The sequence below is a fragment of the Mesoplodon mirus genome (genome assembly GCF_964341445.2).
Source record: "Mesoplodon mirus genome assembly, chromosome: 3".
In the NCBI taxonomy this organism is placed as follows: Eukaryota; Metazoa; Chordata; class Mammalia; order Artiodactyla; family Ziphiidae; genus Mesoplodon; species Mesoplodon mirus.
The window spans coordinates 9,298,764-9,834,984 of NC_138978.1; the positions used below are offsets into that span (position 1 = coordinate 9,298,764).

Genomic DNA, 536,221 nt, shown 5'->3' on the forward strand with positions numbered 1-536,221 from the left:
CTAGACCAGTGCCTGGCACAGAATCAGAACTCAGTAAATACTTGCTGAATTAACAAATCCTGTCCTGATAACACAGTCGCACCGTTTATCAACCCTCTAGCGCCAGGGGACAGACGTAACCAATGCTCCTGGACATTTCCTACAGGTAGGCATGGCACCTAGGGGCTTTCAAGTGTGTTGTATGTTTAATAATTAACATTTTCCACTCCACCGTGGAAACTGAGGCTCAGAGAGGTTGGGACTAGTTCAGACATCAGCAGCTGGAGGGGGATGGAGCCTGGATTGGAGCTCAAGTCCAAAGCCCAGTGGCTTTTTTGAACATTTTTTTACCCTGACCCATTATTAGAAATTCATCACGACTGAGTACACACATATATGTGCGAGTGAAACCAAAAAAAAAGTCAATCATTACCCCTTTTCTGCAATACACAGGTATTTTCTCATGAAGAAGCTGCTGTTTGCAACCCACTAAATTGCTCACCAGCCACTCCTGGGTCATGACCAGTCGCTTGAAAAAAGGTGTCCTATCCTCTTTGCCTCACTCAACACCTCCTAGTTCTTTTTTTTTTTTTTTTTTTTTTTTTTTTTGCGGTACGCGGGCCTCTCACTGTTGCGGCCTCTCCCGTTGCGGAGCACAGGCTCCGGACGCGCAGGCTCAGCGGCCATGGCTCACGGGCCCAGCCGCTCTGCGACGTGGGATCCTCCCGGACTGGGGCACGAACCCGTGTCCCCTGCATCGGCAGGCAGACTCCCAACAACTGCGCCACCAGGGAAGCCCCCTCCTAGTTCTTTATTCCCAGTCAAGGCCAGACTCATTCCTGTGGCTCCTCACACTTCCTCATCTGCCCACCGAGAGTTCTGGGGAATCAAGAGCCTGAGATTTTTGGCCCTTCAGTAACAGTGTTGCCCTTTAATCACAGAATATGTAGCCAGGAATGTACCTCCCTGTTCCAAGCACTGGGTCCTGCTCACAGATGTCAGCTAGGTTCACTCTGACCTCCAAGACAGGGTTTTCTGTCTCTGAGTCAGACTCAGAGATTAGAACAGGCAACTTCCGTAGAGGGCTTGGCTTGTGTCAGACATGCATACGCGTGACTGCCAATCCTCTCAAAAACCTAGTGATCGATTTTCCCCTTTGTACAAACGAAGAAGTTTATTCATCAAAATATTTGAGTGCCTGCTGTGTGCTGAGCATGGTTCTGGGCATTGGAGATGCAGCAGTGAATAAGGTGGGTAAAAATCCCTGCCTTTATGGCGCTTACATACTTGTGGGGGAAGGCAGACAGCAGGCAAAACCACTGAGTAAAAGAGTATGTCAGAAGATAAGGGCTATGGGGGAAAATGGGGCAGGGAAGGTCAGGGAGGGGGTAGCAAGAGTGTGGCTGGGGTAGGCCTGGCTGAGAAGATGATGTTTGAAGAAAGAGCTGAATGAATTCGGTAGGGAATGAGGCCCTGTGGACACCTGGGGCGGGGCATTCCAGGCAGAGCCGCATGTGTAAAGGCCCTGAGGTACGAGCATGCCAGTATCTTCAAGGAACAAAATGAGACTAGTGTGGCTGAAGCAGAGCGAGGGAGGTGGAGAGCAGTTGGACTTCAGTTGCGAAAGGAACCAGGGGAGACTGGGGTCTTGCCGGCCACTGTGAGGACCTTGGCTTCACCATGAGCGGGGTAGATGCCATGGGGAGTTCCGAGCCAAGGAGTGACGTGAGCTGACTGACTTACACTCGAGGGGTCCCGGGCTGCTATAGGGAGAGTAGACAAGAGAGTAAGGATGGAAGCAGGGGGGACCAGTCAGGAAGCAGGTGCAATATTCCAGGGACGAGAGGATGGTGCCTTGCACCAGGCGGTTGTGATGGAGGCTGTGAAAAGTGGTCAGTTCTGGAGACCTTTTGAAGACAGAAACAATGCAATGTGCTGATAGACTGGATGAGTCATGGCTGACTTGGGTTTTGTCCTGGGTCGGTGGCAGGATGGGGAAGCTTCCTGGTGGAGCAGGTGTGGGAGAGAAGATCGGGAGTTTTGTTTTGGACATGTTGAACTTAGGGTCCCTCTTCCATAGTTGGATATGTGAACTTGGAGTTCAGGTGATGTCTGGTGCAGAGACGCACAGTGGGGAGTCAGCATGTGACAGTGGCAATCACAGCTTAGGGTTCCCGGAATGCAGATCCTAAAGCAGAAGGCTTGTGCGCCCTCATTTTAATCGGCAGAACAACCCCAGAGAAACGCAGCGAGGGCGGGGGGCAGTCCGAAGGAGGGAGAGCCAGCAGGAGTGTGCGTGGTGGAGTTGGCCGCCACCAAGCGTGACCCTGAGGAGGCATGGAATGAGTCTCGGCGCCCTTTCCTGGTGGAGAGGAAGAGGGCAGAATTTATTCACCGTCTCCCTCTTCCAGCTGGTGAAGATTTGCCCCATGGGACATTGACTCTGTGCATTTCTGGGCTGCATATTGAAATGCTTGAGTACCAAGTGGGGCCCAAGGGGGTGGTGGAGGTGAGAGGGCCAGGACTCAGGCAGAGGGTGTGGCCGGGCGAGTTGCGTTTGCATCACACCACTCAGGCAGGTAAGCCCGAGAGGGTCTGAAGCGTTCACCCGTCCGATCACTCAGATCTGCTCTTGCCTTCCCGCCCTTCTTCCCCGAGAGGGGAGGTCTAAGTCCCATTGAACCGAGTCCCCTTCGAGGTGATACAGTCGGTCCCTCGTCCACCCCCATTCCATGGCCAAAGCTGCAGCTAGTCTGGTTATTTCCCAGTGGGGTCATCCAGGTCTTCATCCCTGAGGGATCTGAGCCCTTGGCTGTTTGCCCTGGGTGGGCAAAGGGGACCTGATGTAATTGATCTGCCACCAGATCAATGGAGATGCCGTATCAAGGGCTCAGTTTTGGTCCTGCAGACTAGGGGTCCAGCAGCAGCAGGACTGAGCCTTTAGGAAAGGAGCCCAGGCTACTTCACCCCCGTCATCTTGGCTGCTCTGTCCCTGGGCCCATCGCACCTGCACTGGGGTGGCTGAGCAGAGAGGGGGGCTGACATTTACCAGCTGCATCATCTGTTCCAGCTGGTCGTGGACCATCTCCCCGGCAGCAGACGTCCTCTGATGGATTCGAAACATGAGACACCAAGATGTAATCCCGTGCGCCCCCATGTACTGGACATCATTGGTTCATCTTCCCCCTTTCCCCAGGTCTTGGCGCTAGTCTTCTGATCACTCTCTCCTGAGCTCTGACCTCCAGCCACACCATTTGCCACCACCCAGGAGATCGTGTATCATCTCTTCCTTAAGACTGTTCATCCCTCTTCATGAATGGATGACCAAGTGTACAGCTCACAGCTCTGACCACCAGGAGGATTAACTTTCATCCCTGAGGTGGCGTCATGGCATAAGAGTGGAGGTGGTCCATTTCCAGTGAGGGCAAAATACTGCGCCCAGCTAGGCCAAGTTCTTTATTGTTTGCTTACTTGCTTCATGCCTTTTAATAGCTTTATTGAGATATAGTTAACATACAATAACTGCCCATGTTTAAAGTGTCCAATTTGATAAGTTTTGGCAGATGTATGCATCTATGAAAGCATCACCACAATCAAGACAGTGAACAAACCCATTATCCCCCAAGTTTCCTTGTGCCCTGTCATCATCCCTCCCGCCCACCCCATCTCCAAGCAACTCCTCACTTTCTGTCACTATAGATGAGTTTACATCTTCTCAAGTTTTATACAGTTGGAAGATATAGTGTGTACTCTTTTTCCACTCAGCATAACTTTGTTTTTTTTACTTTTTTTTTTTTTTTTTTGGCCGCGCAGCTTGTGGGATCCTTGTTCCCTGACCATGGATTGAACGCACGCTCTCAGCAGTGAAAGTGCAGAGTCCTAACCGCTGGACCGCCAGGGAATTCCCAGCATAATTACTTTGAGATGCATCCATATTGTGTGTGGACCAGTAGTTTGTTCATTTTTATTGCTGAGTAGTATCCATTGTATGGATGGATGTACCACAATTTGTTTATCCATTCCCCCCTTGATGGACATTTGGATTTACAATATAGCTGCTATGAACATTCATATACAAGTCTTCATATAGATTATATTTTTCCCCTTAGATAAATGCTTAGAAGTAGAACAAATGGATCACGTATGTTTAACTTTAAGAAAAACAGCTTTACTGAGGTACAATATATGTATCATAAAATTCACTCTTTTTAAGTGTACAATTCAATCATTTCAGCAAATTTACAAAGTTCTGCAGCCCTCATCACCACAATCCAATTTTAGGATATTTTCATTACCTCACAGTGATCCCTCCTGCCCATTTGCAGTAAATCTCTGTTCCCACCCAGAACCATGGAACCACTAATCTTATTTTCTGTCTCCATAGATTTGCCTTTTCTGGACATTTCATATAAATGGAGTCATCAATATGTGGTCTTTTTTGTAAGGCTTCTTTCACTTAGCATAATGTTGATGAGGTTCATCCATGTTGTAGCACGTGTCAGTACTTCATTTCTTTTTATTGCCATCTTCTATTGTATGGATACCACATTTAGTTTGTCCATTTATGAGTTGATGGACATTTGGATTATTTCCCCTTTTTTGTGGCTATAATGAATATGCTGCCAGGAACATTCTTGTACTAGTCCTTGCGTGGACATGTTTTCATTTCTCTTGGGTAGATACCTAGCACTGGAATTTCTGGGTCATATGGTAAATTTATATTTAACTTTTTAAGATATCGTCAAACTGTTTTCTGAAGTGATTGTACCATTTTACATTCCCACCAGCAGAGCACGTGGGTTCCAGTTTTTCCCTGTCCTTGCCAACACTGGTATAGTGAGTCTTTGATTTTACATGTCATCATTTTAGACATAGAAGTAGTTATGTGGTGGTGTCTCATTCTGGTTTTATTTTACATTTGCCTAGCAAATGGAGCCTAGAGCAAGAGAAGACTCTAGAAAGCCAGATTGGGATAAAAGCTGGTGCTAGGTGTATTAATGGTGGGTAAGGATGGTGAGCTGAGTCTCTGACCAGCCTCAATAGGAGAGTTCTGTGATGTGGAGCATCATTTTTGTGCTTATTCACCATCTGTATGTATCTCTTCTTTGGTGTTCAATTCTTTTTTTTTTTTTTTTTTTTTTTTTGCGGTACACGGGCCTCTCACTGTTGTGGTCTCTCCCGTTGCGGAGCACAGCCTCTGGACACGCAGGTTCAGCGGCCATGGCTCACGGGCCTAGCTGCTCCATGGCATGTGGGATCTTCCCGGACCGGGGCACGAACCCGTGTCCCCTGCATCGGCAGGCGGACTCTCAACCACTGCGCCACCAGGGAAGCCCTCTTTTAATCATTTTAAAAATTGGGTTGTTTGTTAGCCAAGACATGGAAGCAACCTAAGTATCCATCAACAGATGAATGGATGCCAATGAGGAAAGCAAGCATCCTGTCTTACCCCTGTTCTAGCCCCAGAGCCTGTAATGGTGAACCCACTGGAGCTAACTGGGAGAGAGGTTGAGAACTTGTTCCATAAGGAACTAAGATACAGCAAATGTCTGTGGATAGCATTTGCTTAGCTTTTCTTGGCTATTCATAGCGAGAATAGTTTTGGCTATTTTAGATACTTTGCTAATTACATGACCTTCTCATTCAGGAGCAGCTTGTTCCTTGTTCCTGTATACTCCTGGAAAGCCTCCCGAGCTAAAAGGTACCATTGTCAGTTACCTGCTTGTTCACCCAAAGGTCCAGCTCCTTGTCTGGAGCCTGAGAATGATTTGAGGGGAAAGGAGTAAGCCATAGTTCTGCTCAACTCCAGTCTGAAGAAAGAACAAAGCACACATAATGGAATCCAATTCTTGGAAGATATCAAAAATGGAATATTCTTGGGAATTCCCTGGTGGTCCAGTGGTTAGGACTCTGTGCTTTCACAGCTGAGGCCTGGGTTCAATCCCTGGTCAGGGAATTAGGACCCCACAAGCTGTGAGGCGCAGCCAAAAAAAAAAAAAAAATTAGCATAGAATCATTTCATCCTTTCTAAATAAAGTTTTGTTTTTTTAACCTTAAAACAAACAAACAATCAAAAACCAGATAAATGGATAAAGAATATGTGATTGATATATATATATACAATGGAATATTACTCAGCCATAAAATGAATGAAATATTGCCATTTGCAGCAACATGGATGGACCTAGAGAATATCATACTAAGTGAAGTAAGGCAGACAAAGACAAACATTATATGTGGAATCTAAAAAATAATACAAATGGACTTATTTACAAAACAGAAACAGACTCAGAGACATAGAAAACAAACTTATGGTTCAGGGGGAGGGATAAATTAGGAGTATGGGATTAACAGATATACACTACTATATATAAAATAGATAAACAACAAGGATTTACTGTATAGGGAACTATAGTCAATATCTTGTAATAACCTATAATGGAAAAATAATATGAAAAATATGTATATTTAACTAAATCACTTTGCTATACACCTGAAAATAACACGATATTATAAATAAACTATACTTCAATAAAAAAATTGGGTTGTTTTCTTATGAGTTGGGAGAGTTATTTATATAATCTGGATACAAATTCTTTATTAGACATGTGATCTGCAATTATTTTCTCCAATCCTGTGGCTTGTATTTCCACTCTCTTAACAATGTCTTTCAAAGAGCAGAAGTTATTAATTTTGACAAAGTCCAATTTATCCATTTTTCTTTTAGAGATTGTACTTTTGGTGTCATATCTAAGAAATTTCTGCTTAATGCAAGGTCACAAAGATTTTATTCTCAGTTTTCTTCTAGAAGTTTTAGAGTTTTAGGTTTTACAATTAGGTCTATGATACATTTTGAGTTAATTTTTACATATGGTACAGATGTGGTACAGATAGAGGGTTTTAAATTTTTTGTTTTGTGGTGTGTGTGTCTTTAGCATATGAACATCCAATTGTTCTTGTACCATTTGCTGAAAAGGCTGTCCTTTCTCCACTGAGATGCCTCTGCATCTTTGTCAAAAATTAATTGATCATGTATGTGTGAGACAATTTCTGGACTTTCTATTCTATTCCATTCATTTATTTGTCTACCTTGATGCCAATACTACACTCTCTTGATTACTGTACCTTTATAATAAATCTTAAAGCAGGTAGCATAGGTCATCTGAATTTGTTCTTTGTTTTCAAAATTGTTTTGGCTCTCTGAGTCCTTGGCATTTCCATATGAATTTTAGAAATTGTTTGTCAGTTTATACAAAGAAACTTACTGGGATTTTATTTGGGATTGTATTGAGTCTATAGGTCAATTTGGGGAGCATTGATATCTTAAAAATTTGAGTTTTCCAAGCCATGAACACAGTATATCTCTCCAATTATTTAATCTCCTTTAATTTCTCTCAACACTGTTTTATAACTTTAATGTATAGGTCTTGTATTTTTTGGGTCAGATTTATCCTTAAGTATTTAATTTTTATATTTCTTGATGTATTTTAAATGGTTTTTTAAAAATTTCAATATCTGATTGTTTATTGCTAATATATAGAAATACGACTGATTTTTGTATAGTGATCTTGTATCTCGCAACTGTAAAACCCATTAACGATTCTAGTAGCTTTTTTGTAGAGTCCACGAGATTTTCTGTTATCATGCTGTCTGTGAATAAAGAGAGTTTTACTTCTTCCTCTCCGTTCCAGATGCCTTGATTTTTCTTATTGCACTGGCTAGAACTCTAGTGTAATACTGAATTGAACTGGTGATAGCAGACAACCTTACCTTTTCCTAATTGTAGGGAGAAAGCATTCAGTCTTTTATTATGAAATATGCTGTTAAATGTAGGTGTTTCGTAGATGCCTTTTATCAAGATGAGAAAGTTCCCTTCCAGTCCTAGTTTGCTGGAAGATTTTTTTTTAATTTTAATTTTTTATAAATTTATTTATTTTATTTATTTATTTTTGGCTGCGTTGGGTCTTCATTGCTGCGTGCAGGCTTTCTCTAGTTGTGGTGAGCGGGGACCACTCTTCGTTGCGGTGCGCGGGCTTCTCATTGCGGTGACTTCTCTTGTTGCAAAGCACGGGCTCTAGGTGTGTGGGCTTCAGTAGTTGTGGCACATGGGCTCAGTAGTTGTGGCTCGTGGGCTCTAGAGCGCAGGCTCAGTAGTTGTGGTGCATGGACTCAGTTGCTCCGAGGCATGTGGGATCCTCCCGGACCAGGGCTCGAACCTGTGTCCCCAGCATTGACTGGTGGACTCTTAACCACTGCGCCACCAGGGAAGCCCCAAGATTTTTATTATTAAAGATTTATATTAATTTAGTTAAACCAAAAAAAACCCCACTTCACCCATTTCTCCTACTCCCTGCCTCTTGCAGCCACCAATCTGTTTTCTGTATCTATGAGCTTGCTTTTTGTTTTTGTTTTGTTTTTTTAGATTCCACATATAAGAGAGAAATATAGTATTTGTCTTTCTCTATCTGACTTATTTCACTTAGCATAATGCCTGCAAGTTCCATCCGTGTTATTGAAAATGGCAAGATCTCCCCTTTTACGGCTGAATCATAGTCCATTATAGATATATACCACACTTTCTGTATCCATTCATCCATTTCTTGACACTTAGGTTGTTTCCATATCTTGGCTATTATAAATAATGCTGCAATGAACATGGAGGTGCATCTAGCTTTTCAAATCAGTGTTTTTGCTTTCTTCAGATAAATACCCAAAAGTGGAATTGCTGGATAATAAGGTAGTTCTATTTTTAAATTCTGAGGAAATCTCAAACCTCCATACTCTTTTCCATAGTGGTTGCACCGATTTACATTCCCACCAACAGTGCACAAATGTTCCCTTTTCTCCACATCCTTGCCAACACTTGTTATTTCTTACCTTTTTAGTAATAGTCATTCTAACACATGTGAGGTGATAACTCATTGTGGTTTTGATTTGCATTTCCCTGATAATTATTGATATTGAGCATCTTTTCATGTACCTATTGGCCATCTGTCTTCTTTGGGAAAATGTCTATTCAGATCCTCTGCCCATTTTTAAGTTGGATTGTTTGGGGTCTTTTTTGCTATTGAGTTGTATGAAGCTGGAAGATTTTTTTTTAAATCATAAATGAGTGTTGGATTTTGTCAAATTCTGGAACATCTCTTTAAGTTAAAAGATTGTGGCACTCCAATTGCAACTACTAAGAAAAAGGGACAGTGTTTGGTGGATTTTTCTGTATCTATTGAGATGGCTTTTCTTTCTTTCGTCTGTTAATTTGGGGATTATACTGACTGCCTCTAAAATGTTCTGGTCAAGTCACTTCATCTCTCATGACCTCGTTTTTTGCTTTGTCTGTAAAACGGGACAATAATATTCATCTTAAAGCACATTTATGAGGCTGGCATGCATTGGCATATGGAAAATACATGGCGCAAAGTAGGCACTCTATATAAACTTGCCCATATTTTACAGACTGGATCACAGCTACCTGTGTTCATTATCTTACCCGCTGCCTATCTCCCCCTCCTGCAGGAAGGGACCCTTCTTAATTCTTTCCTGCCTCCCAGCGCTTAGTACAGTGCCTGTTGGCACAAAATAGGCATAAGTACTCGAAAGAAAGTATGAAAGCATGGGTCACTGGCCGCCGCCTACCCACAGCTGCATCCCTTGGCTCTGCGGAAGCATCAGGTCCAGACACTGACACTGCCGTCACCAAACGCGAAATAGCCCGCGACCTTGTCCTGACCAATCGGAGCCCGTCTTCTGGGGGCCCGCCCCATTCCAACTATCTACCTCTAGACCTCGGAAGTTGACCAATCAGATGTTGAGCGCCGTCGTTATCCCCGCCTCAATGTTGAAAAGGCAGCTTCTGAAGGCGAAGTAAAACTCGCAAGAGCGTCCCGGCTCCGCCCTATATCTGACCAATCAGGGCTCCCGGATCAGGCCCCGCCCTCGGCCGCCGAAGCGTAGGGTGGCCTGGGCGGAACTCCCGGCAGCGCAGGAGGCGGTGGGCTGAGCGGTTCCGGGGTTTCCTGTCGGTGAGTGAGGCAGTGGCGGGGCCGGGGATGGAGAGGAAGGGCTCGACGGGTTGCCTCACGTACGCCCCCACGGAGGGTCCGGGGCCCGCGAAGGGAAAGAAGAGGGAGGCCGAGTCTCCCTTTCCCGGGGGTCCCGCCCCTTTGTTCCGCGGCACCGCAGCTGGTACTCTTGCTGCCCCAGTTTCTCTTTTGAACGTCGCCTTCCCCTTACCTTGGTGCGGCTTTAGCTTTCCAGAGCGCCGCCGGAGCCGGAGATGTTCTCTTTAACACCGTGCGAAAACGGAGATCCTCGAACTATATAGGTCTGGCCCAGAGTCAGATAAGGACGGGGGCCGGGAGTCCCTGTCCTGCGGATGAGGCTTTTTACCCCGCTTGTCTGCCCCACCCCCCGCACAGTCGTCTGTACTCGCATCTCCGCTGCCCCCCTTCCCTGCATGGGTATATGTGGGGACGGCTCCAGGGTAGCCTGGCTTCTCTCTGCTTTAGCCCCTGCAACCGGGCCCTGAGGAGGGGGCCCCGGGTGTGGGCGGTCCACACGTGAGGAGTGTGGGTGGGAGGGCTGGGGGCAGGGCAGGGGTTCTGAGAGTAGGGTGTCTGTCTGGACGCAGTGTTAGAAAGGGATCGTGTGTACTGGGGGAGACTCAGTTTCTGGTTGGAGGCATCTGGGCTTGGGACTCTGAGGGAATAGGAAGCCTCTTCCCCTAGTCTGCAGAAATCCCTTCCAGCGGCATCAGTGTGTCCCTGAGCCTGGATCCCTGGGGGGCCAAAGGCTGGGAGAAGGAGGAGGCAGCTTCCCAGGCCCCCCTCCACACTGTTTGGGGAAAGACTGGCATAACCATGTACCCCAGAGCCCGGTTTGGGTTCAAATCCTGGCTTTGCCACCTGCAAGCTGTGTGACTTGGGGCTAGTAGCTTAACTTCTCTGAACTTTGGTTTCTTCATTTGTAAAAGGGAAGAAGGAGGGAGGGCAGGAGAGAGGGAGGAGTCCCTTCAGAAATCTGAAATCTGATTTGTGTTGAATTTGAAAGTTATCATGCTTTACATCTGTGGACTTGCCCTAGTTGTCTTCTACAAATTAATCTAGTAATTTCATAGTTAAGGTTGTTAAAGAGGGATTTTTTTTTAGATGTTGGGGGTAGGAGTTTATTCATTTATTTTTGCTGTGTTGGGTCTTCGTTTCTGTGCGAGGGCTTTCTCTAGTTGTGGCAAGCGGGGGCCACTCTTCATCGCGGCGCGCAGGCCTCTCACTATCGTGGCCTCTCTTGTTGTGGAGCACAGGCTCCTGACGTGCAAGCTCAGTAGTTGTGGCTCATGGGCCTAGTTGCTCCGCGGCATGTGGGATCCTCCCATACCAGGGCTCGAACCCATGTCCCCTGCATTAGCAGGCAGACTCCCAACCACTGCGCCACCAGGGAAGCCCGTTAAAGTGGGATTGATCTCTTTTGACATGTTAGGAAACACACTGTGGCCAGTGTAATAATAATAGGCATTTACTGAGTGCTTACTGTGTGTGCCAAGCACTGTACTAACATTTAATATACATTATCTCCTTTAATCCTTACAACAATCTTATGTGGTCAGTGCTGTTATCATCTGTTTGGCAGATGAGGAAACTGAGGCACAGAGAGGTTGAATAACTTGTCTGAGGTTGCACAGTTAGGGAGTATCAAAGTGGGGATTTGAACCCCGGCCTCTGGCTCCTCAGGGCAGCCTCCTCAGCGCTATGTCATGCTGTCTGTCTTGGCTTCAGGTAGGAGAATTTGGCCGTGAGGGCACTCTGTGGCCCGGGAGTCGGTGACACCTGTCGTGGGAAGCCAGCGGATACGCCTGGGATGGTGGAGACCAGAGATCTGGCACAGCTACGGCAGCTCAACCTGGAGCTCCTGAGGCAGCTGCGGGTCGGACAGGATGCCGTGCGGCGGTCCGTGGCCAAGGCAGCCTCAGAGGTGAGCGCCTTGGCCAAGTCTCGGGAGTGAGGGAGGGGCTGCCTAACCCTCAGGCCAGAATCCAGGGCTTCCGGGTCCTCTCATGCAGCATGCCCATTTTACTGATGATAAGAAAACTGAGTGAGGCCCAGCATGGGAAGGGACTGGCCTGAGACATGGAGAGTCTGGAGCAAGGATGAGGACCAGGCCTTCATGCCTAGTGCAGGCCAGCTGGGTAGATGGCTGGGTGAACTGGCCTCTCTGTTCCAGTCAAACCTGGACTCCAGCGGCAGCCACGACTCAGAGATGCCGTCATCCCAAGAGACGTCCTCAGTGGCCTCGAGAGCCTCCTGCCCACAGGATGCCCACCAAGGTGACCCCTGTGATAGGGACGGGGCCAACTCTGGGGTGATCTCTCTCCCACCTGCCAAGTGCCTCCACCAGGAGTCCCCGGGCCCACTGAGGCCCCACTCGGCTCCCTTAATGGCCACCTCAGACTCGAGCGACCCAGAGCTTTCAGCAGAGCTGGACAGTCTAGACACCCAGGAGGCACAGGCCCTGAAGTCCATCCTGGCTCAACGGAGCAAGCTGTCCGAGGTAATGCGGGAGAGCGGAGCATCCACTGATGGGCACTTCCTTGAGCCTCAGTTTCCCTCCTGACAGATGCACTCATGGCCAGCCTCCCTTCCAGGGTGAGGCTCCCGGGAGGTACCGTGAGTCAAGTCCAGCTCAGCTCAGCCTAAGTGCTTGATAAGTTGTGGCCATTAGTTTCTCAGACAGCACTTTGGGAAGAAGGTGACCAGCCCCATTATGCAGATGGGAAGATGGGCGTTCAGAGGACAGACTTGTTCAAAGTCACACATGGACGGGGGTGGGGGCCAAACTCTTGTCCTCCAGCCCCCAAGCCCTCGGCTGAGCCCTGGGGCCCGTGTCAGGTTATGAGTTAAGACACAGCCCCTTTCCTCCCTGCAAGGTGGGACCTCCTTTGGGCCAGGCCTGCTGGCCTAGCCCTTGCCCCTCTTTTCCTCCTTCCTCAGCCAAGAGTGACCAACAAGGACTCTCCAGTGCCTGAGAAGAGCTGGCGCCTCAGACCGTGCCTGGGCTACGACTGGATTGCAGGTGTGGCTAGCCCCCATGCCCAGGGGCGCGGGTGGAGGCCCCAGCTTGCTTATGCACCTGCCTGCGCCCCCAGCGGGCGCTGCTGCTCTTTTTCCAACTGTTCCACCCCCCTCGGTGAGCACCTTCGGTACCGCTCCTGTCTCGGCTCTTGGCACAGTGACAGGCACAGAGATGGTGCTCACCGAGTGTTTGTTGAATGAATGAACGAATCAGAGCTGCCATATTTTTTTGGCATTTATTGTGTGCCAGGCCCCTGTGAAACTGTATGCGTGTCACCTCTTTATGTTTCACTGCCCATCCCCCCACTCCCCCAGCAACCTCAGTGGCTTCCTGGCTGGTCTCCCTCTGGCCTCTTTCACCCCCATTATCATCCATTTTCGGCACAGCAGCCAGAACTAATTTTTAGACACGGGAATGAGATCACGTCACTCAGAGTACTTAGCACTTAGAGTAAAATCTAAAATTCTTATCTAGAGTTTTGAGGTGTGATCTGGCTTCTCCTTGGCCCGGTGACGTGGCCTCTAACCATCTACCTTCTGACTCCTCACGCCGGCCTCCTTGCTGGTCCTTGAACTTGCCATGCTCATGGCCACCTTGGGGCCTTTGCACTTGCCGTGCCCTTTGCTGTGAACGCACTTCCCCAGGTTCACACCTGCTGGTTCCTTTTCATCACTGAGTGTTCAGCTCAAATGGTAGGCCTTCCACGAGCACAACGTTGTAGGGCCACCACACCTGCATCCTTGCCTATTGCATCAGCCGTTTGTATGTTCCTCGTATCATTCATTCATTCTCAGAAGTCATCTTGTCTGCTTGTTTCTTGTCTGACTTCTCCGGTGGACTATAATCTCTGTTGGAGCAGGGGCCTGGCCGTCTTTTTTGTTGCTGTGCTCCCCGAGTCTGAGCCTAGAATGGTGCCTGGCACGTAGTAGGCCCTCAGCCAACGCTGGCTGAGTGAGTGAGTGGGCGGCCCTAGGAGGTTGGTGCTATCGGACCCTCACTTTCACAAAGGAGGAAACTGGTGTACAGAGAAGTGGAGTTGCTGGCCCAAGGCAGGTGCTCTGTGGGGCTGCTGAGACCCTGCGGTGGTGGGGACACAGGCCCCATCCCAAGGACTTCCCTGACTGCCAGCTCACTGCTTCACTTCCTGTCTCTAGGAAAGTAGAGGCAGCTGACCCCTGCCTGCCGTGTGTGTGTGTGTGTGTGTGTGTGTGCGCGCGCGCGCACACCTCTCTCCCCCCTTTCCAAGCCCCCGTCCTGTCCCTGCATTTGTGTGCTTGGGCCCCATCCCTTCTTGGCTCCCAGAGGGTTTTTTTTTTAATTAATTAATTTATTTATTTTTGGCCGTGTTGGGTCTTCATTGCTGCACATGCGCTTTCTCTAGTTGCAGCGAGCGGGGGCTACTCTTCATTGTGGTGCGCGGGCTTCTCACTGCGGTGGCTTCTCGTTGCAGAGCACGGGCTCTAGGCGCGCGGGCTTCAGTAGTTGCGGCACACAGGCTCAGTAGTTGTGACTCTCAGGCTCAGTAGTTGTGGCACACGGGCTTAGCTGCTCCGCGGCATGCACGATGTTCCTGGACCAGGGCTCGAAACCATGTCCCCTGCATTGACAGGCGGATTCTTAACCACTGCGCCACCAGGGAAGTCCCTCCCAGAGGGTTTTTTCCCTGTAATTCTCTCCTCTCCTTCCTCCACCATCACTCTGCGCCGTCAGTATACGAACGCCAGGGAATATTAATGACAGTTGATTTCAGTGAGTGCTTATTATGTGCCAGCCCTGTGCCAAGAGCTTTCCTCTGCTTCACTCCCATTCACTCCTTAACTCCTCACAGTAATCTGATAGGTGGATGCTGTTACTGTCCCCACTGGCAGATGAGAAGGCTGAGGCATCAAGAGACTGAAAAATTTAGCAAAGTCTCACATCTGGTCAGGGGTAAAGCTGCAGTCTGTGATTTCCCATCCTGAGGAAGCATCACTCCCTTTATATCCTGCCTTTGCTCCTAGTTACTGCCCATGTTCTCTGCTTTTCTTTATAACAAAACTCCTCAAAAGGGCCATCTAGACTCGCTGTCTCCAGTTTCTCTCCCCGACTTTTTCTTAAACTGGGCTTCAGCCCCTGACACCCTCTGACGCTGTCTTCGGCCGGGTCAGCAGTGACCTCTGCATTGCCAGCTCCCGGCTCCATGCTCAGTCCAGAGCTTTCTAGGCCCCTGGGTAGCGTGGACACAGCGGTCACTCCCTCCTCCCCGAAGCTCTTTCTTCTTCTGACTTCCAGGCCCGGGCCCCCCCGCTGGCTCTTCCCCACTTCCCTGGCTGCCCTGTCCAGTCTCTGCTGGATCCACTTCCTTGTTCCAAATTCCAGAGGCGCCCCCTCAGTCCGAGGCTCTCCATGCTCACTTCTCCCTGACCTGCTCCTCTGAATTCCAGACTTGTATATCTGGCTTTCTTCTCTGCAGAGCTCATTAGGTGTGTTAATCTCAGGTCCAAAATCAAGGTCCTGATTTCCGCCCCACCTGGTCCTCCTGCAGTCTGTTCTACCTCTGTTAGTGGCAACTCCATTTATGGAGCTAATGGCCATAATCTTGAGATCAGCCTTGGTTTTTTCCTCTCCTTTTCACACACTGTGCATCCTGGTAGTCCTGCCTTCCACGTATTTCTAGAATTTTACTGTTTGTCTCCACCAGGATGCCTGCAGTAGCCTCCTAACTGGTGCCCCTGCTTCCCCTCACCTTGCAGCAGCCAGAGGGGGGTCCTGTAAAAGTACATGGCTGATCTGATTGCGTCACTCCTTGTCCCCAAACCCACCACTGGCTTCCCAGCCTCATCTCCTCCACCCTCACCCCTACACCTATTTTACCTCCTGGGTGTTCCTCATATGTACCAACCACACCTGCCCCAGGGCCTTTGCATTTGCTCTTCTGTCTGCCTGGGATGTCCCCACGGCTCCCTCCCTCCCTTCATCAGGTCTCTGCTCAGGTGTCACCTCCTCAGGGAGACTTCCTCTGGCTCCCCTGCCCTACCAAGTTCGGTTTTCTGACTCTCTTTTTATTTATTTATTTATTATTTTGGGCTGCGTCGGGTCTTAGTTGTGGCATGCGGGCTCTTCGTTGCGGTGCACAGGCTTCTCTCTCTCTAGTTGGGGCGTGCAGGCTCAGTAGTTGTGGCACGTGGGCTTAGTTGCCCCGTGGCATGTGGGATCTTAGTTCCCTGACCAGGGATCAAACCCGTGTCCCTTGCGTTGGAAGGCAGATTCTCAACCACTCGACTGCCAGGGAAGTCCCTCCTGACTCTCTTTTATTTCCTGGCAGGTGTTACCTCCCAATGTTGTATTACAGGTTTCTTTGGTGACTGGTTCGTCTGTTGCCACATTAGAACGTAAGCCTCACGAGGGCAGGGGCTTTGTCCAGATAGCTGTTCTTTCCCCAGCACGTAAAACAGCGTCTGGCCTATAGTAGGGGCTCTATAAATGTTTTTTGCGTGGACGATTGGATATGCATGAGGGTAGACAGACACGAGACAAAACCAACAGTCCCATGAGTGGAGGGTCCCCTCCAGGTCTGTATGAGGTATGGTGGGGTCAAAGCAGGTGGCCTGGGGTGCCAGTGCCGAGCTTTCCCTGAGTCTTGGCCACACAGCAGCTCCTTTGCATGTTGCCCGCTCCAGGGTCTCTGGACAACAGCTCTCCCATCACCAGCAAGCCCGAGGCCTTCTTCTCGAAGCTGCAGAAGTTCCGGGAAGCCAACAAGGAGGAGTGTATTTGCAGTGACCCCGAGTGAGCAGTGGCAGGCGCAGGGTGGGCAGGGCGGCTGGCTCAGGGACTGTGTCACCCTGGCCTGCTCACCTTCTCGCCCTCACAGATCCCAGTTCCTAGGCCTGCAGGAGAGTGATGCTGCGGAGGGGGACCACGAATGTGAGTGTAAACGCTCGGTGGCCGCCCCGTAGCCCAGCTAAGGCCTGGGGGCCTGGGGAGGCAGCTGGGGACGGGGGGAGGGAGGCCTGGGGTCCGGGCAGGGGGCCGCGAGCCTGGGGTGAGCGGAGGCCTGGCCTCAGGGGGAACAGGGCCAGCCCTGTGCTACCCACCTCGCCCCTCGCCCGTGCCTTCGTTTCCTCCCAGCTGCCTCATTTTCCCATGTGTCCCCAGCCCCTCCCCCTCCTCTCCACACAGGGGTCGTCTGGGTGGGCAGCGGGGGGCGGGGGGGGCGGTGCCAGCTCAGCCACCTGAGCACCCAAGTCTTTGCTGTGGGTTTGCACGAGCAGCATAGAGTGTATACATGTGTGTACATATGTGTGTGAGGCGTGTTCCTACGGATGTACGTGTGTCTGCACCCTGTGTGTGTGCTTACAAGTGTAGGCACGTTCATGTGTGTCCACAGATAGGACTGTATGAAGCCATGCTTTGTGTTTGCACGGATGACGTTTGCACATGTGAAGTTGCCGGCATGTGCACACGTGTGTCACGCTTGAGTAGAAGGCGGTGCCCAGTGTTGTTGCATGTGAGCGTGTGTGCGTGTGCATGCTCTCTCTGTCTGTGTACACGTGGACGAGCCTGTGTGGTTGGGGTCCAGGGACCTAGGTTCCCTGGCTGAGGGGGGCTTCTGTGTCTCACGGATCTCACAGGTGTGTATTGTTACTGTGTCAACCGGCGCCTGTTTCTGGTGCCTTCGGATCCCGGCAGCCCCTGCCGCCTGTGCCGGACGCCACGGGGCCAGCGGGGTCCAGAGACCCTGGCAGAGCCAGCGCAAGTCAGGTGAGTGGCCAGAGTAGGCAGGACACGGGGGGAAGCTGTAGGGGCAGCCGCAGCTGAGGACGAGAGCAGGGCCTGGGGCCTGTGGTTTTGAGGGAGGGCAGGATGGGCCACAGCGGCCTGGAGGTGCCTGCAGCAACACCCCCACTGTTACCCCCGCCAGGGTGAGCATCCCGCTGTCTGTCCTGGACCCCCCGCACCGGTACCGCATCCACCGGCGGAAGAGCTTCGACGCCTCCGACACACTGGCGCTGCCCCGGGTGAGGATGGCCTTGGGGCTGTCCCCTGTCTGGCTCAGGTCTCTGGACGTGTCCTGAGGCCCAGAGGGCCAGGGACTGTCCCAAGGCCACACAGCGAGGCTGGGCTCCAGGACCGAAGTCTCTGGAGGTCGGGCTGGGCCACTCATGTCATGTGTACCGTGCTTGTTCCCTGAGGGAGTCTGGGCTCCCCACCCAGCCCCTGGCTTCCAGGAGGACTATCTGCCCATGCAGTGCGTTGGCCTAGTACACACGGGCCCCATTTCTTGCGCTCTTGTGGCCACATGCACAGTCCTTAGGGCAATTATCTCGTGGAGCCACAGCAACCGAGAGTGCAGGTCCTACTGTTATCCCACTTTACAGATGAGGAGACTGAGGCAGAGGGGAGGTGACTTGTCCAAGGTCAGCCGGATGGAAGAGCCGGGATTTGAACCTAGGTCCTTTGTGTCTCCTGGGTAGGACAGGGGTCACTGGGGACCCCACTCATTCCCAGTTGAGTCCGGAGGTGCTGGGGTTGCGGGGAGGAGAGGAGTACCGAGGAAGGTCAGTTTGCTCATCTGTAAAATGGGTACAACATACTATCCTCAGGCTCATGGGGTGGGCAAGGGGCAGGTAAGTGAGTCAATACCTGTCGGGGGCTTGGGGCAGAACATGGCACACAGGACGTGCTCCATCAGCGTCCACGGCCTTCCCTCCACCCATCTGTGGTCGGAGCCCAGGGCCTGGGTCAGCAGGGTTAGGAAAGAGAGGCCTGGGGTAACAGTGGTGGATAAGACCCCTACCCTCGGGGAGCCTCAGTCCGTGGGGGACACTGATTGTTTGGGGGGCCCCTTCACCCTCATGGGGGACACAGTCCTGTCCTAGAGGATGCTGCCAGTCCAAGAGGAGAGGTACAGCCCCTCCCTGGGGTGAGCCCAGTTAGTGGGGAGCCCCGCTCCAGGCCAGGCACCTTAACCCTTTGCTCTCCACAGCACTGCCTGCTGGGCTGGGACATTCTTCCTCCGAAGTCGGAGAAAAGCTCAGCCCCCAAGAGCCTGGACCTCTGGTCCAGTGTCTCTTCTGAGGCCCAACGTCGGAAGCTGTCAGCCACCAGCCCTTCTCACTGGGTATGGTCCAGGGTGCCCTGGGAGAGACAGATGCTTTGGAGCAGCCTGGGGACCGCAGAGTCCTGGGGGGCAGGATTGGGGTAGGAGTGCAGAGCCTGGAAACGTCTCTCTGTGGGGTGCCCTGGCCCTGGCCCTGACCCTGGCCCTGACCCACGGCACCTCTCCAGGCACCACTGCTCCCTGCTGGCTACCCCACCCCACCCTGGAAGGTGACCCCAACTCTGAGATCCAGAAGGGGATGAGGCTGCCCCCAAAGAGGCCCCCCTGACACCCTTCCCTTCACTCTCCAGGCCGTGCCAACGCGGGTCCCAGCCCCCACCTCGATCTGGTCAGAACCCTCCGCGCCCGAGCCCCGCGCCCCCCGGCTGAAGCCCTGAGGACTGGCCACTGGGAGGTGGACAGTGCCCCTACCGTCGTTCCAGCCTCTCCCCTCTGACAGGGGTGCCCACGAGAGGGGGGCTTTGCCCAGCCTCAGCTGGAGGTGGACTCCGGCCCCACCTTCCTAGGCTGGGCCGGTGGGTGGCCTCAGGCCTGTCTCCTTCCTGGGGACAGAGGAGACCCTGGGGTTGGGAAGAGGGGATTCTGTGACACGTTTGTAAATAAAGCTCAGCACTCCCTGCAGCTCCAGATTCCCACATGTGCCGGCTCTGTCCTGCTGATGCCCTCAGAGCCCTGGAGGTGCCCTGGCCTCGGCCTGTCCCCCCTCACTTGCAGAAGGACACCTCTGACAACCTGTGCTGGGCGGGGTGGATCCAGCGCCCTGAGTGTGGCTCTTTGTGCAGCTCCTAACTCTGGGTAGGTGGTCTCCTCACCAGACAGGTGGGGGTGAGGCTCCCCAGAGTAGGCTGAGGCCAAGGTCAGTGTTAAAAATCCATCTCAGCAAGGGGCTTGGGGTCTCAGGCTGTCCCCTGTGGATGAGGCTGAAGCTGTGACAGTGGGGAATGAGTGAGCTCTCCCCTTATTCTTGGCCCCTGACACTGGGGTCCAGTGGTAGAGGGCCTCTCTTGAAGTCCCTGGGCCAGGTGGCTCCTTCACTCCCATCTCTAGCCCAGCCCTAGAAGCCTAGAAGCCACGGTGATTAGAACCCCATCAGGGACACATGGGGAAACAGGGCCAGGAGGGTTGGAGTCGGAGGCAAGGTTGGCCGAGAGCCCAGATCTGCTCTCCTGGATTAGTAAGTAGCACCTGTCTTTATACTCCCATAGGTTGAACAATATGAAATTCCTGATTTTTAGGTACAAATGGAATAGTTGGTGAACCTAAGCCCAGGGAAGGCATGTGCTTTTTCTGAGGTTTCTGGCTTAGAGCCGTGGAACTATGGCTGTGGTCCGTGGCTCCCACCTGGAGCTTGTGAAGCTGAGAAAACCTTTCCCCATCCAGCACAGCACATATATTAGGATAAGCGAAGTTATGCCATGGTAACAAATTAACCCCCAAATCCCAGTGGTTTGACATAAAGGCCTATTTCTTGCTGACTTGCTCATACTACCTGTCTGTCATGGGTCACATGGGGCCTCTGTTTTGACATTGTCTTTTGGGGACCCAGGCCAGTGGAGGCTCCACTGTGGGGGATGTCACCAGTTGCTTCAGCCCAGAAATGACACACAGGTCACTTCTGCTCATGGCTCATTGGCCAGAACTAGTCACAAGGAGTTGGGACATGGAGGGGGCTCATGGGGTATTGGGTGAGCGTTACTGTCCTCCACATCCTGACTTCACCAGCTCTGTCCCCGCAAGGCAGGCCTCCTGTGCAGCAAAGGCCATTCACAAAAATAACAGACACTACAAGCTCTCGCCTAAAAGTCTTCCCTTGCTCCATCTGGGGTTCCAGCCTCCAACGCCTTCAGTAGCCAGGCAAGTCAGGTGACTGGGAGTGGGGGGCTCAGGACCACCTGGCAAGCACGCATCCCCTCCAGAGGCTTTCAAGTTCAAATGTCTCTGATCTAAAGTACGTGTCTGGGCAGATTTCAGCAGCAGGTCGTGGTTTGCCACTTGATTCTAGCACCTGAAGAAACAAAGTCTCTTCCACATGTAATTTTTAAAATTAATTTTTAAAAATTTATTTTCGGTAGTGTAAAACATAACAAAATGTACCACTTTTCTATGTGCGGTTCAGTGGCCCTAAGTCCATTTACACTGCTGTGCAACCATCACCACCAACCATCCCCAGAACTTTTTTCTTCTTGCAAAACTGGAACTCAATACAGATTAAACACTAACTCCCTATTTTCCCCTCCCAGCTTCTGGCAACCACCATTCTACTTTGTCTATGAATGTGACTACTCTAGGGACCTCATACAAGTGGAATCGTGCAGTATGTCTTTTGTTTCTTATTTGGCTTCTTTCATTTAGCATAATACCCTCAGGGTTTATGTTGTAAAGTGCCAGAATTTCCTTCCTTTTCAAGACTGGAAAGTATTTTGGGGCTTCCTTGGTAGTGCAGTGGTTAAGAATCCACCTGCCAATGCAGGGGACATGGGTTCAAGCTCTGGTCCGGGAAAAACCCCACATGCCGCGGAGCAACTAAGCCCGTGTGCCACAACTACTGAGCCTGCGCTCTAGAGCCTGCGAGCCACAACTACTGAAGCCTGCGTGCTTAGAGCCCATGCTCCCAGCAAGAGAAGCCACTGCAGTGAGAAGCCCGCACACCACAATGAAGAGTAGCCCCTGCTCGCCGCAACTAGAGAAAGCCCGGGCACAGCAATGAAGACCCAACGCAGCCAAATAAATAAATAAATAAATTTATTTATTTAAAAAAATTTTTTCCTTGTATGGATCTACTGCATCTTGTTTATCCATTCATTAGCCGATGGACCTTTGGGTCACTTCCACCTTTTGTACATAATGCTGCTATGAACATGGGTGTACAAGTATCTGTTTGAATCCTTGCTTTCAGTTTTTTTGGTTCTTTTTTTAGGAGTAAAATTGCTTTACCATGTTGTGTTAGTTTCTGCTGTACAATGAAGTGAATCAGCTATATGTATACATATATCTCCTCCCTCTTGGACCTCCCTCCATTCCCCCCCGTCCCTGCAGCTAGGTAATCACAGAGCACTGAGCTGAGCTCCCTGTGCTATACTGCAGGTTCCCACCAACTCTCTATTTTACACATGGTAGTGGATTTATGTCAGTCTAATCTCCCAATTCATCCCACCCTCCCCTAACCCCGCCCTGTGTCCACACGTCCGTTCTCTACATCTGTGTCTCTATTCCTGCCCTGAAAATAGGTTCATCTGTACTATTTTTCTAGATCCCACATATATGTGTTAATATATGATATTTGTTTTTCTCTTTCTGACTTACTTCACTCTGTATGACAGACTCTAGGTCCATCCACATCTCTACAGATGACCCAATTTCATTCCTTTTTATGACTGAGTAATATTCCATTGCATATATGTACCACATCTTTTTCCATTCATCTGTCGATGGACATTTAGGTTGTTTCTGTGACCTGGCTATTGTAAATAGTGCTGCAGTGAACATTGGGGTACATCTGTCTTTTTGAATTATGGTTTTCTCAGGGTATCTGCCCAGTAGTGGGATTGCTTGGTCATATGGTAGTTCTATTTTTAGTTTTTTAAGGAACCTCCATACTGTTCTCCACAGTGGCTGTATCAGTTTACATTCCCACCAACAGTGCAAGAGGGTTCCCTTTTCTCCACACCCTCTCCAGCATTTATTGTTTGTAGATTTTTTGATGATGGCCATTCTGACTGGTGTGAGATGATCCTCATTGTAGTTTTGATTTGCATTTCTCTAATAATTAGTGATGTTGAGCATCTTTTCATGTGCCACTTGGCCACCTGTATGTCTTTTTTGGAGAAATGTCTATTTAGGTTTTCTACCCATGTTTTTTTTGTTGTTTTTTGTTTTGTTTTTTGCTGTATGCGGGCCTCTCAGTGTTGTGGCCTCTCCCGTTGCGGAGCACAGGCTCAGCGGCCATGGCTCACGGGCCCAGCCGCTCCGCGGCATGTGGGATCTTCCCGGACCGGGGCACGAACCTGTGTCTCCTACATCGGCAGGCAGACTCTCAACCACTGTGCCACCAGGGAAGCCCTCTACCCATGTTTTGATTGGGTTGTTTGTTTTTTTGACATTGAGCTGCATGAGCTACTTGTATATTTTGGAGATTAATCCTTTGTCCATTGCTTCATTTGCAAATATTTTCTCCCATTCTGAGGGTTGTCTTTTCATCTTGTTTATGGTTTCCTTTGCTGTGCAAAAGCTTTTAAGTTTCATTAGGTCCCATTTGTTTGTCTTTATTTTCATTACGTGGTGGGTCAAAAAGATCTTGCTGTGATTTATGTCAATGTGTGTTCTATGTTTTCGTCTAAGAGTTTTATAGTGTCCAGTCTTACATTTAGGTCTTTAATCCATTTTGAGTTTATTTTTGTGTATGGTGTTTAGGTAGTGTTCTATTTTCATTCTTTTACGTGTAGCTATCCACTTTTCCCAGCACCACTTATTGAAGAGGCTTTCTTTCCTCCATTGTATATTCTTGCCTCCTTTGTCATAGATTAGGTGACCATAGGTGCGTGGGTTTATCTCTGGTCTTTCTATCCTGTTCCATTGATCTGTATTTCTGTTTTTGTGCCAGTACCATACTGTCTTGATTACTGGAGCTTTGTAGTATAGTCTGAAGTCAGGGTCCCTGATGCCTCCAGCTCCGTTTTGGTTTCTCAAGATTGCTTTGGCTATTTGGGGTCTTTTGTGTTTCCATACAAACTGTAAAATTTTTTTCTAATTCTGCAAAAAATGCCATTGGTAATTTGATAGGGATTGCACTGAATCTGTAGATTGCTTTGGGAAGTATAGTCATTTTCACAATATTGATTTTTCTAATCCAAGAACATGGTATATCTCTCCATCTGTGTCATCTTTGATTTCTTTCATCAGTTTCTTACAGTTTTCTGAGTACAGTTCTCTTACTTCCTTAGGTAGGTTTATTTCTAGGTATTTTATTCTTTTGTTGCAGTGGTAAATGGGATTGTTTCCTTAATTTCTCTTTCTGATGTTTTGTTGTTAGTGTATGGGAATGCAAGAGATTTCTGTGCATTAATTTTGTATCCTGCAACTTTACCAAATTCATTGATTAGCTCTAGTAGTTTTCTGGTGGCATCTTTAGGATTCTTTATGTACAGTATCATGTCATCTGCAAACAGTGACAGTTTTACTTCTTTTCCAACTTATGTTCCTTTTATTTCTTTTTCTTCTCTGATTGCTGTGGTCAGGACTTCCAAAACTATGTTGAATAAGACTGGCGAGAGTGGACATCCTTGTCTTGTTCCTGATCTTAGAAGAAATGCCTTCAGTTATTTACCATTGAGAATGATGTTTGTTGTGGGTTTTGTCACATACGGCCTTTGTTATGTTGAGGTAGGCTCCCTCTGTGCCCACTTTCTGGAGAGGTTTTATCATAAATGGGTGTTGAATTTTGTCAGAAGCTTTTTCTGCATCTGTTGAGATGATCATATGGTTTTTATTCTTCAATTTGTTAATATGGTGTATCACATTGATTGATTTGCATATATTGAAGAATCCTTGCATCCCTGGGATAAATCCCACTTGATCATGGTGTATGATCCTTTTCATGTGTTGCTGGATTCTGTTTGCTAGTATTTTGTTGAGGATTTTTGCATCTATATTCATCAGTGATATTGGTCTGTAATTTTTTTTATGTGATTTCTTTGTCTGATTTTGGTATCACTGTGATGGTGGCCTCGTAGAATGAGTTTGGGAGTGTTTCTCCCTCAGCAATTTTTTGGAAGAGTTTGAGAAAGATAGGTGTTAGCTCTTCTGTAAATGTTTGATGGAATTCACCTGTGAAGCCTTCTGGTCTTGGACTTTTGTTAGAAGATTTTTAATTACAGTTTCAATTTCATTACTTGTGATTGGTCTGTTTATATTTTCTAATTCTTCCTGGTTCAGTCTTGGAAAGTTGCACCTTTCCAAGAATTTGTCCATTTCTTCCAGGTTGTCCATTTTATTGGCATGTAGTTGCTTGTAGTTGTCTCTTAAGATCCTTTGTATTTCTGCAGTGTCAGTTGTACTCTGTCATTTTTCATTTCTAATTTTATTGATTTTGAGTCCTCTCCCTTTTTTTCTTGATGAGTGTGGCTAAAGGTTTATCAATTTTATCTTCTCAAAGAACCAACTTTTAGTTTTATTGATTTTTGCTATTGTTTTCTTTGTTTCTATTTGATTTATTTCTGCTCTGATCTTTATGATTTCTTTCCTTGTAGTAACTTTGGGTTTTCTTTGTTCTTCTTTCTCTAGTTGTTTTAGGTATAAGGTTAGATTGTTTACTTGAGATTTTTCTTGAGGTGAGATTGAACTGCTATAAACTTCCCTCTTAGAACTGCTTTTGCTTCCTCCCCATAGGTTTGGGTTGTTGTGTTTTTGTTGTCATTTGTTTCTATGTATTTTTTAATTTCCTCTTTGATTTCTTCAGTGATCTCTTGGTTATTTAGCAGTGCAACATTTAGCCTCCATATGTTTGTATTTTTTACAGTTTTTTTACAAAAAATTTATATCATTTATTTATTTTTGGCTGTGTTGCGTCTTTGTTGCTGCATGTGGGCTTTCTCTAGTTGTGGCGAGTGGGGGCTTCGTTGCAGTGCATGGGCTTCTCATTGCTGTGGCTTCTCTCTTTGTGGAGCACGGGCTCTAGGCACACGGGCTTCAGTAGTTGTGGCATGTGGGCTCAGTAGTTGTGGCTCACAGGGTCAGTAGTTGTGGCACATGGGCTTAGTTGCTCCGCGGCATGTGGGATCTTCCCAGACCAGGGATCAAACCCATGTCCCCTGCATTGGCAGGCGGATTCTCCACAACTGCACCACCAGGGAAGCCCTCATTTTTTTCTTGTAATTGATTTCTAATCTCATAACCTTTTGGTCGGAAAAGATGCTTGATACGATATCAGTTTTCTTAAATTTTCTGAGGGGTGTACAAATATCTGTTTGAACCCCTGCTTTCAGTTCTTTTGGGTATAAACCTAGAAGAAGAATTGCTGGATCATATGGTCATTCTCTGTTTAATCTTTTGAAGACCCACCCTCCTGTTTTCCATAGGAGCTGCTGCACCATTTTATGTTCCTACCAGCAATGCAGAAAGGTTCCAATTTCTCCACATCCTCACCAACATTTATTTCCTGCTTTTTTTTTTTGCGGTACACGTGCCTCTCACTGTTGCGGCCTCTCCCATTGCGGAGCACAGGCTCCGGACGTGCAGGCTCAGTGGCCATGGCTCACGGGCCCAGCCGCCCCGTGGCATGTGGGATCCTCCCGAACCGGGGCACGAACCCACGTCCCCTGCATCGGCAGGCGGACTCTCAACCACTGCGCCACTAGGGAAGCCCCAATTTTCCTGCTTTTTTTGATAATAGCCATCCTAATGGGTGTGACGTGGTATCTTATTTATTGTAGTTTTGATTGCATTTCCCTGATGATGGTTAGTGATGTTGAGCATCTTTTCACGGGCTTATAGGCCCCATTTGTATATCTTCTTTGGAGAAATGTCTATTCAACTCCTTTGCCCATTTTTGAGTCGGGTTGTTTGGTTTTCTGTTGTTGTTCCACATGTGATTTTAAGTCAGAGAGCCTGTGGGAATCAGCGGTTTTGTTAGAAATTCTTTGGCCAGAAGGAGAAGAGAATCTGGAAGGCTTCTGTCAAACAAAATGATGAAATTTACAGCTGAGATCACCTTCTAAGTTTAGCCGACCCGAAAGAGCAACAGCGTGAATAAGATAGAAATGTTTCTTTCCCACAAAACTTTAGACTGCAGTGCTGGGTCCCTTAAATCATCAGGGCAAGTGGTTTCTCTGGAAGGACCCGTGGTTTCCAGCTTCTGTCTTGCCCATGCTGCCTCTCTAGGGCCACTCTGAATGAATAGGCTCTTTGGGGAATAGGCTTTTTCAAACCTGAGGGGCCCCGAGAATGAAGGTCATGGGCAGAGAGGCCGCTGCACAGAGCTTCCGGTCTCCCGCCCTGCCTCCCTCACCTGTACGCTCCCCACTGTTCCAGGACTGTCACCGCTGTCCTCCCAGGTACCTGCAAGCCATTCATAATTCTTCCCGGCCTTCCCTCTCTCACTTGGGGTTGCCCAGATCTCTTCTTGTCCCCCACCTTCACCCCTTCCAGATGCACATCTCAGCTGGAGGGTCTCTTCTTCCAAGAGGGCCTTCCCTGAACCCCTGGGCCCCTCAGATGCACCCACCCCATCGCACACTGCACTTCCCTGCAGTCCTCCATCCCAGCCCTCAGGTGTTATGAAATTACTAACCATGAGGCTCATTGCTTTAGTGTCTCCCTATCCCCTGCCAGAATTTAAGCAGAGGCGGCGTTTTTCTCTTAGTTGGATTTTTTTTTTCCTCCTGTTCTCTCAAAAGTAGTGACCAGGGCTTCTCTGGTGGCACGGTGGTTGAGAGTCTGCCGGCCGATGCAGGGGACACGAGTTTGTGCCCCGGTCCGGGAAGATCCCACATGCCGCGGAGCGGCTGGGCCCGTGAGCCATGGCCGCTGAGCCTGCGCGTCCGGAGCCTGTGCTCCGCAATGGGAGAGGCCACAGCAGTGAGGCCCACGTACCACAAAAAAAAAAAAAAAAAAAAAAAAAGTAGTGACCAAACTGTATTTCAGGACTTGGCTTTTCCCTCTAGCCTGATTTCCCACCTGCATCATGAAGATGATGGGAAGGATGCTTTAATTTCTCTGAACCCAAGGACCCTTGTGGTTGGACACCTTACACGCTTAATAATAGTGCTGTTTTTTGTTTGTTCACATACGTCCCAAAGGAAAAAAAGCAAGATTCACTTACATCTGACAAAATTGATATGCCAGTCATTTAGAAATAGGCACAGAGGGTCTGACTCTGTCACTTGTGTCACAGCAGAGACACAGACCCGCACAGGTCGTTCATTCATTCGTTCTCTCATTCATTCATGCATCGCATATGCCTCGGGCTCCTCCTGTGCCAGCCTCTGTGCCAGGCTCTGCAGGCGCAGTGGTAAACCACACAATGGCAACAACAGGAACAGTCCCCATGAGCCCCCGCTGCCTGCGCTGGGGCTGAGATGAGCCTGCACATGTAAATGCAGCAGGAAGTGCCCGGAAGGTCACCGGAGCAGGGCCTGACCTCTGCTTCCCTCTTCCCAGTCTCACCTCCTGCACCCTTCCCAGGTGAGGCTCCAGCCCTGCTGAAGCTTTTCTCTGGCTTTTAAACCTGTTGCTTCCCCCTGGGTCTTCATCCACCCTGTTCCCTCTGCCCAAAGCGCTCTCTGTCCCCTTAACGCCTACTCAGTCTTCAGCTTCCATGTCTGCTTCTCAGAGGCCTTCCCTGATCCCACAGGACTGGCTGAGGCACCTGAGTCAGAGGTCCCACCTCTGCACCCCATCCTATCCCATTATGTTCAACTGTAATGTTTCTCGAGGGCAGGAACCAGGCCTGCCTTTTCCTCAGCTCTGTTCTAGCACGGCATGTGGCACATGACGGGTGTGCAGTAAATAGATGTCGGATGAACAAGTGAATGAGCCCCCAGGTCTTGGGAAGATACAGGCCACACAGCTCAGGGACCTGAAGTGAGTGTGTCCCAGGAATGTGACACCGGGGGTGCATGGTAGCTGCTGCAGCTGTTCCTGGTTTCCGTACATCATGTTGTCCTATGTCTCAGGCAGATTCTCATGGGTCTTGCTCGGCACCAGCACCCCCTGGGGTGTCTGGCCTTCTGGGATGGGAGGTGGGGAGTGACTGGGGACAGCTGTGACAACTCCCTCACCCAACAGCAGCCATGGGTTCCAGGCCCTTGCTGAGCGGATTGGGGAGTATGTGAAGACAAACGAACTCCAGCTGGCTTCCCAAGGGACCCTTCCAGCTTCCCAAAGAACAGAATCATCTCCTGATTGCCATCTAGGAGGTGGTTCTCCCTGGAGGGGGTGAGAGACCATTCAACGCCTGCTTCTATGACCTCATGGAGGTGGACCGTGCATGGCCCAGGAAACACAAAGCACAGGATTTTCCAGAATCATGTCCCCAGGTGCCTTTTGAACATAGCATCCTGATTTCTGAGGATGTACATTTTGTTGCAACAAAAGTTCCTGCTGGGCTTGCCCCAACCTTGCCAGTCCAACTGGTCCAACTGGGGAGCCACACTGAAAGCCTGACCTGGGGGAGGGGCTCAGAACGTGGCTTCAGAGAGACTGGAGTTCAGACCCCCTCCCCCCCTCCGCCCCGTTTGGGGCATCTAAATTGGAAGGGAAGAAGTTAAATTCTATTTGCAGGTTATATGATATGTATAGAAAACCCTACAGCTCTCACAAAAATGCTGTTAGAACGATAAACCAATTCATTAAAGTTGCAGGATAGAAAATCCTGCTTCCTGACTATGTGACCTTGGGCACGTCACCTCACCCCTCTAGCTCAGTGACATCACCTGTGCAGGGTGATAGTGCCAGGGAGAGAGAGGTACAGGAGATCAGACAGACGGGGGGCTCCCGTGGGCTGGCGTGAGAAGAGGGCGATAAGACACCATGATTGTCATCAGCTCGTCCTGTCCCCCCACCCCACCCCGTCATGATACCAATGTCACCCTAACAGGCACAGGGGCCTGCCCTCTCTGAATTCACTCAGTCGAGCTCACACCTTCCCTGGGGAGATAAAAGGGAACCAGAAATAACTTATCAAGTCAATTGATTTAAAGCCTGGCTCTCCCTGCTACTCCTTCCTTCTGGGCTAAAAGCAAGTGCAGCAGACGTGCCAGTGGTCAGCTCACCAGGTTTAGGGCTTTGCCCACCGGGAGGCAGAGAGGTTAAGGCAGCTGGAGAGGCTGTGGTGACCAGCGCCCTGCCTGTGGCCAGCGCCCCAGGTGGTTAGGGTGGCCGGCTGGGGCTGTGTAGGAAGTCGGGAGGAGAAATCCAGGCCCTGTGGGACCATGCTGTGGCATGAGGTTGGGCCCCAGTGATGACTAGGTGACTGACGGTGGCTTAGTGGCCTTTGGGGACATCCCCCTGTCGTGGAACCAGGCTGAGCCCTGACCACACGGTGTTCTCCCTCAGACCTTCTTTGTCTGTGGCCAGAGGCCATGAGGCTTCTCCCTCCCTCCCCGGGAGCCCCTCCCGACAGCCCCTGAAATTCAGCAGAGACCCCCAGGCCCCGTGTTGGGCAGGGCGCCAGAAGGACCCAGGCATGCTAGGCTCCAGCTCCCAAAGTGAAGAGACCGTTCTCAGCTGGCCAGGGCTCAGGAGCCGTAGCGTCTCAGCAGAGAGGGAAGGCGAGGCGGGGGCTTTGAGAATTTTCCAGGTCCCAGATCTGGTGCGGGGGACACTTCCTGCACGAAAGGATCAGAAGACCCCAGCCCAGACGGAGGCCCAGCTGCCCATCCTTCCCACTCCCAAAAAACTCTGACAAACTGCGCCTGGTTCCTCTCACCCAAGTCTGCCAGCAGCATGAAGGAACACCCTCCTGGATATGTCTGGGGCTGGTGCCAGCTGTGTGAGCAGAGCATTGGACCTGGAGCTGAGGCCTGGGGGTGAGGGCAAGCCAGTGGGCCTCTCGGAACCTCGGTTTCCTCATCTGTAAGATGGAGGTTATAATGCTACCTACGTTATGTGGGTATTTTGAGGAGTAAATGAGACAATCAGGTAATGAAATGCTTAGAGCAGTAACTGGCACTTAGTAAGTGCTTAATAAATGCTTAATAAATATGAGATATTATTATTTGAAAACAAGGGCTCATGTGCATATTGTAGGATGGGGGTCCTGTTTTGGGGGCAGTCTACCTCATCTGGCCTGAAACACAGGAATGAGAGAGGGTGAAAGGAAAAGTTCTAGGTCGTTTCTCCAGTAAATGATTGATAAAGGACTCTGGCTCGGTGCCCCTGCTGGGCTGGGCCCCTGTAGGCCTGCAGGTCTGGGAGAGTTGGGTGGGTGAGAAGAATTCTGTTGGGCTGAGGTGGAAGGGTCAGAGGCCTGGAAACCACTAAGGCCCTTCCAGAAATCCTTGGGTTCAAAGTCTGGGGGAGTGGGACAGTGTGTGACACAGCCTGGAGGATGGCAGCTGTGGGCGTGGAGGTTACATAAGCCTCCATCTGTCTCCTCCTTCGGGGACTATTGCCCAAACTTGTCCTCGGCCTCCCTGTCCAGCCCAGCCACTCCCCGACACCCATCACCAAACCCAGGCCACAGCCTGGCTCTCAGACGTCCAGTCCGCAGCACTGTGAGGCAATACATTTCTGTTGTCTAAGCTGCTCGGTTTGTAGGGCTTTGTCATGGCAGCCCGAGCAGACCAAGACACCCTTCATGCTGGGAGCTTCCTTGTGGGGCTTGAGGAGGTGGAAGGGAGCTGGGGGAACACGTACAGCCCCCACCCGTGAGCCCTGCACCCCAGAGCTGCCCTGGCCTGAGCATTGTTTTTTCTGCCTGGAAATCCAGTCACCTTCCCAGACAAACCAGCGTCTTTCGGACAATGTGTGGAGGAGAGGAGATCTGGGGCAGATGGCGGAGGTTTGGGGGGTGAGCAGCAGACAGGCCTGGGGACAAGGTGCCTCACCACACCTGCCTCTGCCCCGGTCACCACCACGCTGGGACTCAGCCTGGCTGCTCTTGGTGTCCTGTCATTCCAGCATCTGATGCATTTTGGGATTTTTATAATCCCAGGATTCACCTGTCCCGGAAGCTCATTGCTATGATATTAACAAGGAAGATTTATGCAGTGCTTGTTATATGCCAGGTGCTGTTCTAAGAGCTCTGCATCTCTTAACCCTTCGAGTCCTCAAAACCACCCTATGAGGTAAAGTTATTAACCCCATTTATAGGTGGAGACGTTGAGGCACAGAGAGGTTATGTGACGTACTGAAGACCACACAGCTAGCCCATGACCAAGTTGGGATTCGAACTCAGACCACCATGAACTCCAGAGTTCATGTGTCTAACCTGCACCACACACCCACAGGGACAACCATCCTGGTATGTCTTGCCTCCGGGGGCTGGTTCGGGGTTGGACTCCAGTTTTCCTTGGGAGGCAGCTCAGCAGGGAGCCGTGGCAAAACCTGAGTCCTGAGTGTGGTCCCCAGGCTGGGGAACACTGGCAAGTGACCTTGCTACCCTGCGCTTCACCTTCCTCCCCAGGTGATGGGGGCGTCTCTGCCCGGGCCGCTGTGCAGCCGGGGAGGACCCTGAGCGCTCTGCTGGCCGCACGGCCTCACACGTGTGCGGGCACACGGGCTCCCTCTCACACACGCACCCTGTGTCTACACACTTCATGCATCCATGGGCACACACATAATCTTTTTCTGGATCATATGATCCTCCTATACTGCTTTCCATAGTGGCCGCACCAATTCACACTCCCACCAACAGTGCACAAGGGTTTCCTTTCGTCCACATCCTACCTGACACTTGTTACCTCTTGTCTTTTTATTTTTAATTAAAAATTTTTTTATTTTTATACAATTTTTTTTTTCCCTGTATGCGGGCCTTTCACTGTTGTGGCCTCTCCCATTGCGGAGCACAGGCTCCGGACGCGCAGGCTCAGCGGCCATGGCTCGCGGGCCCAGCCGCTCCGCGGCATGTGGGATCTTCCCGGACTGGGGCACGAACCCGTGTCCCCTGCATCAGCAGGCGGACTCTCAACCACTGCGCCACCAGGGAAGCCCTTATTTTTATACAATTTTTAAAGGTTACTTTCCATTTACAGTCACTACAAAATGCTGGCTATATTCCCAGTGTTGTACAGTACAACCCTATAGCCTATCTTACACCCCCTAGACTGTACCTCTCACTCTCCCCCCCATATTGCCCCTCCACCCCACTGGTAATCACTAGTTTGTTCTCTGTACCTGTGCACACGTAATCTTGAGGGCACACGCCCTCTCACCCTTGTGGGCACACAGCCTCATGCACACACCCTCACACTCACCCTTACACACACACGTGCCACAGGAGGCCTCATCCCTGTCACTGTGGCCCCAGCACTTAGTCATTTAACAACCCGCTGGGCCGCATCCTTTCATGGAAGCCGACGTTTGGCTTTTCTCTTGCTGAGATCTTCTCACTCAGTTTCTCTCAGTCTCACTTTTCACTCTGACTGGGAAGGATTTTTTTCTTTTTCAGTCTCTCGTGGTTTTTTTTTTTAATTTATTTATTTTATTTTTGGCTGTGTTGGGTCTTCGTTGCTGCGCACGGGCTTCCTCTACGTGCGGCAAGCAAGGCTACTCTTCGTTGCAGAGCGCAGGCTCCAGGAGTGCGGGCTTCAGTAGTTGTGGCACGCGGGCTCTAGAGCGCAGGCTCGGTAGTTGTGGCGCACAGGCAATCGAAATTTTCAGACCCCAAGTCCCATGACTCCCTCTTCCTTTGGAGTTATTTGGAGTTGGGCGGGTAGGGGCAGGGAGAAGTGTGTTATTCACTTGAATAGCAGGAAATTGCGCTTGTGTCTTTTTTTCCTGATGTGTTGTTGGACGTTCACCTCTCAACTCAATTTCGTATCTATAAATTAGCTATTATAATGCCTACCTTGTGGGATACAGGGGAGAATAAATGCACTCATGCAGGGAAGCATGACTGAGTTATGTTCCCCCAAAATTCACATGTTGAAGCTCTAACTCCCAGTGTGACTGTATTTGGCGCCAAGCCTTTTAAAGAGGTAAATTAAGGTTAAATGAGGTCATAAGGGTGGGGCCCATATTCAGTAGGACTGGTGTCCTTAAAAGAAGAGGAAAGGGGGGAGTTCCCTGGTGGCCTAGTGGTTAGGATTCCCGGCTTTCACTGCCATGGCCTGGGTTCAATCCCTGGTCGGGGAACTAAGATCCTGCAAGCTGCGCAGCGTGGCCAAAAAAAAAAAAAAAAGAGGAAAGGACCCCACGGATGTGCACACACAGAGAAAAGGCCATGTGAGGACACGGCAAGAAGGTGGCTGACTGCAAGCCAAGGAGAGAGGCCTCAGGAGCAACCAAAGCTGCTGACACCTTGATCTTGGTCTTCCAGCTTCCAGAACTGTTAGAAATAAACTCCTGTTGTTTAAGTCACCCAGTCTGTGGTATTTTGTTGCAGCAGCAGCAGCAAACTAATCCAAGGGCCAGTATGGTGAGCTCTGGCGAGTACATAGTAACTGCTCAGTAAATAGTAGTCAATATTTTTGTTGAGAGATAATTCTCCCTGGTGTTTCTACACATCTTATGTCAGCTTTTGGCCTGGACAATCGTTTCAAGGACGTTTGCACAGAGATAGTGTCTTCCAGCAGAGGTCCTGAGACGCCAGGGGCAGGTGCTCCAGTGTTCTGGCCCAGGGGACCCGGGATGCCTGTGGAAAGAATGGAGGCCCTTTCTGTTCATGTGGTTGGGGCCTGACTAGGTGGCCACATATTTAGAAGAGATCCTTGTCTTTGTAGTAGTTGGGCAATGAGTATTCGAGAGCTTCCTGTGTGCCCAGCTCTGTGCTAAGATTTATCAGCTCCTTTAATCTTTGCACAACCCTGTGAAGTGGGTGAAACAGAGGCCCCTGGAGGTTAACCAACTTGTTCCAAGTTGCTCAGTTGTGGCAGCGGCAGAGGTGGGATTTGAACCCAGCTTTGTCTGACTTTTTCAAATGCTTAAAAACAAACAAACAAACATCTGAGTACGTCCAATTGCACTTTATTTGTACAAGCTTTTCTTTTTCTTTTTCAAAAAAATGTGAAGCACTGATGGTCTGAAAAAGGTTTTCTGTGTGTGCTTCATTTTAGTCTGAGTCCCGAGGACGGTGATGTGGACCCAACTCCTGCAAGAAGAGCTGCCTTACCGCCTGGGGTTTTGCAGGGGTGAGCTCCCGGCAAGAGGGGCCCTGGGGGCTGAGCTCTGCCTGACCGGTCATTCTGAAATCAGAGGCCCCACCCGGGAAGGATGCAGGCTGGGGAGAGCTGCAAAGGAGGCTCAAAATCGGGGCTTGAGATGACTCATTTGCGGCTATTTATTACCCATTTCCATTTCTCGGTCTGATTGGGCTGCTTGAGGGCCAAGCCTCCTCCCTTCTGGGTGCTGAGTAAGCAGCCCGGCCAGTCCTGCCCACCTCTGGCCTCGCCCTCAGCCCTCAGAAGCACTCGGGCCCCTTGGGGCTGCTGGAAGTTCCCCCTAACTGCCCTCATTGAGGTCTTCCCAGCAGCCCTACTCTGCTGGTTCTCGTCCTTTCTCCCCAGCCCGTTCGTTCTTCCTTCAGGTCGCAGCTTAAATGTCACCTCCTCCGGGAAGCCCTCTCTGACCACCACACCCACCACGTCACAGTCTGGTTAGGTGGCCTTGCCATGTGCTTCTGCAGCACTCACTCTCCCTCCTAACGGTCGCCAGTGGGTGACTAATTAATTAGCCCCTTCTCCCATCTCAGCCGAAGGCAGCTCCATCCTTCCAGTTTCCCAGGTTCCCTTGCGTCGTCCTCAATGCCTCTGTCAGCCAATCCTGTCCATTCTCCCTTGCGAATCTGGCCCCTTTTCATCTCCCCCATTGCTCCCTCCTGGTCCAAGCCTCTATCACCTCTCCCCTGAATGCTTTAGTCGGCCTCCTACCTGGCCTTCCTGCTTCCATTCCTCCACCCCACCCCCCAGCCCTATTTCCAACATGGCAGCTGGAGTGACCCCGGAAAGACTCAAGTCAGGTCATGCTTCTCCTCTGCTCAAAGCTCCTGAGTGACCCCCATCTGAGTGAGGGTAAAAGCCAAAGTCCTTACAGTGACCACAGGCCCTGCACAACCCTGCATCGCTCCTCTGACCTCACCCCCTGCCAGCCCCCAGGGCTGGCTCACGCCCACCTCAGGGCCTTTGCACTGGCTGCTCTGTGCTCCCTCCCTCTCAATCTTTCTTCATGTCTTTGCTCAAAAGTCACTTTCTCTGTGAGGCCTTTCTTGATCACTTTATTTAAATGTGTACTCCTCCGCCCCAGCATACCTGCTTTTTGTCCTTTCCCCTTCTTTTTCTCTACAGCACTTCTCCCCTTCAAAAATCCCATGCGCTTTACTCATTTATTTTTTGTGTTGTCTGTCTTCCCTTCACTAGAATGGAAACTCTTCAAAGGCAGGGCATTTTGACTGTGTTCACTGCTGTATCCTCAGCACCTAGCCCAGGGGCCTGCTACCCACACCCCTGTAGTGTTTGTTGAATGAATAAATGACAATTCCCGCCACTCACCCCCTCAAACAAGTGGCAATGTGTTCCTCTCATACAAACATTTTTGTTCCTGAAGACGGGTTAAACCCGCGGCACTGGTCGGTCCCATGGGATGAGGGCCTGGCTGAGTTCCAGGTCTTGGTGGGCACCCAGCTCTACTTGACATGCCACACAGGCCTGGATGGCCAAGCTCTGGCCCCTGTAGCACAACAGGGAAGGAGCCTGAGGGGCTGGGGACACAGTGATGGCCACCACTACCTGTAGGTACTGACAGTTTCTTTATGTGGCTTAGTTCAATGGCTCTTACAGAGCTTAAAGGCCATGGCTCAGAAAGGCCCCTGGTCCATTGAGCAGGGTCTCTCCCAGCAAGGGCAGTAGCTGCTCTAACTGCTGCCAAGCACAAGGGTGGGATGCCGGTGAGTGGCTGGCCTTTAGGCCTCGAGGAGCACAGGACAGGCTGCTTCCGTTGGGTTACTGCAGCCAACTAGTGGGCGTTTGCAATGCAGTGTCAGCCCACCAGCACACAGATCCCCGGGAGGCGGGCACGGGGCAGACGACACACCCATTTCTTACTCTCGGTGCGGTGCTTATTTCCCCATATCTCTTTGGACAGACACCAGGACCACTTCCAGGTGGCGGGCGGATGGATCAGCTGTCCCGGCTGTTTGGGATGGCATGGGTGTGTGCGTGGGGCATTTGTGCCTGCAGCGTTCAAACAGGCCGACCACTCCCCAGCCCCTGACATTCCATCAGTTTCTGCAGTCATCCGGCTCCCTGCCTGCCTCCCTTGCCAGGGTCTGAAACTCTGGGGTCAAGCCTTTGCTCCCCTGATGGCAGGCCTGGATAAGGCAGATGCTCCAAAGCAGCAAAGAAACACGATAAAGCAGGTGATGACGAAGGTGGGAGTGTCAGAAGCCTGGATCTGGGGGCTGCCCTTGCACTAACTTGCTGCACGACTTTAGCCTCAGGGTCAGTGTGAAGAGGTCGGGGAGGGACTCTTACTCTCCAGATCCCCTCGGCTCTCACACTCTGGACCACCTTCTTATGCAAACAAGAAACTAGTGGTTCATGAGCAGCTGGGGTTGTGGGTGACAACTGTTGGTTTTCCATAGCCCAGACCATGTCCCAGGCTCCAGCAGGAGCCCCATGAGTTCCGGACCTCACTGAGGCCAGAGTGAGACCATGCCTTAGTTTCCCCGGATCTCCAGCATTTCACGGCTGGTGAGCTCCAGGCCTCCCCAGACCTTAAGGCCTCATGGCTCCCATATGGAGAGAGAGAAGGGCCTGGGTGTGGGGCCTACCCTCCCCCAGTGGCGTGGCGGGACTGATGAGGAAAACCCCGGAGGGAACAAGGTCCTTCCTGCTGGGAGTGCGTGCGGCCCCCTGCCCTCCTGCGGTGACCACGTGGATGATAGCTCAGAAGCGAAGCGCAGGCAGAGGCTCCGTTCCGGTTTCACTCTCAGGGCAGAGGCTGTCCTTCTCAGCCTCCACGCTGCACAACTGCAGGGAAGCCCGGGAGGCAGGGTTGATGTCCGCCATCCTCCCAGGGCCCCGGGCCTTGGTCACTCAGTCCTCCAGAAAATGTGCATTAAGCTAAGGCCCCATTTGCATCAGATAGTCCCTGAGCCCGTGAGCTCCCATCTTAGGGGGAATATCAGGCTACTGGCAAATACACAGTTTCAGATGGTGGTGTGATGTGTCGTCCCTTGAAGGGAATAAACAGGGTGAGGTGACACAGACTGGTAATATCAGCTTGGGTGGTCAGGAAAGTCTTCTTTGAAGAGGTTTCATCTAAGCCAAGACCTGAAGGATGAGAAGGGGCTGCATAAAATATATATGTGTATATATATATATATATATATATATATTTTACAGCTTTATGAAGGTGTAATTGACATATGATAAACTTCACCTATTTAAAGTGTACAATTTGATACATTTTGGCATCTGTATTCATCCTTCACCACAACCAAGATAATGAACATATCCATCAACCCGAAAGTTTCCTGGGAGGGACAAAGAGCTGGGAGAAGAGGGTTTAAGGCAGAGGGGCTGGCAAATGCAAAGGCCCAGTGGCAGGGACACACTTGGTGGCCCCAGGAGCAGAAAGGAGGCCAGTGGGGAGTGTGACAGGGGATAAGGTCAGGGGGGGCAGGAGCCCCACCTGGGGCCCTTTTTGGCCGAGCCGAGAAGCTGGGGTCTGAATCTGTGCATTCCTCAGATTGGTGAGAGAGCAGCCCGTTACACTTGGCCACCAGACCCTCTGGCCCCGTTCTTCTCCCAGGCTCTTCTGAGAAACCAGCCCATGTGGGGCAGTGACACCCGCGAATGACTTACCAAGTGGTTTCCCCCAGAAATGATTTACATTTTAACTGGGGCCTTCAGTACCTCGGCCCAAAGGAGTGAGTAATGGTGGAATTTCAGGCTGAGGGGCAGGCAGTAGATGGAGCCTTGATCAATCCCTCCTTAGGTCTCTTAAGTTCTCAGCCTTCAGGAAAGTGAAACTGGCTTCTGGAACATTCTGTGTTGTAAGTCTTGATTTGAGGATGGGGTACCTTTGGCCCCCTCGAATCCTCCAGAGCTGGCCCTTGGGAGTCTTCCTCAGCCTGACGGCCAGAGACCTGGCCCACGTGGGGAAGGAGTGCGGTGACAAGGAACCCAAGGCCAGCTTCTGCATAGCAAACTCCTTTACCACAGACACCGCTGAGAGCCACGAGCAGGTTCCAGGGCGACCAGGGGGTGCGGGCTGCCCCTTGGCCTTGAGGACAACAGGAAGCAGGGGCACAGTTACAGCAAGGAAAACCACCACCCCAGAGAGGGGAGAGGCCCACCCTCGAGTCACAGACTTGGGTCTGCATCATGGCTCTAGAACTTACTAACTGTGTGGCTTGAGCAATTGACTTCTCCAAGCGTCTCTTTTCCCATGAAATTTTCTTAAATTGTCACTTTGCAGGGCCATTGTGCTGGGCATCTTGGAAGCACCTCTGATTCATTCTGCCTTTTTTGCTGATGCCAGGCGCTAAACTTGATGGGCAAAATCCCTGCCCTGGGTGATGCTTTTCCTCCCAAGATGCCAGCAGACCCTGGCCTCAATTTTTCCTTCTATAGGGTGGGGACAGTGCTTCTGAAGAGAGTAATGGCTCTTTGGGATAAGAAGGGCCCTGGGAGGAGTGGTCCTCTCCTCCCCAGGGTGCAACCCCAGGCCTTCCCGTCGGGGCACACGGGGCCGGGGACCTCCCTGCGCAGACACACCCATGAGTACACGCTCCTCGGCTGCACCTCCAGCTGAGTCGTCGCTGCCATCCGTTGCTTCTGTTTCCTTCGTGCACCCGATGCCTCTGATTCCGTGATTAATATTGGACTGGGTTTGGTTTCCTGAGCGTCTAAATGACTCACGCCCATTCACAACGGCCCTGCTGAGCAGGAAGGTCTCGGGGAGACGGGGACTCCATGATGGAGAGTCTTGGCCCAGGGAGTCATCCCCGCCATGCTGTGGGCCTTGGCCAAGTCTCTTTCCCTCTCTGGTCTTACCTTCCTCCTCTGTCTCTCTGGAAGGTGGAAAGAAATGATGGGACACAGCGGTTGTCCCAGGACTGGGACATCCTGGACAGTGGCTGGACTGGTGGCTGGATGACTCCCCAGCCACCAGTCCCAGGAGTTCATGAGGGGTAAGAGCCACAAGGCTATGGATGGGGTGAGAGGGGCCTGAGCCTGGAGGCTAGGCTGTCGCTGAGGACAGATAGATGTCCTTCCTGGGGCTGGGGCTGGGAGAGAGAGCTTCCCCATGGTGTCATTCGCCTTAACCTGTTTAATCCTCACGACAACACTTTACGGTAGACATAATCATTCCCATATTATGGATGAAGAAATTGAGGCTTGGAGAGGACGAGAAACTTGGCCAAATCTGCACAGTTAGTAAGTGGCAGAGATGGGATTTGACCGGGCTGTCTCGTCCCAAGGTCTAGGCCAGGCCGGAACAGAGCTGGAAGCATCCTCCAGGAGCCCCCAGGCCCAGATGTGGATCCAGGCCTCCTATCTCTCTCACTCTCCCTGGAGCCTCAGAGCAGATCATCAAATCCCAGCCCCTCATTTCACAGACCACGGTGCAGAGGCCCCTGGGGGGAGAAGTCACAGGGTTGGAGGCCAAGCTGGCCCTCAGGCTGGGCTCTTCACTCTCCGTGTGGCCTTCCCACACTAGAACGGCTGCCCATCAAGCTGGAGCCACGGCTGAGGCCAGGCCTGGGTGCCCGAGGCCCGAGGAAGAGTCCCCACAGTGGCTGTGTGACCAGCTGGTTCAGTGTGCTGAGGCAGCCACCTGGCATCACCTGAGGCGGGGGGGAAGACCTCTGATCCCCAAGGGCCTTGCCTGCGGGCCTCTGCAGGAGTCACCTCTTGGCTGGAATGGTGAATGCACGGTCAACTCACCCGTTGGGAAGGGGAACACCAGGCCATGGGCATTTCAGCTGTGGTCCTGAATGGAGAGGTCTGGTGCCTTAACCGGGGCCTGGGTATCTGGTGGGCTTAGGGCAAAGGACAGCGAAGCCCCTTACACTGATTTCTTTCCTCTAATCCAAAGAGATTTATATGTCCATTGTTGTATTCAGGGCTCCTTGCAACCCTCAGAAGGCTGCCGGGTAGCGCTAAAATCCACATCTGGCAGAGAAGGAAACATGCCCAGAGGATCCCGACCTGCCTCCTGGTACTCCTACACCTGTGCAGTCCCCACTCACCTTGAGGAGGACCAGCCTGTGCAACCAATGGAACATTGTGGAAATGATGAATTGTGATTTCTGAGGCTAGATCATAAAAGACAATGTGGCTTCCATCTTGCTCTCTTGGGACCACTTGCTCTGGAGGAAGCCCACTGCCATGTTGTGAGGACACTCAAGCAGCACTGTGCAGCTGAGGCCTCCTGTCCACAGCCATGCGAGGGGTTCATTTTGGAAGCATCAGTCAAGCCTTTCAGATGACTGCAGCCCCAGCTGACATTTCACTGTAACCTTATTAGAAAATCACCCTGTCCAGTCTTTCCCAAATTGCTGGCCCACAGAAACAGTGTGCCACAATGTTTGTTATTTTAAGCTGCTAAGGTTTGAGGTACACAGCAATAGATAACTAATACACTCAGAGAAAAGAAATGACTTGCCCACAGTCACACGGCCAGACTAGGACTCCCATATCAGTGCTGTTTCTCCTGGGGAAAGCAAGGGCATCAGGGGCCTAGAGAGGGAAGAGAAGGCAGCTGAGGCTTGAAAGTTAGAGTGGATTGGAGCCAAATCCCAGCCCTGCCACTCTCAAGCTGTGTGACCTCAGGCAAGTTACCTAACTACTCTGAGTTTGTTCATCTATGAAGTGGAGATAGAAATATCAAGTTGAATAAAATCTTGTTGCCAGGCTTAAATGTCTGGTCAAGGGCCTGGGTATCTGGCTTGCCGGTGTGCATTGTTGGGGTCCCCCCAGTCAGCTGAGAGCCCCTAATATTTTCTCCCAATGCCGAGGCCTGAACTCCACCATTTCTTTCCACCCCTCCAAGGGGCCAGAGCTGAGTGACCAGGGTCTAGCTAGTCCTGTGCCTTGAGGAGGGGAGAGCTCTGGGGGCTTGAGTTCAAGCAAGGCAGCCTGACAGGTAGGTCCCACCAGAGAAGCCCCCAAATGAAGCCCCACTTCCATCAAGGCTCTCAAGAAAGGGACTCAGAGAAGTACCTGTGCCAACCAGAGAAGAAAGGTCCAGGCTTTCCCCCTCCGGCTTTCAGCCTCCTACCTGCCTGCTGCTGCCTGCGGCAGAAAGAATCCCTTTATCTGCTGAGGGTATTTTGGGGCCATTTGGGGCTGGGGTTCCAGCTGTTGGGGAAGTCCCTGAATTTCCTGAACCAGGTTGGAACCTTGTGTCTTGCTCAGCATCCCTTTGGTGACACAGGTTCCCGGTCCCCTGCAGAGAGCTTCTTGCTGCACCTGCCTTCCGCCCCCTTCCTCCGAGATGAGATGGTCCGGGCAGTGCCGTTCACCTTCCTGCCTCCTGCAGGCCTGGGGGCCTGGCTTCCACAGCTCGCTCTGCTGGGGCCCCCCCAACGATCCCACAACAGGACCCGCTGCTGTGCCTCTCTCGGGCCCTCGGGACTTCCCCTCCTGCTCTTCAAAGCACTTTCACATGCGTTCAGGGGTTGGCGAACCACCTGAAACCTGAAGAAGACAGGGACTCAGCTCTGGCCAATGCCTGCTCTTTAGAATCCCCCGAGCATCCATTTTTCTTGGCTGCTGCAATTTCTCCAGTAGAGGCTGACGTCCCCCTACCCCGGCCCCCAACCCCTCCTGGGACCCAGCTTGTTCCCTGGCCACAGAATGTGCCCTCCTCTGGGCTGGCTGGTCATTGGCTCGAAGCCCTGGGCTAGGCTCTGTATCAGGCTCCCCAGGACATCCTGGTGCTCCAGGAACCCACAGTTTCCTGGGCCAGATGGATACATGAATCAGTCATCACAGTCATGATACAGTGAGACCAGTTCTAGAATTGAGCTACCAAAAAAACGAAAGAAACCACCTTTCTGACTGGGAAGGTGGCTGGGGGAGGGGAGGGAACAGTGCCAGGAAAGCTGCAAAGAGGAGGTGGCACTGGAGCAGTTCTGAGGACAAACAAGAATCGGAGGTGTGTTCTAAGTGGAGGACCGGTGTGCAGAGGCGTGGGGCTGGGGGGAGTGTGGCCTGAGAGGCTGGAGCGCTGGGGGGTGGCAGGGAGGAGGAGAGGCACAGGGAAAGCTGGAGACGTAGGACCAAGCCGAGCGGGGAAGGGCCTTGAGCACCATTGGCTCTGGGGACCCCAGGCTTCGTGGATTCACTGCTCTTGCCTCAGAGTTGCTCACCTGCAGAACGGGCACACGAATTGGATCTTCTTCATGGAGTTTCCCTGAGGACTCAAGGAACCAAGGCCTGAAAACTCTTAGCACAAAATAAGCACTCAAAGGCAGCTACTATTATTACAATAAGTAAAGGATACAATTTGTCAGGTGATGAGAACCCCAACAGAGCAGGCTGGGCAAAGGGTTCCTTTCTGCCCAAGGAGGGGAAGGACAGGAGGGAGAGAGAGATTTCCACTGCATCACTATAATTATCATTTTTGTTGGATGTGTAGTATTCCATTAAATGGGTATACCACAGTTTCCTCAACCATTCCTTGTTTTTGTGATTATTAGGGTATTTCCAAAATTTATAAATAATGTTTTAGGAAACGTGACTGTGTTTATAGTTTTCTTTTCTCTTTTTCCATTTCTACTATGTTCTTAGTTTTTCTTTACTAGGGTGAAATTACTGAGCCACACGCCATAAGCTTTTTGTTTTTTTTTTGGGGGGGGAGCGTGTTTGTTAAGAACTTCCATATGGCTTTCTGAAAAGTGTTGTAACATTTACTAGCAGAGTATGAATGTGTATTCTGGTTTCACCACAACTTTGGGGTTGGATTTTACCAAAGTTGTTTTTATAAAGAAAAAAAAAACCCTTGATGACTTAATAAGTCTAAAAACGTATCAAAATTTGCTTTAGGGGCTTCCCTGGTGGCGCAGTGGTTGAGAGTCCGCCTGCCGATGCAGGGGACACGGGTTCGTGCCCCGGGCCGGGAGGATCCCACATGCCGCGGAGCAGCTAGGCCCATGAGCCATGGCCGCTGAGCCCGCGCGTCCGGAGCCTGTGCTCTGCAACGGGAGAGGCCACAGCAGTGAGAGGCCCGCGTACCGCAAAAAAAAAAAAAAAAAAAAAAAAAAAAAAAAAAAAAAATTTGCTTTAATTTGCTTCGATTTGCATCTCTTCGATTGCTAGAAAGGTGGAATTTTCATGCTTGTAATTAATGTTAATTTGTATCTCCCTTTGCATCAGCTGTTTTGTTGCTGTTATCTGGTTGTGTGCGGATGTGTGTTTAACAAGTATTGATTTATTCAGAGCACCAGCTCTTCTACAGTAGAAAGCTCTGGACTGGGAAGCAGGCATCCTGGGTTGCTCCTGTCCCTGCCTGGTTCTGTGAACGCCATGGTGGTCACTTCCATAATCTCTTAATTGTTTAACCACAATCGCAGCTCAAACATCCCAGGATGCTGGGCCTGGAGCATCCGGGGAGAGCCCAGAAGTGGGTCTCCAGGGAGGGCGCACAATATGGGCACCTTTCAAGTGGAATCCAGGAGTTCAAGGAGGGTTGTGGAGACTTTGTTGGAAGGTCCTGATGGGAGACAACTGCTAGTGGCCCAAGGAGATGGAGGAGATCTTCTGAAAGATGGGGGTCTTACGCCTTGCAAGACAGACTGAAGTGCAGAATCCTGAGGGTCCTCGGGCCAATCTGGATGGTCCTTGGTCCTTGGATGTCCTCTGGCCATCTGTAGTCAGAGCACCTAGAACCAGCTGCCTGTCTCTGACCCTTGGTTTCCACTTCTGAAAAAAACAAACACAAGACAAGCCAATGAACCCTTAGCCTGTCGCATACTCAGCGGATGAGCAACATGTATGAAATGTGGAATGAAAGGAGCTGAGAACCCATGGGATGGAGAAGCACTGGAAGGGAAAATCATCTGCTGCAAGTGAGAACTTAGTTCGAATGAGGCTTGTACATTTTCTTTCTTTTAGGGAAGAGTGCTAGGCTCCTCCTCCAGGCAGAAAACTCTCAGGGGGCAGGAAAGCACCTGTGGATCGATAACCAATGTCTATTATTTTCTCCACCACAGTCAGTCCATCTGCCTAGCCACCCACCCACCCACCCATCTATCATCCGTCTACTGATTCATTTTACAGCAAATATTTATGAATGGGAGTGAATTGTTGATGGCGGCTCTCTCCGCAGTCTCCTGACTCCAGCGGTCCTTTCCAAAGAATCTCCAGGTCAGGAGAGAAGGTCTGGGTCGATTAGAGTGCCAGGAGCAGGAACCTACTCAGGTATCACCATTTTTGGGGTTGGGGTGGGACGATTGAGACCCGCCGGAGCCTCCCAATCTCCTGTGAGTACCCGCCCCCCTTCCCCCATCCAGGGGCGGGAGCTGCTCTCCCCGCCCCTCAACCCAGCTGGGTGGGGCAACACCCCGCCCCGCCCCCGCCCCCCCCCCCACGAAGCAGCAGAACCCGGTTCTGTCAAATCCGGGGCAGGCCATTCAAACAGCAAAAGGGGAGTGTAGCTTTCCTGAGTCATCTCTGCACGTGTTTGCTCCCTTTTTGTCTTGAGTGCTAGTAGCTGCGTTCCTGGAAACAGTCTGGGGTACCTAGTGCGCCTCGGGTGGTGATGGAAGGGAAGGCTTAAGGCTGAACCTTCAGAGAAGGAGCGTCCACTTTGGAAGTGACTTCACAGCGTGCGGTTGGCTGCCTGCGAGGTGCGCCGCGGGAGGGCTGCGGGCCCTGGCACCTGGCACCGCACGTGGGCGCAGCGTGCTCCCCAGGCTGCGCGGGTGGCGTGGGCTGCGAGCCCAGTCCTCCCCCCACCCCGCGGCCGCGATGCGCGCCCTCCGCGCTGTGTTGGGACTGTTGCTCCTGGGGGCGCTCCGAGCCTTACCGCAGGTAAGGGGGACGACAGGATCCTAGGGACGCGCCAACGAACCAGAGCCCCCTTCTTGCTGTCATTGCCCTGAGCCCGGGACAGTGCAGGGCCGGTGGGACGAAGGGGAGAACAGGGGTGCTCCACAGCTAGTTCCCTGCCCAGCTGGGGTGAGGGGGCACAGGTGACAAGCAGGGGGACCGGAATCACAAGTATTCACAGGTGGGCGGTTGACTGACAGACTAGGAGGGGCGCCTTCTCCCGCCCTCTCAGGGTGCTGGGCTGATTCATTCATTCATTCATTTAATATAAATGAGCAGAGGGGACTGCCTGCAGGAGATGGGCTGTTTGTGGCTGGGGGTCCTGGGCAGATCAGGTGAGGCCCATGGGGGTCTGGGCAGGACAGGTGGGGTCTCCCTGGGCCAGAAGAGGTTGGTATTCAGGCTCTCCCAGGGTCTAGGGAGGGAGGGAGAGTTAGGTGTGGGTGAGAAGCAGGGGTGAGCCAGCCGGATCAGACAGATTAGCTTCCCCCACCCCTGTTCAGCCAACCAACGTGTAGATTTCATGCCCTAGAGCACGTGGTGGGTGTCCACCCCTGGAAAAAAGGTCAGCGGAGGGGCAAACGTATGCTGTGGGAAACCCCAGAACTGAATCTGGGGACTGCTTTAGGAAAACTGAGCACTTAGCAGTGGCCAGGACCGAGCTAGGCACGGGGTGGGGGGAGAACTCAGGTTCATCAGATGTGGACTACTGCCTAAGCACGGAGCGCAGGGTCTGAGGAGGAGACAGAGGTCCTGGTGGACCCCTGCATAGAACACAGTAGGTGTTGGTGAGTGCCTGCTGCATATGGGTACAGAAGGCAAAGGTGGGAACAATGACATTCTGTTGGGGGAGGGGCAGGGCCCTCCCCCCCACTTTAATCCTATGGGAGGAGGGGGGCCCCCAAAATGGAGTTCAGTCCAATTCATCCAACCTTAGGGCAGGGGGAGGAGGGAAGTGGAGTGGGCATCAGGCTGAAGGAGGGAAAGTGCACAAGCACCTGCTCCTCTTCCATCTTCAACAGGGCAATGTGAGACACCACCCCCCCCCCCGCCGCCACACACAAAACAGAGGGCAAAGGGGGGCAGCTGACAGCGTTGCATGCTACACGACAGAGGCCCTGGCTGGAGAACCCCCTGCCAGCCCTCCAAGCCCTCTGCTGATAACCTGGGGGAGGGTGAGAGTTTGAGGTGCCAAGGTCTTGGGGAGATAAAGGGAAGGGAGGACAGTGAGAAGGGCTGGGAGAGTTGCTAGCGTTTGGTGGCTGGCGCTCACGTGCTTCCTTTCAATAGAGTGAAATCGCTTTTTTTAAAAGAAAGTATTTAATTACACAAGGAATAAATGAATATATCCCCAATGCAAATGAAAAGAAGAAAATTGAAACCCTACAGATAAAGCTAAATCGTTGGGTATCTTATCCTGATTCCTACGACGATGTAGCCACCATTATTGCTTTGGTGTTTCCTCTGCAGACCTTTATAAATGCACGTCCATATTTATATCTGTTTTGTAAAAATACATAGGGTTTTCCATATCCTATACTATATGGAACATACAGCTCTTTCTTCATTTGGCTTTTACAGTGTCTGCAGTGTGTCTTGGGGAGCTTTCCACGTGGATACTTACAGATCTCCCACTGACCTTTTAAAATGCTATCTAGTATTCTACCAAACAGGGGGGTTCCATTGTCTGTCTATTAACTCGTGTCCCTGATGGGTGGGTGGTAGGGTCCCTATCATTGTTTTTTGCTTGCTCGCTTGCTTGCAACATGAGGTTCTTGCAACATACAGCCTCACATGGATGCTTTGGGGAACAGTGTGTGCTTCCTTCTCCGAGAAGAAGCTGAGAAGTGTGTATCGAAGTGCAAAGTGAAAATGCATTCAAATTAAAAGATGCCACAGAATTGCCTCCCAGGGTGACTGACTGGAGGCTTTTCTCTCCCACCAGCAGGGCATGAGTGTAGAGTAGTGACTTCCCCACCTCCCAGCCGGCTTTTGGTCTTATCAAAGATTTTACTTTTGTCAATGTGACCGGTGAAGAAGGCCATATGCTTGTTGTGTTCATTTGCATTTCCTCCCTACTGGAGAGGCTGATCATCCCTTGTCCCCTGTGGGCCCAGACATGGGTCATTTCTGGGCAGGAATTGGGATGCCAGTGAGGAAGGGGCTGTCTGCCCATCTTGGTACTCCCCTGCCCCCTTCAAGCCTTCTTCCACCGCTATGGTTCCAGTAAGAACTTGGAAAGTTCATTATTAAAAAGAAAAAACAATCCGTCCCCCTGCTCCACCAAATCAGGGCTTGAATTTTAAATCCTTTCTTCCTCGCCATCCGATTTAACATGACGCCATCATTTTGTGGTGGGTTCTCTGAGGCAAGAATGCTCTCTTACTGTGTGTCACCTTCTGAGAAAGAGATTTAGCCTCTGATGCCTCTTCCTACAGTCTCCCCTCGAACGCTTTTGTAACCTCGAACGCGTTTGTAATGTGATCCAGGATTACTCTGGTGCAAATCCTGAGGGAAACATTCATTGTCCAAGCGCCTCCTTCACTTCTCCATCCTTTTATCCAGGCCCCCCACCCCGGGGGTGGAGGTGTCAGGACAGGGAGGCTCAAGACCTCTCCAGGAGTTCTGCAGAATTCCACTCTACATGAGAATGAGGGGACCCGGAGAGGGGGCCCCTGATGTGAAGAGGTGCAAGGAGATGTGGGTTGGTCTGCAGCAAGGCCTCCCCTTCCTCAGAGGGAAGCCAGGGCCGCCAGGAGACGACAGGGCAGCATTACTCAGCTTGAGAGCCGTCAGTGCTGGGAGAAAGGCAGCGTTTACTGTAAGTTTCTGCTTCTGCTCCCACTCATATCTGACCTAGACTTGTTTGTTGAGCTGTGATTCATCCTTAGGCTCATACACACCTTCCTCAACCCTCCCTTCACCTCAAGGAGCATCATTATAAGGAAAATGAAGCTGAGGGATGCCTGGGCCTGGGGAGCACTGGAAGGCTTGGAGGGGGTGGGGTGGGCGGTGTCCTTGGCACAGATGGTTAGTTTAGTTCAGCCTGGACCACGTGTGCCCTTGTCGGGCCCTGACACCACGCGGGGGTGTCTTATCTGGCATCATGGTCCTCATTTTCCAAACAAGGACGTGGAGGCTCAGAGGTGGAGGGGGGTCTTGCCCACAGTCCCAGGACTGGTCAGGGTCAGAGCAGGACCAGAACCCCAGACCCGATGGACACACTGTCCAAAAAGGCAGCTCCAGGCAAAGCTGGTCCTCCAGCTTCGTTCTCTCTTCCCCTCCTGCCAGAGGCTGTTGGGGGGTGAGCGTAGGAAGACTCCATGCCAGAATCTTTGCTGCCTAGGGCTGAAAACCACTGGGCATCCTTGGTGGCCTTGCTGGTGGGGAGTGGTGACTTAAACAAATACATATGCACACGTGAGTGTTGCGAGTTAAGTTTTATCTGGGGCAAAATGAGGACTACAGCCTGGGAGACAATGTTTCAGATAACTCTGAGAAACTGCCCCGATATATAGGAGTTTTGCAACAAAGCGCAGGTAATCGGAACGTCAAAAGATTATTGTTAAATAAAGAAAAACAGACATCTTATGTTAGGCATTTAGCGCTTTTCTGTGTATGGGAAGGTGCAAGAGTCTGGGGTCCCTGAAATCATTCCTCTGATCTGCACCTCAGCTCTCTGGGGCCTGTATTTTCACATCTTGAGTTTCCTCAGGGCTCATCAGCTCCCATTGGAGGGCTACAATCATTGGTGACTGCGACATCCTTTGTTTATTGATATGGCAGGAAATATTCCACTTATAAATAATCCATTCCATTTATAAATACTCCATTTATCAGGGGGGACTTTTAATATGCTAATCAGTTACTCATTGAGTGCCTAACTCTTCAGGTCCATTCATCCAAGTATTCATTCATTCATTCATTCATTCATTCATAAAAATCTTAAAGGAGCAGCTGCTCTGTGCCAGGCATGGCTCCAGGGTTTTCATCCCAGGCTGTTCCTGGTAATTACTCAGCCTCTTGTAGGTCTCTGGGGACAGGCCTCCCTTCCATCCTGCCCAGGCAGCTCATGCCATCCTGGGTTACTCCAACATCTAGAAGGTCTTTAGGATGTGCTGAAATCTATCTCCTCGAAGCGTCTACCCATTGGTCCTGGTTCTGGAAACTGCGGCTATGTAAGCAAGATGTGTCCACCTTCCTCAGAAATTCCTCCCAGTGGGATGAAGACAGAGACCCCTGAGGGGCCCCCGAGGTCTCCCAGTCCATCTCCCAGACCACCCAGGGCCTCCAACGTTTATTCCTCATGTGTACCATGGGCGTCAAGACTGCTCGCAATGTCACTGGGTGGACGTGCGTTGTAACAAAATAGCTTCAAGCGAGGAGGTTGACGGAAGGCCCGGACCAGCAATCTCAGCTCAGGATAGTCAGCAAAGAATTGCAAACTACCATGTTAAGCTCAGCACAAAGCAAAGTTTATTTAAGCATAGGTACACTCTCAGAGAGGGAGAGACAGAGAGACAGAGAGAGGAAGAGAGAGAGAGAGACAGAGAGAGAGGGAGAGCGCTTGGGCTGTTTCTGAGAGCGGGCTGCGTTTCAGCGAAGTGAAGCAAGCCCAAGGCAAAGTCCGTCAAAGCAAAGGTGCACTCTGAGAGAGAGAGAGAACGGGCTGTTTCGGCGAATTGAAAGCAACAGTCCTATACAGGCTTAAGGGCTCTTTAAGGAGCATTTTGCAGGGAGGCGGGGGTGAGGGACAGGGGATCACTATTAGATTGACAGTCCCAAGCTCTGTAACAAGTCTACTGCTGTGCATGCTCTCACCATTGAATTGCTAAGAAACACCCACTCGGGGGCAAAACCACAGTGTAGATTTTATTACAATTATGATATAATGAGTTTGGGTTTACTATAGGTTATATGCCTGTCTAGTCTGGGTACGCACAGCCTGGGGACCTCCCCTTGTGTCATGGTGCCCCTCTTTATCAGGATAAGCTGCCCACCACATGGCCATAGTTTCACCTGTTCTGGGTGGGGGTCAAGGGAGGGTCCCCAGAGGGCTGGGTGCGTGACTCGACTTCTTCTTGTTTTTCTCTCCACTGTCACCTCCTTGCTGCTAATGTCTGGCTAACTACCTAACATTACCAGTTCATCCATTCCACAAATGTTTATCAAGCACCTACTGTGTGCCAGGGAGTGTTCTGGAGGCTGCAGGTGCCTCCAGGCCAGTACACCAGGTCTCTCCCTCATGGAGCTGACATTCCTCCAGGTTGACAGACAGTGAACGGACGGTGCTCCTTGCAGTGGAGGAGATTCTAACCAGGTAGTGTGAGAGGGGCTCAGCTACCCTAGGTGGGGAAAACAGGACGGCCTCTCCCTGGGAGGTGGGGACAACACAGGAGTGAGAACTGGAGGAACAGGACGGAGGCCAGTGTGGTGAGTGGCGTGAGAGGGTGGCGGGGAAGCAGGGAATAACACGGACTTCTGTCTGTGGTTGGAGGGTTTTGCCGGGGGAGTGACATCTGTCTGTCTGCTGGGAATGGGGCAGGACTGGGAGCGGGAGGCCCCGCTGTTGCTGTGGTCCAGGGGAGGGGTGGGTGGAGACGCAAAAATAGGAGAGTACTTTGGAGCTAGAATCGATAGGACCTGAGGATGGATTGGGTGTGAGTGCAGAGGGCAAGATGGGAATGGGGGATCCTGTCCAGATTTGAGGGCTCCACACCTGGCTGAATGGTGGTGTCGTTTATGGAGGTGGGAAAACTGTGTATGGGACAGAAAGGTGTTTTGGAGAAAAGCACGAGTTCTGTTTTGCATATGTTCAAGTGTCAGCATGGGGTTGAGTGTTGGAGTTGGGAGCTCTCTGCAGAGCTCGGGCCCCTGATGTGGTGCTGCCTGGGGGGGGGGGATGGGGGAGGGAGCATCAACCCTCCCTCAATGGAGCCACCTTGCTTCTACTGATGTGGGCCAAGACTCCACATCTTTTGGGGACCACTATGTTTTCCTGTTGATTCATTCCAACCCAACGGTAGGATCTTCCATTCATCCTGGTTACTTTTTTTTTTTTTTTTTTTTTGGCTGCGCCGCATGGCATGGGGATCTTAGTTCCTCAACCAGGATCGAAACTGTGCCCCTCGCAGTGGAAACTCGGGAGTCTTAATGGCTGGACCGCCAGGGAATTCCATCTCATCCTGGTTACATTTGATATTCGTTTTCTCTTGCTGATGTAACAATCACAAATTTGGTGGTTTACAACAGCACAAATTTATTACCTTATAGTTCTGAAGGTCAAAAGTCTAAGTAAAACAGGTCACAGCAGGGCTGCATTTCTTCCGGATACATTAGGGGGAAATCTGTTTCCTCGCCTTTTCCATCTTCCAGAGGCTGCCTGTATTCCTTAGCTCATGGCCCCCAATCACTCTGGCCTCTGCTTTCATTGTTACAGTTCCTTCTCTGACTCCGCCCCTCCTGCCTCCCTCTTATAAGGACCCCTGTGATTACATAGGGGCCACCAGGATAATCCAGAATAATCTCCGCATCTCAAGACCCTAAACTTAGTCACGTCAGCATAGCCCCTTTTGCCGTATAAGGTAACATATTCACAAATTGCAGGAATTAGGACGTGGACGTTTTTAAAAATAAACATTTGTATTTATTACAGAAAAAGTAGAAAATAAACATAAAGAGAAGGAAATTAAAAGCACCTATAAGCTCACTTAGTGTGTATTCTTTTTTTTAAATTTTTATTTTATATTGGAGTACAGTTGATTTACAGTGTTGTGTTAGTTTCAGGTGTACAGCAAAGTGATTCAGTTATACATATACATATATCTATTCTTTTTCAGATTCTTTTCCCATATAAGTTATTACAGAATATTGAGTAGAGTTCCCTGTGCTATACAGTAGGTCCTTGTTGATTATATATTTTATGTATAATAGTGTGTATATGTTAATCCCAAACTCCTAATTTATCCCTCCCCACCACATTTCCCCTTTGGTAACAGTAAATTTGTTTTCTATGTCTATGAATCTCTTTCTGTTTTGTAAATAAGTTCATTGTATAATTTTTTTAGATTCCACATATCAGTGATAGGATATTTGTCTTTCTCTGTCTGACTTACTTTACTCAGTATGATAATCTCTAGGTCCATCCATGTTGCTGCAAATGGCATTATTTCATTCTTTTTTATGGCTGAGTATTATTCCATTGTATATATGTACCCCATCTTCTTTATCCATTCATCTGGTGATGGACATTTATGTTGTTCCCATAGGTTGTGGACATTTTTGAGGATCATTATTCCACCTACCACATACTTCATGTCATCTTTTTTAAAATTGAAGTATAGTTGACATACAATATTTTATTAGGTTCAGATACACAGCATAGTGATTCGACATTTATTGATATGTACTTTACGAATTGATCGTCACAGTAAGTCTAGTAACCATCTGTCACCACACATATTACAATGTTAGTGACAATATATTCCCTATGCTGTACATTACATCCACATGACTTAATTAATTTTATAACTGGAAGTTTGTACCTTTTAATCCCCTTCATCTGTTTTGCCCCCGCTCCGCAACCCTGTCAAATCTTTTTTGGGAGACAGTAGAACATCATGGTTAAGGGTCAGCCTGCCCAGTTTACACCCTGCCTCTGACACTTACCATATGGTGCTCTTGGGCAGGTTAAGTCACTTCTCTGGGCCTCAGTTTCCCCATCCATAGAATGGGAATACTCATAGTAGCTACCTTGTAGGGCTGATGGAAGGATTATATGGGATAATAGATGAAAAGTGCTGAGGACAGCTCCTGGCATGTGGTGAGGGCTGTGTGGAGGTAAGCCATTATTAAGTGCTTGTTGTACGCTAGGCATCGTGGATGCAGAGTGCAGGTGAACCAGTTACAGTCCCTGCCCTCCAGTGTATACAGTGTATACTGTGCGGAGAACTGTCCCAGGCCTGCGGGACCCCACAAGCGCGCATCCTCACCTCTGCCTGGGTTGCAGGGGAAAAGCTCCTGGAGGGAAGGAGGAGGTGGCCAGCCTGTATAGTTTGGGACGACAGGCTCTGTGCCATGGAGGCTGCCAGCGTCCTCACCAACATCCAGGTCACACGGACCATCAGCAAGGGCATCTGGGGCGGGCCCGGGGCTTGCCCTGGAAGCTCCATCAGCAGGTTTCACGTGGGGGGCTCTGGACCCCCAGGGGGCTGAGAACTCCCAGAGGCATCGTCCACGGCCTCATTTCATTGCCTGCCGTGAGCCCCACGTTGTTCCCGTGCTCGGGAAGGGCATGGTCCCCTGAAATGGTTCCAATTGTCCAGGACCATGAAACCCCTAAACCAGACCTTCACCTTCCCACCCAGGACACACGCTCTCTCTGCTACTGAGTCAGGACAGGGGGACCAAGAGTTCTCTCTGTCCCGACAGTCCGGGGGTGGGGCTGGGCCCGGCCTCCCCCCCGTGCAGGCTGGGAGGACAGAGATGGTCAGGGAAGCACACCAGCCCCATCCAGGCAGGTGGGCTGACGCTGGGGAACGCATCCCAGGCACCTCCAAGAGGGCTTGGAAAGCCGAAGTCCCACTGGGGAGCTGACTCTCCGCCCATCCTTACTCTTTGACACCATCAAGTTTTCATTGGCGTTGCTAGTGTCCCTTGGCGGCTGGCTCTACAGGGGACTGTTATTCCAGGACGGGGGTGGACTTTACCACGTCTGAGGTATAGCTGAGTGTGCATTTCGGACACTTGCTGTGGCCCCAGGACCTCCAGGAAGGCTATTATCTGAACACCGGGCTCACATGGCTGGCTTGGCGTTTCTCCTGGGCAGGAGGGACGTCAGTGGGAAGCGAGGAGTAAGAAGCTGCAGAATTTGGGCTCCGAGACCAGACCTTGGTTTTGTTACTCACCTCCATCCTGTCCGTCCCCTCACATGTTAGCTGCTCTACAACCCTTAGTGGCTCCCTACTGCCAAAGGCAGTATTTCCCAAAGTCACTTCCAGGGAATCGTAGTTCCACGAGGAAAGGGCTCTACAGCCAACTAAGTTTGGGAAACAGTTTGTCTCTCTGCTCCCATTTCCCCACCCCGAACCTTTCCTTGGAGAATCAGGCAGCAAGTAAGCAGGTAAAAGGCTCTGAGAAACAGTTCAGATGGAACCTAGTGATTCTTTGTGTTTCGTTTCTTGTTTTGCTTATCACCTGCTGACATCCTGCAGCACCGGCGTTTGCTGGAACGCAGGGTGGGCAATGAGAGTTCGGTCAGTGCAGACGGAGGCCCTGAGTCCCGGGCCGCCTGTCCTTCTGCTCTCACTGTCCAACCCATCAAAACACTGAATGCCCCGCAGCTCTATGCTTGCCGGCCTCTGTACCTTTGCTTCTGCAGAGCTTTCTGCCTGAGATTCCCTCCCCTCAAGAATCCTTCAACAAAACAAAACAAAACAAAACAAACCCCCAAACGGAAGTTCTCCTCCTCCAGGAACCATCATGAATCCCCCAAGTTAGTTCTTTTTCTCTGCTTATCTCATGATTCTTACGTTATTCTGCTTTGTGCTGGTGATTCGTGTATTTTTCTGATCCCATCTGTGAGGGTCCCCTTCATCATTCATTCCATGGATTGTTATTTAGTGTCTCCCATGTGCCTGTCCTGGGAGCTGTCTTCACGCAACATCACTGTCTGGAGTTGGCCTCGGTGTCGTCCCCAGCACGTAGCACAGCGCCTGGTTCCTGCTAGGCCTTCAGTGAATGAGTGGTAGAGGGGACTCAGGGTTACTCTTTGTCTTCTCAGGAGGGGTCCTGTTTTATTTTCTTATTGTGACTGTCATTACTACAAAATCAGTGGCTTGAAACAACACAGATTATTATCTTTCAGGTCTGTAGTTCATAAGTCCGAAATGGTTGTCCCTGGGCTGGAATCAAGGTGTAGGCAGGGCTGTGCTCCTCTCTGGAGGCCCCAGGGGAAAATCCAGTCCCTTGTCTTTCTGGCTGCCAGAGTCCACCTGCACTCCTTGGCTCGTGGCCCCTTCCTCCGTCTTCACACCAGCTGCATAGCATCCGTCTGACCCTGCACCCGTCCGGTCTCCTTCTCTGACACTCTGACTCTGACTCTTCAGCCTCCCTCTTTGCACTTTTAAGGACCCTTGTGGTTACATTGTGCCCCCTATAATCCAGGATCATCACCCCTTCTCAAGGTCACTGATTAGCAATTTTAATTCCATCTGCCACCTTAATTCCCCATTGCCATTTAAGGTGACATAGTTTCCGGGGATTAGGGCGTGGACATCTTTAGAGGGGGACTATTCTGCTGACCACAGACCCCTTCCTTTTTTTTTTTGAATTGGTACAATTCTTTTTTAAAAAAATTAATTAATTAATGTTTGGCTGCATTGGGTCTTCATTTCTGCACGCAGGCTTTCTCTAGTTGTGACGAGCGGAGGTTATTCTTTGTTACAGTGCGCAGGCGTCTCATTGCAGTGGGTTCTCTTGTTGCGGAGCACGGGCTCTAGGCGTGCAGGCTTCAACAGTTGTGGCACATGGTCTCAGTAGTTGTGGCGCACGGGCTTAGTTGCTCCATGGCATGTGGGATCTTCCTGGACCAGGACTCGAACCCGTATCCCCTGCATTGGCAGATGGATTCTTAACCACTGCGCCACCAGGGAAGTCCCACACAGACCCCTTCTCATCTTCCTCCATCCCACATGGAAGATACTCAGTGGGGATAAACTCATCAACTCTCATAAACTTCATCTCAGAGGAGGTGCTTACCTGTTCCTCCTGCCAGGGGCTCCAGGCTCCTTCCTCTTCCTTCCAGGCTCTTTCTGTGTCTACTGTCTTTGGGTTTTATCTCCAGCTATGAAGCCAGGCTGCATGGAGCCATACACACTCCCCCTCAGCTTCCTGGAGACCAGAGGTAGGAACTGGATCCTGAACATAGGTGTGATGGCCGTGAGGGATATGGCCAGGACAGGGACACACTGTGTGTCATGGATGTGTTTAAGGTCGGGGAGGAGGATGACTTCAGTTTCACGTGATCTCTTGGTCTGGAGCTCAGGTGAACCCTCAGGGTGGAGGGAGGGGGGTTCAGATCCCCCAGGACTAGGAGATGACAAAGCCCAGCCTGTTGGCAGAATAGCCTAGTGGTCACTTACGAGGAGGGCTGTGGTCAGAAACCTGTGAATATGTCACCTTATACGGCAATGAGAACTTTGGAGATGTGATTAAGGGTGATGGGGAGATTAGCCTGCATTATCCAGGTGGGCCCAACGTCCTCACACGAGTCCTTAAAAGCAGAGGAACTTTCCTGGCTGCATTAAAGAGAGATGACACAAAAGAGGGAGATGTGACAGGAGAAGGACTCTCCCCACTGTTGTGTGCTTTACAGATGGAGGAAGGGGGCCACAAGCCAAGGAATGCGGCAGCCTCTAGAAGCTGGCACGACTTTAGTTGACAGCAAAGAGATGGGACCTCAGTCTTAACCACAAGGAAATGGATTTTCCCCTAGAGCCTCCAGCAAGGGCACAGCCTTGCCCACATCTTGATTTTCGCCTGCTGAGACCTGACCTGGATGGGGGTGATCAGGGAGCGGGGGGCGTGCCCGGGGAAGAAGCATGCATGAATGAGATCTGAAGGATGGGTTGGGATGTGCTGGACCTGGCGGATGGAATGCTCAGGGGAACCGTGTGTACAAGGCTGCTGGAGGGTGCGAGTGGGAATGGGAAGAAGGCTGGTGGGAGAGGGCACCTGAGGTTGCACAGGTCAGATGGGCCAGGGCTGGCCTGGCAGGGTCTCTTGGGCCACTGTCAGGACTTTGGCCTTTATCCATAGTTTAGTTGGAAGCCATCTCCTCATCTTCAACAAGGTGGAGGGGAGGAGGCTAGATCTGTGTTTTGAAAAGATCGCTCTGGCGTCTGCACTGTAAGTGGGATGCGGGGGACGGGGTGGATGTGAGGAGACCCTGGTCGGCCATTCTCAAGTCCAGAGGCGGGGAGGTGAGGAAGAGCTGGTGGGTTTGAGAGTAGAGTTGGAGGTTAAACAGACGGAACCAGGGAAGCAGAGCCTGGTGGATAAGAGCCTGAGCCAGATGGCTAAGGCCAAATCCTGTCCCGAACATTGCCTAGCTGTGGGACTTGAGGCAAGTTTCTTACCACCGCCGTGCCTCAGTTTCCCCATCTGTAAAATGGGATAGATGGTAGGTCTAGGTGAGGCCTGGGATTCTTCATTTCTAGCAAGTTCCCAAGTGGTGCCAATGCCGCTGGGCTCCGGCACCTCACCGTGAGTAATAGAGGTGCGGGTAGGGTGCGCCTCCCAGCTCTACCCAGCTCCGGCCCTTGTGGGTATTATGCATCTGACCTGACTCCTCCACCTCCCGCCCCTGCGCCTCGCCCTCAGCTCTAGGCTCTCGGCTTCTACAGGTGTGGCCTTGCTCCTGTGTCTCTGCAGCTGTGACCAGGTGTGGCTTTTTTTTTTTTTATGCGGTACGCAGGCCTCTCACTGTTGTGGCCTCTCCCGTTGCGGAGCACAGGCTCCGGACGTGCAGGCTCAGCGGCCATGGCTCACGGGCCCAGCCGCTCCACGGCATGTGGGATCTTCCCGGACCGGGGCACGAACCCATGTCCCCTGCATCGACAGGCAGACTCTCAACCACTGCGCCACAGGGAAGCCCCAGGTGGGGCTTTTTGAAAGTGAACTTTACCAGGTTTTGTAGGGAACACCAAATCAACCTGAAAATAGGTCTAGAAATGGGAAGGTTTCAGGCCGCTCTGTCTTTATGCCACGAAGCCTGGGCCACAGGCCTCTGGTTACACAGCTCATAACCCTGTGGACAACTTGTTCTGCCTCAAACCTGCCGGGAAACCCCACCCAAAAGCCCCCCTCCCAGGCCTCGGACTTCCCCCTCCCACTCTCCCCTTTCTGACCCCCCTTCCCTCCCAGGCTGGGGTCAGAGGGCGGCCCAGCCGTCTCTCCCCCTTCCCCAGGGGCAGCAGGAGCTGATGGGCCATCCAGGGTCTGGGCCCACGGCCAGCGGAAACTGGCAGGGCCCTCACAATTCAGAGGCTGCTGTAGATGCCGAGGCTGCTGCTTTCTCTGCCAGGAGCTGGTATGGGTGAAGGGCCCATGTGAGTGGGTAGTGGGAGACCATGGGGGGTGGGGGCAGCGGGGCAGATGGGGAGATGGCAGAGGGAGGGCAATGAATGGGGCCGGGGGTGAGGGCTGAGCCCGGGTGGGGGCCGGCTTTGGGGGACCACGGACAGCGCTGCTAAGGCAAAGCTCAGGGCCCCGGTTCCACCCTCTAGTTTCTGGGCTGGGAACACCCCGGGAAGCTGGGGTTGTCTCCCCCACTGGAGTGCCGGCCCTGGACGGAGTTCTGACACCCGTCAGCTCTCCAGCACACAGTAGGTGTTTGGTGCAGCCCTGGAGTGGTCAGGTCAGCTGACTGGACTCAGAGCCGGACCCTCCACAAGGTGTGTGCTCTTGGGCAGACTCTTCACCTCTCGCAGACGGATTTCTGTGCTAATGGGGTCTCACAGGGCCCTTGGGTTCAGTAAGGCTGTTGTTACTTCTGCAACGTGTGTGCATTGCATTGACCCATTTTCTGGGCGCTTGTAAAGCCATGACATCATAGCCAAAGAAAAGTCCCCAGTGTCTTTTCCAGAGAAGGCCAGTCACAGGGGCCTGGGGATGTCTGGGGTGAGTGCTAGGGGATGGGGTGAGCTATGCCCCAGCCTGGACCCCACCGACATCTCTGGGAATGGCTGGGGGGAACCGGGGTCGGCCCCTCCATGGGGTCGGGGGGGCCAGCCCTTCTCCCATAAGCCCCACCCGGGAACGGAGGCCCCCAAGTTCTCTACTCCCTTCTTGGGGCTCTGGTGGGCTCCAGCTGGACTTCCTGGCTGAAATCCCACTGTCCCTGGGGACGGTGAGAAGATCGCGCCCCCTGGTGGCAAACTACGGACTTACACAGATTTATTGTTGAAAAGAGCTGCCCTCTCCTTGAGCGCTTAGAATCCTAGGGGGTGCTACTATCTACACATGCGGTTTTGTACAATTGCTTTATTTCGCTCTCTCTCTTTATGTATACACTTTATTATTATCATTTTTTAAAGGAATTTTGCCTTTTTTTTTCTTATGGCTCTGTTGGCTCTTCGTTTCTGTACGAGGGCTCTCTCCAGTTGCAGCAAGTGGGGGCTACTCCTCAACGCGGTGCGTGGGCCTTTCACTATCGCGGCCTCTCTTGTTGCGGAGCACAGGCTCCAGACGCGCAGGCTCAGTAATTGTGGCTCACGGGGCCAGTTGCTCCGAGGCATGTGGGATCTTCCCAGACCAGGGCTTGAACCCGTGTCCCCTACACTGGCAGGCAGACTCTCAACCACTGCGCCACCAGGGAAGCCCTATTATTATCATCTTTTACTGAACCTTTGGGTCGTTAGTTGCAGACATTTTGATCCTTCACCCCTACATATTTCAGCATGTTTCTTCTACAAAAAGGGCATCTCTTACATAAACAAGTTTTCAGGCATTCAGCTTGATAGAACATAATCAAATGTAAAGCCCATATTCCAATCTCACCAGTTATCTCAATATTCTCCTTTATAGCAATATCCGCCTTCCCAGTCTGATTCAGGATCCAATCCAGACATTGCATTCAGTTCTCCAGTCTTTAGCCTCCTTTATACTGGAACATTCCACAGCTCTTCCTCATCTTTCATGCAGTGGCATTTTTAAAGAGTCCAGGCCAGTTGTTTTGTAGAACGCCCCTCAGTTTGGGTTTATCTGATGTTTCCTCATGATTTGATTCAGATTGTGGACTTTTGGTAGAAAGACCACAGATGTGATGTGGTGTCCTTCTCAGAACATTGGACCTTTCTCATTTTCATGATGGGCAGCCTGTGGCCCAGAAAGGGAGAGTGAACTGGGGACACAGTGAAGCTCAAAATCTCCTGTCTGCGCTTAGTTGCTGTGTGACCTTGGGTGGGTAACTGCACCTCTCTGAGCTGCAGTTTCCTCATCTGTAATGTGGGGTGGTGCTCTGGCCCCAAAGGGCTGGGGGTGACCTAAAGGAGGTGATGTGTGACTCATGGTTGGTGGGGTGGGGAGTGATAGGTAATACCATGGGTTCCCTCTTCTTCTCTGCCCCTCCCAGCCCTCCACTGACCCAGGGTGAGGTGGCAGGAGATGAAGGATAAGCATTTGTGCTCCCCTCAGCTGTTCCCTCAGGCCCTGGGAGAGTGAGCAGGGCCACATCCCCATCAGAGCCCACAGCTATCAGTGAGAGGAACAGGCAGGCCAGGAGGGGAAAACCCAGGCCAAGGGCCCAGAATTTCCCACACACTCAGCAGGCCTAGCAGGGCTGAACCCTCACGCCCCCTGCCCCCCAGCCCACCCCAGCCATAGGCTTCCGAGCTCACATGGTGCGATGCTGTGGGTCAGGGAGAAGCTTGGGTTGTCCTGGCAGGTCTCTGCCCCTAGACAGGCTCTGTTTACTTGAGAAGAATGAGATTCCGCTGGAGGGGGTGGCTGGGCGCCAGTGGGCGAACAGACTGTCCTCAAGGCCCTGGGCTCTGAATTACATGAGACGCATAAGTGCTGTGTGACTGGTGTCTGCGAATGTAGGTTATGTTTATTATTTCGAATTTAGGTGGCAACATTTCAGATGTGCAGACAAAGAAAAATGAAGAATGTAGTTGACCCTCCATGTGTCCACCTTCCAGCCACGCTGGCCTCCTTGCTGCTCTCTGTCCATAGCAGACGTATTCATTTATTATTTTCACAGTTCCCTCGGGTGGAGAAAAGACTAGGGAATCCCCTTGGGCCGGCCACGCCTCTCCCCAGCAGGTAAATGGCTTCTGCTTTCCTCCCCCAAACCAAGAAAGCCCCCACCTCATTCATCCCATGAGTGGCCACCTCCTGTCTGCCAGGCATCATCTCGGATGCTGAAGACACAGAGGTGGGACACAGCCCCCTCCTCCCCTGTCTCCCCCATTCCCTCCCACTCTCCCTTCCTGGAGCTCCCTGTTATGGGTCTTCCCAGAAACCTGCTTCATGCTCCCTTTTCATTCACCAGGAAGGACAAAGTTCCTTCCCCCAAACTCAGCAGAGACTCTCCTCTCATGAACCAGCCCCTAACAGAGGGACTTAGCTTTCAAGGAGCCCTGGAAACATCGGGAAGCTTGTTAAAAATGCCTATTCCTTAAAAAAAAATGAGTCTTGACCCTACTTCACACCAGGCACCAAAATGAAATCTGAATAGGAAAGGTTAAGTAACACCATCTAGAAGACAATATAGGAGAATATCTAAATGCATTGGGTGGGCAAATATTTCTTAAATAGGACATTCACTATAAAAGTAAAGACTGATACATTAATTGCACTTCATTAGAACTAAGAATCCTGTTCATCACAAGACTCCATTAAGAAAGTGGAAAGGCACACCATAAGATGGCAGATGAGGTTTGCAGTGCATATATTCATCAAGAACTTGTATCCAGAATATATAAAGAATTCCCACACATCAGGAAGAAAAGTTGGGCAATCTGATTTTTTTTAAAATGGGCAAAAGACCTGAATATGCATCTTACAAGAGAGAATATCCAAACAGCTGATAGATAAACATGTGAAAAAGTCCCCAACATCATCACTCATCAGAGAAATGCAAATAAAAGACGCAATGAAATTCCACTATATGCTCACCCAAATGGCTAAAATTAAAAAAAACTGACTATACCAAGTGTTAGCAAAGATGTGGGGCAACTGGAACACACACCCTGCAGTGAAATGTCAATTAGTACAATTTAGAAAACTGTATGGAGGATCAATCAAAGCCAAGCATACACATACTTTGACCCTACGATTCTACTCCTAGGTATATATCCAATGGAAATGTGTGCATATGTGCACCAAAACATAGGTACAAGAAAGTTCTTAGTGGGATTATTCATAATGATCAAAAAAGTGGAAACAACCCAAAGGTCCATCAAGAGTAGAGTAGAGGGTCTTCCCTGGTGGCGCAGTGGTTGAGAGTCTGCCTGCCGATGCAGGGGACACGGGCTCCCGCCCTGGTCTGGGAGGGTCCCACATGCCGCGGAGCAAATAGGCTTGTGAGCCACAACCACTGAGCCTGGGCGTCTGGAGCCTGTGCTCCGCAACAAGAGAGGCCGCGATAGTGAGTAGCCCGCGCGCCGCGATGAAGAGTGGCCCCCGCTCGCCACAACTAGAGAGGACCCTCACACAGAAACGAAGATCCAACACAGCAAAAATAAATAAATAAATTAGTAAACTCCAACCCCCAACATCTTCAAAAAAAAAAAAAGAGTAGAATAGATAAATTGTGCATATTCATGGGATGCAATACTGCAAGGCAGTGAACTTGAATGAATGGTTGCTATTTGCAACAATGTGGGTGATTCTCACAATAGAATTTTGAGTTAAAAAAGCCAGTTGCCAGGGTGTACGTTTCTACCTAGGTAAAGTTCAAAAGCGGACAAAACAAATCTCTGGTGTAGAAGTCAGGTTAGCGGGGCGGGGGGGGGACTTTCAGGGCGGGAAGGGACAGGAGGTGAGTGCTGGGTACTAGTATCTTGTTTCTGGATCTGGGTGCTGGTGGCAGGATGTGTTTATGCTGTAAAAATTCAGTGTGTAGGACTTCCCTGGTGGCGCAGTGGTTGAGAGTCCGCCTGCCGATGCAGGGGACACGGGTTCGTGCCCCAGTCCAGGAAGATACCACATGCCGTGGAGCGGCTGGGCCCGTGAGCCATGGCCGCTGAGCCTGCGCGTCCGGAGCCTGTGCTCCGCAATGGGAGAGGCCACAACAGTGAGAGGCCTGCGTACCACAAAAAAAAAAAAAAAAAAAAATTCAGTGTGTATATACCTGAGATCTGTGTGCTTTTCTGCGTGAGTGTTGGACATCAACAGACAAGTTTACCCATCATTAATCATTAGAGAAATGCAAATCAAAACTACAATGAGATATCATCTCACACCAGTCAGAATGGCCATCATCAAGAAATCTAGAAACAATAAATGCTGGAGAGGGTGTGGAGAAAAGGGAACACTCTTGCACTGCTGGTGGGAATGTGAATTGGTACAGCCACAATGGAGAACAGTATGGAGGTTCCTTAAAAAACTACAAATAGAACTACCATATGACCCAGCAATCCCACTACTGGGCATATACCCTGAGAAAACCATAATTCAAAAAGAGACATGTACCAAAATGTTCATTGCAGCTCTATTCACAATAGCCCGGAGCTGGAAACAACCTAAGTGTGCATCATCGGATGAATGGATAAAGAAGATGTGGCACATATATACAATGGAATATTACTCAGCCATAAAAGGAAACGAAACTGAGCTATTTGTAATGAGGTGGATAGACCTAGAGTCTGTCATACAGAGTGAAGTAAGTCAGAAAGAGAAAGACAAATACCGTATGCTAACACATATATACGGAATTAAAAAAAAAAAATGTCATGAAGAACCTAGGGGTAAAACGGGAATAAAGACACAGACCTACTTGAGAATGGACTTGAGGATATGGGGAGGGGGAAGGGTAAGCTGTGACAAAGCGAAAGAAAGGCATGGACATATATACAGTACCAAACGTAAGGTAGATAGATAGTGGGAAGCAGCCACAGAGCACAGGGAGATCAGCTCGCTGCTTTGTGACCGCCTGGAGGGGTGGGATGGGGAGGGTGGGAGGGAGGGAGATGCATGAGGGAAGGGATGTGGGAACAGATGTATATGTATGACTGATTCACTTTGTTATAAAGCAGAAACTAATAAAAAAAAAAAAACAGACAAGTTTACCAAAGCTTCTTATTGCTGGGCTCATGCTGGAAGCCAAGTAGGAGGCAGGTGAATTATTCCCAGGGAGAGAGGCTGGGGGCTGGGACCAGGTGGAGGAGGTGGGGATGTTGGTCCGAAGGGGCTGAGAGAATTTGCTGATGGGTTGGGTGTGAGTACTGGAGGAGAGGGTCAAGGGAGACCCCAAGGTTTGGGGCCTGAGTCATGGAAGGCTGGGGTTGCCTCCACCTCCGCTGGGAAGACCAAAGGTGGAGTGGGTTCCAGGAAGTTTCTGTCCTGACTTCTATAATGTGAGGCTCCACCTCAGGCCTGGCCTGATAACGAGTGGAGACCAGGCCTCCTGGGACCTGAGGGGCAGGAGGGAGGGTGGGTGTCTGGGACGCTCCTGGCCTCACCAGTGTGTTTCTCCCTCCAGGGTCGAGTCTCCCAGGACGCCTGTGGAGGGGACTCCAGCCGCTACTACAACGAGGCTGCCGGGAAGTGCTGCTACCGCTGCCCCGAGTGTGAGTGAGGGTGTTGGGAATGGGGACGAGGGCGGAGTTTTGTCGTCAGGTTACAACACTCCGGGGAGATTGGTGAGTGGGAAAGACCAGAGCTGACATCGTCATTGCCATTGGCTACAGGTTTTAATGAATGGCTGCCCTTTGTTGAATACGCGCGGCACATACACTGGTCTGCGGCCTCCGATGCGTCGCATCCTCCCGTAGGATCTTCGCCATTATCCTTGTCATTGCCATTTTGCAGATGAGACTGTTAGGGGTGCTGCAAAGTTAAGCAACTTGCCCAAGGTCACAGAGCTGGGAAACGGGGGAGCCAACTGGGGCTGGAGCCGAGGGTTCTATGACCCCAGAGCCTGGGCTATTGACACCCCCTGACCGCTGCTCATTTCCAGGCCTACGAGCACTTGGCAGGCCTCATCTTTCCTGCCCTGGGAACTTGTTTGTCCCAGGGCTGCCGGGACTCTAGCTCGCTTGGGGACCAGCTCCCTGCCCAGAGCTCGCTTCCTGGAAGGCTCACCTGCCCCCAGCACAATGATGGGCCCCATGAGTAGATGGAGGGCACCATCAGGAAATCCTTCCAGAACAGGCATGGGTCTTGTTCTCCGCACTTTGCAGATAAGGCTCAGGGTCACAAGGTCATGAAGCATCTCATCCCCTGTGGTTGTTATCAAAGTCCCAAGGCACATCCAGCGGCCTTAGTTGCATGGGGCTCAGCTGTGGTCTCTGACCTCTGGCAACAGGCACTCATGGGGGAGGAAGGACATTAGTTATGTCAGCAGAGGGTGTGAGGGAGGGCTGCACCTATGGGCTCATCGTAAATGCCTCTCGCTTTGAGGACAGCAAGCCACTGGAAGTGGGTAAGGGTCTTCAGGACAGGTAGAGGGCCCAGCATTGCTGTCTGGAGGATGGCGACAGGCCACGATGCACAAGATCACCAAGGGTACGTGGCCCGAGCTGGGCAGGAACCCTGGTCAGTCTGTTCCTAGACCTGCAGCCTCTTTGCTCCACCGTGAGCACAGACCCAGCCCTTGCTCAGGCCACCAAGGACCAAGAGAAATATTTTGGGAAAGAATTTGATATTTTTTATTTCCAAAAATGATTGTAAGAAGTCATTATAGGGGAAAAAGTAGAACTTCATTGCACTGTCTCGCTTTTATTTTCTGGTTTAGTGTTGGACTTGAAGTATGTAACAGGTGGGTTCCCATGCTTTTTTAGTGCTTGGGACTTTAGCGCCTTAAGGGCCGGCCACCCACATACCTACCCATCCACGTACCTGCCTGTCTACCTAGCGCTTCTTTCACTCACTCACTAACCTGTCCATCCCTCCCTCCTCCCGCCTCCCATCCCCCTTCCTTTTCTTTCTGCCACCCATCCCCCATACATCTACCCATCTGTCTCAGTCTGCTCGGGCTGCCATAACAAAATACCGCAGACTGGGGACTTAAACAACACCACATCCCCCCAGGAGAGCAGCGGTCAGGGTTCCTGAGTGGTGTGGCCCACAGGGCTCTGTGACTTTCCATAGGACCTGCAAGCCCAGCCGCAGGGAGAAAGACAGACACTTCCTTCCCATGCCCCCCAGCCCCCCTTGATGCCAGCCTGGCAGGGCTTGATGGGGAGTGGGTGGGGAGAGAGAGGGTGACATCCCAGCCTCAGGCTCCCTCCACTTAGATGCTGTAACTTGGGAAAAGGGGGCTCCCTTCCCCCACAAGTTCCCTCTCCAAGGCCCAGTGACTGGGGGTGGCTGAGCACCCCATGCTGGTGTGGTGGGCGGGGCATTTTGCTGGAGTTTTATTGACCCTGTGCTTCCGGGCATGCAAGAGAGGAAAAACGAAAAACCCACAAAAACCCCTTCCTTTGTCTCTCGGGGAAATTTCTGACATTTTCTGCCTGCTGTCTGCAATCAGCACTCAGCTGTGTACCGGGCCGGTTGGTGGAGGAAGGAAACAGGGAGACCTTTGAGATTGAGAAATTAAGATGTCATCAGATCCCTCCTCCCACCCAGGCCTGTTATGCCCTTTCTAGCATCCTCAACAGTTGATCCCCAGCCCTCTGCTTACATACACCCCAGTGACGGGGAGCTCACTTACTGACTCATAACAACAGCAATGGTTATCATTGGTGGAGCATGTGCCACGCCAGCCACAGAGCTGAGCACTGTAACTATCTTAGCTCATGGAGCCCTGATAGGAAACCCAAAGAGGAAACTTGCACATGGCGGGGATCAGGGATTTGCCCATGGTCACATGCTAGTAAGTGGCTCGGGCGGGGCTCCAACATGGCTGTCTAACTAGACTCCTGAGCCCTTCACCCTTATTTGGTGCTGACCCCGAGGCATTGCATTTGGGGGGGCAGCAGAGCGTATCAGTGAAGAGCCTGTGTGCGGGCTACACCCCCTTCCTATTCTGCACCCTGCTTCCTGGATCACCCTTCCTTTTGTGCCCAGACTCCCCCCCCACCCATAGGAGGGGTCTCCCCCGCGGGCGTGGGGGGATGATGTGAAGCCAGGCCTGGTGTTAGGCAGAGAGCACGGTTTGTTTGGGGCCAGGCAGGTGTACCCCATCTTGTCCTGGGGGAGCTGAGGGTTTCTCCAAGGAGGAAGAGGAGGCCTCCCCTGCCCTCCCTGCTCTGGCTGAGCTTGGCTGGTCCACAGTTCCCTCCCCATTTGCACTTCTTCTTCAGGGCAACGGGGGGACACTTGACAAACATCTTTCAGCCTCAATTCCAAAGCACAAGAAGAAAGCACCTGATGGCTCAGAAAAGTCCAGATGTCCACCTCTGCTCTGGTTCCCCAGGGCGAGGACTGCCCTGGACCACTGCTAGTGGGGCGGGGCCGGGGGGAATGAGGGCCGTTCTCCAAGAAGCGCAGCCTGTGGGCTGAAAAGTCCTTCCAAAATATGTCTGCTGCAACAGGCAGTTAGCATCTGGGAACCATGAGAACTCTCCTGGGGGACCTGACCTCGTTGGAAAATGCAGGGGGGACTTCCTTGAGGAGGCGGCATCCAAAGGCATCCTGAGGACAAGCAGGGGTTGGCCAGGCCAAGGTGTGGAGGGGGTGTGTGTGCTCTGGTTAGAGGACACAGAATATGCCAAGGCCTGGAGTGGGCAAGGACGGGCATTCAAGACCTGGGAGGGGCTCCATTTGGCGGAAGCAAAAGGGGTAAAGGGGGCTGGGGAAAGGCAGGGCGGAGGGCCTGGCGGCCCAGACTCAGCGAAGAGCCGTTCTGCCCATGGGAGTTTCGGGGGCCAAAGCAGCTGGCGTCGGCCTGCCTGATGCTGAGGCAGAGGTGAGCGGTGGTGACTGGAAAGTGAGGACAAACTGTGAGAACATCTGGAGTCAGAAAGGCGCTGATCGGAGACTGGGAGGATCAGGACAGCGGGACACTTGGGAACCAGTTCTCAGAACCAGCACAACTCCTGAGGCTTTCTTAACCATTTCGTTTCTGATTCTGAGAGTGGTGCTCAGGGGAGAAGATCTACGTGAAAGATGGGAAAAGAAGAAACTAGCAGTCAGTAAACACTCATCATTTTTCTGCTCCCTCTACTCCAGGGCCCGTGGCCTTTCTGTCCTCTGCACAAGCCACGCCTGTTCCTCCCGCAGGGCCTTTGCACTGGCCGTTACCACTGCCTGGAATGCTCCCAGCCCACCCCCACCCCGGCTCCTGCACAGCTGCGTCCTTCAGTCCTTTGGGACTCAGTAGGCCCCGCCTCCATCCCCCGCTGTCTCCCTCTGTCACTCCACTCTCCACTGCTTTCCTCTCCCTGAGCTCCTGCTGTATGTTCTTCAGAGACTGTCTCTGAAGTCTGAACCCACTTGCTAATTTCTTTTTTTTTTAATATTTATTTATTTGGCTGCGTTGGATCTTAGCTGCTGCACGCGGGATCTGTTTTTAGTTGCGGCATGCGAACTCTTAGTTGCGGCATGTGGGATCTAGTTCCCTGACCAGGATCGAACCCCGGGCGCCCTGCATTGGGAGCACAGACTCTTAGTCACTGGACCACCAGGGAAGTCCCGCTAATTTCTTTCTTTACGTGCTGTCTCTTCCCCAGGCTAGAGTGTCAGTTCCATGAGGGCAGGGACCTCACCTTCAATCTCTTAAATCAGTGCTTGGGGGCTTCCCTGGTGGTCCAGTGGTTAGGACACCTCACTTCCACTGCAGGGGGCATGGGTTCGGTCCCTGGTCGGGGAACTAAGATCCCACATGCTGCAGCATGGCCAAATAAATAAATAAAAATAAATCAGTCCCTGGCGCGAAGCTGGTGGTCGGTAAGTGTGAGTCTAGTGAGTCAGACTGACCCCCAGCTCGGTTACTCTGAACCTGTGAGTGTGTTTCCTGCAACAGAGGGTTTTCTAAAGTTCACGCCAGAACAGCCCCTGGTGCTGAGAGGCGATTTTAAAGGGACCCAGGAGGGGAATCTGGAAAGGATCAGGTGATCAGGAAAGTTCCATGGTGGGGGGTGGTTTCAGCCTGACCTGGCTAGATATGAAGGGTTCCCTGGGGTGGAAATGGAGATGGAGGGGGTATCTCTCATATCAGTTTCCTGGGCTGCCATGAGCAAAGTACCACAAACGGAGTGGCTTCAACACCAGCAGTTCATTTTCTCACAGTTCTGGAGGCTAGAAGTCCAGGATCAATGTGTTGGCTGGGCTGTGCCTCCTCTGAAGGCTCCAAGGAAGGTTCTGACCTCTCTCCCAGCTTCTGTTGGTTCCTTGGCTTGTAGCAGCATACCTCCACTCTTCACGTGGGCATCTCCCTGTGTGCATATCTGTCTCTGTATCCAAAATTTCCCCCTTTTTCTAAGGACACCAGTCATACGGAATGAGGGCCCACCCTAATGACTTCATTTTAACTTGATGACCTCTGTAGGGGCCCTGTCTTCAAATAAGATCACATTCTGAGATACTGGAGGGTTAGGACTTCAGCATCACTTTTTTTTCAGTGGGGGGGCGCATAATTCAACCCATAACAACATTCCAGGACATCTGAGGAGTGCTAGAGAAAAGATGGAGAGGCCCAGGCTGGCTGGGGTACAGAGTACACGAAGGAAATGAGGTACAATGATGCCAGACCAGGAGTCTGCAGACAAGAGTGAGCCCTGGGAGTGCCAGGCTGAGGAGTCTATATTGCTTAGGTTGTCATAACATGTATTGATCAAATACGTGCCAGCCCCTGTGACAGGGGACTCATTGGTGAGCAGACACAGAAAGATCCATCCTTGAGGAGCTGACACTCATGTGGGAAATCCAGACACTAAGTTTATCCTCTAAATAAGTATGAAATTACAACAGAGTTAGGTGTAAGAGGGCAAGGTATGTGGGTCTCTGACGGTTTATAACAGGGGTCCTGTCCAAGTTGCTGCGGAAGTGATGCCTTGACTATGATGTGAAGGCTGAGTGGGAGTTTACTAGGGGAAAGGGGGGAAAAGCAGTCCTGGCAGAGGGCCAGCTTGTGCAAAGGCCCTGGGGCAGAAGGGAGCATGGCCCCCTTGGGGAACAGGGAGACTCCAGTGTGGCTAGAGAATAGAGCCAGGGGTATATGAGTGGGCATTGACCATGGTAAGGACCTAGACCTCTATCCTGGGAGCCATGAGAAGTCTTTGCAAGTTTCAGCAAGGAGTGGTGGGTCAGATTTACCTCTCTGAAAGCCCACTGGGGAGCTACTAAAGTTTCCTGAGCTAGAGGGTGTGTACCATCAAGCTAGTACTTTTGAGAGGTTCTTGCATGTTATTCTAGAGCAGGGACTCTTACCTGTGGCCCATGGACTCCCAAGGGTCTGTGAGTAGATTTCAGGGAAGCCATGAACCTGATTGAGTTCACTTATTTTCATTCGCCTCCAACAAAAATTCCCTTTATGAATTCCTTCCATTATGAATTAAGGCAACAAAGCAAAGCAGTATCTGCAGCTTTTCCATCAGTAGAAATCAGGAATTCTCATGTTATATTACAACTGCTGCAGATATCATAAGACATTGTTGATTGTCATCACTACTTTGAAACTATGGTAGTTATTACATCTTATTTAATGAGCTTACAAAGAATCACATGTATGACATCTTAAATGATTTTGTTTAACGCTTTGATAACTGTATGCCAACATAGCTGGTTCCTTCGTAATCCTAAGTGTTTTACTCTGTGCACTTGACAATGTGATTCTGAGCAGGGTCCACAGGCTCTCCCAGAATGACTAGGAGACACGAGAAATGTTGAGATCCGCTGGTCTAGATTCCTTTGGTTGTAACGAACAGCAACCTCACTCAGGCCTAAACAAGACAAAAGGGAAATAATTGAGTCAACAACAGAGTAGTCCATGGTGCCCTAACTCAGGTTTGAATGATGTCCTCAGGAGTTCATTTCTCTCCACCTCTGTCACCTCTGAGTCATCTCTTTCTGAGGCGGGCCCTGCCCTCACCCCAGCAGCAATGGCCCTCCAAGGTGGCCTGACCTGGAGCTTCTCTGCTTCTCTTCCCCAGGGCGTTCCCTGAAGGAGCTGTGCCCTGAGGGGCCCAATGACTGCAGGAAGCAGTGTGATCCGGACTACTACTTGGACAGAAATGGCCGCTGCACAGCCTGTGTGAGCTGTTCTGGAGGTAAGGGCTGTGTCTCTCCTCCGGGGGCTCCTTCCAGGGAGGATGGGGAGCCTCAGGGGTGTGGGGAAGGCAGCGGAGGCGGAGAATCTGAAAGGTGGGGCGGATCAAGATTTGGTGCCTGTACTCTGAATCAGCCCCCTGGTTCCTCAGTTTACCCCTCTGGATTTGTGAATTGATATCAACCATGATCTTTTGCATCCATATTTTTTTTTTCTTTTTTGGCCACGCCGTGCGGCTTGTGGGATCTCAGTTCCCTGACCAGGGATTGAACCCAGGCCCTCGGCAGTGAAAGTGCCGAGTCCTAACCACTGGACCGCCAGGGAATTCCCTGCATCCATACTTTTTAGAGAGACTTAGTTACCATGTTTCCTCAAGGGAGGGACTCACACTTATGTATTAAGTTTACTTTAAATAAATAAATAAATAAATAATTAAAAATTTTCGGCTGCGTTGGGTCTTCACTGCTGCGCACGGGCTTTCTCTAGTTGCGGCGAGCGGGGGCGACTCTTCGTTGCAGTGTGTGGGCTTCTCACTGTGGTGGCCTCTCGTTGCGGAGCACGGGCTCAGTAGTTGTGGCACACGGGCTTCGTTGCTCCGTGGCATGTGGGGGTCTTCCTGGACCAGAGATCGAACCCGTGTCCCCTGCATTGGCAGGCGGATTCTTAACCACTTCGCCCCCAGGGAAGTCCCATGTATTAAGCTTAATCTTTGCTAAACCCCTAGGGGAAGACTCTTTTCTTATCCTAGATTTACAGTGAGGAAACTGAGGTTTAGGGAAGTTAAGGGCATTTCCAAAATTACAACGTTGTGGTAATTTGCAGCACTAGAGTTTTAGCTGCTGGTTTGACACCAAGGGCTTTGTTCTTTCCCTAAGACCACAGTGCTTCCAGGAGAACTTCTTCAATAAGTGCTTTCTTTGTTAATTTCTTATTGTGGGTAGTGAATATGGTTTGTGTGCTACCTCGCGTTTGTTGGGTTTTTTTGGGGGTGAGGTGGGGAAATTTGCTGAGATTTCTTGTGGCTTAATACATTTTCATGCGTTTGAGTATGTTTAGTGTGTTTGGGGGGAAAATGCGTATTCTGCTTGTTGTATACAAAATTCCATGTATACCTATCTAATCAAGCTTGTTAATTATGTTATTTTAATAATATGCATTCTTATTTATTTTGTCACCTTCACAGAGGTTGGTTTTTGAGATAGACATGTTGAAATTTATCTTCCAATATGCTTGTTTTTCATCAGATTTTCATTGTGTTCTATTTTTGCTTTATAAATGTCAAAGCTATGTTATTAGGTACAATGTTGATGAGTATCATGCTATCTTGGTGGGTTGGACGTTTTATCAACATGAAATACACCTCTCTGTTTCTTATAATGTGTTTGCCTTAATTCCATTTTTGTTTGACATTAATATTGCCATTCTTGGTTTTTTTTTTTTTTTTTTTTTGTGGTATGTGGGCCTCTCACTGTTGTGGCCTCTCCCATTGTGGAGCACAGGCTCCGGACGCGCAGGCTCAGCGGCCATGGCTCATGGGCCCAGCTGCTCCGCGGCAGGTGGGATCCTCCCGGACCGGGGCACGAACCCGTGTCCCCTGCATCAGCAGGCGGACTCCCAATCACTGCGCCACCAGGGAAGCCCTGCCATTCTTGTTTATGTTAGCATTTCGCTGGTGTATCTTTAAAAAATTTTAAATTAATGACCACATTTTATTAAACAAAAGTTATATGCGTCCATCATAAAAATTCAAGCAGGGGCTTCCCTGGTGGCGCGGTGGTTGAGAGTCTGCCTGCCAATGCAGGGGACACGGGTTCGAGCCCTGGTCTGGGAAGATCCCACATGCCACGGAGTGACTGGGCCCGTGAGCCACAACTACTGAGCCTGCGCGTCTGGAGCCCGTGCTCCGCAGCAGGAGAGGCCGCGACAGTGAGAGCTCCGCGCAGCGCGATGAAGAGTGGCCCCCGCTCACCGCAACTAGAGAAAGCCCTCACACAGAAACGAAGACCCAACGCAGCCAAATAAATAAATTAAATAAATTAAAAAAAAAAAATTCAAGCAATACACAAGTGTAAGGAAGAAAGTCAACTCTGCCCTTCCCCCATCAGTGGGTGACTGACACCTCTCTGTCCCTCTCCAAAGAGAGAAGAATGGGTAGGTTAGTAGCCAGACAGACTATACACACATAGAAAGAAGGGATCTTTAAGAGGATGGGATCATACTATTTATAGCGTGAAAATGATTATATTTAACTTTGTTCAAATATATCAGAGGAAGAAGGAACCAAAGTGAAGAAGCTAAACTATCACAAGAGACAGTAGTTCCTAAAAAAAAAAAACCTCTGAAATTAACAAAAGAGGTTATGAAAATCAATAAGTGGCTAGGAATCCTTTAAGGAATGACTGTCTCTTCTGGTAGAGTCATATTCTACTTGTTTCAATTTTGGGGTAGCAGAGAGTTGCTTGACTCCCTGTAATGACAAACAAATGGCTCAGGCTTCCCTGGTGGCGCAGTGGTTGAGAGTCCGCCTGCCAGTGCAGGGGCCGCGGGTTCGTGCCCCGGTCCGGGAAGATCCCACGTGCCGCGGAGCGGCTGGGCCCGTGAGCCATGGCCGCTGAGCCTGTGCGTCTGGAGCCTGTGCTCCGCAATGGGAGAGGCCACAACAGTGAGAGGCCTGCGTACCGCAAAAAAAAAAAGAATGGCTCGCTGGCCTCCCCATCCTCTTCCAGACTTTTATTGCTTACATTATTTTTGCATCGTCATAGTCTATGATGTTTATCATCTTTTCTGTAGCTCTAAGTCCCTTGGCATGTTAGCTTTACTTTGCTATTTAAATTCATTCATTGTGCCCTATGAGTCTATTTATCACAGCTTCTCATTCTTGAATTTTTCAGTTTGATTTGTCACTTGATTGGTTAGGTTTCACTGTCATGTGGACTTTTCAGGGAGGACTCATCTTTGCACCTTCCTTCACTTTTTTCATGTTTGAGAATATTTGTTGCTTTTAAACTGGAATGACAACTTGGGTGGGTATAATATTATGCCTGGGACATATTTTCTCTAGAACTTGGTAGGCATTGGTGCACTGTCTTCTCGTGATGGATATTGCTGTGGAGGAGTCTGCAGTCAGTTTCTTTCCCCCTCTTTGTAGGTGACTGCAAGAATTATTCTTTCTCTAGTCTTAAGGATCAAAAACTTAACAAGAATATGCGTTGATATTAATTGTTTGGAAACAAATCTTCCCGGTATCTGGTATGTCTTTTCTATCTGCAGATTTAGTTCTTCCTTCATTTCAGGGGAACTGACATGGATTTTATCTCGGCTAAATAGATGTATCTCAGTGTCCACTTGATGGATACCAGTTATTCTTATGTTTGATTGTCTTTGCCTTTCCTCCTTGTCTATCAATCATCTTCATTAATTGCATTAATATCTGTCTTTTTACCTTGCATTCACCAGTATTTTCTCAATCTTTTCTCCATGCCGTTAACTCAATTTTCTGTCTAATGTTTTTTGTTTCTTGCTGCCCAGGGCAAGACAGGGCCCCCAGGACACTGGTAGTTCACTTACTGAATTTCTAATTATGGTGTTGTGCATCTCAGTTTGTTTTCTTTTGCTCTGCAGTCTTCCTTCTTATCTCATCCTTTTAAAACATCAACTTTTTTTGAGCTCTTCCTTTATTGAATTACTATTCTTATTAAGTTCCTTTATAGTGTGAAGCACTCCTGGGATTGCTTGTTAGTTGCAGGCTGGGTTCTTTGTCCTTGCAAACTATATTCCTATCTTTTTTAGATCTTTCTCTTTTTCTTGTCTTCCCTCCTCCCTCCCTCCCATCTTTCCTGCTATAGCGTGTTTGCACTGTCGCCTTCTTATATTTTTCCTTCTTGCTTGAGCTTAGCCAGGGCAGCAGCTCTGTCCTTGATACAGTATGAGGGATTTCTCCTTCACACCTGCCCCATCTCACTGGCCTTGAGTTCGTCTTCCCAGCTCAGAGCATCAGCTGGGGACTCTCAGGGTTACTTTTTTTTTTTTTTTTTTTGGCTGTGCAGTGGGGCTTGCGAGGTCTTAGTTCCTCAACGAGGGATTGAACCTGGGCCACGGCAGTGAAAGCACCGAGTCCTAATCCCTGGACCACCAGGGAATTCTCAAGAATTACTTTTTAAAAAAAAATTGTGGTAAAATATACGTAACGTAAAATTTATTGTTATTATTATTACGGTATACGGTACGCGGGCCTCTCACTGTTGTGGCCTCTCCCGTTGTGGAGCGCAGGCTCCGGACGCGCAGGCTCAGCAGCCATGGCTTATGGACCCAGCCGCATGTGGGATCTTCCCGGACGGGGCACGAACCTGTGTCCCCTGCATCAGCAGGTGGACTGTCAACCACTGTGCCACCAGAGAAGCCCAATTTATTATTTTAACCATTTAAAAATGTACTGTTCAGCGGCATGAAGTACATTCATATTTTTGGGTGACCATCACCATCATCCAGCTCCAGAACTTTTTCATCTTCCCCAATTGAAACTCTCTCCCCATTAAACACTAGTTCCTCATCACTCCCCACACCCTCACCACAAGCCTTTGGCAACTACCATTCTATTCTCTGTCTCTATGAATTTGACTGCTCTAGGATGTTCACAGAAGTGAAATCATACAATATTTATCCTTTTGTGACCTGTTTCACTTAGTGTAATATCTTTAAGGTGCATCTATGTTGTAGCATGTGTCAGAATGTCCTTCCTTCTTAAGGCTGAATGGTAGTCCATTGGATGGATCTACCACATTTTGTTTATCCGTTGATGTCCACGGACACTTGGGTTGTTTACTCCTTTTAGCTATTGTGAATCTTGTTGCTATGAGCATAGTTGTACAAATAGCTGTTCAAGTCCCTGCTCTCAATTCTTTACACACTCAGCAGTGGAACTGCTGGATCATGTGGGAATTCTATGTTTAATTTCTTGAGGAATCCTGACTGTTACCTTTGAAACTTGTTTTAGGAGCCTGAGGGCGGCCTGGGTGGGGGTCAGAAAGCAGCCAGAGATGGGTGTTGTCATGGAGGCAGGGGCTCTGCCTTCTCTTCTGTCAGATAGTCTTTATCAAGCTCCTGCTGCCTAGAAAGGGGAGCCCCCCACTCCTGGAGCTTCTGCTCATTCCCCCAACTAGGGAATTAGCAAGTCCACGCAGTCTTTTCTGCCTCTGCCCAGGCCTTTGATATTACATGCAGGCAGTTACTCAGAGTGTTTTTTCTTGAGTTTTCCGTGGATGTCTACCCACTGTCTTTAGGTGGAGTCTCCAGATTTTAGAAAATTATCAGGATTTTATTCTCTCCTCAGTACAGCTTCTAGGCTGCAGGTGAGAGTGAGGGGCTGTACCAGGGTCACTACAACAAGGAAGAGAGAGGAGAGGGTCCCGAGATGGTTTTAGGAGCCAGGCGTGGGGGGGTGAGTGTCTTTTAAAATTATTGCTGCCCACACCCCATTGGCCAGAACCAAGTCACATGACCACCTATCCATCTGCAAGGGAGGCTGGGAAATGTAGTCTTCCTCTGAGTCCATTTGACACAGGATTTGGGGAACGCATCACTGTGCTCCAGGGGATTCCTTCTCATAGCTGCAATATCCTTTTGCATCTCCGAGGATATTAATTATACTGATTCCAAAGGCTTGCTCTGTTTTCTCTTTTATCTGTTTTCTTGAGCGTTAGTTCTGTTTGAGTTTGGGGCTCTTTTTTCTTGGTGCTGGTTTCTTCTGGTCTTTGGTGACTTCGAGTTCTGCACGTGGGATCTGATGACTGGGGTAGGGTGGGGGTCTGCGAGTGGGGCTTGTGAAATCCACCTCCGGGGACTGCGAGGATGAGCGGGTGGGGTGGAGGTGCCAGGCGGGGTCTGTCAGAGGCTGGTCCTCTGGTTCTGCAGGGTCCCTTCCTTCCCCCACGGCTGACCAGCCTGGGGGCGCCGCCCACCTCACCTCACCCGAGTATCCCTGGGGAGACGCTTGGCTTCTAGCTCTGTGGCGTGACTGGGTGAGGAGTGTGGGGCAAGGGGCCCACCTGGGTGCTTCTGCTGCACTCCTTGTGGGATTCTCTCCCGCTTGCCCCTACCATTCACGCACTTGGAGACAAGCACCCAGAGCCTATCCTAGCATAATCAGTCGTATGGGGTTCGTTTTGGGCTGTGGTCTCCTTCCATCCAATTCCATCTGCCATCCATATTTAAGAAGTCTTCATCATTTCTGGTTGACCAAAAATGCCCCTTCTTGTTTTCCCAGGGATATTTGCATTCTTTAATTATTATTTTTACCAGTGATTTTTTTTTTAAAGATAAAATTCATCATTTAAAGTGTACAGTGCTGCGTGGGACTTCCGTGGTGGCACAGTGGTTAAGAATCCGCCTGCCAATGCAGGGGACACGGGTTCGAGCCCTGGTCCGGGAAGGTCCCACATACCGCGGAGCAACTAAGCCCATGCGCCACAACTACTGAGCCTGCGCTCTAGAGCCCGTGAGCCACAACTACTGAGCCCACATGCCACAACTACTGAAGCCCGCGTGCCTAGAGCCTGTGCTCCACAACAAGAGAAGCCACGACAATGAGAAGCCCGCGCACCGCATAGCCCCTGCTCGCTGCAACTAGAGAAAGCCCACGTGCAGCAACGAAGACCCAACACAGCCAAAAATAAATAAATAAGAAAATTTATTAAAAAATGAATAAAGCGTACAGTGCTGTGGCTTTATTATATTCACAATGTGCAACCACCACCACTATCTAATAAAAAGAAACCCCCTTAGCTCCCAATTCTCCCCTCCTTCCATCCCCTGGCAATCACTAATCTACTTTCTGTCTCTATGGATTTGCCTACTCTGGACATTTCATATCAATGGAATCATGCAATATGTGGCTTTTAGTGTCTGGCTTCTTTCACTTTATATAGTGTTTTCAAGGTTCATTCATGTTGTAGTGTGTATCAGTACTTCCTTCCTTTTTATGGCTGAATAATATTGTGTTATATGGATATAACACATTTTGTTTATCCATTTATCAGTTGATGGACATTGGTATCATTTCTACTTTTTGGCTATTATGAATCATGCTGGAATGAACATGCATGTACACGTTTTTGTGTGGACATATGTTTTCAGTTGTCTTGGGTATGTACCTAAGAGTGGAATTGCTGGATCATATAGTAAATCTATGTTTAAATTTTGAGGAACTGCCAGACTGCCTTCCACAGCTCTGTCCTACTTTATATTCCCGCTAGCATTCTATGAGGATTCCAACTTCTCCATATCCTCGCCAACACTTGCCATTGTCTGTCTTTTTTATTCCATCCACCCTAGTGGATATGGCGTGGTCTGTCATAGTGGTTTTTGTTTGATGACTAATAGATGCATCTGATGACTAATGACATTGAGCATCTTTTCATATGCTTACTGGCCGTTTGTATATCTTCCCTGGAGAAAAGTCTTCTTAAATCCTTTGCCCATTAAAAAAAACCCCAAAAAACTGAATAGACTTGTTTTTTAGAGCAGTTTTCAGTTTACAGAAAAACCAAGCAGAAAGTACAGAGATTTCCCACATGCCGGCTCTCCTCACACTTTTCCCCAGTATTAACATCTTGCATTAGTGTGGTACATTGTTACAGTTGATGAACCAATATTGGTGCATTATTAACTAAAGTTCATAGTTTACATTAAGGGTCACTCTTTTTTTTTTTTTTTTTTGGTACGCGGGCTTCTCACTGCTGTGGCCTCTTCCATTGCGGAGCACAGGCTCCGGACGCGCAGGCTCAGCGGCCATGGCTCACGGGCCCAGCCACTCCACGGCATGTGGGATCTTCCCGGACCGGGGCACGAACCCATGTCCCCTGCATCGGCAGGCGGACTCTCAACCACTGCGCCACCAGGGAAGCCCAAGCGTCACTCTTTGTGTTGTATGTTGTATGATTTTTGACAAATGTGTAATGTCATGTATCCACGACTGCAGTGTCATACAGAATAGTTTCACTACTTTAAACATCTTCTGTGCCCTGCCCATTCATCTTCCCCTCCCCCACCCCCTACCAAACCCTGGCAACCACTGATCTTTTTACCGTCTCTGTAGTCTTGTCTTTTCCCAAAGGTCATGTAGTTGGAATCACAGTATGTAGCCTTTCCAATTGGCTGCTTTCCCTGAGAAGTTTGCATTTAATGCCCCTCCATATCTTTCTTGCCCATTTTAATATTGGGACATTCACTTCTTTTTAATACCATTTTAGTGATCTCCAGGGATGCGGGCTGGGAGTGGAGGCTGCCTCATGGACCCTGCCTGCCCTCTGGTCCTCACATCAGGAACACTCTGGAAGGAAGGGCTGGGCATACTCGCTGCCCTGCCCAACAGAATGCCATAGCAGCATCCTCCCTCACGCGCTGGACTGTCCCTGGGACTTTTCTTTTTCTTTTTTTTTTTTTTTGCGGCACGCGGACCTCTCGCTGTTGTGGCCTCTCCCACTGCGGAGCACAGGCTCCGGATGCGCAGGCTCAGCGGCCATGGCTCACGGGCCCAGCCGCTCCATGGCATGTGGAATCTTCGCGGACCGGGGCACGAACCCGTATCCCCTGCATCGGCAGGCGGACTCTCAACCACTGCGCCACCCGGGAAGCCCTCCTGGGACTTTTCTGAGTCCCTTCCCTCGCCCTCCCTCTGTCCCCGGTGACCCCTCTCTGTGTCCCTTAGACGACCTCGTGGAGAAGAAGCCGTGCTCATGGAACTCTACCCGCGTCTGCGAGTGCCGGCCTGGCATGTTCTGTGGCACATCAGTCATCAACTCCTGTGCCCGCTGCCTGCCTCACTCCATCTGCCCAACAGGGATGGTTGTCAAGTTCCAGGGTGAGTATCCCCACTGCCCAGGACCACGATCGGTGCCAATGCTTCCCCCCGCAGACCTCCCAACGACTCTCCACCTCCCACCTCCTCCTTCCTGTTGGACGGATCGCATCTCCTATCACGATGACGCCAGGGATGCAAACGGAGGCCTCTGCTGCCTCTTCCCTGCACCTCAGGACCCAGGCTCAGAGAGTCCCAGGCACCGCCCTGGCTGGAAGAGGTCTTGGGTTGGTTTGAGGATCGGGGTAGAAATTCTTTGATGTCTGATACACAAGAAAGAAACCTGAAGTTTCTGTCCTGGGGGTTTCCTGGAAGATGAAGGCTGGTTTCCCATTTTGGTCCGGGGATGCACCATGCTTCTCACTCCACCACGCATTCGCACATGCTGTTCACTCTTTCTGGGACACGCTTCCTTCTCCGTTCACTCAGTCAACTGTGCTTTCAGCCCTCTGTCCAGACATCTCCTCCCGACCTCTCCCAGGTCACTTCTCGACATGGAGGCGAACACTTGTGTCTGTCTCGGTGTGGTCAGAGCTTGTCTCCCTCCCTAGGCCGTAGCTTCGTGAGGGCCACGGTCATCTCCCCGCTGCCTAATTAGACACCCGGCGCAGAATCTGCTCTTCAGAGATATGTGTTGAATGATGTGACAGGGAGATCAGAGCTGGGGGTGGTGGGGTTCAAATCTGGCCGGATTCTCTCTGGTCACACAGAACCCTCAGCAGGGGGACCCTCAGAAGCCTGCCACCCACAAGCAGGGGCAGGTGGTGGCGTGGAAAGGGCTCTGGATTGGACATCAGGTACCTGGGGTTTTGTACAGCTTTGCCTCGTGGGGCATGTTCCCAGTCCTCTCTGGGCCTCAGTCTTCCCATCTGTAAAATGCAGAGGTGTGACTAGAAGGCCTTGCATGGGGGCTTTTCAGCTCAGAAACTCTTGCGTCTCTAAGAAAAGTAGCCTTGAGTTCTGTTGCTCCAGCCTGTGGACCAGCTCGGGCTGGCGAAGCTCTCTCGACGGTGTTCCTGCACCTGCCACACGGAGGCGCCAGAGGCCTCTCTTTGCTGCCCCCAGACCTGCTGCCCAAGGCGGTGCCACGGGCCACGCTTAAAATGTGGCCAGTCGCACTGAGATGTGCTGTCAGGATAGAATATGCCCCGGATTTCAAATACTTACTATAGGAAAAGAATGTAAAACATCTCATTAATTATTTTTTTTGTTGATTACCTATTAGCATAATATTTTAGATATATTGGGTTAAATAAACGTATTGCTTAATTTCACTTGTTTCTTTTTTACTTTTTAAAATGTGGCTACTAGAAAATTTAAAACGATGACGTGTGATTGACATATTTTATTGGACAGCACTGCTTTAGAAGTGCTCCAACCTTTGGCTGCGAAAGCCTGGCTAACTTCTAGATTCCTCTGTGGGACTTCCCACTGAGCAACTCGTAGGACCTCAGTCTCTTCCGCTGTAGAATGGAAAGTAGTTTCTGTCCCAGATCAAGCTTATCGCTAAGCCTTACACTAAGACCTTGCATAGGCTTTCTCCCCTGAAATTCTCCAGACGTCATAAGACTGTATTAGCCCCATTTTATAAGTGAGGAAATTGAGGTTCAGAGATGGCAGGTAATTAATTGCTCAAGACCACAGAGCAGGGAGTATCTAATCCGGTGTTTGAACCTTATGCCCAGGTCTTATCACCCCACCACAGTGCAGATGGATGCGATAAGTCAGCATTGCTCATGCCCTCCTCGACCAAAACTTCCAAACTCAAGTCCACTTGATTGAAAGCACTATGTGTTTTCTTCTCCACTTTTCCTTCCACCCAGTAGTCTCCAGTACTATTTGGCTCGCAAGTTACAATGTTTTTGGCTCATGTAACTGAAGTGTCTGGGGATAGTTTTGTGGCGCTTAAGGCATGGCTGGATCCAGGAGCTCTGTCTTTTCCCGTCTATCATCTCTACTACCCTATGTGTTGGTTTGTCTGTAAAATACCTACCAGCAGCTCCTGGCTTGCTTCCTACCCAACCCTAGTGGAAAGACAGCTTCTCCTTCCCACATTTCCAACAACCAAAATAAAATCTTGAAATTGCATCTCATAGGCGTGTCTTGGGTCCTGTGCCCACCCCTGAACCAGTCCATCATGGCCAGAGGAATGGGATGGATTGATTGGTCCAGCCTGGTCCCATGGCTACGCCTGAAGTGGGGTCCCAGCCCCTTATCACAGACATTGAGACTGGGAGGTGTAATTCTCCAGGGAAAATTGGACGGCTTTACCCCAAAAGGGAACGGATGCTAAGCAGGCACAAACATCAGATGGCCACTGTGTTTTCCTGGGTTGCGGTGGTAAAAGGTGTATTTTGGAGCCTCTGGCTCTGTAATACCAAGTCTGAAGGCATCACCATCCTCCCTGCAGGCACAGCGCAGAGGAACACTGTCTGTGAGCTGCCTTCCCCAGGGGCCAGCCCCAACTGCAGCGCCAGCCCGCAGGACTGCAAGGCCCCTGCCAGGTGACTCCCGGCCCCCTCCTATCCTGCTGACCTTAGCGTGGGGCTGTCCCACTCCATAGGAGGTCCAGGGCACTGCTGGCTGCGGGTAAAGATGGAGTTCAGCCCAGGGAGCCTCTCTGCCAAGCCCACAAGTCATTTGAGGCCCTACTGTGTGCCCAGCCTGCCCTGAGCACACAGGAGACTGAGAAGGCCTAGAAAACACAGCCCTTACTCCCAGGAGCTGACAGTGGGCCTGCCAGAGGCTGTGGGCAGAGCATCTGGGGACCTATTCTCTATAGAAACGGTTATCCCTGAGCACAGACTCCCTTTGCCCCATCAGAAAAATTGCCAGTCCCATCTCCCGCTTCCTTCCCAGCAGCACCATCCCCCAGGCCAAGCCCACCCTGACTTCTCCAGCAAGCTCTGATGCCAGGACCACACTTCTTGGAGGGGGCAACCCTCTCACCCCAGAAGATGCTTCTAAAATCGCTGCCCACTCTAGCTCCTCCGTGGGGAAGCTCAATCCAGATCCAGGTAAGTTCTCCAGAGAAGCTGTGGGCTGTCTCCAGGGAAACGGTGTCCGATGGCTGGGCGACTGTGTGTGGCAGTCAGGGCAGGCAGGCACCGAGCTGTGGTCTTTCCCAGTGTGGGGAGAAGAGGGTCTCCAGGTCTTCTGGGGCTGAGGGCTTCGAGGGCCAGAGTAGATGATGGAAGGACTCATTCGTTTCACGTTTTGGGTGCAAGACACTGAGGCAGGTGCTGGGACATGCAGCAGAGCAGGCCAGCCTCTGCAGGTGTCAATTTGATGCCCCCCCTGGTTCCCATGGTGACAAATTGGGGTCCTCAGCTCACTCCTGTTTATTACCCAATAGCCTTCCATTGTATAGGGATACCACACTTTGTTCATCCAAACAGTTTTTGGATTTTTGAGTGGTTTCCATTTCGGGGCTATAATGAAAAACATTTATGTGAATGTATGTTTTCATTTCTCTCTTTTTAAAAAATTGATTTGTAGGACTTCTTGTAATTCTTTGTCTTATAGTTGTGTTCAAGACATCTTCTCCCACCCTGTGGCTTGCCTTCTCATCTTCTTTACAGTGTCTTTTGATGAAGAGACGTTCTTAATTTCAGTGTCATCTTTTCCTTTATGAGTAGCGCTTTTCATGTTCTGCTTTGTAAGGCTTCTCCTCCGCTGAAATCTCAATGACACCCTACCTTTATTTTCTAAGGTCATTGCTGTTTTGCCTTTGTTTAAAGAGTCCCCATGAAAATTCAGTTGAACCCACGCCATTTATCAAATAAATTGTCTTTTCCCCACTGTTTCACATGCCACCTTTGTTGTAAATCAAGGGTCCATATATGTATGGGCAGGATTCTGGAGTCTCTATTCTATTCATTGGTCTCTTTGTGTATTCCGTGTGAATATCATTCTCTCTAATTACTATAGTTTTTCAGTAAGTCTGGATGCTTAAGCAACTACTCCAACTTTGGTCTTCAACGGTGTATTGGCTGTTCTTGGTAATTTGCATATCCACATAAATTTTAGAATCAGCTTTTCAAATTTCATAAGATATCCTATTGGGATTTTAATTGGGATTGCATTGAATCTACAGATCAGTTTGAAGAGCATCCACCTCTGCACTATTGAGTATATGGTATAGCTCTACATTTATTTAGGTCTTCTTTATTTTTTATTTTTATTTAAAAAATTTTTATTTTATACTGGAGTATAGTTGATTTACCATGTTGTGTTAGTTTCAGGTGTGCAGCAAAGTGATTCGGTTCTACATATACATATGTCTATTCTTTTTCAGATTCTTTCCCCATATAGGTTATAACAGTGTATTGAAAAGAGTTCCCTGTGCTGTAAGTGGGTCCTTGTTGATTATCTATTTTATATATAGTCGTGTATATATATAAAATATATGTTATATATGTTAATCCCAAACATATATGTTATATATGTTAATCCCAACATATATATATATGTTAATCTCAAACTCCTAATTTATCCCTCCCACCCCTATTTAGGCCTTCTTTAAATTCTCTCAATAATGTTTTATTATTGTCTGTGTAGAAATAGTTACATCTTTTGGTTAGATTTCTAAGTATTTGGTATTTCTGATGATGATGTAAATGGTATCTTTTTTAATATTTCATGTTCTAACTTTTTATTGTTAGTGTTATTTTGAACTATGTGAAATGCCAGTATTTGACTGTTTCTGTACTATCAAAATGGCAATTTCATGTGGTTCAATGGAAATATATAGACGCTCAATTGATTTTGATATAATAACATTCTATCCAACTACCTTGCGAAACTCACTTATTTCTTCTAATAATGTATCTTCAGACTCTTCGGATTATCTGTGCACTCAATGATATCATCTCTCCATAACTGCTTGGTATCTTCCTTTCTAAACCTTACCTCTTTTATTTCTTTTTCTTGCCTTATTGCATTGCCTATGATCCCCAGGACCAAACTCAATAGAAGTTGTGATAGTAGGCATTCTTGCCTCATTGCTGAACTCAAAGGGAAAGTGGCTAACAAAGCTTGGAGCAGGGCAGTGACAGAGCAGTGAGACTGGGGAGAGGGCTCTGGCAGAGGGGAGGGACTGGAAGCGGGGGTGGGGGCAGTTAGGAGGCAGTTAGCACTCTTCTCCTGTGTGGCCTTAGACACGTTCCTTCCCTCTCTGAACCTCGGGACTCCCTCTGAAGGACTGATGGACATGTGCAGAGTTTGGGAGCTGGCCCTGGAGCTGGGGGGCTTCAGTAATGGGGGGGGGTGGTAGGATGAGGGCGAGGCCTCTGTCAAGGTGGCCTGGCCTGAAGCTTCTCTGCTTCTTTTCCCAGGGCTGACCCTGCAACAGCCATGCCCTCAGGGGTCTGCCGACTGCAGGAAGCAGTGTGACCCTGACTACTACCTGGACAGGGACGGTCGCTGCACAGCCTGTGTGAGCTGTTCAGGAGGTAAGGGCCTTGTTTCTCCTCCAGAGGCTCCTTCCAGGGAGCAGGTGGGGTCTTAGACAAGCGGCCAAGAATCTGGGGGTGGGAGCCTTGAGCTTGGTCTCGGATGCTCAGCCCTTGGGAGCCTGGTTCACCTTGCTGGCGTTTTTTGAGCAGTTGGCTTCTAGTGACTCCTACTCACGATTGTGGGTTTTGATGGCTGTGACCCCTTTTCAGAGAGCTTCCATTCACTCAGTCTTTCCTGCAAGGAAATATTTGTCGATCACCTACCTGTTTCAAGCTTGTCTCATTATTTTTGTATGTATCCTATGATGCCTGGATTGCGATTGCCCCCATTTTACAGAAGAGGAAACTGAGGCTCGGGGAAGTCAGGGGGCTTCCAAGGGCCACAAGCCCTCGCAAATGGCAGGGCCAGGATTTGAACTAGGGAGTCTGCCACTGGGTTCTGAGCTCATCACTCCACTGTGCTGCCTCTTAAAGCGCCTCTGCACAAGCACTTAGAGACTGACTGCTATATGCACGGTGGGATGACGTCCTGCCAGAGTTTCCCCTGCGGCCAGCTCCCCGCAGCCTCACAGCACCACCAGTCTCCCTGTGACGTCCCAGCAGCTGCCCAGGCCTCGGGCTGCCATGGCTGTAGCCCCGGCCCACTCACAGTGGCCACAACCACCGGCGGGAGGCCTGATTCTGTCTCTGCAGCAACACGGACTGGAGTCCAGGGAGGCCAAGTTGGGGAAAGGACACTCCGTTCGTGGTCGCTGGGGTCACTGTTCCAATTACTAAGGTCACAGAGCAAATTTTCTCAAAACTGAGTGATGAAAAGCAACTATTCGCTGTACTCATGGAGTCTGTGGGACAGAATTCAGACCCAGCACCGCGGGGACACCTGGTCTCTGTTCCACGATGTCTGGGATCTCAGCTGGAAAACTTGAAGCCTGGAGCTGGAATCATCTGAAAGCTTTTTCATTCTCGGGTCTGGGGTCGATGTGGCTGTGGGCTGGGCCCTCAGATCCTCTCCATGTCGGCTTCTATATGGCCTGCTTCGGGCGTCCTCAAGTCCTGGGTGCTGGACTCAAAGATGAGTTGAGGTGGGGTGGGGTGGGGTGTAGAAACCATACCCATTTTTATGACCCAGCCTCGGAAGTTACACGGCATAACTTCCACTACATTCTGCATGTGGAGGCGGTCACAGGGCCCCCTTGAGTCATGGAAGGAAAAAAAAAAGCCTTCTTTTTTTTTTCTTTTTTTGGCCGTGCCGCATGGCATGTGGGATCTTAGTTCCCCGACCAGGGACCATGCTTCTTGATGGGTAAGTGGCCGAGCTCTGGAAGAGCAGACAGACCCAGAGCTATTGTTGTGGCCATTCCTGGAAAAATATAATGTCACAGCTGCTGTGTCAGATGGGGAAACAAGAGATGGCTCTGGGCCCAAGAATTCCTTCAACTTGAATAACTGAAGCCCTGCAACCCTGTGGAGTGGAGCCCAAGTGGCTGGGGTCAAGTCTTGCCTCTACTGCTTGGGAGCTTATAAGCTCAAGCAAGTTTCTTAACCTCTCTGGGCCTCAGTTTCCTCATCTGTAAAATGCGCAGAATAATAGACCTCTCTCAGAGACCTGTTCTGGGAGTTGTTAAACCGGGTTAATCTGGATAGAGCACTAAGAACACTGCCTTGCACACACTCGGTTATGTTAATACCATATTATAAGTAATAATGAGAGGTTTCAGGAAGACACTGTGCAGTCCCTTATCTTTATCGTGCAAGGCTTCTAAGCCTGTAAGTATCCCGCCAATTGAGAAATGTCCTTATTGAGCGAATCACATTTGTCTAAACTACTGATACAGTCATTCTATTTTCACCCGTAATCAGAGCATGTAGAATATCCCCAAACATGTATAAATGCATTATTATACTTCTTCTTTTACAAAACCACTAACAATTTTTTTTTGATTTTTGAAAAAAAACCCACTTTTCATCATGGAAAATTTCAAACATATTCAGAAGTAGAGAGAATCAGGACTGGTTATGGACTATCACCCAGTTTTAAAGAATTATCAGTCAGGGCCAGTCTTGGTTCATCTCTATCCATGCCCACTCACTCCTGTTCTCTGAATTATTTTCTTTATTTAAAAATTTATTTTATTTTATTTTGGGGGGATTTTTTCTTTTAATAGCTTTATTGAGATATAGTTGACATACAATAAAATGCACACTTTTAAAGTGTGCAGTTTGATAGGTTTTGTCATATGTGTGTAGCTGTGAAACCATCACCACAGTCAAGACAGTGAACTGTCCGTCACCCCCAAAGCTTTCCACGTGTTCCTTACCATCCCTCCCGTCGCTCCCTGTCTCTGCTCCCATTCCTAGGAAACAGTTATGCTTTCTGTCACTATGGAATAATTTGCATTTTCTGGCTTTTCCTATAAACAGAATCATAGAGTATATACTCCTTTTTTTTTTTTTTTCGGCCGTGCCACGTGGCATGCGGGATCTTAGTTCCCCGACTAGGGATCGAACTTGTGTCCCTTGCAGTGGAAGCTCGGAGTCCTAACCACTGGACTGCCAGGGAAGTCCCTATATACACCTTTTCTTGTCTGCCTTCTTTCGCTCAGCATAATTATTTTGTGCATCAAAAGATCTGCTCAACGGAATCATCAAATGAGCATGTGCTCCTGGGCAAATATGTCTCTGTCCTGCTGGGGCTTCTCTGGACCCCTGCCCTCTCCATCCCAGTCCTTCCTCAGGACCCTTCTCTGTCCCTCAGACCACCTCGTGGAGAAGACACCCTGCATGTGGAACTCCTCCCGCGTCTGCGAGTGTCGACCTGGCATGTTCTGTGCCACGTCAGCCTCCAACTCCTGTGCCCGCTGCGTCATCCGCCCCATCTGCCCACCAGGGATGGTCACCAAGCTCCAGGGTAAGCAGTTCACACCCCCAACCAAGGGGCTGAGTTCTCTGTCCCTAGGGCTGCCCCTCTCCCCACCCCCAACTGACAAATCACCTTCAATCCCAGCTGTTAACTAGGTCAGGTTAGGGCTATGTTTTCTCTTTGAATAGTTAGATCCAGGGAGTGGGATAAAATTCAAAGTTGGCATTTTGGTAAGAGTTTCTGAGGATTATTTTACAATTTTAAAATTATTTAAAAATTTTTTTATTTTTCTTCTTGAAATTGTTGGTCTGGTAAAATCTTGACTTGTTTGCAAGGCTGTTTTATTGACTCAAGATAGATCATATAAAGTTTATGAAGAAGCTACCAATTCAAATGATGGACATTCACTAGAGTGTAAAAAAAGTATAAACCCTTGACAGTGGACAAAAAAACAAACAAAAAAGTTCATCAGCAGATGAGAGATTTCAACAAATTTCTAGAAGGTGGAAAACAGATGGAAGGGTGGTAACAAATGAAACCAAGTGGAGGAAAGCTTACGTAACTAGAATTCACTCGACAAGGCCTGCAGAAAAGTGAGGGGTAAGTTGCTCCTAAGACCCACCAGAGAGGCTCTGGGCTTAGAGCAGGCAAGTAAAATGAAGGATGGGGGTGAAGTGGAGAATTAGAAACTGCAGTGAGCTGCAACTTCATCTCGAAAATAAAAATTAAAAATTTGTAACAATGTAAAACCCACCAACCAAAGTACAATCTAAAAATAAAACAAAAGAATGGATATAACAACAGCAAAAAAATGTGTAACAATGATATACCATGGGCATTGACCAGTCTGAGAGATGGTGCCTGATTTTTTATCCCCTGATGAAAATGATCAACTTTTTGGCGAATGACACTGAAGGACTATCTAGGGAAAGCTAGATGTTGGCCACTCTGGTGCAAAGCCCCTTTTGCTTGTGTGTTTGGGAGTACATTCTGTCAATGGGTTGTTCCTGCTCAGTCACGCTGAAGTGAAGCCTGCCAGCTCACACACCCCACCCATGAGCCCAGAGTTCCCAGGCAGACCTCCTGCTGAGGGAAGAGACCCACTGTGAAAATGGCATACTAACAACACAGTAGAAGAAACCCCATGTGCCGCTGGAATGGTCAGCATCGTTCTTGTTAAATAAATATGAATGAGCAGTAAAGAGTTTCAGACTTATAAGGAAAAACAGCAGTATGAAGGAGAATAACAAGATACACAAACAGAAAAACTTACTACAGATGAAGCAACGATGAACCCAGGAATGGAAGAGAAAAAAATTAGTGCCCACAGAAAAATTCAAGAAGTTGTTACAACCACAAGGTGACAACAGAAGGCAAAGAAGAAGGAACAGAAAGAGAGTAAAGGGCAAGAAATGGCTTTTAGAAAGTGCCCTTGTTACCAATCTGTTGCCTCTCAGGTCCCAGTTCACCCTTGAGTACCTGCTGTGCCCTAAAGGATTAGACTCTTGGAAGATTTCTCCTCGTTGAGTGTGATGCTACGCTTTGCCAGTAGGGGGCGCGGGAGGACCATTGCAGGAGAAAGGAGGCTTCTCTTGGCTCTATTTGTTTTTTCCTGCTCCTGCTGCAGAGTCTGTCTGCAGGGCCTGTGGCTGGGGACATCTGGTGGTGTCCTGCCCCAGTCATGCTTCCAGAGTAGACAGTCTCTCGGCAACCACAGGCCCAGGCTAGGTCTGGTGACCACCTTCCATGCTTCAGGCCTCATGTCAGCAGAAGTGCCATAATTTCCTCTGTGGTCCCACCCTCCCACCCCGCCCCGCCCCCAGCCTTGGGTCTTCTGCACACCATTTCTCGATACAGTTACTGTGTGCTCCCACGGTGGTGCCCCACCTTTCCCTGTGTACCTGACCTGAAAAGTGAGACTTCAGATTGAGATGACCTACCAGGAGCAAAGCAGGATGAATGAAAACTACCCACATGTAGACATAATAGATGCACCACCATTTATTTATCCATTCACCAGTTGATGGACATCTGGCTTGTTTCCAGTTTAGGGCTATTATAAATAATAGCAGCTACAACTGAATAAAGCAGCTACAACTGTTCTTGTACACGTCTTTGTATGGACATATATTTTCATTTCATGGGTAAATACCTAGGAGACGGATGACTGGGTCACTGTGCTGGCCACACAGAATGTCTTTGAGGGCCAGATCAAAGCTGACCACGTGTGATCTGATCCAACCACATCATTTTACACGTGGAGAGATGCATACATAATGCCAGAGCTAGAGCTGGAACACAGAGGTCCTGAGTCATAGCCAAGTGCTCTCTACTGGGCCACACCAGCTCCTTCTTAGTTGAACAGAGAATTTTTTACTTAGCTAAAATACAATTACGTTTGAAAGCAGAATAAAAACATTTTCAGACATAACAGGGCAGAAATTCTGCTTTTCCCCCATGTATCCTTTCTTAGAACGTTACTTGAAGATGTAATTCTGTTAAATGAGGGGCAAAAAGAAAAAAGATAAAGCCACGAACTCTGGTAAACAATGGTTCTATCCCAGGAGAGCAAAGAAGGGAAGTCCCAGAATGACAGCTGTGCTAAAGGCATTACAACATCTGGTTGAGCCCCATCAGAGCAAGAAAATGAAGGGCTCCAGGGAATTGTCTGTAGGAATAAAAGGTAGAATTACAGTCAATTTCATGAGTAGTAGCGTTGAAAAACTTGAGGATATGGTAAAGGCACATTATTCTTTTATCAACAAGGAAAAGAAAGGTGACTGAAAACTCTAGGGAAAATAAAAAGCTGGCAAGAAATGTACAATTCAAATATGAAGATGAAAATTTCATCTGATTTTAAGCAATTTCTGGTTGTACCAAAAAAGGATCCCATTTGACCTTGATGTTAAGACCATTCTCCTTCAAATGACCCAAGGATCAGGTGTTTCAATTTAAAAAGAAATATTTAAGTCTGGTATATCTTTTTTAGCTTCTACATTGAGACTAAAAGCAGGCAGTTTCTTCCCCCCCCACACCACTTCCAATGGGCCCTCTCCAGAGAACACAGGCAGACTACGTATAGGCTAAAATAAACCATGCCTTCTTCTCACCTTCAGATCCAAAGGAGGAAGAAAAGGGGAGGGTCAGTAACCCAGGGAGAAAAGAGGGTGAGGTATGGTACATACAGAGAAGGGATGAGAGGCACCCAGGAGCGCTGGGCCCACCTTCTCCGCTTAGAGTAAGGGCAGCAGTTCTGTTGCTGGTTCCTATTGCAGGTGTTCCAGTGGCAGCTCAGACCGAGGCTGCCTTAGAGAGAGGCCAGAGGGTGCTAACTGGGTGTAGCCACAGTTAGTGTTCTTGAGCCCAAGAGCTCCTTGGATCCTCTGGAAGCCAAGGCTCACTGAATCCCCAGGACATCTCAAATACAAATAGAAATTAGCATAACGAACTGCATTATCTTCCTCATAGCCCAAGGCCTCTGGGCTTCAACTAATTTAGGTAATTGTGTGGTGACCACGTGGAAAGACATAGCATGTATTTGGAGACCCCCCCAAAATCAGACGGTTCCTCAGGACCCTACCAATGCAAGAAGAAAATTAATCCTAGCCTCACTTTCTCTTCAGAGTGTTTCAGGAAAAATCTGAGAGGTATCATGGGAGCTTTTAGAAGGGAGGCGTGTGTGGGCGGGAGGTTTGTTTTGTACCACATAAGGGAAGGGGTGCCCCCTCCAGGAACATGGGGGCAGAGAGGGTTAGTAGTTGGGCTGGACCTACTTCAAATGTGGGCCATTTTTTTTTTTCTGCCCTAGAAAAGCAGTTAATCCTAAGGTTGTAAGAAAGTGCTCAGGCCCCAGGCAGGAGGCAGTGTGGTCCAATGGAAAGTGTTCTGGGCTGGGACTCAGGAGCCCTGATTTCTGACTCTAGCTCCGGCTCTGTGGTTCTCTCCATTTGTAAAAAGAGGTGGCTGGGTCAGATCAGAGATGACCATGCTTGAACTGGTCCTCAAAGACATTCTGTCTGGTCAGCACAGTGACACAGCCTTCCTGCTTCTAGGTACTCAAGTGAAATGAAATTATATGTTTTCACAAAGACTTGTACAAGAATACTCATAGCTGCCTTGTTTATAATAGCTTCAAACTGGAGACAACCCAAATGTCCATCAACTGGCCACTGGCTAAATAAATGGAGGTACATCTCTACGATGGAACAACTACTCAGAAATAAAAAGGAATGAATTACTGAGACAAGCAACGTGAATGAATCTCAGAAACATTATGCTGAGTGGAAGAAGCCACACACCAAAGAGTACACACTGCACAATTCTGTCTAGTGAAGCTCTGGAGGCAAACTCATCGTAGTGACATAAAGCAGATCCGTGGCTGCCCGGGTGTGGGGGAGGATTGATTGCAAAAGGACAAGGGAACTTACTGGGGAGGTGGGAATGTTCTAGATCTTGAGTGGAGTTACAATTACATGAAGGTACAGTCATCCCTCAGTATCCGCGGGAGATACCCAAATCTGAGTATGCTCAAGTCCCTTATGTAAAATGGCAAGGTACAGTGGGCCCTCCATCTCTGCATGTTCTGCATCCGTGCAGTCAATCAGTCTGCAGTTGGTTGAATCCTCAGGTGTGGAATCCTCGGATGTGACCCGCAGATATGGAGGGCTGACTGCTGAATGTATACATTCCTCAAAACTCATCAAACCGTGCACTTAGGGGACATTTCCTTCTATGTAAATCATGCCTCAATAAAATTGATTTCAGAAGAAAAGAACTTTAAGAATTGAGGCTACATTTACATACCAGAAGATGTTTAAATTTATTTATTTGTTTACATTTATTTAATGAGATTTCTCTTAAATAAAACCAGGAAGTCTGGAGTCACCAGGCCACCTTCCCGCATGGTCACAGCTGGCTGGAGATGAGGAGTAGCTTTCTTTTTTTTTTTTTGAAATATTTATTTATTTAGGCTGCTCCCGGTCTTAGTTGCAGCATGTGGGATCTTTGTTGTGGCACGCAGGATCTTTAGTTGCCACATGCGAACTCTTAGTTGCGGCATGCAGGATCTAGCTCCCCGACCAGGGATCAAACCTGGGCCCCTGTGCTGGGAGCACAGAGTCTTACCCACTGAACAACCAGGGAAGTCCCCCAAGGGGGGACTTTTCCACTTTTCCACTTTGATCTTTTGAAACACAAATCTGATCGTCTCAGCCAATTAGAGCCACAGGAATAGTGTGTTACAAAAACCTCGACTTTGCAGCATTCACCTCTCACTCCTCCGCGGGTCAGCTGGGCCGCTCTGCGGTCTTGCCAGGGCTTGAAGGTTTGGTTTGGGTTTGCTCTGCACGTACTTCTGGGACCAGCGGGGGCTGGCTGCCCGCCCCTGGCATGGTCTACTTATGGCCACGGTGGGAGTGCAGAAAGGGGGCGGTGGAGGTCAGACGCCTCTTGAGGCCCAGCTGTCGCTTCTCTCCCGTTCCACTGACCAGACAAGTCACACGGCCAAGTTCAGACACCAAAGGGGTGGGAGACACACAGACACCTGCCTTGACCTGAAGGAGCTGCAGAGTCACCTGGCAAAGGGTGTGGATGTGGGGCAGGATGCAGAGGTGGGACCACCATGCAATCTACCACACCTATCCCATCCTGTTGCTAATTAAAACCATCACTTCGGGGAGAAAGACCCAGCGTTTAAAACAGCTTTATTGCGGTCTAATTTACATACCATAATATCTACTAGTTTTAAGTGTACAGTTCAGTAATTTTAAAGAAATTTACAAAGTTGTGAAACTATCACCACCTTCTAAGAAACCTTGTAGGTTAGTTAGTTGACTAACCCTAACCCTTGTAGGGCATGGGTCAGTCAATCCCATGCCCACCCCCAGCCTGGACAACCACTAATCTATTTTCTGTTCCTGTAGGTTAGTGTTTTGGGGACATTTCCATAATATGCATTCTTCTGTGTCTGGCTTCTTTCACTGAGCATAACACTTCAAGGTTCATCCATGCTGTAGCTGTATTACTACTTCATTCCTTTTTTATTTCTATTGTTTTTGCGGTACACGGGCCTCTCACTGTTGTGGCCTCTCCCATTGCGGAGCACAGGCTCCGGACGCACAGGCTCAGCGGCCATGGCTCACAGGCCCAGCCACTCCCCGGCATGTGGAATCTTCCCGGACCGGGGCACGAACCCGTGTCCCCTGCATCGGCAGGCGGACTTTCAACCACTGTGCCACCAGGGAAGCCCACTTCATTCCTTTTATTGCCAAACAATATTCTAGTGTATACCTCTACTACATTTTGTTCATCTGTTTCCAGCGGATGGGCGTTTGGGTGGTTTCCACTTCTCTGACTTCTGTGAAGAATGCTGCTATGAGCCATCTCCTCCCTCCCCCGACCTTCAATTTCCTCTGCTTAGAAATCCCCGCCCCTACTCACATCCCAGCAACCCCTTCCTCAGGGAAGCCTCCCTGGTCAGATGAGGTCAAGTCTCCCATTACCGGGACCCCACCTGCCTTCGTGTGACACCTGAGTCTGTGAGCCCCACCCGCCGGTGGGCCCCCAGGGGTGGGGATCTTGTCTGTTTTGCTCACTGCTCTATCCCAGCTGCCAGCACAGTCCCCAGTACCTAGTAGGTGCTGAATAAAGGGTTGTTACAGTGGAGGGAAGCGAGGAGGGAGGGAGAGAGGAAGTGAGGAGACAGCGCCAGGACCCAGACCTGGGTGTGCCCAGCCGCAGTGTCCTTCCCGCCCCCTGGTGCTCCCTCCTGGGAAGTCACTAGTCCAGATGGGTAGGGCTCCTTGGCACTGATTCCTTTTTATTTATTTATTTAATTTTACAAATTGAAGTATAGTTCATTTACAAGATATTGAATATAGTTCCATGCTATACAGTAGGTCCTTGTTTATCTATTTTAAATATAGTCGTGTGTATCTGTTAATCCCAAATGTTTACCCCTCCCTCCCCCGTTTCCCCTTTGGTAACCATCCTTGGTACTAATTCTAACCTGCAGGTACGGCTGAGAGGGACACCACCTATGAGCCACCTCCCCCGGGGACCCACTCTAACTGCAGCACCAACGCAGAGGACAGCGGGGTGCCCGCCAGGTGACTCCTTGGCCCCCTCTCTCCATTTGCCCTTTATACCCAGGGGATGCCCGGGGGGGCAGCAGGCTGGGAGTGGAAGTGGGGCTTGGGCTAGATCTCTGGGCCAAGCCCACAAGTCATTTTGGAGAATGTGAGCCTAGGTCTGTGTTGGCACCATGGAAGCCCTGAAGGCCTAGAAACCCAGGCCCTGCCCTCAAAGTGCCTGGCAGAGGCTGTAGGCAGGGGAACTGGGGTCTCAGGCCTCCTTTTCCATCTTGACTGTCCTTCTTACTTCTGGCCTCTCTCCCCGCAGCCCCACCCCCTCCCTGATCTCCCTGGCCGACTCCCTGACTGGTAAGGAGCATGGAGGGGACGTCACCCACGTGCGGGGACGCGCCTCTATCTCAACCAGCACTCCTGTCTCCTTCTCCTCCACAGGGAAGCCTACTCTGGTTTCAGGTAATGACCACCCCCATGAAGCAGGGCCTTCCTCCCTGGGGACCACAAGGAGGGAGGGTTCTCACTAGGCGACAGCATCCACTTGGTTGGGGGCGGGAGGGACCAAGGCTGACCCCAGGTCTCCGGTTTCCTGATCTGGGGCTGTGGCTCTGTCACTCGCTAGAGATGATTCCTTAATTCTTCTGAGCAGGGATTTTATTCACAGCTTCACCCGCAAGGCCCATAATTGCTGCTCAGAAAATATTTGGTGACTGATTTCATGACCTTGACTAATTTCTTACTTCTTCTGAGCTTCATCACCTGTAACGTTGTAACAGCATATACCGTGCAGGGTGGTAAGCAGTGTACGGTACACATGAGCCTTACCGGCTCCCCTTAGAGGTCGCTCTAAGTACCATTCGTTTTAGGACTTGCAGTTCTACTCTTAGACACTAGGTGGCAGTAGTTCTCAGGCCAGCGGCGCTCAAAGAGGTCCTGGACTTGGCACCATCAGCAACTTGTTAGAAAAGCAAATTACCAGCCCGACCCCAGACTACTGAATCAGAATCTGCATTTTAACATGGTCCCCAGGAGATTCTTATGCACAGGAATGTTTGAGAAGCACTTATCTGGCACATGCTACTTTTTTAACATCTAAAAATGGACTTTAAAGAATAATAACTATATATTGATTTTCAAAAGTTGCAAAGCAAGTTAAGTATTAAGTGATAAAGAAATATATCCAGATAGTGGTTAAGAGCGTGGGCTCTGGAGTCCCCCTGGCCCGGCCTAATGCGCTTCCTAGAGCCAGGTGAGGAAGGACAGGTGGGTAAGTGCTGGACAAGATAGATAGAGACAGGATCTGGGTTTCTGTCCCAGCTTGGCAAAGGACCAGGTCCTGTCAGCCACAGTAGAGTCTGTGTCCAGGAGGAAGTAGTCCGGGGCGAGGGCTGTCCTGTGTGGTTGCTATAGGGCCCCGGCTCACCGCCATGATGCAGACTTCGGGGGCCACCAGTGCCAGGGCAGGCGAGAGTGCAGGGCGCCTCTGTGTTCCAGGACCTGTGCTCTTCTGGGTGATCTTGACACTGGTGGTGGTCGTCAGCTTTGGCTCCTTTGTCCTGTGCCACCGGAGGGGCTGCAGGAAGTGGATGGGCCAGAGTGAGTGCATGTGTCCTGGGGGCCTCGGGAGGGCGGGGTGCTGTGTCCTAGCCTGGCCTGGGTCCCTCTCCCGCCCTGCCCGCTGAGGCTATCTGAGGCTGGCATCCCTAGCCTTCCTCCCGTTGTCGTTTCAGAGCTCCACCTGTGCTACCCAGTCCAGACCTTCCAGCCCAAGTTGGAGCCTGTGGGTGAGTGTCCAGAGGTCCAAAGGGGCTACGTGCAGCTACCCAGCAGCTCTGGATCGTGGGTTTGGATCTCCCTCGGGGCTCCCTCTGTAGGGGTTCCCACAAGCTGCTCCTCCTTCCTGTGCGACCTCATCTGTGATGGGAATATAATGTGGGTGGAAACTCTGTGACGTGCCCTGTTCGGCGACGGATGGAGTGCTGGCATGAAGTTTCAAAAATCCACCTTATCCTCCATTCTTGCCTCTATTGTGCCCTCAGGAGAGGCCTTCCCTTCCTCTCTTCTCTCTGTTGCCCCTTCCCAGCCTCTCTATTATTTTCCCCTCCCCATTCCTCCCTTCCTGCCCTCACCCTCTCCCTCCTGCTGGCAGCTGAGGGCATAGGGGTCGGGGGTGGGGGTGGGTGTAGGCTGACAGGGCTAGAATCCTGATTCTGCCCCTTATGAGCTACATGACCTTGGGTGAGTTACTTAATTCCTCTGTGTCTCAGTTTCTTCATCTGTAAAATGGGGACAGTGGGCCTAATTCAGGGGGCGGGCGTGTGGATCCATCGTGATGGGCCTGTTAAGTGCTGTGTGGGGCACCTGCACGTAGTCAGAGCTCAGCACATAGTGGCTGCTGTTTGCTGATGCCCACCCCCACTCCACCCCCCCTGTCTGGGGCCTTTTTCCTCAGCAGGAGTCCCAGGCCTTCCTGAGTTCTACGTTTTTCTGAACTCCTCTCTCTGATCCCTGGCCAGCCTCCAAGCCACCTCTTCCAGGCAGCCTTCCATGCTCCACCCATCCAGGCAGCAGACTCTTTCAGCTCTCACCTCAGGGGAGGGGACCCCAGCCATCTGGTGCCAAGTGTCTCCTCTCCCTGGGCAGCCTCTTTCAAGGCAGGGCAATGTCCTCCTCAGCATGTCACAAGCATTGATTGAGCACCTACTGTGTACAGGCCCTGACCACAGGGGAAGGAGTGGACACAAATGGTCTGAACTTCCCTTTCTGGTTTCAAGGCAGGCTCCCGCAAAGGGACTCACTGACTGAGGAGCCCCAGGGGAGGCAGGTGATGCTCTTCATTCTGTAAAGAAGAGACAAGACCCGGGGCCACACCACCTGTAGGGGCCACACCAGACTCAGGCGCTGGTCCTGGAGACGGCCGGTCTTGTTTGTAGAGGGCTCAGTCCTGCCCCCGCTTCCTTCCTCCCCACCAGGTTGTCTACCACCCAGTGCCCACCTTGGAGCCCAGTGGTCAACTCAGACCATGCCCCCCAGGTCCCCAGGCCCCGAGGAGAGCCTTGCTGTAGCACGGTTTCTGACTTGGGCCCCTGAACACAGTCCGGTGAGGCATGTTTTGGATTTGATGAGTTTCACAAGCAGGTGCTTGCGTTCCCTTCGCAAGGGGGGTTTTTGTGTTTTGACAATTTCAAGCCTTTTTCCGTGAGCTGTCAGGCTCAGTGTCTCACTGAAACCCGCGTTTGCTTTCTTGACATTTTTCTAGTATTAGAGTTTCCATTGTTGTCAGTTTATTTTTTTTCTTCAAACCTCCGTGATAGCAGTTTTGTCACACACACCCCCCCCCCCCAAAAAAAAAGACAGAGAGAGAGCAAGAAAGACAGAAAGCACCTTCCCTTAAGAAACCAGACCTACCAGGAGCCAAGCCTGGGGCTCAGTGTTGGCCCCTCTGTTTGGGGCCGTTTCTGGCCCTCTGGCTTCCGGTGGGTCCCTGGGGGTCTGGTTCCCAGGCCCGAGAGGGAAGGAGGTGCCGCAGGGGACAGGATGCATATGGACTGAGCGGGGTGGATGCAGTGGGGGCTGGAGGGGTGCAGGAGCCTTTCTTCACTCGTCTGTTCCTTCATGTGTCCGTGGGGCACTTCCTATTGGTCCTGTGCTGGGTACGGAAACCCGCCCTCCCGAGCTTTCAGACCAGCAGCATCAGTTGCTCAAATGACTAAAGGCAAGCGGGGTGGAAATGGTTGCCCCAGCCCTCCAGGTCCCGGAGCTCCAGGGCTGGGGGAGCCTCTGGTGCGGTAAGCCGCGCATCAGCGATCTGGGCAGATGCCCCTTTGTTGCTCACTCCCATCTCTGAATGGATTTGACTTGGTGGCAGGCGCACACGTGTTCTCATTTTACTCCTCCTTGTGAGGCGTGCACTGTTATCCCCATTTCACAGATGAGAAAGCTGAGGCACAGGAAGATGAAGGAACTTGTTTAAGGCCACTTGATTAATGAGCAGTACGACCAACCAGGATTTTGTTGGTGGTGGTGGTGAGATTTTTGCATAAAGGCTCTCACCCTTGGCACCGTTGGCCTCTGCATGGGATCATTCTTTGCCAAGTGAGCTGTCCTGTGCGTTACAGGACGTCAGGCAGTTCCCTGGTCTCTAGACACCCCGGAGACTAGTAACTCCTCCCATCTGCGACAGCCAAAAATGTCTCCAGGTACGGCCAAATTTCCCCTGGAGGGGAATGTCACTCCTGGTTGAGAAACACTGATTGAAATTCTTTTTTTTTTTTTTTAATTTTATTTATTTATTTATGGCTGTGTTGGGTCTTCGTTTCTGTGCGAGGGCTTTCTCTAGTTGCGGCAAGCGGGGGCCACTCTTCATCGCGGTGCGCGGGCCTCTCACTATCGTGGCCTCTCCTGTTGCAGAGCACAGGCTCCAGACGCGCAGGCTCAGTAATTGTGGCTCACGGGGCTAGCCGCTCCGCAGCATGCGGGACCCTCCCAGACCAGGGCTCGAACCCATGTCCCCTGCATTGGCAGGAAGACTCTCAACCACTGCACCACCAGGGAAGCCCCTGAAATTCTTTTAACCCTTCATTTTAAAGGACACTATAGTCATCACTTTATCTGTTACTTCAGGCAGGTTTAAGTTGGAACATTTGTTGTTTGTTTTGAAACAATTTCAAACGTACAGAAAAGTCTCTCAAGGACGGTGCAGAGAACTTATTTTTTTTGAACCATCTGAGAGTAACTCACTGACCTAATGCAGTATCATCCCTGAGTACCTGAGTGTTGTATTTCACACGACTGTAGTAAAACCATCAAAATCAGAGAATTCACTTTGATGCATCACCACCAACTAATTCTCAGACCCCACTCAAGTTTTTCATTGATCCAAATAATGTCGTATAGAGCAAAAGAATTCAGTTCAGAGTCTCGGACTGCATTTGGCGGTCGTGTCTCGTGTCTCCTTCAGTCTGGATTTCCCTCCCGGTCATGAACTTGCCACTTTGGAAGATTCCACCAGTGATTCTGTGGCTGGCCCTCACCTTGGGTTTGCCTGACGTTTCCTCACGCTTGGACTCAGGTGGTGCGTCTTTGGTGGGAGGATCCCAGGAGTGAGTCATCCACCCCCCCAGGTTTCCCTTTGTCCCTTCCCCGCCGTGTTCACCGTGAGCCCTTGGTTAGGGTGGTGTCTGCCAGGCTTCTCCACCATGAAGTCCTCTTTCCTCCGCGGTTATCGCTAAGTACTCTGAGGCTCTATGAATAACTGGTGCCTCATCAACTTGGCTCCATTTCTGTATGTATATCTGTCTGGACTCATGGACTCCTCTCTTACTGTACTGCCGTCGTTACTTAATTTGATGCTCAAATTTTCCCAGGTTAGGCCAGTGGGGGCCCCTTCAAGCTGGCTGTTGTGTCCTTTTGTCCCCATCCTTCTGTGTTTGGAGCACTTCTTTTTTCTTTTTTCTTTCTTCCTTCCCTCCCTCCCTTTCTTTCTTCCTTCCTTCCTTTCTTCCTTTCTTTCTTTTTCTTTCTTTCTTTCTTTCTTTCCTTTCTTTCTTTTCCTTCCTTCCTTCCTTCCTTCCTTTCTTTCTTCTTCTTTTTTCCTTTTTTGGCCGAGATGGGAGAGTTGTGGGATCTCAGTTTCACAACCAGAGACTGAACCCTGGCCCTCAGCACTGAGAGTGCCGAGTCCTAACCACTGGACCGCCAGGGAATTCACTGGAGCACTGCTTTATTCTACGATATTCCCAGCTTAGCTTGTAATTCCCTGCCCTGTCCTGGATTTGAATCTAGGGGTGCTTGTTGCCAAACGCCTTCCTTGGGTCTGTTCTGCTTTCCACAGCAGCCGGGACCCCAGGCCAGAGAGGGGATGGGACTGAAAGGAGAGAGCGATGGGAATGGAAGGGATGGATAACTGGGGTATCAGAACCCACGTGCTTGGCTTGAGCAGCCTTCAGAGAAGCCCTGGGAAACCAGGCACTTCTCCCCGAGGGAGGAGGGGCCCACCGATGCCCAGTGCCTGTGTCCCTGGACTTGTGTCCTGGGATGCTGGACATATTTTATGAGACAATTGTTCTTATTCCGAAAAGCAAGGATACCAATAAGTGAAGACAGTGGACTGAAGCAACATTTTAGGGGAAAAGCACTTATGAAATCTGACCTCTGTACTTGGCATGATTTGTTCTAAGTCTTTATCAAAGTACACTTAAGTGTTGTAACACGCCTGTAGGCCGATGTTGGTGCCTTCTGGATTCTACCTTTTCACCTCGACGTTATTTTATGCTTGTTTCCGAGAGTCAGTATCAAATGCTGATTTTCTTTCGGTGTGATGGAGTTGCCCAGCCACTGGAGTACCCTGGGGCCCCTATGTGCTAGGCAGCATCCCGGTCACCTTCCCTTTTAAACGTTTTAATTAAAAAATTCTAAGTGGACTTCATTTTTTAGAGAAGTTTTAGATTTACAGAAAATTTGAGAAGTTAGTACAGAGAGTTTCCGTATAGCCCACACCCAGTTTCCTCTATTATGAGCATCTTTCGTTAGTGCGGTAAGTTTGTCGCAATAAATGAACCAATACTGATACATTACTATTGTATTAACTAAAGTCCATACTCTGTTCAGATCTACCTAGTTTTGCCTAATGTCCTTTCATTGCTCCAGGATACCACCCAGTACACCACATTACATGTAGTCATCATGTCTTAGGCCCATCTGGCCTGTGACAGTTTCTGGCTTTCCTTGTTTTCGCTGACCTTGGCAGTTTTGAGGAGTTAAGTTGCATCCTACAACTTGCTTGTCGGTTAAGTTGTAGGATGGCTCTCTGTTTAGAGTCTGTCTAGTGTTTTTCTCCTGATTAGATTGGAGCTGTGGGTTTGGGAGAGGAAGACCCTATGGGTTCAGTGTTATTTTCATCACAACATATCAAGGGTTTATGCTCTCAATGTGATTAATCCCTGGGCACCTTCACTTTTGAGATCTCACTTAATCTTCATAAAAACCCTCCAAAGTTGGCATGATCTGTCCCCTTTTCCAAATGAGGGAGCTAAAGGCTGGGAAAGGTGAAAGATGTTGTGCTGGGGTTTCACTGCTAGGAAGGCCTGCGATGAAGGACTGCTAAGCTGCTTTATTGTTTGGCACCTGTCTTGTTTTGCATTTTTTGGTTATTATAAACTGCACCGCTGTGCACAGGCTGGTCACTTTCCTTCGGGTTATTTCCTGAGGGTGTGTCCCTGAAGAGGGATTACTGGGTCAAAGTGTGTGAAGTTTTCATTGCCTGATGGCTCTTGAGAAAGAGGAAACCAGTTCACACGGCATGAGCAGCTGTGTTCCTGTTTACCCAGGTCCTCTCCAAGACTGCACTTTATCATTTTAATTTCTTTTGTCTTGTTACTTTGTCACACCCTTTTTTCCCCCCAAGACTTGCTGCCAAATGACAGTTGGCTGTTTGCAAAAGTCAAAATCACTCTCAAAGGATGAAGATTTGGCTTCACTGACATCATTTAAAAGAATGTGCCTCAGGCCAGACAGTGTTTCTCAAAGTGCTGGCTCGGGCAATGGACAGTGGCTGCCTCGTGGGAGGGGGCCATGGCCTCTCAAGGTGACCACTCTGCTGGCAACAGCAGTTACCAGATTTGTTAAATCAAGTCAAGAACTGTGTCATTTTACACATGTGCTTCTTTTGACCATTATTCTGATCCATTTCCCCTTTAGACACTTTACCTGCTGATGGTCATTTAAAAGGGACATGGAAGAGTGTCCCCCAGACTGACCTGGTGTCCACACAGCAGGTTCAAACTGCCCGTCTTGTATTATCGTGGTCAGTCGGCCTCCAGTGAGCGTTTCTGCTAGGATTCGGGGATGCTCATTCCCTAGAGGGGCTGACGTCAGACGGTCTTCCAGAGTTGACTTAGCTGGCATGCTGGCCTCTTTTCATGAGGTTTCTCTGGTTAGGTGCGCACACCGAATAGCAACAAAAGCCAAGTCTCTGCAGGTGACCTTTTCGGGAGTCATAAGAGGCCGTGTGCCCTCAGAGGACGGTCAGCTCCTGGGAGTTGGCTCGCCCTGGCTTAGACAGGAGCCTGGTACCATCTCCAGCTTTCCCAGGCGGCCACTGGGCCGTGATTAAATGTCAACATATACTTGGCCATGACCCAGAGCCCAGTTTAATACGAGAGGAAGGTTGGAGAGGAGGGTGGGTTTGGGATGAGAAGAAAAAGGTTGTGCCCTAAGGATCATTGCATACTGAGCCCACCAGAGGGTGGGATGATCGGTGAGACTGGTCACGTGGGCTCTTTCAGGCACACATGATAGAAAACCGAACTCACGCTGGCCTGAGCTGAAAGGGCTCCGGGGTCCACTGGCTTTAGGCATGTCCGATGCAGGTCTAAGAAAAGGTCCTCAGGACCTGTCACCCGCTCTCTATCGCCTAGGGGTCCTCCGTGTGAGTTTCACGTGGTGCTCCGGGGCGTTCTGGCCTCTCCAGCCCCTGGAGGCCACCAGGTGGTAGCAACAGCCACAGACCAACTTCTGACCCAGCAGAAGTGTCTTCGGCTCCAGCTGGGGTGCGCGCTTGTCCTGAACCACTCCTGTGCATGTGTGGGAGTGGGAGGGCTGTGCAGGGGTCCGGTGTGCTGAGGGGCTTGGTGGCTGGAAGAGAGGTGACTCCCCCGTTCTCTGGCTGCCGCTGGGCAGTGAGGCCCTGGGCCCTGGGCCTGAAACCCGTCCACTGCTCTCCGGGTCTGACCGAGGCACCAGCTGCCACCCTGGGGGCAGTGGAGGAGGCATTTGCCCACAGGTGGTGGTGGGGGGACAGGGCCAGGCAGCTGCCAGACCCGCCTTGGTGAAGTCACTGCTCTTTTGCTCTTTGCAGATTCCAGGCCCGGGACGAACCCAACAGTAAGTAGCCCCTCCCCTTTCTCCACCCCAACTTTGTGCCCCTAACTCTGACTCCTTCCCTAGCAGATCTGCTGGTTCTGAGAGTGGCTGCGTGGATCCCAGCCCTCCCAGGACCCAGGTGCAGGTTCCCCTGCAAGTTCAGGCCAGGTCTGCCCCACGCAGGGAGCGCTGAGCACAGTGGGGCCTGAGCCAGGCCCTGGCCAAGGATGCGGAGCCCCACCCCAGACAGCAGCCTTGGCTCCTGGCTCATCCTGCCGGGGACTTCCAGAGGGGCCTGCCAGACAGTGGATTTGGTTTTGGCCATGTGGGTGCCAGGTGTGGTCAGAGGGAAGGCTGTGTTCATTCCCCCCTTTCTCCATCACTCCTCCGTGAGTCTCGTCCTCAAAGCTGGGATGTCAAATCAGCAGCACAAACTTCTGAAACTTGAGCTTTCTCATATGGAGCACTTACGGTGAACTAGGCACTGGCTTTGTGCTTTCTTGAAGTTATTCTGGGTAGTCCTTACAAAACACAGAGGTTGGTACTGTTGTCCCACTGTACGGAAGAGGAAACGGGGGCCCAGACAGAAAAGGTGGTTCCACGGTTGAAGAATAGATCAGCTAGGATTTGAGGCCTGGTTTGTGTGACTCCAAAGCTGGTGCTCTGAACTGTTACCGTGAGCTGCCTCCTAGCAAGAGCATTTTCGCCTGCCTTTTACGAAGTGCTCACCACGTGCAGGCGCTGGGCTGGGGGCTTTGCACATGTTACTGCTGCTCCTGCAACCACCCAAGATGCGGCGCGTACACCAGGCCCTCACTGGGCTTGTCCTGGCGCCCTGCTCTGTGCCCAGCCTCCCAGGGGCAGCGCGGGGACCAGTGCGGGTGAGAGCAGGGGCGCTGCCCTCCGCAGCTGAAGGGGGGAGCAGGACAAAGCACACCATATGGGCTGGGTCTCAGGTGTGTATGGTTCGCCCGCTTATTTTTTTCCACTTATCAGTTCTTCTGTAACTTTCTTTTAACTCAAATTTTTGTACATGAGAACGGTTTCCATCCTTTATTTTTAAACATAATAGATGGAACCACAATACAAGTTCAAGTTCAAATCATGGGAGATCACACTCAGACATGCTTGGGTCAGACAGGTTGCTGTTATGAGGCCAAGAAATTTCATGAAAAGGTATTTAACGATTTGTAAGATAATCAAATATCTTTTGGCCACGTGGGCCAAAGCATTAATAGTAACATGTTCAAGAATGCCGTCTTTTGGACTTCAAATTATTTTAAAAGAATATTCAGGGGACTTCCCTCGTGGCGCAGTGGTTAAGAATCCGCCTGCTAATGCAGGGGACACGGGTTCAAGCCCTGGTCCAGGAAGATCCCACATGCTGCAGAGCAACTAAGCCCGTGTGCCACAACTACTGAGCCTGCGCTCTAGAGCCTGCAAGCCACAACTACTGAGCCCTCGTGCCACAACTACTGAAGCCTATGTTCCTAGAGCCCGTGCTCCACAACAAGAGAAGCCACCACAATGAGAAGCCCACGCACTTCAACGAAGAGTAGCCCCCGCTCACCACAACTAGAGAAAGCCTGCGCGCAGCAACGAAGACCCAATGCGGCCAAAAATAAAATGAATAAATAAATTAAAAAAAAAAGAATACTCAGGATTATGTAGCTATACTTTCTGCCTTACTCAAACTCATTCCCTTTAGAAGGCTGAAGGTTCTAATGTTTACATTAGAACATTTTACAAGAGCACTTCTCCGTGGCACTTACAGAAAAGTGAAAAACGAAACCAACATTTTCCTGAGACATAACTATTTTTAGAGTACATTAGTGTGATCATAAAAGGCTGCTGTCCCAGGAGCAGGGGAGTTGGGGTGGGCCTGGAGCTGATACTTGTAGACTGGGGCTAACGTGCATGGATTCCAAAGCGAGATACTGGGTGGGGTTCAAGCACTGGCGGACACTTACCAACTAACCCTGAGCAAGTTACTCGACTCTTCTATTTTTTTTTAGATGTTGGGGGTAGGAGTTTATTAATTTTTATTTATTTTTGCTGTGCTGGGTCTTCGTTTCTGTGCAAGGGCTTTCTCTAGTTGCGGCAAGCGGGGGCCACTCTTCATCGCGGCGCGCGGGCCTCTCACTATTGCACCTCTCTTGTTGCAGAGCAAGGCTCCAGACGCGCAGGCTCAGTAGTTGTGGCGCACGGGGCTAGTTGCTCCGCAGCATGTGGGATCTTCCCAGACCAGGGCTCGAACCCGTGTGCCCTGCATTAGCAGGCAGATTCTCAACCACTGCGCCAGCAGGGAAGCCCCTACTTGACTCTTCTGTGCCTCAGTTTCCTGATCTGTAAAATGGGGAGGGTGCTAATATCAGCCACCTTGTAGAGTGGTTGTTAAGGGTTAACACATGTCAGGGGCCACGCACGTGGTAAGCATTGTATGCAACGCTGGCAGTACCATTATTTAGTACAAGTTAAAAACAACGTGACTTCACAGGGTCCCACACTCAGGTATGTCAGGCTATCAAGGCTGAGAAGCCCAGGGTAGCGCATGATGGCTTTAAAGCAGAGAGGGAGACTCACTGGGGTCTATGGAGATGAAGAAACAGGGGTTCCCCAGCTCAGAGACTGGGGGAGGTTGGGGCGTCCTGCATCAGCACCATTTCCTCTGTGCCCACTGCAGCTGATCAGGAGGGTATCAGTGGCAGAGCCAGGCCTTGAGGAGCAGGGGTCAATGAGCCCCCCAGCTGTGGAGACCTGCCCCAACCTGGAGAGCCTGCAGCTGCTGGAGGCCAGCCCAGCCAGCAGCCCCTCCACCTCCATGGACCTTCCCGAGCCCCGAGGGACCACGGAGCACACCAACAACAAGATTGGTGAGTCGGCCTGTTTGGGGGGTCCCGGGGTGCTCGGGGGCAGGGGGAGATGGGCCCTGAGCCCCCAGCGGGGACTGCAGACCCTGAGGACGGAAGGCCCAGCAAGGAAGAGGCAGGGGTTCCTCCATTGGCCCTCATGAGTAGGAGACAATTTTTGTGAAGGAGTTAAGCCATTCTCAGGGGTATCGAGCAGCTTGTTCCACCTCTTCATCCCAGTGTAAATTTCTGTAACATAGGGATAGCAGGAGTTCTGACTTCATGGAGCCCATGGTGAAAATTCGTGAACTGATGTGCATGAAGTTGTCCTGGGGGATGGGGCTCCCCCTGCCTGGTGCCTGCTCTGATCAGAGGGAAAGTAACCGCCAGCCCAGCCCCCAACGAAGGGCCCCTGAGGGGGATGGAGGGAGACATCAGGGAAGTAAGGGCTGCCGCTTGGCTGACGCATTTGGGCATGGCACGCTCGTCACCTCTTGTCACACAGCCTTCTGAGGACGGGGTCTTTCCCTCCTTTTTACAATTGGGGAAACAGCGGTTCAGGGGAGAGAAGTGATTTTCCCAGTCACACAGCTACCAAGTGGCAGCATGGCTGCAGGCTCCGAAACCCCCGGTCTGTCCGCATCAGTACCCTGCGGTGGAACCCGGAGACCAGCGCACCCCACCCTCCAGCCGGGACGAACCTCCCGTTCCCGCAGGCCTCCTCGTCTCTCTCCCGCTCCTCTCCACCCTGCTGCAACCAGAGTGTTTCTACCAAAATGGTTACCTGCCCATATGACACCCCTGCTTGAAGCCCTCCAGGGGGTCCCTGGTACCTGCAGGGTGAATTCCAGCCTTCTTAAGCTGCCTCCTCCCCACCAGGCTTGCCAGCCTCCCCACCCCACAGGTCTGCTCCTTCCTCCCACTCAATGTCATTTTCCTAATCTCCGGAGCCCTCTCTCACTTCTGAGCTCCGGGGACGCTGCTTTCTCACCTGAAACAGCCAACTCCACCTCCGTGAATCTAGTTAATTCTTGATGTCCTGAGGACCCTGTTTATTTGCCTCCTCCTCCAGGAAGCCCTCCCTGCCCTCTCCACTCTCCCGTCTAGGAGACGCCCCTGTGCTGTGCGGCCCTAGAGCCCAGGCCTCCCCTCCTAGTGTCCTCAGCACCCAGCAGTGTGTGTTTGCAGCCTCCTTCCCCACCCCCACCCCCACCCCCATCCACTTGGCTGTTAGCTCCCCGGGGGCAGGGCCTTAATTGGCTCCATCTCTGTCTTTGGAGGGTTAACCATCACTGAGATCATTCCAAAGAGGCATTTGTGATCGTCCTACACATTTGTGTGGCAGGGATTGGTGGATAGAACTCTTTAGGGCAGAACCCTTAGCACCAAACTGAAACTTTTGGAATTGTAGCTTTAAGCAAGTTTTACTGGAAAAGAATGTATTTTGGGAAATACCGCTGAAAGCATCTCCTGCAAACTTCCTAAGAAGTCCTAATTTGAACATTTGAGTCAATGCTGAGTGCAGTGCCTGGAACCACAGGGCTGGGGCTCTGGGAGTGTTTGGGGGGGAGGGGGGAAGGAGACACCAGGCTCCCAGGTGGGCTTGGGCGTGGGCAGCCTGGCCTGTAAGCCTGGCTGGTAAGCAGGTTGGAGATTCTCTTGGGATATTCAAAAGATGGTGAGCCCTTTGTTCTCCTGACACCTCCCTAGAGGAGTACCCCCTTGTCCAGTTCCCAAGGGGACCAAATTCTGGTTGCACTTTACCCCTCTACCCCTGGGCACCAGGTAGGGGGAGCCCCTTCCCCTCATCTTCATCCCCCTCCCCGTCCAGGACAACTTCCTTGGATTCTGGAGCCCTGGGTGGGGCAGGAAGTCCAAGCAACTTCTGGAAGACCCTCCTCTCCCAACTTGGGAGTGGGCAGCCCTGTGATGGGGGATAGAGCTAGAGGAATCAGGACCCGAGGAATGTGAGGGGATCATAGCCCGGCCCCCAGCTTTGGCTGCTTCTCCCTGGACAAACTCACCCCCCTTCTTCCACACCCCTACTCCTCTATGTCTGTCTGTCTGTCTGTCTCATCTCCTCTAGCACTGTGTGGCCTCCTCTGTGTTCTCTCTCACCTCCTGGGGTCCCCTCTCCCTCACCATCACTGGCTCCCATCTTTTGCCAGCCCTTCTGGTCAGGTTCCCAGGGCAAAGGACCTGCAGGTCTTGATGGAGGGTATGTGGCTTGAGGCCATGCTCTCTCTTTTGGGGTGTAGGGGGGGCTCCCAGCCCATAGCTTGTTTCACGCTTGTAGCCTTCCCTCTAGTTCTCACTGCTATTTTGATCACTTCTCTCTATCCTGGAAGTATCAAAGGCCAAAACAGAAGAACTGGCATTATGCAATGGGGTTGAGCAGGCAGGGGCCCCCAGAATCTCTGGGGGGTTCCTGAATCAGAGGGGTATAACTGGGTTCCTCAGAGAGGTAGGGATCCCGAGCTCCCTGCCCCACCCTAGCACTCAAGTTCCCTCTTGAGCTTCCCCATTCACACTCCAGAGGGTGTTCCAGGGCTGAGCGCTTGGGAGCTAGAACCCTGCCCTGAGCTCAAGGCCATCAGAAGCTGGGCTGCTGGTGTTTGGAGTTAGCTGACCTGGGTGAAGCCCAGGCTCCCCACGTCCCAGCTTCTTGGGCACCTTACTTAGCTCCCCTGAGACTCCAAAGCCCTAGTAGCAGGTGGTCAGCAGACCGCGGGGCATCATGCCTCTAACAGGCTGGGCTGCTTATTCATCCACGCAAGCCACACAAGCAGCCCTATGTGCTAGGCAGGCACATCGCAATAAGCAATAAACATCAAGATATACCGGCCCCTGCAAAGCTGTCCAGATCATAGGCTGTTGGTGATTATAAACAGGGTTGAGGTTTCTGTAGGGTGTGACCATCTGTCTGGGTTTGCCCAGACTGAAGAGGTTCCTGGGATGTGGAACTTTCAATACTAAAACCTGTAGGAGCATCTTGGGCAAACCAGGACTTGTTGCTGTCCCCCTGCCACCACCCCCCCCCCCGCCAGGTTTCTGCTTTAGGCACGTGGATATGAACTGAAAGGGAAGCTGGGCAGGGTGGAGTTTCTTTGGGGATTTCTACTAACTACCTGGTGACCTTGGGCAGGTCATTTAACATCTCTGGGCTCCAGATTCTTTATCCGTAAATGGGGATCACGATAGACTATCGACCTTGTGGAAGTCATGCGAGGACTGGGGAGCTGACGTGTGAAAAGCATCTGGAACGGCACCCGGCACAGGCTAAACTCTGCGAGTGTTCACTGGTGTTACTGGTGTCAATGTCATTCCCCAGTTTCTCCCCACGACTTCCCTTCTCTCCTAACCCTGTTCTCTTCTCTTCTACCCCATCTCGGCAGAAGTGTCGAGAAAATCACAAGCACTTCCTATACACGGGCCAGTCCTTGACCCCTCAGCACACAGTTCCTCGCTGTTTTATCTCCTTTGAGCCTCAGGATACCTGTGAAGTCGGCGGAGCCTACTGTGTATCAGAGAGGCTGTGCCATCTGCCTGAGGCCACACAGCAGAAGTGGCAGAGCTGGGACTGGGACCCTCCCCTGCCTCCTTGCTTCCATCCAGCTGGAGCTCTCGTCTCATCTCCCCCACTCTTTTGCCTTGCAGAGAACATCTACATCATGAAGGCCGACACTGTGATTGTGGGGACCGTGAAGGCCAAGGTGCCTGAGGGCCAGGGCCCGGTGGGGCCGGCAGGGCCCGAGTTCGAGGAGGATCTGGAGGTGGACCATGCCCCCCACTACCCAGAGCAGGAGACGGAACCACTGGTGGGCAGCTGTGGGGACGTTATGTTCTCGGTGGAGGAGGAAGGGAAGGAGGACCCCTTGCCCACAACCGCCTCTGGGAAATGAGGCCTGGCCTGGGCTGGGGCTGAGAGGGCAGCTGGGTGCCTCTGGGAGGCCACGGTGACCCTGGTGGCACCAAGCTGGTAGCACCAACCTGGTGGCAGAGGCCCATCTGGCCTGAGGTGAGGTTCCAGCATTCAGCGGTAGACCCAGCCTATCAACGCAGGAGGCTCTGCTGGTCTGTACCTGCCTCCCCACCCAGCTGCCCCCCAACCCAGACCCTGGGGAGCCTGGGCCTGTGCAGCAGAGACAACCAAGGGGCTGGGTCTGAACAGCGCTGTGTGTTGCGGCAACAGCCAGCCAGCAGGGCCTGGGCACCCTGCCTTCTGCTGCTGCCAGCCCTTCCCTGTTCTGTAGCCTCCACAGTGGGCCCAGGGCCCAGGGCACATCACTGTCCCCGCAGCAGGAGGCATCTCGGGACCCAGAGACCTGCAGATTCTTTGCAGCCGTGGCGCCCCTGCCCGGCCGGAGACCCTGCCCACCCAGCTGCTGCCTGGAGAAGGGCCTGCTCTGCTTCGCCCAGGGGGGCTTCCTCCCTGCATGGAGAAGGAGAACCGTGGGCCCTTCTTGGGTCCTTACCCGCTCTGTGGGCACCGTGTGCTGTGTCCTGGGCCACCAAAGATGCGTCTTCCCCAGATCTACCACGTGCACAGATCCTGGTGGTGTCAGGCCCTGCCTTTGGCTCTAGCCGCCGCTCAGCAACCATGATGGGGGTGTGGGTATCAGAAAACTACTTGGTTTCACTCAGACATTCTGCCGGAAAAGAAAGAGCATTTCGTAGTTCATTCTGGACTTCAGGATTTTTACGTTTCACACAGAGGAGTCAAGTGCCCTGACTTGGGGCTTCTTCCTGCTCTCCCCAGGGCTCTCAGACTCATGGCAGCAAACAAGTGGTCTTGGAAAGGGAGTGCGGGCAGATGAGGCCCGGGGCCCTGAGTGGCAGGCAGCCTGGAGACTGCTGGAATTACCCGCTGGAAGCCAGCCCCGGGAAAGCTGCTGTTTACTCACCAGCCTGCTCGCTCTCTGGAGGAAGTTGAGGCTGGCTCCGGCTTCACCAGGGTAGTTTCTGAAACCACTCAGATGTTTTGGGGAAAGTTGGAGAGAGGCTGGATGCTGTGAGAGACCGTTTACATCAGAACCTGAAGTTTACATGGGCTGGACAATGGCCAGAACCCCCTGTGCCCAGACAGCGTGAGGACCCTGCTCCCTCCTGCCACTGCCCCCCACCTACCAAGGGCTCCCTCACCCAGGGACCCTTCACAAAACTTTGGTCCTTGAAACAACCAAGTGTCCGTCATCGGATGAATGGATACAGAAGTTAAAGAAGATGTGGCACATATATACAATGGAATATTACTCAGCCATAAAAAGGAACATTGAGTTATTTGTAGTAAGTGGATGGACCTAGAACCTGTCATACAGAGTGAAGTAAGTCAGAAAGAGAAAGACAAATACCGTATGCTAACACATATATATGGAATTTAAGAAAAAAAAATGTCATGAAGAACCTAGGGGTAAAACAGGAATAAAGACACAGACCTACTTGAGAATGGACTTGAGGATATGGGGAGGGGGAAGGGTAAGCTGGGACAAAGCAAAAGAGAGGCATGGACATACATACAGTACCAAACGTAAGGTAGATAGATAGTGGGAAGCAGCCGCATAGCACAGGGAGATCAGCTCGGTGCTTTGTGACAGCCTGGAGGGGTGGGATAGGGAGGGTGGGAGGGAGGGAGACGCAGGAGGGAAGGGATGGGGGAACAGATGTATATGTATGACTGATTCACTTTGTTATAAAGCAGAAACTAATAAAAAAAATTCATAAGTTCCCTTAAAAACCAATCATAAGGCTCAGGAAATTCTCCCTGAGATTTGAGTACCTCTGAGCAGAAGGGTCCGAGCAATCTCTCTCCCCACAAGACAGCGGCTCCCCCTTTACCTCTCTGCCCCAGACACCTAGGCTGCCAGCTTCTGGGGACAGGGAGCCCCCTACCTGCTGGGACAGCCCTTCCCACTGCTGGAGGTTCTTCCCTGTGGATGGAGGCAGACCCTGTCCCTGTGGAACTCCCACTCCCTGGTCCGTCCAAGGCCCGGCCTTTGAGACTATTCAGAATAAAGCACTCTCGTCCTAAGGCTCCCTTTGGTTATTGGCAGGAGGCATCCCTGGTCTCCCCACGGCCTTCCTCCCTCCGGGCTGGGCCCAGTAGCCCCACAGCTGGGGAAAAGGGAGTCACAAAGTAGCAGCGTGAATGCCCCAGCCTTAGGTAGCCCAGAGAGGACCGAGGGTGAATGTGAGTCGTGGGCTTGGAGCCTGAGCTGGGAGGCTCCAGCCTGCCTCCCTGGTGTCAATGAAAACTTAATCAGTTAATCTAAGAAAGAATTGGAAATTTTTATTTGAGCCAAATTTGAGGATTATTACCCAGGAAGAGCATCTCAGAAGGCTCTGAGAATGGTTCCACCCATTGGAAGTCAAGACACAGTTTATGTAAGTTTTTTGAAACAGGGCTGTACATTAAATGACGTATTATTGACAGTTTATGTAATCCAGATCTAAGCGCCATCACAGTGGGTAACGTGATCCCTTACAAGATCAAGAAGGAATGCTATCATTTTTTTTGCTGTACGCGGGCCTCTCACTGCTGTGGCCTCTCCCGTTGTGGAGCACAGGCTCCGGACGCGCCGGCTCAGCAGCCATGGCTCACGGGCCCAGCCGCTCCGCGGCATGTGGGATCTTCCCGGACCAGGGCACGAACCCGCATCCCCTGCATCGACAGGCGGACTCTCAACCACTGCGCCAGCAGGGAAGCCCCGGAATGTTATCTTTTAAGGAGTTGTCTTGTTGATGCTGGGAGAATGTTGCTCTTTATGGTTGAGCAGGTATTCCTGCTGATGGGGGAGGTTTGGCCAATGCATAATGCAGATACACAATGCACAGTGCAGGGAGAGGGGAGGCCAAAGGGCAGAGAAGAATTTTTATGTTTAAATTTTTCTTGCCTTGCCATAAAAGATGGATTCTATTTCACAACTGGTCACAACTCAGGGGCAGTCTGGGGCCTGCATTCCACCACAGGCAGCCAGCCTGAAGCCCCGCTTTGACTATGTCTCCCCTGGTGGCTGGAAGAAGGAGACCTCGCCCATCCCACCCCCGGGACTCCTGTCCACACCCAGACCGCACAATCAGCCTGGCCATTGAACCAGCCACTGCATGTCACATGGTCGATCCGAGAACCAGAGCGAATTTCCCTGCCCAGTGATGACGGACCCCTCCTTAACCTCTGGTCGTTCTGACGTCCAGGTGGGCAGACAGACAAGGCCCCTGCTGCCCAGGGTAGCAGTTCCCAGGCTCTAAGGAACCGGCACACCCCTTTTCCTGAACAGTTGTAGTCAGGGAGTGACAGTAAGTAATGTGTCCTGCAGAAACTATTGCATTCAAAGAAAATCTGTTGTTTCCCAAGACAGTCTTGTAGGTTGTAAACTGCACTAGATTCTTAGAATCTCTAAGGCCAGGGCCAATCCCTAAGACAGAACAAGGGCCTGAGTCTGCAGAGCATCCCTCCAGCCATGAGAGCCTAAAGAAGGTGTCTCTGGCATCCTCTCTGTCCCACGGTCACTGGGACCTGATTTGTTGAGCTGAACAGAAACGAAAATCTGTGCAGAGATGAGAGGCAGCTCTCTGGCCGCAGTTCCTTGTGTGCCTTCTCTCCTCCAGCCCTTCCTTGACCCTCCCTGTCGTCTAACATGTGACAGTGGGGGAAGTGTGGGGTGGGAGGGATTCACAGGTAGGGCCAGAGAAGAACGCTTTAATGCGTCAGTACCCTTGATTGGAAGCCAAGGTGAGAATATCAAAAGCTTCGAGGGCAGCTCCTTGGGCCTTAGGGCGCAGCCGACCCGAGCCCATACTGGGCTCCTGCACCCCACCCGTCTGGGACCGCATAACCAGATCAGTGAACAAGGTCATTCTTGAGTGGGATTGTGCTCTGTGCTACCAGAGGGCCCCACTCGGGACTGTGGCAGAGAGTCTGGAGGGCAGGGCCAACTCTAGCCAGGTGGTCAGGGAGGGCTTCTTGGAGGAGGTGCCCTTTGCACTCCACATGAGCGACATGATGGGTGGGCGAGGTGGGGGCCCGCAAGCATCCCAAGAAAGCAGGAGGCAGGGGGACCGCAAATGCCAAGGCCTTGAGGTGGGGTGCTCCCGGTCCTGAGGTTCAGGAAGCACACCACCTTGAAGAAGCATAGTGATCAGGGCAGAGAGGAAAGGGAGGTGAGCGGGGCTGCCAGCTGGGCCAGATCCTGGAGGGCCTGATGGGCCATTGTAAGGCACTTAGATTTTATCATAAATATTGTAAGAACACCGGTCTATGTTTATATCTATTTTCCTCCTATGAGAACAATAAACATCCTGGTGTTATCTCAGCAATGGGCGGGAAAGGCAAACCAGGGGCGGGGAAGGTCGTTTTGACCTAATTCAGAGGGAAGCTGGGCTAAAGAAGCAGCAGTTGCTGGTAGCCAGGAAGCTGTTGGATGTGTTTTCTCAGAAAGGGCAGAGAGCTGAGACTACATTCCTGGTTAGCATTGCAGCCCTGGGCCCTCAGCTGATGTCACCCCAGGGGCTGAGGAGTCTGTCCAGTTTCCCCTTTCTTTGGGTGTCTTCCAGGAGAGTAAAAACCAAACCAAAAGATCCTGGAGGCTGGAGGCGTTTGTGTTTTGGTGTGGGGTGTGGGTCATTGTAGCATCGAGGCCCGCCCTTTCCTCCTTAGCCCTCCAGCACGTGCCTCTGTTCCATTTCATTACCCCTGCGTCCGATGTAGGGGAAGGAATGGGCCCATCAGAGTTCAAACTCCAGGCCAAAGCAGTTCCCAGCTACACGGCCTCAGGGGAAGCTCTCAAGCGCTTTTAACTTCAGTTTCCTAATCTTCAAAATGGGCGTAATAATTATCTTTCAAGATGGTTGTGAAGCTCAGCAGTAAGTGCTGGGCGTATTTCCTGTTCGGTAAATGATATTCATCATATGTAGCATTTTATGAGCTTTAGAGATTGCCCGAGGCTTTCTACATTCTTTACATATTTGGGCTTCATAATAATAACTGAAAGGTAAATAGGCTGAGTATCAGTACCCCCTTTTATGAATTGAGGCTCAGAGAGGTTAAGCAACCAACCCACTATCACACAGCCTGGAAGTGCCAAAGCTGGGATTCAACACTTCAACTCTGGCTGCCTCTGTGGTTAGGGCTATGTCTACATCGCAGTTACCAACTGGCACTATGCCTTCTGGACCAGTTTCCTTTAGGAAGGGCAAATTTTATTCCTCTTTTATGGGGAGGCAGGGACAGTTGCAAGAGGCTGGGTAAACCTTCCTGAGATCAAGTCGCTTTCTGATGCCTCTGACCAGGCAGAGAGGACACAAAGCTGACCTAGTCAGAGCCTTGTTTCTTGAAGCTGCTTTCCTTAACAGTGGTCTGATTCTGAGGTCAGGGTTGACACAAGGTTGGGAGGACAGGCAGGACAGAGAACGTGTGCTGGAGAACCTGTCTCCAGGAAGGGAGACATGTCAAGAGCAAACCTCCCCATTTTACAGATGGGAAAACTGAGCCCCATAGAGGTACACAGTCTGCCTAAGGCCCAGCTTGGTGCTCTGTGGTGGAGATAGCTCTAGCCATATGCTGGGACCTGATGCGGGGAATCACTCTTTAGTCCAAGGGAACAGTAAAGATTACTTGCCAATTTTTATTACTTGCCAATTTTTATTCTTCCTTTCCTTTCTTTCTTTCTTTTTTCTTCTTTTTTTTTCTTTTTTTTTTTAACTGCTGTTAAAATAAAAGTAACTGTGGGGCTTCCCTGGTGGTGCAGTAGTTGAGAGTCCGCCTGCCAATGCAGGGGACACGGGTTCATGCCCCGGTCCGGGAAGATCCCACATGCCGCAGAGCGGCTGGGCCCGTGAGCCAAGGCCGCTGAGCCTGTGTGTCCGGAGCCCGTGCTCCGCAACGGGAGAGGCCACAACAGTGAGGGGCCCGCGTAGCGCAAAAAAACAAAAAAAGTAACTGTGGTAAGAGACTTGGGTTCTTATTATAAGACAGCTTTGCAAGAGCCAAAGTGGTCTCCATAATCAGACAAGAATATTGTAGGAAAAGGGCTCTGCAGCTTCACGGGCATGTGGCCTGTGCAGTCACAGGGCCCCAAGCTTAGAAGGACCCGTGCTTGGTTTAATGCTCTGCTGTTGCTGTCTGAAAAATCAATAATTTTTGAACAAGGGGCCCTGTGTTTTCATTTTTCTCTGGGTCCCCAAAATTCTGTAGCTGATCCTGCATAAGGGGCAGGGAAATTATCTGCTAGGAATTTACTCAGTGCAAGACACTTTACATACAACACCACTTAACATCACAGTGACCATATTTATAGATGAGCCTGCTGATCCCCATTTTTCAAAAGTGTTGACTGGCTAGTAACTGACCTTAACTGTCCTGGTTATCTCCTGCTACGTCATGAGCCACTTCAAAACTTAATGGCTTAAAACACCAACGGGTGGTTATTTTGCTCACAGGTCTGCACTTTGGCCTGGGCTTGGCAGGAACAGCTCATCTCTGCTCACACAGTGCTAGCTGGCACTGGAGAATGCACTTCTGAGACGGCCGCAAGCTGGGGTTGGCTGTGGGTTTCTCTCATGGGCCTCTCCTGGAGTGGCTTGGATTTCCTTACATCATGGTGGCTGGGTTCCTAGAGCAAACAACCCCGTAAGAAGTGGAAACTGCCAGGTTCATAAAATCGGAGCCCAGAAATGGGCACAGCATCACTTTTGCCACATACTATCGGTCAAGCAGTCACAGAGCCCAGATTCAAGGGGAGGGGATGTAGCCCCCACCCCTCAATAGGAGTGTCAGGGAATATTGAGATCTTACTATGTGCCAGGCACTGTGCTTCACACTTCACATATTGCCTTATTTCTTCCTCCCAATAATTCGACTCTTATTGTTCCCAGCGTTGCCTCAAGGAAGCTAAATAACCAAATCCAAGTTTGTCTCCGGAGTGTGAGCTCTGGACCAGGGGCCTGACCGTGCGTTCAGGGATCCATGCAATCAGAGTGGGACAGGGCCAGAATCTGTCTGATTTGAGAACATTTAAGGCTTTTGAAATAATCAGCTCCAACGCCTTAGTTTCCCAGATGGGGAAACTGAGGCTGCGAGAGTTCTTGCTGGGCCTCCCCTGAGAAGGGGCGCAGGGTCTGGCACCTTCCAGGGCAGGAAGGGGCCCCCCCGGGGCTGCCCGGTCAGGAAGTCACAGAGAGCTGTGGGCAGATTATGCAACAACAGGCTGTCACAGGGACACTGTTTTTCACTGAGATGACACTTCACGCAGGAAATACCCACAGCCTAGGCAGGTGTCGAGGGAGGGCTCCTCTCTTCAGGCGGAAGACCCCCTGTGAATGAACACTGGGGCACTCTCAAGGTGGACCAGGTCCCCTGGGCCAGGCGTGCTTATCAAAAGTTCCCTGAGAGCCACCCTGCGCCCCTGTGAGCTGGGCTCGGACAAAAGAGGTTTAGGAGGCTTCATCACTGCCATCCAGGAAGTCACACACTCGTTAGAGAAATAATAAAGAACTCAATTATTGAGACTTTGGGGCTACTATATCATTTAAACCTCACAATGCTCTAGGAAGTGGTGGTGAGGAAACCGAGGCACAGAGTAGTTAAGTCACTTGCCCAAGTGACTTGCTGCTAAGTGGTGTAACCGGGATTCAAACCCAGGCTATCTGGCTAGAGTCTGAGTTTCCAACCATTTGGCCACGCTATTCCATTGTAGCTCAGGCTGGGGTCACCAGTGTGCTATGGCCCCAACCCTGAGTCCCAGGCCCTATAGAACACTGTTTGGGCAACTACAGGGCTCAGTAAATGTACAGGGCATGGAGTTTGTCCTCTGGCTTCTGTCTACCTTTCCTTTCCAAAGCCCAGCTCTGACCAGGCCATTCTCTCATAGCACCTTCAATAATTCCCCAGAGCCTACAGACCAAAGTCTGCCAATCTGGCTCTCCCAGGCCTGTCCTGCTGCCTGCATAGCTTCTGTATCCGAAACCCCTCTGAAACCCACTGTGTCCCTCCCAAGTCACCAAATGTGGAGGGCACATCCCCACCGTGAAATCTCTGCTCAGTGACCCAACTCCCAAACCTCTATCTTCAACTTTCTCCTCCTTCTCCAGAAAGCCTTCCAGGACCATCCAGGACCAGGACCTCTGTGTCCTCTAAGTTCCCACAACACTTACTATGAAGAGGGTTGGAGGCCTAGTTTCAGAAGCCGCACAAAAACAATATTTCTGTATGAAAAGATGAGTTTATTCATGCATTCATTCACTCAGCCCCTCATTTAGTCACTCAAGCAACAGATCTGTGTAGGGCACCTACTGTGTGTCAGGAACTGTGCTGAGGAACACAGTGGGGCTGGGAAGGGAGGAGATACATGGTACCTCTCTCAAGGAGTCAAAGCCCAACTGGGGAGACTGGTCTGAAGTCAGGTGATGGCTGAGGGCATGGTCATTGCTGTGACGGAGGTAAGCATGGGGCTCTAGTGCCCACTGCATGGCATCTAGCCCAGGTGGTGGGTCTCCACTTCCTCCTCTGTAAATTGGATCTAATAAGCCCCTATCCCAAAGAGAAACTGCAAAGATTAAACTCATTCATTAATTTGTTCAATAAATATTTATTGAGCTCAAACTGCTGCTGGGGACACAGCCCTGCCCTCATTGAGAGGGACAATAAAAAGTGTATGAGACACCTTAGCCACTGGTAACTGCTACAAAGACAAAAAGCTCAGTGGGGGTCCTAGGTGTGGGTCAGGTGCGCAGCCAGGTCTTGGGGGTTTCACACAAGTCAGACAAAATCTGGAAGTTTGGAGAAATTTGGGGCATGCAGGGGAAAGTGAGCCATTGTGATTGGGGTGTGAGAAATGAGGGTTTTTGGGGTTTCCCTGGTGGCGCAGTGGTTGGGGGTCTGCCTGCCGATGCAGGGGACACGGGTTCGTGCCCCGGTCCGGGAAGATCCCACATGCCGCGGAGCGGCTAGGCCCGTGAGCCATGGCCGCTGAGCCTGCGCGTCCGGAGCCTGTGCTCCGCAACGGGAGAGGCCACAACAGTGAGAGGCCCGCGTACCGCAAAAAAAAAAAAAGAAAGAAATGAGGGTTTTTGTGAGGCAGGTGTGGAGGCTGCCCCACCCCTGCATTCGGATCTCTAGGTCTCTGTGGGAGAAAGGGGTGAAGTGATGGAGCTGGTTTCAGAGGCAGGAATTATTCTGCAGGAGCTGGGAGGGAGAGTGGAAAAGCTGGGCTGGGTGGTTGGTGGGAAGTTGCAACAACCTTGGGAGAGCTTGGGAACTGCTGTGGAATTGGGGCCCCACCGGGGTTTCCTTTGGGTGACAAGAGGAAGAGGGAGGCTGAACACTTGGGGAATTTCACAGGGAAAGCTTCCCCTGCACCAGGGGGAGATCCAGGACTCCAACGTGGGCAAGCAGAATGTATGGCCACCATTAAGTTCTGAGTCTACATTTACTGAGCACCTACTATGTGCCAGGTGCAGTGGACTCCCAAACTCTGATCATTACAGCATCCCTGCGGGGAACTTAGAATGGGACCTCCCCCACCCCCACATTCTATAGGTGAGGAAATGGAGGCGCAGGGAGATGAAGTGATTTGTTCAAGGTCAAGGTCACAGGGCAGTAAGTGGTCTGAGCTAGGACTTGAGCCCAGGTCTAGAGGGTGGCAAAGCTGATGCCTTCTTGGTGCTTGAAATGCCACCATTCATTCCTAGGAACTAAATGTCCTGGGATCCTCACTTGGGCGCACGGCTGGAGCAGGGTCTCCATGCACTGGAGGTGAAGGGGCCGTAGAACTCTGCCTAGAACACAGGAGGTGCTCAGTACTTACACGTGGAGTCTGCAGGGCAGGCAAGACATGCCTGGGACGGGGGGTGTGGGGCTCTGGTTCCCCGGGAGTGACATCCTGTAGACAGACTTCACCTGGGAGATGAATTAGACGGGGCCGAGTCACTGCCACCTACTTCAAGAAGCCCCCGGGCTCCTCAGCCAGGGGCCCTCTGTCCTCCTCCAAGTGCTTGGCCTCCACCCGCCAAGTTCCTGCAGTGGTGTGTCCACACTGAGTCATCCCTGCCCAGGCCTGCCTGGCTCTGGCCGGTAGACATGTCCTCGTACACATCCAAATGAGTGAAGATTGGGAAATTGTAGCATGGGAAAAATTACTTATTTCTTCCTCCTTTTGAACTGGGAAAGGGAAAACTTGCTGGGGAAATGAGGTAGGTGACTTGGGCACTGCTGACGTGCAGGGTCTCCTGTGCGGCGTCTCCCAAAGGGAGGGCTGGCTTTGTGGACTTAGATAAACTCCTAAAAATCATCTATACAAAGGACTGTTAGGTCCTGCCATTCAGCTTGCCTGGAGTTATTGCAAACACCAAATGGGAGTCCAGGTGTAGAAGCTGGTGAGTTAGGGAGGGGTGCTGACGACTTTAACCCTGCCACACCCAAATGCCCGGGTGGGGGGGGGGGAAACTATTAAAAGCCACAGAAGGAGCTCTTCTTCCTTCATTTATTGATGAAGGGTATACCACGTTGCCGATGAGCTAAATTAACACTGAAATGATGTCAGTTCTCCCCCAAATTTTCTTGTCAATTCAGTGCAATCTCAATTAAAATCTCAGCTGGAGGGCTTCCCTGGTGGTGCAGTGGTTGAGAGTCCGCCTGCCGATGCAGGGGACACGGGTTCGTGCCCCGGTCTGGGAAGATCCCACATTCCGCGGAGCCGCTGGGCCCGTGAGCCATGGCCGCTGAGCCTGCGCGTCCGGAGCCTGTGCTCCACAATGGGAGAGGCCACAACAGTGAGAGGCCCGTGTACCGGGGTGGGGGAGTTGGGGGGGGAAAGCTCAGCTGGAATTTGAGGAATTTAACAAGTGTATTAAAAAATGTGTGTGGAAGAATAAACAACCTATAGAATTAAGTCAATTTCAAAAAGGGGCTAAGGAGATTCACTTTACCAGACACTAAACATTCTACAAAGTTCTACCAAAAAAAAATATGTGGAAGTAGCCTAGGGACAAGAATGAATGGAACAGAAGGAATTGTTCAGCGACAGACCCATGTAATTACGATCAGCGATTAAAGGATGGACTATTTTGCCAGTGGTATAGGGAAGGCTGACTCACTCTGTGGAGAAAAATGAAGTCGGGTCTCTAGCTCTTATACACCACATACAATTCAGTTGTATTAAAAACCTTGATGTGAGATATAAAATCATAAAGCTAATGAAAGAAAATATAGGAAAATATTTTTACATCCCACTGTAAAGAAGGACCTTTCGGCTAAGAACAAAATAGCAAAAAATTTATGGATTTGAATTATATTAAAGTTTTTTTTTCTCTTTTTGAATCAACAAAGAACACTATAAACCAAGATACTAGACAGATGACAGAACGGGGAAGTGTTTGTGATACCTAAAAATGACAAGGAATTAATATGTAGAATATACAAGGAATTATTGCACAGGTACAAGAAAAAGACAGGAAATAATAGAAATATGGTCAAAGGATATGAATAGGCAGTTCACAGAAGGGGAAACCCAAATGACTAAGTAATGAAGAGGTGCTCAAACCCACGAATATTCAGAGAAATGCAAATGAGACAGTGATGGGCTCCACTCCATACCCATCAAATTGGCCAAAATCAGAATGTTGGCTAATGGTGAGTTTTGGGAAGAGTGTGAAGAAAGGGGAACCCTGTGACCATGCTGGTGGGAAGGAGCGTGGCTGGTGTTGCGGTCCTGGAGAAATTTCTGACAATGCTGGTGAAATAGGTACACAATGACTCCAAGATCTGGCAGTCCCACTTCAGAGAAATGTGAACACCCACAGACACCACCATGTGCTTTACAAGGACACTTGGATTGAGTTTGGGGTGGGGGCGGGGAGCAGGGATTGGGGGGAAAATAAAGCAAAAGAGGAGGCTTGTAAGGCAAGATCTGAGGAGTATGATTCACTGAACCCGATATACCTGAGAGCGAGAGAAGTTATGCAAAAAAAGATTCCGTTCACATCAGTGACCAAATTATAAAATAGCTAGGAATCACTTACCCAAAGGGGGGAGGGGCTGGAGGAGGGACTAGTCGAGGGGGTTGGGTACCTGCCCAGGCTGGGAGTGGCCCAATTTGTAATGGGGTGGAGAACTCAAGGCGAGGCAGGGAAACTGAGGCCAGAGTATGTCTAGCAGATATTCCTTGTCTTTGAGGCTTTACCTAGAAAGTAAGGACCACCTGCTTCTTGGCTCTTCCAGGGCCTGAAGGAGAGCCAGTGAGAGCGGGGTTTGGAGGGTGGGGTGGGTAGGTGGGCAGGAGGAATGAAGGTAGGGGTGGAGGGGTGAGGGACTGGGGGTTGGGAGTTGGGGGAGGGGAGACTCATCCTTCAGAGGAAAGGAACATGGCAGGACCTTGGTGAGGTTGGAAAGAGGTAGGAGAATTGAAAGCCCTTTGAAAATATAAAGGGCTATCAAAAGAAACCCGCCGACAAGATCAAATGTCCTTGCAGATGTGGGCACCCGGGAGGCAGACTCCTCACATACTGCTGGGAGTGTGAAGGCACAGCCCCTTGGGAGAGGAATTTGGCAGGACCTAGCGAAAATGAAAATGTGTAAACCCCACAGCCTGGCAGTGCTACTTTCTAGGTTTACGACCTAGAGAAAATCTCAATCCCATGCTTCAGGAGACAGGCGCCAGAATGTGCATCGGGGCCAGAAGTGCAAACACCTGACAGTCAGTTCTCAGGGCAGCAGGTAAACAGACACGGGGGGAGGGCGAGGGGGTGGGGGGAGTGGAGGGCAGGCGTGCAGGGCAGGACCAGGTCTGAACTCGACAACACGGAAAGTTCTCAGAAACACAGCCGAGGGGTGGTGGGGGGAAAAACCAGGGGGCAGGAGAGCGTGCCTGGTATGTTGATATAAACACAGAAGCACGCGTATAATAATACTCCCTGTTGTTCCTTTCCATGTAAAGGCAGAAAGCGGATTTGAGAGAAACATGGCAGACTCAGAGGAATAGTTACCTTTGGAGGGAAAGACAAGGGACTAGACCAGGGGCTGGGGGTCAAGAAGGACTTTGATTTTAATCAGAAAAGAATTTGAAGCAAAAAAATAATTCAACAAAAATTTACTGAGAGCCTACTATTAAAAAAAAAATCGAATCAGTGCCGGTGCTGCTTTCTAGGTGTTGGGGACACAGCAGAGAACAGAACAGACAAGCTTCCTGCCATCACAGGAGAGAGAGACAATAAACAAATAGAGAACTTACACTAGGTGCTATGAAGAAAAGTAACTTTAGTTAGGAGAGTTCAGAGAAGCGTCTCTGAGGAGGCGGCATTTGAGCAGACTGGCCCAAAGTGATGGGGGGAGTCACACAGGTGTCTGGAGGACGGGTGATCCAGGTGCTTTGCCTGTTCAGGACCAGCCAGAACAGAGGTGTCAAGTGATAGGACAGAAGGTCAGAGAGGAAGGAGGGCAGCCCCAGCTGTTAACGTTGGTCAATTCTGGGTACTGGGAATATGGGTGTTTCTTATATTATGCTTTGGATTTTTTTTAATTAAAAAAGAACTGAGACAAAGACAATGTCAGGTTAAAAAACAGATGGGTGTAAAATGCAGCAGCGTGGTTTGCAGTAGGATGAAAGGGAGAACTACCCATCGTGGAAGGCCCTGAGTAGGATCAAAGGTGGTCATTCCTGCAGGACAGATATGTCCCTTCTGTACTGTTTTGTTTTCTTAGGTTTTTTTGGCTTAGTTGGGTCTTCGTTGCGGCGCGTGTGCTCTTCGTTGTGGCGTGCGGGTGCCAGAGCACGTGGGCTCTGTAGTTGCGGCATGCGGGCTCTCTAGTTGCGGCGCACGGGCTCAGTAGTTGCTGCACACAGGCTTTAGTTGCCCCGTGGCATGTGGGATCTTAGTTCCCCAACCAGGGATGGAACTTGCGTCTCCTGCATTGGAAGGCGGATTCTTAAACTGGACCACCAGGGAAGTCCCCCCTCTGTACTGTTAAAGGCAGCGGTTTAGAATCAAGCCCAGCCCAGCTCCATCCCCGTCCCTCCACATCTCATGGACGTCAGAGTCCTTGAACGTCAGGACAGGAGGGGCACTTGGACCTAGTCCAGAGACGGCAGAGGCCGGGTGATCTGCTGTGGCTGCCTCCTTCCCCACCCAGCACACACCTGGCTACTTGGTTAAGCATCCTTTCTTGCAGAGGCCACACACAGGCTCAGAATCCTTTTCAACATGAAGCCCTAGGCAGCTACCACCAAGCAGAGTTAGCATTTAGGCTGAAAGCAGCCTGTCTCCCATGATCTAATCCAGCGCCCTCATGTTCTAGATGTTCTAGGCCCTCACACAGGGAGGGGCTAGGATGGGACCTCCCCTGAGTCTGAGCTGGGCCCACTTGCTGGGCTTAGAAACTAAGGGTCTCCAGAAGCTTTGGGGTAGGTTTGGGGATTGGTTCCTGGGAAGAGACAACCCAGAACAGGGAGGTTTCAGTCGAGTAGAGGGAGGAGGATGCCTGGAAGCTCTCTTGGCAACCTTCCCCAAATTGCCTGGGGACCTCTTTGAGGGTTGCGGGGAGGGAGAGCTGCCCCCCCTTCTTTGGAAGGAAATGGGGACAGGAGCTGGGGAGTATTTCCTGGTCCAGCACCCCCTGCCCCCAGCTTGGTATGGTCAGCTCAGCCCAAGACATGGCCCTGGGGTAGGCAGGAGGGCAGGTGGGAGACCTTGACAGATGAAGGAGACGGGTGGGTGCAGAGCTGTGGCTCACCCCAGCGCTACTTCCTTTTCGAGATTTTGGGACATGAGTCATCAAGGGGCTGACCCAGAGCATCCAGGGCGCTGAGACAAACAGGACAGTGAGCTGAGAGAGAAGGTTGCTTGCCCAGGCTGTGGGCCAAACTGGCTGGGGGAGGGGGGTCCTGCTGCCCAAGACAGGATCCCACTGGAACTCCTGGAGACCAGGTCACAAGATTTGATGGCGGGTTCTGAGACCTCCCCCACAGTGTAAACTCCCCCTCCCAGAGAGACCACAGCAATGCCTTCCGAACCACCCTCAGCCACGGCACCTTTTGCAGCTAAACCCTGTTTCCCAAAAGGTGTCTGTCAGTCACCTAGGGGCTCATCAAAAAGCCAGATTGTCAGGCCCTCAACAGACGTGGGAGTGGGGCTCAGGAATCTGCATGTTGAACAAGACTTCCAGATGATTCTGATGCTGGCTGATGCTGGAGAGCCATTCCTCCAAACGGTTCACTAGAACACCCAGCACATAGCAGGTGTTCAGTAAATACTGGTGGACAGGCTGGCTGTTCTTGTGCACGATGCCTGCTGTGGCTGAGCTTTCCTCTACACCAGTTTGTAAAGCACAGGCATCAGCTTGCTGGGGTGGTGTGTGTGAGATGGCTGAGGGCTCTCTGAGGGCTTTGGGCTGCACTGGGAAGTGAGGAAAGCCTCCAGGGAGCCCCAGGGTTCAGATAACTGTACATGCAGCCCCTGAGTTGGGGACCAGAGGGCCATGGTCCTCTGTGCTGGAAGCCTGCCTGCTACCCATAACCGAGGAGCAAGTGGGATTTTTCTGAGTCATGGGACTAGGAGTCTAAGAGATGCATGGCCTGGGAGACCTGGCAGAGTGCATAGGGTCTGGGAGTGATTGAGCTGGACTGGATTCTGGGGCCTTGACCCTGACATTCACTCAGCCCTTTATTCGCTCACTCACTTCCTCTCCCCTTTCTTGCCTCCTGTGTACACTCGTCCTCTATGCAGCCCTTATCCACTTCAACCCTACTGAGCCCCGACTTGTCAGCAGGGAAATAGAGGGGACCATGACCAAGTCCCTCTGCCCTTGAGGACCACACAGTCCAGCAGTGAGAGGCAGCCAGATGAGCAGAGCTCCTTGACTATGTGTTTGAATCCCCTGGCTTGACATCGCAGGCGTTTAGGGACCAGAAGACTGATGGGAGACTCTCAAGTGCTTGTGCACTACTAAGCGCCCAGCACCCCAGGGCTGGCACCCAGCAGGTGCTCCAGAAAGGTCGTGATGTGAGTTGGAGCCTGTGGCTGGATGGGCCTGAGGCGGCAGAGCTGGAGAGAGACAGGGTGCCTGGGTGTGAGCCGGGCTGCTCCAGGTGTAGGGTGAAGGGCAACCGTGGGCTCCGGGGAGGAAGCCGGCCTTGGGTCACCTCTGACCCGTAGTGCCTCCTATGGGGAGGAGCCCTGGGCAGAAGCCTGGAGGACCACCACTCATGTAGGATACAAAGGAATTTGGTAAGTACCCCTCACTGGTCATATAAGTTTCACCTCTCTGTTGCAAGACAACATCTGTAAGTTATCTGGCCCAGAAGAGACTTCCAATAACTGCTAGTATCATAACTACTAAGAGAGGAGAGGAGCCATGTAAGCGACTAGCCATACAGAGGTAAGTGTCATGCTAAAGGTCTGTGGAAGTAACAATCCCTGCTTGGGTTGGTGGGGTGTGGTTAAGGGCACGTTTCACTGAGGAGAGAGAGTTGGGCTTTGACTTGAAGGACAGGTAGGTGATCATCAAGCAAACAGGAGGGAAAGGCATCCCAGGCAGAGGGACCTTTGTGGACAGAGGCATGGAGGTGGGAACTCAGGATGCTTCAGGGAGTCCAGGGTGGTTAGAGTGTGGAGGTGGGGGCCGTGGTGCAGGAGATCTGCCTGGGAGGCAGGCTGGGCCGGGACATGAAGGCCTCCAGCATCTCACTGAGGAGACTGCACTCAATTCTGCAGGCTGTCGGGAGCCATGGGCAAGGGCACGGGTTCTCAGCCTCGGCACTACCAACATTTGGGCTTGGATAGCTCTCTGTCGTGGGTGCTGTGCTGTGCACAGTGGGATATTTAGCAGCCCCCGCCTGCCCCTTCCCGTCTCTAGTCGCAAGATGCCAGTAGCACCTGCCCCCTGCAACTGTGACAACCCAGAATGTCCCCAGGCATTGCCAAATGTCCTCTGGACGATGGGGCAAAATCACCCCTTGGTTGACAGCTACTAGCCTAGGAGGAATGACATGACTGCCTTATGCTTTTGAGAGCTGGCCCTGGCCGCACCCTGGCTAACGGATTAGAGGGACAGAGACTGAAGCCCAGCGGACCGGCTTAGAGGCCATCAGAACATCGCAAGTGAGAAATGGCCAAGGCCAAAGCCAGGGCCGGGCCGTGGGACAGAAGGAGAGGGACCAAGTGATGCAGTGGGCAGGGTGTCACAGGGGCTCCCCATGCTGTCACTGATTCGGCGTAATGGCAGGTGCAATACGCTGGATTCTAAGATCAAACCCCATCCTGAAGAGACAGTCTTGGGCCACCGATACAGGTCATGCTAAGAGACTGAATGTCAAATGGCTTAGCCAGAATTCGCCATTGCCTACTCCCAGCTGAAACAAGATGTCGGGTTGGAGCAGCCAAGAGAAAGGATTTGGAGGGGAAGGAGTCGCCATGGTGCTGAGCGCCCCCTGCTGCCTCTCAGGGGAGAGGCGAGGGTGCTTCCCTTACCTCGGGCCAAGCAGGAGTGGATAAGGGGTCCACTCTGAGAGCTTGATATCGCAGGCATTTAGGGACCACAAGACGGATGGGAGACTCTCAAGTGCTTGTGCACTACTAAGCGCCCAGCACCCCAGGACTGGCGCCCAGCAGGTGCTTCAGAAAGGTCGTGATGTGAGTTGGAGCCTGTGGCTGGATGGGCCTAAGGCGGCAGAGCTGGAGCGAGACAGGGTGCCTGGGTGTGAGCCGGGCTGCTCCAGGTGTAGGGTGAAGGGCAACCGTGGGCTCCGGGGAGGAAGCCGGCCTTGGGTCACCTCTGACCCATAGTGCTTCCTATGGGGAGGAGCCCTGGGCAGGAGGAGCCTGGAGGACCACCACTCATGTAAGGTTCAAGGGGGATATGGTAAGCTATGGCCAGCAAGAGGCTCAGGTATCCCTGGTGCTGGGGAGCCACGGCCAGAGGAATCAGCAAGAAGGTCTCCTAGGGCTTCCCTGGTGGCGCCGTGGTTGAGAATCTGCCTGCCAATGCAGGGGACATGGGTTCGAGCCCTGGTCTGGGAAGATCCCACATGCCGAGGAGCAGCTAGATCCTGTGCGCCACAATTACTGAGCCTGCGCGTCTGGAGCCTGTGCTCTGCAACAAGAGAGGCCGCGATAGTGAGAGGCCCGCGCACCGCGATGAAGAGTGGCCCCCGCTTGCCGCAACTAGAGAAAACCCTCGCACAGAAACGAAGACCCAGCACAGCCATAAATAAATAAATAAATAAAATTAAAAGAAAAAAAAGGTCTCCTAGACACCTGCAAAAGTGCCCCCCCCCGAGAGAGAATGAGCCAGAAACTGCCTCCCAGAGGTCCCAGTGTGTGTGTGTGTGGGGGTGACAGCTCTAGCTGCCATGAAACACTGTGCCCTTTGCTTCCAAAACCCTCTCCCCAACCACACTTGACAGTCAAGAGAGGAGTCGCCGGGTCCTCCCACACCCAGGCAGGATCCAGCCTGGGTTCAGCTGGAGAAGGGGAGAAACTCCACCCTGGAGAAAAGACTGTAGCTCTGTTGAGTTCCCAGGGCAGCACTGGATGAGTCTGGTAGCCCAGAAGGTTGTTTCTTGCCTGAGAGTGCCTGGAAAAGCTCCAGGACCTGCGCAGCATTTCATGCAGGGTCTGGGAAAAGATAGGTCCCCCAAGCAAGTGTAACAAGGAGTGAGACTTTCTCCTTAGACCCTCGCCTGTTATGTGCCTGCGCTCAGCTCCAGGCCCTGCCATCTTGTCCCCCACACCCTCCACTGCAGTGGGCTGACCCCAACGAACTACATGTCCCAGGTTCCTTTGCTAAGTGGCTCCTGTCTTAGGTCTGGTCAGTGGGAGTCACTGGTGGGAGATTGTAGGGTGGGAGAAGCCAGATATTTTCCTCCTCTCTGCTTCATGCGTGTCTCTAACAGTGGCTCTGTCTCCTCCACGGTTCCAGATGCCCCCAGATGCCCCAGCTCCTGGCTTTGGTAACGCCACTTCCGGCCCCAGAGGTGGTGGTGGCTTCTTGCAGTTGTTAATCCCAGACTAGTCTCCCTTTCCTCTAATTGTTCTTTTAATTTCTCTAATATCTTTACAATCAATTCCTCTGTATTAGACAGAGGGTTTGCTTTCCTGTTGGCTTGGCTGTCACCCACCTCTTGGAGTCCAGTTGGTGGAGCTGGGATGGAAGGTGGGATCCCAGGAGGATCCCCACATTTGGGTGGTGGTGTTGCCGCCCCCTGGGACGGGGAGCCATTGGAGGCAATGAGTCAGTGGGGCCCACTGGGTTTGAGGTGTGTAGGGGGCATCCATGGAGAACTGTTTGTTCCTATTTTCACCAGGTGACACCCCACTCCTGGCCTTCGGCTCTCTCTTATGGATCAGGGGCTCCTCCAAACTGCTCCCAGACAAGACTTGTAAGGGCCAGAAGAAATCTTCATGCTAGTTTTAGAGTCTGACCTTCTCTGCAGAGTTAAGGTTGTGGGCTGTGCTAGCCTCGCCCTTAGCATGGCCCATGTCTTAGAAACGTGTGGAAACCAGGTAATTTCCCAGTCTCCTGATCAGGAGGTGGGATTTTCCATCCACCAAGGGTCACTTCCCAGTTTCTCACTCAGCACCTAGAAGCATCATCCTTGCTGTCTCCATCACAGGGGTTGGTGGCCCAGAGCAGGGGTCCCTGGACCTCACTTGGGGCAGCCTGCAGTGAGGGAACAGAATAGCCTCCCCTCCTGCCACCCTGCCCACCCTGCCCCTCAGAAACGCCCTGTGTGCTGGGGGCAAGGACTCCCAGGGCTGGGGGAATATGTTCTGGTCCCGCAGGGCTAGCCCTGGTATTAGGGTTGGCACTCAAAGCACACGGAGTGCAGCTGGCCCCTGGAGTGGGTGCTCAGATGTCAACTCCAGGGGAACCAGCCCTCACGGCCCTTGGCCTGGGCCAGCCCCACTCTGGGCTCCCACAGCTTTCTGTCCCAGCCTCTGTTTACTGGTCAGCTACCTGGACAGGGGACTCAAGAAGGAGGTCAGGGCAGGCTCCGGCTCACTCTGAGGAGGGCATGAAGAATGTTTAAGAATAAATGAACAAATGAATAACAGTAATTACAGCTAATATGTGTACAGAGCTTATTAAGTTACTTATATACTTACTTTGTAAGTTTACATACATATATAATATATACTATAGTATGTGTGTTATATAACTTTCAATCTTCAGACTACCTCTGGAAGGTTAATGCAGAGATGTAAACCCAGCTGGTCTGGCTCTAAAGTCAGATAAAGTCTAATGAGGGAATAATTTAGAATGCCGTGAGCTAGTGTCAGTTGTGTGGCATGTTTTCCCAAATTCGTGCCCCACCGTCAGGGGAGTAGGGAGCCTGCAGGAGGTGGGAGGGGTAGGTGGACGCAGGGCAGGTCGAGAGACAAAACCTCGGGGCAGCCGCAAGCCTGGTGGGAGCCCGACCCCAATGCGGGTCTCCTGTCCCCTCTCCCACCCCACCAGCCCCTCTGGGAAGGGTGACTCGAAGGGGAGGGGACGTTAGAAGGAGGCTGGAGGGTCTCGGAGGGCTGGGAGTGGCTGGCGCTGGAGGTAGGGACCCAGCGCTAGGCTGGCAGAGCTTGGGTGAAAGGGGGCGTTGGGGGCGGGGCGGCCGGCTGTGTGGGGCGGGGAGGAGGTGTGTCCACGCCCCTCCCCTCCCCGCCCCGCCCCCCGGCCTCTCTCCGGCAGCGCGCCGGCTTTCGCTTTCAGTCCGAGGCGCCAGAGGCAGCGGAGCGGGAGCAGAGGCGTGAGGGCTCAAGGGGCCCGCCGAGCCGCCCGCACCCATGGTGCCCACCGCCTTCTGGGCCGCGCTGGCCGTCGGACTGCAGCTCTGGGCCGCAGGGCGCGCCGTGCCCACCCAGGTAGTTGACTCGCGCGGCCCTGTCTGGGGTGGGGGGGCTCCATCCCATCCACCCCGGGCTGGCGCGCGTCCCCCGCCCCGGGGCGTCCGGGGCGCCGTGACAGGGGTGCGGGGCTCGGGGCGACGGAGGCGCCGCACCCGCCACACCGGATAAGATGCACGCCGCTGGAGACCCTCTGGGGACCCCGGGTTTGGCACACGTGCGCCCGGGGCCGGAACTCTGGCCACCGCGACCCGGAGTCGCACCTTGGTCCCTCCGCCGTCGGTGGCCGGCCAGCGGGCCCTGGGCAGATCCCAGCCAGACTGTGGACCCCAACTCCTGTTATTCCTGCGACCCCTGGCCTCTCCGGGGTGACTTGGGGGTGGGGGTAGGCGGTGATCTGTACTGGGGCGCTGTCCCCGCTACCGATGCCCGGCACCTTCTTCAGAAGACTTCCTCCCCTTCTGGGCTACGGTTTTCCTCTTTCTTAGAAATACTGGGGCTGCGTGTGTAAAAGAACAGGGCCAGGTGTGCAGTAAGCACCTAATAAGGGCACAGACTGTGGACTGTCTTCCGTGCCCTTTGCCCAGACCCCTTCCCCAGGACCCACCTGGAGTGTCCAGTGGCCACTTCAGAGCCTGCCGTCTGTGGACTCTGGGGTGATGGGGAGGAAGACAGTGCCCTCAGGTTCCCCTGGGCTGACGTCCCCAAGGATCTGTGCCCGAGCTCTGCGCGACAGGGGTGAGGGAGGACTTCTGGGCTGGTTATCAAGACAAACATGATGTCTAAGGGGCTCTAAGAAAATGGAGAGAGCAGAGACCCCAGAGCTGTTATTCAGCGCTAACTGCACCCACCACAATAGCAAGGGAGAGTGTACAGAGGATTGTTCCACCTTTGCCTCTTGTGGCTGTCTCCATGGTCTGGTAAGACAGAAGAGCCCCATTTTGGACTTCCCTGGTGGCGCAGTGGTTAAGAATCCGCCTGCCAATGCAGGGCACACGGGTTCGAGCCCTAGTCTGGGAAGATCCCACATGCCGTGGAGCAACTAAGCCCGTGCACCACAACTACTAAGCCTGCGCCCTAGAGCTCGCGAGCCACAACTACCGAAGCCTGCGCGCCTAGAGTCTGTGCTCCACAACAAGGGAAGCCACCGCAATGAGAAGCCAGCAACAAAGAGTAGTCCCGGCTCACCGCAACTAGAGAAAGCCTGCATGCAGCAACGAAGACCCAATGCAGCCAAAAACAAACAAGTTAATTAATTATTTTAAAAAAAGAATAGCCCCATTTTACAGAGAAGGAAAACTGAGGCTCAGCAAACTCCTTGTGTTTCATGGAAGGGCATGGGGGGCTCTCTTTCTTCAAAAGGGACACCTCTTCCTTTCCCCTCTTGTCTAGGGACGAGGTGTGCCTTCATCCTTTCCTCATGAACTTACCCTGATGGATGGGTGTGTGCTGACCCGTCTGGATATCTTGACCAGGGAGGAAGGTGGGAGGTGGCATTGACTCATGTGAGGTGACTCACTGGCTAAGGCTAAAGACACCTTTAGAGTCCAGTTCTCAAGAGCAGAAGATGGAGGTGGTCCGACCAGAATTGACTCATTCACAGTTGGTGCCAGGGTGGGACCTGGGGGCGTTGCCCCAGAGGTTGTTCTGTAAACAGAGGTCGGGAGAGTCCCAGGTCTGAGACTCGAGTGTGGATGCTGATGGCTCTGGTCCCCAGCCTGACTGCAGCGTGCCAAGACTAGGGGCATCACTGTGCCTCAGCGAACCTGGGGACATACGAGCCTCTGGGGGGAGGAGGCACAGGGCTTCTCTGCAGGACAGCAGCCCCTAGTCTTGGAGTTGCTTGAGGGGTTTTCCTGAGTCTCTCACTTCCCTCCCGTGTGCCCAGCTCCTGTATCAGCTCAGGTTCCCTCCTCCGGGACTGTCTTCACAGCCTTTTAGCTGGTCCCCTGGCCCCTCTCCCACTGATCCTCCTTGGTGGCATCGCTGGGGTGGCCCTCCTCAAATAGAAGTGCCTCTCTCCCTGCCTGGGAAGCAGAAGGCTCCCAGTGGCCAAGGCAGAAACTCCCCCAGGTGTCTCAGGCCAGAGCGAGTGAGGTCTCCGGGTGTTTGCTGCCGCTTCTCTGCATCGTACCCCATACCCCACGAAACACGGCCATTGCGTATCTTTGTACTCCACGCTGTCTCTCTCCGTGCTGCACCCTTTCCCCCATCCTTCAGGGTCTTTTGCACGTTTCCCCCTACCCCCCCCCCCATGCCAAAGCCTTTCCTCACTCTCCCAGTTGGATTTTTAAAAAATTTATTTATTTTCTATTTTATTTACTTTTTTGGCTGCATTGGGTCTTTGTTGCTGTGTGCGGGCTTTCTCTAGTTGCGGCGAGCTGGGACTACTCTTCACTGCGGTGCGTGGGCTTCTCACTGCGGTGGCTTCTCTTGTTGGAGGGCACGGGCTCTAGGTACACGGGCTCGGTAGTTGTGGCTCTCGGGCCCTAGGGCACAGGCTTAGTAGTTGTGGCGCACGGGCTTAGTTGCTCCGAGGCATGTGGGATCTTCCCGGGCCAGGGCTCGAACCCGTGTCCCCTGCACGGGCAGGTGGATTCTTAACCACTGCGCCACCAGGGAAGCCCTGATCCTCTGCTCTTTGAACTCCCAGCCCTTCATCCCTCTCTAGGACAGACTACATTCTGCTTTTTAATCTGGTTGTGTTTTATCCACCTCAATAGATGGAAAGTTCCTTGAGGGCAGGTACTGGGGGGTCTTCCTCCTTATTATTAGCACCACAATACCACCTGTTGTTTGAATGCCTACTAAGTGCCAGGCAGCATGCTTAGGATTTAACTACAGAATCTTGCTGAAACCTTCCTTATAGCAACTCCTAAAAGGTGGCGTTCCCACTTAGAGATGTGGAAGCTGAGGCTCAGAGCGGTTATGGCCTTTCCCAGGATTATAGAACTGGAGAGTAGAGGGTGGGGAGGTTCGGATGCAGGTCTGCCTGATTCCAAAGCTCTTCTTACTCTACCCTCCCCATGCCTGTATCCCCCTCCTGCCCCCAGCCGGGTCCCTGGCACACAGTGGATACTCAGTTCTGTCAGATGTAATAGATCAAGTTGTAGAAAGAGCCCCAGGGAGACCTGAGCTGCTGCAGGTGTGGCAGAATCACTTTGCCTGCAGGGTTTTTGCCTCCTTTAAAAGCTGTATTTGCTGGCTGGTGTGGGATGCATCATTCATTCATCTAGTCATCCATTCATTCAACAAACAAATGCCAGTACAGCTGGCAGGATAGGTGAGCATTTGGTGCCGTCTAATGGGGATGGGCAGGGCTCCAGCTGTCTGGCTTTCTGTTGTTGCTGGGAGGGGGCTGAGGGGATCTCTACCTGCTGGGTTGGCCTGAGGCTGAGGGGCCTCAATACCTCGGGGCCTGGGACCAGCTCGAGTTAGGGGAGAGGTTGGGGACTCCTAGCTTGGCCTGGGGACGTTAGCCTTTGGTAGAGATGGGTGATCCAGGGTACCTGCTGTCCTGGGATGTCTCTTTGTCCCCTGTCTGATGTGTCAGAGGGGAACCTGTTTGCTGACTGAGGATGTGGCCCTCACTGTGGTCCTGGGTTTGGCCCAGTGGCTCCTGGAGGAGTATCCAAGAAGGTTGGAGGGGGAGAGTTTTGATGCCATCCGTGGGGTGTTTGTGTGTGTGTTTCATTCAGCTCTACACATCAACTTAGTTCTCAGGTTTATGCCATGTGGGCTGCTTTTCTGTTGCTCAGACATGCCACACACACCCCTGCCTCAGGGCCTTTGCACTTGCTTCCCCTTTACCTTGAATGCTCCTCCCGCTGATATCTTCTGGTCTCATTCCTGCACTTCCTTTTGCTGAAATGAATTCTTCTCAGGAATGCCTTCTCTGGCCATCCTACCTATAAAAGCTCCCCACCAGGTACTCTCACTCCCCTGACCTGCTTTGTTTTCCTATGTAACACTCATGGCCTATTATATTTCTTTCACTTGCATTGTGTCTTTCTACTAGAGTGTTAAGCATGGTGAGGGCAGGGACTTATTCACTTGTTCATAGCCTAGAAGAGGGTTTCTTGTTCTCAGTTCTCTTGACATTCGGGCCATATGGTTGCTGTGGGAGTTGTCCTGCGAGTTGTAGGATGTTTAGCAGCATCCCTGGCCTCAACCCACTAGATGCCAGCAGCACTTGTCCTTCAGTTGTGACAGTTAACAGTCTCCAGATGCTGCAAAATGTCCCCTGGGGGGAATTGCCTCAGTAGAGAACCATTGGCTTAGAACGGTGCCTAGCATGTAGTGGGTGCTAAAAAATATTGAATTAATGTCCGAAAATATTCATCTGACCTTCATAATGACCTTGTTTTATGGATGAGACAGAAGAGTTTGGAAAGCCAGTGGTGGCAGGGCTGGGCTCCAGTTCGTCTCACTCTCTCTGGGATATTTCTCTGGGTTCTTCCTCTGCTGTGCTGAGTCTGCTGAGGCTAGCGGTGCTCTCCCCAAAGTGCTCACCCGCCCACATCCCCCTCCCGGCTCGTGACAGGGCCACCCGCTGGCAGTGACTCAAGAGCCCAGGAAGCATGTGACTTGCCCAGAAGCAGGCAGCGAGGGAAACCAGGGGTTACGGTGGAGAGAAGGGTGCTACCAAGGGAAATGGGAACAAAGTGGAGTTGCTGTGGCTCCCGCCAGGCCCCAGGGAAGCAATATTGATGACTTAGAAGAAACGCTCTGGCCTCAGAACTGGACAGACCTTGGCTCACTTCTTACTTTGCTGTTTATAGACTGTGTGACCTTGACAACTCTTTGCATCTCTAGGAGCCTGCCTGTGTGTTCCCATCTGTAAAATAGAAATGATCCTTCACCTCACTGGCTGGTTGTCAGGATTAAAAGTGCTTTATATGCTGTGCAGCCCGTTGGTGGCTATTTGAGCATCTGTGGCTTCGCAGGGCCTGTGAGTCACCGTGGAGGCAGATTCCCTGTCTCTGAGCCACAGGGCTCCGAGGTGGGGGGGCAGACCTCCATTTGCCCAGAGCTCCTGCCCAGCATCCCTGAGGACAGTTTCCTTCCTGCCCGCCTTCTCCTGGCTTTGCTTCCTGCTCCAGAGCCCGCTTCGTAGGGCCTCTCACACCACCTACCCAACTGCCTGGCCTTAGGAGCCTGGCATGTGGCACAGGCTGCGGGGTCAGGAAATCCTCCCCTCCCCCTCCCAACTCCTTTCAGTGAGTGACAGGTGCTGGATCTCATTTGAGGGTGAGCAAGGGGCACGTGTGGCATAGAATAGAGGAGTCTCATGACCTCTCTGTGAAGGGGATGCAGAAGGCCTCAACTTTCCCACCTGCAAGATGGGCATGGGCTGATTCCAGGCTGTCTTTAAAATCTCTTCCATCTCTGACCTCCGTGATCCGGAAGGTTGTATTTACCTGTAACCCTGAAAAGGGGCAGCTTTATGAAGGCTCTTCTGAGGTCATGCTGTCCATCTCCCAGCTTCCAAGTGCTTTCTGAGACAGCAGGACCCTGAGGAAGGAGCACTGGCCTGGGGCCCAAGAGACCAGAGTTCCCATCTGTACACTGTGGTCACCGGCTCACTGTGTGACCTCGCTCGGGTTACTTAACCTCTCTGGGCCTAAGCACCCCTATCTGTAAAACCTAACAGCACTGACCCTGACACTCTCTTGGAATGTTGGGGAAGTATCAGTGTTGCCTGTGCTTGATGGAGGCCACAGACTGGGGGCGAGGGGGGTCTAAGGGTTTTCCCAGGAAGGAGAGTCCACCACTCCCCGCCATTAACACCTATGATTCCCAGTCTCTCTTCTTCTTTTTTTTTTTTTTTTTTTTTTTGCGGTACGCGGGCCTCTCACTGTTGTGGCCTCTCCCATTGCGGAGCACAGACTCCGGACGCACGGGTTCAGCGGCCATGGCTCACAGGCCCAGCCGCTCTGCACGGCATGTGGGATCCTCCTGGACCGGGGCACGAACCCGCGTCCCCTGCATCGGCAGGCGGACTCTCAACCACCACCAGGGAAGCCCCCCCAGTCTCTCTTCTTGCTGACCTCAGTCCCACTTGTTTTAGCTGGAATGATTTCCTTGACTCAGGCCGCAGTAGCATCAAGAATTCCTGGCTGCTGGTTAGCTTGCATCCGAGACAAGATGCACAGCCCCCCGGCAGAACAGGCTTCACGGGTTTCCCACCTCCCTGCCCCTTACTGCCTAATGAGCCCCTCTTAAAGTTCAGAAGCCAGACCCTTTGGGGCACCAAACCACGGGAAAATCCGTGCTGTGGGCATCACTGCGGGGCCTGCCGCCTGGGATCCCACAGGTTCGGGGAAGCCTTGAGTGCAGGGGTGGGGGGGTTCCTTGAAGAAGGCTTTGTCACCTGTGATGGACTCAGCTGTCCCCCTGGTTCTGAGTCCCAGGGCTTTGGGTGTTTGTGCCCCTCCGCTGAGATGTTGACTGTGGGGCTGGGACTCTGGGGCCCACAGTCATTTTCCATCGTGTCGTGTCATGAGATCACAGGTGGTGGTGACATCACTGTTGTTTGGGGCACTCGAGGTGCGAGCCCAGGAAGAGAAAGTGTCTGTTCACCGACGGGGGTTTGAAGGAGTCGATTTCCATCTGCCCCAGGTGTGAGCAATGCTGGGGGGAGTCGGGGGGCGGGGCAGCTGTCCAGGAGACCCCAGACTCCAGCTCTGGTCTGTCTCTGCCCTGGTGGCCTGTTGACCGTGACACACCGCCCTAGCTCTCAGCCTCCACGTCCTCTTTGCAGAAGAGGAGAGGTTGGAACAGGCTGCATCTCAGGTGTCACCTGCGGAGGTTGATCGCAAGACTATCCATTTTGTTACTAGAACAAGACCTGTTAGCCGGCTCGCAAGGCTGCAGAGCCCATCTCCCAGGCCCCAGACCGGCCAGCCGCCCTCCCGTTCTTGGTAGCAGATACTGAGTGGGCACGCGTGGGGACAGCTGGCGGTGCAGGGTGACATCGAGGGACATGGCTGGATCCCTTCGGCCAGCAAACCACTACTCTGCCCCCGGCTTCGGAGCTGGGACCCCGGGTTGGTTCAGTGCTTTGACTGGAGGAAATCCCCAGGGGCTTTTGTTTTCCTCTGCTGTCCAGACAGGGGCCCACCTGTCTGTTTCCACCTGAGCCTGGCCCTGCAGTGGGTGTGGCTGATTTGGCCACATATTCGGGGGACTGAGCGGGCCTGAGGGTGAGAGCAGCACGGGGAGGGATTTGGGGCAGGGGGCTCCGGATGGGCATCTGCCGGACTGTCCGTGGAGAGCCTTCTCCAGTGCCGTTCAGGAGAGATGCCAGAGGCTGCGGAAGGGACCGGAGCATGGGGCTGGTGGGGGGGGGGTGTCCCAGGCCCAGCCCTGGCTCAGCCTCCAGCTCGGGAGGGCTTGGCCAGTTCCCTTCTCCTCTCTGACCCTCTCAGCTGGCCCAGCTGGAAGTGGAGATCAGCAGAGACCTGGCCCAGCCTGAGTGTTAGACAAGGGGGAGGGGGAAGGGGATAGAGAGGGTCAGTGACTTTGGGCAGGAGGTGGCCTGCAGCTCCGGCCTCTGTGGGTCTCCAGCTCAAGGCCCAGGTCTGGACTTGACAGTGACTCTTAGGGAAAGGCTCCCAGCACTTGGCTTTAGTGACTGGGACGGCCGCCAGCATCCTGGGCACCCCTCCGTGTCCTCCCTCCTGCTGACCCAGGGCACCGCTTCTGTCTGCCACGCGCAGAGGCTCCAGGTTCAGCTTGTCCCTGGTGAGCCTGTCACCTCCTGCTCTGCGTTCACAGCCCCCAGTTCTGCTCCTTCCTGTCCTGTCCTGTCCTCCTGGCTCTCTCGAGCCCCTCCCCCACCTCATGGCATGATTCCTCGTCCTCCCTCCCCTCCCCCCCCACCCCATGGCTTCACTCGTTTCCTGGCCTGGCCCCTTGGCCACCCCCCTCATCTTTTGACACCTTCCTGACTCTGTCCCCCACATTCCTCTTCCTGCAGTGACCACACAAGGATCTTTTTAAAGGCTGAGCCCTGGAGGGTGGTCAGGATTGGGCTGAATGGATACCAGGAGTAGGGATAGCAGGGGATAGTAGCTAGGCCATCCTAGCTGGAGCAACAGGCCTGTTAGGGGTGGCGATGGCACTTGAGGCTTTAGGCCGTTTAGGACCAGTTTCTGGAAGTAGTAAAAAATTTAAAAATTAAATTAAAACATTGTAGCAACTGTAATTTTTTTTTAAAGTAGTTATGTATTCGGTATTTTATTTATTTATTTTTGGCCGTGTTGGGTCTTCGTTTCTGTGCAAGGGCTTTCTCTAGTTGCAGCGAGCGGGGGCCACTCTTCATCGCGGCCTCTCCTGTTGTGGAGCGCAGGCTCCAGACATGGAGGCTCAGTAGTTGTGACTCACGGGCCTAGTTGCTCAGCGGCATGTGGGATCTTCCCAGACTAGGGCTCGAACCCGTGTCCCCTGCATTGGCAGGCAGATTCTCAACCACTGCGCCACCAGGGAAGCCCCAACTGTAATTTGTGGAGCGTTTACTAAGCACTTTACATGTGTTATCTCATTTAATCCTCACAACAGTCCCATGAGGTATATACTGTCATCAGTTCCATTCTGCAGATGAGAAGACTGAGGTTTTTTAGCCTCGTTTATTTATTAAAAAAAAAACAAACAAAACTCCTTTGATGCTGCCCTCCAATAGAGGGGAGTCTGGATTCAAAGCCAGGCATCCTTTTTCCAGTGACCATGCTTTCGGCTACCATACTCACTTCGTATCAGGAGTTGAGGCAACGGGGAGCCACTGATAGTTTTTGAGTGAGGGAGTGACCAGAGCAGAGGGTGTATTAGGAAGATCACTCAGGCCTCAGTGGGAAGGACAGATGAGGTGGAGAGAATGTTGCAATAGTTGAGGCGAGAGCTCTGGCTGAGAGGTTAGTAGCAGAACAGGAAGGAAGGATCAAAGGCTTCAGGGAGCAGGAGGTGGGCCTTGGGCTGGACCAAAGAAGAGGTTAGTAGCAGAACAGGAAGGAAGGATCAAAGGCTTCAGGGAGCAGGAGGTGGGCCTTGGGCTGGACCAAAGACCAAGGGTGGGGACAGAGACGCTTGGGAGAAAGGGGAGCCGTCCCTCTCCACCCCGTCCTGCAACATGAGGCGCCTATGGCTTCAGCCCTGTCCCTGCGACCTGATCGTGGACAGTGTCACCCTTGTGTGTTCCTGGAGTTCTCGTGCTCGGCCCCAGGGAACCCGGCTTCTCTCACCCTGGCCGCTGCTGGGGTGGACATGAGGCTGGGCAGGGCTGGCCTTTGCATCTCAGGCATGAAATGTGATGAGCCCCCCATGGGCAGAGGGGCAGGATTCCCGGGGGCCTGCCTGCCTCTGCTGCCAGGACCTTGGGACCTTCTCCCTGGGCTTTGGTTTTCCTCTCAGTGGTGAGGTGGGGATAAAAGGGTCCCCTCTGTCACTTCCCTTTGGGGTCTGGGAGAGTGCAGCAAACCCTGAGTGAGGACTGACGTCCAGGGGGTGCTTCGTGGGTGCCAGGCATGGGTCTAATGCATTACATGCCCCGAGTGCCTTCTGTCCTCAAGGCCACCTGGGAAGGGTGTACCATTATCATCCCCATTTGATAGGAGAAGCAGTCGAGGCCCAGAGGTTAAGCTTCGGGCTCGGGCTCTCAGCTCACCAGAGGGAGAGCCAAGATTCCAGCCCAGACAGCCCCTTCCAAACTCTGTGCTTAAACTACCACCCAGAAGTCACGGTGGTTGCAGTGGCCATGAGGGTCTCTGCCATTCTGGGGATGCCACCCTCTCTCTCTATAAGCCCATTTCCTGCCCAGTTCTCCTGCTAACCCCAGCTCATTTCAGCTAATTGGAAATGAAACCTTTTGCTTCTGTTAAACAATTCAGCATCTATTAGGTACCCGCTGTGGGCTGTGCGCTGGGCTGGGTGTAGAGCCATGAGTAATAAAAACCCAACGACTAACGCTCAGCTCTTGCTGCTGCTGGGCATGGCGCACTCCACACGCCTTGGCCCAGTGAATCATAACAGCCCCGTGAGGTGGGCACTGCTTTTGTCCCCGTTTCAGAGATGGCAAAACTGAGGCTGGTGAGTGGCAGAGCTGGGACCGAAACCCGGGTGTCTGGTTCAGAGCTCACGCTAGAGGGTGCAGACGGGGAGACACAGGGAAGCAAACAATTAACCAAAAGGTGGTCCGTGAATTAGAGAGATAGACCCGGGGTGTCGCTGGAGCCCTCAGTGGGGGGACCTCTGACCCCATCTGCGGGTCCGGAGAAGACTCCCTTGAGATGATAGTGGAGAGGACTCTTGAAGGAAGCCAAAGAGTTAGCCCTGCAAGAGGGGAGGGCAGGATGTTTGGGCAGAGGTATCAGCAGGAGGACACGTGAAGGAGGGTGCCAGAGCCAGAGGGATGATGCAGGGTGAGGTGAAGACTGAGTGGGAGATGCTGGCAGGGCCCAGGTAGTGGCCTCCGGGCCCCAAGCTGAGGACGTTGAGCTCAGGACAGACTTGGTGTAGGAAGGTGGCTTCAGGTCTGTCTGGGAAGCCTGGGGACCAAGAGTGAGGAGGTTGAAGGTGGTGGCTGGGCCTGGGGGGTGTGTGTTGGGAGGGGATGGAAAGGGTTGGGGTGTTTTCTGCAACTAGACCGAGGGTTCCTTGAGGGTAAGGACCACGCCCTGGTATCTTTGTACCCCGGTGCTTAGCACAAAGCCTGACCCCAAGAACCGGATACCAGCCCGGGCTTCCTGTCCTCCCCCAGCTCACTTCTAAAGCGACATCACAGGCAGCAGGCGGGGAGTGGGATGTGTCACCCTCGGCCGCCGCCTGTGATGTGGTCGGTCCCCCTGACGTACGTGCCGCTCCGCTCCGTGATGGCAGCTGAGCCTCCACTGCCTGGCTCTGGCGTCATCGCCGTGTCAGCTGCACCCCGAAGTCTGCGGGGCTCCCGAGAACCCCCTAAGATTGAAGCCCAAGTGGTTCTGCTCTCTCTCACCATATGCCAGGGCCCCAGGGACCTGCCATGGAAATGATGTGGTTTCTCTATTGGTTGAAGCCGGTTTCCCTCCCTGGGTCCTTGGGCAGACGCCTCTGCTCTGCTCCATGGCTGCAGTGTCTGTCCCTGGCATCCTGGAGACCCTTTTGCCTGGGAGAGTCATTGAACCTGCCCACACCTTGCTCACTGTGTGTTCTCCACAGAGTCACTCTCCCTCTCTGGGCCTCTCCTCTGTGATAGGAGGGAGCAAGAGAAGACCATGGGGTATAAGACCGTCTGAGGACACTGAGGGAGACGTGGCTGGGACTAGTTCTGCTGCTTGCTGGCTACGTGGCCCCAGACGTGGTATCGAATCTCCGGAAGCCTCTGTTTCTGCATCTCTAAAATGGGGTGATGCTGACCTCTGTGTTGGTGCAGAGGTAAAACAAGAGAATGCATGTGAGCGCGCTCAGCGCTGTCTGCACGCCGTAGGTGCTACTTCTGGGTCTGAACAGTCTCTGTCTCTCCCACGTTGTGAAAAGAGAAGTTGTGTGGGGCACGTGTACTCCTCAAGCCTGAAGCTCCCCACCGTGGCCTTCTTCCCACCACGTCCCCTTCCTGCTCTCACCCTGCCCAGGGGTGCTCCTGGGGGAGGCTGGGAGTGGGACCCCTTCCCAAGGGTACTGGCATCTAAGTGGGGGGCGGGTGGGTGGAGACCCCCGCAGCGCTTCGTCCGTGCTGGCAGGAAGAGCAGCGGGCTCCACGGCTTCAGTGCTTCCGGATGACACTGTCTTGGTGGCGGCCACTTCCTCCTCCTTCCCCAGGCCTGTCCTTCTTGCCTTCCCCTCTTGCAGTCTATTTATAAATAGGAGAAGGGACTAAGGGCCCCCACCTTGGGGTGCATGCAGGGTCTTGGTCGGGGAGCAGGGAGGCAGGAAGTCAGCTGGCGCGGGGTTGCCCAATTCCCTGAGAAAGTGCGCTGACTCAGACTCCACAATCAGAGGGTCTTGCCTGGTGCCCTGGCCCTGCTGCTCACTGGGCGAGCCCCAGTGCAGTGCCCACCTTGAGCTAGCCTCCCTCCTCCAGCCCTGGCTGCTAGCTGTGGTTTCTGGTCTTCCAGGGTGAGAGTGGGGAGGAGTGGGAAAGGGAGGGAGTAGGGGGCGGGGAACATTCATGCCTGACCCACCAGGTAAGTCTGGTCCTGCTCTGGCTTTGCCCCCTGCCGGCCTCTGAGGCTCACCTCCTTTCAGGGACTCACAGCCACATCCCTGTCCCTTATCCTGGATACTGTGTCCTCTGGCCACTTAATGGACCCCTGGCTGCTGGGTTTTGGTCACTCACCCAGACTCTTTATTTTGGGGTCCCCTCACCCCTCCAGGTGTTCCGCTTGAGTAAAGTGCCTTGGAGACGACCCAAGGCCACTACCCTAGAAAGCCCGCATCTGGCCTGCAGGCGTCCCCTCCTCCCTCTGCCTTAACGAGGCCCGCTCCACTGTCCCTGCAGCTGGCCTACTGCCGTCTCCTGACCTTGGGCTTCTTGAGGACTGGGCCTGGGGTCAGCCTGAGGGTGACTCCTTAACTCCAAGGGTCACAGGTCAGCTTCCCCAGACTTGCTCTCGAGGAGGGAGGGAAACCCCCTCCACTGCAAGGCCTGCATGGGCCACCTGGTGCCTCACCAAAACTGGGCCGCCTGCCCCCAGCGACTTGTCCTCGCCGTGCCTGTTCTTAGCTGAAACCAAGGCAGAGAGAGCCCGGTTCTAATATTCCCTCCGACACAAGTCCACATGTGTGTCAGGGCCTTTGCAGACCCTTAGAGCCACCCCCCTGGGTCCCCTGGGAGTCTGGGAGAAGATGACGGACCCAAGTTAAGACCCCACCCCCCACCTTTGCGCCTGCAATAACCCGAGGAGGAGGAGGAGGCCGGGCAAGGTGTATGTCACTATTTTACGGATGACAGTGTTGAGGCTCAGAGAGTAAGTGATGTCCCCAAGTCCCCTGGGACCAGCATATGCATCCAGATCCTCTGAACTGAGTCCAGTGCTCCTCCTGTGAGGCCAGGTGTCCGTATACCTGGGAGGATGGACATCTCCAGCCACCCTCGTCCCAGGGGACACCTGCTCAGGCCGTCCTCACCCTCGGAGAGCGTTTGAGGGGCAGAGCTGGGGCAGGGAAGCCCCGCCCCACACCCACTCTCAGTCTGGCTTTACACCCCAGCCCCTACCTCCTAGGGCATTCAGTTTTTCCACCTCTCATGTGGGTGGGCCACCCACCCACCCCATCCTCCTGAGGTCTTGGGAGGGGGCTGAGCTTTTTGATGCCCATCCTTAAGAAGCCAGAGCTGGAAAGGGCTTAGAGCCTCAACCAGGCCACACCACCATTTTACAAATGAGGAAACTGAGGCACAGAGAAGCTAGTTACCGCCCACAGTAGAAGAAGTGCCTGAGTCGGGGAGGGAGGACCTTTGCGGTGGGCCCAGCGCAGGGAGGGTTGAGATCCAGTCTTCCTGGGGCAGGGAAGGAACACAGAGCTGGAGGTGAGGAGACCTCTGAGGCTCAGTTTTCTCATCTGTGACTTGGGAATACTAATAGTACCAACCTCACAGCACTGGAATGAGGAATCAGAGACGGTACTGCGTGTGAACAGCTCTGCACGATGCAGACTTTCAGGATAAGGTGCTGCCGTTTCTGTCTCCTAGCACCCTCACCCTCTCCCTCACCTTCGCCCACCCTGGCCTAGCTGCCCTGGCCCCCTGGCTGTGCCTGGAACACGCGGAGCACATCCTCCCTGGGGCTTCTGGCCCCACCTTGCTTTTCCCTCTTCCTTAGCTCCTGCTACCACCTCCCATTTTCCACTGTACGTGTCTGTGTCTCCCCAGCTAGAGCCCAGCTTCCTGGGCAGGGACTTGTTTATGTTTGATGCTGAGTGCCCGGAGCCTTCATGTTTGTTGAATGAATGAACGAACGTTTCCACCTTTGCCCCTGTCTTTCTCCACCAGTAAATGGGAGGTCATCTGAGATCATCTCTAAGGTTGCTGCCAGCCCTGAGCTGCTGCGCCTCAGTCCCACCCCCACTTCTGGGCCATGTTTCCTGGTCATCAGCTCCCACATGTCCCCCCAGCACTTGACACAGCTGCAGATCATCTGGGCCAACCCTCCCTGTTCACAGGTTCCTACCTTTGAGCCTTTGCTGACCCCGCTCCTGCTTGCTGAGGAGTTGCCGGCTCCTGACAGGTCAAGGAGCCCCGTGACACAAGCAGTTCTGGGAAGGGCAGGGTCTCAGGTGCTGGGTGTCCCTAACCGCTGAGGGCTCTTCTGAGATTCCTGCGTGGTTACCTGGGAAACCAGGTCAGAGAGAGAGAGAGGGAGGGAGGGAGGGAGAGGGCGCGTGTGCCCGTGTCAACCAGCTCCCCAGGCTCCGCTCGGCGTGGAGGTGGATGAACGGGTGCTGGTGGCACGGTGGTGACTCAGGGCAGAGGGCGGATCTCAGGGGCTGGCCCCTTTAGCTGTCCTGAGGAGGGGAGCAAAGACTTCTCCAGTGGGACCAGAGCAAGAGTCACATCCCAACTCCACCTCTTCCCTCCCAGACCTCAGACAAATGACTTGATCTCCCTGAGCTGTGAAGTGGGCACATGCCCGCCTGCTTTTGGGGGGTAGGAGTGGGATTCTGTAAAGTGCTTGCAGCGTGGCCTGGCAGATTGTTGGTGCCTAATGAATATCCTGTTTTTCCCTTTCCTCTCCAAAGGGCCAAAGCTGAGAACCTGGAAGAGTGCTGGAGGCCACATGGTGGGAGAGGGTGTTGAGTTTGGGAGGCGCTTGGGGTCCTGGGTCTGTGTCGAGGGGAAGGGAAGCTTGGGCCCACAAGAGAAAGGAGGCAGGATAGGGGCGTCAGAGGTGTGGCTCTTCTCGTGTAGCCTTGGGTGCATCGTTTCACCTCTCAACCATCTGTGAAATGTTGGTGAGGAGTCTATCCGATGGTGGGTCCAACACGTACTGTCACTCCTGGGATGTAGAGGAAATGGAGCTGCAGACTCCGATGGGAAGCAGCTCTGAGGCCTGTGGTGGATGAGCAATGGGCCCTGTTGGCCCCTTGTGCACAGGCATCACTCAGCCTGCCACCAGCCAGGCCCTGGCATGGCCTTTGGGAAACCCCAGGAGGTGGGTTGGCTTCTTTCCATCTCTATTTCCCCGTCTGTGAAATGGGCACAATCAGATGTGCCTTACAAATTGGATGTTAGATGGGTCCTTCCTTCTTTCCTTCCTTTCTTCCTTCCTTCCTCCTTCCTTCCCTCTCCCTCCCTCCTTCCTTTCATCTATCATCCTCTCTCCTTCTCTTTATCTATCTGTCTATCCATCCATCCATCCATCATCTATCTTCTCCAACCTCCCCCAACACACACACACACACACACACACACACTGGATCACAGATTTCTTACCTGTTAAATGAGTGGTTAATGCTCATCAGTGATTTCCAAGTTTTTACTTGGGGATGCTGTATTTTGAAAGTTGGGTCTGCTAAGCATGCTGAGTGAATTCAGTACTACCCAATTCATTTCCTCATTTTAAAATGTCGGTCAGAGCTCCCCTGTGGGTGGGTGGAGTGTGGCTCTGAGCCTCCCTGACACCAGACAGAACAGAAGCTTCCATAGTACCTAGTTTCCCAGAGGCTGGTCACCATGTTCTGGGCCCCTCCAAGGACCCTCCGCTTGTCTGGCTCCTTTGCTGACCTGAGGCCCAGCTCCTAGGGCTGTGCCCCAGCTTAGCCTCTGCTCTGGTGAGCAAGGCAGTGGAGGGAGTGACCTTTTGTCCCACTCTGCAAGGGGCTTTCTGTTCCTCATTGTTTAGCCATGACAGGGCAGTGGTTTGGTTTTTTTTTTTTTCCTGTCCGAGGATAAACAGGCCTCAAGATTGCTTAAAGGAGGGCTGGAGTCGGAGCGGCAGGAGGAAGTGTAGGGAAGGGGATTCAGAGCGGATTCAGACAGGAAAAGACCCTGGATGGGAGGCCGCTGGGCAGTGGCCTGGGGGCCCTGGGGGTCCAGCTGCCTGCCTTTGTCCCAGAACCCTTGCCCCACGGGTGGAGAGAGAGCCCAGACTTGGCCAAGGCAGGGCCTTTTCCCGTCAGGTCCTTTGGGCCCTGACAGGAAATCCTCCCCCAGGCAGGGCAGGCGCCCTGGACTGCACCACAGAGGGCTGCCCCGGCGAGGGGGGGCGAGGGGAGGAGGAGTCCTCTCCCCGCCCGGAGCTGCCGGGCCGGTGGCTCTCAGGGTCCACAGGAGTGAGGGGCTCCCCTAGTTACCCCTAGGGTACTTGGGGGGAGGAAGCCCACCGTGTGCAGGGTCCTTGAGACCTGTGCCCGCCACCCTGGGGGGCAGGGGGCTCGAGGGAAGGAGGTGTGACCCCTCCCTGCCCTCAGGATGCTGTCTGCGGGGGGAGGCTGCCGCCCGGGCTGCTCAGTTAGAGTGCGAGGCGCAGCGGGCTGCAGGGGGGCTGGGGGGGCAGTTAGGCGCTGCGTTGCAGCTAATGTGCAGTGAATGATGGTGCGAAGGGGCTGCAGGAAGCACGACGCTCCGGCTTCGGGGCTCCCCCAGCCTCTCCTCCACGTGCTGCCCCAGCTCATCTCGCTCTGGCCTGCGTGCTGCTCGGGTTTGCTCAGCCCTGGAGCATGGGAGTCACTTGGCAGTTTTCTTTTTCCTTTTCTTTTCTCTTCTCTTCTTTTTTCTTTTCTTTTCTCTTCTCTTCTCTTCTTTTTTCTTTTCTTTTCTCTTCTCTTCTTTTTTCTTTTCTTTTCTCTTCTCTTCTCTTCTTTTTTCTTTTCTTTTCTTTTCTTTTTTTTTTTTAACAGTACAGCTTCCTGGCCTCCACCCCCAGGCTCCTGCTCCTTCGTTGCGGTAGGAGTGGGCATTATAATAGACACCCCCCCCAGGGGCTTTGGACGCAGGCAGTGACCCCCACCCCCAGTAAGTGGGAGGAGCCCCGAGAAGGGGCTTTACTCCAGGAGCAAACAGCGAGGGAGGAAGTATCAGGACTGAGTGAGTGTGTGTGTGTGAGAACATGTGTGTGTGCGCATGTGGGCGCAGCCCTGGGCATATCAGCTTACAGTCCAGGTGGGGATGGAAGTTACTTTTTAGGCTCTGGGTCATGCAGAATGGATCCCACTTCCCTTGCCGGCCTGCATCTCTCCCAGCCTCCTTAGAGCTGCCTTCCTGGGGTTTGGCACCAGGCCTGGGGTGAGGGTGTGGGTGAAGGATGGGCCTCCGGGGCCGATCCGCGTGGAAGGCACACCCGGGTTAGGGCTCGCTGTCCCTTGTGCTGAGGTTGGACCTGCAGGAAATGATACTGTGATGAAGCCCACTGCTCAGATTAGTGAGCCCTGAGCCCCTAACTGTCAATACACGCCAGGCTCTGGGGTGACAGCGAACAGTCACCGGGCAGTGGACGCAGCTCGGCCAAGGGCATGGGGGCACAAGAGCCACAGATCGCCCCCCAGCCCCTGGGCGTCATCGCCCTGATGCTTCCAGCTGTTGGCGCCGAGCTGTGTGCAGCCAGAGTAGGTCTGCCAGGCCGAGTGGGGCAGGCAGCTGGGTTTCCAGGCCCACTTGTCCTGGATTCAGGGACCAGCCAAGGGACCACCTGCCCCTGGCTCCTGCAGTCATGCCTTCCTGGTGGTGCTGTGGAGGGGGAGGGGAAGGCCAAGTGACAGCCTGCCTCCCTACAGTTCATGCCCTCTGACCCCACGGTTGGGGGGCGATGCTCTGGAGCGTGAACAATGTCACAGCATTGGTCCCACCTGAGGGCTGGGAGCCATTATGGGGCAACACCCAAGACAGCTGGAGATGGGTGTCCTGCTGGTATAGGGGATCTGTGTGGGGTGCAACTACATCCACTAAGTAGGGCACCTGGAGCACATTGACCAGCTCCTGGCACTCCATAAGTGCTCCAGAAATGTAACGATCATCATCAACAAATATTCTTCTCCTGAGCCCAAACTCTGCTGTGGGCCCCATGTTAGAAGCTGCGGGTCTAGAGGTGATGAGGTCGTCATTTCTGCCCTTTGCATTGCAGACGTGTGTATGTGTGTGTGTCTGTGTGTGTTATGTGCACAGGTATACGCACGTGTGCATGCAAATGTACCTGCGAGGGTGGGAGGACAAGAATGTGACCCATTTCAGCACAGTGAGATGATCGTCAGGAGGGCATATTCAGTGTTTAGAGAGAGCCCAGAGCGGGAAGAACCTGAATCAGCCTGGGGGAGTCTGGGAAGCCTTCCCAGAGGAGGCAGCACTCAGCTGGAAGGACAAAGGGGTGATTACCAGGTGCAAGAGGGAAGGCGAGGCAACCTAGGCACGGCTGATTTGTGCTGAACTCCGCCGTTCGCTGTGACCGAGGCCACCGCCTTCTGGGAGGCTTCAAGGCCTCACCTCTGCCCCATGTGGTATGAGGAGCTGGCCCCCCACTCCGGCCAGCTGGTTCCACGTCTCCGCCTGCAGACGTGAGTGTGCTACACTGAGGGGGGAGGAGGGGGAGGTGAAAGAAGGCAGGGACTATCCCTTCTTCTACCTCTACCCACCCCCCACCAAAGGGAGAAGTCCCCATGTCAGTAGAGCCCCAGCAGGGAGAAGGCCAAACACTTGCAGGATGCAAGATGGGGCTCTGGGCGTACAGCGTAGCAGGATCCACGGGTGGCCATGCTAATGGCTGTCCTTCCCTTCCCCATTCCAGGCTGTGTTTATCCCCTATGTCCCGGAGCCCGGAAGCTCGTGCCGGCTGCAAGAATACTACGACACAAAGGTCCAGATGTGCTGCAGCAAGTGTCCACCAGGTGAGGGCAGCCACTGGGACCCTTGCCCTCAGCCTGGCTGGGTCCCTGTGGGCCGGTGCCTTGAAGGGAGCGGGTGTGTTATGGGGGTTAGGGGGTCAGGGTCATGGCCCTGGACTCTTACCGACCTCCCACTGGTTCCATGAATCAACCCCCTGCTCCCTCTTGCTTCTGGGCCTTTGCACATGCTGTTCTCTCTGCTTGGTGCACTTCCCAACTCCTTTCCCCTGGTCTACTCCTGCTTATCGCTTAGGTCTCTGATGTCTCCCTCCTCCAGGAAGCCTGCCAGCACTGCCTGGCCAGATCTGACTCCTCCTTTGCGCTCCCACTGGCCCTTGGCATCCCCCATGGCAGCAGCTCTTTTGACATTGTGTGATCCTGGCCTGGATCTCTTTTATTGCCCGCACTGTGTGCTCCTCAGAACAGGGACTGTGGCTTGTTCTCTGCTGAATCCCCAGCACTCGGCACAATACCTGGCACATAGCAGGTGCTCAGTGCATATTTGACTGAATCAGTGACTGCTACCCATTTCACAGATGGTGGACCTGAGGCCTCATCCCAGTTGGGAGAGGCAGGTGGCCCAACACCTGGTGCTGTCCATCCATTCATTTGTTTATAATTTATTCCTATGATGTTTATAAAGCATTTGCTGAGTGTCAGGCACTGTTCTGAGTGCTGGGAATACAACAGAGAGCAGGGCAGACAAAATCCTCGCCCTCGTGGGTTTTGCATTCTAACAGAGGCCTAGACAAATAAACCAGTAGAAGAAATAGACCTATGGTCTGTGAAGGAAACAAGGCAGGGGAAGGCAGACAGAGACAGAGTAGGACATGCTGTTCTATATGGGGTGGTCATGGAAGGCCTTTCTGAGGAACTGACACGTGGGCAGAGACATGCAGGAGGTGAGGGAGTGAGTTATGCAATCATACGGTGGGGGAGCAGCATGTGCAAAGGCCCTGAGGTGTTAGCTTCTTTGGTGAACGTGGAGAACAGCATGTGTCCTAGAGTGAGTAAGCAGGGACCATGGTAAGGAGTTTAGATTTTCTTCTGCAGGATCCAGAAGGACATTGAAGAGCTTTGAGCCTGAGATGTGGGCAGGCACATATGTACCTGTCACCTCCAATGGCCATTTTAAGAGACCCCAGGGGAAGTGACTCTTCTTTCTTCCGTTAACCGGTAGGGTCTCTGTAAGAAGTTACTAGATTAGCACAGCAGTGAAGGTGGCAGGATAAGAATGGGGACAGGCACTCCAAAGAGAAACTTCTTAAAGGTTTGCCTGGGTGTTCTCCCATCCCCTGGCATGCCTTCTCTGGAGGCCTTCAGGAATCCCATGGCCTCATCCTTGACAGGATACCAGGGATGACTACTACTGCCTTTTTTACCTTTCCCAGCTGGAGAATTTCAGCCAACTATAAAGAAGAAAGGAACCGGCCAACCAGTTCTAACTAAAGTCTAATTGACTAATAATAGGCAATTCCAATGGCGCAATTCCAGGCACCTGAAAAGAGCAGAGAGGAAGATATTTTATGAGCGCTGCGGGGTTCAAAGATGGCGTGACAGCTGGTACACGTTAGATGGGAAAGGATGCAGAGTCGAAACTCCATCCAAGAGCCTTCCCAGCCAGGCCTCACGACTCTGGGGCTCTGGAGGACAATGGATGAGCCCAGGGTCCCGGCAGAACCCCCCCCCCAGCCCTCCCCTCCTCTGCTGAGACTCCTCGCCTTGCTTTCTCAGGCTACCGCGTACAGTCCTTATGCAACAAGACCTCAGACACCGTGTGTCACTCCTGCGAGAGCAGCACGTACACCCAGCTCTGGAACTTGGTCCCCGCGTGCTTCAGCTGTAACTCCCGCTGCAGTCCTGGTGAGTCAGCCGGCCCAGAGTGAGGGGTAGTCCTGGGCATCCTCCCCTGGCCACCATGCACTCGGGCCCCTTTGCCTGGGAGCTGGCTGGGATTATCCCAGACCTCTGTTTTCATGCCCCAGGGCACAGGTACAGCTCTTTACTTTTTATCAGCGGCACTGTCATCCCCTGTCTCACCGAGTCCTCTTTAATAGCCCCTTGGGGCAGGCAGGCCAAGGGCAGCAGTGGGAAAATGGTGCCCATTTTTAGAGTTGAGGACATGATGCTTGGGAAAGCGGGCATGCTCGCTCATGCAGCGATGGAGACTCTGTGTCCAGCAGTCTCTTGGCCCCGTCCTGAGGGTGGCTCAGCAGTCTGCTGGAGATCAGAGCTGTCTGGGGGTGGTGGGGCTGGGTGGGAAGACAGAGTGGGCGTGGCGGTGGGTGAGGCTGGTGGAGGCAGGAGTGACCCTCGGCTGTCTTCTCGCTTCTCTAGACCAGTTGGAAACTCAAGCCTGCACAACAAAACAGAACCGCATCTGCACCTGCAAGCCGGGCTGGTACTGCACCCTGGGAAGGCAGGAGGGGTGCCGGCTGTGCGTGCCACTGCGCAAATGCGGCCCTGGCTTCGGCGTGGCCAAACCGGGTATGGGGCCAGGGCCAGAGGTCCTTGGGGACCCCCTTGGGCCTCTCCTTCCTTGGAGCGTCGTCCGTGGCGGCCAGGTGCCTGGTACCCATCTGTCCAACCATCCCGATTCATTCTTTCCTCCAGCACTCCTGATCAGGCACCTCCTGTGTGCTAGGCCCTGGGGATCCAGAGATGGATCAAATTAAGCCCCAAGCTACTGGAAAATCAGGTGGTGCCCCAGGAAGACACAGTCACTAGAATTAGTTAAGGACAAACCGCCCAGGTGTGTGTGTGTTCATGTTGAAGGGGAGAGGTGCAGCCCGAATCCCTCAGGCCCCTCGTTCTTCCCCGAGGGCTCCAGTTCCCCTAGGGCCAAGGCGCACCTGTTCCGTGGAAAAGCTGATTTGGTGACAGTTTCTGATTTTTCTTGAAGGAACTGCAACATCAAATGTGGCGTGCGCTCCCTGTGCCCCAGGGACGTTCTCCGACACAACATCATCCATGGATACTTGCAGGCCCCACCGGATGTGAGTGGCTGAATCCTCTGCTTCTGAAGGAACAAGGAGGGGCTGTCCCTGGGCGGTCATGAGGCCTAGAGCACAGAACAGCGTGCCATGGTGGCCAGAATCCCCCCAGTTACTCCCTTGGGTTGAGGCATTGCCGAGCCCTGTTCAATGCCAGGACTGGTTTATCTGACAGTGGGTGGGTCCCTGAACAGACAGCATGGTGAACAAGAGTTTTGCCCTGGAAGTCAAGACTGGGTGGGGACATAGGGGACATAGGTCTTGAAAGAGGGCGTGGCACACAAACCCGCCCCCTTAACGCAGTTGCTGGACCCCTTGCACACTGACCTAGGTCCCACGAGTGAGCCCAGCTACCCTGAGCCATTCAGTCCCCTGTTGTCCCTGACCAAGCCTCCTCCTCCCCCAGCTGTAGCTCGGTGGCCATCCGTGGCACCTCAGAGATGGATGCAGTCTGCACATCTGTGCTCCCCACCCTGAAAGCGGCCCCAGGCCCAGCCCTCACAAGATCCCAACCCATGGAGCCGACTCCAGGGTCCAGCACAGCTCCAAGCACCTCCGGCCGGCTCCCGATGGTCCCAGGTCCTCCAAGTTACCCCGTTGAAGGGCGCAACACAGCGAACATCTCTCTTCCCATCGGTAAGTTACGAGGGGGCCCATTCACCCTTCCTCCCTCCCTCCCTCCTGTCTCAGAGTCTTACCAAGAGCTTGTTATGGGCTAGACCCTGTACGCCCTCCTGGGACGTAGGTAGCGTTGAGACTTGCCTTCTTCCGAGACTTACTAATGCCACTAAGAATTACTGGGTGGGGAGAGGTAGGGTCAGCGTTCTATGTGAAAGTGGAGATAGTCTTCTGGTTGCTGTTTCCGACGAACCCGTTAGGCTTTGACAGTGGGCTGGACCAGGTCACCTCATGGGCTTCCCTTCTGGGGTTAGGACTACAGCAGGCCAGAGGGCTCAAACTCGTGGCCCTTGGGCTGAGTGTGGCCTACAGACACGTTGCGTTAGGTGCACGGATTTTGGTTTGTTTTGTAATCAAATCTGAGAGCCTCTGCACTGGGCTTGCCCCTCGCCTGCGATCACCCCAGTCATCTTTGGTTGTCAGCTGACCTGCCTGGTCCCTGGTACACTTGAGTTTGCTTTTTGCAGCTGTGTTGAACTTCTCTTTTCCTTCTAGGGCTGATCGTGGGTGTGACGGCGTTGGGTCTGCTAATAATAGTCCTGGTGAACTGTGTCATCGTGACCCAGAAAAAAAGTAAGATCCCATCCTTCCTTCATCCGTCTATTTTTTTTTTAATGAATTAAGGAGGCAACTTTAGTGAAGAAGGACATGAGCTCAGCTTTATTTATTTATTTATTTATTTATTTATTTATTTTTGGCTGTGTTGGGTCTTCATTTCTGTGCGAGGGCTTTCTCTAGTTGTGGCAAGCAGGGACCACTCTTCATCGCGGTGCGCGGGCCTCTCACTGTCGCGGCCTCTCTTGTTGTGGAGCACAGGCTCCAGATGCACAGGCTCAGTAGTTGTGGCTCACGGGCCCAGTTGCTCCGCGGCATGTGGGATCTTCCCAGACCAGGGCTCAAACCCGTGTCCCCTGCATTGGCAGGCGGATTTTCAACCATTGCGCCACCAGGGAAGACCCCCTTCATCCGTCTATTTACACATCCGTTCAGGAAGCTTTTCTGGGGCACCCCTCTGAGTCCAGCACTGGACACAGCCTTATGGGTCAGACAGAGCTGCGTATGGCAGTCCCTGTTCTTAGGAGTTTAGAGCCTGGGGCGGAAGGCACTTCCACTAACTTATCTACTAAAAGGCAAGATGCCCTCAGGGCTATCCAAGAGGGTAGAAGTCCAGGATTCTGGTCTGGGAATCCTGGGGGTTCAGGCCTTCTGGAGCAGGTGGCATCTGAGCTGGGCAAGATTTTGATGGAGACATGAGTGCAGGAAAGAAAGGGCATGCAAAGCAGGGGGCATGGTATGAGCAAAGGGGGGCAGGCTGAAGAATGGTTTGGGGGGGTGTTGAGGGCTGTCTGGAGAGTTGGGTATGGGGGCTTCTGTGTACCTTGTCTGATAGGTAATTGCTCCCCCCGGGGCTGGGCCTACTCCAACTGCTTCTGCTTGGGCCCTGTGGTCCCCCCTAGTTAGAACAGATGTGACCTGAGGAAGTCACTCTCTCTGACTTGTCCCCTCTCTCCTCTTTGCAGAGAAGCCCTTCTGCCTGCACGGAGACGCCAAGGTGGTGAGTGCCCCTCTGCCTTCCCCCTCCTCCTTCCCTTGTCGTCTTCCTGCTGGGCTGGGTTGTCATCCCACGGGAAGCAGTGAATTCTCTAGGTTGGTCTGTCCAGTGTCAGGCAGTGTGCAGAGCCCTGGGAGGCTGAGAAAAGGCCAGCCGGGGTCTGTCGCTGGGACGAGTAAAGGTGACTTGAGTGTGAAAGGCCACATCAGGGAACAGAGGGGTCAGTGGTGTCAGCGGCAAGCATGTGGTCATGGACCCATGGTGTGACCTTGGACTGACATGAAATTGCTCATGGCTGTTTCCTCACCGTTACATGGGGACAGTGTCTCAGCCAGCTTGCAGGACTGTGCCTTTCACCCAGCTGGCAACAATTCTCAACATCTCCATCGTGTTTACAAAGCACTTCCTCATGGAGCAGTGGTTTTCAAACTGCGTGTCAGGGTACCCAAGTGTTCCACAGAGGGTCCTGCCTCGGGGGTCATCTCTGGGGTTGAGGTTAAGACTAGGGGTCTGGGCCTGGGTCCTCCCCCAACTTCACCCTCTGATCATTTTTATCAAGTAGAGTCTGTGCAGGATTTTTGCTAGAAACAGAACACCAGCATAGTATTTCATCAGTTCTCCATCAGGAAGGCATTTGGCTGCAAGTAACCAAAACCATTAGGGTGACTTAAAACAGCTTTCTCTTCTGTCACACCACAAAGTTGAGGGGTTGATGGCTGCTGGAGCGGTTTGGTTGCCTCCTCCTGTGAAGCCAGCAGGACCCCAGGCTCTGCCATCTTTGGTGTGTTGGCTTTTGTTCTCTTGCTTGTGGCCTGTGTCATAAGACGATGATCACCACTGCATATGTGACCTCCAGATTTGAGGCAGGAAAAAGAGGGGAAATGGCCAGGACAGCCATGGTGCCTTTTGCAGGAAATCAGACACTTTCCTAGAAGCCCTGGGTAGACTTCTCCTTTTGTCTCATTGGCCAGATGGTATCATGTGACCACCCCTAGCTGCAAGGGAGGCTGCAAAATGGGGTGCTTTGCTTTCCTAGCCTTTATGGTAGAGGAGAACCAGGGAGAGGGCTTGGAAATGGGTGTGGGGTGAGCCAGTACATGGTGTCTGCTGCCGCTCTGCACCAGGTAGGCAGGGCAGGTTTTTTTTTTTGCGGTACGCGGACCTCTCACTGTTGTGGCCTCTCCCGTTGTGGAGCACAGGCTCCGGACGCGCAGGCCCAGTGGCCACGGCTCACGGGCCTAGCCACTCCGCGGCATGTGGGATCTTCCCGGACCGGGGCACGAACCCGCGTCCCCCGTATCAGCAGGCGGACTCTCAACCACTGCGCCACCAGGGAAGCCCCAGGGCAGGTTTTTACATCCAGTTTTACAGATGAGGAAACAAGAGTCCAAGGAGTTCCCTCCATGTGCCCCGTCCTCCTGGGGCAGGGTTTCTCAACCCTGCCTGCTAATTCTTTGTCATGTGGGGCTGTCCTGTGCATTGTAGTCTACTCAGCAATATCACTGGCCTCTCCCCACTAGATACCAGTAGCACTGCCTCCCAGGAGTGAGAAACAAAATGTCTCCAGACATTGCCAAAGGGCCCCCGGAGGACAGGATCACCCCCCGGTTGGGAACCACTGTGCTAAGGTAAAGCTCAGTCCTGGTGGCCCAGTGCCTGAGGCTTACACAGGGTTTTGGACTTGGTAGGGACCAGACTGATTTCATCTCCTGATTGTCCTGACAAGAAAAGAAGTACAGAGAGGGAAAATGACTTGCCCAGGGTCACACAGCTATATGTCTCTGGACTCCTGGCCCAGTGCTCTTTGACCTGCCCTACGGTATTTCAGCAGACAGAAACACTGGTTTGGGAGTTCAAACTATTTCCCGTTTCCCCGGTGTGTGAATGCCACTCCTTCCTTTTTCTGGCTTCAGTTCAGTGCCACTGACAGTTGCTGCCTGGTGGTCCATAGAGCAAGTGCACTCTCTAAGCTCCACCCCAGCACCCAGCTGCCACTTTCTCTTTGCTGACCAAGTGTTTCCCAATACTGGGTGCAATAAAGCTGTCTCAGGTGTGGCCTGGAGCCCCCGCTTCCCCTTTTCCTTCACTGAGTTTTGTGTTCACTGAATGTGAGTGACTCCACTCTTGTTTGTTGAGTGCTGTTGCACGTAGAGCCCAGGGATGTGCTGGTAACCGGCCCTCCAGGTGGGAAAAAAAAACCCCAAAACCCTGATTCGTGGACTTCGCTCATTTCTGTGTTATAAACGCTCCCACCATGGCCAGTTTCAAGCTACTTACTGAATGTGGAGCTGGGAAGAAACACGCACAGGTCTGAGCTGGTTCCAGCGCCCCACTGGCTGAGCCCCGGGCCAGGCCCTGCACCCTCACACGCCCCCTGTGAGGTACACAGTGTCATCATCCCTATTTCACAGATGAAGAAACTGAGACTCAGGGAGGTTCAGGTACCTGTGTAAGGTTAGGCCACTTGGCGAGTGGCAGAGCCCAGGTTTGAAACTCAGTCTGAATCTGCAGGGCTTGTCTTTACCCACCGTCCTGTTCGCCCAGGGCAGATGTTCAGAATTGTTCCAGGCACCACCCCCCATCCCCAGCAGGGACTGCCGTCAGAGGTTGGTCCCCTTCCCAGGTGCCCTTCCGTCCCTGGGCTCCCAGCCCTGCCCTCACCCCCATGCTCAGCCTGCGCCCCACTCCGTTCCTCAGCTGGCTGGCAGTGGTCCCGCTAACGGTGGCCTAGTATAATGCTCCTGGCCCAGGCCACTGGGGTTGAAAGCATGGTGACTCAGCACTTCCCTGTCCCTCCTTGTAACGCCAAGGCATGGCAGGACGGTGGCTTCCCTTTGTTCAGAAAAGGCCAGCGTAACCACACGTGTGAGCTCACCCACAATCACCGCCACAGACACACTCACACAGGCTCTCGTTTCATAAAGAGGGAGAATATTCATGCGGTGCTGAACGTGGGCCAGGCTCAGTACTGAGCGTTGTTCGGTCTCACAGCCGTGCTGTGACCCAGGCAGTATGATTATTGCCCCAGTTTTACAGCCCAGGAATCTTGGCTCAGAGAGGTTAAGTACCTCTCCCAAGGTCACACAGCGAATGGGTGGCCTGAGACACAGACTTAGGAGTGCCTCTCTTCACCACCTCCAGCACACAAGCTAATTGCACCACTCACAGACATGCACACGTGCTCCCTCACACAGAGACACACATGTGTGCACACTTCAGACACCCTAACACCTATACCTACAGGTGTATGAATCTCAGGAACACACGCTCACATATGCAGACAGACACAGGCTCAGGCAGCGGCTTTGCCAGGGTCTCTGCTTCTGCCCATGGTGGGGCCAGGCTGGGGGGTGAGGAGGGCCGGCTGGGATCCTGTTTGTTCAGTGAACCCCCTCAGGGCTTCCCCTTCCTGGGGTCCCAGCCCAAGGAACAGGACTCAATACACCTGCCCCACTCAGAGCCTGCCTGAACTTTGCGACTTGTGGCTTTTGGGGGAGGGAGGCAAGCTGTGACCTTTGGGGGTTTCTGTTCTGCCCGGCCCTAGCCACCAGCAGAAAAGTGGGACGCAGACTGAAAAGCCCCTTCTCTGGGGGGTGTGAAGAATGACATTTGGATGTTCCCCCTCCCCCTCCCTCTCCCCTGCCCGTCCAGGCTCCAAGCAGGGCTGGGGGTGGGGTCAAATACCAAGGTCAGACCATCTGAGCGAAGGTTCAGCATGAACTTGAAATGCCCTCCATTCCTCCAAAGCCGGGGGCGGTGAACCAAGGAGGCGGGACTGAGTGGGAAGCACACGGCTCTGGTACACTGAGCCAGAGTGTACACTGAGCCACGGACCCGCTGTGTGATACTGAGCAGGGGAATCACCCTCTCTGGGCCTCCGTGGCCTCACAGGGACTGCTTGCAAAGGATCCTTCTGGCCTGGAGTGAGAGTCTGTGAGCTGACCTCGGGATATGCAGGGCTCAGGCAGGGCTGGGGGCTGCGGGGATTGGCTCCTGTGTCCTCCACCTCTGACCTCACCTCCCTGACCCTGCTAGACTGCATCCCTCCAGCACTTACTCGCCTCAGTTCTCATTCTACCCTGGACCCTCTCATCCTGGGCAGGCCAGGGCAGTGGGTGAGAATGTGGCCCCTCTCTCTTGTTTCTGGGATCCAGTGATCGCCCAGAACCCCAAGGCAAGGGCTTGTGCACCTGTTCAGTTGGTGCAGACAGGCAACCGCCTTGGAGTGAAATTTCCAGGGGTTCCCAGCACGGGTGTCTGGAAATGGGGCACCTTGTCTTGAGCCTCTGGGGCTGAAACCCCACACACCCAGGAAAGGTGTGTAGGTTTTAGCCCAGATGCACCACGTCCTAACTCTGTGACCTTGGGCAAGTAACTCAACCTCTCTGGATCTCGGTTTCCGCATCTGCAAAGCGAGGATAACACTTGGCTGTTGGAAGGATCAGTATAGATAGTGTCTGGACAGGCTTCAGCACAGTGCTTGGCATTGGATGGATTCAAGCGTCAGCTAATATTTTATTATTATGTTTCTGGGATTTGTGTTTTATGAGAAAAAGATGCAGAGTCACAGAGCAGCTTGGGGAATGGAATCTGGAAAGTGTTGCTGAGATGGCAGGGCTAAGGGTCCTAAAGGAGAGGACTGTCTACACTGGATTGACTGCTTGAACACAAGGGTGAGCAGACGTTTTCTGTAAAGGTCCAGACCGTCAATATTGTAGGCTTTTTGGATCATCTGGTTTCTGTCATATCTCCTCAGTCCTGCCATTGCAGTGGGAAAGCAGCCACAGACACAACATAAACAAATGGGCGTGGCTGTGTGCCAATAAAACTGTATTTCTGGACACTGACATTTGAACTTCATATAACTTCGTGTCACAAGATATTAGTCTTTAATTATTTTTTTCAACCATTTAAAAAGGTGAAAATTATCCTTAGCTCACAGCCTGTACGGAAACAGTGGCAGGCTGGACTTGGTCCGTGGCAGTAGTTAGCTGAGCCCCGATTTAACAACCCTTGACCAGCGCTTACAATAGAACAGGCACTGTTCTGAGCACTTTACAAAAACTCAGCCATTCAATCTTCACAATAACCCTAGGAGGTAGGTTGTTATTCTTTCCTTTATAGATGGAAAAACAGAGGCACAGAGAGGTTAAGTAACTTGTCCAAGGTTGCAGAGCTAGTGAGTGATGGAGTCATGATTTGCACGCACGTGGTCTGGTTCCAGAGTCCATGCCCTTGGCTGCTAGGCTGAGCCGCATCACCCCATGCTGATGGGGTGACCTCAGGAAAGTCACTCTCCTTCTCTGGGCCTCTGCTTCCTTATGCAAAATGAGGGTGAAAATCCTGCCTCACCTCTAAGACTGTTTGGTGAACAGGGCCACATGGCCCCTGCCCTCTTAGGGCTCACACTCCAGCAGGGCAGCGATGCTAATCACAGAAGCCACAGAGAATCACACGTCCTAAAAGTGCTGTGTGTGGAGAGAGTGTGCAGAAGTGCTGTGTAAACTGTGAAGTGCTGATGGTGGTGAGAGGGAAGAGGGGACCAGGAGCCGGCTGATGGGCTGACCGCCCTCCCTCCTCCCTCGTCTCCCCATCCAGCCGCATCTGCCAGCTGACAAGGCCCGAAGCGCCCCAGGCCCCGAGCAGCAGCATCTGCTGACCACGGCGCCAAGCTCCAGCAGCAGTTCCCTGGAGAGCTCGGCCAGCGCCGCGGACAGGAGGGCGCCCACCAGGCCCCAGCTGCAGGCGCCGGGCGTGGAGAAGGCCCCGGCCAGCTGCGGCAGCTCAGGTAAGAGGCAGGAGCCCCCCCTCCCCAGTGTGTTTCTTCCTCATTTCTGTCTGAGCTGTCTCTTCCTGGGCCTCCCCTGCAGGATGAGGCCTGAGCTCCCAGCAGGACACTGGAAGCCCTGCACCACCAGCCTGGGCCCCCCTCCAGCCTCCTTCCCCCTGCCCCCTCAGGTGAAACTGAGCCACAAGCTTCTTTCTGTTCTCGGAACCCCCACGTCCCTCCCACCTTTGCCCTGCGGGTTCTCGCACCAGGAACACCCTTCCTTCTAGACCATCTCAGCTTATCCTCTGCGTCCCCAGTATCCAGGCAGGGAGTTTTCCTATATATTATAGTACATATAATATATAATACGTAAAATAGCATATAACAATGATATATTATGTAAATATTATATATCAATATGTGAATAATACATTGATATTATATTGATGCTATATGTGATATATGTAGCATGTATATATATAATATATTATATATTAATATTGTATATATATAAAAGTTATATTAATATGTTAACTTATACATTAATGTTATATATAATATATATAGCATATAACATATGTTAATATTGTAATATGTCATAATTATATATTTATTGTATATTATGTATGTTATATATTGTTATATATTGTATTAGACAATATATTATTTTATTATTAATATATTATTAGAGTATATATTATAATTATATTGTAATTATATATTATATTATTTTTACAATATTAATACCTATTATATTTCCTCATCCTATCAGATGAGGAAACTGAGTCTCAGAGAGGTTAAACTGCTTATTCAAGGGCGCAGCTGGTAAACAGAAGAGCCAGGAATCACCCCTGGGCTCTCAGGGTCCAGAGTCAGCCTGGGAAGCTGAAAGAGTAGATGATGGCCCTGGGACTCCACTCACTGTGCCTGTAGTCCGGTCCCTTTAGACCTGAGGCATCAGGACTGCAGAATCCATGTGGCGTCTGGAGAAGCCCGTGCCCTGTGTACACAGTCTGCATTTAGCCCCAGACCTGGTCTGTGACCAGTGTCACCCCTGGTGGGCACATGCAGTACCCACATTGGAGGAGGCCCCTGCGGGGGTCCCCCAGAAAGCCTGAGGCTTCCTCGGGCGTGTTTTGTAGTGAGAGGCCAAGCCCGCTGGCCTGCATCTCCCCCTCTCACCTGGCAGCGCTGGCTGGCGGGTCGAGGCATGACCGTGGCCCTGGTTCATTCCCAGATGCCCTCCTGGCTGCTCTGGTGCCGTGAGACCCTGAACAGGCTCCTGAACCCTGCCAGGCCTCAGCTTCCTGTCCTAGAGATGAGCATGGCAGCTCCTTGGCAGGGCTGCGACAGCATTCACTACCTGCCTCCTGACTCAGGCAGTGGGCTGCGGCGTCCCGCTTGTAGTTTCTCATCATCACCCACCCTCATCAGTGCGATGTCTTGTCAGTGCCCTCACCTCAGCCTGAGAGCTCCCCAAGGAAGGGACTGGGTCAGTGCCTGGAACATAGCAGGTGGCCCTAAACGTTTGTTGAATGAATAACTGAGATCAGAATATAAAGCTCTTGGTCTTCTTCTACCTCTTAGATTCATCTTTCCACTTTCTTTGCGACACCTCTTCCACACGCATCCTGGTGTGGCTTCCTCCTTGGGGAGCCCTGACCGTGTCTGCCCACCCCTCCTGCCCGCTGCCTCTTTTCTGTTCCTTCCGCGCCTCTCTGGCCTCTGCTCTCCCCTCCTCTCTGTCCCACCCGAGCACCTCTCCCTGCTGTGCGAATGGGTAAACCTCAGGTCTGTGACCCCTCCTGGTCCCCCGTCTGCCCCCGCAATGTCTCGTTCACAGTGTGCACGGCCTTGGTGACTCTGGGTGACATTTGGGTGCTGTGGAGGCACAGGGTGGAAAGTTCCTTCCGGCCCCATGATTTCAGCACCCCACCTCCACCCTGCCTGTTTGGGGCTGTTCTGAGCAGAGCAGCTCGCCAGCTCCAACCTCCTCCCGGGCTTCCCTGGAGTCTGGAAACAAACTAGACTGGAAAACAAACAGCCAATCCTCCCAACAACCCCTGGACACTCAGGTCGTCATAGTAACAGCGGCAGCAACCATCCTTTTTGAGGGGCTATTCTGTGTCCAGCCCTTACGTTGATCTCCTCAGCTTATCCACCATTTAGTCCCTCACTAGTTAGGAAACTCAGATGCCCACAGGGCTGGGAGGGGAGGCGGGGCTGAACCTGTGCCCTGAAGCCCTTGCTGCCAGTCGCATTCAGGTCTGTGGGTCCTGCATAGCCCGCTCTCCCCCATCTGGCTCCCAAGGGAAGCACTAAATCCAGATTCTGAAAGTGTAAACTCCTGAATTTTAAATGTTGGCAGCCAATTCACTTAAAAACACTACCACCACCAAGAACAGAACACACCTGTGGGCTGGATTTTATTCATTCACACGTGTCCCTGTTATAGGCACTAGGGCCACAGCAGGGAACAGTCAGAAAGGCCCCACCCTTCTGGACTCAGGGCCTGGTGGGGGAGAACCCAATGAGGACTCCAGAAATGGATTGCACAGTGGGCGGAGCTAGGGGCTCTGGAGATTATAGCAGAGGGAGGGACACAGGGAGTGATGGACGGGCAGGAGTGAACCTCCTTCAGAGAGGGAAGCCACGGAGGCTTCTTGGAGGAGGTGGCCTCCAGGCTGAGGCCCAAGTAAAGGAAGGAGCGAGCTATGGGAATAGGGAAGAATGTTCCAGGCTGAGGGAGCAGCACGTTGCAAAGGCCCCGAGGCTTGGAAGGCTCAAGGAGCTGCAGGGAGGTGAGTATGGCTGGAGGGAACCCAGCCAGGATCTCAAAGCAGCAGGAGATGGGGTGGGGCGAAGGCAGGCACCAGGTCGTGCAGGGCCTCATAGACCATGGTGAGAACTGTGTTTGGAGCAGCCAAGAAAATGATCTGGCTCTGGCTGCTGGTGGAGAACAGACTGCAGAGGGGCCAGGTAGAAGCCAGGAGACAGGTGGAGACTGTACTAGTCCAGGGAGTGGATGGAGGTACAGGCGGTATGCAGGAGGTGGTGAACTTGAAGGTGGACCAGGTAGGAATTGCTGGTGCCTTGGATGTGGGGTGTGAGAGAAAGATGGGTCCAAGGCTTTGGGACTGAGCATCTGGGTGGATGGCAGGCGTGTGAACTGAGATGGGGAGAAGCAGGTTGGACGGGATATGGGGGTGGAATCAAGCTGAGGTACAGAAGACGTGGTTGGATATATGGGCCCAGCGCGAACCCCTGCTTCACTGAGCCTGTCACCCCGTCTCTAGGAGCCATGCAGGCTCCGGAGATATGGCAGTGAACAGGGCAGAGTCATCCTTGCCTCAAGGGGATGGAAAGGGTCATTAGACCCATTTCACAGCTGAGCAAATGGAAGCTCCAAGAGTTTAAGTGATTAGGCCAAGTTTATGGAGGCAGATCAGGCTGCGGAGCTCCGGGCATCTCGGCCTCAGTGATGAGGACAAACTACGTCCCCACCACACCCCATCCCGGAATCCCAGATTTATGAAATCTTAGAGGCAGCTCTATGTGGAAGGAAAAGATTTGCTGTGAATGAAGACAAGTTCAGGGTCAATGTTTAATTTCCGTAAAGGAGCAATTTCCAAGCCCTTTGGTGTCGGTTCCTTGGCATAGAGATGACGGGCCAGTGACAGGGGTCTCGCCTTTTCATAGCTGGTGTGGGCAGGGCTGCTGACGCCTTGCTGCAGTTTCGGGAAAGTAATTCATCTTTACTGCTTCACCAAGACTCTGTAATGTATCCTTCCTGTCCTGGCTCACTTCTCCGGTTCTTTGTGGGGAGTGTGTTTTGTTCTTGGAGCACCTTCACTTGCTTTATATAGTTGGCTCCTCCCATCTGTGGGGTGACTTGGGCGGGGTATTCTTATTTGACAGGTGAAGAAACTGAGGCACACAAAGGTTTACGGGGACTTGCCCAAGATTACATAGCAAAGCTGAGCTAGAACAGGGGCCTCTTGGCTCCTGGCCCAGCGCTCTTTCCCCGCCTGTCTTAATCTGCCTCTCGGGCAGGAGGCAGGCTGTGAAGACACCCCCCACTCCAAGGCCCCAGCTGACCACTTTCTCCTGTCTTGTGTTTAGCAGAGGCATCGTCTGGTGGCCATGGGACCCAGGTCAATGTCACCTGCATCGTCAACGTTTGCAGCAGCTCTGACCACAGCTCTCAATGCCCCTCCCAGGCCAGCTCCACGAGGGACACAGACACCAGCCCCTCTGGCTCCCCGAAAGATGAGCAGGTCCCCTTCTCCAAGGAGGAATGCCCCTTCCAGTCCCAGCCGGGGGCTCCAGAGACTCTGCTGCAGAGCCCAGAGGAGAAGCCCCTGCCCCTCGGGGTACCTGATGCCGGGATGAAGCCCAGCTAACCAGTCTGGCGTGGGCAGTGTCACAGCCAAGGTGGGACCAACCCCTGGTCCTTCTAGGCCCCTCCCCCGCAGGACTCTGACTCTTTCTGGGCCAAATTCCTTTAGCGGCTTCCACGGCCTCAGCCTTCCTCTCACCTGCAGGCAGAAGAACAAGGCAGGGAGAGTCATGGTGTGTCCTGTCACGGTGTGCGTCTCTCTTGGAAGGCCGGTGGACATGGATGTGCTGGGCAGCCTGGAACAAATCCCCTGCCTCTCGGAGAGCTGCCCCCTCCAGCCGGTCCTGCATGCTTGGTTCCTGGAGCCCTTGTCATTTTTGGTTTTTATTTTTCTTTTAATCCCTGGGCTCTACCCGGCTCTGGCTTCCTGCTGGGGAGGAGGGATGCTGCGTGCATCATCCTTGGAGAAGGGGCGGTGGGGAAAGAGCAGGGCTTTAGCCTGAATGTGAGACTGCAGGATGGTCCCAGTGGGGGTAGTAGGGGTGGGTGTCATCAGTCAGATGGTTCTGTGCAAGGAGCAGGTGGCAACCCCTGTAGGGGACAGGAGTCCCCCAGGTTAGCTCAGGACTTTCGGAAGCACCACCTCCAAATCCATTACTGCTAGCTCCATCTCGTACCATGGGGTGAAAACCAGATGCCCAGAGCGCCCAGGCAGGCAGCCTGAATGAGGGCTGTGACCTGGTTAAGATGGCAAACCTCTAACCGGAAATCTTCCAGTTTTAACATGTGGCAATTTAAAAAAAAAAAAAAACCCATTAGCTACCATGCAGATAAACAAGCCAACAGTGTAACAAAGCCAAACTCAGAGTTTGTATCCTCTGCCTTTGACCTTCACTCCCATTTACCCCCAGTTTGAGCTTCCCCTCCCTCACTGTCTGGTGTGGGGCTCCAAGGCCACACCTTTTCCTATCAGGGAATTTCAGGAACAGGAGATGACTGAGCCCCTGCAGCCATCTCCTCCTACCTCAGCCTGGACCTTCCTCCTTTGCCTCCCAAGGGGGTGCTCCTGTTTCTCCCGACCCCCTCCCACTGTTCTTGGAGTCCCAGGTCCCCATGGAGCCTCGGAGCCACTTTGGTACTGTGCCCACTGAGATCCTGAGTGGTCGTGAGACGCTGAGAGCCAGTCCTGTGTCTGCATGTCTGTGTTGTGTGTTGTGGTTCTGTGTAGCCCATGTTGTCAGATCAAACGGCCCGCCAGAAGCAGCCGAAGCTGACACTTTTGCCGAGGGATTCTTCCTCATTAAGGAGTCAGCCCACTCCCCCCAAGCACATGCCCAGGCCCTGTAGACAGTGGACAAGTGTGGCCTTAACCGGATTCTGGAAGGAAGGGGGTGGGGGCCTCCTTGAGAAGACTGTTGGGTCCCTGACATTTGGATCCCTTGTTGAAAAATTCCACTGGACTTGAACTTGGCAGCTGAACTTCTGGAGGATAGGAGAAGCCCAGCCACTACCATGGAGAGAAGAAAGGCTTCCCACTCTGGAATCAAGACGTCCCTCTCCCTGGACTAGCCAGGGTCTCCAACCACATTGGACCCTTTATGGCCGTGGAGCATTTCTGCCCCCTGGTGGACTGTCCTGGGAGGACCTCAGGCCTCATTGTCATCACCCCAGCAGAACAGGGATGAATTGGAAGGAGACTCTTTCCGGGTGTGGCCTCATTTTGTTACCAGAATTGCCACCAGACCCTTGGTCAAAACCCACCAACACCTTCCTTGAACAGGAACTAACATACACCTTTAAGTCGCAGGGTCTGGACACAAAGAAGCTATAGGAAGAGGGAAACAAAAACTGGATAGGACCCGCTGAAACCAAGATGGCGATGAATCTGACCTCTAGTAGACCCTGAGTCTCATTCTACACTGATTTTACTACATTAGCTACTAAATGACACACCTACAATGGCTGTGACCGGAAGTCACTGACCAAAAAAGGACAGAAAAGGGATGGCATCCCATTTCTAGGAAAACCCTGCCTCTTTCCCAGAAAAGTAATGCACTTGCCTCCCCATCATTCATCTCACTCTAACCCGCATTGTCCTTACTCCTTAAAAGCAAATCCCTCTCACCATTAAGGCGAGAAGTGCATTTATGAACTAAGTTCCTGCTTCTCCATTCCCTGGCCGTTGAATAAATCTCACACTGCTCTAATCTCAGCTTCGGTTTTGTTTTTGGCTGTGCGAACCCAAATGGAAAAAGAACCTTCTCTGCCAAGGCAGGGGGCCTCAGCCAGGCTAGGGCCCAAGTGGGGGGTCCATTCGACCTAATTTGGTAACAATTTTCCAGCTTGTGGGCTTGTGTTGATCCCAAGACAAGGAAAGTTTGCACTGTATGTATCCCAGACAGCATTCCTGCTTATAAATAAACGTTTCATTTGTTTTACACATTGACTGCTGGCTCTGTCTTCGGGTCTGAGCTGGGGTATGTCCATGGTCCTAGTGCCTGACACCAGTGTGAGGGGGAGAATGGGTCATGGCCACTGGAGTCTGACAAGTCCAGGCTGTGGCGGGACCCCAGAAGCACCCGCATTACAGCTGAGAGCCTGGCTGTGCCCTCGGGCCTGTGAACAGTGGGAAGGCAGCTCTTTGTCCAGAGCCACCCAGCTGGCCTCCAAATATGTCCTCATCACATGCCCCGTCCATCACCTTGGTCTCCTGGGCCCTCTCTTAGGGTTGCGGTGACCTCTGCAGGTCTGCTTGTTCACGTGCCGCCCCTCCTCACTCAGAGGAGCAAGACTCTGGCCTCCAGGAGACCCCAATCTCGGAGACACCTATGAAGCCTATCACTGCATGCTCAGACTGTAAGCAGGTAAGTTAGGGGGTCCTTGGAGAAAGAGAACCAGGGATGGCTTTTTTTTTAAATTAATTAATGAATTAATTAATTTTTGGCTGCGTTGGGTCTTTGTTGCTGCATGTGGGCTTTCTCTAGTTGTGGCGAGCGGGGGCTACTCATTGTGGCGTGCGGGCTTCTCATTGTGGTGGCTTCACTTTGTTGAGGAGCACGGGCTCTAGGCACGTGGGCTTCAGTAGTTGTGGCACACGGGCTCAGTAGTTGTGGCATGCAGGCTCTAGAGCACAGACTCAGTAGTTGTGGCACACGGGCTTATTTGCTCTGCGGCGTGTGGGATCTTCCCGGACCAGGGCTCAAACCCATGTCCCCTGCATTGTCAGGTGGATTCTTAACCTCTGTGCCACCAGGGAAGTCCGGGATGGCTTTCTTGACAGAAGAGAAGCCATTTTTGGCTAAAGCTGTTTTGTGACCTAAACCTGGCCACAATGCTTGCCCTTGAACAGGTCTCAGTAGTCAGTGATCTTGAGCAAAGGAATGAAGAAACAAACAATAGTCGGGCAAGAGAAGTGACAAGAGCAAAGATAATGTATCAGTTTTAAAGACTCCCAGTTCTGTTTCAATGGTGAAGATTAGCCTGATGCAATCAACCACCAGATCAACTAGGGCCTGAAGGATGAGGATGTTGACCTTTTCTGACCCTCGTGACTTCAATCAACTAAAGCTTGGACTCTGCCTGCTGCCCAAGCCCCATCATGTATAGGCATGTACACTTAGCTTAAAACTTCCCCAATTTTGCTGTTTGGGAAGACATTGCTTTGGCAGAGAACCCCGGTGTGCTCCTGACTTGCTGCAAGTAATCACAAATCCTTCCTTCTCTTGATCTTCGGCTTGTTCAACACCCACCAAGAGGCAAACCCAGTTTTTAGGTAACAAGATGAGCACAGGGGCTCTGGGAGCAGAGGAAGACCCCAACCACAGCCAGGGGATCAGGGGAAGGGTTCTGGAGGTGACCTCTAACCTGTTCCTAAGGCATGAACAGGAGTTTTCCAGAATAAAGGATTGGGAGGAGGTTGCAGGCAAAGGGGTTTCCTCATGTCAAGGCCTGAACGGGAGAGAGACCCTGGCCCTTGAATTCACTCAGACTCCTTCCCTGTTTTCTGTCACTCCCTCACCGGACCCACCTTTATTCTTGGTGATTTCCTGGACCTCCCCTTGATGCCCAAAACTCAGCCTCTGTGCACCGGTGCCAAATCGAGTCTTGGAGACAGAGTTTTGAGTGAAGTAGAAAAGAATAGCTTCATTGCTTTGCCAGGCAAAGGGGGACATAGTGGGCCTGTGCCCTCAAAAACTGTGTGTCCCTACCTGGCTTGGGGAGGGGGATTTGGTGAGGAGTTTTATAGCAATGGTTTAAGGGTGGGGCTGCCAAACCATGACCTTCTCTGGAATGAAGAATGCTTCATCAAGTAGTTAACATCTTCCATTTGTTGGAGGTTTTAGTTCTGTCGAAGAGCTCCAAGCTATTGCTATGTGTGTCCCTTTAGGTGGAACCAGGACCCTGCACCAAGGCTGCACTGTTGTTTCTTGGCTGCTCCTCCCTTGTCTCTGAATCCCCTCCCTTCCCTGATTAGCAACTGTTCGAATCTGCCCTTTGGGACTCAGGGAAGGTCATGAAGGCTGGAGTCTATTCCCTACAATCAAGAAATGGGGGACACAGAAAGGCTTCCTTGCCCAGGAGCCCCACAGTGTCCTGCTTGGGTTCACTATTGCTGCTGTAACAAATGAGACAAACTTAGTGGCTTAAAACAACATAAGTTCATTCTCTGTAGTTCTGGAATCAGAAGTCGAAAATCAAGGGGTCACCAGGGAGGCTAGGCTCTAAAGGAGAGTCTGTTTCTGGAGCCTCTAGGGGAGAATTCGTTTCCTTGCCTTCAGCTTCTAGAGGCACCTTCATTCCTTGGGTTGTGGCTCCTTCCCCCATTTTCAAAGCCAGCAGTGTAATACCTTCCGTAGTCAAATCTCCCTCAGCCTCCCACATGTGACTACGTCAGGCCCACCCAGGGAATCGAGGAGAATCTCCCCATCTCAAGATCCTGCCAGGTTACATTCACAGATTTCGGGGATTCGGACGTCAGCGTCTTTCTGGGAGCCATTATCCAGCCTCCCAACCTCCACCATCCATACACTCTTTTAGAGAGAATATCTCACACTCCGTCTTCTCTCCTCAAACCTCTGACCTTTCCCCACCATTACCGTCAGCTGGTTACCTGGCTGCCCATTTCACTGAGGGGATAAAATAAACACAAGAGAACACCTCAGGCTCTCCCACCACATCTAGCCTCCAACCGTATCTGTGCCCAGGGCCTCAACTTTCTCCCCTGTGACTATGAATAAACACCCAGGCTGCTGGCTAAGGGCATCCTCCTCTCTGCTCGGGATCTCAGCATATCTCCCAACTCTAGGACATTGTTCCAGCACCTCTCCTCTCTCCTTCCTTTAGCATCAATTTCCTGGTCTCCCGGATCTTTCCTGCCTGCATGCAAACATACGGATGATTCTCCCATGTAAAAAACAACTTACTCCCTCATACCCATTAGAATGGCAAATATAAAAAGAAAGAAAGGGGGCTTCCCTGGTGGCGCAGTGGTTGAGAGTCCGCCTGCCGATGCAGGGGACACGGGTTCGTGCCCCGGTCCGGGAAGATCCCACATGCCACGGAGCGGCTGGGCCTGTGAGCCATGGCCACTGAGCCTGTGCGTCCAGAGTCTGTGCTCCACAACGGGAGAGACCACAACAGTGAGAGGCCCGCGTACCACAAAAAAAAAAAAAAAGAAAGAAAGAAAGAGAGAGAGAGGGGAGAAAGGAAGGAAGGAAGGAAGGAAGGAAAGAAAAAGAAAGGAAGGAAGAAAAGAAAGAAAGGAAAAGAAAGACAGGAAGAGGAAAGAAAGAGAAAGAAAAAAGGAAGGAAGGAAGCATTGGTGAAGATGTAGAGAAACTGGAACGCTTTTGCATTGCTAGTGGGAAAGTAAACTGGTGCAGATGCTATGGAATACAGTATGGTGGTTTCTCAGAAAAATTAAATAGGGAATTGCCATATGATCCAGTGATTCTAATTCTGATTAAACCCAAAAGAATTGAAAGCAGAGATGCGAACAGATACTCATATGCCAGTGTTCATTGCAGCATTATTCACAATAGCTAAAAGGTGGCAGCAAACCAAGAGTCCATGGATGAGTGAATGGATAAACAAGAGATGGTATATTTATACAGTAGAATATTATTCAGCCTTAAAAAGGAAAGACATTCTGACACATTCTGCAACATGGATGGACCTCGCAGACATGCTAAGTGAAAGAAGCCAGTCACAAAAAGACAAATACCATATGATTTCACTTATATGAGGCCCCTAGAGCAGCCAAATTCATAGAGACAGAAAATAGAATGGGGGTTGCCAGAGGCTGGGGGGAGAGGGATATTTGGAGTTAATGTTTACTGGGTACAGAATTTTCAATTTTGTAAGATGAAAAGAGTTAGGGACATGGATGATGGTGATGGTTGCCCAACATGGTGAATATGCAGGCATACCCTGGGGAGAGCGCAGGTTTGGTTCCAGACCACCACAATAAAGCGAGTCACATAAATTTTTTGGTTTCCCAGTGTATATAAAATTTACGTTTACACCATACTGTAGTTTATTAAGTGTGCAATAGCATTATGTCTAAAAAAATGTACATACCTTAATTAAAAAATACTTTATTGGACTTCCCTGGTGGCGCAGTGGTTAAGAATCCACCTGCCAGTGCAGGGGACACGGGTTCGAGCCCTGGTCCAGGAAGATCCCACATGCTATGGAGTAACTAAGCCCGTGCGCCACAACTACTGAGGCTGCGCTCTAGAGCCCGCGAGCCACAACTACTGAGCCCGAGTGCCACAACTACTGAAGCCTGTGCACCTAGAGCCCGTACTCCACAACAAGAAAAGCCTCCTCAATGAGAAGCCCGCACACCGCAACGAAGAGCAGCCCCCGCTCGCCGCAAGTAGAGAAAAGCCCGAGCGCAGCAACAAAGACCTAAGGCAGCCAAAAAAAAAAAAAAACTTTATTGCTAAAAAATGCCAACCATCATCAGAGCCTTCAGTGAGTCGTAATCTTTTTGCTGGTGCAGGGTCTCGCCTTGATGTTGATGCTGCTGACTGATCAGGGAGGTGGTTGATGAAGGTTCTTATTTTTAAAAATAAGACAACAATGGAGTTTGCTGCATTGATTGACTCTTCCTTTCGCAGACGATTTCTCTGTAGCATACAAAGCTGTTTGATAGCATTTTACCCACAGTAGAACTTCTTTAAAAATTGGAGTCGGGGCTTCCCTGGTGGCGCAGTCGTTGAGAGTCCACCTGCCGATGCAGGGGACACGGGTTCGTGCCCCGGTCCGGGAAGATCCCACATGCCGCGGAGCGGCTGGGCCTGCGAGCCATGGCCGCTGAGCCTGCGCGTCCGGAGCCTGTGCTCCGCAACGGGAGAGGCCACAACAGTGAGAGGCCCGCGTACAGCAAAAAAAAAAAAAAAACTGGAGTCAATCCTCTCAAACCCTACAGCTGCTTTATCAACTATGTTTATATAAGATTCTAAATTCCCTGCTGTCATTTCAACAATCTTCATATCACCTGTACCAGGAGTAGATTCCATCTCAAAAAAACCACTTTTTTTTTTTGCTCATCCATAAGAAGCAAGTCCTCATCCATTCAAGTTTTATCGTGAGTTTGCAGCAATTCAGTCCCATCTTCAGGCTCCACTTCTAATTCTACTTCTTTTGTTATTTCTACAACATCTGCCGTTATTCCTCCACGGAAGTCTTAAATCCCTCGATGTCATCCATGAGCATTGGAATCAACTTCTTCTAAACTCCTATTAAGGTTGATATTTTGACCTCATCTCATGAGTCATGAATGGTCTTAGTGGCATCTAGAATGGTGACTCCTTTCCAGAAGGGTTCTTTAGCTTACTTTGCCCAGATCCACCAGAGGACTCACTATCTATGGCAGCTATAGCCACACAAAATGTATTGCTTAAATAATAAGACTTGAAAGTTGAAATTACTCCTTGATCCATGAGCTGCAGAATGGGTATTCTGTTAGCAGGCATGAAGACATTAATCTCCATCAGAGCTCATGAGTGACCAGGTGCATTGTCAATGAGCAGTAATATTTGGAAGGGATCTTTGTTTCTGAGCAGTAGATCTCAACAGTGGGCTTAAAATATTTAGTAAACCATGTTGTAAACAGATGTGCCGTCAATGCAAGCTTTGTTGGATTTATAGAGCACAGGCAGAGTAGATTTAGCGTAATTCTTAAGGGCCCTAGGATTTTCATAATGGTAACTGAGCATTGATTTTAACCTAAAGTCACCAGCTACATTAACCCCTAACAAGAGAATCAGTCTGTGCTTTGAAGCTTTGAAGCCAGGCACTGACTTTTCCTCTCTAGCTATGAAAGCCCTAGGTGCCATCATCTTCCAATAGAAGGTTGTTTCATCTACGTTGAAAATCTGTTGTTTAGTGTAGCCACCTTCATTCATTATCTTAGCAAGATCTTCAGGATAACTTGCTGCAGCTTTTATATCAGCACTTGCTGCTTCACGTGGCACTTTTATGTTATGGAGACGGCTTCTCTCCTTCAGCCTCATGAACCATCCCCTGCTGCCTTCAGACTTTTCTTCTGTAGCTTCCTCACCTCTCTCAGCCTTCCTAGAATTGAGGAAAGTTAGAGCCTTGCTCTGGGTTAGGCTTTGGCTTAAGGCATTGTTGTGGCTGGTTTAATCTTCTATCGAGACCACCAAAACTTTCTCCATATCAGCAATAAGGCTGTTTTCGCTTTCTCATCATTCATATATTCACTGGAGTAGCACTTTTAATTTCCTTCAAGAACTTTCCTTTGCATTCACAACTTGGCTAACTGGCACAGGAGGCCTACCTGCCTATCTCAGCTTTCAACCTGCCTTCCTCCGTAAGCTTCATCATTTCTAACTTTTTTTTTTTTTTGGCTGCATCAGGTCTTAGGTGCGACATGCAAGATCTTTGTTCAGGCATGCGGGATCTTACACTGCGGCCCACGGGCTTCTCTCTAGCGGGCTTCTCTCTAGTTGCGGCGTGTGGGTTTTTTCTCTCTCTCTCATTAAGGCGTGTAGGTTCAGTAGTTCTGGCACGTGGGCTTAGTTACCCCGCTGCTTGTGGGATCTTAGTTCCCTGACCAGAGATCGAACCCACGTCCCTGCATTGGAAGGCAGATTCTTTACCACTGGACCACCAGGGAAGTCCCCCATCATTTATAACTTTTGATTTAAAGAGACATGTGATTCTTCCTTTCACTTGAACAATTAGAGGCCATCGTAGGGTTATTGACTGGCATGATTTAAATATTGTTGCGTCTCGGGGAACAGGAAGGCCGAGGAGAGGGAGAGAGATGGGGGAGTAGTTGGTCAGTGGAGCCGTCAGAACATACACAACATTGATTAACGTCACCATCTTATGTGGGCGTGGTTTTGGATGCCCCCCAAACAATTGCAATAGTAACGTCAAAAATCACTGATCAGGCTTCCCTGGTGGCGCAGTGGTTGAGAGTCTGCCTGCCGATGCAGAGGACACGGGTTCGTGCCCCAGTCCGGGAAGATCCCACGTGCCGTGGAGGGGCTGGGCCCGTGAGCCATGGCCGCTGAGCCTGTGCGTCAGGAGCCTGTGCTCCGCAACAGGAGAGGCCATAACAGTGAGAGATCCGCGTACTGTAAAAAAAAAAAAAAAAAAAAAAAAAAAAATCATTGATCACATTTCACCATTACAAATATAATAATAATGAAAAAGTTTGAAATATTTCAAGAATTTTTTATTTTTGGCTGTGCCGCAGGCTTGCAGGATTTTCGTTCTCCAACCAGGGATCGAATCCAGGGTGTCCCTTGGCAGTGAAAGCGTGGAGTCCTAACCACTAGACCACCAGGGAATTCCCGAAATATTTCAAGAATTACCAGAACACAGAGACACAAAGCGAGCAAATGCTTTTGGAAAAATGGCACCGATAGACTTGCTAGACGCACAGTTGTCACAAATCTTCAGTCTGTAAAAAACGCAGCATCTGCAAAGCACAATAAATCGAAATGCAATAAAACAAGGTGTGCCTGTACTTAAGTCCACTGAACTCTTCTCTCAGGAATGATTGAGATGGCAGATTTTATGTTATGTGCATTTCACTACAATTACAAACAGCAAATACCTCCTTGAAAACAATTCTCCCTTCAGTTACTGTCAGATTTCCCAGCTACTGTTTTGTTTTGTTTTTTGGTTTTTTTTGGCCACACTGCACAGTTTGTAGGATCTTAGTTTCTGGACCAGGGATTGAACCCGGGGCCATGGAGGTGAAAGTGCTGAGTCCTAACCACTGGACTGCCAAGGAACTCCCAGCTACTCCTTACAGCAAAACACGTAGAAAATGTCTGTTGGCATTCACTGTCTCCAATTTATCTTCTTTCATTTTCTCCTGAGCTCATGCCACTGAGGCTGTGTCCACTTCACCACTAAAGCTCTACTGGCCAGGTCGCTGCTGACACTAACCCTGCTGCTTGAGTCACAGAGGCTCTCAGGTCTCCTCTCACTCCCCCTGTGGGCAGCGTTTGACCCAAGTGACCAGCCCCCTCCCTGAAACATGCTCCTCACCTGCTTCCAGGGGCTCCCACAGCCCTGGCTCTCCTGCCGGCTTGTCTCGGGGCTCCTTCTGCCCGCTTTGCTTCTCCCTCCTCATCTCGGTCCTTGGGCATCTTCTCCACCTCCCACACCCTCCCCTGCGAGTCCCATCCAGCTTCATGGCTTTAAGTACCACAAATACATCCCGCTGGCTCCCAGTGTTTGAATGGATAAGTATTTACTGTGCTCCTACTTCACAGCAGACACTGCTCTAGGTGTTGGGATACAGCAACGACTAAAACAAATGGGTGGAAAGAGAGACAATAAGAAAACACACAAACGGCTTACAGCAGATGGTACAAGTATTAGATTAGGGGTATTACATGCTTCTTAATAGCATCTAAGATACTTTTTCTGTGCACCCGTCAGCATCCCAGGATAGAGCTCTCATTCCCACTCATGTTTATGGGGTACTGCTCTTAAGTACAGTATACCTAACTCACTAATTATGGCTGGGCCATAATTAATGGGAGTAGTATTTTCTAAAAATGGATTCATGCGCACACCCAAGCCACATTAAAATTTCAACTTAGAGTTTCTACAAAGTCTGTCTCCTTTCTATATGAGGAAAATGAAGCTGGCCACAGAGAACGGAAGGATTGGGGGATCCCCCTCCTGGATCAGGACCTCAGGGAAGGGACCAGAGAGGTGACTTGGAGAAGAGGCCTGATGAATGAAGGGAGGGCCGGAGCATGACCTGGGGCTAGGATGGGGCGCGGTGAGAGGGAAAGAGAGGGGCCAGGTCTAAAGGGCTTCCCCTGTCCTGCTAAGGTGGGCAGTGGGCAAAGGGACTCACTGAACACTTGTAGCTACCTAGAGGTAGCGCTAGATCTCACAGGTTAAGGGCTCACTCCCACAAGACTGCCTTCGTTTCACACACCAATCACAGGTCCAGGTGTTACCTGTGCTTCTGACCGACCTCTTATACGACAACCAACTTTGGTTTCATTATTTTGCTAAAGCAGCTCATAGAACTCAAGAAAATAATTTACTTATTAGGCTACCAGCTTATTACAAAGGATACAGCTCAGATTCAGGAAGAGCCAGACAGAAGAGATGCAGAGGGCAATGTTTATGTGAGAAGGGGCCGGGGCTTGCATGCTCTTTCTGGGTGCACCACCCTCCTAGCACATCCACTTGTTCAGCTGGACACTTTCTGAACCCCGTCCTTTTGGGGTTTTAGGGAGGCTTCATTAATAGGCATGCTTGATTGAATCACTGACCATTGGTGATTGATTCAACCTCCAGCCCCTCTTCCCAACTCAGAGGTAAGGGGCTGAGGTGGAAAGTTCCAACCCGCTAATCACATGGTTCATTCCCCTGGCAACCAGCCCTCATCCTTAGGGGCTTTCCAAAAGCCACCTATTAATATAAACTTAGGTGTGACTGAAAGGGGTTTGATATGAATAATAAGACACTGGTTTTGCCTTTATGGTTCTGGAGCTATTTCAGAAATGAGGACCCAAGGACAAATATTTGAACAAAAGATGTTCCATTGCTCTCATCACTTGGGAAATTCCAAAGATTTTTTAAGAGTTGTGGGCCAGGAATGGAGGATGAAGATCAAATATATACTTCTTATTATAAATCACAATATCACAGTGGGTAAATTTGGAGTAACTGAAGGCAGCCACCTGCCTGATGGGTTAACCAGTCAAAATGGGCCAGTTGGGGCTTCCCTGGTGGCGCAGTGGTTGAGGGTCCGCCTGCCGATGCAGGGGACATGGGTTCGTGCCCCGGTCTGGGAAGATCCCACATGCCGTGGAGCGGCTGGGCCCGTGAGCCATGGCCACTGAGCCTGCGCGTCCAGAGCCTGTGGTCCACAACGGGAGAGGCCACAACAGTGAGAGGCCCACGTACCGCAAAAAAAAAAAAAAAAAAAAAAAAAAAAAAAAATTACGTCCCTCAGAGTAAGGGATTAATACATGAACTACTATCTATGAAATACTTGGAATTGTGCCTGGCACATAGTAAGTGCTCAGTAAACATTAGTGGCTATTTTTGTGTGTTGGAGGGGGTGGTCCTGGGGATGCAACAGAATGCCAGCTGGAGCTGGCATGCTAGGAGGGACTGTGTAAAAAAATATGTGTAGGCTATGCCAGTGGTGAGTGTTAAGAAGAAAAATAAAGCAACGTAAAGGGACAGACAGGAGTGGGGGTATTGCTGGTTTGCAAGGGGAGTTCAGGAAGGCTTCTCTGAGGAGCTGGTATTTGAGCAGAGGCCTTGGTAAAGGGAGGGTGGGACAGCCTTGGAACCCCAGGGACAGGACATGAGGTCAAGAGGGTGGCTTCAGAAGCCAGGGGAAGGATGTTGGGTTTTATTTCCCACATCATGGGAGAGATCCGAGCATTGCCTGCTCTAAGAGTTGGGAAACCGAGCTTCGGTTATTTTATCTCCATAATTGCTCCGGGAGATAGGCAAGGTACCCATTATCCCTGCCATGCAGAAGAGGGCAGGACCGTCTGGGCTTGATACTCATCTAAGGAGTTGAGTTGGGTGGACAGTCTGTTTACTGTGGGAGGCTCCTGATAACCAGCTCTGTAGAATTTTCTCTCTCTCTGGGGACTTCTCTGCTCCACCTGGAGCTCTATATTCAGAAACCAGAAACCAGGGCAGCATCTGGAAAGCTGGGAGTTTGCCCAGGGCAAACCTAAAGGTTAAGAGTCCTGGGATTGTACCTTAGCTCCACCCATAACCTGCTGTGTGAACTTGGAGTAGCCACTGTCCCTCTCTGGAGCTCAGAATCCCTCTGTACGATGATGGGGCTGACCCCTGAGCTATGGTCTGTCCTTTGTCCTTCTTCCCACAGAGTGACAGTCCCACCCCTGCCCAGGCTGTCTGCATTTTCTCAAGAGACTCTGGACCTGCACTGTCAAATACAAATACTGAATTTTGAAGACTTAGTACAAAACATATATAAAAGAGCTCAGTAATAATTTTTATACTGATTACATGTTGAAATGATACTATTTTGGAGATGTTAGGTTAAATAAAATATTAACACTAATTTCACCTGTTTCTTTTCACTTTTCTTAGTGTGGCTGCTAGAAAATTTAGAATTACGTGTCTGGCTTGCATTATATTTCTATTGGACAGTGCTGCTCTGGAAACTTCTGGATCTGATTAATTCATATTTAAAATTATAGCTCCCTCTCCCCTAAGATGCCTATCTCTCCCATGGGACTCCTACAGTACTTATCACCTTCTCAAATATTGTATAATTTACATATGTTATATTTATTGCTCACCGTCTGCTCCTCTTGCTAGAATACAAACTCCAATAGGGCATTTTTTTTTTACATCTTTATTGGAGTATAATTGCTTTACAATGGTGTGTTAGTTTCTGCTTTATAGCAAAGTGAATCAGTTATACATATACATATGTTCCCATATCCCCTCCCTCTTGCATCTCCCTCCCTCCCACTCTCCCTATCCCACCCCTCTAGGTGGTCACACAGGACCGAGCTGATCTCCCTGTGCTATGCGGCTACTTCCCATTAGATATATATTTTATGTTTGGTAGTGTATATATGTCCATGCCACTCTCTCACTTTGTCACAGCTTACCCTTCCCCCTCCCCATATCCTCAAGTCCATTCTCTAGTAGTTCTGTGTCTTTATTCCTGTCTTACCCCTAGGTTCTTCATGACATTTTTTTTTCTTAGATTCCATATATATGTGTTAGCATACAGTATTTGTCTTTCTCTTTCTGACTTACTTCACTCTGTATGACAGACTCTAGGTCCATCCACCTCATTACAAATAGCTCAATTTCATTTCTTTTTATGGCTGAGTAACATTCCATTGTATATATGTGCCACATCTTCTTTATCCATTCATCCGATGATGGACACTTAGGTTGTTTCCATCTCCGGGCTATTGTAAATAGAGCTGCAATGAACATTTTGGTACATGACTCTTTTTGAATTATGGTTTTCTCAATAGGACATTTTTATAGACAAAAATATGTCTGTTTTGCTTAGTGATGTAGCCCCAAGTGCTTAGAAGAGTGCCTAGTGCATAGGAGGGGCTCAATAAATGGTGAAAGAATAAACGAATAAATGTAAGCCTAGGGAGGATGGGGCTTCCACCATTGCCAATTCTTCCTTTTTTTTTTTTTTTTTCTAGAGAAGCTCCAAATATAGATTTTCACAAGTGATCTCCAGCTTTTAAAATGTAACTTAACTTCAATTATTTTAAGGTTTTGTGTGGGCCAAAAGGAACATTTCTCCAGCAGTTTTGGCTGACTGTCTGCAGCCACTCTGGTCTAGATGATCTGAAGGCCGGGTAGGGAGGGGCCTGATATTGGGGAGTACTGAGCGGGGCCCCTCAAATCTGCCTGCCCCAGAAAACCTGGCCCTTCTGGGCCAACATACACCTCAGAGTCTAGTGTGGATGGTAATTAAGGACATCCCCCATCTCCTGCAGCCCCTCACCTGTTATGTGTCAGAAACTTGCAGCTTTGGAGGCCACAGCATGGGTGGGGGACCATGGGAGGACCTTCCCTGTGGCCAACACAACCCCTTTCCTTCTGCCAGGACAACATTTGACCTCTCTGTTCCCTGTTTTCTCCACAACGAGTATAAATTTTGCTCTAATAATTGAAGCTCAGGGCAGTGGGCTGCTGCAGGAAAGGCTGAGGCCATCATGGAGAGGGATTCAGGCTCACAGCAGAGTCCTGCATTGTCCTACGGTCTCTCTGCATGACTTTAAGTTCCTTCCCCTTCCTAGTCGTCAGTTTCCCCTTCTGTACAATGAGGGCTTTGGACCAGCTCTACATTTCCAAGCCCATCACCTGGGGAGCTGGGTCCCCCTGCAGACTCCCTGAACTTGAACCCTTGAAGGTCAGTTCTTCCCACTGAGGCCTCCATCTAAAACTGTACAGTCCTCCTTCCTACCTTGCTTCCCTGCGTTATTTCTCTCTTTAGTGCCCATCACCATCCTGTTCACTCTATATTTTATGCTGACTTTGTTTGTTCTCCGTCTCTCCTCCCTTGCTGGCATGTAAGCCCCAGGAGGGCGGAGATCTTTTAAATATCAGCTTTATTGAGGAATAATTAACAGAAAACACAATTTCAATTTTAAGTGCACACTTCAATGAACTTTGACAACTGTATACAGCCTCATGATCATCACAACAATCAAGATACAGAACAGCTCCATCATCCTGAAAAGTTCCCTCCTGTCCCTTCCTAGTCAATCCCCTCCCTCCACCCCTGTCCCCTGACCACCACTGATCTGCTTGTGCCATTCTAGTTTAGAATAGCATAGAAATGAAATCATTACAGTACATGGCCTTGCGTGGTCTGGCTTTTTTCACAAAGCTAATACTTTTGAGGTTCCTCCAAGATAGTATCTGTATCAGCAGTTTGCTCCTTTTTATTGCTGAGTAGTATTCCACTGTATAGGTCCATTGCAATCTCTTTTCTTCTTTTATAAACATTTAAAATATTTATTTATTTATTTTGGCTGCACTGGGTCTTAGTTACAGCATGCGGGATCTTTGTTGCAGCATGTGGGATCTTTAGTTGTGGCATGCGGACTCTTAGTTGAGGCATGCGGACTTCGTAGTTGCGGCACGCATGCAGGTTCTAGTTCCCTGACCAGGGATTGAACCCAGACTCCCTGCACTGGGGCGTGGAGTCTTACCCAGTGGACCACCAGGGAAGTCCCTGCGATTTCTTTATCCATCCTCCTGTTGATGGATATTTTGATTATTTCCTGTTTTGGGCTATGATGAATAAAGCTGCTATGAATATTTGTGTATAAGTCTTTGCATGCACATGTGCTTTCATTTCTCTTGCGTAAATACCTGGGAGTGGGATGGCTGTGCAGTAAACGTATGTTAAGATTGATAAGGAACCGAGGCCCAGAGACTCTCAGTGATACTGGTTGAAGGAATGGTGCCCTGGCACCTGCATTTTAAATAAACTCCCCAGGTACAGTCAGGTGTCTCTGTGTTGGAAGATCTGGACCCTGAGCTCCTTCAGCTCTGATGGCTGCCTTCCCTTCTGCCTTCTGTGGAGTCTAGGGTTTTACACCCAAACCTCAGCTTCTGGGGGGACCCAGTGTTGAGATTCTGATGGGTTGACCCCCACCTCAGAGAAACTCAGGCCTTGCTTGGGAGTGAGTCAGCCCACAAGCACCTTCATTAGCTTAGCATCATGAGGGCTGATAACTGTCATGGTAAACAGATACTCTTGCAACCTTGCCAGCCTGTGTCCTACATCTTCTGACTTTTTATGAGCCTGAGATGTTCTTCCTGCCCTTCTGGTGATAATCCAAGATGAGGCGTTCATTTGTTCATTCTTTCATAGCATTGGGCCTTTTCTGTGCTAGGCCATGTCTAGGTACTGAGGAAACATTTGTGAAAAAGATAATTTCTGCTGTCAGTATAATTTCTACTTTCAGGGTGATGAAAGATAACATAGGTATAAACAAATAAGATAATCTCATCTCAGGCAGCATTAAGTTCTGTTAAGATAATATAACAGGGTAACGGATGAGGGGGACATCAGATAGTGCAGCAGGGAAATCCTCTCTGAGATGGAATATCTGAAGCAAGGAGTGGCCTATATGATTATCCAGAGCTGCCCTGTAGTCATACAAGTCTACTGAGCACTTGAAATGTAGCTAGTTTGTATTACGATGTGCAGTAGTGTAAAATACACACCAGATTTAAAAAACTAATATAAACCCCCCCAAAATATCTTATTAATAATTTTTTTTCTGTTGGTTACAGGTTGAGATGATAATATTTAGAACATATTGGATTAAATAAAATATATTATTAATTTCACCTTTTTCTTTTCCCTGTAAAAAATGTACCGACTAAATAAATGTACTATGTGGCTTGCATTATATTCCCATTGGACAGCAGTTAGGGTAAAAGCATCCTAAGTAGAGAGATGCAAATGCAAAAGTCCCGGGGTAGGAACTGAAGGATGCTGGGACAGAGTGGGCCCGGGAAAGAGTGGCAGAAATGGGAATGGAGCAAATTCAGTAGGATCTTGGTGTCGGCTCTCTGAGGAGGTGGGTTTTAAGTATAATGCGGAAGAGGTTTTAACCAGGTAAGTGGCATGGTATGAATTATGTTTTAACAGATTGCGGGCGGGTCGTTGTAGAAGGAAGAATTCTGGGTTCTAATACTTCTGAGCCAATATGTCCTGTATATTATCCTTCCCCCGGACTCGGTTTACCCCCGCGCTGTAAAATGGGGGGGAAGGGGGCTGTTTGGGCCTTTCTACCGCTTCAGCCCCAGCACCTGCGAGCCCTGGAGGATCGGGCAGCCCTGCAGGAGCGGCCGCGGGCGCCAGGGGGCGCCTCCTCGATGACTCGGCGCTCGGCTGGCCAGGCGCCGGTGCGTCGCCCGCTCGATTGGTCGGGTCGGGGCGGGTCTGAGCGCCGCGGGCCAGCGCCATTGAGGAGCGGCGGAGAGGAATCGCCGCGCAGTGCCTGGCTGGGACGGGCGGCCCGGGACACCGACAGGTACGGGCCGAGGCGGGGCGGCGCCGGGGGGCGAGCAGGGCCGGGGGCCGCAGGGCGGGCGTGGACCTGCGGTCGGCCGCTCCGGCTCCGCTTCAGACCTGGAGGCCCCGGCCCGCCCGGGCGGAGCGCTGCGCTGGGAGCCCGGGGACCCCGGCGTCCGGCCCTCCGGCCGTCTGAGCTCCTCGGGGGATCCCTGGGGTGTCCGAGCCCCAGACGGCCCCGAGCGCCCCGCTCTCACCGGGACCCTCGAGTCCGAGGCCCTGCGGGCACCCGAGCCTTATGCTCGGGCGTCCTGAGCTTCCCCGGACTTCGGCGTCCGTGTGCTGGGGGGTCTGAACCCCCGCCGGACCCGCACGCTTTCCCGGGTCGGGGCAGCCTGGTGCCCTGGGGTCGAGGGGGTGTCAGGCCGCGTCTCCCCGCCGGAGCCTCGGTCTCCACGCGGGAGCCCAGGGTATGAGCCCCGCTGCCTTATGCCCAAGAACATGGCTCCAGTCAGGGCTCCAGAGGGTCTTAACCATCCCCTTCTCCAGCCTTCTGGGGTTACGTTCTGGGGTGGGGACATCAGGCCTCAAACCTCTCTTTACCCCTCGCCCCCCGGGGTCACGCCCTGGCCGAGCCCCTCCTTCCGGGGCTGGGACGCGCGGCTCTGTTCCCTTCAGGCTCTATGTGGGAGGTGGGCTCTCCGTCCCCTGGAGCCGGGCTTAGGGTTCTGAGGGCAGAGGGGCGGCAGGCGGGCTGGAGGAGCCTCGCCTCCTGGGCAGTCTCCTTCCTGCCGGGCCCCCGCCCCTCTCCGGCCTCCGATGTCCGAGCTCCCAGGGCCGGCAGCCCTCAGCCCCGCCGCCTCCGCTCCCGCGTCCTGTTGCCAGCCCTTCCTACTCAGGGCTCCAGGGCTCCAGCCGCTCCTCGAGGGAGGGGCCTGGCTCAAGGTCATGGCCGGCTGTCTGCCCACCGGTAGGCTGAGCACCGATCCCCAGTGTCACCTGCCCCACCGATTAGGGGAGGCCAGGTGGGGTTAGTACCAGGCCTAGAAACCCTGATGGACCAGAGTGTAAAAACACTTTGGGATTCTGGCCAGTCTGGCGGCCCTTCCTGACACCGGATTCCTTAACGGAATCCTTGAAGTGGCCTCAAACCTGGTCTAGATGCTAAGCAGAGCTAATGGATGCCGTCTAGCTTGGGCCTCAATGTACTGCACAGGGCATTTTATAGTGTTTCTCACCCCATCTCCTTTTAATCTGTGCTTTGCATTCGTCCACCTTCAGGGGAGGTAGGGTAGGGCCAGATCTTGTGTACAAACTGACAGTTGTTTCCCTTTATAAGGAGAGCACTTGTGGATGGCACCAGAGAGAGCTTGTTGGCATTTAGGACCAGAATCAATGGCAGTAACTTCAAAAGTAAAGAGTGTTCCAACTTTGGCTCTTTGCTTAAGTGTGTTTGGATTCTACATAGCAAGTCTAGGTTAGTCAGGTTCATGTTTTGTTTTTGTAGGTTTACTCATTTAAAGTTATAGAAAGAAGTGTTTCCTTTACTCAGGCTGTTAAACATTTCTTATTTTAAGAAATTTGTCCTTGTAATCTCTTCTTTAAATAAGTGTACGCAGTAATTTTTAGCAGATTCCTAATTTTACATAAAAATGTAGCTTTAAAAAAGATCTTTGGAAAGAAATTAGTATTTTTCCAAATGCTGTTTATTTTCTTATATGTTTTTACTGTCATTGTTGACAGATAAAAGTTAATCTTCTCTGGAAATGCAAGACACTATTGACAAATAAAAACAGATTTTTCCTGGAGGTTAGCTCTTGTAGAGCTTTGCGTTTTGGGGTTTCTGGTGGGTGGAGGCCTCTCAGTTGGGATAAGAGTATCTCCTGGCACTGAGGTGAATAACTGGAGGTGGGGCAAAGTGCTTGGAAAGGATCCCGAAAGGGCCGGTTCCAAGTGGGATGCCTGCCACAGCCAACCTGGAGTGTCAGGCTTGGTGGGCTGGTGTCCGACATGCTTGGCTCAGAGCAAGATTTGGAGCCCACTGTTCTAACTAGGATGTACTAGCTGAGCAATCTTGAAACCCATTTAAACTTTTGTGTCTCAAGTTCCCTCATGTTAACTTTACAGAATCCTAAAAATAATCTCTGTTTTGTAATGCTAATAAACAGCAGTTATTGTAATGACAGGAGTAAATCGGCACTGACTGTAAATACTGCAGCTGGAACCAGAGGATTTCTGTTGTCTGCAGTTACTGACTAAGGGGGTCCCTTGTATCAGCACTGTCTGGTGTCCAGGTACCAGCAATGCAGCTCCAGGACAGTTAAGAAGAACGGTAAACCACTGTTGTCTCCCTTCCATTTATATCATTTTATGAATGAGCCTGATGAACAGGTTTGCAAAATTGATTTCGGGAAGGCTTAAAGAGGATCGGTGCAGAGTGTGAAGTTCATTGATGCAATCTCTTAGGCCTTTTTTGCCTTAATCTAGGACAGGGCTTCTCAACCTCGGTACTATTGGCATTTGGGGCTGGATAATTCATTGCTGCGGGGGGCTATCTCGTGCATTGTAGGAAGTTTAGCAGCCTGCATGGTCTCTTCTCACAAGGTATCAGCAGCAATCCCCCCAGTCGTGATATTCAAAAATGTCTCTAGACATTGCCATATCACATCTGGATGAGAACCTCTGATCAGGACAGTCTAGTCCCCAGGTCAGTCACCAAAAGCAAGCAGTTTAACGATCAGTTACATTGAAAAGATACACAACTTTGAATTATAGGTAATTTTTGGTAAATTTATAAGTGACTATCCCTTGCAGCTGCATCAAAATGCAAGATGTATTGGTTTGGCCCTCCATTTACTAGTGGGGGCATCTTGCAGTGCTTTTCATACCATCTTTCTTTCTTCTTTTTTTTTTTAAATTGAAGTATAGTTGATTTACAGTATTGTGGTAGTTTCAGGTACACAGCAAAGTGATTCAGTTATATATATTTCAGATTATTTTCTCTTATAGATTATTATACAATATTGAATCTTCTTCCCTGTGTTATGCAGTAAACCCTTGTTGCTTATCTATTTTATATATATTAGTGTGTCTGTTAATCCCATACTCCTAATTTATCCCTCCCCCTTCCCCCTTTAGTAACCATAAGTTTGTTTTCTATGTCTGTGAGTCTGTTTCTGGTTTGTATATAGATTCATTTGTATTATTTTTCAGATTTCACATATAAATGATATATAATATTTGTCTTTCTCTGTCTGACTTCACTTAGTTTGATAGTCTCTATCTAGGTCCATGCATGTTGCTACAAATAATATTTCCTTCTTTTTTATGGCTGAGTAGTATTCCATTATATAAATATATATATATGTATATATACCACACCTTCTTTATCCAGTCATCTGTTGATGGACACTTAGGGTGCTTCCATGTCTTGGCTATTGTAAACAGTGGTGCAGTGAACATTGGTCACCCCATCTTTTCTTAAATCTGTGCTTTGCATCCAGCCACCTTCAGGGCAGGTAGAGTAGGATATCAGCTTGGAAAAACTGTCTGGTTTTTCTGTTCATTTCCTTTTTTTTTTCTTTCATAGATTCTTCTGTGACCATGAGAGAGAGAAATAAAGAATAATCCATGAGTTTTAAACACCTTGTCTTGAGGATATAGTCATGTTGGAAGGTCTTGTAGCCTGGGTTCTCAATACCTACCTGGGGAAATATGTCAATAACCTGAACACTGATCAGCTGTCCGTTGCACTTCTGAAAGGTGAGTACGTGTATCTCTTTTTGGTGAAGTATATGCTTTGCAGATTGCATTTCTCTGTTTTATGTTCTTTTTGTTGTATTGAGAATAATAAACCCCAATGGACAGATGGCTTTGTATTAAATATGTGTAAAAGGAAATAATGTTCTTCCATATGACACTGATTATTATTACAGGGTAACTTAAGTATATAGCTGGATTGTTGTAGATTTTAGGGGACTGTTAAATATTAAAAGGAAAATAAAAAAGAAGACCATGCTACTGGTGACTGTGCTTTACCCCAGTTAATTTTTTAGTTTTATGTGGAGGCAGCCAGGAGGTAGTGACAATGGCATTGGCTTTGGCTTCAAATCCCGCTGGGTTACTTGTTAGCTACATGAACAAGTCACTGAAATTCTGAGCCTCAGTTTCTTTAGAAAAAGAGGGTAATGTACCTTTACAGCATTGCTAAAAGGATCAAGTGGAGTGACCATTGAAGCTCCTATCCTGCTGGTGTGTAATAGACACCCAGTAGAAGTTTTAAAATACGTTACTGTGGTGTCTTCCAACAGAATTTCTGAGTTCTTGTCTTGCTGAGTAGTAACGTACCTAAAGCTTGAGACATTTTAGCCTTTACAGGTCTATACTGTGTAAATGCAGCCCAGTGGTTTGATGTGGGGATTGGAAAGCGGCTTTCTTCTCCTTCTCCTTGTTTTAATTTAAGTTCTGTTTGCTCAGCTCAAAATGGAACCCTTTAACAAATCTAGAGAAAGAAGATAAAGTCAGTTTGCAAACATGTAGAATCATAGAAAGTGGAAACGGGGCCTCAGATATAGTGGAAACCTCCTGGGCTTCCTGGGAGTATGAGTTTTGGCAGGTGGACCAGGGCAGGTTAGCGGGGCTAGCAGTGATCCAGATGTGTGTATAGTCTGAGCACAGGGTGCAGTGGTTTTCTCTTCCCAGAAGCAGCATTCTCCGGGGTTTTCTGACCCACCTAAACCAGTGGAGTGATCACAGCAGCAATAGGCGGTGGCGAGCTAGCACCGTCCCCGCTCCCTTCCTTCCTTTGGAAACAGAAGTGGGTTCTTTCCTGTTCTTCCGCTTTTCCTTCTGCCCTTTCCTAGAAGGGAGCTGCTTAGTGGAAAGTGAAAGTGACCAACTGTCAGGGCAGGGCTGTGTTCAAAGTACAATAGTAGTGTCAGGTTCACCTCTTTGGTCGCTTATTGAAGTTCGCAGACACACCGTCAAGCTAAGCAGGTTGTACAGGGCAGGTAACAGGGCCTAGAAGGAGCAACATTGTGATTAGCAACAACATTGCTAATAACAGAGCTGGCTTTCTCAAGAGTGGTGTGGTCAGAAGAGGGATCTTCGCTAAAGAAATGAATAAATAGAAATTTGTGGTACCTGATAAACATTGGAGTCTATACTAATAATAGATTTCTAATCTCAGCAGTTTTAGACAGAACATATCTTGTAAGGACAACTGTGTGTATCTCTGAAGCTTTCTACTGCTTTTCTGTGCTTATCTCTTCTTAAAATTATTCTCTATGGCTTTTAATGAACCTGTGGAATTTGAGGAATGTTTCTCTGCAGAATAGAAAAATGCTTTTTCTTTCAAAACTTGTGTCAGTTAGGTACTCCGTCCTTATGGCTCCAAAGCACACCACGATGCTTGGCCAGAAAAGTTTTAGAGCATTGCAATGCACTGAGAGAATGGCTTTGTAAAGGAGTTGACACTTTTTGTTGATCTTGATGACATAGCTAAGCAGTGTTTGGGGGCAGAGGGTACTAGATGGGAATAAGAATGTTATTTCAGTCTGTCTGCAGATACTTACAGATGCTTTGGAGGATGCAAAGGAGACTGAAATAGTGGTCAAGGGTATGGATTTTGTAGCCAGACTGGGTTTGAATCCCAGTTCCTCCATTTACCAGTAACTTGGGTAAATTACTCAAATTCTTTTTTCTTCTTCTGACAGTTTTATTGAGATATAATTGATATAGAGCACTGTGTAAGTTTAAGGTATACAGTATAATGGTTTGACTTACATACGTCATGAAATGATTATCACAATACGTTTAGTGAACATCCATCATCTCCTACAGATACAAAATTAAAGAAGTAGAAAAAACATTGCTTCTTGTGATGAGAACTCTTAGGATTTACTCTCAACTTTCATATATAACATATATGTTAACTATATTTATCATGTTGTACATTACATCCTTAGTACTAAATTACTCAAATTCTACTAAGAATTAAATAGAAAATTAAATATTAAAATTGCTTTAGTCTCCCTTTGTGCACGTGGGAGGTAATATTAACTGTCTCGTAAGGTTCTAAGAACTAAACACATTAATGTAGGTTCAAAGAGCTTAGAACTGTTCTTGGTCCTCAGTGAGTGTTAGTTATGATCATCATACGATCACCAACATATGATTAGCTGGTTGGACTTCAAGGGTAGATTGTGCACACGTTCTAAAAGCAATAAAAATGCAAAGTAGCATATGAGTGGTGGAAGGACAGAGGTAGTACTTGTATAACATTTCGTTTGTTCAGTCATTCGACAGACTTTCACTGAGCACCTGCTTTGGGTAAGGCTCTGTGTTATGGAATGATACAAAACGGGGGGACAGTAGGGAATACTTGGAGCTCAGGCATAGGGTCTAACCCTGGTTGCACCACGTAACAGCTGTTTGTGACTGTGAGCAAGTTAGGAAGCCTCCTCTTCACCCCCTCTCCCTCCTGCCGCCAGAGACCACACAGGTCTGGTATGAACTCTAGTACTACCACTGACCAGATCTATGATTTTTAAGCAGACTGCTTGTCCTCTAAGCCTCATTTTTCTTATCTTAAAAATGAAGAAAATAATAGTATTGCCTCATATTTTTGTGAGGATCAAATGAAGAAATGCATATGAAATGCTTGGGACACAGTAAGATCTCACTGAATGATAGCCATCCTCATCTTCCCCTCCTCCCCCTCCTCCCCTCCCCTCCTCCCCTCCCCTCCTCCCCTCCCCCTCCTCCCCTCCCCTCCTCCCCCTCCCCCTCCCCTCCCCTCCCCTCCCCCTCCCCCTCCCCCTCCTCGTCGTCGTCGTCATCATCATCATCATCATCATCATCATCCCAGCTCCACCTCTATAATCCCTGCCCTCAGAGAGCCATTAACCAGTCCTGGAGACAGAGATAAGTGTACAGTAATACAAGGCAGTATGTATTACGTTGTTATACTAGAGATACAGGCATAATGCAGTGGGAGGGGAGCCATTCATCTTGTCTGGAGGACCCTGAGAAAGCTATTCTGGGGGTGGCTTTGAGTGGGTCTTAGCAGGATTTTGATAGATGGCCCAGGCTGGGTGACCACATTCCAGGCAGAATGAGGTGTGTGAGCAGAGGCAGAAGGCTGAAACCTGCAGGGTGTCTTTGGGATGGTTTGGGGCCAGAGGATAGCGGCTGCCAGTGCTGAGTCAAGGATTCTGAACTCTGGGCCATGGGCATACATGCATACATTTAGATTCCCCCTCCTTTTTTTTTTTTTTTTTAAATAAGCTCTGAACCTCAGGTTGGCCCTCTAAATGAGGTTGGCTTCCCTAGAGCTGAGGGAAGAGGATTGGGTAGTCATTAGGTATTACTCTAAATTCACCCCAGCTGGTGACTAGATTTCTTGTTAACCTGAGGTGAGGAATTTTTGGATGAGAGAGCCATCCATAAATAAGTCTGCAAATTATCTGTCTGGAAATCAACAAACATTATTATCTATAAGGTGCTCACCTATGCTGGGTGCTTTGTGGCCTGGTCCCTTGGAGGGACCTTTTCCGGCAGGGCCAGTTGTGGGTACATATGAGTGGGTGGGGAAGTAGGAAGCCTTTGATCTGCGTTTTGCCTGATTACCTTTTTTAAAAAAATATTTATTTTTATTTATTTATTTTTGGCTATGCTGGGTCTTAGTTGCGGCACACGGGATTTTTTTTTTTTCAGTTGTGGCATGTGGACTTCTTAGTTGTGGCATGAGGACTCTTAGTTGCAGCATGCATGCGGGATCTAATTCCCTGGCCAGAGATCGAACCCGGGCCCCCTGCCTTGGGAGCGCGGAGTCTTACCCACTGGGCCACCAGGGAAGTCCCTGATTCCCTTGTTTTTCACTTGCTATAGGCTGCCATTTCCCCTCATTCTTTCCCGTGTGTCCTCTCCTTTCTAGACCACCTCCTTTGCTGTCTGTGCTTCAGCTTCTTTAATTTTTCATTGCATGGATTGCCTGCAGTTCTTTCCACTTCTCCACTCTGTACAGCAGCCATGGAAACCTGGGGCCCTCTGCCTTTGTGACAGATTTGGGTATTGAAAAATAGGGCGAATGATTCAGATTGCAAATGTTGCTCTTCAGAAGTTATATGCTTTCCTCCCTTTAAGTCGGCTTCAACTGATAAGGAATGTGTCTCATGTTTTTTCCCCGTTATGCTCATTTTCTCCCCAAGTGTGGATATAGGGTTGTTTCTGGGCTCTCTGGGATTATTAACTTCTCCTTTTGGTTAGTCTTAAGGTAAGTGGAGCCCCATGTGAATAGATGTTCTTGCAAAAGTCTGAAAAATAAGTTGGGTGCATTTGCCAATGAATCCGCCAAAATGCTAGCTTTGAATACTTCTTTAGATGCCAGTAACGCACAAGTCTTAATCATTCAAAGGGGAAAATAATTAAGTTTCTTGTATTAGTGTGCCTTTGGAGGAAAAGACTTGCTTTCCTTTCTTCTGGGTTCTCTTACCAGTTAATGGTTGCTGGGTGGTTGTTGTCTGTACTCCCTGTTCTTGAGAGTACATTTCAGACAGATTTAAGTGACTCAGAAATTGACTTGTGTTGCACAGATGAACAACTTTATAAAACGACTGTTTCCCCAGCACTTTGAAGATGGGGACCCTGCCTGCCTTTGTTTTTATTCCCAGTGGCCAGCACAGTGCCTTAGGCGCAGGGAGGGTTTTTTTCCATAAAAACCCGAATGCACTTTTTGGCCAACCCAGTATGTGTAAAGGGTCGATTTCCATAGCTGGGAGAGAGAGAGATGTAGCTGCACCCTTGTGACTAATCCTTCAGTCTGCTTTGGAGACATCTTGTGCTTTTGGATTTAAGTAATTATAGAAACTGGGTCTGAAAAGGACCTTCAGGAGTGGTCCTGTTCATGCCTTTGCTCTCTGACTGGTTATTACACCTGCGAGTGAGGGTGCAGAGAGAGTATAAATTCCTCTTGATGACCAACTGTACAGGGGCTCTCTGACGTGGTATGGAATACACCCATTTTGTGGGAGGGGGAGGGCGGTGGGTAAGGAGAGCTTGTTAAAAATTGCAAATTTCTGTTTCAGACCCAGGAGCCTGCATTTCATCCTAGGTGATTCAGATGTTAATGGTCCTCTGGTGGAATAGTAGCCTAAACTAGGGGTCTGTAAACCGGCCAACTGGCCAGATCCCCCTGCTAGCTGAGAATGGCTTTTCCATTTTTAAAGGCTTGTAAAGAAACAAAACAAAACAAAACAAAAGGAGAATATACAGTAGACACTATAAGTCCTGAGATATTTACTATCTGGCTCATTAGAGTTAGATCCCTGCCTAAATCCTTCATCTGCCGGTAAGCTTCAGCTGTTATTTACATGTCAGTGGGCTGATGGGGAAATTAGTACAGAGAATGCACATTGGCATAGCCTGAGCCTAGATGTGAAACTCTCCCTTTACCCTTCATTGATTTGCACACAACAGGCAACTGCTGCATTTGTTGGATGAACATGTTATGTTATTTTTATTTTTTAGGTGCTGTTGAATTAGAAAACTTGCCTTTAAAGAAAGATGCCTTGAAAGAACTGGAATTACCATTTGAAGTCAAAGCTGGTATGTGGAAAAAGGGGGCGGGAGGCAGTTTTGAGCCTTTTATCTATTGGGATGTGAAAACTGAGAGCCCTTGAGTTTGGCTCTCTTGGACCAGGAAGAGGCAGGGTAGGAAGGGTAGAGTTTAGATCAGTCTTCAAGTGTGGTCTCTAGGCCGCTAGTATCAGGGCGATCTTGGGGGTGGTGGTGGGGAGGTCAGGTGGCCCCCAGACTTACTGAAATCAGAGTCTCTGAGGGAGTGTTGTTGAACCTGCATCTTTAATAAGCACCCCAGGTGATTCTTATGTTTACTAAAGTCTGAGAATTTCCATCCTAGATACAGGGGGTTCTTATTTTCAGAGAATTCATATTACTAAGAGACAGTTTACTCTATTGAATGAAAGGTGGGCTCTGGAACAGTATGCTTGGGTTTCTATTCCATATCTGCCATTTTCTGGCTGTGTGACCTTGGGGAGGTTCCCTGACCACTCTGTGTGTGCATCCTCATCTTAGGATGGGATAATACTAGTACCTGTATCATAGGTTTGTTGAGAGGAATACCTGAGTTAATGCATTAAAATGACTAGAACAGTGCCCGGCACACTCAAGTCGATGTTTGGAATTATTATCGGAGTTTTGCAGTTACTGGATTTGGTAAGGAAACAAGAATTATCACAGAATAAAAATATTCTCTATTAAGTGACCACTCATAAAATTAGTCCCTCTTTAGACACTGCTCGTCATGGAACAAGCCTGTTGATATCAGTCTTTCCCTTATTTTGAGGGTACTTACATTACAATAAAGTGCAAGTACAATGCAAATCAGTTGCTAGGTGAAATAAAATAGAAATCTTGCAAGAGATTTAGGCTTTCTTGAAGTCAATTCAAGTCATAGGTGGACTGCCAGAATCATAAGCAAAGGCACTGACAAGTTAGAATCTGAAAGAAACTCTCAAGAATGATAAAACGGTGGATACTTTCAAGAGAGTTCTTATTTGACTATCAAAGGATTAAGAGAGGCTCTTAGGGAAAATTGATGTTTTCTAATATTTTGGCAAAAGTGACCCTTTTTATGCTTGTTCTGCAAAAATAAAATGTAACAGAAGTTATATTTTGCTGTCGTATAAGTGTCCTCCCAATTAATTTAGGTTAGAATTGCAACTGTACACTAATTATTGTTAAAATTCTTTGTTATGAAAATTGGTGTATGGTTTCAGTTATAATATAAATTTTATTAAATGTAAAAAACTTACTTTCATTTTTCTAAAGTCAAAATTAAAATATTTTTTCATTATTTGTTGTAAGATTTCTGCATCTGTTACTGGATTACACAGTTGATCATTTGGTGTTAATGATACTCTGTTATCTTAAATATAACAGATCGATCCTGCTCGAATTCTAGATCTTAGACAGTAATGATAACAGTCTGATAACGTGTGTTGCTTTCAGAGGTAGACTGTTAGTTGGGCTGTGTGGATCTTTGAGAAATGGTAGAACTTGGGAAATAAGTGTCACAATTCTCCCAGGCCATTTAGCTTTCCCATCAGCCCGAGTTCTCATGAAGAATCGGAATTCTTTCTCGATAGAGTACCACTGCACCGTGACCTACGTTTCGGTTGCTGTGTTCAAGATTGGACATATTGCTGAGTCTGATAACTCCCAATAAGTACCTATCAACCAGCTAATTAATAATGAACAAGAGATGAGTGTGTGCCCACGGGCTAGTACAGGTGCCATGGGAAGAAAAGACACCCCAGGGAAGTTTACGATGTAGTCCTGTTGGGGAAGAGGTAGTTTCCAGAGGGAGATGTTGCATTAGATGTGAAAAAGTTACACTGACCTTTTTCTATCTTCTGCTTTATTATGCCTCGTTCTTACAGATCTCAGCCCACTAATGTTTGTTTCACATGTACGAAAACTTGCTGCTTGTTTTCTTAAAAAGTAAATGGTAATAATACTCCTTAAAGAAAACTAGAATACAGAAAAATAGAATTTAAAGATGTGTGCAGACAGTTAACAAGACTTTCCTTTTCGCAGGCTTAATTGGGAAGGTAACCCTTCAGATTCCCTTCTATCGCCCCCATGTGGACCCTTGGGTGATCTCCATCTCCAGCCTTCACTTAATTGGAGCCCCTGAAAAAATACAGGATTTCAATGATGAAAAGGAGAAGCTGTTGGAAAGGGAACGCAAGAAAGCTCTCCTTCAAGCCCTGGAGGAAAAGTGGAAGGCAAGGCAGAAATCCTTTTGTCCATGAGAGCGGTGGTGGTGAGACTTGAAATGAGCAAAGCACTAGATTCTGCTAACACCGGCTCTTTCCTTTGTAGAACGAACGCCAGCAGAAAGGGGAGTCCTACTGGTATTCAGTTACTGCCTCCGTAGTTACGAGAATTGTGGAGAATATTGAAGTAAGTCCTAATGGCTTTTATAAAGTATGAACACAGAAGGGATCGCTCAGGCTTAAGTGCATTTCACGTCCGTGGTTGCTGTTTCCTGTGCGTTTAACTGATAACAGGGTGTCTGCAGAGAGCACTGATTGCTCATGTGTGCCTTTTCATAGGCAGTGCCAGAGGGAAAACCTGACAAGCGAGTCCAGCTCTGGGCAGACACAGGTTTTTCTTGCTTCAGTTAGTGTGAGTAGGAGTTTTCATTTCATTGACATTTCACTTCATTTTCTTTTCGAATATTGGAACCCTACTTGCTGAAGGATTTACCTCCCAAGAAGCCAGGTCACCTGAGTCTTCATGACTAAATCACTTAATCTCTTAGTCTCAGTTTCTTCATCTGTACAATGAGAGGGGTTGGATGTGGTTTCCAGTTGATTCTGTAGTGCACTGTGAACAGCCCAGTAAGATATTTACTCTCACTGATGTGTCTGGAGGCAGTTTGATGAGTTTCAGTGCTAGGGCTGTTGGCCCTGTTTTCTGCTTTAATTATTGTTTTGTTTGTCCTCAAAAACTAGAGCAGGGTTCACACTAATTTTCAGTGTGTCGTAAGTGTTAGCCCATACTTAATTACCTCCAGGGTTTTCTTGCAGTACCAAAGTGACACAGGCCACATGTTTTTAAGGTGTCCCACTTCCCCCCAAAATACAGCCTGAGGTTGCTGGATTCATAACTTTGATAACACTGGGGGAAAAGATCAGTACATTTGAGGTGACTGCTTTGAATTCTTTTCCAGGCAGTTATTTATTTATTTTAGCTGTCATTGATTTTTAAAAAAATTCCTCATTATTTTTATTTTATTTTTAATAATAGCTTTATTGAGATTTAGTTCACATACCATAAAGTCCACACATTTAAAGTGTACAGTCTAGTGTTTTTGGTATATTTACAAAGTTGGGCATCGATCACCACTGTCTAATTCCAGAACATTTTCATCATACCCAGCTAGTAGCCACTTCCAATTCCCCTCTCCCTCCAGCCCCCTACAACCACTAATCTACTTTGTAGATTTGCCTAGTCTGGACATTTCACATCAATGGGGCTGTACTGGCCTTTTAGCATAATGCTTTCAAGGTTCATCCTTGTTGTGGCATGTATCAGGACTTTACTCTTTTTATGACTGAATAATATATTCCATTGGATGGATTGCCAAAGATAAAAAAAGCTGGAGTGACGTTAAAGTGGTGAAAACAGACTTTATTCAGTGACTTCTGACAGTAGGGGAAGGAGCAGAACTCCATCCCAGTTTGTACAGAGGTGACCAGGCCTTGTGAAGGGAGAATAGGGGCGGGGGTGGGGGGGGTGGGGAGAGGGCTCAGGTGAAAAATTACAAAGGGTTGGTCAGTGTAGATATGATTAGGCCAGCTGTGCCTGCTAGCTGGGCTTCTGTCCTCCCAGAGAGAGGGGAGACGGAGGCCCCGTCCTTCCTGAGGATTCCATTTCCAGGGAGTGGCTTTTAGGTCCTTGAGTTGTAGGAGACACATCGCGTAGGGACAGAGAAAGGGTTCGCAGTTGGAAGCCCTTTTTGGTAAATGCTCTAAGAAGGGTGTCGCGTGTGCTCTTGTCAGGCATCGGCTAGAACACACAGCCCTGAGCTTTTCTAGATGGGAACTCAGGAAGGGGATGGAATGTCCTGGGGACTCAGCCTTAGGCTGCTAGAAGCCTGCGTTAAAATTTGGTCAGGTCTCTTAGGGTAGGCGTTTGAATGGAGTGCTCATACCTAGAGTTTTTGCAGTTCTCAGGATAGACCACATTTTGTTTATCCGTTTGTCAGTTGATGGACATTTGGGTTGTTTCCACTTTTTGGCTCTAAGGAATATTGCTGCTATAAACAGTCAAGTGTATGGTTTTGTGTGAACGTATGTTTTCAGTTCTCTTGAGTATATGCCTAAGAGTGGAATTGTTGAGTCATATGGTAACTATATATTAAATTTTTTGAGGAACTGTTTTACAGTTTCACCAGTAATGTGTGAACATTTCAATTTTTCCACATCCTGATTAGTATTTGTTATTGTCTGTCTTTTAATAATGGCCATATTAGTGGGTATGAACTGAAATCTCAGTGTGGTTTTGATTTGCGTTTCCTTAATGGTTAATGTTGTTGAGCATCTTTTCATGTGCTTATTGGCCATTTGTATATCTTTTGGAGAAATGTCTGTCCAAATCCCATGTCCATTTAAAAAATGTATTTATTTATTTTTAACTATTGAGTTGTAAGAGTTCTTTATATATCCTGGATTTTAGTCCCTTATCATCAGATATATGATTTGCAAATATTTTCTCGCATTCTATGGGTTGTCTTTTCACTTTCTGTTATTATTATTATTATTATTATTATTTTTTTTTTTTTTTTTTTGCGGTATGCGGGACTCTCACTGCTGTGGCCTCTCCCGTTGCGGAGCACAGGCTCCAGACGCGCAGGCTCAGGGGCCATGGCTCACGGGCCCAGCCGCTCCGCGGCACGTGGGATCTTCCCGGACCGGGGCACGAACCCGCGTCCCCTGCATCGGCAGGCGGGCTCTCAACCACTGTGCCACCAGGGAAGCCCTCTGTTATTATTTTTTAAATCATTGAAGCAGAGACCTTTTTCTGTAGCCCCCCTGTAGGGGCAAGGGGAAATGAATAAGGTCAAAATGGAGATGCCCTGCTGGTGTTCCTGTGTCCAGGTTTGAGGACACAGAGGCAAGATTAAGATATCATAAGAGAGGGAGGGCCAGTTATCTAGACACAATGGCACTACTTTATTTCAGTGTTTAAGGTGTTTTCTGAAACGATTTGATGAAAGTATTGTAATTCTCTTCTTGAGAAGGCACTGATCACAAAGAAGTGTCATTCATGTCCAGTTTGTGATTATAAATCTCTGAGGAACTTAGGTTATCGGGTGTGTGTGTGACATAAGCTATGCGTTTGTGTAAGAGGCCTGCTGTGGTTGACTTAAGTAAACTCCTGCCTGTGGTATTCAGCCTGCAGCTGACTGTCTAAATGTGCAACAGCTGTCTGTTGTACAACAACCTGCAGCAGTTGTCTAAATGTGTTTTTTTCCCCTGCTGCAGTTAAAAATTCAAGATGTCCATTTGCGCTTTGAAGATGGTATTACCAATCCTTCCCATCCTTTTGCGTTTGGCGTCTGCATTAAGAATGTGTCCATGCAGAATGCTGTGAACGAGCCTGTGAGTATGAAATAACGACTGTAACCCGGGAAGAAAGCACTCGGTCTGGAGCATTTAGGGCTCTGCCTTGCGTCCTTTTGTGTTAGGTAAATGAGATCACAATCTTCTTCTCCATGTTCTTTGGAGGGTGTGGATGTCTCTTGTCTCATTTGCTGAAATAGGGAAACAGTTAATTTCTTCTGACCTGTTCTTATTTAATTCATCCATTAGACGTTGGCACATTTTGTACACGAAGAAACTGAGGTGCAGAAAGGATCTTATCTTTGATTTTCTTCTTACATTACATGCACTCTCGGGGTACGCTCATTCTGTTTCATAGTTTCAGCAGCCGCCTGGGAATATTTGCCGATGGCGCCCGCATCTCGAAGGGCCATTCTCCACCCCTCTTCTGACCTTCAGATTCAAGGTCTCTAACTACCTGTGGGATGCCTCTGTGGTATTTAGGCTCCTTATAATCAAAATGATCCCATTATATTCCACCTGCCCATTTCACTCCCCTGAAACCGACTGTTTTCCTTCATTCTCTAACATGTTACTGAATGTTACAAACACTCATATGAAAGCTGACATCGTTAGAGCCCTTTTATGTGCCAGGCACTGCTCTGAGTGCTTCACATGACTTATCTCATTGAATTCCCAGTAATCACCACTGTTATCCTTGCACTACAGCCGAGGACCTGAGGAGCAGAAGGATGAGTGAGTGGTGGGGGTCGGGTCTAGAACTCAGGTGCACCGGCTGTAGATCAGGGGTTGGCAAACTGTGGCCTGGGGGCCAAATCTGCCCCGCCTATTTTTGTAAATTAAGATTTCGTGGATCACTGCCACGCCCGTTCATTTACATGTTGTTAAGGCTGCTTTTGTGCTGCAGTGGCAGAGCTGAGTAGCTGCAGCAGAGAACGAGTGGCCCCCAAAGCCTAAATATTTGCTCTCTGGCCCTTTACAGAACAGGTTTGCCAACCCTGCTTCAGAGCACGTGTTCTTACCTATGACGCTAGTCCCTAGAAGCCTGTGCTCATCCCTTCACTTCTTATTCCTCAGTTTCCATATCCATTTGGTCACAACGTCCTGCCAGTTTTTCCCGTAAAATGTCTCAAATGTGGCTCTTAGGCTTATCCTCACTGCGACTGTCTGAGTTCAGGATCCTGCCAGCTTCTGCCTTTTGCTCAATAAAATCCTGACTTCCGTGACCTCCTTGCTTCCATCCTAGGCTCTTGATTCGTTCTGTGCCAGCGCTTCTCAACCTTTCCCACGTCACGGCACACAGAGAAAGATCATGGTATTTGTACAGGACACTGGGGCAAATGGATGTGGCTGCTTGGGGCTGGAGGTGCTTAGCTCAGAGTAACCAAATACAGTGGACCCTCGAACAACATGGGTTTGAACTGTGCAGGTCCACTTAGACGCAGATTTCTTTCACTAAATACATACCACAGTATTACATGATCCTTGGATGTAGTACCTCGAATACGGAGGGCTGACTATAAAGTTATACGTGGATTTTCCACTTCGCGGAGGGTTGGCGCCCCTAACTCCCATGTTGTTCAAGGGTCGCTGTATTCCTAAAATGTAACTCGATCCTATAAACTTGCTCATTATCTTGACACACCCATGACTCCGTAGGGGGAAGCTCCACTTTGCACTGTTGCTAGAGTCCTGTTTCTAAAATCCATACCGGGTCCTGGTGTGCATGCCTGCATCAAAACCCTCAGTGGCTCCAAGTCCCTTCAAGTATGACATCCAAACTCCTTAATATGACAAACTTCTTATTGTATTTGTTTCCTAGGGCTATGATAATAAATCACCACAAACTAGGTGGCTTAAAACAACAGAGATTTATTTTCCTTAGTTCTGGAGGCCTGAGTCCAAAATCAAGGTGTTGGTAGGGTTGGTTTGCCCCGGAGGCTCTGAGGGAGAGCCTGTCCCATGCCTGTCTCTTTGCTTCCGGCGGATGCCTTGGTGTTCCTTGGCTTGTGGATACATCACTCCAGTCTCCGCCTCCATCTTCGTATGGCCTTCTTCCCCATGTGTCTGTTTTCTCTTCTTATAAGGACACCAGTGATTAGATTAGGGCCCACCCCAATCCAGTATGACCTCATTTTAATTTGATTACATCTGCAAAGACCCTATTTCCAAGTAAGGTCTCATTCACAGGTTCTGGGACGACCTGAATTTTGGGGAGTGCGGGGGGTACTATTCAACCTAATACACCTAGTAACGTTCCAGCCTGCTTTTCTCAACACTTAACTAGCTCCTCACTTGAAATGTGTGTCCACACACGTGAGCCGATACTGCCCCATCCCTGAGCACAGTGCTGCAGTTACACAGATGTGCTCGCCGTCCTCTGCAGCTGTCAGGCCTTTGGTGTCGTTGGCCCCACTCCTTGAAATGTGTCCCCCAGTCCCTCCCTCCCACCCTTTGTCTGACACGTACACATCTTTTGATATTCATCTGCACAGTGACATTTTCTCTTTGTTTGCTCGTGGCATCTCATATATTCTTCCTCTGCTTCCCTCTGCTTAATTAAAATTATTTGCATGTTTGTATTTCCAGTTAGTTAGATTCTGAACTCTGTAACCATGTTTTCATTCAGTTTTGTATCCTCAGCACCATGCAAAGCACCCGGTGCATGATTCTTCACAAATGGCCTGTTGAATGAATGGATAAATTTGTGAATAAAGAATCATCTTGTTTTCTTCCCTGTCTTCCCCTCAGGTACAGAAATTAATGCGGAAAAAGCAGTTAGATGTGGCAGAGTTTAGCATCTATTGGGATGTCGATTGCACTTTACTGGGGGATTTGCCTCAGGTGGAGTTACAGGTATGATTGTGGCAGGGCTTTGTTATAACACAGCACGGCAGTAAAGTGGTGTAGTATCGCTGCCACGTAAGGTTTTGTTCTCTGCGTCTCTGTTCCCATTCCCACACCCTCTCCCTGCATAGGCATTCACTCTTGAGTATGTATGCTTGAGGTACTTGCTATGTCTGTAACTCTGAACAATATATAGGGATTTGTGTATGTTTTACATTTATAGTGTATTATTGATTTCTTTGTTTGCTTTTTTTCACTTAAATCTGTTTTTAAGATTGATCAGTATTGCTGCTTATACTTCTGATTCATTTCTTCTGACTATTACATGGTATTCCATTGCATGCACTTAACATATTAGCATTCTCCACTCTCTTAGCCACCAGTGTACTAAGCATCCAATTTTTAATGAATAAAGCACCAGATCTGGTTCTTAAAGAAGAGCTTTCTTACAACATTTTATGTTGAAATTTCACCTTCAGTGGCATTCCTTTAAGAAATACTCAGAAAGTCATTATAAATCATTGGATATAAAGTATTACTGTTTGTGAAGGATATTTAAAAAAACTCAGTTTAATCTTTTTGTAAAGAAATTGTAGGTGGTTTAAGTGAAATGGAGAAAAAGGACTCATATTTCCCTCAACCACCATTATCTTTGGCTTGCATGCTATTGTGCAGAATGGTTTTTGTTTTGCTAATTTGATTAAATAAATACTGTGCATCCATACAGTAGACGAGTATGCAACTATAAAAATAAAGGCAAAGATTTTTATGATGAATACATAATAGGCTCTAAGATACAGTATTAAGTTTAAAAAACCAAGATAAAAGAGCATATATGCCATTTGTGTAAGAATGGTTTAAAAAACCAGAAAATTAGCATTTGGCTGACTATGTACAGAATGCTTCTGGTGGAGTACAGAAGAAACTGGTGTCATTGGTTGCCTGTGAGTAGGGTAACTGGGTGGCTGGAGGATGGGAGTAGGAAGGAGAGGTTGCACTTTTTTTGCCTTTTAAATTTTAAACCACGTGAATGTATTACCTAACGTATTACCTGTAAGAAATATAAATAAAAATTTTAAAATGCTAGAGAGCTTTAGATTCCCAGTTTTATCGTGCTTTTGGATTCTGATATAATATACTGTAGATTAGACAACATTCCAACAGGTGACTTGATCCTGAAAACATTTGCTATAATGACAGCCATTCTTGTGACACTCAGGAGGCCATGGACAAGAGCAAGGAGAGTCGAAATCATCACTACATCTTGGAGCCTGTGTGCGCGTCTGCTCTTCTAAAGAGAAACTGCTCTAAAGAGCCTCTGAGGTCTCGGCACACTCCCCGTATTGAATGTGATATTCATCTGGAGACCATTCCCTTGAAACTCTCTCAGGTTCCCTGTTTCTCCCTGAACTATCGGACTGGTAACTGGGGTGAAGGAGGCGTGTTGATAGAAGGGTCTGGATACTTCGAGGTCCCCTCGTGGGAAAGGAAGTGTGCATGAGACCAGGCTGTGGTGGTTGCAGAGCCCACTGTCTTTATACAGTCGGATTGGGTGGGTCTCAGGTTAGTTTTGATTTGATACTTTAAGTGCTGAACAAAGAGTACAAGAGAGACAGTACATTTACGTACTTTACTGACGGTTCAGAGAGACATTGACACTTGGTGCTGGAGTTTAGTCTTGCAGTTTGCAGTGGATCTCAGCTCAGTGGGTTGACCAATGTGACTTGTTCCTGTGACGTATATGTCTTAACTGAGCAAAAGAAACAAACCAATTCTAACCTAGTGTCTCTTAACCTCTAATAAAAAGTTGCAATACCGGCAAATCATGGAATTCCTCAAGGAGCTGGAACGAAAGGAGAGGCAGTTGAAGTTCCGAAAATGGAAACCCAAAGTGGCCGTATCTGAGAAGTAAGGCTTGTCAGTTAAGTGTTGTGTCTGAAATGCATTTTCTAACATGTTCTTCTTTTGTACCTAGATCAGAAATATGCCTCACTATCTTTTACACATGGTTGGAGATAAAAGTACAGTCGACTTTTCTGGGCTTTAAAATGCCATTTCTATTGTTTATCATCATTGACATGCATCTGTAGATCTCTTTGGTGTCGCGGGTTTACTCTTAGGTCGAGTGTAGTGGAATTCAGAAGGTCCTCTCGGCCTCATTTAGTAAGGAGACTGGCGTTGCTCTGGTGGGCTCTGATTGGGTGGTAAATACTTTGCAGCACTCTTGAACCTACTTCCCTGTGTCTTTTCTCCTAAGTTGTTTGGTCAGCATTTATATAGTACACTTGATAACATCTATAGCAAAAATAAATCTTTTTTATGTAGATGTGCTAAACTTGACGAGTCAATATATTAAAACTTTTTTTACATGCTGTGTATTTCCAGTCTTCCTTGAAATATTCCATTTAAAATCTTTCATAGTCAAATCCTTGCTGATTATCTTACGAGGGTGTTTACTGTATAGCCACCACTTGATTTTCTGTGGTAGGGGCTGATGTTATGGGTGATTCAGACCAATTGAGTAATGTATTATAATCGGTGCATAAACTGAGGATCCAGTAGATTAACTTTCCCCATATGTTGAGGTTAGCCTAATATTATTTGAGTTTGAGGCATAAACAGATGGCTGACAAGAGAAGAGATGTCTCAGAAGGGGAGTGGTGTGTTGTGGATTGCTCTGGGTCAATAGCATTTTCATCGCTTTTATTGTACGTAACTAGATGGTTATGAACTGTTTCAGCTGCCGAGAGTGGTGGTACTTTGCTTTGAATGCCAACCTGCATGAGATCCGGGAGCAGAGGGCGCGCTGCACGTGGGACTTCCTGTTGCGTCGGGCCCGCGATGCCGTGGCCTACACTGACAAGTACTTTACCAAGTTGAAAGGAGGCTTGCTGTCTGCAGATGACAAGGTGAGGAGGCTGTTGTCTCTCATTTTTTGTCTCCAATCAGAGGGTAAGGATGTCTCTCAAAGGCTGAAGAAAAGGGAACCTGTGTAGAAATAAAGCCTTTGTTCGGGATCATAGTTTTACAGGATAAAGGCGGTCTTATTAGGGTGAGAGCTTCTCGAAGGCCCAGCTTTGCCTTGGCAGGAAGCATCTTCCACCTTCTGTTGCTTGAGGAGAGCCGGGCCATGGGGTGGGAGGAAGATAAAGGGGCCGTGGTCCTGCCAGGCCTACCCACTCCCCGCCCCCCCCAGCTCTCCGTGCGGGGCCCAGAGAGACATTCCGTCTAGTCACTCAGGTCTCTTCAACACCTGATCCTAATTCTTTTTCTACGAAGTCTGTAATTAATCTCTGTAGACTTTGGCCCACATTTTCCCTAATCCCAATTGACTTGATTGACCTTGGGGTTTTGGAGGTAGAGGCTGGGCTGAGAGTGTGAAGTAGGGGTGAAGGCAAGCTTCTGTTTTAGCTACCTGCAGGACCAGAGACCCTTAGAACCAGCAGTCCTGGAGCCCTGGTGTGAAGCTCCCTCCCGGCTCTAGTCTGTCTGCCTCTGTCTCCTGGGGGAAGGTAGTAGGGAGTGTTTCCTCCTTGATTTGTTTCGGTTTTGTGAGCATCAGTTTTTATAATAGCAATTTAGACTGTTTCCAGTATTTTGGCTTGCGTACTATCTCTTAATTCACTCTTTCCTTAGTAAATCCTTCTAAGCTTCCCTTTAGCACCTGTCTTAGCTCGGGCTGCTATAACAACATGCCACAGACTGAGGGGCTTAAACAATAGACATTTATTTCTTAACAATTCTGGAGGCTTGAAAAGTCCATGATCAAGGTGCTGGCAGATTCGGTTCTTGGGGAAGACCAACCTCCTGGCTTGTGGGCAGCCGCCTTCTCACTGTGTGCTCACTTGGCCTTTCCTGGGTAGAGAGAGATCTGTCTGCCTTCCCCGTCTTATAAGGCAACTAATCCCATCATGGTGGTTCCATCCTCATCCCCTCATCTAAACCTGTTCACCACCCATGGGCCCTACCTTCAAATCCCATCACACTGGGGGTTAGGACTTCAACATATGAATTTTGGGGGGACACATTCAGCCTATGATAGCACCCCACTGCGGTAACCAGTGGCAGTGCTGAACCCCCTGGGTGTTTTCACCTCTTCTGCCGGCACCCCGGGCATGACCTACTCAATTTGCTAGTGCTTTTTTCACCAGTGTCAGGCATGGTTACTGACATAGAAACCTTATAAAAAGGATGGAATAAACCAGACCTTTTGTTTTGGATGGTTTTCTTAAAGGCACAGGCAAAGACACGGAGGGAGAGAAAAATCTAAATTACAGCTGAGGTGAGCAAGTAAACACATATATAATATCCTTTCTTTTTTTTAAAAAAAATTATTTATTATTTTTTTTGCGGTATGCGGGCCTCTTACTGTTGTGGCCTCTTCCGTTACAGAGCACAGGCTCTGGACGTGCAGGCTCAGCGGCCATGGCTCACGGGCCTAGCTGCTCCGCGGCATGTGGGATCTTCCCATACTGGGGCACGAACTCGTGTCCCCTGCATCGACAGGCAGACTCTCAACCACTGCGCCACCAGGGAAGCCCTATAATATCCTTTCTTAATCATAGCATATAAGAAACAGCTTAGGATAGCTACCTCTGCTTTCTTTTGCATCTTTGCATGTAGCTGGCCACCACTGTTCTTTCCTAACTAGCATGAAACAAATGAAAATGACCACTTCCTTGGTAATGTCCCATATGAAACATAAAGGAGCTGGAGGCCTACACACTTACTCTGTAAACCTCGTCCTCAGTTTCCTCATCTGAAGTGGGAAGAATGATAACTAGCCACCAACTTAAATCAATTGAGGTAACGCATGTGAAGGCACTTTGTAAACCGCCATTGCTGTGCAAAGATGGGATACTCTGGCAGCACATGTTCTTCATTTCCCATTTTCAACTCAGTACTGTGTCTGCTCCCTCCGTACTTACCATTAGTCTCATCTCAGAGACCAGGTAGAATCTATTAGCGTTATATGGAAAAGCTTTTTAAACCAGAAACATAGCAGTTATGGAATTAACTGTTTATCTTCATTGTTTCTTGGCCTTCGAAATGTTGGGAAACATTGGAGGCCAGTTGGGTTCCTTCACAGTACTGGACTAGTTCGTGAAGGTGTCCCGTTTTCTCTGGAGCTATAATACCTGTTATGTTTGTTTTCACCCAAACAGGAGGAAGTGTGTCGGATTGAAGAGGAACAGAGCTTTGAGGAATTGAAGGTTTTGCGTGAACTGGTTCATGAACGATTTCACAAACAGGAAGAACTGGCAGAGGTAGGAAATCCTCTGTGAGAAGATGCGTTCTGACCCAGTAGGCTCTGAGTGCCTCTGTGGGCAGACAGAGAATAAGTAGCGGTGTATCACTTCCTGTTTCTGTCTTCGAGTACTCATACGTGCTCATTTTTGATTGACACAGAGCTTACGAGAGCCTCAGCTGTATTCTCCGGGAGAGTCTCCTGGAGACCCAGAACCCAGTGGAGGCAGTGGGATGCTGCAGTACCTTCAGTCCTGGTTTCCTGGCTGGGGCGGCTGGTATGGGCAGCAGAGCCCTGAAGGGAAACCAGTCGAGGGCCTGACTGCGGAGCAGCACGAACACTGGACTCCTGAGGAGATCCTGGGTAAGGCAGGCCTGGCCTTTACTTGCCCTTCTTGGCTATAGTGAAAGGAGAACCTTGGTTCATAGTTCATCTGTTATTTATGAAATGGCCCATGGTATATTTCAAATAGAAAAAAAAGTAGAAGGACTTCCCTGGTAGTGCAGTGGTTAAAAGTCCACCTGCCAGTGCAGGAGACACGGGTTCGATCCCTGGTCCTGGAAGATCCCACATGCCGCTGAGCAGCTAAGCCCATGCGCCACGACTACTGAGCCTGCGCTCCAGAGCCCACGTGCCACAACTACTGAAGCCTGCATGCTGCAACTACTGAAGCCCACATGCCTAGAGCCTGTGCTCCGCAACAAAGAGAAGCCACCTCAGTGAGAAACCTGTGCACTACAATGAAGAGTAGCCCCCGCTTACTGCAACTAGAGAAAGCCTATGTGCAGAGACCCAACACAGCCAAAAAAAAAAAAAAGACATTAGTAACAGTTTGTCTCATGTTCATGGAGTCAGAGAGAGGAAGTTTCAAGAGATACTTGTTTGCAACTCCATTACTGAATTTGAATATTAATATGGTTTCAGATCGATCTGAGTGGCAGTGATTGTAAGAGAATTAAATCTGAACAAGTTCAAAAGTTTTAAACTCTGAGGCTTGAATACCAATCTGGAACCACCCTTTACACCCAGGCTGTCCAGTATGGTAGCTGTAGTCACAAATGGCTTTTAAAATTTATTAAACTAAAATAATAAATTCACTTCCTCAGTTGACTTGCCACATGAGCCACAGTGCTCAAAGCCACTTGTGGTTAGTGGCCACTGTGTAGGACAGTGCAGTGTAGGACAGTGCACTGCATTGGGCAGTGCTGCCTTATACTGTACTTTATCATGAATTTGGCATCGTCCCTCATTTGACAGTAAGTTGGTCAGGGCCCTTATAAAACAGTTAGGGTCGTTTCACATTGGTGAATAAAACAGTCACCCATGACTTTGGAGTTCTTCCCTAAAAGGGGAAGATAGTTAAGTAATGTCATAATGACTGTGATCACTGCTCTTTTAATTTTCCCATGTGTTTTCTTAAAGTCTTTTCTTCCTCACATTTAGGCTCCGAGGAGTTTTTTGACCCCACTGCAGACGCCTCTTGTATGAACACGTACACAAAGCGAGACCATGTCTTTGCCAAACTGAACTTACAGCTACAGCGAGGGACCGTGACTCTGCTGCACCAGGAGCAGGGAGCTGCCCAGATGAATCAGAGAGCTTTCATGCAGCTTGAGTTTTCAGGTATTGCCCCCAGAGAGCCACCTGATGCTCTGTATCTCTCTGGGCACGAGTGTCCACTTGAGTCTCATTATTTGCAGTAGTTATGTTCTAGAAAGTTGCGTGAAACCTGAATCCAGGCTCCGAGGGGAAACACAAGGTTAGGTGCCTGCAAGCCTCTGGTCATCACATTCGTCAACGGATCAGTACATAACCTTGTCCTATGAGTGTATGTGTTTAAAGACACCTTATTTAATATATGTTGTTGATTCATTAATTGAACTCACGGCCAGCGGCGTGTAACTCATGCCTGAGTGAAGCTTATCTCCTACATGTATTTCCTCTGTAAGGCACAGCACTTAAGCACTGTGCTTGGGGACCCTTTTAAACAGCGAAATCACCAAGAAACAGCACAAAAATGCAAAAAACTGGCACTAAATAGACCACACAAGGGCACTTGTATGAGCTGAAACAAGAAGGCAGAGCATTGCCATGTTCAGCTTCAGCTGGGAACATGCACTTCAGGTGACTCGAATTTTTGGCTGCTCTGCATATGTCCGCAGAGCACCGTGAGTATTATTTTGGGGTTACAAATAAATTTTAGTGAATCGGCGAATTTGTAAATATGAAGTCTGCGAATAATGAAGATCGACTGTATTTGACTTCTTTTTCTCAATTTGAATTAAAGGTATGTAAATAAATACCCAGATGTTGGTTTTCTCTTCTCACAGATTTATTGCAGTTCATAAAATAGCCAGTTATCTGTGGCTTGTCAATAGTTTAAAGGCAAATGACCAAAAAAAAAAAAAAAAAATCCAGTTTGTTTTTGACTTTATAATCTTGAGCGCTGAGAAATCATAAACTTAGTGTGAACTAGCAGATTGCTTGAATTTAATTGTAAAGTGCTGTTTAAAATTCATTCTGTTGAGAAACTTCTAATACTCCTTATAGATTTATATAGATAGACATATAATATGTAGATAGGATTATTTTGTTCGAATTTCAAGGAGAAATAGTTCATGATATCTGATAGTCCTCTGTAAAATATTCTATCTTATACTTCTAAAATAATTAAGGCTATGATGGCATCGTATAACTCTTAACATTTATTTTCTGTAGGTGTAAAACTTCTAGCAGAATCTCTTCCTCGAAGAAACTCCTCCTTGCTTTCAGTCCGGTTGGGTGGACTGTTTCTTCGAGACCTGGCCACAGAAGGGACTATATTTCCTCTTCTGGTCTTCCCTAATCCAGTACGTACAGCAGTGGGATGGCTGATTCATGCAGGGTGTTGGTGAATTGTGGTCTGTTTTAGGCAACAGAAGTAGTATTAACTTGATTCATTCTGACATTTGATCATTTTGAGACAGGCTGATCAAAATCAAATTGGAGGTAGATACGTTTTTTGAATTTGTCAGAGAGCAAGTGTTGGTGAGATTTATGGCAGTGCCTTCTTCCCTCCCTGTGTTATAGCCACCTTGGAATAGTTGCTCTGATTTGGAAGAAAATGCCATCAGCACCACTATTTTCTGCATTTCAAGGTCAATGTTGAATGTGCTCTGTATCCGACAGTGATTTTCATTCATTCTGACCCTCAGTCACTGATAGGACGTCTCATGTTTCCAGAGTTATAAAAGAACCACCACAAGTTTTCTCTACAGGTGTACTTTTTTATGTATATAATATTCTTTTTAGACTAGAAGATCTTTGATCTTACTAAGTTGGCAAAAAGATGGTCAGAAGAGTTGAATCTTTTTTTTTTAAAATAAATTTATTTATTTGTTTATTTTTGGCTGCATTGGGTCTTCGTTGCTGCGCGCAGGCTTTCTCTAGTTGCGGCGAGCGGGGGCTACTCTTCGTTGCGGTGCACAGGCTTCTCACTGCGGTGGCTTCTCTTGTTGCAGAGCATGGGCGCTAGGCGTGCGAGCTTCAGTAGTTGTGACACGTGAGCTCAGTAGTTGTGGCTCACAGGCTCTGAGCGCAGGCTCAGTTGTTGTGGCGCATGGGCTTAGTTGCTCCATGGCATGTGGAATCTTCCCGGGCCAGGGCTCGAACCCATGTTCGAGCCCTGCATTGGCGGGCGGATTCTTAACCACTGCGCCACCAGGGAAGCCCAGAAGAGTTGAATCTTTAGCCCCTTATTCTTCCCATAATGTTTTGTCATGGGGCCCTGGGGAGAGTGTGGGTGGTCAGAGTGAAAGTGTGAAAAGCTGTACACACTCAGTCCTTGTTGAGCAGTGACATGAAAGTGTGCTGAGTGCAGAGCAGCGCACTGCTCGTACCAGGCTGGGGAAAGGCACAGACTGGAGGGCTCAGCCTGCAAGTCCACAGTCCCCTGGTGTCAGACGAGTTTTGATTCTGACTGTGCTAAGCAAGAGTGATGCCAAAGGGTAAGACGTGAGAGAGCGTGTGCACAGTGAATTGGTCCCTCCCGCCCTGACCTTTTTGCATTTTGTGTGTGTTTATCAGCAAAAAGAAGTTGGCAGAGTCTCACAGTCTTCTGGACTCCAAACAGCATCTGCAGACAGAAGCGATCATTACCCTGGTAAATTGTCATACGTTCTTAAACTCATTCTTCAAAATGAGATGATTATAGATCAGTAGTCTTGGTCAGCAGAGAGGGAGTGTGTCCTGTCTTGTGCCCAGTGGTTTGCTGTGTGGATCCCTGTCTGACTTGGAGACTGCCTCATGCTCTCCCTCCACCCATGTGTGACTGGGGCAACTCTCAGGGCCTCCGGGTCCTGGGTTACGTGTTGGGAACAAGTCCAACAACCTGGTCTTGAGGAGTCCTGCTGACAATTAGTCAATCCTTATTAGGTTCTCTGTTTTATAAAATTTTCATAAATGAGAACTAATTGGAAAATAATTGAGAAAATGTCTTTTTTTCCCAGAAGTCCTTATCAGTTATCAAGAATAAGATGATTATTTTCCTGTGTTCCATTTTCTTTCTCTGGTTCTTTCCTTTAGCTGCAGACCCAGATGACCCATTTTTTGAGATGCTATATGAGAGAAATCCAGTGCACAGCCATTTTGAGAGGCGGCTGAATGTCAGCACGAGGCCCTTGAACATCATATATAATCCCCAGGCTATTAAAAAAGTAGCAGACTTTTTCTACAAGGGAAAGGTTCATACCTCAGGTTAACTTTTTTGTTTGTTTGCTCTTATGTGACTTTCTAAAGACATCTTTCTTGTCGTTTCTGGGACAAGGGTTATTATACATTCAGGTGACCTGGTAGTGGTAGAAAAGGCCTGCAGAGTAAGTGGATAGGGTTGTCCTTAGTTACTGAATCAAAGTGGATGTCCTTGGAAAGTTACTCTTCCAAGAAGAGTCAATAGCCTTCATATTTTCTCTTTCTTTGCCTCCACTTAGCATGCATTTAAAATACTTCCCATTCCACGAGGACAGTGATTTCCTTGGCTACCCAGGATATTTTAGGCCAGAGAATTTAGGAGGAATGTTCAGTTTCCTCCTAGATGACAGGATCAGTGGTTTGTTTTGCTTGTTTCATGCAGCATTAAGTATTCCAGGGTTCACCATTGCACTCTCCTGTGTCATCATTGATTTACTTAGGCCTTCCTTTGTTCCCAAAAAAGATTTGAGACAGTATGTGCAGAAGAAGCACTTCTGTTTGACAAGGAAGTCCGTAAAACAGTGGTACTTTCCTAAATGTATCCTGTCTCTCCCTCTTCATAACAGCTGTTTTAGTTTTTGGTCCAGTTTTTTGAGTCTTTTCATTTACACAGTGGCCATAAATACCTCGGCTTCATGGCTCTGTCACCGATAGAATGTAGAAGGCATATACTCCTTCTAAATTCCAATTGCTCTTTCAGTGTAATATCATGCTTTTAAGCATTTTGAAATATAGTTTGGAATCTTTCAGAAACTGGTTCTAGAAATTCTAGTAACTTAGGTATCCTTCCCTCACATACTGCCTTTCTCCACATGGATGTTCTGAAAGGATGTGCCTTTCTCGCCCATCTTCGCCTCATTCCTGTTACCCTGTGTGGCACCAGGTCAGGCTGGAGTAAGGCACTGTTGTACAGACTGTGTTCTAGCTTTGGTGGAAATCCCTGGTGAGAATAGATGTTGCGGTGCTTTCTTTCACCCAGCCGTGTGAAAATTCCGACTCTCCTGTATATTTCCCATCTTGCAGGTTTTGGTTATCAGTCTGAACTTGAGTTGAGAGTGGCTGAAGCTGCCCGAAGACAATATAACAGACTGAAGATGCAGACCAAGGCGGAAATCCGACAAACTCTTGATCGTTTGCTAGTGGGTGATTTCATTGTAAGTAGGCATAATAAATACTCTTTTTGGGGGGCAGGGAAGAGGAAGGCGTTTTTTTCCTAAGTTCTTTACCTACATAGATAGACATGCGTGTATCAGTTACACTGATTAAGTGAACTGAATCTAGGAAATACTTATCAGTTAGCAAAAAATAAAATCCCATGTCTTGTACAGTCAGGGTTTAATAAATAAAAACAAATGACTGAGACGAGATCATATTTCTTCCTTGTACCCATCTTGGAACTCTCGAGACTTGTCTTTGTAAATATTTTGTAAATATTTAACTTAAAAACACCCCCTTTCATGTACTGTTACCAGAAGAAAAACAATTGGAATGATGCCCCAGTTTTAATTCCTGGGAAGGATGGTCACTTTGTGATGCTAAGTGACCAGCTGACACGAGGATGCCATAGGTAGAAAGGGAGAGCCCAGAGCCATCTCAACAGTCCAGCAAAACTGGGTTTCTGAACACCAGACACACAAATAAACTCAAAGTGGATTAAAGACCTAAATGTAAGACTGGACACTAAAACTCGTAGAGGAAAACATAGGCAGGACACTCTGACATAAATCGTAGCAATATGTTTTTTGATCTACCTCCTAGAGTAATGAAAATAAAAACAAAAATAAACAAATGGGACCTAATTAAACTAAAAAGCTTTTGCACAGCAAAGGAAACCATAAACAAAACAAAAAGACAACCCACAGAATGGGAGAAAATATTTGTAAATGAAGTGAACAGGGGATTAATCTCCAAAATATACAAACAGCTCATGGAGTTCAATATCAAAGGAACAACCCAATCAAAAAATGGGTGGGAGATCTAAATAGACATTTCTCCTAAGAAGACATACAGATGGCCAAAAAGCACATGGAAAGATGCTCAACATCACTAATTATTAGAGAAATGCAAATCAAAACTACAGTGAGGGATCACCTCACACCAGTCAGAGTGGCTATCATCAAAAAAGTCTACAAACAGTGCTGGAGAGGGTGTGGAGAAAAGGGAACCCTCCTACACTGTTGGTGGGAATGTAAATTGCTACAACCGTTATGGAGAACAGTATGGAGGTTCCTTAATAAACTAAAAATAGATGGGCTTCCCTGGTGGTGCAGTGGTTGGGGGCCCGCCTGCCGATGCGGGGGACGCGGGTTCGTGCCCCGGTCCGGGAGGATCCCACGTGCCGCGGAGCGGTTGGGCCCGTGAGCCATGGCCGCTGGGCCTGCGCGTCCGGAGCCTGTGCTCCGCGACGGGAGAGGCCACAACAGTGAGAGGCCCACGTACCACAAAAAAAAAACAAAAAAACTAAAAATAGAGATGCCATATGATCCAGCAATACCACTCCTGGGCATATATCTGGAGAAAACCATAATTCGGAAAGATACATGCACCCCAGTGTTCACTGCAGCGCTGTTTACAATAGTCACAGCATGGAAGCAACCTAAATGTCCATCGACAGAGGAGTGGATAAAGAAGATGTGGTACATATATATGATGGAATATTACTCAGCCATAAAAAATGAAATAGTGCCATTTGCAGCAACGTGGATGGACCTAGAGATTGTCATACTGAGTGAAGTAAGACAAAGACAATTATATGATATCACTTATATGCGGAATCTAAAAAAATGGTACAAATGAACTTATTTACAAAACAGAAATAGAGTCACAGATGTAGAAAGCAAACATGGTTACCAGGGGGGAAAGGTAGGGGAGAGGGATAAATTGGGAGATTGGGATTGACACATACACACTACTATATATAAAATAGATAAATAAGACCTACTGTATAACAGAGGGACCTCTACTCAGTACTCTGTAATGACCCATATGGGAAAAGAATCTGAAAAAGAGTGGATATATGTATATGTATAACTGATTCACTTTGCTGTACACCTGAAACTAATACAATATTTTAAATCAACTATACTCCAATAAAAATTTTAAAATAAACCCCAAAACACCAAAACAAGAAAACAACTGGGTTTCTGACCCTGTGGCCTGGAGGTGTGCTGCTGAGGTGCAGCAGTAGGTAGAGCAGTCAGTGTGGCTTCTTTGGACGGTGCAGAGCCAGCTGGGAGTGTAAGGCATGACATCAGTGTTCAGAGGGAAACGTTGAGGGGTAAGTAGTGTGGGGCAGAGAGTTTGTCCTGTGTTCTGTTTTTGCTAGTGTTTTGACACAAATTACATTTAGTACCTTCTGCTGATATTAGACCAAGAGGTTTCTTTTTGACCACATTTACATAAATCAGCTTTTACTACATATAACTTACTACATGTAGCTTTTACTATGTATAACTATATAATTAGCTTTTTACTACATATAATTTTTTTGATAGCATTTATATAAATTAGCTAATTTTAGTCACAGGGAAGAACTGTTAACAAATTCATGAATTGGTCTGTTTTTTATATTTCAAATGTCAAAGCTTATGTTTTTCACTAAGGTATTTTGGCCTGAAAGTTCATGGTTAGCAATATCTATGAATAACTAAAAATATGTGGATCTCTACTTTTGTTTTTTTTCTTTTTTTTTGCGGTACACGGGCCCCCTCACCGCCGTGGCCTCTCCCGCTTCGGAGCACAGGCTCCGGATGCGCAGGCCCAGCGGCCATGGCTCACGGGCCCAGCCGCTCCGCGGCATGTGGGATCCTCTCCGACCAGGGCACGAACCCGTGTCCCTTGCATCGGCAGGCAGACTCTCAACCACTGTGCCATCAGGGAAGCACTGGATTTCTACTTTTATTTGAATTGTATAACTTCTACAGTATTTTAAAGTATTAAGTCCTATACATTTAGAAATCAGACCTTTCTTAAACCATTGATCATCAAAATCAAAGAGCAAACAACCCCCCAAACCAGTAATTTGTTAGTTTTTTCTCCCACTTCAGACATTTGCCTGTGGTAATGTCTCAAATTGGTAAACATTTGGATCCACTTTTGTTTTAAACATTTTGCTTTAATATCAGAGACCGTTACGTCATCCTGTGACCCTAGTATGGCTTTCTGGAAGGCTTGAGCGCTAGCTGATAAAGCTGCCCACTGTCAGCAGTTGCAGTTCAAGGTTATTTAATTGTCATTTGTTTTATTTTTCCAGGAGGAGAGTAAACGGTGGAGTGTGCGACTAGACATTTCTGCCCCTCAGGTGATATTTCCTGATGATTTCAAATTCAAGAATCCCGTGTTGGTTGTTGTGGATCTAGGCAGAATGCTCTTGACCAATACCCAAGGTACAGTGAGTGTGAACTAATGAAGACATGTGGTAGATTGATGTGTCTCTGTGCTAAACCAAGTAAAGCTTAAAAAAAGGGGTATTTAACATTTTGTAACTCCAAAGTTCACTTGTTAACTTTTTAAATAATAGCTTTATTGAGCTACATTTGAAAATGTAGAATTCAGTTGTTTTTTGTAGTTGGTAAAATTGTGCAACTCTCACTGTTATCTAATTCCAGAATATTTTCATCATTCCCAAGAAGACAGTCTAAACCCATAAGCAGTTATTCTCCATTACCAGCTCTCTAAGCCCTTGCTAACCACCAATCTTTCTATCCCTATGGATTTGCCTATTCTGAACAGTTCATGTGAATAGAGCCATATAATATGTGGTCTTTTATGCCTGACTTCTTTCACTTGGCATAGTGTTTTCAAGGTTTATCCATGTTGTAGCCTGTATCAATACTTCATTCCTATTTGTGACTAAATAGTGTTCCCTTGTATAAATATACTGCATTTTATTTATCCATTCATCAGTTGGTGGACATTTGGGTTGTTTCCACTTTTTGGCTAGTATGAATAGTGCTGGTATGAACATTCATGTATAGACTTTTGTGTAGACATATATTTTCAGTCTCTTGGGTTTGTTTCAGTGTAGAATTGCTGGGTCATATGGCAACTCTGTGTTTAACATTTTGAGGAGCTGCCAGACTGTAAAATGGCTGCCCCTTTTTACTGGCTCACCAGCATTGTAAGAGAGTTCCAGTTTCTCTATATCCTTGTCAACGTTTGTTACTATCTGTCTTTTGGATTATAGCCATTTTTATGACTGTATAGTAGTATCTCACTGTGGTTTTTATTTGTGTTTCTTGTGTAACGTTTTGTATTTTAATAAACATTATTTCTCAGTACATAATTTCAGGAATAGAGATTTAATCTATTTAGGGATATTAGGGACATACATAAAAAGGCTCCTGGAAGGTAATTTCATTACTATTATTAGATCCAAAAAATAGTCATTGTTTACCTTGAGATGGGAGGGAGGATTCATTGGATAAAAGAGATTGAGGAAGTTTATCAAACAATCTCAACCTTATCTTATTTTACTGAAAGACCAGAAGAGGAGAAGAAGAGGGTGGAGGATTTGAGCTGGAGTGGAAAAGTTTGGCCCTAAGGGCAATGTGAAAAGGGAATTGTATCTGAAGAAAAGGATCACACAACCACAGAAAGCACCTACTTGAATTTATAAAACACAAACATGGAATAGAGACATAGGTGACCAAACCCAGCGATGTGTTTTTGTTGTCTCGGCACTGCTTGGGTGCAGAAGAGAGGGGGGTTAAGAGTGTGAATTCTGGGGCTAGAACATGACATATTGAGCAGTTGCTGCTTGCCAAGCATTGATCTAGGCACTAGGGGTATTGTGTTGTGGAAGGTAGAGGAGACCTCGTCTTTTGGAACATTCTAGTCGGGGGAGGGGACAAAATGAACACACAGATGAATACAGGAAAAAGTAAACAAATATGGAGAGTGATGTAAGAGGGGTTGGTGATGGCAGCTCACGCAGTGCAGCTCAGATTGGGGGTGGGGGGAGTTTCAGGCAGCAGGTTGTTGGTTTCTGCACCCTGACATACGTTCTTATGTTAGCAGGTCTCCATCTTTTCTCATGTTCGTACACTTTTACTCTTTGTGTTTTGATTTCCAGATTAATAGATAAGTTTATGCTGAATAAATGGTAAATACAGAATATTATGCTTGGAGTTTTCATCCATTTATTTTTTAAATTGGGGTGGTTGATTCTCTACTTTTCTTAATTCTTACATTAAAGGGAAGAGGAAGGAAAAAGCAGACATATACTTTGCATCTTCTCTTTTTTCATCTGCAGATGACTCCAAGAGCAAGAGTGGGGACGGGTCAGCATCTGAAGAGACTCAGTTTAGTGATGACGAGTATAAGACCCCTCTTGCCACACCTCCTAACACCCCACCTCCCGAGACAAGCAGCAGTAACAGGGAGAAAACACCTCCATTTTCTGGAGTTGAATTCAGTGAAGAGCAGCTTCAAGCACATTTAATGAGCACGAAGATGTACGAGAGGTACTCGCTGTCCTTTCTGGACCTCCAGATCATGGTTGGACGAGTGAAGGACAACTGGAAGCACGTCCAGGATATTGATGTGGGGCCAACGCATGTGGTCGAGAAATTCAATGTTCACCTACAGTTAGAGCGCCGATTGATTTATACTTCAGATCCCAAGTACCCCGGAGCCGTGCTATCAGGCAACCTACCAGACCTAAAGATCCACATCAATGAAGATAAAATATCTGCTCTAAAGAATTGCTTTGCTCTCCTGACCACCCCAGAAATGAAGACTTTTGACACTCAGATTAAAGAGAAGATTTTTCCCCAAGGGGGACAGCAGGGAAGTTTGCAAGACTCGGTGATGAATTTAACCCAGAGCATCGTGATGTTGGAGCAGCATACCCGGGAGGTTCTGGTGGAGTCACAGCTCCTCCTGGCTGAATTTAAAGTGAACTGTATGCAGCTTGGTGTTGAGAGCAACGGCCGGTACATTTCTGTGCTCAAGGTATTTGGTACCAATGCTCACTTTGTGAAGAGGCCTTATGATGCTGAAGTCTCCCTCACTGTTCATGGTTTGCTGCTGGTGGACACCATGCAGACATATGGTGCTGATTTTGACCTTTTGATGGCCTCTCATAAGAACTTGAGCTTTGATATCCCAACAGGAAGCCTCCGGGATAGCAGAGCCCAGTCTCCTGTCTCTGGATCCAACGTGGCCCACCTCACTAATGCTGCCACACTGAACGACCCATCAGCCACTGGTGTTTCTCTTGACAGAATTCTCACCAAAGAACAAGAGTCCCTCATAAAACTGGAGTATCAGTTTGTGAGTTCAGAGTGCCCATCAATGAATTTGGACAGCACTCTTCAGGTGATTTCATTACAGGTGAATAATTTGGATATCATCCTAAATCCAGAGACAATTGTGGAGCTGATTGGTTTTCTTCAAAAATCCTTTCCCAAGGAAAAAGATGATTTGAGTCCTCAACCTTTAAAGACTGATTTTGAAAGAAGCTTTAGGGAACAAGGAACTTACCAATCTACATATGAACAAAACACCGAGGTTGCAGTGGAAATCCACAGACTTAACCTGCTGCTCCTTCGGACAGTGGGAATGGCAAATGGAGAGAAATATGGCAGAAAAATTGCAACAGCAAGTATAGGTGGCACCAAAGTTAACGTCTCCATGGGCAGCACATTTGACATGAACGGTTCTCTTGGCTGTTTGCAGCTTATGGATTTGACACAGGAGAATGTTAAGAACCAATATGTTGTCAGCATTGGGAGTTCCATAGGCTATGAAAATATCATCAGTGATATTGGTTACTTTGAATCTGTATTTGTCAGAATGGAAGATGCAGCCCTCACTGAAGCTCTGAGTTTCACCTTTGTTGAGAAATTTAAACAGGAATGTTTTCTCAACCTCAAGATGGCTTCCTTGCATTACAACCACTCCGCTAAATTTTTGAAGGAGTTGACATTGTCCATGGATGAGCTGGAAGAAAATTTTCGAAATATGCTGAAAATCGCAGCCACCAAAGTCACCACAGTCCTAGCCACCAAGACGGCCGAGTACAGCGAGATGGTATCACTCTTTGAAACTCCAAGGAAGGCCCGGGAATCCTTTATCTTAGAAGAAAATGAAACGTATGGGTTTGGCCTAGGTGCATCTCATTCCGACACTGTAAAGCTAATCTTGAACATAGACATTGAATCGCCAGTTGTTTCTATCCCTCGGAAGCCTGGGAGTCCTGAGTTGTTGGTAGGACACTTGGGACGGATATTCATCCAGAATTTTGTGGCAGGAGATGATGAATCCAGAAGTGACCGTCTGCAAGTGGAAATCAAAGACATTAAATTGTATTCTTTGAATTGCACCCAGTTGGCAGGCAGAGAGGGTCCTGGGCCTGAAGTGAGCCGGGCGTTTTGCCCTCCTTCTGGGTCTGCCAGTGCCAATAGTCAGGAGGAAGCTCATTTCACCCGACATGATTTCTTTGAATCTTTGCATAGAGGTCAAGGTGAGGAGTGTGTATCTTTTGTCTCATTTTATTTAAAGATTCCAAACCCAGCTCATGTAGATATTACTTGGCTTAAAATAACTACAAAAACCTTTCTTTTTGAATTATCCCCAGTTAATATTTAAGAAATCAAAATAGAATTTTAATAGAATGCTTCATATTAGGTTGGTATGTTTGCAGCTTTTTCCATTGATTACCATATTTGGCAAAATAAGATTTTTTTTTTTTAAGTGGACGCCTTGGGTGAGTGTTCATTCACAGGGATTCAGTGGGTGGATTCTGTTAGAGTATTATGTAATTTGGTCAAATGCATCTGATTTTTTTCATTCCTAAGCTGTAGATCTTTCCTAGTTAAATATTGTAGTCTAAGGCAGCTGGAGGGATTGACAGAAATAGAATATGAAACTTAGTCTCTGGATGTTACGTTCTTCTTTGAGTATCCTGCCATCTTCTGTAATGGTTTGGTCCAGGGTTCTAGGAATAAAATGCCAGTTTGTGTTCTCCATCTGATCTGCTAAATCTGAACAGTTCAATCTATTAGTCTTGGCATCCACAGAAATCAGGTAAGCCCTAGATGGCCTTATTGATTGGTGAAGAAATTAATGCCTTTGGGAACGTCTCTTGTGGTTCTCAGCGGTGTTCACTGATTGATTTACATACTTACCAAAAGATTGCTTTCTCTGCTTGGGTTAGCAGTTGTTTACTTAGAACCTTACATTGTCTGTGATTCTGACTGAGGTCCAATAAGAGGGATCAATCTAAAGCTGGACATGGATGAGCAATTTGGTTTGGAAAATGCCAGCTTGGGAGGTTAAGAGAAGCTTAACATGGACCCTGGCCTGGGTTAACGTTCACTGCACCATATTTTGAAGCCACCAAGTGGAGCATGTCATGAAAATAACTGTTACTTTTTGTGTATAAATTTATCTTACACCTCTGCTTGCTATGAGTTTTGGTCTTGGGATAATTACCAAAGTTTGTACTCAGTCATAGACCCTAGGTGCCAGGCTAACCTGCCCTCCTGGTCTAGGAGCAACTCCTGGGCTTGGTTCTATACACTCTCTACTGAATCAGCAGTAACGCAGTAAATATGAATGTTTCCAGGCTGTTATTTCCTCTCTCTTATGCCAGCTTTTCACATCCTGAACAACACGACCATTCAGTTTAAGCTGGAGAAGATCCCTATAGAGAGAGAATCTGAATTGACCTTCTCCCTTAGTCCAGATGACCTGGGAACGTCTAGCATCATGAAGATCGAAGGAAAATTTGTCAATCCGGTGCAGGTACACGTTATTGATGTTTATGTCAGGACAGTTGAAGTTATGTAATTGTTTTACATTTATATTATATACGTATGTTATGTTTATATTTTGTATATATAAAATGTTGGAAGGAAAATATATAAATTCAAAGAGGTATGATTCATATTATTGTCAGTAACTTCTTCCAATGAACCATGGAATCCTTTTATCATGTCCTTCTATCACTGGGGACTCAGTCTTGTTAGCCTTCTTCGTGTGGAGGAGGGGCGAATTATATAGAGGAAGAGGGCAAATCCTTAATTCCATTGCCATTAAGAAATGAGGAAAATTATTGCTTAAAAAGTCAGAGTCTTCTCTTTCCCAGAAGGATATAATTCTTGTCACACTTCTGACATACTTGGCCCAGCCTGTAAAACAATCTGATTATCTGAGCTGTTGACAGATCCTTTCAAGGGAGAATTAGTCTTGCCCCTCATTGAAATGAAATGGTCTGGGGCTGTGTGTGTGTGTGTGTGTGTACATCTGTCATCCTTTTTCCTTCGAAAGTGTCATTTTTCCTGCTTTCACAGGCATGAGAGCAAAAAGCATAACATTATAAAACAGCAAGGACAGGCAGGATCTTAGGACAGTGGACCCTGGCCTGGGGCAGTATTTGGTCACTAGTCTGTCTGGCAGTTGGAGTAACCCAGGAGTGCTGTTAACAGAACATACATACTTTTTTGACATCAGTGGTTCCTGGATATGGGTCTCTGGGTGAGAGAACTTTCCCCAAAGCTTTTCCTTTTTGGCTTCTAGGGTTTTTCCTTTTTCTCTTTTAAACTTTTGCCTCATCATTGGTGGTTACTTAGGATGAATTTTTCAGCTTAAATATAGCACATAATGTGAATTCTGTTGGATTATATTGACTTATTATTCTTATGGTTACCATCGACTTACTGTTGTTTTTGATGAAAATCTTAAAAAATTATTTTAAATCTTTAAATTATGTAATAATTTATTTAGTAATTTAAATAATGAAAAAATATTTTATTATGAAAGATTTTAAAAATAGACAAAAGTAGAATTGTCTAATAAACCTCATATACCCATCACTCAGATTCAGCAGTTACCAAGATTTTGCCACATGTGTCTCGTCCATTCTTTTTTTCCTTTGGGGAAATATTTTAAGGCAAATCCCAGACCTCATGCCATTTTTAACCCTATATATTTGGAATGTATCACTGCAAACTATGTGCATTTAAAAAAATAACTATAATGGTATTATCATGCCTTACAAAATTAATGAAGATTCCTTGGTGTCATCTGAATTTTAATCCATTTTCAGATTTCAGAGACATTTTCGATTGTTTCAAAAATGTCTTTTCACTTTTGGTTTGTTTGAATCAGGATCCAGACGAGGTCTGTACATTGCATTTGGATGGTACAACTTGTGGGTCTCTATTCATTTAGTTTCTCTCTCATTTTTTCCCCCCATGACATTATTTTGTTGGGAAAACTAGGTCAGTTGTCCTGCGCAATGTCCCACAGTCTGGATTTGGCTGTTAGTTTGTGGTGTCACTGAACTAGTCCCCCCCATTTTCTGTAAATTGTAAGTTAACTCTGCAGGTTTAACTGGATTCAGGCTTTTTTTTTTTTTTTTTGGCCAGAACACTTCAAAGGTGATGCAGTATACTTTATGTTATATTATATCAGGAGGCACATAATGTCTGATTGACATCAGTGATGCCAAAACTGTTGCTTGTGTTCAGGTGGCAGGAACCTGATCCCTCCATTGTAAAATTCCCTGTCAGTCACTCGTGTAAGGTCTTATTCCACTGATAACTGTGGTGGGATACGTTATTTATTTAGGGGTTACAAAATGATCACCTTCTAATTCTATTTTTTCTATATCTGTTTGGAATGCCTCTGTTAAAAAAATTGTCCTTAAGTAAATAAAAACCTTCCCTGAAAACAGTTTTATTAAGAAAGTGTAATTAAAAACAAAGTAAGGGAGTAACAAGTAATCATGGATCTTCATCATTATCATTATTATCATTAAAAAGTACTGTTTGATCAGCTGTACTAAACTTAGGTTGTTATACTAATTGGTGATGATCAGCGAGTTTTAGAACCGTGAGTCTTTTTTCTCAATCCTAAGGTATGACCACGTTAGACTTTTGGCAGTATTCCCTTCAATTTTTGAGGTTGTTTTTTGGGGTTAGAAAGAGTGTTTTGCTGATGCAGGCCTACAGTTAATAGCACTTATGGAATATTTGTTGTGTGTAGATTATTCTGTGAGGTACTTGGGAGGGCCTTGTGAATAGATACGGGTCACAGAGAGGTAAGGACAGAAAAGAAACAAAAGAGATAGTCCTTGCTATCACCTAAGTTAAAACTTCTCGGGGAAAGCCATAAAAAATCTGTGGGCAGTGCATATGAGTGCAGTTGATGACAGTGGCAGAATAACTGAATTTGTCTCTTCGAATACAGGTGGTGTTAGCAAAGCACGTATATGAGCAGGTTTTACAAACTCTGGACAATCTCGTGTACAGTGAAGACCTGAATAAGCTTCCAGTCAGTGCCACCGCCTCACCTTGCCCTAACTCTCCTCTGCCTTCCCTCGGTACCTGCGGAGAACCTTCCGTTGAAAGGAAGGAGAACGGATTGTTCAGCCACTGCAGCCTTTCTAACTCTTCTCAAAAGTCCTTGTCTTTTAAGGAAGTCAGATCTTTTACCCAGATTCAAGCCAACTTCTGTATATCAGAGCTTCAAGTTCAGCTAAGTGGAGATCTGACTTTGGGGGCGCAAGGTCTTGTGAGCTTAAAATTTCAGGATTTTGAGGTGGAATTCAGTAAAGACCATCCTCAGACTTTATCCATTCAGATTGCCCTGCGCTCTCTGCTGATGGAAGACTTATTGGAGAAAAATCCAGATTCCAAATATAAGAACCTGATGGTGTCTCGGGGAGCCCCTAAGCCATCTAGTTTAGCACAAAAAGAGTATCTCTCTCAGTCTTGCCCTTCTGTGTCCAATGTGGAGTATCCAGATATGCCTCGGTCTCTCCCTTCCCACATGGAAGAAGCTCCTAATGTCTTTCAGCTGTATCAGAGACCCATTTCAGCCTCCCGGAAGAAGCAAAAGGAAGTCCAAGACAAGGACTGTCCCTTGACCCCACCTCCTTCTCCAACAGTAGAGGAGCCCAAGATACTTGCTGGAAGGAGTAAATTTGATGATTCCTTGGTCCATATCAATATATTCTTGGTGGATAAGAAGCATCCAGAATTCTCTTCCAGTTATAATCGAGTTAACCGGAACATTGATGTTGATTTTAACTGCTTGGATGTGCTGATCACACTGCAGACCTGGGTCATGATACTAGATTTTTTTGGAATTGGCTCCACTGCAGACAACCATGCAGTGAAGGTGCCGCCTGAGGACATTCTACAAAACGTGAAGTCAGAGTCAAGCGCTTTAATAGAGTCTGAACTTCAGGATCCAGTTAACACCAAACTGGATCTCAAGGTATCAGTCCTCTTTGGCTCCCATAGGTTCTAAGAATGAACGTGGGCTTTTTTACTTAAATGCTGTCATTGTACATTTACTCTAGAAAATTCTTATTGGCAGGGGAACTATATGGTCTTCTGGATGTCTGTTACAAAAGGGTAGACATTCGTATTTTAGAAAAGGTTTTAGCATTAATCCCATCTGGAGGCAGGGGCAATAAATGGTTTCAGTAACTTCTTGTCTTTCCTTTGGGCTGTATAGTTCATTGGAATTACTTAGCTTCTCTAAGCCTCCGTTTCCTCATCTTCCATCATCTCACTGTGATAACTAAATGAGGGAATTACGTAAAGCACCTGGCAACATGTCCACTACATAGTAGCTACTTTAAAATGTGCCTATTGTCATCATCTCCCTCTCACTCAGAACATTACTGGCTTTTATTGAGAGCAACAGTACAGGTGTTAAAAATGAAGTCTCGAATGTCAGATTTGCCTGGATTTGAATCCTGGCATTTTTGTTGTAACCATACAGCTGTGTGGCTGGGGAAAAATTATTTAGCCTCTTTCTCCTTCAGGTTTTTCATCAATAAACGTAGGGTGTTTAAATGGTGCCTATGTCATTGGGTTGTGAGGATTCAATGAGATGATGTAGGTAAGGCCCTCCTCACGTGTGGGGCAGAAATGATCATTCAGTGAATGGTACTTCCCCCCACCTTTTCCTCCCATGCAGTTGTCTTGTAGAAACTGGGTTAGTGTCCCCTAGAGTGTCCCGCATTCTGGATTTGTCTCTTTGTGTCCTTATGGTACCATTTGACTTCTTTTATCCTCTAATTTTAGAAATGGAAGTTAGCTCTAGAGACTTGGTCAGGTTCAGGTTCGACTTTCTGGTGAGCGCCCTTCAGAGGTGGTGCCGAATGCTTCCTGCTGAGTTACACCGGGAGGTCTGCAACATCTGGTGGTCCCACTTTTAGTGACTCTAAGATCCATGCTAAGAGTGGGCTCAGGTGGTGATAGCTGGATTCCTCCAAGCAGAGCATGTTTAGGCCCATTACATACGTTATTTTGGTGATTAAGCGGCTAGAGGTGTTTCTACTTCCCCCTTCGTGATGGTCTCATTCCCTCGAGCTCCTTCTGTTGTCCATGTCTAAAAGCTACTGCAAGGGGACCTCTGTGGTGCTGGAGTGGCCCCCCAGGGTCATTGCTCCATCTGTAATAATTCCCTCCTTTTTTCTCTACCTTCCCTTACACATGATTTTTCTCCTTCCTTTCCTTCTATTACTTTCTTTCTTTTTCCATTTTTTTCCCATTCATCAGACATGTACCGAGCACCTACTTTGTGGTAGGCATGAAAGATAAAGGGGTGAGTACCGCTGGGCTCTGCCACTCGGGAGCAGAGTGTGTGAATGGGGGTTTGATCTGTTCTCCGTCCCCTCTTCTCTCCTTCCTTCTCTTCAATCAGGGCCTCACCCCAGTGATAACACTCAGAGGTACCTGCCTCAATAAATCATAGACATAGAGTCCTTTTTGTGGTTAAAATGACAGTATTACAATACAGTATTTCTTTGTTTCAGAGAATGCTGTTCCCAAGACAGAGGATTTTGGTTTTCTTCTATTTATAGTCGTCTCTGGGAAAGAAAATCTTGGATTGTAGTTCCTAAGTGAAGTCCCAGTTGGTCACCATGGGCTTCTATTAAATACTTGTCCAAAGATGTTAAACATTAAGTGTATTTATCATTTTGCTTTGACAGATTTCTTAGGGTGGACTTTACTTAATGGATCTGTGTGAGTGATTACAGAATAGTGCAATGTTAGAGGTGAATGCAAAAAGGGGAAAATTGTTTTATAATGTAAAACATTTCACTAACAAAGAATAGACAAGGCCAAAAAACCCCACAAAAACCTGAAAACCAAAAATACCAAGAAACAACAACAAAAAAGAAAAAAAGACAAAAGAAAAAAAAAATTGAAGAAAACAAAAAAGAGTAGACGGGGCAGCCATAGAGAAGACACCACAGAACCTGGGTTTTAGATTGCCCAGTCGTGTTCCTTTCCTATCAGCTCTCTCCTCTTATTATGGTTTGGCTGACTAAGAAAAGCTGAAATGAAGATGGCATCAGTAAAATAAAAGCTTTATCTTCAAATTTCCCGAGACTTGCAGCATCTTTCTCGATGCTGTTTGCCTGAAAGTTGCCTTTTTTCTCCTCAGTAATATTTGCCTTGCTTTACCTCCTGTGTTCTTAGGTTCATTCACTGTCTCTCGTGCTGAATAAGACCACCAGTGAGCTTGCTAAAGCAAATGTGTCCAAATTAGTGGCACACCTGGAAATGACTGGTAAGTGGGGAAAATCAGACTTGCAAAATCCAGGAAGAGTTTGAACATCCTGCTTACAAATCTAACTGTCCTCACTGGCTAAGGTGTGGCTCAGTGGCTTGGTTGTGGGTACTAGCCTGGCCATGATTTGTGGTGGTGGTGCCCCAATACTGGTCTGTGGATCAGAATCATCTGGGTAGCTCGTTAGAAATGCACGTGTCGGCACAACTCCTTCCCCATCCCAGGAATCTGATTCTTTAGGTTGGGATGGGGTCCTGACATCTATCTGTGTTTTAAACAGACTATCTGGGTGACTATGTAATTTCTTTGTCTAAAATTAGGACATTTTTGAGAGTGAAAGGGGGCATTATTCATAATTACAGCTGGGGAACAGGCATATAACAGGGCCGTCTCTGGGAAACCAGGGCACGTGTTCAGTCTGTTGCCATGCATAGGGAGAGCCACCAATAGGGGGTGGTTTAGGGCAGGGGGATATTGTAGCAAAGCTGGCATTCTTTCTAATGGGACTCCATAGGTTGAAATTCCTAGTAGCACACAAGAGAGGAACTATATCAAGTTCTGAATCAGAGGGATCTACAGTGTGCATAAAATACCACTCCTTTTTTAAGCAACTGGTAATGAAATAAGGAAGATTACAAAGCTCCAGTGTTGATTCTGTAGTAAAATAAGAATGTCTTTTGGGGACGGGATGAACTAAAATTGAGGTTTCATGCCTGGTATAAATTAATTTATAAAAGGTTCCTAGAAGAGATGGGTCTTTAGAATTGGGAGAAGCTTGTGTATTTTTGTTCGAGGACATTAGGGGTCAAAAATAAGTATGTGTCTTCAGTTCATTGGGCGCAGAACTAGCCTGACAAATATATACACCTCAGTCATTGTTCTGTAATGCTAATTATGATGATAAAGTTTGTTTCACAGAAGGAGCAGTTCAGAATATTCCTTTTCAGTATCCACACCATGTTAAGAATGATTCATATGGGTTTGTGCCCCAGGTGTACATTTCAACATTTCTTCTTTCTTTTACCCACCTTCCAGGGGCTTTACTTGTGTAATGTCAGAGTAGTTTCAAATCTGTGTCTCCAGTGTCTGTTTCATTAATTTTGCCTTTTAATTAAATCACACTAAAACCCATTTTTTAATGCTCGATTAACATATCTCTGACACTTCCTCCTTTATTCTTTTTTTTTTTTTTTTTTTTTTGTGGTACGTGGGCCTCTCACTGTTGTGGCCTCTCCCATTGCGGAGCACAGGCTCCAGACGCGCAGGCTCAGTGGCCATGGCTCATGGGCCCAGCCGCTCCGCAGCATGTGGGATCTTCCCGGACTGGGGCACGAACCCACGTCCCCTGCATTGGCAGGCGGACTCTCAACCACTGCGCCACCAGGGAAGCCCCTCCTTTATTCTTTTGTCCGTAGTACAAAATAGACCTTATGATATTTCACTAATTCTAATTAGTGGTCTGATCTTGGAAGAGATCACATTTTAATCTGTATTTGTAAATGTTTTATCCTTTAAATTGTGTATGCATTTAATTTTTTTCCCCTTGTAAGTGTTAAAGTGTGATGCTGCAGTATTATTTCAGTCCCTTTGGACTTCTACATTGAGACTATTTGCAATAGTACATAAAATATTTTTCTGGGTGTATAGGAATATGAAAATTTTCTTTTGACATTTTGTTTTATTAAATGGTGTAAAGTCTGAAGCATGTGTGTATCAATTTTTGTTTCAGGCAAATTTAAGGTGTGTGACAGAAAAAAGATACATAAGAATGTGTTCTAATTTTTAACATTCCTAGAAGGAGACCTGGCCTTACAGGGAAGCATTGGGAGCCTGTCTCTGAGTGACCTTACATCCCATGGAGAGTTCTATAGAGAACGGTTCACTACAAGTGGGGAAGAAGCACTCATCTTTCAGACTTTCAAGTAAAAATACCGATCTTTTCTCACTTAACATTTTGTCATAATTGCTTGTTGTTTCAAATTCTTGTCAGCTAAACAATGAAGAAAAGTTTTAAAAAATCGTAACATCTTACATAAAATTGATTTGATCTAGTTATGGGGAATCTTGATTTATATTAAAATGGATCTGCATTGAAGTGGACTACTCAGGCTTAATAAATAAATGGGGTATGATTGAAATAATTGTGATTATTATTACAGTCTGGTTTCACACCAACTTGTTATGTGACTTTGAGCAAGTCACTTAATCTCCATGCATCAGTTTTTCTATTGAAATATTGAGGGGACTATGTTGGATCAGTTTCCATCTAGCTCTGAATGTTCTGGAATGATATCAGCCTGAGAAAGTTGTTGAAGATACGGGTTTTAAATTACTTTACGCATTTTTCCCAGTACAAACACAATCTATATTGAATTTTAGAACTTAGAAGGCATTTTTAGCCTATGTAGTTATTAAAGAATGGTTTTCTCAGAAAGCAGAAAGATTAAAAGGCTGGTTTTTCAACCTCTCAGGGAGCTGTTAGAAAATATAGGTATCCAGCTCTGCCCCCAAATATTCTGGTCTGTGGTAGTATTCCTTTTTTTTTAAACTTGCCAAAGTGATTTAAAAAATTTTTTTGGCCACGCCGCACAGCATGTGGGATCTTAATTCCCTGACCAGGGATCAAACCCGCTCCCCCTGCGTTGGAAGCACGGAGTCTTAACCACTGGACCACCAGGGAAGTCCTGCCAGAGTGATTTCATTGTTCAACCAGAGTTGAGAAAAATGGTCCCTAAAGATGTCTGAGAACTTTTTCTTACCTTTCCAGAGGAAGTATATCATACTGTTCTGAAAATTTAGATTGATTTGTTTGCACTGTTATCTACCACAGTGGCATGGTCTCTAATAAATGAGATAATTAATGTAAAGCTCTTAACTCTCTGCCTGACACAAAATAGGTGCTCACCTAATACGAGTTCGTTTCCCCAGTGACGGTGTCCTATATAATTATTGTTATGGCATCATGTTCCATTAAATTTAAAACCATTTGTAAAAGTTTTCTAATTTATCTGTGAATGTAGATGCTAAAACTCTTTAGCTTGCATTTCACTGAAGTAAAAAGAAGACTTCTTTCAGCTTCCAGAAGACAGATTGCCCCAGAAACTTTGGTTCTGTTGCCTAATTTTCTTTACCAATTGTTCTGTGGTCTTATTTTTATTACCTTTCAAGCCCATATTGTCACAGTCTTTGCTAGAAGAGTGAGCAGGAATAGTCACTTTTCCTTAAAGGCAGGGAAAAAGAGCCTCAGGGGAAAGGTCTGAACCACAGGTGGCTTCTGAGTGAGTTCTGGAGTCATGAGCGGGTTCAGCGCCCGGAGCTGTCCCCCTGTTCGTAGCCCTGGCCATCACGCCAGGCTTTTGTTTAACATGCTCAACACATGGCGGGAGCTTAGAAAGGAAGTAATTATTGGAGTTTGCTTTCTGAAACTTGACTGGTGGATTTCCGTTTTAATAAAGTTGTTTTCTAGAGAAACCCCTAAGTCAGCCCAAGTTTTCTTCAAATACTAATTTGCATCTTGCTGCTGTCTGACTCACATTTTTGCCCTTCCTCCTAGATACGGCCGGCCCGACCCGCTGCTCCGGAGGGAGTACGACATTCGAGTGAGCCTCCAGATGGCCTCCGTGCAGTATGTGCACACCCAACGCTTCCAGGCGGAGGTGGTGGCCTTCGTCCAGCACTTCACTCAGCTGCAGGACGTGTTAGGGCGCCAGCGAGCTGCTATTGAGGGGCAGACGGTAGGTAGTGTCACTGATCCACGATGCTTTTCCAGTGTGACTGATCAGTAGAACTTTTAAATCTCTAGAGGTAAATCTGGAAAATTTCACTGAAAAAGGTGAAGGTAATTAGGTAATCTTAAGCTTACTACTGTCTTCCAGGCAGCTGATTATCTACAGAAATCTTACTGTAATCGGAGAGCTTATATTCCTTATTCATCATATCGTGTTTTAACTTCCTTTAAAGTTTAGCTTTAGCTTGCTCTAAAAAAGATAAACAAAGTTTATGGATAACACTTACGACTTCAGGTCCCTTTTAGAACTTCAGTGGGGTTACTTCTCCTGGAAAGTGGTCCCAAAGAACGTATCTATTATATTATAGAAAGAGGATTTTTTTCAAATATAGTTCTCCAACTTCTTAGTTCAGGGCTCCCTTTTTTTTTTTTTTTTTTTTTTTTTTTTTCTTTTTGCGGTACGCGGGCCTCTCACTGTTGTGGCCTCTCCCGTTGCGGAGCACAGGCTCCGGATGCGCAGGCCCAGCGGCCATGGCTCACGGGCCCAGCCGCTCCGCGGCATATGGGATCCTCCCAGACCGGGGCACGAACCCGTATCCCCTGCATCGGCAGGCGGACTCTCAACCACTGCGCCACCAGGGAGGCCCCATGGCTCCCTTTAATGTCTTGGAATTTTTTCCGTGACACATCCTAGGCCAAAAGAAACACCTAATGGTCTTTCCATTTCCAAAGTAATGAAGTCTAAACAACTTAATAAGTATATATGTCCAACAGCTTAGTAGCTGTTAGAAAAAAAAACACGTAAGTGAAAAATGAGATTTTTATTTCATTTTTAAATAACCGTAATTCCTTCCTAGTAGGATGTATGTGCCTCTTGGGCACTGAACAGTTTCTCACACTTGGAATCAGGTTGAACATCACAGCCCTCATTTCCTTTTCCACATTTATCTTCTCATGGTACTTGCTTTTTATAGCAGCAACTGCTTAAGACCCAGCTTTGCAAAGGTGTGACATCATTGAAAGGAATGTAGCATGATCTAACATTGAGTGTAAACCATCTCAAGTTAGTAGTTTGTGCAGTGTCTAACAGACGATGTGTTTCCCTCAAAGATTTAAAATGTCCTGGCACTGCACCTGTGAGTGTGAGGCAGCCTCCTGTGGTGTCTTGGCACACAGGTTGGGAACCACAGAAAACAATTACAATGTAGTTCTTTGTAAAACTTGTTATTTATTTATTTTTAAGCTTTATTAGGTAAAAGATTAAAATTTAAGTCTTTACAGTGGCAACACTTAAAAATTTTATGTTTTAGTTTCAATTAAAATTTTTTGAATATGTTGTATATTGTTTTAGTACAGAATCAAAGTAAAAAAGGACACTTGGAGAAAAGTCTCCTTCTCAATTACGTTTCCTCAGCCACCCAATTTCTGTCCTCGGCAACAACCAATGTTACTGGTTTCCTGTGTATGTTATAGAGAAGGTATTTGTTTTTAAATATAAAAGTACAGTCAAATTATAGGGAATCTGGAAAAAATAACAGTTTTCTAGCACCATAGGTATGTTTTATGTTCATCTTTTTTCCCTATACATGTTTCCATGGTTATAATTACGGAGTATGTAACCTTTTTTTCTCTCTTTAGAAACTTAAAAAAAAAAATTTAGTATTTGATACATATAAAGAATATCTGTAGCATATATATAAATTACAAAGTGTGATAATAGAAGGAACATCTATGAACCCACCACCAAAATAAAAATTAAAACATTACTAAGACTTGCATGTGGTCCTTGCCTGTCTCATTCTTTTAATGCCTCAGGTAACCCCTCTCCTGATTTTTGGGTCGACTAGTCCCTTTAAAATTAAAAGAAAACTTTGTATACAGTATCTTTTGTTTTGCTTGTTTGACCTTTATAAAAAGGGCATTAAATTTGCTTGTGTCCGTTTGCTAATTGTCTCCTAGCCCTAATTCCTGCATCCTGGTAGCCACTGGCCAACTTGCTATTACAACAGAATACAGCCATGTTCATTCGTTTCCTTATTGTCTGTGGATGCTTTTATAGTTTTCTTGATTTGCTCCAGTATCTTATGGATTTTGTATCTATGCCCCTGAGGGATATTAGTTTGTTGTTTTCTTTTCTTAAAAAGGAAAGAATGCCTTTTTTCTGGTTTTGGTAACTGGTCAGTGCTGTCCTTGTAGTATGAATTGGGAAGTGTTCCCTATTCTATTTTCAGAATAGTTTGTGTAGAATTGACATTATTTCTTCCTTTATATATTCTGGATATAAGACTTTTGATATATGTATTACAGGTATTTTCTCCTAGTCTATAGGTTTTTTTCCCATTTTCTTTTTTTTTTAATTTTTGGCTGCGCTGGGTCTTAGTTGTAGCACGCAGGATCTTCGTTGTGGCATGCAGGATCTTTGTTTTAGTTGTGGCATGTGGGCGTCTTAGTTGCAGCATGCGGACTTCTTAGTTGCAACATGTGAACTCTTAATTACGGCATGCATGCGGGATCTAGTTCCGCGGCCAGGGGTCGAACCCAGGCCCTGTGCATTGGGAGCATGGAGCCTTACCCACTGGACCTTTTCCCATTTTCTTAATACTATTTTTTGAAAAGCAGGAGTCTTTCATTTTTTTTTAATTTCTCTTTTTTAATTAATTTATTTATTTTTTGGCCGCATTGGGTCTTTGTTGCTGTGCACAGGCTTTCTCTAGCTGCGGCGAATGGGGGCTACGCTTTGTTGCGGTGCATGGGCTTCTCATTGCAGTGGCTTCTCTTGTTGCAGAGCATGGGCTCTAGGCACACGGGCTTCAGTAGTTGTGGCATGCAGGCTTCAGTAGTTGTGGCTCACGGGCTCTAGAGCACAGGCTCAGTAGTTGCGGTGCACGGGTTTAGTTGCTCCGCGGCATGTGGGATCTTCCCGGAGCAGGGCTCGAACCCATGTTCCCTTCATTGGCAGGCGGATTCTTAACCACTGCACCACCAGGGAAGTCCCAGAAGTCTTTCATTTTGATGAAGTCCAATTTTTTTCTTTTAGGTTAGTGCTCTGTGTTTTGTGAAAGAACTCTGCTTACCACTAGGTGGCAAAAAATTTCTCCTATTTCCTCTTTTAGAAGTGTTATAATTTTAGACCTCTTCCATTTTGAGTTAATTTTTGTGTATATTGTGAAGTAAGGGTTGAGATTTTTTTCCCATATACGTATTCAGACTATTCTTTTCCCATTGAATTACCTTGACACTTCTGTTGAGAATGTATGCGTGTATTTCTTTATTCTCTATTCGGTTCCACTGATTTATATTTAATTGTTTACCACCCTGTCTTGATTGCTCTTGCTTTATGATATGTCTTGAAATCAGATGGTGTAAGTCCTCCAACTTCTGTTTCAAAGATGTGTTGGCTATTATAGGTCCTTTGTTTTTCTCCATAAATTTTAGAATCAGGTTGTCTGTTTCTACAATAAAGTCAGCTAGGATTTGATTGGGATTGCCTTGAATCCATGTATCTGGAGAATTGACGTCTTAACAATATTGAGTCTTCGGATCCTTGAGTATGGTATATCCCTCCATTTAATTAGATCTTCAGTTTCTCTCAGCAGTGTTTCATAGTTTTGGGTATACCGTTCTTACACATCTTTTGTTAAGTTTATCCCTAGGTGTTTCACAATTCTGATGCTATTGTAAATTGTATCAATTAAAAATTTCAATGTACACTTGTTTATTGAAAGTTTAAGAAATATAATTGACTCATATACTGACATGTTGACCTCATATCCTACAATCTTGCTGAACTTACTTATTGTAGTTCCTTTAGATTCTTTAGGGTTTTCTACATAGATTATTATGTTGTCTGTGAATAAGAGAGTTTTCTTTTTTCCTTTCCAACCTGTATACCTTTTTGTGTGGACTAGGACTTCCACTACAATGTTGAATAGAAGTGGTGTGAGTGGGTATCCATGCTTTGTTCCTTATCTTAGAGGGGAAACATTGCCTTTCACAGATGTTACATATATGATGTTAGCTCTAGATAGCTTGCATGTGTTTTTAAGTTATCTGTCTACTTCATCTGAATTGTCAGTTTGTTGGCATGAACTTGTTCATAGGTTCCCACATCTTTTTAATATTTTTAAGTTCTCTAGCAATGTCCCTGACTCTTCCCTGATAGGGGTGATTTTTGTTTCCTTTCTTTTTTCTTGATTAATATAGGTAGAGTTTTATACTTTCAATCAACTTATGGAGGCCTGTGTTAGGCCCATGCATACTGTTAACAAGCATGCCGTGTGCACTTGAAAAGAATGTAAAATGGTTGTTGGGTAGAGTGTTCTAGAAATATTTAATTGATTTTTCTCTGTTGTTTATCTGTTTTCTAAATAACTGGTTTCTGCTCTTTATTACTGTCTTCCTTCTCCTTAGGTTTATTTTGCTTTTCTACCTTCTTAAGCTGGAAGCTTTATTGATTTTAAATCTTTAATATAGAATAAATATTTAATGCTAAACATTTTTCTTTAAGTACCTTTCTAAGTGCATTCCATGAATTTTAATGTGCTGTGTTTTCTTTATCAGTAAGGTCAAAATACTTTTTTAATTTCTCTTGTGATTTCTTCTGTGACACATGGGTTATTTAGAAGTGTATAGTCTAATTTCCAGATATTTGGGGATTTTCCATTATCTTCTTGTTACTGATTTCTAATTTAACTCTTTGGTGTTCATAGAATATATTCTGTGTGATTTTAATTGTTTTAGATTTAGAAATTCATGAAACTTTTGGAAACTTGAGGTTATTTGATTATAAAATTAGGGAATTAATTGAACCTCTAATCCAATTTTCCTTCTTCTTTCAGGTGAGAGATCAAGCCCAGCGTTGTTCACGGGTTCTCCTGGATATTGAGGCTGGTGCTCCTGTTCTGCTTATCCCAGAAAGTTCCAGATCAAATAATCTGATTGTAGCGAATTTGGGGAAGTTGAAAGTCAAGAACAAGTTTCTCTTTGCTGGTATTCCTGGGACCTTTACCTTACAAGATAAGGTGAGCAGTCAGCATCCATCCTCTTCTCAGTTCACCTGGCATTGGAATGCCAATCGAAAAATTCAGATGCTGCCATAAGAAGATTCCTAACCACTGTTACTTTTGTAGTATATGTGGCTTGAAGAATATTTTTTTGGACATTTAATTAACATTTCAATTAACCTTTCATAGAGGTAGTGTAAATTACAACTTTTACTAACTGTATGTAGTAACTTATTTTAGCAAACAAATCAACAGAACCATCTTTATAATGCTTTCCTCATAGACTGAACTTATAGTAATCAACTTTTTATACTATGTGGCTTTTCTCAGAAGACATGATTTGGCCCAAGGCTTATCTGAAGCCATTTAAAAATACCTTAATAATTAAATCGTACGGAGTATACTGCTTTACAGTTTAAAAGTACGTTAGCACTTATTTCTTATAACATGTTTGGAGGTAATTGGGATGAGGATTGGTGCTTTCGTTGTACATTTGGGAAAGCTAGGACTCATTGAGATACATGATGAAAATGGGAAACCCTAGTAAATCACAGACTTAGCACTGATAGGACCTTGGAGGTGGTCCCACCCATTTTTGCAGTTGAGGAGACGAGTAACTTGCTGGAATTAGAGACTGTCTTATGTTCTAGGTGTGTGTGTGTGTGTATGTGTGTTTTAATATTTATTTATTTATTTTGGCTGCACTGGGTTTTAGTTGTGGCACGTGGGATCTTCGTTGTGGCATGTAGGATCTTTAGTTGCAGCATGCGGACTTCTTAGTTGCGGCATGAGGACTCTAGTTGTGGCATGCATGCAGGATCTAGTTCCCTGACCAGGGATTCAAATCTGGGCCCCTTGCAGTGGGAGCACGGAGTCTTACCCACTGGACCACCAGGGAAGTCCCTGTAGATGTGTTGTTTTTTTTTTTTTGCGGTACGCGGGCCTCTCACTGTTGTGGTCTCTCCCGTTGCGGAGCACAGGCTCCGGATGTGCAGGCTCAGCGGCCATGGCTCACGGGCCCAGCCGCTCCGCGGCACGTGGGATCTTCCTGGACTGGGGCACGAAGTCGTGTCCCCTGCATCAGCAGGCGGACTCTCAACCACTGCGCCACCAGGGAAGCCCAGGATCCGTGCTTTTAACAAATATATTTCATTACCACAGGAATTGAAATACTGGTTTGGCTGATGAAACTTGATTGGAGTATGGGACCAAGATCAAGCCATCATTACTTGCTCACTTCTCAATCTGAGGTGGTATTTTGATGGACTGAGTAGGCACTAGCAAGCTTTATGAATAAACACCTAGTTTTCACCTGCAGGCTGCAGAGACCCACAGGATTAGAGACAACCACTCAGTAGAAAAAACATGGGCAAGTAGTATTTGCTGTTCACCATCCCCATTAAACACGTGGATCGATATGCATCCCTTGTGAAGGGGCCGAGGAGTCAGAAGTGTTTCTTCTAATACTGCCCCCTTCGGGGGAGTGGATGAGGCCCTTCATGGAAACGAGATTCAGCTGCTTTTCTCACATTGATCAGACCCGAAACAGCCAAAACACTAATAATGATAATGATAATAAAGAAAATAAATAAACCAGAAAAAAAGAAATTGAGACTTAGATAGGTTAAATGATTTCTTTTGGATTAAACATCTAGTGAGGAGTACAGTGTGGACCTTCGACTTTGGTGTGTCTGCTTTCAATACTCCACGCTCTTAACCACGGTATGATTGTACCTCCCAGTATTAGGATGAGGTTTATGTAGGGGAAAATAAACTGGCAAAGGCTATTGCTGTCTTACTGGTCCTTTGCCAAATAGCTGTAGCGCTTCTGAATTTTCTAAAGGATGTGGCAGTGAGTTCATTAAAATAACTTAGATGGAAGAACTCCAGAGTTTATTACCAGAAAAGATACAAATTTGAACAGAAAAGGTCCAGTTCGCCTCTCTAGGTGTAGGAAGAAAAGAAAACGGAAGAGAGTGACTAGGCTGCTAGTCTTGCCAGGCCTTTGCCAAGGAGCTCGACTCGGGTCAGAAAGTAATAGGAAGACTGTATTTGTTGGTAATGCCTAAACTCAGATAATGTTATTATTTTCAAATTACTATGTCTGTAGTTTTCTTCATTTGTTTCACTTTTCACTTAGCCATTTATTCACTACTTCTAACCTAAACACCCTGAACCAAAAATATTTGATTCTTTGAGTGGGAATGGGTGGAGTGAGGAGGAGAGTGAAGACGAGCCAGTGAGAACCACAGGAACCGTGTTCATGTGTCATAAACCGGAGCTCAGGACCCAGAGTGGGGGTGTTTGAGTGATGGTTAGAGGGCAGGTTGTCCTTATATCACCTCACTACAGCCGCTTAGACGAACCAGATTTAGTGATCAGAGCACATGGTGAAACCAGAACAGCAGTGATTAGCAACGCAGAAGGAAGAGCATCACCAGGTTTGCTCATCTTCACGCCCCATCTTCAGACAGCTGATGGCTGAGAACGTGCTTGTTCACCTGGTGGTCAGAAGCCCTCCCGTTGGAACAATAGGCCTTCCTGCCAGAGTGAGAAACAGGCTTCCACGTAACGTATTTTTTTTAAGACAGTAAAAATAAAACAAATCACCATTGGCCTTTCACAGTAGGCCTAGTAGAGAACTAGTAACCTTGGTCTTAATGAAAATCTCTTTTCATATTTGAGTGATAAGCATTTTGCTGTTTACTGACTTAAGTCTTAAAATAAAAGAAAGATCCATTTATAAAGAAAGATTTGTAACTGCTTCTAAAATTTGTTACTTTTCCTTACTGCGAGGTGTTTATAATTAACATGACTAGATATGGAACAAATGTGTCAGAGCTGGTGTTGACACGTGAATGTTGTTCCCGCTGACACCTCAGGGTACTGCCTCGCTGTTCCAACTCTGCTGCCCTTACTGCCCAAGGGAGAGCTGAATTCTTCCTGGGAACTGTCTTTTCAGCCTTTAGTTAGTTCTTTGGAATATATTTGTTTGTGGTAAATCTTTGTTTTGAGGCCCAAATCTTTAGGAAGAGATCAGTTAGAGCCAGAATGGGTGATCAGGTTCAATAATACCATGTTCGTTTCTCTCCCCTTCCTGAAAAGATAAGGACTTACTTTCTCTGTCAGATATATCTATATAGGAGCTTAATGAGCTGAGTCTGAATTTAGCTTCTAAAGAAGAATTGCCAAAATATTTCAAGAAATTTTTACAGAATGGTTTCTATTTTGTTAAGTATGCCAAATAATAGCACGTAGTTTGTAGCATTTTAATGAAAAAATTTCCCTGTATTTGTTTTTGAGGATTTGATTTTCAGTGGCACTGCATACAAGGATCGCCTTTTCTTCAAGGTATAATATGGTTTTTTGCCTCCTGGTTATTTGAAAAAACCTTATGGGATTCAGCAGTCAATTCACATTCATACGCTTAAAAAAGAAAATTTTAAAAAACAATTCTTTAAAATATTTCATTACTTGGGAAAGCCTGCTTATCACTTTTCCCTCTGTTTTGGCAAATCACTTCCCTCTTGTGTAGAGAAGCCCTTGTTAAGGATCATTAAAAGCAATTTCTTTTTTTTTCTTTTTAAAGCCCTAGATAGTACTTTCTTGATGACCTTATTTTATTTCCTTAAATCCTAGAAAAACTTTATCTTGTTACATACCAGTGGTGGTTCTGTAGAATTCCATAAGGGCTGCTTGGGGTGTGTCACTTGTTAAAGTATTTGTAATCAGATAAACTTATCTGTGAAACTTACCTCTCCACATGTATAGTCAAGTTCCACTGATCTAGGCCTGTGTGAAGTGAGTAGTGACTTTCTTCTCCAAAAATCGCTTTACATTTGCCCTTTAATGCATTTGCACGTGTGAGGTTTGTCTAGTATGCATTCCAGTGGTTAAAGGACAGGAAATAGTCCTGAAATCAAAGCTTGCAGAGGGGTTATTTGCCTTTGAATTCTATGACTCCCGTGTGTTTGGAATTGTTTTACATAAATCCATGTCTTAAATGAGCGCAGGTTTGAATTTTTTACATATGTTTTTCCTTTCATTTTTCTCAATCATAGATTGTGCTTAAACCATGATTTCTAAGTCTTTCAAAAGCTTTGAGTTAATCTCCTCAAGCCACTGATTTATTTAAACCCACTCAGAGAGGATGGAGAGATGAATCAAATGAAAGAGCAACAAATACTCTCTAGAGTTTAAATAAACTAAGCAAGAGGGAAGGTTTTTAATGTCAAAATGCTTAAATAGTGGCGTTTACCTAGCAATTTGCCTTGCAAAAGCGAATTGCAAAAAATAAGAACTTTCACTGTTACTTGTAATTACTACTCAAGATAACTGTGAAGGCAAACAGTATTACCTCGTTTTCAAATGCTGAGAGGAATACACATATAAAGCAGTACTGGAAGGAAAACAGTTCTTCCCCTCCTTCCAGCTTGTTGGTGAGAGGGGAGAGATGAGAACAAACCAACCCTGCAGAAGCCATTTGGATATGTAGCTCTGAGGCTTGGGGGAAGGAACCATGGGAAGTTTAAACGTCAATTATTGAACCATTCTGGTGAAAAAGATTTACCCCGTTAGCAATTAACTGAAGGTACTAAGTATGTAAGAAAAGCGTATATTATTTTCAGTAGAATTACAGAATTAATTTTCCTCTGTATTTGCCCTTAATTTTTATGCCCTTGAACAGAAACATAATACGAATGGCTTACCTATATTTTCCATTTTGTTTTCATTTGCAGCTACTTAGAGAGATGAGAAATGTAAACACAGGAGGGGAGACTTCTGGAAAGTACAAACACATTACAATGGCTTTATTCCCTATTGCTGTTAGATGCATTTTCTTAGAACAATAAGCACCTCCCCTCCAGCAAAGCAATGTATCATATGGCTGAGAGATTTGCTTTTGTTGTATTTGACCTAGATTAAACCACCAGTGATTAGTATCCTGACATTTGCTCTTAAGCCAAAAGATCAAATATGTTCCTGCAAAAGATTGCTATAGTTTTCAACAGGTACTGAATTATATGTAATATCTCTGCAAATAATTACATGTGGCAGAAAGTATCATGACCCTGTGACCCTTTTGTTTATGGGATCTGGGGGGCTTGGGAGGTACCAAGTGGTATAGAGTCTTTGAAGAGTCCAGGGACTGGGACGGGGCTTCCAGGATAGTAGGTACAGTCACTCCCATTCCTGCCTTCTAGTTTTCTTCTGTTTCTTCCCAGGAGTCTGTGCCTTCAGCTTCTCCAACTGGTACTCCCAAACACAGTGTGAGGAAAATGACAAGCATGGAGGACCCGAAAGGGACCCATTCCGAGGGGCTGTTCATGATGCCTCCTGTTGGAATGAGTTCAGGCAGCCAGAAGAACGAGTTTGTGCCAAGTACTTCGACCAGGCAGCCAGGGCAGCAAGCCGCACCCTCTGCTGGTCAGGGTTCCAGGAGTCCAGGTAAAAGAGGAGAGCGGAGCTGCATGATGAAGGTGGGCAAATGCACGAGACCATTGGAGGAACCTAAGGGGGGCGATGCGTCCCGTACAGGCAGGTGCCCACAAAGTGGTAGCATGTCTTTAGTGATAATCCGATTTTGATATTGATTTAGAAGGCTTACGAACGTTAGGATGTAGATTTAACATCGGGTGACTTCTGGAGTAGGGTTAAATTGGTAAGACGGTGTAAGTAAAGAGATTTAGATTGTCTGTTAGGACTTATATGTCAAAACAGTTGCCGCCAGATGGTGAGTATAACTAGAACAGTTCCTGCATCCTTAGACACATTCTTGCAAGTCACGCTTTAATTCTAAAAAAATAAAAAAGAACTCTGAAAAAAATATTAGTGTGAATTAGGTAACAGAGAAAATACTATGAGTGACAGTTTTTGAAAGACATGAACTGCCCAGTTATTGGGCTCTTCTCTAGAATTTGACAATTAGCCATTCCAGATGCAAGCCTAATTTTGGCCTTTTGGTTTTCTGGATGGGTGATGGATTGGATAAGTGAAGTGTTGCTCCAAGGAGTGTGGGAAGCAGAATATGATTAGCCCCCAAAATCAGTGGATGAACATCAGTCCACTATGGTTGGACTTGGAGAAACGTGGGACGCTAGCTGAGGGAGGCTGCCGAACGTCTTTTGTTAGATAGATGCAGGGAATGGTTAACTCCTTGTAGTGCCTTGTAGTCCCAGAGGTGACAGTAAAGTTGGTTTATGGTTACATTGCTGATTAAAGGAGATTATTGTAGTCCTCAGTAAAAGACTGGGTATTGAACACTCACTACGTGCCAGACGTTGTGGCACATTCTTTCATCAATTTTTGCATTTTATCCTCATGATATAGAGTTTTATTTTTATCCCCATTTTATAGATGAAGAGACAGAGGCTGAGAGAGATTAAGTGACTTGACCATAGTTTTGTAGATGTAGATGGTAAATGGTAGAGTTGGACTATGAATTTAGGCAGTCTGACTCCAGAACCTGCAGTCTTAACCTACATGATATTGCCTACCAGTCTATATATGCATAACAAATACATACAGCATGGGGTGGGGTGGGGCTGGGGGCACACATACGGCCACTCAATACACGTCTTCTGTTGCTGTTGTTGTCCTGGTGACAATGATGATTAGGAATAAGGCCAATTTTACATATACTTAGAAGCCTATAAGAAGTGATTTGGGATGTTTTATAGAAAGATCTCTTTCCTGACAATATTTCTCCTCCTGATTTGCTGTTTGTTTCTGGAATTCTATATGTGATTAAGATTGGGTTAAGGTAGTGGTTTTCAAACTGCTTCTGTATATCCCTGGGATTCCATGACAACCCTAGGAAATCTCTGAAGCCCTTTCTTTGTTCCCATTCCCTTTCCCCTTCTGCCAGACCAGCTCCACTTTTGTCTACTTCACATATTTATCAATGCAGTAACAAGGCAAGAAGTAATTCAATTAGTGCCTGCCTAATCCAGGTGTTAACAATGTTTTGTTCTCCTATATATTAACACGCTATGTTCTCCTGTATAGTAACACGCTATTAGACATAGTTCCTGCCATCATGTGAATGATATGAGAAAGCCATTAAATAAGCTTTATATTGACAGATTAAGATAATGTTAATCTAAATATTGCCAGATTAAGATAAATGTTATGGGAGAGACAGAATGGTGTAAAGCGAAAGAACAGGACCCAGTTGAGAAGGAGAGAGGAGGGTATGCTGTGGGTAAGACTGTTCAGACAGCAAGGAGCCTGGCACGTGGGGGAAACAAAGGCCAGTGAGCCCGAGGCTTCATGGGCAAGGTAGAGAATGGCTTGAGATGAGGTTGGAAAAGTAGGCAGTGGGCTTATGCAGGGCTTTACGGGGATTTAGGGGAGTTTCACAGAAAGAACTTTGCATTAAACAAAGCCATCAAAGTATATAAAGGAAGAGAATGTTTTGGTCCCACTTATTTTTTTAAGGATTACTGAGGTATTTTGTGAGCAGAATGGTTTTGTGAGGGCAGACTGGAATTGTATGGGTATATTGGAGGGGAGTTTATGGTGGTCTAGGCAAGAAAGGAGGTGGTTTGGATTAGATCAGTGCTGGTGGAAATGGTTACGTGTGATGTTTGTTTAGAAAAAATAATTTTGCTGCTGGAAGATTTTGTAAACCTTTGGGTAACATTATCTCTACACAAGACCCCTGTGGGATCTCCTTGGGAGGGAGCATATTAAGTCCTTTTCGTCAGAAGCCCTTTAGCCCCAGTTAGTGTCTCGGGGCAGCAGTGAGGCGCTGAGGGGACATGGCACAGTACGTGCTTGCACGCAGGTGGTGGCCCGGAGATGGCCAACCTGCGGAGCACTGTGGACGGAGGTCTTGGTGCCAGAGTGGAGACTTCTGGTCACCCAGCTTTCTGACGCAGGCAGTGCTAAACATTTTCCAAAGACAAAATGAACTTTTTTTGGCTTTTTAGTTTTGCTCTGGTCCAGCCCTTTCCGGGTCCCATTTTCTTCATTGTCTCTCTTTCCTTGGGTCTGTGTAGAAGACCACGTCTGCCTGCTGGATTGCATTGTCGTCGATCTACAAGACATGGACATCTTTGCTGCAGAGAGACACCCACGAGAGTATACTAAGGCCTCGGAAGACAGTAGTGGAGACCTGATCTTCCCCTCCTATTTTGTGCGACAGACGGGAGGAAGCCTCTTGACTGAGCCTTGTAGACTGAAATTGCAGGTGGAAAGGAACTTGGACAGGTGAGTGGTTTATGTTCAAATAACTGTCTGTTGTAAGTAGAATCGTAATAACTTGGAAATCAGTGCTGTTAAGTCTGGAAGGGCATAGGTATTCACTTATTTTTTCATCTATGTAACAAATATCTATCGAGTCCCTACTATCTGCTAGACATGAGGGCTCCTGTGATGAAAGAAGAAACTTCTGCCGTAATGGAGCTTACATTTTGTTGAGGGATATAGGAAGGTAAGTATATGATTCTAACTTAGTGTTTGATTCCGTGTTATAAACTGTGTTGTAGGATTGTAGTGGGTGCCTTGGAAACAAAGAGGAAGGGACATGAATTTAGCATGGATTTTGATGGGAGTAGGGAGGTAGTGATGGCAGGGAAGGTATTTGGAAGAAGTGACATTGGATTCTATGTTCCAAATACAGTAGATTTTGGACCTGCTATTGCTGTTTACCCTGGAGCTCCATTTAATGAGAATAATTGTTTAGATGCTGTTTTGCCCATTTCACTCTGTTAAGCCATCTGAAAGTACTACATAAAGACTGATGAACTGACTCTAATTTACCTTTTAATTGGCTTCAAAACACAGGATGCTTAATATCTGTAGTTCAGAGCATGGCTTCAGTTGTCATTAGTTCCATATCTGGCTGGGAAACTTACTGAAAAGAAACATTCCCGACCCTACCTGAGACCAGCAGAACCTGACTCTCAGGGCCTAGCCTCAGGTGTATATTAAAAAGGTCCTCTGGTGGCGCTTATGCTCGCCTGGCTCCTGTGCGTGGACTGGGACTGCTGGTTACAGTGTGTGATGCCTTTCAGTTTGGAGCACTAATTTTGGAGAAAGCAGCAACATTTGCATCTTAACTTCAGGGAAAGATGAGGCATGGCTTTAAAGTAATGAAAGAGATTTTCATTTGTAGCATTTTGAAAAGCAGGGTCACTACTTTTCCAGGGTGTGATTTTAATCCCTCTTTGGCTACTCCCTTTGCAGTTCTTGGGCTTGGGCAAGTCATTTAATACCACTGTTTTGTTTCTCTCTGGATTAATGATAGTTTCGCCGCTCTCACTGAGATTTTTGTGTTTCATTCTTACTTGTTATTCAAGTGCTCCCTGGCTGGCTTTCAGTTATGGTTGGCATGGGCTGTATTTTATTTTACTGGCTTAGAAGTCTTAAGAGGAGCTTCATTATTTAGAAATCAAACACTTTGTTTTCTTTTCAAGTAATGCTTTCCAAAAAAAAATGTGCTTTACTACTCTGTTTATCTAAACTTTACCCACTTCCATCAGTGTTTATGTGCAGATAATTATACTCTGTTAGCCCAGATAGAAGGTGACGACTGAACACAAGGTATTCTATCAGCTTCTCACACCACAGACACGGGAACCCAGAGGTTCTTGGTAATCCTTTCCAGCTTTTCTTTGTTGATTGCGTGACTAGTCTTTTTTCACCTTATATGTAGGTTTTTCTCCATAGACAAAGTAGTTTTTTGTATTCCTCTTCCACTTCAAATCCTAACCCTCTACTTTATATACTCAGAGCATAGTGTCTGCAGGATCCACAATGCCCACTTCACCTCTAGGAGGGTAGAGAAAAAGCTCTTCAGTGTTGGGATGAGGTATCTTCCCCCCACCCAGGCATTTTCAACTTCACTCCTACCCATCTCAGCTGAAATGAGTGACTGATTCAGGTTTTATCCTAATGTCCCGTCTGGGCTCATTATGAAACACTGGTTCCGCCTTTAGTTACCACTAAATGAATAAAGAGCTTGTCACCTTTTCTTTTTCATCAAAATATAGTTGCTGTACAATATTATGTTAATTTCAGGTATACTACATAGTGATCAGATATTTGCACACATTATGAAATGGTCACCACTATGAGCGTGGTAACCATCTGTTTCCATACAAAGTTATTATAGTGTTACCGTATTCCTCATGCTGTGGAGCAGCGGTCCCCAACCTTTTGGGCACCAGGGACCAGTTTCGTGGAAGACAGTTTTTCCACGGTCTGGGGTAGGGGGCGGTTTTGGGATGATTCAAGTGCATTACATTTATTGTGCACTTTATTTCTATTACTATTACCTTGGAATGTATAATGAAATAATTATACAACTCACCATAATGCAGAATCAGCGGGAGCCCTGAGCTTGTTTTCAGTTGCCACCCACTGGTAGGGTTTTGATATGAGTCTGCACGCCATTGATTTATTATGGTCTCTGTGCAGTCAGACCTCTCTGCGAATGATCATCTGTGTTTGCAGCTGCTCCCCAGCACTGGCATCACTGCCTCAGCTCCACCTCAGGTCATCAGGCGTGAGGTTCTTTTTTTTGAATTTTATTTTATTTATTTTTTTATACAGCAGGTCCTTATTAGTTATCCATTTTATACACATCAGTGTATACATGTCAATCCCAATCTCCCAGTTCATCACACCACCTCCCCCACTGCCACTTTCCCCCCTTGGTGTCCATACATTTGTTCTCTACATCTGTGTCTCAATTTCTGCCCTGCAAACCGGTTCATCTGTACAATTTTTCTAGTTTCCACATATATGCATTAATATACGATATTTGTTCTTCTCCTTCTGGCTTACTTCACTCTGTATGACAGTCTCTAGATGCATCCACATCTCTACAAATGACCCAATTTCGTTCCTTTTTATAGCTGAGTAATATTCCATTGTATATATGTGCCACATCTTCTTTATCCCTTCGTCTGTTGATGGGCATTTAGGTTGCTTCCACGCCCTGGCTATTGTAAATAGTGCTGCAATGAACATTGGGGTACATGTGTCTTGTTGAATTATGGTTTTCTCTGGGTATATGCCCAGTAGTGGGATTGATGGGTCATATGGTGATTCTATTTTTAGTCTTTTAAGGAACCTCCATACTGTTCTCCATAGTGGCTGTATCAATTCACATCCCCACCAACAGTGCAAGAGGGTTCCCTTTTCTCCACACCCTCTCCAGCATTTGTTGTTTGTAGATTTTGATGATGCCCATTCTAACTGGTGTGAGGTGATCCCTCATTGTATTTTTGATTTGCATTTCTCTAATAATTAGTGATGTTGAGCAGCTTTCCATGTAATTCTTGGCCATCTGTATGTCTTCTTTGGAGAAATGTCTATTTAGGTGTTCTGCCCATTTTTGGATTGGGTTGTTTGTTTTTTTAATATTGAGCTGCATGAGCTGTTTGTATATTTTGGAGATTAATCCTTTGTTCATTGATTTGTTGGTAGGTATTTTCCCCCATTCTGAGGGTTGTCTTTTCTTCTTGTTTCTGGTTTCCTTTGCTATGCAAAAGCTTTTAGGTTTCATTAGGTCCCACTTGTTTATTGTTGTTTTTATTTCCATTAGGAAATAAAATGGAGGTGGATCAAAAAAGATCTTGCTGTGATTTATGTCAGAGTGTTCTTCCTATGTTTTCCTCTAAGAGTTTTATAGTGTCCAGTCTTACATTTAGGTCTCTAATCCATTTTGAGTTTATTTTTGTGTATGGTGTTAGGGCGTGTTCTAATTTCATTCTTCTACATGTAGCTGTCCAGTTTTCCCAGCACCAATTATTGAAGAGACTGTCTTTTCTCCATTGTATATTCTTGCCTTCTTTGTCATAGGTTAGTTGACCATAGGTGCGTGGGTTTATCTTTGGGATTTCTGTCCTGTTCCATTGATCTATATTTCTGTTTTTGTGCCAGTACCATACTGTCTTGATTACTGTAGCTTTGTAGTATAGTCTGAGGTCAGGGAGTCTGATTCCTCCATCTCCATTTTTTCCCCTCAAGACTGCTTTGGCTATTTGTGGTCTTTTGTGTCTCCATACAAATTTTAAGATTTTTTTTGTTCTAGATCTGTAAAAAATGCCATTGGTAATTTGATAGGGCTTGCATTGAATCTGTAGATTGCTTTGGGTAGTATAGTCACTTTCACAATATTGATTCTTCCAATCCAAGAACATGGTATCTCTCTCCATCTGTTTGTATCATCTTTAATTTCTTTCATCAGTGTCTTACAGTTTTCTGCATACAGGTCTTTTGTCTCGTTAGGTAGGTTTATTCCTAGGTATTTTATTCTTTTTGTTGCAGTGGTAAATGGGAGTGTTTCCTTAATTTCTCTTCAGATTTTTCATCATTAGTGTATAGGAATGCAAGAGATTTCTGTGCATTAATTTTGTATCCTGCAACTTTACCAAATTCATTGATTAGCTCTGGTAGTTTTCTGGTGGCATCTTTAGGATTCTCTATAGTATCATGTCATCTGCAAACAGTGACAGTTTTACTTGTTCTTTTCTGATTTCTTTTTCTTCTCTGATTGCCATGGCTAGGACTTCCAAAACTATGTTGAATAATAGTGGTGAGAGTGGACATCCTTGTCTTGTTCCTGATATTAGAAGAAATGCTTTCAGTTTTTCACCATTGAGAATGATGTTTGCTGTGGTTTTGTTGTATATGGCCTTTATTATGTTGAGGTAGTTTCCCTCTATGCTCACTTTCTGGAGAGTTTTTTTTTTTTTTTTTTCGCGGTACACGGGCCTCTCAGTGCTGTGGCCTCTCCCGTTGCGGAGAAACAGGCTCTGGACGCGCAGGCTCAGCGTCCATGGCTCACGGGCCTAGCCGCTCCGCGGCACGTGGGATCCTCCTGGACCGGGGCACGAACCCGTATCCCCTGCATCGGCAGGCGGACTCTCAACCACTGCGCCACCAGGGAAGCCCACTGGAGAGTTTTTATCTTAAATGGGTGTTGAATTTTGTCGAAAGCTTTTTCTGCATCTGTTGAGATGATCATATGGTTTTTTTCTTCAGTTTGTTAATATGGTGTATCACATTGATTGATTTGCGTATATTGAAGAATCCTTGCGTCCCTGGGATAAATCCCACTTGATCATGGTGTATGATCCTTTTATGTGTTGTTGGATTCTCTTTGCTAGTATTTTGTTGAGGATTTTTGCATCTATATTCATCAGTGATATTGGTCTGTAATTATCTTTTTTTGTAGTATCTTTGTCTGATTTTGGTATCAGGGTGATGGTGGCCTCATAGAATGAGTTTGGGAGTGTTCCTTCCCCTGCAATTTTTTGGAAGAGTTTGAGAAGGATGGGTGTTAGCTCTTCTCTAAATGTTTGATAGAATTCACCTGTGAAGCCATCTGTTCCTGGGCTTTGGTTTGTTGGAAGATTTTTAATCACAGTTTCAATTTCATTCCTTGTGATTGGTCTGTTCATATTTTCTGTTTCTTCCTGGTTCAGTCTTGGAAGGTTATGCCTTTCTAAAAATATGTTAGTTTCTTCCAGGTTGTCCATTTTAGATTCTCATAAGGAGTGCGCAACCTAGATCCTTCGCGTGCACAGTTCACAGTAGGGTTCACGCTCCTGTGAGAATCTAATGCCTCAGCTGATGTGACAGGAGGTGGAGCTCAGGTGGTAATGCGAGCAGTGGGGAGCGGCTGTAAATGCAGATGAAGCTTCACTCGCTCACCCACCGCTCACCTCCTGCTGTGCGGCCCGGTTCCTAACAGGCCGTGGACCGGTTCCGGTCTGTGGCCTGGGGGTTGGGGACCCCTGCTGTATCGTATATCCCCATGACTTATTTATTTTATAGCTGGAGGTTTGTACCACTTTACCCCTTCGCCTGTGTTTGCCCCAGCCCCCACCCCTCTGTTCTTTGTACCTGTGAGTGTGTTTCCCTTTTGTTTTGTCATTTTTTTTTTATTGCTTTCCCAGCTATAATGTTTAAGCTATTTCTGAGTCTCATGAGATTTTTCTTTATTAATAGATTACCTAGTTAACTCATGTTGGATTTGGGGACTCTCTAAATGTATATTTGGGGAGAAAAGTGGCCTTTTGTAGCTGAAGCATGACACTCAGTCATACGAACTTGCTTCATGTGAACCCACATGAAATTTTTGTCATTGGAAGTTAGAAATTAATTGGTTGATAATGTAGGTGGGTGCATGTTAGCACTTACATTTGGGTGTGAGCTATGTCAACATTAAGTTAGTGATTTGTTTGTGAAAGTGACCTTTTTCCTTTTTTCGTAGAGAAATAAGTCATACTGTGCCAGATATATCTATCCATGGCAATCTCTCCTCAGTCCACTGCTCTCTGGATTTGTACAAATACAATCTGATCCGGGGTTTATTGGAGAACAACCTTGGAGAGCCCATAGAGGAATTCATGCGGCCTTATGATTTACAAGACCCAAGGATTCATGTGAGTGTGATGTTAGGTTCTTCAGTAACTCTCATGGTCTCAGCTGATGGTCATCCTGTGTATCTGTTCCTTGAAGTCACCTGGGGAAAGAAGAAGGAACCACAAGTAAATTAGACCTCATGATATCGACCCCATTTTTAGATTGGCATCGACTGTGAATTGATCAGCATTTTCCTTTTCCAGACTGTTCTGAGCGGAGAAGTGTACACGTGCATGTGTTTCCTCATTGATATGGTAAATGTAAGTCTGGAGCTGAAAGATCCAAAAGGAAGAGAAGGTGCTGGGTCCTTAGGCAGGTATGGCTTTAATTCTACTGTTCTACTGTTAGTAATGGTCATACAAATAATGCACGGATTGTGCTCTGACGTAGAACAGAGGTTGCAGAGTGGTGGTTCACAGCTAACTGTGGTCTGCCTGCAAGATGCTTTTCGTAGGTCTGCACAGTGCTTTTTAAAAGTGTAAATTCATCAGTCTCTTATCAGTCAAGATAGCTGAGGTTAGGCTGTAGTAACAGGCACTCCAAAATACCAGTGACTTAGAACAGTGACGACGTTTTTTCTCCTCGTGTTTCATGTCTGTTACGGGTCTTGGGCTGCTCTGCTCGCTCTAGTTACCCTGACTGACAGCAGCTTGCTGTGCCAGCAAGAAAAACAATAGCCCTGGAGTGGTCTTGAATGGCAGTGGAATCCCTGGTAAACCCCGTGGGGCTAGAACGTGGTCCGACAGGAGTGCAAAGGAGTCAGGAAGCGGTTTTGCTGTGTGTCTGCATGGGGGGAGCCCCGGAGCTCTCTGGAGCAGCAGTGATGACTGCCTAACTGGCCAACAGTTGAAAACTGGGGAATTGCACATAAAAAGTTTGGATTTCAGCTTTTGAAAATTTAGAAGCTTTGGCAATACTGGGCCCGTGTTCTCAATTGGAAGCATCTGGAAACTGAGTAACAATAACAACTTGGGCAGCCTTTAGATAAGGCATGTGCTTACCCAGCAGTTCACTAATTTATGTCATTTTCTTGGTTATTCTAGGCCAGGAATTTGCGATTACTGGTATAAAACCCTCAAGAGTGCATTGTATTTTCACACTTGATAGTCTTTTCATTTTCTTCTTTTGACAGCCATGTAAAGTTGAGCAGATATTACTCCTGTTTTCCAGATAGAGTTTTTGACTAGTGTAAGGTCAATCATATGGCTGGAAAAGTGGTTCAGTATTTGAAAACAGGACTTCAAGTCTAGTAATTTTTCCATGGAAGCACTCTATCTTCTATTTTGTATTTCCCTTAAAAATGCATTCAGGCCCGTATCTAATTCAGCTGATTAGAACATGGTGTGGTGGAGCCGGGGTCCCAGACTGATTGTCTTGTGAGCCAGCAGGTTTTTCTGACAACTGGTTATGCCCTTAGTTTTTTTTCCAACGTGGAGTAAATCTGTATGGATTGCCCATTGCAGCTTTCTCTGTTATTAAAAACAGTGGCAGTTCCAGATGCATTTTCTGTTGATGTATCAGCTGTAGTATTTCTCTGTATGAAAAGTATTATTTGTTGTGGCAGTTCCCAGTAAACTTTAGTGGTCTTATGTAAAAATTCAGCAGATTCTGGAGAGAGAGAATCCTCCACGCAGGCTAGGAGTTGACAGATGAAGGACTAAAGGGACCCTCATTATCCCTTGGGGATTATTACAAATATATAGTCTTACTAAACTTAGGTGAGAAATGAGAATGCTAGTGAGCCAAGTATATAATAAATAACGTGGTATTGTTATTCCTCACAAAGTTCCCACGGACAGGAGCATCTCCTTGGAAATGGAAAGTGAGATGCAAGGCAAAGTGACACTAAATCCATTTTGTGGACACTGTTAAAATCAGTGACAGATCTCAGAGTGAAAGTTATTCTTCTTCATAGAACTTAGGCATATTTATGATTTTGTTCTTTTACCTTAAATGTACATAATTTTGTAAAATGGAAGCGTTCAACATCTTGTCTCCTCTCTCCCTTAGATTTGACTTCAAGAAATGTAAACTGCTCTATGAGAGCTTTTCCAACCAAACGAAGTCCGTTAACTTGGTTTCCCATTCCATGATGGCTTTTGACACCCGCTATGCTGGGCAGAAGACCAGTCCTGGCATGACAAACGTATTCACCTGTATCTTTCAGCCCTCTAAGAACAGCAGCACTACGCAAGGATCCATTCAGATCGAACTGCATTTCAGGTAGGAGATCCAGACCCTGACTTTGCCTTTCTTTATCAGGACATTTCCTTCTGTGGACATTGGGCCAAGACCACGTTGGCTTTCGAACATCAAAGGAGCCAGGAATCAGTGAGAAGATAAATAGATAGTGGCTTCTCAGTGCAGCACACTGTATATTAGTATTCCTGTAACCATGCAGTTTCATTTATTGGCCAAAAGATGTCTCTGTTGCCTTAAAAAAAAAAGTTGTTTAGAATTAAACCAGATTCTTAAAATTAACCAGCTGTAGACTGTTTTAATATGTAAAGTGACTTGGGGAAGGAAGAAATTGTGCTTATGTAAGGGGAAAATAAAAGTCTTTTGGTCTATAGAAATAGCAGAAGGGAAAGTGGTTTTGACTTGCATTATTGATTTGTCCATGCAAGTCTTAATGACTGACTTCTCCATGTAAAAAGAGCTTTAGCCTCTTTGAACTAGATTATGTTTTTCTTCCTGGTATTATGGGAGGCAGTGTTGTGTGTAGAAAGAGCCCATGTTTGGGGATCGTATAGAGCTGGGCTCAAACCTCGCTCTACCACTTTCTAGTAATGCATCCAAGGACAAGTTCCTTCATCTCTTTCAGCTGCATTTTCATCTTCTATGAAATAGGAAAGAATAACTGTGCCCACCTGACCCACCTCATGCATAGGATGGAGGTAATGCTTAAGATATTCCGGCATATACCGCTTGGCACAGATGGGAGCTGTTGTGATGATTCCTGATGTAGCTTGTGTTATTTGATGACACACTACTGTAAGATTTTATGACTAGGTGGGCTTAGACTGGAAAACTGAAAAATTAGGTCTGATGGATAGAGATTCAAAAGGAGACCTTGGGAGCTGATGTCGGCTTCATTCTCTTAGTGTTTCATGTTACCAGATAAGTCGTAAATATAAACCAGTAAGTAAGAAGGCTGGGAAAGACATCTTGGTTAGGCAAAAAAGGAAAAAAAAAATTATCAGGATTGTTCTTATATTTGTATGTTTAAATATGTCTGACATTTCAGTGTGCTGTTCAGTGAATTCCTCGGGGTTGAGGTTTTTTTTAGGGATGGGTCACGATCTCCATATGCCTTTAGGAAGTCTAGCAAAGTAGATATTTAAACTTTTGCATGAACTTTAAAAAAGTTCAGTAATAAGAATGATAGTTGCGTCTTACTGAGCCGCACCATGGACCATGCACTTTACCCACCTTTAACTTAATTCTCACAAGTCTGTCCAGTGGGTCACTTCTTCCCTGTTTTACGGATACCGATATAGAAGCTTGGAGGGGGTTAAATAACTCTTGTAAGATCACACAGCCAGTGAGTGAAGTAGTCAGAACTCAGACTTGGGCTTGGGCCTCTGATTTCAAAGCCCATGTCTTTTCTAACAGTTGTCAGGCCTACCACATTTTAGTGATTGGCCTGACTGTAGTCAGATGATAAGCTGGCTGTGATTTGCAGTTCCTTTGTTTGAAGATGATGTTTATTTGAACAGAGGGCTTGCATGTATTGCTTTTTGGCCCATCTGCAGAAACAGTTTCCTTTTGGGTTTGCTTTGTTGTTGATCTGGCTTCCTAAATATCATCTAGTTGTCCCACTTAGCATATTTTTAATGTAGAAGGAGCCTTAAAATATTAATATATTTATATACTGAAGGTGTATAATTTCTTGGAGGCTAGTAATAAAGTCCTACACCTTGGCTCTTGCTAACAAAAATACCATGGTTAGTGATAGGGTTAAAATGTTCTCTTGATTGGAACTTCTGAACGCCTTCTGTGTCTCAAGAAGAATTGCTCTTCTGTTGGGAATTTGTGTGTCAAATATAAATCACTTCACAGTGTTTAAAGCCTTGAAATATTTTCCAGAAGGGGGATCAGACACACTTTGACTTTTCCAGTTAGTTCATAGCTCTGACGATCTGTGTTCAAAATGGGGTGGAAAAATTTTACTGAGGGCAACATTTTTTTCTCTGTTACAAAAGGGTAAAGTGTTTCTGTGAAAAATGCTGCGTCTGTATGAAGGAGACATGCACCATTGTGCCCTTTTTCTAGAGGCAGTGAGCCAGGTTTAGGAGAAATAAGAGCCCAGAGAAGCCAGCCTTAAAAATATCTCCCAATCAGCTTTTCCTGAACAGAAGCCCCTTTTAGGACTGGGAAGCAGGTATGTGACTCAGGGCCCCAGAAGCGATTTTGGGCTCATTGAACGAAGTTCAACCCAGAAAACTCTATAGGGGTGTCCCTAGCCCATCTTTCTTCTATCCTACCCATCTGTGCCTACTGATATACTCACAGGGCCTGGATAAGCCCCTGACCACACCATGGTTTGAGGCCAGGCCTGAGAGTCCTCCTTGGACTATAATTCTGTATTTCACCCCAAATATAGAATTTGGGGTAATGAGGACAACAAAACTAATACTCTCTCCCCCTCTCCCGCATCTCTACTTCTCGGGCGCTTGGGGTTATACACCCACAGTAAATGTCATCTTATTTGTCTGCCCTCTTTGGCTAAAAGATCTGGACTTTCAGGCCGGTTCCAGTTAGAAAAACCATTTCATACTAGTATGTAAATTGGATGTTTATAAAGAAGTGATCCTAGACGTCAAAGAAAGAGTGCCTCATTGATCTTCTAGAAACAGCCTGTAGGGAAGGGAACTGACATTTTTCGAACCTGTTATGTGCCCGGCACTTTATCTCTTACAGTGTTATTATTTCTCATTTTATAAGTGGGGAAGCAGGCTCAGAGAAGGTAGGTGGCTTACCCAAGATAACACAGCTTATAAGTGACAAGATTTAAGCCTGTGCTCTTCCTACTACACCGGCATTTCTCAGCCTCAGCGCTGGTGACATTGTGGGTTAGAACACTCCGTGTTGTGGAGCCTGTCCTGTACGTTGTGGGATGTTTAGCCTCGTCCCTGACTTCTGCCCACCAGATGCCTAGACGCCTGTAGGAACCCCTTCAGTTGTGGCAAAAATGTCTCCAGGGGACAGAATCACCCCTGGTTGGGAACTGCTGGGCGACATGCACTCTATTGCTTTCTTATAGCGTATTCCTTTTTGTTGAAGAATCTGACTGACTTCTGAAAACATACACTGAATATTTTATTAAACCGGATTCAGAGTTTATTGATACTCAAAGTTCAGTTTAGAGAATGCTGGAGTACCACCTGCCCCAATTGAGTCACATATTTGCAAGTTAATGAAATATCATATTTCTCTTTTCCTATTTTATTTTTATGATCTTCCTTCTTGTAGGTCTACAAAGGATTCCTCCTGTTTCACAGTAGTTCTCAACAATCTCCGTGTGTTTCTCATATTTGACTGGCTGCTTTTAGTACACGATTTTCTCCACACCCCCAGTGATATCAAGAAGCAAGCTAAAGTTACTCCTTCACGCCACCGTAACTCTAGCAGCGAATCTGCTGTAATTCCCAAAACCGTGAAAAGTGGAGTAGTTACCAAGCGGTCTTCCCTTCCTGTGTCTACTGAAAGGCACCTGGAAGTCAAGGTCAACGTAACAGGTAAGTATATGTAGTTGTGAGTCACTGATTCTTAGTTTGGATGTTAGGCTCCATATGTGTCTTACAGGATGACTTTCCTGTTGCCTCTGTATTTTGACACGAGCACTCTTACACATTTGCATCCTTTGCAGACCAACAGGTGTCCAAAGTTCCTGACCTCCGTTTTCAGGTGGGATTGCCTGGCCCACACTGAGCTGGCCCACACTGGGCTTCAGGATCTAGTCCCTCTCCTCTGCCGCCCTAATGCATGTGCCTGGCCTGAATACCCACCTGGGCAGTGGTCTTTTTTCCCAATGTTAAATCTGGCTTCAATTTTCTGTTTGATCTCTAGGGCCCCAGCAGATGTACCTTACAGAGTTTAAGCAAAGGTGGTATGTGAAAATCTCAAGTTGAGAAGATAAATAAGTGAGGGGATTGTTACTTTCTTTACAAAAAGAATATTTTCCTTTACAAACAGATTCAGTACAGTTTTTGTTAACTAGTAGACTCTTGCAGTACATCTGTACGTATGTGTGTATTTATTGTTATATCTGTGATATACCCTATCTACTGCTCAGTGGTTTGGAAGAAGCTGGAGAGCACACTGCAGTTGAAGTGGATTTAGTTTCAAAAGTTCAATTTATACATGTTTTTTGATGAAAACGGAAAGTAAATTTGCCATGTACAGATGAAGAGAAAACTGTCTGTATCTACTAATTAAAAGAAGTCTACATTAAATTAGTCCACATTCTTTGTAAACAACTTAAACAGCTACATAGATGACCTAGTGCTTTATGCTGCCTAACCAACATTAGTATCTGAATCTACTTCCTGGGATTTTTAAAACAGGTCGTCATTTGGCGAGGGAGCTTCTGAATGTCTGTTCTGCCTTCCAGGAGACCTAGCTTAAGACTATATGCTAAAGAGAGAAACTGCATCCCAGTCTTTTCTGCCCGTGCAGTGCTCGGTCAGCTCAGCTGTGGCTGGCCAGATACAGAGAACTTGTTCGGGGTGGGAGTGAAGCAGAGTGTCGGCAGGCATCCTGCAGAACATACCTTTCTGGCCGATGTGTCAGCCCCCCACCCAGTAAATGTGCTGCTGCCTGGTTTGCGACAGCCTGCTGCTTTCCACTTCACAGCTTTGGCTTAGTTGACCATGCCGTCCTTTCCAGGCACGGAGTTTGTGGTCGTTGAAGATGTGTCCTGCTTCGATACCAACGCCATTATTCTCAAAGGCACCACAGTGCTCACCTATAAGCCCCGGTTTGTCGATCGGCCCTTTTCAGGAAGTTTGTTTGGCATTGAGGTAAGAAGTCTGTGTGTTGATTGAAACACTAAATGTTTGGCTCAAGAGAAAAGCATCTGGAGGAGAATTTTACCTCCTCAACTTTCATTCAGGGAAATAATTAACGGGATTGGAGGGCCCTTGTCCTCTTCTCTTCACTTTCTCCTCAAATCTACCAGGTTATTCTAATGTGTGAGTTCAGTCCCCCAGTATCAGGCTGTGACTGTGTGGAGGCACTTTTACCTCTTGCTCTCTCACCCTCCCGTCCTCAGAAAGTCCGAGGAAGCTCTTCTAGTCCGCATTACCCCACCGGGCTCTTTGTCGTGTCCTCTAGTTCTGCAGGTCTAGGCCCTGGCGAATTGTGAAGGTGAGGAAGGGGTCCTTGTTTCTCCTGTATCCCCTTCCCAACCTTGAGTGCTTGTCCCTCCGAAGACCTAGGGCTTTGTGGTCATGGAAACTTGTCTATAAAAGTGTTAAGGACTTTTTGTGTTATCCTTCTGGGAATATCGGATCTATAAAAGGGCACGTCGAGAGAGTCAGGCCTGACCTAAAGGACTGAGGCTCTAATAGAGGCGCTTGTGGCTCTGATCTGATCTCATGAAGGAACTAATTTGCACTGGGATGGCTTTTGTAGCCAGAAAATTACATTATACAGTGTTAAGCAAAAACTGCCTTGCCTCTTTTTAAGCCAGGATGTGTGGAGACAGAAGGAGAATCGAGGTGGATTATTATCTCTGTCAAATGTTCTTAAGTCACTGATCTCAGCTAACATTCCTCTTGTTAGAATATTAGAATATTTGGTCAGGGATACTCATCATTTCCTTCCCATTTATGATTAAGCTTTTTCATGCCCAGTTCTTTCCAGTGGTATTTCAGAGGTTGAACGAACAAAAATTATTTTCACTGTCAGCAGCATATGGAACTTCTTCTTCTTCTTCTTTTTTTTTTTTTTCTGGTCAGAAATAGCTGAATAAAACCTGTAGAGATTTTATTTCTCTACCCCTTGTTTCTCTCATGTAAAGAAACCTCAGTGTGAGCGGAGGGATTTGCATGCTGGTGTGATGTGAGTTGGTCCTGAAATTGCGATTCGTCTGCTTTCCAAGCCACCACAATACCAGCTTTGAATGGAAAAGTTTAGTGATTAATTAATGAACTGTCAGGTACAATTGGGTTTTGTGTAGCAGAAGCCCCTGAAGGAAAAAGGAAAATGAAACTTTCCTGCTCCAAAGCCTTAGAAAAACTACATGGCAAAATATTTGAGATTCCTGGAAATTCCTTTCAATCTTGTTCTTTAGGCAGCACAATTGGATCTGAATTTTAAGACCACCCTAATACATCATTGGGGGAGAACTTATAAAGAAAGCAAAATGAGTTAATCTTGAATACAGCAGAGGACCTTGGTGTTGCATGTTTTTCAGTAGCACTAGAAAATGCCAAAAAGCGGGGAGGGAACAAGGGAGACCAAAGCAATGCTTTCTTCTGTCTTCTTGAGTGTGCAACATAATTTGGTCCTGGAATGGGAGTCCTCCCTCCCTTTTCTCTCCCCATAAATGTGTTTTTTTTAATTACAGAACATTTCAAACATACACAAAGGAAACAGAATAATATAATGAACCCCTGTGTACCTTTCACCTAGGTTCAAAAATTAATGTATTTATTTTCAGTTGTGAAAGTAACAACTATATTACATAAAATTAGGGAAGGGGAGGGGAAAAAAATGACCTATCCCACCTTACATAATCTCTCTTGACATTTTGATGTGTTTCTTTCCATATGGTTATGGCATAATATTATTTTGATTGGGCTGCTTTTTCACATAACCTATATTGTACCCGTCTTCTTATGTTTCATATGGTCTTTTAAACTGTTCCTTTTAAATGGCCACAAAATATTCCACCGAGTAGATGTGATAAAACTTTGGTTGCTCTTAATTTCTTGATTAACTGTTAAATAATGGTTCAGTGAATTTTTCTGTGTTTTGCATTATTTCCTTGGGCTAGTTCCTAGTAGGAAGTAGGATTACTCGATCAAAGGGTGTGATGTTTTTAAGCCTCTTGTTACATATTGCTAAACTGCCTTTCCCACGGGCGAACCACTGCGCTCCTGGCAGTGGGTGAGAACCTCAGCCGGGGCCCCCTTCACAATGTTCATTTCAGTGGTTGCTCTGGGCTTTTGATATTATAGGGCTGAGCGCTTCTGAGATGGTCTCCTTTTCTCCTGATGGTTAGACTCTTCCTGAATCAGACATTAATTCCTGCCATATTGCATATTTCACTCTCTAGGTGTTTTCATGCCGACTAGGAAATGAGCAAGACACAGCTCTTTCAATTGTTGATCCAGTACAAATTCAAGTGGAGCTGGTGGGGAATTCTTCTTATCAGAATAGTTCAGGACTGATGGATGCATTCAATAGTGAAGACTTCCCACCTGTCTTAGAGGTAATGATGACAAATCTGTGTAACACACTGAGACACTCTCAAACACTTTCCTTTGCTTGAACTACTTACTTAACTGTGCCAAACTCAACGACATTTTCATTACTTCAGCAAATACAAAATAAATATGACAGTGTCTCTGCCCTAGAAGATCTTTCAGTCTTGTGGAGGATAGAAGACCTTTTAATTGTCTGGTGTGATCTTGAAGTTGTATAAAACTTTACAGAAAGCAGAGTTAGGAATATTGACTGTGAGTGAAGCTAAAAGTGAGTCTGATCAGAGGGGTAGGATGTAAATAGGCCGAGAAGGAGAGCATTCCAAATGAGGAAGCAGCAGAGTCAGGGGCAGAAATGGCCCAGCAGACCTGAGACCGAGGGAGGTCTCACTAGAAGAAAGAAGTCTATAGGGCAGTGAGGAGGAGAGGGGAGGAGAAGCAGAGCAGGTGAAGCCAGGCAAGGATGGCTTAAGACTTCGATGTTTTATTTCTTCGGTCGAGGGGGAATAATTAAGTAGTACTCCATTGGAACCATAGGAGGATTGAAAGAGAGAGAAAAGCCATTCTGATTCTCGGGCTTCAAAACAAAATGAAACATGAGTAATAAATAAAGCACTATACCCAGACTTCAAACAGACACATCCCACTTTAAAGTGGTCTTGTGTTGGTGTCTGTACTGTTTTCACCGGTGGCAGGTGAGTTGCTGTTGTCTGAGGAAGACCAGATTTTCAGAAATATTAATGTGGAACATGACTCATTGAAAGTTCTGTTTGAAGAAAGGAGAGATAAATTTTGTTGGGTGGTCAGAGATGTAAAAAAATTAAATAGATTAAAGCAAAATGGATTAACAGAGTGTTGCTAACAGGTGATCCTGTCTCCACCAGAGCCATTCTCTGATTCTCTGCTTTGATGATTAATATGCTTGTATGAAAATCATTCTACTGAAGTATTAAGGCCCCTAGTAATTTTCCTTGCTTAGTATTTTGTATTTGGTACAGTTTTGTGACATTTGACCTCACAGCTGAGACATTTTACCTCATGGCTATTCAAGCTTAATTTCAAGATCTCCCCTGTCTTCACAATGAGAGATGTCTGTTGGATTTCTAGAACTTGAATTAGAGTGATACCTGTAAGAGGTGTGGACACAAAAGCAAGTGCAACTTTAAAAACTGCCACCTTTTAAATTTTGTTAGATTCAGTTACAGGCCCTGGATATCAGACTCTCCTATAATGATGTTCAGCTGTTTCTTGCCATTGCAAAATCCATCCCAGAGCAAGCTAATGCTGCAGTACCAGACACAGTGGCCTTGGACGCTAACTCCTTCAGCAGTTACCTTCCTGGTGCATCTCAAAGGGGAGAGGAAATCAGAGAAGCGACAAGACACACCTTAGACCCTGTCTTGGGTAGGTATTAACCATAAAACCCACTCAGTCTTCCCAAAACTCCCCTTCTTTTTAACTTTTCAGATTTTCTTTTGCACAGTTAAATTGTTCAGGGTATAATTGTGTCATTAAGTATAATTGTAGGTCATAAGTATGACTAATTTTTTTTAATTTAAAAATAAACAGCCCAAACCAACTGTTCTAGCCTACAGTATTTTTCCTTTTATAGTTTCTTCCAGAGATACGGATAATGCTAAGGTTTAATTTTAAACTTCAAGTTTTCCTCCAAAGTTATATGGATAATAATACTAAGTTTCAGTTGTAAGCATTTAAAAGGCAGCCAATATAGGGAAAAGACTTAAAAATTTCAGGGTACAGTTGATAAATTGTAATTAGGAGCTTACTTTTGCCTATACCAGTGCAGTGTTTGAGTCCCCAGTTTCTGAATTTCTTTTCTTGTTTTTTTTGGTTCTTTTTTGCTTCAATTAGTCTGTGGGTTAATTTACATTAAATTACTTACAAAAATATATATACCATTTTTCCCCCCTAGAGTTACAACTGGCTAGACTGCAGGAACTGGGGTTTGGCATGGATGACTGCCGCAAAGCTCTCTTGGTGTGTCAAGGTAATTTGAATAAGGCTTTCCTTTATCCGCTGTTTATCTTGATAAACGGTAATGTTTGATAATGTTTATCTTTCCATGAGCTGGAGTGTGTTTTGGAGACCCTCCATGATTTTCTTTGGGCTAAAGATAATCTTGGGCCAGTAATAATGAGACACAGGATTTCATAGTGGACATGGCTGTGGGCTCTGGAGCTGACTGCCTGGCTTCAGATCCTTACTCTGCCACCTGCTGGCTACTTGTTCGTGACTTGGGCAAGTTTCATGTCTCTGTACCCGTGCTGAGGATAAGAGGACATCCCTCAGAGGTTTGATATAAAGAAGTCACTCTATGCAAAGGACATGAGAAGGTACCTGACACACAGCACGTGCTCTGTCGATGTTAACACTGTTGCTAGTGGGAGTGGTAATGGCGGTGACGCTGGTAGTCATGGCCATCTATTGAGCTCCTCTGGGCCTAGTCCTGCTTCTTGTTGAGTCCTCATACCCTTGGAGGCAGGCATTATTACCCTCACTCCAGCTGGAGAGGCCGGCTCAGATAGGGTACATAAAGTCGTCTCAAGCCACCTGTTAATGCGGGGCTGGGATGGCTTTGAAGCCAGGTGTGCCCGTGTTCTTTCCACTGCATCACACTACCTCTCCACCTCCCTCTTTGTTCCCCTTTCTCTTCAAATCAGAGATACAGCAAGAGCTGTATTTTTTCCCAGTCTTGATACTTGCATATATATTCTCTCTTTTTATTTCTCTATGTACTGTATACAGGCAGACCTTGGAGATATTGGGGGTTCAGTTCCAGACCACCGCAATAAAGAAAATATCGCAATAGAGCGAGTCATACAAATTTTTTGGCTTCCCGGTGCATATAAAAGTTACGTTTACACTATACTGTAGTCTGTTGAGTGTGCAGTAGCATTATGTCTTAAAAATGTACATGTCTTAATTAAATAATGCTATTGGAAAATGGTGCCAGTATACTTGCTCGACACAGGGTTGCCACAAATCTTCAATTTGTAAAAAGCACAGTATTAGCAAAGTTCAATAAAACAAGGTATGCCTGTGTATCCAACACACGTGTGTGTGTGTATATATACACACATGTAATATTATACATGTTGGTAGATCGTATTGCAAATACAATTTTATAGAATTATAATTACAATTTTATTATAATATATACTTAATAGCATCGTCTTCCCATGTCATTAACATTTGTAAACGTTGATTTTTTTACATTGATCAGAGGATACATTATGATTTAACCATTCTTAAGTTGTTTTTCATTCTTTCATTATCATACACAATTGTGTAATAAATATTTTTGTGTATGAACTTTTGTCTACATCTTTTAACTATTTCTTTGGTAGTGAGACTTAATATTGTAAAAACTGGATCAGAGAATATAGGTATATTTTTGAGGCTCTTTGCTTGAATTGACAAATCTTTTTCGAAAAGGATTGTACCAGGTTAAACTTTGACCACTTAACATGGTTTCATCACAATTGTTTGCATTACCTGTCTTTTTCCTCTGGAGAAAATGAAGGTAGACCTGGTTATCTTGTGTTCCTTAGTTTTGTTTTTACCTAGTCATCATTGCTTCTTGGTTTAATTAACTTCATACCCCCTTAATGTTTACATTTCCTACTTTTTACTCTTTCTTTAACAATTCAGACACGTTAGAAAAATTTCTAAGAGCCTTTCGGATTTTAATTTTTATTTCTTTAGTAACTAAGGTTTATTTCCATCAATAACGAAGGCGATAATACCAACTAATGTTCATAGAGCCTTTGTTATATGCCAGGCTCTGATCTGAGAACCTCCCACGTACTCATTTGTTTCCTCCTCATGTCCGTCCTGTAAGCGGGTGCTGTCGGGCATAGAGAGATCAAGTAACTTGTCCAAGATCCAACATCTGGTAAGTGCCAAGATCAGAAGCCAGGCCATCTTGCTCCAAAGCCCATGCCCTTAACCACTTACCACTGTTACATGTACTGGCCTCTGGTAATTTATAAGTGTGGGGTTGCATTGCTTTTCTTTTTTCTGTTCTGTTCTTTTTTAGCTTTAGCAATCTGGTTGTGTTCAGGGGGTGTTATTTAATAGTTTTCTATTACACACATGGTTGAGAAGACAAAGTATGTACAACGTAAGAGATTTGAGAACACTTAACAAAGCAGCACATCAGGATATGCAAGACTACATAGGGACGATTAAGTGTTATAGTACCGAGTGGCACCTGGAATGTTGGATCCTCTCCTTTCCTCTTTTCTCCTCTCCTTCAACAGATGTCACAGTAGAGGAAGGATGGCTTCCTGGAGACATTTTGAGCCAGGTCGTGAAAGGTGCGGTAAACTTGAGCGGAGCTGTGCAGCAAAGAGGGCCTTGTTCTGTTTGCTAAAGAGCAGGATTCCTGTTATTGTGCTGTTTTTTCTTTGTTATGTCTGTCTGGCATTAAGGTTCTCTTGGGCTGTCCAGTAGGTCCCTATCAAATGTATTTCTCTGTTTCCTCTCTGATTTGCTTGAGTAGCTGTGGGAACGGATTGAACTGATCACCTTTTAATTTCTTTGCAGGTCAACTGAAAAAGGCAGCAAGTTGGTTGTTCAAGAATGCTGAACCCCTGACGTCTCTTGCCCTGGCCTCTAACAGCCGAGAGAGCCAGGTGGCTGCACCGGCACGGTTGATCTCGGGCGTGGAGATGAAAGCCGAGAGCGTGTGCATCTGCTTCATTGACGACTGCATGGACTGCGACGTCCCTCTCGCTGAGCTCACCTTCTCCCGTGAGTGCTCACCCGACCCTCGGGTTCATCGAGAAGACGTGCAGTGAACCGCCGTCTTTTCTTCATGTTGTTCATGCTCTCCCGCACTTAATAGAAAGGGAGAAATTTAGATGATGGTTTTACATATGTTTTCCATTATTTGTATTTTAAAGAAACGTGTATTTATTTGCCATATGTGGCCTTCAGACCATGGCTTGGGAATAATAGAAATTGTCATTGATGAAATTTCTGTTCTGTTAACAGCTCTAGTTAAATAATCCCTGGTCTCTCCATTTTGTTTATCTTTTCGTGTATCTAAAGATTGTAGGGAGTACTGTTATTAAAGGAATTTAGAAGATAAGCTTAGAAAGTAATGTTTCCAAGCTGTATGTCTTTTGAAAATTAAAAAACACAGAGGCTCACCAGAGTCTCCTCTGTAGGCCGGGTAGGAGGTGAAACCCTATTCACCTGAGAGCCATCCTTCAGCAGAGTGGAGACCAGGGCAGGGGAGGGCTTTCTCCTCAGTCGCATCTTTGCAAGCTGTGTCAGATGAGGTTTCTGAGGAGAGTAAAGGAGAATCTCACTGCTGTGTTTACTTTTAATTTTCTTCTGTTTTGATCTTGCTAGCCTCTTTTCCCTTCAAGGAAAAGTTGATTCTGGGGATTTGATTTGACCTTTTACACATTGTGGAGATTTTCCTTTTCCCTATGCTTCTAGGCACCACAAGGGCCACTTGATTGAAACTAACAACTGGAATTTTGACTGTTTCCATGAGTATCTTTTCTGCAGAAAATAATTATTTCTTATTTTTCTACGGTACTCTTGAAATTTTGAGCTAATATTTATGAAGGCATGACTGTTCTCATTACTCTACCTTCTTTTCAGATATTCAGGTAGAAATATGTTTTTTAATGTTCCCACAGGCTTGAGATACACCTGGATGCTGGGGCCGGGATTGGTGGGGAGGCAAATGAGGCATTTACCTCATTCACAACATTTAAAGGGGTACCATAAAACTCAGTAATTAAGATAAATGATATTTTAATGGAGTATTTTTAAAAATCAGAATTTATTTAAAAAAACCCATGATGAACAAAATATCAAATTTTGATACATCTGTGTGTTCTCCTATAAGATCATCAGTGGTAGCTGTAACTAACATCTCTTTGTTTTATTTTTATTAAGGTAACGTCAGTTTATAACGTTATATAAGCTTCTTGTGTACAGTATTATATTTCCATTTCTGCATACATTACCATGTGCTCACTACCAAAAATTTAGCTTCTATCCATCACCATACAGTTGATCACCCCTGCTCTCGCCCCTGTCCCTTCCCCTCTGGTAACCACTACTCTGTTCTCTGTATCTATGTGTTTGTTTTTCTAACATCTCTTCTATATAATTTGTCAGCAAAAGAAAGTTTTGGTTGTTCCCGCCCCGCCACTGCAATAAGATTTGCTTTCATTGCAGGTGTGAATTTTCTGCAGCATGTAAGAACTAGCCCTGAAGGCTATGCCCACTTCACCCTTTCTGGAGATTATTATAACCGTGCTCTTTCAGGTCAGTATAATTATCATGGGATTTAAAAAATACACTTCGACATTTGCCTGGGCCTATTTCTACATAAATCCTACATGAGGCAAAGGGGTGGGATAGGACAGGGAAAGATGAAAAATAAGTGACTGCACAAGCACAAAAGGTACAGATTTTTCATATTTCTAAGAATATATTTGATAAGTCACAACTGAATTCTTTAAAAAGAAGTTTTGGCAGTTAATTCCTTTTCATCCTGGAGTTTAGCTCATTTCAGAACATGAAACTGCTCAATTGTGAAGGATCATTTGTCTGGCCTTGATAGTAGCTAAGTTTCAAGTGAGATTTAAGCCCATAAGCATTTTAAACTTCAGGCCTCCTCACTCCCTATTGGACTTGTTTGTCTCGTTAGAAGAGTACTGAGTCAGTGACAAGTATAACCTGCCGTACCTACTCCCTAGTGTAGGACACAGTTGATCAGGGCAGGCTGTTCTTCCAGAGACATAAACTTGGATATACTACAAGGTATTTTCAGGTTTCTTTCCTTCCATTGGAAAGACCAAGGTAAGGGCCTATACAGATGGACATTCAGGAGCCATCCTCTATCAGGGCTGAATAGTTTGAGCTGCGACATTCTTTGCCTTAAGAGAGTTCTTCGTAGGTGTGGGTGGAGTAAACCAAGTTGTGTCGAAGAGGGGTTGCTCCCTTGATGTCATTGGAAAAAGTTAAGCTTCCAGTGTGTTGTGCTGCTGCTGATTATTCTAGAGTACGTGTCACATTCGATTTTATATGTTAGTTAACATTCTCCCCTCTCTGATCTGGATTCACTTAAAGGCAACACTCTTATTTCCTAATTGTTCAAAATGTTTAACTTGAGAATAATGGCCCAAGCCTCGCTAGTTAAGAGAAAGTTTTACAGGGCATGTGGTAGCTATTTTTTTGAGAATCATTTATTTTCCCAGAGCAAATATTGCTTACTTTTAAAGTTGCATGAACGCACTCAGGTCATTAGTGCTAAATGGGGTGAGGAGATGAATGTACCGACATTACGCTTACATGTTAGATTAGATTTGTATTGGTAAATCGCCTCATCTATGGCTGATGGAGTGTATTTAGAAAACTGTTAAAAAATTAACTGGCCCTGAAAAGTTGTCTTTAAAACTACAGTGAGATACCATTTTTCTCACCCAATGGACTGGCAAAAGGGAAGTGTGACACTACTAAGTATGGTGAAGATATGAGCCCTAGAACTCTTATTTCCTGCGGTCAGAATTGTAAATTGGGACAACCACTTTGGAAAACAGTTTGACATGACTTAGAAGCATACTCGGCAATCCTTCAATATACTTCTTCTAGACCTGTACCCTAGAGAATCTCCTGTCTATGAGTACTAGGGAACAAGTACAAGACTGCTTCCAGAGTGGTCTTCCTAATAGCGGCAGAACTGGAATCAAGTGAAATGTCTCTTAGCAGTAGAATAGATAAATAAACTGTGGTATGTTCATAAGTGGATTACAGTTCAGTGGTGAAGATAATGTACCACAGCTACATGGCATCAATGTGAGTGAATCTTAAAGAATGCTATTGAGCAAAAATAGAAACTTGCCAAAGAATACACACAGGGACTTCCCTGGTGGTCCAGTGGTTAAGAATCCCCCTTCCAATGCAGGGGATGCGGGTTCGATCCCTAGTCGGGGAACTAAGATCCTACATGCTGCGGGGCAACGCAACAAAGATCCCGCGTGCTGCAACTAGGACCCGACACAGCCAAATAAAGAAAGAAAGAAAGAAAGAATACACACTGTTGGATTCTGTTTATGTGAAGATCCCTAACAGGACAAACTGTATTCTTAAGAAATGTATACATAGGTGATAAAAGTATAAAGAGCAAGGAAATGATTAAAAATTCAAGCTAGGGCTTCCCTGGTGGCGCAGTGGTTGAGAGACTGCCTGCCGATGCAGGGGACACGGGTTCGTGCCCCGGTCTGGGAGGGTCCCACATGCCGTGGAGCGGCTGGACCCGTGAGCCATGGCCGCTGAGCCTGCGCGTCCGGAGCCTGTGCTCTGCAATGGGAGAGGCGACGACAGTGAGAGGCCCACGTACCGCAAAAAAAAAAAAAAATTCAAGCTAATGGTTACTTGGAGTCGGGTGGAAGAGGTTTGGTGGGCAGTGGTACTCAGGGGCTCCAAAGGCACATATAATTTTCTGTTAAGCTGAATAGTGAGTACGTGAGTGTTTGCAGTGATTTTATTCTTTAAACCATACATATATGTTGTTTATATATAACTTTTGTACATATGACACGTTTTAAAATAAAAATTTGGAAAAATTTAAGTTAATGAATTTCAAGTATACCAATTTATTCAGCCAATGGGTTCTTGATGTAAGGGTAATCAAATTTAATAGTTACTTCAGCCGCTGACACTATTTTTCCAACCTGAGTCTGAGACACTTTTTTCTACTTGAATATATCAAAAACAGGTCCTGCCTGCTCTTAAATAGAAGAGGGCACATACCCCCTGCCTTCCTTCCTCCCACCTCTGGGAGACCATGGTTGGGGTGCATGTGTGCTCTTGTACTCATGTCCTTGAGACAGCACAGACATTTGTAAGGTGACCTGCAGCTAAAGATGGTGTTTCCATTGTGAAATCAAGTTGGAAATAGAAAGCTATTAGCTATAGTATGTCCTTGCTGAGCATTTGTGAATGGTGTTCCCCTGTAAACTCTTGATATCTGCTGAGCAGATGTCTTATTTCCTGTGTTCTTTTAGGCTGGGAGCCATTTATTGAGCCCTGGCCGTGCTCTGTATCCTGGCAACAACAGGCAGCTAGTCGTCTCCATCCTCCTCGGCTGAAGCTGGAAGTCAAGGCCAAACACCGTTTGGATATCAATATCACCTCTGTACTAATTGGTGAGTGGAAAGCTGTCTTTAGAACATTGGTACCTTTCTGTGCGTATGTCCCTTGTCTGGAAGACTGTTAATCCTGGTTTAGCAAATACTTGGGCCCGTACCAGACAGTTTACTCATCATGGCTGCTTCCCTGATAAACCCTAACCTGGCCTCATATTGCTTCTCAACCCATAGCTCTGGAGGTGGCATCCCATATTAATCCTCTCAGTGATCAAGCAAGAGCTTAGACTACATGGGAAACATTCATGTCCATGACGAACTTTCTCCCCATGATGCTTGGTCACTGGGACTTATTAAATGTCCTAGAAGTGAGTTTAGATTCATTTCTCTCAGACTGTTCACAGAATAATTCTTAAAAGGTATTATTTTGATTGTCTGTAGCAGGGTAGGTTGCTTGTGCTGTTTCCCATCAAGTAGCATGTTGACCTAACTCTGAAAATCACTGAGTTAAAGGGTTGCCAAGCTAATGGTGTGTGTTCTGAAAGTTTCTTTGACAACACTGAAATGTACATTCCTGGATTCGATGTAGTGTGTCAGAATCTTGTCTCTATACTTGTCTTTATATCAAAAGAAGAGTAACATCATCATATAGTCAGGTAGTGCCTACTTTCACCATGAAAACTATACTCAACTCTTTGAGTTACTGATCCACAGGATCTGATTTTTTGTAACACGGTAGTTATCTCTGAGTGATAGATAACACATACTACAGTTGTGCCTCAGTATCCAAAGGGATTGGTTCCAGCACCACACCCCATACCCCTCACCCACCCCCCACCCAAATCTGTGGATGCTCAAGTTCCTTGTAATAAAATGGCCTAGTACAATGAATACAGTTGGCCCTCTGTATCCGCTGCAAAACCCACAGATATGGAGGGCATACTATATTGAAAATCTGTGGACTTTCTTCAGTGTATGTGTTGGGTTGAGGCTCATAGAGAATATTCATTGGCTTATTCCATGTCCGACTAGGATGGAGAGAATGTATAGTGAAATGAGACTGTAAGTTTATTGATCCCCAGATTTTAAAACCACTGTTTTACCTTTACCCATTTCATTAATTTCACCAACGTAATAGTAAATTGATTTCATGATTCTTCCATATTATTTTGGTCCCCATGTTATTTCTTATATAATCTGTTCATCTGGAAGTTTAGATAAAGTTTGGGACTCTTCTTTGAAAAGCTACAGTAAACGAGAGCTAACCTCATAAGAGTTCTATTGATATTTCTGATGAGTATCTAATTAAAAATGTCTAATTAAAAATATCTTCCAAAAAGCATTCTTATCAGTGGCAAAACTTTTTTTTTTAAAGCTTTAATTCCTTATTCCTAAAACTGTGCTGAAACCCAGAAACATTGCTGTGACCTCTTAGTGTTTAAATAAATATCATTTCTGTAGCTAAATATTGGAGCTGAAAAACAGAAACTAACCATTCTTGTTTTCAAAAGTATAGTACTTGGGCTTCCCTGGTGGCGCAGTGGTTGAGAGTCCGCCTGCCGATGCAGGGGACACGGGTTCGTGCCCCGGTCCGGGAGGATCCCACATGCTGCAGAGCGGCTGGGCCCGTGAGCCATGGCCGCTGAGCCTGCGCGTCCGGAGCCTGTGTTCCGCGACGGGAGAGGCCACAGCAGTGAGAGGCCCGCGTACCGCCAAAAAAAAAAAAAAAAGTGTAGTACTTATAAATGACCCAATTTCATTCCTTTTTATGGCTGAGTGGGAAGGAATCCCAAAAAAGAGGAGATGTGTGTATACGTATAGCTGATTCACTTTGCTGTATAGTAGAAACTAACACAACATTGTAAAGCAACTATACTCCAATAAAAATTAATTTAAAAAATAAATTAAAAATGTAGTGCTTTAATTAGTATAAAAGGTCTTTATCCAAGTGTGATGTGTAATTATTTTGCTCTTCCCGTTATAATTCTTCTCTCAAAAAAGTAAAACCACTCCTGGACAGTTGTCAGCTGGATTTCAGCCTCCTGAGTTTGGTGGTTTTTTAAATAGCCTCCCAACTGGTCTTTCTGTCTCCAAACCCTGCCCCTTAGCGTGGCATGGCATGCCCTTCACAAAGCAAGTTGTCCTCTTTTCTAGACTTCTTTGCTATGTCCCTATACCCCAGTATGTTGTACCAAGTCACACCGAAGTATTCAGTGTTCCCTAAATGTGCCATGTACTTTCATGTCTTGAAGTCTTTGCATATGCTGTTCTCTCTGCCTGGAATTTCCCTGTGTCCCTAACCCTATTGGTAACCCTACCTATTCTTCAAGACCCCGAACAAAGGTCCTTACCTCTCTGAAGATTGCCATGTGCTTTGGTGTGTATTCTTCCACTTCTGCCAAAGCAGAATAAATCTTCCCCTGTTATGCGCTCCCATAGCATTTTATTTGTATCTTTGTTTTAGCTCCTTTCACATTGTGGGATAGTTTTTTGATGATGGTTGTTTTGTTAATGTTAATTTCTTCCAGTGGAATATGAGGTTCTTCAGGGGACCAGCTTTCTCAGAATCTAGTGTGGTGCCTAGCATTTAGTCAGACATTCGATTAAAGCTTGTTTTGCTGAATTGAAGTCATCTGACTTGAACACCCAATCCTTTCTACTTCTGTTCTTAATTATCTTTGGGGACTTTTTTCTAGATCAATATATAAGTACCAAGGAATCGTGGATGGCAGATTACTGTAAACAGGACAAGGAAATAGATTCAACCACATCAGAAGACTGGATGGGCTCTTCAGTGGATCCTCCATGCTTTGGACAAAGTAAGATTTTTCTCTACAAATGTTTGACTAAATCACCTTTGACCTACAGAGCCATGTTTCATTGAGAAATTCCAATAGAACCATCATTTTCTATGGAAAAACCTACAGGAAATTCTGTCTTCTGTAGTTCTGTTTTAGTCTTTGGAAGGGACGTTTTTTCTGGCACAAAACGCTGAACTCTTAATATGAGCTCTAATTTCACCATTGCGGGAGAGGAAGGACCTGCAGTATGCAATTCCTAAGTTCTGGTCATGTGGCAACGTGAACTGGGGCACCTGGAGATGCATCAGGAGTGGCCATTGGTCAGTTTGTTTTTTACTCATCAGAACATTTTAATTGATTGGACTTTTGGTCTGGATCTTTAAGAACATCTTTTCAGTTTTCTAAATCTAGAGACAGAGAGGTTGGATATATTCTTGAAGAGAGGGAGGGCAGGCTCCCACGTGGAAGCAAGTATTTAAAGGGGGGCCCTGTACTATAAAGTAGAAGAGAATTGAATACCCAGCCTCTTGAAGAAAGAGGAGTCAGTGTGTTCTCTGTTAACAATGTTTTCTTTCCTTATTTAATGCTTCGCCATGGAGCTCTGATTTCCTCAGAGCTGGGGAGATTGTGATGGCCAACTGCGTGGTCCTTAGTTGTTCCACAAGCCATTGTCATCCAAATTCAACTCAGCCCCAGTTCTTTCAGTGTGGTTTCTTTGGGGAGTTTTGGCTGGACTTCACATAGTTCATGAATACTTAACTGTTCCATCTGGTCTGCAAACGTGTCATGGGAAGATGGATTTTCTTAGTGTACGAAGTATTTGGTTAGTCTCTCCTCAGGGTGTATAAATGGACTTTCTATCTGCCTTGTACTTCTCGGAGGAGGGACAAGGACACGTCAGCTCTGCTTGCTCTCTATTCCCAGGCTGTTGCTTCTGAGTCTCAAGGCCATTGCTTAGGAGCCAGGGCTTTTCAGATATCATCAGCTTCAATTCTGGCTCCTCCTCTAACCTTCCCAATTTGTGTGTCAAGAGAATGTAACGTAGTCTACCCAGAAGACTCTGAATAATCTTTGTAATATGTAATGTGTCCTAGAGAATTTGTTTCTGAAAACATTATTCATGCAGAGGGATCTTAAATCCAGACTCAGTGCAAACACTAGGAAGGCCGAATCTTCAGGATTCTGATGAAGGAGCTTTCTTTTGTCGCTCTCCCACCGCTCCCCTCCCTCTTTATTTTAACATCTCCTCTTTTTTTTATAGTTAATAAGCTACCTTATCTATGTTAAATGCCTGCTAAATTAAATCTGGATTTTTATTTACTTACAGATCTTTATGGTTACTTAGGCTTATAAAGGTGTAATATATCTTTTTTATTAGGCATACACGAACATACCTAAATTTCCAAACCTCTTTACTTATTAAGAATTCTTGGATGGTAGAATAGCAGATGGGATTGTATTCTCTTCCTAGGCCTACTAAAATAATTGTTGGGCATTCGTTTTGAAAGCCAGGAGGTTTGAATCTTGTTGAACTGATCACAAACCTTCAGCTCTTATTTAAGAATATTTAGTCACATTCCCCCCAAATTTGTGTATTTTATTCAGGCCAGCTTCAAAATGAGCCCTTGACTTAGAGGTTCTTAATATGAAATTCAGCCTAAGGGAGCTGCTGATTTCTTGCTGTTCCTTTAGCAGGGGAAAGAAAATAATGGCCTCATTTTTGACATAATTATTGGCTTTGTTCAGGAAGGGCTGAGATTCTGCAAGTACACCTGGATGGTATGGCACCTTAATTATTAGTTCATTAGTTTTGTATTCAAGGACATTTTGTGGAAATACCAAAAAAAAAAAATTCTAAAAGCTTCTATGTTTAATGTATAATATAAATAATACCATGAGATAACTCCTCAGAAGAGGTTGTTGAAACTTGGAACACAGACTGATTCCTTCCCTTGAATTTTTGAGACCCGGGGGGGATTAGCATTCTACTGCTACTGCCTTTTCCATTTGGAATGGAGCAACTCCCACTAAAATCTGTACTGATTGCTCTTGGTAACTTTTCTATGCCATGTGAGAACATACATGCTTTAAATTAAAAATCCTCAAAAGGCTTGTCATTCTGTTCAAGTGACTGTGAGTACATTTTCTTTCCCCGATTGTGAAAAGAAGGAGCATGCTCTGTTAGCACAGCCTCCACATTAAAAGCCAGCATAAAAACCGTCTTGCTCACCTTGTCAAGTACCTCCTTAGCTCTTAGTAGTCACTAAAGGAATGAGCCTGTAAGTGCATGATGCTTGCTATTTTTGTAATGTACTCTATTTGTGCTTATGTTTTGGAGATGAGTCTTCTTTTTCACTATATTGATTCTTACGCTCTAACATTGTCTCTCCTGTCTACCAGGCCTCCCCCTTGTCTACCTTAGAACTAGGAGTACAGCCAGTCTGACTAACCTAGAGCACCAGATCTATGCTAGAGGTACAGTATAGCCAAGCGAGGGCTTGCTTTATTTTCCTGTTTTAAGAACTGCCTTGTACATCGATTTTCTGTGAATATGGGACCTGAATGGGGGTATACCCAGTTGTGAACACTTTGCTTTAGTAACAGGAAAGATCATTTCCAACTAATGGACAAAGTGGCATCTTATATCAGAAGGAAGTGATGTGCTGATTCTTATTCTGTCTCTTCCATCTGCTTTAACCCTTACTGGAAATGGAATCAACTTCACAGTGAATGATGCAGAAACATCCAATGTCAGTTAGAGGTGATGTCTCACACTGAAAAGCAAATGAATGGAAGAAAACCATCCTCCATCAAGCAGTGCTACAAGTCTTTGTTTATAGATTACTCAGTGAATGTTATTCTTATGGTAATGCAAGGGGCTGGTGGAATAGGAGCTATAAAGATCAGGAATAGAGCTAAGAAAAAAATTTCCAGTAAATAATTACTTAGACACAAATCTTAATTTCTTTAGAAATGAATTGAGGCTCTTAGGAGGTAGAAAAGAGAATGTTCTTTGTTTGTATCTCTGATCCTTTAAGGTTCCTTGAGAATTTGACTGGTAAGTAAATACGAGAGGAAAACATCATAAACATCAGGAATTAGAATCCCAAGATGTTCAGTTCTTCATTTGTTTGAAGGAGTGCAGTTTAATTTGAATGATTTATGTTTATGCTTGGCTAACACCACCAGATCCCGGGTCATGGTATATTTTGTAAAAAGGGCCTTTTGAGCTTCCTCTACTAGGAGTTCAGAGCAGGGATATTAATGTGTGGGGGCAGTATTATGGTTTTTTTCTGAAAGGTTTTACCAGGATGGGTGTTCATGGGGAGGGCTCACAAGGCCCAGGATCCATGGATTTATACTTCTCAGCTTTTCTATATCTGTTATTTCATCTTTCAGGCTAAGCGAAGCATTATTGCTTTTTAGCATGGGGACAGAAGCTCAGAGAGACTAAGTAACTTGCCTCCATTCACATGACTGGCTAGTAGCAGACCTGGGACTTTAATCTATTTCTCATGATTTACAAGCCAGGTCCTTTCTGATAGTCTGAGCTGCTTACATAGCATAAGAACCCGCACTGTTTATAATGGCCACATTGCCCTGGGAAGCAAATCCGCAGGGGCAGACATTCCTCAGGTGGAGCCATTTAAGCTGAACTTGGACATGAGGAGCTTGGGGTTCTTTCAGCCTATGAACCAATTAGGTGTGGTCATTAGAGGAGGTTTTCTGAGGCCACCAATGAATACTGTTCTCTTTGGTGGACTTGGGGAGTTCTTTTTTTTTTAAGTTTTTTTATTATTATTAATTAATAATTAATTATTTTTTTTTTTTTTTTTTTTTTTGCGGTATGCGGGCCTCTCACTGTTGTGGCCTCTCCCGTTGCGGAGCACAGGCTCCGGACGCACAGGCTCAGCGGCCATGGCTCACGGGCCCAGCTGCTCCGCGGCATGTGGGATCCTCCTGGACAGGGGCACGAACCCGTGTCCCCCGCATCGGCAGGTGGACTCTCAACCACTGCACCACCAGGGAAGCCCAATTAATTTATTTTTGACTGTATTGGGTCTTCGTTGTTGTGTGCGGGCTTTTCTCTAGTTGCGGCGAGCGGGGGCTACTCCTTGTTGTGGTGCGCGGGCTTCTCACTGCGGTGGCTTCTCTTGTTGCGGAGCATGGGCTCTAGGCGCAGGGGCTTCAGTAGTTGTGGCACGTGGGCTCAGTAGTTGTGGCTCGCAGGCTCAGCAGTTGTGGCACAGGGGCTTAGTTGCTCCGTGGCATGTGGGATCTTCCCGGACCAGGGCTCGAACCCATGTCCCCTGCGTTGGCAGGCGGATTCTTAACCACTGCGCCACCAGGGAAGTCCAGACTTGGGGATTTTATTCTCTGGTGCTGTGCCCAAGGCAGGTACACAGTTGATTTGGACCCTAGTGTGGAAGATGTCAGATCTGTCCCCTGGTGTTGAGTTTGGATTTGTGAGCACTCCGTGTATTTTTATCCTCAGAGAGGCAGGTTGCTGAGGTCTCTGCTGGTATGTGTAATCCACACAAGAAGCTTGGGGACCTTAGCAGTGTGCCTACCCAGGCTACTTAATTCCAAAGCAATACACTCGTGAATGTCTTTATATGGATTCCTAGCACTTTATTCTGTGTTACAATGTGATCAAAGCCGTTTGCCACCTGTTCTTTTTAAATCTAATTTGCAAATGGAAACTTTGAGTCTGGCTCACAGTGGGATATGAAAGCACATCTGGCTTCTTTTCCTCCTGGGCCCTTTATCTCCTGTAATAAAGCAGAGCAGCTCTCTCGCTTAGGGAGAGGGAGGTGCCTTTCAAGGTGCCACAGTGAGCACCGTTTACCCTGCTGACAGCTCTTAAATTTTTTACTCCCCCTCTGCTCTTGTCCGCAGCCTCACAGCTACTCCTTAATTTTCAACTTGATGAACACTAATTTTTTTTTTTAAAGCAAACCTTGGAAACTAAGTGAGGCCATTGGGATGAGAAATGGGCATATTCTAGGCAGAGATTATAGGTATTTGGGGTGTCTCTAAAAGCTAATCACAAAATTGTGGGAACACGCTGGAGACTACTCATTTATCTAGACACCCCTGAGCTGTTGTTCTTACCAAAACAGAACTTGCCTTAACCTGAGGTGGCTTGTTGTGCAGTGTTCAGAGCACTAACTTCTGAAAACTTTAGAAGCTACAAAGGGAAAACAAAAATGTGATTACTTTTTGAAAGACATGACGCTGACTTATCATATTGCCCTGTGCTGTTCTCGAGGAGTGGGAGAGGCAGGCCCTGGTGCAATTTGCCTTCTTCGTTTCACTGGCAGGAAACATGCGGTCCTGGAAGACGAATTGAATTGCTATAGCGTTCTTAGTTGGCGATTGCAGTCACCTCTAGATGTCATTTTCTCCACAGCTGCAGACCATTTGGGTGCCGGTCTTTCTCGGGCTGTCTTTGTGCTTTAAAGCCAGACACACAGTAAGGCTGGGCCTCGCCCTTTTCTCTTGGTGGGGCATGTGGTGTCGTTGAGCACGTCAGCCAGGAGGCTCCCGGCGCTGGGTTGCTGCTTCCTTGGTGGTTCCTGCTGCCATCTCCCTCTTTCTCTGTGTGGCCAGTAGAGGAAATGCAGACCCTGGAAGGAGCCTGGGGCCTCTGCGGCGGGCGGGTCCCCAGGCAGCCCCCTGGGCAGCCTGGGCACCGGAGAGCCTTCCTCAGCCTCCCCTCTGACTGCTTGCAGTGTTTAGAGTCAGGTCAAACTCTCCCTAAAATTTGATTACTTACAGTCTTGTATTGATCGGTGTTTCTTTCCAGTTTCCCTGATGAGAAGCTGTTTTGTGAAGGAAATCATATTTTGCGCTCCTCTTGTAGTCTCCGTAGTCCCCGCCTGATAGCAGATGGTGGTGATACCTGTGGGAAAAAATGAGCTAAAAATTTTATGTAAATAGCTTTGGGGTAGTATATTTTTGATCTTCCAGGGAGGAAAACCCACAACTATTTATGTAAGAGAATAGGAAAGAATGTTTTCATTTTGTTATAATATGTATAATATGACTCAAGTGTAACTCTTATATAAAAGGAGGCTTCCTTAAAGTACCAGTGTTTTGGACAGAGTGATACAAGTACACGTGATCTATCTTGCCTCAATTTAGGTTGTCCATTTAGACTGTATTTCTTGGGAGTAGTGGGGGTCCATTTCTCTTTCTTTGTTGATGCCAGCCGTATTAGGTCTGATGCCCTTTTCTGAGATAAGGCCCATAAGAGTTGCGGGAGAATTGTGGGGTGAGAGTCGTGACACATCACAGTCAGTTGTCAGGGGGACCGAGTCATCTCGTAGCAGGCGGCAGAATACATGGAGACATCCCACTTGGCCTGTCCACACACCTGTGGTGGTTCCTGTTTTTCCTCTCCACCTTCAGCTCCTTTGCACAGAGCCAATTTTGGGCACTGTCTCCAGGTATGGGGAGGGTCTCTGCCACACAGACCAGGGCACATGCTGACGGCCTTCTGTTTGCTCACAGCAGAGATGAAGGCCCCAAAACGCCGGCAGCCATTCGTCCCTTTTGCTCTGAGGAATCACACGGGCTGCACTTTGTGGTTTGCCACCCTGACTACCACGCCCACCAGGTAAGGAACACTGAATCTGTCACCTAAAGCCATCTCTACCACCAAAGGCTCCTATGTACCAGCCCAGCAGAGTAAGGTGGGGCCTCCCTGAGGCTCTTGGGATTGATTGTATTTGAATCAATAGCTTCCTGTCTTGCTGAGGTTTATGTTGGAGGTTCTGGTTCTATGTAGAGTCTGTAGTCAGAGAAGTAGGTCTTGAGTCTGAAGTATCCAAATTGTGATCTTGATCCTGGTATCCATTTGTTTTTAAAGTAAAAGTTGAGCAAATTAAGGATGTGAAACAAAAGTCATTCCACCCTTTCTCCTCGGTCCCCATTCTACTCCCCCTTTTAAAACAAGCTGTATATGGTTATTAAGCCAAATGTTTTGCCCATTCTTCTTCCAGAAGGGCTTGAAAACACCTCTCATATCCCCTCCCCCCCCCACCCCGAATTATCTTCCAAACCTAAAACGCACTTGAGTCCAGATGGAACTGGGTGGAGTTAGGAGAACAAATGAGAGTCTACCTAGGCCAAGTGAGAACGTTCTCTGACAAATTTCTGCCTGCTTAGACCTTGGCTCAACTTTCCAAATGCAGGCTGATCTTTCCAGTTTAGGTAATAAAGTGTATGAAATGAGTAACAGAATCATCTGATTTGAGACCGTATTTCTCCCACCTCCACCAAGTATGAGAATGCTCTAGAGGAGACATCTTTGTTTTTTAAAAACAATTCAGGTCTGTTAAGCTCTAGATAGTCACTTAAATAAATACCACTGTTAAAAGTCATGACTAGTTTACATCACCCTCCGTGTACCAGACTCTGCTGCTGGTGGCAAGTGACTAAGCAGTGATAGCTTTTAGCTGTTTCTAGAGTTTCGGTCATGAAGTTGTGATCGATCATGGAGATAACTTGAGTTACTGACCTTCTAGGTCCTATTTTGCAGCCAGGTTATGTGGCGTTCTGTCTGTGAGTTGCGTTCTGGGAGGGTTTCTGCTTCCAGCCCTGAGCTCTGTGTGAGAGGGAGGTGGAGAGAAAGGGGGACTAGCTGGTATTGTCTGATTTGGTTCCAGGGCTGCACTGTCTCACAGCGGGAGCCCAGGGGTGGTTCCAGAAGGGAATGGAACCTTTCTTGACGACGCTCACAGTGTTAGCGAGTGGCGGGAAGTCCTCACGGGTGAAGAGCTTCCCTTTGAATTTGAAGCGAGAGGGAAGCTAAGGCACAGGTAAGGCATGGTTTACTCTTTGCCTCAAAGAAAAGAAAAAAATAATTGTCCCTGGTGTTTTGCCTTTTCACTTTCCTTTGTTAATGACTTTAATGTTTTATTTTTAAAAGTTATTTAGAAAATCAGTGTTTCCTTTTAAAAACTATAATGACCATCTTGGAAATACACTTCTTTCCATTAATCATCCCTTTATTTGACATGTGAGGTGATAACTGGTGTGTTCCATGTAACTAATTCGGTTGAAGCATAGACAGATCATAACCCTCCAGTTCATTGCATGATGGAGTGGTGACATGGTATTATTAAAAGGTTATCAGAGCATGTTGATTTCAATTTTAAGATACACATATGCCACAACACTTTTAGCAGGCAGATGGTTTCAGGAAGCAGAGCCAATAATGATAAGATACTCTGATTCTAAGGAGGAGAGAATAACTCACCTGGGGAGACCGCTCACTGATGCACTCAAAATCGCCAGCCAGAGGACGGGAATAAATGTGAAAGAACGTTGTGTCTAGTTACCGAGAGGTCATAAAATATGTAATAGAATGTTCTTTTATATGCACACATTTTTAAGTGGAAGGGCTGTCCACTGGATAACGAATAGGTTAAGATTTTAGTGTTTGAGCCTCATTATCTCAAATTTAAGACATTGGCTTCAGCCTTCTGTGGTCACGTGCATTCATGGTGCTTTAATTCTTTGTGTGCAAACCTGATCCTCAAGCACTTCTTCCTTCTGTATAGCTCCGCGCTGGCGCACATTACTCCCTAGCGGCGCAAGTTCTGAACTTGGGGGCCTCCAGTGATTTTCAGCAAAAAAATAGTTTAGAAAAAAATCACTGTGCTGGGCACATGTACCTGGAAGCCACATTAGAATTTCCGGGGATGAGTGGTGAGCATTTTTCTGTTCTACAGGGTTCCTGGAGAAGCTAAATTATAGAACTGTTCACTGTATTTCTTAATAAACACTGCCTCTGTTGTATCAGAAGGGGGTTGGCCTTTCTGTCATTTCTGTTTTAGTTTCTATGTTTTGTAACCCATTTCAAGTCCCACCTGCCTGCTTGAATTCATCGAAATAAATGCCTTCTCTGGTGTTTCCCCCTCTGGCATTCTGTCCCCCACACCCTGCCTCCCTCCCCCCTTTCCTTCCTGTCAGCCTCAAATCCACTTCCCCATTTCAGGCTTCTGGCTTGAATTAGGCAAAATCTAAAAATAGAATTAAATGTTCAGTTTCCTCCTGTTCCTCCTGTCCTGCCCACTGCCTTCTACTGCAGTTTCAGCTGCGCACTTCAGCCTGGAAACTCTGCGGGCTCCGTCTCTCATTACCGTGTCTGTAGTCCTGTAGGACCAAAGCCCAACGACTGAGTGTGGTTCTGAGAGAAGCAGGAGATTCCACAAAAGAACCAGGGAGAAAATGTCATTTTAGGCATTTCCAAGAGTATGGTTGTGTGATTAAATTGCTAGCACAGCATTTCTGCTACCCCACTGAACCACTTTTAGCTGATGTCATTTCATAAAGTTTGAGGTAGGGGTTGGTGGGGGACAGACCTGAGCTAGTTCACAGGATTCACGTGGTTTGTATAAAGGGAGGGCAGATGCCACTCTTGCTCAGGCTTTATAGATCTTGCAGTTTTGCTTTAAGTGTAAGACTCAGTTAAAATATCCTCTTGATTTCCCTTGCATTAGGTAATCACCGAAAGGCTTATTTAGACAACTGGGTTTTTATGTCATTATATAGTAAATCCGATTTCAGGCTCTGCTTCTACTTCTCTTCCCTGGATAGGATTGTGCTTAATGTCTTTTTCTGTGTTCTGCCTGACAGACACACCCATGACCTCCGGATCCATCAACTGCAAGTGAGAGTGAATGGCTGGGAGCAAGTGAGCCCAGTGTCAGTGGACAAAGTCGGGACCTTTTTCCGATACGCTGCGCCAGATAAGAATTCCTCTTCCTCTACGGTGCGCGGCTGTGGAAAGCGTGTTCAGTGGCAGGATTGTGCCCTAGCCACACCCCCTTAAAGCCAGGCCGTCAGACAGACCTGGAGTAGCCTTGCTCTAGTGACATTTTCTAGTTCTTCATTTTTCCTAGCCCTAGGAGGAATACCCAAGATTATTTGGGTCAGTCATAGGCATTGGTAATCACTATGTAGATAAGCCAGCCAGCGGTCAGTTTTAGTAGAGAAACAAGATCTAAGATTGGCATGAACACATATTATCCAACCTGTGCAGATCCATTTTATACTCACCCGGGCCAACCGGCAGTTTGCGAGTTTGCCAAACATATATTGGCTTTATTTCACATATTGTTATGCTTCCTTTATACACTGTCTTCTTTATGCTTTTATAATGCTGTTCCTTGATCCTTCTAGCTCCGTGTCTCCAAATTCTCCTCTCCGGCATAAAGATAGGTGGCCACTGTTGTTTGTTTTCTGGTCGTGCATTCCCTCACACACCCTTGCCCTGATTTTACCCCAGCCTATAGTTCTAGGGGTTGGAGGGCCAGCCTTGGGGAATGTGGCATCCCCAACTAGAATGTGCAGGCAGAGGCTGACATCCTGGCTGATACGACCACCATGGGTGCTCTTGCCAGATACTCATGGGGTGTACTTCATGGGGAAACTGTGCTCAGTTTTGAGTAGCCAGTGATGAATAGGAAAGCACAGATTTGCAGAGATATTGTAGCCTTCCTCATGCTTGCTGCTTCATGAAATATATTCTTGGAGGACACTGTTCTTTTCATTGTTCGTCTCTTGCGCCCCAAGTTTCTTAGAAAAAGAAACTTTCTTTCAAAGTTACTTTTCTGCCTAAGTTCATGTCCAGTAATAAAAGGACTAATTCCCCCCCAGAGATACCTTTCTATTTTATTGATGCATTCTGGAGAAATTTTGTATATACTGAATGGTTGTAAAATGAATATTGCTGTTCCCATTTTTTCCAAGATGTTTTCTTTTCATAGTAGAACATACTTTACCTAAGAGTATTTATAAAACCACCTTTTCAAGCAACTTATATTGTCATTGAATTTAACGATGACTGTTATCTTAGGTCTGTACTGAATCTCTGACTTTTGGAATCTTTCTTAGATTGGCAGCCCAAGCAGTAGGACAAATATTATCCATCCCCAGGTTTATGTGAGTATGATTTTCCTGTGTTACTGTGTTTACACACGTAGTTCTTGATGACCACTGGACTTTTTTCCTTTTCTATTAATGATTTCCTTCCTTTTACAAGAACTTGCAAGAAAATGTTTTCACCTAACTTAGTATGTGAGACTGAATATTACAGGGAAGGAGAACAAAAGGCAAATGTTTTAGTCCAAGGTCTCCTTTTCTCTCCAAGTTAAATATAAATTAACCTTTGTATGGCTATACATATTTTATAGGTTTTGGCCCAAAGGTCATGAAAATAACTAAGAATGAAAAATAGATTTTTTCTTCCCTCATCTGATTTTTGAAACATTACCACAGGATGACATTAAAATGCTTTTTTGAGGTTTTTGCTTATAATTTCTTTTCCCTGAGGCTGATAAGTTTTAAAATGTGAAATTTCAGATAAGCTTAGAGGCAACAAGATCAAGATTTAAAACAATTGTTATTGGGCCTTGGCTCTCCTGGGGCTTTACTGGGCTGGGTCACTGGAAGCTTTGGTGATGATTGTGTCCCTCTAATAACACCCTAGAAGACTGTACTTTGCCTTTTCATTGGGACTTTCTAGAAGCTTTTGTTCAAAACATGGAGCTTGTCATTTGATTGTTTATTAGGTTGGTTTTCACATACTGTTTGCTTATTGATTGATTGATTGATTGCGGTACGCGGGCCTCTCACTGCTGTGGCCTCTCCCGTTGCGGAGCCCGTGCTCCGGACGCTCAGGCTCAGCGGCCATGGCTCACGGGCCTAGCTGCTCCACAGCATGTGGAATCTTCCCGGACCGGGGCACGAACCCGTGTCCCCTGCATCGGCAGGCGGACTCTCAACCACTGCGCCACCAGGGAAGCCCCACATACTGTTTGCTTTAATGAAAAAACTGCCAGTATGGAAAGCTTGGATGTTGTGTCATTTGTTTCTCCAATAAACAAGCAGTATCAATATGTTCTGGATACTTAGAATAATAGTTTTAGAAACCTTCTCTTTGGTATACCTAATGTGGAATTTTATACTTAAAAAAAACTGCTAAATTCCTGGCACATGGTAGCAGTACAAAATGTGTTTTGAAAATGTGAATGAACTTACGCAAAAAGAAAGTGTTGGCTGCATCCAACCAAGACCATAAATAAATGATTTCCCTCCATTATCTTGAGTTTCTTGGTGTCGTTCAGAAAAAGAGTGATTATTGAACAGAACTTAGAAAATTATTGTGAAGAAGAAGTTTGTTTTTAAAGTTCTTTGATATACAAATGTTGGGTTTTTATAGGCATGTCAACAAATAGTGTATGGGCATGTCGAGTAAATTTTATGACATTTAGAAAAAAAAGTTATTTTTCCTGTGAAAGGCATACCAATACAAACAACTCTTCAGAATTGGCTATTCCTGTGGTGAGTATTTAGAGGGTATTCACTCCTATTAAAGTGGAGTGGTTTTAGGGCTTAATGACTCATTTCACTGAAGAGCTATAGTAATAATAAGATGCTTTAGATGTAGGCATTCTGGTCGGTATTATCGTATTCTGCGTGTTTTTCAAAAGCACAGCTAAACTCTTTATTACTTCCCTCTTTTTCACAGTTCTCTTCACTCCCACCTGTCCGGGTCGTCTTTGCAGTGACCATGGAAGGCAGTGCTCGGAAAGTGATCACTGTCCGATCAGCCCTCATTGTGAAGAACAGACTTGAGACGCCCATGGAACTAAGACTGGACAGCCCATCGGCTCCAGACAGTAAGTTTTGACATTGCCCTTCTTTTACCCTAGATGGACTTTGGGGTGGGAAACCACTCCTGAAACTGCTAACCTGTGTTTCTGTGGCAGAGCCCGTGGTCCTTCCCGCCATCATGCCAGGTGATTCATTTGCTGTGCCTTTACACCTCACTTCTTGGCGGCTACAGGCCCGGCCCAAAGGACTGGGTGTGTTTTTCTGTAAGGCTCCTATTCACTGGACCAATGTAGTGAAGACTGCAGAGGTTAGTAGCAGCAAACGAGAGTGCCACTCTATGGATGCGGAAAAAAGCCGATTCTTCAGGTATGTGTGGCACAGCAGTGACGTGTATTTTGCCATTTTTCTTCATTCTTTCTCTAAGGACCCTCAGTAATTCAGTTGTGCTTATTTAAAGCCCTAAAGTTCTTATTCCTTAAGTTCTTTTATTCCCTGAGTGTTAGGTTCGTACGAATTCATGGTTTAACCGTGGGCGCGAGCGTGGCTGTTACTTATCTACAAGTTATGGAAGAAACAATCACAAACCCACTACTCACACATATACGATTAGAAACTGGGCTGTCTGCATCAGGATAAAGAGAAGACATGTAGGGAGGGAAGAAAAAACAATGACCCGTTCCCATTCCTAAATTGGGAAGCAAAATCCTGGGGTTGGGAGTTTTTCAAATGCCTCAGAGGAATTTGGGTGAAGGTTCATGCACCTAGTGCTGACTTTTCATGGGGGACTCTGACAAAATTATATTATCATTTAGACTCCTGTTTCCTCTTCTGAAGAGTGCAAGTAATATGTTACTAAAGTCATATGTTAGAAAACATGCTGGATTGCTATTGTGAGATCCTTCTAAACTTAGACTTTAAACTTATTTAGATTAGAGATGATCAGCTTTAGTTTCCTTTATAGCAAAAACAGGCATCCACTTAGTTAAACTGACAGAGGAGTAGAAGCAGGCTGTAAAGAATTCCACTCCACCCTTTACTGCGATTTGCCAATTGTTGACAGACTAAAGGGAGAAACAGATAAATACACAGACAAAGTCGGTGACTTTAACACTTCCCTGTCAGTAATTTATAAAACAAACCAACAAAAACAATAAAAATATAAACAGATTTGAACAGTGCTGTCAACCAGCTTGTCACAATGGGCATTTGTAAAGCACTGTAACCAGCAATTCCAGATTGCACATTCATTTCAAGCATGTGTGGAACATTCATCAGGAGAGACCATCTACTGGGCCATAAGATCAATAAATATTAAAGAATTGAAACCCTACACAATGTATTTCATCATTATAATAGTATTAAACTAGAAACCAAAACAAGAAGATGCTTACAAAACCCCCAAATATTTGAAAATTAAACAATGCATTTCTAAACAACCCATGGTCAAAAAGACATCACAAAGGAGATATTTCAAAGTGAATAATAATAAAAACTGGACATATTAAAATGTAGGAGTTGCAGCAAAAGCAGTTCTGAAGGGAAATGTATAGCTTTTAAAGCTCACATTAGAAAATAAGGAAGTTGTAAAATCACTGATGTAAACTTCTACCTTAAGGTAGAAGAATAAATTAAACACAAAGAAATAGGAAGAGAAAAAGAAAATAAGTATGGAAATCAATGAAGTAGAAAACAAACAATAGGAAAAATCAACAATGTCAAAACTGGCTTTTTGAAAGGATTCATAGATTTGATAAACCTCTAATAAGACCAATCATGATGAAAAGCGAGAAAACACAAATTAGCATATAAGGAGTGAAAAATGGAGAATTATTATAGATCCTACAGATATTAAAAGGATTAAAAGGAGATGTATCAACAATTTTATACAAATAAATTCCACACCGGAATGACAAATTTCTTGAAAAACACAGATTACCTAAAGTAACACAAAGAAGAAACAAAAAATCCAAATGGCCCAATATCTATTAAAGAAATTTAATTTATAATAAAATACCTTCACACAAAGAACATTCTAGGACCATATAACTTCATTAGTGAATTCTACCAGGTGTTTAAGGAGAAAATCATACCAGCTCTTTGCAGACTCTTTCAGAAAGTAGGGGAGGAGGGAATAGTTCTGACTCATTTTACGGGGCCAGCATACCCCTGATACCAAAACTGATACAATTATTATCAAAAAAAAAAGAAAGCTACAAACCAGTATTCCCCCATGAAGAGATGCAAAAATTCTTAACAAAATACTACCAAATAGCTTCCAGCAAGTGTGGTTTATCCCAGTTAAGATTAGCTTAACATTTGAAAATTAATAAATTTTTTTTTTAAAAGCATGAGACCTAACAAATTTATCAAGATTTCGGATTCAAGATCAACCTATAGAAATCAATAATTATATGCTTATATTCTAGCCATGAACAATTGAAAAATGTGATTTAAAAACACCATTTACAATAGCACCAAAAAATTTTAATTATTCAGGAATCAGTCTAAGGAATGATGTATCAGTCTTTTACCCTAAAAATTACAAAACCTTGCTGAGTGATATTAAAGAAAACCTAATAACTAAGTGGAAAGATATAACCACGTTCACGGATTGGAAGACTCAAGTATTGTTAGGATTTCCATTCTCGCTAAATTGATCTGGAGATACAACCCAATTGGTTATCAACAGGATAATGAATTTTTACAAAATGGTATATTCACACATTGGCATATGAAATACTGATGCATACAACAACATGGCTGAATGTTGTTGAAACTTAATGTTATGCAAAAAAAACCCAGACACAAAGAGTTGTACATATTGTATTATTCCATTTATATGCAGTTCAAGAACAGGCACAACTAATTTATAATGATAAATCAGAAAGTGGTTGCTTGAATGATGGGAGAGGATATTGATTGGAAAGGGATATGAGGGAACTTTCTGGAGTGAGAGAAATATTCTGTAATTGGTTTTGGGTGATGGTTATAGAGGTGTCTATAATTGTCAAAATTCATCAGACGGAACATTTAAAATCTGTACGTTTTATTGTCATTTGCTTATGCCTTAGTGAATGTGTTTGGATTGAAAACTGCAAATATCTTACTAAATTATTGCACCATTTTAATGTTATCCTGTCTCATACTTGGCTAAGGAGAAAAAAATTCAAGCTCTTCATTCAAGCTGATGATTTTTACACCATTTTGTCGTCATAGGTTTTGTGTGGCCATAAAGAAAGAGAATTATCCAGATTATATGCCCTCCAGCATATTTTCTGACAGTGCAAAACAGATTTTCAGACAGCCTGGGCATACCATATATCTCCTGCCGACAGTGGTAATCTGCAACTTGCTACCTTGTGAACTTGATTTTTACATTAAAGGAATGCCCATTAATGGGACACTGAAACCTGGCAAGGAGGTGGCTCTCCACACAGCTGATACCTCCCAGAACATTGAACTGGGTAAAGATTTAGTCAAATAATTATCTGTAATAATTCTGTGAATGTGTCAGCAGATGTTTTGTGACTCTTTGGGAAAATTTTAGAGAAATTGTAGCACATATAATACCTCAATAAGCCAGCTCAAAGGATTTATGCAGTTAAAAAAAGAAAAACAAAACTTCTAATATAGAAAATCATCGAAACAAAAAACCCGAACAAAACTAAAAGATTTACAGAGCAAGCACTCAACACAGCCTTTTTTTTTTTTAAAAATAAATTTATTTATTTATATTTTTGGCTGCGTTGGGTCTTTGCTGCTGCGCACGTGGGCTTTCTCTAGTTATGGCGACCGGGGGCCACTCCTCGTTGCGGTGTGTGGGCTTCTCATTGCGGTGGCCTCTCCCGCGGCAGAGCACAGGATCTAGGTACACAGTCTTCAGTAGCTGTGGCATGAGAGCTCAGTAGTTGTGGCTTGTGGGCTCCAGAGCTCAGGCTCAGCAGTTGTGGCGCACAGGCCCAGTTGCTTCACGGCATGTGGGATCCTCTTGGTCCAGGGCTCAAACCCTTGTCCCCTGCATTGGCAGGCAGATTCTTAACCACTGCGCCACCAAGGAAGCCCCAACACGGCCTTTTTTCTTATGTTGCTCACTTGATGTGTGAGTAAAGGAAGTCATTTCATCTTTTCAAACCGTGCTTTTTACCAGCTGTAGAATGAGCAAAATCATATGTCTCTTCTCTTTTCACAAAAGGGAAAAACGTTAGGTAAGCATGTACTGTGTACTTCAGGCAGTATGTCAAATACCTTGATATACTTGATCTTATATAATCCTTACAGCAATAGTTATTTGTCCCATTTTACTGATGAAGACATTGAGGTTTGGAATAGTTAATGTATCAAGTAATTTCATTTGTAGGGATGAATGAAGTCAAGGGAGAGGGTCATCATATTTGTAGCACTTGGTAGCAACATGGTACTTCTGGATTTGGGACAGGAAGTAAGTTTCTTTAAGGCTGTTGTAGACATGTTGAAATAATAAGGACTTAGATATTTACCTTTTCACAGTTTTGTGATTTCATAATATCATCTCATTTGATCTTCACAACAATGGATGTTTCAGGCAGAGGTACAGCTGTTTTCCCCATTTTACTGATGAGGATCCTGAAACTCACTGAACTTCAGCAATGTGTCCCCCAGTGATAAGCTTACATTTTTGAATATGTAAATCCTTGAGCTTAATTTAGAAAAGAAAAATAGTGCAATTCTAGTTGTCTGTTTTAAAGAAAATAGGTCTTTGTTCTGACATTTATTATTTCTTCAACAAATATTTATTGAGCCCCTGTATGGAATGGAAATGTCCTCCCCCCACCCCCCTCATCACTGCCTGCACACCAAGCGCTCCTTATCTTCACGCTCGTGCTTTCTGTGGATCGTCACTTTTAATAAGAAGCCCGAGAAGTAGATACTGTTATTATCCCCATTTGGCAGATGGACACAGTGAGGTTAAATGGCTTGCCACACATCACGCAGCTGTGAGGACAGACTGGGAATTTGAAGCCAGTCAGGGAGACTGCAGAAAACCTTAACTCTTACTCTCTACTTGCCTTTACTGGGTTTCAGGCACCCAGCTGAAGGCCTGATGTATAGTAAACTCTTAATACCAGAGCTGTTATTGATAACCTTTGGGTACTTTCATTCTTCGAATTATTATGCAGTTCAGACTCCCTAGTGTGACTTCTAGACCATATTTTATTCTCACCCCAGCTAAAGGAAGATGGCCATTCTCATGAGATTTTTGCCAGTTGAATACGTGGTTATTGATTTTTCCAGAGCAATCCAATTCAGTTTGGCTGTGGACTGTTTTGATAAACTAAAGTGAGAACTCTGAAAGACAATAGCTTGTATCTTCTTTAGGGGTGTCATTGGAAAATTTTCCACTCTGTAAAGAATTGCTTATTCCACCTGGAACCCAAAACTATATGGTAAGAATGAGGCTCTACGACATCAACCGGCGGCAGCTGAACCTCACCATCCGGATCGTGTGTCGAGCGGAAGGATCTTTAAAGATCTTCATTTCGGCTCCGTATTGGTTGATTAACAAAACAGGTATGTACAGAGGATGCTCGAGTAGGCCTTTGGAGTCGGTCGTGGGAATTCAGATTTATCTGCTCAGCTAACTAAATGGAGCCAATGCAAACAGATTACCTCAACAGCGTAAGCTGCTAAACCTTTCCTGTTTCCATAAGAAGTGCTTCATCATGGTCAAGACTGGCCTTTTGGACAACGACTGAGCAAGCCCACTAAATAAATTCAGTTTTCACCATCTTCCCCCTTGATAATTTTTTTTTCCTTTTAGTATTTGTGTCTTGGGTACACCGGCTGGGATTGATAGAAACTTTCCCCCTCCTTCCTAAAGGGCTCCCACTGATCTTCAGACAGGACAATGCAAGAATGGATGCTGCAGGCCAGTTTGAGGAGCATGAGCTGGCCCGGAGCCTGAGCCCTCTCTTGTTCTGCTACGCTGACAAAGAGCAGCCAAGCCTGTGAGTGCAGTCATCTACGGGAAGGGGAAGTAAGCTCCCAGGGAAGGGAGAAATTAGCAAAGGCTCTAGTAGATCCGTGTAAGTAGAAATATACTGCAGATAACAATCCTGACTTGGCAGGGGAACAGGACCATGACTTAATGGGATTTTTTCAGATCTAATTTCTGTGTTACTCGATATTGAAAATAAACCATTTGGTTGGTTTATAATGAAAGCCAGTTTTATTTTCCATGTATTGAAGTAGTTCTATTCATAACTCTGCTGACGGAGAGAGACCCACACGTTCTCTTCTCTGCACGGTTTCTCTCCCCTGGAAGCTCTCAGAGCAGGCAGAGGAGCTGACTTCAGAGGGGAGATGGATGGCCCTTTGGTAGAGCCTCCACCCTGTTAATCCAGTCCAGGTCGTTTTGTGTAAGGTTTTGAAATCCATCTCTTTTTCTGTTGAAATAAAATGTGCCATTTCAAGATCTCAAAGCACTCGTTGCATGTAGAGCATTAATTCACGTTTGTTCTCGGTTTTGGCATTCTGCTTTTTACAGGGGTCTTCTGATTTAGAGCCTTAATCCAAAAATACTTAAGTGTATCTGATACTGGTAATATTCCATACCCCATTATCTGTAGAAATGTGCTGCAAACTTACAGGAGGGCTTAGGGAGTAGTACATGCCAGTGGATACAGATGCATCTACCAGGGAGGGCTGGACTCTGGGCTGCTGCTGGAGTCTGGAGAGGATTGACCAGGGTGCTGGCCACGTAGGAGACACAAACAGCCACTTGATGTGGTCAGCATCCAGGACTTGACGTTTGAAACACAGTTTGTTTTGTGTACGGAATTCACAGTCCCCAAAGCATTTCCACATAGACTATCTCATTTGATTCTCCCAACATTTCAGTAGATCAGGCAGCACAGGGAATCTTATTTTGTTTTTAGATGAGGAAACTGAGGCTCAGAAAGAGTTACCCGCCCAAGGTTACATTACTTGTTAGTGGTAGAGCTGGAACATACATTCAGGAATTATGTTTCCAGGATCCGTGACAGGACGCTGACCAACTAAATGGTGCTTTGCTGTTACAATAGTACCAGGCCCTTGAAAGCATGTACCGCTAGCTGCATCTTCTGTATATACTTCTCTCGTACGTTCAGGGTCTTTCGCGAACCATCGGAACACCGGAGTCAGGGAAGTATCAGTTTGCTTTGAATCTTTGTTTTTCAGATACTGTAGCATTTTCCTCCTGTCTTATGCTCACAGAATCATAATGTTTTCTCCTAAAGCATTTAGTTGCGGAGGTCAGTACATTTTTACACATTATTGAACTGTGGTTACCTCTAAGATAGAGTTTTGACCACTGATTAATTGCCTTTCTGTGTTTGGGAATCACATGGGAATGTGGAAGAGTCAGTGTTAGAGTTCTAATTTTGGCTGATGGCCACAGCAGTGCTTCCTGATGAGAACAGGTAGATAAGACTTTCTTATGGGTGAATGTCTACATCTTTGCTTTTGTGCTCCACAGCTGCACGATGAGAATCGGAAGGGGGATTCATCCTGAAGGCCTGCCGGGCTGGTGTCAGGGCTTCTCACTGGATGGTGGTAGTGGCGTCCGAGCTTTGAGAGTCATCCAGCAAGGAAACCGCCCAGGGCTGATCTATAACATTGGTGGGTTATATTTGGGGCAGCGGGAGAATCGGAACCATGGGCCGATGACTTCAGGCTTGGAGGGATAAGTTGGCCATACGTTTTGGCTTCGCTGCAGGTGCTGATTTTCCCATTTGGCATTGGGTCAGGTATCTGTTCTCTGAATGCTAGATTGATATCAACACAGATCTGTTCTCCTAGGGATCTAAGGAACCACCTGAACACTGCCCTTTTGAGGTCTGAGGCTCTGTTTCATTTCAGACTCACCTGTGTCAGGAGAGTATCAGTTTGGCTTGAATCCTTGTTTTTCATGGGAAGAATGCTCTTTATCCTCCAAGCATTTCCCACGCATTCATTAAAACTTGCAAACCCTAAGAGGGTAAGAAGCATTGTTCTACTTGAAACTGAAGCAGAGAGAGGTTAAGTGACTTGTCCAGATAAAGGGGAAGTCTGTTAGAAGTAGGATTACAACTGGGGTGTCCACATTTGAGGCAAAAAATGTAATAAAATGCACTTGGTGGTTATGGTAATTAGAAGCCCCTAACTAGCTTAGCTTCTGCACGTGGCGGGTGGCGAGGGAAGGGGAGGATGCTGTACCTGTATGCCTCGTGGCCACCCGGAGCACGCAAAAGATTTTCCAAAGGGTTAAGACAAACTTGATTTAAATGTGTCTCAGGTTTAAAATGTTAGCAGTGCATCTTTCCTTTCATATATAATTTCCAAGGATCTCAAAGCACGGTTTAGTATTGAATGTTGGGAAACCATTGAACTCTCTGGGAAGGAGGAAATGTTCTGTTTTGTACTGTCCAATGAGGAGGCACTAGCCACGCGTGGCTGCTGAGCACTTGAGAGTACATTACTAAACAATGTGGTGAGTGTGACAAAGAAATTGAATTTCTCATTTCAGTTTAGTTAGTATAAGTGATCATGTATGACTAGTGGCTACTGTTTTGGACAGTGTCCATGTAAAGAGTCGTGTTATAAAAGGAAAAATTGAGATGGTGTCATTTAGCTGTTTACCTTGAATCCCATGGAGCCAGTGATATGTTTAAGTGTTTGAAGGTTTATTAGTAGAAGACTGTCTTCCAAGTAGAGTTAGGTTTTTGTTTTTTTAAACATGAATTTGCATGTATGCTCCCTTGACATGGACGCTGTCTACTTTAAAGTTGACATTCAGACTTTCAATAGAAGAAATAAAGTTTATCTGATCCTCCAGCTGAGGATAATTTTCTTTACTTTTTCCTCACATTTTTTTGCTCCACCTCTTGAATAGGCAAAGGCTGCTTCATACAGAGTTTCAGTGATTTTGTTTCTGTGATTTGCTCAGCCTTTCAGCTATTTTTGAGACTTAAATTAAAGGAACACCAGTACAAGTGAATTAGGGAGTTAACAGATCAGAACATTTCTAATTGGAATCACGTTGGAACATCCAGGACACCTAGTTGTCATATCCTAAGGTCTCTTCTCTGTTTATGGTCTCTTGATACTTGTTGACTACTGGTAGGGTCCTTGTATATGTCCCATCACGATGTGAGCAAGGACTCCCGAGGCAGGCTGCCTGGGTTTAAATCCAGCTATGCCACCTACTGGCTGCGTGACCCAGGGCAAGTTACCCAGCTTTCCCTGCCTTAGTTTCCTCATCTGCAAAAATGAAGGAATGAAAATACCTAACTCATAAGAGGTTGTTATGAGAATTAAATGTTGAGCCTTTGGTGGAGGGTGTAGCATGTTTTAAGAATTCAATAACTTATTATTTTTATTATTTTTACCATAAACATTTTTATCATTTTATAACCAGTGCTCAGCTCAATGCCTTGAATATAGTTGCTTTATTCATTGTCTGAATGAATGAATTAATTCATCCACTGAGCTTCGTATTTTTAAAAGTTGTTAGCAGAGTTTCTAAGAATATAGTGCTATTTCATTTTTCTTTCTTTCTTTGGAACCTGGTGTTTTGAGATTTCCTTTTGATTGACTATGTCTTTTTTTCCTTGCTATGTGTTTTGTTTGCCTTTTTTTTCCTCCAGTACCTAGTAGGTACTGAAAACATTTATTTTATGAAGGAATAAATTCTATAGTATCTAGCATTATGTTTGAGCTGGATTCTTGGGCAGTGGGCTTAAAGAAAATACTAGAAGAGTCAGTTGAGTTCAGGGCAGTTGCAGAAGCCAGTTAAGTAATATGAAATTTCTATGATATGCTGTAAAAGGGGCAAGTTCCCTAGGAGGAAATTTTGTGTCCCATGTGTAAGCAGAAATGTATCACATAAACTGTCTTAGTTGTTTTTTTTTTTATATAAATTTGTTTATCTTATTTATTTATTTTTGGCTGTGTTGGGTCTTCATCGCTGCGCACGGGCTTTCTCTAGTTGCTGTGAACGGGGGCTACTCTTCGTTGCGGCAGGCAGGCTTCTCATTGCAGTGGCTTCTCTTGTTGCAGAGCACGGGCTGTAGGCGCACAGGCTTCAGTAGTTGTGGCACGTGGGCTCAGTAGTTGTGGCTCGCAGGCTCTAGAGCGTGGGCTCAGTAGTTGTGGCGCGCGGGCTCTAGAGCGCAGGCTCAGTAGTTGTGGCGCACAGGCTTAGCTGCTCCACGGCATGTGGGATCTTCCTGGACCAGGGCTTGAACCCGTGTCCCCTGCATTGGCAGGCGGACTCTTAGCCACTGCACCACCAGGGAAGCCCCTGCTTAGTTTTATAAATGGAAACCAAACTGAACACCTGTGTGTTTTAGTTGTTGTTATAGTTGTACATGCTTTATGAAGAAGCTAGGAATTACGGGGACATTGATGTTGCCGTGGAGACTTTTTAAGGCCTAAATGGGAATAAAGTATAATACTCTGAGTGCCGTTGCCGTTTTCATTCCATTCTTAGGAGGCTTGACAGACTCTCTGGGTGCTACAATTGTTTTTTCAGAGAAATTGTGAAGCTATTTAATTTTTTTAGACCACCAATTTTTTTCCTTCTGATTAACTCATGGAACTGGTTCTTGTTATTTGTAGGTATTGATGTCAAGAAAGGCCGAGGCCGATATATCGACACCTGTATGGTAATCTTCGCTCCCCGTTACCTGTTAGATAATAAATCATCTCACAAGCTTGCATTTGCACAGAGGGAATTTGCCAGGGGACAGGTAAGCAGCTTGCTTTTGAAGAGTAACTAGTGTTTATTTAATAGCACAGTGAGTTTTAATGTCAGGGCTTATCTCCCCATCAACACTAAGTTTTTTGATGTGAATAATCATTTTGTGCCTTTGGTATCCTAAACAGCTCCTGGTAGAGGGCAAGGCTCAGGGTAGATAGATACTCAGTAAGCATTTACGTCTTGACTTGGCTTTCGACTAAAGCCAATGATCCTGTGTGTTTTAGGGAACAGCCAATCCTGAAGGTTACATTTCCACCCTTCCTGGTTCCAGTGTGGTGTTCCATTGGCCTCGGAATGACTACGATCAGCTGTTATGTGTCCGATTGATGGATGTTCCCAATTGTATTTGGTCTGGAGGCTTTGAAGTCAACAAGAATAATTCCTTCCATATCAACATGAGGTAAGTTCTGAGACTATATTTAGACAAAAAGTAGCCTCATTTGAGGTGCAGTAATGTAAATAGTAAGCTGTAAATACCATATAAATTTCAAATATTTATAAAGCTGTAAATAGTAATAAATAGTAAGACTACTCTTCATGAAATGCACACATATGTTTCTGGCTCAAAGGTCATAAAACTGCAAAGACCAGGCAAAGAGGAGTGAACGTTTTGATGCAGTGAGTTAAAGGGAACATTGATAGTTTTGACCATTGTGCAGTTGCTGTCGTCTGAGGTCACATGTTCAGGGGGTAGTACTGATCTCACTGTTGCCCACAACTCTGTCAGCATTTAGATGGCAGCTTTGATTCTAAATGTTTTTGTCTATTCTTGCACATTGTACAAACTCTTCTCTCATCTGATGCGGTTTCAGTAAATCACCTGGCCTTCTTTGCCCAACCCAGTGACCCTCAGGTCCTTGTTAAGAAAAATCAACAAAATTCAGCCTCAAGTAGTACAGGATGACTGCTTTCTTTTTCTGCTTTCATCCATTGCTTAAAAAAAAATGTATTAAACTTTAAAAATTGTGGTAAAATACACATACCATATGAGAAAGATAGCATAAAGATCCAGAGATTATTTTGTGGGCCTCAGGCACATAATATAAAATTTACTATCCCTGTCCGGGAGGATCCCACAATGCCGCGGAGCGGCTGGGCCCGTGAGCCATGGCCGCTGGGCCTGTGCGTCCAGAGCCTGTGCTCCGCAACGGGAGAGGCCACAACAGTGAGAGGCCCGCGTAATGCAAAAAAAAAAAAAAAAAAAAACAAAACAAAAAAATTTACTATCTTCACCATTTTTAATTTCGCTAGTGTTAAGTACATTCATGTTGTGCAAACAATCTTCTAAACTCTTTTCCTCTTGCAAAATGGAAACTCTGTACCCATTAAACTACTGCTCCTCTTTTTCCCTTTCTTAACCCCGGCAACCGCTGTTTTCCTTTCTGTATGAATTTGACTACTCTAGGTACCTCAGATAAGTGAAATCATACAATATTTGTCTTTTTATGAGTGGCTTATTTCACTTAGCATAATGTCCTTAAGGTTCGTCCATGTTGTAACGTGTCAGAGCTTCCTTTTTTTTTTTTTTTGGTGATAGTTTATTACATTTTATTTCACTCTAGTGCAGTGAAATTATATATATTCAAGTATAGTTGATTTACAATGTTGTGTTAATTTCCGCTGTACAGCATGGTGATTCAGTTACACACGTATGTACATTCTTTTTCACATTCTTTTCCACTAAGGTTTATCACAGGATATTGAATATAGTTCCCTGTGCTATACAGTAGGACCATTTTTACATTCACCGTTTACATTTCACCATTTTACATTCCTGCCAGTAGCACACAAAGGTTCCAATTTCTCCATATCCTCACCAACACTTGTTATTTTTTGCCTTTCTGACAGTAATGGGTGTGAGGTGGTATCTCATGGTTTTGATTCTCATCTCCCTAACGATTAGTGACGTTGAACTTCTTTTCATGTGCTCGTTGGACATTTGTACATCTTTTTGGGAGACATGTCTATTCAACTCCTTTGCCCATTTTCGAATTATTTTTGCTGTTGTTGAGTTGCGGGAGTCCTTTATGTATTCTGGATACTAACCCGTTATGAGATGCATGATTTGCATATATCTCCTCCCATTCCATGCATTGCCTTTTCACTCTGTTGACTGTGTTCTGTGATGTGCAGTCTTTACGTTCCACGTAGCCCAACTTACCTAGTTTAACTTCTGTTGCCTGTGCTTTTGGTGTCGTATCCAAGAAATCGTTGCCAAATCCAGTGTTACGAAGCTTTCCCCCCTGTGTTTTCTTCTGAGAATTTTATAGTTTTAGCTCTTACATGTAGGTCTCTGATCCATTTTGAGTTAATGTTTGTATCTAGTGTAAGGTAAGGGTCCAACTTCATCCTTTTGTTTGTGGATATCCAGTTTTCCCAACACCATTTGTTGCAAAGACTTTCCTTTCCCCATGATATCGTCTTGACACCCTTGTCAAAACTTGGTTGACCCTATATGTGAGGGTTTATTTCTGGGCTCTCTATTCTATTCATTCATATTCTATCTTTATGCCAATATCACACATTTTTTTTAAATGACAGTAGTTTTGTAATAAGTTTTGAAGTTAGGAAGTGTGAGACTTCCATCTTTGTTCTTTTTCAAGACTATTTTGGCTATTTGGAGTCCCTTGAGATTCCACCTGAATTTTACTATTTCTGGGGGAAAAAAAAACACTTGGAATTTTGATGGGGGTTTATTAGATCTGTAGATCCACTTTGGGTAGCATTGACATCTTGACAATACTAAGTCTTCTAATCCATGAACATGGGATGACTTTCTATTTATTTCTGTCCTCTTTAATTTCTTTCATCCAATGCTTTTTGAAGCTAAAGACACTGAAATCAAGTGCTATTTCAACACATTTAGAAACAGTGTTTAATCGTTTATACCTTATGGTTAGTTCTCTGCGGAGAACACTATTGTAATGGCTAAATGAATAATAGATGATCCAAAATAGTATTTATATTTGACTTAAAAAATGCATTATCTGAGGTTTTTCTTTGTTTCTGTTTTGGTTGATGATGTGCCTTTCTTAATTATCCTTTGCCCTGGCCCCCCTTATTAGAGTTAATTGCTTCTGGCATAGTGGTTTTCCAGCTATGTTCCTAGGGGCCACTGGGGTCTAAGGAGATGACTTTACAGGTCAAGGGAGCAAAGTGGGCAGGGCTCCAATGTCCTCATCCCTACTTCAACCAGAACTCCTATCTGGTAGTATCATATGTTCCCCACAACAGCGGTCCCCAACCTTTTTGGCACCAGGGACCAGTTTCGTCAAAGACAGTTTTTCCACGGACGGTGGGGTGGGGGGATGGTTCAGGTGGTAATGCGAGCGATGGGGAGCGGCAGATGAAGCTTCGCTCGCTTGCCCACCGCTCACCTCCTGCCGTGCAGCCCCATCCACCGAGGACCAGGGGTTGGGGACCCCTGCCCCACAAGATTTCGTGGTGGGCGCGGGCAGGGGAAGGTGAGGAATTCTGCAGCTGAAACCACCATTGGTTTATATACTGCCTTGGTGGAGGCAGCTCAGATCTGTTGTGTGGTGTGAAGCCAATTCAGAATTAAACAAAAAAGTTACTCATTGTTACTTAAAAAAAGAAGAAAAGGGGGGCTTCCCTGGTGGCGCAGTGGTTGAGAGTCCGCCTGCCGGTGCAGGGGACGCGGGTTCGTGCCCCGGTCCGGGAGGATCCCACATGCCGCGGAGTGGCTGGGCCTGTGAGCCATGGCCGCTGATCCTGCGCGTCCGGAGCCTGTGCTCCGCGGCGGGAGAGGCCACAACAGTGAGAGGCCCACGTACCACAAAAAAAAAAAAAAAAAAAAAAAAAGAAGAAGAAAAGGAAGTAAAAGGTGTGGAGGGTGGGGAGAAGGATGGCTTGTGTACCTTTGTTAATCCTTTTGAAATAGTTTCAGTGTGTGGCCCTAAACTACTGAGCAGGGACCTGGGCCAGCTGTTTCCTTCCTTTACTTTCCCCACATTTTCATTTTGAAACAGTTTAAACCCACAGAAAACTTATAAGAGTAGTACAAGGCACCCCTCTTTTACCTAGATTTCCTGCATTTCAACATTTGGTCTGTTCTTGTTCTCTCTCCACACGTGCACACATACACTTTTTTCCCCAAACCATTTGAAAGTAATGTGAAGTCGTCATGATACTTCAGCCATAAAAACTTTATTACCTATCATTACACACTGAAGAAATTTAATATTGATTATGTTTTTAAATAAATAGTCCTCTAAAATGTCCTTCATAGCAACCCTCCTCCCCAGATCTAGGATCCAGTGCAGGATCATGCATTTTATTTGGCTGGTATATCTCATCTCCTTTAATCTAGAATAGTCATAGTCTCACTTTTCCCTTTTTGTCTTTATTGACGTTGACATTTTTGGAGTCCAAGCCGGTGTCTGGTAGAATGTTTTATTTTCTGGATTTTTCTGATGGTTTTTTATATATAAATTTGGGCCAAAAAAGAAAAAAGAAAAATTTGGGCCAGACATTTTTGGTAAGAATACTACTTCTGCAGTGGTACGTGTTTCCCACTGCATCACATCCGGAGGCCTGTGACGTCTGTTGTCCTATTATTGATGTTGCTAAATTCGATCATCATTTGGTTTAGATGGTGTCCACCAGGTCTCTGTATTGTGAAGTTACCTTTTCTTCTTTGTAAACAGGACTAGTCCATTGGGGGGATAATTTGAGACTGTGTGTATGTTCTGTTTCCCCAAAACCTTTCACTCAATGGTTTGATGGTTCTTACCTGAATCAGTTATTACACTGGTGGTTGCGAAATGGTGATTTTCTGGCTCCCTCATTTCTTCTCCATTTATTAACTGATATTCTTCCCTAAGGAAGAGCTTTCTTTCCATTCTCTCCAGTGGTTTATCTGTATTTGAGTACACACACACACACACACAACACCCACATAAATTATGATCACATACTGGTACCTCCATTCCACAGGATTCTTCCTCACCTTCCCTCATCCTACAATGCAAACCCTGTTTATCAATAACATCAATATATTAGTTTGAACCATGTGAAATTCCTCTTTTCTAGGTCAAAAGTAGTCTAATATTAACAATTTTATGTAGTTCAACCAATATTTACTCATTTGCTGCACTGACGCTAGGACCCAAAACAAACCCTAAGTAAAATTTATAGATCTCATACAGTTACGGCGTGCTGTTCAAAGTTGCTTGAATGAATTCTTTTTTACTGTGTGATTATACTGTCCATTTCTACTTTTTTTTTTTTTGCGGTAAGCGGGACTCTCACTGTTGTGGCCTCTCCCATTGCGGAGCACCGGCTCCGGACGCACAGGCCCAGTGGCCATGGCTCACGGGCCCAGCCGCTCCGCGGCATGTGGGATCCTCCCGGACCGGGGCACGAACCCGTGTCCCCTGCATCGGCAGGCAGGCCCCCAACCACTGCACCACCAGGGAAGCCCCATTTCTACCTTTTTAATGTGATCAGAGAGCACGCAATGGTGATCATGAGACGTATGAGGGGAATGTGAACTGGAACTCGTTCCCTCCATTTTATGCAGCCTCCTTTGTTTCCTTTTGCCGCAGAGACACCCTGGGAAAATGCTTCTTCCTGCGTGTGGAAATTACTCTTCGAGGAGCTACCTATAGGATCTCCTTTAGCGATACAGATCAGTTACCCCCTCCTTTCCGAATTGACAACTTTTCTAAGGTATCAAGGGGAGTTGAGAGCCAGTTTGGCTGTTTCATATGCGGGAAAGTGGAATATGTACTGCCCTTAAGATAATGATGAAGTACATTTTAAACTTGGGTTCAAAAGAAGCTATACAGGATCTTAGAAATCTTACCACTGGGAGGTGGTTTCTGCTGGTTATTTTGATTGCTGGGCAGCCTTGTCCAGAAGTGACTGCTCAGTCCTCAGAACTTACTTTGACTAGATAGTTTGGTTGGCATGGTGCCCTCTGTAGACGTTTCCATATAAACAGAGAGAGAGGAGGAATCAGAATCAGATTGACAAATGCCCAGTAGAATGGGCGGGCATTCCTACTGTTGCTTAGTTACAGTGAGCTCTTTTATGAATCTTCCAAGTAAAGCCAAGATGGAAATCATTAGATTCTATTTTAAATTATGCCTTACATCTTAAAATATGTGACTTTCCATAGCTGAACTCCAAAATTTTTGTTCAAAGTGTATCCCAGGGGGTTGAGGGTAGACTAGATGCCATTGAAAGGACAGAGAAGCTTCCTCTAGGTATTTGGTGTGGCAGAGCTTCTCAAAACCCTTTACCCAACAGGCTGTGGCCCATGTCTAATTGGTGGGCTTTTTGCAATTTTGAAGATGATTAGAAAGGCATTTGAAGAGGCCAGATGATGAGCCTCACTTGTGGTTTATATGCTGTGTAGGATTCATTTGGGAAGGATCTGGGACTTAAACCTAGGAGGCACTGATCACTTTCCAGTACCACCGCTCTGACTGAAAGTCCTCTTTATCCTCTCCGCCGTTACTGTAGGTCCCGGTTGTCTTCACTCAGCATGGCGTTGCTGAACCCAGGCTCCGAACTGAAGTGAAGCCCATGACTTCTTTGGATTATGCCTGGGACGAACCCACCCTGCCACCTTTTATCACTCTGACTGTTAAAGGGGCAGGTTCCTCTGAGATCAACTGCAACATGAATGATTTCCAGGATAACCGACAGCTTTATTACGAAAATTTCATTTACATTGCTGCTACATATACGTTCTCTGGGTAATTCTGAGTTAAATTACTGTTGGTAAAGCAGAAAAGTCTAATTATTAACCGGTTTTAAATTTTAAGCAGTTCTCAGGAGGCTAAGGGATGAACGAAGATTCCTTCCATTCTTCACCAAATCCTAGGCTCAGGCTCTATCTTGAGAGGAGTTTAGTCTAAACCCTTGTCTTCTGGCTAGAGTAAAATTTATCCAAAAAGGCAAGACTCTTCTCTTTTTAATAATCTATCCCCAATAATCCATTCTAGTATCTCACAACTCCCTTAAGGCATTGTTATTATAATGTCTTAAATTTCTCTTGCTTTAAACTTCTTGCCATTTTTTGTTTTACCTCTTTCCTCATGTGAAACTGACTAATCTTCATCCATAATTATTCACGTCACCATTCTGACTCTCCTCTTCCATTGAGAATTCTGATTAAGCAGACACTTAAAGGTCATTTTTAATAGTCACCTAAAGGCAAGCAGAAGAGTTTAACTTGACAGTAATTTCAGTTGCCTTAGAATTATAATGTTCACTGTTGTCTGACTAGTTGGTTGTATTTAGAAAGAAAAGTCAGGCGAGGAATAGTGGGCTTATTCTAATTCTGTTAGATTGGTACAGAGATAGGTACGTAGAGATTCAAAATGTTAGGCTTTCAAAAGTAGTCATTCCACCAACACATAAATGTAGTTTGTTTCTGTGCTGGTTACAGGGCCAATTTTAAAGTTGAAGAAACTGGGCCTAATCTTTAGCATTCCAAATATAAGTCACCTGGTGAACAGGGCATTTAAAGTCATATTTCTTTGCAAAATGTTCTGAATAATTCTGCTCATGAAATATTTGTGTGTGTGCCTGAGGCCCACAAAGTCATCTCTGAGTCTGTGCAGTGTCTCTCTCAGCTACCTAGACTCCAGATTTCCCTCATAATGAATTGAATAGGCATCTTTGCTTAGAATAGCCCTTCTTTTCCTTGTTTATCACAGTTCTCTTTTGATAATGATGGTGCTGAGATGCTTATCTTGTTTTAATTAAGTCAATCATGTGTGTTTCTTTCTTTTTAAAGGTTATGGCACTCAACAGTGTGACATGCTTAAGGTTTTAGTGCCTGAAAAACCAGTCCTTAATCTGGTTGCTATTCATGTTTTTCTCTTTACTTTCTTACGTTAAATTCCAGTAGTTACTAAGCTGTTTAACTGAAGAATCCTAATGGAGAATTACGAGTTTAATGGGTTGAACAGATATGGATAGAGAAAAAGAGAAGTTCCTGGGAATCTTAGTGTGCTAAGGGGTTGAACCCTATTTTGAAGTGCCGTAGATCCTATTTCTTCGCATTTTTGGTGAGAACTAATGATGAGGAAGGAGACTAGTTTTGTTTTGTTTTATTTTAAATTGAGGTGAAGTTCATATACCATAAAATTAACCATTTTAAAGTGATCACTTCAATGGCATTTAATGTATTTGTGATATTGTACAGCCACCACCTCTATCTAGTTCCAAAATGTTTTCATCACCCCAAACCCATTAAGTAGTGACTCCCCCATTAAACCTCTTCTCCCAGCCCCTGGAAACCACCCATCTGCTTTCTGTCTCTCAGGATTTACCTATTTCAGATATTTCACATAAATTATCATAAAATATGTGACCTTTTGTGTCTGGCTTCTTTCACTTAGCATAATGTTTTCAAGGTTCATCCACACTGTAGCATGTATCACTGTTTCATTCCTGTTATGGCTGAGTAATATTCCATTGTGTGTCTGTACCACATTTTGTTTGTCCGTTCTTCCTTTGATGGACATTTGTGTTGTCTCTACCTTTTGGCTATTGTGAACAATGCTATCAGCATGCCCATACATGTACATGTTTAAGTACTTGTTTTTAATTCTTTTGCATATATACCTATGAGTGGAATTGCTGGGTTCTACGGTAATTCTATGTTTACCTTTTTTTTTTTTTTTTTTTTTTTTTTGCGGTACGCAGGCCTCTCACTGTTGTGGCCTCTCCCATTGCGGAGCACAGGCTCCAGACGCACAGGCTCAGCGGCCATGGCTCACGGGCCCAGCCGCTCCGCGGCATGTGGGATCTTCCCGGACCGGGGCACGAACCTGTGTCCCCTGCATTGGCAGGGGGATTCTTAACCACTGCGCCGCCAGGGAAGCCCTGTTTTCCACTTTTTTTTTGATTGTAGTAATTCTACTGAATAGGTAATGTTATCTCATTGCGGTTTTGATTTGCATTTCCATAATAATTAATGATATTGAAGATCTTATCATGTGCTAATTCCAATTTGTGTATCTTTTTTGTTTGTTTGTTTGTTTTTTGACCATGTTGCACAGCTCGCGGGATCTTAGTTCCCCAACCAGGTATTGAACCCGGGCTGCCCCGGCCACAGCGTTGAAAGCAGTGGCTCCTAACCACTGGACTGCCAAGGAATTCCCTATTTTTATATCTTTGGGGAAATGTCTATTCAAATCCTTAGCCCATTTTTAAATTAGATTTTTTTGCCTTTTTGAATTTCAAGGCTCCTTATATAATATGGATACAAATCCCATATCAGATACATGATTTGCAAATATCTTCTCCCATTCCGTGGATTGTCTTTTTACTTTCTTGGTAATGTCTTTCGGAAGGACAGACGTTTTTAATGTTGTTGAAGTCAAAATTTTTTTGGTCACTTGTGCTTTTGATATGAAAACTGGTTTTTAACTCGGAATTTTTCAGTCCCTTTTTTGATGATAGAGATTAGTGGAAACAGGAGGATAATCTAAATAAAATCTCATTGAAACACCCTGAAGTGTAGTTAGGCTGCAGCATTCCATAGAGCTTAGTATTCTTAAGCCATAGAGAAACACAACAAGGTGGAATTGGAAGAAGGTGATTATGAACCCTTTGTTTTCTTTTCATCCTAAAAGGACTTCTGATTTCTTGCTAAGACATGGGGATGCAATAATTCTGATCATCTTCCTGGCAAACAGTAGAACTAATTCTTGGACCCTTGGAATGTCTGGATTAGTTTTTGTTTTTTTGTCTCTAAAGATATATAGGCATCCTTTTATGTCTGAATTTTAAGCCACTGAAATTATCAGGAGAGGGGAAATGTCAGAGTATGTCTTCTGACAAATGAATCTTTGAACTGTGCAGGAAAACAGCACAACCTTGATCTTTCTGCAGCTTGAGTCAGGCTTTTTCTTCTATGATTAAAGAAGAATTATCTTCTTTATGGTGGAGGTTTAGCCATTTGCTTATGAGTACATGAATACGCATGTGAGTCACGTGTATACGTGTGTGTGTGTGTGTGTGTATTATGATTGTTACTGTTTTTTCAATTCTAGTTTACAGGAGGGGACAGGACGGCCTGTGGCTTCCAACAGAGCCATTACCTGTGCAGAGCTTGTCTTGGATGTCTCACCAAAGACACAGAGAGTCATTTTAAAGAAGAAGGTAAGAGAGCTTAGAACTTGGAGTTTAGAAGAAAAGATTTTTAGCCCTGGAAGGGACAGGGGCCACCTGGCCCACCCCCTCGTTTTGCAGACGAGCAAGCAGAGACCTAGGCCCGTGCTCAGATGGAACTTGGGCGTCCTGACTGCTCCAGTTGCTGTTCTCCCCACTGTCCCATGACGCCTGCTCTAGGGATTCCAAGCCCTTCTCATCTTTGATACCTTTTCGAAGAACTTAATTCTTGAATTTATTTTTTTTCAAATTTGTGATTTGTCGTTTTCATTACTCTTTTTCTGTTGTAACACTCCCCTAATCTACTTTTCCCTAAACTCAGTGGAAAAATGATCACACTGACAGGTTTTTCCCTTTTTATGCCAACATTCTTTTCAAGTTAGTTTATGAAATGATTATGCTAATAGACCCAGATACTGAGAGAAAGAGTAAAGTTTGACCAGAAATACTGTGACTGACAGAAAGACTGGTACTAAATAGTTCAGACTTCAAAATGAATGTTGTTTGAGAACACAGAGGTGCAGAAATCACTTTCAGAGGAGGAAGATCACCAGCTATAATTATTTGAAACCATTTACCTGAGGGGTGTGTTCTGGAAAATTTTGCATAATATAAATCATATAATCCAAAAACAACCCTGACAGAGGTTGTGTGTTTCCAACCTAAGTGGCCCTAATGCTGACAGAGGATGCCCTTTAATCAACTAAAGTGCTATCATGTGTGACAGTTATGTAGGTGGTTTATGACTCATTTGGCTTTGAGGTTGTACAACTCTTACTGCATTTTTAATGGGGGATAGATTCAAATTATTTCAGATTTTGCACATCAAATGAAACTTTAATACCTGTGTTTCTAATTCAGTTTTATATTTTTAACAGCTTTATTGAGATACAATTCATATACCGTACAAATCACCCATTTAAAATATACAATTCAGTGGGTTTTAATATATCCACAGTAGGTACTGCTCTAACCACACTCAATTTTAGAACATTTTCATCACCTCAAGAAAGAACCCTGTATCCTTTAGCTATCACCCCCGCATTCTCCTTACTTCCCAGCCCTAAGCAGTCGTTAATCTACTTTCTGTCACTGTAGACGCCCCTGTTCTGGACTTCTGTCAATATACGAGTGGTCTTTAATGAAGGGCTTCTTTCAGTTAACCTAATGTTTTCAAGGTTCATCCATCTATCAATCAACCAGTACTTCTACATGTGTTTTTATATCATACCAGTTGAAAGTCACATAATTCAAATTTGCTTAAAATGTTATCACATTCTTTTATATAAGACTGTGTTTATGTGTTAGATACATTTTAGAAATAAGATTTGGGAATGGTGATGAGTAAAGAGACCATGAGATGTAGTATTTGAAAGTAAACAGTTTTCTAGACTTTATTGAACATTTTGAAAAAGGAAATTTTGAAAGGCAATAATCTAAAAATAAAAGAGTCTGACAGAAATCAAGGAACTGGGAAAAAAATAGAAGAGCCCTTGGAAATGATGCAGATGTTCAAGTTGATGAGGATGTTAGAGTGAATGAAAACCAACTCAAGAGAAAGATGATTTATCAAGTGGAGTATGATCACCAGGTGTGATCAGCAAAACACTAGTAATAAATATACATGGGATTTCCAAGGGCTAGGTGTCTGTTAAGTAGACAAAAACAGATTTTTTTTAATTAAGTAGCAAAAAATACTTCAAATAAAATTTTATAATTTACACACTTTCACAGTTGTCATCTCACTTGATGTGGATGAAAACTGGTAAATGGGAGGGAAGGTGATGAGTGAGTTACGTTGACATCTAAAACTAGGCAATGTTCTTTGAATTGGCACTGGGAAATGGACCTATGTGCTTGAATTAGAAACCAAGAGTAGAAGGTTGACCTCTTAGGTTTTTGTTTGTTTGTTTTTTGGGATTTTTTTTTTTACTTTCTGTTTTGAAAGAATCTCAGATTTACAGGAAAGTTGGGAGAAATTCTGATTTGTCCTGTTGCTGGTGATGTTAATGTTAGCACTTGCTTAAGGTGGTGTCTGCCAGCCTTCTCCACTGTGAAGGAAGTTTTTCTTTTCCCTTGTATTTAGTAAATATTTTGTGGAGAGGTGCTTTGAGACTCTGTAAATATCCTGTTCCTCATCAGGTTTTCTATCTATGTATGTATGCATGCATGCATGTGTATTAGCTTGGACTTCCAGAACAAAATCATATAGACTAAACAATGAGAATTTATTTCTCGCAGTTCTGGAAGCTGGGAGGTCCAAGGTCAGGGTGCCGGCCAAGTCGGTTCCCGGAGGGGGCCCTTCTTCTGGTTTGTGGACTGCAGCCTTCTTACCACGTCCTCAGATGACAGAGGAGAGTGGGGTCAGGGGTGAGGGGAGAGGAGAAAGCAAGCCCTTTGGTGTCTTAAGGACACTGGTCCCATCAGGAGACCCCCACCCTCATGACCTCATCTAAGCCTAAGTGTTACCCAGAGGCCCCATTTTCATCACAACTGCGGGTTAGGTCTTCAGCATAAGGATTTTGCAGGGGCACAGTTCATTCTGTAGCTTTATGTGGCTCCCTGTTTTATTCAGTGTGTTAGCTATTGCTGTCAGGATTTATTTTTATCCTCAGTTCTCATATTTGGCCAGTGGGAGTGCCTTTAACCTTCTGTGTCCTTTTGACATATGCCCCCTCATGCCTGGAGCACGTTCATACTTCCTGACACAGCAAGTTACTTTGGGCTCATTTTGTACTTTCCCTGCAGCATTCCCGGAATTTGCCACTTCTTTGAGGAGCCCTGATTCCTTTTATCAGAGAAGGGAATTTAGAAACTTAAGATATGTACCCTAGCTGCCCTTGTTGCTGCTGTGGTGTCGCTGTTCCCAGACTCTCTCAAGGGACAGACCTAGCGATTTTATGTATACATGACGTATATGTGCACACACACAGCACATACTGTGTCTGCGTATATACATAACATATGTGCACATGCATACATACATCTTATATGTGTATTTATATAGTCAGCAGATATCTCTATCTCTGTGTATCAAGAACCAGCAGTTCACACTAACAATTCTAATTCCAGTCCAACATCACAAAGCTCATTGTAATTTTTTCCCTTTTCATATTTGTAACTCCCTTGTCCAACACTAAGAATGTATTTATTAATTTGACCAGTTCCCGTGAATGTAACCCATGTTCTCTCATCACAGTTGTGCGCCCCCCCCACCCCGAGTGTGGACACACCCTGTTACCTGGCGTGGGCCCTGATTTCCACATGCTGGGCAGCTCCCCGTCCAACCCCACCCCCTGCAGGAATTCCCTCCTCACCTGTCTTTGTCTCTGACAACCCACACTAGGCTTGCCTCCCCAGCCCCTCGATACGGATCAGCACCCACCTTGGGTTTCAACATCCCACTCTGGGCCGGGCCACCACAATATACCCACCTTCCCTCACACAGCCCCCATGGCCTTCTCCCTCCCTCAGTCTCACCTCAAGGTTTTAGGACTAAATTGTGAGGAAACGGGGCAGGGGAAGGGAACTGGAAGGAGAATGGTGGATCTTGGGTTTTTAAATGGAGGTTTGGGTAGTTTCCAGTGATGATGAGCCTGCACATGCGGGCAGGCAATAGAGGAATCCATGTATGAAAACTTGATTTCACCTGGGCATCTGTGCTTTGATTCCCGATCTGGAACACCTCCGGGAAAACTGAGATGCTTTTCCGTGTGGTTTTGGTGCTAGGGATAGATGTATTCTCTTACTGTGAACAGAGAAGTAAGCATGTGGGGATTGCGGGTGGAGAAGTGCAGCTCAGTTTCATCTCTTTTCAGAGACACAGGAGGCGTTAGCACACAGTAGAGAGAGCACCATCACACTGCGATATTCAAAATAGATCAAAAAGACATAAATAAAACAGATAACCAACAAGGACCTGCCATATAGCACAGGGAACTCTGCTCAATTCTCTGTATGCCTGAAACTAACACAACCTTGTTAATCAACTATACTCCAACATAAAATAAAAATTAAAAAAAAAAAAGAGCATCATATCTTCTAGGTTTGAGTTCTGGCTTTGCCACTTAACGATGATGATATCTGGTGTTTCACATTCCTCCCTGAGTCTCATTTTCCCACTGATCTCCCAGGTTTGTGAGAGGGATCAACTAGGATGCTGTACGTAATGTGCCGTGTAAAGGGATGTGATCATGGTAACATAGCAGACATTTATCGAGGCATTAACCCTGTGCCAAGTATGTGCTGAAAGTGCCTTGTATTTATTACACTTGTCACAAGAACCCTCAGAGGTAGCTTAATTTCCCCCTTTGACAGATCAGGAAACAGGAGCTCTGAGAAATTTAGTAGCTTATCCAAGGTCACTTAGCTAGTAAATGAGGCAGCTGGATTTCAGATCCTGGCGTTCGAGTCCAGCATTCATATTACCTTATTAGCTTTTAATGCAGCTTTGACAGCTTTGTTGCAAAAGCTGTCTTTCCAACGCGGGGCAGCGTGTAGATGCGTTTGTGGTACCCAGAATGTGATCCTGGCAGGTCTAGTTGGAGTATACCTTCCCATAGAAAGAGTATTCTCAATGGTTAGGTGTTACTGAAATGGAATTACAGGGATTGTGTTAGAAAGGTAGTATGGCCAAGTGGATAAGCACGTTGCCCCTGGACTCACACTGCAGGGATTCCGACCTTCACTCTACCACCTACTAGTTAATGTGACCGTGGTGAAGTTTCTTTATCTCACTGGGACTTAACTTCTTGATTTGTAAGTAAGAATAATAATAGTATATGCTTCATTGGATTGTTTTGAGGATTAAATGAATTACTATGTGTAACTCACACTGATCAGTGGCTGACACATAGTAAATATTCAGGAAGTTTTATTACTATTATTATTATTGCTTCTTACATATAATGGATTATACAGACTTCCTTGGATTGACCTGGAAGTTCAAGTACTGCTTATAAAATACTCCTAAGAGAAAATATATTTAGAATTAATAGCAATCAATCTAGTATAACTTATGAATACAATCCACTTAATAGTAAACCCAGTAAATTGGAAATTGGAAACCATCAATGTAGTATGCTTCCCTTATGAACGTGGGATGGGGGAGAGCTCTGGTAAATTCTGGTTGTCTGCCAGTTATGAGGATAACCAAAGACCAAATACTGAGAATATCATATATACTTTATATAATTGGATCACTCTTTTAGGTAAGGGCACTGGAGGGCTGCCATCTGGAATAGCGGTTAACATAGCAGTGTAGCTAGTGGAGGAGATTAGATTGAACCTCGACTAACTGGTTTGCTCAGAAAGTATTAAGTGTATGAAAAAAATAAAGTTTAAAAATTTATATTATTTGTCATTTTTGGTTGTTTGGTTCAAGAGTTTAGCATATTTTATCCGAAGTGCAGCTAGAGATAGATAGACAGTAGTGCAAGTTTGAATTAAGCATTGACATAATCAGAAAGTGTCTTTTAGTACAGTCCCTACTTGAGAACTCATTCAGCCCTGTGTGAAGCTCCTGAAGCCCTCGTATGAAGCCGTGGCTGCGCATGATGGCTCTTGCTGTCTCTGCCCAACAGGAGCCAGGGAAGCGTTCTCAGCTGTGGAGGATGACCGGAACAGGCGTGCTGGCCCACGAGGGCTCTTCTGTGCCTCACAACCCCAGCAAGCCCTTGGCCGCCCGCTCCACCGAGGGCTCTGCCATCTTAGATATTGCTGGTCTTGCTGCAGTCACGGACAACAGGTAACTTTCATGGCAACTTTTGATTCAAGTTCACTGCTTTCAAATTCAGGCTCAGAAGAAATCTATACCAAAAAGCAAAGAGTCTATAAATGAAGTAAGAATTTGTATTTTTCTTCAATGACAGAAACCTGTTGTATTTCCAAACATGAGTATTGGGTTTCTGTTTTATTTTTTTAAATCATTATGGAAATGCCCATGGAGATGTTAAAAAAAAAATCAAACTATAAGAAGGATATGTTATGAAACATGAATGTCTTTTCATCCAAACGTCTACCTACCCCTGCTCCTGAGAAGTGAACAGTTTGTTTTTTTTAATCTAAGAATTTTGTTAATCCCTTGAAAGCAGAAATAAATTATTAAGAGAATAATCAAATGTGTTTTTATGACTAACTCCTTGGATTCAAATCAGCTCTTTAACTTTGAATAAGTTATTTTATCAGCCTGTGCCTCAGTTTCTCCATGAAATCAGTGTGTTTTCAGTTAGTACCTTGTTTACTTCCAAAATGACTTTAGATGACTTACAAGTTAAAACCCATTACAAAATAAAAGTATTTGGAAATAAAACAGAAAAGAATTTTTGAAAATATTTTAAAAACCTTTCTTGTACTACATGACAGCTTGTCATTGTGAGAAAGCAAGAACCCCTATTATATGTATTAAATTGTGAATCCTTAAAGTATTCATATTTGCGTCCGCATTGCTTTCCATGTTGTTTTATTCCTCTTTCCTCATTGAGAGATACCTAGCTGCCATAGGATTCAAGCTAACTGCCTGTTAGATTTTAAGGGCAGAGGATATTGGAAGGAAGAAGAGTAAAACCGCGATCTTGATACTCTCTTCAGGCCTGAATTATTTGACTCACAGGACTTGTTGGATTTTCCTTTCTTCTAGATACGAGCCGCTGATGCTAAGAAAGCCTGATCGTAGGCGAAGCACAACCCAGACGTGGAGTTTCCGAGAAGGGAAACTGACCTGTGGGTTACATGGGTTGGTTGTCCAGGTTAGTAGTTTTTGACATCCCCAGTTGCAGCAAGCAGTGGTTGAGCCTTTTTTTTTTTCTTTTTTTTGGAAACAAAGTCTTAATTAGGATATACATGAGATGTTGTTGAATGGGAAAAAAATAATTACAATGCAAATATGTATTATTTTAGTCAGGAAACCATGAAACTTTGTGCATCTGTGCATATTTACACGGGAAATGTTATTGAAGGTGATATGTAAGAAATGTATTAGGAATGGTTGCTTCTGAGTGATGTGTTGTTTTTTTTTTCCCTTGGCTTATCTGGATTTTTTTTCTTTGATGAGATAAATTACCTATGTAATTTTAAAAAGGAAGAAAGAGAAAGAAAGAAAAATGTCAGCTAAAAGCCCACCACTAAGTTAGATGGATTAGTTTTAGACCTGTGAGGTTAAAACCATCTTCTATAAAGTGTTCTGTGAGATGGTGAGTAATCTTAATGGGCTCTGCATGCCCTAGATTCTGTTTACTTCTGCATTCTCAGTGGTCCCCAAATAAACCTTTCATTGTTGTAGCAAATGTCGAAATGAAGATTGCTGTTCAGTTTCCCCTGCCTTCAAGTCAGCCAGTCCACCCCATGAAAAACTCCCAGGTACTTTATAAGCAAATGTGTGTTTGGAAAGTTACCAGGAATTTGGAGTTTCTCTCCTTCTGGCTTCAGGCCAGGAATGAGACCATGGATCTGAGATGAGTGGGTAGGAAGGTGTCTCAGAGGTTTGGGCACAGAGCAGAACAGCACGTGTGACCGTGTGTGCAGTTCTGCCTCAGCCTGGGACTTTACCCAAAAGGTAAACACTGGAACATCAGGCCCAGAATCTAGAGAGCTCTTAGTGTGTTTGACCCTGGTGGAAACCAGGCTGTCCTTCCATAATGGGAGCTTGTTCTCCGGGGGAGCGAGCAAAACTGCAAGCAGCTTCTGACTGCTGTTTGGTGAGATTTATTTTCTTTATCTCTAGTGCCCTGAGCTTTTTTCATCAAAGACAAGCTGCTTACTTATATGAAGCACACATCTGGAATGGATTTGTGATTTTCAATTAGCAATGCAATTCAGACTTCTAGAGGCAAAAGAGTGCTTGTTATAATTGTTGGGTTCCGTGTCTGACCCTGACTTTACTTCTGGTTTGTTTCTAAAGCCCGTGTAATTCCAATTCTCTTAGAGCATCCTGCCCAACCCACCGCCCCCCCACCCAACCAAAAAAAAAAAAAGCCCTTTCTGGTGTTTGTTGTTTCTTGAATCTATTTCATCATTTCTCTGAGTGACCCTATAATAGCAGTATTTAGCAGAGCAGAATGTGTTTTGGTTAGGGAAATAAACTTGTTTCAATCTTATTATTCTGAATAAAATAATTGAAGGCATTAAAACATTTTCTGACACTACCCTTATAAGGTTGTGTATGCACTTTCTTTCTAAACTTAAAACGGTTATAAAAGCTTTCTCCATGTTGAAGTCTGTCCTACAAACCCAGCTCAAATTTTCCTTTTCATTACTCACTATTTAAAAACTAACAGAGGGGGATCTAGACACTTTAGCTATTATCTTCTCTAGCCTTGTATTCACTCTCCCAAAGGCATTATCCTGCAGACTTCCATTTTACTTGGGGCATATAGCAAGAAGGTACTTTTCTCCAAAGGCCTGAATAACTGGCTATCAGATGACATTCACATTTCCCTGTTTCATTTTAGAAGAGGCACCATATTTTGAATATGTGATCGTCCAGCCATATGCCTGTTTGGGGAGGTTTTCAACTCCAGAATTTGCTTTTTATTGGAAAGCTCAGTGATAGTGATACTTTTTAAATTTTCAGAATGTTTCAGCTTTTGAAGCAAACCCTAGTGAGAATACTCAAAGAAATAGGATTTTTGGTACTTTTTTTTTTTTTTAAGCTTATCTTAATGACTAGAAGTTACTACTAAACTAATATACTGTATTCATGGAATTATCTTACCTTGAATTCCCTAAATTCATGTGGCATAACTTTCCATCTTGCCCAAGTAATCCTCCTGTTCTTTATCATCTGTAAAGCTGAAAAAACAGTAAATGCTTTTCTATATGTTGACCATGACCCTTCAGAAGAGAGTTTAAATTTGATAACTTGTTTGAAATGACATGTTAAATTGTCAAAGTCAGTGCCTTTGCCTTTTCTTACACATCTTTACTCTGTCCTGTAGGCCAAAGGAGGGCTTTCTGGTTTGTTTGACGGAGCTGAAGTTGTTCTTGGTCCGGACACATCCATGGAGCTTTTGGGGCCAGTTCCACCTGAACAACAATTTATTAACCAAAAAATGAGGCCTGGTTCGGGAATGTTGTCCATCAGGGTCATTCCAGATGGACCAACTAGAGCACTCCAGGTGATGATTTATCGTAAGAACTGACCTGAGTCTCACTGTGCTCCCCCCGCCCCCACATGGTCAGTCATTCAACACATGTTTATTGAAGTATCTGTGCTGGATGTGAGGATGGCGTGTCCTTATTTATAAAGTGGGGATAAGACCTGCCTCACAAAGTTGTTATAAGAATCAGAGTATAAGTAAAATACAAGATGATTTTTAAAAAGTGTAAGAATTATTTTGTAATAACTTATAAGGGAAAAGAATCTGAAAAAAAAAGATAAATATGTATGTATCACTGAATCACTTTGCTGCACACCTGAAACTAACACAACATTGTAAATCAACTATACTTCAATAATAATAAAAAAAAAGAATGAGTAAAAAAAAAAGTATAAGAATTAAAGAAGATAATGCCAAGAACAGTACATATTATTATCAGTCATTATATATGTTTATTATATATTTAAATAATTGATATATTAATAACATTGACAACAAGGATATACATGAGGTCTCTAATCAGTTAATTAGCATGTTGTGTTATGAAAGTAGGAGTGGAGGGTGCTATGGGGAGTATCTAGAAAGGATTTGTATGCCCAGATTTGGAGACTGGCAGGGGCTTTCTAAGAGAAGTAACACTTAAGCTGAGATCTAAATGTTAACTGAAGGGAGTTAGCCAAATCAAGAAGGAAAGGCGGAGGGGCTGTGCCCTAAGAATGAGAGTATTCATTCACCAGTTATTTACTGAGCCCCTATTAGAGCCAGGCACAGTTCTAGGTACTGAACCTAGACTAGTGAACAAACAAAGTTCCCTGCCATCTTGGAGCTTACATTCTAGTGGGGTAGATAAACCATGAGCAATAAACAAAATAAGTAAATTATATATATATGGGAAGTTATATATCTCCATTGAAGGCCTGGAGATAAAGGAGAGTGATCCAACTGGCACATAGAATATGCTAAGAAATAGGCAGGGGACCGAAGCAGGGGCCAGAACATTAAAAGCCTGATACATGCTAAAGATTTTGTGTTTTTTCTATGGCAACAAAGAGTCAGGGAGTGACACGATCAGAAATTTATTTTAACTTGCTCACTCTGGCTGCAGTGTGGAGAATTGGAGTGAAACTGGAGACAGAGAAAGACCAGTTTGGAGGGATCTGGATGAGAGATTATGGTGACCCGAACTAGAGTCCATGGCAGGGAGGTGGACATGAAGAGGAGGTTGGAGAGAAATGAATAGAAATGAAAGCTTGTTAGGGGGTAGAGTCAGTCAGACTTAGTGATTGCTTGAATGTGTGGATGAGAGAGAGGAAGGAGTTAAGAATGGCCTTCAAGATTTTGATTTGGGCAACTAGGAGGATGATAATCTCCATCACTAAGAGATGTACACAGAGCAGACTTCTTGGGGGAAATGAGGAGTTAAGTTTTGGACTTATTAAGTGTATGGTGTCTACAGGAAGGTGTCCGGAAGTCAGTGTAAGTATGGGTCTGTAGCTCAGGGAGAGTTCTGTGCTGGAGATAACGGATTTATCAGGGCATGGGGAATTAGAGTTAAGGAAAAAGAAAAGATGTTGATGTGTAACAGCAAATTCTCTGAGATAGTACACCATAATCCACAATATCTCTTTAAAACGCACCCTTCTCTTAAGGCAAAAAATGAATGCCTTGATCCTGAGGTTTGCATGTTTTGACTTGAGCTATAATTCTAGATCACCTACAGATGCCTAACTCCCACTGTATGAAGCTCTCAAGGTCTACAGCTTGGTGTTAGTCATACAGACTCACGACCAAATTTGCTTCATTATTATATAAATCTCACCTTAGCAGTGCTTTGGAAACCATTAACTTCCATAGGATTATTGAGCATAGTAGTGACTTTGACTTACCCAATTGGTATGGAGTGGGTTTCGCAGTGGAAGTTTGAGCCCTCTTAGTAAGTACAGTGTTTTATTTGACCGCAGATAACAGATTTCTCCCAACGGAAAAGTGACCGTTCATCATACGAAGTGGATGAGCTTCCGGTTACGGATCAAGAGCTGCAGAAATTAAAGAATCCAGACACAGAGCAGGAATGGGAAGTACGTATTAGCTCTTATTGCAAAGTCATTTCTTCGTTACAGGTTTGTTTAGAATTTTGCTCTTTGGTTTTCTCAGTTGAGACCTTCTCTTTTCTTTCTGACCTCTGTGACTTCTAAGTATCGGTGTTACTTCATAGTATTTAATGTTATCACATCATGAATGTGTGACTATGTTACTTAAATGACAGCTCAGGTCAAATCAGAATGTAACAAATGTTGTTACAGTAAGATGAAAATAAAAAAAGCTAAATTATTTGAATTTAAATAGGAGTGAAGGTTGAGAATAAGCAAACTAGGTTTTATCTTTTTGGCCCCAGTTGACTCTGACATCTTCGTTTCCCTGCCCCTGTTTGGGCATTGGAAAGAAAGTGAAAAGTTTGGAAAGGAACATGAGATAAGTGTGAAAAAGCACACTTATTCCATATTTATTCAGTAATCTTAAAAAAAAACAAACCACCTATATGTAAAGCACTGTATTGGATGTTATAGAAGTTTGGTGAATAACTTGATAAGAGCTTGTCTCTCAAATAGGGACAAAGATTCTCAAATGATTATTTTCCTGTAATGAGATGCAGAATGTCATCAGTGCTCCGGTAGAGGTATTATCATATCACTGTGGAGTTCTGGTTGGGGTGGGGAGTGTGCCTGGAGAGGAAGGCTTCTAGTGAGATGATGGAATTTGAGCCATCAAGGTGAGTAATCCAGCTCCTACATGGTTTTCATCTGCTTAGAGGCAAAGTAGAGGGATTTAAAGCCATTTATTTCCTTGTACTCTCTTGGCTACCTTGAGCTCTGTTTTAAACTGTCAGTGTGCCATATTTTGGTTTCCTTTCAGGTGCTTGTGAAGTTAGAAGGTGGAATTGGGCTGTCTTTAATTAATAAAGTCCCAGAAGAACTGGTCTTCGCAAGTCTTACGGGAATCAATGTGCACTACACACAGCTGGCCACCAGTCATATGCTAGAACTCAGCATTCAGGATGTACAGGTGAGAGGGGGAGGCTTAGGACTTGTTGATCTCCTTTTCTTCCTGCCGAACAGCCGACCAGATCAGTGTTTGATGTTCTAAAAACTTTAATGCTTTGGCACAAATTTCTGTGGTCTTCAGAAAATCGTTCTATGAAAAGAATTCTTTTACCTATATTTATCTTACTAATTTTTCTGTAGAGCAGAATTCTGAATATAGCAGCTAGTCCATCAGTGACTTAGATAACTTGGTCAAGGTGGCATAGAGGAAGGTGACCCATGGTCCCTCATCTTGCCAATAGAGAAAACAGCGGAAATCATCTAACCGTAATTTAGAGGAACTGAAGTTCACCATAGGGAGAAAAACAAGGGAAGTGGGCTTGTGCTTCCGACCAAGGTGGAGTAACAGGGACCTGATTTACTTTCCCACCTGAAACACCCCCAAAATCCAGATCAGGTAAGGAGACAACAGATTCAAGACACTGGACATCAGGCAGCAAAGGACAGTGATTCCTGAGAGGTGGGAAACAAAAGAGGTGAGCCCTGCAATCACCCCAGCTTGCTGCCTTGAAAAAGTTTCCAGGCCATGTCACCAGGCGGAGAGACTGAGACAGAACCCAGCAGAGTGGACGAGCTGAACAGGGTTAAGAGTCCTAGGACCAAGGCAGCCAGAGTTCATAGGACAGCAGACCTGGGAGGAGCATGCTGCACAGAAAGAAATCTCGGGAGATCTGCAGAGGGCCCTGCAGATGGTCAGCAAAGGACAGATCAGAGGAACCTACCATCCGAAAGGGTCATAGGGACAGCACCGGCTGCTCACCGCCAGCCACACTGGGAAAACTGATAATTATGGGACATTGGGAGGAGCCTTCCAGAAAATCTTGGGCCTCCGTGGTGAGCTATATGCCCTAGGCTGAGCACTGCTCCAGACCTACCTAACAAATCAGTCACACAAAAGGAAACTGAAAGAATCAATCTGTTTCCAAGTAAATTAACCATGTCCCTGGACAACAAAGCTCAAGATTTAATGGAATACAGAAACATCCAGCACCCAACAAAGCAAAAATCACAGTATCTGTCATCCTATCAAAAATTACCAGGTGTGCAAAGGGGTAGGAAAACACAATGTATAATGAGGAGAATAATCATTCAGAAGTAACCCAGAGCTAACACAGATGTTTGGATTTTCAGAGAAGGACATTAAAACTCATTGTAACTGTATTCTATTCTACATGTTTAAAAAGTTTAGTAGAGACAAGGAAGATACAAAAATCTCTCAAACTTCTAGAGATTAAAATGAAATGGAAAAAACACTGGGTTTGATCTGTAGCAGATGACACAGTGCAGAAAAAATGATTAGTGAACTTAAAGACATAACAAGAGAAACTGTCCAAATTGAAATACCCAGAGAAAAATAATCCAAGGGGAAAAGAACCCCACAAAGAGACCAGCATCAGTGACCTATGAGAAAACTTCAAGCAACCTAATATATGGAAAATTGGAGTCCCCAGAGGAGAGAGAGAGGAGGAGACAAAAAAAAAAAAAAATTGGAATTTTGTAATTATTATGTTTGTTAGAGGGTTTTGTTCTTGTTGTTAGGTAAATGTCTTTTTTTTTTTAATCATGAATAACTTTTAAAAGTCATGAATTAGGGACTTCCCTGGTGGTCCAGTGGTTAAGAATCCGCCTTCCAACAAAGGGGACGTGGGTTTGATCCCTGGTCAGGGAACTAAGATCCCACATTCTGAGGGGCAGCTAAGCCCGTGCACCCCAACTATTGAGCCGGCGTGCTCTAGAGCCCACGTGCCACAACTAGAGAGAAGCCCGTGCGCCGCAGTGAAGGATCCTGCATGCTGCAATGAAGATCCCATGTGCTGCAATTAAGACCCGATGCAGCCAAATAAATAAATATTTTTTAAAAGGCATGAATTAAATTCAATTTTATTTTAAAAAAATAAAAAGAGATTTTGATCATAAATTTTCCAAACTTAGTGAAAACTATAAACTCACAGAAGCAGCTCAAACACAAACCCACATTCACACCCTCCCCTGCGCCTCCCCCCTGCCCTGCCACACACACGACATGAAGGAAACTGTACCAAGGTACATCATAATCAGTTATTCAAAACCAGTGATAGGGCTTCCCTGGTGGTGCAGTGGTTGAGAGTCCGCCTGCCGATGCAGGGGACACGGGTTCGTGCCCCGGTCCAGGAAGATCCCACATGCCACGGAGCGGCTGGACCTGTGAGCCATGGCCATTGAGCCTGCGCGTCCGGAGCCTGTGCTCCGCAACGCGAGAGGCCACAACAGTGAGAGGCCCACGTACCGCCAAAAAAAAAAAAAAACCAGTGATAAAGCATCCAGATTAAAAAAGCCACATTCCTCACAAGGAACAAAGGTGAGAATGACAGCCAGTTTCTTATTGGGAACAATGCAAGTGAGAATATGGTAAACAACATCTTCAAAGTGTTGAAGGGAAAAAAAAACCTGCCAACCTAGAAGTCTGTGCCCAGCAAATATATCTTTCAAAAACAAGGGTGAATTAAAGGTGTTTTGAGACATTCAAAAACTAAAAGGACTCATTTCCAGCAGATCCACACTACAAAAATAAAGGATTATCATGCCAAAACCCCTTTTCAGAAGAATTTTTTCTTTCATCATATATCACAAATAGTTCAGGCTAATGACATCCCATTTGTTTAAGGATAAAAAGTTAATATCTTGCACCTCTATTTCTTTGTCTTTCTTTTTTGATCTTACAGAGAAGATCTGAGGAATCACTTGCTGTTCATTAATTTCATTGACTTTTTACTGTAATTAAAAAGATTTTTTTTCCTGTAGTACGTCTTGATTTAATGTGTGCTGTAAATTGTAGAAAATAAATAGATTTGAGAGTTTACTATGATTACAGTGCTATGAGGAAGAATTTTTAAGAACAGAAAATATAGTCCCACCCTTAGGGAGTGTCTAAATCTAATTGGGAGACTAAAACAAGAATCAGAAATTCTCAGTACACTTGTATCAAATGTGTTTGGGGAAAGAACAAAGAAGAGGTCAGAATAAGGTGAGACTTTATTGTCATTTCCTCTATTGGGTGTGACAGGTGATTCATTCAGTGGGTGAATTCTTACTGAGTGTCATCTGTGTGCTGGGCATGGCACTGGGCTCTGGAGATACCACCATGACTCAAAAGATGAAGTTTCTGCTCTCTGAGCTAACAGATTAGGGAAGAAGTCAGCCAGTAAGTGAGCGAGCAAGCAAATAGACAATTCCAACCTGGGATAACTGCTGTGAGAGAATAAAGAGGGATGCTGCTGCTTTAGGTAAAGTGGCCTAGGATGGTCTTCCTGAGGAAGTGGGAGCTGAGCTGAACTTGGAAGAAGAGAATGAGAAAACCAAAGAAAAGGTATACTGGGGGAAAATGTTCCGGAAAATTCTGAGGGAGGAGAGACTTGCCCATCTTTGAGAAACAATGGGGAGGCTTGTGTGCAGGCATGGTGGCAAGCCTAGAGGAGAGTGGTATGTAGTGAGACTGGATCAGGTGGGCCCTTGGAGGCTGTGCTGAGGAGTGCTGTCCTGTCCTAGGAGAAAGGGAAGCCACTGCAGGGTGTCCAGGAAGGAGGGACATGATTTGTGTTTTTGAACGATCATTTTGGCTGCTGTATAGAGAGCACGTGGTAGGAAGCAAGAGCGGAAGTAGGAAGAAGTGCTCTAGGTCCCTCGCCCTTCTCTCTGCACCTTGAAAGCCAACAGAAGGACCATCCGCAGCGATTGTACGAAATGGTTCTGTGGGAACCCATGTGATACAATGGAAAGGTCAAGGGCTTGATGCTCGAAATACCTGCATTTGAATCCCACCTCTCCTACTTACTATTATACCTTGTGAATGTGGGCAAGTAATTTAATTTCTCTAAGCTTCTCTAAGCTTCTGTTTTCTTGTTTGTCAAATGGGGAGGAATAACACTTAACCTTTAGGGCTGTAGTGAGGGATGTGTTAGGTGATGTGGAAGAAGTACACTTAGGGGTACCCGACCCATGTTCTCTCCTCTTTCCTCTTCCTAGTGTGTGGGCCTTTAGGGTAGAACAAAGTAAAGATGCTTGCTTCCTGCCGTGAGCCTCCGGATGTCCATAAACTTACCTGAGTGTGGAGAGTGTGTTCTCGGTGATGGTGCTGATGGGGGGGATGAATAGAGCAGTCCCTGGTGCCACTGCTTTCATCACTCCATTCCTAGAAAGGAGTTGACTTTAGGATGGGCAGCTGTGCCCACTTGGTAGCCATCTGCTACTGATTCTCTAGTTTGAGCTCTTCAGGGAATTTGGAGCAAGAGAAGCATCGATAGCCTAGTGTTTGAGAGCGTTCGCTTTGGGGACAGAGAGAAGTGGAGTCAAGTTCTCGTTCTGTCATTGACTAGGTGTACAGCCTTAGGCAGGGGGCTCTCTTCTCAGCTTCTTTGTCTATGACGTGAGGACGGTGATGGTCCCCAGGAGGTTATGGTGAGGATGCAGCAGAGCCCTGAGTTTGATAACTTGGACAGGCCGGCCGTCATGGGACTTGATGAGATAATGCCTGTGAGGGGACTCGCTCGGTGCGTGGCACACAGTACTCACCAAATAAAGTATCGCTCCTAACTACTGCTATGATTCTTGCTGGTTTTAGTGAGAATGTATTTTTCCAAAAGTACTTTCTGAATGACCTGCATATTGTGAGACCTAGTTAAAGGTAAAAATGAAAACTGAGCAATTTGTCTCTTTTTGTTGCTGCTCTTTCACGTCCTAGGTGGACAATCAGCTCATTGGCACCACGCAGCCCTTCATGCTCTTTGTGACTCCACTGAGCAATGAGAATGAGGTCATTGAGACAGGCCCCGCTGTGCAAGTGAACACGGTGAAGTTCCCCAGTAAGAGTGCGCTGACCAACATCTACAAGGTAGGCTGGTGGGCTTGATTTGTCCTCTCGCAGCCAAGGCTCAGAGCAGCAATTCAGGCTGTGGATGGAAATAGTCCAGTGGGGGTAAGGCACTAAGCGACTCGATACATTGCGGAGCGGAATTGATGGAAACGCCTCTTAAAACTTCAGATTCTCAGTTGTGTTGTCGATGATTCAGTGGGCAATAGTACTGAATCCATAGGGGCCAGAGTCGGTATTCATCAGCGTGAAGTCTCTGCAGGAAAGTATAGCATCTTCTAGATTGCTCGTGACCAGGCCTGGTCTCGATATATTATTAAAATAATAATCAAAAAATTAGCACACAACATTGTAAATCAACTATACTTCAATAAAATAAATTAAAAAAAAAAATCCAAGACTACTGGAAAAGGGATAGGAGGGGCCTGACCTTGGGACAGACATCCTCCTCTGTAAGCTGCCACACTGTTTACTAAAAGCAGATCATTCGGAAGTGATAAACTTTCTTTCCTGGAGAAGTCTTCATGTGCAAGCTAGCAAATCCTGGAAAAGTGGGAGCTAAGACGTTGCTTCTCCTATTTCTGGTCCTTTGTCACCAACGCCAGTGGGGTCAAGCCTGCCTGTGGCCCTCAAATTCACAAGCCCAGTTCTGCTCCTTAAACTAGCTGCTGTCCATGTGAGCTCAGTACCACATACCACAGTGCATCTGAAAGTGTAATCCTGACTAACCAGACACAGATGCCTTGGGAACCAAGCAATAGGATGGTGAATCTTCTACTAAACATCTTCTGGAATTTTTGATTCATTATAACAATGTAGAGAGAGATGAGCCAGAAAAAATTTGGCAGCATGATTATGAAATCACATAAGTAAAGAGACCACGCCATATCACAGGGGCCTTCTTAGGGCATGGATGAGAGTTCCTCTGGCATTCGCACTGTAAATCAGAATTTCTTTATCTCTAGCATCTGATGGTCACGGCTCAGAGATTCACGGTACAAATTGAGGAGAAACTGCTCCTCAAGCTGCTGAGTTTCTTTGGCTACGATCAGGCAGAATCAGGTAATGTCGAATGTTCTAGGTGTGTATCTGGGAATTGGCCCAAGGGTGGCATTTTTTAGTCTGCTTGTGAAAATAGGTGGCCTCTGAATGCCTGGCAAGCTCCCTATCCACTTCATAGTCTGAGCTGGGAAGCTAAGGTTTGTGGTTCAGTTCTCTTTCTAAGTATTGCTTGTTGACAGGTATTGAGGTGTATCTGTGTATGAAAGAAGCTGCTCCAAGGGTCTCTGGTGTCCCAGCCTGCCCAGGGGCAAGCTTTTGGGAAGCAGTATATTGTTCCTCTTTGTTTCATGTTTTTTGACTCATCTGCTTTAAGATGGCAGAAATGATGTTAGTCATTTAGCAAACCACTTTGTTTCCTAACCTTTGTTTATTAAACAGATTCAGGGCCAAGAATCAGAAATCCCTTCGGCAGTTCCTTTGGTTTAGCTGAGGAAAAAAATTGGCTAGCCTCAACTCCTTAACTTTTTTTCACATCCATACCCTTATGTCTTAATGTAATTACAAAGGTTTCTAGTTACTTTACTCTTCTTTGGAGAGGGGAGTAGGATAAGCTTTTGAAAGACCTAAATTTTCCAGCAGTGCCACAGAAATTACGTAGCTGTCGTCTCTTTATTTTAGATGCCTCATCATGGCCTTTGCTAGACTGTATATACAGCTTAGAAAGAAGTCAGTAATGCTTAGTCTTTTGAAGACTAAACTAAATACCGAGCCTAAAGAAATGAGAAGATAGAGACTTTTAATGTTTATCTGCCCATGTTGGCTAAAGGGGGAAAAAATCCCTGGGGACGTATGTACATATGAACATACACGCACACAATGCAAGAAAAATATTTTTGCTCTGTTTATCCCAGACTTAGGCTTTAAGCTTTAAGTGTATTTGGGATCAGGAGCAGATCCTGTCTGTTTAGTGCTGCGTTCTCCACTTTGGGTCAGGACGCCAGTGTTTATTTGTATTCAGAGAGCCACTTGAGCCTGCCTGCCAGGTATCTGTTCTCTTTTGGTACTGTCCTGGGAAATTTTACTTTAAATTTGATTGGACACGCTTTTCTTGTAAGTTGCTCTACATAAATTTCTCCCCAAGCATTGTCTAGTGGCTTTAGACTCTTTTGTAAAATCCTTGCCTGCCTTTCATTGAGGAATCTCCTCTGCGTTCTATAACTATTCCTGTTCCCTGAATACAGATAAGCCTGCCTCTGTTGCGGTATCTTCTTCTTCTTCTTCTTTTTTTTTTTTTTTAACCTATTCCCTTCTTTCTATAAATAGAACTATATAAAAGCTTACAGTATAAATTTGTTTGTTATGTAGATACGTACAGTCTCTTTGGTTTTATTTCTAAAAGCACATGAATCCAAGTGCAAATAAGCTGCCCACATGGGTGTGGGGACCGCGTCAAGTTGAAGAGCACATTGCTGTGTTTTAGCCTATGTTCATCCCTTTTACTTCATGAGATAACAAGTGAGAAATCTGCCTCCACTCTGCTATTTAAATCATGTCCCCTGTTTGGGAGAGAGAGCCACCTGTCGTGATGTTGGTTCTTTATAGCCTGCAGCCTGTTTCTTTTTAAGGCATTATGTTTCGCTCAGATTCATCATTTAATTGGTCATGTTGTTCATGATGATTCAGTTAAAGTACACTCCAAGTACTTATTTAGATATCATTTTCTGAAATAAATTCAGATAATCTGGGTCATTTATAATGATAATGATAATGATAATGATAACGACATGGTTTCTAGAAAACGCATTGCCAGCAAGCACACCCATGACCTTTGGCTTTCCCACCTGGATTATTTTTTCCAGAGATGATATCTGCCAGATGGTAATAGAGTCGCAAATCAAAAGATTAAGCTATTGTACTTTCTGGATCAGCAACATGAACCAGATCTACTTTTACAAAGAAATGGCATCAGGATATTGTACATATTGCTGAGCCCTAAAAAATTAAATTTAGACAAATAGACGTTTACATTTTTCTGTGAGTTTCTTTTCAATGTGAACGAAAGTATTTGAATCATGAGACTTCAGAGGAAACTTATTTTTCAAGAAAACAATTCTACCTTTGTACCAGAGGTGGAAAAATACGATGAAAACCTCCACGAAAAGACAGCTGAACAAGGTGGGACGCCAGTTCGATACTACTTTGAAAATCTCAAAATCAGCATCCCCCAGATCAAGCTGAGCGTGTTCACCTCCAACAAGCTGCCACTGGATCTCAAGGTGAGCTGCTAGCTGGGTAAGTTTTAAAAGTGACTTTTCCTTGGAAAAGAATGTGTTTACCACTTTCTTTTTCTGTCCAGCATCATCATTTGTAGCAGATATTTTTACAGGTTTTCTTTTTCGAGAAGGTTCATCGACTCATACGTGTATGTACATATATACAGTTGGCCATTGAATAGTGTGAGGGTTAGGAGCACCCACCCCTCCTCGCAATTGAAAATCTGCATATAACTTACAGTCAGCCTTCCGTTATGTGCAGTTCTGCATCCGAGTAAACTGTTGAAAAAATCCGCATGTCAGTGGACCATGCAGTTCAAACTAAGTGTGTTGTTCAAGGGTCAACTGTATATTTCTTTTCTTTTTTTTTTTTAATGTTTAAGTATGACTTTGCTAAAGATTAAAGAGTAACAAAAGAGAGTAAACACGGAATTACATAAAACCCCATCTGCCCTCTGCTTAGCTCTTGGCTTATCTCAATGAGGTAAAAGCCTCCTTTCCTAGGGCCGCTCCCAGACTCGAGAGAAAAGCTGTAGCCAAGACAATATCTTCTTTTTGTGCCCGAGTCCTGCCTGCCCTCCTTCTCACCTCCTCTCTAAGTATTCACCTCTTTTTGAATGGTTGACGGTGGAAATGTCTACCGCCTTCAAGGATGACGCGGTCACTTACCCACCAAAGTGTGGCCTCCCCTACCCACCATATCAGGATGGGACAGTCCGACAGAGCATCTGGATATGCACTTGACAGATACAGTCTGAATACCATCTTTATTTTCTGCAGTAAAATCTATTAAAATGAAGGGATGCTTCTAGAATTCAAATCCAAGCCTATCTGACTCTAAAGTTTATATACATTTTACCCCTATGATGTGCTGTCCCTTAGAACATAAGGAGGCAGAGGATTTTAGAGCTCTGTGAGTCCTTAATGATCCCCTTGCTTGATGAATAAGGATATTGGAGTTCACAGTGTTTTGCCACTGAAGCCTGTGTAGTTGGAGTAGGAGTAGAACCCAGGTGATTGTTGGAAGGTCCTTCCTCAGGCGGAGTCTACATCTGCCTCCCTGCAGCCTGTGCCCCTTGCTTCTGGTTCTTTCCTCTGTTGCACTTGAAGATGGGTATCAAGGCATCTACCTCCCCACTAACCACCGGTCGAAGGCTTTCCCACTGCCCCATGCTGCCTCCTTTAAGATACTGTAAGGTGGTCTCTCTTTCTGAACACGAGTAGCTAGAGACATGGACAAATAAGTAATAAACCTGGAGTCATAAATTTACATGCCTGTAGGGACCATGCCAGCAGTGAAGTTGGCAAAGCAGCCCCGGGGGCACCGTGGCCCTCAGAGTGTGCACTCTTCATCTGAAGGGGGGGCAGTGCAGCTCAGCTCCAGCCAGTTGTTATGGGGGAATGTGAACCCAGTGTTGCCAGATCTTCGGATTTTTTAAAGTGAAGCCGGAAATCTGGATTTTTATGTGGAATCTCCTGGTTTTTAAACGTTGGCAACCGATTTGAATTTTTTTGTTTTTGTTTTTAAGCCTTGTGGACCTAACAAAACACATGTGTGGGCCTCATGTGGCCCACGATTTGCCAGCTCACAACTTCTAAAATAGACTTATAGGTAACAAGACAGTAGTCTGGTCCACATCAAATCGTATTTGGGCAAGGGTGACTGCTTCATTAAGGCAGCAAACGGGATGAGTAGTTGGGAATGCTGGTCGGGACCGGGGAGCTCCTGCAACCATCCTGAGAACGGTGCCTTCTCGATGGACTGTCCTGTCTGCTTAATTAGCTTTAACTTCATGTTTCCCAGGAGACTAAAGATACTTATAATTAACATGGGAGTGGGGGGGGGAAACCATGGGAAAACCACTATCTTGCTAATATCCACAAGTATCCACTTGACTTATGTGACCCTTTGGAATGGGTTTGTTTGATAAAGTATATATTCCCCCAGAACACTTGGCACTCACCCAACAAACCAGTGTCAAGCATTTCCTGAGAGTTAAGGACTTCTTGTTTTCTAAATCATCTTACTAAGAAACACAGACACCTAATTGTTCCTTCCAAATTGCTCCTGGTAGAAGATTTCCCCCCAGACTAACAAATGCGGTATGATTTTCTACAGTTGAAGTAGCTTCAGACCCCCCAGTTCCATGGTTTTGATGCTTGCACGCTCGCCCTGCATGCAATACACTGGGAATTGTTTAGGTTGAGTGTTTCATTGGGCGCTATATTGAAGGAACATTTTCGAGGCGTTTTTCAAATGATTGCTAAACAGATTCAGTGGAGCAGCCACGTTATGAGGTGTGGGGCGGGGGACACCCTGAATGTGGTACCTTAATGTTTCAAACAGGGTGCTGGGAATTGGGACGTCAGAGTTAAATTCTCAGCTTACAGAAGTCACCATTTTATTGTGTCTTGCCTTCTCCTCGAGGAGTCTGGGACTCATAAAATAATGTCATTTATTCAAATAGTTTTCTAACAGAGTAATATCCCTTTATTAGTAGCTCTTAGGAAGAGCAGTCTGCTCTTTGAGATGAATATGTAACGGCTAAAAGTATGTGCTTAGGAAATGGAGTCCTGTCCCAGAGCAGGAATCATGAGAGTCTGACTAAAAGGTAACCATGCCTTTGGTATTGAAGGCATAATTATCTTGATTCTCTTGACTCCAGGCCAGAAGCGAGGCTGTCAGAAGTCTCAGAGGGAAGTCTCTTCAGGTTTACACCGAGGGTACATTATTGCCAGATAGAGTGTCTGTTCAGAAGGACTCAAAGCAGTTTCACATCTGCTATCTCAATTGGATTCCTTACTCTGCGATGGAAGAGGGGGGAGATAATAGTTCCATCTCACAAATGCAGAGACGAAAGCACGGCATTCCCCGCCCCACCCCCCATTCGCCATTATTCTCCCAAGTTTGCATGTTAGAGAGTAGCAGAATAATATTGAAAGTGCCAGGTAGTTTATATGTTCTTTCGGTTTTCTTAAAGATCAAAAGAGTCCAGGAGCCTTTAAAAGGTTTCACAAGGTGGCCTACAGCAGCCCTTTTCCCATTTAGAGCACTGGGGTATTACAAAAGAAGGGCTTTAATTGAGCAATCTAGTTTGGAAGAAAACCCACATTTTAATGGTCGGAGAGCAAGAGGGTGGGGGTGAGGGGGAATTTCAAACAAAGACACTATTTAAAAAGCCTAAAACTGTCTTCTCAAAGGCTTGAAATAATTTGTTGGGAAACTTCAGACCCTTTACTTTTTCCTCCCCTCCCTAAATAAAAACCAGATTTGTTAAAAGGAAAAAAGATCCAGTATTGTTAATTGTATTTCAGAAAGTGCCAGAGAGGGAAATATCCCTGTAGTTTTAAACACTGTCCCAAGAGGGAAGTGGGCAAATACCCTGCTTCACATAAACAGTCTCTATGTACCATAAATAAACCTTTAAAGAATGAATTCCAGACAGTTTTGTTTAGTGCAGGATAAACTAAGAAAGGAAAGGACATGGCCCAGGGACTAGCTTGTGATCTGAGACCTTATGGCATATGGACAGGTATTTCTTCTTTCAACTCTATAAAGTTTCTGGAAGACTTCAGCGGTTTTTGTCTGGCGGAAGTAGGAATAGACAGTTTCCTATTTTTATTAGGAACTTATGAGCACAGATTGCTTTCTCCAGAATCCATTTTATAACAGGAAACTGTCTGCTACTTGAATAAATAAGCATCAACTTTGTATACTACTGTATTTGATTAGTCATTCAGTTACTACAAGAAAAAGCCCTGTTTGGCTCGGAAAGAGGGAAACTCTCATCTCCTCTACTTTGACCTCTACTTTGACTCACCAGAACAGCCTGAAGGTGGCAGAGTAATTCATACCAGTGTGCCATAGCTCAGCTTTTTCAAATGTGGGAGGCCCCAAAGCAGTACCAGGTAAAGATCATTTTTACTGAAAGGCCAGAAAACTTCCTTGGTTCAGACAAAGCACGTTAGCCTCTCAGAAAGGGGATAGTGTCTCTCATGAGGTCTTTGACAACTTAGTAGAGGTTTCAAAGTCTTTGGGTTATGTGTGGTTCTTCTTCTTCAGTGTTTGGTTGCAAAGAGAAAGTTGGGGTACAAAGCTTTTTGCCATATGCCTTTGCTTTGATCTCATTTCCTCTTTTCTGAGAAGAAAGTAATGCTCAGAGTTGTATTAACAAAACAAACTGCTGAACTGATGTCAGTACCTGGCTTTCCTAGCATATCTGTTTATTGTGGGCCTGAGCAAAGCAGTTGAGGCTATGGGGCCTCAGTTTCTGTGTCAGTGAAATGGGGAAAACAGTACCTGCTCACTTCATCGTCACTCACCACGTGCATGGGCGAGACACGCAAGAATGAATAGCAGAACGTTTTTCAGGAGAAGTAAAATAATCCTCTTTTCTGGTCTCCATGCTTTCTGCCTGTTAGGTAGTTGTGGTTGTGAAAATGAGTGTGTTCAAGTCTACGATCTACTAATAACTAGCTACAGGAGTTTAGGCCACCCACTTAACGTTTCTTTGGCTTTATTTATTTAAAGAAACGAGAGTGTTAGGCTGAATTAACTTGAGGATGCTCTTAATCTCTGAAATGTTTTGTCCTGAAATTCAGTAGGAGGTTGCGAGTGACTCTTCCCAAGGCACCAAACGCAGTGGCCTTCTTTCTGTCCTCGTCTTTGTCGGATCCTCTGCCATATTTGATATTGCTGACCTCCCTGTTCTTGGCGTTGTCCTTGCTGGTTCTCCTGTTACTCTTCTGTTTGTCTCTTCTCTTCTCCTAACCCATATGTTTATTAAAAAGGGCCATTTTTCTCCTCTGTGAACTGAACTGTCTGGTCATATCACTTGTCCATTTTAAAAATCATTTTATTGGTCTTTTAGCTCCTCTTATTTTAGAAGCTCTTTATAGAAGTTTTGTCTTTCTTATAAGTCACAAGTATTTTTTCTTTGGTTTTTCATTTGTCTTTTTTACTTTGCTTTTGGTGTGCGTATGTTTTTTTAAAATCATACAGAAGCTTCTTATTTTATGTTGTCAAACTTATCAGTCTTTTGCCTTTTGAATCTGAATTTTGAGTCACAAAAAAGTTTTCCCACTCTGGTTTTAGACAGTTTCGTCTAGGTTTTCTTCAATTATATAACTTCATTTCAATTAAACATGCTCTTGTTCCAGAAGAATTTAAAGCAGACTCTGAAAATACATGCTAAAGGATTAAAAAATAAGTGAGAAAATAAAATAGAAAGTCCAGTAAATTGCATTTATATTAAATTATTTTAATATAAAGGCATTTCAATTCAGTGGAGAATATATAGATGTTTTAATAAATGGTATTGGACTAATTAGATAGCCATATGGAAAAATATAAAATTAAATTTATTATTCACACTCTGTATAAGAATAAATTCCAAGTAGATTAGAGATTTACTGACATTATTAGCATGGAAAAGTGTTTTTACATTGAAAAAAAGAAGAGTATTTGGCATGCTCTCTAAAATCTGAAGTGTCCATCATGTTAAATAAAAATATAATTGGAAAACAGACCATATCCAAAAATTGTTAATTGGAAAATAGACCATATCCAAAAATTGTTAACTGGCTTATAGCAGACCCAAACCAGCTGAGAACTACAAGAAAAGCTAGATTGAAAAAAGCCCAAAAGTCTGTTTGAAGGTATTGGAAAGTTACCAAGAGAGCCAGTACTTGAGGGGCCACGATTTATGAGACGAAGGAAACTCGATAAGGTGAGCCCAGCATTTACTCTGGTTTTATTTTTGAGACAACTCTAATTTGTAAGTGGTATAAGGAGAAAGGTAAATAAGTCAAGCAGAAAGCAGCTGCCCAAAGTCAGAGAATCCCAGGAAAGCTTCGGGCAGTCTCACAGGGCTGGCAAGCAAAAGTGAGACTCCATTGCTATTGAGAGAGCTGGTAATTGAGGGGCTCAGATCTTTTTTTTTTTTAATTGAAGTATAGTTTATTTACAATGTTGTGTTAGTTTCACACGTACAGCAAAGTGATTCAGTTATACATATATTCTTTTCCATTAAAGGTTATTACAGGATATTGAATATAATTCCCTGTGCTATACAGTAGAACCTTGTTGTTTATCTGTTTTGTATCTGCTAATCCCAAACTCCTAATTTATCCTCCCCCGACCCCCCCTTTCCCCTTTGGTAACTACAAGTTTGTTTTCTATGTCTTTGAGTCTGTTTCTGTTTTGTAAGTAAGTTCATTTGTATCATATTTTAGATTCCACGTATAAGTGATATTATATGATATTTGTCTTTTTCTGACTTATTTCACTTAGTATGATAATCTCTAGGTCCATCCATGTTGCTGCAAATGGCATTGTTTCATTTTTTTTTAAATAGCTGAGTAGTATTCCATTTGTGTGTGTGTGTGTATGTTTGTGTACACACCACATCTTCTTTATCCATTCATCTGTCGATGGACATTTAGGTTGTTTCCATGTCTTGGCTATTGTAAATAGTGCCGCTGTGAACATTGGGGTGCATGTATCCTTTCGAAATAGTCTTCTCTGGATATATGCCCAGGAGTGGGATTGCTGGATCATATGGCAACTCTATTTTTAGTTATTTAAGGAATCTCCGTACTGTTTTCCATAGTGGCTGCATGTATTTACATTGCCACCAACAGTGTAGGAGGGTTCCCTTTTTTCCATACCCTCTGTAGCATTTTTATTATTTGTAGACTTTTTAATGATTGCCATTCTGACTGGTGTGAGGTGGTACCTCATTGTAGTTTCGATTTGCATTTCTCTAGTAATTAGGGATGTTGAGCATCTTTCCATGTGCATTTTGGCCATCTGCATGTCTTCTTTGGAGAAATGTCTATTTAGGCCTTCTGCCCTTTTTCTGATTGGGTTGTTTGTTTTTTTGTTATTGAGTTATATGAGCTGTTTGTATATTTTAGAAATTAAGACCTTGCTGGTCTCATTGTTTGCAAATATTTTCTCCCAGTCCGTAGGTTGTCTTTTTGTTTTGTTGATGGTTTCCTTTGCTTTGAAAAAGCTTATAAGTTTGATTAGGTCCCATTTATTTTTGCTTTGATTTCTTTTGCCTTGGGAGAGTGACTTAAGAAAACATTGCTACGATTTACGTGAGAAAATGTTTTGCCTGTGTTCTCTTCTAGGAGTTTTATGGTGTCATGTCTTATATTTAAGTCTTTAAGCCATTTTGAGTTTATTTTTATGCATGGTGTGAGGGAATGTTCTCACTTCATTGATTTACATGCAGCTGTCCAGCTTTCCCAACGCTACTTGCCAAAGAGACTGTCTTTTTTCCACTGTATATTCTTGCCTCCTTTGTCGAAGATTAATTGACCGTAGGTGTGGAGGGGCTCATATCTTACAGAGAAGGGACAGGCAGAACAGAAACCCCAATAGTCTGAGCTGTTTTGTTTCTTGAAGCAGATGCCAATTTCTAAGTAGTCTGAGAGAAGCCAAGCAAAAAGTAGCAGCCAAGAGGCTAACTAAATAGATCTTTTAGCAGTTTTATGGTGCTGGGGAGATTACAAGGGGAGGAATGGAATTGGTTTTCAGTTGAGACTGCTGAAGGACTATACCAAACCTTATAAAGATGGAAACAGACCAAGATTATCTTTACAAAGACTGAAAGCCAGCCTTGAAAACACTGATTGGATTAATAAGCCTCTTTAACTGCCTGCCAGAAACTAAAGACTCATTTAAAATCTATAAGTTTTTATACAGAGTGTAGCATTCAATCACAGATTACCAGGCCTATCAAGAGAAAAAACAGATGCTAGAAACAGACACTAGAAACAGAGAAACCAGATGTTGACATTATCAGATACAGAATTTAAAATAAGTGTAAATGTGTTCAAGAAGTTTATCAGAAAACTATAATTTATATTTTGAACATAATCAGATAATAAAGGCATATTACAGACTAGAATTTTTTCACAAACATAGAAGAAAGAAATTTGGACAAAATGTTACCAAATCAAATATAGCAATGTATAAGAAGGAAAATACGGTTGACCCTTGAACAACATGGGGTTTGAACTACATGGGTCCACTTATATACTGATTTTTTTTTTCAGTAAATACAGCACTACATGATCATGGTTGGTCAAACCTGTGGGTGTGGAACTGTGGATATGGAGGGCTCACTGTAAAGTTACATGAGAATTTTTGACTGTATAGGGGATTGGCACTCCTAACCCTCACATTGTTCAAGGGCCAACTGTATATCATAAGCAAATCAGGTTTATTCCAGGGTTGTAAGTTTACTTTACATTTCCAAATAAATCATGTCATTCACTACATCAGCAGAATGAAAGAATTAAAAAATATGATTATCTCAATAGTTGCACAGAAGTCTTTTGACAAAATTCAGCATCCATTTATGATAAGAACTCAGGAAACAAAAAAATAGAAATGAACTGCCTTAATCTGATTGTGTCCATAAAAAAGCTACCCCAAATATCATACACAGTGATGATTTATTGAAAGCAGGGAAGGATGGCCATTATCACCACTTCTGTTCACTGTTATGCTGGAGATCCTAGCCAGTGCAATAAATAAAAGGTATAAAGACTGGATAGGAAAATGAAAACTTTATTATTTGCAGAGAACATGATTACCTAGAAAATCTAAAAGGATATACAGCTAAGTTATTAGAATAAATAAGTAAATTTAACAGGGTCATTGAAGACATTGTACAAAAATCAGTTGTATTTCTATATGTCAGAGAAAAGGAAAATTTGAAGGATGTCTTTACAACACCATTAAGAAAACATCAAATACAATATCATCTATTGCTGTGTAACGAATCATGCCAAAACTTAGTAGTTTAAAACAACCATTTTATTTGTTCACAAATCTGTGGGTCAGCAATTTAGACTGGACTTAGCTGGATGCTGTTTCAGCTGGACTTACTTGTGGTTATTGACGTGGCTGCAGTCACCTGCCAGTCAGCAGAGACCAAAGGGTATATAAGATGACCTTACAACCGTGTCAGGCGCTTGTTGTTGGCTGTCAGTAGACCCCCTTCCACGTGGTCTCTCGTCTTCAAGGAAGCTAGTCTCAGCCTCTTCACATGGTGGAAACATCAAAAAGGGCGGAGCAGAAGCTCCAAGATCTCTTGAGGCCAAAGCTCAGAGGTTGCACATGTTACTTCTGCTGCACTTTATTGTTTGAAGCAAGTTATAAGGTCAGTGCAGATTCAGGTGAAGGGGAAATAGACTCTGCTAATGATAGAAGATGCAAAGGATTTGTGGCCATTTTTACTGTACCACAGATACCTAGGAATAAATCCAACAAAGTGTGTACCAGACCTCTGCACAGAAAGCAATTAAATATTACTGAGAGAAATGTTAAAAGGCCTAAACAAGTAAAGGGGTGCACCATGTTAATACATTGGAAGATTCAATATTATAAAGTTGTCATTTCTCCTTAAATTGATCTATAGATTCAATAGAGCCTTGATGAAAATTCTAGCATTTTTTTTGGTGGCAGATTGACAGGCTGATTCTAAAATTTATTTGGAGATGAAAAGTGCAAAGAGTAGCCAAGGTAGTCCTGAAGAAAAAGAACAAAGTTGGCGAGCTTACACTAACAGACTTCAAAATTATTATAAAACTATAGTAATTAAGACAGTGTGGTATTGGCAGAAGGCAGGGCAAAATGAAACACAAAGGAGAATCCAAAAACAGACACATATAAGTACATTCACTTGACTTATGACAAAGTTACACTGTACTACAATAAGGGGAAGGATGGCCTTTCAATAAATATTATTCAGTCGATTAGATACCCATGTGGGACAAATGCTTCTTGATCTGTGCTTTAGAACATATATAATAATCACATTCAGGTAGATTGTAGATTTAAATGTGAAGAGCAGAACAATAAAAATTCTATAAGTAAACGTATGGGAATATCTTTATGACCTTAGTGTAGGTGATTTCTTAACTATGACATAGAAATTTCTTTCCATAAAGGGAAAGATTGTTAAGTTGGATTTCATTAAAACTAAGAATGTCTGCTATCAAAAAACACCCACGGGCTTCCCTGGTGGCGCAGTGGTTGAGAGTCCGCCTGCCGATGCAGGGGACACGGGTTCGTGCCCCGATCCCGGAAGATCCCACATGCCGCGGAGCGGCTGGGCCCGCGAGCCATGGCCGCGGAGCCTGTGTGTCCGGAGCCTGTGCTCCGCAACGGGAGAGGCCACAGCAGTGAGAGGCCCGCGTACAGCAAAAAAAAAAAAAAAAAAAAAAAAAACACCCACGAGTGATAAGACAAGTCACATAATGGGAGAAGATACTTGCAGTATATTCATGAAACAGAAGACTGTGTACAGAATGTATAAGAAAAACTCCTACAAAACTATAAGGAAACACAGACAACCACTATGAAAATGAGCAAAAGACTCAAGTAGGAACTTAACAAAAAAGTATATCCACGAGGCTGATGTGTGTATTATCAGGTGCTTAATCTCGTCCTTCAACAAGAAGATGGAAATTAAAACCACACTGAGTTACCATTACACACCCACTAGAATATTTGTTTTTTAAAAAGCTATCTTTGGGACTTCCATAGTGGCGCAGTGGTTGAGAATCCGCCTGCCAGTTCAGGGGACACAGGTTCGATCCCTGGTCCGGGAAGATCCCACATGCCGTGGAGCGACTAAGCCCGTGTGCCACAACTACTGAGCCTGCGCTCTGGAGCCCGCGAGCCGCAACTACTGAACCCGCGTGCCACAACTACTGAAGCCCGCGCGCCTAGAGCCCATGCTCCACAACGAGAGAAGCCACCGCGATGAGAAGTCCGCGCACTGCAACAAAGAGTAGCCCCCACTCGCCGCAACTAGAGAAAGCCCGCGCGCAGCAATGAAGACCCAACACAGCCCAAAATAAATAAATAAATTAATTAATTAATTTCTAAAAAGCTATCTTTACCAAGTGTTGGTGAGGATGTAGCATAATGGGAAATTTCATAGACTGCTGCAGGGAGAGTAAGCCAGTTCAGCTGCCTTGGAAAACTGCTTGGCAGCATAGGCTATAAGGTTGAACATGTACGTTCTTTATGACCCAGCAGTTCCACTTCCAGGTAGATATTCAAGAAAAATGCATACAAATGTGCCCCAAAAGACATGTCCAAGAATGTTCAGAGCAGCATTATACATAATAGCAAGAAAAGGAAGCAGCACAACTGTTCATCAACAGCAGTGGTTAAATAGTTTTATTCATATGTTAGAATACTGTGTAGCACTGACAGCTGTGTTTAAACTTCAGCTGTGTGCAACAACCTAGTGACTCTCACAGACTTAGTGTTGATGTCAGAAGCCACATACAACCAAGTCCATACTGATGGTTGCATTTAGATAAAATTCAAAGCAGGAAAAACTCAGCTGTGGTGCTGGAAGTCAAGATACTGGTTACCACGGGCTTCCCTGGTGGCACAGTGGTTAAGGATCCGCCTGCCAATGCAGGGGACACGGGTTTGAGCCCTGGTCCAGGAGGATCCCACATGCCGCGGAGCTACTGAGCCTTTACTCTAGAGCCCGTGAGCCACAACTACTGAACCCACATGCCACAACTACTGAAGCCTGCGCACCTAGAGCCTGTGCCCCGCAACGAGAGTAGCCACCGCGATGAGAAGCCCGCGCACCGCAACGAAGAGTAGCCCCCGCTCACCACAACTAGAGAAAGCCTGCGCGCAGCAATGAAGACACAGTGCAGCCAAAAAAAAAAAAAAGATATCAATAAATAAATTTATTTTTTTAAAACAAGCATACTGGTTACCTTAGGGGAAGAGGGGGTCTTGATGGGAGGTCCACAAAGAGGGGGTGATGGTATGGTGCTTCCAAGTTGGGGATAATAACCGACCTTCTGGTCTGCGTGGTGGTTACATGGTTGTGTTTACTTTGAGAAAAATCACTGAACCATACATTTGATTAGTACACCTTTACGTATGTGTGGTATGCTTCAGTCAAAAAGTAGAACATGACAAACATACAGATCCAAAACAGACCAGAAAGAATTATGCTGTGAAGCTAATAGCGTTTATTTCTATGTGATATATGTTACTTTGAGTGATATATCTATATATTTTTATATATATTCCTAATATTTTACTTTTATAATTACAGGGGGAAATCCTTATTTATTAATATCATAACCTTGACTCTCATTGGAAAGTTGACATGACTTGTAGCTTTCATGGAATTCAGAATTACAGTACCCTGGAAGGCCAGACCATCATATGGCTAAAGCATATTGTTGCGTTTCTCCCCTAACTAGGCCCTAAAAAGCACCTTGGGATTTCCATTGATTCGGTTTGAAGATGCCGTGATTAATCTGGATCCATTCACTCGGGTACATCCCTATGAGACCAAGGAATTCATCATCAATGATATCCTCAAACATTTCCAGGAGGTGAGCTTTGGAGCAGTGCTTAGTGGCTGGAGCATAAGCAGAATGATTGTTTTAGTTGTTTGGGAATTCTGGTTACTGAGATGTCACTATTGACAACCCAGATGAACATTTCAGCTCTGATTGTTGTGTTATGGGTCACATCACAGCCCATGAAGTCCACGCACATCATGAAAATCTTGAAACAGTGCATCTGATTTATGAACGGATAATCTTGTCTCTCAGAACTGGTCTCAGGGGCTTCCACTAGATCAGTCACAATCTTAAGGGTTTAATTGAGGCTTTCATGACAACACAAAAGACTGTGAATGTGAACCCTGTTTGCCAGGCATGGGCCTACTTTCAGCGACTGCATCAGTGTTCTTAGAGCCTATGAAATCCTGCCCTAGAGCTGAACTTAAAAAGTTTTTATCAAGTTGGATATTTTCCATTTTGTATTTATTATCCAGACTGCAAAGACCAAAATCTAAAGCCAAGACGTACTCTTCGATGACTAGAAGGGTCAAGATCATATCAAATTTATTTGCTGTCAGAGTTAAAGTGTATCCTATGCGTGTTCCCTTCTCTCCTTCCTCCCTCCTATCTCCCCCCTTTCTTTCTTTGCTTCCTTCCTTGACCTCCCTCACCGGTGATATTTCCACTGCACTGTGAGGAGAGTGAGATAGCAGATATCCCTGGACTGTGGAGTCAGGCAGCGGGGGCACACAGGAAGTGGGGGGTTGCTGGGTAGATCTGAACGTGCCCACTCTATGCACCACCCGCTCGGCAGACTCTGAGGGGGCTCCAGGTCTGCTCCCTCCCTCACTTTCCTTTTAAAACTCACCCCGCTGCTGGCTAATTCCCTATTTGTAGAGCGATGGAAAGGAGAGTGTGCTATATATACTAATAAGTATTTGTAAAGAGTCTTACCTGTTTCATAGCTTTTTTTTCTTCTTCTGAATGGCTTCGAAGAGTGTAAGAGTACTGAGAGTATTGGGAGAGGTTTAGGGCAGAGCTCACGAAGGGCAGGAGCTCACAGTTGATGAGAATTAAAGGGTGATTGTTGGTGTTGGTGGGAATGGAGGACAAGAGAGATTTCTAACCTTTTTGCTTGGGATGCTCGATCTGCCAATATAAACAGGCGCTGGTTTTCTTCTTCTTTCCCTGCTCTGTTTGACAGGAACTCCTCAGCCAGGCAGCTCGAATCCTGGGATCGGTGGACTTCCTTGGCAATCCCATGGGGCTTTTGAATGATGTTTCTGAAGGGGTGACTGGACTGATAAAGTATGGAAATGTTGGGGGCCTTATCAGAAACGTTACACACGGAGTATCAAACTCTGCTGCCAAGGTAAGGAAATAGAGGTGGAATTCCATTGTAAGTAGCCTCAGGAGTCCTCTACGTTACCTTAACTTCTTTTAGAGTTCATAGGTTGTGAGAAGGTACATACATGGCCTTGGCTTCATCACCCACGTGCCCTGCCTTTCCCGCACCTCCAGTAACCCGGCCCCAGTCCAGCAGGTGCTCCTCTGCAGTCTCTCCGCTTCCTCCTCTCCGTTCCCACTGCCTTCAGCCAGGCTCTGGTTGTCTCTTCCCTCACCCACTGCCATAGCCTCCTGACTCCACCGCAGCTCTCACAATGCCGTCGGAATGAACTCGCTTTATAAAACATAGAACTTGATTGTGCCATTCTCCCGCCTAAAATCCACCCGTTATTACCCACAGCTCACAGGATAAAGTCCAAACTGTGGTACGGCCTTCTAGAGCGAAGCAACCCTCTAAGTCATCTGAGTCCGGCAGCGGAAAGACAGCAGTGTAATTCTGCTGTGCCTTGCTGTGTAGCTGGCTTTTTTGTTCATTGGCCTCCTGTTTGGTGGACATCTTGTTATTCCGTAGTTTAATTTTTGGCAGGAGCCGATTTTACGTGTGAAGCCGGAAACAGGTGAACGTAGTTGAAGGGGGGTTGCTATTTGATAACATGCAAAAGGCGTCTAAAGACTCTGCTTTCCTCCCCTTCCTGTCAGCTCGACAGAGTTTCCTTCTAGAGACTGACCTTTTCACGAATGAACCAGCATTGGGAGAGCGCCTGTGCTCCCCGCTTGTCTACCATAGAGCGTTGTTGTAGCGGAGTCACAGGTGCGCTAGTGCCGTGGCCACTGGGACGGTGGCTTCACCGTAGAGAGCCTTTCAGGTACCACGTAGGAATTTATCTTGATGAGCAGGTAAGGAGGTAGAGTTGAACGGCAACATTTCTGTGTCGCATAGCATTCTTGGTAATAATGTGTGAACGTTGGGGATTGATTCCTGTTTTCCAAACTCTTTTCTAGAGCTGCTGGCTCTTTAGTCAGATCAGGTTTTTCAATACAGGCAGATCTCGTTTGCTTGTGCTGCACAGATAGTGGGTGTTTTACAACTTGAAGGTCTGTGGCAACCCCACGTGTCCAGCACGTCCGTCGGCGCCATTTTTCCAGCAGCATCTGCTCGCTTCATGTCTCTGTGTCCCATTTTGGTAATTCTTGAAATATTTCAAACTTCTTCATTATGATTATATTTGTTATGGTGATCTGTGATCGGTGATCTTTGATGTTATATTGCAAAAAGATTATGATTCGCTGAAGACTCAGATGGTGGTTAGCATTTTTTAGTAATAAGGTATTTTTAAATTAAGATGTATGCATTTTTTTTTAGACATAATGCTGTTGTGCACTTAACGACAGCGTAGTGTAAACTTAACGTTGTCTTCACTGGGAAACCAAAAAATTTGTGTGACTCACTTTATTGCAATATTCGCTTGATTGTGGTGATCTGGAACGGAACCCACAATCTCTCCGAGGTATGCCTTTGCTGGACTTACATTAAACCAGAACAAAATGTGCTGTTTGGCTCGTGGTTCAAAATAGGCAACACTCTTTAACTTTTAGAGAAAGGGTGAAAGGTAGAGAGGCAAGAGACTTGCCATTTTTAAATCATGGTTTGGAAATGGACTCCGGGTCATAGTCTGAATGAGTGTGCACATTTCTGCCTTGAATCATTGCCTATGCTGCCCTTGGACCTTCACCCCTGACAGCAACATAAAAGTGACACAGATTCCTCAATGATCTTTTGCTACTAAACTTGATATAAACAGATGCAGTTAAAATATTTACCTGTATACACCTGTAATTTATATAATATTGTACATCAGCTATACTTCAATAAAAAAATTTAGTTGGAAATGCTCAGTTTAAAGATTTTACTTAATTTTTAAAACTCTAATTAGGGGCTTCCCTGGTGGCGCAGTGGTTGAGAGTCCACTTGCTGATGCAGGGGACACTGGTTTGTGCCCCGGTCCGGGAGGATCCCACATGCCGCGGAGTGGCTGGGCCCGTGAGCCATGGCCACTGGGCCTGCGCGTCCGGAGCCTGTGCTCCGCAACGGGAGAGGCCACAACAGTGAGAGGCCCGCGTACCGCAAAAAAAAAAAAAAAAAAAAACAATTAACATAGGACAGTCTCTTTGGTTTTATAATTCCTTTCTTTATTTTTGTACCCCTGGGCTTTGTTTTCATTTGAAAAAAAAAAAAGGCACTTATGGTTTATTGAAAGGCCTTCCTCAGCCTGGAATATGCCGTGACTTTATAGCTTACTATGAGAATAAAATGAGATATGACCTTATGAAAACTTTGTAAACATGAACTGAACAAGAGAAATGGTTTTCACTTTGACTCTTAGGTTTACATCAATGTAAAATGTACAGACTTTAGCCACCAGGAAACCATTAATGCCTTGAAATGAAAGCCAGTATATTGTAGTCTACAGAAGAGGAGGGTCTCAGGCTCGGAGAGTGGGAGATTCACACTCCGTGTGGGCCAGTTTGGCTGTTAGGACCCTCTAGCTACCCTTGTGGATGAGAATGAAGACATCGGGAACTTAACTTGCCTGTGAGCTCTACACAGGTGAGACCTTCTGTGGGTTTCTCCAGAGTTTCTCTGCAGCATCCCGGTGAAAAGGGTTGGCGCTTTCTTTATTCTCGCTCATTCGGGGACATCTCATTCATCATCTTCTTCTGTTTCCCCTGGAAAACTGTTTTTGAACCTTAAGGGTCAGTATGACAATATAACGTAAGCAGAAAGAAAGGGCAGCATACTCCTTACCTCCACCCTCACTCCCAAATCCATATGAAGGCCTGGGTGGCAGTGATCTTGTGTCTTGCTGGATATCATGCTTTATCTTATTGTTGGATTTGCATAAGGGTACTGTTTTCCAGGACCCAAGGCCTCTTGAGTGGGAACCCTACTCCCCATGTGGTCAGCGTCCTTCTTCATGCTTTTTCTTGCCTTTAGTGAGCTAATCAGTATTGGCGTCACAGACTGCTACTCAGAGGAATTGCTATGTAATTTATTTTGATACCAGGAACCCTGGGTGTGTTATAACAATTAGTCCATATATCTATCACGAGAAAGTAAAGAGACTTAAAATTACCACTTCATTTTGGAAATGGTAGCTTCAAAAGCCAGGTCTGTCAGCTAAATGCCCATTCAGGTCATCTTTGATTCTGCATGTATGCAGTTTGGCCAAAGATCTCCATTTTCTTGTAGTTTTGTGGGTTGAAATCAGACCTTTAATGTTGCTTTGGGGGAATGTTTTGTTTGCTTTTCTGTGTACACAAGAAGAGTTTAAGGAAGTGCAAATGACCACAGTAATCAACTGTTGGCCTGTGGGAAGTATCCCTTTAAAGAGTGCCTGAGGGCTTCCCTGGTGGCGCAGTGGTTGGGAGTCCGCCTGCCGATGCAGGGGACACGGGTTCGTGCCCCGGTCCGGGAAGATCCCATGTGCCACGGAGCGGCTGGGCCCATGAGCCATGGCCGCTGGGCCTGCGTGTCCGGAGCTTGTGCTCTGCAACGGGAGAGGCCACAACAGTGAGAGGCCCGCGTACCGCAAAAAAAAAAAAAAAAAAAGAGTGCCTGAGTTTCAGTGGTTAAAGAACGGGGTCAGACAAGACAGAACTGCACCTCGCCGAGCCCCAGCCAGCCAGCCCCACTTGGCTGCAAAGTAAAAGGGCTGTAACCTTGTTTTTTTTTTTTAAATAAATTTATTTATCTAGCTGTCTAGCTATTTATTTATTTATTTACTTAATTTATTTTTGGCTGCACTGGGTCTTCATTGCTGCGTGCGGGCTTTCTCTTGTTGTGGCGAACGGGGGCTACTCTTCATTGTGATGCACAAGCTTCTCATTGCGATGGCTTCTCTTGTGGAGCGCGCTCTCTAGGTGCACGGGCTTCAGTAGTTGTGGCACGCGGGCTCAGTAGTTGTGGCTCCTGGGCTGTAGAGCACAGGCTCAGTAGTTTTGGTGCACGGGCTTAGTTGCTCTGTGGCATGTCGGATCTTCCCGGACCAGGGATCAAACCTATGTCCCCTGCACTGGCAGGCAGATTCCCAACCACTGCGCCACCAGGGAAGTCCTGTAACCTTGGTTTAATAGGCTTTGAATGTAGTGGAGAAGCCCCATAAACCTCTTGAAATTAATTATAAATATTGTATATATGTGTATTTTCCTGAAGCAAGGATCTGAAGTTTTTATTGGATTGTCAGAGAGGTTCATGCCTCCCAGGAGATAATAAATCATTATTGTAGACATAGGGTTGAGCGTTGAGGGCACTTGGTAGTCCGAATACCTGGGTTCTAATCCCATTCCCACCCTTAAATAATCTTTTCCTCTGTTGATCTTGAGGGAATTTTTTTTTTTTTTTAATCTATGAGAAGGTGATGGTAATTTCCTCTGTCCCACTGACCTGAGGAGCAAAAGATTTGAAGATGTAAAAACCCAGTGAGAAGTTAAAAGGGAACTCATTCTGTCACATAAGAAGGTGATAGACCTGCGGGTCTTAGCTGTGTGTGGGTAGATGTTGTGAATTATTCACAGCAAATTTTTAATTTCAGGTCTACCATGTCCACTTCTGGAATTTCTCATTACATTTTAAACTGTTATTTAATTTATTTCATATTAGCATCAAGGAACCAGAACTAGGAGGTAATCTATGCCCTTTATCCCCTTTGTTTCTCTTAGCCTTTTCTTCTGTTCCCCCAAACCCCAGAAATCAGCTTATGGATTCCAGATCTAAGGTGATATGATTTAGGGATTAGCCACCAAGCTGTGAGCATCTATCCCATGACTCCCTTGCCTGGATCTTGGTAAAATGACTCTAACCCTTTGAGTAGACCCTCAAAGATCTGATCGTATTCCTAAGGCCATGACAGGATGATTGCCTCTGGAATCCTAGTTTCTAGGAATATGATTTATTTAAGAAAAGCACAGCATTTCAAATTCCAAAACCATGTCAGAGGAGCAGTTTCCCTCTGCTGCACAAATTGAAAAGAGCATGCTTTTCCCTAGTTGGGTGTCATTTGAATATCTACAAGACCCTCTAACCTCTTTGAAAGCCAGAGAATTGGGGAGATATTCATTGAACAAATTTCCTCTCTTAGATAGACTCTCATTTCCCTTCTGTCTATGATTATTTTGTGATTATTTTCATATACGTACAGAAAAATTACATAGTTATTCTTTTTTTTTTTTTTTTTTTTTTTTTGCTGTACGCGGGCCTCCCACTGTTGTGGCCTCTCCCGTTGCGGAGCACAGGCTCCGGACATGCAGGCTTAGCGGCCATGGCTCACGGCCCAGCCGCTCTGTGCCATGTGGGATCTTCTCGGACCGGGGCACGAAACCGCGTCCCCTGCATCGGCAGGCGGACTCTCAACCCCTGCGCCACCAGGGAAGCCCTACATAGTTATTCTTAAAAGTAAAGAAAGTTCTTTTCAAACCAAGAAAATCTCAGATGTTAACAGTAGAACAAATGATTCCATTCTCTTTTCTGCCCCTGTAGAATCTGAGTGTTTTCTCTGTACAGCTGTCATCTGGTCTTCCTAAGGGAAGAAAGACAATCGCGTACGTAATTTCTTCCAGCAAAAGAGAGGAGCACTTCTGATCATCACTAATGGAACCTGTGCTCTGTTCTGCCCTGCCTTCCATCCCTCTCTTTGTGTCTTTATCAAGGCGATATAGGGTGCTTTTGATCTTCGGTACTTTTTTTATCTCAGTTATGTTTTGACTCTACGCTTATGAATGCAAATATTTTAATAATTTTCCCTGTTTTTAACTAAAAGTTTTTCATCAAAGGCAGTTGTTGTTCATGGAATTAGAATTCATGGTTTATTATTCACTGAAGGTTAGTTTTACTGATAACTTGTACAATTGTATGATAGGTTTCTTTCTTTCTCTTTGGCTTTAGAGCATTTATTTCTGCCAAGCCCAGATTTCCCTCAAATTCTACAGATCTAAATTTTTGTCAAGGAGATATGAATTTTCTGTCAGTTTTAGTTAATACATTTTATCCTATATAGCTTTAGCCATTGTTTTATTGTTTTAAATCAGTTTTGTTTGTTATGAATTGGATAAAGACCTAATAGCTTCATATATTTCTTGGTGCAAAGAGCATTAGTAGGAAAAAAGTGCAGGAACAGGGTTGAAACTCCCTGCTTCATTATGGAAAACATACCCACTTATAAACATTAATTGAGCACCTTCTCTTTGTCAGGCCTTGTGATAGACTCTTTACGTACATTGTCTTGGGTATGTTCATCTCGATTCTTCAAATCAGGAAACTGAGACTTAAAGAAGTTAAACAATTTTTTCAAGGTCATACAACTGGAAATGACAGAGTATGAAACCAAGTCCAGCTAATTCTAAAGGCCTTGTTTTTTCCCCTCTGTGACGTCTCTCCTTTGTGTGTGTGAGGCTTTCTTCCAGGCACTATAGAGAATATGAAAAGTTACTTACTGTTAGCTTCCCACCAGAAGCTTATTATTTGGCATCACTTGGTTAGCTTGTAAGGTGACTGCTGTCACGTCACCTATGTCACAAAGCAGGCCCTCAGGAAATGGTGCTGGTTATGGTCATTCTTGTGTGGGATTAGTTATGACCGTCGCCAGCTCCTTTATAGACAGTAAGACCCTTGGTGATTGCAAACGTGGTTTTACTCATGTGATATCACTTGATCATCAGAATAACCTGGTCGATAGATAGGACAGGCAGTATTAGCCCCAGTATGTAAGTGAAGAAACTGAGGCCCAGAGAGGTAAGGTGACTTCCCCAGGGTCAACCAGGAACCTGTGGAGCCAGCACCTGATCTTCTGCAATGGCGACTGAATTTTCATTTTTAGTTGCACTTTGGAGGTACTGCTAACTGCTTGATGTGTTCTAGACATTCCTCTATATGTTAAAAAGTAAAAACAACAATGAGAAAAGCAAAGAGCCCTGCCTCGACTCAGAATGAATTTCGATAGCTTTTAGGAAAACCGTCTGAAGATAAATACAAGCAAGTTAAGTGAGGAAGAGAGAGAGGGAAATTGAGACTGTTTGCATAGTTCAGTAGAAAAGCTAGCTAGCACTTTAGATGGGATTTTGTTCTTTGGTCTCTGTTTGGGGTACCGTATGTGGAGGAGCCACTTCCCTTCCGAGAGAACCTTTCACTGGCCCTTTGTGCCCAGGAAACCAGATTTGGGGCATAGCAGTGATCCAGTGGAAACTGACTTTGTGTCCTTGCACCCAGGGATTCTCAGCCAGCCCCTGCCACTGGCCAGCCTCCTATCATATATACTGTGACTTGGTTGAGGGCAGAGGGGTCCATCTGCCTTTTGTTTAAGATAAACAGCATTTGTTTGTATTTGTTTTGTAGGCAGTCTATTTATAAGGCTCAAATGAGACTAAGCCACTGTTTATTCAAGGCAAAAGTTTTATCTTTGCACAAAAGAATGTACTGGAGTGCCTGCCTGCATGGATTCCGAAGGGGAAAAGGCAATTTATGACTTGTATCTGTTTTTGTCATTATGCATGACTGTTCCATTTTATAGTTGAGCTGATATCCCCATAATAGCTTTTCCATGTACCTATAAGCAACTAAGAGGTGAATGCCTTCTTATAAGCATTGGGGTTTTAGTGTATTTAAGTTGGCATAAAACTTTAAGTTAAATGAAATTCACTTCAGACAGTGATCTATCCCTTAGAAAATGTAGAGTTTTCTATTTTCAGAAAGACTTTGATCCGAAATAAGTCACCCAAGGGATTTCTTTTCCAGCCAAGAGGAGGTGCCTTGAAGTTGTTGTATATAGAGAAATGACTCAAATTCTTGGCAGCAGAGCTTTTGTTTTATTTTCCTCTGATAACCTTGAATACTAAAATGATTCTCTTAGTCTGAGCTCTTTTTGGTTAGAGGCAAATTTTAGATGCTGAATGACCCAGCAGTGACCTATCCTAACTTGGTCAAACCTCAAATATTTGCGGGAACTGGAAGTGTGTTGGGCGGGGGCGGGCGGGTGAAGTGGAGGCATGAGAATCCCATGAGTGGCCAGAATTCCCAGGCAGTCCCCACCTTGCTCCACTGAGCAGCCTTGCTCATGAAGGAGCCTGGTGAGTGGGGCTTAGCTGTCCTCTTGTCCCACCCTAATTGAGCAGCTCGGCCAGAAGTAATAGGGAATGACACCACCATTGACTCTGTTTTTGAAACAGAAAGATCGGAAAAGTTTAGAACTTGTCTTCATTTCTTAGTAGTAGTTCAGCTAAGAGTCAGGTCTTTAGTTATCTTCTTAGACCAAACATCTCATGTTTCAGAGGAATTCACTCTGTCTTCCTGCACTGCAGTCTATGGTGGTGGAAAAGTATGTTCAGTTGCTAAATTGAAAAGACAGGAAATATTTGTGGCCCCCAAAGAGTAGTGGTTTTCTATCCTAGTGTAAACATGGTGAGTAAAAGAATAATATGTTCAAGCTTTTCTTGGGTTGACTGGTTACCCCAGAGATGTGGTAGTTCTCCCTTTTCTGCCTTTCAGTACTGTTTGTATCAGTATTCGGCCTTTCTTGAAAAATTGTGACAAGCTTAAATGAGACAAACTGTAACCCATTTTTATAAACACATGAAGAACAAATCAAATTCTAATTCTTGGCAGTAAAAAGTCAGAACACTCACTCTGTTTGGAAGGTCCTTTTGGTTTTCTGTACCTCCTCCCCTGTAATTGTTGTCTCTCTCCATCTTGAAGAAAAGCTAAATCAAAGTGTTTTCTTAGGAGAAATAGGGGATTCCTTGGAATATCATCCTTAAAAGTCAGAAAAGGATGTGTAGCCACCGTGTATTGGGTGGCTCCTGTATGTCAGATAAAGAGGGCTAGGAGCTTTACAGATACTATCTCATTTAATTTTCATGTGTACCCTATAAGGAAGGAAGGATTATCTCCATTTTACAGATGAGAAAAATGAGACCACAATGGTCAGTTACCTTGACTGAAATTTAATAACGAGTATTGGAGTCATAAGTTTTAGGAACAAGTGATTTGGGAGTCTGTATAGTTTTCCTCCACATAATGCAGCTTCTCAGACATAACCCTCTACCAAACCCAAGCCATTGTAGAAGCTAAAACACAAGCAGTTGAAGCTCCATTCATTCCCAACTTTTTTTTTCCCTTCTATGTTGGACCTTGGGATTTTCCAGCTGTAATTTCCAGTCTTGCTGAATTAATCTTTACTGTCGGGGAATCCCTAATCTCCTGTAAAAGGATTGAAATGGGACAAAAAGATTGGGTTTCCCTTAACCAAACAGAAGATGACTTAAAATCGTTTGAGGAGGCTGGCTGTACTTTCTCACACACCTGATGTGCTTAACCCAAGATTTATTCAGATTTAAATAATTTGATTTGCACACTCAGGCCTTTCCTCCGCTTTGACGGGGGAGCAGACCAGAGCTTCGGGCCACCTCAGCGTGTGCTCGAATAGCCAGCTTCTTCTCAATGTACATGTCAAATTGTAATTTCCTTAAGCTGTTTACTGAACTTCACTACTTTAAGTGTTTCTACGCAAGTAGGATGTCATTTTAAAATTTGGTTTTCAGCACAGAGGTCATGAAAGTAGGGAGACTTGTGCTTTCCCACTGTCAGCTGATGGCAGAATATAAACTCATTCTCTCCAGTAAGTCCTTTTCTTTCCTTGCTCACCTCCCCTCACTCTGAAATACAGCTTTTCACATTTTGTAGAGGTCTTTATGTCTCTGAGTTCTGCTGGCACGTTGGCTTTCAGACGCTTAGTGACACCATTGCTGCAGTTAAGAAGCCGGATGGAGAACGCTGGGGATGGTGTGTTGTCCTGAGAGTTCTATGGTTGATTAGTTCTATTGACCTGACCCGGGCTTTGCTTCCTGGAGAAAAGGAGAAGTAAGGGTAACTCACTAGAATTTAATAATCCCTTATTAGAATAATAATAATGCCACTTGATATCTGTCTTGACTTCCAGTTGTTGATGAAGGACTTATATCTCTGATCCCATCTATAAGCCTGAAAGCAGGTGACGCTTTTATTTACTGCCACCGCAACTGCCGCCACCACCAGGAAGAAACCGAGGCCCAGCGGAAGTAAACAGCTTGCCCAAGGCGGCCAAACAGAAAGTGGTAGAGCTCTGGGCTCCTTCCTTGGCCTCTGACTTCTAGAACATTGCTGGGCAGTACTTCTTGAATCTTACCAGATACTATAGAAACCAACACCTCCACCTGATACTTGGGTTTCCGGTCATCGGTGTGGTGCGAGCCGTGTTAGCACACCTTTCCTGCAGAGGGGGTTTCAGAGAACATGGGGGGAGAAAAATGTACCTTTCCCTAAGGAGGCTTATTGACTCATTCATTAACCACGTGCTGTGTACGTGAAATGTTTGGGAGCTCACAAAGAGAAGGCGTGATGAGAGCAGTTCTTAGAGCAACATGTTTTGTGGAGTGGAGGTGGTAGGGAGAAAAATTTCAGCTTATATCAGGACATGCCAGTAAGTGATTTCTGCATTGCTGGAGGTTAGTGGAAATAAGGGAGACCGTGGAAGAAAGAAGGATGTCACTTCCAGAAGGGGCGAGAGTCTGGCTTTGCCTTGGCTTTGCTCAGAGCCAGATGATGACATGTCCAGGCCCGACTCTTAAGAGGGGCTCAGCATGTCCTGAAGTGGTGACTTGGAGGCCCAACTGGTCAGTAAATGGTAGCAGAGACACACCACACTCCGGTCACAGAGGCAAATGGCAGTGACAGCTTCTCGTTTCTTTTTTATTAAATACCAGCGGGGAAGCCCTCCTGTGCCATTTGTAAGAACAAGGAAATTTCCTCGTTAGGCACATGAGGAGGGTGGAGATGAGCCCCCAAACTAGGAGCCAAATTGGGGAAGTCAAGTGAAGTGAAGAGAGGGTAGCAGAAGGCTGGCCATCCGGATCCTTTCTGTTTCCCCGGTCATGCTTGTTCTCCCCTCATCTTGGCACTGTTGCTCATAACCTTTCCTCTCTCTGGAATGCCCTTCTCCCCATCTCTGGCCAAGTGGCTCTGAGTGTGTAAGGTCCAGTCCAGATCCCTGTAAGGTCCTCCCCGCTCTGAATTCTCAGAGCACTTTGTGCTTCCGTTAGGGCGGTGACCGTGTTTTTCCTTGGAAAATACTAACCATTTTGTGCACATCCCAAACATCCATTTAACAAGCATTTATCATTGTCAATGAGGTGCTCAGTTCTGTGGCAAATACTTAGAAAAGTAAAACTTAAAAAAAAATTTTTTTTTGAGGGATATGGAACAGGTAAACCAGATAAGAAGTAAGTTGGCATAATACAGAGGGAATAAGTATTGTAGCTGGGATCTGGGCAAAATCTTTGCAGCTTCACGAGATAAGTGCAGTGGGGGCCAAGGGGAAATAACACTTTATTCTGTTCCTCAAGGATGAGATCGTCTTGAGACGAACTGTTTGATGCAATTGCCTGCTTATTTGTTTGTATCCCGGAGTAGACGTAAAGCTCCTGGTAGGCGAAGATCTCACCGTCATCAACCGTTGCCAGTGTCCCTATGACTAGTCATAAATATTTATTGTAAGAGAGCTGAGGGGATCCCAGTGGTTCCCACGTGGGCTCCCATTTATCTGGTATGACATTTTCACGTGGTGTAGATTCAACAAATAGTTATGAAATACGTGAAACACCTGCTGGATTTTTAAATTAACTATTTTATGGTTTTTATGTGGAATAAACAGAAACTTTGAAAACGTTTCTTTATGACTTTCCTCCCAAGCATGTCTGTAAGCTGACTGAGATGCACAGTCATGGTCTATGTGTTGAAATACAGATAGGAAGAGGCTGCTGACTTCCAGGATCCTGTTCCTTCTCCTCCGCTCCCCATCACTCAGGTCTAGGATACGGACCTGGATGGAATGAGGCCAGGTGTGCATTACTGGATCGGGGCCAGGCTCCGCAAGGTAGCGGGAAGCCTTGGGAAACTTATAGGGGGAAGAAGGGAAACCCCAGTCCCTCTTAATCTAATGAATTAAAATAATCTTTATGGGAAATATCTGTTTGCTTTATTAGAGGAAAATGTTTAAGTAAACATTATGTAACAACACATTGAATTTATGTAACAACATGTTGGTTTGGAAGCAGCGACTTTCAGTGTTTTCACTGAAATGAAAATTAAGCAGAGCATGCTTCCAAAAACAGCCCATTGTTTCAGCCCATTGCTGCCTTTGTCATGTTTCAAAGCAGGATATTTTGGCCAGATGGATTATTTTCTCTTTATTGGTAACTTGGAAATTGGCAAGGATGATGTCAAAGTTAGTTATAAAAGAAGAGCTAGTTTTCTGGAAATTTAACCTTTGTAGCATGCTCCTGTTACTGTTTGATCTTTACAGACATACAGGAAAGAGTACAAGTATTATTATTGCCACTTGAGTCACAGCAAAGGTAATGACTCCTGGAGGCTTAGCCAGGGAGCTTGTAGAAGAGGACTAGGGGGCCTCCCTGGTGGCGCAGTGGTTGAGAGTCCGCCTGCCGATGCAGGGGATACGGGTTCGTGCCCCGGTCTGGGAGGATCCCATATGCCGCGGAGCGGCTGGGCCCGTGAGCCATGGCCGCTGGGCCTGCGCGTCCGGAGCCTGTGCTCCGCAGCGGGGGAGGCCACAACAGTGAGAGGCCCGCATACCGCAAAAAGGAAAAAAAAAAAAAAAAAAGAGGACTAGGACTCAGGCCTCCTCTATGGCCCCAGGCTCTTTCCATAGACCACTTTGCTGCTCTAGAAAGCACCCTTTCCCCCTCAGGCATTAAAGCACTTTCATGTCTGTGAGATAATTTAACCTTGAAACATCCCTAGGGGGCCAGCAGGGCAGGTGATGGGAAATGCAGCCACACGGGTTGAATGGTTTTGCTAAAATCATGCAGTCAGCGTTGGCACCAGTGGCTGATGCCCAGACCTCATGACTCCAAGCCCACTGCTTTTCCCGCCAGAATAAATCTCGACGGAGGGCCAGAGGAACATTCTGACATGGGGAGACAGCTGTGGAAAAGTGTTACTTCCAAGAGAGGACCTTACTTTGCTGGCACCCATGCTGGGTTGTGTGAATGGTTAGTTCTAAAATCTCAGATGCACACGAAAATCTCTAGTCACAGGATCACTGAGAAACAGCAAAGGGGGCAAAACCAGGTAGATTTTATCAGCCTGTTTCTGGGAATGCTTCCTACCTGTTTGGATTTTGTGTCCAGTAGTGTCAGCACGGAAAGTTTGTAGGTTGCTGCAGTACGGTTGTTTAAAAATCAATTGGCAAGGGCCTCCCTGGTGGCGCAGTGGTTGAGAGTCCGCCTGCCGATGCAGGGGATACGGGTTCGAGCCCCGGTCTGGGAGGATCCCATATGCCGCGGAGCGGCTGGGCCCGTGAGCCACGGCCGCTGGGCCGGCGCGTCCGGAGCCTGTGCTCCGCAACGGGAGAGGCCACAACAGTGAGAGGCCCGCGTACCTCAAAAAGAAAAAAAAAAAAAAAAAAAAAAAATCAATTGGCAAGACGAGTTGAGGTGCCTCAATGAATGTTATATATAGAGAGAGAAAAATTCTTAGGACTAAATACAATGAAGAATTTGCCACTTGTTTCTCTTTAAAAGTTAAGACACAACCGTGAACAATGTCTAACCTCAGTTTTATTTTTTTTACAAATTGAGTTCTATGAGAAACCTCTTTTGAGTAATATTTCATGTGGTAACTAAACTCTCTTAACTGCTCCCTTTCCGTTGAAGCCCATCTTATATTCCTCCCAAGATAAATCTTGAGCCTAAACCTCTTCTCACTCTTTCCAGATGAACATGGCAAAGGCAGCTCTTCCCAGGTTTGGACCCTCAACACAACCTCTGATACCCTCGTAGAAATTCTTAGGACACAGATCTGGGAAAGAATTCGAAGACCAGCTTTTCACCCTCTAAAATTACAGATGGAGAAACTGAGACCCAGTGAGGTTCTCACAGCTAATTAGCTGCAGGGCCAGCTCTGAAACTCAGGCCTTCTGGCTACAGATCTGGCATTGTCTTTGAAATGGGGTCAGCAGCTGTGGGTACCTGCTTCTTGTCCTTTTAGAAATGAAGGAGAGAAAAGTAGTGGGGCCAGAGCCCTGATGTGGTGTTCATTTTCTCAGCATCCCTTATGTGGATTTTATTTGTTTATACATCTGTCTCCACACTGGACCGAGCTCCTTGAGGACAGGGGACTAAGTCATAGTCACCTTGGTATCTTTAACCCCAAGCACTGTGCATGGTATGAAGAAAGCCCCCGAGGGCTTGTTGGGCCGAGGGATCTGTTTTTGTGTTTTTGGTTTTTTTTTTTGCCGTACTCGGGCCTCTCACTGTTGTGGCCTCTCCCGTTGCCGAGCACAGGCTCCAGACGCGCAGGCTCAGCAGCCGTGGCTCACGGGCCCAGCCGCTCCGCGGCATGTGGGATCTTCCCGGACCGGGGCACGAACCCGTGTCCCCTGCATCGGCAGGTGGACTCTCAACCACTGCGCCACCAGGGAAGCCCAAGGGAACTGTTTTGTGTAAAGATTGGCTCACCCGAACAGGAGGGAAGTATAGCTCCTTTGAAGCACCTCACATCACTAGTCCTTCACCCGTGTCTCATCCAGTGAGTAAACCCCTGCAAAACTGCACCTCATCTAAAAACAAAACAAGACCACCCCCCAAAAAAAAGAACCCAAATAGGGGATCCCTCTGTAATTAGATTTAGAAGGCAACTGATGAAGTGAGATAGAGATAAAACTTTGATAGGCACATAGTCTTTGGTTAATGCCAAAATTAACGTAACTTTGTTGGTTAAAATGAACTTTAAAAGTTTCTCCTTAGGGCCTCCCTGGTGGCGCAGTGGTTGAGAGTCCGCCTGCCGATGCAGGGGATACGGGTTCGTGCCCCGGTCTGGGAAGATCCCATATGCCGCGGAGCGGCTGGGCCCGTGAGCCATGGCCGCTGGGCCTGCGCATCCGGAGCCTGTGCTCCGCAACGGGAGAGGCCACAACAGTGAGAGGCCCGCATACCGCAAAAAGAAAAAAAAAAAAAAAGTTTCTCCTTATGTTTATCTGCATGTTATTAATTATGATTGTTGTCATTGGGTTCCCTCTAAAGTTCTGTGTGAGTTAAGAGAGAAAGAAAGGGGGGAAGAAAAGGGACCCTCCAGGACTGGGTCTAACCTAGGGAAGGAACAGCCACTTGGCATCCCCCTGGGTGAGCCCTGCAGATGCCTGGCTCCGTGGCCCGCTTGGCCAGGCAGCCCAGAAGAACATGATTATTAGAACACTTTGGTTTGAGCTTGTGCCTCTTCTGAATCCTCCTCCAGAAAGGTACTAACTCTGCAGCCTCTGGCTGCTGTGGGCAGAATGACTTGCACGCCGGCCCGGGTGGGTGACTGAGTTTGCCGGGCCGGCCCCCCTTCCCTCTCCCGCGTGTCTGAGTGGGGTGTGGGCCAGGGGACAGGCCGGCCTGGGTGAGGGCTGGCACCGTCCTCGCCAGAGTAGGTGCCTGGAACCTTCGCTTTGTGCCTTTTCGCTTTAATCTGGAACACTTTAACAAGACAGCTGACCAAATGGTTGTGCCTGAGTCCTGACCCTTTGCCGGGCCGGATGAAATCACCATCTTTCTGTCTCCAAATCATCACTCGGGTCCAAGCCCTCAGTCACCCAGTGGAGCCCCTCCACTTGCTTGTCGGAGCAAGATTGCAAAGAGTTAACACTTGTGCTTTTTCGGAAAGTTATCTGTGAAGAGTATTAGTTGTTTAATAAAGCGTGCCTGCCCTCCCAATGAACCCGCCAGTGACTCTGCAGCTGGGGTCATTCCAAGTTCACGCGGTGGACTTTTGACTGCCTTCTGTGTCTGTGAAAACAGTCGGCAGCTCCTGCGGGGATCATTCATTCAGGCCTGTAACACAAAACTATTGCCAATGGGCACCTGCTGGGGTGGCTTCCCAGGAGGGCTGGGAGGGAAGATACCAGACTCTTCAGGCATCTGCGGAGATAAGAGCAGCAGGGGCTCCACCGGGAGCCTGCTAATCTGGCTGCGCTTAGACCCCACTGCCCCGGCCCGCAGGCTGGTGTCAGGATGTATTAGGGATCCCCAGTTGGGATGGGATGTGAGCTAATTAAAGGCCTTTTACAAAGAGGAGGGGGAGGGAGAGCGTGTGAGGAGGAGGAGGAAGAGGAGGAGGAGGAAGGAGGTTTGGAGCACATTCCCCAAATTTCTAGCACATTCTTTATTCCTCTCTTTTGTCCCTCAGAACAGAAGAAAACAAACTGAAGAGTCTGAACATTTGGTTATTTCTGATCTTAAATCGTCATTCATTCTGCCTGGTACTATATTGGTTTTAGCTGCTGTTTTTATGGAATTGCATATATTGATACCATTAGAGATATTTTGCCACATTCTCCCTGGAGACATCCTGCTCTTGAAATACTATACGTGGACTGCTTGAATTCTGCTCCTTTCCCCCCATTGATTCATCTGGGCTATAAGTACCTGTTGTGGCGTGTCCTAGGTTTTTCCCCTTTTCCTTGGAAAATCCATTTGCCAGCTGTAGGGGGTACTGCAGGGAGGATACCATACATCAATCCACAGTAAGTGCTCTTATTAAATTTTGGTTGGTGAGATGGTGTGGTGCTATGGTTTCAAATGTCAGAGCAAACGCCATCTTGAAAATGTTGTCAAGTACGAGCATAACAATTCATTTTACAGTCATGTGCGCTTCTGGAAAAGTCACCTAAAATGTTTGATTACCTGTTCTTTTGTTTATTTAGCCTGTATAATATCCCTCCTCCGCCAACAAGCGGTAAACTAACTTATTACTTTCTTAATTTTATTGAAGTATAGTTGATTAGTTAGTTGCGTTAGTTTCAGGTATACAGCAAAGTGAATCAGTTATGTGTGTGTGTGTGTATATATTCTTTTTCATATTCTTTTCCATTATAACCTAATTTATTTACAGACCAAGGGTACTTTTAAGTCCGTGGTATTTTCTTAATCTGCCTGGTAATGATACATTTCTTGAAAGCAGTTTTGTTCACACACAAACCCAAGCCTTTATTCTATCACTTCTGATACATTTCACATAAGCTTGACTGTGTGCAAAGAAACATTTAGATTAAGTTCGTACTACATGGTAACAATCTGAGGAAATTCCAATCAAAAGCCAGCAACCTGTTTCCTTCATTCTGGACTGTTGGTGTATCTGGCTTTGTCTGTGTTCTGATAAACGGTAACCACAATGTTAATTTTGTATTTCCTTGCATTTTGTCTCACATAATCTGTTCTCAGAGCTGACCAGGAGGCTTGTTCACTGCCACGCGATTCGTGAAATAGTGGGGTAATGAGCTTGATTGTGTGGAATATGTTAGTGTATTATGTGTAAGTGTTTAATTGATCTTGATTCCTGGGTATTGCTGTATAGGAAACATGGGATAGATGCTATATGATTGCATAGTTGAGGGAAGTTTTCAGTTTAAGCTAGTAGCTGAATAGGTATCTTTAGAAATGCCTGCTAGCTCATATTTACTGACTGCTTCACCGAGTACCAGGTACTGTTCTGAGCCTTCACATGAATGGACTTGTTTAACCTTCACAGTGACCCTTTGAAGTGCTGGTCCTTGTTGATACAAGAGGACACTGAGGCTCAGAGAAATTACGTAACTTGCCCAAGGCTCTGAAGAGAGCTGGCCTGGGACCCAGGTTCTCTGACTCAGAGCCTGTACTCCTGGCCCCATCTGGTGCAAAAAGTTGCACCTGTCTAGTGGGCTTCATTCATGGACACGTCTTCAATGTCAGATTTGCAGGGACTAACCATGTAAGGCTGCATTCTCAAGGGGGAGCCGAGAATCTGAGTCACCGTTTAAAACCCCTCCCTGTAGTTCCCTCTGTCGCATGATTAGCCCTTTTTTAGGTGCTGCACCGTCCAAGCCGAAGTGTGTGGCTGAGAATGAGGAACTGCTCTAACCCTGTCTGAGGCACTTAGTGAAGGCGTTTTAACTTCGTTCTAGCTCCACACTCTGGGCTGACTAAATATAGACTTATGTGCAAAAAGCATAACCTCATATTGACAAATATGTTACTTATTGTGCCTACACAGTAAGTTCACAACTGTCTATGAACAACTAAAAACACCAGGATGTGTGCGAGGCACAGAGGAAACAAACATGAACAAAACAAAGATCTTCCCCCCTCCCCCCGCACCCTGGGTCACAGTCCAGCACGGGAGAAGGTCCCATAAGTAATTGTGTGTGTTAACGCGCTCAGGTGCCAGGACAGAAGTCTGTGCAGGGCCGGCGGGGCACTAATGGAGCGCAGGCCTTTGTACCCAGGGAAGGAAGGCCTGCGCCCGACCTTGAAGTCACGGAGACGTTGGCCATGTGGGCACAGGAGGGCACAGGGGGCAGCCCAGGCAGGAGGGACTCAGGGACATGGAGCAGCTGCAGCAGCGCCGAGGTGGCCGGCCACTGGGACCAGAGAGCATGCCGTGCCGTCAGCTGCCTATTCAGGGAAAGACTGGCCTGCCGTTTTACTTCCTTCTGTTTCCCTCCTCTCCCCTTACTGATTAGAAGTGAATTTCAAGGGGAAGAGACCTAACTGGATTTTTCACTTTTTAAGCCTAGTATCATTGTCATAATATGACCATAAATTGCATACACATAGTGTTAACTATTACTTTTTTGCAAGTATTTTTATGTATGTGAGCAGAGTAGTTGCCCCTTTGACAGAGGCCAGAACAAAACCGACAGCCCCCACCCCTCCAGAAGCAAATAGACCTAAGTTTCTTTTTGTATAATTAGAGCTAAAATCAAATCACGGCCCGTTCACAGCAGGCAGATTGCAAATCCAGCCAAACCGTTCTTTCTGGCCAGAGTGACTCTGTCTAGTGCTAAGTCATGGACTGCCTCCGGCATTTCCAGTTACCCTACCTCCATCTAGACGTGGCAGAAAATCACCCTCCCCGAAGCCCAGACAGACAAACCTCAGGGTCCTTGTTAAAGGAAAAGGGGGTATTTAGACCTCATTGAAAACAACTGGGCTAGAAAGGGAGGGGGAGGGGGAGGGGGAGGGGGAGGGAGAGGGGGGAGGGAGGTGGTAGGCTCACTTTTTAACTGTGTTTTGGGAAATTAACTCTCTGACCCCATTTGATCAGTCCATTAAACTGTTTCACCATTTTCTTTAGACAAAGCCAAATAGACATGACCTAAATTTGTGATGGAAGAGCGCCTTATATACAGGAGTGTGTTCCCCCAAACCTGCCCTGCCCCTGTCCACTCCAGTCACTAGATCTTTCTCTGAAAATCCCTCCTTTCCTGTTCCCACTCAAGGCAAATGACAGCGTCCACATGTTGATTTGGAATTTTAGTTTTTCATGTAGGATTCAAAGGGGACATTTATCTTGAGGTAGGAATGGCTACTGTTTCTCCACCAGTGTTCAGACTAAGGCTACATAAGTCCCTCATTGACTTCTTAGATCTCTGGACCTCAGTGTTTTCCGTACACCCAAAATTGCGGTGCTGGATGGCGTCTGCCCGGCTCTCGGGGTGGGAGACAGGTCGGGTCTTTGACTCTCAAGATTGAAGTTAGGTTGGGCTGCTTGGCAAGTATGATAAAGAAAAGGTTCGTTGAGTAAAATCTGATACAATGTCCATCAGGAATGGGCTCTCCTCTCCCTCTCCCGGCTCACCTTGGTGCCTGTTCTGTGATGGTTTCAATGTCCATCAGGAACGGGCTCTCCTCTCCCTTTCCCGGCTCACCTTGGTGCCTGTTCTGTTGTGGTTTCACTGCTCTCATCACTCAGAGCTTGAGCATTTGTGAGTTGCCACTTGTGTCCTGGACTCGGTGGACTGAGTCACTTTCCTAGGAGTTGGAGAAAATTACACATAAAACAGAATGCTGCTTCTTTACAGTTTTCCTGTGTTCTCACCACGTCGTGGTTTATTGCTCTTTTCCATGGAAACTTTCTGTTTGGTGGGGAAACATGGTGCTGCGTCCAGCATTCATCGACAGCATGAAGGTCGGCATCTCACCCCCTCATCTCTGACAGATGGATAATTAGAGGATGAGACACGTCCCATCTTTTGGTGGAAGTTAACCAGTGTTGGGGTGTTAGTACCGTAGAGCCAACTGCTGAGTATATTCTCATTTGACTCTTCTCTCTACAAGCGTTTCCTAGCTTTAGGATGGCCGACTAACTCCATTGTGGATGCCTGGGCTCTGAATCAGCACCGCAAGTTTTACATGTAAACAGTTAACATTTGGTCATTTCCCGTGAGCCCGGCAACAGTGCTAGGCACTTGATACCATTTTAACCTTTCTTCTCCATTCTCCTTTCTTCCAGTTGCTCACATACCTTGGGGTCATCCTTGACTCAGCACATCCGTCAGCTGCGCCGCCTGTGGACCTTCCCCTCCCACCCGCTGCTTCACGCCATCCATCCCGGCGCTCAGCCCTGCCCTGTCTATCGTAGCAGGTTCTGTGTCCACCCTTCCTGCCCCCCTTCTCACTGCGGCTCTCAGTACGGCAGACAGAACTCAGATCGGGTCCTTCCTCCATTCAGCCCCCTCCAGTGGCTTCCCCTTTCACTCCGCAGAGAAGATTAAAGTCTGTGCAGTGATTTATAACGGACACGTGGTCTGCCTCCCCCTGTACTTTTCTTACCTTGCCTTTTACCCACTTGTCATTCCCCACCCCACTTGGCTCCTCCGAACTGACCTGCTTGCTGTTGCTCAGCTGTCCCTCAGAACTTCTGCCTCAGGGTCTCTGTACCAGCAATTCTCTCTGCCTAGAATGTTCTATAACCCCATGGTTTTCACCTGCATCTTCTTTATCCAAATGTCACTTTGTCAGTGAGACGTCCTGGTGCCCCTCCCCCATCTAAAATTGCAGCCCCCTCTATCACCACCTCTTGTCCTCCATCCCTGCTTAATTTTTCACTTAACATTTATTACTGCGTTCATTTTGTATATTTATATTGTTTATTGTCTATGCCACTAGAATATAAACCCCAAGAGGGCCACAAGCTTTGTCTGTTTTCTTCACTGCTGCATCCCCAGCGCTTAGAACAGTGCCTGGCACATAGTTGATGCAAAGTAAGTTTTTTGTTGGTAGGAGGGAAGAAATGAAAGGAGGAAGGAACGGACGGACCCTGGGAGTTAGGCATCATCTCAGTTTACAGAAGGGACACTGAGAAGTCGCCAAAGATCACACAGCCAATAAGTGAAGCCAAAATGTACCCAAATGTGTGACTCCAGAACTTCTCTGGTTTCCTTTACATGTTTCAGCCTCACTTGTGACTGCTGTAAACAGCAGTCACACATCTGAATTGTGCGCACAGATACAGCAATGTGAACGCATTACAGTGCCTTAAAGAAAATACTTGGCCAGAATCTCCCAGTCTCCTCGATACCCTCTGGCACTCAACAGATAGAACAGATGAAAACTTCTCAGCAAAGTTTTAAACCAGATACCCCTCAACATAAGGAAAGTGATTAGCACACGGAGCTGAAGAGATGAAAAAGAACACGTTTTTGAAAATACGGACTTTGAAGTCAAACCAGTGAGCAGTCTTTTTGGTCATTTATTCCCAAAGCTCCTGTGGGTTCATTCCAGGTTCACTAGGGAGACCAGCACCTGTCCATTCCCTAGTTGCACTGTCTTGTACGCATCCATACCCTGTGCCTGGCCCTGTCCCTCGCCCCCGGGGAAACAGAGGTGGACCAGACAGTTAGGACTTGAGCGGCGTGCTTTCAGCAAGCGTCTCTCCCCTTTGAGCTTAAAGGGCTCGTTTCAGTGGATTCCTAGAGTGAGGTTTTTGTTTTGTTTTGTTTTGGGGGGGGCAGAAACAATCTCCCAATTTTATTTTCTCATCTTGTTCCATGAAGTTCTGAGGTTCATTTTAAGTCCATTTGGCATTCTTCTTTTGGTAACATAGGAAGGGGGGGCACTTATCTGAAGATTTAAGAAACATCCAAGGCAATGATGTTCTGTTTTCCTGCATCTCTGACCCTTATAGACTTTACAGCAGTTGTTAAGGGTTAGGATTAGAGGTTCAAGATGCCCTGAGAGGCCCCATTCCTATCCATCAGCAAAGCCACAGGCACCCTCTGAAAAGATACGGTAGGGGTTCCATACATTTCAGGGAGTTCTTTCTGCCTTGTTTCCCACCTTTTGCCTTGGGCTGTAGATGGTTTTCTTTTCTTCCTTGGATGCTGCCTCTTGGATACACCCTTAAGCTCGTGTTGCACCTGCAGCCCAGGAACATGCTTGGGCTCCCGCTTGTCTGGGAGAGGTGCCAAGAAATCAGGCATTAACTGCTAGTAAACATGCCCCCCTTTGTTTCCAGTTATGCCCAGACTTATGGGTATTGAGGGGACACCATTATATGTTTTGATCCCTGATTTATGTTATTTGCTATAGGAACATGCCTTCAGAACCTTCATTTAATAGAAAAAGAGACAGTGATGCCGTATCTTTTCAGAGATATGGGCACAGAGGGAAGAAAATGGATGAATAATAACTTGAGTGGAAGGGAAAGTTAAAGGAAGGCATTTTTAAGATTGAGCAGATTCAATTGTATCTGTCAATCTGAGAAAAGAAGCCAGAAAGACTGAAGATACAAGAGAAAAAAGGATTGATTGAGCGATATCCAAGACAGGGTCTTAGAAGAGCACAGAGGAAGGGTCGAGGTTTAGGAAATAGCTCACTTATTCAATTTAAGGTGGGGGGGGGTAAGGAAAGAGGGTTTTTTTTTTCCCCTTAGTGAAGTAGAATCTATCATTTCTGTGAAGTGGGACTGGGGTTAGGTGCTAGTGAGTTGAAAAAGAATGCAAAGCAAATCTTTATTTTGCTTTAACAGTGTTCCAGGCACTGTCTGGTGGTATGGTATGAAGATGACCAAACCTCCCTGGCTCCCTGTCATTGGAGCATGCACTCCAAGCCTTTCAGCATGCTGCAGCCCACGTAGCCTTGTGAGAAAAACAGACACAGCATGTTTACATGACAGTCGGATACCCATACTAATAAAGCTACACTCAGAAGGAGTACAGCAGTGGTAACCCTGGAGGCTTGTATGCAGGGAGAGGCCATTCAAAGGCTGCGGAGGCATCCATGACGGCCGACCTGAAGTTGAAAAGTCGTAGACTTGGAGCCATTCCTGCTGGGCAGGGGAACGATAAGAGTAGTAACTGATGGGGGTACGTCCCTGTAGTTAACTTTCTACCCACCTTTCTGCTAGATATTTCCACCTTGGGTAACAAAGGCCTTTCTTCCTAAATCCAGACCAATGCCTTTCATCTATTATTTTCTGCTCATGTGAATAGCAGCTATTTGCAATATATTATTGATTACCTAGGAAATAATTGAAATGTAAGATTTGGGTATCTTTTGAGTTTAATTTTAATTTCATAAGCTGTGTCCGTAAACATTTTCTTTTAGAGTCAGACGTCTAAACCAGCACTCTCCAATTGAAATATAATGTGAGCCACACTTGTAATTTAAGCTGTTCTAGAAGTCCCATTAAAAAAGTAAAAAGAGGGCTTCCCTGGAGGTGCAGTGGTTGAGAGTCCGCCTGCCAATGCAGGGGACACGGGTTCGTGCCCCGGTCCGGGAAGATCCCACATGCTGTGGAGCGGCTGGGCCCGTGAGCCATGGCCGCTGAGCCTGCGCGTCTGGAGCCTGTGCTCCGCAACGGGAGAGGCCACAACAGTGAGAGGCCCGCATACCGCAAAAAAAACCAAAACAAAACAGTAAAAAGAAACAGATGCAATTATTTTTAATATTTTTATTTAGCCCGTTATATCCAAAATATTATCATTTCAACTTGTAATCAATATGTAAAAATAATTGAGATGTTTTACATTCTTTTTTTCATCTTAAGTCTTTGAATTCCAGTATGTATTTCATACATATACCATATCATAACTCGTACTGATCACATTTTAAGTGCTCAGTGGCCTCCTGTGTCATGTGGTTGCCTTATTGGACAGTTCAGCTCTAAACTAAGAAGTGAAACTAAAGTCATATGATGTTAACTTGTAGCACGTGTTTGAAGAGTTTCAAGTCCGTGTGGTGGACTCGATTATGTTAATATGCAAGCCCTCATTCCTCTCCACCTCTTTTTAGTCAGCTTCTTGTCCTTTTACTGAGGGGTTCATTTCTAAGATTTTCCTTGCTTTTAGTGGAGGAAGGAAGGTGCTGAATGGAGAAAGGACCTTTATGCAGTCTGCTTTTGTCTCCATCATTGCAGTGAGAAGTTTTCTACAAGAGTCTAATAAATAGCCGTGCAAATTACTTTTATTTTTTTCCTTAGGTGGTTTCTTTCTGTTTTTTCACTTTTCCTGCCTGAGTGGCAAAATTGAGAAAACATTCTGGTTTTAATGTCTTTGAATATGGTGATATTTCAAATATAGGTATAATTTTAAAGAAGTTAATTTTTATTTTAAAAAGTGAATTCTGCCTTTGGTGGCATGTTTAGAAAACAAGTTCCGTAAAATTTTTTTTAAATTATGGAAGAGTCATCCATAAGAGTATCATATAGTATATGTATACTTTAAAGAACTATCAAATGAATACCAGGACCTACCGTTCAGCTTAAACTAGAATATTATATTAATAGAATAGAACATATTAGTACTTTTGAAGCCTCCCTGATCACGTTTCCTTCCTTCACTTCACACCCTGAGGTAATTTCCTCTGTCCCAAATTTTGTGTTAATCACGTCTTTTCTGTATGTAGTTTTATCATATTTGTATGTGTCACCAAACAACTTTGCCTGTTTTGAACTTACATACGAAATCAAACTAAATATATCCTCTTGTGACCTTTCTTTTTTAACTCGACGTTACGTTTTGGAGATCCATCCATGCTGATACGTGTGTCTATAGTGCATTCATTTTCATGGCTCTATAGTATTCCATTGTATGGATGTGTCACAATGTATTGACTTTACTGTTAAGACATTTGGACTGTTCCAGTGTTTTGCTGTCATGAACAAGGTTGCTTTTCACATTCTTGTTCATGTTTCCTGGAGCACATGTGCAGAGTCTCTCCATTACATACTGAGGAGCAGACTTACTGAGTCATAGAATATTTATTTGTCCCATCTTTGTGTCTTTTTTATTTTTCTTCTCAGACAATACAAGGTCCTTATAACACTTTACCTCCATTAATGCTTCCCGCCCCCCCCCCCACCCCGAAAACATCTTTATTTCACCTATCTCTTTGAAAGACATTTTTACTGAATTTAGAATTCAGGATTGGCAGGTTTCCTCCAGCCCTTGAATAATACCGTTCTGTGATGCTCCATTACTTCTGTTGGAACAGCTGCCAGTATTATTGCTGCTCTTCTGAAGGTGATATGTCTTTTATCCTGTGACTCTCTGTCTTCAGTTTTTAATGATGACGTGCCTAGATATGGTTCTCCTGTTGAGGATTTGTCCGATGTCTTTAATTTGTAGAGATTCGGGGAAATTTTTGGCTGGTGTCACTTCAGATAGCACTTCTGCTGCTTTCTCACTCTTTCCTCCTGTGACTCCCATTGAATGGACGCTGGGCTTTTAAAAGCATGTCCCGTGAGTCTCTTCCGCTCTTGTTTTCTCCGTGCTTTGATCCGGATATTTTCTGCTGACTTCCTCTCTAGCTCACTCATCCTGTTTGGTGCTCAGTCTACTCTCCTGGTTTCATCCATCTATTAACATCGTAATTTGAGTTCTCTGCTAAAATTCTCCATCCTTCTATAAATCTTTTTGAACATTACTATCATTCTATTTTAAACTCTGTGTCTAATAACTCTAATGCCCGGATCCCTAGTAAGTGATCTTGTCTGGGTTTTTTTCTTAGTTTTCAGTCCTTCTGTTTGACTTCCATGTCTGGTAGTTTTTATGGAATGCTGGGTGCTGTGTAAGAAATGTTTTAGAGGCTCTGCCTGATACGATTTTTCTCTGGAGAGGATTTATATTTCTTCATCCTTCTGCTTTCAAGTGCCCAGTGCTTTGATTTCCCCTCATGTGCATTCCCCAGCAGAACTTAATGTTCTGAGCTTTTCATTTGCAGTGAGGGGTATATAACAGCAAGAATTTTACAGAGGGACTTCTATTTCAGTACAGATCAGAGCCTGATGCTTAAAGAGAAGAATCGTGGGGAAGGATGGTCAATGGACGGGAATGTATGTGGGGGGTAGAGACTATATCAGCCTTAACTCCTGAAATTATAAGAGATCCTTAAGGAAACTTCATCCTAAAGAATCAGTTCTGTTTCGGCAAGAAAAGGGGTGAATCTTTTTTACAAACAAGGGTTAATTAGCTTTCTTCTAGGTTGAAAGTACAGTGAACCAGAGCCCCTATTTTTCTATCTTTCTAGTAATTGGAGGTTTTCTTTTAAAAGCAACACAAGACATCAGAATAGGTCCATTAAGTCACTTTGAAAGGGCAGCTTTTGAGTTAAGTGGATTGTGTTTTCTTCCTCATTCCAGGACTTGTTTTTTAGACCTGAAATCTGTTAACCTGGGAATGCCTAATTCAGCAGGATTTTAAAACACCAGATCTGCAGGAAGTAGATGGGTGTAAATTCTGAATGTTCTCTCTCAGGTCATCTTTTTTTTTTTTTTTTTTCCGGTACGCGGGCCTCTCACTGTTGTGGCCTCTCCCGCCGCGGAGCACAGGCTCTGGACGCGCAGGCTCAGCGGCCATGGCTCACGGGCCCAGCCGCTCAGCGGCATGTGGGATCCTCCCGGACCGGGGCACGATCCTGTGTCCCCTGCATCGGCAGGCGGACTCTCAACCACTGCGCCACCAGGGAAGCCCTCTCCCAGGTCATCTTTTGTGGGGTTGAAGGATATTAAAGTTAGGAACGCCTACTAAAAGGCCACTAAGGAATCCAGGGGACAATCCCAGGCAAATACCAGAGGATTCTGAGGAGCCGAGCTGCAGTTTTTAAATTTTAGTCCTTCTGAAGGGTGGGAGCCTTTGAGTCTGTTTTTAAAAGAACCTTCCTGTGGCCTTTCTTTGAGCCTGGGATCAAGCCAGGTCTCAGGAGAAATGAGCTAGGGCTCGAGTGCCTTGGCGCTGAGCTGCCTCCATTCACACCCCCACCCCCCAGGAGAGGCTCACCTTCCCTTGCTCTCCCAGGTGCTGAAGCCCAGTTCCCCGCCTGCTGTCTTCTCCCTCTCGCATCCGTCACACTTGCGGCTGAACAACCTCCCTGACACGTGAAGAGGTGGCCCTTGTATCTCTAGCTGCATCCCATCCACCCCCATGCAGTGCAGTTAGTAGGAAGAATCAGCACCTTGGTGTCCATTCCTCTCAGACTGGCGGAGGTGGGCTTGGGGAGGAACAGCGCAGCAGCAGAGGTGGAGGAGGGGAGGGAAGCCCGAGCTGGAGGAGCCCTTCTTACCCCGCCAGGAGCACAGTTGGGCTTTGCTGATTCTCTCCCCGCAGCCCTCTTAGCTTTCCCTCCCCCATCGCCCATCCCCTTGTATGTGTGTCTCCACATTTCAGTTACTGACACACGTGGCAGCCCGTGCCAGAGCGACAGCCTCTCTGCAGCTAGATTTGCTTGACCACGTCAGCTCTGACGGAGTAAACCTCTTCGCTTCGGTGCTCCACCGGCTTCAGCAGATCCTTCTGTGAGAAGCGGGGAGGAAGAGCAGGCCTCTTCACAGGCAGGGACTCTCGCAGTCACTGGTCCCAGTCCCCACCCAGCGTGGCTTCCGTCTTTCTCCCCAGCTGCAAATGGTGCACGAGCACGGTGACCTGACGTGGTGTAATGTGGTCCACGCGGTGGGCATCCACAGAACCTCCTCTTTATCTGGGGCCTGTTGCAGATGTGAGGGTGAGAGCTTTGTGGAGAGCGGGGGATGGATTTTAGGCCGCATGGCCTAGGGCACAGTGTGGGTGATGGAAAGGGGTGGGGTGTCTGAGTTGGGGTACTCATCAGGAGAGGGGGCTGGAGCCTGACCCTCTTTCTTACCCAGGGATTTGCATGTCACGTTTTGGAAACTTTTACACTTCTGTCAGCTTCCTTCCTTTGTCGCCACCACTGCTTGGGAAAGGAAAGATGTCTACCTGGTGTCTCTATAAGATTTTCACTGGCATTCAGGAAGAAATTTTCCTTGGAGACAATAACAAAAATCACAGTTGGGTTCTCTCCATAGATTATCCAGTATCAAATATATGTGGATACTTAGCGGCTTAGCAGGCTATTGTTGGAGATGATCGTGGTCTTTCCAGTTTCTTTTTTTTTTTCCTTCTAGTTTTATTGAGATATAATTGACATACAGCACTGTAAACATTTAAGGTGTACAGGTTAATGATTTGACTTAAATGTGACATACATCATGAAATAGTTACCAAGTAAATTTAGTGAACATCCATCATCTCATAGAGATACAGAAGAAAAGAAAGGAAAAATGTTTTTTCCTTGTGATGAGAACTCTTAGGATTTACTCTCAACTTCCATATATAACACACAACCGTGCTAAATATATTAATCATGTTGTACATTACATCGCTAGTACTTAACGTGTTTTATAACTGCAAGCTTGTACCTTTTTACCACCTTTGTCCACTTCCTCCTCTCCCCACCTCTGCCTCTGCTAACCACAAGTCCTATCTCTTTTCCTGTAAGTTTGTTTGTTTGTTGAAGTGCAACTGACTTACAGTTCCTGGTACACAACATAAGGATTTGATATTCCTGTGTATTTCAAAATGCTCACATTCAAGTCTAGTTATCATCTGTCAGCACACAAAGATATTACATTATCATTGACTATATTCCCCAAGCTGTACATTTTATTCCCGTGACTCATTTATTTTGTAACTGGAAGCCTGTACCTCTTAATTTCCCTATCCTATTTCACTCATCCCCCACCCATGGCCTTTCCAGTTTCCTCTGTACAACTGCATAATAATAGAGTCCACTTCATAGGGTTGTTGTGAGGATTAAACTAATAAATGATTTCATAGATGCCACATCCTTAGGACAATGCCTGATACGCAGTAAACATTGTTGGCCTGTGTTTACAATTCTAAAAGTTACGCTATGGTCGGTCTTCAGCAATTGGAAGCTCTCCTTTACCCATTCTGCTCATACTCACTTAAAACTTCACTTATTTGGAGAAACCGGTTGGGTACAGATTTCTTTCTAAAAAAAAATCTCATCATGATATTTCAAACCCTTGAAACACACCTGACTTTTTCAGTAAGAAGCTCAGCTTATACTGGTGCCTAGCATCTGTGATTGTCCTCTATGATGTCACCCTTCTTCTTTCTTCCCAAGCCTTTGGTATTAAAGAGAATATATCTATTCATTTGAAATACAAAGTACATTACAAGGATGAAGTCCTTGTGACTGGGAGTGAGATAAGCTCGAGCTTCTTTTCTATTGTGAAATGTTCTGTTTCTGAATTTCTGCATTTTGAGAGTCTAGTCTATTTGTAATTGACTTCTTTATGCTTTCCTTTGTTCCAGAATGGTATAAGGTGACTCCTATATTACAGGATGAGACATGCAGGGTACAGTTGGGGAGGAACGGGGAGTGGAGCACGCATTAGAAGAAAGAATAAGATTTGCAGTAATAACCCTTGGCCTTTACACATTGCTTTGTGTTTTTTCCCCAAGTACTTTTAAAACTAAGGTCTCTTTGGATTAACCCAGCAACTCCGTGGATAACATCCTCCCTGTTTTACAGATGAAGACACTGATCCCTAAGGAGAGTGTGTGTTTTGCTCATGTTCATCCCGCTGACACTAGTGACAGAGTTGGGAGCAGTGACAGAGTTCGGATCCTTGCTACCCAAAGCCTGTGTGCTTTCCTAGTGTTGAAATAATTTATCTGCCAAATCAGGCATTATGGTGTGACCACCTCGGAGAGATTTTTCCCACATCTCAGTCTGTCTCTCGGTTCAGTACTGAGGTGCGGGCCGTTTATGCATATTGAAGACCTTGTTGGCATGGCAGATGGAGGCCTCAAGGGGTGACAGTCCCCCTTGACTAGCAGTAATTGTAGGGAAACCCACCTCTGGCTTCCCTCCGTGTGCTTCAAGGGGTTTTCAGCGGTAACTAAGTGGGTGCCTGGCTCCTCAGCACGATCCCCTACCCCTGCTTGGGGGAAGCCTACGACGAGGCCTGGCTGATACAGAGCTAAAGCTGGGACACCGTCCCATCCACAGCTGGGTTTAGAGATGCATCTTGCCCACATGATCCTTTATAATTGATGTAGAAAAAAAGGGAAAATTGGACTTGACAGACATACTCGTCTGTTGTTGAAAATCAGTCTTCCTGATGCTACCCGTGGATATTCTGCTTATTTCTGTGCTTTAGCCTTCTAGCAAACTCTACCAGTCCTTTTTAAAGGAAAAGCAAAATCCTATTATGAGAGTGCTTCAATCCACTCTGAGCTTCTAGATTAATCTGAAACAACATCTGAGTTCACAGCTGGGTCAGGAAGATCAAGAGAGACTTGCCAATTCAGCAGGCGTGTGTCTTGGGCTGGTTAAGAACCAGGCCAGTCTTGAGGTCTGATTTTGTTGCTTTTATGTTCAGACCTTGTGTGCTGAGATAATTCTGGGTGGTTTGGGATAACTTTGTTTCTTAACTGAAAAGGAGTGTCTGTTTGCCTGATAAGTGTTTACCCATGAAATAGCAACATGGTGTATGTGTTAGGGTAGGAGGGCTTTTAGATCTCCAGAGCTCTCTGCCCCCCTCCCCCCCCCAAAAAAACCCCAAGGTCATTGGTTTAGGCATGTTAGCTGGAATAGAATGCCAATCCTAGCTTTAAAATGTCTTTATTATTCTTATTCAGGGTCTCTTTTCTGGATTCCTTCCCCTTTCTCTTTTTGCCTTAAGGGCTATACATAATCATAACCAAGTAGAACTGAAAAAAGACAAACCTGCCCCACTTCTAGTGGATAGAGATCTGGGGTCCGGAAATGCCTCTTTCTTGCCAAACCTCAACTTGTTCCATGCCTTTTTTTTTTTTTTTTTTTTTAATGCCGGTCCCCAGTCCCAGCCTGCCCCCTCCACCATTTGGCCGAGTGAGGACTAGATGTTTGGTTTGCCTTGTGTTGGTGACAGATACCCACTACTTGTTGCATCACATTCTCCTTTAACTCTGCTCTGTTCACAAGTATCACAAAAGGGTTTTTCAATGTTAAGGCAAAACTCATACTCCAAGAATCATTTTTAAATGTGGCTGTTTTAGCAATATGAGTGAAGTGGTGAAGACCTTAGTTTTGAAGCGACTTAGGTCTTACATGACTTAAAGGAGGTTTTCCTACTAGTATTCTGGCAGAGTCAAAAACAACTCTGCAGGGCTTCCCTGGTGGCGCAGTGGTTGGGAGTCCGCCTGCCGATGCAGGGGACGCGGGTTCGTGCCCTGGTCCGGGAGGATCCCACATGACGCGGAGCGGCTGGGCCCGTGAGCCACGGCCGCTGAGCCTGCGCGTGCGGAGCCTGTGCTCCGCAACGGGAGAGGCCACAGCAGTGAGAGGCCTGCGTACTGCAAAAACAAAACAAAACAAAACAACTCTGCAGTTTAAGCCTCCAGACTGCTTGTAAGAAACTTGTAAAAATTGATGACCTCCTGTGTGCCAGGCATTTTGCATTATCTCCTTAACCCTTCAAAGCAGCCCTTTAGACTGTTTTTTTCAGAACCAAACTGAGGTTCCAGGAAGTTAAGCAGCTTTCACCAGCTTGCACAGCGTGCACAGTAAGGACTTGACTCCTTTGCCCCTGCCTTTTGACTGTGTCATGGCAGCACCCCCAGAGTTCACGCCACCCATCCTTCTGGCACCACATAGCTGGGGTTCTGGGTTTCCACGTTCTAGCATAGCTTGTTGCAGGCCGTGGCGGCTCTGAGACCTGCAGCCGTACAGCCTTACACTGGAAGAAGGACTCTCCCTCACACACGAACTCCTAATACTTCTCTACCTTTTCCTGTTCTGCGTGGGTCACATCGGTCCTGATGACAAGGAAGATGCTGTCATCGGCAATAACTCAGTGGAGCAAGGATACTAAAGAGGAAATTTCCATTAGGTAAAGAACTGTGAAAGAAGAGCCCCAGAGCGGGGGGGGGGGGGGGAGAAATTCAAGCCCGGGCTTCTGTTACACTGGCCAAATATCTTTGGCATCCCATGCTTGCTGAATCTCCTAAAAGGGTCAGGAAAACTGATAGGACGAAACAGAGGGACACAGTGTAAATTTTTTTCTCTTGCATCATTCCAGCATCTACTTGGATTTCAGTTTTATAAAATCAGCTGTTCCGAGCCCGGCCCCAAACCCAGGCTAATTTGTAGTGGCTCCATTTCTGTAGACAGTGGGGTTATTTTTGGAAGGTGGGGTACTGACACGTAGTGTGTGTCAGCTACGCAGTAGAATGGGCATCTTGAAGTACTTCTGGGATTTTTACCCCCTTGCCGAAAATATGGCTTTATAGAAATTAATGACTTCTGGCTGTGGCCAGAAGTCACAAGTGTGGCATGTGCTAGAGCGCCCTTCAGTGAAACAAGGGGGGAAATCACTGTTGTTTCTGCAAGGGTAATACAGGTTTTCTGAAGGACATCCTGTTCCTTCAGAACCTTTCATTTTAGCTAGGACAGTATTCACTTGCAGCCTTAAGTTTTTTGTGGACTTGAAATGGCTACCAAGTGAGCTCTATTGACCTAAGTCCCTGTAACTGCTCCTTCTGGTGTTGAGGTGTAGCCTACACTGAGTGGAGTTACGAGTTATCTACAGATCACCCTCCAGTTGCTAGCTCATGCCGCCTGCTCTGCTGCTTCCCTCCCCGACAGCTTCCGCTGTGCCGGGGACACACCTGCCAGATGCTTTATGTGCTCACTGTCTCATTTAATCCTCACAACAACCCTGCAGAATCCGATTGTACCCATTTTGCATATGAAGAAATTGAAGTTTGGATAACTCAGTACTGTTCTTCTTGAGTGCTTCGTGTATTAGGCTCTGTTCTAAGTGCTTCGCACGTTGTATCTAATCCTTACGGCATCCTTGTAGATGGCTATTCTTATTCCCATTTGAAGATGGGGAAGCAGAGGCTCACAGAGGCGAAGTTACTTGTCCATGATCTCACCGCTATTAAATGTCACAGTCAGAATTCGAACTCACGTGTGAATGTCTTTCCCTTATGCCACTTCCCTATCTTCTTGGAGGAGAGAGGCAGAAAGCACTTGTGATTTATGCTTCTCCTTCACAAGCCTGGGGCGCAGTAGGGTTCCGTACATGTTTGACTGGGTGCAGAGCTGGACTGGACTTGCCTGTATCCTGATGATTTTCAGCTTTCCCTCCAGTGCCTCTGGGATTGGTTTTCCTTTGTTTGAGTATCTGCCCCCAGGCTTCATTTCCCCTTTGGAGCATCTGCTATGAAAAAGTCTCAGCCGGAGTTCGATTTTCAATGCATATGGCTTTTCTTTTTAAAATGCAGAGGCAGAACTGGGGCGGGTGGTGGAGGATGTCCTGCCCCAGCGACTCCCACGGGACGCTGTAGCTCTCATGGGAATCTCTGCTCTGTTTGGATGATCATTTTCAAAGTCAAGGACATGTGTGAAACAACACTTCCAGCCTCAGGGAAGACCAGTTCCAGAGGGCACCCATAAAGAGTGCTTACTGGAATCACCTCCCTCTGCAGCCCATGTGTTCTCACCGTTTGAGGGAGAAATAAGATTCGGGGTGTGATTTACTTTCCCACTGAGGTGGGGAATGAGAGATGGGATTAAGGATGACTAAGTGCTCCCACAGTGAGAGAAGGCCACAAGCTTTGTGGTGCCCTGGAGTCAATACTCAGAAGCCCAGTGGACTGGCCTGAAGCCCAGCCTCTGACCCTTCATCTGGCTGGCTTCGGTTTAGTTCCTATAAAATGTCTCTCCCTGTAAAATCTTATTAACCTCTCATCAGGACGGGTTTGGTCGGATCATGGATTTTCTACATCATTGCAAGTTTTCTGAGTTCTCAACGTCACGTTTCTAGGGGTGAAGACTTTTGTAGTCATTTCCTGTTAATACAATATCTTTGTACCCTTTACTTCCACTCACAAGTGACAAAGGACAAGCCCAGTTGGCTTACACAGTAATGTTTTAATAGATAGGTGGTAATTCAAATGGAATCCCTAGAGTAAGCGGAGTAGGTGTGGGTACCTTTCCACGGCAGTGGTGAGGCCCCTGAGAAGCACATGGAAGAATCCAGCATTTAGAGGGACAAGTGATCTCTTAGGTCATCTTATCCCATCCTCCTGAGGTCAATATGGTGTTTTCGTACAGAAAACACCCAAGACCGGTTGGTGCTGGGGTGCCAGGGCTGCTGCAACAGAATCAACTGGCAGTTAAGCTTCGTCATAGGCTCCCTCATAGACCTTGGATATTAAACTTGTTTTATTGATGGACGGGGGTCAGTTATAGGAAAGAGGTTGGTACTGGGCAGTTTGCCTGGATTATTCCCCCATATTCTCTTAGGGAGAAAAAGTATTATGAGGTTTTTAACTTCTTCCTAGTCGGCTGCCAGGTAAACAGGACGTTAATTTAATATCCCTTCCAGGGAGATCTCTCTTCTCCAGGAAGGTAAGAGTTGAACCGCCCTCTCACCTTTTCTGCGATATCAGGGAGAGGCATTTTTGTCCACACCCTAAATGAGGACCACTGGCAGCCTCCATAATTCCAGAACATAGCAGGAACTCTTTCCAAAACGAGGGTCACATTTTTTTCTCTTCACTTGATTCCCAAGTACGTGTGCACTTTGTGTTCCAGGTTCTTGTTGTAGCTGTTTCGTGTATGGAATTGTTGTCTTCCTAACGAGACTGTCATTTTTGAGAATAGGTCCAAGGCTGCTATTCATTTGTATCCTCAGCAGTACCTAAATCTGTGCTGGGCCCAGAGTAAGGGCTTAATAAAGACATTCTAACTTGGATCATAGATCACAAACTGTCAGAGCTGGAAAGGATTTTGGAAACCACCAAGTCCAACACTCTAATTTTATAAATGGTACCACTCCAAAAATTCACTTTGGAGGCTGGTGTTTATCTGCTGGGAAGAGAGGGTTTTTTGTTTTGTTTTGTTTTGTTTCTTTTATGTTAAAGCCTAGTGCAAATGACCATAAATCTAAACCTTTGAAAGGCTTTCTTCAAATGGTGCCGGATGTTCCTCCTTGGACTAGTAGCTGACTAATAATAACAGTAAGAATGCTAACTAGATTCCTACCCTGAGCCGCTGTCACTGATTCTTTCAGCCACATGACAGTGTCAGGACTATCTCCGTTCTCCAGATGCCGAGAGGGAGGTGCTGCGGTCAGGCACCTGGCTCAGGGTCACGTGGCCACCAGAATGGTTGAGACTAGAGTCTGGTTTGGCCAGACCCCTGAGCTCGTGGCCCGCAGGGGCTCTCAAGTGGGATCCCCCACTTAATACAGAATCCCATGGTGTCTCCATCCTAAAGGAAACTATAAAATCACTTTTCATTAACTTCAGCTCTCTAATTAAACAGGGAGTGACAGGGAAGGTTAGGCAAAAAAGCAAGTAATGATAAGGATTGCATCTCCAGAAAGGTCCGTGATCACTGCCCGAGATTATAAAGGCTTTTGGTCAGAGGGAAAGGAATGAGAGCTCCCAAGTCTTGCCCCAGGAACCGTTGCTTTACATGGAACTGCTGTTTCTTCCCCTAGTCTCTCTTCTGTGCCCAGAACTCGCCTCCCCTCGTCGCTCGTGTCAGAAGCCTCAGGACTGATGGCTTTCAGGGCAGATCTGTGTGCCCCTCCTTGCCAGAGCAGAATGAAATAGCCTGTGATGGCCAGGCTGCCAGTGTCGTGGGTCCTCACGGCAGGCTGTTTGCCTCGAGTCTTTCCTCTGAGCTTTGTATCTAAATAACATTCCTGTGAGTTTTCTAAAAGGTTAGTGCTGGGTCATTGGCACTTAAACCACTTGTTTTGGTAGATGCTTCTCGAGAAGGTTAATTACATATTTGATATCCTTCCCTTTTTATGTCTGAATGATGAGGATAAGTACCCTGTGGTTTATTAACTGTCACTTTAAACCTTTTCAAATTGTCTTGTGACAAAACAGAGTTTTATGTCCTTTTTATCCAGCTTTGATGGATGAGACAGCTTCTCTGGTTAAAGTATGCCAGGATAAATAAAATCTCTCTGATTGGTGGGGGAGGATTTTGCATTTGAAGTCATGGGTTCAAGTCTGCCACTTTGTATGAAAGGTAACCTAACCTGTTAACCTTTCCGTAGACTTTGTTTTTCTTTTGACAAATGGAGCTGGGCACCTAGGCACTTGGTGACTGTTGAGTAAGTGAAAGAAAAGGCATCTCAAAATGTGGATGCCAAATCCTGAAGCAGCCGTTGGCCACATTTCTATTTTGAATCCCACTAATTCTGAAGGCAAAGGGCCTCTGTCCTTAACCGTTATAGAATCCCAAAGCTCACCTCTCCTCCCGAGGCCATTTTGTTATACCTTTAATTTTTCAGTAAGTTTGCAACAGGACTGTGAAAGGTAAATGTCATTATGGACTTTTAGTAGTTGTTTGCAAGCCTTGTGTCCACCTGTGTAAATGTCCCACAATTCGTTTGTGTCCAGTGCTAGAAAACCACTCTTCTGGGACACACAGTGTATGTAATTCAGCAATTAATCTCTCTCTCATTTAGTATTTACTGACTCCCGGCTAAGAGCAAGGGAAGGTATTTATTTAAAATAATTAAAACAGTAAGGAGTCTTTTCCTTCTGTTCTGTGTTCATTCCAGTTTGCGGGGACACTGTCCGATGGCTTAGGGAAGACGATGGACAATCGCCATCAGTCGGAGCGGGAGTACATCAGATACCACGCGGCCACGAGCGGCGAACACCTTGTAGCTGGCATCCACGGCCTGGCTCACGGTGAGTCACGGGATATCCGGCCGCAGAAGAGCGGCTCTTCTGCCCCAGTTCCTCGGAGGTGCCTCTTGCCCATCCAATCGCAAGAGGAACCCCTAGCTTGGTACCTGGGTGTGCCGGAAAGCCCTCCAGGCTCTCTTGTCCTGTCCTCCCTGGGTTGAAATGTTACAGCCCGTGAGAACTCTTCATTCATTTTCAAAATGTTGTGCCACACTGCAGTTCCTTCCTGTTCTCTGGCTTCTGTCCCCGAAGTGTCCTAAGGTGTAAAGATCGGAACTCCTTTTTAGAATATAGGACTGCTGCTTCCAGACTTGCCTTCTGCTTACGGATTATTCCTTCCAGAGAAGGCAAAATGTGAAACTGGCTGCCAGGTTTGTGGCCCAGACGTTTCTGAGTCTTGTATAAATGCACCTTCACAGGGATTATAAATCCTTGTGCCCAAGAGATGTCGGAGATGGCACGAGCCTGTTAAGTCTCTGAATTTGTTTGAATTCTGGTTTTTAATGTTTCAGTCTGACTCATTTACCTTTTGTTGCATCAACAACTTCTCAGCATGCCGTTGAAGGCCCCTAGGAAAGTAAAGCCAGCCAGCTGTTCCCTCCACTGTCCCCCAGCCACACTATATTTCAGCCACCCAGAGCCATGTCCTGCTCCCCAGACGTGCCTCCAGGTCCTTGATCACTCATGTTTCTTCTGCCCTCCTCTTCTCTGCCTCACTTCCTTGCCTCTCATAATCCTACTCCACCTGCAAGTCCCAACTCAGATGACGTTTGCCCAGCTCCACCGTCCGCAGTTAGAATCGATGATGATTCGAGCACACAGGGCAGTCTGGGTTGTGTATGTAGCTAGCTCTGTGTGTCTTGCTTTCCTGATGGGCTGCGAGGGCCGGGAGAGCATAAAGACCGCCTCTCGTCGTGTTTGTACTTGGGCAGAGCCTCACGTGATGCCTGGCGTATAGCTCATGCTTAGTAGTGGTTGTCAACTGAACTGTTGGTACCAGATTCTTAGGAGTAGTCTGAAGCTATCAGAAGTTATATCAAGGTTAATCAAGTCTTGATTGTCTGCATTTGGAGGAAAAAAGAAGGAATAGACATAATAGAACATCATGTTTTTCTTAGTTTTTGTTTATCAAGTTTCCTAATGGTGAGGACTGGATCAAAATGCCTCTGCTTTTCCTCAGCCTGCCCAGCTGGAAAGCGAGCAGCCCCCAAGGAGACATCAAGCTAGAAGTAAAATTTGGCTGAAATTGATCTGCTTATGGACTTTAAAAGTTGATTGTTGGGCAATCATTTGGGTTTAAAGATTTAATCATTCTTTCTAGTAACTGTAATTCAGAGGACTGTTGTTTTTTTTAATGAGTATAAAGGGCTCTGCTATGCGTACTTGTCTTTATCTGTCCAGCATCCTTGTGATACAGAGAGAAAGCATGGCTGTGCTCACTTTTTAGATGGACATACCAGTGTGCCAAGAAAATGAGTGATTGGCTCAAGGTTGTAAAATCCCTTCCAACCAAGGATCCTTCAGATAATATGTACAACACCTCCAGGAGCCAGTTAGGCCATTCTAAGACCAAGAACCAGTGGCCTCATCCAAGGAGGACCCATTAAGCTCTAAGATATATGAAAGCAGTATCCTAGAGAGAGATCCTTCCTTCAGGATGAAAAAAAACCCTTAAAAGATAACAAGAACCAGAAGCAATTGAATCTCCTTGGTTTAAAAACTGGGAGTCATGCTCCGTTCTCCCTGTAGGCCCTGCTTGACCCAGGTTTAGCAGTGTTCTGTCTCTGTCATGAGCTTTGTTCAAAAGTTTGGGAAAGGCAGGGCTTCCCTGGTGGCGCAGTGGTTAAGAATCCGCCTACCGATGCAGGGGACACCGGTTCGTGCCCCGGTCCGGGAAGATCCCACATGCCGCGGAGCGGCTGGGCCCATGAGCTATGGCCGCTGGGCCTGAGCGTCCGGAGCCTGTGCTCCGCAACGGAAGAGGCCACAACAGTGAGAGGCCCGCGTACCGCAAAAAAAAAAAAGTTTGGGAAAGGCATATTGCCTCGCTGGAGCAAATGGACCCAGGATGCAAAAGAAATGTTGTGAATTGTTAGTACATTCTCACCCAGGGAATTTCCTTTACCAATCTGTCTCACTAGAGCTGAAGCGTCTAGAGAGTCCTCATACCCCCACTGTCAAAGGGTAAACACCCTGTGAGTGTCCCTGGCACAAATCCTGGAAGTGCTACTTCCCTGCAATGCCTGTGTCCTCTCCAGCCTTTGCCAACTTCTGGCCACTTCTGAGGCTCTTTAAGGTCACTGTTGTCAACTTTCAAAGTGTTGGGAATGTCTTTTTGACTTAGGTTGGTCTTTTGAACGGGCTGCCTTGAGGGTCCCTGCTGACTTTGGCAGCTTTGGGGGTGCCCTTCATCAAGGCTTCACCCTTTACTCTGATCCCCTGCACCTGTTTCAGCAAAGTGTGCAGTAGCTTTACCCCATTTCAGACATTTGGTGGTGTTTGCCAGTCACACAGTATTCTTTGAAAACTGAGGATTTATATTTAGTCATCTCTCCACCTTATGTTTTATGGGATCCCAACTTTCCCCAAGGGCCCTGTTTGCTAGTCTGTCGATTTAATCCTGCGTCTGCACCCTCTCCTGATTGCCCATATGCTATTCAAGCTCTGGAATTAAAAAGTAGTCACTGTTAACCTCTTAGCTTTTCTTTGATTCTTTTAAACGTGAAACGCGCTTTACTTCTGACCAATACGTAATGTATATTCTCTGACTCTAAACTTGACAGGCAAGTCTGCCGCCTCCCCATCTTGAGTTGGCCTGCCTGTGGCCTATCAAGAGATTGACATTATGCCCCTAAGTTTACCTTGCCAGGTGCATGGAATTGAGGGGTTTGTCTTTAAATGCTTTTGCTTTTGTCCTTGGCCAGCTTACAATAGCCCTTGTCTTTTCTGCTAGGTATCATTGGTGGACTGACCAGTGTTATCACCTCAACAGTGGAAGGCGTGAAAACAGAAGGGGGTGTCAGCGGTTTCATATCTGGCCTTGGGAAGGGGCTTGTTGGCACTGTAACCAAGCCAGTGGCAGGCGCCCTGGACTTTGCATCAGAAACAGCCCAGGCGGTGAGAGACACAGCCACACTTAGTGGCCCCAGGTCAGTGGTGGTCGGAGGCGTGGCTCGTGCAGTTTCCAGCCTGAGTCTGCTGCCTTTCCTGAGCCATACTGATGTGTTGAATCCTATACTTTTTCTGCCTTAATGATGTGATTTTTAAAAATTTGAATACATGTAACTAAAATTTCTGACCTGCCTAATATAGAGGCATGAAAATGAGGCACAAAAATCTGGCATGAGTTTTTCCAGATCTATATTTATATCTGTATCTGTATCTACATGTACTGGATATGTGTGTGTGTGTGTGATGTTTTTTTTCATTAGAGGAGTCAGAAATACGATTGGATCCTTACACACGTCCCCTGTTCACCAAACGAACTAGACCTCTACATGCCCATTAAGAATACTCTCAGGGGCTTCCCTGGTAGCACAGTGGTTGGGAGTCCGCCTGCTGATGCAGGGGACGCGGGTTTGTGCCCTGGTCCGGGAGGATCTCACGTGCCGTGGAGCGGCTGGGCCCGTGAGCCATGGCCGCTGGGCCTGCGCGTCCGGAGCCTGTGCTCCACAACGGGAGAGGCCACAACAGTGAGAGGCCCGCGTACCGCAAAAAAAAAAAAAAGAGAGAGAGAATACTCTCAGGCCATAGGCTGTGTCTTGCTCCGAGGCCCCATGACGTGGTTTGAGAATCCCTGCAACTGCGGTTCACCACATGGGTCTGTCCCTTCTTAGCTCTCCTTCCACTTGAAAGTGCCAGCCAGTTCCCCAACCTCATAAAGAAACTCCCCAAGGAAGTTGGCAGTTCTTCTGTGGGATGCTGTCTTGCCTTGATACCAGCTGAGACAGGAAATCAGTGGCAGCCCATATGGCTCCAAATCTCATAGAATCCAACAACTTTAACTTCGCTGTTTGTGTTAGTGGCCTATTTTAGCCTCCCTTTTTCAGAGTGACTAATTGGGGATCTTATCAACAAAGGGTATAATGAATGTTACAGTTCCCAGCCAAGCTGGACTCCACTTAAGCCCAGAAGGATTTCGCTGCTGCCTGGTTAATGGATATTCCCTGAGTGAATCAGTGTCCCCTTTTAGAACGCCTAGGGCCTGGGCCATGTCCACACCCTATCTCTCCCTCAAATAGGATTTGAAGTGAAATCGTCCCCAATTAAAATGAATCCATTTTCTGTCACCAGGAAACCTTACTGATGACACATTACTGCACTAGGGGAAATGCTTAAGATTGTAGACTGGGACCACATAATATGTTCTGCCAGAATGTCTTCCATCTGGAAGCAGCTGCTTTTTTAAAAAAGGATCTGTAGAGTTTACTTTAGTTAATTTTACATCCTCTTCTCAGACACAGAGCTGAAATAATCCTTGAGTATATTTTGAAGCATTTATGGAGTTGGGAAGAGGGGCAGGAGGGAGCCTTCAAAAGTATTTCCAGTTAGTTTTTCCATGTCTGCTCAAAGCCCAAGAAGTCTGCCACAGGTATTTTGTTAGGACAGTAAGACCTAATGAAGCATGAGTAAAGCGGAAGGCCCCTAAGAATTCCAGAAGATCCATCCTCATCCTTAAAATCCAAGAGTGGTCAAGGGACTGAGTGAGTTGCTTCCAAAAGGGTCTGAGGTGTATGTGTTAAATTGAGAAATGTTATTATTTTGCGCTGTAAACTCGAATGACGTTGACCAGAAAGAAATCACTTGCATTTTGTACACTGTCAGTTTGGAAATCTTGATAAAGTTTTGCATATTTTTTAGGGCGCAAGATGGTTGCTGCAGAAAGGTGGTGGTGTCATTTTTACCAGTTGTCTGGCTTTGCTGTAGGAGGTTCTGTTTAGTGTCAGTCCGTGTATATCTGTCACTCATTCATTTTTTAATTAGTAAATATTGATTGAAAATTGCCTAAGAACTCAGGGTTGGGAATATAACAGAAAGCAAGGCTATCCCTAGTCTCAAAGGACTTCCAGTCAAGCGGGGCAGCACACATAAAACAAATAATCATATAAATAATAATTTGCTAAACTTGCGATAAATGACACAGGAGATTTACAGAGTGCTGTGAGACTGTATAATTAGAGAAGGCAAGGAGCAGAAGGTTTGCTAACGTGGGGTCAGTGGGGTCAAGGAAGGCTTTTCTAGGGAAGTGATATTTGAGATGAAGCCTGAAGTTAGAAGTATGACTTGGCCAGGTGAAGAGAAGAAAGAATCACCTTCCAGGTAAAGGGGTGCAGAGAAGCTATGCAGCTTGTCTCAAAGCGACCAACAGTTGGGCAGTCTAATTCAAGTGCCCAGAATGGCTGTCTTATGGTCACCCACTCCTCCTAGAAACAAAAGCTCTAGTGATGGGTGAGGGGCAGCCAGCTAGCCGTGGGCCTACAGACACAGAAGCTCATAGCGGGGGGCATTAAGCTGCTGCCTGTCCTCTCTGTCCCTGGAGGAGCCAGTAGTGGGAGAGCCAAGGCTGCAGTTACCACGTGCTAGACCTGTGAACTGAGGGCCTCAGAGAGGCTTGGCCCTTTACCCTTCATTGCACTGAAAAGGCACTACAGATTCTTCGGAAACTCTTTAACCAATTTCCCTTAGTCCATTCGTCTAGGTCCAAAAGTAGGCTTATTAACAAGGAGACAAGCACTAGAGAGAAAAGAGCACTTGACCCTGAAAGCCATAGCCCTCGGCCCCAGCCCCCTCACCTATGAGCTTTGGGCCCTTGGTCAAGCCTCCTAGCCTTTCGAAGCCTCTGTTTCTTCCTCTATGAACAGGGATAAATATACCTGTTTATTTATTCTATCTCTCAGAGGTTTGAAGCCCAACCAGAGTTATTTTAATGTGGATGCTATAAAGAACTATAAAATGCTGGGTGATATTATTTTTGAAGTCACATTAAAGGAGCAGAGAGATTTTTTGCAGGTGGAGAAATGTTGCAGTGCCTTAAGGGTTTGTTCTGATGACACTGTGATCTCTTAGGAACGTACTAGCTCTACCAAGGGATAAATCACCCTGATTTCTTGGAAGTGAGTTATAACCATCTCCAACCATCCCTGTTGATTGAACAGGATCCAGGGGTGTTACTCAGGGTTTTTCCCCACTGTTTAGACAACAGGGACTAACTAATGATTTGAAGGGATTAGAAGTGAGGTTCTGACCGAGGGCTGACCTGAGCCCAGGGACTGAGCCAGCGATAGAACCCAGGAGTCCAAGGGCTCTGCCTCTGAGTCCGCTCTTGGAATGAGACTTTCTGCTTCCTTTGTAATATTTCATCCAAGTGAGGGCTTCGATCTTAGCATCTATGTTTTAACTGACCCAAATTTTAAGCAGATGATAGCAAAATAAGCCATAAAACTGTGGAAGGCTATTCCTTCCAGTAATCCATCTGAAAAGTGGCCTTACAGGAAATATTGGCTCCTTTTTGTGTTTATTTGAACACGATTTTATTTATAGGGAACCCCCCCCCCAACTTGAGTTCTTTTAGATTAAAATACTTCCAAGTTCCTCTCCTTGTTGGAGTGTGCAGGAGTTCCAAGAAGACAGCCACCTACCTTTTCCCTGAAATTTCCATGCAATCTAACAGTTCTTGGGAAGGCAGGTGGGGGTGGGGGAGAGGAGAGGGTGGAGGACAGCAGAGCCTTTGGCCTCAACATGAATGCTGTGGACCCGTATCCCCTGCTGCATTTGTTAACTGTACAAGTATGTGTGGTTTGGAACTGAAGGAAGAAGCCTTTTCCAAGGCAACGTTCTGCTGGCTCAGGTTGCATCTTCTCGTCTCCGTGTGTTGAGCCACATTTGTCTGTTCCCAAGTAAAGTTTATGAAAATGGCACCGATGCAGCCACACTTGTGGTGCCATTGAAGTCATGCAGACAAGCCTGCCACCCTTCAGGAGACCAGGCCAAAGCAGGGCACCCGCTGGGCTGCACGTCCAATTCTCTGCGTGTGTGGTGGTATTTGCTGGTAGCGTTTAAAAAGATACTTGGGTAGAAAGCCTCAGAGACCCAGGAGCAGCAAAAACACCATGGAAAAGAAAGAAAGGTCTGACCCTGAGCTATTTATTTGCTTGTTTATTTCTCTGAGTACCATATGTCGTACCCTTGGGGTCGCATGACGTTTTGAGAAAGTAGCAGATGAAGATTTATGAAGCTGGGCCCCTGGGGTTTCCTCCAAAATATTTCTTCACCTTTTTCATCAAGACCCAGAACGGGGGTGGGGGGAGAAGAGGGAGTTGGCAGAACCTGAAATATTTAAACTAATTTAACAAAGCTCAGGAGTGTGGGGGCTTATCTCATTATTTAAGTTAGATAAGGAGGAAGGGGGAATCTGAAGGATAATGATAGATCATCATTTAAGAACATAGCATCAAGACTCCGATAATGTTCTGGAATCCCGGGACCCTGGTATTGTGCACGTAGATGTAAACTCCAGTTGCTCTGAGAGCTTTTGAGTCACCATTTGGTTGGTTTCACAGAAAAGATTTACGGTGGGCATATTTGACTTCTGCAGTGCACATACTCCCAAGACACCATCCAAAATCTGTTAGAGACTTTCCACTAATGGCCTCTTAGATGTGCAATGGAAATGGATTTTTTTCAGGAAAAACCCTTTTTGTTAGTGTTTGCATCTTACCCATGACTCTCCAGGATGAAAGGTCATCCGAGCCTGAATGCTGTCAGGTTGGACAGGTGAGAAGAAAATCAGCAAAGGGCATTTCGGGAAGGCTTCTCCTGCCCTTCCAGTCTCGTCTGGCAACACTGCTCTGAGAGCAGCCGTTTGCCCTCCTTGGTATCATACATAACACATCAAGCAGCATTGGCTTGAATTGAGCCTTTAGGGAACTCCCAAAGGTAAAAGTTGAATACACATTTAAATGTTTGTTAGGCTGTACCAGAGCTCTCCGTTCTTTCCACCAGCGTTTCCTTCTGAGGCACAGCACGGTGGACCGACGCCCCATGGATCTCGAGGCAGAGGCAGTCCAACATGTCCTGGAAAGTTTCTGCTTCATCTTAAAACTGTAAATGAACTTTACGGTTTATCCCATGCTTGTTTTAATAGGGTAATGTTTTAAATCGCTACCCAGTAAAACTAAGCATTCAGAAAGATACACCACGTCATCCTGTAGCTACTGCCTCCTGCTCATTTAAGAAGTACAAGATACCCCTTCCAGACGAGTTCTGTAGACCCTCGCAGCATCGATAGAAAGCCGTGGTTGTTGGTGTGGGTGAAAAGCAAGAGCCTAGTACAGGTTGGACCCTGAGGCTCTGTTTCTCATCTTCGGGCATATCTGTCTGCTGGCTTGGTAGCCATCTGCTGGGGCCATGTTGACATGTCAGTTTTATCATGGGAAGGAACGCGGTTTCAGTGAAACTCGAAAAGTACTTTTGCATCCGGCTGAAGGGAAGGGACTGTTCATATCTCTCCTGTTATCCAAAAGTGGCCCTGTGGCTCTAGGGACAGCCCCTCTGTCTGTCTTCTTCTCACCCTTGGGTGTGAGGTGAGAGTCCTGTGTTCTCACTTCCCGATCTTGCCACACCAGGCCTTTCCCAAGAATGCTTGAAGGTAGATGGATCCTTCTCTCACTCCTCCTGAGCAAACCCAGAAGAAGAAACAACATTCAGAGCTGTGCTAATGATATACGATGTCTCACTCGGGTCTGAAATTAAGCTGATGAAGTTACAGGATAAGACATTTCTAAGAAACATCTTAACAGTCCTTCATGCCTTATAAGTTAAAATTTCTCTCACAGGAACACAAGCAGAGAAATCTTATTTTCTAAGACAGACTTCTTCCCTCTTGCTGAACTCTAAATACTGTATTCCCCTTTCACTCAAAGGCTCCAGACGATGCCATTCTCATTATAACTTATGGAAAGCTCAAATCTGTTGATGGAAAAAAAAAAGTGTGTGTGTTCCTGCACACACATATTTGAGAAAAGCCTTTCCATTTCTGAAATCCCATGACTCATTTTTATGCAAGATTATCTGTTAGGGAAAAAAACCACTTTTTTGGTCATGGTACATTATTATCGTTTCTAGAAAGGAGAGCATCTATTTTTTGCCATTTTTGGCTTGCAGAGATGACTGACTTCATGGAAACGGCACTACCCTGCTTCCAAAAGTAAAAATAAATTGAATTCAGGCATGTACATCTTTGAGGTACAGTCCTGCTATCCCAACTAGCAGGTCTTTGCTCAAAGAAAATAGAATGGGAAGTGTGATTGCTTTCTGATTTTGATTTCTTCCATTTAAACATTAACTAGTCGGTCTAGCCCTTGTACCTGTAGTCCCTTCCTTGTTCAGTGACTTGATTTTTAAAACCCTGGAATGACACCCAATCTTACATACATAAGGTATGCATTTGAGATTTTTGCTTTGAACTTCAAGAGAAACAGAAGTGTATTTCTTCCTGAGAAAAATTTATATTCTCTGTATTAGAGAAGAATGAAAAGCCATTTAACTGTTGGTGGAATTCCTCTGCAAAGGCATTAGGTTTACTTATTCTTAGATTTTGATGGCAATCCTATGTCTTTCAAATGTTTTCCCTTACAGAATCATCCCTCTTGGCCCAGGATGAAATTGGAATCTCCCTTAAAGAAAAGATTCAGGTTTGAGTTCCTATCCCCTGCTCCCAGAGAGCTTTAGCCAGTAAGAGAATTCTGAGATCGATAGAGGACATATGGGCTAGCAGAGAATTGAAGACTGTAGTATTGTTTTACAAGTGAAGGCTTGTAATCTTTGGTGGAAGAAAAGGTAGGTTTGGGTGTTATTAACCCTGAGTTTCCTTGCCCCGATACCTTTATCTAGCACTCTTTTGCCAGACTGCCTCTCAGAGACAGACCTTTGCTAAGTTTCTCACTAATCTGTCAAATGGTGTTGGGAAATGAGATTGAACTAGTAAAACATTTTAATCACAGTCTACCCTAAAAGAAAGTTTTATTATATTGGGCTTATGTAACTCAAATCAGGTTAACAGTGTTACTTTACTCACCTGTATCCTTAGTGGATTTACTTTAATACGCAGAGGAAACTGATTTCCAGTTAGCACAAGATTTATACATATGGGACCTTTTAGGACAAAGGTTCTCAAAATAGGGTCTAAGGACCCCTGGGGAACCCCCAAACCTTCCAGGGATCTATAAGGTCAACCCTATCTTTATATATTTATACATCCATTCATATGTCGATATATAGATGAATAAACAACTATTTTTATCATAATATTCTCTAATGAATGTACAGCAGAGTTTTCCAGGAGCTACGTACACAATGTGTGATATTACAACAGGTTGGCTGTAGAAGCAGATAAGAGAATGCAGCTGTTTTCGATTAAGTACGACTTAAAGAGATTTGCAGAAATGTAAAACACTGCCGTTCTTCGCACCCTCCTGGGACTCCATGAATATACCACCGGTTAATATACCTCTCTACCTGGTTAATTTCCTTGACAAGCTAGTCTATTTGAAACTGTGGTGATGATCCATCATCCTGCTGATAAATAGCACGTATCGGCAATGGTGGATTAATGCGGATCAAACTGTAGGAGCCGCTGTAATGTGATGCTTCAGTTTGGCTTCGTGCCACCGATTGTCAGCCCTCCTGGTTTGCTCCTGACTTTTACTGGGTTTCTTGAAGGAACCGTTGGAAAGATTTTATCACACATCAGAAAGACCTCTCACAATAATTTACCTAATTTAGTCCTTCACCTTAACCTACTATCCCAATAAATTTTAACTTCAGCAGCATGGTAAGTGCACAGCAGATGACTTCAAAGTGCAAGGTCCATCTTGTCAAAAGGCCACTCGGCTGTGTTAGCAGTGCCCTGAGCTTGTTCAGGAAATCGAGAAGGCGTATCTCTGTCAGACGGACGGTACTTGGCAAAAACTCAGTTTTCCACCCTAGCAAAGTTGGTGAGCAGGATAAACCTACAATATTTAGATAAGCTCCTTTGAACTCCTTGTGGAAAGCAGTTTTTATGAGGCAGTTCTTCTGTGTTAACACCAGAGACAGCTCCTAGTAGATTTTCCCCAAACATACTTCAAACGTAGACAATGGCAGGGGTGACCCAAGCTGTATCATAAAACCCAGGGACTGCTGAAAACTTCAAAGGAGAGTCAGAGCAGAACTTCACCTCTCATTATGAGGAGGATGGGTCACAGGAATCCTGGCTCACCCTGGTGTCTTGGGACTGATTGAATCCAGTGTAACCTCACTGAATACTTCCAGGATGAACAGAGGACAGGGCTCTTCGTTCCCCTGGACTTTACCGAGCTACTCCAGCAGCACAGTTAGGGTAGCGAGACTGGCACCTGCCCACCTGCCAGGGCATCAGGAGGCCAGATTACCATGTGTGAGTGCCTTCACATCCCTAGTGAAAAGATGCGAACCTCAGAGAGTTTTTATGTTTTTGTTTGAACTATTGAGGGGCCCCATTAATTCAGTTAATGAGTTTGTGATATTCAGACCTGATTGCTTAGTGAGCTCTCTGGTTTCACGTGTAGGCGAATTGACAGTAGAAGTTCATCAGGTGGTGAAGCATTGACCTCCTACTGTATTCCAGGCATATAATAGGTATTAAGTACCCAAAATAGTTAAATCCTTCAGGACAGACTGCTGTGAGGAATCTTCCAGATTCTTGAGAAATCATCAAGCTGTTTGTGGGTTAATATTCTTGAATTACTCTTACACGTCCATTGAAGCAAGTTGCCTATGGCTTTCTTGAAGTACCCCTTTATTGGTGATTTGACTTGCTGTTTGTTCTTAAAAACACCAAAACTGCATTTGTATGTCGGTGGTGTATATGGGGTGGTGTGTGTTGGTGTATATTTGGTAGTTACAGGCACTTTTTCCACATCATTAGGTCTGTCACAGCCCTTTCAAAACAAATCATTATCGTTTTACTGATTGTTTACAGTTGGATAATTATCTCTTGATTTTTCAATTATTCTTTCCACCTTAAACATATTTACTGAATATTCTTCAGTGCCTGCAGTTAATAAGAGCAGTGCTCTTAAAAAAATCTATCATGTTGACCTTAATGATCTCATTATAACTCATTATCTTTTTGTCTTTTCAAATTGAAGTTTATTTTCTCAGAGTCCCTGCATGCCCGCACTTTCAGAAGTCAAAGACTCCTACGTGTGTGAACTCAAAACCCAGCAGTCAACTGCCCCACCCCACCTCTTCCCCTCTCCCCTGCAGGCAGCCACCTCCAGCATTTCTGGCTGTTTCTTCAATTGGAGGCGTTTTCCTCTGTGTTTCTAAAAGAAAAAAAGTGACCGTAGTGCCCGTTTCTTGATGTCATTTGACTTCCTACTGCTGTCCACGCATGTCCCCCGCCCCCTTCACGCCCCACTTTTCAGTATACTGTAGTTATACCATCATTTTCGGGTAAGTCAATAATTCCATTTTTACATTATTACGGCTATGTAAATAATATTCCCAGTGAAGCCATGTAGGTTACTAGGATTATGTTTCCCTTTTGGTTTAACTTTGTAGTTTGTTTTTTCCCCCTAGAGTCAGTAACCACTTTTATTATTGTTTGCTTAGTTATATACACACATACCCAATTTATCCTCAAACTCTTGTCTGCTTTCAGCTTTTTTTACTCCGAGGTTAGTAACTCCTTTTTAAAAGATTTTTTTGTATCTGCCTCTTACTAATACATCTATACACTCTCCTGTATAGGCTTAAAAATGTATTTAGTAATTAATTTATCAGTTACATGGTTTTCCTTAGAGTGCCTTCCCCTAGCTGCCCCTGCTCCTATCCGGATGGCCCGCTCTCTAGCTCCTCTGTAGAGCGAGCACCCTTGTTCTCTCCTGAGTTTCCTTCTCCTGTTTGTTTGTTTGCTTGTTTGTGTATTTCTGGCTGCGTTGGGTCTTCATTGCCACGTGGGGGCTACTCTTCGTTGCGGTGCGTGGGCTTCTCATTGCGGTGGCTTCTCTTGTTGTGGAGCACGGGCTCTAGGCACGTGGGCTCAGTAGTTGTGGCACGTGGGCTCAGTAGTTGTGGCTCATGGCTTGCGGGCTCAGTAGTTGTGGCTCGTGGGCCCTAGAGCGCAGGCTCAGTAGTTGTGGCGCACGGGCTTAGTTGCTCTGCGGCATGTGGGATCTTCCTGGACCAGGGCTCGAACCTGTGTCCCCTGCATTGGCAGGCGGATTCTTAACCACTGCGCCGCCAGGGAAGTCCTCTCCTATTTGTTTGGTTTGGTCTTTTTCTTTCACGAATAGAGACAGTTCCCAGATGTTTGATGATTCTTGACTAGCTGTTCTCCTATTTTAAGATGAGGCACCGGTCAGCAGATTGAGGGCTCCCTGTGTGGGGCCCGGGGCCTTGCCGTGAAGGATCAGGTTGGGGGGACCTGTAGATGCTCATCTTCTGTGGAGGAGGAGCAGGCTGGGCTGCGGGTGGGAGAGGGCCCTACAGGTCTCACTGCTTCTTATACAGACTTTCACCCCGTCTTCCTGTTTTCACCACCTCGCAGACAGGCCTCCCTGTTCCTCCCTGATGCCCCAGGCCCTCAGAGCTCTTCGGTGCCTCCGTCTTTCTGAAATTTAGCAGTTAACCTACCAATTAGCTCACTGCTTTGTGGCTGCTACTCCCTCAGGCTTACATCTCAGCACCACTTGTCCATCTGCTCTTCAGCTTCTAAAATATTGTTGACACCTTCTCTTTATCCTTTTGGATCCGTGCCACCTGTATCCCTTTGCTTTCGCTTTAGAGGGGTCTCTGGACTCCGTCTGTCGTATTTGATCAGAAGTTCTATAATTTAGAGTTTTCATTAATTCATTCCTCTTTTCTTGATGTCGTTTCTCCTCCACATCCAGCTAGTAGCTCAGAATTAATGTGGTTTTACTGAAATCCATATACGTCGTTTCTGCTAAAACATTCTTTGGAGTTTGGTGGTGTTAATAAATAAGAATATTGCTAACATGTTTAAACCTTTACTATGAATGTTTACTATGTCCTGTGTACTTTACATGTATTATCTCATTTAATCGCCATGACAACGTTTGAACAACATCTGCTTAGGCGGTCAGCGGCCCTTCTTTCCCAGGAAGATTTAGAACGCATCTGGAGAGGGGTCGTTGCTAGTCCCAACCCCGGCTTTACGTCTGGTATTGGTCTTTAATCTCTCATTCCGTGTGTTGTAAAAGAAACAGGTTGTGGAAGGCTCTTGTCAGATCCTGGGAACATGAAAGAAATAGCACACCCCACAGTAGTGACATGGCCCTGTCCCCACCCCTCGCTGAACCATAAAAGCTATTCAGAGGGGCCCGGCAGCTGGTGAGCAACTGTACTTAGATCCTGGGTGCTGATGGGTGTTTTGTAGTTTCCAAGGGAAAGTTGCTGAAAGCTTTCTTATCTTGACACGCCAAGGGCAAGAGGTCTTTCTTCAAAGAGAAGCCCTTGTTTCAGAAAGAGACGTGGAAAGAACATAAAGTCACAGGTCTTCCCCAGTTCTGGAGAAGAAGCGGGAAGGAGCGCTGTGGAAGCCAGTGTGAAAAGAAACCGAGCATTTGCAAGGATCAGGAAGGGGCTCCCGGAGCACTGCTTGGTTCCCACGTCCGTAACACGAGGTCAGAGGGCAGCCCTGGGTGTGAGTCATCTCACTGCTATTTCTTAGCTGTGGCCCAGAGCAAGTTTTTCCCCCTTAACGTCTCCAAGGTGAGATTCCTTTGACTCATGTGGAATAGGAATAATAATGCCTACCTCAGTGGGTGGTTATATGGAGTAGGTGACATAATGTATATAAAGCACTTAGCCTGACATGTGGCGTGTAATTAGGGCTCCAGAAATGGCATCTGTGTCAGTATTCTCTCTGAATATGGGATGTTGAGCGTAAGTAAAACAGGGATTGTATCTTTACCTCTTACTTATAGCCGGTCCCTGAAAACTTGCCAACCACTTGCTATAGTGCTAAGATGAGAAATTCATGTGCCTTGCTGGGTTTTTGTCTTTCCCATTCTCTTTCTTCACACAAAATGGTTAAATTCAGGCCTACAAACCTGTGCTTGTTACGTGGTTAGAATTCTGGGTGGAGGAACTCACCTGGGCTCTCAGACTTGGTGTATGAGAACCCCACTGGAAAAGGTGTGCAGAGGCCACGAACTTGCTCTGAACCCGCTTGTGAAGAGCAGGTGATCCCAAACTATTGTTAGTGTCTGCTGTAAATGATATGCCTCTGGGTTCGAGCAGAGTTCAGCCAAAAGCCCCACATGACATGGAAATCTGTCCTGGAGCCAGGTTTGTCGGGTAAAAGTTATGTAGCGAATGTCTCCAAACATTGGCATCTGTTGTCTGCCAAGGGTAGGACAGCCGAGAATGATAGAGTGCTTACGGAAATTCGGATGGGGCATGCGACCCTGTGACAGCTGACACACTGTTTCAGGCCACTGTTGCTCACCCAGCTCTTCTGATAAACAGCTTTAAAAGCATTACGTGGTTTGGAAAGCATTCTTCAAAAACGGTTATATTTTCCAGACGCATGACAGTCCACTGTTTAGTATTGTTGAAGGGTTTTGAACTGTAGAGTCAGATCCCCCTTCAGTGGGGCTTTTGGAACTGTGGGGGGCTTATCTGTCTGACTCCTACCAGGACGGTCTCACAACAGTGTTATCATGTAGGTCGGGGTCCCCTATGTCTGCTCCAAAAAATAGAAGTGTTCTTGGGTTCAGGACTAGAGTTTAAAGGGATTTAGACTCTTTCATCTCTGGCTGGACGTGATGGGCTCTTTAAAGCACTGCTTTCGCCACGCACCTGTTTGTTCATGCTTTCTGCATAATGAAGGTAGGAGATGACTTTGGATATTATAAGGAGCCTTTGAAAATGAGCTTTCTCTAGATTATAAATGCTCATTTCATAATTCATTTCAAAAAGCATTTTCCCATTTGTCCTATTTCCAGAAATTTAGCTCCTTTAGGAAATTCTGAGTGTCACTGGGCAAGGAGGTGGCTCATGGGGGAATAGGCAGTGCCCAGGCTGGACAGTGCATTTGGGACGTAGACTTATGTCGACCATGTGCTAAATACAGAGTACTCTAGTGACAGATTTTTAAGACACTTTTACTGAAGTCTAATATACAACAGGGGTTTTGTTTTGTTTTGTTTTGTTTTTTAAGTTTGGGGATAGGATTCATGAGATTTTAATTCTTATTCCCAAAATGCAATGGTGGAGCTGACAGAGTGGCCCGGAACATCATTCTGATTTATCGTGTTGAAGGGCCAGCAGCTCACATTCTTTCAATGATGTCAGTGTAGGATCAGTTCCTCCTTGACTCGAGTCTCTGTGATCAAAAGAACCTATCTGGATGTTCCCTTTGGGTGCTGGAGAGCGTGGCCTCTTGGCAAGAGAGCAGGATTGTGAAGCGTGAGACCAGAACCCTGATTCCAGCCCTGACACTACTTTGCTTTGTGGCCTCCTGCAAACAGCTTTTCATCCCCTCCTCAGGTCAGTCTTCCCACTTCAAAGGGAGTGAGGGTCAGCCTTGCCCTGGTCATGTCTGCGTGGCTGAGGGGTGACTCCCTGGAGGAATGGCACAGAGGCGGCTCCCTTAGGCTGGCCCCGCCACCAGGAGGAAGCTGGGCACTGGGACGAAGAAAGCCCAGGCAGGACATATGAGCTCTTGATACCGTTTTCTAAAAATAAAAAGGCAGTAGGTGAATGTGAGGCAGTGTGTACCTAAACTATCCCTGAGCAGCCCTGGGCCCAGCCTTAGCCCAGCGGGCTTAGCACCGTTCAGGTCGGTTACATCTCATCCCCTGCGGTGTGGACTCTGTGGCCAAGTCTGCACTGTCACTGCTTCAGCCCTCCCTCTGACTTCCCCTTCGGGAAACTAAAGTGCCCCTAGGGTGACAGGCTAGGTCACACGGGGGAGTATGTGAGGATGGCCTACGTAGAACCCCTTATAAACGGACCACTTCCCACACGCCCAGTCATCACAGAGCTACTTGAATGTTCACAGTTTCTTTTAGCTGATGGCCAAGAAATCAGTGTTCAAAAAAAAAAAACCCAAAAACCCTTGACAGAAGCCATTTTGCACCAAGAGTGGATGTGTGTGGTGTGAAACAGCAAATCTCAAAACGTATTTCCCAAACTAGTATCAAGTTAGTACTTCTTAGCCCTGTCCACAATGCTAGAATAAATAGTCCAGAAAACACAGAGGAGGGAAGTGTGTGGAACCGGGAGTCCACTGATGGCAGCTCTGGGCACATGTATTGGCCGTTGCTGCTGCATCCTTTTTGTAAGCAACTTGTGCTCCTGCATCTTCAGCGTCTGGCCTTGTTGTTTACTTATGATTTGTCTGTCCTTGGAATCTGGTCATCAAAGTGACCCCAAGATGGAGAAAGTCCAACAGGAAGTAGGGGCATCCAGGTCACTGCTCATAAGTTCTCAAAGTCTGTCCTGGTTCATAACTGAGTCTCATTCTCAGGCATGGGTCCAGTTTTCCAAATTTTAATGTATCAGAGAATACTGGCGTACCTGGGCTCAGGATGGGCCAAAACTAAAGCCCTCGGGAGCCCTTCTGTCGTGCACTGACACCTGATGGAGCCTGGATCCATTTATGAGGATTCGTGTAACCTGGGATACTGTGTGTGCAAGCGCTCTGTCGATTGTCCTGGGGGATGTGAGGCATTATTATGACGAAAGACGGAATTGAACCCTACACTTGTATATGAAAAGCTAGAGACATTAAACGGATGACACGTTTTTCTTGAGGATTTCCTAAATTAGCCCACCTCACTGTTTCTTGCCTCTTCTTTCCTGACTTTAGCGGTTCCCTATAACCTGTATTTTTAACAAACCAGTACAAATAGTGATTCTCAATAGCAAGAGACAATTTTCTGTGACCCATTCATGCCATGGCACCTCCTACCTACGCAAAAAAAGGTGCTGGAGGCTTTGGAATGACAAATTCATGAGCGCATCTCTAAACATCAACACAGTGGATAAGGAAGCATTGTGAGGAAAATGCACGAATGCAGTTTCCGTTCAGACACACATGGTTACCTTGAATCAGGAAGCACGACTTTCACCTTCAGATCGATTCAGGGTCTGATACGAAATAGGCCACTGACTTCAAGAGAGTCTATCAAAGAAGTCTGCCTCTGCACAGAACTGGAAAATGCCTTAGTGCCTGTCGTAGCTGGTATGGGATTCCTGGGTTTATTTTTAAACAAGCTTGGGCCCTAGAGTAGGGTTGCCTAACAGTGGCTGAAAGGACAAAACTGGCAGGAGAGCACAAAGTCCCCTCAAAGGCTTTCCCACCCGACCCTCTTCTTCCTGTCTTTGGTTTGGTTTGGGTTTGGGGTTTGTTCTCTCTGTGCCTCTCACTCCTTCTCTCTCTATTATGCTTGGACCTTGGTTAGAAGAGTTCTAGTGACCATCCCAGGCTCCCATAAGTCAGCCCAGTAGCCTCGTTTTTCAGGTGGACTGGCTGAGGCACAAGAGACGTACATGATGAACCATGGCCTCACAGCTCATCCCTTGGAGAGCCTGGATTCAGCTCCGGGATGACTTCCCTTCCAGCCATCAGATGGCATCCCCTGGAAGGAGCTGCCTTACGAGCTGCTCCAGGATTGCTCTCCGGTCCAGTTACACTCAAAACTAAAGTGAAGTCCCATCTATCTGGCTGCTTGTTTAACCCTTGTACACTAGTCAGAGATGCTGAAGATCATGGATGAGAGCAAATGGGCAGACTCTGCAGGTCTAACGCGTGGGACCTTCTCCTGTTTGATTCCAGGAGACCCAGTCCCCGGTGGACACGGCCCCTCCACAGCACGTGCGCACGCGCATTCACGGACAGTGCGCCCGTATCCTGCCCTTGTAGCCAAGGCCTGAAAAATACGTTTACTTTTTCCTGTATTAATGTTAAAAGTAAGACCGGCTACTAGTCAGTGTTTACATTGCCATCCCCTGTGGGACCTGGCAAGACTGGAAGATGCTGTAGAGCTGTGGCTCCTTTTGATGTCTGGGCTGTACTAGGGGCCAGCGCGCCTCCTGTGGTACCCCAGCATCCAGGGTTTCCCGGGAGGGGCGCCGCAGGGGGGCTTGGCTGCTGCTTCAGAGAAGGCTTATCAGAGATCAGACCGAAGGTTTTGCTTTTGTGAGAACGAAGTGCGATGGTCCATTCAGGAGCAGCTCGGGGCCTCCACGTAGGGGCCCAGGGCCTGCTGGGATGGGGTTTTACACTTGGGCTGTCCTTTTGCCCTTCCACTGAACTCTTTTCATTTCAGTCATGAGCAAACAGTCAGCGCCTGAACTAACAACCCCGCAGTCCTCCGAAGCACGGCTGGCTTACAGTACCGAACAAAGGGAGGGAGGGCCGCGTGGGCCGGCCCAGGCCGAGGAATGCGGCTTCAGGGTTCTGCTCCATAAATTTAACCAGCACGACGAAAAGGAGATAATATGAGCCTTCGTGATGATCTGAAGGGGGAGGTTCTGTGTCCCATTGATTGTGGTCTGGCCCAGGGCCAGGCCCAAGCCTGACCGACAGTTGAACCATATCGTTAAGGCGTGTAATACAGCTCGAGTCTTGTACTGCCGCCAATGAGTACATATCCACAGGGCAAAAGTTTATAAAGAGTTGAGGCTGTCCTGTTTAACCCTCTCACACTGCATGTAATAGACCCAGCTGCCATTCAGAACTTGCCCATCTGAGGTCATACAGGAAAGCCAGCACGTTTCTTTTCTTCAAACAGAGCTTTCCAGGACTGGGGAGAGGGAAGAGGCGCTGTCTAGAGAGGGTCAGGGCACAGCGATGCTTCCCTCCCGAAACGGAGCTGAGCTGCCTGCCACCTCCCCTCCTCCCCGGCCAGAAACGGGACACCTCAGTGCTTTATTCAAAGTAGCTCTCTGTTTGCAGGATAATGTTGCTGAAGGAAACGGGGCTGACACAACAGGAAACCTACCCGTCTCCGAGGAGGCTGCGCTGGTGGCAGAGGTGGTTGGATGCCGACATTGGAGCGTTCCCGTCGAGTTGCTGAGACTCCGGATGGTTCTGTCGCTTCCCTGCCGCCCAGCCTCCTCGAAGGCTGGTGATAGCCTCGCTTTCTGGCTTTCCACCGCCGAGCCCAAATGCTAAACCAGAGCAGGTGGGAGGCTGTCCCATGGAAAGCCTGTTAGCCCAGGGTGCTGACTGTCAGCGGCAGGCCGCCCCGTGGGGCTGCTGGCCCTTTATCAGGGGGCAGGGCCTAGAGAAGCCTGGTCCTCACAGTAATGCTGCACTGAGTAAATGTACAGACAGACAAGGCTTGGGCATAAGTACAGCCATAAAGAAAGGGCTGTCTGTCTTCAGAGGACCCGAGGAGAAAAGTTGGTTAAGGGAGTAGTTTAGTCCTAGCCATCAGCCAGTTGCATCCTTTGGCCAAACTGGGAGCCTACCTGTCCTTTGTGCTGTCCAGCAAAACATGTATTTCTGTCCTTCCAGATAGCTGCTTGTCTGCAGTGGACAAGACATCTTAGGTGGATGCCCGTGCCCTGGATGGCGATGCTCCAGATTTTGAATGTGTACTCATGCCACACACTGTTTTAAGCATTTTACATGTATTACTGTTTAATCCTCCAACGACTCAGTGAGGTGGGTACTGTATTTTCCCCATTTTACAGATGGGAAAGTTGAAGCACAGAGAAGTTACATAACTTGTTTAAAATCTCAAAGGTAATGAGAGAGGGAACCAGAATTTGAATGCTGGCAGTCTGAACGCAGAGCACACACTCCTAACTTCTGTGCTGCTTCTGGATCATCTCCTGGTCTCTTCCATCAAAAGGCTCTGTGATTTAAACCTGAGGCCTCTTACCCAGTCTCTCAGATCCACTTCCTTTTGATTCCTTTTTTTTTGACTGTGTTGGGTCTTTGTTGCTGTGCGTGGACTTTCTCTAGTTGGACTGAGCGGGGGCTACTCTTCATTGTGGTGCGTGGGCTTCTCATTTGCGGTGGCTTCTCTTGTTGCAGAGCACAGGCTCTAGGCGCGTGGGCTTCAGTAGTTGCAGCATGTGGGCTCGGTAGTTGTGGCTTCTGGGCTGTAGAGTGCAGGCTCAGTAGTTGTGGCACACGGGCTTAGTTGCTCCGCAGCATGTGGGATCTTCCTGGACCAGGGATCAAACCCATGTCCCCTGCATTGGCTGGCAGATTTTTAACCACTGCGCCACCAGGGAAGCCCCCCTTATGATTTTTTTTTTTTTTTTTTTTTTTTTTTACGGTACGTGGGCCTCTCACCGCTGCGGCCTCTCCCGTCGCGGAGCACAGGCTCTGGACACTCAGGCTCAGTGGCCATGGCCCACGGGCCCAGCCGCTCTGCGGCATGTGGGATCTTCCCAGACCGGGGCACCAATCCGCGTCCCCTGCATCGGCAGGCGGACTCTCAACCACTGCGCCACCAGGGAAGCCCCCACCCCTTACGATTCTTGAAGGTGGAGGGTGGGAATTGGATATCTGCCTATGACCCAGAATATTTGGGGAAAGACGCTAAGGCAATTAGTGAGGGAGGTGCTATAAACCCTAGACCTCGCAGCCTGAAGGGTGCTTATCACAGACTCTCACCCCTACCGGCCTAACCCAGAAGTGGCAGACGGTGTGCCTGGAGAATCAGGCCGCCAAGCGTTGTGTCCAGGAGCTGTGCTGTCCCTGTGTCTCTTCTGTATCTCAGCCCCTCCCCAAATGATGATCCTTCCAAATTCAGAATCTCTACTTTCACAAAATAGCAGTCACACATGCGGGTTCCAGCTTGTCTGTGCTCTGCCATCCAGCCAAGGCCATCTTCACCAGCTGGTGGCCCGGGAACTCTGAATGGGACACAGTATAGGAAGCCTTGGAAGGAGAAGAGAATGTCCAAGTATGTGCTCAGCATGCTGTAACCTTCTTTTGGTGGCCGAGGATAACTTCTGTTTATTTTGGTGCTGGGGGGCCTGCAAAAAGAGTTCTAGAGGTAGAAGAGACTAAAGGGCTGGCCACTTTCTGAGATTGCTGGAGTCTATCTAGTTAGGCTTCCATAGTCAAGGTGCTTTAAAATCCTAGAAATAGGCTCTGGTAGTCCCTGGATGGAGCTAACTCCATGGTTTGGACTCCATGAAATGATTGCTAAACCCACAGTTTAGAAGACCTTGGTAGTACTGGGTGTCTTTTAATGGGGCACCTATTTGGGGGTTCTCTTTGAGCTCATTCGGCATCAAGGAGCTATGCTGTGGCTGGTCTTTGGGGATGTGAAGAGAGAGAAATGCTAGGGGGGAGTGAGTGGTTAAATTGTAGGAAGGAATTCCGCTGCTCTTTTGAATTATTTTTGTTCCGTTTACCAATGATTAAAGATGCCATGAGGTGGCCAGATGATCCACGAAGCGGGATTTATAGAGATGCTTATCTGCAGAGATCGTAAGACAGAGAGCACTAGAAAGTTCCAGCACTTTATGTAACATGCAGAAGCAAGCCTGGTCTGAGCTGCTTGTATCTGAGCCATCCTTCGGAAAGGCAGCAGCACAAAGCAGCAGCTCAGGAGTCACCTCTTGGCTTATGTGTGACTCACCCTCCTTTGTCAGCATCAGGGGTGTCCCAGGCCTACCTGTTTCTCTCACCCCGAGGAACTCGTTCTTTGGAAAGCCACGTGCCCGCCCTCGCTAACTGCCTCTGCCCCCAGGTTCAGAGGGAGAAACAATCTCTCGGCGGACAGGAGCGGCTGGAGGAGGGGGGTCGTGTTTGTTTTTGTGTTAGCATGGCAGGAAGCAGTGTCGTGGCCTCTGCTGCACTGGACAGGCTCCCGGATGCACCTGCTCTTCCCAGAGGCCCAGCGAGGCCCAGGCAGGAGGGCCAGCGCCCACTGCTGCCTGGTCTGTGGTGCTTGCAGGCTTGTGTCCCAACGCCTGGGGAGGCCAACTGCAAAATGCAGGTGGTGGAACACGAGCAGTGGCTGGCCCCAGATTGGGGGTGGGGGGCTTTACTCTGCTGTCCCCTCTGTCTGAAAGGGTCTAGCATCTTTCCCCTCTGCCTCCTTGGCTCTCAGCAAGTTCTCCCACATTTTGGATCCACATTTTTTTCTAGTCCTGTAGAGGAAAGCCCCGGTCCAGTGACTCACGTGGACTCAGTCTCCTTGGCTCTTGTTTCCTAGGAGAACAAGTGCTCTGAAGGTTTGGTGCCGGCTCTGACCCAGGGCATGAGTCTGGTTTTGACGAAGGCACAGAAATGCACCTGAGATGACCCCAAGTCCTCTTCTTTCTTTCATTTTTTGATTTCTCACCACCTGGACCATTAAGTCTGCTTTTAAAGGGGGATAGGGAGAGGAGAACATTTCAAAGCAAAGCTGATTTGGTCTCTGAACCAGCTTGTCTTCTAGGTTGTACTTCACCCTGATGAGAATCAGAAAGGACAGTCTGTAAGCCCCTGAAATGCAATTTCCAGTGAAACACGAACTTCACTCTAGGGGCTCTGCAGCTGGAGAGCCTCACAACCAGGTCCAGATGTTCTCTCTCCCTGCGTTAGCAGGAAGGGGATTTTGGGCAAGCTGGGAGGCGGAGTGCTTTTGCTTTTACCCATTCTTGGAGTACCCCTTTTGCAATTGGTGTCTTGCCTCCCGGGGCTCTTTAGGGTAAGTGCTGTGAGCACCTGGGTCCATTTTGGCCCTGCCTCCCCCTCCTCCCCTCCCACTCATTGCTCCGAGCTGGCCAGTTACCACAAGCGAGGGAAGACCTTTCTCCTGCTCTTCAGGTTCAGAAAGCAAGACAGTGCTGGAAAAGTAAGTTAGGTGGGGGCTGGGAAGGAGGCTGCCTGCAGAGGACCCTCAGGTTAACAAAGCAACATCGATTCCCCCCGGTGCCCACCCCCGCCCCGGCCACCATCCAGTATAATGTGGAGCCATGCCTCACGGTCCTGGGAGAAGTAATAGTAATGATCGAGTCATGGCCTTTCCCCTGGGGAAATCTTCACTCAGACCACCTCTTACCCAGAAGAAGGCCATTTCAGACGAAGCCTGGCCATACTCACTCCTTCTTTCCTAGTCTGCACCCAGCCCATGCTTGTCCTACAGTATGCGATCATAGAAATTTGTACTCATGCTTTGCTTCTTAAGTGCGCTTTAGACATTTTGGTGTTTGCGCCTGACTCTTACCTGAATCATCTTTTTAAAAAGTAGTTCTATCGTGTGAGTTTAAAGATATGTACAAACGTGAACTGTTCTGAAAATCCAAACAGTATGTGAGCACTCACAGTGTATACACACTGTTCCCAGAACCTTGCACAACTTACCTCTTTAATTCTTACAGCAAGTCAGTGAGATTGGTACTATTATTCCTATTTTTAAAAAGAAAATAAAAAGAACTCAATCCCATTGGCCATTAATAATCACCAAAAGGCTAATAATGTCAACCCTGCCAGATATCTCGGTATGTGTGTATATATGTGTGCATGTGCACACATGCACAAATACATATGTATATAAGACTTTAGGTGAATCATATAGGCACAGCTATTGATGCCTAAGCAGTAAATTATTTTTAACATTATGTAATATTAGTAAATCATTTTTAACATTTATGTAATAGTAAATTGCACATATACAGCAATATCCTTAACTAGTCCTTTATTGAGGGATGTTTCCAAATTTTTGCTATCATAAGCATCTTTTACATATATCTTTCCACTTGTGTATAATTCTCTCTTTAGGGTAAATTTCTAAAAGTAGAATTCCTGGGTGAAGGGTAAATGCGCTTTCTATTTTGAAACACATTAGAAATTGCCTTCTAGGAAGTTGAAACAATTTGTACTCCCACTCTGTGTGCTTGAGAAGGCCCTTTTCTCCAGCCCTCCACCAGCTCTGGCTATTCATTCATTCAGAATTCCATCAAGAATTTTATGCAGTAGATACTATACTAAGAGCAAGGCATTATTCCTCTTTTAAGTCTCTGCCAACCTGAGAGGGAATGTTTCAGTGCTTGCATTTCTTCCATAACTAGGAGTGTTGCATCATCTTTTCATGTTTCCTTTGGCCACTTGGAGTTCTTCCTTTGTGAATTATCTTCGCATATTCTTCACCCCAATCCTTTTTAAACCCTCGAGGTCAGAATTTGTCTTCCTTTTTAGTGTGCTTGTTTTTGTTTATTTGCATCCTGTCTTGGTCCTACCCTTCCAGTAGTTGTCATTGTATCAGTGTCTCGTCCACATTGGTACATATCTTTCTTCCAAATATTTATGTAATTTAGATTAGTCACTTGGTGAATTCCATTAATGAAGTTAAAGTCTGCATCATGGCTATAAAAGGAGAGCTGACACTGCTTACTGCTCTTCATTTCCTTGCTTTAGCGTTAAGAATGAGGCTTCAATCGGATGTCTTTAGATTGTATGTGGTGTGGTCTGTTCACTGGCTTTTATCTTATTTGTCTCCTCCTGTTTCTTAGTATTTATTTACTACCCGTTCCTGTGGTAAAATTTGGCAGGTTAGTACTGATGCTGTACATAGTTGTATTAATAAAAATCTTGCTCTGCCTTTAGGCGGGGCCCTACTTGAAGCCAGGCCTTCCCAGGAAGCCCATCCTGCCCTCTTAGTGTGTAGGGCCAGGCCTCCTTAGTTCTCCCATCACTGAGATGTGGTCTAGGTAAGAACACCTTATCTTCCCAACTGGATTGTAAGCTTCTTGAGATCATGTTATTGCCTTCTTTGGTATCCCTGCAGTATCTTCAGAATGCTTAACACAGTGATGACCTCAGACTATGTATTAAAGAGAGTTTTATCAACAGTCATGCTGATAAGAAGTTTACTGTGTCCACAGAGACCCAAGATCAAGTTTGATTTTGCCACTTACCAGCTGAGTGGCCTTGGTCAAACTTCATAATCTCTCTAAGGCATGGTTTTCTCCTCTGTGAAATCGAATACTAATAAAACACCTCCTTATAAGAATGTTTTGAAGCTTAGAGTCAGCACTCAATAAATGCAGCTATGGAGACAAACTGTGAACCCTGGTGACCCAGCACTCTTAGTCCTGGTGTCTTGCCACCTAAGGTTGATGGGAAAATGCAGATGTCAGAGAGCGAGTGGAGGTGGCAGTCTGCTGTTTTTCCAAAGAGTATCCTTAGAGGTTCATGTGCTCTTCTGCTTAAAGACTCTTTGTTGAGTCTGAATGTGGTTATTTTTTCCAGCACGGAGCCTTGTAATCATTCGGGGACTCAGAATGATGCCACAAGTTTAAAACGTGCCGATTTCTTCTTATGCTCTGCCAGTTTTTCTTAATGGTAGCATGAGTGCCTGCACGCATGCATACAGATGTGCACGTATGTACGTGCGTGCAGGCGTGTAAAATGCTTGGAAGAAATAAAAGATGGGATCAAATTTTGCCTGGCAGAGCAACTAACATCTCTAGTAGCCTCTAAGCATTTTCCCAAATGGACTTTAATTGGTTTCCTTCTGTTCTATTTTTATTTTGTAGTCATTTTAATGTATAGGAAGCCAACTCCTTCAAATGAGACATTTTATCATTAAAACATGTTATTTAGTTTAACCGCCGTGGGCCCAGCTTCACCAACATTGATGACTGGGAAGAAGGGTTCTGAGCAGTTGTTCTCCCATGACCTAACCACAGCTGTGACCCACCAGTCTGCGACGCACATGTACCCAAACTGAAGCAGGCTGGCAGCCAAGTGTTGCCTGCATTGTGGGCTTGGCCTCTCCACCTCAGGAGGCCAGCTTCTGTCCCTCCTTGCCCCCACCCCGGTGGCCCGCAGCCCTGCTGTGGCGTGTGGCATGTGGCATATGTGGCATGAGGGCCCTTCTGGCCCACGTCAGCCTCGTGTGCTGATTAGACAGGAATCAGCAAATCTGTTGAGCGCGTGTTTAATGCGACACAGATGTGGAACATGCTGCAGATCTTTCTGCTTTACAAATTTTCAGCTTTTTGCATTTCATCAGTGTTGCTTATTATTTACAGAATGTAACTGGAGACAGTAGAACAGATTGTAATTTTTTAAAAAAGGTTTGGGGGGTGGTGATGGGGCCGCAGGGGATCCGGGAGAAAAAAATTCCAGTAGTGTGGAATGTCGTTTGCTGTCCAGACCAAACAAACCAGTTTGCCAAGGGTTGATGGACTATGGCAATCAGTCCCATTCATGTTCACACCGGCGGCACTTAATTATAAGGCAGCTTGACCTTCTTATCACCAAATAAAGAATAATCTTTTGTCACCAGGTTGAACGTCATGGCACCAGGCAGAAACGTACCCGTTGTCGAGGCACCGAAGGGTATCACTTAGCTGCCAGCTTGTGTTCTGTTTCCTTCCTGTCCAAAGAGAAAGGACACCATTGAACCTAATCCCCATTCGGACACATGGATGTTCCCCTTGCTTTATTCCTGCCCTGGCGTTATACGCAGGCACTGTGGCAAGAGCCGGAACAAAGAGAAGTCTCTTCTTTTGCCTGAGAAATCCAAGATAGTCTTGAGGGCATTGGAACGCTGGACCAGAGCCAGTTGGACCCAAGTTGAAAGGGAAGGTGTCATCTGTTGTTTGCAGAGGGCAGATTTGCCTAGAGGTGGCCTTGGTTCTGAGAAAGCTCAGCCACAGGTTAAATTCGAGGACAAACTATAAAAAAGCACCAGCTGGTCAGAACGGAGATGAGGAGTAGGTGATTTGCTGATTCCTATATGTCTCTAGGCCAAAAGAACCTAAAACTTGGGACTGAAATAATGAAAGCCATACAGTAAAAATCCTTTGGGGAGGTTCTCCTTGGAATTTGAGCTAGTGCAGAGAATTGATCGCCTTGGTCAGAAGGTTCTGGGTTGCTTAAGTGCTGAGTGTCAACACTGGACTGGGCCGTCCGTAGGGAGCCAGGCCCCTGAGCCGTTTCCAGAGTTCCAGGCCCTGCTGCTCTTTTCCTTCCTGGAAAAGTGCAGATGCTGCATGGTCCCCCGAGGCCAACAGGCAGCTGTCCAGTTGCCCCCTCGGGAGGACATGACCCAGGTCAATAACGTTCTAGTGTCCGTCCACGAGGGAATGATCAGCATTCCTACGCCCCAGGGGTTTCTGGGTTGTTACCAACTCCCAGCCCTTCCCCGATTGGGTCTCGAGGAGGAGTTCCCCGACGGACGGCCCCTTCTCCAGCCTCGGCTTCAGAAGCAGCAGCTCTGGCTCCCCTGCCGCCGGTCCTGCACAGGCTTGTGGCCTTCGGTCTGGTCATTTAGCGTCTGTGTATTGAGCTGGGGTACAGTGATGCATGGAAGAGACGGAAAGCTCTGGCTCCACGTGGCTTCCATTCAACTCCCGTCACACTCTCCAGGCCACGGCTTATTCAGAACACGAGGTCCCTCCCTGGAAAAGGTTGGTGCCTGGAGAAAGGGTGTGTGCTGTGTCACCGGCTGGCTCCGCTACCCTTCCAGGGTCACAGTTTCTCCCTCAACCGCCTCAAGTCTAACCTCAGGGCCTGAAACAGACCCTGTTTATCCCTGTGAGTGAGGCAACTGTATGTAAACTTTCATTCTCATGGCAGTTGCTAATCTTCAGTGTCCTCATCCGTTTTTTGTTTGTTTGCTTTTTTGACTGCACCGGGTCTTCCTTGCGGCATGCAGGCTTCTTAGTTGCGGCATGCAAACTCTTAGTTGCTGGGCTTCCCTGGTGGCGCAGTGGTTGAGAGTCCGCCTGCCGATGCAGGGGGCACGGGTTCGTGCCCCAGTCCGAGAAGATCCCACATGCCGCGGAGCGGCTGGGCCCGTGAGCCATGGCCGCTGAGCCTGCGCGTCCGGAGCCTGTGCTCCGCAACGGGAGAGGCCACAACAGTGAGAGGCCCGTGTACCACAAAAAAAAAAAAAAAAAAAAAAAAAAACTCTTAGTTGCGGCATGCATGTGGGATCTATTTCCCTAACCAGGGGTGGAACCCGGGCCCCCTGTAATGGGAGCGCGGAGTCTTACCCACTGGACCACCAGGGAAGTCCCTCCTCGTCCGTTTTTGAAGCACCTTCTCTAGTGCCCTCTTTCTCCTTTTCCACCTCACCTCCACCAGTACTCTGTTAGATAGTAAACGGTTGTATAAAGCTTCCGGCCTGAATGAATAGGTGGTTTTGAAAAAGCACACAAATCACAAAGTAGGTCCTCAGAGAGCTGCAGCACCCAGACCTGCTTGGCTTTGGTCATGAGGGAGGGAGGCCCTTCACACAACAGAGTGTCGAGGCCCAGGTCTGGGGGGATGCTAAGGACACAGCCCACACCACCCGCCCCCCCACTCAGTCAGGGCCATTCCATTTTCAGGGGTTGGATGTATTCAGGTGATCTTGCAGACTTCATTGAGAGACAGTGTTCTATCCCCAAAAACCTCTGTTATGATGGCTTTTATTAATGGCAATATTCTAAAACTCTGTTCATTCCAATTCTAAAAATTTGACATTTGGTAAAGTTTGTTGAGCTGCTAGATTGATTAGCTCTTAGCTCTTTTAAAAAGTTCTTTAAGCAGATGAGACATGAATGGAGTAAGTCAGGTGAGGAAACACTTAGGCAGTCGTTCCTGTAGAAAACACCTATATAACCAAACATTTGATGTACCCCTTATGAATTATCCTTACATATCCAGTAAACCATGTTTCCCATAGTGTGCTGTCAGGCTAAAAAATTTAAATCTGAGTTTTAAAAGTTAATGTGTTTTGGTATTTTAAATTGACTTGACACTCAGTAATTCAGAATAAGGGTAGGGGAGAGGGAGGAAACTTTTATGAGTACCTACTATGTGCCAGGCACTGTGCTGTGCACTTTTCATATATTATCTCAACATTATTAACCAAGTAAGTATTGTATTCCCATTTATTGATAAGGAAACTGAGGCTGAGAGAAATCCAGTAACTTCCTCAGGATCCCTCAGCTAATAAGTGACTGGACAGGAATTCAAGTTTGTTTGTCTTTTTCCAAAGATTTGTGTTCTTCCCTACACCACCATGCTTCTAAATTTCATCCCTCTCTTAAAGGGGGTCAACTTTTGGGAGAAGGTAGATCATGTAAAGAAAGAGATTATGTAATTTTTGCTAGAAATCAATCTGAAAATAATATGGTTTGTTTAATTTAATCAACTTGTTAGCATTAGCATTTGCACTTAATAGCTACAAAATAAGTTTACCAGGAACTGTGTATTTTGGCCCATGTGAAACATCTTAGGATTGGCATTAGAGGTGACAGGTTAGTAGGGAAACTGACCATGGTCTGAGAGATTCCTATAAAGCACCATACTGTGAATCAGAATGTTGTGCTTAGAACATAAATGAAGCTTGCGTTTTTAAATGCCTTGGTTTTGTAGTGATGTTGAAAGTTGCAAACCACCTTATAAGTTTGAAAAAGCAAAGCAAATCCAGAATGCATGCAAAAGTTAGTTGTTTTAGGAAATCCAACGCTCTCAGACTATAATCTCAGTATGATATTATCCACTTGATTGGAATTCGTTATGAAGCGAGTCTGCCTTACCCCTCCCCCCAGCTTCATGAGCAGGTAGTCTCACCCCTGAGGCAGTTAGTTGACTAGGAAAAAAAAGCTCTGAATTAGTCTTGTTCTTAGAGTTTAAATCCCAGTAGGCATATCTGTTGGCATTAGTCCTACGAGCTGTCACAGTTGCAATGTCATGGGGTCCCCCAAACATGTGTTAGGTTATAGGAAGCCTTGACCCCTATAAACAAGTCAGGTGTGAATCCCACTGTGGAGAAAGCCCAGCCCAGGAAATGTCCTCCCCACTGCAGGATGTCAAATCACTAAAAACTTAACAGCAATAATAATATAATTTCTAACAGTTTCATGGATCAACATCTTTCCCACATTTTCAGTTGCAACAATACAATATGGGATTTTATGTGTTGTTACACGCACGACTTCAGAACTCTAGGGAGAGGTAAGTAGAATGTTGACGAGGAAGCAAAAGGGAAAGGGGAATATTTCAGTGTGAAGCAGTTTCCCCAATAAGAAAACTAAGAGGGAAAGATTGGATGTTGGATCCTAGCCCATCTTGGTGGTTTCAGCCACCGAGGCTAAGCTAAGTTAGGGCCCCTCTCGGGCACCCATGGCATCCTCTGCAGATCCGTCATCACTGTTGTCGTCATCATGACCAGTAGCATTTTATCGAGCGCATATTACGTACCAGGCACTGTTACAAGCGCTGTACACATACTGACTCCTCACAGCAACCCCATTAGAATCCCCATGTTATAGATGAGGAAACCAAGGCTCCAAGAGGTTACACAACTGGCCATAGGTCACAGTTTGTAAATGGTGGAAGTGGGATTCAAACCCAGCCGTCGTATTACACTCCCTCTATCCTAGGGCTCCCCTGCTGCATTATAATTGTGTTTCTGTTTCTCCTCCATTAGACTCCAGGAAGCTCCCTGGAAACTCCATTCATCTCTGTCTTCCTAAAGGCCTAGCGCGGCCTGTGCTCAGGAAGAAGAGTTCATTAAATGGGGTGGGCGTGGGGGCAGAGACAGGCAGAGGCCAGTCCCAAGGCTCAGTTAGTAATTCATTTACCTCTACTGACAGAGGGTTGCTTTCTGCCCGAACTTTTTTTTTTTCTTTTTCTTTCTTTTTGTGGTACGCGGGCCTCTCACTGTCGTGGCCTCTCCCGTTGCGGAGCACAGGCTCAGCAGCCATGGCTCACGGGCCCAGCTGCTCCGCGACATGTGGGATCTTCCCGGACCGGGGCACGAACCCATGTCCCCTGCATCGGCAGGCGGACTCTCAACCACTGAGCCACCAGGGAAGCCCCCAACCTTTTTTTTTTTTTTCGTGTGTTCAAAATCCAAATTGTCGTTGGATATTTGGTCCAATTTTCTTGGTTCAAGATTTAACGCAGCCACAGCTCAGGGGTTATCACTAAACCTGTGGGTGGAATACTACCTCTGAGCAGGTTCTAGAAAGTGGCATTCTGTCTAGAATTCCTATGGGTGGAATACTACCTCTGAGCAGGTTCTAGGAAGTGGCATCCTGTTTGTCATGCAACTATGGGGAAGAGTTTCTCCTGTGAACTGAGCCTGACTTCAGAGGTTTCCAACCTCTAGTAGTCTTCTCTGATTGCAGTTTGCACTGAAAGGAGTAAAATATGTTAGTGGAGAGGAAGTGCTTTTCCACTTAGTCTTTGGAAGTGGATGCAGTCGTGAGGAGAGGGCTCCAGGTCAGAGGTCAGATGTCACCCATGGCATGGCAGGCCTGGTGATCGTCCAGACAGTGCGACGCAGTGGGTATCAGAGGAAGCTTTAACCAATTCATACACTCCAGTGCAGAGAGTGCTGTTTCAAGAGACTGTTGAGTTCCTTTTAGAGAGCTGACAAATGTTTGACTGAACCATTCCGTCAAGAATTCCGGTACAGTAAGTCCCCTACATACGAACGAATTCCGCTTTGAGAGCACGTTCGTAAGCCCAATTTGTTCTTAAGTCCAACGAAATTAGCCTAGGTACCCAACTAACACAATTGGCTATATAGTACGGTACTGTAATAGGTTTATAATACTTTGCACACAATCATACATTAAAAAGAAACACAAAAAATAAAACATTTTCAGTCTTACAGTACAGTACCTTGAAAAGCACAGTAGTACAGTACAACAGCTGGCATTACAGGGGCTGGCATCGAGTGAACAGGCAAGAGGAGTCACTGACTGGAGGAGGGAGGGGAGGTGGGAGATGGTAGAGCTGAAGGATCGTCAGCAACAGGCGACGGAGGGCGAGCTGCCATGTCACTCACGCCTGATGCTGATGGAACGCATGTTCGCATCTTTGAAAGTTCGCAACTTGAAGGTAGGGGGCTTGCTGTGTCTTGTAGCTGTCATTCATCAACAGGTAGTATTTAAAGAGATAGTCTGGGTTGACCTTCTCAGCTTAATTATTTGTGCCCCGTCCAGCACAGTATATACAGGTTAAATATTTAATTAAAACAAAAGTCTCGGACACACATAAAGTAAATGCAAGAACAATCCATCACTTTGTTGGGGTGAGTACACACAGCCCCTAAAGAGGATGGCATTCATCAGTTGAATAAACATTCTGTTAAGCTAGGAAGTCACATGTTTGACACACACACTTTCTCCTCATTTACTGATTATTTTTGAACTTCGCTTGGTTGATAGACATTGGCCATGACAGATTCCTCAACCAACTAATATCTTAACTCAAGCTGTACAGGGGTATGTGTATGTGTGTACAACATCTGTCTTCAACTAATAGAACTATGACATAGTTACTCATTATGGAAGCAAAGAACAAATATTAGCTGGCCAACTGTTGACCCTCAGGCTGAAAGGCAGGATCAACCAAGAGAATGGAATTGGTTAGATCTCCCTGTGTCACCTTGTTTGGATTTACTGTTGCTTCAAGAAAATGGCAGGGATTGTTTCCATTACTCTGATCTTTGGCTTTGGCTCCAGCGTATGTCAGATAGCAGTGGCCAGATGCAAACTTGCTCGGTATTGATCTCTCCCACTAGGTGGGCATCTGCAGTGTATCAGCCACTGTATCAGCAGCCCCTTCCCCGGGGGGAGAGTCGTCCATGCTGTACAGCCAACTCCCTGACATTTTCATGGAGTTCAAAGCCCAAGTTCGTTTGGTGCTGACATTTTGGATTAGCTGGTTGACTGGAAGGCCTGCTTCTTTCTATACACTGTGAAATTTCTAAACCGCAGCAGCTGAGGGCTTAAAATGGCCGACAGACCCCCAGCTGGCAGCAATTAAGTGCACCACAGCCCTTCGGCTAAACAAAGGTTTGTGGAGGCACGGTTGCTGCATATGCACTAAGCAGACTCGGCTGTAAACTCTCTTTTGTGTTGAGTGTTAGTGAGAGACGCTGTCAGCTAATGAGAGGTGAGTGGGTGGAGTTTCGCCACCTCTTGTTTAATGATGCGTTATCCCCGGGATGGTGGTCCCAAGACCCTGCCCAAGAGGCAGCAGATCTTGACAGTGAAGGTGATCATGAGAGAAGGAGCAAGGCAACCAGAGGAAGCCAGAGGATAGTCTGAGGACGGTCCAGCAGTGACAGGCAGGAGTAGCATAGAAGCTGATCTTTCTGCTCTGGTGCCTGTGTGCGGGCTCCACGTCTGCGCCACTTTTTTAATGGACTCCATTATGCTGTAGGTTGAAAGGGGAAGGTGGGCATGAGAAGACAAAATGCTATTTTAGGGCTTCCCTGGTGGCGCAGTGGTTGAGAGTCTGCCTGCCGATTCAGGGGACACGGGTTCGTGCCCCGGTCCGGGAAGATCCCACATGCCGCGGAGCGGCTGCGCCAGTGAGCCATGGCCGCTGAGCCTGCGCGTGCGGAGCCTGTGCTCCGCAACGGGAGAGGCCACAACAGTGAGAGGCCCGCGTACCACAAAAAAAAAAAATGCTACTTTATACCCATTCAAGCAGCAAAAATTTAAGGGGCTAGACCAGTGCTATCTAATACACAATTTAAATTTGAGTTAATTTAAATGAAAAATTTTAGGGCTTCCCTGGTGGCGCAGTGGTTGAGGGTCCACCTTCCGATGCAGGGGACACGGGTTCGTACCCCGGTCCAGGAAGATCCCACATGCCACGGAGCGGCTAGGCCCTTGAGCCACGGCTGCTGAGCCTGTGCGTCCGGAGCCTGTGCTCCGCAACGGGAGAGGCCACAACAGTGAGAGGCCCGCGTACCACAAAAAAAAAAAAAAAAAAAAAGAAAGAAAAATTTTAAATTCAGTTCCTTAGTCACACTGGCCACATTTCAAGTGTTAGTAGCTACGCATGGCCAGTGGCTGTGTACTGGACAGTGCTGTCCTGGACAGTACCAAGTGTTGGAAGGTATATAGTTTACCAGGTTCTCTGAAGTACATTGTTGGTGGGTGTGTAAACTGGTTCAGCCTCTCTGAAAACAACTTGAGTTATCTTGTTAGGTGAACATTCATGCCCTGTGTGTGTGTCCAGCAAACACTTCCTAGATATATACCCAAAGAAACTCTCGCCCAGGGTCACCAGGAGACAGGTACAGGAATGTACATAGCAGCATTGTTTGTAAGAGCAAAACATGGAAATGATCCATGTGCCATCAACAGGAAGCTGGGTGAATGATGGTGTATTCATACAGTGGAATAATTACGAGCCGGTACAATTAGTGAATTGTAGCTGCACACAAAAGAATGATTGAATCTTAGCAATATGACTTCAGGAGGAAGAAGTAAGTCCCAAAACATAAAAAGGCAGTGCCATCCTTTTCCAGAAGCCCAAAACAATGAAAACCAGAGAACGTAACAGGACTACTATACCAGAACATACTTTGAAATGTGATAAGACTACGTGCAGAAGAAAAGTAAAGGAACGATAAGTCCAAGATTCAGAGTAGTGGCTGTCTCAGATAGACGAGGAAGAAGGAGGGACAGGGAGGGGGAGGGGCAGCAGAGGACCACACAGACAAGATTCGAGTTATGGTCAGACAATGGGGTTTTCGTGCTAGGGATAGTGGTTTCAAAGATGTTTATTATATCATTTAAAACAGAGAAAAGGCCAGTGATGATAGTGGGCCCTAAACGGAGGATAATGATGCATCTAGTCCTAAAGTCCAGTTTACAACAAAAATGAATCGAGTCCTTTCCTTCCAAATGCTCATAGGCTCACTGGAACATACATGAAAGTGACTTAAGAACAGTCACTTAACAGCTGTTTTTCAGATACCAACATTGTATTAACTGAATCCCAGAGTGAACAAATTGAGGGTTACCACCACGTAACCACAGCCACACTGGTTTCAGAGGGTTACTTGAATTTTCAGGACCATCGTCAATACATGAAGAAAACAGTCCCATCACACTGTGGCCCGCACTGAAGAATATCACTTTAAACTTTCTGCTGGCTTAGGTTTGGGACTAAATTTGTTCACATACAAATGGTTTTAACCCACACACTCCCCAGCCTCTCAACTTGGACCTCAGAATTGAACATTTTAGTTAAGTTTTGGAGAAGAAAGAATAGTTTTTCGGATTCCAACAATGATAAGGAAGCAGGGGATTACAGGAAGAATTCCTTTAATCCAGCTCTGTTTCTAGTGAGAGTATGTCTAAATCACCCCTTCTAGAAGTATTCCCTACATTTATAAGACCACAAGAGAGGCTTCGTTTCCTCCCACAGCAAAGTTAAGCTCACTCGCTCTCCTGTATCTGTGAACAGTGAGCCTTGAATGCCGCATGACCTCCTCCAAGCAGCAGGATCTGAACTCTATATCCAACCTTCCCTTGGTGTGTGGTTGATCACGGATGGAGGACCTTGGAAATGGGAAGATAGTTTGCAGCCTGTTGGGGAGGCAGATAAGCAAGTATTTTATCGAAGTGGGATGTGAAGCAAATGTGTTTTGAGCACACAACCGAATCTGACTTGTTTTTGAAAGGGTCATTCTCGTTCCTGTGAGGAGAATGGACAGGAGTGGAAACAGAAGGAATAAGTTATAAGACTATAGTAACAATCCGTTACAAATCCAGAGATCACTTGTCAGTTATGAGAGAGATGGAGAAATAGCGAGATGTGGGGTGCATGTGGAAGCCGAGCCTCCAGACCTCCCAGTAGATCGGGGAGTCAGGATGAAACATTACATTGAAAGACGAGGAGCAGGCCTGTCACATCTTCCTGGGGCCTTTGGGCTTCTGCCACAGTGCCCGAACCTCTTTCAGGAGCTTCAGGGGTGCCTTGGGGAAAAGATACTTTCTTAGCCTGTCCTGGACAGTGTTTGAAATGACAATCGCTGTTTCGCTGGGCAAGGAGATAAGAACAGGGCTCAGCTACCTGGAAAAGTACACCACGCTCCTTCCCCTGGGTTCCTCTCACTCACAGTGTTTTCCAGCATCCTCACACCAGCAGTTGTCAAGCTTCCCTATGACGGGTGAACTCTGTGAGCGGCTCCCTACACTGCCCTCCGTATTTTCAACCAGTAGTTGGGATCTAAATAGCCAGCAGTGGGCCTCAGTCCTGGAGAAGGAATTGAGACTGTGCACAGCAGGAATATGTGAATATATTAATATATCAATAAACTTGGGTTGTTTACCCCTTCCCTTGGTGCAGATGGTCGAAGCTTCTTTTTAGTCTCACTTGAACACAATTAGTAGCACTTGGGGCATCCTTATTACTGAGCTTTTAAAACATTATCACTGGATGTCTGGTTTTCCAGCCCATGTCAAGCATTACCCAGGTCTGGGACTTGAGGCAGCATGGCCTGTTAGGCGGAGTGTTGACATGGGCCCAGGAGGGCTTTGCGTCCTCCCAGGTTTGCAGCTAACCCGCTGACTGTTTCTGTCCATATCTTTACCCTGATTCACCCACCAGGCACTTCTCTGCCCTTGCAAGTAAGTCTTTCCACTGCTGTTAGCACACAATCCTGGAGTGCTGATTCAGTGTGTAAACCTAGGCCTCGCTTGTAGATATGTCTAGAGAGGGGTGTTTTGCTTCAATGGAATCCAGGAACAAATAATGAAAAGTACACCAAGTACAAGGCCGAGGACAGACCAGGCACACTCCTATCAGTCATCTGAAATATGCACAGCCTTTCCAAAACAAATATGGACTCCTGTTTCTAGGAAAACACCAAAAAGTACTTATCAATTACCCTGTATATGGTTTGTGGAAAAAGACAACATCAGCCTACCCTGAAAGCCATAGCAAAGCAGATTCCTTTTGGGCAACGGACAGCTGAGGGCCATGAGTGAGAGCCGCTGCAGAATCCCAGACTGTGGCCTGGGACCAGTCCATGGAGCCTTTCTTCTCCCTCCTGTGATCACTGTGTGTCCCTCACCCTACACCCAGGCAGCTGAGCTCATCCTAGAAGAAGCTGAGAAGCTTGGTGTGTTCTGACTCATGCCAAAGCCTCTCACTCTTCTTCCTGACCCTTTACAAGTCCAGAGGTGCCTCTCCTGAAGAGATTCCTAGAAAAATAGAGTGTGACCAAGTGGAAGTCCAGTAATAATAACAATAACAAGAGCCACTGTTGGTAGATAGCCTGCATTCTGTCAAACATGGACTTGATGGGCATGATTTTGTTTGATCTTCACGGCAGTCCTGTGAGGCGGGTGTCATCATCCTATTTTACATAGAGAACTGGAACTGAGGGTTGAAGAAGTTAACTGACTTGTCCATGATCACATAGCTAGAAAATGGCAGCGGTGAGGTTCTTGTTCAAAATTGGAGTCTTTAACCACTTTCTTCTAGTGCATTCACGGGTGGTACTAAATGTAGTTTAATTCCAGTCACCAGATTTAGAGTATGTCCTGTATTAAGTGGCGTTTTTATCTGAGACGAGGAAGGAAGGGAAATCATTTTGACGTTTCACACTTAACCTCTTTGCTTTTTGTCCATTTCCCCACCTAGGACCCAAGCACAGAGGGTACGGAAACCACGGTGCTGCACAGGGCCCCAGGGCCTGCTTCCCCGCTATTCTGAGAGCCAGGCCGAAGGGCAGGAGCAGCTCTTCAAGCTAACAGACAACATACAAGACGAATTGTAAGTTGGGGCCGTGGGACACCAGCCCTTTTGGTTCACCACGTTGTCTTTTCTGGCTTTGAGTCTGAGAAGTTTCTGTCCGATCTGAGTATCACTGTGACTCTTAGGCCTTGGAACTGGTCAACAAGATTCCTTGGCCCAGATGTTTTATAGATTCAGATATAACAATGGTTCTCAAACTGAGTTCCATAGCGGGACCTTAACGTTGGCAATCTCTTTCTAATTAGTTCAAAAAGAGAAGATAAAATGTTCTCCATCTAAAGGTTTTTTGCCCTGTAAAACTTGCCTAAACTTTGGTGTTTTGTTGTTTGCCGCAGAATGCTAGTAAAACAAAACAGATAAACAACAAACAACTGGTAGCTGAAAATTTTGGAAATGCAATGTTCTTAAGGTTGTTTTGTTATTCTTTGAATGTGGAGCCTTATATACTTAGGATCTTGTTATATTTTCAGTTAGTGAAGTTTTTCCTAGTTGATGTGGTAGAATTCAGTATATCACTATTATAGGATATTCTGCAGAGACTCTTTTAGCGTAAAATGCTGTGTAACCTAACTAGGCGTTAGAAACACAGTCCAGAGAAAGCAATTAGTTCTGCCTGATAAGTAGAAAAATACTAGTTTAATTTCTCTTAATGCTTATTTATCTCTCTTAAGATAAAGCAAGCTAGGGAGGGTTCAGAGGACCATGAATGTTTTTTGGTTGGTGGAAGATATCTGAAGTAGAGGTTAGCTCTCAGGAGAGCCTTCAGTGTCATTGTTAGAAATGCTGTTAAGCTAACCTCATCTCATAGTTTTGTAGCAGTATTTGAACGGGGATATCAAAAGTCAAATCCAGAATTCATTTGTTGCTTGCTGCGTGGGATGGCGTCTTCCTAGATGTGTTTTCTGTAACTCAAGCTCCCTGCAGTGTTATTGGAAAGTCTCTCAGTGATGGAGGTGTATTACATTATCGTAGTCAGCTCAGGCTGCCATAACAAAATACCGTTGACTGAGTGACTTAAGAGAACAAAAAATTATTTCTCATAGTCTGAGGCTGGGAAGTCCAAGATCAAGGTGCTGGCTGAGTTGGTTCCTGGTGCAGGCTCTCTTCTTGGCTTGCAGACAGCCACCTTCTGGCTGTGTCCTCACATGGCAGAGAAAGGGTGAGCAAGATCTCTGGTGTCTCCTATAGAATCAGGGCCCCAGCCTTATGACCTCATTTAACCTTCATTACTTCCTTGCTCCAAATAGGTGGGGACATAATTCTGTCCATAGCATACATCTGTCTGCTCTTTTGGTCTAGCCTCAGCTCTGGCCATCACTCCAATAACCAGAATCCCCAGTGTTTCACTCCAGGGAGGGCTTTATATTCCTGCCTGCCTTCGGTGAGGATTTGGTGCCATGGCTGCCCCATATACCACTTTGCTAATGTAACTTTTGGCCTTTGGATCTGAGGCTCAGAGAGTCATTCCTCAGGTGTAGCGGGACATGGTGCAGAGTCTACTAGAATGGCAGCTCCATGAGGGCCGCAGTTTTTGTCTGTTCCATTCATTGAAGAATCCTTAGTACATGGAACAGTGCCTGGCACATACTAGGCACTCAACAAATATTTGTTGAATGAATGATAGTTGGAGAGTTATTGTACATTGTGCTTCTAATTTTCTTTCCCACTCACCCTTATTCAAGTGAAACCTTGTGAAATTCATTTTCAAGTCAAACCTTGGTCCTTGTGAATTCATTTTCAATAGGATGACATATGCCAAGAACACAGGGAGAAATTGTGTACTACAGCTAACATAGGCTTGCTCCCAGTGAGACCCATGCATTGAAAACAGAGCCATGGAAAGCTGAAAACCGAAATCAAAATGAAGTCAGTAAAACAGATTTCATGAAACTCTTAAAATTAATAAGAACTAGGAAAAGATGTTGGCGTGAATGACTTTTGACTCTTAAGATGAAAACCATGTGTCTCTACCCAAGTTTGTGGGTTAAATCTTGCCAGTGAATGTTGAAGAAGCCACATGACTGTAGCCTTCCTCAGTGTACAGGGAAGAAGTCATCGGGGACCTGGCAAATGTTCCTCTGAAGTATCCTCGGTTGTCAGGCTGGGTCTTCACGGTGACGTGAATGTTGGAGGCATCCCTCTGCAAGAAAGGCGTTTTCAGGAGAAGCACAGGAGTGCCATAGAATACCTGCCTTTTATCCTGGAATCGTAATTAAAAACATGTTTAAAGACCCAATTATTTGCATATTTTCCTTCAGAGTTAACCCCTTAAAAGGCTCTTTAATACCTTGCCCTACTGTTCTAACTAAATGTTTCCACATTTTTTTCCAGTTAGACTCACTGTTTCACTTCTGGAAAATATTGTGTAATTACTTCCTGATGTAGTGAAAACCCCACGAAGTCCACAGTGCCATGGTTACTTCAACTTTGTTCTCCCAGATCAAGTTTCATTTAATTTTTTATTTTATTTAATTAATTAGTATTAAAAAGATAGTTGCTGACATATGATTTAAGGTCTGGCCAACTGAAAAGGCTTCAGTTTCGAATGAATCAAATGTTCCTCTGTTATGTTACAAAATTGCCATTACTTTCCATTTTTCTTAAGTTTGGTTCTGAAATCGGATCCTGGGTTAAGATGATGTTAAAGTGAAATCTGTTCTATTTATTAAGTTAATTTTTCTCTGTAACTAGTGTCTAGTCTGTAGACAGAAACCTCATTCTCATTAAAAAAAAAAAGAAAGAAAGAAAGAAAAGAAAGAAAGGAGTACCTATTTTATTTCCAATACACCATCACAGACCAAGTTACATACTAGCAATGTAACCACTAGGGTGGCTCTTTACCTTTTCCAAAAAAGTGCTTACAAGCAATGCACATGACCTAAGTAGCTGCCCAGACATACTGTTTTCTGGAGGTTATGTGACAATTAGATTATATTTTTAAAATGTAGTTTTAGGAAATAGTATTTGTGAGATTTTTTTTTAGATACTATTTTATGCTTTAAAAAAGAAGCTTTCAGTTCTCTATCCCAATTTTAATATTTCGATAGATATATTTAAATATAACTGACTTCCTTTGTAATCCTAAGCATTTTATTTTATGCATTTAAAATTAGCATTCTTAGAAGGGGATTATGGGCCTCCCCAGAATGCCGAAGTGGGGGTCCATGATCCCTGAATATTAAGAGCTCCTGTTCTAATTGGAAATTAGGAGCCTTTCTAAATGTCTGACATTTTAAATTATTATTATTCATTATTTTTTAGTGTTGTGACTGTGCTAACAAAAAGAGTCCTTATCCTTTAGAGAAATATGCTGGTATATGTACAGATGAAAGGAAAAGGAATGAACAGCAGCAACTAAGAACCCTTCACGGGCAGCAGGACCTGGGAAGTGGTTCCCGTGCAAGACTCTGAAGGTGGTGCTTGCCTTCTGGGGACACTTGAAAGTCACCCATAGGAGGCCACTTGAGTCTAGTCAGTGTCTTGGAGGCTGTCACTGGATCCCCGGGTCACTTGATCTCAGCCGAGCCAGGCAGCTCCCTGGTCCGTTTGGGTTGTGTGCTCATTTCCATCTGTTTGAGTGTGTTCCTCCTCTTCTTTTTTCTCCTTTTTCTTTATTGAGATCCTTTTTTTTTTTTTTTTTTTTTTTTGCGGTACGCGGGCCTCTCACTGTTGTGGCCTCTCCCGTTGCGGAGCACAGGCTCTGGACACACAGGCTCAGCAGCCATGGCTCCCGGGCCCAGCCGCTCCGCGGCATGTGGGATCCTCCCAGACCGGGGCACGAACCCGCGTCCCCTGCATCGGCAGGCGGACTCTCAACCACTGTGCCACCAGGGAAGCCCAGATCTTTTTTTAATACAAAAAAAAAGTATAAAAAGTAAACCAAAATAGCCTGTAAACCCACCAGCCAGGTTAGTCTTTTCTCTTTTTGATGAAATAAACTCATGTACATAGTTAGCAAATTCAAAGAGTACAGAAAGAAAGAAAACCAAGAGTAAAATTCTCCTTTCTTGTGCTTCCCTCGTGGCTCAGTGGTTGAGAGTCCGCCTGCCGATGCAGGGGACACGGGTTCGTGCCCCGGTCCGGGAAGATCCCTACATGCTGTAGAGCGGCTGGGCCTGTGAGCCATGGCCGCTGAGCCTGCGCGTCCGGAGCCTGTGCTCCGCAACGGGAGAGGCCGCAGCAGTGAGAGGCCTGCGTACCGCCAAAAAAAAAAAAAAAAAAAATTCTCCTTTCTTGCCCCCTTTGTAAACATACTGTTTATATATTTTGTATCCTGTCTATCCTTCTTGAGAAATTGCAGATAGAGATAGAAATCAGAATTTTTTATTTTGAGCACACGTTATAGTGTTGATTCTAATAGCATATAATTGTAAATAAAAAGCTTATAGTAATATATGCAGTCTCAAAACAAAAACAAAAGATCAGACCTTTTGAGAAGTGGGATAGAATTCATTGGCTTCCGTCTTCTAAACCAGGAAATAATCTACCAATAACCTTTGACACTTAGGAAATTGGATATTCTTTGATATGCCACTAAATTAAAACTTTAATTTGGTGGATTATCCAGCTACTCTGATAAAAGTTAATGGCTTGTCTTTGCTATACACCTGAAACTAACACAATATTGTAAATCGACTATACTTCAATAGGAAGAAAGGGATGGATGGAGGGAGGGAGGGAGGAAGGAAGGAAGGAAGGAAGGAAGGGAAAGTTAGTGGCTTGCTAAATCTTTAACAAGTTAAATCAAGACTTCTGAGAGAATTCTTTATCTTTACCACTGGGTAAAATACATGCAACATCCAAAGTTGTGCACTGGCAAATTCCATTGGACCCTACAACGTAAATTCATTGTTATTTTCTGAGACTACATAACACATGAATTTATTGAATCCTACTATGTCCCAGGACAAGTTCACAGTCTAGCAGGAGAAGCAGACAGTATTACCAACTATTTATAAATATGTGATCGCTTTTAAAATAGAAGTATGGGCTATGTGTTATGGGACCACAAGGGCAAGTTATTAATTTGTGCCTAGAAAGCCAGGGAAGGCTGTTGGCAGTTGATCTGGTCCTGCAGCACAAGGAGAAATGGGCCGAGAAGAGAGACAGGCATGTATGCAGAGAAGAGTGCCGGGCAAAGGCTCAGAGGCAGGAGAGTTAGCGGCATTTCTGGGGGGACTCCAGTTAGCTGGGTGTGGTGGCAGCACATGTGTGGGAGGGAAGGAGCGGAGGTTGGAAAGCTGGAAAGGTGGGTTACAAGGCCAGGTTCTGAGAGCCTTTTTTTTAAATTCCCCCTTCCCCCCTTGGTGTCCATACAGATTCTGAGAGCCGTAACGGCTTCCTGTAGGCAGTGGTGAGATTTTGAAGAGGATCTCACTCAAAATGACGTTAAAAATGTAACCTTGACAGCAACAGAGAAAGGGATCAGAGTTGGAGAGACTGGGGGCAGGAAAGCACTTAGGAGGCCCTGGGAGTGATCCAGGTGAGTGCAGACTGGCAGAGAAGAGGGGGAGAGGGGACAGGGAGGCAGGCGTCAGTACAGTCAGTAGACTGACCAGGTTTAGAAGCTGAGTGAGGGGTGGGGCTGAGAGGGACTCGAGGGCTGCTTGCCTGGTCGGTTGGATGGAGATGCCATCAACTGCGAGGGGCGGTGCTGGAGGAGGACAGGATTCGAGAGGCCGTGCTGAGTGTGAGGACCCATGGGACGTGTGTGCCGAGACGCTCTGAAAGACCCCAGGCTCAGACACAGGTGTGGGGTCACACCTGGACTTGGGGAGTGACACGTGCGGGGCAGGAGCCTGTTCTAGGAGCACTCCTGGAGTAAGACAGCTCTGAACTCTTATGATTTTGAAATGCCTACAAAGTGAGGAAAATAAACATATATAAATAGAGTTAATAAAGCAAAAAAAAAAAGAGTGGGAGAAAAAGAAAGAAATCAATTGAAAAGGGTAATTGAAACAATTGGCAGATTTCTCTCTCCCTAAGGAGCAATAATTGGTCCTGAGCCTGTTTCCTTGTGGTCTCTTAGAGGGTCACTCATTTTTCCAACCTGCTGAAGCAAGGATCTGTAGTAGACTTGCAAGGGGACCTTCCCCACAGGATTAGGATAACTTAGCATCTGTTCTCAACAAAAGAAAGAAATAACAATAGCCACCATTAGTTGGGCATGTAGATCAGTTCTAAGCATCACAGTGGCCCTAAGAGGAGATATGATGACCCTCGCTCTACACGTTACGGCAAGAAACTCTGAGCCAAACCATGTGGCTGGTGACAGAGCCAGTTGGCACCTAAGATTGGCTGGTTCCAATGGCACAGCAGCCGTGGGGCTTGGAGGCAACATTTCTACCTGCCACAGAGCGAGAGGGTTGAAGCTGTTGTTGGTCATGCCATTGGTGTTGATGAGAATACCCTGTGGTATCGTGGTTTGAGATATTGTTTGTCGTAGTGGGTGCTACTTCTGCGGCATTGAACCTTGCCGGGTTCACCCACTGTTAGAACCTGTCATCTTGGAGAATGGTGTAAGCCACGTGCCACAGCTTTCCTTTCTCTCAGAAGACACTTTCTGAAGTTGATCCCAAGGTCAGAATGTCCTCTTTCTCTCCTTAAAGGAGAGTTATAAGTGAAACTTTTAGCCAATGTCTAAAAATCCTGTTTTTTGTTTTTTGTTTTGTGGCACGTGGGCTCCAGAGCGCAGGCTCACCAGTTGTGGCTCACGGGCTTAGTTGCTCCACGACATGTGGGACCTTCCCGGACCAGGGCTCGAACCCGTGTCCCCTGCATTGGCAGGCGGATTCTGAGCCACTGCGCCACCAGGGGAGTCCCCGCCTGTTTTTTTATAGAATCATTCGCAGTGTCTACAGAGCACCGGGCAGCTTCTCTCGTTCTTCATATTTGAAGCGTATCCAGAGGCTGTGTGTCTCTGGCCGCATTTTTTCATTCTTCCTCCGAATTAATAATAGGTCAGAGGGTAGAAGGACACACTCACGATCGACCTGAGACCACATGGCTTTCCTCCCCATGTCATCCCACGGGGGTTTGCAGTGGTCACTCATCCATGAGCCAAGAGCAGCCCTGCGTGAAGTGAGGTGGGTACGGGGGATGAAGAGTGGAGAGCCCCGTGTCTAGACTCAGCTCGTGTGAGGCCATAGCCGCTGCCACTCTGGACGAAACCCTGAGCCTCTCAAGTGACGCAAATGAAAGGCTGTGGAGCACAGACCTTTGCAGGGGACGGCCAGGCAGGGAGGGGGACACCGGGCTTTGACGACAAAGGGACAGAGGCGGGGGCAGATGGGCAGAGAAGCGCTGAGTGCACTCATTGGTTCGGCTTCTCTTGCCCCCTTGGTTTTGGTTCCTCTCTCTCAGTGACAGGTGTGGGGCTGGTCTCCATTACAGGAGGGGACCCGTAATCTGGAGCTCAGTTTTAATTATTCTTTGTTGTGGTTTCCAGATTTTGTTTTTTAAAAAATGTATGCTGTAATGATGAAACCCAAAGTCTTGGTCACTGGTTGTGGGAGTTCCAGGGGAGCATCAGGGGGAAAATGGAGAGAGAGACGCTGTTGGCGAAGTCAGTGTCTGGGTTCTTGCTCAGACCGTGGTCTGGGACCCTGGCTCTCCAGCTGAGGCCCCGCTGTCTCCCTTTCCCCTCCTTTCACTTAGACCCTTGGCTGCTTTTGATTTGAAAAGACAAGAACATTTCATGTAAATGTCCAAAAATTACCGTCTGTATTAGCTTCAGGGTACGAATGGGGCCCCTGGGCTCACAGAATAGAGACCTGTACACATTTACAGACTGCTCCTCTCCCCTCATGTTTCTGTAATGGACGTGAAATTTTATTTATTTATTTATTTATTATTTATTACTTATTTTTGGCTGTGTTGGGTCTTCATTGCTGTGCGTGGGCTCTCTCTAGTTGCGGTGAGTGGGGGCTACTCTTCCTTGTGGTGCGTGGGCCTCTCACCATGGTGGGCTCTCTCGTGGCGGACCTCGGGCTCTAGGCGCGAGGGCTTCAGTAGTTGTGGCACGTGGGCTTCAGTAGTTGTGGCTCACGGGCTCTAGAGTGCAGGCTCAGTACTTGTGGCGCACGGGCTTCAGTAGTTGTGACACGTGGGCTTCAGTAGTTGTGGCTCGCCGGCTCTAGAGCGCAGGCTCAGTAGTTGTGGTGCGCGGGCTTCAGTAGTTGTGGCACGTGGGCTTCAGTAGTTGTGGCTCATGGGCTCTAGAGCGCAGGCTCAGTAGTTGTGGCGCACGGGCTTAGTTGCTCCGCGGCATGTGGGACCTTCCCGGACCAGGGCTCGAATCCATGTCCCCTGCATTGGCAGGCGGATTCTTAACCCCTGCGCCACCAGGGAGGCCCGGCCATGAATTTTTTGCCCATGGATTTACTGACTTTGTGACGGCAGGTAGCATGATCTCTATCAGATGAAGAAACTGAGCCGCAGAGACAGCAGCTGGCCCAGCCTGGTGGGTCTCCCTGCCCGCTCGGCCTGCGCTTCCACCACTGTGCAGAGCAGCTTTCACTAGAGCATCCCAGCTCAGAGCCACCCTTCCTCCTTCCTTCCACCCAGAACAGAAGTTGTTCTGGCCTGATGGAGGACTTTGCACTGTCTGTGGCCTCTTGGAAGGGGGTCTGTTTTAAAGAAGTCCAGTTTGGAAAGGGCACTAATTAATAGTGTCAGCCAGTCGGCCCGGGTGTAAGAGCAGCTGCCCAGATGGAAAGGCCTTGGCCCTTATAGAGGCTGTGCATAAATGTCAGACAGCGGGTACTAAACAGGGTGAGAGTGGAGGCACGGGTGATGGGATAGAAGTACCCCATTTTGTGCTGGACCAGAGGAAAGGTAACAGTCGCTATTGGATTTTTAATGCACGTGCTGCTCTCACCCTAATTGCGGTGGCCAACTTCGGGGATCTCCTTTGAAAGCCCATTACAGCCTCGGTCGCCATGTGCCCGGCCCCCCTGTGCTCAGAAGTCCTAGGCCATTTTCAGTTTTTAAGCTAGTTTCCCAGCAAGTTCTAGCTGGTCCTGTGATCCTTCCTCTCTTTGTCTGGAAGCTTTTTTCATCTCTCTCTGTGTCTCTGCCTCTTTCTGTCACCTTTTCTTCCCCTGGACCGGCTATTTGAGATTTCTGTTGGTTTCTTTAAATGATACCTGCTGCCCCCTGGATACTGTCAGAGCCTGGGATATGGGAAGTTCCGTGCTAAGTGGCCTGAACACCAAAAGCGGCTGGGTATTTCTAATTTTGGCCTTGAGACTTTACAAGTCTACATTCTTGGCATTGCCAACCAGTTAGAATAGAACAATAAACCCCAATTTTTGTCATGTGAGGCTGTAATTAAAATGGCAGCTGGAACCAGGCATATTTTCACTGAGTACTGAGGAGGTGGCCGACTCAGTGGTGGGTGCCCAGGGAGACACGGGGGGCGTGGGGTGTGGACCCCACTCTTACATCAGCTTAGTCAGAGAGTCAAATACCTGTCTGGGAAACAAAATGAGAACAAGTAGTTGCTTGGCAGTGCTCTTGACGGTAAGCGAGGAAGCCTTCAGAAGTGGGCGCAGGGTGGGCGTGTTTCTCGGGAAGCTTCAGAGAGAACTCGTGAATCCTTGGGCTGAGAGACAAGGCGTGTTCAGAATGGGGGGCTCTCTAAGCCCAGAGGTGAGCAGGGACCCTGGCGCCAGCTTGGGACTGAGAGAGGACCGGCTTGTCCAGCAGCAGGCAGGCCTGCTCCATCCCAGCAGAGTTTGGCGACTGCTGACCGTGGAACAAAGCCATCCTGGGACCCGGTCCCTGAGCCGTTCCAGGGGAGCCGCGGCTCCAGGCAACTGCGGTGTGGCAATTCCTCTCCGGACATCACGTCCCAGGGGGCCGGGGCCTGACAGCCAGCCTGTCGTCAGCTCTTAGTATTCTTGCTGTCACCCGCTCCCCTGCGCTGTCCCCCGACGTGGCCGCCCCATTGTGGAAGGCTGTCACAAGATGCGACGGAGGCAGCCAGGCCTGGGAGAGCTGTCACGGCAGTTTCCAAGGGTCACTGCTCTTCATTCAGTAGCCGAGCTGAGAGCTTTGACGTGCATAAATTTCCACTTTAAATCTGGGGCTCCAGGGAAGAAGAGTTTTTTTTTTCTGAGTGGCCCTGAAGCCCCTAGAAGTGATGACAGAGAGTTTATGGAAATCAAGATTCCAGCTTTACCTAGAAAAGCACTCTCTAACAGTTGAGTTCTGAGAACGCGGTGGTGGTCTCACCAGTGCGTCCCCTGTCCCTGGAGGTGCTGAGCTGAGACCAGGTGACCTCTTACTAGAACTGTGACAAAAAGGAAGTGGACATAGGTGCGCACCTGGAGAAGGCGTGCCGTCCTCTCGCGGCGCCTAGGTTGGTGACCCATCCGCTTCCGCTTTCCCCGAGTCCATCACCACCACCCCTGCCCACGACTTCCAGCCCTGTGGCTGCCCCTCCCCCACCCCGCCTTCCCTGTGAACCTTCTCAGCTGCTGCTTCGGTCAGCATTTCAAAGCACTGTATTTCCTTCTTCTCTTCTGCCCAACAAAGCACTGCTACGGTTTTCTCTAAGCCTTAGGCTATAAAAAGGCCATAAAATTGTTTCTCCCGTTGATTCACTTGGTCATATTATGGAACCCCCCTGTGTAAGGGCTCTGTGCTTTACACATTGGCCTCACAGCAGCCCTGAGAGGCCAGTGTCACTTTTTTTATGCCTGGTTTACACACAAGGAGATGGAGGCTCAGAGTGGGTGAGCCACCTGCCCAAGGTGTCGTGAGGGAGGGAGCCTGGCTTCCAGGTCGGAGCCTCGGGCCCCCCTCCTACAGCCTCAGCCTCGAGGAGCAGCTGGCGAAGCTCTGCGTGCCCTCCTCACCCCGCCTCTTTCTCCGCAGCTTCATAGCCGTGGAGAACATCGACAGCTACTGCGTGCTCATTTCCTCCAAGGCCGTCTACTTCCTGAAAAGCGGAGACGACCTAGACCGGGAGGCCATTTTCCTGGAAGTCAAGTACGACGACCTCTACCACTGCCTCGTCTCCAAAGACCACGGGAAGGTGTATGTGCAGGTGACCAGGAAGGCCGTGACCACGAGCAGCGGCGTGTCCATCCCCGGCCCCTCCCACCAGAAGCCGATGGTGAGTGCACGCCCGCCCTGTCTCCTCAGCCGGCCGCTGCCTTGCTGGTGCTTCTCAACGGGAAGGTGTTGGCCGCGTGTGAGGCTTGGGCTGGGCCGTTGTGAGTCCCCGGGGGTCCTGCTTCTTAGTCCCACAGGCAGAAGGCGCTCAGTGTGGTGGGGGGGTGGGACGATGCCGCTGTCCCAGCTCCACCGGAGGGCGGGTGGCTCAACCCTTGTGCCGCGGTTTCCCACCCGTACAGTACGGGCAGGATTGCCGCCTCTAATCAGCCGTGAGGACCAGCTGACATGGTGCACGGGGGTGTTTTATTCCTAAAAGGGGACTCTTCGGCGCATTGAATCTAAGAAGGCGTTAGAGCACACGTTGGCTTCTTCATTGCTTCACCTCTAGAATAATTGGAAATTAACTTTTCTTTCTGCACAAGGAAGCAATATCTAGCATAGGCCCCTACCCACGGTAAAAGCTCAATGAATATCTGTAAATAAACTTTACACTTGACCTCCAAAAGGTACAGGATATTGTTATGGCAGGACTTTTCAACAACACCGTTCCTGTTAGTAACCAGCATTCGTTAAGGGCTTACTGTGTGTCAGGCTGGATTCTAGGTACTTCTAGACTATTTAATGTTGTACTGCTGTTGTCCCCACTTGACTGGTAAGGAGGCTTGGTGAGGACAGGTGACTTGCTCAAGGGAGGAGGGAGCTGGGGTTCAAACCCACGTGCCGTGCAGCTCCAGGGCTGGCAGCCTGGACCACTCTGGTGCCTCCGCTCGGAGGGGCTGTTGTGGGCTCGGCAGAAGCACGTGTGAGGGACCCCACCGCCAGCCATGTTCTAACGTGGGATCTTTTCATGAAACCAGGTGTTAGCCCTGCTCATTTTTCACCTGGAATGCTAGGATTTTCAAGCCTGCATTCGAGAATGACGTGCCATTCAAAATGGCCCTGCTTATCTCAGTGTTTCCACAGATGAGAAACAGCAACCAGCCTTTTTGGGCCTCTCTCCCTTGACCTTCTCCCTGCCCAGGAATGCGCTTGGGTTTGGTTTGGCTTGTGCAGGCTCCCCTGGGGTCATTGGCTTAGGTTAGGGCCGGTAGATTAATTGAGTTAACACCCAAAAGCCTGAGTATTTCCACAAGTTCCTTTCGGAGGTGGGGAGCTTTGCCCAGCTGCACTTTCTCGCCCTTTCAAGGCAAGTGAGCTTTCTTGATAAGAAAGGCCTCGAGGGCATTTGTGTGCTTTGACCATCACCAGACTTTAGATTTGAATCCCAAGTCTTTGTTAGTCTCACCTCAGCTGATCCTCACACCTCGGAGCTGAAACTCAGTTCTCAGTTACAGGCAGTCCCAAATGTCAGGGGATTATGGGTCGACTGCACAGTCACCTGGGGAATAAGTTAAAGATACAGATTCCAGAGATCCACCCCAGACCTCGAATGGGCATAACTAGGAGTAGGGCCCTGGGAATCTGTCTCTTTAAACTACACCCATGCTGTTCTGATCCGCAGTCAGGCTGGGAGCTGCTGCCTGGGTGGATTTCAGTGGCCCGTGTCCTGTGACTCTGTTTGGCTTTTTCCCACCTTGGGGGCAGGTCACTCATTCTGTCCTTTCCTTCAGGTCCACGTGAAATCAGAGGTCCTTGCTATCAAGTTATCACAAGAAATAAACTATGCAAAGAGCCTTTACTATGAACAGCAACTTATGTTAAGACTCAATGAAAACCAAGAGCAGTTGGAGCTGGACTCCTGAGAAACCCCAGCTGCTGGAGGGACACTCCCAGACGTAGACCCCAGACCAATCAGGAGGAGAGAGGCCCGTGGGCTTGGCTTAAATTAGAGGAAACCAGAATAAGGTTTGGGGGATGCTATCAAGAGGGAGAGTAAATACTGGTGAGCGGGGTTACAAATGGAAGCATATTAATTTGTGGGGCAGGGGGTTCCTTTAGATTATGGGGAGGTGATTTTTAAGAGGCATTGGTTGAATAACGTTTAAAACAAAGCAAAAGTGTAACTGAGATCAATCTCATTTTTAGATTGCCCTGTATTTTGTTAACGTGTATATATGTACAACTGTGTGTTTGTAAATACATAGGAGCATTTCTGAACAGGGCCTGTGATGTGTGTAAAGGTTTGTTAACTGTAAAGTAATATAAAATTATATCGGATCTTCTATTGCACTAATTCTACACGTCTCATTCAGGGTACTGTCCGTGAAGAGGGATTCTTGGAAGCTGCAGAATGTTATGCCTTAGTTTGGGAAACTAGAATATTCACGGTTAGGTGGGCTGAGGTGAGGGGGCCGGCGCTCCAAGAGCGACGCGTTTGAAACCTGTGCTCGTCCCGGCTGGAGCCCCGAACCGAAGTGTCTAGACCCAGAGCCAGCCCTTGATGAGGCCTAGGGGAGTGACTCGGACACATCTTTTATTTATTTCTACCCCAGTTTAAAGGCAGTTCTTAGAGTGTCACAAATTATTTTTTATCTGCCTGTCTCACTGGCTCTCTCCTGACTAGTCTTGCCAGACTTGAGGTAAAACTTTGAGGTGTGTTCTGTTACCACGCACACACACACGCCAGCATTGTAAGGTTTGCTTGGGTTATTATCAGAGGCCAGTTTGAAACATTGGTAGGCTCTGATAACTTAGAAGGGAAAAAAAAATCCCATAGGACTGTTTAACAGATCAGAAATCCACAAAGTTATCAAAAACCCACAGCGAGAGTGTTCCCTCTCCTGAGCAGCAGCAGCAGGAGGTCCTGGGACTCTGTTCTCCTTAATAAAGCTACAGGCAGCCACCCAGCCCCGCAGCCCTGGGGACGCAGTGACGGCAGCCCTGGGGTGAGAAGGGAGAAGGAGAGAGTCTTAGAAAAGGGAATGAAATCTGAGTGCTAAAAAGCTGTTCTTGTAAGTTTGGGGCCAAGATTTGGCCAAAATACCACTTGCCCTTGGTTTTAAATTCCAACCGGTGGCAAGGCCTAGACCGAGTGTCCTCTCCTTCCTGGGTCTTGTTTCTGTGGTTTCTCTTTTCTGTAGGGAATAACCAAGGTAGGGAGAGGGGAGGCCTAGAATGAATGACTAGCTTTGTGATTTTTTAATTTTTATTTTAATAAATCTAGTCGGTCTCTACAACCATGTCACATGTAGCTGAGATCTAAAAGGACCCATCGGATCAGTGGATGCGTGGAAGGTTTTGGTGTTTATAACTCATGACCCAGATCCTTCCAAAACACAAATGAAGCTAATCTGCCTTTCTCTCCCCACTCGGGGGGGTGGGAGTGGGGTGTGTGTGTGTGTGTGTGTGTGTGTGTGTGTGTGTGTGTGTGTTTTCTAAGAGCTTTAACCCAAGTGCTTAGAGTGCTTTGGCAAAATAGTGTTTTCAGGGCTCGTCTTGAAGTCCAGGATTTGTATATGGTCTTCACTGAACTCTGGGTTCATGGACTGCAGAATTGAAGCCCACCTTTTGAAGGGTCGGGGTGGGTTTTTGGCCCGTCGGTTGGTTGGTTCTGCTGGGCCACAGCCGTGCGCCAGGTGCGGCTCCCTGCAGGCTTCTTGCCTTCCTCACCAGCCTCCCACCCTGCACCCCACAAGTTTGGCTTGTGGTTTTTGTCATCAGGAACGCACTGCCTGAGATCATGACCTCTTAACGATGAGACTGTCAGAGGGTTGATGGTTTGTGTCAGTGAGCCTTCTGTCACTTTCTGTAATGAAGTCACTTGGGAGTTCTGTTGGATTGAGGAGCTTGGTATTACTAAGGAAGCCTGACTTTGGGCCCAGCGGCAACCGGTGTTCTCTGCAGCTCTGCCCACGGGAAGTTGGTTGAGGGCTGCGCTGTGGAATGGTGCTTCCAGGAGACTCCAGAGGGGTGCTGAGGTGCCCTCCTCCCGGCTCCTTTCTAAATTTCATCAGCCCTCAAGATACAGTAGTTGCTCATCTCCCTACTGCACAACTCCCCCCTGACGTTTGCGCCTTGGAAGAGGCAGATGTTAAACTGGGATCCAAAGACCAAATGGGGCGGGGTTGGGGGGTGGGTGCCAGCTAGGAGCTTCTCGGGCTCCCCCCGCCCTCGCGGCCCTCGTGCCAGGCCTGGTGATGATAAGGTTTCAGGGGCTTTGGACATAGTGTCCTGGTTTGCCAGGAAAAAATCCAAAGCTTTGGAGGAAGCAGGCCCTGGCTCTGGCTTTTAAACTGGTGTTTAGCCAGCGATGTCTGAGGCTTCGTTAGGATCATTTCTGCTGATTTTCTTGGTGCCTCAAGAACCCAGTTCCTCTCCGAGGAAAGTAAAGTAAATTGAATCAGGAGACATTGGGCAAGCAGAAAGCAAAGCCCCCTTGATGCCCTGACCCAGCACAGCTGGCCGCATCACCGCCTGGCCACAGCTGCTTTCCTCACCCACCAGAAAGGCTGGCTGTTCTGTGCTTCCCACACCTGGGCCTGCTTGCCGCCGACTGGGAAACAGAAACATGGCCTCTTAGCGGCCCGAGTGCCTCACCGTGGTGGAGACGCACCTCGGGGTTTGGAAGGCTCCTGGGCCACTTTGTTTTTAAGCATCATCTGTGCCTCAAAATACCATAGTAGCTGCTCGATAATATTCTGAAAATAAAGTATCTGGGTCTCCACCGTGTGAACACTCTTACGCTCACCAATCTGTTGAGACTCTTGAATCTGTTTCTCATATCAGAGTCGTTATTTTTCTTCCTGTGGAATAAAATGCTCTGTTGACTTCCAAACATGTTGTTTCCTTCTGGTTTCTTGCTGTCCCATAGATTGTAGAACCCTCGCCAACGACAAATGCCAAACGTATTACAACACGTGCAGTCACACGCAGCCTCTCCCTCGCTCCGGGCAAGCGCGTTCCCAGGCCAGCCCTGCACCTTGGGCCTTGCTTAGCTTCCCAGAGTTGGCAGCCCTTCCCGTCAGCCAGGGCCGGGCTTCGTGTTGGCTGCTCTCACCTCACCACTCTGAGGTTACTGGTCCAGGCCCTGGCAGGATGGAAGTTGTCGTTTCTGAGGAGGGGACTTCAGGAGGAGCAGGATTGGTTAAGTTCAAGGTGCCTACTTGATATTACTGGACAGGTCAAGAGGGCAGCCGGGCCCTGGAGTTCCAGGGATGAGTGCAGGCCAAAGGCATAAGATTGGGAGTCATCATGCAAGGGACAAGTGGAGCCCGGATGAAATATGAAATCCTCAAAGGAGTGGGGCAGTGCGGGGAGGGCAGCAAAGAAAAGAGGTCCAAGATCTGAGTCCTGGGGGTCCCTGAAGTTTAAGAGTTTAGGGCAGGTGGAGAGGAGCAGCAAAGGAGACAGAGGAGCGCCTTCCAGAGTCGGGAGTGAGACCAGGAGGGCGTGGGGTCCAGAAAGGTCCACAGAGGAGGGAGATGAACTGTCAAAGGCTGCTGACGAAGTAGGCTGAGGACCAGCAGTGAACACTGGATTTACAGCATTGAGGTCACTGGAGGCCTTCCTAAGGGTGGTTTCAGTGGAGTGGGGAGGGTGAAGGCCGGATACATAGATTCAAGAAAAAAATGAAGAGAGATTGGAGAAAGTGAATATGGACAGCTCTCTGGAGTAATCCGGCCGTAAGTGGCGAGAGATGGCTGGTGCTTCCAGAGACGAGGGGCGATGATATCGGGGAGAAGGGAGCCTGGCTGGCCGGGGACATGGGCAGATGAGGTCGAAACTACTGGAGATGCTCATTTGCTTTCTTCTGTTTTCCCAGGGAGGTCAGCAGAGAGTAAGGACGGGGCAGGAGGGGATGGAGATTTGGAGAGAAGGGAGAGGTAGAAACGGTCATTTAGGATAAAGGGAAAGTGAACAGACCAGGGAGGTACGGGATGTTTGCCAGGCAACACACGGGCCCATTTGAGGTTGGTGATCAGGAATTTAAAGTGAGACCAGGCAGCCTGCTGGTGTTTTTCTCCAGCCACATTCAGCTGCAGGGTTCAGCATGGAATAGGCAAAGAATTGGATTTCATCAGGAAATGCTCCCCACTCATTCAAATACCCCGTCCACCGTCAGGGAGGGGAGGGGAGGCTCACTCCCCCAAACGAGAGCACAACTAGAATACTGCAGGGGCTCCCAGAGCAGGGGGCCGGCATCTGAAGACAAGCTGTCCCAGGACGCCAGGCACAGAAAGGGCGCACGGCACTCCTCCCCCGACCTCAGACACCAGGTCACGATGGAGACCAGGTCCTGAGGAGTAGGTGCTGGTCCAAGCTGCGTCTCTCTGGCTGGGAGGTGCCTGAAGCAATGGTGGACACCAAAGGAAGAAGGAAACTTTGCTTTTTATTCCTGTTTGATTATTCAACAGGAATAATCCTGTTGAAACTTTCAAACGTCAGATTTAAAATTTTTGCATACAAATGCGAAGCAAAAATAGAATTTCATATCTATGTTACAGCCTATGAGGGCAGCTATTGCTTCGGCCCCCTATCCCTCCCAACTCCACCTCAAAACCAATGAACTCGTGGATGGCCTGTGTTCTCACTATGTTCGTGTGATTACATACAGACATAGAACACAGACATAGTCATATGTCGTTCCCAACGTTCGTTTTCATAACGTTGGAATCGTATACTTTTCTGTACCTTCTCAGTGTTACCTTCAGGTTGGTGTAACACTGTCCCCTTAAATGCAGCACAACTGATGGTGTGACTGTCCTGTGTGGACTCGACGGTTCCTGTATTGAAGGGCATTCACTTGATTCTCACGCCACCACCACCCCGCCCCCTAATACCAGCGCTACAGTAGACACCCTCCTACTTACGTGCTTATGCACTAGTTTTATTTCTGTGCAGTAGATTCCCAGCAGCCGATTGTCCCCAAGGATACACGCAAGATCACTTTCCAGAAACGCTGGTGGGGATGTGGAGGGCTGCGGCCCACCTGAGTGCCCTCTCTCTGTGCCCCCGCCAGAAATGTCAACCAGTCTAATAGGGACAAGTCCCATTTCATTCTTCCTTTAGTGAATTACCAGCAGTGAGTCTGACCATCTTTTCATTTTGTTTGTAGGAATCTAGGTTAGGAATGGCTGTTGAATGACAGCAAAACCCTTTCAGCATCTATTGTTATGACCATATTGTTTCTTCTCCTTTAATTTTTTTAAAATGGAATACATTATATTGACAGATTTCCTGGTATCACACCACCCTTAGTCCCTGGAATAAGCCCCATTTGGTCATAATGTGTTAATCTGTTATTCTTTTGATACATTTCCTGGTTCTTTTGGCTAGTATTTTGAGTCTTTTCATCTTTATAGTGAGAGGGGGTCTATCTATAATATTCTCATTTCACAGTCTCTTCAGATTTTAGAATTAAGATTATGCTGCCTTCATAAAATGCATAGGAGAACTCTCCACCATTTTCTGTGGCTTGCAAGACTTAAGACTTGGAGTTTCTAGTTCTAGTTTTTAAAAGTTAGATGAAAGTAGGCCTCAAATCCATCAGGTTCCAGGATCTTTTTCAAAGATTCCTTTTAATCATCACCCGCCACCCCCCATTCCCACCCCCATGTCCTCTGCTAATTGGAGTATTCAAGTTTCCCACTGCTTCATAGGTCAATTTTGGTAGCGTATTTGGTTTCTCAAAAATCATCCAGTTCTCTTTAGGTTTTTTAAATTTGTTGCCATAAATTTGTATGTATTCTCTAAAGATTATGTTAATACTTCCTATATCTGGTTATTTCTCCTTTCTCATTCTTAATCTTGCATATTTTTACTATTTTTTTTTCATAACTAAGTCTTTGAGGAAGTTACTATTCTTTTCAGAGAACCAGTTTGGGATTGGTTTCTCTTTGCTACTTTGTTTTTATTATTCTATTGATTGTACCTTTAATCTTTTGTTTCTCCTACCTGGCTTGTTTTGATTTATCTTTACTGTTCTTTTCTTGCTTTCTAAGACAGGTGTTTAGTTTCGTTTAGTTTTTTTCACCTATCTTCTTGAATAATGATGACATTTTAGGGTTATACATTTTTTTCTAAATACAGCTTTGTTTATCACATAGATTTTGGTATTAAGTGTTCTTTAATTGCTTTCTGTGTAGTTTTTAATTTACTTTTGACTTCTTCTTTCATCTTAGAGCTACCTAGGAATGTGTTTGTAATTTCTAAATATTAAAAAAAGTATCCTCCTTAAATTAGCTATTTTGAATTTTATTGGATTATAATCAGCAAATGTAACCTGAAGTTTTCTACATTTAAAAAAATCTGTTGTGTTTTTTTTGTCCAATTACTTGATCAGTTTTTATAAATGTTCCATGAGCATATGAAACAAAAGTATATTCTCTGAGGCATGTAAAGAAAGGTAAGTAGGTAGGATAGAGGGAGGGAGGGAGGGATGGATGTATGGACAGACAGACACGTACATACTTTCAGTTAGAAGTTTATGGACTATATTAATCAAATCCTGTATGATTTTACTTATTTTTTGGTAAGAGAGCTCTGACCTACATCTTCCGAGTGGCCAGAGAAGCAAGTTCTCTGTATTCCGCTGGAACAGCAGTAAGTACTTAAAGTTAGAAGAAAGGAGAAAGAAGCAAACACAGCAGCCTTAATTAAGCTGCCTCCAAGTAATCCAGCTGGGACTTTAGAAGGAATTGATGCTGGAACAATGGCCCTGCCGAGCCTCCGGCCCTGCGCCCACCCACTTCATACTCTCAGACGAGCCCGGACATGTGCCCCCCACGGTCTTTACCAAGCAACACGCCTGGTGTAAACAGTTCTCAGGGGGTAATAAACCTTCACACCTCATGCTTATTCTGGTCTAACTCAAAAGCACAAAAAAGTCATGGGTACATTTTGCCTCGGAGGAAGTGTGTGGATCTAGGCCAATTTGATCCTTGGAAACCCTGGGTGAGTGAGCCCCGCGGGGGGTGGTGTGGGGAGAAGAGGGAAGCGGGGGAGGTGCTGACATGACTCCCAGGGCAGCTTCAGGGGGAAAAGCCCGGCCTTTGGGTCATGTTTCCCGGAGGTGCTTCACTTCAGGGGTACACGGGGACTTCTGGGAAGTTGGGCCAAGCCTGCAGAAAGGCAGCACTCCATTCTGTTGAATGGTTTGTCCACAGAGACCACCCGTCCCGAGGTGTGTTCCCAGACAACACAGGTCATTCTGATGCCAGTCACTAAGCCTCTGTCCCTCCCACAACAGGGAGGCACTGCCAGCCCTTGCTGTGAGCATCTACCTGGGGGCCAGCCTCAGGACTGGGTGCCAGGGATAGGCAATGGGTAGGGTGACACTCTCACTGCCCTCCCTGGGCTAGTGGACCTCAGGGCGGGGCAGGGAACGCTTCACTGGGGAGGAGGTGGGTAGTCTGAGCCCAGAAGGGCTGAGAAGAGCGAGCGAGGCAAAGAGGAGAGAGCAGTGCACATGGGACATCCTGGGCGTGAGGAGCTGCTCGGCCCGTGGAGGACCAGGGTCCCCAGACTGGCTGCAGCGCAGTGCGATGAGGCTGGAGAGACGGGCCGGGTCACGTCGGGCTCTGTACACCACATAGGGGAAGGGTTTTAAGCAGAGGATGTCACGCAAGATTGGCATCTCCAAAAATACCTCTCTGGCTGCAAAATGGAGAATGAGGAGGACACGTGAAGGGAGCAAGGCCGCTGCAGTGGTCCAGGTAAGAAACGATCGTGGCTTGGACCAGGAGCGGGCGGTGGAGAGGGAAAGAGGTACAGACTTGAGATGTGTTTTCGAGGAAGAATAGATGAGACAGAGGGATTGATTTAATGCAGGGGATGAGAGGGAACGAGGTATCAAGGGCCATTCCTGGGTTTCCAGCTTAGGTAACCTGGTGACCAGTGGTGTGGTTACCGAGACGGGAGAATATTGGAGGAAGAGCTGGATGTTTGGACTTCCCTGGTGGTGCAGTGGTTGAGAGTCCCCCTGCTGATGCAGGGGACGCGGGTTCGTGCCCCGGTCCGGGAGGATCCCGCGTGCCGTGGAGTGGCTGGGCCCGTGAGCCATGGCCGCTGGGCCTGTGCGTCCAGAGCCTGTGCTCCGCGATGAGAGAGGCCACAGCAGTGAGAGGTCCGCGTACCGCAAAAAAAGAAAAAAAAAAAAGAATCCGCCTGCCAGTGCAGGGGACACGGGTTCGAGCCCTGGTCCGGGAACATCCCATATGCCACGGAGCAACTAAGCCTGTGTGCCACAACTACTGAGCCTGCGCTCTAGAGCCTGCGAGCCACAACTACTGAGGCCGCGTGCCACGACTACTGAAGCCCCCGAGCCTAGAGCCCGTGCTCCGCAACAAGAGAAGCCCCCTCACCGCAATGAAGAGTAGCTGCCGCTCGCTTCAGCTAGAGAAAGCCCACGCACAGCAACGAAGACCCAATGCAGCCAAAAATAAAAATAAATAAATTCATTTTTTTAAAAAAGCTGGATGTTTATGGCTGGTGTCCATTTACTGACAGTTACATATTTGTGGAAGGTCAAATGAATAAATGGATGTCTTAGGTTATGGTCATATTTGCTTTGTCAGTGACCTGTTGAGTGGAGATGGGAAGTAGGCAGTTTAGAACGTGAGAGTGGCTTGCCTGTGAGCAGTGTTTGGTGTGATGGGAGTCGATTCAATTCTAGTGAGAGTGGAACAGCAGAGGAGAAGAGGGGCTGGATCAGGCCCTGGGGTCGCCGACATTTAATGGGTGCGGCTAGGAGTGTGAGCCAGCAAAGGAGGCTGGGAAAGAGCGCACGGACACATGGGTGGAGAAGTACAAGAGAATGTTTCCAGAAAGAGGACATGGTCAACTGCTTGGATGATGCTGAAAAGCCCAGTAAGATGTGTGCTGGATTCAACAGTGTGGAGGACAACGCCTGTAAGAAAAGGTCTGTTGGGATTCTGGAAGCAGAAGCTAAGATGAGAGGGTAAAGTGTGGATGGCGGGTCAAGAGACAGTGAGTGTCCTTCCCTGTGACAGAGTGGCCATTGAATGGTCGGCCCATGACTGTGACATACTAAGGGGAATGGTTACATGGCTGCCTGCAGACAATTAAAAAACAATCAGGAAATTAAGACTAAAAGCCAGTCTGCTTTTTATCATCACGCACTTGGCAATTCTAAACAAGATCTGTGATAAAGTTCTCCTCCACTTAAACATCTTCAGTGGGTCTAAGTTCTGCTGAGTTTTAATAATATATATGGAAGCTTTGAATTAGCACATTTATATTAATTATCCTTTAATAAAAGATTGTATTCTACATGGAAATTAATTCTGAGAACTCCCAGGTATACAGTGGGCCCACAACACACACAAACTCAGCTTCACACCCTCATCTGGAGATGAAGTTGTACTGTTTTGGAATCGTTCAAGCCTACTTGGGGCACAGTTCACGTTTCCAGCCCCTGTGTTCCTACATATCCCTGCATTTAAATAATTTATTTGAAGTAAATGATAATAGACAGTGATTATAAACATGAAGCAAAACTTGAATTGCTCCAATTCTGTCATTCTGTGTAACCACTTACAGTTGTTTTTTTTTTGCGGTGCACGGGCCTCTCACTGCTGTGGCCTCTCCCGTTGCGGAGCACAGGCTCCGGACGCGCAGGCTCAGCGGCCACGGCTCACGGGCCCAGCCGCTCCGCGGCATGTGGGATCTTCCCAGACTTCGTGCCCCCTGCATCGGCAGGCAGACTCTCAACCACTGCGCCACCAGGGAAGCCCCCACTTACAGTTTTTATTGGTGGTTAAATTTTTTTTTTTTTTTTTTTTGCGGTACGCGGGCCTCTCACTGTTGTGGCCTCTCCCGTTGCAGAGCACAGGCTCCGGACGCGCAGGCTCAGTAGCCATGGCTCACGGGCCTAGCCACTCTGCAGCATGTGGGATCTTCCCAGACCGGAGCACGAACCTGTGTCCCCTGCATCAGCAGGCGGACTCTCAACCACTGCGCCACCAGGGAAGCCCCGGTGGTTAAACTTTTAAACAGTGCAACAGAGTGCAGACTATGAAGTGTAATATTTTTGTTTGGAAAGTGCAAATTTTAGTTCACGAATGAAACAAAGAAAATCAAGCATGATATCAATCGTATGATTTATTAGTTGCTCAAATTGTACTTTTTGCAGACATATTGATTTTATTAAAATTCACCTACAAGTTACTGGACAATTATTTAAATAAACATTTTTATATAGGCCTATAACCAACATAATCAAAATTTGTATACCAGGTATACCAGGTACACCACTGGCCCAAAGTAAGGATCCTTGGGGATGTCCAGGTCTGCCATCTCTGCAAGTGGGATAGGAATTGGGTCTGACCACCAGGGAAACCAGACTGAGCCAAGGCCCTTAATGATGCTAATAAGAGGAGTTCACTGAAGGATTGAAACAAGGAGCACATCTTCAGCCCAGCCTGAATTGGGGGAGAGAAAGGCAAATGATAGGCAAGATCTAGAATGAAAGAACCCTGAACTTGAACTTGGTACTAGTTTAGAATGAACTGTTTCCATCCTTTGCCTCACCATGCCCCACCCCACACTGATCCTGTCCACAGAGGCAACTACTTTCATCTCTTTTCCAGTTTTTTCTTGTATTTACCTCCATTTTTTCTAAATACCATGTTTTTACCACCTATTCTTGATTTCTTCCCATCAGAGGTGTTATCTACTGATTTCCTACTGTGGAACATTAGAATCTGGCTCTTTTTATCCCGCCTACCTCCTGCCCCAAATAGTCCACAGTGAAAAAAATGGGACATCATTACAGATTGTACAGACATTTAAAGGATAACAAGGAGATATTATGAACAACTTTTTGCTTTTAAATCTGACAACTCATAAAATGGGACACATTTTTTGAAAGGCACATATTACCAAAATTGACAGAAGAAATAGAAAATCTGAATAGCCTTTTATCTATTAAAGAAACTAAATTTGTAATTAAAAACCTTCCCACAAAGAAAACTCCCGGCCTAGATGGTTTTACTTGTGAATCCCATCAAACATTTAAGGAAAAATTAATATCAATCCTATACAAATCCTTTCAGAAAATAGAGGAGAAAGCACTTTCCAAATCATTTTATGAGGTTAGCATTACTCTGATAGCAAAAACAAACAGAATTTTTATAAGAAAACCAAAGACCAATATCCCTCATGGACATAGATGCAAAATTTCTTAACAACTTTTTAGCAAATTAATTCAATAAGTCATGAAGCCCAATTGAAAATAAGCAAGCATCTCAACAAACACTTCACAAAAGAAATAGAAGGCCAAAAAGCACGTGAAAAATGTGCAATACCCCACTCCCAAGGAAATGCACATTAAAACCACAGTAAAATACCACTACACACCTGTAGAATAACTAAAATTTAAAAATATGGTGATAGCAAGTATTGGCAAGGATGGGGGGCACATGGAATTCTCATACATTGCTGGTGGGAATGTGAAATAGTGAAACTAGTTTGGAAGACAGCTTGGCAGTTTCTCAGAGTTAAACGTACACTCACCATATGACCCATCAGTTCTACTCCTAGGTATCTACTCAAGAGAAATGGAAAGATGTCCACACAAAGACTTGTACACAAACGTTTAATCATAATAGCCAAATCCTGGAAACAAATGTCCATCAACAGGTGAGTGGATAAAAAAGGATGGACTTCCACTCAGCAAGGACATGAACAAATTACTGACACACAAAACTACAGGGATGTTGGTGGTGTGGAGGTTGGATGGAACAGAAGTGACCAGAGGGAGAAGTTCTCCTTAGGGAACTATTCAAATTGTCCAGGCAAGAGAAGATAAGAAGGGGTTAAACTAAGGAAATGGAGAGAAAACAAGAAAAAAGAATCCACCTAGTACATTGACTGTGTGTATGTGCTGGGAGGTGGAAGGACCATTATTGCCTGACCAGAATCAGCTCTCTGTGGACTGTATGTAGTCCAATTACCAAGCAGTGCAATCCTATCCCTGGATACAGGGATTGGTTCTAGAATGGATACATGGTCCAATCAGAGGGAATCCAGGAACTTGGGCAGAAGTTGCCAGGAAGAGATGCTGTCTTTCCACTGGACTTGAACATGGAAGTTATGAGCCTGGAGCTGCCGGGAACCAGTGTGTGGGGAGGGCCTGTCCCAGAGTGAAGCAAAATGGAGAGAGGCCAAGTCCTCATGACATCACTTGAGGCCCTGGGCTTTACTTAAATCCGTTCAAAGGTTCATTTACTTGTGTAAGTCATTTGTAACAGGAAGGATCTTGACTACACTACTTGAAGATGGAAAACTGGGAAGAGGATGGGCAGGTGATGAGTTTCATTTTGGACACATTGAACTTGGGACTCTATGGAACCTCCAGTGAGCAGTGTTGGAAAGATAGAGATTTGGGAGTCATTCCTTTGGAAATGATAGTTTAAATATACCTTGGAGTGGGACTTCCCTGGTGGCACAGTGGTTAAGAATCTGCCTGCCAGTGCAGGGGACATGGGTTCGAGCCCTGGTCCAGGAAAATCCCACATGCTGTGGAGCAATGAAGCCCGTGCATCACAACTACTGAGCCTGCATGCCACAGCTACTGAAGCCCGCACGTCTAGAGCCCCTGCTCTGCAACAAGAGAAGCCGCCACAGTGAGAAGCCTGCGCACCGCAACGAAGAGTAGCCCCCGCTCGCGGCAACTAGAGAAAGCCTGTGCGCAGCAAAAAAGACCCAATGCAGCCAAAAATAAATTAAGAAATAAATAAATATACCTCGGAGTAAATGACAGTGCTCAGAGAGGGCGTAAAGTGAGGAGAGACGTGGACTAAGGTCCGAACCCTGGGGAGACCTGATGGAGAGACTGGGAGAGAAGGAGGAGCCACGGAAGGCCAGTAAAGAGGTGAAGATCGCAGAGCAAGTGTTCTAGAGGGAGAAACTGGGCCATGGTGTCCATCTGTGCTCGGAGGTCAGGTTGGGCAAGACTGAAAAGAAGCCAATGGATTTGGAAACTAGGCCATAGGTGACCTGCACCCAGCTGTTCTGGGAGTGGTGGATGTTGAAACAGGATCCAAAGGTGAAGCAGTGAACGAAGATCTTGCGTTCAAATTTGCCTGTAGGAGAGAAAGAGTGAGGGTGTTTTTTTCCTTTTAGGTGCTTTAAAAACAGCAGGGAGGTGGGCCTGCTTGTGGACAGGAAAGGAGTAGCCAGTGGAAAGGGGGATGGCAAAGGGGAGGGGGAGCCTGACCAGGGGTGGGTGGAATGGGAGGACACGGGATCTTAGAGGCCTGGGCAGAGCAGGCCTCTTGCCTCTGAGACGTGTCCAGTTGCATTTTGATACATTAGCCAAGATGTTTTACGTTCTCAGTTTTGTGTTTTGGGTTTTTTTACTCCCAATAGACTAGGAGGCCTCACTGCCTCTGGAGGGATGGGTAGCAATCAGGGAAGCAGAACCTTGAGGGTTATTTGGGAATCAGCTCGGGTGCTGGGAGTTGGACCCGACACAGGGGTGGGAGGAGGTGTAGGACTAAGGAGGGGCCTGGGGTGGACGTCTTTGGAAGGTTCTTGGCTCTTGGTGGCTGCCCTCTGAGGGTTTACAGCCAAGGGCCTGGGGGGTCAGTGTGGGTCAGCAAGACCAGCCATCAGGGCTGAGAGTTGCCATAACCCACCAGCTCCCCATGTCTGTCTCTCACCACCTCAACCTAACAATAACCTTGAAGGCACAGGAGCTGCGGCTCACCTTCACCTCCCAAATCACATGCACCTTCCCTTTTGGCAGCTCTGCCTTGGAACCATACAGGAGGGCAATGCTGAGATCCATAGCTCCTAGTGTTACCAAGTAGACCAGCGCCATCCCATAGAAATACAGGACAAGTCATAGACGTAAACTCTTCTAGGAGTTGCATTTTAGAAAAAGGAAAAAGAAATTCAAAGCTAATTATATGGAATTAGTGATATATTTAACCCAAGTGTCCAAAATATTATCATTTAATAGACACAACATTTTTAAGAAATACTCAAATGAAAATATATTTAGCTAGTAAGTAAAGAAGAATTCAAAAGAAAATTTCATTTATTAAAATTATTACATCTTTTCCATTCTAACAATGAGTAACATTCTCTTCTTTTCCCTATATTTTAACAAAAAGTTATTCCTTGCATTTTCCTTAGCAATTAACTCTTAACTATGACATACTATATATTATGTTGGCTTGCATTTTTTAATATAGTCCTGAAATTACTAGAATCTACATGATGAAATAATTTAATAAGATTCCATGTGGTATGGAATTTTTAGACACAATTATTAATGTGATATTTTGCATTCTTATTGTGCACTACATCTTCAGTGGATACAAAATGCAATTTTGATAACTGAAACTTGCCAGTTGTTTCACAGTACTTTATTATGTTGGGTGTCTTGTCTTTCTTGGGCTTTATTTAGCTAATGAATGAGTGAGTACCTTAGACAATTTGGGGTTTTAGTTAGGATTTTACATAGCTTGCATTTCAATTCTTTGGTTCCTTGTTGTTTCTATTAACCCAAAGCATTATTTTAATAAATGTTATAATATCAACCTCCCCAAAAAATACATCCACTGTGTGTTGTATACTCAGCATCTCAGTTCAGACTAGGCACAGTTCAGTAGTCAAGTATAGCTGGCAGCTGCCACATGGGACAGCAGAAGTAGATGGTAGAACAATCCGGTGTTGACTGTCACACAGAAATACAAAGAAACTGCTTTGGAAGCACCCCAATCCTAGGCCCTCGGTGACTGCAGGCCTGGGACTTGATGGGAAGAGCGGGTTCATGGAGCCCGTGCCTGACCCGGGCTAAGGAGCGGCCGTCACCCTTCTTGGCAAACACGTCACCTGCTCCCTGTCTAGTCTGAGAGATACCAGTGGGGACCCAAGACTGTGACCCCACCTGACTCCTCACATGGACATCACCCTTTGGAACAGGTCAGGACACTCACAAGCCCCTCAAGGTGGAGGCTGTGCTGGACTATGGCGGGGGTGGCCGGAGGTGGTACCAAAGGTCACGGATGCCCTTCCCTGCGCTGGATGGAGCTGAACCAGCTGAGGCAGCGGTGGGTACCAGAGTTTGGACACAGTCACATGGGAAGGCTCCCTGCCCCAGACCCTCCTGTGTCCCCAGCTGTGACCGTAAGGGCTACCATGAAGGTTTACACCTCTGAGTTAAGGCCTTGGTGCCTGGGGAGTTCCTTGGTGGACAAAGGGCAGATTGCTATCAGATATTCGACCTCGGTTTGCAGGGCTCCTGAATCTGTTTCATTTGGGGGCTCTGTGGGAACACACATCTGGACGCGAGAGGGATGAGGAACAGTCGAGAAGGCAAGCAGTGCTGTCACAGAAGAACACAAGGCCACGGGCTCCTTGTTGCCAGGGGAGCAGATGGCCCCAGGAGGAGGAGGGTGTGAAGGTGACTTGGGCAGCCCGTCCCCAGTTTGCCCGGGCCAGCATGGGCAAGAGGGACCAGTTTTCTCATAGCTGGATGCCCAGTGTGGGTTGGCCTGGCCCCGTCATTTCCCTGCTGAGGACTCCCTGTCAGCCTGAGGGAGGGTTACTTCAAGTCTATTTGGCCGTGAAATTTTGGGAGCACCTCATGCTGTTTCTTGTGACCACTGGGGCTCAGAAGAGGCCAGAGGGCCTCTGTTTCTCCTTTGTTTGGGCTCCAGGAGCCTGACTTTGTTTCTAAACACCAATATCTGATTAGACAACTCTGCAAACAAAACTAAGGCCCCTGGCCAACTGCCCAGGGTGTATAAAGGCCCAGGCAGAGAGGCCAGAGGTGTGCACGTGCACACACCACGCGCGAAACAGGACAGGGGAAGAGCACGCCGGCCAAAGGCCTCAGTGGCCGGGTCTGACCCAAAGGCTCTCCCGGGCCTGTCTGTCCCAGGGCAGCTCAGCACCCGACTCGGTGGTTACAAACTTCAGCCAGTTTATTTCAGAAGATGACACCTGGGGAAGGAGGCACCCCATAAACTCTCCGTGCACATGGTGGCCCTTGGCTTTGTTCTGTTAATCCAGTTCTCTCCTCAAGACAGGCCTCACAAATGACTAAAGAGAATGGCTGTGAATATTAGTGTTTTAAGTCAATAATTTATAATCTTTCAAATATGTCCACAGACTGAAAGTGGAAATGGTGAAGCATTGGTCATAAACTGTCTTTTGCTTGTGGGAGAGTATGACATTTCCATCTTAAGCACAAAATAGGTGCTTAGCAGAGTGACTGGCAGACTTATCTGCAACTCAGCTCCTGTCTACGTAGCCTAGTTTATGGTCAAATTGTTGGGTTTCAATGTTTTTCAGATTTTCTTGATGGGACTCCTGAAACAAACCTGTCTAGAAGATAAAATGTAGTACTATTTAAAAAGGGACAAGTGGAATAGATTGCATTGAGGGCTGTTTGTTCAACTTTGTCTCCTGCCTTCTGTTTGTTTGTTTTTTTATAGTTTCTTTATGTTTTTCCTCCCTTCCACTCTTATCATCCAGCATCCTCTCCCCTCCCACTCCCCAGTTTCTTGTGTATTTTTCCAGGAAGATACACACACACAGACTCCCTCTCTCTCTCTTTATCTATCTATCATCATTTTATCTATCCAGGCAATTACATATATATCTATATACTCTTTGTTCTTTTTATTTTGCATTAAAATAATGTTAGCATACTACTTCTTTGCAGTTTTTTTTTCTTGATGCAAGTGTGTGGACTCTTTATTGACTTGTTGGTTAACATTCAGAAGATGAAAAATTTCTAAAGTACACAGCCTAAGACCACAAAAATAAAATGCATGAAAACAGAAGGCAAATATTAAGCCATTAAATGAATGGACTTTAATGTGTATTATACACAGATGAATGGAGACAAATGATTTTGAGTATGGAGGTAAGTATAGCACTTCAATGGAGAAAGTGTAGTCATGGAACATATTTTGGAGCAATAACACTTTCTAAATAGCTTTTCTGAATATTACGAAATGTAAAGTCCTACTCTGGATGTATATTTTCAAGCAATATTTGAAAAAGTACAATTCAGACTGAAAAGCTAATCAAAGATTAATTAAAACCCTGCCGTAGTGGTACTTGTTTTTTGCTTTTTTGTGTTTTCTTAAATTTTTAATTTAATTTTTATTTTTTATTGGAGAATAGTTGATTTACAATGGTGTATTAGTGTCAGGTGTACAGGAAGGTGATTCAGTTTTACATATACCTATATCCATTCTTTTTCAGATTCTTTTCCCATATAGGTTATTACAGAATATTGAGTAGAGTTCCCTGTGCTATGTATTAGGACCTGGTTGATTATCTATTTTATATATAGTAGTGTGTATATGTTAACCAGAAACTCCTAATTTATCTCTCCCCCCGCCCCCACCTTTCCCCTTTGGTCACCATAAGTTTTTTTTTTTTTTTTTTTTTTGCGGTGCATGGGCCTCTCACCGTTGTGGTCTCTCCCGTTGCGGAGCACAGGCTCCAGACGCGCAGGCTTAGCGGCCATGGCTCACGGGCCCAGCCGCTCCGCGGCATGTGGGATCTTCCTGGACCAGGGCACGAACCCGTGTCCCCTGCATCGGCAGGCGGACTCTCAACCACTGCGCCACCAGGGAAGCCCTGGTCACCACAAGTTTGTTTTCTATGTCTGTGAGTCTCTTTCTGTTTTGTAAGTAAGTTCATTTGTATCATTTTTTCAGATTCCACATATAAGTGATATCATATGATATTTGTCTTTCTCTGTCTGACTTACTTTACTCAGTATGACAATCTCTAGGTCCATCCATGTTGCTGCAAATGGCATTATTTCATTCTTTTTGATGACTGAGTAATATTCCATTGTATATATGTGCCACATCTTCTTTATCCATTCATCTGTTGATGGGCATTTAGGTTGCTTCCATGTCCCAGCTATTGTAAATAGTGCTGCAGTGAACATTGAAGTGCATGTATCTTTTCGAATTAAGGTTTTCTCTGGATATATGCCCAGGAGTGGTATTGCTGGATCATATGGTAGCTCTACTTTTAGTTTTTTAGGAACCTCCATACTGTTCTCCATAGTGGTTGTACCAATTTACATTCCCACCAACAGTGTAGGAAGGTTCCCTTTTCTCCACACCCTCTCCAGCACTTATTATGTGTAGACTTTTTGATGCTAGCCATTCTGACTGGTGTGAGGTGATATCTCATTGTAGTTTTGATTTGCATTTCTCTAATAATTAGGGATGATGAGCATCTTTTCATGTGCATTTTGGCCATCTGTATGTCTTCTTTGGAGAAATGTCTATTTAGATCTTCTGCCCATTTTTTGATTGGATTTTTTTTTTTATATTGAGCTGCATGAACTGTTTGTATATTTTGGAAATTAATCCCTTATCAGTCACTTTATTTGCAAATATTTTCTCCCATTCTGAGGGTTGTCTTTTCGTCTTGTTCATGGTTTCCTTTGCTGTGCAAAAGCTTTTAAGTTTAATTAGATCCCATTTGTTTATTTTTGTTTTTATTTCCATTACTCTAGGAGGTGGATCAAAAAAGATCTTGCTGTGATTTCTGTCAAAGAATGTTCTTCCTATGTTTTCCTCTAACAGTTTTATAGTGTCTGGTCTTACATTTAGGTCTCTAATCCATTTTGAGTTTATTTCTGTGTATGGTGTTAGGGACTGTTCTAATTTCATTCTTTAACATGTAGCTGTCTCATTTTCCCAGCACCACTTATTGAAGAGACTGTCTTTTCTCCATGGTATATCCTTGCCTCCTTTGTCATAGATTAGTTGACCATAGGTGCGTGGGTTTATCTCTGGGCTTTCTATCCTGTTCCATTGATCTCTATTTCTCTTTTTCTGCCAGTACCATATTGTCTTGATTACCGTAGCTTTGTAGTATAGTCTGAAGTTGGGGAGCCTGATTCTTCCAGCTCCATTTTCCTTTCTCAAGATTGCTTTGCCTATTAGGGGTCTTTTGTGTTTCCATACAAATTAAAAATTTTTTTGTTCTAGCTCTGTGAAAAATGCCATTGGTAATTTGATAGGGATTGCACTGACTCTGTAGATTGCCTTGGGTAGTATACTTATTTTGACAATATTGATTCTTCCAATCCACGAACATGGTATGTCTTTGCATCCATTTGTGTCATCTTCAGTTTCTTTCTTCAGGGTCTTATAGTTTTCAGAGTATAGGTCTTTTGCCTCCTTAGGTAGGTTTATTCCTAGGTATTTTATTCTTTTTGTTGAGATAGTAAATGGGGTTGTTCCCTTAATTTCTCTTTCTGATCTTTCATCGTTAATGTATAGAAATGCAAGATATTTATGCATTTTTCTTATTTCCTGAGGTAAGATTGTATTGCTATAAACTTCCCTCTTAGAACTACTTTTGCTGCATCCTATAGGTTTTGGATCATTGTGTTTTCAATTTCATTTGTCTCTAGGTATTTTTAAAATTTCCTCTTTGATTTATTCAGTAATCCATTTGTTTTTTAGTAACATTGTTTAGCCTCCACGTGTTTATGTTTTTTACAGTTCTTTTTTCTTGTAGTTGCTACTCCATCTTTCTTTCATTTTCCATTTGCATGGAATACATTTTTTTTTTTTTTTTTTTTTTGCAGTATGCGGGCCTCTCACTGTTGTGGCCTCTCCCGTTGTGGAGGACAGGCTCCAGACGCGCAGGCTCAGCAGCCATGGCTTACAGGCCCAGCCGCTCCACAGCACATGGGATCCTCCCGGACCAGGGCATGAAACCGCACCCCCTGCATCGGCAGGCGGTCTCTCAACCACTGCTCCACCAGGGAAGATATGGAAAACATTTTTCCATCCCCTCACTTTTAGTCTGTATGTGCCCCTAGATGTGAAGTGGGTCTCTTGTAGACAGCATATATATGGGTCTTGCTTTTGTATCCATTCAGCTGGCCTATATCTTTTGGTTGGAGCATTTAATCCATTTACATTTAAGGTAATTCTCGATATATATGTTCTTATTGCCATTTTGTTAATTGTTCAGGATTTGGTTTTTTAGGTCTTTTTTCTGCCCTTCTTTTGTTGTCTTCTCTTGTGATTTGATGATTGTCTTTAGTGTTGTGTTTGGATTGCTTTTTCTTTTGTGTGTATCTATTGTAGTTTCTTGGTTTGTGGTTACCATGGAGTTTTGATATAGCAGTCTATATATACACAAGATTGTTTTAAGTTGCTGGTCACTTAATTTCAAATGCATATCCAATCTCCTGCATTTGTACACTCCTCTTCTCACAATTGCTGGTTTTGATATCATATTTGTGTGTGGATGATTTCCTACCTTTACTGTATGTTTGCCTTTATTGGTGAACTTTCCCATTTATAATTTTCTTGTTTCTATATGTGGCTTTTTCTTTCCCACCTAGAGAAGTTCCTTTAGCGTTGTTGTAAAGCTGGTTTAGTGGTACTGAATTCTCTTAGCTTTTGCTTGTCTGTAAAGCTTTTGATTTCTCTGTTGAATCTGAATGAGAGCCTTGCTGGGTAGAGTATTCTTGGTTGTAGGTTTTTCCCTTTCATCACTTTAAATATATGGTGCCACTCCCTTCTGGCCTTCAGAGTTCCTGCTGAAAAATCAGCTGATAACCTTATGGGGATTCCCTTGTATGTTATTTGTTGCTTTTCTCTTGTTGCTTTTAGTATTTTCTCTTTGTCTTTAATTTTTGCAAATATGTGTCTCAATGTGTTCTTCCTTGGGTTTATCCTATATGGGAATCTCTGCACTTCCTGGACTTGAGTGAGTGTTTCCTTTCCCATGTTAGGGAAGCTTTTCGTTATTATCTCTTCAAATATTTTCTCAGGCCCTTCCTCTCTTCTCCTTCTGGAACCCTATAATGTGAATGTTGGTGCATTTAATGTTGTCCCAGAGGTCTCTGAGATGGTCCTCATTTCTTCTCATTCTTTTTTCTTTATTCTATTCCACAGCGGTGATTTCCACCATTCTGTCTTTCAGCTCACTTATCCGTTCTTCTGCCTCATTTATTCTGCAATTCTAGTTTATTTTTCATTTCAGTTATTGTATTGTTCATGTCTATTTGTTTGTTCTTTAAATCTTCTAGGTTTTTGTTAAACATTTCTTGTATCTTCTCAGTCTATGCCTCCATTCTTTTTCCGAGATCTTGGATCATCTTTACTATCATTATTCTGAATTCTTTTTCAGACAGATTGCCTATCTCCACTTCACTTAGTCGTTCTTCTAGGGTTTTATCTTGTTCCTTCATCTGGAACATATTTCTCTGCCATCTCATTTTGTCTAAATTTCTGTATTTGTGGGCTGTGTTCTGTAGGCTGCAGGATTGTAGTTCTTCTTGCTTCTGATGTCTGCCCCCTGGTGGGTGAGGTTGGTCCAGGGGCTTGTGCAGGCTTCCTGATGGGAGGGACTGATGCCGGCCCACTGGTGGTGGAGCTAGATCTTGACCCTCTGGTGTTCATGGTCATGTCAAGTGGCGTGTCTAGAGACGGCTGTGGGCTCACAATGACTTTAGGCAGCCTGTCTGCTGATGGGTGGGGCTGTGTTCCCACCCTGTTGGTTGTTTGGGTTGAGGCATCCCAGCACTGGAGCCTGCAGACTGTTGGGTGGAGCCAGATCTTGATGCCAAGGTGGCACCACGCTGAGAGGGCTCATGCCAAAGAATATTCCCTAGGGGCCTCCACCACCAGTGTCCTTGCCCCTGCAGTGGGCCACAACCAACCTCTACCACCTCAGGAGACCCTCCAAGACCCGCAGGTAGGTCTGTCCCAGGCTCATGTGGAATCACTGCTCTGCCCTGGGTCCCAAGTGCACATGAAAACTTGTGTATGCCCTCCAAGAGTGGGGTCTCTGTTTCCCCCAGTCCTGTGGAGCTCCTGCACTCAAGCCCTGCTGGCCATCAAAGCCAAATGTTCTGGGGGCTCCTCCTCCCAATGCCAGACCCCCAGACTGGGGAGCCTGATGTGGGCTGAGAAGTCTCACTCTGTCTAGTTATAGCTTCCTCATTGTCTTTAGATGTAAACTATGTTTTTTTGTAGGTACCAGTCCTTCTTGGCCGATGGTTCTTCAGCAGTTAGTTGTGATTTTGTTGTTTTTCTGAGAGGAGGTGATCTCAAGTCCTTTTACTCCACCATCTGAATCATTGCCGAAATATTCTGGAAATGAAGGATGCTAATCTCCTAAGCCCATTTAAAAATACCTTGGAGAAGAATCATCGAGTTCCTCCAATCTGGTTTTCCTTTCTCCTTCTGTTTTATGGTGCTCCGGCCAGTTTGCCATCTACCTTCCTCTAGAATCCCTGTCTCTTAGCTCACTTCCTTTGGTTTTCTGCTTTGTGGAGAAGCATTCATGTCTTTCAGGTCTTTTTTCAAAGGACCAACATCTGCTGGATCAAGGCTTCTCAAAGCCTTAGCTGCATAAGAAGCCTTCCTTGCTTTTTTATAACATGTCTTGGACATCATTCCATATCAGTACATGAAGAGCTTTCTAATTTTCTTAGATAGCACATGATTTCTGTGGTACAGATATACCATAATTTATTTAACCAATCCCTCACTGATGGTCATTTAAGTTGTTTCCAGTCTTTTTGCTATTACAAACAAAGCTATAAGGAGTCACCCTGTACAGACCTGATTTTTTGAAATGTAAGTTAAAGTCCAAAAGAGGAATTGCTGGACTTTTGCACAATTATAATTTTGATAAATATTGTCAAATCACCTCCTTTAAAAAATTGAAGTGTGTTTGACATACAATACTATATTAGTTTCAACATAGTGATTCAACATTTGTAAACAGGCACACCTCGGACATACTGCGGGTTCAGTTCCAGATCATCACAATCAAGTGAATATCGCAATAAAGTGAGTCACACAAATCTTTTTCGTTTCCCAGTGCATATAAAAGTATGTTTAGGGCTTCCCTGGTGGCGCAGTGGTTGAGAGTCCACCTGCCGATGCAGGGGACACGGGTTCACGCCCCGCTCTGGGAGGATCCCACATGCCGCGGAGCAGCTGGGTCCGTGAGCCATGGCCACTGAGCCTGTGCATCTGGAGCCTGTGCTCCACAACGGGAGAGGCCACAAGAGTGAGAGGCCCGTGTACCAGAAAAAAAAAAAAAAAAAGTATGTTTACTCCTTACTGTAATCTGTTCAGTGTGCAAAAGCATTATGTCTAAAAAGATAATGTACTTACCTTAATTAAAAAGTACTGTACTATTAAAAATGCTAACTATCATCTGAGCCTTCAGTGAGTCTTAATCTTCTTGCAATAGTAACATCAAAGATCACTGATCACAGATCACCATACCAAATATAATAATAATGGGAAAGTTTGAAATATTGTGAGAATTACCAAAATGTGACAGAGACACAAAGTGAGCAAATACTGTTGGAAAAATGGCACCAATAGACTTGCTCAATACAGGATTGCCAGAAACCTTCAATTTATAAAAAATGAAATATCTGCAAAGGGCAGTACAATGAGGTCTGCCTGTATATTGCAAGATAATCAGCATGATAAATCTAGTTACCATCTGTCATTGTACAAAGTCAATACAATATTATTGACTTTATTTCCTATGTTGTACATTACATCCTCGTGACTTATTTATTTTATAACTGGACGTTTGTACCTCTTAATCCCATTCACTCATTTTGCCCCCCACCCCAACCCTCCTCCTCTCTGGCAACCACTAATCTTTTCTCTGTACTATTTACAATAGCCAAGATATGGAATCAACCTAAGTGTCCAAAGATGGATGAATGGATAAAGAAGATGTCACACACACACACACAATGGAGTACTACTCAGCCATAAAAAAGAAACAAATCTCACCACTTGCAACAACATGAATGGACCTTAAGGGCATTATGCTAGGTGAAATAAGTCAGAGAAAGACAAATACTGCATGATTTCACTTATTTAAGGAATCTAAAAAACAAAAACAAGAACAAACTACCAGGACTTCCCTGGTGGCGCAGGGGTTGGGACTCAGAGCTCCCAATGCAGGGGGCCCGGGTTCGACCCCTGGTCAAGCAACTAGATCCCACGTGCATGCCGCAACTAAGAGTTCACATGCCACAAATAAGGAGACTGCCTGACACAAATAAGGAGCCCACCTGCCACAACTAAGACCCGGTGCAACCAAATAAATAAATAAAGTATTAAAAAAAACAAACAAATTACCTTCTGTAGAATTTGTATCAATTTACAAATTGAAATGAATGCAAGTGCATTTCCCTTCCCCCCTCACCAACACAATGCACCGGTAAATTTTTTTTTTTTTTTTTTTTTTTTTTTTTTTTGCTGTACGCGGGCCTCTCACTGCTGTGGCCTCTCCCGTTGTGGAGCACAGGCTCCGGACACACAGGCTCCGCGGCCATGGCTCGCGGGCCCAGCCGCTCCGCGGCATGTGGGATCTTCCGGGATTGGGGCACGAACCCGTGTCCCCTGCATCGGCAGGCGGACTCTCAACCACTGCACCACCAGGGAAGCCCAAATTTTTTTAATGTTTGCCAATTTTGGGGACATGAGTGTCTCAGTGTAGTTTTAATGCACTTCTCATATGAGAAATTATATTTAAGAGTCATTTCCCTTTCTGTGAACCAATTACTTAAAAAAATCTTTTCATCTTTGTATGTTATTTTAAAAGACTGAAACAAATCCCTTAAATATATATATTTAAGGGAATATATATATATATATATATACATATATATTTAATGAACAGCATATAGAAGGTCTTGTTCTTGTATCCAATTGGATACTCTCTTTTACTTGGAGTGTTTCATCCATTTACATTTAATGTAATTATTGGTGTGGTTGACTTTCAGTCTAGCAATTTTCTCTGTGTTCTCTATTTGTTCCATCTGCTCTTTGTTCCTTTATTTTTTCCCTTTCCTTTCTTCTTTTGGATAGAGTATATTTTAGAATTACATTTTATCTCCTCTCAACTTTTTAAACAAATAGACTATTTTAAGAGTAGTTTTAGGGCCTCCCTGGTGGCGCAGTGGTTGAGAGTCCGCCTGCCGATGCAGGGGATACGGGTTCGTGCCCCGGTCTGGGAGGATCCCATATGCCGCGGAGCGGCTGGGCCCGTGAGCCATGGCCGCTGGGCCTGCGTGTCCGGAGCCTGTGCTCCGCAACGGGAGAGGCCACAACAGTGAGAGGCCCGCATACCGCAAAAAGAAAAAAAAAAAAAGAGTAGTTTTAGGGTCACAGAAAAATTGAGGGAAAAGTACAGAGTTCCCATATATCCCCTGTCCCCAACATCCCAACATGTACAACCTCCCTCACTATCAGCATCCCACACCAGAGTGGTAATTTGTCATAATGGATGAGTCTACATTTAGATATCATTATATTCTTGGATTTTTAAAAATTGAAGTGTAACTGACTTAACAGTATTATATTAGTTTCAGATATACAACATAGTTATTTGTAATATATTACAAAACAATCTCCATCTTCCTAGCTTTTAAACTTCCTTTTTTTGTGTGTTGCTCTAAATATGCCAATATTCACTTTTATCACAGTCTACTTTGAATTAATATCATATCCCATCTCCTATTATGTAAAACTTGGAACAGCATAATTTCATTTTCACCTTTCCTTCTCTTTGTGTTTTTGTTGTCCTATATTTTATGTCTACATTTATTATAAACACCACCATACATTGTTATTGTTTTTGCTTTAACTAGTCAATAGTCTTTTAAACACATTTTTGTAAACACCCATATATTTATTATTTCTGATGCTCTTTATTCCTTCCTGCAGATCTATGATGCTATCCGGGGTCAGTTCTTTTTAGCCTGAAGAACATCCTTTAGTATTTGTTGTAGTGAAGTTCTGTGTATAACAAATTATCTCAGTTTTTGTTTTCCTGAAAATATAGTTATTTGTCTTGAGTTTTGAAGGATGTTTTCACTGGCTAAAGGATTCTAAGGTGTCATTTTTTCTTTCAGTATTTTACAGACATCATTCTATTATTTTTTGGCTTCCAGTGTTTCTGATGAGAAGTCAATGATAACTCTTATTTTTGTTCTCCTGAATGTGATGTTTCTTTTTTTTCTCTAGCTGGTTTTAAATGTTCTCTTTATCTTAGGATTTTGATTGTGTAGGTATGGTATTTTGTATTTAACCTGCTTAAGATGTGCTCAACTTCTTGAATCAGTGGGTTGATGCCTGTCATTTATTTTGGAAAATGTTTGGCCATTATTTCTTCAAATATTTTTCCCAACCATTTTCTCTTTCCTTTCATTCTAGAACTCCAAGTATATTAGCCCATTTAACATTGCCCCACAGTTCTTGGATGCTTTGTTCTGTCTTGTTTTAGCATCTTTTCTTCTCTATGTGCTTTAGTTTGAATGATTTCTGCTGACTTATCTTTGAGTTCACAGAACATTTTGATTCTCATGTCCAATATTTTAATAAGTGATTCCAAAGAATTCTTCATTTCAGATACTGTATTTTTCAGTTCAAGAATTTCCATTTAAAATGTTTTGTTTCTATGGTGAATTTCCTCATTTGGGCAAATGTTTTGTCCACCTTTTCCTTTAAACCCTTTAGTACCTTTATATATATTTTCATCTTTGCCTGCCAGTTCCAACACCTGGATTATATTGAGTTTGCTGGTATTGACTGTTTTTTCTATCGACAATGGATCACACTTCCTGCTTCTCTCTATGTCTGGTAATTTTAAAAAATATGTTGGACATTTTGAATGTTACATTGTGGAGACTCTGGCTTATTATATCATCCTCTGAAGAGTTTTTTTTTTTTTTTTATGGTAGGCAGTTAAATAACTGGAGGATTATCTCAATCTTATTGGGAATTGATTTTAGACTTTGTTAAGATGAGTCTATTTCAGCGTTACCTATAGTCCTATGGTGAAGCCTTTACATCTCGGCTGTAGCCTTTCTGGATTTTCAGCTGAATTCTCAGAGTATTCTTTAAGGTCACTCCTCTTTGGATGGCTCCAATAGCACTCCAGCACTGAGACTTCTGAAATCTCTGTTCAGCCCTCAGCCTCCAAGCACATTTTCTGCTAAGCCTTGTGGAGTCTTGCCCTCTGCGTGAACACCTTAGGATTTAGCTATGGACCTTAGGGAATCCCTATGCAAATTTTGGGACTCCACCTCTGCTGCTTTTTCTCTGTGGTTCACTCTTCTTTGGTTATCTCCCCACAAATTCTGGCTGTCTTAGCAACCCTAAACTCTGAACTCTCTTGACCACCCAGTGAGACTCTAGCTCTTTGCTTGGAATCGCCTTCCCTTTGCCATAGTTTAAAAATTACCCCTAGCCAGAAGGTCAGGGTGAATGTGGAGCTCAGCTTTGTGTGCTTCCCTTCTCTTAAGGATTGTAGCCTTGCATTGCCTGTGGTCCAGTGCCTGATAGTGTGTGTTTCATACATTTTGTTCAGTTTGGTTTATATTTATTTATGTCAGGCAGATAAGTCCAATACCAGCTACTCTGCCATGGATAGAACCAGAAATTTCTCCTATTCTTCTCTGATCCCTTTCCAGTTAAGCCTTTATCCTCCAGACTCCACCCTTTTCAAGGTAATAATTGACCTCTACTTTGCCAACCTAATCTTCATTACAAGGTCTCATCTAACCCGAACAAGCAGCATCATTCCCCATTGTTGATCATTCTCTTCTTCTTGAAATCCTTTCTTCCCCACCAGCTTGGCATTGAGGAAACCACTGTTTTTAACTTTTCCTCCTACTTCAGTCTTCTTTGCTGGTTCTTCCTCATCTTCTTGGCCCCCAAATGTTAGAAAGCTCACTATCAAATCTCTTCCTATCTCCATCCACATTCTCCTTGGTTATCTCATTGAGTCCCAAGGCTTTACATAACTTCTACGCATTCATAATTCTTAAATGTATATCTCCAGCCGCCTGAATCTCTGCCCTGAAATGCAGACTTGGAGTTCCAACTCCTCCTGCAACATCTCCACTTGAAAGTCTGAAAAGCATCCCAAACTTCACATGTCCAAAACAGAACTCATGATTTCTTCCTTCACAAGCCTATCTCTCCCTTGGGTCTTACCCATCTTAATAAATAACTTCAATCTTCCAGTTGTTCAGGCCAATAATTTTGGAGTCATCCTGGAAACTTCTCTTTTACTCAAATTCCATACCCAATCCACCAGAAAATTTTGTTGGCTCAACATAGAAATCTACCCTCTAGTATCTCTCTTCTGGATCATTGAAATAGCTTCCTAAACAGGTTCCTTGCTTCCACTCTTGCCCCCTGTCTCAGTCAGGGGCACAGCAGGTTATAGACGATATACTCGGAGGATATGATTGCACAGAGGTCATCAAAGGAGCTGATTACAAGTTGTGGGTAGGGTCAAGGGTACCAACAAGAGATGGTGAGATATCTCACCCCCTAGGACAGGTGAGAGTTATAGATGCTAAAAAGGGTCACCTGATGGAAGCCATGGCCTTTGGTAGAAAAAGTCAGTTATTGGCAAACTACAGCCCAACAGAGAGAGAGGCAGGGGAGTCTCTAACCTCCTGCTGCTGTCTCCCATTGGCTGAACCTAACTGGAAGCCAGAGTGTTGGGAGTCCTTTGGAATAGTCCATGGAAATTAGCCTCCCAAGGCACAGAGCAGGGTGGGAAAAGGAACAGTGGATTTAGAGGGCAAATGGGGAATAGCCACCAAATCCTATCTCTGCCCCACATACACACACAGCATGGTCCTTTCTCCACATAGCAGTCAGAGTGATCTGTTCACTATAGCAAACCAGAGGGCAGAGCAGAGCCACAAGATGGATGGAACCTGGGTCTGTGAAACACTAAATGGAGCACAGCTGCCTGCCAACGAGGAAGCCTCATCTTGGTTACATAAGCGAGAAACAAACCTCTATTATGTTTGAGTTAAAAATATTTGGAGTCTATTTGTTACAACAGTTTAGTCCATGTAACTGATACTTCTGTAAAACAAGGGTCACAGGAGTGTCATCTCCATAGGGTAGTTGGGAGAATTAAATAAGATATAATTGCTTAGAGCAATGCTTGGCATATTGTTAAGTTCTCAAGCAATGCTAACAGTTATTATTTAATATTTGAAATGAATACAGAATCATGCTATTAATCATTTTTTAAAATGCCTTGTTATAAGGTTTAGGGGATTTTTCTAGAGAATGGATGAACTGTGGAAGGTCTGTGTATAAATGGGAATGGAGAACTATAGCCTCCCCCCACCAAGAAGCTCCTGGCTCCCTTGACCTCCAGGCAAAGAACCCAGGAGAAAAAAGAGTTTGTCCCACCCCCTCTCCTGAGCAAAGCACCCACACTGGGATCACACTCTGGTAGCCAGTCTCCAAAGATGGCCCTAAGGGACCATGCCTCCCAACATCTACCCCCCTGGGTGTCCCCTCCCACACTGAATCTGGGCTGGCCCATGACTCAACTTAGGATAAGGTGTGCCCGCCCCAGGTCAATGCCTTAATAAGGACCAGCACCCAGGTCAATGCCTTAATAAGGACCAGCACCCTCCACTTTTGGGAGCCCTAAGTCATGATAAATAGTGAGGTTATCCTGTGGGAGAGACCACGTGGAGGGGTCATCTGGACAGGGAGAGACCCTGAGACTCCGGAGGGATGGAGAGAGAGGCCCAATCACCCCGGTGACCCAGCCTTCCCGGTGGCCCCACAAAAGTACCGGATTTATGCATGAGCCACGCGGAAGCTCTCCAGCCCAGTGGAGCCCCAGATGGTGGCCACTCCCGCTGACATCACACAAAGCAGAAGACTCACCTCGCTGAGCCCAGTCAACCCTCAGAAGCGAGCGATAATAACATGGTGGTTGTTTTAAGCCATTAAGTTCTGGGCGTTTTGCTACGTGGCAGCAGGTAACCAAACAGCCACCCAAAACCATGTGAGCAGCATTTGCTGCCTTGAATTTCCAGCTCCCCCAGCTGCTCTCATTGCAAGGAAAACCAAGGGTGATGTTGCAACCGGAGGCTCAGGCTGGGGTGGAATTCTCCAGGCGCTCTTTGGTGGAGGTGGGGGGAGCCTGGATCCTGCCCCCTCGCCTGCCGGGGAGGCTGAGCTCCTCTGCTTGTCGCCATTCCTCTTCTTGATTGGCACTTTAATGAGGGCAGAAGGGGCTGACCCCCTGCCAGGGGGCCAGTTCATGCCCCGTTTATCTCACAGCTCCGGGCAGACTAGAACAACACTGCAGGCGAGCGGCCGGCCAGGAGCCCCGCCCTCGGTGATGGATTGAGTGACCGCGGCGAGTTGGCAGCTGAAGTGCGTGGTGGCTGCACCGTCCTGTCAGCGTGCCACAAAGGAGCCCGGCCTGGCCCGCCCGCTCTTCCCGGGGCCAGGGGAGAGTGACAGCAGCTCCCAGGGGGCCAGTTCCCTCTGCCCACCCTCCCCCAGTGCCAACGCCAAGTTCCAAAGGATAGGCCTGGAGATGGAGCTCAGTCCTGGGGTCCGGGGCGGGGGCAGTGCACGGGGGTGGGGCGGGGAATTCTGGGCTTGCAGGATTGTGTAAAACTGGTGGACAAAACTTCTTCCTCTCCGGCTCCTGGCTTCAGCGTCCAAGACTGGGCTGGGTTCTCAGCAAACGCCCCTCCTCCTGGCTGTTTCATGGATGGGCTCCGGAGTCCGGCAACCTGTGGGGGATCCCACCTGGGCCTTTTGTCTAGCTGTGCAACCTTGAATGAGTTTGACAACCTCTCTGAGCCTTAGAGCTCTCATCCGTAAGAGGCTAATACTGCTTCTGTCTCCATCACCACCAGGTTCTTGTGAGGATGACATGAGATCTGCTGGCAGAGCCTCCCTGCTAGAAGGCAGGGTCCTATGAGAAAGGCCTCAGTTTACCTGGTTATCTCTGACAACCTCCCTGGTACCCAGGCTGGTGCTGAATGACAGGCTGAGAGCAGCCACTGAGGGCAAAGCCCCCCGCCCCCCAGCTGCTGTCAGGAACCGTCACCAGGGGCCATACAATTGGTAGCATGCCCTGCGGGTAGGGGTGAACCCATTTTACGCATAGAGAAACCGAGGCTCAGTGAGGTAAATCTGCTCAGGCTCCCACAGAGAGTAAAGACAGATCAGGGTTTCCAACCCAGAGTTGTCTGGCTCCAAAGCCTGTGGAGATGTCCCTAAGGCCCCGAGTTATGGGCTGGAATTTCCCGGCAAGGATGCGTGGGGAGCCAGTGGTTCACAAAACACACTGCAGATGGTGACGTGTCCAAGGGGGCGGTCATGCTCATCGTCCTGGGACCACAGAATGAACTTGAGGTCTGAGCTGTTCCCTGCACCGCAAGGGGAGCAGGGACCACCCAGGGAAATGCAGCCCCTCCAGCTCAGGGGAGTCACAGTGGTCTGGTCTTAACCCCAGGGTCCCTGGGTCTGGGGTCCTCCCACCAAGCCCGTGCCCAGGACAGGACAGTCATGGGAGCCCCTGCTGCTTGGTCCTTAGAGCTGGGGAGGGGAGAGGACAGAGCTGGACGGAAGGCTCTTCAGATGCCAGCGAGCCCTGGAAGGGGAGGAAGAGGCCTTCCCGGGCCTCCCTGGAGGGGAAAGAACCGGCTTCCATTTGGAGCAAACTTCACCTCCCTGTGAACTCCCAAAGGCGGGAGGCCAAGCCGAGGTCAGAGAAAGTAGCAGGGCGACAGTGGGGCCATATGGCCCTCCCTGCTCTCTGCCTTGCATCCCCCCAAAATGGGTGTTTGCCCCTCGGCTCTCCTGACACCTCTCCCACCCATCAGATAAGAGATGAGCCGCCCAGGTGGGGCAGGAGCAGATGGGGCCCTGAGGATGGGCTGAACCGAGAGAGGGGTTCCCTAAACACTGACCCAGCAGACTGCGAGGGACCCTGCCTTTCAGCCCAGCTCTGGACCTGGCTGAGCGGGGGCTTGAAACTGCTGTTCCCTTTATCACCCTCCATCTCTGTGTGGTTATTTGGTCAAGGATGATGAGGGGCCATCTCTGCTCACCTGGGTGTCTCCAGTCCCTAGCAGACCGCCTGGCACACAATAGATGCTCATAAATACTCATTAACTAGATGCTGTTTGGCCAGTGAGCAACTCCCAATAGACGGTGGGCTCCACTGGGGCAGGGACATGTCTGTTTCACTCACCATTATATCCTCAAACTCAGAGTCTTGCACATAGAAGGCTGGAGAGTCAGTAAGTAAATAAATGAATTTGTTGCAAAAGAAAAAAGAAAGCGAAAACAGCAGCCACGACAAAATCAAGAAAACTGACCTAGATTGGGGCAAGAGCCCCTCAGAATTAGGAGATTCTGAGGGCTTTCATTTCAAAGGAATTATGGCACATGCTTCAATGAGTCCCGTCCCTGGGGAACCATGACATCAGGAAAGCTGACTGAGCCCAAGACAAAATCAGCTGAATTACTCTGACTGGTAAACCTCCAGACCCACTTTGTTTCTGCCCACTTTGTTTCAGACAGTGCTGGGGGGAAAGGGGGCTCAAATGCCACCCAGAACACCTCTGGGGAAGGAACAGATATCAAAACCCACCAACTTTCCAATAGTCTAAATTTTGTGAACAAAGTAAAATGTCAGGAAGCATGAGGTTAAGGAAGAATGGCTGCAATATATAAAGAGTTCATTAACATAAACAAGAAAAACATCGAGTCCAATATATGTGAGCAAAGCACATGGAAATATCATACACATACAAAGAAACTGGAGTCAAGTAGTTGGCATTCATTACCCTGTGGTAAGCGCTGCCTTAAGAGCTTTACATTGTAAAAGAATACAGCAAGAAAATCCAACCAACAAATGTGAAGTTTGGTGACTGTGACACGCTCCTAATTTTTTCTGTATTATCTATGAAATGCGGTAATCCTTTTGTTTGTCCCAAGAAGACTCAAGCATTCCTGTTTTAATTAAATCTCTTCAACCAAGCAGGTTTCTGCAGGATATAATTCTTGCATTCAGGTGTGAAAGTCTGGAAACAATCTATATATTCACAACCCTGACATCTGTGTCTGGGATAAAATTAATTTACTTCTGAGTTGTCTGGGTTCTGCAGGTAATGTAATTACAGGCACTTCTTGTTTGGTTATGCTTCGCTTTATTGCACTTCTGCAGATATTGCAGTTTTTACAAATTGAAGGTTTGCGTCAACCCTGTGTCGTCAGGTGATGGTTAGCATTCTTACCAATAAAATGTTTTTATTTAGTTTTTTTGTTCTGTTTTGTTTTTCACTGGAATATAGTTGATGTACAATGTTGTGTTACTTTCTGCTCTACAGCAAAGTGAATCAGTTATATATATGTATATCAACTCTTTTTTAGATTCTTTTCCCATATAGGTCATTACAGAGTACTGAGTAGAGAATAAAATGTTTTTAAATTAAGGTGTGTACATTGTTTTTTTAGACATAGTGCTATTACACATGGTATAGACTATAGTATAGTATAAACCTAACTTTTATATCCACTGGGAAACCGAAAAATTCATGTGACTCACTTTATTGTGATATTCACTTTATTTTGGTGGTCTGGAACTGAGCCCAAGGTATCTCTGAGGTGTGCCTGTACTATTGTATATTCAAGTTACCTTTAAAAGGCTCATTTAGAGAAGTTCTGAGAAATACTGGAAATATGAAAATGGATTGTAAGCTCTTGGGGCAAAGACCATGCTTTGATTTTGGTACTTTGAAAGTACTGCCTGTGCTCAAGTTTGCATAAATACGTAAATAAAAATAAAATGAGTGGCTGAATTAGAAAAAAATTAAGATCACAATAATGCCATGAGGAGGTGGTATTATCCCATTTATATCTGACAGTCTGGGGCTCTGAGGTTAGTCAATTAACTGGCCAAGCTCACCTGCTCTGAACCACCGTGTTGGAAAGGTTTATCATCACTGATAATCCAAGGAGAGCAGGTTAAGGCAGCACCAAGAGACTATATTTACTAAGTTAGCAAAAAAAGTGTTTTTAAGGCCACACCCAGCCTTGGCAAGCATACAGAGAAGTTCATATCTTTCCTCTGCTGCAGGTGGCATTGCAAACTGGTGTCACCCTTTTGAAAAGCAGTGCGATGACACCCAGAAAAAATGTCACAAGACTATTTATGTTCTTGGTCTATGTAACCTCTATTGGAATTCTTCCCAAGGAAAAGGTTTTAAAGATGCAAAAGCCGCAGCTGCTAAAATATTCATGGCTGCAAATGACAATGGTGAAAAACTGGACACAACTTATATGTCCATTAGAAAAAGAACTTACCAAAAATATGGGAGAGCCACATGAAGGAATAGTATAAAGCCATTAAAATGAACTTTAAAGTGAGAATTTCGAAGATTATGTGGAAATCCCAAAAACATCTATTAAAGTGCTAAGTAAAAATTGTAAATCATAAACATAATTTAAAAAACTGTGGCTATATACAAATTTGTCTGTGCTGGGTCCTGAGGACCATCTGTAGGCAAGAAAATAGTACTTGTTAGGCAGTTGGTAAATGCCCAGTATATATACTTTTTCTTTCTTGTCACGACACCATCTTTTTAATAATACTAAATAAATATTTAAAACAATGAGCCCATGGATGGACCATCTGCTCTGGGAAGCCCCTGGCCCAGGAACTGTGGGAAAGGCAGGAAGCAGAAAGGTCATCAGGCCCCAGGGAAATCCCACTGTTTGGCGGGCCTGGCCTGAAAGGGAACCTGTTTCTTTGGGGGGCAGGATGCTGATGGCCACAATGGCCCATTTTTAAATAGTCAGCTCTCTTTGAAGGATCACATGAGTGTTTGCCCTCATTCATTCATTCATTCATTCACTGACTCATTTACTCATTCAGCATAGCTGAGCGGGGCACATCCCCTGGGACAGATCCAGCTGTCATGGGGCCGTCAAGGGAAGGCAGCCCTGATGTAGGGAGATGTCTACTGAGACCTAAATGCCTTTTAACATTATTTTAGGACTTCCCTGGTGGTGCAGTGGTTAAGAATCCGCCTGCCAATGCAGGGGACACGCGTTTGAGTCCTGGTCCGGGAAGATCCCACATGCCGTGGAGCCACTAAGCCCATGCGCCACAACTACTGAGTCCACGTACCACAACTACTGAAGCCCATGTGCCTAGAGCCCGTGTTCCGCAACAAGAGAAGCCACCGCAATGAGAAGCCCGCGCACTGCAATGATGAGTAGCCCCCACTCACTGCAACTAGAGAAAGCCCGTGCGTAGCAACGAAGAGCTAACGCAGCCAAAAATAAATACACAAATTAATTAATTAATTTAAAAAACCATTATTTTAATTTTTAAAAAGAATGAATATGTATTATTTTATAATTAGGAAACACAGAGCTAATTTCATGATAGGAGACAAAAGTAGGATTCCCTGAAATTGGGGGGGCGAGTCTCTTTGTAGGATAGACACATTTTCATCCTTTTCACCCTGGGTCCAGTTATCTGGCCCAAGTCCCGTGGCCCTGGTCTAGGATTATGGGGTGATGCCTATGGGGTCCCCACCCCCAGCAGTTCCCTGTCCACAAGCTGCCAGGCTCTCAATCTATCCCAGAAGGATCAGGCAGGAAGGAATGACTCTGTGAGCAGAGCCCTTCTCTTAGGACAGCAACTCAAGGGGACCAGCTTCTCTACATGACTGGGACCGAAACTGGATATATCTGTTTAATGGGAAAGACGGTTCTGGGTCCAACAGTGGAGCAGGCAGCTTCTCAGAGTCCACAGTCACGGAGAGATGCCTTTCCTACAGACGCCTCCGGCCTTCAGCCCTGAATGCTTGCCCAGGGGGGAGACGAAGCTTACAGGCAGCAGGGACTAAAGCACTCAGGTCTCCATTTCCTCCACGGGGCGTGGGCAGCATTCAACTGTCTGTGGTGGCGAGAAGCAGGGCCAAGTGCTCGAGCTTCCCGCTGAGCTGCAAGTTCACCTCTTCCCCTCCGCCCTCTCCCGGAGGATGCTTCCTTCCCAGGCAGCCATATTCTTAGACTCTTCCTCAGTCTTTGGGAAGGTCAGTGTTGAGTTCCCATTTTACAGTGACCTAAACTGAGGCTTTGGGGACTGAAGTCAGAGGCCCACGTCACGCAGACGGCAAGTGACAGAGCCCGGGTTCCGTCCAGACCACCCACTCCCCACCCGGCCCCTCTGCCGTGGGTAGGACCACATGGTGGGCCTGTCGGCGAGACAGGCCCAGGGAGGATAATCCACCAGGAGGGCCAAGGGCAAGTGTAAGGTTATGGCCTTGGCCTGGGCTCTGACGCTGCCTCTAGGCCCTGTGCTTCGGGCGCCCAGCTCTCCACCTCACCCCACGCTGCCCCCTTTACGAGGTGGTCCCCTCCTTATATCATTCTGACCTCAGCTCAAATGTCACCTCTTCCTTCAGGCCGTCCTGACCAGCCCAGTCCTTCTGATATCTGCCCAGTGGCTGGTCTGTGTACCTGCCTGTCTGTCCATCCACCTGCGGCCATCTGTCTGTCTGTCTCACCTGCCGGCCCCTCCCACACTAGCTCTGCCCCGCGATGGTGGGCCCCCCGCCCGGCTCACTCTCTCTGTGTCCCCGGCGCCAGGCCCAGTGTCCAGCACTCAGCAGGCATTCAGTCCCGACGTGCCACGTCCCGACGGGGTGGCCCGCCCTTCCCCTCCTGGCCCAGCGCCCCCGTGCTGTCGGGCCGTGAATTTCCTCTGGGTGTGTCCAGGCTGGGCAGCCACCGGTGAATGGGACAGTGGGAGGAGATGGCCGGGTGACTGGGCCTTGGGACCCCCCCAGCTCTTCTGCAGACCCCTTTCCTGTGACCTTGCTGGGGGTCCGCCCGACCGCCGTGCCCTCCTCGGCACACTTTGCAGCCTGATAGCCCGAGGCCGTTTCGGTCCTCAGGCCCGGCTCTGAAAAGGCTCCGGTGACTGGCTGTTGCTTGGGGGGGACCCCTCAAGCCCACTTCGCCGGAGGGAGGGCCTCTCCCTTTGCTCCCTGAAGATGGAGCTGGTCTCCCAAGGGGTGGCTCAGGCTGGAAATAAGCAAAGACAAGGCGGGCTGGGTAGACGGTCCCTAAACCTCTAGGTAAGACAGCTGCCCGCTCTGCCAGAATCACATGCCCCCTGCCCTGGTGAGGACGCTGGACAAGGGGAGGAGAAGGTGGGTGGTCTGTTTTTCCTGCCCAAGTCTGACCTTCGGCTGGTCGGAGCCCTGGCGTTTCTAAATGGATCTCGGCAGCTCCTCAAAGGGCTCGCCGCCCGGAGCCTGTCCTGGGCGCTCTCCCTCCTCATCCTCTCACCTGGGGTGGCAGAAGTGGTGTCTGGGGAAGAGGCAGGTGACAACCCCCCCGCCCCCCCGAGAGGTGACAGCCTCAGGGCGGGAGCTGCCGCCACCTGAGAGTGGGCGAGGAACAGGTTAGCTGGGTGAAAAGTTCACCGTGAGGGGAGCTGTCTGTTTCCCTCGCTTAATTTATCCACTATTTGGCTAACCTTGCTCTGAACCCAGGCCCCGAGACCCCTCTCCTCTCCCCGCCGCCTCCCCACTGGGCTTCCGAGCCCCGCCACCAGACCTCCCGCCCCGCGCCCAGAGGCGGGGGCCACGCTGGCCTTGAAGAGGCCTCGGGCCCTCGGGGCGCCCCGGGGGAGAGGCTGGCGGCCCGGCCAGGTGGTTATTTATGACCTGGGCCTTCCCATCCTTAGTAACCAAAATAAAGTCCAGTTGCTGGCGAGGTCCAGGCCCCCAAACGCCAGACATGGGTTGAGGGAGGGCTCAGAAGACACCCCAGCCCTCCCGCCTCCACCAAACACACAACTGCTCCGGAGACAGTGACCTTTCCTTGGGGGGCCATCTGTCATCCTGGCCTGGGGCAGGAGCCGGATGCATGGACCAGCCGGTCGCAGAGGGGAGGCCAAGCTCCTTCTCTGGCCCGGGGATGGCCCCTGGCCCCAGCCTTCCGCCTGGCCTGGCCATCCTGTAGACCCTTCCTCATCCCAGCTTCCTTCTTCTGTGGGGTGGGGATGTGAGGAGGAGGAAATAAAGAGGGAGAAAGGTGTGAGGAAAGGCCAGGGAGGGAGGGGGGAGGGGACAGGACAGCCATCACAGCGGTGACAGCCACCCCCGGTGCTGCACAGAGTGAGCTCCTGAAATCCACGTGGCAGCCTCACGCGTGGCTGAGATGGGGCTGGGTTGGGTTCCAAGTGGTTCATGACAGAGCGAAGATTCCAGCCTGGGTCGCTCTGACCCCAGGGCCGGGCTCTCAGCCCCCGTACTCTCCCGTTCTTACTTTTCATACTTTCATTAAAATCGCTTTTTAGCAACTATAAAAGTAACACGTGTCACAGCAGCAGGGGAAAACACAAAGATGCATAAAGAATGAATCGTCCCATCGTCCCCCATGCCTCTCTCCCTACATCTCAGGGGTCTGTCCTCCGCTTTCTCCGCAGCATGTACAGGTGCACACAGACGTTCTAGGAACAGGCGCACGTGGACGCGTGGGATGTGAGCGGACGGGGAACCTCTGCTCTGTGCGATGACTGCGGCATCCCACGTCCACACCCCTCTCTCACCTCAGCTATCGTACCAACAGTACAGTGTGCGGGCAGCCCCCAGCCTGTCCGTCCCGCCTCCAGCGATGCCTCAGATGGCCCGCTTCTCTACATGTGACTCCTCCTGCTCTGGTTCACCTCCAGCTCTCAGCCCAATTACTGATCCGCTCCCCGTTTCTGCCCACGTGCCCCCCACAGGGAGTTTTCTCTGGGTCCAGAATGATCCTTCTAAAATTCAAATCTGCTCACGGCAGTGCCCTGCTTTAACGCCTTCTCCCTCGGGAGAAGTTCCCAAATCTTTACCAGGGCCCATCGTGTCCCCTCTGATTTGGCTTCCCTGACTCTCCGGAGCCCCCGTGGCCCCTCGCCCGTGCACCCCTCACTCCAGCCGCCGTTCATTGCCCTCAGCTCTTCTTCAGCTGCGTCTTCCCTCTCCACGCCTCCTGTGGGAGCCTCGCCTGGGTCTCAGCTTACATGTCAGCTCTTTGGACACCATCCCCACCCCGTCTAACACGTCATGACTCGAGCCAGGCTCCTCTCCCCGATGGGCTGAAAGCTCAGTGAGGACAAGTTGTGTCTGTTAAGTTCACTGCCACCCGCCAGTGGCTGACCCAGGGCGGCCTTTCAGAGCTATTTGTTGGAAGCTGAGTGACAGCAAATGAACAGGGGCAAACCATGCACCCATTCTAACGTTTCCTGAATTCCTTCATTCCAGGACCACCGTACCCTGGCTCCCAGAGAGCACTACTGGCCCCAAATGGCTTCTCGCTGCTGCTGGACAGGGACTCCTGCCACCACGCGGGGGCAAAACCTTTGTAAGTAGCCTCAGCCTCCTTCTCCCGGGGTGGGGAGTGACTGCCAGGCAGAGGCAGGGCGGGACGGCGTCAACCCCAGAGATCTCCCTTCCAGACCTCAGGCGGCCTCACGAAGGACTGCCAGACAGCACTGGTCACCTGCCAAGCAACGAGCCAGCCAACGGCCCACCGGGCCACCCGCTGATTGCCAGTCAGAGGGGCCAGCAGTCAGGCGCGGGGCCGCCAATGGCCTGTCACCACTCGGGCCAACTCTCCGTCAGGAGAGGCCCAAGTCCCACTCTGGGAGCTCAGGACTGCCCATCAGAGCATGGCCAACTGCCACTCCAAAAGGCCCAGGGGCAAGTCAGAGAGTCCACCAATGGTCATTCTGGTGGCAGTTGTTTTTGCTACCCAGTGTCCTTTCTTGCTTCTCCTGGCCAGGGCGTCCCATTGGACCTTGGGGGAACCACCTGTCTCCAACTCCTAGCCCATGTGTTTCCAAGGGCTAGATTCCCTCACTGGCTGCAAAGATAAATCACATGACTCAGGACTGGCCAATCAGAGCATTGCATTCCTCTTGCCACTGTGATTGGTTCATGTGACTCAAATCAAGCCAAACAGAACCAATCAGAGCTAACTCTGGATGACTAGAAAGACACAGTCTCTTTTTTCCTTCTGCCTTTGAATGTGGGATGGTGTGAGGCTGCTGCTGAGGAGCCAGCTTATCATCACTAGGACAAGATGTCTGAGAATGAAGCCAGCCTAGAGGATGTGAAATTGGAGGACAGAGAAACTGGTTCCTGAACCAGGTCCTGGAAACACTGCTCGCACCCCTGGATCCAGCCATACCTGAAACTGATTATCATTTGGCTTTCCACTTACTTGAACCAGCAAATTCTCCCTTTTACCTAAGCGAGGATCATTGTGGGTGGGACCAATAGTCACGCAGGGATTCTGCCGGTATTCCATGCTGGTCAGGGTACCAGCCCTTGTCTGAAGCTCAGGGCAGTTCTAGGGGAACTCCTGGCTGAAAGCCATAGACAAACAGGCTCCATGTTTGCTTTCCCTGCTCCTGGCTGCTGAGGCGTGTGCATGCGACGTTGACTCCCCCAGTCAGATGTTCCCCCAGGCTTTGACCCATGCAGGTGATGCGGAGAAGTGGGGTGGGGGTATTTCTCTTCAGCGGCTGCAGCAGCAGGGACTCTCCAGGGCCAGCAGGGTGGCCCAGGGTCCAGACCTTCCTGTGGCAGGATCTGGGGGCTGCGGGCCATCTGTATCCCTTGGCATCTGCCCAGTTTTCAAGCCCAGTTTTTGGTCTGCCAGGCCACTCTGAGCTCCCAACAGCCTCTCTAGAAATTCTGCAGGTAGAGTCCGTGTCCGTTGCTGAAGCCACCAATCCCTTGTGCTCTCGGGGAGGGGCTGGGGACTGGGGTAAACATGGAAGGGAACAGCTCTGAGCTCGTAGACTCCAGCCTGGTTCACCACTGCTCATGCCCTGAGCTGGCACTTCGTGAACAGTCAGTGTCCCTCAAAGCACCTGGCAGAGAGCTGGGAACATTTTACGAGCTCAGAACTTGGTGAAGGGGAACAGTTTGCTCATGGGCGCCAGTTTTGTTCCTTGGGGGCTAGAGAGTGTATGTCTGAGGAAGGGCTGGGGACTGAAGTAGTGGACACTCCCTCCCTCCCAGGCCCATGGTCAAGAGGGCAGGGCTGACCCCAGCGAGCTCTGCAAGGAAACCCACCTTGAACACGTCTGATCACCAAAGGGCCTCAGATGCCCGCCTAGGCTGCTACGGCTGGGCCCATCTGCAACCGGGGGCAAGCAGCTGGGCCAAGACATGTTGGAATCTGGCAGTGACATGGATGTGGATCGGCCAGGAAGAGTCCCGGCGGCCTGGCTGCATAGTGGTGAATAATGGCAAGTATTGTACGCCACTCTCTTTACACACAGCCATCCCTTGGTATCCACGGGGTGTGGTTCCAGGACCCCCAGTGGATACCAAATTCTTGATGCTCAAGTCCCATGTAAGAAATGGTGTAGTATTTGCATAAAACCTACGCACGTCCTCCGTCCCCCTGTATGCTTTAAATCATCTCTAGATTACTTATAGTACCTGATACAATGTAAGTGCTATGTAAATAGTTGTAAATATAATGTAAATACTATGTAAATAGTTGCTGGGCCAGCAAATTCAAGTTTTGCTTTTTGGAACTTTCTGGAATTTAAAAATATATATTTTTGATCCATGGTTGGTTGACTCAGCGGATTCGGAACCCGTGGGTATGGAGGGCCAACTGTTCTGGGCTTCTTATTCAAGAAGCTGTGAAACCCAGGGGTTAAGCACAAGGGCTTTGCAGCTAGACTCTGGGGTTCAAATCCCAGCTCTGCCACTTACTAGCAGTGTCATAAGCCTCAGGTGGATGGATGACTGCATCTCTCTCTGCCTCCATTTCCTGTATTGAAAGGTTTTAATTTTTTTTTTTTTTTTTTGCGGTACGCAGGCCTCTCACTGTTGTGGCCTCTCCCGTTGCGGAGCACAGGCTCGGGACGCGCAGGCTCAGCGGCCATGGCTCACGGGCCCAGCCGCTCCGCGGCATGTGGGATCTTCCCGGACCGGGGCACGAACCCGTGTCCCCCGCATCGGCAGGCGGACTCTCAACCACTGCGCCACCAGGGAAGCCCTAATTATTAAATATATATGAAGCACTGAGGGTCTATTATGTACCAGGCACAATTAACTTATTACTTTTATTATAAAGTATATATAACATAATATAAATGTATTAATTTATAATACACTTGGTATTTATTCATTTACTTGGTATTTCATAATTTACTTGGTATTTATTAATACCAAGCACACACGCATTAATTATTATGTGTTTTACTCCCTTGGTTTTCACAAACAACTCAGTAGAGGACAGGGCTATTGGTCCCATCCTACAGACGAGGAAACTGAAGCTCAGGGAGGGTAAGTTACCTGCTCAAGGTCCAGGATTTGGAATCTCAGCCCGAGGAGCTGAGATCTGAAGTCCAGCCTCTCCCCTTCACTGCACGCTCCATGGCTCTGGCTCCCCCAGGCCGGCAGTGGGTCCTCAGTCAGCGGGGACTCAACGAGGCTGAGAAGGTGAGAGCCAGGCCAGAACCCCCGACGAGAAGCCCACTGCTATGGGGAATACCTCGTGGCATTTGGGGGATGCTCTGCCTTGTCTCACTCTGCACAGGCCAGAGCTGTGGACATGAATGTGGCCATGGCCAGCCCCAGGCCCTGGCTCTGCTCAAGGTCCCCAGTATGACCTCCCCAGGCAGGATCCAGTTACATGGAAGCAGCAGCAAGGAACAAACACAGCTTGTGCTTCCTCTGAGTGCTTATTTCCTTTGTCTTGTGAACATTGAAAAATGAAAAGAATGATCAGGATTTGTTTGGGGGGGTGGTGACAGGACGGATAGGCAGGCCAGAAAATTCTGCAGCAGTGGCTCCACTCACCAAGAGGGCGGCATGAGGAAGTTTTCAAACTGAGTCCAAAGAAAGAGAAAGTCAAGTGGTGGCCTGGCCGGCCCAAGGGGTCTGAGACCTCCTGGATCACTGGCTTCTGCTTGGGGGTCAAGGGCCCACCCGTGGGGGCAGAGGCTTCACGCCTGGGTCCTGCTACTACTGGCCTCTCTGTGGTCAGACCACCGAACTCCTCCGCTCCTGTGTCAGTAATTCCGGCTCGCACTGCTCCGGGCTGTGACGCAAAAGAAACGAAGAAAATGTGTGCAGACCAGAGGCTTTCTGCTGCACGCGAATTAGCTCCCTGGGGACATTTGCAGAAATGTTTTTGGTTGTCCCAACTAGGAAGGGAAGGTGCTACTGGCATCGAGTGAGTAGAGACCAGGGATGCTCCAAACTTCCTACAGCGCACAGGACGGCCCCTGACAGAGTGCCACCGGGAGACATGCTGGGGTGGTGCCTGAACACGTGACCGTAAATGTTGGCTTTATTATTCAGGGGCCCGTGTGGGTGTATACATACAGGAAGGTGGTTGTGATGTTGACTGCCTCTGACAAAGGTTCCGCCCCTCTTCACTCAGACAGCAAATATTTACCGAGTGTCGCCTGCACCTTGAACTCTCCTAGGTCCTGAGAGAAGGTGGACCTGCCCTTGGGCTCCTATAGTGGCTGTTGAGAGGGGAAGAGACAGCCAGACAGACCAAGAGAGCAAGCAAATAATAAAGACCCGATATGCCGGGGAAACGACTGTGGTAGACGCATACAACGGAAGACTTTTTTAGCCACACGAAGGAACAAAGTCCTGCCACGTGCTACAACTTGGAGGATGAACCCTGGAAACATTATGCTAAGTGAAAGAAGCCAGACACAAAAGACCACATCCTGCGTTTATGCTCCAAAATCTGTGGCGACAGTTGCACAACCCTGTGAGTACACTAAGCGCCATTGAATTGTTCGCTTTCAATGGGCGTATTGTGTGGTATGTGAATTATATCTTAATAAAGCTGTTATATATAAAAATAATAATAATGGCAAATGGTGAGATGGGTGATGAAGGAAACAAGTGAAGGCTGAGATGGAGCAAACCAGGCCACGGTGGGCACGTGGGGCGTCTACCAGAGGTGACATCTGAGGCTGGCAGGCGTGAATGGGGGGCCCGTGCAGAGCCCCGGGGGCTCCCGGAGGCTGGCCTGTGTGTCCTGAACTGGACAGGGGCCCTGGGCCTGATCATCCTGGACTGGACCTGGTAACCTTAGCCCCCTGACACCTGGCCTCAAGGCCCTGTAGAAATACTCCATCACAGCTGCTTCAATCCAGAGAATTCGGTGGCCCCCCAGGTCATACTGCCGAGGACCGGCTGCTTTCCCTCCAGCCAGTCTGGGCGGGTGGCTCTTTGAGGGCTGTGCCTCCGAGGCCTGCCACCCACCCGAGGGGATCCGCCTGCCCAGAGCAGCTTCCCAGCGGGGCAATGGCCATCCTGCCACTCCCAGCCGTGCCTGGGGGGACTTCTGTGTTTATTTTCTTCCCGAGCCACTGAGGGATGTGGGGGCAAAGGCCCTGCCCAGAGCCAGCAATGATGGGAGGTGCCAGAGCAGTGTTCCCACCCCTGCACCCTGTGTGCAGGAAGACAGCAGCTCCTGTTCCCCAGGGAGCACCTCCTCCCCCACCCCCTCGGGCCCCTTTGCTCGGCCCTCCCCAGCCCCTGCCCCCACTGCCCAAGTTGGGGTCTTCTGAGCCACAGTCTCCTCCCAGTCTAACCACAAGGGAGCCAGCCAAGCATTGAAGGGTGCTGCTATCACAGGCCAGGCCAAGATGGCGGCCCCAAGAATCCTAGGGACAGCAGGGTCCCGGCGGGGAGCCATGGGAGCCGCCGGCACCACATCATCCCCTTGAGTTTCCCAGCCCAGAAGGCAGGAGGGCAGGGACGTCTGGTCCACGCTGCAGGCAGGAAAGGTGACGTCACACACAGGAGGGCACGGAGCCAGTGGGACTTCAGAGTCTGGATTTCTCCCCCCAGATACCTGTCCTCCCACCTCTTGGGGAGCCTCTTGGCGAGCCTCTTGGCCTCCTGGTGGGCTGGGAGAAGCTGGGACCCAGGGGTCTGCTGCTTTGCTGGAAGCTGAGAGCCTCAGGGGGGCCATGAGGGGTGAGGGGGGCACAGCTGGACCCTGCACGGCTGAGGGGCAGGGGCCCCCAGGCCCCGGCTCTGGTCCATAGCAGGTGGCCCTCAGTTTATGAAGAGAAGTGTGTTAAGGAATGTTAATCGGTGGAATTTCCGTCTAACAGCCCCAGTCTAAGGCGCAGAGCGACCGGGGTGCCCACGAGCTGTTCCAGGCCTTCCTTCTGTGTCGAGGGACATTGTCACCTCCTGGCTTCGCCTGAGGGGAGGGCTGTCTGTGTAAGATCTTCTCTTCACATAGACCTCTGGGTTCTTATTTTTTTATTTTTATTTTTTTTTGCGGTACGCGGGCCTCTCACTGTTGTGGCCTCTGCTGTTAGGGAGCACAGGCTCCGGACGCGCAGGCTCAGCGGCCATGGCTCACGGGCCCAGCCGCTCTGCGGCATGTGGGATCTTCCCGGACCAGGGCACGAACCCGTGTCCCCTGCATCGGCAGGCGGACTCTCAACCACTGCGTCACCAGGGAAGCCCAGGGCTCTTATTAATGACGCCCACCCCCCCACACCCCGCCCCGTTTGAAAGGCCTTTCCAGAAAGTTGAAGAAGATTCCTCAGAAGCAATCCCAGATGTGCGGAAGGAGGGCCCCACCCACCCTTCAATGACCCCCATGCCCATCCCCTCCTGCGACTTCTCGTCCCTCCGTGCTGCTCGGCACTTGGGCTGCAGAATTTGTATGTTTGTGACCTAGTTCTTTTTTTGTCCGCCATCAAACTGGGCTGTCCCTAGGGGCATGGGCTGGCTGTCCCATCAGAAGGGCTCTTGGGGGGGCTGGGCTGAGCCCTGCAGTCAGGTCCCTCCCGACCACCCGTTTGGCCTGAGGAGAAGGGAGTCCACTTTCCAAGCCTTCTGGCCCTGGGAGCAGGACAGTGGCCACAGGACTCCACTCCGGACCACTTACTGGACCAGAGAGCCTGGTCCCCTGGAACCACGCCAGGATGCACTCGGGTCTGGTGCTCCCCCTGCGCACTCCCAATCTGGTTCCCTTTGGAGATATGGGGAGGAGCCCCAGGCGGGGCAACTGGGTCATCTCCCAGGGCCCAGTTCTTCTTTGTAGGGTTGGCACACGCCATTCTGCACCTCGGGGGTTTCAAGGAGCCGGAGTTCATTGCTTGTCACTCTCCTTTGCTTGGCTAAGCTAAGGGACGCCAAGCTAAAGGACAGAATTAGCTCTTTGCTTTAACTCTCAAGGCTCCCCAAGTGGCTGAACCATCGGCGGATGGAGCAGGACGCGGCCTCCTGGGAACCTGCCCAAGGCTTTTTCCCTGGTTCCTCTGGGAAAAGATCCAGAAAAAGACTGAAAGTATCCCAGCGGAGAGGGAGGGGGTAGGGAGGGACCAGGCCCTGCCCGGCTGTCAGGAGAGGCCCTTGGGGCTCTGGGAGGACACGAGGTCCCCCTGAAGCCAAGACAGCGATTCTGTTCTCAGTGGGCCCTGGGGAAGGCTGGCTGGGTCTCATTGCTTCCAGATCCACTCAGACCCCTGGGGTCCTCACTGCATTCCGGGACTGCAGGCCAAGTGCCCAGTTTCACGGAAGCCTCAAAAGTCAAATCCTCTCCAAAAGGCTATGAGCCAGCCTGTGAGCACGGAAATGGGCCGCCTCTCAAGGATGGCCAGAAAAGTCGGGGCTCAGCACACAGAACCCCTGTCCTTCCTCATCTATCCCTGACCACTGAGATGTGCCGCCCCTAACTTATCTCCTGTGACAGCCAGTGACAGGCACCCGGCCTGTGGTGCCAGGACAGCAGTGGGGAAGGCCATGTCCAGTGGACCCGCCCACATTGTGTCCACACGCCAAAGTGGGGTGATGGTGCGGGTGTGGGCCTTGCGGGCCTGACCTCCACGGGCTGGACCCCTTCAGGAGCTTGCCCCCCCACCCCACACACTTTGATGACACATACCCTCAAGGACCAAAATGAAAGTGACGAGTCCTGGCTTGGCATCCCCATCACTTGCCACAGTAAGTGAGGGGGTCAGGGAGAGCGGGGTTCAAATTCGGGGTCCCGTGCTCACAAGCCCTACAAGCTTGGGCGTACAATTTCCCTGCTCTGAGCCTGTTTTTCTCACCTCTGAAGTGGTCTTTCTAATACCAACCCCCTGAAAGGTCAATGCCTCTTTGGGGCTCTGCTCAGAACCTGGTGTGTACCACCTGGAGGCCACCGCATCCCAGCGCAGTATCTGTCTGCCTCTTCCATCCTCTGCCAACCTTTCCATTTTCCCTTCTATTCCTATGGACAGCTCCTTCCACGGTGTGGCAGATTGCATTATAGCTCAAAATTACTGACCACTCCTCCAGGGGGATTGTATGTCCAGTGACATCCTTGGAGTGCTTGATTACATAACCTGCTCTGGCCAATGGAATGTGAGCAGAAGTGATGCGCGTTGTTTCCAGGGAGAAAATTTCAGAGCCAGCGCACGGGTTCCCAGGTGTGTCTATTTCTGCCCCAAGATGACATCATTCCAGATGGAGGCTCCTCTGTCAGCCGGGGCCCTAGAGTGAAGAGGACACAGAGCAGAGCTGCAGCCACCCTCCAAGGACAGGTGGCAATGGTAACACAAGCTCCGTTGTTGGAAGCCATGGACACCTGGGGGTCATATTTTGTCTGATACACATTGTAGCTCTTGGAAGTCTTTAAAGGAGTTCCCGAGAGCTGACTTTTGTCTTCCGCTGCTGCTGGGCGCAGTGGATAAACAACAGTTAAGATGTTAAGCTTCAGGGCTTGGCAGCTACTCAGTAGGTGCTCAATAAACAGTGGATGTGGTCGTGACTTGGCATCTCTGCACACAGACCAGACTGACGACCAGCTGAGCTGCAAGCCTACTCTTCCTCTCGTGTGAGTTGTGCGAAGGTGCAACGCTCCAGCAAGCTTCTCCATTGAATTCGTGCCTGTGGTCTTCTCCATCATCTCCTGGAACCACTGCCTGCTCCCCTCCCCCACCCCACCACCCACCTGCAAGAGCTGTGTGGATGGAGGCGCCTTAGATGAGATTCCATTGTCCACCTGTCCCCCGGCCCAAGGTCAGGTTTATTAAGCTTACTGCAGCAGGAGAGAACGCACACCAGAGGAACGCTGGGGCATCTCTTCCCCCATCTCCCTGGCTGTCATTTTTCTCCATTGACTGAGCCCACGTTAATCCCCTCTGCCATTCCAGACCTCCCTCTCCTTTGCTATTTCACTTCTACCCCCTGCAATCAAATCTGGCCCAGGGGCCCATAGCACCCCCTTAGCACTGGCCTTGTTGTGCTGGTGGTCTTCTGAATTTGGGCTTCTCAGCAACATTCCCCTCTCAGCTCCCAGCACATGGTAGGTAGACAGTAGGGGCTCGATAAAGCCTGGTTCTGCTCTGCTGAGTTGGTGGCCTGGTGGCTGGTGGGGCTGTGGAAGGACAGAGAGCTGGTCTCTGAAGACTAGGTCACTATGGTCCTACCAGGGATGTAGGAAGGCAAAGTGCCCCCCCCAACCTATGGCTGTTGGGTGGGGCCAACAGGCGGAGCCTGGCAGAGCTGGCAAGGAGCCATGTACCCCCAGGCCTGGGCTCCAGTTTCTCTCCCGATCTCTGCCTCCTTCTTGAGGCAGCTGGGGCCCCTGAGCAGACCAATTCTCTCTCAAAGGATGGGGTGTTGTGGTTGGGTCTGGTCCCTTCCCCACTGCCCACTAAGGACCAGAGGTCAAGGATTTCAACAAAGGAATTCGCAAAAGCCATCTCTCTTTATTTTGTATTCCTGCCGTTCAACCAGTTTGCACAAGCTGAGGATGAGTGGATTTTGGAGGGGAAGGAGGAGCGTGTGGGCACAGACCCTCCCGGAAATAGTCTATGCACATTGCCGAGGCTGGTTAGACTTGAGAAGCAATTTAACGATAAACTCTACAGAATCAGAAATGTACAAAAGTGTCAAGGCAGCTGCTGGCTGGTTTCTTGCCTCCCCACGGGGGTCAGAGTTACACCCGTCAGTCCTGTGCAAAGGTCCTGGGGCTGGCCTGGGGGCAGAGCCAGATTCCTCCCCAGGAGAGGAGCAGTCCTGCTCATCCAGCAGAAGTGTGTCAAGGGACAGTCACATGGGCGTGTGCCCAGGTGCCCACGCCCCCTCAGGTTCTGTGGCTTTTGAGCCTGTCTCTGCGTCCTGCCTTTATGTTCGCCCTTTGAAAGTGTTCATGCAGGTGTAGGTTCCTGAGAATTTGTGGATCTCCTCGAGGGCAGCCTGTGGGAGTATGCTGGTGGAGTGGGGAGGGAAAAGAGAAGATGGTTAGTGGGGAGACCAGTGGCCGGGTCACTGGTAGCCACACAAGAGGTTGTAATAACGTGATGGTTCCCATAAGCTCTCCCCACCCCTCTCTCCAACATACACCAGCTCCCCCGACAAGCCACCACTACCCACCCCTCCATGGAGGAAGGGCTTTCAAGTAAGTAGGTAAATAGCTATTTACAAGGTAAAGGGTGGGTGTTACAAACTTTCAAAGCCACACTCTTAGCATTTTAGGACCCATACGTATCTCAGAGATCAATTAACTCCAAATGCCACGTATTCAACAAATATTTACTGTGTAGGGCTGAGGAGTTAGGTACTGGGTGTCACCTCCTCTTTTTTTTTTCCCTGTATTATTTATTAAGCAGCCACACTGTGCACATGATACACTTGATACCAAAACCTGTCCTCTCTGCCATCTCAAGATTCTCAGCCCAGTTTGGTCCACTGCATAGTGATGTTTTCCTACAGCTGGGACCTCAGGTTTTACTTCTCACCCTTTATGTCCCTCCAGATAGCAAAACACCTGCATATACCTTCAGGCCTTGTTCTTCAGCATGACACAATTTCTTGCTTCTTGTAGGAAACTTCCCAGACTCACCCCTAGGCCTTTCCTGGGGCTCCCCATAGCTCTATGCTTCCCCAACAACCCCCCGGAGTTGTGCTTGCTGTTTACTTGTCAAGCCCATGGGTGCCTCTGTGGTAGATATTTCATCTCCGATCCTGGCACTTAGCACAGGGCCCAGTATAGAGATGCCCTCAGTTCCTCTGTTGAATGAAATTGAAGGGCCCTGGCCCGTTCTAGTTGCAACATGGGAAAGCCTCACTTCCAGCTGGAGCAATCTGGAAGGCTGCCTGGGGGTGGTGGCAAATAGAGTTGAGCCTGTGAAGATTTCTCTTGAGGAAAGTAAAAGGGGGTGCAGTGCAGGGAATGGGGAGGGGCTGGCCTCTGCTTCTTGTGGGAAAGTAGTGGGGGATAGAACAGAAAATGGTAGGCTGGGTGCTTACTTGGAGAGTGCTGAGGTGTTCTAGACAAACTAGCTTTTTTCTAGAATGTCCCCAAAAGCTTCTAAGAAGCTCCCTGAGGTGGACGATCAGCTTGGCTTCAGTGAGGATCCAAGTCCCTGCTCTCCAAGGCTCACAGAGGCGGCCAAGTAGCATCTCAAAGCAACAGTCAGGATGGACTGAGGGAGGCTGAGGTGTGAACTGAATGCCCGGAGTCCCCTACTCTGTGTCACTGAAGGGGCTTTGAGTTTGGAGGACAGGGGATGGACTGATGTGTTCCCGGGTCCTGAGGTTTCTTGCCTGCGGTTAGAGTGGCTCCTCAGATGCCCACTGTGTCCACAGCAGCCAGAGGGGAACCTGGTTTCCTGGGGCTTGACATCCGATAAAGGCACTTGGGTGCTTCACCTCCTGAAAAGGCCTTTCAGGCCAGAGGGGTTCAGTCAGCTGGGGCTTGGGGGCCCAGGGGAGCCAAGAGTCCACGATCACTCGGGCTCCAGGGTCACAGCTCTCTCTGCAGCATGAGAGGCCCATGAAAACAGTGTTTAGTGGGGCACCTGCAATGGCCCCTTCAGTGTGGGAGTGGGATGGGAATGGTTTGTTGCCTAGAGTCTGGAAAGTTCTAGGGAATGTGATGCTGGGCAAATTTTGGAGGAAGATGGTCTCCTCTGTAAAGCCTACCCCCCAAGGTGGTCTGCCCTGGTAAATCCCACCAGGGATGTTTCTGTGAATCCCGAGCCTTTGACAACGAAATCCCTGTCTTCCCCATTAATTGATGTTCATTAAAAATTTTTATTCTATTTTATTTTATTTTTGGCCGTGCCACACGGCATGTGGGATCCTAGTTCCCCAACCAGGGATTGAACCCATGCCCCCTGCAGCTGAAGCACAGAGCCTTAACCACTGGACCACCAGTCTTCCCTATTAGATTGAACTTCCTGAAGGCTAGGGCCAAGATTTAGTCTCTAGAATAGCAGTTCTCAGAGTGTGGCCCAGGAACCCTTGGGGGTACCTGAGATCTCTTCAGGGGTCTGTCTGCGAGGTCAAACTATTTTTATTATATTACTGAGATAGGATTTGACTTTTGAAGTCTCATTCTCTCATGAGTGTAGAGTTTTCCAGAGGCTACATGACATGTGACATCAACAGATTAAAATCAGAAGCAGATATGAGCATCCATTTGTCTACAATTAATTCAGATAATAAAGAGCTTTGCAAAAATATAAAATAATGCCATTCTTCTTACTACATTTTTTTTTGGAAAATACATTTACTTTTCACAAAAATATCATTTATGTTAACACTGAATGGATTTTTTCTTGCTATATATAAATGAATAAATGTATAAATCCCATAAAATATTTTCTCAGTTTTTTTTTTTTTTTTTTTTTTTTTGCTGTACGTGGGCCTCTCACTGTTGTGGCCTCTCCCGTTGCGGAGCACAGGCTCCGGACGCGCAGGCTCAGCGGCCATGGCTCACGGGCCCAGCCGCTCCGCGGCACGTGGGATCTTCCCGGACCGGGGCACGAACCCGTGTCCCCTGCATCGGCAGGCGGACTCTCAACCACTGCGCCACCAGGGAAGCCCATTTTCTCAGTTTTAATTTCTAATACAATAGATACAACTCACATAGATAAAAGCACTTTGGGTTCTTCAATAATTTTTAAGATTGTAAAGGGTTCTTGAGACCAACAAATCTGAGAACCGCCACTCTTTAGTAAGGATAGTATATCCATGGCACACAGGCCACTGCTCTCATTTTCACGCCCACAGCAGGCAGACATGACTAATCAATCACCTGGGTACTTTCTCTTGCCTGAGGCCTCTTCCCCACCAGGGTCCACGGGGAGAAGGGGAAATGGCCAGCATGAGCCTGACCCAGAGCTTCCTCCCCCAGCCCCATACCTTTTCAAGATAATGAGGGCGTGCATCGTCCACGGGAGGAGGAGGAGGGCCTGATTGAGCTGCACGGCTTCCACCGTCCTCCGGGCCACGGTCTCCGGCTTCAGGGGCGGGAAGAGGTTGGGGAACCTGCAGGCAGGAAGAGACAGCGTGGATTTCCCCTGAGAAGCGAGTGCTTCTGCTGAAAACCCCTGTGGCTAACATGTCAGGGTCATCCCTTTGGCTTCGCCTGTGTGGGAGACTTGAGACCTGTTTGGAACACTCTCCCTGCCGCCTGGGATGTGTCAGGAGTTCCTCATCCTCTCACTCCTCCCAGTGAGACTCCCCTTGAGAACTGAGGGCTTCTAGCCCACCCACCCACCTGGGACCCATCCTCAGAGCACTGCAGAGGGCTCCCCCAAGCCTCACTCACATCCCGTCCTGCCCCGCTAAAGCCCTCCCGGGGCCCCCCGCTCTGCTTTCAGTCCTACCCACGCTGGGCCTCACCTTTCCTCCTTCTCACCCTGCCCCAGTGATCCTGGCCAACCCTGTCACTTAAGATCTTTCCCATCTCAGCTGTCCCATCAGCCTGGCTCCTTCCTCCCATCCACTCAGAGTGGCCTCTAATCTCGGCCCCCTGCTAAGTGCCTTGACTGAATCGAGAATGGCCTTGCCTGTCCACTTGTTTCCTGTGAATGGCCTGTCTCCCCCATCAGCCTGGGAGTTCCCCAAGGGCAGAAGTCTGGTGGGTCTTGCTCCCTGCTGTATGCCCTGTGTGCAGTGTCTGGGATATAGTAGGTGCTCAGTAAATGCCTGCTGAGTGGGTAGACGCTGAACGATGTGGCATTCCCCTACCACTTGCTGGTTTACTCACTCATTCCCTGATTCATGGATACACTCACGGATTCATTCAAACATCTACAGGGCGTTTCCATGGGGTTGATAAATGAATGAATGGCTGAGTACGCAAACATCAGGGGTTTCTCATGCCTGTTCAGAGACATCTGACCTGAGACCTGTACAGGGATGATGCTCCCTAAGCGCCAGGCCTGTGCTGAGTGATCAACAGGCATCATTTGCTCCAACTGCCAGAGAAGGAAGCCGAGGCTCTGGGGAGGTGGTGGGGACTTCGGATTCAACCCAGGCCCGCAGGAGCCCCAGGCCCGTGCTCTCTCTCCCCTGTCCTTTGCTCGCTGCTTGTCCCACCGCTCCTGGGCCTATAGGTGCAGGACTGATGCTGCTGGCTCTGACCTCAGTCCCACAGAGGGCTGGTGAGCTGCTCCAGCACCAGGAGGACGGAGGGTGATAAGTCACCTGGGGATGATGTCACTCTGAGAAAAAGGCAACTCCTGGGCCCCCAGCGTGGGTTTGGTTGACCTGAGAGAGTCCACGGAGCTCGCCCCCAACTCTTGGCTTCCTTTGCCATCATGACGGGCTGCCAGGATGCCCACGACCCTGGAAGGGCCGGCCTCAGGGTCCTGTGGAGATGGACGCGTGAGACGGCTCATGACGCTGGAGCCCCACAGACACGGTGGACAGTGTGGGTTTCCAGCCCCCACTTGGGCCAGTGCTGCTGCTGGGGGGACGGGAAGACAGGATGGACAGACCAAGCTCCGTGGGCTCAGGGGGCTCTTCCTGGTAAGATCCCTGCGGGAGAACCTGACAGAGGGGATGCCTCACACAAGCCCGCTGGTGGGGCTTTCTCTTTTCCCTCCATGGTGTGTGGGATGGGTACCCGGGGAACCGGCAGAGCTACGAACTCCCATGGAGGCTGTACAAACCCCTTGAAAGAGCATGCTCAGCCAACTTCTATCTGTGTCGTCTTGGGCGAGTAACTTTGCTTCTCAGAGCCTCACTTTCCTCATCTGAGAAATGGGGATAAGAGCTCTCGCAGGGTTGTGGAGAGTCAAACGCAGAAGCGTTTGTAAAGTGTCTGGTGTGGCTGGAACATAAAGAAGATCAGTGAAGAGCAATTTACAAACAACAGCACCCACCTATATGGCCATCTTGCCAGAAAACCCATCAGTTTTGCCCTAAACATGTCTCCCACCCTCAACCCTGGGAAGCTGCTAAGCATGGTTGGAGAGGAAGCCAATGCTTTGCTTGCTTTCTTTCTTTCTTTCTTTCTCTCTCTCTCTCTCTCTCTCTCCCTTCCGTCCTTCCTTCCTTCCTTCCTTTCTTTCTTCCTTCCTTCCTTTCTTCTTCTTTCAAGAAATGGGAGTTGGTTAGGTACCAATCAACATTTTACTGCTCTTCTCCCAAGCCCTCGGGGCTCACCTGCAATCCACAGGTAACTAACCTTCACCTAGTGCTTACTACTTGCCAGCTGGCTAGTTGATTCACTCACAGGAGCTCATCTAGCCTGTGACGCCAGGGTACCATTATCAATCCCTTCTTACAGACAAGGAAACCGAGGCACAGGAAAGCGAAGTAATTTGCCCAAGGTCACACAGAGCTGGGATTAGGCCCCCACAGCTTGGGCCCACATTCTGAGTCACTGTGGGAAAATGATCTGGGGGAGGCCTTGGATTTCCTTCTTAAAGTGATGGAGAGGAAACTATGCCAGAAGGCGAAAGAGGCACAGGGATGCAAGGTCTGTGAATGTCCTGCCCACTTCAGGGCACCCAATTAGAACCATGGGTCGCCACTGTGGCACTTCCATCCAATATGCATTGTTTGAGCACTTCCTGTATACCCAGATGAAAAGAAACCAAACCAAGACATCATGGGGGGAAAAAACCAACATGGAACATTAATAGTCATTAATCCAGCCTCCTCTAAATTCAGCACCTATGATAATTTACATATAAGTCAGGTGGAAATATATACATCTGTGATGACTGAAGTCTGCTAGGAAGATTTATAACTTATGCACTTATGAAGATGTTTATTGTTAGTAAAAATAATAAGAGCAGCAGTTCGTTACTGAGCATCTCATATGCCCTGGGCTTTGCACTAGATACGTTACATGTGTTATTTCTGATTCTCTCAATGATCCTATGAGGTAAGTATTATTTTCACTGTTTGACAGATGAGCAAAGTAAAGCTCGGAGTGGTAACAAAACTGGTTCAAGATTTCGCCACCATTCAGTAGCTGAGGTGTGATTCCAAACAGGGAGTTGTTTTTTTTTTTTAATTTTATTGAAGTATAGTTGATTTACAATATTGTGTGAATTTCTGCTGTACAGCTAAGTGACTCAGTTATACATATGCACACACACACACACACACACACACACATATATATATTCTTTTCCATTATGGTTTGTCACAGGATACTGAATATAGTTCCCTGTGCTATACAGTAGGACCTCGTTGTTTATGCATCTTATATATAATAGTTTGCATCTGCTAATCCCAACCTCCCATTCCTTCCCTCCCCTGCCCCGCCTCCCCCTTGGCAACCACAAGTCTGTTCTCCATATCTGTGTCTGCAAAAGCAGGTGTTTTGATTCTTGATAGCAAAACCAGACTCAGTGATAATCACTAAGGTGTTCTGAGTGATTCCCACCCGGATGCACTACGCTACATGCCTTCCACTCTCTCAGGAAACTCTCACAATGACACTTCCACGCTATCCTCATGTTTGGAAGAAGCTGATGCATATCATTTAGAAAGCAAAATTATCATATGTTGCATTGCAAAAAACAAGGAAAATAGTTTTTTGGATGATGCCACATTTTCATTTATCTATAACCTATGCCCCTTCGCGAGCGCACATCATCATAGCACCATTTACTGGGCACTTACTATGTAGCACATACGGTGTTGCATGCTAGACACCATTTTATCCCTAAGAACCCTAAGGGTAGACATTCCCATCATCCCATTCTACAGATTAGAATCAGAGGCAGAAGTGGGAACTAATCGGGCTCAAGGTCACACACACCCCAGGGGCCTGGCTCCAAAGCACAAGCTCTAAACCAGTGGTTCCCATTCCCGTTGATTTAAGTGGTCTGGAGGAGGGGTGGGTGGGCTTCAGTATTTCTTTAAACTGAGCTATAATTTGCATACAATAAAAGGCATAAATCTTGTGTCCAGCATGATCAATTTTTACCTGTGTAACCCCCACTCAAATCAAGAAGAGAGAACAGGGCTTCCCTGGTGGTGCAGTGGTTGAGAGTCCACCTGATGATGCAGGGGACACGGGTTCGTGCCCCGGTCCGGGAGGATCCCACATGCCGTGGAGCGGCTGGGCCCGTGAGCCAGGGCCGCTGAGCCTGCGCGTCCGGAGCCTGTGCTCCGCAATGGGAGAGGCCACAACAGTGAGAGGCCCGCGTACCGCAAGTAAAAAAAAAAGGAGAGAGAACATTTCTAAAAGCCTAGAAGGTTTCCTGGTGCTCTCTGCCAGGCTATGTCCCCACTCCTCTTGGGGTGGCCACTGTTCTGATTTCTATCACCTCGGTCCAGTTTTGCCTGTTGTAGAACTTCAGACAAATGGAATCATGCAGAATGCACTTTTATGTCTCTGGTTTCTTTCTCTCAACATTTGAGATTCATCCATATTGTTCATTTACCAATACTTGGTTCCCTTTTTATAGTTGGGTAGTATTCCATCGCATGCATTTAGCATGGGAACTCTGTATAAGCCCCCTGACCTGCGAAGCAGGACCCTAAACCACTATAGAACCCCACTGCCCTGCAGATGGAGAATCAGGTACGAGACCAAAAAGCCAGAGATAAAGGGTTCTGGGTTATCTTAAGATTTTGGCTCTCTCTGTGTGTGTAATGAGTCTTTCCCCTGATCTGATCTGCTGGAGGGACTTGGCTCGGAGAGGGGGTCCCCTGCCACTGACCTGACCCTCATGCCCTGGAACATCTCGGTACTGGTGTGGAAAGGCAGCACGGTGGTGGCACTGACGCCGGGACAGTCCAGCAGCCCCAGGGTCAGGCTCTCCATGAAGGCGAAGGCTGAGGCTTTGGACGTGCAGTAGTCGATGGCGCCGGGGATGGCAGAGAGCGCCAGCACGGAGTTGAGACACACGATGTGGCCGTTCTGCAGCTCCAGCATCCGTGGCAAGAAGGCCTTGGTGGTCTAAGGGTGGGTGGGGAGGTCAGTGTGCAGCAGCCACAGCTTCCAACAGCCCTTCTACTACCCCCCTCAGGGAGAACAGACCAGCCTGGACACAACACACTACACCAGCGACCAGGCTTTCCTGGGACGGGAGGTGTGCAGGCCAAGGGCACTGAGCCCCACATTTCAGAAAGTCCAGATGCCTCCTGGAGCAGCCGGTCATTCGTCTTGTCCGGTCACCCTATCCTAGGACATCCCCCCTGGCCTGAGCCCAAGCCCTGGCGAGCCTCTCCCCACTCCCCTACAGCTCCCAGGATCCCTGGAGGGAAGGAACATGTCACTGACATGCCCAGGGCTGGCTCAGGCTCAGGATAAACTTACCCAGAACTGGCCCAGGGTGTTGATGTGCTGGGACTTGAGAAGGGCATCATCGTCACTGTCCATCAGGCTCTTCCCATGGACCACAGCGGCGTTGTTCACCAGGATGGTGATGTCGCCCACCTGTGGGCAAGAGGGGGTCAAGGGGCCGTTAGGGCGGGCAGCCCCAGTGGCCTGCACTTGGAGAGGAGGGACCTGGTCTTGGGAAGTCACATCACCTCTCTGAGCATCAGTCTTGATTTGTAAGATGGGGCTAATAACCATGCCAGGGTCGGTCTGGGGATCAGAAATAATTTATGGCTGGGAATTCCCTGGCAGTCCAGTGGTTAGGACTTTGCACTTTCACTGCCGAGGGCCTGGGTTCGATCCCCGATCAGGGAACTAAGATCCTGCAAGCCGTGCAGTGTGGCAAAAAAAAAAAAAGCAGAAAAAAGAAATAATTTATGGTACATAATGTACCTGGCACAGAGCACATCTATAATAAATGAGGTTATTGTTACATAAAAATAGCTAACATTTACCATGTGCCAGATATCTAATGGTGGTTTCTGTTCTCTTGGAGCTCAGTGATGCATTCAGTCTAAATAGATGGCTGGAGTCGGGGATTTTCCCAGAGGGCAATGGGACATTTGCCCCCCAGGGTCTAGGATAGAAACTCACAAGATTTAAACTTCCAAAGGGGACAACAGGTGATCAGTGTCCTCTTACATAATCAACCTATGCCCCTACTCCCTGCCCCCTGCAACACGCACACGCACACGCACACACAACTTGGGCCAGCTTCATAGGAAAGCCCTCCAAGATGTCCTGAAAATAGCCATTCTGCCATAAGCAAAGCTCTCTCCCAGGCCATGTGAGAATGTTCTCTTTGGCCAGCATTCCCCCGCAATGTCTGGCAGAGCTGAGGCCGGCCCCTCGCAGGCTGCTCACCTTCTCCCGGACAGCTTTGGCCGTCTGGTACACCTCCTCCCGGTTGCCCACATCGCAGATGAAGTAGTGGCACTCGGTGCCCATCTGCCGAATCTCCTCCGTCGTCTCCTTCAGGCATTTCTCAGTCCGGCCCCACAGAACGATCTGGAAGGAGAGGATAGCAGTACTGAACATGTGGTCATTAAGGAAGCCATCATGATTCAATGATTGCCATCAGAAATTCAGTATGTAATTTGCCCCAGGACTGGCCTCCCTGATTCCACTCAAAGAGAGTATGCAAAGTCACAATATGATCTGTTAAGGGGATATATATATAGCCTACTCTGAAGGGAACCAAGAGTTTCTGAGCCTGTTTATGACCCATTGGTGGAGGCGTGATTCACAAGTCTTTCTTATGTATGCTTCCAGGAGGATGTCTCCTGTCGGCCCAATTCCAATGATCCTACCTAGTTAAAAGTAGTAGCAGAGCTCTTTCTGTAGTGTTCCAGAATGCTCTGAGCTAGAAACAAGCTGGCCTTCTCACCACTGAGGTCTAGAGCCCCGCTGATGAATGGACTGCGAGGTTCTGACCGTGAGGTGCCTGGAGGCTGAGCAAAGCCTTCCCTTCCACCCAGCTGTGGTCTGGCAGGAGGGCCGGGAAGATAGGCAGCTGGGCTCCTCTGGGGAAGGAAACACGACCTCACCCCGCAGGTAATAAACGCGGGACTCATTACACCCGGAAGTGACCCTGGCAGGACCAAGACATGAATCCTTATAGGGGGTTGGACAAATTTATGAATGGCTGGCCATAAAGGGCTCAGAAGAGAGGCCGGGCTAATTCTCAACCTTGACCCACAGGAGAATGACACTCCTTCCCACGGTACGGTACGTCGTTGGGTCCAGAGAGGCCCCTGTTGGTAAAAGAACCAGGGTCGGGTGACGGGGAACTAAGAATCCTGAGACCCAGCTTAATCAGCACAGAGGGAGAAAGGCTGGGGGCTGGAGAGAATCAGAGAAAGGAAGAGATAAAAGGCTCCTGGGAGATTAATCTAATGGGTTTCTATTTTTGTTTCTTCTCTTTCTTTTAAAAATTATCAATGAAATTTCTCCTTAAAAAATAAAACCTAACACGGAACCCCATGTGTGAAACCAGTAAAAGGAACAAATTACACGTCCAACTCCCTATTTTCTTACACTAAAAGCAACGAATCAGAGTAGAAAGGCTGAGCTGGGAAGGCAAACATTTTCCAGTGGGAGTGAGGGATTAACTCCAGTCACGCCAGACCAGAATCTAACTGATTTCCGTACTTTGCTCTGGACCCGGTATGGAGAAAAGTCACGCAGATAAGTAGTTGTTGGTGATAACCGTTTATCAATTGTTTACCTTGACATCTCAGAACTTTCCCATAACCAAAAAAGGCACAAAATGGGTTAGCTGGCGGGACACTCAAATGTGTTGGCGGCTCCCATGGATTTGACTTTTTTATTAGAGTTTTTAAAACTTTCGAAATATTTCTTAAAGGAAAATAAAAGTGTTCTTTCAACTCTTGAAACAGCTCTGGGAAAGTCCAGTTTGAAAACCCCACCTTGTCCAACCAGTTTATTTATTTTAATCGAAGTCTTGAAATACAGGAAAGGCTTTACGAGGGAGAATTCCATCAGCCACCCTCCACGACCACAAAAGTCCTTCAGGAGCAAAAGGTCTGCAATTAGACCGGCTCCAAGGGACACTTTCTTGTCTGTTGAACTAAAAACAGACTTAGAATGTGTTCCTCCAGGCGAGGCTGGAGAGATTCCCTTCATGGAGAAGAGATAAACATCTGTTCAGGCATCTTCCACCATATCAGACCTCACTCTTGCCTGGTAGTCACTGTCAGCCTAGTTTGCTTCCATCCACCCTTGTCACCCCATCTGTCTGTCCATCCATCCTTCCTCACATCCATCCATCCACTCATCCATCCATCCATTCACCCCACTCCATCATCCATCTATCTAATTTCTGAGTATGTCAGTCTGAGGTGAAGGAAATCCTTGGCCTCCTTTCTCATTCTCTGCTCCCTGCCTAACCCCATCCCACCTCCATCTCATATGGGGAACAGGACCCTGGGGCTTGCAGAGTTTCCTAAGGCCTGGCTGAGGATGAGAGAGGTGCCTCTGGGATTCTGAGAACTTCTGGACAAGAGAAGGGAAGCTTAAAGTGGGGGTAGGGGCTTGTTGGAAGGCGCAGCGGTCCAGGTGCCTGGGAGCACAAGAAAGCCAGCAGACAGGGAACAGGGAAGGCCAGCACGGTCTGCATGGCTGGAAGGACACCCTGGAGAGGGAAACAGAGGCTAGGGTGAGGGAGGCGACAGGAAGGCTGTGCCCCACTGTCTTCCATGTATATACACCCAGGTGGGACGCTAAGGTTTGGCCACGTCCTTTTGGGGGTCTGTTGAGGATGCCCCTGGTGGGCTGGGGGACTGGCCTCATGCTCTGTGCTCAGAGACCCCACCTCTCCCCAGACACTGTGAGGGGTTTGCTTCCTGTCCTCCTCACCCCACCCCTCTGAGCAGGGAGCTCCCGGGGGCCTTGATCCTGCCTTGTTCATTTCATACCTCAGTGCCCAGCAATGCAGGTGCTATTTGTTGAGCGAATGAATGAAAGTTCATGGCCGTAGGTGGGACGGGATGGGAGGTGGTTAAATAGCCTCTCTGAGGCTGAGACGAGCCCAGTTTCCTTGACTGAGCCATTGAGGGTCCCAGAACCTTCAACACAGAGGCTACTTAGCCCAAGAGTCGGCGAGACCCGGACTTTCACCCAGAGCCTCACAACCACCCAGGACTGAGCTGTGAGGTGAGGCCCAGGCCAGGGTGCATGTGCCTCACTGTGTGTCTCTCTCTGTGCGTGTGTGAGTGAATGTGTCTCTCTCTGCACGCGTGTATATGTGTGTGTGTGCAGCCTCTGCACTGCTGTGCATTTCCTCAGGCGAGTCCCTGGGGAGCCAGGCTGGGCATCTTCCCGTCTTAGGACCCAGGTGCGTCTCCATGGTGACAGGGAGGCCAGGGCTGGTCACCTTGATGGAGCCTTCCAGGAACTGAGCCACTGGGGGTGGGAGGTGAGGGAGAGTGCTGAGTGGAGGGATGGGGGCCCTTCCTGGCTAGGAGCTGCCCAGTTGGAGCTGCTACAGCCACTGTCCCTCCTCCTCCAGTGCCCTGCCCGGCCCCCTCTGGGGACCCAGAGTCACCGACCAGGAACCTGGCAGGTACAGCTCAGAGGCTGGTCCGGGTGGCTTCTCACCAGAGTCACCTGGGGGTGACCCCAGACGGCTGACAGGCCAGGAGTCCCACCCAGTGCCCAAATGCGGGTAAGGACAGGGTGGGCGGGAGGCAAGGGGCTGAGAGGAGCGTGGGGTAAGCAGCCTGGGGAGGGGGCGGATTTATGAGCCCTTGGAACCCTACATGGCCTCGTCTTAATCAACTCCCAGGACAGGGAGCAGCTGGGGAGGGTCAGCGGCCCCGGGATTTACTCTTAAGCCGAGTTTATAAAATAAGAGCTCAGGGGCACTTGACACCCCCTGGCCTCCCCTCCCCTAGGGGGGCAAATGGCGAGCTTCTGTCCCGGGGAGGAGAAGGGAAGGGGGGGTGAAGACCTCCGGCGTCCCAGGCCTCCCAGCAGAGGCACGGGGTCCCGCCCTCCTCTCCCTCGGAGCTGCCCTCGCAGCGAGCCCGGACCCCCGAGCAGCCCCCAAAGCTGAAAGCTATCACGAGCCACTTTTAATTGCTGAGGACACTGGCTCAAAGGCGCTGAGTTAACTTGCCCAAAGTCGCACTCAGTGGGTGGCGGCGGCAGGAGTTGAACCCGGACCCTTTGTTCTCCGCAGATGCACCCCTGAAACCCAAGGGATGGTGGGATTTTTCTGAGCATTGAGAATTCTGCTCCCAAATCCCCTGAGTCCTCACACCAGTGTTTATCCCCACCCAGACCTCAGCTTCATCTCCCTCAACATCCACAACCCCTTGACAGGACCGCACAGAGGGCCTGCAGTGGGCTGGGTGCTGTGCCTTTGCGGGATTTAATGGAGAGCAAAACAGACACGGTCTCTGCCTCAGGGAGACAGCGAAGGAATGAGAAAAACAGCTGGACACAAACCGCTGTGAGTGGGATAAAGAATAAAAAGGGGAACGTTGTTGAAACTGGGGCATTTCTGTCGTCGCTGTATTATGCCCATTGTATATCTAAGGAAACTGCAACTCAGAGAGGCTAAGCCACTTGTCTGAGGTCACACAGCAACCAAGCGGCAGAGGTGGGATTTGAACTGAGGTTTTTCACCATGATTCCCTCTCCCAGAAGGAGAAAAGCCATCTCCTCTCTTCATGGAGTCTTGTGGGGATGAAGCATGCAAAAGCTGGCACCCACCTAGAGTTCAACACCTGCTCTGTTATTATTTGCCACGGAGAGGAAGAGCTGAGAAAATCACAGCACAGCCCCTTGATACCCTCTTCTGCAGCATTAGAATGATGAGAGTTCACACCATGGAAAAATGGTCAGGAGAAAAGGGTGCAGCGTTATCCATATAGGATAATCTCAGCTCTAAAAACGTAGTAAGTTGGTGGATGTCACCAGGCTACACAGAACAGGGCTTGTCTTGGATGGGATCATAGGTCTGCTCCTTTGTGCTTGTCTATATGGGAAAAATGTCTCTGAAAGACAAGTTCCATCATTTATGACCTTCGAAAAGGAGGACAGAATAGAAGCTTTCCCACAGACCGTTTCCAAAACAGGCCAGTTTTCACACAAGTAACTCAGCACAGCCGGTCCAACCCTGGCTTGCTCCCCAGGTCCCTGGCATTGCCTCTTCAGGGCTCCCATCCACTGTGAGGTGACTATCTGCATGTCCCTCCCCACTGCTGAGCGAATGCATGAGGGAGCTCACTGGGGCTCCAGAGTTCTCAGCTTACACTCACTCATTACACACTGTACTTGGCCCTGTGTGTGCCGTCTCACCGTTTCACATCTACATACTGTCTCCTGGAGGGCAGGAACTAAATCTCACCCATCCTGGGTTCACTGTGACCCTACCTAGTGCCCAGCACAGACTGTTTTTCTCTGTTTTAAATGCCAAGGCTGAGCTTCCCTGGCGGCGCAGTGGTTGAGAGTCCGCCTGCCGATGCAGGGGACACGGGTTCGTGCCCCGGTCCAGGAGGATCCCACATGCCGCGGAGCGGCTGGGCCCGTGAGCCATGGCCGCTGAGCCTGCGCGTCCGGAGCCTGTGCTCTGCAACGGGAGAGGCCCCAACAGTGAGAGGCCCGCGTACCGCAAAAAATAAATAAATAAATAAAATAAAATAAATGCCAAGGCTACTTGTGGACTCTTATTCATCCTGCAAAACCCTGCTTGAATGGCCCCGCAATTCTGAAGCTTCCCTGGCTCCTCCTTCCATCATCCCTACAATGACACCACCACTATATACTGGCTAACATTTATTGAACACTTTACATCCAAGCGGTTTCTCCTTTCATACTCACAACCCCACCAGTAGGTATGATTTCTCTCTCCATTCCACAGGTGAGGTGCAGACAGATGAAATGACTTGCCCGAGGTTACACCACTTATAAGCAGCGGCATAGTGGGACTCACAACCCATGTTCCTGAATGCCAACACTAACCCTTGTTTGTTCCGGCACTAGTGCACAGATGTGAGTGTGCTGGGCCCATCTGTACACAAGCTCCTCCACAAGCTCGGGAGGTCCTCCAGGGGGTCCGTCATCTCCTAACCTCAGCATCCAGCACGGGCCAGGTACAGAGTAAAAGCCAACGAGCATTGTCTCGTGGCACTGGCCCCAGGGGGCCTCGAGAAAAATCTGCTGATCAAAGAACAGTGAGTGCCTCTCCCCCACCCGGCCTTGCCTTCCTCACCCAGAGGGGCTCACACAAATGCTTGGCCTTGGCGTTCATTGCTGGAGTTCAGCTGTGGCGCATGGTCCCACCAGGGACGTGAGCTGGGTGGCCCCCGGGTGGGTCCCAGGAGGAGCATCTGTTTATAATTGGCAGCCCCGGAAAGATCTAAGTCCCTGGGCAGGTCTTTGGCAGGCATGTCCCATGGGCTCCATGTTTTGGAGCGGAGTGGTGTTCGGCTGGCTTCTCAGAAGGAAGGAAAATACCCACCAGACCCCAGAGCACGGCAGGGTGGGGAGGGGCGGGAAAGTCACAATTTGGAGGGCACATAGCTCTCCACGCCCAGCACGTCCAGCAGGAGGGTGTGAATAAAAACCTATCCTGTGGCCAGATGAGAACAAGCAAACAGCAAAACTGAGCGTGTGATACACAGCAGGTCGCCAGCAAGGAGGGGCTGAGTGGACACGCCTGTGGGTGGGCAGCATATTTGAAACACTGATATACACACTCTCAGTAGGTCTGCCTATAGGATAAGTTACATTTTGAGCTTTCTCCTCTTTCACATCCCTGTCCATTCCCAAAAAGAGACCTCTCTCTCTCTTGAATAGAGGAGCCTAGAACATGGGCTCCGGAGCCAGATAGCCTCGGTTCAGTTCTCTGATCTACCAGTTACACAAACTTGGAAAACTCACGTAACCTCTCTATAAATTAAGGTTATGAAGCATCCACTTGGAAGGGTGGTTGGGAGGATGAGGAAAGGACATGACAAATGCTAGCTATTATTTTTATTATTACTACTACTTCTACTATTATTAACCCAGGAACAGAAATAGATTGCCCCTTGCTCGCGGAAGATCCCGCCATCCTCCACAAAACTGGAGTCACGGGGGTGATGGATGCCTGGAAGACCCCAGCTGGGGCTTCTTTGCCTCACCTGTGGACACAGCCTTGACCGGGGTTGAACCCCAGAATCTTATTCCCATCCTTCCACCAGATTTAGAGGACCCTCCTTTGTTCACACCCCCAACCCAGGAAGGAGGAGACCAGCGTCAAAAGCGTCCAGCTGCAAAGCAGGCTGCGGGTCACCCATTAGGAGGATTTCTTAGGAGGGGAGGTTTTCACGCTGAGCTCTGGGGACCCTGTGGGGGCTCTAGTGAGGAGCTTCAGGGGCTGCCGAGGGGTGGGGGGCTTGGTAGACAGGGTCCCAAGCCGGCTCTCCATCCTCCATCATCCAGAGCAGTGGCACTTTCATTGGGCTTCTATAGTAGTCATTTCTACAAAGATTCTGCTGCTAAAAAAAAAAAAAAAGAATAAACTTTGAATGCTAACACTCTTGATCACAGCCCTTTGCTCTTTAGGACGGAAGTTTGTTTTTTTTTTTCCTAGCAATGAACCCGGGTTGGATGCCTCTAGCTCTCACCCATTGGGAGTGCTGGCCTATCACTCCCACATCCCCAACAAGCCATCAGCCTTCCTTCTTCCAAAAGGCAACTGATGACAGAGATCGGGTACCGTCTCCAGCTGTCTCCTTCCTGGACTTCCTTTCTGCCTTTCCTCCTGGGAGCCCTGTTTCCAGACCCCTGTCTGCACCCTGCCCTTTGAGCAGCCTCAGGTTCATTACCTGTGTCCCACTGTTGAGCCGTGACCTCAGCAGGTCACCACGGGGCCTCTCTCTCAGGGACGTAGGCCGGAGCCAGCCTTCCTCTCCGGCTCCTGCACCGCTGAGCTCCCTGAGTGGCAGGCAGGGCCTCCCACGGAGCCGTGTGGTCAGATTGCACAGGCTCATCCCCTGCCCGGGCCTGCAGAGAATGTTCTGGCTACTGCTGGCTCAGCTGTTGGAGAGGATTGTTTTGAAGCTCCTCAAATTAGATTGCCCAGCGGTGTCCTCTTCCCACAAGTCGCTGACCACAGCCTGGGGCCGGCAGAGACTTCCTCCCGGCTGCCGTCCAGCCTGGAACCGGTCCCTCAGGAGGCACAGGGATGACCACGAGCGCTCGCTACCTGCCTGCACTGAGCTCAACCCCTGCTGCGGTCTCTCACCTCGTCCTCTGGCAGCTCTAGGAGGGGGATTTTGTACCCATTTCATACTCGAGAAAACCGAGGCACAGGGGGCTATTCGATAGACCCAAAGTTACTCAGCTGGTAGGTGGCAGAGCTGGAACTCCAACCTGCGTGGTCTGATGCCCCATCCTGTGCCTTCCGCCTCTGTCCTTCACCTGCAGGAGCAAAGGGACCCTGTAAAAGGATGGATCCATTCACTGCACGGGTGTCCCACACGCCATGGGATGAGGACTGGACAGCAAGGCGTCCACATCCTGGGGAAAGAAGGAAAGATGCCACCCTGTCCTGGTACAGTGCCTGGTCTTGCTGACCGAGTATTTGCTGATGGGTGACAGTGATGATCCTCGCCCCACTGCAAGGATACTGGTGGCCTTTAGAGCGCAGGTTGGCATGGTGCCCAGGGCTGGTGGTTGGGTGTATGCCAGGAGCATCCTTGGTTCTGTCACCTCCTCCACTGCTACCACTCTGGGCCCAGCCCCCATCATCCCTCACCTGGACCACAGCCATGGCCCAAAGTGGTCTCCCAGCTTTGACCTTTGCCCCAGTGCCCCCACCCCTGCCTCGGTCTATTCTCAACCAAGTAGCCAGAGAGATCCTTCTAGAACGTAAGTCAGACCTCGTCACTCTGCTTACAACTCCCAGTGGCTCCCATCTCACCCAGAGTGAAATTTACAGTGTTTACTATGACCACAAGCCTGTCCTGCTCCGACGTGCTCCCGTCTCCCTGCCCTCAGCTCTTCCCTTCCCAGGGCTGACTGGTCTCCACCACATCGGTCTCCTTGCTCGCATAATGACCCAGCCGACATCTACCTCAGGGCCTTCCCGCCAGCTGTTCTGTGTCCTCTTTGCCCAAGTGGCCCTCTCCCCACACCCTCTCTTCTTACAGGTTCTGCTCAAATGTCTCTTTACCTGAGAGGCCTTCGTGTAAAGTCCTCCTGACCCCCGCAGATATTCGCTCCCTAATACTATCCCTGCTTTTTAAAAATAATTTTTTATTGGGCTTCCCTGGTGGCGCAGTGGTTGAGAGTCCGCCTGCCGATGCAGGGGACGCGGGTTCGTGCCCCGGTCCGGGAAGATCCCACATGCCACGGAACGGCTGGGCCCGTGAGCCATGGCCGCTGAGCCTGCGCATCCGGAGCCTGTGCTCCGCAAGGGGAGAGGCCACAACAGTGAGAGGCCCGCGTACCCCCCCAAAAAAAAAAAAAAATTTTTTATTAACAGTCTTTGTTTTTTGTGGGTTTTTTTTGAGTTACACGGGCCTCTCACTGCTGTGGCCTCTCCCGTTGCGGAGCACACGCTCCGGACGCGCAGGCAGCCATGGCTCGCGGGCCCAGCCGCTCCGCGGCATGTGGGATCTTCCCGGACCGGGGCACGAACCCGCGTCCCCTGCATCGGCAGGCAGACTCTCAACCACTGCGCCACCAGGGAAGCCCAATAGTCTTTGTTTTTTAGAGCAGTTTTAAATTACAGCAATTGTGAGCAGAAGGTAGAGTTTCCACTGAACTCCTGCCGCTGCCACGTGCACAGCCTCCCCACTATCAACATCCCTCTCCAGAATGGTACATGTGTTACAGTTGATGAACCTACACTGACACATCATTATCACCCAAAGTCCATAGTTTACATCAGGGTTCACTTTTGCTGTTGTACCTTCTATGGGTTTTGGCAAATGTATAATGACACGTATCCACCACTGTAGTATCGGAGAGAGTAGTTTCACTGCCCTAAAGATCCTCTAGGACTTCCCTCCTTTCCTCCGGTCCCTGGCAACCACTGATCTTTTTACTGTTTCCATAGTTTGGCCTTTTCCAGAATGGCATATAGTTGGAATCATCCAGGATGTAGCCTTTTCAGACTGGCTTCTTTCACTTAGTAATATGCATTTAAGGTTCTTCCGTGTCTATTCACGGCTTGATGGTTCGTTTCTTTTCAGTGCTGAATAATATCCCATTGTCTGCATGTTCCACAGTTTATTTATCCATTCCCCTACTGAAGGACTTTTTGGTTGCCAGTTTCGACGATTAGGAATAAAGCTGCTGTAAACATCCGTGTGCACGTCCCTGCTTTTTTAACTTCCCAGATCTCTTCTTTTTCAGTCGCTGAGACACGTCTCCCTCCGTGATGAACGCCTCATGTCCCCGAGGACAGAGGGCAACCCCCTCAAAACCTAATACCACTACCTGCCAAGAGCTACAGCTCAGAAACCAAGTGTGACAACTCATCTAAGTCCCATCTCATCCTTGAGTGTGATTCTTGGGAACATTTCTGGTTCTAATACTGCTGGAAAAACCCTCCAAGGAAACCGTTTCGAAGGCTGACTCTATGGGAAAGCAGAACAACTTCTCACTTCCAGCCAGAAACTCAAGGGCTGTGCCTCTCCCTGTCTGTCCTCAGACCACCCTTGGCAAAACACAGGGGTGGGGAAATTCGAGCCAGAGTCACTTGCTGAAGCCCCATGACCATTGCCCCAGTTCCCTGCTCTTGACCTTCTGATGGAGAACTCCAGGTGACCTTGAGGTGGGGGTACCGAGGAGGGGAGAGGAGAGGCAGCATTTGCAGACCACTCTCCAGCCTGGTGCAGGCCTTCAGTATTACCATCCTGAGAAATGGGACCGTAAGTCCAGTGCTCAGACAGGCTGAGTAACCCGATCAGGCTGTACAGCCAGAAGTTTCAAAGCAACACTTGAACCCGGACTCCAAAGCTAAGCTCTCTCACTACTCCCTGTCCTGCCTCATTCACTCATTTGTTCATTCACTCACTCACTCACTCAAGGAGTATTTATTGGGTGGTGACTGGATTGTCAGACACTGTTGGAAGCCCCGGGATACAACAGGAAATAAATTCATCCCACTCTCCTGGAGTTTGCTTTCATGTGTGTACCGGGAAGATGGGGGCCAACGGACAATAAGCGATTGACCATATAATATATAAAGGTGGCCAAAAGTGCATGGGAGGAACAGGAAGCTTTGTAGGGAGGCTGGATAGAGTGACTGTGTGGTGGAAGTGATATTTAGATGGGGATGGGGGACAGGGAAAGCCTCTCTGATTTGCGTAGAGACTTAAGGGAAGCGAAGGAGGAAGCCATGCAGACATCTGGGGAAGGAGCATTCCAGGCAGAGGGAACAGCCAGTGCAAAGGCCCGGGGGTAGGAATGAGTTTGGTGTGTTCAGGGGACAGCAAGGAGGCCAAGTGGAAGAGCTGAGTAGGAGACGTGAGGTTAGGGGCTGTAGCCATGGGGGGGTGGGCTTTGAATTCTATCCCCAGTGAGGTGGAAGTCCTTTGGAGGGTTGTGAACAGAGGAAGGACAGCTCTCCTTGGATTCTGGAACGAGTCCTGATCGCAGCACTGGGGGTTTGGAATGGGGGTGGGAACCAGGGAGGTGGATGAGGGCCCTTGAGGAGCTGCTGCTGCACCCACAGCTGACGGATGTGATAGGTGGAGGTGAATGGGGCTGGGGCACTTGGGGGGAGGTGATGGAGGAAGATGGATTCAGAGGAAGAGGGGTGCCAAGAGGGCCCTAAAGGGTTTGGCCTGAGAAAATGGAAGAACAGGGTTGCCATAACTGAGGCCCTGAGCCTCCCTCTCCTGGGAAGGCGGCCTTTGGCAAGTTCCAGGTATGGAGGAAGAGAAAGATCCTGACTTAGATTCCCCAGGTCCCTTCAGCTTCCAGAACACTCAGCCTAAGCGGAGGGAGGGGCGGGGCGGTGAGGGAGGAAGGAGTTCCAGGTGGAGGGTGCCCGGATGCGGGCCAAGCAGGCCAGCTACCCACCTAGCGTGCCCGGGTAAACACACCAGTTGCCAGTAACAAAGTGGCCGGCCATCGCAGCCCGCTCCGTGCAGGGAGGGGGGGTCCCCGCTCACATGATGGGGTGAGGGGGTGGCAGGAGTCGTCGCCGGGGGAAACCTCAACGGATCTGGCAGGAGGCTCCAGGAAGTCCTTCTGAAAATGGGCCCAGGGACGGGCGGGCGGCGGGTGGGGTCCTGCGGTGGTCCCGCGAGGGGCTGGGGTGGGACTGGGCTGGAGTCCCGTGTGGGGATTGGGCCGGGTTCCCATTGGGCGGACGGGAAAGGGGTGGAAGGGGTGGTGGAAGCGGGGTGGGGGGGTGGGAGGTAGATGGGGAGGATGTGGGCGGGGCTGTGGCTGGAGGTGCCGGGATGAGCAGGGGCTTCACAGGTGGGGTCTCGGGAGGGTGAAGAGGGGCGTCGTGTTGGGGATGGGCCGGGGATGAAGAAGGGGAAGGGGCAGCGGGGAGGAGAGTGGGGCTGGGGGCGGGGCGAGGATGGGGAGGCCGCAGGGGCGGCGGGGCGGGGGCCAGGTTGGGGTCGGCGTGGGGTGGGGGTGGAGGGGGGAAAGGGTCCCCTCCCTCTGCGGGGACCGCCCGCGCTTCCTCCCTCCGGCTGAGCGGTAAACAAACGCCGTGATGTCACCCGCGCCGCTGACCTGCGGCTGAACCCGGAGCTGTAAATGAGATGCAAGGTGCCAGCAGCCTCCAGGCCGCGCGGCCTGAGAGCCACACACGCTCCTCCGCGCCGGCCCGAGGTTACCCCAGCTGCACACACGGACAGGATGCTGCAAACGCCACCAGACATTGCAACACGCAGCCAGTCTGCTGGCCGCAGCGTGAACCTTCCCGCCGCCGCCTCCGCCGCCCCCCGGGCAGGCACCGGCCCAGCTGGAGCGCGGCCTCCCTCCTCCGGAGCATCCCTGGAGCCTGGCAGCTTCCACTCATCCGGGGTCAGCCTCTCCACTAGGCACCCCATCCCCTGCCTCCCCAAGGGGCCCCCAAACCCGAGAGTTGGGCCTCTGGGGTCAGCTTTGGGCTTTCTGCCCAACAGACTGGGGAAGTGCCTGCTTTTGCACTCGGCTTTCTGGGAAACTCATTCCTCTTCAGCGAAGCCAGGGGCGCTGGAGGCCCTTTTTCCAGGTGGAAGTGGATGCCAAAGTGTCCCGGTGGCTGCCCACCAGCCACTCCACCAGCCTGCCCCCTAGGGCAGGGGGCTACTCTTTCTTCCAGAGAGCTCCCAGAGCGGCCCTGGACTGCCTACCCTTGGCAGCCCCAGGCTCTGAACTGCCCTTGGGAATGGAAATCCGCCTGACTGGGGCCAGGCCGACCAGCACTCTGCTCTGGAGTTGATTTGCTGTGTGACTTTTGGATGAGTCACTTGGCATCTCTGGGCTTCACCATCTCTCACCGGGGAAGTGGGGAAGTTTGAAACTGGCTTCCCTCTGCTGGTGTGGGGAAGGTCAAAAGTACAAGAAACCCTCACCAGGCTGCCAGGGCTGGTTAGAAGCCTCAGGTGTAGGGGCCTGGCCTGTGAGAACTTGGAAGCGCTCAGAGAAATCGGGGCCAGCCCTCTCCTTCCCCGCCCAGCCCCGCCAAACTCAGCCTTCTGTGTTTACTCTGAGAAGCTGGGGCTATGGGAACATATGGGTAAATAGTCTCCGGGGACCCAGGAGCCCCTACACTGGCTCCCCTACTTGGACCCCACTAACTCAAGTCCTTTTAGGAGTTGGGGAACCTAGAATGACCCCAGATCTTTAAAAAGCACCCCAAGAACCCAGCTTATAACACCAGAGCCCATTCCAGCTTCTCTTTCACTGAAGTTAATACTTAAGTCCCTCTCCCTCACATCACCCTGTTTTATTGTCTTCCCAACATTGTGTCACTATCTGAAATTTTAAGTTATTTGTTTGCTTGTTTATTGTCTGTCCCCTTCCCCCAATGCACACACACTCTAGAATGTAGGCTCACCATGTGTTCCCAGCACTTGGCTTGGTCATCAGGTGCCTGGGGAATATGTGAGTGAATGAATGAAATCATTTTGCCTCCCCTGTGAAACGGATGATAACACCCCTGGAGAGGATTTTGGGAGGGAGAAAGCTGACAACCCAGGCAGGATGGCTGCCACGAGGACCAGCCACGTCACTCGCTGGGCCCGTGACAAAGGAAAATGTGTGGCCGCTAGTTGAAAACGTATTGAGAATTTCACATGCAGGGCATTGACACATACAGGGCGCTTCTGAGCGAGGCGTTGTGTGTGACAGCTTGGGTCGCACACCCAGGAAGCTGGGCAGGGCGATCATACACAGTGCTTAGTAGCAGTACCCAGGGCGGGGGACAAAATGTGGGCTCTCGGGCCTCCCACGCCTTCCCTGGGCTGCAGGAAACTCGCTCCAACCAAGTCACTCCCTGCTGTAGAATGGACAACACATCCCAAACAGACAGCTGACAACAGCTAGCTAGTTAAGGGCTGTCTGTGCACCAGTGGACACATGCAAAAAGCAAAAGCAGGCAATACGGAGGCATATTAGATTTCAGGGCAACAGTAGCCATGTAACGGTCATTGCCATGGTCAGCATTTATTCAGGGGCTTCTCAAAGGTGCTACAGTGAGGCCCACAACCCCTTAGCCTCACTTCCAAAATCCAGAAAGCTCTAAAGTCCTTTTTTCCCCCCTTAATTCGACCCATACGTTTAGGCGAGTCCTCAAGGGGCTGTGGACCTGAGCTGTGGCCCACTTTAGAGATGAGGCACCGAGGTCCTGGAAATGTCAAGGGCACAGCCAGGGAGCGGCTGAGCTGGGACCCTGGCACCACTTCTGGGAGCTGCTGGCAAAGGTGAGAATATAGCTGTTGTTTTGGGTAAAGAAAGACAGCTTTTCTTATGGGGGTAACTCTTTCAGCATCTCCTTCCCACCCCAACCTGAAGTTCAGAGGCCCTTGAACTGGTGTGTCCCAGGGAAACCTTCAGCTAATTAAGCATTATTTATGGACCGGCCTCCTCAAGACAAGCTTTAAATTACTTGCAGGCTGTACCAAGGTAACTGTCTATCCTACAGGCTATTAATTAGGAATCAGTTTAATCTCTGCTGGACGAAGGTCAAACGGTATGGGGTTGACCCTTCCGGCTGGCTGGCGTCGTACTATCAGGCTGGGGATCTGGGCCTGGAGGGCTGGGGGATTCAGGGGAAGTGACAGGACATTGCAACGGGAAATGACCTGGTCAGCACATCCTGCAAAGGCCAGGATGCTGAGAGCAAAGCCACATGGGCCTCGGCCCAGGAAGCCAGGCGAGGCGGGGTTTCCCTTTAGCACCAGCCCCGCAGAATAATGGATTTCAGTGGTCCTCAGAGAGTGCCCCAGCCCTCCAACATGAGAGAATTCTGCTGGAAATTCAGGCTTCCCTCACCTGCCGTTACCCCAGTCTGGTCATGCACCCTGTAGAAACCCTTCTGTGGCTCCGTAGCGCTCTTCTATTTTTTTTTTTTTTTTTTTTTTGCGGTACATGGGCCTCTCACTGTCGTGGCCTCTCCCGTTGCGGAGCACAGGCTCCGGACGCGCAGGCTCAGCGGCCATGGCTCACGGGCCCAGCTGCTCCGTGGCACGTGGGATCTTCCCGGACCGGGGCACGAACCCACGTCCCCTGCATCGGCAGGCGGACTCCCAACCACTGCGCCACCAGGGAAGCCTCTCCCTAGCGCTCTTCTAATCAAGTCCCAATTCCACCCGACGGCCACCAAGGTCTATGAGCTCTGCCCTGCCCATCTCCCACCATTCTCCGCTCACACTTCTGTTCTGGCCAGGCCAGGATCTCTCATCTCCCATTTTCCAGATGTGCTCTTCCCCTCTGCCTGGAATGTTCTCCTTCCGTGGCCTCCACCTCACTGTTGATGCCTCACCTTAGCCCCTGGCCCTAGCCATTGCCAGCCTTCCTTCCGCAGAAGCCGGACTGCCCGGATTCGGATCCCACAACTGTGTGTGCTGTTAGGCAAGTATTCAACCTCTGTGAGCCTTAGTTTTCTCATTTTTAAAATGGGGACAGTCATAGTTCCTCCCTCACTGGTTTGCTCCAAGGAGCACATCAGATTGTCCCTGTAAATCACTTAGTGTGTAGGAAGAGCTTTATTAACAATGGCACGGACTGACTGGAAACCCTGCCCTGTGCTCAGAACTGCATCCCGCTCCATTAGAGTACCCACCACACTGCGGTGTCACTGAGAGCCATGGGTCCTTTTTCCCAGCTAGACCGAAGGTGGGACCCAGAACGCTGTGTGTTTTTCTCCTGCAATGCCCACCTTGGCCCTATGACCTAGGAGAGCCCCCTGCACACCTTTCTGTACTGTCAAATCTACCCCCTCTGGGATGACCCAGAGTTTTCTTTTCTGTGGAGCAGCTACCAACCCAGTGTGGGGGTAAGTCAAGTCCCCTGTTCTGTTTCGCTCTCCAAGGACAAACCCTACAGAAGACACTCTACTGCCCTAGCCACAATGCCAGCCGCTCTGTGGCAGGGACTGTGACATCTTCCATGCCTGGTGACTCTGGGTGGCACCTGGAACACAGTTTTGCATTCAGCAGGTGTTCAGGGCAGATCCAACCAGCATTTTCTGAGCCCCTGGCTGGCATGTTCGACAGTCTTCTGGAATCCTCCCAATGGCCATGGGAGGTTGGGACTGGCATTGTCACATTATAGATGAGAAAACTGAGGCTGAGAGTGTGGCTAGCAGAATAATGGCCTCCCCCGGGACACCCATGTCCTAATCCCCAGAACCTGTGACCATGTTAACTTACATGGGAAAGGGCATTTAAGGTTGCAGATGGAATTAAATTTGCTAATCAACTGACTTTAAAATAGAAAGACTGTACTGGATTATCTAGGTGAGCCCAGTATAATAACAAGGGGCCTGAGAAATGGCAGAAGGAGACAGAAGAGAGAGGGAGATGTGACCGTGGAAGCCAGGTCAGGGTGATGCGATGCTCCTGGCTTTGAGGATGGAGAAAGGGGCCACAAGCCAAGGAATGTAGGCGCCTCTAGAAGCTGGGAAGGGCAAGGAGATGGATTCTCCCCTAGAGCCTCCAGAGGGAACATAACCCTGACACCTTGATTTTAGCCCAGTGAGACTGTGTTGGACATCTGACCTCCAGAACTGTGAGAGAATAAACGTGTGCTGTTTTAAGCCACTGAGTGTGTGGTGTGTATTAAGGCAGCCACGGGAAGCTCGGGCAGAGAGGTGGAGGGCTGGGACCGAAACCTGAGTCTGTCTCTTCAAAGTCTGTGGGCTTTCAGTGGCACAGCGCCCCTCCCCACACTAACCTATCGGCATCACTTAAAACAAGCTCTCTGTCATAAAGATATACCCCAGAGGCTTTTGCAGAGAGTGCACGAGAGGGGTTGCAGTGGACCGTCAAACACGATCCATAGCCTCACCGGCATGGCCAGGACTTTCCATACAGTATCTCATTGAGATCTCATTTTACAGATGAGGTATCTGAGGCTCAGAGAGGTCTAGTAATTTGTCTAGGGCCACTCAGCAAGTGAGTGGAAGAGCCAGCATATGAATTTTGGTTTGTTGACTCCTGAGCTCAAAATCTGAATCACAATTGTATACTGGCTCCTCAAGAAAGAAATAAAACTAAACATGGGTGCACACACACACACGCACACATACACACACACACAAACACACACATACCTGCCAACATGAAGGCTCAAGAGGTGGCCCCCAGACCAGGACAACTGGTCAGCCAGCCAAGGAGGCGTGAGCCCTGAGGGCATACAGTGTTCCCAGCCCACACTTCCCCATGCTCCTGATGGGCCTGGAGGGCCCCCACCACTTCTGCTGCGGGTTCACAGGGAAGTGGCCTGGAGAGGTGAGGCGAGACTGCCCCCTTTGCCACGTGAGACATGAGGACATGGCATGTGGGAGCCAAGGGTGGCCTGAGTGCATGTGGGTGTGTCTGGCAGGACTGCCTGCCTGCAGGAAGGTCACACTACCCTTTGTGGTCACGCTGGTCCCAGCTCCCCATGATGACCTGCTACAGGGCCTGTGAGAGGTCAGAGCATGCTGGGCTGGCCAGCTGGGCTTGACCGTGTCCCCCAGGCCCTGGGAGCTCTAGAGGCACCCAGAGACTCTTCCTCCCACACCTTGGAAGGACCCTGCATCAGAGAGCTGGCTTCTCACACCCAGGGAAGCATCAGTATTAATAGTGACCTAGCAGAGGGGCTTCCTTTACTCTCCTATCCAGTGGCCTTAATTCTTCTGGAAAAAGTTACAAAGAAAGTCTGTTGACAACCTGCTGGACCACCTTAAGTGGCTGCTCAAGTTGCCTCTTTGAAATACAAACTCCCTAAGGGCAAACAGCTTTCAGCTCAAGCCGGAAAAGTCTATTCTGTCTTTTTAGTTGGTGTCAGTAAATGACCTGATAAGGTCTGCAGGACTAGACCTGGGAGGACCGGCTAAGAGAGGCCTGGAGCTCCTGGAAATTTGTGCCTGAGATGACAAACTGGATTGGTCCCTCTACAAGAAGGAGTACTATACGTCTGCTCCTGACCCCCTTGCTCCTTGGTAATAGCAGCCCAATTTCCCCCACAGAGGCCCACCTTGCCATGTTCACGCACTGTGGCTTGGCTGGAGCCGGTACACTCCTGGCTCAGAGTCAGGCCTGAGACCCACAGCCAGCCAGCCAGTGACTGCACCACCGCCAGTGATTGCTTCGGCCCAACCCAGTCACAGCCAGAGAGACTCAATTCCTGGAGCCTCCGGAAATGCTGGGGGGAGGACACAGGTCTGCCCGCTCCCCACTTGACTGGGAGCTTGGGGTTTAAGGCAGCATGGGGCAGATGTGAGCAGCCCACCCCAGGGAGTGCCTGCCTAAGAGGACACTGAGTCCTGACAACACCGGGAGCCAGGCCTGGAGTTAGACCTACCCAGGGACCTTCTGGTCCCCCGAGTCAATAAACCAAGCTGAAGGACACCTCCAGACTCACCCCTGGGAGTGAGTGCTGTGCTTAATGCTGGTTGACCCATTTAGACTGCCGGCAGCTAAAAGCAGGCGCTGCGCTGATGCTGCTCGGGGCTGTCAACATGATCTATTCTGTCCTGTAGAATGATTAACTGAGAGGCAACGAAACTCACTCGTTCAAGAGCAGTCGCCCTGGGTTCAAATCCCACTTGGTCATTCACAAGCTGTGTGATCTTGTTATTGACCCTCAGAATCTTGACCAGTAAAAAGAGGATGATAATAGTACTCACACTGGAGCTCACTGTGGGAAATAAATGACTTTATTACATGTCAAGTGCTGGCACATAGTATCAATAGGTGCTCAGCAGGCACGGGCTCTAACTAGCTATGATGGATCAGTCATGCCTTCACTCAGGCAACAAACATTTATTAAGCACCTACTGTGTGCCAGCTACTGTGCCAGGTGCCTAGGACACTTGGTGAGTGAGAGGACACGCCCCTGCCTCCCAAGGATCTCACAGTCTTCTGGAGAGGACGCATGGCAACAAGCAGCCACAAGCATGGGGAGTTGCCATGGTAACCCATGACTCTGGCCTCACCACAGCCCAACCCTGACCAATTGAGCTACTTGGACACAGAGATGAAAATGACTAATGGGGAAGCTGGGTGGTTGTCTGGGGAGTGGGCAGCCGGGACCACAGCAGAGGCCCTGGTCTTGACCAGACTCTCTGTCTGGGCTGGAGAAAGGCCTGCATTGGACCAGCCCCTGTCCATGAGGAAAGGGGCCATTGGCCTCCAGTGGGAGGGAAGATGCCAGGCTCTGAGCCCTCCCTGTGCAGCGAGTGATTCCTTCTTACTGATTTCTAGAAAGGGTCAAGAGCTAAAGTTCCCAAGGACTTCTGTGGCGGGGCAGAATCCTCCTTTTCCTGCAGAATCCCAGAACCAGGGTGACTCTGGCCAGCGGGTTCTTTGCCTTTTGCCCCTGTGCCCAGCAGAGCACCTAGCCCAAGAGCAAAAGGTGTGGAGCCAGGGCTGGAGGGTGTCCGCTATACTCCCCACCCCGACCCTGACCGGAAGGAGCCATCATTTCTTGCAGATGCTCTGGTGCTGAGCTAAGAGGTTTACAGAAGTTATTTCACTGATTCCTCATACTTCTCATTTTTCAGACGGGGGAAGCCCAGAGAGATGGTTATTTGTCCAAGATCACACAGCAGCTTGCTGGGAGGCCTCTTAGGATTTAAGGGATTAGGAACTGGCTCCCAGCAGCCCTGGCTGGCATTATGAATTGCAAGAGCGCTCTAGCCAGTGGGCTGGTCTCTACTACTTGAAAGACCTCAGCGGCTGTGACACTGCCCACGGGCCAGCCCTGGCTTTGGGGCTGGGATGGCCAAGTCACCTTCTCCCAGGACTGGGAGCTGAATTTGGGCCGGGTGCCCTTTGGGAGGCTGTCTCAGTCCTGCTTGAGTAATTAGGGCTTCTAGCTCAGGGGTTGCCTAGTGGTGGCGGAGGGGGCCTGGCTGAGGGCTGAGCAGCGCCTGGGGTTCCATGAGCCTGGGGTAGAAGTGGGGAACCCTCTCCTGAGGGGCGAAGGCACAGGCTAGGAGGAGGACACTTCTGTTCATGAGCTTCTTCACCTTGGAGTAGAGAGCCAAAAGTTGAGGACCCAACGAGTCCAGTGAGGAGAGCTGAGGAGAGGAGTGTGTCCTAAGTAATTTCCCAGAACATTTTACTTTCAAGCCTTATTTTTTTTCTTCTCTTTGAAGTAATGGCATTCTTTCAAAATGCACACAAAAATCTTACACAGAATTCTAAGCTACAAGACCTAAGTGAAGCTGATCTAGTTAAATGGAGGTGAGGGCCCCTCGGAACCTATCGGCTCCACCTCCTATGGGGTCCCACCTTCTTGGAACCCCTTGGGTGCTCTGGAACCCAGTCTGAATACTTGGCCGTAGAACCTCAGCTGGTGTTGGGGTCTGCCTTGGGGCTGCTGGGGCTCAGACGGGCCAGAGGTCTGTAGAAGAATGACATGCAGACAGGAGACGACAGTTATCTGTAAACACTTTCTAGGAGTGTGCTTCGGTGTGGACAAAATAATCCTATGGTTCATTGCTCAAAATGCTTTTCTAGCCACTTCCCTGAAAGGCTACTGAAAAGGGAATTCAAGATCGAATTCCCCAAAGCAGGGTGCGGCCAACAGAATCAGGAAGGCTTGGGCCCAGTGTCCTTTGCTGACGCTGACGCTCATTGGCCACAAATCTGTACTGTCCACTCTGGCTTGACCCTGGCTTTGGGTCGCAGGACCCCAGAGTCTCCTGTCTCTTACATAAGCTCCAGTCCTGGGCCCTGAATCTGAGCCTAAAGGAGTTGGATGGGTTTTGGTTGGATCTAGTCCAAAGCTTCTTAACCTGATGTCTGGGATAGGCATCGGGGGGCGGGGGGGGGTGTCCAAGGACCCCTTAAAAGTATAAAAGTCTGCCTCTTTGTGCATTCTTCTTGAGACATCCTCAAATGGCTCCACAACCAGAAAAAGACGAAGACTTACTGCAAACCCTTCAGTTGCCACCTCCTTCAAGAAGTCTTCTAAGATTTCCTTAATTTACAGTGATCTCTCCCTTCTCTGAATTATCAAAGCTGTCGGTCACTTGGGAGGATCCAGCTTGGTGACCTCAGGTTTAGCTGGAAGGAGCGGGAACCCACTCACTCCTCAAAGCTGGCTTCCAGCTAGAGGTGCCACCCTGGTTGTAAATGAATGAAATACAACTGTTCTGTTTTCCTGCTTATCAGTTAGTTGTTCAAAGCAAACCCTGATAACCAATGACTACCTTAATCCTTTGGCAAGTATCCCACTCATTGTATGCAAATACTGCTGTTCAGTGCTTAAAAAAATGTTTTGGTGAAGGCAAACTTAACTACATCCTGTTGACTCTTGGATGGCTCACCAATCCCCTTTCCAGAACCCTCTATGTATGAGGTAGTTTCCATTATTAAACAGCTTGTCTCTTGACCTCTCCATAACCCTGAGTGGGGTAGGCCAGGCCAGGCTGATATTATTTGCCCCAGGGGAAAAGGGCCTAGTTTTGAAGCTAAAATTCTTGGTTCAGAATCTGCCTTAGGCCAAGCATCCTTGGTGACTCACTTCACTTGCATCTTAGAAATGGGCTGCCGATCACCATTGTGGAAAACAGGACGGAGGTTTCTCAAAAAACTAAAAATAGAACTACCGTGTCACTCAGCAAATCCACTCCTGGGTATATATCGGAAAAAAACCGCAAGCACTAATTTGAAAAGGTACATGCACCCCAATGATCATAGCAGCATTATTTACAATTGCCAAGATATGGAAGCAACCTAAGTGTCCATCAGCAGATGAATGGATAAAGAAGATGTAGTATGTATACAGTGGAATACTACTCAGCCATAAAAAAGAATGAAATTTTGCCATGTGCAGCAACGTGGATGGACTTGGAGGGCATTATGCTAAGTGAAATAAGTCAGAGAAAGACAAATACTGTATGATATCACTTATGTGTGGAATCTAAAAAAATACAACAAACTAGTGAATATAACAAAAAAGAAGCAGATTCACAGATAGAGAGAACTAGTGGTTACCAGTGGGGAGGGAGGGGCAACATAGGGGTAGGGAATATGGGAGGTACAAGCCAGTGGGCAGAAGATAGGCTCAAGGATGTACTATACAACATGGGGAAGGCAGCCAACATTTTGTAATAACTGCAAATGGAAAGTAACCTATAAAAATTGTATACAAATTAAAAAAAATTTTTTTTAATTGGAAAAAAAGGAAAAAAAAAAAAAAAGCAACGGGCTGCTGATCACATCTACCTCTGGGCCTGGGAGAGACAATGAATGTGAAAAAGTACTGTGCAGTCCTGTAGGCTACCACAGTCATGTAAGGTATGGACCAATGTCACATGTTGTATGAAGAGGCCAAGGACACTGTCAGCATCCAGTTCGGGTCTAAGTTATGAGTGGTGGTCCAAATGAAGGATGTGAACATGGGCCTGGCCTGCACCCTCCCTCCTCCTCCTCTTCCTCATCTCCTCTCTCCAGCACCCTGAAAAACCCGGACAAAGGAATGACCCAGTCACTGAAGGACCCCAGTGAGGTCAGGCTGAGCAGAGTTGTCTTCTTTTAATTTTTAAGCATTGGTTGATTGATGCTGGTGGCCTCTCTTCCTCCCAGCCCCTGACTCTGTCCGGGTAACTGTCCTCACTGCTATCACGTTGGTAACGATGATTCACAAAATCTAAGGGGTGGAAGGGACCCGGGTGGTCGTCCAGAACCCAATCTCTTCTGAGGCAAGAATCCACAGCCCCCTCACTGCAGCCTGCTGACTGCAGAAAAGCTCCAGAGAGTGGGACGGTGCTCCTGGTGCAGGGCCCCAGGCTCATGTGGCCCTCCATCCACCTGGAAGGTGGCCAATACCACCTCCAGCACCTGAAGCGGTCAAGCAAACGTGCATGGATTTGCCGTCCCACATAAGTTGTGGCTTCTTGTCCTTGTCATCCGGAGCCTGCTCCCTGGGCGCCCTCCAGTTGCTCAAGGACCCTCTCAAAATGTTGACCAACACTGACCACAATGCACTCAAGCTCCTTCGACAAAGTGGAACCAAAAAGCGTCTCCTTTGCTCTGGGCACCAATACAGTTGCTTTTGTTTGCTTTTTAGAGGAAGTTCATCTTTGTTACCACTAAAGTCATCTTGCTGGAGCTCACTCCTCTTTCCAAAGTGTCAGGGGCTTTATCTGGAGATGATCATCGCACCAGGATGTAAGTGCCACCAGAGAGAACCTTGTTTATGTGGTTCCCCGCGGCAGCTTCAAGCCCAGCTGGCTGAATCGATGAATGAATCTGACATGGTCACAATTCCCCCAGAGCCATGTCACCCTCAAGTTGGTCGACATTTTTCACCCAGGGACCAGATCACAACATCACAACTGTCAGCAAGAACAGATGGCAACGTGCTGAGCGTGGGTCTCCCCAGCAGACTCCGAGGCCTGGGTCCCGGATGCCTCGCACCCACCCCTCTAGGGGTGCACCAGCCTACCCAGACCCCCCTTCAGCCCACACACTTCCATTTGAATCAAGATGTCAGAGGAGACGGGCAGTGTCTTCTAAAATCCAAGTGCAGGGGAATTCCCTGGCGGTCCAGTGGTTAGGATTGTGCTTCCATTGCAGGGGGCACGGGTTCGATCCCTGGTCGGGGATCAAAGATCCCATATGCCACGCCACGGCCAAAAGAAACCCAAAAAACAAAAATCCAAGTGCAAAGCTGAGGGCAGGCCCCGAGCTTTGGAACGCTCTCAGAAGGATGCCCAGCAAGTCTGGTGCCATGATCTTAGGGGAGCCGTGCAAGTGCCCCTAATCCCTCTCCTGCCTCTGGCCTGACCCCCCTGCGTTCCTCCCCACCCCCACCAGGGTGATCTTGCCAAGACTTAGGTTAGATCATGTCACTTCCCTTCTCAGAACCTTCCAACAGCTCCCAGCTTCACTTGGAGCCAAAGCCACAGCCGGTTCTAGAGATTGCTGGGCCCCATCTGCCCTGCCTTGCTCCCCGCCGCCACCCCCTGCATGACTCGCCCACTCCCTGCCCTGCTCCCCACACTGCCGCCCTCTTCCTCTCGCCCCCTCTGCTTCAGCCACATTGGCCTCCTTGAAGTTCCCCAGGGACATGCTCCCCTCTGAGACCCTCACTCTTCTCTCTGCCTGGAACACTGCTCCCTCCATTCCTGCCAGGTCTTCTTTTGTCTCCTTTTTTTTTTTTGTGGTACACGGGCCTCTCCCGTTGCGGAGCACACGCTCCGGACGCGCAGGCTCAGCGGCCATGGCTCACGGGCCCAGCCGCTCCGCGGCATGTGGGATCTTCCCGGACTGGGGCACGAACCCGTGTCCTCTGCATTGGCAGGCGAACTCTCAACCACTGCGCCACCAGGGAAGCCCCTTTTGTCTACTTTGCCTCATTTGTTTTCTGCTTAGCACTTAGATCCTTACTGCGATCTAACGGGCTTAGATCCTTACTGTACCCTGTTTATTATCTGTCTCCCTCACCAAACTGTCAGGCTCTTCGTGGGTGCGGACTGTTGTCTGCTTTGCCCGCTGCTGCATCTCTGTGCCAAGAATACAGAGGGTGCGCCATAGATTTGTTGTATAAATGAGTGAGTTCCCACCAACCACTCATTTGCTGAACTGTTCTGATATTTGGCGCTCTCTTTTTGAGAATCCAGAACTCTTAAGACGGCACTCATTTTAAGGGACCTCACTCACCCCACAGCAGACGAGCGTGCATTTGGGGATGCTAGCATCTAAACAGATTTGCCTGTCTCTTTTTCATTTGGCTTCAACTCTTTCCTGACCTTCGTGGTTCATACGAATAATACGTTTCAAACGTTTCCCTTTCAGATATCTTATATACTTGGTGGATCTTTTAAATTGTGTCTTCCGAAGGCAGCTGGGAGAAAGTCTTACAACATTCTAGGTGTGGTCGTGCTTCTGCCCCAGGATACAGAACAACAGGTTGGATCTGGAATTCTTCCTGCGCTCGCACCCAGAGCTAAGTGGGATTTTGAGGGGGGCAGGTTGGGATAAGGCCTCCAGGGAGAAGTTGTAATGACTGCAAAAACTAGAGCTCTTTCCTGGGTTGTGGGGGGGCGGGGAGGATGGCAAATGGCTCCCTTCTCAATACGGCAGAGGTCATTTTCTGAAAGTGATGAGAATCATTTTCTCAACAAATCACCAGATGGAGATGGGACAGAGAAAGTAACTATCTTGACCAAGAAATCGGAAGGGCTCTGTGCAGGGATAAACCCATGGCCCAGGCTCTGAAAAGCAGAAAGTTCAGAAGAGCTTGGGAGTCTGCACAAGAATGAACAGATGGGCAGGTGGACGGACAATGGACTTCCTGACTCAGGGTCAGTATTTCTAGATCTGGGGAGCATTCTCTGATTTTAGGATAAACACTGGAAGTTCCGCTCGACATACGAATTGGGAAACTTGGGCCCTTTGTTCCCTTGAAAGCTACAAGTTGAAAACACTAACATCTTCTGCAGGAGTTGAAATAAATCAGGCAGCTGGCTACCTGGTGGCTGTTTAGGGAGTTTAGTAATGGGTGTGGGGCCTCCTATAGACTGAGGACATATTTTCCAACTCTGAGTTGCTTCTTTTTCATTCAGTGGGATCTGATGTGTAGCAAGAAAGGCTGAGATCTGCAGTGATGAGGACAAATATCTTTTGCAGAGACCTTGGCACTCGGTTGCTTTCCTGGGGTGGCTGAGCCATAACATGAGAATTTTAGAGCATGCCAGGGTCTTAGGGGTCATTGCATCCCCTCTCATTTTATGGGTGTGCTTCTTAGCTGCAGCCTAGAGAAGGGAGCCACTTTTCCAGGGTTTTAGCAAAGTCAGGTCTAGAACCCAGGTGAACCAGGCCACAGGGGGCATGGCCCAAGATGTGGGCACCTTTGTTCCCCAGGGGAAGTAGGTGGGGCAGTAAAAAGGGAGGTGTTTGTCTATTCAGGTGACATTCCAAATTGTAAAGCCCATTATTTGAAACCCAAGGACCATATGCTGCAAGCTGAAAGAATTTTCCTAGATGCCTCGGGTAAAACAGGTAGCCTACTTTCCTGCTCCCAGGCTGCATCAAATGAGAACCTGGGGCTTCCCTGGTGGCGCAGTGGTTAAGAATCCGCCTGCCAATGCAGGGGAAAATGGGTTTGAGCCCTGGACCGGGAAGATCCCACATGCCGTGGAGCAACTAAGTCCGTGCACCACAACTACTGAGCCTGCACTCTACAGCCCGCGAGCCACAACTACTGAGCCTGCGCGCCTAGAGCCCATGCTCCGCAACAGAGAAGCCACCGCAAAGAGAAGTCCGCGCACCGCAACGAAGAGTAGCCCCCGCTCACCGCAACTAGAGAAAGCCCGCACACAGCAATAAAGAACCAAAGTAGCCAAAAATAAATAAATAAAATAATTAAAAAAAAAAAAAAAAGAGAGAACCTGGTACTTTTCCTAAACGGTCCCAGCAAAGGCTGCATTCAGGGTGAGGATGGGGGAGGTGAGCCACTGCTGACTCCCATGTCATCCCGGCTTTGTGACTTTCATGACACATCAATTGTTTAATGCAGCTATTTTGGCCTGATGACTCTGGGGCCCAAGACTACCTGTCTGGACCCTTCTCCCTTCTTTCTCCTTTCTCCTATTCTCATCAATATTGGCCTAACTCAGAGTCTGAGATACAAACTGCTAACTTCTCCTGAAACCTAATCCGCTCTATATCCTTTCCTTTCATTGCCTTCTACCTCCCTTCCCCAGGTTCAGCCAGGTACACAGTCTTTGATCGGTGGTTTCTTGAACCTGGGTTACCCTTCCCCCATCCCTTCTGGTTGAAACTCTTGACCTTCTTTAAGCCTCACTCAAATGCCACCTCCTTCAGGAAGCCTTCCATGCACCCTTGTTATAGATTAATAGCTCTGAGCTTCTTCTGCTTAGCATCCCCCGCCACCCCACATTCATGTCTACCTGGGACCTCAGAATGTGACCTTATTTGGAAATAGGATCTTTGGAGATGTAATTAGTTAAGGATCTCAAGATGAGGTCATACTGGATTTAGCGTGGGCTCTAAATCCAATGACTGGTGTCCTTATGAGAAGATGAGAGGACGCACAGACACACAGAGAGACAGAGAAGACAGCCATGTGAAGGGGGAGGCAGAGATGGGAGTGACACTGCCACAAGCCAAGGGACGCCAGCCAGGAGCCACCAGGAGTTGGAAGGGGCAAGCAAGCATTCTCCCATAGAGTCTTCAGAGGGAGTGGGGCCCTGCCAGCACCTTGATTTCAGATTTCTGGCCTCCAGAGCTGTGAGAGGATACATTTCTATTGCTGCAAGCCACCAAGTTAGTGGTCCTTTGTTATGGCGGCCACAGGAAACTAATACACACTATAATTTGTGCCTTGACTGTAAGCACCTGGCCATGTCTCTGCCCCTCTCCAGGCCCAGAGCTGCATCGAACACCTGATAGGCATCTCAGGTAGGTTTGCTGGACTAGGTCTCTCAGAGATGGTTGTCAAGGGACAGCTGGGCCTCAGCCTGCCCCAGTGCCAGGGTGGGAAGGATATGGGATTTGCTGAATGGATGTGATGGAGAATAGGATTCACAAATCTACGTGAAGGGCTAAATTCCTGGTGAGCTGCTTTAGGAACAGGGCTACAGACCCATGGACTGTAAATTCAATAATAGCAAAGCAGGTGCAACTCAGAGCCAGTTCTTATACTGGTTCCCTGAAATGGGTCCCTGAGTCCCGGCTCTACCCCTGTCCATGGAGGGACTGGGCCCTGGTGTGTCGCCCCTGCCTCTATGGTCCTACAGTCGTGGCCCAGGGCTCTAATCCAGCCACTTGCCTCCTACTGGACTAGAGGCTGGAACAGCCCTTGCAAATCCTTCCAAACAAACAGTTCATTCTCTCCTCCAGGGGACTCCTGCTAAAACCACGTCAAGGTCAAAGACTGGAGGCTGGGCCTGCCACTAGCCTGCCAGAAGCCTTGTTGGGGAAGGGGTGAGCCCAAGCTCTATGAATGCTTTTGTGGAAGAAAATCCAGGAGGACATAGAAAATCTAAAAGGATTGTAGTGGGCAATGAGCAGCAAGAGTCTTTGCCTTACAGACCCGGACCATGACTGGCCCTACCCGGGTTAACCTTGCACATGGTGGCTAAGCAGAGTTATCTCCAGGTGAGGAACTTTCCAACTCCTGGCGCCTTTGTGTTCCTTTAAGAAAAACTCTCATTTGGGTCACCTTTGCAGCCTAAGGTGCACTACTGCTCACAAATATTGCCAAATCCTGTTTGACTCAAGGTCGTTATGGGAAACTGGGTTGTCACTCCCCCCAAGAATAAACGGACCTTGCTTGGACTTGCCAGCTATTTGCAGAGACTCTGGTTCTCCTCCCCTCTTTCTCTTTAGGGGGCCTTTCCCCTCAGGTCCAGCCTTCACTTCCACCAAGGGGAGGGGAGTCATCCCCGTCCACCAAGGTCACCTGTCTAACATTGCTGCAGGCTGCAGCTGGTGCCACGCTCCCCAGCTCTCTCCAGCTGCTCCAGGACCACCCTGGGCCCACCATCCACACAACTGTCTCAGCCATCTCCTCCAAAGTCCCCACTCCACAACACTCGGCCGGCCCTTTGTCCCCAAGCCCACCAGCCCCCAAACGCTCCCAGCTCTGGAAGTTGTCCCAAGGTCCTCTCACTGGGCCCCAGATGGACTCAGGCAAGAAACCTTGATTTCAAATTCCCCACTGTGACAGCAAGCGGAAAGCTCATTAAAAAGTAGCCCCAGTAATTGGTCAGATGATTATGAGTTATAGGTAGGGCTCTTGGTCATCCTGACTGGTCCGAGGACTGATCCTAGGGTGAATGGCACTGGAAGTTCCATAGGCCCCATGGATCCTGTTTCTGGTGACCAGATACCAATTTAAGACATATTTCTCATTGGCCCTGGATTTATTCTTTGGAAGAAGATATCTATTCCTAGTTAGGTGGGGCATGGTTCCCAGTGAAGGGACTTACAGGGTGCCGCTCTATCCCCTCCACCCCCCAATGCCACATACTTCTTTCAATTTAGGCTTGTTTATAGTCAGTCAAGTTTTTCCAGATTGACTGAAAGAGTTCTTCATATGCCTACTGCAGCCAGTTACAAGAGCAGTGAAAGAGACCCAGGACTTGGGCCAGCTGGAAGAGTCAGAAGAAAGTTTCTGTGGGATGCAGACAGCTAAGGAATGACAATCACATGCGATTGTCCCAAACCCTACATCCTTCTGCAAGGGCACCCTCATCTGCCACGCCTCCACAAAGGGGGCATCACCTCAAGGAAACGAAACTGCTGAGAAGAACTTTTGCTTCTCCTTTTTCCGTGTGTCCAAGGGTTAAAAACTCTTCCAAACTCCCCTTCCAACTGCAAGGTCAAGCAGCTGTCCAAACCACCCAAGGAGAAGCTGGAGCCCAGGACAGCCGACCCCAGCTAGCTCAGCCCCGATAGCCGCCAACCTACAGCTGCTTCCCCACCACCACCCCTAGCCACCTCCTGGGGAAGGAAGAGTTAATCGGCAATCGGCTTTGGCTGATGGTTCACGCTCCAAAGTTCAGTCCCAGTCAGAGCCACCCCGGAGGAATTGTAAATCTCAGGGCAGTATTTAACAAAACAAAAGCAACCTGGAATTACATGCAGGTTTGGTTTTCTACAGTACATATTTACTTAATCCCCTAGGTATGTGGCTCCATGTCAGATCAGCTGGCTTTGCTGGCCCTTTCACCCCCTCGCTCACAACAGTTTAAATTTCAATCTAATTCCCTGTTTTTGCTCTTCCTCTTCACAGGGCTGGCTGGAGACAGCCAGCCTCAAATCTCTCTCTCTATTGCTCTAGTCACTGGGTGAGTCAGCCTGGCTTGGGTCGGAGCTGGGTGACAGCTGGCTCACCCTCCACACTCTTGGGCACCAGGTCTGGGATAAGTGAGGGGAGAGGTGCTGGGACTACCAAAAAGTTAAAGGCAGAGCTTGGGTGCTGGGGAGGTGGGGCTGCACCACAGTGCCACCTCGCCCCTTAGTGGGGAGGGATCCCCTCTGGGGCTGTATTTGGGGGTGGGGGTCGGGCGGAGGCAGCATTGAGGTGAGAACAAGGGCTCTTTATCAGCTGCTGGTTACCCTTGTCCCCTGTTTCCAGATTTCCAAACACCTGGGCCTCCGAGCGCCTATCAGGCTAGGCTAGACATCCACCACCGTTTCTTCCTTTTCAAACCCAAACCAAGTATCCCCTCTTTTCTTGCCTCCAGAGCTGCAGCCGCCCAGGTTGGGGCTGGGAAGCGGGTTGCCAAGGAAAATATGAAGCGCCAGCTAACAGGCGGCTCCCAGCTCTACCCAGGAGCGCACACACCCTTCACTCACCAGGGTGGCGGCAAAAGAGGGAAAGACGAGAGGGAAAACACGACACCTTCCTCTGGGAGGGAGGAATGTCGGAAAGGGGGGGTCTGCTAAGTTTCGAGCTGGGGGTGAACAGCCAGCCACAGATCCCAGAGGAGCGGGTCAGCTCCGGACCTGCCAAAAAAGACAGTCGGGTGCCCGGGAAATGTACAAGGTGAAACTGACTAGCTCAGCACTCACGGGTGGCGCAGAGAAGTAGGGTGGCCGGCGACTTTCAGACCCTGGGCGCCGGTTCCGGCAGCGGCAGCAGGTGGGCGCACCCCCTGTCCCCGCGGTCCCCCCAGCCTTTGGCCCCCATCCCCTGGAGTCGCGGTGTCCCGGTACCTTTCTGGCGCCGCGTTCCGCGAACTCGCGAGCGAGCTGGCGCCCGATGCCTCTCCCGCCGCCGGTGATAAGGACGTTCTCCCGAGACAGGTCCCGCAGCTTGGCGGGCAGCACCAGTCCGACGGCAGCCTTCACCACCAGATAGATCATCTGCAGAGGGAACACCACCAGCGCGCCCAGCCATTTCCACACCATCCTCCGCGCCGCGGAGCCGGGCAGGGGTGGGGGGGCGAAACTCCCCGGACCGCACAAAACAGGACTTAAAAAAGAAAACACCCCCAAACAATAATAAATACACCGAATAAGGGGCAGAGAGGCGTCCCACCTGGCCACTCTTGAAATCACCTCTTCCCAAATGCAAAGCAAGCACCGGGTGAGAAAAAGGGCGGGGGGGGAGGTGTGGGTGGGTGGGTGAGATAAATCCTCGGGAGGAGAAAAAGCGTCTCAGAAGGTTGGGACAGTAAGAGGGGTGGAGGGGAAGCCGGAGGTGGAAAGTTCTAACAAGAACTTTCGTGCCCCAGCAGCCGTTTCGGCTGGGGAATTCTCAGGTAATGTTTACAGGCTGACAGAGGAGTTTAGGCAGGGGAAGAAAAAAAAAAAAAAAAGGCACCAACCACACGCGCGCACCCTGCTACAGTCCCGCGGTTTCAAAGTGCAAGATTTAAAAAAAAAAAAAAAAAAAAAAAAAACTGTTTCCAAATTGGAGCGCCTCCCCCCTTCTCCAGGAAAAAAAAAAAAAAAAAGTAGGGGGGAAAAGTGCTTGGAGCTCCCAATTTCAGCCCGCGAAACTCTCCCGACTCATTGCTATTCTTGGGCTCAGGAAATTGCTTAAACGCGATCTGATTGCCAGCAACGTGCAGGAGAAGTGGGGGGTCCGGGTGTCAGTTTCTTTACGTGCATGGCTCGCCCTCGCGCGCGCCCGCTCTCTTCGGCTCCCTCCCTCCCTCTCTCTTCCAGCAGAGGCTGGGAGTTGCCGCTCGATCCGGCTCCCTCTCTCTCCCTTGTTAGCATTTATTGCCTTCTTTTTGTCCTTTCCAACTTGGAGAGGGCCCGGGTGCGGAGCGCGCGTGGATCGGACGCCCTGGTCTGCGCCGCCCTATCCATTCGCTCCCGGGGCAGCCGCGGCTGGCTGGGAGCGAGAGGGCGGCCCTTTTTCCCCCCCCATTTTTTTTAATACCCCATTAAGTCTGATTGACAGTTAAAGTTGTTCCGAGGCTTCACTACCGTTCCTCTGAGTGGCTGCCGCGAGCTCCCCTCCCCCTGCGCAGTGGCGGGGTGCGCGCGCGGGCGCGCACACGGGCTCGCTGCGACTCCGCTTTCCCGGGGCCGGCTCCCCTCGCTGCAAGCCGGGGCTTGCCGGCGGTATCCCTGAGGGCTCGCCGCCGTAACTCGCACACGCTGGAACCGACTCCTGCGAACCGGCTCTCTCCTCGAGACATTCCTCCTGGCCCGGGACGCGGTCTCCCCGAGCAGGGGAACCTGCGGGCCAGGTGACCGCCCCTGCATGCGGGGCAGCCCGGGAGAGCTCGCGCTTGTCTTGATTCATCAGGTCGCTCAGGGTTTATTTCAGGTCATTTGATCATTCCCTGCCTCCATAGGACCAGGGAGCCACTTCTGACCCTTGCCCAGACTCCTCCAGTCTTCACTTAGAGTGCACTTTCTAAGTCTGCCCCGAGTCCCTCACGTTGCTGGGGGGAAACAGCTGGGAGCAGGGTTTTGCTTTGAGGGGTGGGGGTGGGGGTGCAGGGTAAAGGAACCTCTGCCCCCAGAGTGCCAATAAAATCCCTGTACGATTAGCTGGGGGCATATTTATTGCTCATCTGGGCTAGAATTACCTTGACTGACAGCAATTTCCTTAATAACAAACGCCTGCAAACAAAACGTGCTAAACCCACGCGCCCCCCTCCCCCCTTCGCTGTATAGGCAGCAACTTCTCTCTTGGGGTCTCCCTGGGCTGCCCTAGTGGGACACCCACCTTGTAACCTCCTGCTTTCCCCCAACAAGAATGTCTCCCCTGCTGGAGGGTGGGACCCAGCTATTTAGAGTTGTCTGTTGCAGGAAGTCTGGGAGGTGAGTCACTGAAAAGCAGGCCCAGTTAAAAGTGCTGATGGGACTTGCCTCCTGCCGCCCCTGATGGTCCCAGGCCTGGAGGAGAGAGGGTGAGCCAGGGAGCTGCCCTGTAATCTGGCGCAGCAGCTCTCCAGTGAGAGGCTTGTTCAGACTGGGAGTGCTGGGCCTCATCCCCAGACCTTCTGATTCAGCAAGGCTGGGTGTGCTGGAATCAGTACATTTAATGCTCTGCTGAGCATCAGGCGAGAAAATCACTTTGAGAAGTGCTGGTTTGGGGAGGGGGTGGCTGGAGTTTCACTCCTCCCTGGGCTGCAAAGACCCTCTAGTTCTGGAGGGAAGTTCTGCAGGCGAGGATCTTCCTTCCAGATGAATTTGGAAAATCGTTATCTGGACCGCTGGCAGAGCAAGAAGAGTTTGGTAGAGTGGGGCTGGATGAGAGACTGTCCTACACTGAGGGCTTAGCTTCTGAAATTTAATCCTCCCACTGACCTTGCAGGGGGTTATTATTATCCCCATCTGCCAGGTAGTACAGAGGGAGGAATCCAAATCCAGACGTGATTCCTCATCCCACCCCACCCCACTCTGGCAGGAGGGGAGGAGAGAGGTGGAGACCAGGTTCCCTCCAAAAGTAGGATGGAAAGGCAGGCCATGGCTTTCATAGACTCCCAGGCCACGGCTAAAGGCAGGGCTTCGTCAATATGACGGCCTCCTCCCACCTAGGAGGTCTGTAAAAAATGGAAAAGAAATCCCAACCCTGGAGAGACAGGCCCTTCCCACCCAGCTGTGGCCGGTGTCTGCCGGGCCAGCCAAGAAGACAACTGGGAAGGTCTGGAACTGGAACCCCTGTGCTCAGCCTGTTCTCATCTGTTATCCTCGACGCCGCCTAGTGGTCTGGATGCAACACTGCGCCTCCAAGCTGCCGGAGCCTCCAGCGTCCCGTGTTCCTGCTACCCTACCAGCGGAATCCTTTTTCTTCCAGGCTTTTCTCCCCACCTAAGGTTAACACTCCAAGCCTAAAAGGCCTCACAAGGATCATAGCTCCACTCCCCCCCACACCCGCTACTGGGTGGAGTAGGAAATTGAAGCTCAGGGATGGGAAGTAACTCGTAAACCCAGCACCATGTTCACTAAGTCCCCTGATCCTCGCCAGCTACCCAGCCCTGTTCAGATGCCAGACCAGCTAGGTGACCCCATTTGCCATGGATGTGAGTTTGAGTGGGAAAGGGGTTGAGAACCCAAATGAACCTTCAGCATATCAGGCCCTTTACGCATACTATCCCTTCATCTCCATAACAGCCTTTGCGGGTGGGCGTCACTGTGCCCATGGAACATGGGGCTCAGCAGTCTAAATGACTCCCTCAAGGCCCACACAGGGGGCTCCCCTTACCTCTTCCAAACATCAGGTTTAGAGTGAAATCACAGTAAAAAGGAACATGTCAGGCAGCCCTAAAAGGTTTGGGTTTGGACTGTGGTTGGGAAGCGGACACCTTTTTTCTACTTGTTCCACCTACAGGATGTGGGTTTTGTGGGTCTGGCATACCGTGAGCCTCTGGCCTCTTCCATCATCAGCTGCCCAGAGAGGTTCTGTCTGTTACCTGCTCTATGTCCCCCAAGTTCCCCAGGAAGATGAGGGCGAGGGGGTGGTGCTGGGCTAGGGGATGCACAGTCTAGCAGGCTGGCCCAGAGGGTGCCTGTGACCTGGCTTCAGTGAGAACTACGCGGGACACGACCCCTCCCCCTTCTCCGCCACTTCCCCTCACCCGTGTTTTTGGCTCTCGGTACCCCCTCCTCCCTTAGCTGGGAGCAACGGGTGTGGAATTTAACTCCAGGGTGAAGTTTGAAATTTCACATCCCAGCCTGGGAGAGGGCCCCACGGTTTTCTCCTTGCTCCTGGAAACGTGAAAGGAGCCTTTGTGGGCTTGATGGAGGAGGGAGGTGAGCTGCAGCCTGAAAACTAACTTTTTCCATGACTCAGCTCTCCCGGTACCTACCGGGTGGGCACGGGAGGTGCGACGACCCAGAAGGGCAGGCTGGAGCCACCTTCCAGCCCAGAGCCGCAGCTCATGCTTAGAGGTGGGCCCCCAAGAGAGCCGGCCCTGTGACCCGCAAGGGAACTTGCTGGCCCTTGATGGGCCACCATGCTGTAACCGCCCCTTTCTCCCAGGGCTGAGTCCCATCTTTTTTTTTTTTTTTTTTAACCAGGTTACACTTTTTTTTTTTTTTTTAAGTATTGTTGATGTTTCAGGTGTACAGCAAAGTGATTCAGTTACTATATATGTATATTCTTTTTCAGTTTCTTTTCCATTATAGGTTATTACAAGATATTGACTATAGTTCCTTGTGCTCTATAGTAGGTCCTTGTATTTATTTTTATTTTTATTTTTTTTTTGCGGTACGCGGGCCTCTCACTGTTGTGGCCTCTCCCGTTGTGGAGCACAGGCTCCAGACGCGCAGGCGCAGCGGCCATGGCTCACGGGCCCAGCCGCTCCGTGGCATGTGGGATCTTCCCGGACCGGGGCACGAACCTGTGTCCCCTGCATCGGCAGGCGGACTCTCAACCACTGCGCCACTAGGGAAGTCCAGTCCTTGTTTTATTATCTATTTTATATATAGTCGTGTGTATCTGTTAATCCCAAATTCCGAATTTATCCCTCCCCCCACTCCCACTGCATCCCCAGTGCCAAGCACACGAATGCCCTTTTCTAGTCCTTTTACCAGGAACTTTCCTTATCACCATCTCAACTGAGAGCTGGAGAAACAAACAGGTCTGAAGCCTTGCCTTCTACTTATCTGAGGCTTACAGAGTTAAGAAAGTCACTTAAGATCACATAGCCAAGAGATGGAGGTGGTATCTGAACCCCAGTCAAATGCTGAGCTCTGTCTGCTTTATCCATGGAGGTCTTCCAGAACGTACAGGTTGGGCTGGGGACCTTGTCAAAATGCGGATTCTTGGGCTCCCACCAGCATCCTAGGGTGGGAGTCCAGGAATGTGCATGTGGGCCAGTGTTCGAGAACCCGCCAGAGCTGCCTCTTCTCAGTCCCTGGTTCCTCACAGCCCCTGCACGAGGCCTTCCTCGCCTCTTCCACCAGCAGGCAAGCTCTTCCCTCCTTTATACTTAGGATGCGTCACGACACTGAGCCCTCACCCTCCGGTTGTTCTGGGCTGGTGGCTGCACAGATAACCTTAGAGGGAAGAAAATGGAAGCTGGAGGAGCAGGGCGTGCCTTCAGGCGGCCAGTCAGTCAACCAACGGTCATGGCGTCTCTCCCTGGGCCACCGCCACGGGGTTGGGGGGTAAGGCAGGATGGGTCAGAGGGGAGCCGTAGGGTGATGATTCTGGCTTTGGAATTGGGAAGCTCTGGTTCAGATCCCAGCTTTGCCCTTCCCCCCTCCCATCGCCAGCTTCTTCATTTGCAAAGGGAAGGTATTAATGAGGATGGGATTAGCTACTCACAAATCCCATACCAAGGGCTCAGTAAACGCCAGCTCTCATTTTTACGGTGGCGTGGTGCCTGCTTGCTGAGGGACCAGCTCAGCCACCGGCAGAGATGCAGGGCTTAAGTTAGCGGTGTTCCTGGACAGCCTCAGAGCAGGGCTTCTGGCCTCAGCTGGGTACCTCCTCATTTCACCTGGTTACCTGCCACCCTCTCACCTGCCAACACGCTTTCTCCAGGACCTTTTCTCTGGGGCCGAGGAAACCCCTATTCATTTTGCAAGGTTTCTTTTAGCTCATGTGGTATTTTTTCCAGGAAGCTCTTTCCAGCTGCCCCTCGGTCCTCAATGTCCCCTTCCCCCAGCCAAGGCTGGCCCAGGGGGTTCTGTTCTCGGCCCCTGTATAGCCCTGCCCCTCAGCACAATGACACTGCACCGTAACTGCTGGTTTTCCCCGAATCTCACAGCACGCTGGGAGCTTCTCAAGGGTAGGGGCGGGGCCGGCTTGGTGGGCGTGTGGCCTGTGCCGGGGAGCATTGGTTGGTGCTCTCCTGTCCCCATCTTGAAATTGGTCATGTCATCGTTACCCTGTGGTTTGTAACAAAACACAAGGTGACCTGCTGTCCCCCAGTGAGGAAGTTGAGTGGCTGACACAGAACTCTGGGGGCAAAGGCAGTGAAATATTTCAGATGTGTGCCTTCATTCATTCATTCATCCACTTATTCACTCACTGGATATTTATTGAGCAGTGACTGTGTGCCCGGCTCTGCGACACTGCCAGAAGGCGAAGGGTGCCAGGAGGAATACAGGCAGGGTATGGGAGAGAGAGGTGGGGACAGAGATGACAGCGGGTTGGGGACAGAGAGATGGGGCTAGTCGGGCAGCGGTTTATGTAGGGTGGCTGGGGGAGGCCTCTCCGAAGCGACCCTGGGGCAGAGGCCCGATTGGAGTGAGGCGTGAACCCGAAGAAGTCGGGGTGAAGAGCTGGGCGGGGGGACAGGAAGTTCTGCGGTGGGAGGGGGCCTGATGGGAGGAGGAGGTGGGTGGGAAGGGTAGCTCACTTGGGGTCTCCACGCTCAGGGCGGGCCTGGACCAGCAGCTCAGCATTGCCTGTGAGCTTGTGGGAAATGCAGAGTCCCAGGCCGCACCCCAGACCACCCCAGACTCGACATTTTATTTAAGGCAATTCCCAGGTCTGTTTTATGCACACTGTTGGAGGAGTGCTGGGGTATCAGGGTCCTGTAGCACAAGAACAATTGCAGCTTCTGTTTTCCGTGTGACAGGAGCAGCGGGAGATGCGACGGGCTCTGTGCTTTAGAAGCAGCGTCCAGAGCCAAGGGTGGGCACAGGGCGAGCAGGGAGGAGGCTCTGGGATGCTTGGCAGTGTGGTGGCTCCCGCTGCCAGGTCAAGACAGGTGGACAGTGACACCTGGAGGTGCTGCTGCCGTGAACACCCGGCACGGGGACCTTCGGTTAGGTCCCTGCCCTGCAAGGGCCACTCCTCTGAGCAGTTTTTTTTTGTTGTTTGTTTGTTTGTTTTTTTGCGGTACGCGGGCCTCTCACTGTTGTGGCCTCTCCTGTTGCGGAGCACAGGCTCCGGACGCGCAGGCTCAGCGGCCATGGCTCACGGGCGCAGCGGCTCCGCGGCATGTGGGATCCTCCCGGACCGGGGCATGAACCCATGTCCCCTGCATCGGCAGGCGGACTCTCAACCAATGAGCCACCAGGGAAGCCCCTGAGCAGGGTTTTAAAACCAGTCACTTGGTGCACGGACACACGGACACACAGACATGCATGTATGGAGACATACGTAGGAACACACACAGACAAACACACGCAGACACACACACAGACACACACACACACAGACACACACACGGACACACACACACACGGACACACACACAGGCACACACACACACGGACACACACAGGCACACACACACACACACACGGACACAGACACACACAGACAGACACAGACACACACACACGGACACACACACAGACACACACACGCACGGACACACACACACACGCACGGACACACACGGACACACACACACAGACACAGACACACACAGACACAGACACACACACACACACACGGACACACACACACGGACACACACACAGACACAGACACACACACAGACACACACAGACACAGACACACACAGAGACACACACGCACACGCACACACACACGCGCGCGCACACACACACACACATGCACACACACACACACGGCTCTATCTGATGATCGGTGACTTTGCCCCAAGCAGAACTGCTGGCAGTGTTGACTGAGGGGGCTGGATCTGGAGAACCGTCTGGTCGAACAGAAACCAGTGTTCCATGAAGTTAAGACTGGCTGCCTTGGGGGGGTCTTCGTGGAGACAGACACCCCGGAGGACAGGAACTGGGTGATGTGGCCTGCCGTCTGCCAGGCCAGAGGAAACCAAGAGGGGAAAGCAGGCTTCAGACGGTGGAGCATCTCTGTGGGGAGGGGACACACGGTCTCAAAGGCTGGAGACGTTTAAAAACCTCATAAAATACCTCCCCTTTCTAATACAGAGCAGTTGCCAAGAGGACCCTTTTCTCCCTGGCGAGGCCTGGTTAATAGGACAGGATACATTAAAAAAAACAAAAAACAAAAACCAACCAGGTAGAGTGGCTCCTTTCAGTCCAGGAAAACCTCCCCGACACAGGTGAGTGTTTTGTGTGGACTCCCGTCTCCCGTCCTGCCCAGGGCCACCGTCTGCACACACCCACAGGTTTTCCTTTCCGTCACTGTCCCGAATCCCAGGCTGTGGTGCAGGGGGGCAGGTTCTGGGGCTCTGTGTGAGTGGATGCTGGGGCAGGCCGTGTGTATTCTGGCTGCCAGGGCTGGGTGGAAATGCATGCCAGAGCCAAGACCGGGAACGTCGCAGGAACACAGGCAAGGTGGGGGCGGGGTGTAACCTGAGAAAGCTTGGGCCGAGGCCAGGGGGGCGCCCAGCAGTTATCACCTGCCTCCTGCCTCCTGGTTGGTTGGTCAAATAATTCTAAATCAGGGTGTGGGGTATTGATGTGAGGATGGCTCTGGGGTTGGCAAGGCTGTGCTCAAACACAAGCTTTGCCACTTATTAGCTATGCAACTATGGGCAGGTTATTCCCCTTTCTGAGCCTCAGTTTTGTCATCCCTAAAATGGGAATTTTGACACCCACTGAGATGATGTCTTTGAATGGGCTGGCATGTGGCAGGGAAAAGATGCTCAGTGGGTGTTCTTCTTCCTCCTGTCTTCACGTTCCCAAGGAACACACTATCTGGGGTGGGGTTGGGGCAGGTAAGGAGCCTGAGTGACAGGGGCACTGTCTGAGGGGGAGGTAAAAAAGGTGAGGGAAACCTGAGTGGCCTGGGTATAAAAAGTCTTCCCTGGAACCAGAGCTAGGGTCTTAGGAATGCTAAATCCTTACCCTGGGCCAGGAGTTGATGAACCGTTTCTGTAAAGGGCTTTGCAGAACATATAGTATCTATTGTAACAACTCAAATCTGCTCTTGTAGCAATAGACAGTATGTAGATATAAACAATATGTAAACAGTATGCAGATAACATGTAAATAGACAACATGTAAGGAGCTATAACACACCTCCTCTAGTGAGCATGGCTGTGTTCCAATAAGCTATTTGTAATGAGGTGGATGGACCTAGAGTCTGTCATACAGAGTGAAGTAAGTCAGAAAGAGAAAGACAAATACTGTATGCTGACACATATATATGGAATTTAAGAAAAAATAATGTCATGAAGAACATAGGGGTAAGACAGGAATAAAGACACAGATCTACTAGAGAATGGACTTGAGGATATGGGGAGGGGGAAGGGTAAGCTGTGACAAAGCGAAAGAGCGGCATGGACATATATACACTACCAAACGTAAGGTAGATAGCTAGTGGGAAGCAGCCGCATAGCACAGGGAGATCAGCTCGCTGCTTTGTGACCGCCTGGAGGGGTGGGATAGGGAGGGCGGGAGGGAGACGCAAAAGAGAGGGGATATGGGAACATATGTATATGTATAACTGATTAAATTTGTTAAATTAAAAAAAAACACTTTATTTATGGACACTGAAACTTGAATTCTATATAACTTTGACCTGTCACAAAATATCATTCTTGTTTCGATTATTTCCCAACCATTAAAAAATGTAAAAACCATACTTAGACTTGAAGACTACACACAAAAAGGCAGTGGGCCAGACCCTGTCTGTGGACTACAGTTTGCCAATTTCAGTCCTAGACCACCACCATCAAGCAAAATCAGTCTCTCAAGACCTCAGAAATAAATGAAGCATGAGCCTCAGAAAAGCAGAGTCTGATTTTTGCCCTCTTTCTGGAAATGTATTCATAGGGACTGACCCAAATTTACATCCACTGTAAAGAAGTAGAGGGTCATTGGAGAAACCGAGTTCACTGAAAATTTTTTTAAAAAAGCAATAAGACTTGAGGGCTTCCCTGGTAGCACAGTGGTTAAGAATCCGCCTGCCAATGCAGGAGACACAGGTTCGAGCCCTGGCCCGGGAAGATCCCACATGCCGCGGAGCAATTAAGCCCGTGTGGCACAACTACTGAGCCTGCGCTCTAGAGCCCACGAGCCACAACTACTGAGCCCGTGTGCCGCAACTACTGAAGCCCGTGTGCCTAGAGCCCATGCTCTGCAACAGGAGAAGCCAGTGCAATGAGAAGTCCGCACACCGCCATGAAGAGTAGCCCCCACTTGCCGCAACTAGAGAAAGCCCGCGTGCGGCAACGAAAACCCAACACAGCCAAAAATAAATAAATAAATAAATAAAATTTTTTAAAAAGCAATAAGACTTGAGAGTCTAATGATAGATTGAAGTCATCCCAACTAACTGGCATTTACTGAGTGCCCACTACACCCTGGTGCTGTTTCCAGCTCATTGAGTCCTATCTGATGGGGCACTGAGATCCCAAGTGTTAGGTCACCTGTCTGAGGCCACAGGCTGGTAAACATTCCAGCAGAAGGCAGAACCTACAGGGTCTAAGTCAGGATCCTGGTGCACACCCTTCATTGCCTCTCAACAATGAACCTCCCTTGAGGTTTATCACATCTCTGCCATTTATTATGAGGCCCCCCAAAGATGACAAAGAAAGGTCAGATCCCGCCTTCAGGTGGGGAGACAGACGGGAAGCCCCCTGGCTCTGCACATGTGTCCAGATACTCAGGACCCCTGGCTCTGCACATGTGTCCAGGCACTCAGGACCCCTGTTTCTGCACATGTGTCCAGACACTCAGGACCCCTGGTTCTGCACATGTGTCCAGACACTCAGGACCCCTGGCTCTGCACATGTGTCCAGACACTCAGGACCCCTGGCTCTGCACATGTGTCCAGACACTCAGGACCCCTGGCTCTGCACATGTGTCCAGACACTCAGGACCCCTGGTTCTGCACATGTGTCCAGACACTCAGGACCCCTGGTTCTGCACATGTGTCCAGACACTCAGGACCCCTGGCTCTGCACATGTGTCCAGACACTCAGGACCCCGGGCTCTGCACATGTGTCCAGGCACTCAGGACCCCTGGTTCCTTTGCCGCATCTGGTCTGCTATCTCCCGGGGGGATGCCTGCCAGCCCTGGCTCTGTTGTTGAAAAGCCCTGCTTGGGCAATTATCTCAACAACTTACTGCGTGTAGCCCTGATCAGTTTATAAAAACAAGTAGGAAACAGACTAATGGAAGTATATATACATATAAGATAAAGATTATGACTCTGAAATGTAAGAAATGTAATATTTGTTATCATTTTATCTTTTACTGAGCACTTACTAGGCACTGGGTCCTGTGTCTCACATGGGTTTTCTCATGTAGCTGTCACAGCCACCTGCTGAGGGGGACACCATTGCATCCCCATTTAACGGATGAGGAAACTGAGGCCCAGAGAAGAGGAGTAATTTGTCCAAATCATGCAGTTTTTTTTTTTTTTTTTCGGTACGCGGGCCTCTCACTGCTGTGGCCTCTCCCGTTGCAGAGCACAGGCTCCGGACGCGCAGGCTCAGCGGCCATGGCTCACGGGCCCAGCTGCTCCGCGGCATGTGGGATCTTCCCGGACCGGGGCATGAACCCGTGTCCCCTGCATCGGCAGGCGGACTCTCAAACACTGCACCACCAGGGAAGCCCCCAAATCATGCAGTTTTAAGTGTTCCTGGGACACAGACTAAATAATCTGATCTTCGGTCATTGAGAATCTGTGGCCTCAGGTGCTTGTTCAGTGTGTGGTGGGCTGTCAGTTAGAAGGAAAAGATCAACAACAAAACCCCAAAAGCACGTGCACAATATTGACAATATACTATGTCATTAAAAATTTAGCCTAAAGAGCAGGGTGTAATTGGGAATTTTATATATATTTCTTTTTTTTTTTTTTTTTTTGTCTTGTGGGGAGTCTGTTTTCCCACAGTTATAGCAGAAAAACCGTTAAAAGTGTTAGGATACAAATTTGTGTCACCAGGATGATTCCACTTTTGGAAAGAAAAAGCCTTAAGTCCACGTTCATACTTATTTAGTTACCATTCAGTCGGGATTTACTGTGTGTCAGGCGGCATACTAAATGCTTCGTATTCATTTAATTTAATCTCATGTAATCAAAACAGCTCCCTTGAGGTAGGATCTGTATTTCCCATGTACATCTGTGGAATTAAAAAGGTCAAGCAGCTTGACCAAGGTCATGGAACCCAAGACTGTCAGGTATAGAATTCAAGTTTAGCTCAGTTTTACTTCAAAGCCCATTCTCTCTGCTTCTTTCTCTTTCTGCTCTGGACCTTTGTCCTTCTCTCTCTGTTTCTTTCTCTCCACACACACACATATGCAGGCACACATGCACATGTGCAGGTGTGCACACACAGAAAGAAGACAGAAAGGGAACACATCAAAATGTTAACAGTAACTGTCTCTGGTGATAGCAGCACATGTGATTTTGTCTTCTTTTTATGTCTTTTTACATTTTCCCAATGTTCTATAATGATTTTATATTAAGAAAACTCCACTCAATGATCTTTCTGTACAAATATGCTTGTTTTAGAGTCAGCAGGATATGGGAGTTCTGGTGTAAGGCTGCAGAGCCCCTGACCATGGGCCTCTTTTAAAAAATCTGCGAAAAAATAAGACAGGGGAGCCGGTACCTTTGCTTCTTGGAACTCTGTAATCCGTCCTATAATACCTTGCTTTGTAGGAAAGTTCTGTGCATAAATCCCATAAAATCCCACAATGTGGAGCTGACACTGAGCCTACCCAGAGCAAAATCTGCTAATGATCTCAGCTTGCCCGAAGCCTGCAGAAGGATCAGACATGTCACAACCCCCATGCCTGTCTCCCGCCTAAGCCCTTTCTAATAAGGACTCTTTTCATGAGTTTATAAAAATACTTTGTTTGGATCACGTTGGGTCTTTATTTCATCTTACTTGAATGTTGACTGTCTGGGGGCTGGAAGGCGCTGAGGCTGGCCCTGAAGTTTTGGGACCCAGAGAAAACCTTAGGTTTGTAAATCCAGCAACGATGACCTACCTCCCCCCAACCCTCTGCCTGCCTGCGGGACTGGACCTTCTCTGCAGCTGCTCTGGGTGATGAAGGTGGCAAAAGTGGGCTGGAGTGGAGTAAATACCAGCTGCCCCCCTGGTAGTGGTCCTTGGAGTGGGTTCTGCCCTACAAAACCCGAATTTGGGTCAGGCAGTTAAGCGCTCTGTGCCTCCATTTCCTCAGATTGAAAAGGAGGGTTATATTAATCACCTTGCAGGGCAGTTGTAAAACCACAGAGGCTGCTTAACACTTGATCGGTGACCTTCCCTCCCTCCCTTACCCCCACCAGAGTGCCCCTGAATGGTTACCTACTGCCTAGGTTGTCATAGCTCTGTGTTTAAAAGTTTTTAAACCGTAGGTCTGAAAAGACTTACAGGAAAGTTGCAAAAATGGAACCAAGAATTCCTGTGTACTCTTCACTTATGTGTTAATGTTTTACATTTGTTTTATCCATGAGTGCATCTGTCTGTCTATCCGTTCATCCATCCATCTATCCACCTATTCATTATCTACACTTTTTTGGGGAGAATACACGTGGACCTGATTGCCTAACAGTCCCAAATATTTCAGCATATACTTCTTGAAAACAAGAACCTTCTATTACATAACTACAGTACTTTTTAATCAAAATCAGGAAGTGGACATTGATACAATACTATTATGTAATCTACAGGCCTCATTCAGATTTTGCCAGTTGTGTCACTAACATCCTTTACAACAAAAGAAAAACAATCTTTTCTGGTCGGGGATCCAGTCCAGGGGCACACGTGGCACTTGCTTGTCATGCCTCTTTTGACTCCTTCAGTCTCTGGTCTTCTACCTCTCTTTGTCTTTCATGACCTTGACATTTTTGAAAAGCACACGTTGTTAATGGGCTGAATTGTGTCTTCCCTAAATACGTATGTTGAAGCCCTAATCCCTAGTACCTCAGGATGTGACGGCATTTAGAGACAGGGCCTTTCAAGAGGTGATTACATTGAAATGAGGCTGTTAGGTGGGTTCTAATCCAATCTGTCTGGTGTCCTTGTAAGAAGAGGACATTTGGACACAGAACGAGACCCCAGGGATGCATGTGCGCGGGGGAAAGATCACGTGAGGACACAGGGAGAAGGCGGCCGTCTGCAAGCCAGGGAGGGAGGCTTCAGGAGAAACCAAACCTTAGTCTGGGACTTCTAGCTTCCAGAGCTTTGAGAAAACACATTTTTGTTGTTTAAGCTGCCCAGTCTGTGGCATTTTGTTATGGAGGCCCGAGCAAAGTAACACACAGGTCGGTTACTTTGTAAACATCCCTCAATTTGGTCCCGCCTCATTCCTGGTTGTTTCTTCTTGTATCCGAGATACTCCCTAGATGGTTCCTTCAACTTCAATAAAAAGCTCTTCCTATGTGCCAGGCTGTGCTTCCACAATCCTCAGAACAACCCATTGAGGTGTGGGTTGTATTGTACCCACTTTACAGATAAGGAAAACTGAGCACGGACAGGTTATGGTCACATAGCTAAGAGGTGGAGGAGCAAGGCAGTTTGGGCCCAGAGTCTGTGGGCCAGAAAATGTAGGTCCAGGAAAGGTAAAACCAATTGAACTACATGAAGCACAACAAAGAAGGTGAATTCACGACCACAGGTTCCTGTAAATCAAGGGCAGAAGCCGCATAGGTTGTCTCTGTTTGTAAGGAGCACACATCTAGCTGTATCTCAAGGCTCAGTTGACCCAACACCACTTCTAATGAAGTTCTTAGAGCAGCTCCCCCCAAACGGGCCCCCCTCCCCCAGCCAACTGGCCCTTCTCCCCTTTTTGAACTTACTGGAATAATAATAGTTGTTATTTATTAAGGATGTATTATATACTGGTTTCTGTTCTAGTAGATTTATCAATATAATTCATCTGTCAAAGAGAAAACCAGAGGCCCCAAGTGGCATCACTTGTGGTAAAGCCTATGATGCCAAACCTAGACTTAATATCTGACTTAGTTGCAGTTCCGACCTTCCCCTGAGATGTAACCTTAATCAATCAGTTTGGAATTTTCTGGACAGCACCAATGAGGTAATCTGTCATGTGGGCCTTCTCCACTGCCCCCTCCCAAGAACAGGCAATCTGCATGATAAAGTCTCCCGCTCTCTCCCCCCACCCCAAAGATGATGTCTTGTCCCCAGATAACCCTTTCATTCCTTTTGCTAATGACTTCCTTGCCCCACCCTCCTTTCTATAAAAGCCTTCCACTTTGTATGCTCTTCAGGGACCCCTTCTAGTTGTTAGATGCCTGAATCATGAATTGTTGAATTAAGTCAATTAGTTTTTCAAATTTACTAGGTTGAATTTTGTTTTCATAACAATTTAAGGCTCACAACAACCCATTGTAAGAGGCAGACACAAACCCGATTTACAGAAAAAGAAATGGACAACAGAGGTGAAATAACCTGTCTAAGTCTTACATCAAATTGAGAGCTTCTTGAGGGTATGGGTTGGGCCCGCTTTGTGGGCATGTGACCTATGCAGTCACACAGGGTCTCACACTTGGTTGAATGCTCTACGGTTACCATCTTGAAATCCTTAATAGTTTGTTTTTTTTTTTTTTTGCTCTACGCGGGGGTCTCACTGTTGTGGCCTCTCCTGTTGTGGAGCACAGGCTCCGGACGCGGAGGCTCAGAGGCCATGGCTCACGGGCCCAGCCGCTCCGTGGCAGGTGGGATCTTCCCGGACCGGGGCACGAACCCGTGTCCCCTGCATCGCCAGGTGGACTCTCAACCACTGCACTACCAGGGAAGCCCCCTTAATAGTTTTTGAACAAGGAAAATAAATTTTCATTTTGCGTTGGGCCCTGCAAATTATGCAGCCAGTCCTGTGCCTGGCTCCCGAGACCTTGCACAATTTGGGCTCTGCAGCCATTGAAGACAGCTGTCAGAGTGCCAGAGACATTTTATTGCATGTGTTTACCTACACCTTGGTTTCCATCCCCAACCTGGGGACTACAAGAGGTCGGGTGGTGTCCTCAGCACCCAGCACAGAGCCTGGCACAGTAGGGATGTGCAGGAAATGTTTATTGAGCAAATTGACTGAAAAACGAACAGATTATTGATTCAACTCTAAAAAAGGAATATACAGAAACCTCAACTGAATAGAGCTAAGAGACCAGAAGGGGGAGCCCTCATGCCCTGCAATGATAGCAGAGCCCAAAAGGAAGAGGAAAGACTCTTTCCTGGCACCAAATCAGCCAATGAAAAGCCACAGACTCTTTGTTTATAACAGCCCCTCCCAGCTTCCTTCTCCCCTCCATCAAAGCGGTCTCCTTCCTTTGCAGTGGGGGGGACTTGCATGTGGCCCATCATGGTTGCAGACCCTGAGTTGCCATTCTCTGTCGATCCCGAGTAAACCCTCTTTGCTGGAGGAATATCTGACAGTCTATTTGGTTTAGGTCAACACAACCAAGACAAAAGAGGGCCGGGTGCCCAAGATGGGCAGCAACTTACCACATTCTGCCTCTTTCCTGCCCCCAGATTCAGACTTTCAAATTAGCCTCTCGTCTTTGGCTCTGGCAGACTGGGGAGAAGGGGGAGGAGAATGAGCTGGAAAGAAAGGCTTCATCCCTGAAGGAAACAAAGACCCCTGATGTGTGCAGGGGAGGGGTGTGGAGCAGGGAAGTGCCCGCCGCTTTGCGTAAAGACTCAGCTCACCTGAGCCTCAGGCACTCCCCAAAGGTTGCTTGGATTCAGAAAGCCTGGTCAGTTTCCTCAAAGACTCACACAGATGGTCCTTTCAGGAGGTGCAGAAGCCACCCAGGGAGTTCCTGATGATCACGGGCTGGAGGGCAGCCAGTCCCTCCTCATTTCCGCCCACCCTTCAAGCTCCAGTCGAATGCCACCTCTTCCCAGAGCTGTCCCCCCCAGAGTGTCCCCAGGCAGAGTAGTTCATCCCAAACTGTGTGCTCACACCTTGCGCTTCTAAGGAATTTAAAATTATGCTTTTGGGCTCCCCTTACAGGAGTTGATTCCCAAGTTGGTGAGGACGCAAATAATCAACATGGCTGTATCCTCCATCTCTCAAGCCTCAGTCCCTCATCTCCTCTGGGTCTTTGCTCAATGTCACCTCCTCAGTGAGGCCTTCCTGGAAGCCCTTAACCCTGTGACATCATCTTGCCTCCATTCTGCACCCTCCCATTTCCTTCTCTGCCTTAGTTTTCTCATCTGACTTACTGTATTTAAATTATTGTCTGTTTATTATCTGGGTCTCTCTTTTGGGTGTCAGCTGATCACTGTTGTGTCCCATGTCCTAGAACAGGGCCCCCGCCCATAGTAGGTGTTCAATAAATATTTATTGGGTGGGTCCATTCCCATTTTACAAGTGAGGAAACTAAGGCTTGGGAAGGTCAAGTCACCAGGCCAAGGTCATGTGGCTGTGAGGGGCAGTCAGTCTTTCATCAGAAACCCATAGGGGGCCTCAAAAGGTTAAACATGGAATTTCCATATGACCCAGAAATTCCACTCCTGGGCATACGCCCAAGAGAAATGAAAACATATGTCCACACCAAAACTTTGACATGAATGTATGTAGCAGCACTATTCACAATAGCCAAAAAGCAGAAACAAATGTCCATCAACTGATGTTTTATCCATCAACTGATAAATGGATAAAACAAATGTGGTGCAATCCCACAATGCAATATCATTCAGCCATGAAAAGAAATGAAGTACTGATATAGAATGCTACAACATAGATGAATCTTGAAAACATTAGGCCACGTGAAAGAAGCCAGACACTAAAGACCACATATTATATGATCTCATTTATGTGAAATGCCCCAAGTAGGCAAAACCATAAAGATAGAAAGTAGGGCTTCCCTGGTGGCACAGTGGTTGAGAGTCCACCTGCCGATGCAGGGGACATGGGTTCGTGCCCCGGTCCGGGAGGATCCCACATGCAGTGGAGCGGCTGGGCCCGTGAGCCATGGCTGCTGAGCCTGTGCGTCTGGAGCCTGTGCTCCACAACGGGAGAGGCCACAACAGTGAGAGGCCCGCGTACCACAAAAAAAAAAAAAAAAAAAAAAGATAGAAAGTAGATTAGTGGTTGCCTGAGATGGGGAGGAGGTTGGGGAAAGATGGTGGAGTGACTGCTAGTGGGCACAGGGCTTTTTTGGGGAGGGTGACGAAAATGTTCTAAAGTTGATTGTGGTGACGGCTGCACAACTCTGTGAATATACTAAACACCATTGAATCGTACACTCTAAATAGGTGAATTGTATGGCATGTGAATTATATCTCAATAAAGCTGTTATGAAAAAACCCCCCACGGGGGCTCCAACACT

The 536,221-nt window shown here is 47.5% G+C and overlaps 5 protein-coding genes across 18 annotated transcripts; 4 read left to right on the forward strand and 1 right to left on the reverse strand.

Moving 5' to 3' along the window:
• Positions 1-9,912: 9,912 nt before the first annotated feature.
• Positions 9,913-19,698, forward strand: MIIP (migration and invasion inhibitory protein). Of its 6 annotated transcripts, XM_082614439.1 has the most exons (10): positions 9,913-9,998; positions 11,748-11,943; positions 12,193-12,519; positions 12,960-13,041; positions 16,701-16,809; positions 16,895-16,947; positions 17,655-17,784; positions 17,945-18,041; positions 19,010-19,144; positions 19,435-19,698. In XM_082614439.1, exons 2-10 carry the CDS (start codon positions 11,830-11,832, stop codon positions 19,519-19,521), a joined length of 1,134 nt encoding a protein of 377 aa, XP_082470565.1. In that variant the 5' UTR covers positions 9,913-9,998; positions 11,748-11,829; the 3' UTR covers positions 19,522-19,698. The 6 variants fall into 6 exon arrangements, with proteins under 6 accessions (XP_082470565.1, XP_082470568.1, XP_082470564.1 ...); XM_082614442.1 differs by lacking the exon at positions 16,895-16,947; XM_082614438.1 differs by lacking the exons at positions 19,010-19,144; positions 19,435-19,698 and adding an exon at positions 18,498-19,001.
• A 26,019-nt stretch (positions 19,699-45,717) lies between these two features.
• TNFRSF8 (TNF receptor superfamily member 8) lies at positions 45,718-111,545 on the forward strand (the record flags this gene model as incomplete). Its single annotated transcript, XM_082612096.1, has 15 exons — positions 45,718-45,780; positions 65,006-65,093; positions 71,562-71,678; positions 80,382-80,534; positions 82,942-83,035; positions 83,391-83,548; positions 85,868-85,984; positions 88,743-88,895; positions 95,860-95,953; positions 96,246-96,391; positions 97,427-97,528; positions 97,663-97,716; positions 104,790-104,815; positions 107,478-107,667; positions 111,301-111,545. 15 exons carry the CDS (start codon positions 45,718-45,720, stop codon positions 111,543-111,545), a joined length of 1,800 nt encoding a protein of 599 aa, XP_082468222.1.
• Positions 111,546-132,344: 20,799 nt separating this feature from the next.
• On the forward strand, positions 132,345-169,017 carry TNFRSF1B (TNF receptor superfamily member 1B). 2 transcript variants are annotated; one of them, XM_082615830.1, is made up of 11 exons: positions 132,345-132,483; positions 151,149-151,248; positions 152,980-153,108; positions 153,583-153,732; positions 154,148-154,241; positions 154,645-154,874; positions 155,412-155,489; positions 156,437-156,471; positions 162,067-162,256; positions 166,361-166,672; positions 166,783-169,017. In XM_082615830.1, exons 1-10 carry the CDS (start codon positions 132,406-132,408, stop codon positions 166,639-166,641), a joined length of 1,365 nt encoding a protein of 454 aa, XP_082471956.1. In that variant the 5' UTR covers positions 132,345-132,405; the 3' UTR covers positions 166,642-166,672; positions 166,783-169,017. The 2 variants fall into 2 exon arrangements, with proteins under 2 accessions (XP_082471956.1, XP_082471955.1); XM_082615829.1 differs by having other exon boundaries at positions 166,361-169,017.
• A 15,524-nt stretch (positions 169,018-184,541) lies between these two features.
• On the forward strand, positions 184,542-431,376 carry VPS13D (vacuolar protein sorting 13 homolog D). Of its 4 annotated transcripts, XM_082615828.1 has the most exons (70): positions 184,542-184,630; positions 188,201-188,373; positions 194,140-194,217; positions 196,231-196,421; positions 196,519-196,599; positions 199,689-199,805; positions 202,518-202,622; positions 203,833-204,003; positions 204,421-204,521; positions 205,354-205,522; positions 207,779-207,880; positions 208,023-208,224; positions 209,305-209,484; positions 210,580-210,710; positions 211,927-212,002; positions 212,425-212,595; positions 213,613-213,743; positions 216,842-216,974; positions 218,843-221,056; positions 222,188-222,339; positions 224,788-225,819; positions 228,042-228,132; positions 229,928-230,054; positions 231,686-231,866; positions 236,698-236,880; positions 242,088-242,310; positions 244,866-245,076; positions 251,096-251,267; positions 251,451-251,563; positions 253,258-253,470; positions 256,723-256,988; positions 258,139-258,272; positions 260,534-260,689; positions 261,875-262,085; positions 262,615-262,689; positions 265,251-265,457; positions 266,907-266,996; positions 269,741-269,881; positions 272,518-272,640; positions 275,023-275,097; positions 279,142-279,244; positions 280,296-280,448; positions 282,271-282,406; positions 283,531-283,578; positions 285,167-285,317; positions 285,408-285,618; positions 288,469-288,716; positions 290,608-290,799; positions 291,110-291,236; positions 292,748-292,890; positions 295,870-296,000; positions 296,236-296,411; positions 301,579-301,702; positions 302,501-302,736; positions 306,049-306,157; positions 311,749-311,912; positions 312,804-312,912; positions 315,100-315,279; positions 317,223-317,339; positions 318,175-318,324; positions 323,080-323,229; positions 324,174-324,270; positions 326,338-326,486; positions 338,754-338,888; positions 340,045-340,212; positions 376,933-377,065; positions 380,016-380,211; positions 415,425-415,556; positions 426,420-426,660; positions 428,273-431,376. In XM_082615828.1, the coding sequence occupies exons 2-70, from the start codon at positions 188,277-188,279 to the stop codon at positions 428,402-428,404; spliced, it is 13,167 nt and encodes a 4,388-aa protein (XP_082471954.1). In that variant the 5' UTR covers positions 184,542-184,630; positions 188,201-188,276; the 3' UTR covers positions 428,405-431,376. The 4 variants fall into 4 exon arrangements, with proteins under 4 accessions (XP_082471954.1, XP_082471951.1, XP_082471952.1 ...); XM_082615825.1 differs by lacking the exon at positions 275,023-275,097 and having other exon boundaries at positions 279,139-279,244; XM_082615826.1 differs by lacking the exon at positions 275,023-275,097.
• Positions 431,377-477,135: 45,759 nt separating this feature from the next.
• On the reverse strand, positions 477,136-518,960 carry DHRS3 (dehydrogenase/reductase 3; the record flags this gene model as incomplete). Of its 5 annotated transcripts, none has more annotated exons than XM_082612614.1 (7): positions 477,136-477,658; positions 480,598-480,723; positions 485,370-485,608; positions 485,969-486,088; positions 486,896-487,039; positions 517,858-518,007; positions 518,752-518,960. In XM_082612614.1, 7 exons carry the CDS (start codon positions 518,866-518,868, stop codon positions 477,574-477,576), a joined length of 981 nt encoding a protein of 326 aa, XP_082468740.1. In that variant the 3' UTR covers positions 477,136-477,573. The 5 variants fall into 5 exon arrangements, with proteins under 5 accessions (XP_082468740.1, XP_082468741.1, XP_082468739.1 ...); XM_082612613.1 differs by lacking the exons at positions 477,136-477,658; positions 518,752-518,960 and adding exons at positions 477,669-479,206; positions 518,183-518,436; XM_082612615.1 differs by lacking the exon at positions 518,752-518,960 and having other exon boundaries at positions 517,858-518,432.
• Positions 518,961-536,221: the final 17,261 nt, after the last annotated feature.

What these genes read in the sequence shown, in the direction of transcription:
- TNFRSF1B (XM_082615829.1), top strand. Translation starts at nt 132,406, where the DNA reads ATGGTGCCCACCGCCTTCTGGGCCGCGCTGGCCGTCGGACTGCAGCTC. An exon ending in GGCGCGCCGTGCCCACCCAG is followed by an intron (nt 132,484 to 151,148) that starts GTAGTTGACTCG and finishes TCCCCATTCCAG; the next exon opens with GCTGTGTTTATCCCCTATGT. An exon ending in TAACTCCCGCTGCAGTCCTG is followed by an intron (nt 153,109 to 153,582) that starts GTGAGTCAGCCG and finishes TCGCTTCTCTAG; the next exon opens with ACCAGTTGGAAACTCAAGCC.
- MIIP (XM_082614438.1), top strand. Translation starts at nt 11,830, where the DNA reads ATGGTGGAGACCAGAGATCTGGCACAGCTACGGCAGCTCAACCTGGAG. An exon ending in TGGCCAAGGCAGCCTCAGAG is followed by an intron (nt 11,944 to 12,192) that starts GTGAGCGCCTTG and finishes TCTCTGTTCCAG; the next exon opens with TCAAACCTGGACTCCAGCGG. An exon ending in TGCGGAGGGGGACCACGAAT is followed by an intron (nt 16,948 to 17,654) that starts GTGAGTGTAAAC and finishes CGGATCTCACAG; the next exon opens with GTGTGTATTGTTACTGTGTC.
- VPS13D (XM_082615828.1), top strand. Translation starts at nt 188,277, where the DNA reads ATGTTGGAAGGTCTTGTAGCCTGGGTTCTCAATACCTACCTGGGGAAA. An exon ending in GGCACACCTGGAAATGACTG is followed by an intron (nt 228,133 to 229,927) that starts GTAAGTGGGGAA and finishes TAACATTCCTAG; the next exon opens with AAGGAGACCTGGCCTTACAG. An exon ending in CTCCCAGAACATTGAACTGG is followed by an intron (nt 288,717 to 290,607) that starts GTAAAGATTTAG and finishes TATCTTCTTTAG; the next exon opens with GGGTGTCATTGGAAAATTTT.